We start from the raw sequence: 482425 nt of genomic DNA, 5'->3' as shown, positions 1-482425 counted from the left end.
GCCGGCACACAGTGGGCGCGCGGGCGGGTCCGGGAGTGAGGCCGGCACACAGTGGGCGCGCGGGCGGGTCCGGGAGAGAGGCCGGCACACAGTGGGCGCGCGGGCGGGGCCGGGAGAGGGGCCGGCACACAGTGGGCGCGCGGGCGGGTCCGGGAGAGAGGCCGGCACACAGTGGGCGCGCGGGCGGGACCCGGAGAGAGGCCGGCGCACAGTGGGCGCGCGGGCGGGCAGAAGGGGGCGCCCGTGCGCGGTATCCGGGGGCGGAGCCGGCGCGGCCGGCGGGGCAGACGGGCGCGGGCCGCGGGCCGCGATGGGCGAGGGCGGGCTGCCCCCGGCCTTCCAGCTGCTGCTGCTCGCCTGCGACCAGGGCGACACGGACACGGCGCGGCGGCTGCTGGAGCCGGCGGCGGCGGCGGAGCCCGCAGAGCGCGGCGCGGAGCCGGAGGCGGGCGCGGAGTCGGCGGGGGCCGAGGCGGCCGGGCCCGGGGCGGCGGCGGCGGCCGGAGCGCCGGTGCCCGTAGACTGCTCGGACGAGGCCGGCAACACGGCGCTGCAGTTCGCCGCGGCCGGGGGCCACGAGCCCCTGGTGCGTTTCCTGCTGCGCCGCGGCGCCTCGGTCAACAGCCGCAACCACTACGGCTGGAGCGCGCTCATGCAGGCGGCCAGGTGAGGGGCCGGGGCGCCGGGGTCCCGGTGGGGCGTCCTGGGGCCCGTGGAGCGCGGGCGGGCTTCTCTCTGGCGGCCGCCGGGGCTGCTCGTCGGCCCCCGCAGATTCGCAGGGAGATGAAGAGTCAAGGACTCGTTGGAGAGTCGGCTGGCTCGGTAGACTTTGAGCAGCTTGGGACACGAGAAGTGAAGTGCTTTTAATAAGGTAAAACTAGCATCTTGGAAATGTTGGCCTTTCAAAACAGAATCTAGACACTGCGAATAGAATCTTAAAGACGTAGAATCTCAGAAGTGTCCTTTTCTTGCAACAAGGAGTTCCTGAGAACCTCCTGGCTGCACACCCTAGTTTGGCACTGGGAATCCTAGGGGATCCAAGTTAAGTCCCCATCGGGAGCAATTCACGCGCTGGTGGGCAGGCCAGACAAGGACACAAGCTTTATAGGGAAAGTTCTGGGAACTCCAGAGGTATCCGACCCAGTTTGGGGAGGTAGATAAAGTTTCTGTAAAAATGATGGATATATTCAAATCGAGATCTGAGGACTGGAAAAAATTAACCAGGACAGAGGTGGGAGGTGGGAACAGAATAATAGAAGGCCCATGCGAAGGTTTGGAAGCAAAAGCAAACCTCAGAACTGTTAGAAGGATGTTGTGTCTGGGGATTGGGGATGGGGGTGGGAGACTTGGCGATGAACCCTTCTGGAGAGGAGGAAGCAGGTGCCAAGTGGCAGGGCTGAGAAAGGTGAACTCTCCTGAAAGCTCTAGGTAGTTAGCAGAATCAAATTCGAGTTTTGGAAAGCTTACTTTCACTGCAGTGTGAGAATGGATGAAGGGGTGGGCTATAGTCAGAGAGGCTGGTTCAGAGGGGATTGTAGTAGTTCAGTAAGAGCCTGGACAGAGCAGAGACAGTGAGCGGAGCAAAAAGATTGAGTTTGAGATGTACTCAGGAAATAGGATGAACAGGACTTGAAACCACGGTATAAAGAATTACAGTGAAGTCTCGTATGTCAGACATCTACTTAGGCCCCCAGCCCTTTCTTGCAAGGAGAGAATGTAGGTTATTTGTGATTTGGATGGCTTGTTGCCATATTGCTCTTCATACAGGTGTATTAGTTTCTCATGGCTGCTGTAATAACTTAGCACAAAGTCAGCAGCAATCACCTCCCTCCATCCCCTGCTTCTGTTATCGTAGCTTCTGATTCTGATTCTTCTGCTCCCCCCCTTCCGCATTTAAAGGACCCTTGTGATGACATTGGGCCCACCCAAATAGGCTAGGCTATACTCCTCATCTTAGTGTCCTCTGATTAGCAACCTTACTTCTGTGACCTTAATTTCCACTTTGCTATGGAACCTGGTTTCATTACATGACCTTTCACTTAAAGTCGCATTTCCTAAGAACCATTAAATGAAATTAAGTGAAGATGTACTGTACAGGGAAGGCAGATCCTCCAATAATGTCTTTTATTCAACATTGCTGGAATTCTTTTATCTTCATCAATGTTATAATGAAAAGACACTGACGGAAACAGTGTTGCTCAAGAACTGTGATTACAGGTTTTGCGTTTAGCATGTGGATATCTGTGGGCCCCGCTATCCTTCCGAACATAGTCCTTGCCTAGTTTCCCTCCAGCAGCACTGTATGTGGGTGCTGTTTTATATGGCTTTGCCAACACAGTATGTTATCAAACTTTCAGATTTTTGTGTCTGAGTGTTGAAAAATTGAATGTCAGTGTGGCTGTGATTTGCATTTTTTAAAATTGTGAATGAAGCAAAGTGTCTTTCCAGATGTAAGAGCCATTTGTTTTCCTAAAAGCATTGAAAACTCAAGGACATTCTTACTCATAAGTTGCTCATTGTGACCAGGTAATATTTTATTTCTCTGAGTTTTTTCTAAGCCATACACAGTTGTTCTAATGAAGTTTAATTTGTTGCTAGCAAAATTTTATCCTGCAGTATTTTCAAATACACTGTTTTCAACTGCTGTGTCATAGTCCATCCTTGGGACAATTGGTGGTTTACTTAACCCTCCTCAGCCTTTGAACATTTATGTCAATTGGCCTATACTATATGTAAAGAATATACCGTAGCTTTAATGCACAGACTGCCTCTATGCTTAAGCAATGCAATGTTTTATGCACCTATTAGCTTGTTGGGACTCTGTCTTAAGAGACCTGACTTCTTGCCCAGAACAGTTGGAGGTTACCAGAAAGTCTTTGGGGTTGTGGACCTTTCTTCTAAGGTTCTGTTTCTATTAGTGGCCCTATACACTCCAGGTAAATCCTCAACCCTAGTGCTCACCTGCACTATGGCCAGGTCTGCCCATCTGCCTGCCAAAGCCTGTGATCCAGGCCACTAGTGTGTAGAAGCCTTAACTGCTCTTCCTTCCTCTAATCATGCATTCTCTAATCCATGCTCCACAGAACTTCCAGATCTTTCTGAAATGAACATTTGACTGCCTCTCCCGTAATGGCTCTCATTGGAACCCTTAACCAAGTATTTGAGGCTCTCTCATGTGACACCTTCCTGCATTCTCTCTTCTGCTTTACCCCTGGCTCCTAAACTCAGGCCAAGATGATTTTCATACAGGCCTTCTCTATGCCTCTCCATAGGATCCCCTCCCCCTCCCCATCAACATTTTTTTGAGCATTTATTATGTGCCAGGAATATCATCTCCACTTTGCAAGTGAGAATTTGAGGTTACAAAATTTGCTCATGAGCATACTGCTAGTTAGAGCAGATTTGGGGGGGTCTGACTACAGAAACCAGACCCATAGGGGGTCTGACTACTGTTCCCAGTGAAGCACCCCTCTTCCCTCTTCCCACCTAGTGCTTGTGACCCCTCATTACAGCTGGCTGCCTTCCTGGTACCCAAACCTGGCCGCACATCAGGCTCACCAGATGCTTTTCCAGATCAGATGCCCGTGTTCCCTTTCTGGAATTATGATTCAGGAGACCTGATGGTGAGGGACTCTTAAAAAAGCCTCCCTAGAGATTCTCTGATATAGTCAGAGGGTTAAGGACTGCTGATGTGTGTTTTAATTTCTGAGCTCCCACCTAGTGGAGGGGGTTCTGGGGGCCATGCAGGGTGAGCTTTGTGTCTATAGCACCAGGTATGATTCCTGGTGTCCCAGAGGCCCCTGATCACCACTTTATGCTGTTATTTCTGCAGGATGGCCAGAGTCATCTAATTAATTTCATCTGATTAATTTCTGTTCCTCTTGATGGGCCAGGAGATGTAGAAGAATTTAAAAACCTGTTCTAATAGTTAACTATAAACGTTTTTAGAGGACTTTTCTTCTCTACATTTTGGTATTGTAAAGACTGGAATTTGTGGTCCAGGTGTCCCCATCTTTCAGATGGAGAGGCTCTGGGTTAATTTTGTTCCTCTGTTTCCCTCTGTCTTACAGGTACTAATTTAGGAGTATTAGCAATGACATACTCTCTTATTTATTTTTATGAGAATATGGCTAAATATGACAAGTCTGTAAGAGATTGGAATTGACTTTTGTCCTTTATTTGGACCTACACAGGACCCGGGTACTTTAAAATTCATTGTTCTTCATTTGTGGATGTTGGGTCGTTTTCAAGGGTTCTGCCTAATTCACATCAAAAGCTCTGTGTTGAGGAATAAGTTCTGGAGACTTCTGAAGGATATACGGTGTGTCCAACTCTCCGATCAGGACAGGCAGATGCCCGTCCCACACTAGTGCTCTTTTCCCTGAATCAAATATGCTTCAGCGTGTCTTCAGAGATGTTCCCGGCAACTTCCACTTTTGATTAACATGACCACTGTTTATCATCCCTGCTCTGAGTTTCTGAGCTCATCACTAAGCTTTGGATGAGGCCAATCCGACAGGCAGTGTGCCTGGACTGCAGTCAGTTTCATCTGTTCAGATTGTTTAGTACCAGAAACGGATATATTCATATTTTTCCCCTCTACTTAAAATAATAGATCACCTTTACTGAGCACTTACTTTGTGTCAAACACTGTGCTAAGTATTTCAAATTAACTCAGTCGATTTGCCCAAAACTTTAGGAGGTTGGTATTTTTGTCATTTCCATTTTACAGCTGAGGAATGAGACTCAGAGACATTAAGTAACTTGTCCAAGGCCACACAGCTACCAAGAGGCAGAGGCAGAGTCAGCCTAGACACCAGAGCCCCAGAAGCCCCAGCCTCAGCAGGTAATTGCCTCTCAGCCATGAACCCCATGACTGCTTTCCTCTTGGTGTAGGCCACAAGGAAGCTGCTCACCAAATTTGCCAAATGCTAACGAGACAGGTTGGTGTTTACTTTGGATCTAACTTCATCCTTGGCCTGTTTAACTCCCTCCTTTTCCCTTTCATTCATCCACTTGCCTTTGTGACAGCTGGATTCTCAATCTAATGCTCTGGAGTGAGCACCAGGTCTTTAAATTCAGGTGTTACTTTCTGGAATTAATGGGTAATCATAGCAGCTGTTTAGAACCCCCTGAATACCCCCTATATCCAGTAATTACTGGTTTGAAATTAGCTACACACATTATCTCAACCTTCATTGGATCCTTTTATTTTTCAGCTGAATTGAATGACCTCTTGGGCTTCCCACAAGTTCAGAAAACATTCCAAATTCCAAATTTCTGCTTAAATTCAATGTTTTTCTTTGATGACAATGTGTTATACTGGAAGAGCTAGGGCCCTGGTTCTTGTTTCAAGTTTTGACTCTGTCACATGCAAATTGAGAGACTTTGGATTGTTGTTTTCCATTCTGATCTCAGCTTCCTGGTCTGTGAAGTGGGTTTTTTAAAGATCAAATGAGATTTTTAAAATGTAATAGTACCTTATGATTTGCTACTAGGAATTATGCTAGATTTTGGTCATAGTGGTCATTTATTTATTCACTCAGTCATCTGACACAATTTCCTGAGCTCCACCCTGGGTCAGAAGCCCATTGCTGTCTGCATTTGAGCTTAATTTCAGCATGGCTTACCTGTCTCTTCTCTTGGGAAGAAACTGGACAGGTCTAGCCCACTACACTGGGAAGCCAGTTTACAAGCTCTCTGCAGGTCTGCAGGCTGACCCGGTGCTGTTAAGGGTCATGTCCCAGAAGGTATTTGTAAGTTCAGACCAGAGTTCAGCCTTGGCTTGGCCTCCACAGGCAGCAGGGAGGCCCTATGTTTAGATGAGGCACAAAAGTCCCTTCTAGGAAAGAGGGGTGCATGTCAAGAAACTCAGAAAGCTGCCTTGCCAATACGGACATTATGCAGGCGGTATGGCCACGTAAAAGCTGGCACAGCCAGCCCTTCTCTTCTTGTCGTTATTTCCTTAATTCCAGTCCCCTCCAGCTCTGATACACACTGCTGAGCCCAGAAAGAGGGTGCCAGCCAAAAACCCTGCAAAAAAAGAACTTTTCTACCCTCTGGCAGCAGCAGAAAGAAGATCTTTTTCTGGGAAACCCTGTTTTAACCTTCCTGCCACTAGAGAATTGGGGGGAAGGGGCATGTCTTTCTCCCCAGTGTTGCAGCGTGGCTTCTCAGCAGAGCTGAGCTCAAGCTTCACCAAGGGTCTGGTGCACGGGTTCATTGGTGAAGGAAACTCTATGGGGACTACACCTGAGGGGTGGGGGGAAGCAAATATTGTTAAAAATGAACAACGCTGTAAAAAAATTAAAAAAAAAAAAATTAATAAAAAAAGAAAAGGAGGGTCTGGCCCAGGCCCTATTCTCAGCCTCTGGCAGTGTACATTCCTGCCAGCAGATGGCAGCAAGCCCCTGGAGACATGCTGGAGCCCCTTTCTGCTGACCACTGCCACGTCACACCTCTTGGCATGGGGTCCATGGTCTCATCTAGAAGGCCTCCTATGTATGTGAGTTTGGGATTGGGGAGGGTGAACACGAATCAGACACAGGCCCTGCTGGTGAGGAAATCCAGCACAGACAGAGACTGATTGCCACGCTATAAAGCAGAGAAAAGAGTGGTCTGAGATATGGGAGACAGGGTAGTGTAGGGAAAGAGGGAGGATTCAGCAGACCTGGCTTCTGACCCTGATGCCGTCCCTTAGCAGCCGACTGACCTTGGAATGTTGCCCAGTGTAAAACAGTCACAAAAATTATAGCTAACATTTATGTGGTGCTTCCTTTGCCAGACTGTTCTAGGTGTTTTTTATATACTCTAAATGATTATACCTTCAATCATTTAATACTTAGTAGTCCTTGTTGAAACAATTACAACCCCACTTTACAGATGAGCACATGAAGGCATGAAGAAGCTAAAGTCCTTTTTTCAAGGTCTGGATTTGAACCTTACAGGGCAGCCCTCACCTTTGAGGGTTCATATGTGAGGCCAGCCCAGTGCCTGGTCCAGAGAAGACAGCTCTCATCACTTGAGCGATTAATACCAGTGAGGATTTCCTGTGCTGCTTCCTTACCAGCTCCATGTTTACTGTCCCTAATTTTCTACCTTTCTGGCAGATTTGGGCACGTGAGCGTGGCACACCTCCTTTTGGACCACGGGGCTGATGTCAATGCCCAGAACCGGCTAGGGGCCAGTGTGCTTACCGTAGCCTCCCGAGGTGGCCACCTGGGCGTGGTGAAGTTGCTCTTGGAAGCCGGTGCCTTTGTGGACCCTCAAAACCCCTCTGGCGAGCAGCTGGAGCCAGGGGACAGCAGGGATGAGCTGCTGGACATCTCAGCCCTGATGGCCGCCATCCAGCATGGGCATGAGGCTGTGGTGCGTCTTCTGATGGAGTGGGGCGCCGACCCCAACCACACAGCCCGGACTGTGGGCTGGAGCCCACTAATGCTGGCAGCGCTCATAGGAAGACTTGGGGTGGCTCAGCAGCTGGTCGAGAAGGGGGCCAACCCTGACCACCTCAGCGTGCTGGAGAAGACTGCCTTTGAGGTCGCACTTGACCGCAAGCACAGGGACCTTGCAGACTACCTGGACCCACTGACCACCGTCAGGCCCAAGACAGGTCAGACTGCCCCCCTGCTCCTACCATGCCTCACAGAGGACACCACATTTCCCAACCAGAAGGGCATGTGGAAAGCAGAGTTCAGTTTCCAGGGCAGTGGGGCTTGATGTGCTGTACATCGAGACCTGTTGGGAGTGCCTGTCCTGTGCAGGTTTCCAGATCACCCTCAGAGGGGGTTTGGCAGCGCTGGGAAGAGCCTGAAAACCTGCACAGCAAAGTCCCTCCTCCCTAGCTAGGTTATTCCAGTGCAGGTGGTTCTGGGATCCTGCTAGAGTAGGGGTCAGCAAACCTTCTCTACAAAGGACCAAATAATAATAATCTCAGACTGTGGAGGCCATACAGTTCTGCTGGAGGAAAAGCAATCACAGGTGATATGTAAATGAGTGGCTGTGGTTATGGTCCAATAAAACTATAATTACAAAAATAGGTGGCCAGGCAGATTTGGGTCACCAACTGTAGTTGGCCAGCCCCTGCTCTAGAACAATGTGCCTGACTTCTCCTGCCAGTATCCGTCCCCAAAGACAAGTCCACATTAAGTTCAGTCCACTTTGGAGGGTTTTTTTGTTATCTATTAGTGTGCCCTATTTCTTTGTTCTTTTTGTTATCTTTCTGGCATTTGTGGGCTGTTTCAACACTTCTTAGCAAATCTAAGGTCATAGTACATTTCAAAACCTCTAGTTCGTTGTCGTTCATAGTGGGACCCTGAAATGCAGCCTCTCACACAGCCTCAGGCCCCTCTTGTTCTCATGGGTCTGACTTCAGTGACAGGACCGAGGCAGCCCAGGCTGTAATGATGGCCCCTATCTATGACTGAAAGGTAACAATCTGAAGAAAAGGTCTTCAGACCAATCGGCTAAAATGACCTGAAAGTGTTAAGCAGTTCAGTACCGTCCAGAGAATGTACACATAGCCTTGTCAATCAAAAGATGCTGCAAATTTGGGGAAAGCTTATTAGGAGCACATCACCTGATCGGATCAACTCTGAGATAAATGTGTTTTAAAATCCTGTAGTGACAGAGAGATGGCAAAAATGAAGAAGACATCGAGACAAAAGAAAAGGAAGTGAAGTTCAGGAAAACCTATATGAAGCTGAGAGGCCGCTTACTTGTGCAGGTTGGGAAACTTGAGGTCCAGAGAGGCACAGGGGCTCGTCCAAAGGTCACATGTCCATTTGAAGCAAAGGGAGTGACACCCAGAAGGTGAGGGATTCCCTGCAAAGAGCACCAGGAGGTGACTGCCCAGTCCCAGCCCTTGCAGCGCTCTGGGAGCTGGGCAAGCACATAGTGCCTCTGAACTGTCTTTTGTCCCTTCTGTAACTTGGGGTGACGATAAGGACTGCCTGGTGGTTGTGAGCAGAATGTACTGGTGGCCTAGTGCCAGACCCACGCAGTGCGAAATCAGGGCTCCAGTCTTCTCCTACAAGGTGTTTTTCTCCACAGAAGTCTGGCTGGAATGCTTGTTTTTGTAGCACACCCAAGACGTGGGATCTCATGCTTTCACGGGTGCTTGCTTTGCAGGCGCCGGTGGGCTGGCTCAGTGGGGGTGGAGTGACTTGGTCAAGGTCTCCCTGCTAGAAGTGGGTGGTCCAGTTCAGCCCATGACCGCCACACTGGGCCCCTCTGCTTGGGCCCAGGTTTCCCTCAGCCTGGATTCCTGAGTCTTAGCCCACCACATGCTCATTTTGGGGATTATCCCAACTCCCTGACAGGTGATTTCCTGTTTCCCCAAGGCAGAGGCTCAGGCAGTGGATATGTCCCATGTCACTCTCTACTTTGATGGACCCATATGTCCCAGGTCACTCTCTACTTTGATGGACCCTGGATCTACCCACATTGGCCAAGGGAGCCTGGTCCCGTTAATTGAGGTTGACAAGCTTCCATTTTGCTATCCATAAATGGGGGGCAGGACTGATAGGTCACCACCCCAGCCCAGAGGGAGCAGTGAGAGATGTTGGCAGCTACTGTGCCCACCTTTCTGTGGTCGTGTTCAACAAGATCGGGTCAAGTTATGAGCACAGACCTTTCCCATCAGACAAACCCAGGTTTGAGGCTCATTCTCTGACTTAGTGCCCAAGTGACCTTGGGCATGCCCATTGTCCCTTCACTGCAGTATACTCTTTCATAAAGGTTATAATAAATGCAATGACTTTGTACAGTTCTGTGAGCAGTAGTGAGATACTGCCTATAAAATATGCATCCCAATGCCTGGTACATAGCACACAGTACATGGAGACTATCATTTGTATTTTTATTCACCATTCATTTTTTCAGTTATTCTGCAAATACTTACAGAGGGGCTGCTATGTGCCAGGCACTGTATCGGCACCTGGGGTACCTTAGTGAATAAATCATACCCAGTCCTTGTCCTCAAGAACCTTAGCTTCTATTGAGGAGACTGACCTGACAAATGAAATAGTGTGTTAAATAAAATAAGTTAAATAGCCCAGTAGGTGGTAAGTGCCATGGGTGAAAGAGAACAAACAGCGTGAGGCAGGGGGTTGGAGAGTGGCAGAGGTGGATGGTTGGGTGACTTCCTAGAGGAGATGAGATTTCAGCCAACTTGCAGGAGTTGAGGGAGTATACCACGCGAACTCCTGGGAGAACCTTCAGGTCAGACAGCAGCAAGAACAAGGCTGTGTTGTTAATAGTGACAGGTTATTAAATAACAATAAGAGCCCCCAATTCTTTTGATTAGATGCCAGTAAATCAGTCCCCGACCAAGACCTTGGCGACCCAGGGCTCTCCCTTACAATAGCTGAAGGACCCGAACTCCAAGGTCCTTGTAACTGTCATTGTGACACCCTCCCCACCCCCACTGTGGTTGCTCCTTGGGCAGGATCAGGGTCCCTGGAGCTTCTCTGTTAGAGATGCAAAAGTGAGCCCAGAGCCAGGAAGGGACCAGCCCAGGGTCACCTGGCACCATGGCACAGCTGCCCCAGCCTCCTGAGGTCAGGCTAGACTATCAGGGATTCATCGGTACCAGACAAGTCACTTAGCAACCAACACTAAGGCTGGTGACAGTCTTTTTTTTTTTTTTTTTAAAGGGTCTTGGCTTGGGAAGACCCTCCCCACAGCAAATCAGACTCTTAAAGGTACATGAGACATATTTTTAAAACTCAAGATGAAGAATCATTTCTTAGTAATATTCACAGGCAAAATTAGACTTTGGGTTCCATGGACCTATCTGTACATCCTTCTAGCAATCATTTGGTTAGTAGTGATCTTTGCTGGTGTGGGTGCTCTTCAGGAGTAAAGATAATTAGAGTTACTCTTGGAACAGGGCCCAACCCTTTTTGAATCATTCCCCATCTATATCACTGATCCCTACAACCACTCTGTTGACACAGACCATAGGACACAGATATGCTGACCCCATACCCAGTGCTCTTGTACCTGCAGCTTCATCCCAGCTGCCCCAGGGGACTGATCTGGGCCAGAGATTTAGTCTAGATCATCGAATTCCTCTTATAGCTACTCCATTCCCAAGGGTTAGTCAGAGGCTGCAGGAACACCTGCACTGGGCCGCCAGCTCAGGTCATGAAGATGTAAAGCAGGTCCCCTACCCCAAGGTTGGAGGAAGGTGACAGACATGCAGGTGGCAGCGGGGAGGTGCCTCACACTGAAAGGGTGCAGCAGGGCCCAGGTTTGTGGGTAAGGGTGGGGGTCCTGCTCCAGCTTGGCTGTAGGGAGCAGCATCAAGACCAGGTGGGCAGTCACCTCCAGGCAGCCGTGTCTGCAGGTCCTGAGCCTGGGTGACTCTCAGAATCATATTCCGATGGTTTCTTATCGGGAAGGAAAGCAGAGTGAACAGTGGCTTCTGGGTAGTCATGACTCCCAGTCCTCTGTTTTGGAATTATATAGCCTGGTCGTATAGTTAGTTTTTAGGAGGAAAAATCTTCCTTTTAAAATTGTCATAGGAATTCGGATTTTTCCAAGACTGTACTTTCTATATCTAAGAAAGGACACCCCAAAGTTTGGATTGTGTTAAAATGATTGCTTTGTGAGCGTGGAATAGGAAATGGTCTGCTCGCTGTTCATTCCTGTTCTGTTGGCCAAGTCACCTCCCCAGATCTGTCTCTGAAATGTTTTCTAACATTCTTTAATAATAACCCTTTTAGAAGTACTGCTGGGTTCACCTGTTACATATGTCTCTGGTCAGATTGCTTTTGAAAATACATCATTTTAAAAGCTAGATTGTGTAGTTACACCCTTGTAACTTCCCTGCTGTATTAAGCTTTTGTGTGGTTAACTTTTAAAATCTTTGTTTACCCAGATGAGGAGAAAAGGCGACCTGATATTTTCCATGCATTGAAAATGGGTAAGCAACTACTTTAGAAAATCTATTTGGATATGTAAGAATACAGTGCCACATTCTCCCAACCTAATATTTGCAGTCCTTTTCAAGATCACCCAGAGTATTTAAGAAAGAAACAAACATTTAGTTGTTTCCTGAATCTGTAGTTTCACCCGGAGGGTTCAGAACCTGGAGGCTGGTGGTCATTATGGTGTTTTACACAAACTGTCTGCTCACCCAGGTTCCTCTACCTTTCCAGATACCCCTGTGGCTGTGTCCTGGCTCTTCCCTGCCCTTTGAAATGCCTGATTGTTCCACTACCCACTTCAGGCTCTGTGATGGAGAACTATTGAGCCTAACACTTCCTCTCCTGATAGAGATGCTGCCTCCAGGAAGCCCTCCAGGAAGGTGCTCAACCCATAGAGACCTGAGCTCTCCTGCATCTGCATTGCCCTTCATCTCTCTCCATCTATTTTCTTAAGACATCAACAGCCTTTCTCTCTTGTAGTAAGGCTATCTGTGTGCTCCACTCTTATCTCTCATAGACAGAGGGAGGTGAGAATGAGGGATATCTCATCTCATCTCTGTCACCCCAGCAGCCCAGTGCAGAGGCAGGCTCACAGTGTCTGTTACATGAACCTTATGGATGAAGCATCGCTCCTGTGATGCTAGCCCCCAAAACCACCAGGACTCCTACTTCTGTTTGCAGGAAACTTCCAGCTAGTCAAAGAAATTGCTGATGAAGATCCCAACCATGTGAACCTGGTCAACGGGGATGGAGCCACCCCACTGATGCTAGCAGCAGTCATGGGGCAGCTGCCCCTTGTGCAGCTACTAGTGGAGAGGCATGCTGATATTGACAAGCAGGACAGCGTGCACGGCTGGACGGCCCTCATGCAGGCCACCTACCATGGGTCAGTGCCCCACCCTCTCAGCCACGGGCTAAGGACTGAGATAAGGGTTCTGGATGGGACTTTCTAGTCCTGAGATGCTACAGATAACCCCCTGAGCTGTGAGGAGTTGGAGGGATGGGAGGAGACCATGCAGGCTCATTCTCTCCTGCATTGCCACCCCTGTGTCCAGATTTCCTGTTACCTTGGCACAGAATTTTGCCAGTGGCTGAAAAACCATGGAGCAGGAACATTTTATGCAGAAAGATAAGTTTCTATAGGTTGATTTGCACTGAACAGAGTGATTGGTTCATTTGGAGTTTTTGCAGTGATGTGCATGGCATCCTTTCGTTGCCCCGACTGAAAACGAACATCAGTCATTAATGCTATGGCTTCTTGGGGACATCCCATGGTGAGGTTTCACCTCACCCTCTCCTTTTGACTAGGCTCGGTGTTGTTACCTGTGCCCCCTGGAGGCCACCTCCAGGGGCCTCCTGAGTCTCAGGCTGCATGCTGTCACAGCTGCTGCATGGTCTGATTCCAAATTAGGGCCGCTTCCCTTGCCCTGTTGCAAGTGATCATAGCATTTCCTGCCTGATCTCAAAGCAGTTTTTTTTGGTGGGTTTTTTTTTTTTTTAGATTTATTTATTTATTTATTTAAGCACTGGGTACAGTCAGAAGCGCGGGAGGGTGAGAGAATTTGCCAGAGCCAGAGCAGGGAGCAGAGCAGGCAGAAGGACTAACGTACACTGCTGAGGGGAGCAGCGGGCGGCAGGAGAGGTCTGCGCGCCATGCGGGACCCCCTCCAGTGGCCGGGGAGCAGCCAGGGATCGAACCGGCGCTGCAGAGGCTGTGGGCAGCTTCACAACCCAGCGCTCAACTGCTGCGCCACCAGGGAGGCCCTCAAAGCAGTTTTTTATATGGCCTGTGTGCACTTCTTTGATGCAGGGTCCTGAATTTTGGGGTTGGTGAGTCTAATGCTGGCTTTTTCTTTCCTCCTCAGGAATAAAGAAATTGTCACATATCTGCTAAACCAAGGGGCTGATGTCACTCTTCGTGCAAAAAACGGGTACACGGCCTTTGACCTAGTGATGCTGCTGAGTGATCCCGGTGGGTTGTTTCAGGAGAAGAGTTGTGGTCCCGCCTGGTCTTTCCCTGGCTGAGAAGTGAGGTCACCTGTATTTTAAGCACTTGCTTGTTCCTGGGGAAGCCACTCTCAAGCTCCCCACCACCCCCAGCTTACAACATGGCCTTAGGACAGGACCTGGCAGTACCTGAGGCTTCTCCCAGCAGCAGCTTCCAAGGAGCTGAGGCCAGCCAGCCCTGTGTGCACCTTGGCAGTCCACACAGATCCTGCAGTGGCATCTGCTTCATAGCCAGAAACCGAGTGACTAGGGAGGAAACTTGGATAAGCAGAAGCAGGGAAGGAACAGTGATCCCTTCCACTCAGTTATTGGAGCCTGCTGGGTCGTGGTGTGGTGCAGGGGGAGTCACCAACATTAGTCCCTCCCTCTTGGTCTTTGATTGGCATCTGCTGTTCCCCTCTGACCCTCCTCCACTGTGACAGCCCCTCTCTAGGACCAGAGGCTGCCCATTAGCCAGCTCAAGGGGCAGGGTCTCCCTCTTCTGCCATCTCTTATTACTCTGGAGTTTCAGCTAAAAGAGGGAGAAACTGGGAGACCCCTGACGCACAAGGCTTTCAGCCCTTTCTGGTGAGAGGCTTCTGGTTTTTTTTTCTGGCTAAGTGAGTTAAACCCTGCTGGCTTCTGTTTGCCATCTTTTGGAGGTCAGACGGAGAGGCTGACCTGTAGATCCTGAGAAGCAGACCGTGAAGCTTTCAGGACTGAGTTCTAAGGCTGGCGGGGTCACCTTGAGTGCCCTCCCCATTGTTCAGCAGACATATTTGCAGGTAAAATGCTGCTTTTTGTGTCCATAGACACGGAACTTGTTCGACTGCTGGCATCTGTCTGCATGCAGGTGAATAAGGACAAAGGCCGGCCCAGCCACCCACCGCCCCCACCCCATTCGAAGGTCCGACAGCCCTGGAGTGTCCCAGTTCTGCCCAGCGACAAAGGCGGGCTTAAGGTTTGCCTTCTCCTGTGTTAAGGGGCTTTCAAGTGCCAAGTTGTTGGGGAGAAGCTGCCTGCCGCCTTCTTATACCCACACTGGGGTGGGCTGGACTGAGAGGGTCCAGCAGAGGAGGGAAGTCAGCTGTGGCTAAGCAGTAGGGAGTGGTGGAGAAAACTGGGGTGATTGTGACCACTTAGTGGCAGCGGGCTACTCTCTAAGAATATGGGGCCCAGTTGCCAAATCTTCCCACAATTTATAAATGTAGGAATTTTTTTTGAAGATTTATTTATGCATACAAGAACTGGGGTACAGGCCAGAGGTATGGGGGGTGAGAGGATTCACCAGAGACAGAGTGGGGAACAGAACAGGCAGATTGACCAAAGTACACTGCTGAGGGGAGCAGCAGGTGAGTCAGGAGAGGTCTGCTGCACCATGTGGGTAGCTCCCTGGCCGGGGATTGAACTTGTGCTGCAGAAGCTGCAGTTAGCTTTATAGGTTGCATCTTAACCCTTTGCGCCACCAGGGAGGCCCAATGTAGGAAATTTTTAAAAATCTTGTGCATGATGTGGAACTGAGTGGGCCAAACCAAGGTCCCCTCCTTGCCGGGCATCTGTCTGCAGCTTCTGCTTCAGTGTGTGGGGTATCTGCTAACTGCCATTCTGGGGTCTCCCTGTGTCTTCTGCCCGCCTCAGCTCCTTCCTGGAAACACTTCAAGCAAACTCCAGCTGCTTATTTCTAACTACAAGCTGACTGTGCCTCTGGATTTCTCATCCTTCCCATCCTGTTCTACTTGTTTGACATCAAACTTATTTATTTAGTCCTTGTTCTGCGGGGGTTCCAGCACCTTCTCAGCTCTGCAGATTTGGTATTCCTTTGTGTTTGTTGCTCTCTCCAGCCCCCGGGTTCTTCCTCATTGTGCTGTTCGCATGGATCTCTTCATGCCTGTTCTCACTGCCTTCTCTGTAGGCCAGGCCCCTCCTCCCTGTGGGCTGCGTCAGGAACCTAAGCTGTCAGGGGTTATAAGGACACCCAGAGGGTGGTGCCTGTCCTCTGCTGAGATGGGGAGGCATCAGCTATGGCACAGATTGCCCAGGCCTAGGGCTCCTCATGTTATCACTGGAAGGAGCTGATACAGTGATAGATGTTGAGGTATTTGGCATTGCCTCTGTGTCCATCTGTCTATCCCAGACTCATGGTAAGATCTAGAGCGGGTTGGTGGGCCTGTCTGAGCCTCCATTTCTCAATCTGTGAGCTAGGAGGTTGTTAATAGGAAGGGTGACAGACTAGGCTTCTGGCCACCTCCAGTCTATTGGAAACATCCTCCTAAGGGCCAAGGACCCAGAGGGACGCATGGCTTGTTGGGAAGGGATGCTGGGGTGCTGTGGGGATTGAGAGGGGGTGGGAGGCACATGTGAAGTGGGTCCCCTTTCCCTGGGCTGGCTGTTCCAGGGCATGACCTCTGCCCTGTGCTCCCTTGGCAGTCTTGGTGGAACCGAATGTCCAATCGGTTCCGGAAGCTCAAGCTGATGCAGACACTGCCCCGTGGGCTGTCCGGCAACCAGCCAATGCCTTTCTGTAACGAGCCCGAGCCAGCGCTGGACTCCACCATGAGGGCACCCCCCCTGGACAAGACTGGTCGCTCTGGGCTCCCTGATGTGCCTCCCACAACCAAAGACAATGGTAAGAAAAAACTGCACATGTGATAGAATTTCCAGAATGGACAAACCTGCATCCTCTGCGCTTTGTCCTACCTCCTGGGCTGATGTCAGAGATGAGATTCTGGTCTGCAGGGACACCACTTCTTCAGTGGAGTGGAGTGGGAAGCTGGTGGTGAGAGTGCCGGTCCCTGTCCCTACACACCCTGCTGAAGGACCACGGACCAGTCACAGCCTCTCACCTTTCATAGGTAGTCTTCCTAGCTATGAGGTATGGTATGTCTCTGGCCCTGAAAGAACTTTGAAATAGAATAAATCGAGGGCAGGGTGGGGAGGGTAGATGGGTAATGAGCTCCTCAGCACTGGAAATATTAAACGGATTGGGTGACTTTGCCAGGGCATGAAGATTGCCACACTGACTGGGTCTCTGGATCTGATCCATTCTAACAATCAGACTCCCCACACCCCAACCAGCTTCTTTGGCACCACTGTTTGAGACAGACTATTGACTGGGTGTACCACTGTCTGACCCTCCACGGCAGTGGTTTATGGAAAAGCTGAAAACACGCCTTGAGATACTTTCTAAATGCTTTCCTTCTTTCAAATATTGAATACCGATTATTATTAAATATTTAATCACCCAGGAGAGTTGGTTTTCCAGGATGAAGGCCAACCTGGTCACTCATCCTCATGATCTCAGCCTGTCGGGGGCGGGGGTGGGGGAGTGGGGTCATTTCAGGAAACTTCCATTTGTCTCTCAGGTTCTGGGAGCACCAGAGGAGAAAAGGAAGATGTGTTACTGACAACCATGGTGAGTGTGGGGCTTCTAAAAGCACTTCAGGTTTCTACCAATCGTTTGTTGGCACAAGGAGGGATGTGGACTTTTTATCTTCCTTTGGGGATATCACACATGGGCTTGATATCAAAATGTATGTATCAATAGGTAAAGCTCTGACATCAAGGAATCAGAACTGATGTCAGCCCTCTAAACCATGGTTGAGGCTATGCTGATGCATAATGGCCCAGTGTAAGCCCTGATCCCGTCTCAGGGAGGTGGCATTGCAGATGGGCCTTGAAGGAGCAGGGATTGACGGGACACTTTGTACTCACCATCCACTATGGAGAACAGAGGAAAAAGGGGTCATGGCGAGACCTCAGTTTCCTCATCTATAAATTAGAGGATTAGGTTCAGCGAATCCCCAAGTAACAGTGATGTAAATAAGACAACAGCTTATTTTTGTTCAAGTAAAGTTTGGAACTGGCACATTGTTCCATGGAGTTAGGAGTTTACATTCATTCTAGCTGTTCTAGAACCATTGGTATGGTTACCTAACCAATAAACAGCTGTTCTAGATATTCTATTCCCAAGATCACCTTTTGGTCCAAGAAGGCTGCCAGAGCTCTGGCCATTACTACCTCATTCCAGCTAGCAGGAAACATGAGGGGAGAATTGGTGGCTGTAGGTACACATCAGGTGTCTTTAAAGAAGGTCTCGAGAAATTGCCACATATCATATGTACATCAAATACATATTTACATATTTACATCAGTCAAACTTTCAGCACATGGCCACACTGCATAGAAGCCTGGGGAAGGATATTCAGGTGGGTTATGTGTCTATCTGAATGACAGGAGTATCTACTAAGGAAGTATCTACTAAGAAAGAGGGATACTGGAGGACAGTAGTCTCTGATTTAGGGGGTGCTATCCATCATTCTTAGGCTTTTTATTAATTTTTTTAAAGGTTTATTTGTACAAGCACTATGGTATAAGCTAGAGGCACAGGAGGGTGAGAGAATTCACCAGAGCCAGAGCAGGGAGCAGAACAGGCAGAAGGACCAAAATACACTGCTGAGGGGAGCAGCGGGTGAGGCAGGAAAGATTTGCCGCGCAATGTGGGAATCTCCCTGGCCAGCTGGGAATCAAAATGGCACTGCAGAGGCTGCGGACAGCTTCACAGCACTGTGCTCAACCCGCTGTGCCACCGAGGAGGCCCCATTCTTATGCTTTTTAAATTATATAATTCCCAGGAATTTCTTAGCATAAGCCCAGAATGAGCCCTCATTTGTCTGCTGTGTGACCTTGGACATGTTTCCTCATCTCGCTGAGCTTCATGATCTGTGAAACCAAAGCCTCCTGCTCAGTGTTGGACTAAGTCCCATAGCTCTGAGACCCTAATCTAAGGCTGGCCAGGAGAGGGCAGTATTGGTGAAGAGAAGGGAGCCAAGGTGCCCACAGAAGGTCTGAGTTGCCTCAGGGCTGGCCCCGCCCCAGAGTGTCCTGACTAGTGCTGTGCCTCCCTCCCCACCACCCACTGTGCAATAGATGTAAATTAGTGTCTCTCACATTGACTGTGGGAACTTGTACTGCCCAACATTTGATAATGGTATTAAATAGCAAAATTCAGTATGAAGACAGAAATGCTATCACTGAAATTTTTGGAGGATGCAGTAAAATACAAAGAAAAATAAAATCACCCTTGATCACATGCCCAGATAAAGCCATGACTGATGCTTTGTGGTCTACACAAAGTTCACCTAACCATTGGTGTGGTTACCTGACCACACCAGGCAGTGGTATTTGCCTAACCATTTTTTAGCATCTGAGTATGATGACCACATTGTAGACAATAATTACTAAACATGGCCTTTACCAAGTACCAGCTGCTACACAGCCCTTTACACATATTCCCTCACTGAATCTCGCCGATGAGCAAGTCAGGTAAAGCACTGCCAGCTTCCCTGTGCTGTGCTGAAACTGACTCGCTAACAATTTGCCAGGACCACCTTTTCCATGTCCCTAAACTCGACCCAGTGTTCCACACGTGGGGGCCGTCCTCCAAGAGTGGCCCGTTGTCCTTGAGGGAGCCTCGCTTTGCATTGTGCTAACAGTCCTGAGGAATCTCCTTATGCCTCAGTTCCCCACACTTGCCTGATTACTTCCTTGGGGATACTTCCATTCCTCAGGAACAGAATTCCTGAGCCAAAGAATGTGAATGTCATTGCCTTCTAGAAAGTTTGCAACAGTTGATTCTCACCCCAAAGAGTGAAAATGTGCATCTGTGGGGGGTTTGCAACTGTGAATGTCATTTCCAGTCAGCACCCCCTCCCCCTCTTGCCAGATGCGGTTACTGAGGTCCTCGAGGTCAGTCCTTGATCACACTCTCAGTAAAGCCCAGAAGAGGCAGGGTGGGATCCCAGGAGGCCCCCTCTTCCTTGGCGCTCACCCTGTCTCACCTGCATGTGCCCTGCAGAGGGCGCCGGTGTGCCCGCCTGCCCGGCAGATGGAGGCTGGCCAGGGTGCCCTGCTGAGTGGGCGTTTGCAGCCATCCTTGTGGAGCTGCCGCCTGCTCGGCTCCTGAGGCAGGTTTAGCTGTAGGACGCCCTTCCCTGCAAAGCACCATCTGGTATCAAGTTCACTGTCTTTCCTTAATTAAAGTTAGTCTGGACTGTGTGAGGGCTGTTCCTTGACGATCTACCAGTCATCATGGTGTGGATTTGATACTGGCCCCAAATCACATTTTCAAAATTTGAGATTAAATTACCGTTTAAAATGTCATCAGTGGGAGGTGTGGCTGGAGTAAGGAGGATATGGTTGGATTAAAAGGCAGTTTGCTGGGCTCATCAGCCTCAAAGCCAGCCTGTGTCTTCCAGCCTCCCACCTCCCAGCCACTCCCTCTCCTCCTGGAGCCCCCCCTCTGCTCTGGTCACACCATTCTCCTTGCAGTTCTGCAAACTTGTCCCGCTCCTCTCATTTCCAGGCCTTTCTACATTCTTTTCTTCAGGCTGCAGTGCCCCTTCTCCATCCTCACTGCACCCACTTGCCTTGGCTTTTGGGCTCAGCTGAAGTGCCCACCCCACTCCAGTGTACCGCCTCAGAGCATACCCAGCACCTCTTGACTTCACCTCAGCTCTCCATCCACTCTGTCCCTATTCTAACCTTGCTGCTGGGGTTCAGTCCTACGGAGGCCAGGCGTCGCTCCTTGTAGGGAGGCCAGCTGAGGACAGCATGAGGGTTTCCGGCTTAGGTGGAGGGGTCAATGGTAGTGCCATTCTCTGCAAGGCAAGACAATCCTGAAGTTTCTCCTAGAGCTGGGAGCCCTCCTGGGTCTTGTCTAATCCACTGCTTGTCTTTTCCAGCTTCGAAATGGAGCCCCCTTCACCAGACTCCCGAGTGACAAGCTGAAGGCAGTGATCCCCCCTTTCTTACCCCCTTCCAGTTTTGAGCTGTGGAGCTCTGATGGGTCCCGGACTTGTCACAGTGGGAAGGCAGACCCCATGAAGACTATGCTGCCCCAGAGAGCCAGCAGGGGCCACCCCGCTGGCGGCGGGGGCACGGACACAGTAAGTGGGCCCCGATGATTCGCTTTGATGCATCACTCGCTGAAATCATGAAGTGTTACAGGTGAAGGCAGCCTCAGACCCGCTAATCCAGGAGCCTTGAAACTTTTGTTTTCTTTTAAATGAATGATATCCTTTTGTCTAGTGAAATCTTACAAAGGAACTTAATACATAAACAGATATTCCCGCAAAGGGAATGAAAACAAGAGCCCCTGTTCTCGGTTCTTCTCTGGAACCTCGAAGCAACAAGGAACACAGTTTGAAGACCTGATCTAATCTAACCTTCCCTTTAGATTAAAGACACTGGCACCCAGAGAAGAGAAATAATTTGCTGAACATCACTCTCTAGGTGAGGTAGACAGGGGACCATACATCGTTCTTGGCTTCTAATCAAGTTCCTTATTACAATATTGCTCAGGGTTGTGTTCTCCTGGTGTGTTCTTGCACCCAAAAGGAGTGCAACTTCTTTCTTTTTGACCACAGTGTTTTCTGACTTTGTGGATTTGGTCTGTGTCTATAATGTACGGACGCTGTTCCTCCCACCCCTCGACCTTGTAGGAGATTATCTCCATGTGCAGAGACTGTCTCTAAACAGGCAAATCGAAGATGGGAATTTGCTTTCTGACCCTGCCACCATGTGCTGAGTGACTGGAAAAACTCAGGGCCTCTGTCTCTGTAAGCGGGCTACCCCAGTGTTCGCCCCTGCCGCAGTATTACAAACCTTAGGGAAGACCAAGAAGCTGCCCCTGGAGATGGCCAACAGGCAGGGTGACCTAGGGGATTTGGGTGACCTAGGGGAAGCCATGCATGGGCTCACCCTAAGCTAACAGGGCTGCTTCCTTGCAGAGAGAGGTGAGTTCCCATCCCTCTGGGGACCTGGAGGGATGCCTGGCACATTCTTGCTGATCTAATGCAAGCACTAGCCGGGAGTGGGCCAGCTGAATTCCTGGCCGCTGCCCATTGCGACTGTGTCCAGAGAAAATAACAGACCCTAACCTTGATACTCACCTTATTCTTACAGACTCCTGTCAGGCCGGTAAAATTTCCATCTCTCTCCAGAAGCCCAGCCTCTCCAGCCAACTCTGGAAACTTCAACCACTCCCCTCATTCCTCGGGAGGCTCCAGTGGGGTAGGGGGCAGGCATGTCGGGGAGCTGCATAACCGCTCAGGTGGGTCACTATGCAGGGCCGGGGCCTGCAAGGGAGGTGGGGTGATCCCTTGGAACTGAGTGTCTGAACTGCCCCCTGTACTTTTTCTGGGGACAGCCCAGAAATGCATGCTGTGCACAAGGGCTTTGTCCTGGATGTGATTTTTCAGTGTGCTCACAATTCAGGGTTTATTTTATGCATTTTCTTGGGGAATGAAGGAGGAAATAAATTCTCTAGTGCTTTGTCATGGAAAATTATGTAAGAAATTAACTTGATATTTTCATGGTATTTAAAGTATTTGAAAGTGAGCCTTAGAGGAGCTGCTCATCCCTCACCTTCACTGAACAGATAAACCGACACACTGCAAGGGGGTGACAATCAGGACTCTAGCAGGAGTGCCCCAAGTTATATAGGGCTCACAGCACACTTACTAATCCTCCCTGAGAGCGCTCAGGATTTATGAAAGCCAACTTTGCAGGAAGAGCCCCCACTTCATGCCATTCCAGAAGGAATGCATGCTTCTTGTGGAAAAGCTCTAAGACCAAAAAAGGCAAAAGACTACCAAAAAAAAAAAAAAAAGAAAGAAAGAAAAGATACAGTCTTACCCATTAGAGATCATCATTGACATTTTGGTGTATATCTTTGTGCAGAGTATTTTTATGTTTATCACATTTATGAAAGCTGAGTAGTAATTTCTTGAGCACTTAGTGTGTGTCAGGCATAGAGCAGAGCCCTGTAAGTGGATTCTCTGTATCATTCCCCAACAACCCAGATGGGTGTCACATCCATATAACCTCCCAGGGCCACACAGCCTTGACGCAGCAGAACCAGGACCTGGAGCCAGGCAGGCTGACTTCCGGGTATCAGCTGCTCCATAACCCTTTGCACACATTACCTTGTGAACACCTTTTATGTCAACACACACACCTCTACAACATCTTTCATTTAATTTAATTTTTTTATGGTGTGCCTCAGATGTTTCTAACGAATGACCATTATATCTCTGCAGTTCTGAAATGGCCAACAGACCATATAAAGACATTTCTTTAGACTCCTGCTTAAAACCAAAAGCTTCTGTAAACTCTTGGCCTTGACTAAAGACCAATGCCGCATCTTTTTAGTAGCCAAACAGTATTCCATTCACCTGAGGTATCCCAGTTTCCTCTTGTTAAACCTGAGGCTGTGCTGTTGGCGCGTGTTTGCTTTCATGGTTATCCCAGCTGAGTCACGCCTTCACACCTCTGTACTCGGACCTTTGCTAAGTCATTTCCTTAACATGAGTTCCCTTGAATCAGGTGGGTTGGGGCAATGGGTTTGCCTGTTTTTAAAAACATCCCTTCAGAATAGCTCTGTTACACAGGTAAAACATTTACAGCCATACCTGGCACCTGACAGATGTTCTACAGATGTGATTTTTTTCCCCCATGTTCTCCCTCTAGCTCCCTCCCTCTCCCTGGGTATCTTTTCCCCTTCTTTTATCATATTTCAGGTTGGCTGGTAGATTTGGCAAAACAGGGAGCTTGGCAAACGGGATTTAGTTGGTTTTGTGGAATGAAAAAGTTACTGATGCAATTAGGAGAATAGCTGGAGATGTACAGGCCTGAAAGGGGGTGAGGATTGAGGCTTGGATGGGTATGTGCAGCTGCTGGGAGGTGCTGCAGAGGGCTTGCCCTGCGAATCCAGCTCCAGCCAGCTCCAGCTCCGGCTGACTCCAGCTCACTGTGCTACAGGGAAAGCAAGGACAAACTGCATCTCTCCCCTACAACCCCCAATCTTGACCCCTTGGGTTGTGATCACCCTGCCTCCTGGTCACCTTTCAGTTCTCAGGCAGAGCCCTTTGTGGTCAGCTCTGACTCAAGCCACTCGGGGGGGGGGGGGCACGTGTGGGAAATGCAGTTTCTGCTCAGCTGGGTCAGCACATGGTGGCAGCTTCTGTGCTTGGCCCACGGCTCTCACGCCTGCCCTCTCTCCTCAGGTGGCAGCATAGACAGTGTCCTGTCCCAAATCGCCGCCCAGAGAAAAAAGGCAGCTGGATTATCTGAGCAGAAGCCCAGCCATCAGTCAAGTCCTGTTGGACCAGCACCAGGGTCCAGCCCATCTGAGCTCCCGGTCTCCCCTGCGGGCAGCGGAGGTCCCAGCAGCAAGGTGCTTGTTCTGTTCCTGTCTCTTGTTACGCTTATGGGTTCTGTTGTAACCTGACCCACATGCTGGGGAGCTCTGTTACCACCACTGTGGTCCGACAGGGCAGTCCTTGCAGCTGGCTGCTGGGCTTTCTGAGAGGTCTGGATTATGTGCACAGTAACCAAGACTACACCCTGGCCCCTAGGCCCCCTACATGTGTGTGCCACCTTCCACCTGATATAGGGCATCTCCAGCGGGAGTGGTGCTGAGGGCATGCTGCAGGGGGCAAGCCAATGGTTATCCGGCCTCACCATGTTTACTGATTAGAGCAGAAAGTTTAGGGAGCAGACTGCCTGGATTCAAGTCTCAGACCTGCGATTCAGTCTGCAGATTAGGGCCTGGCACCTGGTAGGCCTGTGTAGGTGTCAGCTGTTGCTATTACATGTATTAGAGAAGTATTCTTACTCCTACCTCATTCATTCACTATATCCATCTTTGCAGTGTCTGCTCTCTCTGGCACTGCTAGCAGTAGGATCCAGCAGTGAACTAAGGGCTTGGTGATCACCCTCAGGGTATCATTATGGACACAAGCAGCCTCATCTCAACCCTCAGGTAGGGGCTGCCATAGATGAGGGAGGACACTGTGGGGGCATAATAGGGGGCACTAGCCAGGCTTGTGGGATCCCTATCTAAATGGGGATCCTAAGGATGAGCCAGATGAGGCAGGTAGGTGTGGACTGTTTCAGGATGAGGGGCAGCATGTGCTGTGCTGCAGGAGTGAAAGTGTGGCATAGGGAAGGAACTGACAGAAGGTCCTGGTGGTCAAGACAGAGCCTTGCTCTGCCTCACCTCCCTGCTCTGGCACCTTTCCTCCCTTAGTACAGTTCAGAGCAGTTGATACATTGTTAGCTTTTATGGAGTTTGCAAAAGAGAAGAAATGCCTCTCTGGAATGTAAAGTTTTATGTTGTCTTCAGAATCTACTCCCACCCACCCTTGAGTCCCTTTGCCTGGGTGTAATGGAGTCAACAACCCAGGGTGTGGATTCTTAGTCATAAAGGTGAACTGATTCCTCCACCAGGTAGTCCTCCAGGTGTTCCCCAGTGGGTGTGGTCCATTTCCCTCCTCTGCAAGAACCCCAGGTCCGTACAACACCCACTCTTCATCACATCTTCTAGATGACTTCAACTGTCTCCCTAAGAAAAGCTAGATCACGTGAAAGCCTCACCCCTGAGCCATTACCCAGAAGTGCATCTAGAGACTGATGTTTTAATGGATGTTTGAGAAGCTATTTTCTGTCCAATGTCTCTTGGTTATGCAATTTTTCTTGTTATTCAAACTTCCCTATGCAATTGGACCTACATAAGTTTCTTTCACAAAGCAGCTCCAGAAAGTGTTCTCTCTCCCTATTAACATATTCTCCATTATGTTCAAAATTACTTTGTAATAGTATCTATATAATTAAGTTCCTTTTAGAAGTCAATTCTAGAAAAGTCTCTACTGAAACTTTGATACATTTTTTTCATTGGCTAATAAGAATTACATGTTCATTTTACTCTCTTTTTGCCTTTGCTGCTAAGACACGCAGAACTACCCATTTAGTAAGCATGCTAGTCTGACTGTTCATTTGTTTTTCCTCTTCTCTGTTGCCTGAAGTTTTATTTCAATTTTGAGTCCATTAGATGTGTTAGGAACTATTTCCTTTAATTGGTATTGGAAAGTAGATGGGCATCTAAATTATAAATTACACTATGATCTTACTTGGACACATCTGTCATATATAATCTGTATGAGGTATAGTCTGATGAAAGGAAATTGTGTCAGTAGATGGCACTCAGGAAACAATAATTTGGGGAAGGTATCCAGTTCAGTGATCATCTGATCAACTTAACATAACAATGTGCTGTAACCTTGGGGGAACTGTTTAAACACTCAGGTTTCTGAGCTCCATCAGGCTTTTCTGAATGGGACTCTCTGATAAGGTCTAGAGTCTTCCTCCCTCCCTGGGCTGAAGTATTGCAGTCAGCCCAGTCCAGGACTAAGAAACTACTGCTCTAAACCAAAGGACCTAGGAGTGAGCTTTCTGTCAAAGGCTCCAGCAGCAAAAATGGAGACTTGAAATAGTTTCCAATGCTTCCTTAGGAAGAAGTAGAAATTAGTATTCAACATACAAGCCTCCTGAATCTGGTTTTATGTACTTTGTTTAAAATAAGCACCACTGTAATAGTGGGATATTCACAAGGCTGGCTTCTAGCATGTTTGTGAATCAGTGTGAAGTGAGTCTTAGGAGACGTGAAATGTGGCGACTCAGACTATGCATCAATGCTTCTCAGATCTCTGGATGCTCAGAGGCCCACTGGGTATATCAGCTTTCTATTCTTACTCTAAAACTCAGTGGTTTAAAATGAAAAACATTTCTTTAGCTTGTGGATCTGTGGGTTGGCAGTTTAGTCTGGACTTGGATAGGCAATTCTTTCCATCTAGGGGAATCATTTACGAGTCTGACTGTCAGCAAGAGGGACCAGAATAACTGGGCCCATGAGTGTCCATGGCAAGCTTGGACATGTTCTCATGGCAACGGCTCAAGGCATGATTTGAAAACCAATCAAGTTGTATAAGCAAGTCAGCATACCCACTGCAGAACATACAGAGTTAATAGCAAAGAGCATGGAGCAGGGTGGGTGGAGAGATGCCACTGATGGAGTAAGTCTGCCACACGGGGGCATAAGGAATAGTTCACATTTTCAGAGCAGCTCAAATAATCTTGTATATACCTGCCCCTCCCCCAGTAATGCTGCCTACAAGGTCCAGAGTATTTCTTTGCTTTTGCCTGAAGTATATCTGTTTGGTAGGGAACTACTAATTATCTCTTGCTTATCAGAGCTTTATTACAGAATGTCTTTCTAGAAAAAGCAGAGAGAAGAATTTATTAGTGATGTAGGTAGCTCATTGAAAATTTCTTTCAAAAACATAGAGAGGTATTTCTTTTTCCACTCTTGGATGTAGCTAGCGAGGAGAAACATTAATGACAAGGCAAGGTGGACCCATTTCCACCATATAAGCTATTTATCTTAGTTTAGTATCCTACCTGAGATGTTATATTTTCAGCAAAAAATGATAAGGTATATAAAAAGTCAGGAAACATCACAATTTCAAGAAACAAAGTAGAAATCAAAATCTGAACTTAGATATGACACAGGTGTTGTCATTAGTTGAGAGCAAATTTAAGAGAACTGCAATTAGCATGTTAAAAGCTCTATTGGAATAAGGGGGATGCAATTGTATGGGGGAAAAATCTTTAAAAAAAGCTTTAATGGAAAATGTGAATAACATGGACAATGATGAATGACTATTTCAGCAGACAGACAGAAACTTTTAGAATCAAATGAAAGCGATAGAAATAAAAACAGAGTAACAGGTGAGGAGTAGCTTTGATGAGCCCCTCAGTAGACTTGACACAGCCAAGGAAAGAATCAGTGAATTGAAAGGTAGGGCAAATAGAAATTACTCAAACTGAAACACAAAGACATTAAGGCCAAAACAAAACAAAGGGTACTCAGAAGTTGTTGAATAATATCAAATGCTCTCACATACAGGTAATAGGAATCCTTGAAAGAAACAAAAAAAAGAGAGGATGGTGGGGTGGAATAAAATGGCTAGGAATTTCCTTAAATTAATAACAAATGTGAAACCAAAGATCTAGGAAATTCAGGGAAAACTAAATAGGACAAATAACAAAAAGAACACACCTACCTATATTTAAACTGCTGGAAACAAGACAAAGATAAACTCTTGAAGCAAGCCAGAGAAAAGAGGAATTACAGAGGAACAGAAATATGAATTATAGCAGACTTCAGGAAATAAACCATACAAATCAAGAAACAGTGAGGTGACCTTCAAAGTGCTGAAAAGAAAAAACAGACATGTTGTCTCATGAAATTAGTTGGGAAGTATCTTTCATTTTTCTGAAAGATATTGTAGAATTGATATTACTTTTTTCTTAAGTGTTTGATAAAATCTGTCAGTGAAGCCATCTAGATCTGATATTTTCTCCTTTTTTGAAGGATTTCAGTTGCTACATAACTTTTTAAATATGTCTAGGATTTTTTGGGGCTATATATCTTCTCAAGTGACTTGAATTTTGTATTTTCTTAAGGAATTACTTTTTCACCTAAATCTTTGACTTTATGAACATAGTATTTCTTAATTATTTTAATGTCAAATCTGTGGGAGTGTCTTCTTTTTTCATTACTGACATTAGTAATTTGTGACTTCTCTTTCTCCTTGTTTTCTGACTTGGCCAATATGGATAGAAGTTTATAAACTTTAGTTTTCAAAGAACCAACTTTGGTTTCATTGATTTTTACCCCCATTTTTTCCATTTTCAATTTTATTCATTTCTGCTCTTCTCTATAATTTCCTTATCTATAAATTCCTGCTACTTACTTGCTTAGGTTTTGTCTTCTTTTCTTAGTATCTTATGTGGAAGCTTAAATTACTGTTTATAGATCCTTTTTTCTAAACAGCAGGTCTTTCTTTTCTTTTCTTTTTTTTTTATTAATAAATTTTATTTTTATATTCCCCATACAATTGCAATCCCCCCATTCTGACCCCAATCCCTCCCCTCCCGCCCCCCACCCCCCAAAAAGTGTCTCTGGTTCATAGTTTTTGTTTTTTGATTTTCACTTTCTTATAGTTATTCATTTTCCTGGTCCCTTATTTAAGTTTTCTAGATCCCTGCTATGAGTGAGACCATCCGGTATTTTTCTTTTTCTTTTTGGCTTATTTCACTGAGCATGATCCCTTCCAGCGCCATCCATGTTGCTGCAAATTGCATGTGTTTATCTTTTTTGAATGCTGAGTAATATTCCATGGTATATATGTACCACATCTTCTTGATCCAGTCATCTATTTTTGGGCATTTGGGCTGTTTCCAAAGCTTAGCTATTGTAAATAGTGCTGCTATAAACATAGGGGTGCAGGTGTTCTTTGGAATTGATGTTTCTGTGTTCTTTGGGTAAATACCTAGGAGTGGAATTGCTGGATCCTGTGGAAGCTCTATGTTTAGTAGGTCCAGAAATCTCCACACAGCTCTCCATAGTGGTTGGACCAGTTTGCACTCCCACCAACAGTGCAGAAGAGTTCCTTTTTCTCCACAACCTCGCCAACATTTGTTGTTGCTATTTTTTTTAATATGTGCCATTCTCACTGGTGTAAGATGGTATCTCATGGTAGTTTTGATTTGCATTTCCCTGATGACAAGTGATGTTGAACATTTTTTCATATGCCTGTTGGCCATTCGCATTTCCTCTTCAGAGAAGTTTCTTTTTAGCTCCTCTGTCCATTTTTTGACTGGATTATTTTCTTTGTTGTTGTTGAGTCTCATCAGCTAGGTCTTTCTTTTCTAATACAGCAATTTTAATGTTACAATTTTACTTCAATGTTCCGCTTTACATGCATTCCTCAATTTTTGGTATAATTTTTAATTTAAATTCAATTTTAAATATTTTTTCACTTCTCTTGAGACTACCTCTTTGGCTCATGCATTATTTAGAAGTTTATCTTTTATTTTTCCATCATTTGGGGGCCTTTCAGAAATCTTTCTGTTGACTTCTAGTTTAGTGCTGCTATAGTTCTATTTCTATTCCTTTAAATGTGTTGAGGTCTGTCTTATGCCTTAGAATATAATCAACCTTGGGGGAATCTCTCATACTCACTTGAAAAGAAAGTGTATTTTGTCGTGGTGGTGGAAGGTGCAAGTTCTATAAATGTCAATTAGATCTGCTTGGTTTATATCTGTTTGGTTATTAAAGTCTTCTGTACTCTTAATCCTCTGTACTCTCTCGTCTGTCTGCTTGCTCTCTCAATTAGAGACAAGAATTTATTTCCAACTGTAGCTATGGTTTGATCTATTTCTTTCATTCTTTGCTTTTGCCTCATGTATTTTGAAGCTCTGCACACATGGGGATTGCTATATCTTGAGAAATTAACTCTGTATCATTATGGAATGTCCCCTTACCCCCCCAAGACAAGGATGCGTTTTCATGACATTGTAAGAACAGAAAATGACAGGTCAATAGTCCTCGTGTACATAAATGTAAAAATCCTTCACAAAAATATTAGCAAATATACTTCATGATAAAAGAATAAAACATTCTAACTGGGGTTCACCCCAGGAATGCCAAACTGGTTCAGTATTAGAGAATCAATGTCCTTTTTACCATGTTAACAAAGTAAAGAATAAGGTGCAAAAAAAGCTCTTGAAAAAAATTCAAACTCCATTCATTATCTGAACTCTCAGGTTTCTAAGAATTGAAGAGAACTTCCTGCGCCTGAAATAAAATACCCGTACATACCATCTTACTTGATGATAAAAGACTGATGCTTCCTCACTAAGATCAAGAACAGGGGTATTGTCCTTCACACCCAAGTCTTTCAACTTTGCACCAGAAGCTATTGCTAGTGCAATAAGGTAACAAAAGAAATAAAAGTTACATAGATTGGAAAGGAAGATATAAAACTACGTCTATTCTCAGATGATATAGTCATCTACTTAGAAAACTCCATGGAATCTACACAAGCTCTTAGGATTAATAAGTGAGCACATCAGGTCCTAATACATGAAGTCAGTATACAAAAGTGTTCTAAGTTTCTATATGCTAGTAATGAGCAATTAAAACAATTAGAATCTTTAAATTTGAAATTTTTAAGTGGTCACTTATAGTACTTTTGAAATGTATTATATGAAAATGAAATACTTGGGTATAAATCTAAAAATACATGCAGAATCTTTAGGTTGTAAACTACCGAACATTGGTAAAGAAGCTTTATCATTTTAAATAAATGGAGAGCTTGAAGTCTCAATATTGTTAAGGTAACAGTTTTCTGCAGTTTGATCTATAGATTTAGTGTAATTGCAACAAAATGTAACTTTTTGTAGCAATCTCAACTGATTCTGAAATTTATATTAAGATGCAAAGAAGTGGTAATAGCCAAAGAATCATGAAAAAGACTAAATTGGAAGATTCATGCTACTAGTTTCAAGCTATCTAAGATATTAGTGAAAGAACAGACACATAGATCAATGGAAAAGAATAGAGAGGCCAACAATAGACCATACAAGAATAGTCAACGCCATTATTTTTTTTTTATAAAGGTGCAAAGGCAATTCCACAAATTGAAAGGGTACCATTTTTAATAAATAGTACTGGAATAATTGGATGTTCATATGTAGGAAAATGTCTCACAACAAATTAAAAATTTAACTCAAAATGAGACATAGAAAAATATAATAAAAACTCTATAAAACTTCTAGGAGGAAATCTGAGTGACTTTGGATGTGACTATGAGGTTTTAGATAACGTATCAAAGTGTGATCCATGAAAGAAATAATTGGAAAATTGTACTTTATCAAAATTCAAAACACAAGCTACTGAATAGGAGAAACTGTTTGCAAACCATACTTCTGATAAAGATCTTGTGCCCACAATAAAAAACAACCAACAAATTAAAAAATGGGCAAAATATCTAAATAGGTACTTCATCAAAGAAGATGTACAGATGGCAAATAAACATATGAAAAGATGTTCAACATCATTAGTTATTAGGGAAATGCAAATTAAAACCACAATGAGGCAGCACTCTGTGCCTATTATTAGACTGGCTAAAATGTGAAAAAAAATTTTTAAAGGTACAAGTGCTGGTGAGAATGTGGCGTCGCTAAGACTCTGATCTGTTGCTGGGGAAATGCAAAATTATAAAACCACCTTGAAAGTCTGTTGGCTTCTTATAAAACTAAGCATACACATACTGTAAGACCTGGCTATTTACTTGCTAGATATTTACCCCAGTTAATTTTTTCAAACTTTGTTCATATAAAAATCTGTTTATGTTTATATCAGTTTTTTTACCCCAAAATACCCCAAACTGGAAACATCTCATCAGCAGATGAATATAAAGTAGTTTTGGTATATCCATGCAATGGAATACTACTCAGCAAGGAAAAGGAATATGCTGCTGATACATGCAGTGACTTGGATGGGTCTTAATGGCATAATGTACAACTAGACCCAAAAGTCTATGTATCATATAATTCTGTTTGTATGACATTCTGGACAAGGCAAAACTATAGAGATGGAAATAGATCAGTTATTTCTATGGGTTGGAACAACTTGAAATACTTTGTGGTGTCAAATACAAGGGAATTTGGGGGACAATGGAACTATTCTCCATGAGATCTGTTGATGGGAACACAACTCTGCACTTGTCAAAACCTATAAAATTGTATGCCACAGGGTTATTTTTACTGTATGCAAATTAAAATAAAACAAAAATCAAACAGGAGGCAGAGATAGAATGCAAACTTTGACAACAGATCTGATTGTATTACAAATGAGTAACACAACCACACTTTAGGAGAGGGGGAAGAACTAGTATGTCAAGTGGATATGGCAGGGCAAAAATAAATACAAAAAAACATACAAAAACAATGTACTCTGGTTGAGCAATTCTGAAGCCACTTTACATGAATTTATTTTTTGCATACATATACACTTTGCATATAGACCAAATAAATAAACATAGATAATAAGCCCAATTCTAACCTGACAGAGGTTGACCGGAAAGGGAAATGCTAGAATGAGCCCTGTGATGTTGGACTGGAGTCAGAGGTAATAGTATGAATGCATACTTGTAAATATATATGCATACATGTGTATACACACAGATGGATAATATAAAATGTGACTGCATACATGGGTTAGTACGCACTTCATATTTTTCCTTGCTGTGTGTACTACAAGTGACATCCCAGTAGCAATGAACAATGTAGTACCCAGATTTTGGTTTTTAAGTACTATTCTCCAAAGGAAACAGGACTTTGGAAAAGTCATTTGTTCTAGTATTGGATCAGTAAATATACAACATCAACCTGAATTAATTTTTTTAATGACTTTTTAAAAAAAAGATTATTTATTTATACAAGCACTGGGTACAGTCAGAAGCGCTGGAGGGCGAGAGAACTCACCAGAGCCAGAGCGGGGAGCAGAGCAGGCAGAAGGACTGAAGTACACAGCTGAGGGGAGCAGCAGGCGGCAGGAGAGGTCTGCGCGCCATGTAGGACCCTTGCCTGGCAGCCGGGGATCGAACCGGCGCTGCAGAGGTTGCGGGCAGCCTCGCAACCCAGCGCTCAACCGCTGCGCCACCAGGGGAGGCCCAACCTGAATTAATTTTGTGTTGTCAGAAAGTAAGGAAATGCTTTTAAAAAGAAAGAATGAATGAAAGAAGAAAAAAATGGGGCAAATGAAAAATCACAGGAACTGACCTGAGAGATCTCAATGGTGAAAGCTGGAACAATTTGAACTATAAAATAACTATAAAACTAACTATATATAAAACTATAACTATAAAAACAATATTGAATTATAATCCAAAAAATACAATAGATATCCATGAGCCTATACTCAGGGTAGACACACAACTCTGCATTTGTCAAAACCCAATGAATTGAAAACAGAAGAGTAAGTTTTAAAATTTAAACAAAATCAAACAGGAACCATACTAATACAAATGAGTAAACAGGGAAAAAGGAACAAGTCTTACAGACGAATTCAAATAACAAATGTGGAAGGACTAAGGAAATAGAAAATCACCATTAGAACAGCCAAATGGTAATTCCAGGCACAATCCACCAAAGAATGCTGAAATTAGTGGGCAAAACTTTAGGCTCAAAATATCTCCCTCCAGATATTTAACGGAAAATAGTAACTTCACTGGAGGAACCTGGTGGACACCACCTGAGCTAAGTGATCAAGGTTAACATCATCAGTAATGAGATACCGACACTGTGTACCTCCTGTTATGCTGCACTGACAGTCGCACATCTCCCCTGTGGCTGTGGACCCCAAAATCATAAGCAAACCTGATTATGAGAAAACGTAAGACAAACCGAAATTGAGGAACAGTTTACAAACACCTGTCCAGGACGCTTTAAAAGTGTCAGCATCGTGAAAGAGAAGGCAAGACCCAGATAAGGAGCTGTCCCAGATGGAAGGAGACTAAGGAGACAGGACAAGTCTGTGCCCGTGGGATCTGGCAGAAGAAGGACGATGGTGAACAGCCAGTGACATCTAAGTGAAGTCTGGTTTGCTGATGGTTTTGTCCCACTATTAGTTACTGGTGTCAGTAATTGTGCTATAGTTATATGCAAGGTGATCACAGTAGGGGAAGCTGGGTAAGGGATACACAGGGACTATCTTTGCAACCTTTAAGTCTACAATTATTAAAAATTAAAAGGCTTTTTTTTTTTTTTAAAGCCTGATGACATTCATAGAGGGAATGATAATGTGTCCTTTAGTGGAGGGATTAGAAGCAACTGGTTCAGATGCAGGAGCATCAGGAGCAGAAGGGGACCTAGTGTACATAGAAGCCATATTCCCATTTTAGAGCTGGGTGAACTGAGAGGTAGGAGACCTGGCTCCGGGCACAGTGGCAACAGCTGTAGGGCAGGATTAGTACCCTGGTTTCCTGGCTCCTCCTGTGCCACTTTTTCCACCCACCCCCCTGTCTCTCTGCTCTGGAAAGGAGTTTTTTTTGTTCTGCTGATGCTGTTGCTGCTTTGTAAAGTCCTGGTTAGATAGCTTGTTGAACCAAATACCCCCCATGTTCCCTGTTACAGGCTTCTGTTTGAATCATTTCTGCCCTCCAGATGATGGCTTATTTATTTATCTTTTCAGCAGAAACTAGAGACAAGCAAGAGACCTCCCTCTGGAACATCTACTACCTCCAAAAGCACCTCCCCCACCCTCACACCCTCCCCTTCACCCAAAGGGCACGCGGCTGAGTCCTCTGTGTCCTCCTCCTCATCCCACCGACAGTCCAAGAGCAGCGGGGGCTCCAGCAGTGGCACCATCACGGATGAAGGTGAGTCCCCCAGGCCCTGAAACCCCATCCTTTCCTCCTCGCCCTGGTGACCCGGCAGCTGCCCTTAATTGCTAGAGCCTTTCTAGCTCAAGTTTTCTTGGTTACAAATACTCTCATCCCTCTCCTTCCCTGATTCTGCTTGGTATTTTTATCTTTACTGTGCTTAAGGTATGTGTAAGGGACAGGAATGACACAGGGCAGGTTTTCTGATCCAGCAGACCAGGTAAAGGAGGAGAAAGTCCTGGAACCCTCAGTGGCTTTTGCAGGCTTTTATTGGAATTACCAGGTACACTGCAGGCAGGGGCGCTGTGGGGCCGGGAGGCTGGCAGCCCTCCCAACCCCCAGCAAGTCTTCACTCTTTCTGGGCTCTCTGGCCTATCTCTCTGCTTCTCTGCTGCTTGGCTTCTCTGCTTCTGCTACTTCTCTTCTCAGCTTCTGCTGGCGTCCCTGCAACGCCACCCTTAAAAGCCCAGTTTCAGCCCAGGTGAATCCCATCTACCTATGCCCACGCCCTACTCCAGGTGCCCGCCATCAGGCATGCATTCAGGACCGCAAGGATCCATCGTCTATCCTGATGGCGGGAGGGCAGAAAAGCCTGATACTTTTACCTTACCCTACAGTATGGTAAGGTTTTTCAAATAACTTGTGAATGTAGGTGATTTTGTTTATACACACAAACATACACCTGTAGATATGCCAGCTCCGTACCTTTTCTTGAACTTTGAAACGAAACGACACAGCACTGTTCATTTGTCAGCTCATCTAACGGAAGTGTCTAGGGTGTTCTTCAGGCATGTCTGGATCCAAAGGCATGTGCCCCCAGCAGTTTCAGGGTTTCTTCCTCTTCCTATTAACATATCAATGCCAGCAAAAAGTAGATCCACCAAAATGCCAGGGGTACTACCAAAGGTCATTGGCCTGACTTGAGTCACTGGCCATGCTTGACCATCTTTGACTGTCTCTGCATCCACGAGGGTTGAAATGTGTGCCTTTGGAGGCAGGGTCAGGGTTAGAGTCCACCCTGCCAATGCTGTGTGCACTGGGAGCAGGAGGGAAGTGGCCCCTCCTTGAAGGAAAGTTGAAGTGCTGTTTCCAAAAGGAAAAGAGCTCAGAGGCTGGACAAAAAAAGCAGTAGACATCCGGGTCCAGGAGAACCTTGGAACCTGCCTGCGTGAGTTGCAAGCCCTGCCTGCCCCTGGGGATACGGAGGAAACAAAGATGGGATGGACATCTGGGCAGGGGTGGGGGCTCTTCTGTGAAGCCCCAGATAAAGATTTGAAGATAGAAAAGATAAAGGGAGAGGAAGAGAAGAACCCATCCTTTAAGACTGCCTTTGGGAGGCTGCTGGATCTGGGGGTGGGGAGGAGGAAGAGGAGCCTTGGTGAGAGATGGGCCCAGTTGTATAGATCCCAGCCAGAGAGGAGGGCAGTCCCGCGTGTGCTGGGTCCTCACAGAGGCGTGGAGGCCTGGCCACTGCCCGCGAATGAGCTGCAGGTTCTGCCCAGCGTGGCTGGGGAAAGTTGGAATCAGCTGCATGGGCTCAAGTGTGTGCTGGGTGGGAAATGTGTGCTGTCCTGGGCATCCTCTATTTGGGGCTTCCTTCCTGGTTTTGAGCTGTCTAGTGCTATCATTCCTTAACGCCTCTGAGATTCACTAGCAACCCCAGTCCTGCCTAACTGTGTTTTCTTTGTGGAGTGTTAAGCCCCCACTCACCATTTCTCTCACCTCAGAGACGTTCAGGAATTGAGACCCCTAAAGGTTGAATTAGGGATTTGCATCCCTACCTTAATTAATTTAGGATTTGAAAGCCATTATCTGACTCAGCAAAGTTGCTCACATGGAGTTCCAGCCTCCACCGTCACTGTTTCATCTCCCATGTTCTTGTCAATGGCGCTGCCCCCAGTCTCTGTGTGGAAGTACACTCATTGGCTGTGGGTCCAGGAGGAGGGCAAAAGTGACATGAACATTCAGTGAGGTGCCTGAAATGCAACAAAAGCATTGGCCACAGGGGATTTGCAATCAGGAGTATTGTGTAATTTATTATTCTATAGAACTTGTGCACACACGCCCTTTAGATCCATAAAATCTTTACAGTCTGTGTACCTACCTACATGCCTATGTTCCCCCCGCCCAGGGAGCCAGTTGTTAAACATTTCCCAGCACACCACTGTGGGAAGACTGCACAGGAGGGGCAGCGGGAGCAGCAGTTCACATCGTGAAACTACAGTGGCTCAAGACTCAGTTAATCTCATATGTCCGAGCTCAGGAGTAGGAGTAGTTCTTCTGTGCTGGCTTCTCCAACCTTGGGCTGGGTCAGCCGCTTTCTCTGTCCCAGATAGCCTGTCAGTGCCTTTCACCACCAATGAGAAGTTCAGGGCAGGTGTGTTGCCCAGGCCTGGTTGCAAGACCACTGGGCTTGAGCCTTTCATTGCTGTGGGTCAGCTGTATGACCTCGCCTGAGATGTGATGCCTGCCTTTCTATGCCTCACTTCCTCAGCTGTAAATGGGGACAGGAGCAGGACTGGCAAGGTTGTTATCACCAACACCGATGGGCTGTCCGTGCCCTGGGCCAATGGGTGCGCACTGTGCACACTGTCGCCCATCATGAATCTTCCAACCATGTGGGCTCCTTCACAGCAGATGCCAAGCCTTCCTTGCATTCCCAGTGTGTGGAGGGCATGTTGGTAGCCACTGTTGAATGATGATGCATGAATGAATAAGAGAAGGGGGTCAGGCCTCCTAACCCCTGTTAATTGTTCTGGGAACGGCACCCACTGCCCCAGCACCTTTGCACTTGCTGTCTTCTCTGGCTGGACTGGAGCTCTTTCCCTTGATATCTACACACTTGCTCCTCAGATGTCACTTTATAACAGAGGCCTTCCCTGAGCAGCCTCTACAAAATAGCATCTTCCACCATCCCACCCCCTCCCCAGCCTGCTTTTTTCTTCTTGCTGGCTCTGGCCTGTCTTTCTGTGTGCTGTACATTTTAGTCCCTATTGCTTCCTCAGTCCTAGCAGTCTGGTGAATCCCTGTTGAATGTGTGAATGACTGTTTCTTGAAGCCCCTCATAGGATGGTCTTCATTCTTTATCCTCTCTGATCTGATATGTTGGTACCCCAAATCTCATTTTCCCCTGGTCTGTGTTCCTTTGGCTCTGCTGTTCCACCCCAATGCACCCTTTCCTCCTTTGGGATGGCTCCAACCTCCGTACACTTGAGCCAGACCGCAGCTCTGTGCTGCAGCCTGCCTACCTGCTCTTCCAAGTTCTTTCCGTGACTAGCTGAGGACTTGATGGCATTAGATTTACTGCAGGTGCAGTTACTATCAGTCAAGAACCCATCATTTAAAATTGTTCTTGCACAGAAAGCACAGTTTTAGTCTCAGCAACTAGAACTCCGAGAACTTAGGCAAAACCATCCAAGAGTCTGCCTGGTCACAAACCACCTCAGTTGGTCTTTGCCACCTGACTTGGGATTTGGGGAGATGCTGGTGATAGGTCATCAATCAGGACTTGGGCAAGAGCATGGCTGGCAGGTGGCTCTGGACCCCTCCACCTTTATCCCTAGGAGTGCGGCCCAGACTTGCATTCTGTGGTGGAGTTTCTTACAGAATTTCACTTGAAATCGGGTTCCCATTGCTTTATGAAAATTTCAAGACCACTTGTTTAATACATTTTATCAAATTCTAAATTTTTTTTTTACATCTTTCCCTCTTGAAGATGAACTGACTGGTATCCTTAAGAAATTATCGCTCGAGAAATATCAGCCCATTTTTGAGGAGCAAGAGGTAAGGATGCTCTTTTTAAATGTCACTTTTAAAACGTACTGTAAAAAAAATTGCCTCAATACGTAGGTTTCCATTCTGCACGCCTAGACCAATCTTCTTCACCAAGCAGCTGAGGAAATAGAGTTTGTGTTCAGCACATTGAGTTCCATTCACTACAGTGAGATCTTGAAGACCTTCTGGCTTGTTTTGTTATGATAGGATGTTATAATTTTGAGGACTGTTCTATCCTGTTAAGTTTCTGTCTGTCCTGAAAACACTTTTGTTGAAGGGGATTTGCTGAGGAGCTTTTAAGTATGAGCAAGTCAATTGCAGATACTAATGAATCTTGGTGTCAGGATGTAGAATCTGTATGAACCTGAAAGAGTTCCTATTTGCTTAAAAGCACTCACAGTTACATTCTTTAAAAAATTGCTGTTCTACTGAAGTTTGACAGTTCCTCCAAAGTTAAACAGAGTTACTTGTGACCCAGCATTCCCACTCCTGAGTATATACCCAAGAGGTTTGAAACTGTGTCCACACAAAAACTTGCACGTGAATGTTCACAGCAGCGTTATTTATGATTGCTAAAAGGAGGAAACACCTGAAATGTCCATCAATTGATCATTGGATAAATAGCATGTGGCATGTATTAAAAGATAGAAACAATAAAATACTAATACTGCTGTAGCATGGGTGAAAATATGATGCTAAGCAGAATAATCCAGTCACAAAGGCCACATAAGGTACGATTCCATTTATATGAACTGTCCAGAGTGGTCAGATCTGTAGAGACAGAAAGTAGAATTAGTGGTTGCCAGGGAAAGGAGGGAGGAGAGAATGAGGAGTGATTGCTAATGGGAATGGGGTTTCTTTTGGGGTGATGAAAATGTACTGAAATTGAGTATAGTGAGGGTTGCATAACTCTGAATGTACTAAAAATCGTTGAATTATACACTTTAAGTGGGAGAATGGTATGATAGATGCATCATATCTCAACAAACTGTTAAAAAATTTACCGTTTTGGTCAAATAAAACTCCTCTGCATGCCTGTTAGCAACCAGGGGATGATCACTGGCTCAGAACATTCTGGTCCCCGGTTTAGTGCATGACAATGTTCAGAATTACAGCAGCCATCAAGAGACATTCTCATGGTCCCCAGCAAGCTTGAGATACAACCGAGGTGTTTGTATTCTAATTCAAAAAACAGATAGGGGTGTGTGGCTTTCTTCCTGGGCTTGTTTTTCTGCCTTACCCTGTCTGTCCTCCCGGCTCCTCAACATCTCAAACTTCAGCAGTGATTTTCTCATAGCCACGATACCTGTCCTGCGTGCAGATGGCTGCCTGCTTTTGCGTCATATGTACCAAGCCCTCTTGGAGCGTGTGGAGAACCTGTCTCCAGGTGCACTTCTGTTTCTTGAGCTAGATCTTTCTCACAAGGTGATGTGTGCTCCAATTTCTCCCTTTTTTTTTGTTAGCTGATGTCCCCCTCTCAGATGTTGCTGCAGTAGTCCAGTGTAGGCACTGAGGTGTGCTCCAGCTGACCCCTGAAGCTTTCAGAGTTTGGAAACAGAGGGAGAGTACTGGCCAGGTAGACCTGCCATTGTCTTAACTCACCCACCTGAAAGTCTCAGTGTCTGGGGTCAAGGAGGCAGCACCACGGTGGATGCTGGGGCCACTGGCTGGAGGTGGCAATGTGCTGGGGTAGGTGAGCTAAGCTGAGGCAGTGCCCTTTCCCTGCTGACACCACACCTGCCCTGTTGGAACCAGCTCTGCTACCCCCTTGGACTTGACTCCTCTCTGGTGTGCAGTTTGCTCTTTATGTGTCCCCACAACCCAGTGTCCCCTGAAGACTTTAGTAGGCTTCAGCCTGATTTGTCCCCACCCTCGCCTTTAGACCCAGTCTCCACACCTCTGGGGGGAGGGGAGGAGCATTAGTCCCTTCCAAAACTCCTGGAAGCATCAGCCATGTGCAGGGGACTTTCTCCTCATTTCCAGAAAGGGTAAAGATTTTCTCCCTATTTTTATATAATTTTAACCTGCGAGAATTTGGAAGAGGAACAATGTTAATCCAAGTTCTGGAATCTTACTACATTGAAACTGAACATAAACTAATAATATTCATCTTTCTACCTGTATTAGGATGGATTTAGCTACATGTATTGAAAAGTACCAAAACTTTAGTGTCTTAAAATAGGAGGGGGCCTCCCCTGGTGGCGCAGCGGTTGAGCACTAGGCTGTGAAGCTGCCCGCAGCCTCTGCAGCGCAGGTTCGATCCCCGGCTGCCAGGCGAGGGTCCCACATGGCGCGCAGACCTTTCCTGCCGTGCCCACTGCTCCCCTCAGCAATGTATTTTGGTCCATCTGCCTGTTCTGTTCCCCGCTCTGGCTCTGGTGAATTCTCTCACCCTCCCGCGCTTCTGACTGTACCCAGTGCTTGTATAAATAAATAAATAAATCTTTAAAAAAATAAAATGGGAGGTTATTTTTCACACAGAAAGCTTGGAATGAGTCACTGGGGTGCCTTCTAGCTCTTTTCTCTACCTCCCCTAGATATGTAACGTTCATTCTCAACGTCCAATGTGTTTACTAAAGCCCCAGATGTCACAGCCAACTCACAGGCTGCAGGTGGAAGAAGGAAAAGGGCATGTGCTCTCCTTTTTTTTCAGGAGATTTCCCTGAAGGACCATAGAACCTTTTGTAGCTCATTGGTCAGAAGTTTGTTACCTCTCGTACTAATATGCGTGGCAAGTCCAGAAATACAGTGGCCCAGCTGAAAATTGGTATTCTGTTACCCAGAGAAGTGGGGCATGAAAACTGAAAGGACACTGGATGTTTTTCTCTCATCTCTGCTAACCCTACTTCATAAGTGCTCGCAGGAGGCGAATTCAGGCTCTGTGCTCTCCTTCTGAAATATACCATGAGCGTCTGGCAGACAGAGGTCAGCGGTTGAGAAGGTCAATGCAGATGGGGAAGCAGAAGATCGATGTGTTATTCACTGAATCAGCAAACACTACTCAAGTCTCTGCCCCTTTTCAGCCCTCTGCCAAAGTCTGGCCCTAGGGATCGCAGGAATCCCCTAGACGCTCTCAGAGCCCAGGAGAGGGGTCTGCAGTGAGGGCCAGAGGGGCCCTGGAGTTAAGTGGAGCTCTTTCAGATGAGCACTATAGCTGGGCTTTGCTTTGGGAGGGCCCAGCAAGTAACAGATCCCTTGATTCTTAGGGAGAATTGAGCCATGTTAGCAAGGCTATCCCTAGGGAGCCCCAGGAGAGAAACTATTGAATCTGCAGCTGCAGCATCTGAAAGGTGAGGTGGCATGTGGAGGCCCTGCCCATGCTCAAATCCCAGCTCAGCCACTGACCGACTAGATAGAGATCATCTCTGTTCCAGCTTCCCTAACTCCAAATTGAGGGTAGTAATACACCTGCTTATGCTGTGAGCCTGAAACAGCTGTGATTTTTGCATCATGTTAGTGCTGTTACTCCCCTTTCCCACTTGGCGGTGACACCTGGGCTTGAAGGAACCTGCCTGAGGCGGGCCTGTGGCTGCTGTTGTCCCCCCTGCAGGGCTGTGGCATGCTGGCCTCCTCAGAGCCTTCTGACCTCCAGCCACCTGCCTTAGAGGGACACACGCTGCAGGATTTAAACTGTGCAGCAGGGGGCCCCGCTGAGGCACAGGCAGTGCTGACAGAGCTGTAGGGCTTCTCTCCTGGAAGCCAGAATGTAGGACAGTGAGGTGCCCTCATTCCAAGCCCTTCTCCACCTGAGTTCCCCATGGCCCTCTTTCTTCTACGGCCTCTGCTCTTTCACATTCTCACTGTGCTACCCCAGTCTGTGTCTCTCTTGTCGGGCAGGGGGGGTGCCAGGGAGGGCAAGGTAAGTGCCCCCAATCCCCTGTGCTCCAGGCAGCGCTGCTCAGATGCAGCCACAGTGGAGGTCACTTCCTAACAACAGGACTTGGGTTTTTTACCACTTAGCCTCCTCAGTTACTATCTCAGAGATGTGGCTGACTGACTTGTTTATTTTCAGGGTCTTTCCAAAACATACCTATGCTGAAAACCCTGGGCTGGAGCTGAGGGAGTTGATCCTTAATGCCATTCAACTAAACTTCCAGCGGAGAGACAGGAATTGGAAGTAGTAAATCATAATTAATTCACTACTAAAAAGCACTAATAGCTCATAATCATGATATTTCTATTGTGGTCGGGCGAAGAGAGGTGAGGCGTCAAGCAGATGGTAGCAAATCCCGCTTCTCTCTTCCCAGGTGGATATGGAAGCATTCCTCACGCTCACTGACGGCGACTTGAAGGAGCTGGGTATTAAGACAGATGGATCCAGGCAGCAGATTTTGGCAGCAATTTCTGAACTGAACGCAGGCAAGGTATTGTTCTCAATCTTCCCTTTTTACCCCCCCACCCCCCCGTTTCAGACAGCTGAGAGCTTTGCCTGGCTTCTCAGCCCTCGGTGTTCCTGATGACCCCGTGTTCTAATTCCATTTCTCCCAGCATATCTCAGAGGTCAGTTCCCCTTGCACACGTCTTGTAACTGAGCGCTCGCTACCTCCCTGGGTGACCTGTTCTTTTTTCAGATCTCTCTCCCATACTTGAATCTCTCTCCTTAGAGTCAACTGAAATGGCCTCTTGGAGCACAGTCCTCAGTTAAGACGGGCCCTGGAGTGATACCGGCCTGGGGTTGAATCCCCCCTCCTTGATTTGCTCACTGCACCACCCTGGGGAAGTCACGGCCCTCTCTGAGCCTCACTTTCTTCATCTGTAGGGCAGGGTGATGAGGTTGTTGCCAGGACTGAAGTGTTCACACACAGAGCTGTCAGTCACCGTTGCTGCTGGCTCTCCGCATTCTTGTCTAATGTCAAATTTCTGTTTCATCTTTAAAGGTAAAGATTAGCAGTGCCCCCTCCCAGCAGGCACACCTGCGCAAAAACCAAATAAACGCAAGTCTCCACTCACCTTCAGACATGGTTGTGCTGGCAGACATGGTGCACTCTTACCACTGGTCTGGCCTCCTCTGCTCCTTTCCCCAATGCAGACTGGTTTTGCTGTCTCACTGCAGCAGCAGCGTGTAATACCTGCTGACCTGTTGCTTTTCACACTCTGCCTGTCCGCTGCCCTGTTGGATGATAGCACCATGCCTGGGATCGTAAATAGAACTGTCGTGGACATCTCTGCTTTTTCCCTTTTCCTTCTTTTGTTTTGTTCCTCAGACTGTGTTCCATGTGTATGAGGTTATGTTAGAGAGCATGAGTGGTTTCATGATTCTTTCTCTATACTGCTCGGTGGTACATAGACCTGTGAACAGACTTGTATCCCCAGTGGCAAATAAATATTCAAGTGGCACTTTGTCATTCATAAGCCACTTTGCATGCACTTCCTCAGTTTAATCCTGGGAGGAAGGCCTCACTTAGTCCAGCTGTGAGGGAGCAGAGTCTCAGAGGGAGAGTGTTCTCAGGTCACCCAGTGGGCAGGGAAAGGAGGCCTCTGCCCCAGGCCCTTCCTCACATGGTCCAGGTGCTCCACGCTGTGTGGAGGCTTCCCTTCCAGCCCTGCCGGGATTGGCAGTGGGCTTCTTGTTGCCATCATTATTATTTATCTGTGTATAGGCCATGAGCTGGTTCCTTGGGGTAATTCAGTTAGAGCTGCTTCAGTATTTGCAAGGCTAAGGATTTTGCCTCTGGGAGGGGAAGGAGGGAAGCAGGGTTCGGTAGAAGGACAGAAAAAGTTCTGGATACAGGGACAGTAAGGGTCAGGGAAGGCAGGCCAGGAGCTGAGGGCTACTGAGTCTGGCTCAGGACTTGGTAGATGGTAGCTGCTAATGCCTCCAGAAAGTCCCCTCTGGCTTGGATGGCCATGGCCTCCTTCTTCCCTGGACCAAGAACACAACAAGAAGGCAGACTGAGCTGCTTTGAAAATCTTAGGCAACTTAGCTGTTTTCGTCAGAGTAAACGATATGTGACGTCTTGAGCTCACTCCAAATGAAGACATTTTTTCTTCAACTTTGCACTTACTGGAACCTGCTCTTCATTGTCTCTCCAATTCATGCCCCCTCACTCCATTTTATATGTCCTCTGCTAAATAAGATCCCTCTAGAAAAGCAGAAGCAGCAGCCAGCCATTAGTGTTGTTTTAGCTCACGCCACATGAAGACCATGGGTTGGGAGGCTTGTAAACAACAGAGATGTATTTCTCACAGTCTGGAGGCTGGACATCCAAGATCAGGGTGCTAGTGTGGTGGAAATGTGTTGAGCTGCAGACTGCCAATTTCTCATTGTATCCTCACATGACAGAGAAGAGAGAAGCAAGCTGTCAGCAATCTCTTCTTATAAGGCCATGATCTTACCTTGGCAACCCTACCCTTGTGACTGCATCTGATCTTGATCACCTGCACAAGGTCCCGTCTCCTAACACCATTTCACCTCAGGGTGAGGTTTCAGCTCGTGAATTGGGCAGGCAGGAGGGGAAACACAAAATTTTAATCCATACCAAAGATCTTCCTTGAGGGTCCCAGATGACAAGTTCCCACCTTGTCAACCAGATGATTCCAAAGGCTAATGCTGTTCATAATAATGCAGAGATCATGCTGCAATATTTTGTGCCAAATGATTTTCTTTCTGTGGCTGAGTCAAATTTGCATCTATAATTTACATCCTCCTTTCTTTGCTTAACATTAAACATGCTATAACCTGTGTCAATAAGAACTCAATAAATTTGCTTAGATGTACTCAAATTATTTTTTGGGGGGAATCCCTGCTTATTGCATATGTAGATGTCCAAACTTTCTATAAATAGTATGGCAGTGGACAACCTTGTATATAAGGCTTTCTAATTACCTCTTTGAAATAGGTGTCTAAAGGTGGAATTACCAGGTCAAAAAGTCTAAATCAGCATATATGATGTGTCATCCTTAATCATTTTCCAGAAAGAGCCAGTGACATCCCACCAGCTCTGGGTATGTGAGTGCCAGGGGCCCTGTACCCTCGCCAGCATTGAGTAATATCAGTTTGGTTTTTTATTTTTATTAATTTGATAGGTATAAAAAAATACCTTGTTTTAATTTGCATTTCTTAACTACTAGATAGACTTTTTTCTATATTTTTTGACCATTTGTTTTTTGAAACACAGGGCTTTTAAAGGGCAATTAATCATTTTCAATTACTTGAGGATGCAGAGAATGATTATGTTTCCATCATCTATGGCTCCCCCTAAGGTTAGGAGTCAGAGAGCCCTGGCTCCTCCTGACCTCATTTCTCAGGCAGTTAAGGCTGAGGTGGTGTTTAATAACGCCGCTGTCTTCTCTTGTATTGGTTTTTTAGCCCTCCACAGTTTGCAGAGTGTCAGTCCACTCATTCTCAGGTTGAGCCTCATGCAGCCCCCACACGTGTAAATCTCCCCATTTTGCACATAGGGAAACACAGCACAATGGAGTTAGACCTGGAGGCCACTGCTAGTGAGCTGTAGAGTAGGGGCTTGGGTCCTCTGACCCCACATCCGGTGCTCTGCCATCTGCTCTGCATCCTTTAGGTTTGTGCTGATGGAACCCTGACTGCATTTTCCCAGCTTATTTCAAATGACTGGGATGAACTGGTGTGAAGAATTCCTTCCGCTGCTGGTGTGTAGGAGGCCTTGTCACCACTAGAGGGCTCTGCTTGGGGTCTGGAGAGGACCCCTTCCTCCTCTGTCCCAGGGATGTGGGGAGTCCGTGAAATGAAAGAAGAAAAAGTTTGAAATCTAGGCTCATTCAGGAGACTTCCCCTATACCCCCCGCCCCCAAATTTCATTCCTAGCACAGAGCAGTCTACCAGAGATTTCTAATTTACGTTTCATGTGGAGCACATTTATTTTTTGCTCGAAAAATGCATGTTTAAATCTTTAAAAAAATAAATAAATAGAAGTATATGTTTAATCTACACTGCTGCCCTGTCAGCTCCTGCTATCCACATAGGGTCCAATGTCAGCACAAACATTTGAGATATACCATTATTATTCCTATTTTATGCATGAGGAAAGCGAGGCCCAGAGAGGTGACATATTTTTCTGAAGGTCTCTCAGCTAATACATGGGAGACATGGGATGTGAACCAAGGCTGTTTGATTCCAGTCTCTGTTCTTAGCCTCGGTGTTAACATTGTCGCTTGGCCGGGTATTCAGAGCAGATATTCTGTGGACTTAAACACCCACATCCTCCTCCTTTTCCCATCTCAAAACATGTGTGGAGGTTGGGGATCAGGTGAGAAGTAAATAGCTGTGAAAAGGAATCTGACAGATCTTAGGCAAGGGCAGGTAAAGGCAGTTCAAATTCCACTCTGGAGCAGAAAGAAACTGAGCTCCCACTGAATTCCCTGGAAATTCGAGGACTGGAAAGACTCGCAGTGTGCGGCAGGGGAGGAGACCACCCTTCAAGGCTGTGTGACGCAGGGCAAGTCAGTCCTGCTTCCCAGGCTCTGTGTCCACCTCCTCCCAGGGATCAGATCCTGCATCGCGGGACCTTTCCAGCCCTGACGTATGCGACTGTGGAAGCTGGGGGAGATTCTGACTCAGTATGTTTTTATTAAGCTCAGTATTCTTTCAGTTAGGTAATTTATTTTCCCCACGACGCCCATGGGTTTTTCAAGTATGAGTTCAGCACTAACAACACTGTGTCAATTGAATTAATGGTTAAAAGATTTAATAAGACATTTTATGTCTGTTTTCTACTTCTTCCACAGGGACGAGAGAGACAAATTTTACAGGAAACCATTCACAACTTCCACTCTTCCTTTGAGAGCAGTGCCAGCAACACCAGGGCTCCTGGAAACAATCCCTGTACGTGATCCTCCTTCCTGTGGTCTCCAGTATGAGCTTTCTGGATCCCAGTACCTTCTTCACATAACCAGTGCTCCAGCCACCATTAGCTCTTCATGTTCCCTGAAACACACTAGGCTTTTGTCCTTAGTCACGTTGTTCCCTCTGCCTGAAACACATGTCTTCCCTTCCCAGCCATGTAGACTTATTTTCACATCGATCTAGTATGGCTGCTTCTGCTCCACAGGTGGTTTCAGCAGTGGTTCAGGAACACAGCTTCTTCCATCTTGTGGCTCTGCCATTACGGGAGGCCTTAAGAGTTTATTTCTGACTGGCAGAGGGGAAAAGGAATGGTGTTCAAGGCAAGTCACCTCTTAACTGCCTTGCTCCTAAATACTCAAATTCCTTTGGCTACTGGTAGTCACGTGGCCCTACCTGGAAGCAAAGAAGGCTGGGAAATGTAGTCTCTGTTCAGGAAGTGGCTTTGTAGCCCCAATGCTAAACTTAGAGGGTAATGTGTACCTATGGATGGAAAGTTAGCCCTCCCTGCCAATTCTTCCCTTGAAACATCTAACTTGTCACCTAGCACATGAAGCTCGTCTTGAGTCCCTTACACAGAGCTAACCCCATTCCAGCCACTCTTACTCCTTGTATGTCTGCTCTAGCACCTGGCTGCACCCACGGCATTCAACAGGCAGGGTGTGTATGGGAATATGTTTTCCTATATTTCAAAGGCAGCCTTTCACATAGGAAGAGAGAGAAAAGCCCACTGTGTGTTCTTGCCGGGGGCACTCCTCCTTTCTGATTTAATTTCCTCATCTGAATGATTGGGGATCAAGCAAGATAATGCTCTGATACTCTGTGTTGCTCCCCACATACCCCTGTAGGTCCGGACATGGGAGCAGAGGAACCTAATATATTACCTTATTAGTATGTTGGTGGAAGGACTTCAGTGCTTCAATTTTCTAGGCAAAGAAGCAGAGAATTGAGGATTTTATCTAAAATCTATTAATGCTGTGTTCCTCAGAAGGAAATCAACCCATGTAGTTTTCCACCCAGTCCTTTAAAATCCAGTTTTCTGAAACATTTTCAAGCAAATTAATTTCATTCCTCTAGCCCTTGATGCATTTCTGTCTTGTCCTATGGAATTGGGGTGCTGCAGAGTTGAACTAGCTCCACTTTGAGGAACTCGACGGCAAGAGAAGATGGGAGTGCACAGTCCAACCTTAGGAGGCATCATAGTGGAGTGGGAAGCACACGTTGTGTTCTGGATTCAGGCTCAGTGCTCAGGTCCAGCCCCAGGGCTGGGCAGCTGTGTGACCAGCTGTGTGACCAGGGACAGGTTACTTAGCCTCTTAATCGGAGCTTAGAGTCAGGGTCCTTCCTTGGCCCGTGGGACACAGCAGTAGACATCAGCCTGATTCATAGAAGCCTTATCTTGACCTTGAGCTCTACCACCATATGCTTGTCTCCTTGAAGTGTGGGAGGGGTAGTCACTCATCTGTTCCTCTCCTGGCCACAAATGCCCGGGCCCTCTCCTCTGCCCATGAATGCCCACTCCCCCTCTCCTGGTGGTAAATTCCCATTCCCCTTCTGGCTCAGAGGCAGTTGTCACGCCATTGCTGGGAGTCTCATTGTGTTTCCCTTCCCCTGGTGACACATTGGGGCCCATTTCTACATCCTCTCATCTTCCTAACCATAGCAGCCAACTTTGCACATGACTGGAGAGTCTGTTTCCTGACATGCAGGTTGAGATTAAACTGTTGCAGGCTGAAGGTGACAGTGAGGATGAATACCACTGAGGTCAAGCTGCTGCACACAGTAGGTGTTCAATGCCCATGTCTCCCTTATAAAGATGTATGTCCATGCCGACTAAAGTGAAACCTTGCCTTGGAGCCACCTAAAGCTGAGACACCAACCTCAGATAATGACTTCACCAAAGCTCAGGGATGACAGAAGTGACATAGACACGGCCTTACCAGCAGTGAGATAGAGCAGAAAGCCCAGTTCATTTATCTCCAGCTTCCTTCATCAGGTGGACACCCCCTCACACTCCTGTCTCAAAGCACTACCTAGTGGGGTGAACCATCCCCATCGGGCCCTCACTTCCTGTCAGGTTAATTGTGGATGCAGGGCATGGCCATCCTCTTCAGTGATGGCCATCCTCTGTCCCTGCCCTGCAGATGGCTAGTTTAGAGTAGGACGTGGGCTGACCCTACATCCTCAGCAGGGCTACTCTGTCCTCATCAGAGACCAGGATGCCTTTTTGTTTCAGCCCTGCAGAGTAGGTTTCCATGTTCCTAGCCATCAAACACTTCTTTGTATTTTATTGTTATTCCCATATGAGGACTTGATTCTTTGAAAGATCTGTGTTTTCCAAACATTTATTAAATAATGGTGAATTTGTCTTCTCACTTGGATTTTTGCTCATCAGAGGCATAAAACATCACTGAGCCATCTCCCAGAGTGAGCGCCCAAATGCCAGCACCTCTGCTTCATTACCCCATGAGGCAGCCTTCCAGCTCCCCTCCCTCCAGCTCAGTGGCTGTGGCACAGGCATCTGCACTGACCTCACCAGGGCCACACAGGTAATGGTAGCGTGAATGCAGGTCTCACTTCTCACTCAGGAATCCACGCAGTCACCATGCTGTTTTGCTGACTCTCAGCAGAGAATAATGTTCAAATGGTATAAACCCAGCCGACAACAAAACAAATATTTAGTCCGTGGGCTTGTTCACAATTTTGGAGTGATGGGAGATGCTTATGAAATACTATAAATAGCTTGGAGATTTCTTCAGAGAATTCTTACAAGTCAGGCCTGCTTCATCTGCACCTCTCCTGGAATCAGTATCTCAGTGGTGTGCTCAGCCCTGGGCGGCATCCGGGGAGCAGAAGGTAGAGCAAGGCCAAGGTCTGTGGGGCCCTCAAAGGTGGAATGAGGATACTGAAGAGACTGGGAGGAGACCCACTGTCCATAAGGAAGAACATTCCAGGAACCAGAGCCCTCTGGGAGGGCAAGCATCCCCAAGATGGGGACCCTGAAGGTGGGTGAGCCTGTGCCAGGGCAGCTGAGGGGGATCTGGACCTTGGATGAGGATCAAACCACAAAAGGGGGTTCCCAAATGACCAATTATGCAAGTGACGTGAGAAAAAAGAATATGAGGTAATGAGTTTGCTTGACATGAAATACGTTCATTTACTTAATTCTGATGCAAGCTCCCGCCCCCAACTTTGGGAGAGGGGTGGTAGAAATGATGGTTTTAGTTTTATTGATAAGTAAAATCCAGACGTGAGAAACACTGTGTTAGGTCACTTTTGAGGCCTGTTCCAGCCCTGTAATTCTATACAAATCTGTAAAAGAAGGGGACTAACTCCTCATTAAGCTAAAAAAACGAAATTGCCTGGTAACCTAGTAATTCCTTTCCTGGGTATTCCCAAAGAATTGAAAACCAGGTTTTCCTGCAACAGCATGTACGTGGATGGCTATTTGTAGTGCTGTTCATGGTAACACAAAGTGGCAGCAATCCAGACACCTTCAGGGGGTGGATAGATAAGTAAACTGGCCTGTGCACATGGTGGAATGTTACTTAGCCATAAAAAAGAGTGAGATTCTGATCTTTACAACACGCAGGAATCATGCAAATATACTAAGTGAAAGGAGCCAGACACAGCAGGCTGCATGTTCTATGACTCTACTTGCATGAAATGTAGAGACAAAAGCGGTTTCATGGGTGGTGGGGCTTGGGGACAGGAGTGTGCAGCTCAATGAGAAGGGGTTTAGCTTTGGGATGATGAAAAAGTTCTGGAACTAAATAGTGCTGGTTGTATATTGTGATAACTTTCATGCCTCGAAAATGTACTTTAAAATGATTAAAATGTAAGTTTTGTATTACATATTATTGTATCGTGATATATAACTGCATCACAATACAGTAATATGATACGTATTATTGATATGTATATTATCAATAATATGGTAATACCTATATTATCGTGATACAATAATATATATACATTGTGTGTGTGTGTATGTGTATTACATACTGCATTTTTTTTAAAAGAGGGAACGGGAGAGCTGACCACCTGGCTGGTCTTTGACCCTCCTGTCTGTCTCTTCATCTTGAACCTCTTTCTGGGTGTAAAATCTGTGTAACCCTCCCAGTGTCTTCCTCATCCTTCCTCTCCCCTCTGCATGTTGCACACACCTTACTGTCCCCTTCCTCAGAGGGGTGTGGAGGGACCGGGGGGCTCAAGCCTGTGTCTCAAGAGCCTGGCACAAAAGGCACCCCTGAGTGAGGTGGGGCCACCCCTTCCTGGCTCCACTCTGGAGGCAGCGACTTCCCGCCTTCCCACGCTCACGTGCCCTGCCCTCTGCCTCTTCTCTGGCTTGGGCTTCCTGTCTCAAAGGGCTGCAGGGCTTCTCGCTTCACTTGCTCACAGCTCTTTTAGCGGAATAATTGTCTCCACTTTCATCACAATCGAGAGCATTCCCTACAAGTGTTTGCAGACGCGCTTCCTGTTGGCATGGACACCCGCTCCTTGGACTTCTTCAGGGGGTGATGCTCCGAGAGGTCCTCCAGCCCCGGGGACTCCCACTGACCCCGACTCCACCACCAGCCCCTGCACCTGGTGGGGGAGGGGGTGTCCCCAGCCTCCCTCTGCCCAACCCTTTTTCCCTGCCCTTGTCCCCAGACTCTAAGCCATGAACAACAGGCTCATCTCCACTCGTCTGCTCCCCGGGAATCCAGCCCTTGAACAGGGATTTCTAAACAGCAAGCGTGTGCGTGTGTGGAGAGGAACCTCGACCACGAAGAAGGCTGCACTGGGGGCTGAACGCCACTGCCACTGCAGCTTTTGTAGGCTGGCTTCCGCGGTGCCTTCAGGCTAGCTGGTTTCACTAAATCCTTGCTAGGGGCAGTGGTCAAGGGGCTGAATCAGCTAGGACCCTCCAAGGGCTTGCCCAAAGGGCCCCCGGGAGCCATAGGCTCACCTAGAGACCCTGTGTGTGGTGCTGGCCTTCAGGTAATCACTGTTTCCTGGCCATTGTAAGTCGACATGCTTGTCAGCAGCCGCTGCCAATGCACCAGGGAGCAAAGCCAAGCCCCTGCCTTCCCAGAGCTTCTGGTCCACAGGTGACCACAGTCCTGGTTTCTCGGTGAGAATGAGAATCAACAATTCGAATCAAGGGCCAGTGCTCTTGGAGCATCAGCAACTTTTAATGGCTCATTTTGTGCCCTGTGCCCGGGCCGCACCAGCCCTTCCTCACCAGCTGCAATGCAGGGGACAAATTAATAAACAAGGAGCCAGTGGCAGTCTGAGGAGTGGCGTGATGGACCCGCCACAGGGGCCAGGAATGTACCCCCCAAATGAAGTGCAAGAATGAGCAGAAAATCTTTGTTTATTGCATACCAATGAACTTGCGGCAGATAATTAAGTTTATAGTCCACAATCATATAAGGAAGATTACAGAGCAAAGGAAGAATTAGATTTAAAAAAAAAAAAAAAAGCCCAAGGTGCAGCTGGCTCCTTTAGCCCCCTGAACGAGCTCTGCTTTGACCCACTTTCTATCAAGTGCCTGAACGTGGCTCACTTAGCAGTCCCGGGTCACAATGACTTTTATTTTAAAAACTATTTTCAAAGAATTGCACAAGCCATTATCAATGATTATATTGTGTTGTACAAGGTGTAACAGCTGACATTTTTATGTCCTTTGTTGGGAACCTCACGAGCAGGTACAGCTTTCACCAGCACCCCGGGGGGCTTCCAGGATAGGGTCCAGGACTGGGGCCTTAGATTTCCTGACAGAAATCTCCTGCCTGGAAAAAACCTCCAAAGGGTCTTCTGCGGACACCCCCAGAGGGCTCTCGGCTGCTTGAGTTTTTGGAAACTGAACTTGTAGCTGGAGGCTTGTGGGCAAAGCTCGGCGGGATTGGTTGGTGATGATATTGCATGGTGTTTTTTAGCTACGTCCTCCTACTCAAAGTGCACTCCTCGGACCAGTGGCTGTGGGGCCCCGGGATACTGGAAAGAAAAATAGGCAGCCCCACATCACTGAGCCAGAAACTGCATCTCCATAAGGTCGCCCTCACATGAGGGGTGCATGTGCCGTCAGCAGCGCAAGAGGCTCTGCTCCCCAAGGCTTCCCGTGCGCTCAGCTCTCTCACATATCACCCGCATGAGAACCGTGATGCTATTGCCTCTTACACAGGGGACACAGGTGCCAACCAGCCCAGTGACCCACCCAAGGTCACAGGATGTTAGCGTGACATGGAGACTTGGCTTCTCAGGTCTCCCTTCAAATCCAGTAAGCATGAAAGGGGTTTTACACACATCCTCATTTATTCCTCACAGCCATCCCATTTTACGAAGGAGCAAGTGAGGCACAGAGGAGTTAAATGACTTGCCTAAAGATGTCACAGCTTGACCTAGACCCCATGTACGTGTGGACTGGACCATCTAGGAATCATAAGCATGTGTACTGTCTTCGGGGAGGGCACAGGGGAAGAGGCCTGAGGTCATAAAACCTGATTTTGAGTCCTTCTATGCCACTGAGAGCCGTGAGGGAAGATCCCCTCATCTCTGAGGGCTTGGTTTTCCCATCTGTGAAATGGAAGGAATAGCAATTGCTATCTGGGAAGGCTGTGGTGAGGAATAAATGAGATAATAAATGCTGGCGTGTATTGTAAACTGTAAAGTGCTGTAAAGTGCTATGGAGCACACACTAGTTAGTGTTGGTATTCTCCAGGGACCACGGCTCGCTGGTAAAGGAGAAAGAAGCTCAGAGAAAGGAAAGTTGCAGTAGGTGGAACTTCGGGGTTGTCATGGGAACCAAAGCTCCGAGGCTGATCAAGGCAGGAAATACCATCTGCTTTTAAACACCCAAAGCCTCCACTCACACTGGACTTATTTCTGTAAACAGCAAAATTAACATCGTTCTGTAGCAGCAATGTCAGCCCAGAACAATCTAGAGATGGTCTTTCTCCTGAGTTCCCTGGTCAGATCTGGATGGAGCATCTCAGGAGCTCCTTATCCATCCGTTGTCACCTCCAGAGAACTATGGACAAGTCACTGGGTAAATCTGAGCTGGACTGGAAAGAAAACCTGGCTTGAAAATGCCCTCGCACTCCCTCCTGGCCTGCAAGCATGTAGGGAAGGCTGAAGGTGGTGTCCATGGATAGCAGGGACCCGGTCAGAGCTGAAGCGGGGAGCTGCTTAGAGAGCACCTCATCCTCCTATAGCTTTTGGGTGCTACCCCAAGCCCAGGATGATGTGGGGCCTGCCCAGGGCCATGTTGACAAAACTGAAACTTAAATTCACAGCTTTTCCACGTCATCAATGGCTTCTTCCTTTTTGATATCTGCTCCAGCATCATAGCATTTCTGCCAGGGAAACATCAGGGCTGAGATTTCTCTGGTTCCCTAGGGGTTCCGTGAAATGAAAGGATTCTGCATCTCCCAGGGATTCGACACAGGAAGCCATCATCTCTTTGTTGTTTTCTTGGAAGGAATAAGATCTCTGTAAACTACACAAACCCAAATGAATACGGGTAAAATTTTAAAAGTAAGAGGGTTATTCCTTTGAGGTGTGAAAATCTAGAGCAATTTTTATTGAAGCCCCAAATCCCTCAGAGGTCTCCAAGGGACCCTTCTCCTGGGGGCTGCTAGGACTGCTCTGAGCAGAGAGCACTGCTGGGAATGTGCGCCTAGGGGGCCGCTGCGCGCTGTGCAGCCTGCTTGCCCTCTCTGAGCCGCTTCTCCACGTGCACCAGGTGCAGGGTTGGTGTGACCATCTCTGAGGTCCCTTCTAGCTCTGACATTCTGTGACTTGGTAACCGTTTTCTAAGAAAGGAAAGGAGCTCCACTGCTCCCAGGTCACCAGATGCCCTGTTCATCAGATGAGGTATACCTGAGCTGGAAGCATCAATATTGACCCTTTGGCTCCTTGCTGGCTGGGTCCTGGCAATTTCCTATGATTGTGATTTAAGCGAAATAATCTATCCAGTGTCAGGGTGGGGGCATCTGACACCACTGCCCCAGCCATGACCTCAGGACCTTTAGTCTAAACTGGCAGGTCATAAGCAAGGGTAGTGACACAGAGCACATGCCCCAGGCTGCATTTACCCCCAGCACCCCCCACACCCTCAGACACTTAGACTCTGCCCCCGGGGCTCCTCTTTCCTGTGCCCACTCACTGGGTTAAGGCTGCCGTGTTTCTGGGAGTGGAGTGGCCAAGAGCCATAAATCCCTTGGCCCCACAGCTCTGAGGGAAAGCCTCACTTTTGGGGGTGCCCTGGCTGTTTCTGTTGTGTTAATGGGAAGTTGCATCTCGTGGGAGTGCTCACTTGCCTTCTGTCCCCAGCGTAGGCAAGGTCCTCGCGTCCCTTTTCTACTTGCTCGGAGCCATAGGAACCACTTCATAGCTATCTCAAGGGAACCCCATGCCTCAGCAGCAGGCTTTGGAGATCTCTGGGGCTTCCAGGGCTGCACGATTGCCCAAACTTTGGGGGAGGGAAGACCTGGGCAGCACCATCTGAATCCACTTCCTGCATGGCAGGAAAATTGGGACCATGACTGTTTCACATGGCCCAGCAATTCACCATTCAGTTGGACCTGAGAAATACCTAATAGAAGAACTAAAATCACAATATTCACGAGAGCCAAGATTGGAGACAGCGCAAGTGCCCGTCAGTGGAGGATTGGATGGAGAAGATGTGTATATCCACAATGGAGCACACTGCTCAGCAAAAGAAAAAAAAATGACTAAATCTTAACACGTGCAACAATGTGGACATCCCTGGACGGTGTTGTGCTCAGTGCAATAAGCCGAAAGGACAAGCACCATCCGAGTGACTCCACTTATAGGTGGTAGATAAAAAAGCAAGATGAGGGCCTCCCTGGTGACACAGGGGTTAAAAGACACACTATCAAGATATTGCCAGCCATTGCAGCACAAGTTCGATCCCTGACCAGCCAGGGAGCAACCCACATGGCGCAGCAGACCTCTCCTGACTCACCCGAGGCTCCCCTCAGCAGTGTGTTTCTGTCAATCTGCCTGTTCTGCTCCCCACTCTCTCTATGGTGAATCCTCTCACCCTCCCATGCATCTGGCCTATACCCCAGTTCTTGTATAAATAAATAAATCTTCAAAAAAAAAAAAGAGCTAAAATTCTCCACTGCAAATATCTTTTTGAATCTAACCAAGGGCAGCAACATAGCAATCCTCACTGTGAGAATCTCTGCCTGTCTTCTGTCTGTAAAATGGGGATTATGATAGTCTCTTCTTGCTGTGGTTATGAGAACTAAGTGGGAAAAAGGACCCCAATGCCTAGCACACTGTAGATGCTTTTAAAAATCTGTAAAAGCTGCAATGCACTTCTATTTCCACTCTGATTGAAGCATCCTAGGAAAGATGTACATGGTAAATCTCATTTTTCAGGTCAGGTGAGGCTTCAGGTCAAAGAAGTGACGTGACTTGTGAAAAGTCACAAATAAGACTGGGGTTCATGGGATATCAAATCCAAAGTGCTTTCTGTCTCTCCACAGTCATGAACATAGCACTTTCTGAACCCTGTAGAGAAACTGGGGATGGAAATGAACGTGACACGCATGTATTTCCTGGAACACAACACCTGAGGACAGTGAGAACTGCGAAATGCCAACTTGCACTGGTTTGGAAACCAACTTTATTACATGCTACTTTCCTGCATGCTCTGCCTTTCTATTTCCAACTGTGGTGTTGTTGTTTGTGAAGAGAGTGTCTAGTACGTTCTCTGGGAAGTTAACACCCCAGAAAACAAAGACTTCTTTAGTGGTGAGTGCTCAGCCTGGGGAACAGAGCAGAGAGCATCTTGCTTAACAAATGGCTTGAAATTGGGCTACGAAGGACTGAGAGAAAAGACCAAGCTTCTCCCTTTCTCTCTCCAGTGTTAGGCTTACAGCACTGTACCAGAGGAAACCAAGGCACATACCTGTCCCAGGTCAGAGAGCTGCGGAGTGGGGACAAAAAGCGCAGTGTCCTAAGGCTGAGAATGATGGTAATGCTGATGGCTGTGGTGGTGGTGATGCTGATGGTGACTGGTCTAGAGCCAGAGGTAGCCAGTGTGACAGTGAACAAAGGATCAGGCTATCATAATGACAGATGGTAGTCCTGCCTCTGTCTTGGATAAACCCCCAAACACATGACTAGAGATATTTTACATTTAAAGCAAGTCCTACTAACACTCTGGTTATGTGAGTTGGAGAGAAAATGAACCCAAATGAGTGAGATTTCTCCCCGAGTAGTTCATGTTATCATCATGGATCTGGAGGCAAATTAATGCCTAAGAATAGATGTAGAACATGAATTTTTCATTGATCATAATTTCACAAACATTACACATGTAGAATGTTGTCGAGAATTTTCACGAATAGAGAATACAGGCATTTGGGGGCTTATGGCTTCCCCTCTCACATCCCTTCCATCTTCCACCAATCTCTTAGGGCAAGTGACCTGTGAGGGTCACAATGATAGTGAGGTCTAAAGGGAACAGGCTTTCAGGCCTGGTTGAATCCCTTTCCTGCCATTTCCTAGTTATGACGAGCTAAGCACAGCACTGGACACATGGCAAACGCTAGGTACGTTTTTATGATAAAAATCACTCGATGGGCCTTCCTGGTGGCGCAAGGGGTTAAGCACAGCACTATGAAGCTATACACAGCCTCTGCAGCATGAGTTCGATCCCCGGCCAGCCAAGGAGCTACCCACATGGTACAGCAGACCTGTCCTCTCTCGCCCGCTGCTCCCCTCAGCAGTGTATTTCAGTCAGTCTGTCTGTCTCTAGTGAATCCTCTCACTCCTCCATTCCTCTGGCCTGTACCCCAGCTCTTGTATGCATAAATAAATAAATCTTTTTTTAAAAAAATCACTCACGATCACCAGTAGCTCCATTTTATAAAAAGGAAGATGAGACCAAGGGACTTCCCAATGCCAGCATATTGAGAACAATGCAGTTTCCACGTCTCCTTTGGCTTCCCTTCTTTTCTCCTCCCTGCACCCTACCTCCCTTCCCTGCCCCTGGAGGTTTGTTGTCACCTGCCTGGGGTACTGAAACGAGGAAGATGAGCTCTTGGTCCTGCGACTTCCCCTGGGTTGTTCCTTGAGGACCTCCAAAGTGACACTAAGTCAAATAGCCCTCTTGGAGACGCATACCCAGCACAAGAGGTCCCAGGAAGAACATGGGAGTCTCAGGGGAGCCAAAAGACACGGCAATGAAGGCAACGTGCAGCCTCAGGAATGGAAACTAAAACAAGAAGAGAAACTAGAAAATCAGCACTTTGCTTGACCTTGAAGCTATGTTGTGGTGGAAAGACCTAAGAAAGATATCCCTAAGTCCAGAATTACAGTGCAGAGCTTGTCACTTCTCCTGTGCTATCACTGGCAAGTTTCCAGCCTCTGCAAGATCTTAGTTCTTCACTTGTAAAATGGACATGCATATGCCTTACAGTGTTATTTATGACTAATTAAATGAAATAAATATATGTAAGATATATAGATCTATCTATGCAATAAGATTATATTGGATAGTCATTCGGGGCCATACCCCTAAAACTGAGTGTCTATGCCTTCCTCTCAGAGCGATCTCTAGTTCCCCCAAATTCTGTAGAGGGTCCTGTCAAATAATTGTCAAATAATCTCCTGTCAAACAAATTTTTTTAGTGACATAAGTGTTTTATTTTGTTTCTATTATAAGATTAAATCTAATATGGAAAAAGTCAGACCATAGATTAAAAGAAAATTGAAACAAGAAAAGCAACAGTAAATAATAGAAACCAACGTAGTTTTTTTTTTTTTCTTCTTCTTTCTGTTGTTTTGTTGGAGTTTTTATTAATGAACTGAGTCATCCTCTGGCTAAACTTCATAAAATGAAAATATAAGAGGGAGAAAACTAGAACAAAAGCAATAACGAAATAGAAAGCAAAGTGATACAAGAGTCTTTTTTTTCTTTAATAAAAAGAAGACATACTATAGTAAAAACAAAACAAAACACAAAGCATACAGGAGGCTATAAGATGGAAAGGCAATCTGTTTTCACCCATCCAACTGCCTCTCACCCCTGGTTCTATCAAGCAGGGGTTGCCAGTCTCAACAGCAAGGAACTCTTTATTTGTTATTTTCACATTGCAAGTGAATGCATTCATCTTTTGAAAGAGAAGATGGAATTTAGAAAATTTCCAGAGGCATCTAATTTGCTAAAAGATAATGAACATTGTATAAAAGAATTAAGTGCTTTCCTAGATCCTGACAAAATAAAGATATCAATCAAAGAAACTCCCTAAAGGAAGTCCAGATGGCCGTGCAATTGAACTTTACCATGCTCGTCGGCCTGGCAAGCTCCATGCCCTTGAAGTGTCCAGGAAAAACATCCAGTGGAAAGCAATACCTGATACACATTGTGGATTCTTTTTCAAGCCTACCTGTGACTCTGGAGAAATTCTGTAAAATGGCCACCTTCTTCCGGATCCCTGATGGACACAGCACAAACTTTCCTCTGAGCCAATCTTTTATTTTTTTATTATTATTTTTAAAGATTTATTTATTTTTATACAAGAACCAGGGTACAGGCCAGATGTGCGGGAGGGTGAGAGGATTCACCAGAGACAGAGCGGGGAACAGAACAGGCAGACTGATGAAATACACTGCTGAGGGGAGCAGCAGGCTAGACAGGAGAGGTCTGCCGCGCCATGTGGGATTCTCGCTGGCCAGCTGGGATGGAACCTGCTCTGCAAAGGCTGCAGACAGCTTCACAGTGCAGCGCTCAACCTGCTGTGCCACCAGGGAGGCCCTGAGCCAATCTTTTAGATGTGACATAGACGCAGTCCTCCAAAGGCAGGGGCTTATACCCACGTGTGTGGCGGGGTGGCACCATCTCAGGGGAACAGAGTATCACTAACCACACAAAAAGGACCATACAGGGCAAATACATTTTGTTGTATTTCCAAATTTAGAAGTATGTGAAGGCAATAAAACATGCTGGATTTTTCTAAATCACCTATGAAATTCGAATGCTGGAATATTAAGAAATGGGCAAAGAGTAACATCAGATGCCAGCCTATCTGTGTTCTTTGTTATTTAATATAATATAGAGCTAGGTTGGGGGGTAGAGGCAGGCAGAAGGAATAACTGATTTCATTAGCAAAAAGCAAATGAAAAAGCTCAATCGGTTATTCAAAGAGAGATTGGCAGGAACGAAGTGCCACTTCCTGTCACAGTGTGAGCCTGAAAACCAGGCCATAAATCAGAACTTTGAAAGGCAAATCATATTTACTTCATAGAAAGGACGCTATCATCCAAGCTCACTTAACTGATAAAGGACTGGGCATTCAATTAAGCCTGTGTAAAGATTCCCCGCAAGCAATGTGAGCTACAGGGAAGCCAGACCTCTGTGGCTGACTCCGACCCTCCTGCCCCTTGTCACTGGCCCTCTGCACCACCCCCACCCTACAAAATGTAATTCTCTGCCCCTTGTGAGGATCCTTTTGAAAACAGACACACTGAGAGAGCTCCCGGTGCCACCTCCTGTCCCATGGTAGAAATTGGTGCAGAAAGTGTCCAGGTAACAATAAATAATGCACACCTATTCATTCAGCAAACACTCTGCAGGCCTTGTGTTTGTCTATGGTCTCACACATAGAGAGGTAATTGAACTATAGACAACTGTCCCATACACTGTGATCCCAAAAATCTTTCCAGAATATGCTGAGATAAAAAATGCAATACTGTATTTCACTGACTCTAAAACACCATTATTTCATGTATCACCAAGAAAGAAAAGAAACCACTGCCAATTATAAGATGCCACCTATGGCAAGGTGCATCCTGATTCCAGAGATGAATAGAAATCTGTGCCTTAGAATGGATGAAATGTGGTAATTAACTTTTAAAGAAGTGATAAGTGATATCTCTCAGCATGATCCAGCCTTACCATGGGAGCTGAGAGAAGGTAGCAATTATTTCTGCTGGAGTGACTGCAGGAGGCATCACAGGGGAGGGGACATTTGATCTGGGTCTTAAAGGATTTTGCTAGTGAGAGAAAGAGCAAGAAAAACATTCCAGGTTGAAGGGATAGCATGAACAGAAGCATGGAGGCAGAAATGGGTAGGTGTGTTGTGGATCAACTAATATATTCTAAGTAATTCTAACATAGAACATATGGGGTGGGAGAACTGGTAACTAAAGTCAGAGGGTAAATCACCCATAATCCCAGTCTTGGGAATTTGTACCCCATGGATAACAGGGTGGCATAGAAAGTTTTGAGCTGGGAGAGATATGATTAGAACTCCATTGTGGAAAGTTTGGTCTGGCGGGCAGCTGATGAAGACTAGAGGTAGAGGTGTAAATTAGACTATTGCAACCAGCCAGGTTGGGGATGGGTGGAGGGAAAACCAAGGGCTTGTGCACACCTCCATTGGATGAAAACGGCTAAGGCACCACGTGGCTGTGAGAATAGGTATACAACAACCCGCACCCACTGGGTGAGCCTCACAAACACACGCTGACCGACAGAAACCCTACACAAAAGAGCACAGTGATTCCATTTATATGCAGACCTAGAGAAGCCAAGAATCAGTCTTCAGTGTTGATAGCCAAAATGGTGAGTGCCTCGAGGAGAGTATTGATTGGCAAGGGACCCAGTGGGGCTCTGGCTTCTGGTAATATTCTGGTAGTTGGCTGTTTACATGGATGTGTCCACTTAATGGAAGTTCAGTGAGCTGTGCGCTTAAGATGTGTGCTGTATGTATGTGATAGTTCAATATAGTTAATGTCTCTTCCCCCCAAAATTAGAACCATGGAGAGACACTGAAAGTAGGGTCTAGAATGGAGGAATTTGCTGGAACATACAGGCACCAAATCCCAAAATGAACCAAGGTTTTGGAAGAATGTCTTGGGTCACCCAGGGAGCCCGGTAGGGAGCACTTGGAGTAAAGATGGGTGGATGGGTGGCCTGCGCACGGAGAAATGGCCTCGTGATGCTATGAGCTTCTGGTCCACATGGAAAGTCTGAGCTCAGTTAGGGGCCTCCCTTCTGAAGAGCACTGTAGCGACTCTAGATTGGTGGCCAAGAAGGCTGAGGAATCTGGGGAAGATTTCTTCTGAGGAAGAGAGGACTTGGTTGGGGGTAGAAGTGAGGAGGTACCTCTGAGCTATTTTTGGTGAAACCCCCCCCACCCCGCAATGGGAGACAGGGTGCACCAGGGACTCTGGCAGTGGATTGGGATCCAGAGTGAATGCTTTAGGGATGTTGACTTTGATAGAGCTTAAGAAATAACTAAAGGGCCTCACTGGTGGTGCAAGGGGTTAAGCACCACACTATGAAGCAATTCGCAGCCTCTGCAGCATGAGTTCAATACCTGGCTGGCCAGAGAGAAACCCACATGGCGCAGCAGACCTCTTCTGTCTTGCCTGCTGCTCCCCTCAGCAGTGTATTTAGGTTAGTCTGCCTGTTCTATTCCCCACTCTCTCTGGTGAATCCTCTCACCCCCCACACCTCTGGCCTGTACCCCAGCTCTTGTATGCATAAATAAATAAATATTTAAAAAAAAGCAATAACTAAAACCCCTATCAATCAAATAATGTAGCAGGAGCCTCAGGGGGCACTGGTCTTGCCCTCTCATGCCTGGTGGTGGTGGTGGTAGCAGCATGCCTAATAAGTGCTTACTACTGTTTGCAGCATGTTATCTGCATGTTCTCACTGAATATGGAAGTTAATCACAATTAGGGTGCTCAGAACAGTGCCGTGAACGTGTGAGTGCTGAACACGTTAGCTGTTGTTGTTATTTAGTTATCACAATAAACTTGTGAAAGAATATACAGAAGTTCACAGGTTAAGTGACCTACCCAAATTCGTACCCCTAATAATTGGTAAGCCTAGTATTGGAACCTGACCCCAAAACTCACCCTGAAGATTTGAGGAGTGACTGGACCAGAGACCTCCCCACCTACGATGCAGCTCTAAACTGTGCCTCTTGTTCATCTGTGATCTGTCTGTAAAGGATCTTCTTGATTTTGAAATCTCTAAATGACAGGGACTTTTGGCCCCTTTGCCAATCTCTGTCCTCCTGGAGCCCACTCAGAATGAACTAAATGTCCTACCTCTGTCCACTCAGGACCTGTCCAGCCAACCAGGAGGAAAGCGACTCCTCCTCCTTCTATCTTTTCAAACTGTGCACAATGGAAGGAAGGAAGTGGTTCCAGGGTCTGCTGGTCCACCCCAGGCTTGCATTGACTCCTCAAGGGTTAAGTCATACTCTCCAGGGCACACTCCCCCCTGATCACCCAGAAGGGGCGTGAGCTTCGTGTCTGATTCAATGGGTCAAGTCATTTTGGCCAAGTCATTTTACCTCTTTCTGCTGTGGACCCTCAGCAGCAATCTTTACCTCTTGAAGATCATTCCCTCCTCAGTCATGTAGGGCATCTTCAAGGAGAGGCAAGTGGAATAGAGGCAAGGGCAGGGATTTGGTGTCAGACAGGTTGGGATTGACCCTGTTGCTACCTCTGCTGGGTAGCAATAGGCACTAACTCAATCCATCTGGACCTCAGTCTCATAATTTGCAAAACCAAGATCCCGACACCTATTTTTCAGGCAGTCATGAAGATTAAGATGATGCATACCAAGGTGTCTGGCACAGAGTAGGTAGGTGTTTAATAAATGGAAGCTATTATTATTACCCGGACTGTGTGTCACCAGACCACATTTGATGCCTGAACCCAATTTTACATTTTAAAAAACATGCCTTGTGAAGACAGAAAAGCAACTTAGATTCATTCAGCTAATCTTTTTTGAAGGCATCATTCATAAATTATCCATTAAAAGAAAAGAACTGAAAACAATTTACTTAAAAAAAAAAAAAAACAGCTGAGTTTCTTGGTTGGGAAAAACATTACCATGTAAAGGTGAATAAGAAATACATGGGAGATGTTTGCAACCGTAGCTTATCATTCTGTTTAAGAAAAAAGTCTCAGAAGGCCTCCTGTTTTGGGGAGTTAAGAGTAGAGATGTGATTGATAGGTCAGACTGGGATCTGGGTATTAGAAACTGGACCCAGTTCCTGGAAGAAGGCAAGGTGGGAGGGCAGAGCTGAGTAGCCAGCACCAACTGGTGAGGGGTGGTCAGCCCAAAATGTAAAGAGAGTGGGGGTTCTGTTAACCTCCCCATGTTGGGGTCCAGCTCAAGGAGACGAGATGCCCTGCTGATAGGTAGCTAGATAGACTACAGGGTCCAAAATCCCCAGAAAGGGGATGGGCAAGATCTTTCAACACCCCAATCTCTGAACTGAGGTTTGGAGACTGGTTTCTGGGTGTGTGTGCAGGGAGCAGGCATGGAAGAAAGAGTTGCTAAGGAGACAGGGTTTGAGGAAGAAGATGAGAATTAAAGCCATCTAGACCTGGACTGACAGTAGTTACCTTCTAGGGGTACACCTCTGAGCATGTTGCTTTCTAAAGTCTCTCCTGTGTCTCTTATAAAGGAGATGAGCCCATGAGTCACAGCCCTGGACCTAGACATCTACCAGGGCACTTGAGTCTCATGACTACTGATGACAATGGTTAATCTGTTGCTTCTCACCAGCTCTTCTGCTTGCACCCTGGCTCTTGCCACCCTCTTGCCACCATACATAGCTTATGTAATGGTCTCTACCTGCTTCCTCCCAGGATCTGGGTCCAGTTTCTGACACCTGCTTTCACGATTTCCCTCTACAAATGATTCTTTACTTGGCAGCTAGTGTGACCCATTAAAACATAGCAGATCATGTCACTGCTCCATCCCATACCCTCCAATGGTTTCCCATTTCATCATGTGCAAGCCAGAATCCTCACAATGCCTAGGTCCTACATGATCCCACCTGCCAGTGACCTTGGCTACTATTGCCTTTCCCTTTTCTCACTCTGCTCCAGGCACTCTGACTTCCAGACTGTTCCTTGAACACACTAGGTCTTGGCGCTTCTGCCCTTGCTGCTCCTCCACCTGGAACACAATTTGTCTGTCCTGCTTACTTACCTCCTTTAGGTCTTTGCTGAAAAGTCATTTCAGTGTGTCCTTCCATGACCTCCCTATTTCAAATTTCAGACCTATCCTGGCATTATTAGTCTTTCATGTTGTATTGTTCTCCATTGCACTTTCCATAAACTAACTTTTTTTTTTATAGAGGCATGTTTTATTTATTTATTTGTTTGTTTGTTTGTTTTGTTTAAACATGCACTGGGTACAGTCAGAAGCGCGGGAGGGTGAGAGAATTCACCAGAGCCAGAGCGGGGAGCAGAGCAGGCAGAAGGACCGAAGTACACTGCTGAGGGGAGCAGCGGGCGGCAGGAGAGGTCTGCGCGCCATGCGGGACCCTCCTCTGGTGGCCGGGGAGCAGCCGGGGATCGAACCGGCGCCGCAGAGGCCGCGGGCAGCTTCACAACCCAGCACTCAACCGCTGCGCCACCGGGGAGGCCCTAAACTAACTTTTTATTTCTACTTATTGTCTTTATCTCCCACTCGGATGTGAATTTTAAGAGAGCAGTGATTTTCATATTTTTTTTCATCCTCAGCTCCTAGGACACTGTTCAGCATGTAGTAGGCCCTATAAAACATTGGTTGGAGGAATGATTATGATAAAGAAGCTGGACATGAACTTGAGGCTAGTGAATGACACAGGAACGCAGATCCAGGAAGCATGCCAGGAACCCAGTTACCCATACTGGAACACAAGGCCAAGAGTTCAGAGAGCCAGACAGAGAGCCAGAGGGATGCCCCGGCATCAGAAGTGAGGCGTGAGCTCAGCAGCTGGCCAGGAGCCAGGCTGATGCTGAGTGAGCCTGGTGTTCTTTGGGTCAGGGCTGGTCCCAGGCCATGTGTCTTGAGGCTAGGTCACCCATGAGTAGAGACAGAGGGGTTGAAAGGCAGGTTGCCAGAGAGGACTTCAACCACTTAGTATTTATCAAGCAAAGTTACCCCAGCTTTCAACTTATTCCCAGATGTACATGTCAGTGGATATTCCATATTGGCACAGCTCACAAGGAAAGCACAGATGACTAAGAGAAAAGTGTGTGTGTGTGTGTGGGGGGGGGGTTGGAATGAAATGCTCATTCAGAAACCTGAGCTGAGGAATTGAGGAATGGCAGATGCCAGGGCTCATGACTAAAGGACATTCACCATGCTGAGTGAGACACCAACTGAGTGAGTGTCTGGGGATCACAGATATTCCCTGGGCTCTTTTTTGGTGGGGACCTCTGCCCATGCAAACCCTCCTGCTTGTGGAGAAGGAAGTGCTAAGTGGAGCTGGAGAGGTAGTTTCTGCAGAAGCCTAGAAAGAGGCAGCAGGGCAGGGATAACTTGGCCTGCTTTCCTCAGCACTGTCCAAGGTGCTCTCTAGGAGTTGGGCTGGAGAACCTCACTTGTGATGCAGGGCTGCCCTGGCTCTCCCCGGCAGAGCTCCTCTGTGGACATCATCAGGGCCAAATTCTTCAGCACATGCGTGAAAGAACTGAGTTCCAGAATAACCCAGAGTCAGGGCACTGGCCCTCCTGAAGTGGAGGCTGTTCTGGATGCTGGCTCCCTAAGCGCACTGCTCCTTTTGGCTCTGGGTTCGGGTCCCCTTGGTAGCTCTGAGGAGTTCATCAGGCTCAAACCCTCCGTGATTCACCTGCCAAGTGAGGACAGTAAACACAGCACTCGGTTCACAGGGCTGTTGTGAGGATTACATTATAAAGCATGTTCATTTCAGTGAAGGCTAAAGTCCTAACCTTGTTACAAGGTCTGCCATATCTCCCACAAAGGTTGGTTCAGTTTCAAGATGATTTGTAATTTGATATCCTACTATGCTCCCTCTTCCCCCATTAGTCACTTCTTGGGATTTTATACTTTAATGACCACGATCCCCAGTCTTCAAGTATGGAGAGGCACACGGGGTGCAAGACCTTGGGTCAGATCACCGGGCTGCTCTCCTTAAGGTTAGCCGGTACAGCCAGCGCCACCCACTTGAGGGCCAAGGTAAGAGGAGCGCGAACTGGCTCTGGCCTAAGGACAGTGCTTCAGTCTAGGAGAGAATTTTAGGGCGGAGTCCTTCAGAAGTGGGGACACCGGGAGGTCAAATGCCTGGAGGGGGCGGTAGCACTCTCAAGGTGAGACCCCAGTCTCATTAGGGTTTGGGAAAAGGCAGTTGCTCCATCTGGTGGAAAGAGGGGCTCACAGCCCAGGCCCTAAGGGGAGGACACCCTAACACCAAGGGGTATTCGAGCGCCCGCGGCGTCTTCAGTCTTCCCTTCGATTCCAATCAGGGACCCTGAAGCCCGCGCAGACCAGGAGGGCAGACACCGCTGCTGCCTCCAGGACGCCCGAGTGGGCGCTCGCAACCCAGACCTTCCCAGCCAGACCTGCGAGAGAATCAGTCCCAAATCGTGTGCAGGTGCTCCAGGAGGCGCTCGGGGAAGCAGTGGCGGCGCCGCTGCAGGTGCCTGCGCGAGCCCTGGATTCCCCGCGGCCGTCCTCGGGCGCTCGGATCCCTGGAGGTCCGCGGGCAGCGGCGGCCGGCGCGGCGGAGGGCCGGGGGCGCGTGTCTGCGCGCGCTGGGAAGGCTGCCCTCCCCGCGGCCGCCGCAGCGCCAGCGCCAGCGCCTCCCCCTCCCCGGCGCGCACGGCCCGTCCCCGTCCCCGGAGGCGGCCCCTGCCACCTCTGAGCAGCCTCGCCTGCGCCCCCCGCGCTTCCCGCTGCTCGCCCTCCCCCGGTCGGGCTCCAGGGGCTGCCGCGGAGCAGCTCCGGGAGGGAGCGCGGCTCGGAGCGCGCACGGGGGCGGGCGGAGGCGGCCCGGTTCGGGGCGCCAGCGCCGGAGAGAGGCGCGCGCGGAGACGCCGGCCCCCCTCTCGGCGTTCGCTCACTCGCTCCCCGCCTCCCGCACTCCGCTCGCTCCCACCCCTCCCGGCGTGATTGATCCGTCACGGGCGCCGCCGCGGCCGTTCTGAGCCGAGCAGGAGCCGGGCCGGGGCCGGGGCCGGGGCCGGGGCCGGGGCCGGGGCCGGGGCCGGCGCCATTGCGCGGGCGCCGCAGGGAGAGCTTGGCGCGGGGCGGCGGGCCAGGGCAGGCCATGCGGGCCGAGTGAGCCGGCGCCCGCAGCCCGCGGCGCGGCATGGCTTCCCCGCGGAGCTCCGGGCAGCTCGGGCCGCCGCCGCCGTCGCCACCACCGCCGCCCGCGCGCCTGCTGCTGCTCCTGCTGCTGCCGCTCCTGCTGCTGCTGCTGGCGCCCGGGGCCTGGGGCTGGGCGCGGGGCGCCCCCCGGCCGCCGCCCAGCAGCCCGCCGCTCTCCATCATGGGCCTCATGCCGCTCACCAAGGAGGTGGCCAAGGGCAGCATCGGGCGCGGTGTGCTTCCCGCCGTGGAGCTGGCCATCGAGCAGATCCGCAACGAGTCGCTCCTGCGCCCCTACTTCCTTGACCTGCGGCTCTACGACACCGAGGTGAGTGTCCGGCCGCCCTCGCCGTCGGGGCTGTGGGGGCGACGGGGTGGGAGTGTTGGACGGAGGGAAGCTTTGGTCTTTGGACAGAGCCCCGTGACCCGCCCGTGCCCGCCGAGGGCACCGCGGACCGGCGCTGATGGCTCATCCCCGGGGTCCCGCGGGGCTTGGCTGGCACCTCTGTACCAAGATCGGCTGGGCATCTCCCTCCTCTGGGATTGTGTGTACGTATGTGTGTGGGGGTATGTGAGATAGAAGACTAGGGTCTCTTTTGACCAGGGAAGGAGTAGAGAAGGTGGGGACTGGACCCCCAAAGGCCTGCAGTGGTTGCCCCTGCCCAGTGTCCGCTGGTGGGCTCCGAAGTGCCTCGTGGGAGGAACAGGCGTATGTATTGGCAGAAAACTGGGCCACCCGGGGCCAAAGAGGCCACGGGCCTGTTAGAGGGCCCCCAGGAAGGCCAAGCCGCTTTGAGGTCAGGAGAGCTGCAGGACCCGAGGGGCCAGAGCGCGCAGCAAGGCTGGGCGCGTGGTGCGCGCCAGCAGCTCGGAGCTCGCACCGCGCGGGCAGGTGTGGGGCCGCTAGCTCTGCAGCGCTTTGCCTTGATGTGTCCGGCGCTGCCAGCAGCCTGAGCGGTTTCATTAGGAGACCCCCTTCCCTAGACCCGGGTTTAGTTACTCAGAGTGTGCCCGGAGCAGGTGTCTCTCTGGATGCTCTGGGGCGTCCGACTGCGCTGCTGCCTTGGCTCGGCGGCTGCAGGGGCGGTTTCTCCGGGTGCGGACTTGCAGCTCGGACTTGCCGCCTTAGCTGGCTTGCCCGCCTGGCCTCCACCGAACCAAAGAGCCCAGCGCTTCCCATCCCAAGTTCCTGCTCACGCCCTCGGCTTGGGTTTCGGTGCAGCCCCAGCGCGCACCTTCACCGCCAGCCCGGGAGCTGGGTGCGCGGAGGGTTTTGGAGAACCATCGCTGGCCGCGCGAGGTCGGGTTTGCGAGTTTTCCCGGACTGAGGGAGCCCCTTACGCACCGGCCGCAGCGACTGAGAAGCGGCCTGAAGGGGGCAGTGATTTCCTTTGCAGTAAGCTCGGTGGGAGCCTCTTCCACCGCGCCAAACTCGGCCGAGGCGCTGGGCTTGACTCTGGCTTCCCGGGGCTCCCGGGCGCTTCTGCTGAAGCCCAGGTGCAGACTCCTTCCGAGGGGGAGGGCCGCGCTGTCGCCTAGACGGTGCAACTCGCCTTCTGCTTCCTTCTCTCTCTGACCCCACTCCCCTCCCCCTCTCTTTTTTTGGTCTCCGGAGAAAGCAGAAATCTCCATTGCATCTTACTCCCCGCCTCCCCCCGTCACTGATGAACCAGCCTGCTCTGCGCTGTAAATAAAAGGTGAAGAACGGGTGGCAGTTGGTGGCAGTGAGCGCAGGCTGCTGCAAGCAGAGAGGCTTCCTCTGCTCCAGGAGGATGCAAACTGGGTGACAGCTAACCTGGGTGTGGAATCACTTCTGAATGAAATTCCTATCGCCCTCATCTTTGCCTGAACCTTTTGAGTTCTGTGGAATACTCGTCAGGCACCCATAAATGGAGAGGGCAAGGCAATTATCCCGAGGCAGGTCTCTCAGCACGGTTTTTCTATTGCTTCAGTACATATCCTTCTGGAAGGCACACCGGAGAGCCAGTTCTTTGCAGACAAAATCATTTGTAGACCGGGTGGCCCTGCTTGCATCTTCACCAATATAGTCAGCTGCACGATGATTTCCTCATCTGTTTATCCCCTTTAGAAGGCTTCCCTGACAGAGATTTCATATTAGCGTCATATGAGCTTGTGGCAGCAAAGGGATGGGTGGTTGGTTTCAGGGTGTGGGTTGAAGCTTTTACAGTTTATTTTTCAAGTGTGTTTTGATGACTTTCTGAGTAAGAGGCCCAAAGTCAAGAGGATGAGGCAGTCATAGGCTCTTCAGTTCATGGGCATAAGCAGTGGGGAGGAGGGCAGCGGGATAACTCAGCCCTCTGAGAACAGGGAGACACCTCTAGCCATTTGAAGGGGGTGCAGGACAGGAGCTTTGGGGGTGGGTTGGACCTGCATTCTAACCAGAAACTGGTTATCTCCCCTCTGGGTGACCTTGAACTCAGTATTTAAGCTTTCTAAGCCTAGATTTCCGTCTGAAAAAGTGGAACTATCATATATACTCTGCAGGGTGGTGATGCCTGCTTGAGGGAGGTAACAGTCTGCGGCGGAAAATGCCTTGAGCCACAGGCTCAGGGGCCAGCGCTCTGTCTGGCATGCCTTAAGCACTAAATCAATGTTTCTTGCCTCCCTTCCTTATTTTCATCTGGCATGGATTCCGAAGTAAGACATTGAGACTTTAGATGTGATAGAACGGTCACAACTAAAATATTAAGACTGCTTGTTTGTTTTCACAATCTCCTGAAGAGTCAGAGAAGTTATCACCAGAAAAAAAAAGAATTCTGACTTAAAGCAAATAAATGTTATATTCTACCATGAGGTGTCATGTTTCGGACAATCCCCAGGTGATATAACGCTAAATTTTTACAGGCCTGCCTTTAAAGTAGAGGTACTTTCTCTCTGAGCTAAAGTAAAAGAAGGATCAGTGTGTGTAATTGCAGCAAAATCCACAGGAATCTGAAGGGTGTTTGGGGCTATGTTAGAATGTGCTGTCTTTGTGGATTGTGTATATTCCCTTGCCGCTTGCTGGCTGTGTCATTTATTGTCTGCAGACACAAACACATGATGAATGTGGTGAAAGGATTTGGGTTGGCATTGTTGATATTTGTTGTCAGTCAATGGCCAGAGACTGTGGGCAGCCAGGACCTTTGTCCACAGTCTTTAGTAGTTGGAGATGTAGCAAGGATTGGGGAGATCTGATTATGGGGACAGCCTCTCTTAATGGAGGAGCCTCCTTGCATTTATCCAGATTGACCCCTAGTATAATTAGAAGAGCAACAAAGCCCCACTCAGTGGCATGTGTTTGTAAAAATGAAACACCTGTCAAAGTATCTGCTAGTCAGAACTTCTGGTTGTTCTCTGGTGTACTGCACTTCAGCAAATACTTCTTTATATATTCCAAGGAGAATTGGAGTAAATAAAAACGCATGCAAGACAACTGAAAATACAGATAAAAGAAAATATCAGAGACTATATAGACACATGGACGTTCCTGTATGAAGAACGTGGGATAAGATGGTTATTGTGTTCTTGACTATTAAATTTTAGCTCTGAGCTTCCTGGCAGCCAAGGTAAAAAGGTAAACATGGCAGGTTATATTACATGTATGACTGACTCTGAGGGACAAAGTCTTTTAAAAAAAGTTTTGTAGGAGATTTAGAAATGTTTTTCATGTAATTGCTTCTCACTCCTTGGTAGTCATATTAATAAAATTAAATCATCCCCCAAAAATTGAGTTAAAAAAATAATGTTGGTTTTCTGATTTGATTAAAGTAATGTTCATTTTAGAAAAAATTGCAAATTATATGGAAACATTAAGAAAAATAATAATTTCACATAAGCCACCTACACAAAGATAATTACGTTTAATAGCATTATTCCTTTACAGTTGCCAATGTTTACTATTTTGCATACTTGCGATCTTACTCTCTTTGTGCTCTTTTATGTTTTGTTTCGTTCAGTTAGTGTTATATTGTAGATATTTCCCCATGTCTTCAAGCCCTCTTGGTAAAGATGATTTTTAGCAGATGTATGAGTTTTAGTGCCATACCATAAGTATTTAATCTTTCCCCTGTTGTTAACTATGTTTTCCCCACTTTTTATTATTTTAAATCATTCCGTAATAAATTTAGGAAAGTTTCGGGGAGCCAAAGGAGTCCATGACAGGTGGCTCCTCTCACGAGGTCTACCCAGATGCAGGAATCCAGCTTAGAAAGCCCAAAGGAAACCTAGTGATTGGTGTGAATGCCCCTACATTGAGGGGCTTTCCAAATATCTGTTCTTTCATTCACTGGACTTTTCACCAAATTTTCCAAGGAGATCTGAGTTCAGCCAGCAGGTGTTAATAGAGTACTTACTGCAGTTGTTAGTGCTGCAGGAAGGAGTAAAATCCAGTCCTGGGCTCCAGAGAGGCAGCTGGTGCAGAGGGGAGAACAAGGCAGGCACATGGTCATCATATCCAGTGCAAGGTAAAAACTAATAGTGGCCATGGCTGCATGAGTCTGTGAATATAGTCTGTGAATATATTCTCTTTAAAAAAAAAAAAGAGAGACTATAATGGTAGGTGAATTATATGTCAATACAGCTCTTATTAGAAATGAAAAGAGAGCAAATGAACTTTTTTAGGACCAGCCTCACTTCTTTGTGGTTGTAGTGCTACTGTCCAGCATGACGCCTGGCCCTTAGTAGCTGTACTGCTTAGGACTCTTATTGTGAGTGAGAAAAACCCCACTTTATGGGTTTTTTACAACTTAAGAAAAGCTGGTGTATGCTGTATTCAGGCATGGCTGAATCCAGGGACTCATATGATATCTTTGAGAGCATCTCCTTCCGTGTCTCTCATCCCTAATTCCCTGCGTGCTTGCTCTCTGGCAGGCTTCCCCTCGTTGGTGGCACAGATCACCCCCAGCAGCTGCAGGTTTACACACTCCCAATTTAAAACCAGTGCAAAGAGTATTTCAGCAAAAATCCCAAGGTCAGCTCTCACTGAGTCAGATTCCATCCCGGAACCAATCACATGACACTGCTATGCCAGGGGCATCTGCCAGTCTCTCACGGCAGGAGTAGGAGGAGGTCAGGTCAGCCCCACCAGCCGCATCGAGTGGAGAAGTGCATCCTCAAAGGACATCACAGGCTATTAAGGGGGCGCCATAGTAGATGGTTCTGATCACAGATATCCACAAAGGCGGGTACTGGGAAAATGCTAAATTCGAGGAAGAAACAATCGACGCCAGGGCATGAAGCGATAGGGAAGAGCAGGTCTAGGTCCGGTGGCCTCCTGGAGGAGGGGGGCCAAGGTGGGTACATGGGTATAATGCTGACAGAAAGAGACTGGGTCTCTGGGAAATGTAGGCTGGATCTCAGGAAGGGTCCCCAGATCGCAGGGTAGAGGCAGCAAAGTGTGAGGTATGTCTAGGGACACTGACCTGCATGTTCATACCTGAGAGCAGCATTTCTGGAGAGAAAGGAGGATGGTGGTGGGTGTGGAAAGTCTCAAATGTCACTTCAAGAAGTCTGGACTTTATTCTGGAGCTTTGAGGAGGCAGGGGAGATTTTTGAACATGGGCATGACACGATGGGGGCCGGGAGGACTGTGGGACTGGAGTTAAGACACGTGAGCCTGAGACAGAGAGGCTGGGAAGCTGTCGTCATCAAAGGGGGAGCCTCAGGGCCAGAGGCGGAGGCAGTGTGGGGTCATGTAAAGGAGGTGGGCAGCACCGAGGCCTGACAGCACCTTGGCAGGAAGGCAATGGAGAGGGAATCATGGGGCAAAAGGGGGACCTGGAAGGTCATACAGTCACTGTTGGGGATGAGGAGAGAGCACCCCTGCAGGGTCAGCGATCAGGCTGGGTGGCACGGCCCCTTTCTTTAGTTCCTGCCCTTGTGCACTGCCCGCTGAGCTCCACGGATACATGCGGGAGACCTGGCTTGTATCCCACTGGGTACCACTTCCCTGCTTAGTGCCAAGCACCAAGCCCCTTTGTCTCCATTTCTTCATCTAGAAAATAAGCTAGCACTAACTACTTTCTAGGGTGTGTAGGGGCCTGATGAGCCCCTCCAGGTAAAGCAATCAGAAACTACCTTTTCCTCTGTGAGTTCTCAGTAAGTATTGACTGTCACGTGGTTACTGCTGCCGCTCTTCCCATACCGTGTGTCGGCTATCATGCTGACCTCACAGGGCTGTCATGAGGAATAAATACAATGACGGTGGGACCTCAGATGGGATGTAATTCTAAAGCAGCATTATCTGTCATTTTGTTTTCTGATGCCACGTTGCTGAGAGGAGTATTGGAGAGAGGATGCAAACACTGAGGTCTCCATTAACATGTACCTCCCAACTCCTCTTCCACTCTGCTGCGTGTGGTGTAAGCCATATTTGCCTCTTTATCCCCCACTGGAGCGTAGCTGTGTGAGCACTGGGCCAGTCTGCTTCCCTGGTGTCTTCCAGGGCCTGACCTGCAGTGGGCACCAGTGAATGCTTGCTGAGCCAAACTCTCAGAGAATAAAGTAGAATCTGTTTTTTGAGCATACAGTGGCTTGTCTGGATCACTTCCCCAAGGTCTTTGAACCCCCATCCCCACAATCACCACTGGACTTACATGGCCCTATATAGCAGAATCAAGTTGGCTGCTAAGTTGCCTATTCCATCAGCACCAACCCCTATGCTTCCCTCAAATGAGTGCAGTGCCAATGGCCATACCAGCCACCACCAATTCCTTAGGCCTGGCCAGACACCCATGAGTTTGGTGGGTAGAACTAACATGCCAGGAACTGTTTAATATTTGGACTAAGAGTTGTAACTTGCTGACTTTATCTTTACAAAGAATCTTCTTCACATCTTTGGCTTCCCCTCTTTATGGGCACAGAGTAACATCAGCTTCATACAGTGATCTGAGATCCAGCAGGGAAAGGAACAAGTTGGAAGTGTAAGTGGTATAAGTAAACAAATACACTTATAGATTTATGTCATTTATTAGTCAGGGTGGACTAGGTTATGCTGCATTAACAAACAAGTCCTGAGATCACTATTGCTGAACACAGTTCAACTGATAATACTGCTCCCCCAAAGTCCAGCATGTGTCAGGGTCCTCGTAGGTGGCTCTTTAAGCAATCCAGGCTGCTTTTGTCTTGTGACTCTTCCTTCTTGTGCAGGGAGGAATCCCTGGGGGAAGGCACACTAGATTTTAGGACAACTTTACTTGGAAGTGACCCATATTCTTTCTACTTGTATTTCATTGCCCAGAATTGTCACTGGTCAGTTCAAAGGTGGCTGGGATGTGTGAAGGAGCACATAATGTCATGGGCACTTGTCATTAGGAAGTAGATGTCAAGACAGATTTACAAGTGCAAGAGATCTTGGGGATAATGCCTGTGAAAGATAGAGGGGAGGTAGGGAACCCTAGGCCATGATGCTGTTCTGACACCCGAGAAAGGAGAGGAGGGAGGAAGGAGAGTTGGGTGGAGGAGTCTAAGATTGAGGTACAGGGCCTCCCCTGGTGGCGCAGGCGGTTGAGCGCCACACTGTGAAGCTGTACGCAGCCTCTGCTGCACCAGTTCAATCCCAGCTGGCCGGCAAGGGTCTCACATGGCGCGCAGACCTCTCCTGTCTCTCCCGCTGCTCCCCTCAGCAGTGTATTTTGTCAGTCTGCCTGTTCTGTTCCCTGCTCTATCTCTGGTGAATCCTCTCACTCTCCTGCACATCTGGCCTGTACCCCAGTTCTTGTATAAATAAATAAATAAATCTTAAAAAAATAAGTTTGAGGTGCAACTCTAAGAAAGTCTCAGCAGCCTGATGGGGAACTCCATTGCAAAGATTGCCCGTTACAGGGGTCCCATTTGGGAGCCAAAGAACCAGACTTGAGGATGTCTGCCCCCTCCCCTTAAGTTTAGTCATTGACTGCAGACTACCTGGGGGAGATTGTGTCCTTTGCTTAAATGATACAGGGGATCTGGCGAGCTACAGCTGGGGGCTTTAGCTGACAGCTCCCCTCCTTGTAGGTCCATTTTTCAGTGCAGAACTGAGAGGTCCACCCAGGTGGCTGGTTGCCCCAGACACTCCCTGTTTCTGTTCCAGGGCTCTACTGCTTCCGGCTCAGACTGAGAGAGCTATTGGCCAGGTCCTATTCTAGGCTCTGGGATACAGGGACGGATGTGACAGAGACCCCATGCTTGAAGGGCTCACTGTCTAAACTGGTGGTCAAGACAGACAGAAACCATCATGTGTAGTGACCCAACCAATGCAGGGAGCAGCAGGGGCTGGGGGGAGGCTGGGGCAGGCATCCCCTTCTTGAGGCATATTGTTTGGGAACGAAATGAAAATGATCTTACACTTGCTTTTCTGGTTATTTATTTTCATTCCAGGAAGCTGAGAAAGTTAAATGGCAGATTTTACCAGTGAACATCAGCATTCACCTGCTTCTTTATTTTATTCTTACTCTCTGTGCTTATGTAACACGGTGCAGCGAGCCTGGTGGCATGCCTTCCTCTGTGTACCTTTTCAGGAAGGAACAGGTGTGCCAGGCTGAATCTGTGGGAGAGTGAGGCCCCCATAGGGTCCCCACTGAAACTCTGGATTCTGCTGTGAGGCTACTTGCTGAGCCCACGGGGAAGTCTTTGCTTCTCTCTGGGAACTGCAGCACGGATTGAAGAGCTCTGCTCCGCTGTAAGAACTTCGAGGGCAGGCACTGGCTGTGTCTGACTCCCTCGTGGTTCCTCCAGGTACTTTCTCGGGGCCAGGCACAGAGCAGGGGCTCAATAAATATTTATCGATGAAATAGAGAAAAGGCCAGAACCCAGCTTCCTCATTCTGAAAGGATTAATGGGTGCAGTTTTAACACATTAGAGGAAGTGCTTGCTTGGTGTGCCAAACCATGGGGGTGAGCTTCCCGCTTGCTCTTTATTCATTCATCAGTGCTTTGTGGGATCCTGTAGTTGTGGAGTACAAAGGGGAAAGGGTATTTGTTGGATGTTCCAATGGGAGATTATGTGCAAAGTTAATATCAGTCTCCCCTCCTCCGACAAACATGGACAGCATCCTCCAGTGTATATCAACACCTAGGGAAAAAAATACTTTCCAGCATCTGAGAAGTTTATGGTTTTAGGGGATGAGTTTATTGCAGCAATACTTCAACTAGAAGTTGGTAGGTGTAGGAATCAGGTTCTGATATCCCTCTCCCACCCCCAGGGAGGCAGTGTGACAGCCTCATAGAGGCAGAACTGTGCTCTGATCCTAGTTGAAATTATAGGAATGAAACCAAGTCATCAGCTTGGTGAGCCAGGTGGTCTAGTGGCAGATATGGGCGCAGTGAACAAAGAGCGGCCCTGGACTCCCCCAAACAGCAGGACTTTTTCCAATTTCCCTGCTTTGCGCTGAGACACTTCTGTGCTTTAGCCAATGATCAGGGCTGACTAGGAACTGGGTAAACTCGACTGGAGTTGACTGTACCCCTGATCTGGTATTGGCATAGGCCCCCAATCAGATAACCAAGTTTATTAGACTCATGTACAAAAGTAAAACTAACTTGGTTACAAACTGGAGTTTGAGGGGCTGAGAATTTTTGCTTGAGTAAAGGGCACAAATGTTGTGATGCTTTTTGGGGCTGACTGGAGGGATTCTTTTGTCAACTTTCTACTTTTCCAATCTTCTTTGAACAGTCTAGATTGCTGGAAGGATGAAGTGTCATTGTCATCTAGAAAATTAGTGGTAGATCCAAAGTACTGAGTAAATGGGTTCATCTGTCTTCATCAGTGCCCACGTTCCACAGCTGCTGGCCGAGGCAGACCCCGCTGCCTGCCATTTGGCAAGGACATCATCAGTCACCATTCAGATAAAATCTAACCAAGAAAGGACTTTGCGAAGTGATGCATTATTGCTGCTCTCGTGGCGCAGGGTCAGGAAGTGGCAGAGAGAAAATTATATTTTCACACTCTGCTCATGATCCACTTGACTTTGTTCAGAGGGAACCGATTTTGAAAGCAACAGCCATCCTTATAATAATCACTATATTATCCAAATCACTTTGTTTCTAGAACTACCCTTTCACTGAAGCTTTTCTGAGAATACCCAGAATTGTTTCAGGGATTTAACTGGCAGACCGGGACCCAGAAGCCCGCTCCAGGGCATGTAATCTGAGCCTGTTTTAATGCTCCCACCCAGCCCAGCTCAGAGTGTGTGGACTTTGATAGAAGGAGAACTGACTCTCCTGCCACCCCTCCCCACCGAAGTACCCTCTGGGCTCCTGACCAACCCTTCTGAGCTCCTGGCTGGACTCTGAGTTCTAGAAACATCAGGAAGCCCTTAGAGAGCTTCAGATCTCCAAAGGAAAGGGAGTGGCAACATTTCATTGTGAGCATTTAGGTGATGGTAAAGAGAATATGTGGATGACAACAGCAACTACTCACCTTTACCTGTGCCTGGCGTATCGGTCCCCAGGTCAAGTGCTTTGCCTGAATCATTCACTCATTTAATCCTTATAACAGTCTGATGCGATGGTTACTGTTGCTGTCTGCTCTCTACAGATGAGGCTTAGGGAGGTTAAGTGACCACTTAACATCACACCCAACCAAATGATGAGCTGGGATTTCAATCTGGATAGACTATCTTTGATCTCCGCAGCTTCCACATTAAACGAGCCAGCATCTTCACTCAGTGAGTGGCCGCCTCCCATAAAAGCAAGTGGCAAGTATTGCCAGTAGCTGCTGCTAATTTTTTGGTGAATTTTACCCACCTGCTTGCCTTTCCCTTTAACTCAGCCCCACCCTCCCAAATCTCCCCGTCTACCCACTCAGTCACACACAGCCGGTGCTTCCTCTCCGCTGACTTCAGCATGTCTGTCTCCACACCTGGCTCACACAGGCCCGCAGTCTGCTACCCTTGCACCTGCAGAACTTGCCCTCTTCTGGTGTGTTTACTCATGCGGTGTGTGTCTCTCATGTTAGACTCTGTCATCTCCAGGGCAGCGGTGGTGCTTCCTGTATACACGTTGCTTGTACTTGCTAATGACCCTCTCGGTGCCAGGCTGGAGGGTGGTTATATAAGGGGCACGTGGAGATGAACCCAAAACTGCTCCACTCTCAAGGCTGTCCAGGGTTATTGCCATCACCATTGACATTACCCTGCTGCACAATGGGGTTCCAGGGCGGGCGGCAGGGGGTGCCCCCCAGGTACAGGGGGTCATGAGGGCCACTCACTCAGCTCTCTGGTCAGGTGGCCGTCCTGCTTGACACCCCACGGGGACTCACTGTTGTGCTGGCAGTGGGAACAAAACTTCTTCCGGTGGCCTCAGAAGCCCTGCAGTCTTCCCAGCCCACTCCCCTGCTTTGCTGCTGACCACTCCCCCTCTCCCCTTGGGCCCAGATGCATGGTCCTTTCGGCTTCTCAGGTGAGTGTGCTCCCCCTGCACAGGGCCTTTTCACAAGCTATTCTTACTGCCTGGAATGCTTTTGCCTTTATCCTTCATATACCACCTCCAGTGTGCTTTTTCTGTCTTCCCAACTGGGGAGTTCCCATCATTGCTTCTTTAAGAACCACGGCATTTCCCCTATTCATGTAAAGCAGTGAGCATAGGGGGGGGCCACATTGATTGGGCACCCACTAAATCTTAGTTATTTGAGTCTAGTACATATGAAAATGTAAAATGCTATGCAGTCACATAAAAATTGGTTCTTGTTTCTTGTGTGAGGGAGCCAGTGAAGAAGTGTGTGGCCAGAGTCTGCATGTCCAGTCGGGAGGTCTGAGGGGCACTGAGAGTCCAGTAGTGACCTTCCCCTGTGCTGTTGTCTCCAGTGAGGTCTTGTAGCTCTGGTGGTCACTGATGGCTGTTGTCCACCAACTCATCTGGCTGTGGGCTGGGCCTGTCCACTAGGACAGGCCTGGCATCTGCATCATACCTGTGGTGTCCCAGTGCCCAGCACGGAGCCTGGACCCCTGGTCATGTCTGTAAGTGAATGACGGCCTTTAAAAGTGAAAGGGCTTTAAAAAAGTTGTAAAGAGGTACAGATGGAAGTTACGCCTGAAACTAAACACAAAGAATAATTAATTCTGTGTTGTTCTTTCATTGGGTGTTTCCAATAACATCTTTATTAAAGACACAGAGATGGTGTTCACGTGGGTGATTCAGTCACCTTCCTAATAAAAAAGGAGCACGTATGGAATACTAATAACATCGTGAAAGCAGTTTGGTGGAGGACTGAGGTTTTGTGACCTAGTAGAAGCATCTAGAACAAGAAATAGTTAATAGGGGCCTCTCTGGTGGCGCAGGCAGTTGAGCGCAGCGCTGTGAAGCTGTACACAGCCTCTGCAGTGCGGGTTCCATCCTGGCCGGCCGGCGAGATACCACATGGCGAGCAGACCTCTCCTGTCTAGCCTGCTGCTCCCCTCAGCAGTGTATTTTAGTCAGTCTGCCTGTTCTGTTCCTGGCTCTGTCTCTGGTGAATCCTCTCACCCTCCCGCACATCTTGCCTATACCCTGCCTATATTTACTTGCCTATACCCTGCCTATACCTTGCCTATATTTACTTGTATAAATAAATAAATCTCTTTTTTAAAAAGAGTAAGAAAAAGAAATAGTTAATAGGACTTCCTTTCAACAGGCAGCTGTCTTAGAAAGTCAGCCCTCCCTCCACCTTTGGGTCAGACCCAAGTCTACGCACAGCCAAATTATTGGGTCTCAGGGCAGAAACGGGGGTGTGGAGATAGTGAAGGCTGTCTCTTATCAGCAGTGATTGGAATCCAGGCTAGCAATGGGAGCTCAACCCTCAAATCATGGGGTATAGGTAGGTTTGGGGGTGGGGCAGAGCTTGGCACACTGGCTTCAAATATGAAATGACTAGTCAGGGTCAGTCTGCTATAGCCTAGGAGCCTCTGTGTGCTGTGGCTCTGCTGGCTGACCTCAGAGGGGGCAGTTTTGGGGGCCTCGCATCCTGAGTGTCATAGGGAGATTTGATAGCAGACAACCAGCTTTGTTTTTAGGACTAACTATGATAAAAAGTGTACGGATCTGGTTTGTAGTGGATGTTCAGCAGATGCCACAGATCAGGGCACCTGTCTGGTGTGTGGTGGGGCAGCATTGCCCACCTAGCCTCAGAGAATCGCTGTGGGCTCTGGTTTGTGAGGAGGAGGACCTCTATTGTGTTTTAGTTTGAGTCACCTGGACGGCGCTTCCATTGTGCATAAGTGAAGCCAGGTAGCTATAGTGCGGACAGGTGAAGATATCTGGAAGAAGACCATGCTCTGGTCTGATTCTGAATTCAGAAGCCCCTTACTGTCAGGAACTGCATGTGCTGGGAACCAGTGGCTCTACTGTTTGCAAAACACAGGGTCTTCTGGAAGTGAAAGGTTGAAACTCTAGCTCACCCCCTGAGGGTTTGCAATTACTAGAACATAGCTGAGGGCTGACAGAACCCTGAGTGGGGCCTGCTGCAACAAAGAGAGGTCCTGGGGGACCTTACTTAGAGTGGAGGATGGGGCATGGGGTGTCAAGGGCAAGGTTAGTCTGGAGCGCGGGTCTGCAGTATGAATATAAACTCAGTGTATGAATGCAAACTGCAGTGTATGAATGTAAACTGAAGTTGCTCAGTTGAGAACTGTGACCCTCAGCCTCCATATTGGCCCCTGCACAATCCCAGGGGAGTGACCTTGCAAGAGGGTTTCCTGCCCTTGTTCCAGGGTTGATCCCTCAGGGGGCAGGGCCTTGCTTTGATTTCAGTGGAGGTTCCAGGACTTTGAGGCTCTGGCAGTAGTAGGATGAAACTGAAGGAAATGGAGGCTGGCAGCTGGGCATGGCTCAGAGGGTCAGCTCAGGGGCACTGAGAGACCACCCCAGGGCCTGCGCCAGGTGATGTAGGGAAAATGCTTGAACAACCCAATTCCTTTCATCTTGGAACATTCAAGGAAATAGGACATCTGTACCTCAGTCTGGTAAAGTGCAAGGTGTAGTTGGTTTTTCACTCAGTTCTTATAATATTCGTGTTTAGTAGATATTAGTCTGGCAATTAACAACAAGAATTGTAAGTTTTACACAATCTGGAGTTTACTGTTCTCTCCAAATGCATCATCAGGTAACAACCTAACAAGAGAGGAATTCTCCCGTTAGTCCCCTTTATAGATGGAGAAATGGGCACAGAGCGACGAGGCCAGGGGGCCGTTAACAGAGGCCAACTTCGGCCCTTTGCAGAGCTGCTGGTCAGCTCCAGTCAGCCAGCTGGGGTCTGTGGTCCAGCACTCTTGTCTGGGGACCCTGCTGGAAGTCGGGAAGTCATCCATCACGACTGTTTGTGAAGGCCCTTCTCTCGAGCCCCGGAGATGGGGAACAGTTATAGATGGTGCCGTGTGTGTATCGGCACTAGATGCTGCACAGATGATAAAGTGCTTCCAAATTCATCCTCGTAAGCACTCAGAAAGGACTGCCAGAGATGGCCACTTGCAGGAGTGAGGCAGGTGCTCAGCATCCTGGAAGTATGGACCAGGTGTGTGCTGGGGTCCGCTGTCAGCTGGCCACACAGGGGAGGTGACCTTGTGCTGGACATCAAGCTCCATTCAGGGTCAAGTATGCTAGGTGGTGGGCATCTGAATATGACTTGGGTGTGACAGAACAGTGTGGGCAGCTCACCTGCAAGCAGGTGGCCTGGTGGATCACTTGAGAGTGGACACTGACTATGTGGCGCAGGGCTGCCTGACCACCACTTACCAGCTGTGTTCCTTTCGGACAAGCCACTTCATCTCCTGTGCCTCAGTGTTCCCATCTATTCCATGGGCGATTATCATAGTACCTAACTTATGGAGTAGTTATACAAATAGATCAGTTAAAATTTGTTGTAAACTTCAACCACTGCCTGATACATAATAAGTGCTCTGAAAAGTGTTTGTTAAATAAAATAAAATAAAAAAACATGATGTGAGTTTGAATAGTGCTCTTAGGGGAGGTACAAGGAATGTTACAGCAGCACAAAGAGGAGGTGATGACGTCTCACTGAGTGAAATCTGGGAGGGCTTCATGGAGATGGTGACCTTTGAGCTTGCCTTGAAGTATAGATGGTGGGAGGTATGAGGAGCCCTCTGTGGGAGGAGGGAACTCTGCAGTGCAGGTTGGAAAGTAGGACTTTGAGGAGATAATGCTGAGCTCTTCAGCTGTGGCAGGCACATAGGTGACTGACCATAGGTAACATTGTGGAGGAGTTGAGCGATCTGGTAAAACAGCCCTCAGGCCTGTAGTGTCTAAAGGATATTTTTTAATCAACTGATGGTCACCGAAGTCCCTGTCAAGTTCTGGCTTCTGGTACCTGACATCAGCTCAACGCCTGCTGGCTAAAGCTGGAGGATGCAGCCCCACATTACTTGGGAGCTGGACAAAGTTATCTTCAGGTACATCACAATGACAGGACACAGGGGAAAGCAGGTGGAATAGGTAGATTTGGAGGTAAATTTTGGCTTTGCTGCTTTGGTGTGGCCTTGGGCCAGTTCCTACCCCACTCAGCTTGTTTTTCCATCTGCACAGCGGGCATGTGAGTACCTGTTTGGCAGAGTGGTCAAATGAGAGTTAAATGCCTCAGAAAATCCCAGCTGAGGCTGTGCACATGATGAGCGCCTGAGAACCTCAAATGGGAGTAGGCCCAGCCTTTTTTGACACCACTTAGATTCGGGAGCGAGTGTGCCATGAGGCCAATCTAATTTTAAAAATTGAAAAATGACTCAAGGTCTGAAGAGGCCAGGGAGCAATTTCAGAGCTTACTCCAAGTTGGGTCTGTAGGTGGACATAATAGATGCAATCGGCTTCACGTTTCTCTTAATGATTTTCTTGATGAAGAAGCAGAGAATAGCAGTGATCCGTGCTGGAATAACTGTCATAGGCGCTCAGCAGCCAGAAGCCAGGTTGGCAGGCCAGGCCGTGCAGTCTGAGGACAGAAGGCTGGCACTGACACCCAGGCCCCAGTGCCAGGCTGATGGGCAGCCAGTCTGACTGCAAAGATTCCCCTTCTTGTCACAGGGTGAGCCCAACTGTGTTGGTTCTAGGGGACAGGATATCTGCTAAGGACTGGGCCATCCCATGCTCCCCTAAGAGGACAGGCTCTGGGGTTGAGACAGAAAAGCTCCTGGCAGCCACTGTCATTTGGGGTCTGGTGATTGAACAGACCATCAGGAGAGGAAAGCGTTCTTGGTGCCCACCTGGAATGCAGAATGGATTTCCTTTCGACACCTGCCAGGTTCCAGCCCTTTTATAGTCACCACCGATCGCTACTTCCCTGAGCACTGATGGGCCATTCCTAAAACCCATTTGGATGGAAGAGATTTTTAACAGAGCAATACAGTGGTTTTCTCACATCCACTGATAAAGAAGCTGATGTATAAAGACTAAATTGGATTTTCACCAAGAAGGACACCACTCCGGGTGTTTAGAGAAAGAGCATTGTAATAGCTTAGGCGCGCCTGCGGGAGAGGGAAAGCATATGTTCAGAATACAGGCCTGGGCCTTGGAGGGCTGAATCCCAGTGTGTTTCTGTAGAAATTGGACTCTCAGAGCCTTGGTTTCTTTATCTGTGAAATGGGGAGGACACCTGCTTTGTCTTCCTCTCAGGGGATTTTAGCTTAAATCAGATAATGATGCTGGAAGGTGCTCGAGAAAAATGAAGAAAGGACTATCTGGGTTCTGTAGTAAAGCCCTACTGTTCAGACAACGCCTGAAGGAGGAAATCATGAAAGCTATAGAAAGAGCAATGTTGGGGACTAAAGTAGGTCTCATTTAGGCGTGGGGAAGAAATAGGGTAGTGGATGTAAAGACTGAGCTATTCCGGTTTTTCAGTTAGAATTTTAAGTTAGAATTCAGGGCAGAAAATGGGTAGTTGGTTGGATTCTTTCATCCTGGATAAGTCAGGAGTCAGAATGTCAGTGGAGATTTAAGACCTGCCGGAACAAACAAATATATCCTGAAAAAGATTTTCTTATGTGGTTTGGCTGTAAGAAGCCAGTTTAAAAGCTTTCAAGTCCTTGGACGGTGGAAATAATCAGAATTGACATGAGAGTGTTAGGAAGCACGCTCACCCCTGCTGCCTCGATAGGCTGCCTCGACAGGCTGCCTCTGTTTGCTTTCTCCAGTTCAGCTCCACTCTAGGGTTGCGTAAGCTCCTCTAGGAACCTGGGGCGTGGGGGCCTGGTGCACTGTCTGGGAGTCCTGGGGGCAGGCATGAACCCACCTAGGTGAAACCCTAGGCTGTTCCTAGGGTTGTTCCACCGTTGGCACCACCAACTTTGTCAGTGACACATTCTGCCAGTAGCCGCTCTGTTCTGGGCACTCCCTGGGAGGGAGGCTCCCACCAGCACCCCCTTATCCTGTTTCACTTTCAGCCAAGGTCTGAACATACTGGGAATGCTATTTTGAGAGAGAGACCACATTCGTGTAACTTTTATTTATAATATGTTATAATTACCCTGTTTTATTATTGTTATCTCTTACTATGTCTACCTTATGAACTAAATTTTAATGTAGGTATATGTGTATAGGAAAAACAGCATATTTTGTATTCAGTACCATCTGTGGTTCCAGGAATCCACTGGGGGTCTTGGAAAGTATCCCCTGTGAATAAGGGGGGGGTGAATGTACTTCTCACTAAGGTCTTAAGAGGTAGCTTTCTTATCTCCATTTTTCAGGTGAGAAAACTGAGGCACAGAGAGGTTCAATAGCCTTCCTAAAGCTACATGGCTAACAATTGACCAATCTGAACTCAGCAGTGTGGTTCCAGGGTCCGCATCCCGAATCACTATGCGCCACTGTCTTTGTGTGTCTGGCTTTCAAGGGGCCCTCAAAAAATCAAGGGATCTGGTCACCTGCCTTCCCATCGATAATTTTATTATCCCCATTTTACAGATGTGGGAACTGAGACTCAGTGCGATAGAGAATGTTTGTGTCCCCTGTCTCCCAATTTGCATGTTAAATCTTGACCACGAATGTGATGGTGTTAGGAGGTGGGACCTTTGGCAGGCAATTAGGTCTTTCATGAGGGGTTAGTGCCCTTATGAAAAATCTCCAGAGCTTTCACTTGTTCCTCCTGCCACAGTGGTTACAGAGGAAGTGGGCCATCTGTGAACCAGGAGACGGGTTCTCATCAGATATGGAATCTGACAGGGTCTTGACCTGATCCACTTCTAGAACTATGAGAAATAAATTTCTGTTGCTTATAAGTTACCCAGTCTATGGTAATTTCTAGAGCAGCCAGAATGCTCTAAAACCCTGAGAAAAAGGGAGCCTTGACTTGCTGAAGCCACATAGTGGGGCTGCAGGAGAGCGGAGCTGGAACCTGGGTCTTCATGACAATAACATCTTCTTCCAGAAGTTTCTGGCTTGCCTTTTATCTGTGTTTCCTAATTCTGAGAGAGCGAGCACAGCACCCACATCCGGCTTGTGGCAGGCTCTTCCTTCTCATCCCTACCACACTTCTCATGCTTCCCATCTCGAACCTGCAGGTTTTTCACTTGTTGCTGGCCCTGCCCTACTGCCTTTCCCAATTGTCCACAGACAGTTGCAGGAAGGTGACAGGTGGGTTGGCAGGAAGCTTCCTCTGGCTCTGACTCCAATGCAGGTGCCCAGAAGATGGTTTTTTGAACAATTAGAGAAGGAAGTGGTGACTGATCTCTGGGGTCTCTGGATTTCCCAAGAATGTGTCCTGCTGCACTGACCTTGCTAACTCTGTTGAGAAAGTTACAAGACTGGCTAGGTCAGGGGAACCCAGCAGGTGTGAGCCCCATGAAGGTATTTGACAAAATCTTGTATAACTTTGACCAGGTAGAAAAGATGGCCCAATTGGGTACATGAGCTAATTGAATCTCAAACCCCAAAGCCACTGATCTGTAAGTAGTCTGTGGTGACTGCCACAGGACTCTGTTCTTGGACTGGTTCTTTACATTGTGTGTGTGATTTATGTATGTATATAAATTTATATATGTATATATATATAAATATATATATAATTTGTATATGTATATATTTTCAAAAGAAGCTCCATATTCTCTTTATAATCAGTGGCTTGAATAAGGTACTAGAAGTCAACTGGTCAAATGTTGCTGATGCTGTCAAGGTAGGAGGATTAGAGAATGTTTTAGATGGTAGAACCAGAAAACAAACTTCCTCTTGTTACATTCACCCCATTGCTCCAGGAATCCAAAGTTTCTTTTTCAGGTTCACTGCGTGATCTGCCATTCAGATTCAGAAAATCAACAGGACAGAGTTGGTGAGACGTAGGAGTAGGTGTGAAGAGACTGAGGCGTGAGGTGACCGTGACTCACTGTGGTCTCCGGAGTGAGGGAGCAGTGGCGGGTGCTGCTCAGTGCATGTGCTGATGGAAATTCAGTCTGTTCGGGGAGTCCCTGGGTCAGTTGAGAAGGAGGCCTCTTTCAGGGCATGTGGGGAACGGTGATGCCAGTGAGACCATCAAAGATGGCCACAGATTGAGGCAAAGCTCCTATTGGCAACCTGGACTTGGTCTCAGGTGCTGTTTCCCCTCCCCTCTCTCCCTGTCCATGTGCTTATTAAGTCCGTCCCCATGAACTGCTGGGGTGTTGGTGGGGAGAACCATGAGGTCCTATCCTCATGGAGCTGACCACCCAGTGTCTTTCTGCAACATATCGCTGGTGGCAGGGGTCTGTGGGATGATGCTGTCACGTTGGTGGGGAGAAATACGTCATCCCGAGGTAGGTGGCTTAGGGGCCAGCAGAGAACAAGCACAGGTGAGAACAGAGAAGCCAGGAGTGAAAGACTGTTCTCCTGATGAGCTCATTCTGCCTTGGGGGTGCTGTCTGGGTAGGGGGTCTGGAGGAAGGCGTTTCACCCTCAACCACAGCCATCATTTTCACCCTGTGTTTTTGAAGCATGGTATTATAGAATATTGCACAATACATCTGGTTCTGATCTTTTAGGGTAGGTACATTATCTTAGAATCACAAATCCCTTTCCCAGAATGAAGACAAATGTATGGGGGAATCAATAGATACCATTGAATATCATGAGCAATTTTTGTTGGGGGACTTGGGTCAGTATCACTCCAGCACAGTCGTCTCTCTCTCTCCACCACTGGACCCTTCCCAACTGGAAAGGGAAATGAATTCCCACAAGATCACCTGCATCTTTTGAAAAGCCTTGGAGAGTTTGCATTTTTTTAAAAAAAGAGATAATTGTAGTATTTTTATCTTATTGTAGAAACAATTTATGTTTATTGTAGAAAATTTGGTACGTGCAAATAAGAAGAAAATTAAAATCACTCATAACCCATCACCTAACATAATCACTGTTAACATCATGGTGTGTATTGTCACACTTTTTAAAAACTAAAGTTCAGATTGTCTGCTGCTTGTTACCTGCTCTTTTTTCCTTTTAACTCAATTTCACAAATTTTTCTAAATACTTAAGCGCTTTGGGCTATTTCAGAACCTCTCTACCATATGTTGAAGCGGCTGCCTGATATTCCACTAGGCTGCAGTTTCTTCAGTTGATCTTCTCTGGTTGAACATGTGGTTTCCAGTCTTGCTTGTGTGTGTGTGTGTGTGTTTGTGATTCCAAACAGTTCTGCAACATACAACCTTGAAACAAAATCTGTGTGCTTCTCCGCGATCACTGCCTTAGACTCTAGCAGTGACTGAGCCAAAGGGCATGCAACATTGAAGTATTTTATTTTTTTTTAAAGATTTATTTATTTTATTTATACAAGCACTGGGTACAGTCAGAAGCGCGGGAGGGTGAGAGAATTCGCCAGAGTGGGGAGCAGAACAGACAGACTGACGAAATACACTGCTGAGGGGAGCAGCGGGCGTGGCAGGAGAGGTCTGCATACCATGTGGGACCCTCGCCCGGTGGCTGGGGATCGAACCGGCGCTGCAAAGGCAGCAGGCAGCCTCGCAGCCCAGTGCTCAACCACTGAGCCACCAGGAAGGCCCTGAAGTATTTTAATATTCAGCTGTCGCTGCCTTTCTGGAGAGCTTACTCTGGGCTTGCTTAGGTATGCATCATCTTGTTTAATTTTCATAACATAGGTGGGAGCTGTTATTCCTTTTTCAAGATAAAACATCCAGACTTAGTTGTAGCAACTTACCCAAAACCTCACAGCTGGGACACAGAGGGGATCAAGTCCAGCCAGCCAGCTGTGGGGCCCACGCTGGAACCTGCAGCCAGCGTGGATGGCAAGGACCTCCCCTGGGACAGGGAGCTGGTGCTAAATAGAAAAACAAAACAGAAGTCCTGTCAATTGGGCAATTGATAGGCCTTTATTTTGCACTTCTTTATCAGAAAGTTGAGTGTATTGGGAATTGAGTATATTGAGGGTTTGATGAGCCCTCTGTGTCTAGGAATTGACTTGTCATATCTGTTGTCTAGTTTTATTCATCTGGGTAGTTTTACCTATTGATTTGCGAAACTCCTTTTTTATATATTCAAATTCTCTATCTTCACCCTAGGTGTATGGTACATACTTTTCCCAGTTTTTTTTCTTTCTTTTTAATATTATACTGTTTTTCAATAGTGGGGAGAGGATTTGAAATTTCATATAGCTAGAGTTAAATCTTTTTGGCTTCTGTTTTTGGTACTTAGGACATCCTGTAGTGATCTGTGACTTTATATATAACCCACTTAGATTTTCTTTTGGTTACTCTAATGGCTTAATTTTTAGCTGTCTAACTCTTTAATACATTTAGAATTTATTTTTCATAAAGACAGCCTCCTATGATATATATATTTTTTCCAAATACTTATGCCAATATCCCAATACCATCCAATGAATAACTCGTTTCTCCACTTACTTGAAATGACACCGTATGTATAATTGGTCTGTTTCTGAATTTTCTGTTCTGTAGAGATACCTGACACTTTCTGGATCAACGTCCCACTATGTAAAATTTCTTTGATTTATATTATACTATATCTGGAAAGGCAAGTCTTCTGGATTTTCTTATCCAGAAAACTTATCCTTGTCTATTTATCCTTACGCTAGAAACTTAGAGCCACTTTTTCAAGTTCTAATAATAATAATAAAGTTGATATTTTGGTTTGAACTTGGTAAGCTTAGAGATTGTTTTGGGAAGAATCAAAGTTTTAACAGCATTGCATCTTCATCTTCAGAAACAGAGTTACATTTTATTACATTCTTTCCCCCTTTATCTCCCTCTGGAAAAATTGGTAGTTTTTCATCCATTCAACAAATATTTCTTGAGCAATGCCAGATATTGTAGCTCTTTTATATAAACCTTACTCGTTTCACTGAGTTAATCACTCAGTGTTTTATATCTTTGTTATTGCAGTGAGTGACAGCCTTTTACTTGATAATGCTCCCCTTCATCACAGTGTAGAAAACTTTGATTAGTGAATGTTTTGTAACCAGTCACTCACCTGAGCACTCTTCTTGGTCCTCAGCATTTCCCTGAATTGCCTTGGGTTTTCAGGTAGACAGTTATATTATTTGCAAATACCAATACTTCTTTCTCTATTTTTTCACTTTGTTTCTTTGTTTATGGATTACATGCTCCCCACTTTGAGGAGTAAGTAGATGTGAGTATGGCCCTTCTTGTTTGATGGTCTGACTGCTGTTTCACTGTTTCTGGGCCCATTGACTGACATTTGTACAGATTGTACTATGTCCTTGAGGTTCTTTCTCTTTAGTAAGAGGGCTTGGTTTTGTCGCTTTAAATCAAGGAATGAGGGCTGAATTTTATTAAGTGCATTGCCCCATATGAACTGTTTGCATTTCTAAGAGCTGTTTCAGCAGGTAGGTGAGTGACTTCGTAGCTGCCCCCCGGACCTCAGTTTGAGGACTTTCTGGAGATATCTGTAGTCATCTTTGCAGCCCTATTGAGACCCTGTAGAGAAACAAACTAAAACTATGCTAGTGCTCTCCCAACCCCAGCAGGTGCTCGGGTCCAGCGGGGAGTCAGTGCTAGCATATTCAGCCATTGGCATGAATTTTAGGAGAAAGCACTCTCCAACTTTGGAGGTGGGATGTCTGGGGAGCCTCATCTCCCCATAGACGCTAATTAAGAGGCCATCAATGTGAGGAGACATTTCATCCATTTTTCCAGAAGAGGTTAGTATCATGTTTGCCTCATCGAGGAACTGAATTACAATGCCATAGACATTTAAATTGTGGGCCATAAAGTGCTTGTCAAGTACTAATTGCAGCCTTCCAGAGCTCTGGTATTACCAACCTCGTGATTAAGCCAGCTGCCAGGATGGCAGGCAGGCTTTCAAGCAAAGCACCTCGCAGAAAGGTGCTTCTGTGATGGGGCAAATTGTGTCTGGGAAACTAGTCCTGCTTTCTAAATCAACAAGTGACTGGGGAGCCAGTAATGAGCTGGACAGCGGCTGGAGTCACCCCCAGGACAGCACCAATTGATTGAGCAGAAAGTGAGTTGTTCTAATGCAATTTCATTGAAAACAGTTTGAACTTGGTGAAGATTAGGTTTCGTACTATGATTTGGAAAAAATGAATCGCCCCTATTACTGGATTGTCACTTATTGGTAATTTTAATGCACGATTCATTTATTCAATGAATATTAGCCATCAACTATGTGCCAGGGACTGTTGAAGGTGATGGCATATGTCAGTGAGCAGAACTAGGTCCTGTCCTCCGAGAGCTTGCAGGCCAGTGAAGGAGACAGGCACTGCCTCTTAGCGAGATGTCCGGAAACCAGGCCCAGTGACACAAGTGCTAGAAAAGAAAAAGAAGGCAGAGCAAGGGATGAGCGATGGTGATTTAGGGGCTGGGTGAGTTCATTTGAAGTTAGAGTCCCCAGGAGGCCCCTCTGAGAAAGACTTATGCTGGGGGCACTCAAGGCCTGCAGGGAGGCCTCTGGGGCTGAGTGATGGGTGGCACCGGGTCAGGCTGGCCACGGGGAAGAGTAGTTCCCCCATAGTGCTGCATGACCAGGGCCTGTTCGAGGATTTTGAGCAGAGAGATGATGTGACTTGACTTGTGCTTTAGGGCCATTTTCCAAACTCTGTCTTTAGGCATTTGGGATTTGTTTCTCAAATTTTTATTTTGGCGGAACAGCCACATTGGCTGAAAGTGAAAGAGCAATAGAAAGAGAGAATAAGTGGCCAACAACCACCACAAAGAAGTGGGAAAAAATTTTACAATTGGCAATAATGCTGGAACACCTCTATGATAGTCTAAACTGTTCTCAGGTGTCATTGAGTTATGAACAGGGAAAAGCCAACAAGCAGAATTCTTCATTCCTGATCCAACTGCCATCAGATCAAGCCTTTACCTGTCATGGGCCTGGCAAGGCGGGTGGAGTTTGGCAGGAGCCCAGTCAGAGATAGACCCGTGGCTCAGACCCACTGTCTGGAGCTGAAAACAACCTCCCCAGATGGCAGGACTTGGGGAATAGCATACAGATGGACTTCAAATAGTGCAGGGGTACTCTTGGCTGAGTGAAATGACTGTTTCATCTTTAGTGCTAGCACTATTATTTTATAGGCCTATATGGCAGGAGAGGTTGGCGCTGGGAACATCTCTTGAGTGAATGACCATTCGAGACCCTGGGTTCCGGCCTGGAATCCTTTCCTTTGTACGGGAGAGGTTGTCTCTGTTCTGGGACCCCGCCCCCATCTTCAAATCTCCTGGCATTCCTTCACGGACTTGCTGTTTGTTCAACTGGCATGGACTTTGGTCCCTATACTTGGCATGCTCACATACCCCTCGCTGGTCCCTGTCCTCAGTCCCTCCTTCTCCGCACCTCTCCCGCTGGTTTGGTCTCACTGACCAGATAAACTCACTCCCCCCCCCCGCCCCCCCCCCCCCCCCCCCCGCGCTTCACCTTGTGCCTTCTCAGAACTTTCCACTACATCCTCAATTCCTATTGGCTAAAAACTCATGTGCTCTCAGTCTCCATGTGTCTGACCAGGGTAGGAACAGGGGCCTTGGTTAGGGTCTCAGCCTCACCACACAACACTGGACCGGACCATCAGTGGAAAGACATGTCTTTCCTCTGAAGCTCTGTTTCCTTCTCTGTGAGGTGGGGGAGGCTGGACAGCTGAGCTCTTTCTCTAGGACATGGTGATTCCTTTCTGATCTGACTCCCAGGACTCCTGCCAGCTGAAGCCTGGTGGGGAAAGAGCAGAGATTCTGGAGAAAACTCAGCCAGCTTCACTGCTTCCCCCCGCACTATGCCCCAAGGATGCCCAGTGATGGTTCCCCCCGCCTGTGGACTCTTGGTTGCTGCACCCAGCTAAGAGCCTGGCAGCCTCAGGGCTCCACCAGCATGAGGGTTTGTCCCTTTGCTGTGCCACTGCCTGGTCACTTCTCTTTTTGTCTTGTCTGTCACACATCTCCCCCGAGGATACCGCCTCTCTTCCATCGTCATGAGCCAGGAGCCTGTACTGAGGCGAGTGACATGCCAGGGGTTGTTTCCTCTGCTGGACTGGCCTCCTGGCACAGGGTCTTGCTCAGTTGGGCTTTTTGCTGCCAGAAGACCACTTAATAGCGGCATTGCAGATGCAGGCCGGGAAGGGTCCTGGTTAATGTGGCTTTCATGGTTGAGTGTGCTCTTTCCTCTAAAAAGAATGTTCAGGAAATCCCAGTGATTTCTGGGCTGAGTCTTTGGGTTTAAGCAGTTTGTAAAACAGGTGACATGGCTGAATGTGGACATGGGAGTCCTAGGGAGTAGTGGTTCTACCTTCTATCCAGAAGCTAATTACTAGGCCCTCTGTACCTAGTATGCTAGGTACAGAGTGGGTTTCACAGGAGGGAACTCTGAGCAGAGTCTGCAAAGCCTCCTTTTCCTCCCTAGAGGATGGTAGAGCCCCCCAGGGCTCAAAAGGCAGGGCTCACAGAGCCAGGAATGGAGCGTCTGATGGGCAAAGTTTGTAAACCTTGCTTCTTCCCCGGGGGGATTGATGTGGGATGTGTGGATGGCATTTGCTGGGACTCATGCGCCCCAAACAAGGCTTTGTTCCTCACAAAGGCCATTACCATCTATCTCCTCCTCAGCTGGCTCCCAGTGACCTTCAGAGATAACGGCTGAAGAATTAGCACCCAGCATAGGTCAGACAGGGGCCTGTTTGCTGAGCAATGCTTTATAGCAAAGCAGCGTGATAGTGGCCAGTATCTAAGGTCTCCATGTGCAGTGATGCCTCGTTTTTTTCAGCCCCTCCAGGGCAGAAGTTGCACCAAGGGGCTTATTTTCAGGGAACTTAGAGTTTCCACATTTAAACACTACAGTTTTCTTTTTTTAAAAAAAGATTTATTTATTTATGCATACAAGAACTGGGGTGTAAGCCAGAGGTGTGGGAGGTTGAGAGGATTCACCAGAGAGAGTGGGGAGCAGAACAGACAGATCGACTGAAATACACTGCTGAGGGATGCAGTGGGCAAGTCAGGAGAGAGGTCTGCTGTGCCATGTGGGTTGCTCCCTGGCAGGGGATCGAACCCATGCTACAGTAGCTGGCGGTAGCTTGATAGTGCCGTCTTTAACCCCTGCACCAAGAGGGAGGTCCCTGTAGTTTTCTCTTTGAATAATAACCATTTGTATTTCTTTCTAAAATATTTTTGTCCTTTTTTTAAACTAATATTTTTTCATATGTACATTCATTGTAGCAAAAACCAAGAAAGTGCTTTTAAGCAGTATTAACTTTCTCCTTTAATCTGTTCTTGTTAGAGATAAACACTATTAACACCCCACCTTCTACGAGGTGGTACTTTTCATTTCATCTTTTATTGATGATTTAAGGTCTTCATCACAATCCTTACTAGCTGTCACCTACTTTACTCTGGAACATGTAGGGTTTCTTGGCCCTGCACTGGGATTCTTGAGTATACATGTGCCGCATGACTGTCATCTAGTTTGTGTGTTTTCACTCCCTTGCTGCCTGCTGACATTTTCTGCTGCTGGATCCTTGCATTCCTTTCACCTCTCTCCATGCTCCATATCTTCTTGATTCTAAGATGCACATCTTCCCTGGCCATTTTAATGTTTCTGGGACCAGGCTGTGTCTTGCCAGCAGACAAAGGCATAATGATGAAATACAAAATAATCTAATGAAGTTTATCACCTCCTGGTGTAGATGGAGTCTCATATATTTCCCACCAGGTTGCTATGGTCACTTGTTTTGTTGGAAGCCTTACACTCACTTGAATTTAACTTGCATTTGGCTTCCTAAATGATTGCTTGTTGTTTGTGCTAAAAGATTACACTATAATGAAGTAATAAAATGATTGTGAATGCAGAAGATTGCCTGTCCTGTCAGGCCAGATGATTAAAGGCAGAAGAAATTGTCAAATCTCTCAGACTAGATCATAGAATTTTCAGTTAAAATAGGTAGATGGGACCAACTTTTGTATCACAAAGAAATAGCAAGTGCCCCAAATTATTAGATGCTTAGGACGGACTTTGAAGAGAAACTGTTTAGTTTCCACTTGTAGATAATTTAATTAAAGACAATGAAACTGCAGTCATCAAATAGGAGATGCAGATGAAAGCCTCTTATCTTTGGATGGCCTGAGAATTATTCTGTCAATTTGGAAAGTGCTGAAGGGGTCAAAGTCAAGAAGTTGAGGTCATATTCAGCAGGGTGTTACCAGAAGGCTGTTCAAGTACAACCAGGGTGAAAGCTGACTTAGAAGACCTCAAGGCTCTAAGAAGCCTTCGCTTAGATGAAAAGTTAAGAGTATGGTATTGAAGAAGAAAGTAGGTTGCATAAATCGTGCTTTTTGTTGGTCAGAAAAAAAAATCTCTCTGTGTTTTAATTGAAAAAGGAAGGAAAACTGCCACGTGCTATTACATGGGTGCTCCTTGAGGAGACATTATGTTTAGTGAAATAAGCCAGATACAAAAAATACAAATGTTCTCTGAGTCCACTTCCATGAGGTATGGCCAGAATAGTAAATTTCATGGAAACAAAAATAGAATGGTGATTGCCTGTGGCTGGGGGTGGGAAGGAGAAACAGGAGTTAGTGTTCAATGGGGACGGTTTCAGTTTTGCAAGATGAGAAATGACTGCAGGTTGACCACACAACAGTGTGATCAATTTAACACTGAACTTTGCAATTAAAAAGTGTTAAATGGTAGATTTTATGATATATATGTTTATCACAATTAAAAAATAACATTCTTGTGCTCTCTTGCTGAGGGCCCTACTAGCCACCCGGGTCCATAAACCAAAAACCTTGTGCACCTCTGGTGCCCCCCATCCAGTGATCTCCAGGACTTGCGGATTATTCCTGCTGTTTCTCCAGCTGTCCCATTCTTACCATCTCTCCCATCACAGCCCACGCTACTATCAGCTTCTCCAGTCCCCTGCAATGTCCTCCTAACTGCTTCTTGGCCTTCTTTCTGGCCTCCAATCCTTTTCCCAGAGTGAAATGTTCACAGTCTGATTGTATCAGGGCCTCAGTTAAAAACCTTCAGTGATGGGGAAATGCATATCAAAACCACAGAGAGATGCCACTTCATAGCCACTAGGATGGCTAGAATCAAAAAGACAGATAATAAGTGCTAGTGAGGATGTGGAGAAATTGGAACTCTCCAACGCCACTGGTGGGGATGTAAAATCGTGTAGCCACTTTGAAAAACAATTTGATCCTTCCTTAAATTATTAAACATAGAATTACCACAGGACCCAGCAATTTCACTCCTAGCTATTGATACCCAAGAGAAATGAAAATGTCTAAATAAAAATGGTACTTGAATGTTTATACCAGCATCGGTCGTCTATCTCCAATAAGGTGGAGAGACCCAAATGTCCATCAACTGACAAACAGATACAGAAAATGTGGTTTGTTCATAAAACCATATATTATTGACTATTCAAAGAAGTGATGTATTGACACAATGTGGATGAAACTTGAAAATGGTACATGTCAAAGGAGCTAGTGATAAAAGACCACATAGTATATGACTCTATTCATATGGAATGTCCAGAAGAGGCAAATGTATAGACACAAAGGATACTGGTGGTTGCTTAGAACTGGAGAAGTGGGAGGTGGTTGACTTGTATGTGACTCTACTAAACACCATTGAATTATATACTTTGAATGGGTGAATTGTATGGCATGTGAATGATATCGTAATAAAACTGTGTCTTAAAAAAACCTTTCCAAGACCTTCTACTGCTCTTAGAAACAATTCCAAAACCCTTGGGCTGGCATTTGGGGTCTTGCCTGCCTGACTGATCCTTCATTCCCAGTCCCATGTCAGCTGAAAACTGCTCCCTGGCATGTGACCCTTTGGAGCACACCCCCTCCCGGCCACTCAGGCTCTTGCTCAGTTCTCCTAGATGAGCTCTGCTATTTCTACTGCATTGAGATTCCAGCTCCACTATCGCCCCCTCAGGGAGGCTTTTCCTGCCTCCTTGTACCAGGTTCCCCATGATATACATTTACTGTTTCCTGCACCTGTTTACTTGGCTGTGTCTGCCCGCCCTGCCCCCAGTCTGTTCTCTGTGTTTGGTATCCTCAGGTGTTGATGTGCTGCAAGAATCTGTGGAATCACAAATCAGTAACATTGTAGGTATTAAAGTTTATAGTATTAAAGTTCTGCCTTGTACCTGAGATGCTCCACTGAGGCTTAAAACCAAAAACTACAATTAATAAAATGCCTTACAAAATGACATTAGTTAAAACAGTGTGTCCCACAACCAAAAGGAGACAACACTATCTGAAGCTGGGGGAGTGGTTATGACCAAATGGAATAGATATTCCAAAATGAATACAGTAAATTTCATGCCCAAATAAATATTATAATTTCAAATATAATAAATGTAGTATGTAAAAACAATTGAAAAAATCTGAGTTATTCCAAAAAAAGGGCATTGGGAGTGACTGGTTAATCACATTTAAAATGTTAAATTATTAAAACAAAACAATTACAAAATGGGCAACTGCAAAGGAATAGTCTGATAAATTTGAATACAGTATTTTTAAATGTCAGAACTTCAAAACCACCACTACATTGGGCTTCTAGGATGAAGGCTCTGAGATGAAGTGATACTCATAAAAGGTTTATTGGGAAGGGCCTGGGAGAGTTAGGTCTCTCCAGAGAGGATGGCAGGAGGGGGCATGGAGAGAAGCTGGACAACATAGAGCTTTCAACTGATGCCTCAGCTGATCCCCTGGGATGGCCCTTCTGGATAGTCCCAAAATAAGGCAAGGACCTGGACCTTTGTATCTCTACAGCAACCAGTTACTGGCCCAGGGCTCCCCCTTAGGATGAGGGCAAGTTCCAGTAAGGGAATCAGTTGTGAAGCTTTATCAACAGTTATTTCCAGCAGCTGGAGGACTGGCCAATAAGCCCAACCAAGGGGACCTGGCTTGGCCCCACAGGAGCCACACAATATGCCCTGACAGTCATAAACCACACTCAGGGAAAATGTTTATAGCCTGGATATTTAGGGTCAGATTTCCTGGGGAACTGGCTTTGAGCAGAGATCTGCATGCACAGGGTTTACATTGCTGGTATCCTCTCAACAGCCTGAGGGGAGCAGGATGGGATGGGCAGAGCAGGTAACTGTCAGGCAGCTGCTGCAGAGGCCTCAGCTACTTCCCAGAGAGCTCTGAAGCTGGAATAATCCCCAGATGTGTCCAAATTAAGGCAAGGGTGCCAACTCTTCATAGTCCCCAGTAGAACAGATACTGGTTGTAGGCTGTCCCCAGGGAGGGCATGTAAACTTCGGTAAGGCAGCTCACTTTGGGCAAAGGCAGTTCCTGGAGAGGGCTAACTTGTGAGCTCAGTGGTCAACACTACCTGAAGCCAGGGGAGCAGGTGGCAAATATAGCAACAACCCCATCCAGTGTTCCTGCCTCTTCTATTCACCAGGTGACTACTAAGTCACCTCCTGGAGTGTCTTCACTAAAACTTTGTGGGCTCTTTCCTCGGAAATTCCCAAGGGGAAGTTAGTGGGACAAACTAAATCCCCCACCACTACAACTGGTCTGGGGAGACACCTGCTACCCCTCATTGCTCTCCTTCGCTATCTGGATTCCCTGGCATTTTGGCTGAGCTAGGTGACTTACTAGGTGGGGGATTGAGCCCCTTCTCCCTGAGGCATATGGGCCCCTGGCTACCTTGTTTTTCTCAGGCTATTAGTGTCCATTTACTGTCAAAATTGGGGAAAAAAATCACAATGAGATATCTTGGTGGCTGACCAGGGACAAAGCCCACCACTGGGTGGTCTGTGAACTTAGTAGGCACATAGGACCCACACTTTTTTTAGTGACTGTCCCCCAAGTGATTCTGTTCTTACTTGGGGCCATGATGACCCTTGTCTCCCTGCATGTCACTGTCAACTCAGACTCTGTATTGAATCATCTTCACAATGTCTGGGCTCTTTCTCTTTCCCAAGTTCATGATTACTTGAATAAATTCTGTAGGTCCTTCTGGAGGCAGATTGAGGAGTCTCATTACACATACTTGCCATGGTGCTAAAGGGCTCTTCCATTAGCCTTTCGTCTAGTACCTCCTTCAGAAGAGTTTCAAGTCTTCAGAATGTCTCCATAAACTGAGCGACTGGGATTAGGATTTGTTCAGTGAGGCAGCTGCCTTCAGCCTCCTGATTATCCATTCTTGGTTTTTGATTTTTGGTTGTATAAATGAATCAGACTGCCTATCTGTCATCCCCTAAAAACACAATGTTCTGTTAAGCATCTACCTAGAGCTTTGTGGAGCAGGCCCTCTGACCGCCACCCTGCCCCTGTGCACATTATGATAATTGCACCCACCTTGCTTCTAACAGTTAAGTGCTGCTGTCTGACCTCTTCTTATTTGGATCCTGTCATCCCCATTGCTTTTGGGGAGTCTGGTCTGTAAGAGCATTTTCTATTACAGCTTTGGCCCATGGAGGAGAGACACCACTAAGCAGAACATCTCAATGATACTGGTTCCCCCTCCTTCAAACCTCTCACTCCCCACTCAGCAGAAGCTGGTCCACTGCTTGGTTTCCTGGCCTTGAGTACAGCAGTTCCTCAAATAACATTGCCTTTTTAAAAAATACATATAATGTTTAGAAACAGTAATTCCAGCTGAAGTTAAACAAAATGGTATTATTTCAGGGCCTACTTTTATTGTATGTTATTTCTCTGAAAGATGCAGCTTTAAGAATCCATAAAGGATGTTAAATGAGGACTTACTGTATATCCACTTTCATGTGCTCACTTCTCTTTGATCCCTTCCTCCACCTTCTGCATGGCAGTCCTGGCATTTCTACTTCACTTAGCGTGGGCTAGGCTTCTAAGAATTGATCCCTTTTCTTAGGATACTTGCCTGGGTAGTACAGGCTGTTTCAAGGCAGGGTCCTCCCATATGACAAGCTCATCCTTAACTGACTTTATGTGCCATCCCCCTTGAACCATCATCCTCATAATCCAGTACCATCACCCTTTGAATCCAGTCCTGTTGGAGAACCACCTCATCCTTGGGGTACTTGCTGGCTACTTCTTGAGGCTCCTTTGCTGTTATCTTTCATGCTTCAGCAGGATCTCCCTGTCTGGCTATATGGTGATTTAACTCTAATTTAACTCTGGTGGTCAGGAAAAGAGATGGGTGCCCTGCAGGCACAAGGGTTCAGGAGAATCTGAGGATTCATCTTCACATGCATCAATTTGATATCTCCATTTCAAGTCCGATGGGCACTTTCCCCAGTGAGAGCCCTGACTCAGGCAATGCAGAGTTGTCAGGGTTAGCTGCTCAGCCTTCCCTGGGGCTTTGCTGTCCTTTTATGAAAGCCCTGGGTCTAAGCCTCATATTTTTTTTGCCCTTCCCCTATGGGAAATGTGAGTCTGTATGCTTCCCAGAAAGGTCTCTGATTTTCACACTTCACTTAAATTAGTGATTAATGACACTCAGCCTCTCTTCTTCTTCCTCCAGCCCATGGATTATACCAGCAACAGTCATCTGATTCTGAGTTCTTTATGATTACTTTTTTGAACCTCTCCAATGGTGCAGCACTGCCCTTACCAGTGTCCATTGCAGTTCTCCATGATAAAACCTAACAGATTCTCTGCTTCAGCATGTCACGGACTATGAATCCTTCCCACTGACAGCTCCAAAATCTCATACCAGCTTCTGCTTCCTAGGGCTACTAGCTACTAAGCTGGCTTCCTAGGTTGCACTCCTTGGTTAAAAAAAGACTTTGAGATATGCATATAATGTAAAGATACAAGGTAAATAAAGGAGATGTGATGATGGAAGAAGTTTGAGTATGTGAGGAGGGGGCCACAAGCCAAGGACAGCAGGCTATCTCTAGAATCTGGAAAAAACATAGAAATAGATTTTCCCCTTAGAGCTTTAGAAAGAACCAGTCCCACTAGCATCTTGATTTTAGTCCCCGTGACATTTTAACTTCCGTCTCCAGAACTATAAGCACATACATTTGTTATTTCAAACTACTGAATTTGTGGTGATTTGTTAGAGCAGCAACTAATTCAGACCCAAGAAAGAACTTCACCAAGGAATAAATAACAACTGACCATAGATGCAGTTTAAAAGAGCTAACTTAATAATATATTTTACATTTGCATATAACATGTAGCACATAGTATATTTATATATATACGTAAGCTGTCAACATTCAAATTAAAGTAATAGCATTTTTACCTCTCATATTTTTAAATATATAAAGGTATTGGTGAGGATTAAAGAAATAAGTATTGTCATAATGCTGGTGTGGATGTTGTGTAAATTGGTACATTTTCTGGAGGGTTATCTGAGAATATTTATCCAATGACTTTAAAGGATATATCATCTTTGAGCTAGAAATTCCATTTCCAGGATTTTATCTTAAGCTAATGTTTGAAGGATAATCTATGATAGTGAAAAATGGAAAACATCCCCCATGTTCAAGGAGAGAGGATTGGTTGAATAAATGTTGCTTTATCCATGCAATATCTTTCCATACTATCTGTACTCAGTTTTGACTTAGAAAAATATTGGTGACATATTGTTCAATGTAAAAGGCAGGCCACAAATTGTATGTAGCATATAATCCTGACTTTATTAAAGTATGTATATTAAAATGTCTTAAGGAATATGTACCCTAATTTTAATGTGGTTATTTCTGGTAGGTTGTAGTTTAATACAATTTTTAATCAATAACAGAAGTCAGCAAAATACATCACCTTTTTTTTTTAATTTCAAGCCTGCCAGTTAAGAATGCTTTTTATATTCTTCAAAGGGTTGTTACATGACAGAGACCACATGTTCTGCAAAGGCTAAAATGTTAATTAGTTGGGCCTTTACAGAAAAAATTTGCTGACCCCTTATTCAGTCTTCCAATTTTCTCAGTGAATAAAACAATGCTAAAAATATAAAGCAAACAGAAGACTTGTGAACATTTCCATAGTATAGTGGTTTAAAGGTAATAAATCAGTCAGAGTATTTAAAAAGACACCAAAGGGGAAATCATAAAATGAAGAGAGGAATGTGAGTACAGAGGGATATATGCAGAAGGTCTTGACGGTTGTTAAAAGTCAATCAGAAATGTGACCCTGCGCTTCCTAGAGGCCAAAGCAAGAACAGATCTATCACCCACAGTATCTAAACACCCCAGCAGCTCAAAAGAAGTCTTTTTTAAACACTTCTTTATAAAATGAATTTTTTCTGTGATCGGATCTGGAGTATTTTGCCCGGAGGGAGAATGAGGCTTCAGATACACTAAACAACAATTTTCATGATGGAAATCCTTAATATTCAGAGCATGACAACCCTTATGCTGCCCAAAACCTTTGTCTCCTTCCTGATTTCAACTAAGGGTCTTCTGGGTGGGTGAATTAGTGTTTTCACCACTTGGACTTTTGTGGCTTGTGATCACTATGAGTCACAACTGTTACCATGTTGTATTTGTAAGGTAACATGTTGTTCCCTTGACAGATCTTTCTCCCTTCTGCATTATTTGAATAAAGTGCTCTCTTCATCCTAAGACCTGAAGGATATTATCCTGGTTCCTTGGAGAGCCATTTTATAGGATGCCACATTGAAAAAGATGGTCCTTTATGCAACAGATATTCATTTGGCCTCAGATGTTCATCATGGAGGGTTGACAAATACATTGGACAGGCCATTGTCTGCATAGGAGGGGCTGCTATTGTTCAGGTGCTGGTGACACCATCTAATGAGAAAAGTTCCAGTATCCACTCATCAACAATGATGCGATAACACAGTGGTTCTCCACTGAGCCTGTATGTAGGGAGAAGCTGGGAGCTTTGTAAATAAATAGTGATGCCCAGACTCCACCTAGACTTACTTAGCCAGAATCTTCTGGAGTTGGGGCCCCAGGTTTTTGTGTTTCTAAATATCTACCTTGGTGATTCTAAGTACATCTCCAGTGGAAAAGCCACTGGTCATGGATGTTTGGTTTAGAGTTTGAATCCTGACTCCCCTGCTGATGAGATACATGATGTGACCTCTGAATTTCAGATTTCTCATTCACAAAATGGGATAAGGAATATACATAAAGCATCTAGTATGCTTAGTGCACAGTCAGTGCTAGTAACAGCTATTGTGATTATCAAGTTCAGAATACTCATTGATCATTGAATTGGCTGACTTGGCCCTCACCCTGGATCCTGGGTCTAATAACTGAATGTTGTTTTGATTTATTTTTTGTGGCCATGTCTTTTTTGTATCCCATTCTCCTAAAACTAGATCCTTTCTTTATATATGAATACATGGCCTGGGGCTTCTATGCTTTGAGAGGCTACAGACTCAAGTGCATACAGTAATCCACAGGGGCTGGACAAATAATGTCAATGAAGAGAGCGAGAGTAAGGGAAACTGATGCAGGCATACTGAGCGTATTTCACCTGTTAGAATAGTTTTTAATTCCATTAAGAAATATGTTCTCTCCATTTTGGGGGGAAACATACAGTCTTCTTGGTTTATGTTTTGTTTTCCCACTTTTAATAGAGACATGGTACAGAGAAATATTTCTTCACCATAGAAAAATCACATTGCAAGTGTGATGATAAATGCCAGCTGACATTTACTGTTGGGTAGAGATGGGAGCCATGGGATCGTGGCAGATGGAGCGCTGCCCATCTGAGGGGTCATGGCTCCTCAGCTGTGTGATTGTTACCCCATGGGAATGTGACCCAGTTTGGTGAGATCTACTGATTATTCAAGAGGAACCAGAAATTTAGATTTTTTTTAATGTTGGCTCGGTTTTTAAAAATAGTACTGTGTGTGGGCCAAATAAAACATATTTTAAGGTTGAATATGGCCCAAGAGCCACTAGTTAGCAACCTCTGATCCAGAATAAAGGAACTGCTTTCCTCTTGCCAATACCCCTTACCCACCTACCTGTTAACAGATCTCGGTACTCTTGACCAAGTCTTGTCCAACTCGCCCTCTATTTCATGTTTCCATAATCATTTCACAAGCTCTGCCCTCCTGCCAGGACACCCTCATTCCTAAGTGCATTCAGGAAATGTGTCTCTCCTCTGATAGGTTTTCTTAAGAATGGATGAAATGAGTTAAGGCACAACTGGTAATTGGCTCGCTGTTCTTTGGCAATGGAAAAGTAGTCCTTGCCAATAATTTCTCTCAACATTTTTTCAGGCAAAGCAACATACGGGGTAATTATTTTTAGATCAGAAATAATTTGGGTATTATAATGTCAGTGTACGTAAACCTGCTAAGATTATAGGAAGGTTTTAAAATGAATTTTGAAGCTAGTGACATATAAATTAAATGTTGAAGGACTTGCCCACTTATTACTCAAAATATCAGCTTGAGTGTTTTTTTCCTACCCATCTTAATAAGACAGCCACATGGGGCTGGGCTTAGCCAGTGATGGAGCCCGTCATATGTCATCACAGCACACCTTGGCTTCTGCTTCCTCATCCTGCAATTTCATCCTGGTGTATGGCCTCACCATCCACCTGTTTCTGCAAGCGAGAGGCTAGGGAGCATCCCCCCACCCCTTCTTCCTTTCCATCAGATCCATCCCGAATCTCCTAGATTATCTTCTCTCCCTCTGTTCCTCCCCTGCCCCAGGCCACCATCATTGGCTCTTTGGTGATTGCATTGGTCTTTTTTTTGGTTAAAGATTTATTTATTTATGCATACAAGAACTAGGGTACATGCCAGAGGTGTGTGTGTGGTGGGGGATCGGGTGGGGTGAGAGGATTCACCAGAGACAGTGGGGAACAGAACAGGTGGATCGACTGAAATACACTGCTGAGGGGAGCAGCGGGCGAGTCAGGAGAGGTCTGCTGCGCCATGTGGGTAGCTCCCTGGCGGGACTGAACTCATGCTGCAGTGGCTGCAGACAGCTTCATAGGTTGCATCTTAACCCCTTGCGCCACCAGGGAGGCCCTGCATTGGTCTTTTAACTGTCTCTCTGTGTGCACTTTGACCTCCTCCCACCTCCTGTTGATCAGTTCATTCTCTACGCTGCATCCAGGTGAGATTTTCAGAACTGGAATCTTATATACCTCCTCTTGCTTCAGACTCCCAGTGGCTCACTTTGCCCGTTGGATAAAGACCAAATTTCTTTACATCTCTTTTAAGGTCCTGCATGGACTGACCTCCCATCCATCACCACTCTCCTCTCTTGCTCTGGTCCCCGGCTCTCTGGGCTCCAGCCTCTACCCTCGCTTCATGTCTTCACACATGCTGTCACATACCGTCATCATGGATGGTGCCCCTTCACTGCTGCTGGCCTGGAGAACCCGGTCCACCCTTCAGAGCTCGGCTCTGACCCCACTTCCTCAACCAGTCCCCCTTGACCCTTCGGTTTGGGTTCTCCTCTTTCTATTTCATGTTCTCTAAGTCCTGTCCTTTTCCATAGCACTTGCCGGCCTGTAATTGTCCATGTCTTTGTGCAACTCTTTGACTAACACCTGTTCTCACCCCTGGTGTGCGGGCTCCGTAATATAGCACACTCTTGAGTTGCCACCACCTGGTCCGTAGAAAGCACTCAAGAAATGTTTGTTGAGGGCCTCCCTGGGGGTGCAAGGGGTTAAGCACAGCCTCTGCAGCACAAGTTCAATCCCCAACCGGCCAGGGAGCTACCCACATGGCACAGGAGACCTCTCCTGACTCACCTGCTGCTCGCCTCAGCAGTGTATTTCATAAGTCTGCCTGTTCTGCTCCCCACTCTGTCTCTGGTGGATCCACTCACCCTCCACACCTCTGGCCTTTACCCCAGTTCTTGTACGCATAAATAAATAAATCTTTTTAAAAATGTGGAGTAAATGAGTGCTGGTGAAGAGAATATTTATTCTCCGTCCAGGTCACAGATAAGACTTTCAGTGGAGCTCATGTATAAGACAGATGTTTTAACAGACGACTGTACTGGGGTGAAAGGGGTACCACGGCCCAGAAGGAGGGCACCTTACAGTGGTCCTCTCTGTTTCCATGGTGCTGGGAAGAGTAGACACACTGCTTGTGATACTCGCAAGCACCCCGGCCCCTACCTGAGCAATCAGCCCCGGCCAGTGCTCCAGAGCCTGCTTTCCTCGGAGGCCACAGCTCTGCGTCTGGGCATGTTTTATGTGGGCATGTGAGAGGGATGGCTCTGACTGTAAGTGAAGAATTTGAAAAACAGGAGGTAAATCCCAGGAGAGTCACCAGTGAGCTTTGGTGACCTCAGGCAAGTCTCCTCATCTCTGTGAACCTCAGTTTGCTCGTGGGTGAAGTGGGAACACAGAGCCCGGAAAAGGCTTGGACAGTACCTGGCTCATCTCATACCTTCAGTAAGTGGCGGGACGCAGTTTCCCTGGTGCTAAAGGCAAGGCCGTGTGCGAATGACCTCCCCTCTGATTAGGAAAAAAGGACCAATCTTAGTTGTAATGATGATGAAGGCTGGTATTTTTGATGGCATCTGCAGCTGCTGAGGCAAGTAGAGATTTGTGTGTGTGTGTGTGTGTGTGTGTGTGTGTGTGTGTGTGTATGTATGACTGAGAGCCTCTTGGGAGTCCTGTAGGCATGGGGATGGGGTGGGGTAGAGGCTGTGCTAACAGTCACCAGGGACACAACCAGAAAGTCTAGAAACTTCTTCTTTTAGAACTGGAATAGGAAAAGAAGGAGAGAGTTTGACTCTACCTAGGGACCTCAGAGGTTGTGTTTCCTTAAATCTTGCTCTAATTTAATAGATCTTTTTAACTAATTTTTACTGAGCACTCTACTTATGTGTCAGGTTTATGCCAATGTCATTTTTCTTCCAACCATTTACTTTTTAAAACAACACTTCCATTTTGGAAGTAAAGAGGGCTCACTGATTTCAGAGAAGGGCCCTCATCTCTGCCGCAGCAGTTGGAAACCTGCCTGTTCTTTAAACCACAAAAGCCCCAGGTCATCCCAGACCAGTAAGGTCAGTATCTCTGGACGCTGGGCCCTGGCACTGACATTTGAAAAATCTTCCCTGATGATTTAAATGTGCAGCCAGGGCTGAGAACCATGGCCCTTAGGAACCAAGACTGGAAAGCCAGGCTGATCCCGCCTCAGAGCCACCTGCTGGCCACCTGGTAACAGCTCTGCTAACCTGCAGTGTGCCAGGGGAGAGGGCCATGGCCCTCAAAAGGTAGACCTGGAAAATGAGAATGAAAATTACTCCTACCTGGGGAATGGGGTGAGGGGTTGGGGGAAGGGCTTTAGCCTAATTGAGGAATATTTATAGGAAGCGGGTTCTAGGCTCACTTTGAATGAAAGCAGGGAAGAGGTGGGTGTATGAAAAGGCAAAGCTTTCCTTTGCAACACGAGGAAGAGGCTGTGTGGAGAGGTGAAAAGAGGACAGCTCTGTAGCCACAGACCCAGGCCGAAGTCCAGATTGTGCTGCTTGATGACATCAGCGAGCCACTAAACTCTCACGGACTTGAGGCCTCCTCTGTGTGATGAAATTCGTTTCTATTGAAAATGCTCCACAACCTTGAGATTTCTTATTCCTTTAACACCTTAAATGGATGAGCAATAGGAGGGGAGTTCATATTGGAGCTGAGAGTGAGGAGGTGAGATGGGAAGGATCCATGGTTTTCCACATTCCTTAGATCTTGGGCAGAAATTAACTGGAACTGGCCAGAATAAACTAAAAAGTAGTTATCAAACAGCATTGGTGTGCCAGGACCCTTTCCAGATCTTTGAGAACAAAGACAATACAACCAATATAGTTCTTTCTCTAATGATAACAAAACGATTTTACTTTATAATAGAAACTTGCAGACATACAGTGGACAGAAGAATACAGGGAACCCCCAGATCCAGAAAATTATCAGCCAGCTCCAGTGATCATCACCCTATAGGCAATCTTGTCTTATAATTATCCCCATCTACTTCTCCACCCCTATTATTTTGAAGCTTGTCTTACCTATTAAACCATTACAAATATTTTCATTTATATCACTGAAGGACAAGACTCTAAAAACCACAATCATACCTTTAAAAAATTACATTAATTCTTTAACATCATAAATTATCCAGTCAGGGTCATATTTCCATTTGAATTATAAATGTCATCACATTTTTAGTTTATTTTGAATCAGGTCCATACTTTTTCAATGGCTGATAAATCTCTTAAGCATCTTTTGAAAAAAATTGTGGTAAAGTACACGTAGCATTAAATGTATCATTATAGTAATTTTTTAAGTGCAGCATTTAGAGGCAGTAAGCAGTTCACATTGTTGTGCTACCAGCACTATTATCTCTGGGTCTCTCTCATCATCCCAAATGGAAACTCATTTCCCTCTCCCACCGGTCACTAGCACCCACCATTCTACTTTCTGCATCTATTACTTTAACTATTCTAGGTACCTCCTGTAAATGAAATCACATGGTATTTGCTCTGTGTGTGTGTAAAATGGGTTTATTTAATTGGCATAATATCCTTGAGGTTTATCCATGTTTTAACAGGTAGCAGAATTTCATTTCTTTTCAAGGCTGAATAATAGTCCCTTGTACCTGTATGCCACACCTTGTTTATCCATTTATCCATGGGCAGACAATCATCTTGCTTACAGTTTTTGGCCACTGTGAATAACACTGCTGTGAACACGGGTGTATAAGCATCTCTTAGCCTCTGTTGATCTATAGGTTTCCCCCATGTCCATCCTTCCTTTCTCTCCTTTTTTCCCCTTGTAATTTGTTTGTTGGTGAAACTGGGTCATTTGTCCTGTAGTATCCCCCACTACCTGGGATTTTGCTGATGACCTCATTAACTTTTGGACTAGCAAAGGTATTTTAAAATTTGTTAATTATATTGCACTTATTCTGTGCCAAGTGCAACTAAGTTAACAGAATTAACCCTGTGAGGTAAATGGTATTTTTTCATCCTCCACTTTGAAGATAGGGAAACAGGTTAAGTAGCTGTTAAATGACACACTCAGTCACCCACTTAGTGAATGGCAGGATAGGGTAGTGTCCCATGTAATCTGGTTGCATTATGCTGCACTGCTAATCAAGCTAGGAGTTAGTCAATTTTAAAAAGGTAATGATTTTGATTCTTGGGGAGACAGGAGCTAAACACGAGGGAAAAAACCCATAATAAAAGTACAGGTAGAAATTCAGGTCACCAGAGGCGATGTTACAAGATTACACTTGCTTATTTTCCAAATACGCAAGGTGTGCTGTGAAATGTCAGGGCGGAGTAATGGGGAGAGAGACTTCCTTGTGGTGCTCACGAAAGTCAGTGTAAATCCTGACATATGAATCACCTCTGTGCATTTTGTTAGCATCGCTGTGTATGTTGGAAGAAATACCCAAAATAGATGGCTGTGGTGTTTAGCAGGAATAAAGCAAGGTAAATGGCTACCTCTGTCTTCCTGATAGCCCCCAGGTGCCCCTTTCTGTGAGCTTCATATGTTTCTGTGGTTGTAAAGTTTATGCTTATTTCTGAAACAACAACACATTTTGGAAAATAGAGGAGAAAATCATGAATCCCATCACTCTACCATGTTTCTTTTTCTCAGCCTATTTTTTCTTGTAGGCATGAATATACACATATATTTTAGTTGTGGCAAGACTTTAAAACTGAAAGCTGTACTTCTAAAGGCTGCCAACTTAGTCTCTGGGCTTGTGAGTTGACAGGGAACCCTTTTCCTTCTGCTGCTGCTGTTTTTATCCCCCCTGTTCCATTTAGTTTGGGGTAGAAGGAAAACCAAGGCATTGCTGAGAGTTCTTTATAGCCGGGGGGCTTGGGGGAAGGCCAGTGAGTCAAATCGGAGTTAGCAGGGTGTGGTATATAGAAGGCACTGCCCAGGGCCGAAAACCCTCTTCCTCCTGTCCTCCTGCAAATCCTAACGGGATCCCAGAAGCTCACTACTACATTGGGGTCTGATGAGTCAGTCTGGGTGACTCTTTGGGGTCAAGCTGGGCAATTGCTAGACCTTTCCGGCTGTGATATTCCAGGATGCTTGAGTGCCAATAAAATCACTATTTTTTAACAAAGAAGAAAGCTGTATTTGTCTCTGAGCTGTGAAGGAGGATTTAAGGTTATATATCTGAAAAAAGAACACATCTTTTGTAGGAGAAAAATTGGTCAAATTGAGTCCTTCTGACTGGAGAGTTAAATCAGTTAGATTTAAATCAAATCCACCCAGTCTTGCCCTGTCATCACTGAGAGATGAATCAGGAGAAATCTACCTTTGAAACTGACCTGAATTCAGAGACATCCATCACTTATTAATGGACCTTTAGGGTGTGGACTTTCCTGTGGGCTCTGTGTTTTCTGTTGATGCCTGCGAATAAGGAAAAATGATAGCCAGCACGACCCATTTAAAAAGTGTCATATTTAGGAAGATGGAAAATCACTCAGATGCCTAGAACTTGGGGAATGATTAAGATCATTACCAGGTATTTGTGGGGTCACACAAAAAGTGGAATAACCACCCTGCAAGATGTGTAAGGATAGTCTAGTCTATATGATCTGAGGTTGAGTGCTGGGTTAACTGCAGCTGGATGCTAAAAATTCAGATCTCCAGGCCTTCCTCTTAAGGGGTTCATTCTGTGCATCTGGGTGGCTCCTGGGAATCTGGAATGTAAAGCTCCTCCATTGCTTATGCTGCTTACTAGCTGTTTTTGGTAATCCTGGATGTTACCTAGTAGAAGGGGACTACTGAACCTGGAACAGTGCTCCCCAAAACCTACCATGTTATCCGTACTTCAACTGGACAATGGGAAGGTGATGCCAAAACATGGAAATTAGTTTGTAAAATGCTCTTACCTGGTGGAAGGATAGCTTGCATGGTTATACACATGTAAATGAGCACAGAGTGGAGAAGGGGCCTAGGGGAAGAATCCTGTATTTGGCCAAAATGACTGTTGGCTATTTTCTTTCCTGTTTTGTGGACTTGCTTGGGGAAAAGAACAAACATCTAAAGAATAATTACCATTTCAATTGACAACGTAAGAATGACACTCATTCTTACATAAGAGAAGTCTACTTGAATAACTGGGCTCTCCTTCTCAGCAACTTGCCCCCATACCCTGGCCAGCCCCAGGGTAATGAGGTCAAATATTTTAACATCATTTGGGTAAGAACTTTTACATTTATTTAACTTGTGAACAAAAGATGGGATTGGGAACCTTATTACCCTCTTGTGTTTCTTCTCAATGTAATTAACCTAATTCTCTCTCCTGTTGGTGGAGTGAAGGAGGGAAAGTAGGTGGCCTATTCATAAAACTGGCACATCTAGCACCCTGGGCATGGAGGGGGCCTGGGCACAACTTTTATTATGCTCTTGCCGGGTAATAGGCTCGGGGCCAGGTGCAGATTCTGTGCGATCTCCCAGGCCCAGTTATTCACAGATGAGGAAGCTGAGGGTTAGAGGGCTTAGGCGCTTGCCAGAATCCCAGCGCTAGAGCGGGGTACAACTGAGATCAAACTTGGGGTCATCTGTTAACAGAGTCCACCACGTCGTCTCTGCTGGCTGCCTGTACATTTCCTGGGCTGGGCTTTCTCTGGAGAACAATTGACTAGAGAGGAAGAGTTGGAGAAAGAATCTGGCAGGCTAAGCTTTGTTTAGCTGACATTATCAGACAAATATAAAATTACTGAATTCCAGGGATGCCTAATGAGCCGACATCCAGCTTCTACTTGAGCATTCTGAGTGATGGGGAGCTCAGTCCCTTACAAAGCCATCTCCTAGATGTGAGTTCCACAGGACAAGGACTGCATCTGGTGCTCCTTGCCTCTCTAGCACATTACCTGTTAGTTGAATGCATTGGAGAATATCTGCTGTTACAGGAGGGATATTCTCCCTTACCTTACAAAACGATCACTCTGCCTTTTCTGCTTATTATGCCTGGAGCAGATCATGGATGGGAAGTTAGAAAATCTGGGTTCTAATCCTCAAGGGTGTCAAACAACCATTCTGAGCCTCAGTTTCCCTGTAAGCAAAATAACATTGCTGATATGGCTAATGACTGATGGCCTATCTCTGACACCCCAAGAGACCAGTATGGCTATGGGAGGTCCCTGTAGGAGATGTTCTTCTGAGAACAATGCCACCAGCTTACTGAGTGACCTTGGCCCTCCCCACCATTCCTTGGGGTGACACAAGGTTCCAAAGCCCCCCGGCTCTGGCAGACTGTGGCTTGTAGGGGCTTCACTGTAACTGAAGCTGGGTTAATATGCCAGCAAGTTCGAAGAACCAAGGGTTCCTTTCAGATTGACCCAGGCAACATACATGCTTCAGCTGCTGACTTCCTGTTCCAGTCTTCCTGTTCTGCTCTTTGCTGCCCATACCCTATGTCTGTAACTGCCCACTATATCTGTTTTGGAGGTCAGTTACATCTGGGCCAAAGACATAGGTTTCAGTGTCTGCCAGTAGCCTGGAAGTGCCTAGGAGTTGTGTTTCGGTAGCCTCATACTCCCACTGTCTCTAGATCCCTCCCCGTCCCTCCTGCGTGTCTGCGGTGTGGCGGTGCCATGGTCATGTGCTCTGTCCTCGGTGTGGCGGTGCAGTGAGAGACACAGGCAGGCTGCAGTGGATGGGATTCTGGGCTACGATGACAGAAACTCACTTCCAGCTGACTTCGAGGGAAAGGAGGGACCGACTGGCTTGGAAGGAAGCCATGCCAAGGCTGTGAAGAAGGTGGCTCCAGAGGCTCAGCCAGCATCAGCAGGGCTGGCTCCCCTCTCCTCTTCCTTCCTGCTTCTGTGTTGGTGACAGTCTCTTGTACCTTTACTCCTCTCGATGGCAGCAAGATGGCAGTGGGCAGCTAGCAGCCACACCATAAAAAAATAGATTCTTTTTGCTAACAGGGCAAACAGAAGCCCCCAGATTGAGCCTCAGTGGACCTGCTGGGGCCAGTGCCCATCTCTGACCTATCACGGTGACCACAGGGATTTGCTGGTGACTGACTCACGTGGACTGAGTGTAGAGGAATGGTGTTCCCCAAGGAAAACATGGATTTTGTTACGGGGAAGAAGATGGGGCCTGGGGATTGAGCTAATTTGGTCTCTTGCATTGAGGAACTCATGGTCTTATTGGGGGATAGAGAAATATAAAGGGGCATCAACTGAAATGAAGGCAGAATGGAGTCTGTGCTATTAAAATCTTTATATCTATGAATTTCGGGAACAAAGATAGAGGAAGGACCATCGACTGCACAAGTAGAACATGATGTGTGTGTGTGTGTGTGTGTGTGTGTGAGTGTGAGAGACAGAATGGACAGAGCATAAGGGCAGATTTCATGTAAGAAATGACCTTTGTCACTTTGTCATTGTCGCTGCCCCACAAATATCCTTTGGGTACTTACTAAGGCCCCTCCGTGATGCCCTGACAACCTCCATCTGCCAGGATTTTGCAACGTGATTGGCAGGAGTCAGTGGATGAGTCCCCCACTCCCTCTTACCTCCCCACCCCCAGTTCGCAGCCCATTGAGTCCAGTTGCCCATAGCAGGAAGCTGCTCAGTGGAGCATGAAAGGTTTTCTCTTCCTTTTCACATCTCATTTCCTTACTGATGCTTTTTGGGGTCACTTCCCAAATCAACATCTTCATCTCTGTTTTGGTCTCAGGGAGGAGCCAGCTAAGACACCCCGGAAGGATTAGTAATACTTGGATGCACGGAGGTGCCGGGGTGTGGGGAGGAGGACATGGTGCAGGAGGAAGGAATCATGTGAGGAAAAGTATGGAGATGGAACAGGAGCACAGAACACATGAGAATACTCAAATGCGGGTTGCCTCTGACAGCTCTCCTGACCTCTTTGCCACCTGTGGTGGATGGGCACGCCGCATTGTGCTGCAATGCTTCACCCCTTCCCCCAAATCTGACCAGGATTCACATGAAATGAAAACTGCCTATGAGCGAGGCACTCTTGTATTTCATAATCTGTTCTACTGTATTTAAAATTCCTGGTCCGGACCCACTAAATTAATTTGATTAATCAATCCCCACTAATCAGGGGGCTCTGCACTTCAAAAACCCCTGGGTTGGGGGATTGACAGGAGGGTGGTAGAGAGAAACTCGACTTTTGGTGGTGATCTTAATGTAGTGTAAGTATTTACAGATGTCGAATTATAATACTCTCCACCTGACTCCTACGTACTGTCTTAGACCAGTGTTGCCTTAATAAAAATTAAGAAAGGGAAAACAAAAGCAACACCACTGGGCAAGAGGGAAGAGTGTAGAAATCAGAGTAGTAGGGGATGCGGAAGAAAGTTAGGTTAGACTAGACATCAGAGGAACTTGAATGTCGGGGTGAAATATTTGCACTTGATTCTGGGGCGCAGAAAGCCAGCACAGCCTTTTGAGTGGAGGCGTGTAAACTCCTAGTGAGCTTCTGGAGCGTTGTCCCGATAGGAAGCCGTGAGGAGCCTTCTGCTGTGGTCCAGCGGGGAGCTGTGGGGTCTGCGGGAGGGCTGGACGGGGGGGACGGAGAGGCGGGAACAGATGGGAGGCAGTGGGCCTTCTGGCTATTTGGACATGAAGGCCGAGGAAAGAGAGAAAGAGACATTGGGGGTTCCAGGCCAGCTCACTGGGAGAAGGGTGGGGACATTTTCCTTGGTTCTTGATGAACTATTTATCAGGGCATGAAACTTTCATTAATATTATTCTGGTCTGAGAGTCTGGAACTGTCATAAAGAACTTGTTGAGTGGTCAAGCAGCTTGTGCTTAATGCACCCAGGAAGCGGAACTGTTCCCAGGGCCGCTGTAAGTGGGCAGTGGCCGTGCTGGAGAAGGCTTCTTCTTGATGGAGTTCATGCTCACCACTCCTCACAGCGTCCCTCCTCTCCCCCGGGCGAGGCCATTGGGGTGCCCCCAGTCCATCGACCTACTTACCACAAGATTAACTTCAAGCCAGGCAAGAGGGCCTGCAGAGCTGCTCAGGGCTCGCCTTCATTCACAGAGCAGTTACCTGGCCAGGGGCCCACTGGCTACTTGAAGAGGCTGATTTGGTCCCTCTCTTTGAGGTGTTCACACAGAAACACACTGAGACACAAATAAAATGGAGTCAAATGGGGTGCCTGAGCCATTAAAATAGGTGCAGTTGATGAATTTCAGGAACAAAGAGGAAAAAAGGGAACTGACGGACGGAGATGTGTCAGGTGCTGGCTAGTTGCCTTATTTACATTAGGTGATTTAATCTTGCAGTAAGTCCGTTCTGTCTTATGGTCCCATGGACCCTCTGTCCCCCACACCCCTGCCCACATCCAAATTACCTTCATGTGTGTGTGATTGTGTGTGTGGTATGGGGCATGTGTGATCTATGTATGTGCGTGTGGCATATATGTTGCATGGGGGTGGGGTGTGTGTGTGTGTGCGTATGAGAGAGAAACAGAGAGAGACAGAGAGAGAGCACAGATCCTTGGGTCCCATCCTAGATCTACTGAAGTAGATTCTGTTGTGTCTGTGTGTGGGTGGAGGGGAAAGGAGGCAAGCCCTGGATCTAGTATTTTATCTTATATTTTTTTAAAGATTTATTTATGCATACAAGAGCTGGGGCACAGGCCAGAGATGCGGGGGGTGAGAGGACTCACCAGAGACAGAGTGGGGAACAGAACAGGCAGACTGACTGAAACACACTGCTGAGGGGAGCAGCGGGTGAGACAGGAGAGGTCTGCTGCACCATGCAGGTTGCTCCCTGGCTGGCCGGGGATCAAACTCATGCTGCAGAGGCTGCGATTGCTTCATAGTGGAGTGCTTAACCCCTTGCGCCACCAGGGAGGCCCCTGGATCTAGTATTTTAATAATGTCTCCAGGCAGTACTTATTTGTGCTCAAGTCTGAGAATCAGCAGGGTCGGGGTAGTGGGAAGATCAACTCTCTTATTCCCATTTTACAGATGAAGAAACTGAGACGCCAAACATTTTAGAAACTCAAGTCAGGCTCAGTTTATTGATACCTTACTCCAAATTCCGTATGAAAAAACTACTTATCCGCTAGTGGTTCCCTAAGGGTTCCTCCCACCTTTCAGAGCCAGCATATCACCCACACTATTTAGGTGGTACCTCCTCCAGGAAGTTTTCCAGGGTGCTTTTCTGCCCTCTTAGGGGATTAAATTTCTCCCTGCTCTGGGCTCCCAATGCACAGCTTGCCCAAAGCCTAGGATTATCCTTGTCTGTTTGCATCACTTGCTCCCCCTCAGAACACCTCTCACTCCCTCTATGGCCAATTCTGCAAACATGGTAGAACTGTCCTACCTGTGGTCCTTTAGCATCACTCAAGAAGTGATAGATTATGGCTGGCAGGAAGGGGGCCTGACAGGGTGGCACAATGGAGGGGGCATCTCAGCTGAGCATTGCAGGGTGAGGAGAAAATGAGGGCAACCTGTTCCTTTCTGCCTAAAGGAGATTTCCTTAGTTTTTGATGGCGGGTGAGTGTAGGCTGCACGTAGTGTCCCTGACTAAGAGAGCTTGTGACTTGATCCCTAGGTTAAGGGTGAGGTTAGTGCATTAAAATCAGACCCACTTGCATTACCTGAGCACCCACTGGGTGCTGCACGCGCAACAGATCCAAAGGTGAGGAAGGACCTGGCTCTGCTCTTAGCAAGGACACTTCTAGCTCTTTTGAGGAAATTATTACCAAATTGTTTAAATGCTGATTGCATTTTCAAAGGTTCAAAACTTTACATTAGTTAAGATGGAAATCTTAAATGTTGAAATTAGTGGAATATAGTCAAGCACCCCTTTTAAATACAAATGAGGTGATGGGGAGGAAGAGGTAAGATCTGTTAGACTGAAAGCCAGTTCCAGGGGAGGGAGGGGCCTGTGCTGGCAGCTTCCCTGGAGCCTCTTTTTCTGACTGGGAGCACGGCATTGCAGAAAGCTCCTGGTTTTCTCCAGCCTGGGCAAGTCCTCCCCCAGAATCCTAGTGCCCCCCCAGATGGAGGCGAAGCTGTTTGTAATGGGCCACTGGTGGCAGCTGGCAAGGAGATGCTGGTGTGGCTCTGGGTGAGGAAGGGCAAGTGTGAGGCTCTCTGCAGAGCAGTGTGGGAAGCCAAGATTTTCTCTAACCATCAGGAATGGGACTTGTATTTGAGGTTTTTTTCTCTGCATATGATTGAGAGGGTTGGCTGATGATGCCATCTGAGGCTAAAATGTATGCCAGGTTAATTGAGTTGTATCTGGAGGAAAAGTGTGTCATGGCGAGGTGTGCTGTGTCTCCTCTCCAGGGGGCCAGAATTGCTGTGTCCCCAAAGTCCATTCCAGCACAATGCCCATCTCCGGGCAGCTGGCATCTTGTGGGTGTGTTGGTGCAGGTCAACCCAAGGTGGGGACAGATGTCAGCACACAGTCGGCAGTTGGATGAACTGTACCATGAAACATGGCTTGTTTCTGTCGATATTGCTGTATGTCTAGGAGCGAAGGACCCTTTGGGGGACACTGTCTTGAGACATGGGCACTGGGCTCCCACAGTCTCCCTGGCTGCATGGGGCAGAGACACCCACTGGTTTTAAGTGCCACAGTGCATCACGGACTCTCTGGGGAAAAGAAAGGAAGAACGGGTGTGAGGATGGGGTGTAGAGGACCAGCACTGTGGGGACCAGGGCCAAGAGTTCCAGTCCCGCCTCTGCTGGGTTTCTGTCCCTGGGCAAGCTACTCCCTTCTCTAGTGCTCCTTCTCTCCAGCTCTGACCTGGTGGGTTTGATGAACTCAGTTACCTCCAAGTCTATGCACATCTCTGACTGTAAACATTTCTCATTAGTCCAGAACATCTTCTGGGTAAATGCAACGTTATTATGCATTTTGTCCTGGCTGCTTCTTTCCAGGCCCTTTCATATCTCTGTCCCCATTTTGTACTCTTATTTTCGGCCCCTCTGTTTCCTCCCCACATAACCCCACCTTGTAAAGAATTTAGGAGACAGACCTGGGTTCAAATCCAGATGCCACCACTTCCGTCTGTATGACGCCTGGCAGGTTATTTAACTTTTCTAAGACTCAGTTTACTCATGTCAAACAGGGATTGAAAATCATATCTACCAGAGGGTAGATATGATTTAACTTATTAAATCAGGGGACACCCCATGTACACGCTGCCGCATGACAGCTGGCATACAGTAAGGCTATTTGATTTCTTTTGCGGCCATAACAAATCACCACAAGTTTAGGGTTCAAGACAACACAGATTATTATCTGACAATTCTGGGGGGTCAAAAGTCCAGTGTGGGATGAAATCAGGTGTCAGTGGCGCCGGCTTCCCTCTGGATGCTCGAGGGGAGAAAATGTTTTCTTGCTTCTTCCAGCTTCTGGAGACTGCCCGCTCCCGGCCTTGGCCTCTGGTCTCCTTCGATCTTCAAAGGCAGTAGTGGGTGCTCCCACATTCACCTTCTCTTCCCCTGTTAAGGACTTTTGTGATTACACTGGCTCTACCCAGATAACCCAGGATAAGCTCCTTATTTTAAGGTCAGCTGATTAACAACCTCTATCTTATCTGTAACCTGATTCTACTTTGCCAGGTAACCTAACACATTCACAGGTTCTGGAGATTAGGATGGGGGCATCCTTAGGGGCCATCATTTCCAGCATTCAATAAATAATAATGTTTATTAACCTCATTACTCTCTCCTTTCCCTTAGGATGCAGGAGTGAGGGAACACAAGAGAAGGTAGGAGGGGGTGAGGGATGGGGTGGGGTGGGGGACTGTCAGAGCAGCCCAAGGTGACTTTACTTTCTCACCAGCACATGCAGTCAGTAGTCGGTGCTCAGTGTGAATGGCCATCCCTACCTGGCTGCCTGCAGCAGGACTGGGTTCACCGAGCGTACAGATGCCAGCAGCTTGGCACAGGTGGACATTCCAGTCCAGCGTCAGAGGAGGTTTTGAATGTTCACGCTCTTTGAAGTTGGGATGGGCACCTTGAAAGGAGTCCCTGGCCTTAGAGGCCAGGCCAGCTGGATCAGCATGTCCAGACGCCCCTCACCACAGGAAACCCAGGGCCACACCCCACGCCACTGCACCAGAGTCCCCGCGAGGGCCTTGGGACTCTTATTTATGGGCAGGGAATTTGAAGGAGACATTTTAGCATCAGATTTCAGGTTGACCCAGCGAACCTGCCACCTTGGGATGCTTTGCTCCTAAAATTCTTTCTTGCTCTTGAAATTCTTTTTTGCTCCTGAAATCCCTTTTTTGCTTTTCAAAAACAGAATGAAATGACTCTTTAACTCCCTGTCGCTCCTTTGTGAGGGAATGGCTTCTCTCCAATTTCTTGAGAGATCTTGGGATGGGCTCCTGAGACTCTGAAGGTTGGGGACAGGGCCGGGCAGCCCCACAAGTCATTGTTCTGCCCATGAAGGTAATTTCTGATAAATTCTTGGTCTTTCATTTTCACCAAGTACCTTGATGGAGAATTGAAATTGGTTTCCTTTCCCCAGTGCATCTTTTCATATGAACTTAAATTGCCAGCATTTCTGGCATAAACTAATATGTTGTCCTGCCACCTGCACCGTTTTCCATAATGAAGAAAGGTGGGAAGGGTAGAGCTGCTGCCCAGGTGAGGCCCCCACCTCCTGTCCTAGAATCACCATCAGCGCATGTTTATGATGCAGAGACCTAGGCTTCACTCTGACACATGGAATCAGAATGGGGGGGGCATGGTGGTGTGTACACGGAAGCTGGGCTGCCAGGGAAACAGCATGGCAAGGCTGGGGCCTGCATGTTGACCATGCTGCACAGGTGATTTCTACCTTACACTAAAATTTGAGAACCGCCATAAACAATCAGGATGGGGAAAAACGGCCAAAGAGAGAAAATCTTTACACCATCTAAGAAGACCATTTTTTACTTCATCTTCCTTTCTCATCTCTTCCTCTTGCAAACACACACATACCCCCTCCACTGTAGCTATACTAGACCAGCCTTTATTTCTGGAAAAAGTCCTGAGGTTCATACCGTCTTGCCTTTGCTTAGGCAGTTCCTTCGGCGAGTTCTGTGCCTTCTGTGCCTGATTGTCACATCTGATTTTAAGACCCAGCTGACAGATGCCACCTTCTGGAAGCCTGCCCTGATTGTATCTGGGAGGCAGTCACACAGCTTGCCTCTGCGAGCTCCTTGCCTTTGGTTTAGAGACTGACAGTTAATTGAGTATTGTTGAGCATTCTATTTCTGGCTCTGGCTCCCACACTGTTGTTTTAGGAGTGACTTAATGGCAGTGATTCTCATTCTCTCCCTCCACAGCCTCCCTGCCATCATCTGGATCACCTTATCCCCTCCCAGCTCCAGAATTGCCTCCTAGGGTTTCCTCTTTTGACTATGTGGAATCAAGGGACTCTCTTCAAGTTCTCACCTCCTAAACTTGGGCATGGTGTATCTGCCCAGCTCAGTGAGTGTCCCAAAATGCCCTGTGGTTGCTAGAAGCTCTGGGTGTGCCAGTTCTGTGAATCCCAGATGAAAATAGAGACAGAGCAGTATGCTAATCAGGGAAAGATTGTCGTTATAGAGTACAGCTGATAAGATAATTTGCATATTCTGGTTCATTGTTGTATTTCGAGTAAGTTACATTATTCCTTAAAGGAACTGAGTCTGAGTAGCCTGCAGGAAGGAGATTTAGCAAGAGATGTGCTGTCAGGAGCAGACTGGGTCCCAGAAAACAAAGCTAGACTGGAAGTTGGGGGTTTAGGGGGAGGCAGATATTTTAGGTCAGTATGAGGAAAGGCTGTGACTGTCTTTCAACTGCCAGAAGTGAAGAGGCGTCTTCTGGAATAAGTAGTGAGTTCCCCATCATTGGAGGTATCCAAGAAGAAGCTGAGTGAGTTCTTGCCTAGAGGGCTGGTGGAGGATGAAAGGTGGGGCTTTCATGCCTTCCAATTCCAAGAGTCACTGAGTCTGCTTGGGTTTTCTTCCTCCAAATCTGTGATGTCTGTGCTTTTAATGGGCATGGAATTATTGTTTTATTCTTACTAATTTACTGTTTTATTTTTACAAGTTATAGTTTCTTAGTCTGTTAGTTTCCCAAGACTGCCAGAACAAATGACCACTAGCTGAGTGACTTCCAACAATGGCAATATATTGTCTCACAGTTCTAGAGGCCACAAGGTGTCAGTGAGGCATGCTCCCTCTGAGTCCTCTACAGGAGGATTCTTCCTTGCCTCTTCCAGCTTCTGGCATTCCTTGGCTTGTGGCGGCATCCAGTTTGTACCTCTGTCTTTACGTGGCCTTTCCTTGTGTGTGTCTCCATGTTTCTCTTCTTCTAAGGACACTTGAGCCATTGGATATAGGGCCCACTCAAAATCCAGGATGATTTCATCTCTAGATCCTACACATTATATTGGCAAAGACTCTATTTGCTTACCTTGGAGGTTCCAGGTGGACATGAATTTTGGAGGGGCTGTCATCAGCCTACTATAAATAGGTATAAAACACACAAGCAGGGTGTTTTGCTGCTGTTCATTTTTTTTTTTTTAAAGATTTATTTATAGGGCCTCCCCTGGTGGCACAGCAGTTGAGCACTGGGTTGCAAAGCTGCCCGCAGCCTCTGCAGCGCTGGTTCGATCCCTGGCCACAGGTGAGGGTCCCACATGGCATGCAGACCTCTCCTGCAGCCTGCTGCTCCCCTCAGCAGTGTATTTCTTCGTCAGTCTGCCTGTTCTGTTCCCCGCTCTGGCTCTGGTGAATTCTCTCACCCTCCTGCACTTCTGACTGTACCCGGTGCTTGTATAAATAAATAAATAAATCTTTAAAAAAAAGATTTATTTATGCATACAGGAGCTGGGGTCTACCAGAGGTGGGGGGGGGGGTGAGAGGATTCAGCAAAGACAGAGTGGGGCGCAGAACAGGCAGACTGACTAAAATACACTGCTGAGCAGAGCAGCGGGCGAGACAGGAGAGGTCTACTGCGCCATGTGGGCCATCCCCTTGGCCGGGGATCGAACTCATGTTGCAGTGGCTGGTGATAGCATGATAGCGCTGTGTCTTTAACCCCTGAGCCACCAAGGAGGTCCCATTTTTTGCTGCTGTTCTGATGCTGTGCCCTAGGAAGCTCAGTGTCCTTTCTGGTCAGGACCCGCAGGCTGAAGTGTGGGCATCCTGTTTCTATCCAGGGCCCAGAGCAAGGGACTCAGTTAGGAGGTGAGCTGATGATTATTTGCCCTGCCCCACATTCCCCTAGGCACCCCTGCTGATGGGGTTCCACCTCAAGGCCCCACTGCATTTCTCTGGGTCCCTTCTCTAGGCCGCATGAGCCCACCTGGCATTTATAAAAATGTGCCCTTGCCACCTCTAGGTGAGTGTAACTGACTGCAGCTTTGGCTGCTGCCTTCTGAAATCCGCCCTGGCTGTCGTGCCGAGGCTTGCACCCTGTGGACTGCTCCTGATGCTATTGAGCTGAGCAGGGACCCTGAGGCAGCCCAGCCCTGGGAGATGAGGACCACTGCACTGCTGTCTAAGCCTCTCCCACTGCCTGCATTCCCGCTCACCCTCTCCTGTACACGGGTTCGGACCTGCTTCAGCCTCAGGTGCTCTCCCAGCCTCTCTGGCTCTTGACCCCTTTTCACTCACAGGTGTATTCCCTCTGGAACATTTGCACCTCTAACCCTGTTCTCACATCTGCTTCTCAAAGGAACCCGACCAGCCTGGACAGATGCCTTCATTTCTTGCCTTGGGACAGTGTTTTAGAGCATCCTCCTAATGGCTCCTCGGTTGCATGCAGCAGCCACAACTCCAGAAATCCGTGTCCACGTTTTCTTCTTGCCCGTCTCACCTCCCACAACCTCCCTACTGCTCCCTGGAACCCTCTCTCTGCCCCTAGGCAAGCTCTGTTCTGCAGGAAACCCACACTCAAGCCGCTACCTAGCAGGAAGAGCTGCAGGTTTCCCTTCAGTGACGCAGATCCCTGTGTTTAACGCACAGAGTCATCCAAGCTGAGGTCTGGACTCAGCCTTCTTTACAGACAGGATAGTATTGACCTTGGGGAGACTCAGAACCTGACATTTTTTCTTCTGACGGGGAGTGGAGGAGGAGAGGGTCTGCAATCCTTCGGTTTTTCAATTTTCTCTCATAGGATTCTAGATTCCCCTCTTGTTTCTTTTCCCTTTCTCTGTGTGGCCTCCCAAGGCACCACTCTTTTCCATGAAACCGCTTTTCTACCCCACCCTAAGCGTTGCCTCTGTAAGACTATCTCCCCCACTCCTTACACATCCACTCCCTGTACAAAGTGATGGGATCCGCCAGTACTTGCTCTCAAGGTTTCTTACTCAGGGTGGCCTCCTTTCTCCAAGGTAGATGACACCAGCCGCTGCCCCCCTCCACTCCCACAGTATTCCCCAAACCACTTGCTTTCAGGCGCTGGCTCTCCCTGAGATTTGGTTTTCTCTACTTCCATGTACTTTCAGGTTTAGGGGATCTGCCTTCTGGTTATATTGAAGGGGCATGTTTCATTTGTTCTTTTTGGTCTTGATTGTTTCTTGGAGGGGTGATTGGGAGCTTTTCTTCCCCACGAGCCCGAGGCTCTCCCGAGCATGGTGTGCGGCCGGAGGCCCCAGCAGTGTGGCCGGAATGCATGATACCTGCTGACAGTGCTGGTGACTCCTGCGCCAGTCACACGCCAACCCAAACTTGGTGGCAGAACCACTATTTATTATGCATAGCAACCCTGTGGATCAGGAATCAGACAGGCCACAGCAGGAATGGCTTATTTAGCAATGTGATTTGGGAGGCTTTGATGGATGGGGTTGACTCAAAGCTTAGCTGAGGCAATGGACTGGGAGTAGGGGGTCCTACACACACAGTCTATCCATGTGGATTTGGCTTCTTACAGCATGTGGCTGGGGTTGGAGAGGGAGCATCCTGAGATCCCAGGAAAGGATCCAGGTAACAGCTGCATTGCCTTGACCCATTCTGAGAGGTCACATTGCATCATCCTCACCTTACCCACTGATGAGAGCCATCACAAGTCCACTGGGGACCGAGGAGGTGGATACCACCCCACCTCCAAAAGGAGGTGTCTTTAAGAGTTTTGGCACCTGTGTTTTCAAGGTGCCACATTGAATAAGAAAAGGGGCTACATTTATTGAGCACCTACTGTATGCCAGATGCTTTATATGCATTATCTCCTTTACAACTGACTTGAAGGTATTGTCATTTCCATTTTACAAATAAGGAAACAGCCTCAGAGAGGTTAAGGAGCTTGCCCAAAGTCACACAGCCATGAGCCATTGTGACCCTTCCTGTAGGACTTTCTCCTGCCATCTGTGAACTTACTGTGACTTGAGTCAGGCTCCAGGAGACAAGGATAAATAAGACCCAGCCTCGATTCAAAGAGCACAAAACAAGAGACTTTCACCCCTGAGGCATCTTAGCATCTAGCCAACCGTGGTGGGGTGTGTGCAGTAGCTTTACTGTGCCTAAAAGTCAGTCAAGGCCATTTGTGATGAAAGTGCTGAGTAATTGCTCTTGTCCCAGCTAATTCAGCTTCATAACCACAAGTCTGAAGTCACTAGTGTAGAGTACTTTAAATTAGCTGTAAAATTTCAATCCAATTGCTAAACTGCCTAAATTATCAAGTTTGCTCATTGCTAGTTGAATGCATGCATAATTAATTTTTTCTAACGTCTGGACTAAAAGCTGCTGAAATCAGATCTTTTTCTTGAATTAGATTCAAATGTCACAGGGAAGTCTTTGGTTTTATGATGTAACCCAAAGCAATGCACAAGTTTAAAGAATTCTAGTTGAGGTCTGCATTTAGGAGGGTGCTAAGTTAGGGAGCCCAATTCTTTTCAAATTGAAGTCAGAATCTTACTAATAGAGAGGCAGGTATGAGTCATAGTATTGCCATGACTATTGTCAGGATTAACAGGTAACATTTGCTAAAATGTCTCTGAAGGCATTTTAGCATCCCTGCCCACTAGGGCAGGGTTATCTGCCCATCTTATAACTGTTCTATGCCCCATGTGCAGAATAAATAGTTGCTGGCACATAGACACTTCATAAATATTAGTTGAACAATATGTTAGCTCATGTGATTGTAAGAACACCCCTACAACATGGGAACCTGTATTACTGTCGTTTTACAAATAAGGACACTCACTGAGACCTAGAAAGGTAAATTGTCTTTTCCAGGGTCGCACAATGAGAAGTGGAGAGTCAAGTCTTGCCTCTGGATTTTGGAGCTCATTTCTCCATGTTTCCTTTTTCTTTTTCTTTTCTTTTTTTTTAAAGATTTATTTATTTATTTATTTATTTATCTATCTATTTATTTATTTATTTATTTATACAAGCACTGGGTACAGTCAGAAGCACGGGAGGGTGAGAGAATTCACCAGAGCCAGAGGGGAGAGCAGAGCAGGCAGACTGATGAAGTACACTGCTGAGGGGAACAGCGGGCGAGACCGGAGGGTTCTGCTGTGCCATGTGGGTCAGCTCCCTGCCCAGGGATTGAACTCGTGCTGTAGTGGCTGGTGATAGCTTGATAGTGCTGAGACTTAAGCCCTACTGACTGGCAATAGGTTGATAGTACTGAGACTTAACCCCTGCACCACCAAGGAGGTCCATGTCATCTCAATTTTTAATATCTCCAAAATGGATAGCCCCACCTATCAGACAAGATGACTCGAAGACAGCTGGAATTCTCTCTTCCTCTGCCTATTTCTCCTCCTGCAAAAGAGCCTTCCAAGGGGCATGCTGTGAAGTACTAGTAGTCACGGGCCAGGACCCTAACATCCTGTTTACCTCACTGACTCCTTTCCTTTATTGTATGGTCCTGGCTGACTTGAAAATTTAGTTTCCTAATTCCCAGTCAGATTTCCTTGGCTTCTCTCTTTTTTCTTTTGGCTGTCTGTGTCCTGATCACTTCTGTGATCATCTTGTGGCTGACCCAAAGAAATAAGCACAAAAGTTAGTGAAAATTAAATCTGTCCTGCAAATTAAGTCTGTCGTGCTTTGGTGGGTCCTTGGGAGTCTGCTCAAGCTCCTGTAGCCCCAGCCATGCTCATGTTACCTGAGTCCAGGTATCCATAGCTACACCTTGGTCACGATGAAAGCAGGATCCCCACAGGAAGTTCATGTGGGGTGAACACCTCCTCTGTGCCAGTTGCAGCGCTTATCGAATGGTCTTGTCTGTTAGGTGGTGTTAGCCCATTTTACAGATATAAAAATTGAGATGCCAAAAGATTAGGGTTGTGGGGATTTATGACAACCCATTTCAGATTTGGGTTTATCTGCTTTCTCTGGATGCTCTCCACCCAGCAGTCCTCCATGTCTGTCCTTCCAGGGTATCTGGATATTCTTGGCTGCCAGGGCTAAAAAGGCCGCTCAGAGTGGCATAAACCATGAGGAAATCATCAGCTCACAATGAGAAGTCTGAAGCAGGGGGTTCTTCAGGGTCAGCTTAACCCTGGAAGAGACCAGCTTAGCTATAAGCACAGTGCCTAGGGCTATGGTATTTCCAGGGGCCCATAGGGCAGTTTAAACTTATTTTGAAATAAGGAAAAACAAACTTTCTCTTTGGAGAAAATGTTTTGCCATGTAATATTAACAATTCATCTGCATACCAATGCAATAAGATACAATTGGTGATATGTAATTGTTAACATATACTCATACATATATTTGTTCATTGAACAAGGGGCTCAGGAAGGTAAAAATACCTTGACCCACCCATGTCATAAGGCAGTCCTGTCCAAAGACTCCAGAGAACTTTCCCCAAAATTTCCCAGCACACTTCTTCAAGGAAGGGTGTGTTCTGAGTGACTTCCTCTTGCTCCCATCACGATCTGGGAAAATGGGTGGAACCACGACTGGTTTGGACTTAAAACACCAGCCAGGACCCACACATCATGGCTGTTACATGCTGCTGGTGGAGGTGGTGAGTACTGGTGAGCCCAAAGGAAAACCGGGGTTTCTCAGAGGCAGAGACAGGGCTACTTAGTAAATCACCAGCATCCTCTACATCAGCTTTAAAAAAATGAAGCTATTAGGGGTATGAGGAAAAGAATAGACATCTCAGGTTTGTTGTATATTATTTGCTCAGAAGCAAAGAAAATTGCCTGTAATTTCAGGAGTTCCCCCACAGTAAATGTGCTTACTCAGCTTAATGATTAGAATCAACTTAGGTATAAATAAGAACAAGCAGAAATTTTAGGCTCATCATGTCTAGTCTTTTCTGTGAAAATTATGATTCTTTGTTAAACTAAAGGCATGAACCTGAGTAATCTCTATTTTGCTTTATAATGATACATCATTCTGGAGGACATTTGAAAATGTGTAAATAACAAGTCCAAGTGAGTTGTCCTGCTCCTCAAACCTGAACTCACCGGTCCCTGCGCAGATAAACTCAGGTGTTAAGTGCCAAGTATGTAAAGGAATTTTCCCTTTCCAGAATGGTTTCTTAGGAACTGAAGTCCTGGGGATTTTAACCTTGGTTCTGACTTTGAATCAGTTTCAAATTTGCCCAAAAGTTTTACAGTGATCAGAGGCAAGAATGACTCAACTCAGCTCAGCTCAGCTCAGCTCTGCTCTGCTCTTAAAAGAGGGACACAGTTGGGGGTAAGAGAAAAGTGGTTGGGGAGCTGTGACAGCTCTGGGTGTGTGTGTGTGTATATGTGTGTGTCTCTCTCTGTGTGTGTGTATCCATCCATCTGTCCGTCTATCCTTCCAAGTAACAAGGAGGAAACCTGGTAGGAGAGCTGGGCTGATGGGGAACACACACTCTGTCATCTGGCAAACCTTTGCCCTTCCCTCTTAGGAAAAAGATCTGGAGCAGTAGTCGGCAGGGGCTGTTGGAGGCGAGTTCCATTTTCAGGCGCGATTTGGATCACACACAGAGCAGAGAACAAGGTGTGATTGCTCAGAGGAAAAGTCAAGTACAGTGGCGTAGCAAATAGAAAAGCTTTGAAATAGCAACACATGTACTTTTTATATAAAGGAGAAAGAAAGAAAGGTGTTGCCACCTGTAGTGGGCAATTGCACAGCAAGCTCAAGAGTTTCGCAGACAAACGGTGCCCTGGAGCTGGTCAAATCCCAGCAAATGCCAAGAGAGGGTTCTGGCCTCTGCAAGGGAAATCTATGGGGAATGTGTAGCCAGGCTGCCTGGATAATTAGCTCTCCTTCCTTTTAAAATTGATCTGTGTTTCTCTTTACAGCATGTGACACCTGGCTAGTAGGGAAAGTTCTAGATTTGAAGTCTTCCCAAGCATCTTGATCTCTCCACCTTTCCTGGTCTTCACCCTCCTTGTCTATAAAATTAAAAGTTTTTCCTTGGGCCAAGTGTATTTTCTTTTTTTAAGATTTATTTATTTATGCATACAAGAACTGGGGTACAGGCCAGAGGTGCGGGGGGTGAGAGGATTCACTAGAGACAAAGTGGGGACAGAGCAGGTGGATTGACTGAAATACACTGCTGAGAGGAGCAGCGGGTGAATCAGGAGAGGTCTGCTGCACTATGTGCATTGCTTCCTGGCCGGGGAACAAACTCATGCTGCAGTGGCTGCGGTTAGCTTCATAGGTTGCGTCTTAACTCCTTGTGCCACCAGGGAGGCCCCAAGTGTGTTTTCTTAAGCCCAGAAAGTCATTCTTGATTCTCACATCTTGTCACTTTTCCAAGATTCTGTTCTGATTGGTGCTTGCTACTGGTGCTGAAGGAAAACTACATTTTTCTAAATCTCTCTATGTTTGAGAAGCATCCTTATCTGCTGAAAAGTCACTTGGATACAATCCACAGAAACAAAGTCTTGAGACAGTTGTTTGTTTGTTTGTTTTTTCCCCAGAAGAAAATTTGGCTTCTATCATCCAACTTAAGGCCCAGTTGAACAAACAAATCTAAGGCTCCAGCCTCTGCCCCTTGTGACCTTGGGTGCGTAAATCAGGTTTTCCTTGGTAAAATAGAAGGGCTGGACCACATGGTTTCAGGTCTCTTCTAGCTTATTCGGTTTGTGATTTTCATAGTTGGCTAGGCATCTCTGAAACCAAAGAAAATGGCCATGGGACTTCACGAACCATGAGCCAGTACAAGTACCCCCTTCAAAGCACCCTGATGGGTGATCTTCTGTCACCTGTCCTGTGCAGATACTTCCATATGACAGGACCGTCATTGTCTTGTGAAACAGCTAGTCAGCTGCTCAAATTGTTGGTCTGGGTATTCATCATGAAAATCGCAGCTAGGCAGGCAGGTACAGCTTCCAAAGCCCTCTGGGAGGCAGTGGTATTCCACATGACCGTTCCAGATGATTCTTGGATTAGCCCAAACAATGAACAAGAGATTGGGGAATAGCCTGTGCCACCTATTTCATTCATAGCACCTAAAACCTTGACATAGAGACTATTTCTGGGTGTACTCCCTCTGCTCTGGGTGTCTATGGCTCCAGGCATCCTTCCTGAGTAGGAGCGAAACTGCTATGGGAGAGGATGCAGGCAAAGCACGGCTTGTCATCTGTTTGACCTCCAATCTCAGAGGTTATTCAAGCAGGAAGCACCCGAGTCAAGGTGGGCTCAGAGCAGCAGGTGATCTGAAATTGGAGTCCCCCTGCAAACTGGCTTAGCTGGGGCTGAAAGCAACATGCCTGAAGCCAGATTCCCATACCCGTCAGCTGTCACATCTAGGTTAGAGACATGTATCTCAGAGACCATAAAGCAAAGGAGGCCTCTGATACGAGCACAGTCTTTACCTGGGAAAGCAGGTACGTTCAAACCAAGGCATGTTCACGTTCCACAGCCTCCCTCCTTAATCCCAAGGCGGGATGATCTCAGTGGTGTCTGAATTTACTTGCTCTGAGTCTCTCTGCTGGTTCAGCTCTCCAGGGGAATCCAGAAAATTTCTAGCTAGAGGCAAAAACAAGTGCTGTTCACTGACTGAATGAATCGTCCTCCAAAGGGAAAGTGTTTGGGGCCGCTTCCTGGTGGAGTGGAGGAGGCAGCTTTGCGCAGTGTGCAAGTTGGGCGAAAAGCTCTCGTGCTTGATCAGTCTTCAGATAACAAAATAACAGCAGTACTATCTAAACTTAAATTGAGCCAGGCTGTTTAAAGTATAGGTATTTAGATGACTTATTCAAACCTCCTAATCCTAAGAGGTGAATGTTGTTGGTACCACTGTACAGATGGTGAAACAGAACAGAGAGGTTGAGTAACTTGTCTAAGATCACACAGGGAACAAGTAGCAGAGCAGGATCTTAACCCAGGCTCTTGACTTCCTAAGATTTCACCTTGAGCTAACCCTGAGGGCAGACTCTCTTTCCTATCCTGTTTTAAGATAGCAGCTTTATTGGGATATAATTCACCTGCTGTACAGATAATCCTTTATGTAATTCAAGGTTTTGGGTAAGTTCACAGTTGTGCAACCAGGCAATTTCAGAACCTTTTGATGACCCTAAATGAAACCCTGTTCCCATTAGCGGTCATTCTGGCTTCCTCCCAATTCCCCGAGCCCCTGTCAATCACTAATCTGCCTTCCATCGGTATGGACTTGGCTTTATTGGACATTTTCTATGAATGTAATTATACAATCTGTGGCCCCGGTGATCACTCTTTTATTAGCATAGTGTTTCCAGGTTTGTTTCTAGAGTTTTGCCTAGACTGGTCCCACTCCCAGCGATGTCTCTTTTCTGGCTCAAGGAAAGCTTCCCTTCTGTTCTCCCTGAACTCAGGCTTCGTCCTTCTGGCATGTCCCTTGCTCAGGCCTTAGAGGAAGGCACACTTGGAGTGACTCAGGTCACTGTATAGTGTGTGCTTTGACAACTCCTCTCTGAGCCTCAGTTGCTTCCACCTGCGGAATGGTCACAAACCAGTCCCTGTTTCTTTTTCTTTTCTTTTTTTTTTTTAAAGATTTATTTATTTGTACAAGAACTGGGGTATAGGCCAGATTCGTGGGAGGCTGAGAGGATTCACTAGAGACAGAGCGGGGAACAGAACAAATAGACTGACGAAATACACTGCTGAGGGGAGCAGCGGGCGAGGCAGGAGAGGTCTGCTGCGCCATGTGGGATTCTTGCCGGCCGGCCAGGATCGAACCAGCACTGCAGAGGCTGCAGACACCTTCACAGCGCGGCGCTCAAACGCCTGAGCCACCAGGGAGGCCCCAGTCCCTGTTTCTTGAGCTTGCTCTGGGATTAAGGAGATGGTTTCGTAGATGCATTGCCTCCAGTCTGTGACCAGCCATGAGATCAGTAGAATACGGATCTGATTTGACCTATCTTAAAAACTCAGAGGAACCTCTAAGCCTATAGTCATGTGTGTGTTCTCTTTGACAACACACACACATTCATGCATGCGCACGCACGCACACACACACACACACAGAGCGACGAGCTCAGAGGAATGGCCTTTAACCATCATGCCTTCCAGTATGCACAGGATAATCACCTGTTCTTTCATTTGACTCTCCTAGCAACCTGGTTGGGAGGGGCTTCTGGACCACCCCAGGGAGAGGCCCCAAGATCCTCCTTCCCCAAGAAGAAATAGCAAAAATGGTTCCTTGCCAAGGGTCTCCCTGCACAGCCCCACAGGGAACGTTTATATGTGGCCCAGTGCTGTGTAGGCCCAGGTACCAGGTTCTCAGGCAGAGGCCTGGTTCCACAGGGGCAGTGCTTCCTGGTGGAGGCAGCCAGCCAAGCAGCCTCGAGAGGCTGGGGGCTGGGTTTCCTGGGGGCATGCCAGACGGGGATGGGGAGAGTTACTGTGCTGCAGAAATACCCTGGGGAGCATGGGCTGCCTCCCTTCTTGTTTCCCCAATATACACTTGGAGAACTGAAGCCCCAAGCGAGAAGTGCTCAGGCCCCACTGCGAATCCGTGCCGGCTGCCTTCCCGTCTGCTCTTGCTTGGGCTCCTTGCAGGGCCTGCCATTCATTCTGTGTGTTTGCCAGTGCCCACCCGCCCCTCCAGCCCGGGCCTCCTGTGCTCCCACCATGGTGCTCCTCTGCTGCTCAGGGCTCCTCCCTGCCCCCTCTCCCTCCTCCTCCCCAGAAGCTCTCTTCTCCCCACCCTGCCTCCTGTCCTCTCTTTGTTGCAGCCACCCACCCACCTTTTGTTTAACATCTCATTTCTTTTCTACTAGAAGACAGTATTTGAACAATTAGGATAATTGAAGTTTTTCTCTCCCACAAATCTGGCCGAAAGATATCAACCATTCATGGAATTGGAGTGGGGCTCAGGGTCCCAGTGGGGGCCAAGTTCAGGTCTCCCCAGGCCAGCACAGGCTGAGAGGCTCCCATAGCCCTGGCGGGGCAAGAGGAGGGGGCGGCCCCAGCTCCTCCACAGCTCCCAGGGCTTGTGCCATCTCACCTGCCCTGCTGTGCCTGCTCCAGCTCTTGCTGTTTCCTCGCATCCTGGGCACTCCAGCTACGGGTGCTGCTTGCAGATCCCAGCAGCTGCCGGCTGTCTCAGAGCAAGATCGGGCTGGCTGCTGCTCTCATACCATGCCCGCGCTCATGCCCTCATATCGTGGCTCAACCATTTTCCCTTTGAGGCCTGGGAACCTATGCAGGCCTCAGTGGCCAGGTCTGAAAAATAGATTAGGAGAGGACTGTGGTAGGAAAAATCATGTGCACCCCACACCCCCTAAGATCTTCACATCCTGATGCAGAGCCTGCGGATGTGGAACTTTATACAACAAAGGGGACTTTGCAGATGGGATTAAGTTAAGGATCTGGAGATGGGGAAATGATCCCGGTGGGCCCAATGTAATCTCAGGGAGATTAGAAGGGAGACAGGAGAGTCAAAATCAGAGGAGATGTGACAACAGAAGAGGGGCCAGAGAGAGATTTGTCGATGCTGCCTCACTGGCTTGAAAATGGAGGAAGTGGCCCCAGAGAGCAGACAGCCTCTGGACACTGAGAACGTAGGGGAGAGGGTTGTCCCCTGGAGCCTCTGGGAGGAACGCAGCCCTGCCCACACCTTGATTTTGGCCCAGTTTGACCCATTTTGGACTTTTTTTTTTAAGATTTATTTATTTATTTATACAAGCTCTGGGTACAGTCAGAAGCGTGGGAGGGTGAGAGAATTCACCAGAGCCAGAGCGGGGAGCAGAGCAGGCAGAAGGACCGAAGTACACTGCTGAGGGGAGCAGCGGGCGGCAGGAGAGGTCTGCGCACCATGCGGGACTCTCCTCCGGTGGCCGGGGAGCAGCCGGGGATCGAACCGGCGCAGCAGAGGCCACGGACAGCTTCACAACCCAGCGCTCAACCGCTGCGCCACCGGGGAGGCCCTCAGACCACTGTGTTTTAAGCCAGTAGGTTTATGATCATTCTTTACAGCAGCCATAGGGAACTGATGCAAGTACCTACCCCCTTGTGAAGGTACCATGAGTTAAGACAGGTGCTTGGAAGAGTACCTGGCACAAAGGTGCTCAGGAAACACTGGCAGTAGTGGCTGTCATCGTCACATCTCTCTAGAATGCTGAGTCTCCTGCCCGGACCACCCTCCTCCCCTGCTCTCTCCTCACCTAACCCCCACCACTTGACTAGTCACTTTGTCCTTCCTGAAACTGTTCATATCACCTCCTCCAGGAAGCCACCTCTGGGCCCTCCTCCCCATATGTTAGCCAACCACTGTCTCCTTGACATCCTCACAGCTGCCTGTGCTGAGCCACCCAGCCTCCAGCCCTTGCCTTGTACTTTTCTGTTCTTCTGTCCTCTTTCCCCACATGGAGCCACACAGGGCGTGGTAAAGTGCTTATTGCATGCCAGGCACTCTTCTTGGTATAAGGAATACAAAACAGACAAAAATCTTTGCCTTCCTGGAGCTTGCTACCCTAGTGAGGAGAGATTGCCTCACAAATGAAGCAGGAAATGATAGTCAGTTAGTAAGAAACATGGAAAACAAAAAAGCAGGTGAATAGGATGGATAATGTTGGGGTGATGGAGATATTGCAATTCCATGTAATATGAGCAGGAAGGTTTCAGCGAGAAGGGAATATTTAAGTGAAGACTTGGAGAGATGAGAAAGTGAACTGTGTGGACCACTGGGAGAAGAGCCTTCAACACAGAGAAAATGGCATATGCCAATGCCCTGAGGCTTGGTGTGTGTTGTGGATTGAATTATGTTCCCCCAAATGATATGTTGTAGTCCAAACCTCCCCCAACCCCCGCTCCCTGTATCTGCCCCCCCACCTCCACTCCCTGTATCTGCGTTTGTGATGTTCTTTGGAAATAAGGTCACTGCAGGTGTCAGTAATTAAGATGAGGTCATCCTGGGGTAGGATGTGCCCTTAATCCAACATGCCAGGTGTCCTTATAACAAGAGGAGATACAGGGAGACAGAGACACAGGGTGGGCAGGCATGATGGGGAGGCACCATGTGACACTGAGTCTGAGGTTGAAGTGATATGTTTGGGGCCAAGGAACGTCCAGGATCACCAGCTGTCACCTGGCGACACGAGATTCTCCCTGAAGCCTGCAGGAAGAACATGGCCCTGCTGACATCTTGATTTCGGACTTTGTCTTCCAAAATTGTGAGAGAATACATTTGTTTTCAGCTCCTTAGTCGTGGTCGTTTGCTGCAGCAGTGCTGGGAAACCAATACAGGGTGGCTGAGAACAGTGAGGAGGCCAGCATGACGAGGGGGTTCTAACCAGGGCCTGGGGGTTGCCGTGAGGAACTTGGTGCCAAGGAACTTGGGGCACCAGGGAAAGATCTTGGATCAAGAAGTGACGTGGTCTGACCACGGGTATCCTTGTTTCTCTAGCAGCTTGCTCAGACCGTGGCACGTAGCTGGCATCTGACAAACATTCTTTGCTTTCCTTTCTTCCTCTCACAGCTGGGAGTTTTGGTTTGGTGGAAACAAAATAAATGTGTGGTAGCTGGGAGGAGGAGTGGCTAGATTCTTGAAAGTTGGAGGGTACTCTGATCATTATAATTTGGGTTGATAAAAGAATACATTTTTTTCTTTTACTTGGGATGTCAGCAAGCTTTTATTTATTTATTTTTTTGATTTGGTGGCAAGACACCATCTTTTCATTTATAGTCAGTTGTTTTGATTTAAAAAATTGTGCATTTTTGATGCAAGCCCATAAGGTATTGATTTTCAGGTTCTTGATGTGGCTGACACATCCTATAGATAAGCTTCCATTCCTTCTCTGGGAGGCTTTCAGCACCGGATATCTGTAGGCACGTTATGATTATGATGGGGAAGCATTGATTTTTGCCTAGTACAATGTGCCTTCTCTTTGAGGAAATGAAAATCATGACAAATGAAAAGCCATTTTTCAAAGTGACTTTGATTTTCGTAGTTTAGGATTCAAAAATGAGACCTGGGAGAAGGGACCCTAATTTTCTGTGCTAATTGTTTGGCTCCACACATAAAGGAACACATTTCTGCTACAGGAGCCCTTAGTAGGTCCACAGAGTCTGCTGGCATTGCCCAGAGTGCTCTGGAGTGCACAGTGTGCTTCTTGGCTTGGGTTTTCAGATCGATCTGAGGGTGCTGGGGGAGCCACATTCCCTGGCATAGCTAGGGGCCCGAGGCTCAGAGAGGCGCGCCATTCCACATGGTCACACAGTACGATCCCAGCTGTGTCTCATTTCACTGAATATTGAGTAAACTGAAATGAGACAAGAAGAGTGTTTTCCAAGCAGATATGTGTAAGGAGCCACAGGCTGCGGGTGCCATGGGAACAGAACCAGAACTCTGAGCTGGGGAGCTGGGTGGGGGTGGGGACCCTCTGAGTCCTGGTTTCCTATGCCTGCTGGGTAACCCCAGCCAGCCTACTCAGCTTCTCTGAGCCTGAGTCCCTGCTCTAGTAGGAAAAATTGTCCCCACGCCACCCACCTCCCCCAGCTGTATTCCCCAGGAGATAACAGAGAAAGTGCTTCATGAATTGTGAAGGGCTCTTCATAAGGCAAAGGTAATTGCTGTGCAGATAAGCATTTGGATCGTTAGAGTCCATAATTTCTGGAACATTAGTAGCCACAATGGCTTTTGTTATTTTGCTGTTGCTGAGCCATTACTGTGTGCCTGCTGCTGAGCCCAGCACTTCACTTGTATTATGTTTAATTCTAAAGATGGCCTACAAGGTGGACACTGAGGTTAGCACACCCATTTTGCAGATGAGGAAACTGAGGCCCAGAGACATAATTGCAGGGTAATGCTGGGAACCATACAGCAGGTAAATTAGAATTAAAACTGACTTCAAAAGTTTGTGAGCTTCTACTTCCTCCACGAGAGTAGGCTAAGCCCTAGATTTGAACTAAGCCCTAGATTTGCAGATGATGAAAACACCTATAGGGAGCAAACTTCTGGCCAAGTTCATGCAGAGCCAATAATGCAGAGAGGATTTGAACTCAATTCCAAGGATTTATCATCTGCTCTTTTGTACCTGCTTGCTCTGGAAAATGCCTTTTCCCCACTGATACTTAAAAATCAAGGATAGACTGGAAAAGAAAAATTGACAACCAATTGCAATGCATGAATTAATTTTTTTTAATAAAAGATGTTTTGGGGACAATTGGAAATTTTTTAATACAAATTTTATCCTAAATAATATTATTTTATAAACAATTATTTTTTTCTAGGTATATAGTAAGAATACTGTTAGGTGGGTGAGCATCTTTATTCTTAGGAGAGCATCCCAAAGTATAGTGGTAAAGTGGTCTTATGTTGACAACCTACACAAATAATTCAAGGGCAGAAAAAAAAAAGAGAAAGAGAAAGAAACAAGTGTAGGAAAATATTACACTATCCTTTCAACTTTTCTGTAGATTTGAAAATTTTTAAATAAAAGGAGCAATAAAGGAGAATAAATCAAGGATACGGGAGGACTGCCATTTGCTAAAAGCCTTTGTGGGTAGGGCTCTGGGCCAGACAATGAACTGAGCTTTCTTTCTCATTTGTCTCCCACAGCCTCTCTATAAGGTAGCTGTTGTTATCCCCAGTTTTCAAATCACCCAACAAAGCTCAGAGAGGGCAAGTAACCTGCACAAGGTCACACAGCAGGTGCACAGTGAGCTACAAGTCTACATGAAGCTTTCGAAGCTTTCAACTAACACCAAAATGAACCCTCCTCCCTCCCTCCCTCTCCCAACCTTAGACTTTTCCCTCCTGACTTTTTCATGATGGACATGGGCAGAGAAATTACTTTTCATATCCCAACAGGAACCTTAAAGGGGCTGTGAAAAAAATACCTGACAATGCTAATCAGGGCCCTCAATCAGAAACAAGAAAAACAGGAACTCCAAGTGTCAAAAACTTCATTCCCTGACCAGAGTCCCCACAGGAAGAGAGTTCTGGAAAAATAAATGTTGACATTTGACACCACAGGAGCACCAATTTAAAAAGGCACTTTAAACCAAAATTGACTTCACAAAAATCAATATTGAAAAATCAGACTTGGATTCCAATGAAATATCAGTCTCTTGATGTTTATTGACTTGGGTAAATGTTGGCATTTTACAGCCCAGAATTAAAATAATGGAATTTTAGAGTTAGACAAGACCGCTGAGATGCTCCTGTTACCTGCTAATATCTCTTTCTGGACTCTGCTTAGCTGGACATTGTTTTTATTAAGTTTAATTATCCCATCTTAAACTGTGCTTAATTTTACAACTAACCCCCAAATCTTGGTCCCATGGGCCCACATTCTAATAAATATATTATAAAAAGAAGAACCAGACTAGTCTTAAACTAAACCTGTTATCTTTTAGAGGAGGATGAGGAGATAATGATTGGCCTGAGGCTGCAGAGTTGGTGATGAGGCTCAGGCCAGAAGTTGGGTTTTCACTACTGTGCCCTGTCCTTTTACTGCTAGACAGTGGTTCGCCATGGCTTGTTCACCGGAGCATGGTGGTGAGGTGGGAGCCATGTTAACTGGATGTCAACTGAGGAGAAAGAGGGGTGGTTTAGGGGCAGAGAGGGGGGCACTGGGCAGAGAGAGGTGGAGAAGAGGCCTGGGAGAGAAAGAGAGAGGAAAGGGAGGGAGAAGGAGGGAGCCTGGGGAGGGGAATGAGAGAGAGAAGAGGGTGGGAGGGAGGGAGATGTTTTCCCTTAGATGGAAGCATCTTTTGTCATGGTTTTAGGATAAGATGCAGAACAGACCATTAAATTAGAGATACTATTGTTTCACCCTGACATGCTTTCATCTGCCTAATTAAATACTGCACACAATCCCCCAACTATTGTGATCAAACAATCCCCACAAAGTCAAGATTACAAAGAGGGCAGGAGACTAGTAATTAAGCTGAGTCTGGCTCCCCTTCTAGGGCCCCTGTTATTAAACTGCTTAGCACAAGCTGGTGGGAGAAGGTGGATGCCCTGCCAGAGGCGAGAATAGGGGTCTAGAGGTGGCGGGAGCAGTGGGCCCTGAGGCCTGACTGTGGTGGGATGTGGGTCCCTGACAGGGGTAAAAGACATTTCTTGGAGAGAAATGGGGTTGGGAGCACTTTCTGTGCACCAGGTTTGGGGCTGTGCTTTATATGGCCCTTTCTCCTTTTAGTCCTCATGGACAGTCCAATGGGATGGAAGACCATCGCCTGATTTTATTAATGAGGGCTCCACGGCTCAGATTGTAAGGGGACTTGCTCAAGGTCATACACAGCAAAATATGGGCACAGTCTCTCTGATTGTAAGTCCAGGGCTCACTTGGTTGAAACTCCTTGGCTCCTAGGAGATGGTCCCAGCGCCTGTCAAGCCCACAGGCTTACCTCCCTGCTCCCAGGCCCCCTTTTCTTTTTGGTTTGCCCAGTGTGCTCGCTCTTTAATGCTCAGTTACTGAAACTGTTCTGTGGGTGACAAACGGTCCTGGGTCTCAGGTATTCACCAGAGGAGAGGTAGGGATTTCAGTGATGTTGACTCCAGGTGATGTAATCAGACAGTCAGGACCACGCTAATCCCTTTGGAAGCTGAGTTATCTGATTGTGCAAATAAGCCAGAAAATCCCACCTCCCTTGTCACTGCTGCTGGATCTTGGTTCCTTTGTGTGGGCCCCAGCCATGTCTGAGACACGTGCTTTCGTAAGAAGCCAACAAGCACAAGAATGTAGCTATGAAGCAAAACTCAGAACACTTAGAGGTCCTTGGCGCCCCAAAGCAAGCAGGGTCCCCAGCTCTCCCCAAGGTACCGTTATACCCCCTCCTCGAGACTCTTGAAATCCTTGCCAACCTTGTCCCTCTGCCCTTAGTTTCTCTGTCCCTGTTGTGCCTCACCCTTAGGGCCCTCACCTCCTGCAGGGCGCTGCCTGGATCTCTAACCCTGGTCTCCTGGGGCCAACCCACAGCCGTAGCTGTGGCTCTGACCTTTGGGTTTGTGGTATAACTTGGTATTCAGATACGCGGGTGGCAGACGCTGGCTACCACCAGTCATAAAAAGGATTTATTGCAGTGAATTGGGAAGTTGTTAAAATGCAGCACAGCACCTGGTGATGATTCCGGGTCCCCCTCATGCTTGCAGAATTGAATGGAGAGTGGCTTCCGACTGGCCTGCGCTACCTGGGGAAGCCTGACCAGGGGGTATTTAAAGTGAAACACTGTCAGAGGCACTGGAATGCCTGCTGTTGCATTTTGAGAGAAGCAAAATTTTAAAATATCTCAACTAGAAACTGAAAAAATGTGGAAAACATTTTCAGACATCAGCACCTTACTCACTGAGACGGCAGGGACCTAGCCACCTCTGGTAATTCCAGAGCCCAAGCTGGAACTGGGTTCCGGAGTGGGAGCTCTGCCCGGCCCCACCCTGAGCCTGGTTGCAGGTTCTCAGCGGCAGCGGTAGCTTGGTTTCCAGGCTACAGCAAGGCAACCCATTGGGAGTGGAGGCCAGGTTGATGGAGGCAGGGCGTTACCACCTCTCCTCTGACTCACTGGGAGAGAGAGGTAAAAATGTCAGATGAGGACTAAGGAATATAAAAGCCTTTGGGGAAACCAGATCATTGGGCAGAATAGCACCCCACAACTGTGTCTCCTGGGTTCATGCATTCTGAAGTTTGTAATTGTCTGTTGGATTGGGTAAGTGCTTCTTCTCTCAGTCTCAGTTTCCTCACCTGTAGAACAGAAATAGTGATTTATTGGGTTTCCGTGGATCAGGCCCTGTTCTAAGCTCTTTATCTGTGTCAGTTGATCTTCGTCCCACAATTACTATGACGTCTGCACTCTTCCTAATCACTAAGAAGCCGAGGCACAGAGGGGCAGTAAGGCCACCCAGCCCTCAGAGTTCAGGAATGGCATGACCTGGATCTAAGCCCAGCTGTGGGCTTTAGGGTCACACTCCCATTGTGGCTATGAGTGGGATGGTAGCCCTCCCTGACAGCTGTCAAAAGGGTTCCATTAAACATACAGGAGGGTGCCTAGCCCAGTTGCAGGCACAACTGAGGGGTGTCAAGGTGAGGCTTTGGGGTTCAGCACCCTCTGTTTAGGAGAGCAAGGAATCCATTGTGACTTTTCTGGAGGGAGGGTGAAGTTGGAGGGAAGGGAAGTGAGAGGAACTTACATTTCTTACTTGATTGATTTCTGTGTTGGAATTTTCTACAAGCCTGTGTTACCTTAGCAATTTAAAAAACATTGTTGGGGGAAATAGGAAGAATTGTAAATAAGAGCATGTCTTAAGCCTGCAGGCATGTCTGAGTGTGCATTGCATTTTAAAAGTGAGTCTATCAAAATAAGAAGTTTGGGTACTTAATGAAAACACTTGAATAATCTAGAAATTCTTTCCCATGGAACCAGTGAGGGCATCCCATGGTTTTAGCGGGTACCTGTCTGAGGCAGCACCAAGATGGCTCTGCAGGCCTTCCTGGCTTCCTCAGGAACTCTCCCATGAGGAGTGACCCCTAGGCCTCGCCCACTGTCGCTGCCCCCATGTTCACGGCGTGGATGTGTATGGTGCGCTTGGTGTGTCAGTGCCTGTTAGGGGCTGGTGACACAGAGGTGGGGGGACAGTACCCCCACACCCCCTCCAGTGAGCAGGGCGGCAGGGCCATCCAGCCAAGGGCTGAATGAAGAGATGCACCTGGGGGCAGGGGAGGGGCGTTCTCTGTGGAGGGGCCAGGGAAGAGGTGTGACAGTGAGCCTGAAAATGGGAGAAGGGTTTGAATAGAAAAGGTTGATGGGCACAGGAGCAGTTCTTTTTTTTTAAAAAAAAAAAAAAAAAGATTTATTTTTATTTATTTATACAAGCACTGGGTACAGTCAGAAGCGCGGGAGGGTGAGAGAATTCACCAGAGCCAGAGCGGGGAGCAGAACAGGCAGACTGATGAAATACACTGCTGAGGGGAACAGCGGGCGGCAGGAGAGGTCTGCGTGCCATGTGGGACCCTCACCTGGTGGCCGGGGATGGAACCGGCGCTGCAGAGGCTGCGGGCAGCTTCGCAACCCAGCGCTCAACCACTGCCCCACCAGGGAGGCCCGGCACAGGAGCAGTTCTGCATATGTAGAACAACATATGCAGGTTAGAGAGGAGGTTTGTGTACCCGAAAGTCTATTTCTGGGCAGTAAAATCATGGAGACCTGCATGAACAAGAACCAGCTCCTGGCTGAATTTGAGTTTACTGCTAATTTTCGGTCAAGTCTATAGGGGTGAACTTCATGTATTTATGTATGTACCCCTCCCTCCCTTTCTCGTCTCCCTCCCTTTGCCTGTTTTTTGGGTACCATGAATTTATTTTAATCAGGCATAGTGAGATATGCCAACATGGAGATACCTGTCACGAAGGAAGCACTTATATTCAAAGTCCCTTAGAAGCGGGAGGCACAGCGCACCATACCGGCCTCTCGGCAAGCACCAAGGCCAGTCAGAAGGCAGAGGGAACAGGGAGAAATCAAGGGCAAGAGGCCTTATTGTGCTTTCCATGCCAGGAGTGGGTGAAGCTGGATAAACAGTCTAGGATAGTCTAATTTGAATAAGCTCAGGGCGTAGGGGCTATCCGATTGCCTGATACCTGGTCCTTGGTGATCAGGGCCCGTGGATAGTGGCCAGCCTGTGACAGCTCAGTGGATGAAGTGGCTGAGGATATGGGCAGGGCTGGTTGGTTTGCATATGAAAGGCTCACAGGCTGGTTGTTTATTATCTCCAGGAATTGTATAACCCCCTGGGTGGGGGATGGTGGGAGCAGCCTCTCCAGGATCAGCCAGCCGCCAGGTATCAAAACTTGGGAATACTTTGAATATAAAAGTCATGTTTGATTTCCTCTCCTTCCCTCTCTCCCTTCTTTCCTCCGTCCTTCAGTTGTAAACATCATAAAATATTCTAAACATACAGTAAGTGAAAACACACCTACAACTCAGGTTTGGAAAAAATGTGGCTGTTTTCTCTCTGGTCTCATTTTCAAAGAGCTGAAGCATTGCTAATACAGCCAGCGCCACCTCTTTACCCCACTGCCATTCTCTCCCTCTTCCTTCCACTGAAATAACAACTGTGGCTTGTATTTATCCCATATCTGTTTTTTTATTTTACTACAGATGTACATGTCCATAAACAATATATCGCATTTTTAAGTTTTATATAAACATCATACTGTACATAGCATTCTGCATTCCATTTTGTTATACTCGTTTTAGTTTGTCTTTTAATAGGTGGTTTTAATTGGTTTATATTTATTGTGATTGCTGACATATTTCTACCATCTTATTTTAGGTGTTCCTTCTGCCATCTCCTTTTTTTCCTTTGCTGACATGGTTACAGCCTTAGCATTTTAGCATACATTCTAAATTTTATTTCCTTTTCTCCTAAAATCTACAGCTATTCAGTAGCTCTCTTTTCTACTGACTGATAAGAATTATAACAATGTCTACTCACCAAGTGCCTGCTTTATTATTTCTTGTTTCCTAGAATTTTTGGTTTCACGGTTTAAATTTTTTCTTAGTTATTATTTTTGTTTTATAGTTCATCATTAAATTTGCCAACAAGTCTCACCAATTTATTTGCTCACCATTTTTTCTTTGCTTTCCATTCCTTCCTCTGAGTTCACTTTTGTTCCTGCTGAATTCATTAAATTGTGCTCAGTGTATACGGTGGGTATCAAAAAAGGTAGGCAATTCCCTCCACATTTGATATCTTAAATATCTATTTTCCTGTCACTATTGAGTAATAGTTTAGCAGGGTATAGAATTCTAGGCAAACAGGTATTTGCCTTCATAAGTTTGTCTTGTGGATCTCTTGTTGCTAATGAGAAGTCTATGTACTGATTCATTAGAAACTATATTTTCTGGTAGCTCCTGAGACCTGTGCCTGGAACCAGCTTACTGTCACTCCCTTTGCAGGCTGCTGGCCAAGTCAAGTCACAAGGTGAGCCCAGGTGCAAGAGGTGGGAGAGCAGATCCCCTCCTGATGGGAGGTGCTGCAGCGCCATATTATGAGGAACCCGGGTGCCAGGAGGGATAAGCAGCTAAGGGTCTTTCTGCATTCAGCGCAGCTGCTGTCTTGGCTTCCATGTCTCACCACCCCGAGCACGTCACTCTGTGTGGGCTGCAGCGCCAGGCAGCAGTTGGTTAAGACTTTGTTCCAGTTTTTCCCAGGAGTAGAGGAAGCTGCTCTCTGTCTGCTTTGCCACAAATAATGAACTTGGCGCTGTGCTGAGTGGGACTCTGGCCCTGCTTTTCTGGGGATGCCATGAATCTCTGCTCGCCCAGAGAATTCTCACTGCCGGATACCTTTGTCCGCTGCCCAGAACCCACCAAGCTTGCAGCTTGTCTCTACTTCCTGTGTTGGGGAGTGTTTTCCCTTGAGAATTTGAGCTTGTTTTTGAGTAGCTACACCTTTAAATATTCTATTTTTGTATCTCAAGCTATCTTTGTTATGTTTTTGGTACAGGGGACCTCAACATGTGAATTTAATTTGTGACACCATCTTGGCTGGGATGCCCATGTTTACTATTTTCATAAACTGTGCTAGCCACGTTCTCTAGGTGACAGATGAGGGTGTGGTGGCTGCGTGAGAATCAACATGATTGTGATCGAGAGAATAGATGCTCAGCCTCCGCAGATGAGAGGAGCCTTCAGTGCTGTGTCCCCTCTACCTCCTGTCCCACAGGGGGTCACCTCCAGGGCTAGCCTGCTGTGCCCTCATCATCCCATCCGTGAATAGCCCTGCTTGCTAAAATAGGTGTCTTCTGCTGCTGCTGGCTGCCTCTTTAGAGCTTCTCTGCCCCACTGACCCCTGGCCCGCTCATTCTGTTTTTTCCCTCTGGAACCAAAAAAACCACATGTGTGTCCTCTGCTTTCAAGAACACATCAGCATGTGGAGCCACGACTGGGTCCCATGTGAACTGTCTTCCTGGCCTGCAGCCTGGGCTCCCAGGACCTGATGGGGCCTTTCTTTCCCTGAGCGTCCACCTGTGTGTTCTGCCTTCTAGGTCTCCTCTTCTGTCTAGTCTCTGCCCCCTTCAGGAGAATCTGAGATTACCTGGATTCACTCGCTTACTGCAGAAGATAACCTCTGGCACTTGGATGGGGCTCAGGGCAGCACGCATCCACTGTCGTGCCGAAGGATGTGGCTGTGAGCCAGCAGGCCCTTCCACAGTGTGGGCTGTGATGAGGCATTGGGGCTAAATGCCTCAGATGTATTGGTTCACTTATTGCTCATGGCAACCCTGTGAGCTAGGTACCACTGTCACCCCTGTATAGATGAGGAATCTGAGGCTCAGAGAGTCAGGCTCACCCAATCTGTCATGTCACTACAATACCTCAGAACTGGGGATGGCACTCAGGCAGTCTGGCTTCAGAGTCTCTGCTCCTAACCCCAGGCTGCACTGCTCCCTCTGTTGGATTGATGGAGGATGGGGGCTACCACCTAAGATAAAGGCCCCTTCAGAAGAAGCTGGTATGGAGGGGAAGATAGACGTTTGCTTTGAGACATGGGGAACCCCAGCCCCTGATATCCAAACCCCTCTGTCTTCTGCTGGTTGCTCAGCCAGTCTCTGTGTCTACAGTTCTGAGCATTAAGGTCCCACTCACAGCTCCCCTGCCCTTTCAGTTCTTGCAAAAAGGCCCCAGCCCCGGGATGGCCATGCCCTTTCAACACCACCAGCCCTGCTGTCCAGACTCCTGGCCCTGATGTCTGGTCCTGGGACCCTCGGTGCCCACGAGACTTAGTAGACAAGTGGGAGAACTGCAGGGCCCTGCCATTGGCGTCACGGAACCTGAAGCTTAGCACCACCCCAGGCCACTCAGCAGCCCTACCCTCTAGAGGGGAGTGGAACCAAGAGGCTGTAGCCACCTGCCCTCTGCACTGCCCTCAAACCACTGCTCACTGCCCAGCACAGCTTGGAGCCCGGCTCTTCAGCCCTGGCCTTGCTTCATCCCTGCTTAGGGCTAAGACTCAGGCCATCTGATGGGTTGTGGCTGGGAGGGGATATGTACTTGGTTATGTGGGGAAATCACCCAGCTAAAAATCAGGAGACCTGTTCCCACCCCATCTCACTTGAATTACTGGGTGAGTTTTAGTTGACGTGGAAGGGCATCCTATGTGCAAGAAATTGAGGGACTGTGGGGAATGAAGGTGCAGAGGGGGGAAGAGACAGGTTATGTTTGGGAAATGACAGTTGCAAATGACTCTGATGTGTGGCTAGAAGGGGCCTGACTCCACGGTGTCTGGATGCCAGTCTGGAAGGGACAGAACAATGATCTTGTAAGAAGTAATTCTGTTTCAACTGCAGAGATTCTCTGCCTGCACATATTGTGTGCATTATTTTTTAAATGCAAAGTGGTAATGAAAAATAATGGTGGTGGGCACATCATGCAGACAAGGTGCCAGGCAGTGTTCTAAGATGTTTGTGTGTATTTATTCATCTAATCCTAACACCAGCTCTACGAGGGCAGGGCCCATGGTCTCCGCGTGTGGGTAAAGGAGTGGGTGCTGGGGGTGGAGTGATGTGCCCAGGCTCTTGGCTAGCCATTTACCAAGTGATTTGAAATGCAAGTTAAAAGAAGATTTGAGAGTGGGCAGACATCCTCTGCAGCCTCCTTGCTGGAGCCCTGGGTGGCAGCAGCAGAATCTAGACCCCCCCCCCAGGAAGTAAGTTAAGAAAAATGGAGACTTGACTCCTGAGCAATCACAGTGATGGCTGACCCTTGGACTGAGGCCCATCCCATCGTGTGCATGTGCGCGTGTGTCCAGGAGAGAGGCCAGAGCTGAGTACCACGCAGATCTGTCACAAGGCCCTGACATAAGCAGCTCACATCACCTCTTGTCCTACCTTTTCTGGAAAAAGCCCCTGTTCACGCTGAGAGCTGTGCTTTCCGTGGCTTCCCTCATCCTGGGGCTCACACATCACCAAGACTGGCAGGGCTGACCATGTGGTTAGATGCCGGAAATGGTGGTCTGGCCATTCCATTGCACTGCACGTCCCTGGTCAGGCTCCCTGGTCAGGCCTTGCTGCCCTGGTTTTGTCTCTTTGCCATGCCCTGCCTGCCCTGTTGTTCCTCATTGCCTTCTAATGTGCATGTCTTATCTCCTTGTCGACCACTGCTTCTGTGTCATTCCGGGCAGCAGGACCAGGAGACCAGCAGGGCAGGGGCGCTTGGGTCTTCCATCCCCAGCACCAGTGTGGGGAGTGGCACGTAGTGGGTGCTCAGCAATTGTTTACTGGATCAGGAAAGAATGTTTGATCCCTGGGCCAGGTGGTCTGTATGAGCTCCAGCTGCAACCAGCTAGCTGTCGGTCCTCAGGAAACTCCTCTGAGCCTCAGTTTCCCACTTGTAAAGTGGGCATGGGCATGTTTGTTCCTGGCAGTGTTCCAGGCAACTGTGAGAGTCCAAGGGAAAATGTGCGACAAGTCTTTGTAAACCGAAAAGAACTTTCTATAACAGGGATCTTATCAATGCTAGCATTATTCTTATTGGCAGTAGTATATCCAGTTAGCAATCCAATAAATGCATAGTTAAGGAATGACCTTCTAGAGAGTCTCCATCCGTGAAGGTGCTGGCCAAGTGCTGGTCAAGCAACAAGCAACTTCTGAGGACCTACTCTGGGCCAGCTGCTGCAGAGGGAAGAACAAGACTTGGGGAAAAACACAGTCTTCTGGAACAAAAGGAAACACTAGAGACTTCAAGGGTGGCTGGAGACCATTGCAGCAAAGGAAGGGGACCATGGGGGTGCAGCCCAAGACTGAGAACTCAGGGATCCCATAGGGCCCCACTGATGTCTGTCCTGCAGAAATCATTGCTCATACAGCCCATGGCATATAGTGGGTAGAGTGGGGAAGTTGGGGGTGGGGGGGTATGGGAGTTAAGGAAGATCCTTTGGTGTCTTCAACGTCAGTGTTTTTCTTCTTCTTTGGTTCTCCCACCACCATCCCTTATGTTCCCTTGACCCCTTCCCCCTCCCCGCTCCCTCTTGGCTTCAGAAACCTCACTTCATTTATTAATATCTGCTAGTTTTTATATTTAGTGCTCTTCTGGATCATCAGGGATGTTTATTAAAAATGGACCAGCCCTAGAGAGCAGCCCTATTTGGTGGTCTGGAATAGAGCTTGGGAGGCAGCACTTCAACAGACTCCAGATGGTTCTGACCCACTTGTTCACCAGCCTCTTTGAAAAGCATCACCCTGGGCCTGCAGTGGGTCTCCATACCCCCACCTCTTGTTGTCAAAATCCAGGCAAATAGAGCTCCTTAAAATGCATAGAACATAATGGGAGAACCCAAATCTGAATTCTGGGTGGTATTGTCAAGTGAGACGGGACGTTCGTTATTTTCGCACATGTTGGTGGATAAGGTTCTTGGGGGTTAGTGAACCGGAGTGAGTCTGTTGCTCTCTGCTGCTCTAATTATGGTCCCTGAAGCTCTCAGTGTGAAGTGAAAATCAGAATATTCTTTCTGAAGATCTTGCGCGCTACCCTGGCAGGACTGTTTCTGCAAAACTAATTAGCTTTGGGCCAGTTTCTTATCTTGAACTGTTTGGTATTTCTGAGATGCAGTTAGAGAAAGCATAGGTAGGGGAAATAATTTTTTCTCCTGGTCTTTGTTCCCAATGCATTGGTTTCATCCCACCGATGTGCAGGTACAAAGGTGCGATGCAAAAATCCCAGGCATGATCTTTGTCCTTGAGCATGGACCAAAAAAAAGCAAACACACAGATGGAATATGAAGACGAGTAAAAGACACGTGGTTGGAAGACTCAGTAGGAGTCTGGGGAGAATAATAGCAACCGAGGGGAAACCAGAGGAAAAATCAATTACAAAATTTCCAGGAGTAAACTACTCCCTAAAAAGTAATTAGAAATATTAAATTTCTCCTCTCTCTGACATGAATGAATGTTGGCTATTGAAGAAAGGGTGGAAATTGTTGTTTCAGACCAGACCCTTCGCTTGAGAGGGATCTGGATTGTGATTGCAGAAGGCGAGGAGGAAGTTACGGGAAGAATTGACAGCCTTCGGGGGTATTGTTTATCTCCCTGAAACAGGGGATGTCTGGGCAAATGAAATAGTATGTACAAGACCAGAACAAGTGGGGGGTATTTATTTACATGCAACCCATTTCTTTCTTAGCCCACACTGATTGGCAGTCTTATAACAAAAACAATAATGATAATTCTGCCAGCAATCTCTTGCATTGACTCAGACCTAGCATTTCCAGAACCCATGATGTCCATTGCCTTATCTGTCCCTCCCTACACCTCTAGGAAGCAGACACAAAAGGAGTCACTGCCCTTTATGGGGAAGATGCTGAGGACCAGGGCTAGGCTGCATCCATACTACCTACTCTTACTTCCCCAAACTAACTAGGCCCCCACTTTATGGGATCCAGTGTCTCTTTGGAGTGTTCAAGGAAGGCAGATACAAGGTTTACTTACCCAGAAACCAAACGTCTCAATGAGAGATTCATATCCTTTTCCTCCATCCCCCAACCCCCTCCTCGTTGAATTAACAATTGGGAAGTTTTCCCTAAGTGTTTGGCCAAGTTTGTTCATTATTATTAATGAATGGAATATTTTATGAGTGGTGTTAGAGTATTTGTTCAGGTAAAATCTTTCTAGAAGCACACCAATCCCATAGTCCAGCCAGGAACCTACCTGTACCTGGACTTTTTTGCCGTAGGTTTTTGCCATAAATCACCTCCTGATGCAGCAAGGAGCCCTGGGAAGCCTCCCGGGCATTTTGTCCATCCATGAATCTGTTGAGCGAACCTCTCCCAGTTCAGCTTCAGGGGCTGACAGTCTCCCATAATGTGGGAGATGTGGACAACGCAGTGACCAGCTCAGCCTTTGCTGCCCTTGACAGAACTTTCACAGACCATGGCCACATGAAGAAAATAAGATTTTCTTAAAACGAATGTCACCATTTTAAAGAGCATCCTTTATTTCCCTCCCTCCTTCCTTGTTATCGTGTTCTTTAAAAAAGTTAATCATGATGACAGAAGATGTTAGGATTTGTTTATTTGGGTCTTTAATATCCTTACTTGAGATGATAAAATTTGACAATCTACATCAGCATTCTGATTTTTGTTGGACTTGTGTGTTTTATGATAACAGGAAGTCTGGCCACTTCGGTGGTTGGTGATGGCCTAGAAGTATGCGTGATGGTCTAGAAGGGGCTCAGGGAGGAAGTGGTCAGGCCTGTTTGCTGGTCAGAGAGGATGGGGGCCAGAAAGCAAAGTCTGAGCTGAGCTTAGGATGGCATCGGCTGGGAGGGTGCTCAGCAGGGAGCCCGTTTTCCTGGAGGTGGCTGGTGAGCTCAGGAGACAGAGCTGAGAGGTTCCTTCCAATCTGCTTGTTACCCGAAGGAGTTCGGGCTGGAGAGGTGAGGCCCTAGGTGTGTGCTCCATCTGGGAGGCCATGTGTAGCAGGTGCTGGAACTTGACCTAGTGCCTTTGGTCCTGCCGGGCCCTAAAACCTTAGGGAGTGGTATGGTCAGCCTTTTCACTTGGAGCGATCACTAGGAAGGTGAGCAGCAGAGAGGAGGGAGCAGGGCTGCGACCAGAGGCACCTGCCTTCCATCCAGGGAGAGATGATGAGGCCTCGCAGGACACACAGTATGGAGGCAGAGAGGCTGATAAGGTTCTACAGAAGCCCAACAAGTAGAACCTTCGGGACTTGAGACTAGTTGGCTGTAAGCAGTCATGCAAAACTGGAGTCTAAGACAGCTCCCAATTTTCTGGCTTGGGGGCCTTGCAGAGGGGAACATTAATACTAATGCTAATGCAAATATCAATAATAATAGTGATAGCTGACATTTACTGAAGCTCTTACGTGCGCTGAGCACTTGCTGAGGGTGTTACCTATGCAGAAGGCTTATAGAGAGAGCCTTTTTCTCTTTTATGCGGTTACATCTGCATTCTCCCTTTGGGACAGTAAACCTGTTTGAGGGGAAGGTGAAGAGTTACCCAGGGGGAAATGTGCCATCTGGATCTGAGAGTGGGCAGCAAGGACCTAGGTCAGGATTTGGGATCACTGCCTGCAGGAGGTTGTTGATGCTGCAGGAGGGGTGAAATCTTGTGGGAAGATGTGTTTTGCCAAGCAGAAAAGTAGGAGCTGTCCAGCCTTTCCAGCCCCACCCTGACCCCCATGCAGTGATTTGGGCATTTGGTTGGGAATTTCCTGTAAGAGAGCCTGGGATGGTTGGGAAAAGGAAAGGGAAGATTGCAGGGACTACTTGGTCATTTCCATTTTTTTTTCCCCTTGGGCTTTTTATTAGGCTGATTTCAAATTATTTATAGCAGTAGAAAGAATGGAATAAACAGCCTCTGTGAACCCACAGCCCAACTTGAGCAATTTTCAAGATGAATTGCCCTTTCTCAGTGACCTCTTAGCCTCTGACCTCTGACCCAGCCATTGTCCCTTGGGAGTCCCATCTCTGTCTATTTCCCTACTGTCTGCTGCAGCCAGACTGGGCTGGTAGATGTGCAATATGCCCATCTCTCCGCGGTATCCTGCCTCTTTTCTAACCAAGACACTTGGTCCCCAGTGGCAGCATGCCAGGCCTCAGGGTGTCCTGCTCCCTGGCTAGCAGTGCCTGCAAGGCAGCACCCACAATTTGAAGGATGATTGGGGTGCTGAGATTGGGCTCTGCAGCATCCAGACCTGAGCCTGTGCTCCTGTTGGCAGAGACAGTAGACCCAGAAGGCACCAGGATTGTAGGCCCCAAGTTGGCCCATGTGAGAGGGAGCAAGTGTGATCTCCCCCATCAGCACCAGGACCCAGGAGCAGCCATGGCCCGTCTCAACACTTGGCCCCATCAGACCAACCCAGAGTCGCTCCTTAACACTCTCAGCAGACACCAAATATGCCAATGCCTTGATTTGCCTCTAGAACTATGAGAAATAAATGTTTAAGCCAGCCAGCCTGTGGTATTTGTTATGACCAGCCAAATGGAGTATGACACAGGCTATTTGTAACCCAACCCCAGTGAGGTCAAGAGAAAACCCTGTGCCCTCCCTACCCCCACCTATTACCCCCACCCCCATGTTGAAACTCTAAGATCACACTTGTTTCTTGGGAGCTTTTGTTGTGTTTTACTTTTTTAAATTGTTCATTCGGCCAAAGTGTCTGGACCTCTTTTAGGGCAGAGCCTTTTCTGCCCTGGAGGCCTAAAGCCTCCTGTTCTGGGAGGTCCACAGGGAGGCTCCTTAGCCATGGCTCGCACCTCATCTGCCCTGGTCTCCTGGCTGCTGCTCTCACTGAGCTACAGAACCCTCTGCTTGAATAAAAGTTTTTAGAAGCCCAGTGTATGAAATTGATAGCCCTCTCCCAGTTAACAGCAGGAGGAAGCGATCCTCCAGCCCATGGGGGCATGCCTTGCCGGTGCCCGCCTTGAGAGGCCTCCCAAAGTCCAGAGTTTGAAATCCCTAGGTGGGTGTCTTCACCCTCACAGCCACAGGTGACCCCACTCAAGAGTGAGAACTTCCATACCTCTCCCCACTGACCCAACACTGGAGGAGGTACCTGTCTCAGCTCACACCCAGCTTGGCAAAATGGCCCAGAACTCTCGTCCAGCGCCAGCCCCAGGAGAGATGGCTCAGACATGGCTCCTGCCATCAGGTGTGCCCAGATATGGGGGCAGGGGTCAGCCAGGGCAACAGCAGGTGGATTAATCAAAGACAGAGTGAAACTTGCATAGAGACAGTGGGTGCTGTGACCAACTAGAGAAAAGCCTGTCCCTCCCACCTGGCCTGTGGGCAGGCTTCGAGGCTGAGGAAGTGTGACGCCTCCCTCACCCCAAAGTTAACCTCATTCTTAGTGACCTGAGGACCCTTGAGATCCACACATCTGCCTGTCACATGGGAAATCATTCAAGGCACTTGATGAATTTGTGCTGTGTCCACACCCTGGTGGGGCCTGGTCTTGCCAGCTGAAAATGATAATCCTCTCCAGGTAGATCTATTACAGAGAGACTGATGATGCACAAGTTTGGGTTTTTTCCCCTCTTTTTGTACATGTAAATCTTTCATCTTCCAGTAAACAGTAATTAAAACGAACGTACACAGAGCCAACGATGCCACATTTTAATTTATTCATTCCAGCTGACTGCATCAGCCGGCCTCCGAGTGAAATTCCTTTGTTGTCTTATATTATGCGCTATGTTAACAACACATCTCCCTGTGTAGTATTACGTTCATCCTGTTTCTAGAGAACGTGGAGGATTGAATGTGGGTGTGGTGTCAGGTTGGAATATTGCGTACTTTGTACTTGTCAAGGAGGCGATGTGTTTTTCCTGAGCGAGTGCTGGAAAATTGCAGCAGTCCTGTCTTCTTTCCCATTTGAAAGCTTCTTCCTCCAAGAAGCCTTTGTGATTTCTTCAGTCCGGGTCACTGACCTCCCTGTCCCCCCCCTAAGAGATCCTTTAGCAAGGTGGACTGGTGGTGTAATTGAAAGCATTTAGTGCAGGGCATGACCCTCAGAGCTTGTTCTAAGTGAACTCTTATCCCTTCTCTCCATCCCTTCTGTGGCCTGCCCTTCCTCGCCAGGGCTTCATTCTTATTTCTCAGCTTGTCTGGGATCATGCAGACCCTGCTACAAACTGGCCCAGGAGCCCCAACCCCACCAAGATTCCATCTAAAACAGACGAAAGATTCTCTAAAATAGACAAAAGGATGTGTGGATTCTCCTGCAAGACACCCGAGCACACAACATTTTATTTAACTGGGAACTGCCTGACCAACACTACCACTCCAGACACAACACACTGACCGACCGCCCACAGCAGTAGCTCTCAACTCCTGCCAGCTAGCAGCAAAGCCTAAAACCTTCACAAACATAATCTCAGGTTACTGAATGTTCCTACCATCCCCATTTTACAGACTCAGAATCAGAAGCTCAGAGAGTTGAAATGACCAGCCTTAGGACACACAGCACAAGAGGAGCTTGTGCTTATTTCTCATTTCTCAGAGCATGTTGCCGGATGTTTCTTTGTTGCCTTGTCTGTGTCATCCCTCTAGGTGATTCGGGGGTGCCCCTTCATCTTTGGTAGACCCCACCCCCCACTGCCAGCCTCTTGCGCTGGGGGGCAAGGACTTAGGTGGACTGGCGTCGAGCCCAGCTCCTCTTGTGCTGTGTGTCCTGGGGCTGGTCATTTCAACTCTCTGAGCTTCTAATTCTGAGTCTGTAAAATGGGGATGGTAGGAACATTCAGTAACCTGAGATTATGTTTGTGAAGGTTTTAGGCTTTGCTGCTAGCTGGCAGGAGTTGAGAGCTACTGCTGTGGGCGGTCGGTCAGTGTGTTGTGTCTGGAGTGGTAGTGTTGGTCAGGCAGTTCCCAGTTAAATAAAATGTTGTGTGCTCGGGTGTCTTGCAGGAGAATCCACACATCCTTTTGTCTATTTTAGAGAATCTTTTGTCTGTTTTAGATGGAATCTTGGTGGGGTTGGGGCTCCTGGGCCAGTTTGTAGCAGGGTCTGCATAATCCCAGACAAACTGCATCCCTTGGTTCCCAACAGCACAATGCAGCACTTGGCCTGTGAGCCCTTCCTGACCCAACATTTTCTGCAAGAGGACTAGGTTAGAGGAGGCTGAACATGACATGGGGTGGGCCTTCATCAGCTCCCGGTTGGAGAAGGCGAGTGAGACTGAGTTTTACTGGAAAGCTTGGACAAAGAGACCACCCAGCCTCTGTGCTCGCTGAAGCCCCATTTTGAGGCTTTGGGGAGTGCATCTGCCAGTTCCTGCGCCCGTCACAAGCAGGGCTGCCTGCAGTGACATCTCCATCTGCTGCTATTTAGGAGAAGGGATCCGGGAAAAGGCTTTTCCAACCCGGGAGGCAGTGGTGGAGGATGTGCCCGGCAGGGCCGAGACTGGGCAGTGGGGTCTGAAGCTTGGTTGTCATGTCAGCAGATTGGCCTGAAATAGCCAGGGCCAGGTCCCCTTCGGGTGCCTGTCACGTGCACACCACCCGCAGCTCCCATGACAGAGCTGGGGCTGGACCAGGCTTTCAGAGGAACAAGAGCAGAAGGACTTGGGAATAGATCTGAGGCTGGCCCTGTTCTGGGGTCTCTGTTACTGTTTAACGTGAAGCTGGGACTGCATGTTGGGGCCAGTGGGTACTGAGGCTAGCCCACCAAAAGCTGACATTTATTGGGCATTCACTAGGTGCTCGGTGCCCTTCCTAGCTCTTGGAATTAACTCATTCATCCTTTGCAACAACGGTGTGCTGTGCACTGTTAGGACCCCTGTGCAGGAGAGGAAACATGCATGGGGAGGCTACAGAATCAGGCCAAGGTCAGCCGTGGCACCTGGCATTAGAGTACGACCCTTGGCCATGATGCTACAGAGACACGGGACATAGCCTGGTCCACACTCCAGAACCACACTCTAGGGGCTGCCCTCAACCAGCCCACCCCTGAGGGGCCAGGTTAGCATAGAAAGGGGAACTCCCTCCAAGAGAAAGCAAGATGCTCAGGTGACTGTGGCTTGGCCACTGTGGCAGGCCCCTGAGGAGCTGGGGAGCCTGGCGCTGGGTGAGGGGGCCTAGGTCTGAGGCAGGAGGGTGTCCCCCAGCTCACTCAGTGTGCCGAGTGCCCTGCGAGCTGGACATGGAGGCCTCTATCTCCTGACAGCCAGGAGTCTGCCCTCCAGACAAGAGTCCATTTTGTGCTTCTGTGTACTCATTATTTGGTTCCATTCTGATTTTTCTTTAGTTTCTCTGCATGGTATCATTTAAAAAAAAAAAAATACTGGGTCTCCCACGTGGCACAGTAGGTTGAGTGCAACGCTGTGAAGCTGTCTACAGCCTCTGCAGTGCGGGTTCAATTCCCAGCTGGCCACACAGTGCGGCAGACCTCTCCTGCCTCACCTGCTGCTCCCCTCAGCAGTCCTTTCGGTCCATTTGCCTGTTCTGCTCCCTTCTCTGTCTCTGGTGAATCCTCTCACCCTCCCGTGCCTTTGGCTTGTACCCCAGCTATAGTATAAATAAAAAATAAATCTTTAAAAATATGCTTTTCTGGCCTGGCAGGAAGCAAAGATTTAGGTTCTCTCTGCAAACCCAGCATCAGAGAAAAGTGAGGAATGGGTTTCTCTCCCACTTTACAGAATAGGAATCTGAGATCCAGGGAGACCCAGACACCTGTCCTGGATATTTGATGATTACCCATCTACTCTCCACCCCCCAAATTGTGGTAAAATATACATAACATGAAATTTACCATTCTAGCCATTTTTAAGTGTCCAGCTCAGTGGGACTAAATGCACACCTGTTGTCATCTTCCCAAATGGAAACTCTAAACCATTAACACTAAATCCCTATTTCCTACCCCCACCCCTGACAGCCCCCGCTACTTGCTGTTTCTATGAATTTGACTCTTCTAGGCACCCCTCTACTGGAATCACACAATATGCATTCTTTTTGGTCTACTTTATTTCACTTCCTGATAATTTTTTTTTTAAATTCCTTGAAAAACTGCATTCCAATAAATTTCAAGGCTCAGGAAGGATCCGTTATACCTAAAAGAAAACTAAGTAACAATTTCACAACATGGTTTCTACTCAGGGATAAAATAATCATAATTTTTTCTGCATGAAATGAGTAAACCCTGAAAACTCCTCCATTGTAGTTTATGAGGGTGACTTCTCTTTGCTTTCCACCTGGGAAAGGCTTAGGAGGCCATGACAGGTGTTTATGCAGCAGAATCCTGGGGAAGGGCTGGTGTGGCGGCCACAGGTAGTGCAGAGGCATCTGTGTCAGGGTGGGGGTCCCCTCACTGTTAGAATCTGGACCCAGTTTTGAGGAGTGGTTTTGACAGGACCCGTTCTAGGGCGTTCAAAATACCATCTTAGGAAACCTCCCAGTGCCTTGGAGTTTGGAGAACCCAGAGGCCATCAGGGCCAGATCTTGGAGCTCAGAGATAAGAAGAGTCCAGCTCAAGGTCACCCAGCAAGCAATGAACAAACTGGAGCCCAGGTCTTCCCAGCCCTGGGCAGGCTCTGCCCTCAAGCCTGAGTGCGGAGAGCAGCGAGGCTCTCCTGCCCAGCCTGGTGTCTGCCACGTGAGCAAGGGAAGTGCATGAGACCTGTTCTGTATGAAGTGAAGGAGGGTTCTGAGCTGCCCAGGGGTCCCCAGTTTGGAGTTGGCAGAAGACGGGGGTGGGGCATGACTCCTGGTCCAGGCAGAGAGACTCTTGATATCCTGGGTCCTGGGCCACAGCCCCTTCCTCCAGCCCAGCAGCTCTCACTTGAACTCCCATCACCTCCAGAGTTCTGCACCTGGCAGCTCACAATAGCTTGGGGGTGAGGCCATCTGCGGGGGAGGGTTCTCCATTTGGAGCGGCTGTGTTCTTTGGCAAGGCATGGGTGCTTCAGGAGTTGGGTGGGGAACTTCCCCCAATCCTGAGGTTCTTAGTTGCTTTGGCCTTCGTAGAACACTGGCAGTGGTGGTGGCGTAACGGTGGTCATGACTGCTATCCCGACTCCCCATGCGGCTCTCCAGGGTCTGCCTTCCACTGCCTCCTCACCTGACTATCCTCCCTTGCTCTGCTCTGCAAACCCCTTGCCCTTCCCTACATACCGCATGCTCTCTGGGTGTCGATCATTGCCTAAAGAGAATTGGGAGTGTCTAGTTCACCCTCTCACCACCCCACCCCATATAACCTGTCTCCCGACTTCATCATTCCCTTTAGCACTTATCACCATCGGACACATTTTACTTATCCATTCACAATCTTCCATTTACTAACATTTTGCTTATCCTACTTATTTATTCTCTCTTTCCCTCATTTAAATGAAAGCTCTCTGAGGGTGGGGTTTTGTTCCCTGTTGTTTCCCTAGCACTTAGCATAATGCCTTAGATATGGTCTTAATAAATTTTTATGCAATGAATAAAAAACTTAATGAACGAATGTCCTTACTGTGGGCCTCCCTCCACCACTCCTTCTCCCTCTGGTGAGTTCTTATGTATCAATATTCAGCATAGAAGTGCTTCCTCCTGCAGGAAGCCTACACTGATTGCTGATCCTGGGCCTGTTCTATGATATGCCTTCCCCTCCCATGGGATTCCCCTAGTCTGGAGTTTGTTGAGGGTGGACTCTGCCTTGTGTCCTTCTATTTGCCCAAAGCTTGGCATAGAACTTGGCTCACAGGTCATGCTTGGTAAATGCCTGGTGCATCAAACTGAGTAAGCTGCATTCACACTTAACCAAAGGCTCTCAGGCACCTGTCCCACGTGGCCCTGTAAGTGCCCTGTAAGGGGTTAGTCTTCCTAGATTTCTTTTTTTTTTTTCCTGTTTTAAAAAAAGGGAGGTTCAAGAATATGATCCCTCTCCCACTTGGGGTTGACCTCATGTGTCTGTATCTCCCTCTGGCCTTCCAGAGGCTGAGACTCTTGGACCTTTGTGTCCCTCTGGTTTAGGGGTCCTACAAAGGGGTTTCCTTGGGTTCCTCAGGGTGGACCAGATTCCTAAGTGCACTGCTCCCCAACTCTGCCCCAAAAGCTGCAGGAACCTTCCCTGGGTACTACCATTCAAAAGGATTTCTTTTCCTGGAGCCTCTGCACCCCCCTCAGCACTTCATGGCATCTGGTTCCTGGTCTCTCCTGCTAGGCTTCCAGCTGGAGCCCTCTGCCCCCTTTTCTACGCGGTGGGGGGAAGCTTCACATCCTTCAGAGTCTGGGAGCAGCCCAGGTATTGCAGTCTGGGTGGGCAGAGCTGAGATGGGCTTGAGGCCCACTCAGCAACACCTCAGTAATGGAGGGCAGGCAGTGGCAAGAATCCGGACCTAGAAATAGCAATCTGGGAGGGTGAGTTAGGAATCAGACTTGCAGGCGTTGAGGTAGGGGCACAGCTAGGCCCAAGCTGCCCATGCACTAGCACCCCTGCGGTCTGCTTCCAAGGGCGGTTGACATTGTGTTCGTGGGTCCAGGAAGCCTTGGGCATGGGCGCTGGGGAAGCAGGCCCAGGGCGCTGCAGTGCTCAGGAAGTCATATCTTGAAAGGACCTGTGAGAACAGGTGCCTGCAGCCATTCAGGCTGCAGAGAGGTAGAAGGATTAGTGACAGCACTGAGGAATTAGAAAGTGCCTTGAGCAGAGTCCCTGCTTGCGGTGATGTGTGACAGCAGTCCAACCCTCATCCATCAGATGGGGGAGTGGCCACCTCATCCACAGCTGGAGGACAAATGCGCCAGGTAATTAACTCCAGTTGTGCCCCTGCTGCTGGAGGGCGGCCCACCTGAGTAATGAGTGTGTCTGCACTCAGCATTGTAAGCCCATCTCCTGCAGCACCCTTCGCCCTGAGAAGGAGCCCAGGAGTATGTGAGTGTGGGCAGGCTCTGGGTGAGGCCACCCACCTCTGGGGGAGCCACAGGGACAGCTCTGGCCCATGTGCCAGGAAGGACTGTCAGTGTGGCTCCCCAGGGCAGGTCAGTGGAGAAGGGAGCCAGCCAGCGGCTCACCTGCCTCAAGTTCAGCGTTGCTGGACTTGGTAGTGTCCCCAGGGCCTTGCACCCCTGCTGGCTTCCCTACCTCAGATCCTGGTGGCCAAGGCTAGTAGGACCGCTGGAGGAATCTGGGACTTTCTTCTCCCTCTGAGGTTTCCCATCCTCTCATTCCCACTGACTACACCCTTCTGCTCCTTTTGCTGCCCTGTCTCTGGCTCCTTCCATCTCAGCTGGAGACTTGCGCCGGCCTCTCCCCATCTCTTCCCTGGCCGCTCCTCTAATAATGTCCTTCAAGTGGCGGCCAGGCCTGTCTTCTCATTTTGGTTCTGATGATGCCATTATCAGATTTAAGCCCTTTAAAGAACTCCTCAGGGCTTAATAGGTACACAGATTTTCTGTTTGGAGTGATGAAAAAGTTCTGGAAATAGATAGTGGGGCTGGTTATACAACATTGTGGGTGCATTTAATGCCACTGAATTGTGCGCTGAAAAATGTTTAAAATGGTAAAAGCAAACCAAAAATACCCCAGGGTCCCAATAATTGGGTGCAATCCCTTAAACTGTTGCTCAGGACGCCTAAAGGCTGCCTCAGCCTTCCTCTCCTATCCTGCCTTTTATCTCTCCCATTCACCCACTGAGTGCTCAACCCACAGAACCATTTCACTTGCTGTTCCCCGACTCACCCCCACTTGTCCTGTCTCCTCATGGAATTTCAGGATCAGAATCTATTCTTCAGTGAGTGAGATCATCCTTTCTACAATATCCTTCTGCCTGAACACCCACCGTGGCAGGCAAGCCACTGCTTTACAAGGCTTTTACCCCATCTCTAGACATCTTGGATTATAGGAGACGTGGCGAAGGTTTCCTGTGTGTTGGTTTGGGTTTGCATCTTGGCTTTGTGACTTACCAGTCATGTGACCTGGAACTTACCAGTTGAGCTCCCTGAACCTCTGTTTTCCCCTGCCTGCGTTACATGAGGGGTAATAATGGTATCCCTCTAATAAGACGTTGAAATACTACATGAGATACATTATGAAGAGCAAATGAGATAATGCATGTGAAGAATGGAGCATAGTGCCTGGCACTTAAGTCAGTAACAAAAATAAGTTAGCTTGATATGTATAAGTGGAACAAAAGTCTTGCCCTAACACAGACTGTTAGGGCAGGAGGGGATCTGAGAGACCAACTACAGCAGTCAGTTTTGCAGGTCCCTGGCGCCCCCTGCCCTTCTCCTGCTGGCCACGTTGTTCCCTGGGCCCCTGATACTTGGGTGGGGACACATATGCCCAATGAGTTCCATTTAACTGCTGTGTTGGGCCAGAGTTTCATTTTCTTCTCCCTTGGTAGCTGGTGGCATTCAGGATGGCAATAGTTCCCTCAGCTGGGCCCTGTGAGGACTATGGTGTCATACGCAAATCCCCCTAGCTGAGAGAGAAATCAACCTATCTGGGGTGACTCATTGAGATTTAGGGGTTGTTTGTTGCCACAGCATTGCCAAATCTCCCTTGACTAATGTATGCAGTAACTCAACCCTCTGCCTTCCCTTGAAGCCAGGTGAGGAGGCCACAGGGCAAAGCGGGGGCCACCTGGACCCTCCTCAGGTGCATCCTGTGCCTAGGACAGCTGGGCCTGCTCTCTCCTTGCTTTTCCCTCATTAGCCATCTCCACCCCCAAGACCCCACGAAGGAGACTGGTGATGCCGTGCACCGGACACAACCAGGTCCCAGAGCTTTGGTAGACGGCCCATCGGGGTGAGCACCTCTGTGGACACACCTGCTTCCTGGGGGCAGGGGCCAGGATGCTCATCAAGCCTCGCCCTGGGCTGTTGCCCCCACCTCCTGGCTGACGACCTTCTTCCTTGTCGGCCTTTCTCCCCACCAGCAGCTTGATGCTTCCATGTGAAACACAGCTTCCAGCTAGCGCTTTCCTGATTAAGATTCTGCAGTGAGTCCTGCGTTCTAAAGGAAGAAACTGCACCTTGCTTGGCCTTCCAGGTTCCCCAGGTGCTGGCTTAAGCCAGTCTGACTCCACCCATCCTTTTTCTACCCAGTGCTCCTACCACAGAGGCCACACCCCAAGTCTGCCATGGGCCCTGCACTTCCTCACCCGCAGCTCGTGCCAGCCTGGTGTGCCCTCCCACCTCCTCGGTCTCTTCCTCGTCTTTCAAGTCTCAGCTCGAATGCCACCTCCTCTGGGAAGTCTTTGCAGAATAGCTCAGGGTGGTGTGAACAGTCCTTCCTTTGTGCGTGGCTGTGTCTCCACTGCGGTTCCCACTCGCAATCTGCCTGTTGTTATGGCGTTGGTTGGAATCTCCTCTGCCCCACTGAAGAGAGCGCTCCCTGATGGCCCAGACTGTGCGTGGCCTTCCCTTTGCCCCAGCACCTCCCAACGATCAGCTTAGTCTGTCCCCATGAGTGTGAATGGTGTGAGCGAGGGCGCTGTGACTCCTGATCCATCCCACTGCACAGCACAATTTGCTAAATTATTTCTGTAATTCATCTCTGGATTTTGAATCCCGCGAGGGCAGGGACAGTGTTTACAGACCCCTTGCCTCACCCGGACCCCCAGCAATCCTGAGCTAGCAGCCCTCAGAAGAGCACGTGGCAGAAGCCTGTGCGGAGCAGAGTGGCGGGGCAGGTGGCACTTAGCCAGAGCGCCAGCCCTCTTCAGTGGGTAACCTGGGCCCTGCTCTCCAGGGACAGGGCTGACAACTTGTGATATTTGCGCAAACCTGCAGGAAAGAGCACCTACCGCCCCGATAGGCAACTTGGGTACACTTGGTGTTTGTGACCCTGACTTTTAAAAATGTCACACCTGCATATGCCGGGGACTTATTGACAGCTAATTAGGAAACGCAGTTTGTATCTCCCAGTCTTTGAAAAACATTTTGTAAATTGGGTAATTGGCTTTACCAGCACAGAGGAGGGATATGCGCTGCAGCTCCATCACCCACAAATCACGAGACTCCAGCGGCCAGAGTTCCCAGGGACAGCTCCAGGGAAAATACAGAGATGCCAGTTTTCTCAGAATCGAGGAGGGACGATCTGGCTCTCTGGAGACTTTTAGAAGCAGATGGTCTGTCCATCACCCCAGGATAGGGGTGTGAAAAATGCAAGGTGGCTGGAGTTAATCAGCTCTTTGGGACAGATCTACAGATATGACTACTTTTATTTCAGGCTGTATCCACCAACAGAGATGGCATCTGCCATGCAGCAGTAATTTCATCCAGCCAGTGTGTCTCAGGCACTCGTGTAGGGGCAGCCCCTCGGCCGGGCACAGGGAGATGGAAGGGAAAAGAGCCCAGTGCAGCAAATCTGAGTGATAACCGGTTCTGTCCCTTAAATTCTGGTCTGGTGTCTGTGTCCTATATGAAAAAAAAAATTTTATGTATAATATTTTTTTCTGTCTTTTCAAATATTTTCAGCTCTTTTTAAACCCTTTCCCCTAGTAGTTTCTTGGGTGTGCTGATTTATTTCAAAATTCTTTTTTTTTTTTATAAAAAGATTTATTTATTTATTTATACAAGCACTGGGTACAGTCAGAAGCGCGGGAGGGTGAGAGAATTCGCCAGAGCGGGGAACAGAACAGACAGACTGATGAAGTACACTGCTGAGGGGAGCAGCGGGCGGCAGGAGAGGTCTGCGCACCATGTGGGACCCTCGCCCTGTGGCTGGGGATCAAACCGGCACTGCAGAGGCTGCAGGCAGCTTCGCAACCCAGAGCTCAACTGCTGCGCCACCAGGGAGGCCTTATTTCAAAATTCTTACAGCAGGCAAATGAGAATGTTCTCAGTGAACACGGGCATATGCTTTCACAGGCTACAGTGTTTTTTGCTCACATCACAGTCGAGTGCAGGTCAGAGGGGAGTTGATGGGTGCCCTGGGACGCATCTGCACGGAGGTAGAGATGCATGGGGAGGAATGCTGCGGGAGAAAAAGGGAAGAGCTGGCAAAGCTCCAGACTGCAGGGCAGATGTGAAACCTGTGAAAGACGAGGTAGACAGGGAGGGGTGGGCAGGAGGAGACCTAGACATCAATCTAGTTCTGAGAGTTTTGGCCAGACTAAGAGGCACAAAGATGGCCCAAGGCTGCATCTCATGCCAGCCAGGGATGGTGAGCATCCCTCCTGCTGCCATACTCAGTCAGGGGCTGGGTTCCCTGGGGAGAGTGGGCCATATCCTACAGGCTCTGCTCCCTGAGGCTGGCAGCTTGTGCGGCTGCCTGCCCTGGGACAGCTTGTCTTGATTGGTAATGCCCATCTAAGACAGCTACAGGAATTTGGGGTGGAGGAGATACCATCCCTCTTCTAGAGATGGAAGGAAAAGACCTTGGATGGTTTTCTAGATTGATCTTGGGCATTACACACTTTGCCTTTGCTCACATTCCTTTCCCAGAATGCAATGGTCATCCCTCAAGGGAGGCTGGGGAATACAGCGTTCCTGTGTGTCTCAGAAGAACACAGCACAGATTTCATGGAGCATGGACTCTGGATCCTGACTTCTGGGTTAGAATCCCGATTTTGCCCCTAAATTGCTGTGTAAAACTGTGCCAATGACACCTCTCTGACCCTGGGTTTCTTCATCTATTTAAATGTGGGTAATAATAGGACATGCTTCATGGGGTTGTTGTGAGGGTTAAGTGAATTGCTATGTGAAGAAATTAGAATTGTACCTGGTGCAAGTAAATGCTATGTGAGGGTTTGCTGTTTTATTATTATTGCTAGTCTCATTTCCAAATGTATTATATCAGTAAACATTTCTTGAGTATCTATGCTGTTCAAGGAATTTTTATATGTCACAGGGATTTACTTGTTTCCCAGAGTTCTTACTGGGTGCTCAGAAAATGTTTGAATGAATAAATTTCAGTGGAAAAACAATGTATTGTATATTTGATTCAGTTGGCCATGGTGCTGAGCTATTTTTTTAAACATGATTTAGCAATAATACATATAAAATTCTGTTCTTGGGCTCAGAAAGTCAACCACAGAAGAAGAGCAGAAAGGGGGAGACTTAAATGGCTGGGGAAGCATCTTGGGTGTGAAAGGTCTATCAGTTTAAAAATGACTTTCTGTCTTTATAAAAGCAGCATGTGCTTTAAAAAACTCAAGCAAAGCAAGTACATACCAATAAATAAATAAATAAATAAATAAATAAATAAATAAATAAATAAATAAATAAATAAAGAGGGGCCTCCCTGGTGGTGCAAGGGGCTAAGCACCACACTGTGAAGCAATCCGCAGCCTCTGCAGCACGAGTTCCATCCCCGGCCAGCCAGGGAGCAACCTACATGGCGTGGCAGACCTTTCCTGTCTCACCCACTGCTCCTCTCAGCAGTGTATTTTGTCAGTCTACCTGTTTTGTTCCCCACTCTGTCTCCGGTGAATCCTCTCACCCCCTGCATCTCTGACCTGTACCCCAACTCTTGCATGCATAAAGAAATAAATCTTAAAACAGAAACAAAAACAGAAACAAAAAAGTAAATATACTCAAAATTTAACCATTTTTAACCTTGGATTCCTCTCATTCTAGACAATCCTCTACGCAAATATTTAAGTAGAAAGATAAATAGAAATAATTGTGTCAAATGAGGCTATGGCATGCTACTTAAGACTGATGCTATGTTTTATTTATTTGAATGAAACAAGGAAATAAGGAAAAGTAGAGCAGAAGCAGTTGCTCAACATTAAACAATGCTGCCTTCACTACAGAAAATGTTTGTTTCTAAAATGTCTAAGGGTAATAACAGATTATGGAAAGCAGCAAGGTTAGAGTCCTGGCTTTTAAATGCCAGTTTTCAATTTTAGAAAGTATTGATTCAAGTCCTTCTATGGAAGGACTTTTTTCTTCCTCAAAAAGAGTCGTAGATATTTGTTGTTGTTGTTGTTGTTTTTACCAAGATTGGGCATGCTTATTTAATAGTTTTTATTGACAGAAAGTTCTGTATGCAGTAGGTGCCAAATGGAAGGACTGTAGTCTGAAACGACATTAACGGAAGTCTGTGTTAGGAATACAGAGAGATGATCATTTCATTCAGTTTAGTGTTGTAACTAGAGTACTCTGAATAAATCAGTAATGAAAAGACAGACAACCAAATAGAAAAATGGGGAAAGTCATCAGTCCAAAAGAGGAAACACAAACAGCCTATACACAGAAAAAGATAACTTGACCTTTTAGTAATCAGGAACATCCAAACTAAAATGACATATCAGAAACCCACAAATTTGGCAAAATCAAAGTTGGTAAAGATAGGGAGTAGTGAGATTTTTAAATACTGCTGGTGGGAGTGTAAATGGTTAAAAACCACTTTGAGAAAATGTGGGAAACCTTTAGCTAGTCCATGTCTAAGTTTATAACATAGAGAAGCCCTGCATGTGTGTGCCAGGAGACACATAAAGAAATGTTCAGCCATCTCGCTTACAGTAGCAACCAAACAAAACACTGGAAACAGCCTAAGATGTGTACCCCATTGAGATGGGAGTTAACAAATAAACTATGACATCATCATACAATGGAATACTATGCAGCCATGAAAATTAATGGACTTTAAGTATATTCAGTAACTAAAATGTCATGAACATTGTGAAACCATCAAGTCAAGTTTCAGACATAACATACAGAATTTGTCTTTTAAATGTATACATGCTTCAAAAATCCAATTAAATAACATTACATTTAAGGAACACTAGGGAACATAATGTTATTTAATTATTATAATTATTATATGTGTTAAATTATTTAACATATACATATCATTAAACAATAAAAGAATAGAAAGGAGAAGGAGGTATAAACATAAATCAAAATACAGAAGTTTTCCCCGGATGAAGGAGGAAGAGTTTGTGCAGGGTGGACATGCAAGGGCCTCAACATAAGCTGGGCTCTGGGCATACTCTATGTACATGTTACTATTCTTCATACTTATATGAGTGAAATATTTCATAATAACAACTTCTTATTTAACATTAAACAGTACTCTGAAGTGATACTGCCTAGTATTGGATCCTCACCCTTTATGACCTTAAACAAGTTATTTAACTTCTCTGAATCTCAGTCTCCTTCTCTGTAAAATGGAAATAGTAGTAGTCCCTTCCTTATAATACCATCATGAGGAATAAATAAGATAACTGATGCGAAGTTCTTAGTGCCGTGCCTAACACATAGAGAAGGTACATGTGTGTTGGCTTGTGTTACTTCTCTGTATGGGGCAGTTGGAGGTATTTGGGGGTGCACCCTAGAAATCCCTCTTCTCTGACAAGAAGGGGGGTTGAAACCACATCATATGGGGATTAGAGGAGCTCAGGGTAGTTTAGATGAAAGCATGTCTTGGAGTCAATCTCTAAAACGTGTAGAGATCCCAGGTCAGATATCTTAAGGAAGAACAGAGGAGGGTAATGATCTATGAGGACCCATGGCCCAACCTGGCTGCTTCCCATTTTTGTAAATAAAATTTTATTGAAATGTAGCCACGTTCATTCATTTATGTATTGTCTGTGGCTGCACTTGTGTTATAGAGAGTTGCGTTGTTGTAACAGAGACCATATGACCAACGATGCCTAAAATATTTATTGTCTGGCCCTTTACGGGAAATGTTTGCTGAACTTGCCTCTAGAATGAGAATTTAGAACAGAAAGTGCAAAAGAAGAGTGATTTCAAGACTGACAGAAGAACTATTCTCACGAATGTGAAGGAGTGAGCCCCCTGCCCCTGGAGGTGTGCAAGTAGATATGAGTGTCCCTGGAACAGGAGGCACAGATAAGGGCTTTAGTTCAGAGGAGGTTGGACAGGTTAGCTTTTAAATTCTCCTTCAATTTTGAAATTCTGTACAAAGTAATTCTCAGTTTCAAATTGGTTGTTATTAACTCTGACATTTTCTTGGCATTTTTACATTTTAACTCACTCTCAGCAACATTTTCTTTGAAATTTTAAGTCAAAAAAGTATTTTAATTCTTTAAAAATGAGATTTAAATGAAAATGGATTTTTTCCAGAGCCCCACTTTTTCATTTAAAAAAATTGATTTTCATGGTTTTTGGATCTATTCCCATTTGTAGGTGCTGAGTTTTAAGAGCCTCTCTGTGCCAATTATGATTTTTCTGTGACAAGTCCGTCCTTAGCGGGAAGGAGAAGCCATTGGAAATGAAACGGTGAAAGGGAGGCTGGAGGTTGCAGCCATGAGCCACTCTAGTTGTGGAGTGAAAGCAAGAGGACACACTCTGGACAGAGAGTGGAAGGGAGGGCAGGCGCTGTTGCTGAGAGCCTCCGGTGCCCCGCCTGTGTCCATGTGGCTGAGCTGCAGACTAGAGGCTGTGGACGGCCTGGAACTGCTGCCTGGAACATGCACTGTGATGGAATTACCTCCCTGTCTGTGGCCAGGCCCACCCTCAGAATATCCCCTGGTGGTGAGTGGGGGAGGGACAGGAGTTGCTAGTAGAGGGAGGTGGAGATAGGAGGAGAGCGTGATCCAGCTGCCTTCAACTTTCTTCCAGGTCGCAAGAGCCCACCTTAGAGAGACCCTGAGAGCAAGTCATCAAAAGCTCACAGACAACTTGCCATAAATAATTTCTCAAAATGATCATTTTGCCCAGTATCCAGTTCACTAAAAGCTGGTGGACAGTTGACTTCAATGGGGGGCTAGAAAAGCTTCCAGCATATCCCTGGCTCGTGCTGACATGGGTCTGAAGTTCACAAGAAAGGGATGTTAATGAACAATCTTTAGGGGAACGTCTCTAAGTACAGCATTTAGGAAGGACTGAAATGTGAAATGCTGTTGAAAATTGACTTTCACTGAGCTGGAAAGACTGTTCCTTGGGAAATGACCATGTGATGTGTCTGCAGAGAATTGCTCAGGAAGCTCTCACCCAGAGGGTGTCCCCATTGAGGGGGTGAATGGACCTTGGGTCATCAGGTACATTGCTGTGCGGTGGGCTAACTTCCAGTGAGATGTCTATAAACCTGTGTGCTCAAGAGTCAGGACCTCCAGGGTTATCTCTGTTTTGGTTTTTCAAGCACAGCTTGCTACTAGCAATGCAGTCCTCTTTCCAAATTAAGTATGATGTGGGACGTTGATGTTGTATGTAGAACAGATAATGGAGAACTGCTGCTTAAGTGAAGGTGAGGCGCCCAGACACGTCTTGCTGGCCCCCAAACTGTGCTGTTTGAAAACCTCCAGGCTAGTCCAGCCACAGAAGCTAATTCAGCTTGGTTAGTTTGCGAGTCTGTCTGTTGGGGCACTAATCACATCAGGTGGGAAGATACCATGTTAGAAATGAAAATAAATGCTATCTAGCACTTAAAATGGATAGCACTTAAAAACAGAAATGTCCAAGTGATTTTGTTATTCACTGCAGAAGTGCTTTTTTTAGGGGATCCAAGAAAGGATGTTTGGTGCCCACTAGAGTCTTTCTCCCCCCTCAGGTCAAAGGTGTTGACCAGGAGGAGGCCAGGGTTAGCAGCCAGCAAGGTGCAATTTCTTCCCTTTACGCACCTTCCTTTCACGGGGTGAGCTGAGCTCTCTAGATTGCTGACACTGCCTTGAACTGGGGACCTCCAAGCTTTCCCCCAATCCTGGCAGGACAGTGGACAAGCCCCTTCTCTCTAGCCTGTGTCTGCATCTGAACAAGAGGATGCAGGACTGGCCAGATCAGTGATGTCCATGCGTCTGAATTTCATACACCAGTAAACCTGAGAGAAATGGAGGGCCAGGAAGCATGGAACAGACTAGATTGGAAAACTTTTTGTTTTGCTGAATTAGGACATTAAAAACAAAACCCTCCTGTAATATTATAACAGGAGGGTTATAATATTCACTCACTGTAGTATTATAACAGAAAAACATTTCAATGCCATCCAAATCATAAAGGAACCTATCTAAAAATTAAGGTTAGTTCTTTATTATTATTATTTTTTTTTTACTTAGTGAAATACCCTTGTTTTACATCCTTGTCACTACTTTGATAGTAAAGGATTTCCCCCCTCAAGTGTAGTCCCCATTGCTCTCCCACCACTAAAGCCCTCAGAGTTCTCCACCACAGACCACTGTGCTCTCCCTGCCCCCCCTTTTCTCCATCCCCCTCTGGATGTCTCAGATCTATGGTCAGCTTTCAAGGGTTGGCTTTAATGTGTGACCCTTTTAGTTTCTCCCCATTCCACATGTAAGTGACACCATCCAGTATTTATCTTTCTCCTCCTGGCTAATTTTGCTTAGCATAATCCCTTCCAAAGGCTAGTTCTTTAAATGGAATACATTTAACTTTATGGAACCCTGACTGTCTCATTCTTATTTTTCTCACATTACTTCACTGTTTAGTTTGCCGTTGCTGCTGTAACAGGATACCAGAAATGTCAATCGACACCCCAATTTGTCTCACCATTCATGGGCCAGCAGTCCAGGCACCGGGTGGCTCTGGCTCCGAGGGTCCTCTTCTCAGGGTGTCACAGAGCCCATGCAGGGTGTCAGCTGGGAGGGGTCCTTCTCTGGAGGTTTGATTCATTCAGATTGTTAACAGAATCAGTTTCTTGCGATTGTAGGACTGAGAGCCTACAATCTCAGTCAATGGACTCTTCGATTCCACTCTACTACCAGTGATTAAAAAAAAAAAAGAAAAAAAAGAATACATCACCAAATAACTCTGCTTTTCAAGGCTTGTGGGATGACATTGGGCCATTTGGAAAATGCTTTGAAGTCAATTGATTAGTAACCTCAATTGCATCTGCTAAGTCCCTTTTGCCATGCAGCATAACATATCCAGAATGTAATATTCCCCTGGGGGAATATAATACCAAGTGTAATCGCCAAAATTCCGCACTCAACCTGGTGAACGCCAAGTCAGATAAACATATGTACACTTTGGAAGAGTCTTCCAGTTCAAATACTAGTTGCCAAAGAGTCTCCTATTCTTGAATTGACATATTCAGAAGTTGTGTATTTGTGAGAAGCTGGAATACCATTATTAATACTCTTACACTGATTAAATTCTGGGGAGATGTTTGCTAAACAAACAAATATTAATATGTTCATTGTTGCTAATACTATTTTAATATGACTTTGATTATAAATCCTGTGATACTGTGTTATCATTGTCATTAGCTACAGATTAGAAAACAAGCTAAAATTATAACAGGAATATATTAAAATGGGAAATGATTCAGTAAATCATAGTAGGAACACTTAAAACATGAACTGCTCTGTTATATATGCTTATGCTCCACTGAAGGTAGAAAGCGTGGCTTTTAATCAAGAACAGAGACAATTACTAGAGGGTCCCAAGCAACAGCTAGAACTTAATCCGCCTCCTCCTTTTTCTTCCTTTTCCTTCTTCCTTGTCTTCTTGCTCTCTTGGCAAAAAAATTAACTTGACCAGTTTTAAAATTAAATGTAAATTTACAAATGGTATTCTTTCTGGAATCTCCACTGGCTACAATGCAAACTCCCTGGCTTGGCTTTCAGAGTCCTCATGCCCCTTGCTTTCATCACTCAATCTCAAGCTCCCTTGCCAGAGTCCTTCCTGGCCTTCCCCAGGGCCCACAACCTGAGCACTGCCCACTACCTGACAGAGCCACTCTGTCCCTGCCTCTCCCAGATGGTGAGCTCTGTCTGAGGCCAGGCATGGGCTAGGTTTACATTTCTATCCCTGCCAGCACCCACAGTGGGTCAAACACAGAGTCTTTCAGAGAAAAGAAGAGTGAGCAACAAATCCTAACCCACTATGGTCCCACCTTCTGGCCAATTTGGGGAAGAGAAGGTGGGAGCAGAAGGACTGGGGAGGATATGATAATGAGAGAGGTAGAAGCAGAAAGAGAAGAGAGAAAGCAGATACGCGGACTCCTCCTGAGTCCTTCTGGAAGGACTGAGCTCTGGAGAGACAGCAATGAAAACAGTGACAGAATCTTGTGCCCAAGGGTTTGTGTTCCAGCTGAGAGGTCAATCAATATGTAGGCAAACAGAAAATTGACAAGATGATTTCAGATCATCTTAAGAACTATGTTAGGGCAATAAATAGGGTGGCATATTATAGAGTGACTGCGGGTGGGGACCATTTTGATAGGGGAACAGTGATGACTTCCTGGGGCGGTAACAGCTAAGCTGAAGCCTAAATGATAGGGGTGAGCCCTGCCAGGAACCAAGCGAGAATTCCTGCAAAGCAAACAGCAAGTGCAAAGGCCCAGAGGCAGGAAGGAAATTGCTTTCAATTTCAAGGAGCAAAAAAGGGACTAGTTCTTTGTGAGCAAGGAGGGGAGAGAAGGGTGAGCTGGTCAGTGTGGAGGCAGCTGTTTCTCATGGCTTTTTTTATCCATTATAATAAGAAGGTTAGGAATTTTATACCAACTCTGTAAATAAAACAGATTAGTTATTACATGAACATTTAGCCTAACAGAGTATTTTCTACATGTTCAGGGTCATTATTGAGGGTCACCTGACTGGGGGGAATATAAGCCCAAACATTTTATAATTCTCTAAACTTGGTAAGGTGGGTTGATTTTCAGTGATTTTCTCTTCTATCCCCAAAGATTATAGTCTAATTGTGCTAAAGAGCATTAATTTGTTGTGTATATCATTTTGTAATCTTATTTTTTCATTCACTATAGTAATCTCTATTTCACAAATTTACCTTTGAGGCCTACAGATCCATTTATTAATAGATTAAATAAAACCTTGACATGTAACCCTAGTAATTTTCATGAAAATGGTGTTTTTAACTTGATGAGAATTATATTCTGGTAGGAGTTTAGATTTTAAGTGCACACCAAGCAGGAGAGTGAAAAGGACTAATTTATGTTTGGCAAAGACCCCTCATACTGCTAAGCAGTGAAGGGGCTTCCCTCTGGCCGGAAGGGAAGCAGAAGCCCCGGCAGCAAGCAGTGGCTCTGTGCTGGGGACACACAACCACGAGGCTCTCAAGAGAGGTGGAGGTGGGAGGTGGGGAGTGAGCCCCCCTGGCTCCTGACATTGAAGTTTGTCCTCCTTCCACGTGGGGTGCCAGCACCTGTCCAGCGGGCTGTTTTCCTCTCTGGCACCTGAGCTCCTTGACAGCGCTTTGAGTGCTTTTGTTTCCTCCCCAGCCAGCCTGGGCTGAACACACACCCTAGTGTGTACTAAATGCATTCTCTTCAAATTCAGTTCTTCCTTTCCTCTTCTTCTTCTTCTTTTTTTTTTTAAGATTTATTTATTTTTATGCAAGAACCAGGGTACAGGCCAGAGGTGCGGGAGGGTGAGAGGATTCACCAGAGACAGAGTGGGGAGCAGAACAGGCAGACTGATGAAATACACTGCTGAGGGGAGCAGAAGGTGAGACAGGAGAGGTCTGCTGCGCCATGTGGGATTCTCGCTGGCCGGCCGGGATCAAACCCGCGCTGCAGAGACTGCGGACAGCTTCACAGTGCTGCGCTCAACCACCTGCGCCCCAGGGAGGCCCCTTCCTTTCCTCTTCTTGAGAGAACATTAGTTTAGACATTCTCTGAGTTTCAGTTGCCCAGATTCTCATGTCCGTGTCTGTGTACGCTGTGTTATGCTTATCGCCAAAAGCCCCCTGTCCACCCCTCACCATCCAACTGACCCCTTTTGCCCATCACCCAGCCCACTCCCCCCTGCCTTTCTGGCAACCACTGCTTTGTTCTTGTAGTCTAAGAGTCAGTTGTTGTTTTGTTCACTCACTTGTTTTATTTCTTTAGGTACCAGTGAGTGAAATCCTAGGGTGTTTGTCTTGCTCCATCTGACTTATTTCACTAAGTCTGTACAGACTGTAGGTCACCGTGTTGTTGCAAGTGGCAGATTTCTTCTTTTTCCTTAGAGCTGAGTAGACTCCTTGTGTATCTGCACCACTTCTTTATGCAGTTCTCTACCCGTGGGCACTCCAGCTCTTGGCTATTGTGAATAATGCTGGATGGACAAGGGGGAGGGTGCCACATTTCCTTTTTCAAATTGTGACAAAATATGTGTCCCATAAAATGTACCATTTCCACCATTTTGAAGGGTCCAGGTCAGTGACATTAAGTACGCACACACTACCGGTGACAACTTCTGGAGCATATTTATATTCCCAGACTGAACCTATGTCCCTTAAACAGCAACTCCAGTTCCTCCTTGCCAGCATCCTTCCCAAGGAATATTCTATTCCTGTGTCCATCAGCCTAACTGCTCTTGGTACCTCATATACGTACAATGGTGTCTCCTTAGTTGACTGATTTATTTCACTTAGCATAATATCTTCAAGATTCATCCACATTGATGCACATAGGAGTTTCCTCCCCCCTTTTAAGGCTGAGAAATATCCCATTGAATATCAATAACACCATTTGTTTATCTCTTCATCTCTTGATGGATATTTGGGGTGTTTCTACCTTTTGGCTATTGTGAATAATGAGCACAGGTACAATTATTCCTTTGAGTCCTGGGTTTCATTTCTTTTGAATCTCTACCGGAAGTGGACGCTGGATCATGCAGTAGGTCTCTTTAACTTTTGGGGAACCAAAGAACTGTTTGCATAGTGGCTGCACCATCTTACATGCCCAGCAAGCAATACCCTAGGGCTCCAATATCTCCACAACCTCACCAACAATTGTTATTTTCTGCTTTCTTGATAATCGCCATGCTAATGGTATGGATTCTTCTTCTTTTTAAAATAGAAATGACCAAAATACCTCACCCAGAGGTATTTTGCAATGCTTTTGTGATCTGAAAGGAGATAGCTGGGGAGCCACAGGCCTGAGATTTAGGGAGTCTGTAGAGAGTGGCGAGCTAGGATGGGAGGCTCCAAGGTCACGCTTTGCTTCACTTGCAGCACAGGCGCAGAGCTGGCCCCACAAACCCAGAAGTTTCCCATGGGGAAGATTTGTTTCTGTGAATCCACCATTGGGCTCTTGCCCCTGGGAAATCATTTCTAATTTGGACTTCTTTTTCTCTGTGTTGTTCCCCAGTGTGATAATGCGAAAGGATTGAAAGCCTTCTACGATGCAATAAAATACGGGCCGAACCACTTGATGGTGTTTGGAGGCGTCTGTCCATCTGTTACGTCCATCATCGCCGAGTCCCTCCAAGGCTGGAATCTGGTGCAGGTAAGGTCCGGCCCGCCTTCGGGGGGGCCTGTCTTTGTGGGCCACCAGTTTTTGCAGGAATGGTCCTTTATCATCATGATCCCTGAGTTGCCCAATCCAGATCACCCCCACTCTCTCCTGGATGGCTTCATAGCTTCTGCCTGTCCCCACCTTATGGCCTGGTCTCTTCTGGCCTGTCCTAGCACAGCCGCCACATGGAGAAGAGCCTCAACATACCACCCTGTGCTTGAAATCGTGCAGTGACTCCCTAGCCTCGCTTTCAGGACCATCAGTGTGCAGACTGTCTGTCCAGTGTCGTCTCCTGTCCCTGCCCCCCACTCCATGACACAGCTCCTCCAGACACTTAGCCTTAGCCTTTCCCTAGATGCACCTTGGACCTCCAGGTCTCCATGCTCTGTTCTACTGTTCCTTTCACCAGAGGGCCCTTTTTCTACTTCTACCAAATCTCCTTCTCGCACTGAAATCCTCTTGTCCACTCCGCTGCCTCTCTTCTTGGTTAACCCTTCCCTGGGGCTCTTGGCCAGCTGTTCACTCTTTACACTGGCAAATGTTAAATGCCATTGAGTGTCCCAGCTGTGAGTATACAGTCTTTTTTAGGTGACACTCACCAGTGTTAACTGTTACTTGGAATTGGAGAAAGGAGAGTGTAGAAAGATGTAACCATCGGGGCCAAATGGTGCTCCATGCACATGTTTTACTTTTATCTGTCCATCCATCCTCCCACCTGCCCATCCATCCATCCATCCATCCATCCACCCACCCATCCATCCATCAATCCATTCATCTACCCACCCACCAATCCATTCATTTTCCATGCTCCATCCATCTAACAAATATAATCGGCAAACTACCATATGCCTGGAATTTTGGTAAATATTGGGGATGTATTAATAGCATTGAACATGATAGACATAATCTCTATCCTCTTGGAGCTTACATTCTAGGAGGGAGGCAGGCAATAAGCAAGTATGCAATTAAGTAGTGATACTAAGAGTGAACACTGTATGATATATGTAAGGCTTACTGTATAGCAGGTACTGTTCGAGCACTTATATGCATTAACTCATTTAATCCTTATAACTGCTCCATGTTGGAGATGCTGTTATCCCCATTTTATAGGTAAGGAAGCTGAGGCCAAATAACTTGCTTAAGGATCCACAGCTCTTAGGTGCTAGAATAAGGATTTAAACTTAGGCAGTCTAGCCCTTGAAATAAAGCTGTGGGCTACAACAGAAATAAATATGATGGTAGGATATAGTGACTGCTTTGTAGTCAAGAAAGTCCTCTTGGAGGAGGTGATATTTGAGCTACGCCCTGAAGGAGCTGGTTGGGTGGATGGAATAGCAAATGCAGACAGTCTGTGGTAGGAAAGAACGTGGCATGTTCACAGAATAGAAAAGAGGGCAGTGGGACTTGAAGGGGTGGGTAGAGGGTCAGGCTGGTGAGAGTGAGAATGAAGAGGTAGGCAAGAGCAGACGATAGGGAGGGGTTTGGTCTAATGCCACTGGCATCAACCCTGCATGCATGAGGAGGTGGGGGCAGAGCCCCAAGTTCACTGCCAGGAGGGGAGGCGGGAACCCGCTATGGCAGAGGTGTGCTGAGGGAGGGGTGCGGTCTTGGGGGAAGGCCACCCACCCAATCAGGGATCATGGAGAGCTTCTCAGAGGAGGTGATACAGAGGTGGCTTTGAAGGAGGATTAGGCATTGGACAGCTGGAGACGCGGAGGAGAGCACTGCTGGCAGAGGAACTGGGTGTGTAAAGCAGGAGGTGGGAAAGTATGTGGGCTCGGGGAGCAGTGAGTCACTCAAGGTGGCCGGAGCAGGCCACGCTGCCTGTGGGTGGATGCAACAGGAGATGAGGCCAGAAAAGCTACTCTGCGTGCTATGGAGCAAACTGAACCACACAGCTGGGAGCCAGCACTGCTCAGGGAGCAGGGATGGGAGCCTGATGTCAAACCCTGACATCATGAGACCTGGGGCCAGTCACTGAGCTGCTCTGCACTTGGGCTTCCCTTCCCCAATGTCCAGGGGCACATACCATGCCCTCCCCGCCAGGGCCAGCGCTGTCACTCTGAACCTCAGTCCCTCATCTATAAAATCAGGGTAGGAAGAGGACTGATTTCACAGGTTGCTGTGTGGATCAAACAATTAAAAAGTAATTAGAACTATGCCCCCTACATCCTAAGCACTAAGTGTTCCTTGTCTTTTTGGTATTGTCACCCCTGCTACTTCACATTCTTGGCCTTCTCTGCAACACGGTTCCCACCACCTAGAACACCCCATTTGCCCCATGTCCAGTGTGTCAAGTCTTACCCATTCTAAGAGATGCAGCTTCAATGCTGCTTCTTTGAGAAGCCTCTGCAGATGTGGGGGCTTCGTTAGTTGGCTGTGAGCTCCATGGGGACAGACCCTGGTCCTGAGTTTCTCCTGCTTCCCTGGTGCCTAACTCGTCACAGACTTCACTAGATGTCTGCTGAATGTTGAGGGGATGGTGGGGTGGAAGGGCCTGCAGATGGACTTTCTGACCAGAGATGAGCCATGCTCCCTGGGGAATCCCTACCCAGAGAGGAACCCAGGGAGCTTACTGACCCTCTTACAGCTTCAGTAGAATTGTCTGGAATTCTTTGAAAAGATACAGAAGTCAGCACAATGCTAGAACATCCTGACTTGCCAACCAGAGCTTCCTGCACTCGTCATGAGCAGGACAGTCTGCAGCCTAGAGGATCTGATAAGATAGGGAACTGGGTTAGGAGGGGGGTTGTATTAGTTATTAATTGCTGCCTAACAAATCACCCCAAAATGTAGCCACTTAAGACAATAATCATTTATTACTTCATTTTTCCTATGGTCAGAATTTGTAACCTGCAGGATGGATTGTGTCTGCTCCATGATGCCTATGGTCAGTCAGAAGATTCGAAGGCCGGAGGCTGGCCTTGACTGACTGGTGCTGGAAGGTCTGCTCTCTAGATGTCTCCCTTACCTATCTGGGACTTGGCCCCTTTCCCTGTGAGTCTTTCCGTAGGGCTGTTCAAATGTCTTCATGGCAGTTGGCTCCCCTCAAAGTGAGTCACATCAGAGACAAAGACAGAGGTGGCAAAGTCTTCTAGGACCTAGCTTCAGAAATTGCATGCCATCTTTTCTGTTGTATATTCAGTTAGCATACAAATTAGTTCTTCGTAGTGTGAGAAAGAGAACTACACAAACTGTGGCGGAAGATGACTGTCGTGGAGGCTGGCTACCAGAGGGTCTAACATCCAGGAGGAAAACAGGATTCAAGTTGCCCAGCAAGGGAAACTTGATATAAATCCCTTCTCTGCCTTGTACAACTCCTATTCATTCTTCAAAACCCTGCATCAATAACACTTCCTCTGTAATGCTTTCCCTGCACCTTTTCACTTTTTGTGCCTCCTATCCTTAGTCCCCAAAGTAAATCAAGTATTCTTTCCGAACATGCCTTCTCATTGGGGGCTATATTCCCCCAAGGGGGTTAAAATATTACTATGTATATCTTATATAAAGCAGAGATATATATGCAGTATATAGTGCATCTGTGGTATTAAAAGTTCACGAGTGGGTGGTATTTGGGAAAAATGTCCACATTTTCTTAGGAGAGTGATAGAAAGTAAAAAGAAGGTGGAGAACATAGTTCTACATCACTTCTATGTTGTGTATGGTATTCTGTTACTATCACATTTTGTGGAAAATCATTTCTTCTATATCTCGGTCTTTTCTGCTAGACGAGCAACTTCTTGGTGGCAGGGCCCCTGTTTTCTTCATCTCCTAGTTCCCAGTGCCTAGCACGGGGTCTGGCACACAGTAGGTCCTCAGTGAGTGCTGAACTGAACGAAGCACAGGGAATCCACTGGGGAAACCTGAAAACCTCCATGGCAGTTTCTCATAATGTGGACTTGACCATGTGGAGAGACAGAGGATTGTGAGAGAAAATGCAGGATCCCTCTGCATTGCTGACAGCCCCTTGGGGGTGACACATGAGCACATCTACCCCTGCGGGGGGCATGTGCTACCAGGCAAGGCCAGATCAAGGGCTGTTGCTGTGCAAGGGTTGGGGAGGGATGCTGAAGAGCTGGGAACTGGACGACGCCCAGGATGAGCCCAGGGGAGCAGATTCCTCTGTCTGTGGAACTAAGCAAGGGGGCCCAAAACGGAGATTTGGACCCTAATGGGGAGCAGTCTTGGTGCCTGATTTCTGCCTCCCCCCACTCTCAGGGAACACAGCCCCATTGGTTTAGGGTCACATTCAGGGGACTTCCCCCTTCTCCTTGTGAGCTTGCTCGCAGAGATGGGAGATGAGTGGGTCTGCAGTCACCCAAGGAATTTGATGAATCCCTTAACTTATTCAAAACTGGGCTCCGAGACAGAGTTTGCAAATGGGAAAATGCATGTAATTTGTATAATTGAAAAGGAGCTCTGACTGCCCTTTAGGGGAACAATGCTTGCTGGACAGAGACCGTCTGGAATGTGTAATCAGTTGTTTCTGTTTCCTGGTGCTACAAAAATAGGGATTCGAGAAACAGAGGGTGAAAATTCACCCTGGTGCAGAAATCGGTTAAATTTAACTTTTGCCTTTTGCTGGGCTTCTTGATTCATAGTTGCTGCGTGGAGAGGCTAATATTGTTTAAGTCGTGATGTGAGTCAGTCGCCGGCACTTCAGCTCCTCCAACTACATGCAAGGACCTTACAGTGTCCAGGATTGGCCAGGCAGGCACTGCCCATCTCCAGCCCGGTCCCACCAGCCCAGGGGCGAGACCTCAGGTCTGGGCTTCACACTGGAAGGGACCAGCAGGGCATAACCTGGGAGAAGTCTGGAGAAGGTCAAAGTCTGACGCTCGGAGACCAGGGAGGGCTTGTTCAGATGGGAGAACACGCAGGATGCTGGCAAGGAAGGAGTCGTGGCCTCCAGAGCTGCATGGCTCTTTCATGAGAGATTTTGCTGGTTTCCTATGATGTAAGTGGGGAGGAGGGGTGCAGTTAGAGGGGAGCAGAGTCTATGCTCCTTACAAACAAACCCTGCTGCTAGAGGCAGCCAGCATCAAGCAAGATGTCCCCTGTTCCTAGGGTTCCCCAGGCATGCCAATGTTGGGGAGATGTAACACATAGAGTAGGCATAGAGCAGTTGGTGGCTTTCAACTATATCGTAAGATGGGGGCTACGGAAGTGCTCGTGTTAATGTGAGGTCCAGGTGGAGGGAGTCATCAGATCCCTCGAGCACTGTGGGCCCCACTTCTTACCTGCACTGTCATTTCAGTACCAGTAGGTCAGGTGACTACTGCCTTTGGTTCCCAGTGACTGGCCCATTTGTCACCCAGACGCCAGGATGTAAGGCGTGCTCACAGCCCATAGGACTGCAGTTTGTGAAGACCTGGAGGAGATAGCAAGGGATCCTGCCAGGGCAAATGTCCCAGTGCCCTCCGGAGGAAGCCCATGATCTGTGATGTGGCAAAAGGGTGCTCCATTGCCTTGCCCTTCTCCCCATCCATCTCCTGCTCCTCCTGCCACACGGGCTATTTGCTCCCCTGCTCTGTGGTCTGTCCTGGCAGGTCTGTGCTTATCCCCCCCAATACAGCGTGGCTGTCCCTTACTCTGTGAAGTCCCCTGCTCCTCCTGCTGTGCTCCCTGCCCCTCCCACTGTGCCCCCTTACCCATAAGCCCCTCCCATGGGATTTGCTACCCTCGGCCCATGCCCGCCCTGGCTTGGAGCTGCCTGAAGCCAAGGTGACCTGTGCTAGGTCTGGTGCAGGCCTAGCTCAGGTGCAGAGCAGTACCTGGGGAGCTGGATGCTGGCTTTTTGGGCCTGAGGCTCATCCCTACTGATGAGGACACTTCATCAGAGCCTGCCCAACCTGGAAGGAACCAGGCTCTCCAATTGCAGTTAGTAAAGGGACACTAAGGACACCTGAAATGGTCTCAGCCTCAGCCCACGTCTCCCTTCTCTGCACTAAATATATTACTTTTTAAATTAATATATTAACTTAGAAATTTTTTTCAGAGATCTGAAGGTGACTTGCTTCTGACCTGGCCCTGCACTTTCTTTGAGTCAGACCTCCCACCAGCCTAGCCTGTCTTTCTGAAAGCCTGAGGCCTAGGGGGAAGCAGGATTGGGAGCTGAATGGGGAGGGTGAATAAGAGGCCCAGGCAGAGCCCAGTGGAGGGTCCTGGAGGCACAGTGAGAAGGGATTTGACATCCTCAGAGACCAGGACCCAGCTCCTTCCTTCCTGGAGTGAGATGATAGCTGCCTCAGCTTGCGGACAGAAATAGTCTAGCTGATGAAAATAAAGTCAGATTCCTGAAGGGATAAAGGGCCGCTCGCAGGAAAACGCAAACACTATTTCGTCAAGAACCATATCCCGCAGAGCCTGTCCTTTAAAAAGCAGCCGCAGCCGATTATTAAACTGTAGCTGTATTTTCCTGGCACCCTCCCAAGCCTCCCTCCGCAGCCCACCCGATCTCCCGGCCTGCTGTGGCACCGCCTCGGGGACTTTCAGTTGTGTGACGGGTGTCTCCTTGGAGAAGCTCCTGCAAGGGCGTGGGGGTGAGGAGGGCACATCAACAGAAGAGTGCCGACTCCACGCCTGTGCAAGTACTGGCAACCACGTCCCAGCACATCTCAAACTTGAATTCTGAAAAATCTAAATCATGCCTGGTTTTGACATTTAAAAAACAAACGAGTGAAAACCTCTGAATCGGGCCTCTGGCCATTTAGTGCATCCCAGCCCAGCGCTACGTTGTGGTCAATGTGCTTGCTTCGTAGGAACCAAAGTTGTGCCCGGTGCTGCTGTCTTCCAAGTGGTTATCCTACTGAAGCTGTGGGTCACTTGAGAAGTCAACAGATTCTTTCTTACTTAGCTGTGGGCCATGGAATTGGAGGTAGATTCACAGACAGGTGGAGTGGGGAAGGTCTTGGCATTATGGGGTCCGGTCTCCCCATTCCATAAACTGGGAAGCAGAGCCCAATGGGAGTAGCCTTGTCCAAATTCTCAGTCACAGCCAAGCTGGCTGCCAGGGCTCACTGGCCAGGGCTCTGTGACGTATACCCTGGTCTCCTGTATCTCTGTCAGCCTCACTTTCCTCTTATATAAAATGGGAATAGCAAGCCAGCCTTCTGTTTTTGCAGTCGTGAGAATCAATAAAGGCTCTTCCTTTTTTTAAGTGAAAGCACTTTTCTAAGATAGCAGCTGCTGTTTCTATGATAAAGAGTCTTCCACTAGGAGCAGATCTCTGAAATACAGCTGCGGGAGTTAAAAAATCACCCCCTGCTTTGCAGAGGCAACCAAAATCATTTGGTCTGGCCCTGCAGACCCTGAAACTGAGGCCTCAGGAGCAGGATGGGGCCTCTTCAGTAAGCCCTCAAAATACAGAGTCTGCCACTCAGCCCCCACATCAGCCACCCGACCAGAATTGCGCCCTGGCGAGCCTACATGGCTGCCAAGCCCTTGCGTAATGGGTGATGAGACTATGGACTTGATTGGAACCATTTAGGAGTGGCCATATGATTAGGCACAGCTGGAAACTTCTCTGCTGCTGCTGCTGCTGCTGCTCTCGAAGAAAGAGAATGGAGGCCAATAATACAGGGCAATTGAAGCTTTTCATGGTGCTGGTCTCCAGAGGGACCATTTAGCACATTAATAATCGATGAGATGCTTCCACCTTATGGATTCGTACGAAAATGGGTGGAGGAGAAGAAAGGGAGTGATATTAAGGGCATACACTACGGGCAAGGGGAGTGGGTGAGAGCACAAGGATGGGGGCCCATGGATGCACCTCCTGACTGTGCCATGATACAGGGAGGCCCAGTTCTGAGAGTGGGTGAGCCTCATGCCTGAGGTGAGGGGAAGGCTGGTAGCTTTTGGTTTGAACACAAATGGGTGGGTGGAAGTAAGGTCCCTCAGAGGGATCCTGAAAGCACCCACCTATCTTCCAGGAGAAGGGGAGACGCTTCTCTGTTGTTACTCATTCACTCATTCCTTCATTCATCCATTAACTCACGCTCATATTTATTTATTCATTTCCTCATTCAACAAGGGCAGCGTCTGCTGTATATGCTCTTAGGCTCTCCCAGACCAGTGCAAATCCCACCGCTCCGTGCTGGCCCCCTGGGCAGGTGGGCATAGCAGAGAGGCAGTTTGATGCAGTAGCCAGAGCAGAGGCCTGGACTCCGGAAGCGCTGGGTTATTGTCCATCCTCTTTCTCTCATTGTTGGCAACGGCTTGGGCCAATAGACAACCTCCTGGAGTCTCGCTGAACTAATCTGTGATATGGGCTAACCAAATCTACCCTTCGGGGATCATTGGAAGCATCAGATAGGACAGGGAAGATGGAGCAGGTGGAAGCACTTTGCAGACTGTAAACCCACTACAGATTAAGGTTGATACTACCATGACTGATGCTTTTGCGATGAGACACACCGGCCAGGTCACCAGCAGGGAACTCCTTGAAAATTTATGTCTCCATTTGTCTCCATATTCAAAGTTGTGTGGAGGAAATGAACTATCACAGACCATGAAGGTGATTCGGAACAGTAAAATTAAAACAGAGAACCTGCCGAAGAGACAAAATAATAAGGTGCTCTTTCTGGTTGAGTTTTCACAGAAGCAGAGGCGAAGAACGGCATGACGCAATCGAATGCCTGGCAGTTCCCAATCTATTCCTGCCGAGGACCCAACCCATATCTCTCCTGTCCATCTGGTGGAAGATTCAATTCAAGGTTCTGACCTCCATTTTTAATTCAAGACCATGGTATCTGAAGTGATATCAGTTCCCAGCGTGTAACTCCAATGGCCTCATTGTTTATGCGCCTTTCACCACCGGCCACCTCAACCCCTTTCTGGAAATATGCGGGGTGTTAATAATTCATTCTAAATAAATAAATCACTCACACTACTTACGGTACAGCTGATGCTGCTAATCAGGGGCAGAACTGCAGGCTACACTGAATTGAGTCTGGAATTTTGAGTTTGGAGGAGTTGAAAAAGTAACTCTCTCCGGGGGGATAGGTGCTCGAGGGGTAAGATACCAACCTAATATGGTTGTTGTGTGGGTGGAAATAAAAAACACGGAGCAGGAAATGTGGACAGAACAGTCCCAGGCAAATGGGGACGAGCTGGTCCCCCTGACCCAGCCCAGAACCCCCGGAGGAGCCTGGCCTCTATGTGCTGTCAGGTGACTGATGTGCTTCAGTGGGCGAGAACCTGCTGGGCGTTCAGAGGCTGAGCCACCCCAGGAGAAGACTGGGTGACTCCTGATGCTAACTGGGGATCCAGACACCAGAGAAGGGCTGGACTGGGCAGTGTTTTCCAAACAGACCCAGTGGAAGGGCCATCAGGTGGGAAAGAGTGAGGATAGTGCTGGCTTAGCACTTAACGATCAGACTCCCAGAGCCACTGGACAGCATCTCCAGGAAAACCTGGGAAGCTGACTTGTTTGTTTTGTTCAAAGGAAAGATTTTATGTTTGTTTATTGTCTTAGTACTGCCATAGTACAAAGGGCAATCTAAAATGGATTGTCTTTCATGTTATTGCCATGTATGGGCTGCGTCCAGATGTGGCCTGGGTAATGCAGAAAGGGGCACTACAATGCCAGACAATAGAATGTGGCCAAGAGCTTGAATCAAGTACTAAACTCATGACCAGCCTATGTGATTCTGGTCAGTAACATACGTGCTCCCACACCAGCCAGAGCCCTGAAAAGGCCTTTACATTGCTCCTTTGTTTAAAAAAACACAACCACATGAATCTGCAGCTAGATTGAGGTGGTGGTTGCGCTATTCTGCAAACATACTGAAAACCATTGACTTGGACACTTCATCTTTTTTCATTGAGAAAGCTTATGTTTTCTTGAGGTGACCTTGGTTTACAACACACGCCATACAGATGTGTCGTCACACCAGGCCCACCACCAAAACACCCCTGGTCCTCCACCATTGTTGGGTCCCCTCTGCCTTTGCTCTCCACACACCAACCCCATGAGCTGGACACTTATTCTCACTTCAAAGATGAAACAACTGAGGCATGGAGAGCTTGAGTGTCTTGTGGATTGCCAGGACTAAGGGGCTCCAGTGTCCACCCTAGCAGCATCAAGTGCACGGCCACTCACACTACCCACTGACTCTTCATGGCAGTGCCAAGGGGAGGAGAGCAGGCATCATCCTAGCTAAGTCAGATTTCTAGGTTTTGTTTTAGTTTAGTTTTTTCTGTTTCTTTGTTTTGTTTCTTTATATTCTACCTATGAAGGGAATCATCTGGTATTTGTCTTTCTCCTTCTGCCTTATCTCACTTAGCATAATCCCCTCCAGTTCCATCCATGTTGTCTCAAGACTTCATCTTTTTTTGTAATAGTTAAATAGTATTCTGTTGTGTGTGTAGACCACAGCTTCTTTATCTCACCTGTCCTTGACAATTAGGTTGTTTCCATAACTTGGCTATGGTAAACAGTGCCGCAGTCAACAGTTCATAAATCTCTTGAAAACCCGAAAGCTACAGGCGCATTACTAGAATCTCATTCAGTCATTAGTAACTACCCAGTTTGTAATTATATCATATGAAAATGTCTCCCGGGATTTGGCCTCTCAAGTTTGCAGGCTTTCATTTGCCCCTACCAGGTTCCAGAAGCAGGAGTGGCTGCTGACTTTGAGGCTATTCAGACTCTGGAGTCAGCATAGGAAACATCTACTAAATCAGGCCTGGGATCTACTTCCCAGATGTCAGAGTGAATGTGCAGATGTGGTTGGTGTTTTTGCTAACTCTGGACATCCCTGCGGTCAACCTCAGGGATCTCGATGACTGTGTGGCCCGGAGCACATAGAAGGGATCTGTGGCTCCAAATAAGGAACAAAGGTGTTGGATCAAGGTGAGGACACCTCATTTCCCATCCTGGCCCCGCCGTCTCCCAGCTGGGTGGCTTTACACCACCCTCTTGGGAGTCTGTGCATAATTCCTATGCATAATTGGGAGTCTCATCATAATTCCTCTACCTGCTAGCAGTCAGCTGCCTATGAAAGGTAAAAGTAGGAGAGGGGCAGAGATGTGGCACCAGCATCTCTGTTAGTCCCCACTTTGTTCACTCCCTCATACTCAGCGCTAGGGCCTGCTCGCTGCAACTCGGGTGCCTGTGCCCAAGCTGTTCCACAGCAGGTGCCTGCTGTTCCCTCCTCACCTGGCCAAGTGCCCTGTATTTTCTGATGTTCAGTTAACATGTTATCTTCTCCAGGAAGCTTCTCCAGTCTTTCCCCAGCCTGCTCCCCAGCAGGAGGAGATTCACTCCCCCCACCCCATTACAAGTTCTTCACTCAGTTCACCTCTGCCCTCTGCAATATATGACAGTCTCTGATGAGATTACCCATCACCCTGGAAACTCGTTCCGGACAGTCCTTTCCTGCCTGAGTCTTTTCTGAATCCCCAGGATCCTCCCACAGATTCTGGCACTGAGTAGGTCCTCACATGTCGTTAATGGACACATCTGGATGGTCCGGAATAAAAAACAGCTCACAGTACAACTGGCCTACATTTCTGTGGTCTTGGCTGGTTGGCGCTAAACACTGCACATAATCAATGAATTCATTTATTCCACACACCAGCCCCATGAGCTGGACACTTATTCTCACTTCAAAAATGAAACAACTGAGGCATGGAGAGCTTGAGTGTCTTGTGGATTGCCAGGACTAAGGGGCTCCAGTGTCCATGCTAGCAGCGTCAAGTGCACGGCCACTCACACTACCCACTGACTCTTCATGGCAGTGCCGAGGGGAGGAGAGAGCAGGCATCATCTTAGCTAAGTCCATTTTCAGAATGACTATAAGATGCAAAGGGAGCAAAGACTTGCCCTGCTTCCTGCTTTGAGCAGACCGCTGACTGAGATCTTCCCGCCTCACACACATGCAGGCACATGCATGGGCACATGCACACACACATACAATTTTAAAGTGGTTACTCAACCTGTAACTTGTATATATATATAAAAAAATGGTTCCCTTGAACTCAGAAAATAGATGAACTGGCTGTTGGTGAAAATCAATGACTATGCTAAGTATTTCAAGCATCTAGTACTATAGTTCTGTTCAGGGGTTTGATAACAAATGGGTTGATTTTTTTTTAATAGAGCATAGGCTTCTTTGGTTTTGAATTATACAGAAGGCTTTTGCTTTGACTCCATTTACTAAGATTAAATAATTCACTATTTCTGTGATACAGAGGTGGTGCCTTATACAGTGGGAAGTGCCAGGCTTGTGAAAAACAATCCTAGATTAGATGAGTAGTATTTAGATGTTAAGGCCAAATGCCAATATAAGTTTCATTTTCTCAAGTTTCCCAAGTTCCCCATCCAGCTATGACCTAGCACAGGCCTGGTGTTGAAGATGGGTGTTGGCTTTGTGGGTAATTGAGAGCAACTCCCTTCTTTGTCCTGGTGTCTTCTGAAACTCCAGGGGCCATGGAGTAGGGGGCACGTAGAGCCTAGAATAGGGGGCATGTAGAGCCTCAGCTCAGCAAAGCAGCTCTGGCTCAACCCACCAGCCAACGCTTGCAAAGAGGCATTTTCACTCGATTCTCAGTTTAAACACCACTTCTTTGGGAAGCTTTCCCAGCCAGCTCACTGCCTTCAATAGACGCAGCCAAGGCATCCTCTCCCTGCCCTGCAGCGTCATCCTGTGTTCAAGGTCAAGCTGCTTGCCTGACGACTGTCAGCTAATGGGATGGCACCTCCTTTGTGGCAGTTGGAACCCCACAGTCTAACATATGACCTGGAGCCCAGGAGAACCTCCAGGGATCTTTGGCTTTGTTTTGTTTTGGGTTTTTGCAGTGTCTCCTCTTGTGTAAGCAGCATTATGGTATTTGAGTATATTGGATCCATCATTTACCAGAATCATGATGGGATTCCCAGACCCACAGGGAGTTTGCATTAGTCAGTGTGGTATCTCCTGTGTACTGCTGGTGGCACACCCAGTGACTGTAGAGGAGCCCCAGATGAATATTTTATGTCTCTTTATTTACCTTTACACTGTCTTCTTAGCAAGTGATACTGAATTTCCATTCATGGCATTTAAAGGAAAGGAGGAATCAATATAAAGGAAAATGCTGAAGAATTAATGATACGAGTGGTATATGGATTTGGCAAAATCAAGAAATAGGCAAGTGATGAGGTCTGAGAAATGGGATTGCAGGTTCGTTAGAACCATATTCCAGTCATTTGCAGACATGAGTTTTTCCTGCAGACAGTGTACTAGCTGCCTTCCTGGTGGTCCCATCCTCCCTCCACATTTCCTTTCAATTTTTTATTTTGAAAATTCTAAAGCCAGCAAAAAAAAAAAAAAAAAAAAAAAAAAAAACCCTAGAAGAAAATACCATGCACATCCCATACCCTTCATCTAGATTGGTTACATTTTGCCATGTCTGCTTTCTTCTCCTCTATCCCCCTGCCTACCACCCCTGCTCCTCCCTCTCTCCCCTCCCGACTGCCCTGCACATACACACTCATTTATTTGTTGAGACACTTCACAATAGTTTGTAGACTTGAAGACACTTTACTCAAAATACATTGGTGTGAACCCTCTGAAATCTATTGTAGTCTCTTACATCACTACCATATAGTTATCACCTCTAAAATAGTCACAGTGATGTGATATTATTACTAATATACAGTCCATATTCAAATCTCCCCAGTTGTCCCCCAAATATTCGTTTTCTCCTTTATTGGAGGGTGCAAGGAGGCCATTAAAGAGCCGGCCGGCCAGCACGCAATGCATTTGCTATGCCACGTTTCGTCTGGTGCATTCTCCCTACTTTTCTTCTTTGGCTTTCAGGACATTGGCCTTTTGTGAAAGGCCAAGCCAGTTGTTTTATATGATGCCCACAAGTCTCAAATCTGGCTTTGCTGCATTTCTATACTGTGTTCTTTCCAATGCATTGAGGCAGGAGCCCACGTACTGATGATGCTGAATGTGATCGGTGGGTTATGCTGGAACCTGCTGGGCTCATTCTAAAGTTACCTTTTCTCCTCAGTAATTATTAACTAACCTGTGGGGTGTGGCTTTGAGACCATGTGACCATCCTGGTTCTCCACAATCTCGTACCCACTGGTTTTAGTGTCCATCTGTCCTTGCGTGAGTCTCAATTACATTGTGGCTGCAAAGTGACCATTTTGAATTCTGTTCTTCCTTCTATTTTTAAGTTGGCTTTCTTCTCTGTGGAACTGTTGCCTTTTTTGTCTCTTCCTTCCCTCCTCCACGCCCTCTCTTCCATTGGTTTGCACACTTAATATCTTATGTGTCTGAAACCTGAAATCAGGCATTTTTCCACCTCTTTTGGGTGAGGAATCATACTTGGATCCCAAGATCTGGATGATAGTAGTGCACACTGCTACTGGGGTTCGCCGTTTTTAGATATTTTTCTCCCTGGACTGAGGAGATAACTAAACAAACAAGGACAGTCTATAAGTCATGTGCCTTGGATTCCTCAAAAAGTTAACGCAGAGGGAAACCAGAACAATAGAAAGGCAGGGACTCTTCTCAATGAAAGAGACTGAAAAAACATCACAACTAAATGCAAGGCATGTGGATTACATCCTGAATTCTGAAATTGTAAAGGGCATTTTTGGAAATTGAAGAAATCTGAATGTGGACTGTACATTCGATGATACTGAATTACTATTCATTTTCACAAGTGTGATAATGACACATAATGACATAGGAGAATGACATTCTTAGGAGATGAGTTGCCAACCATTTAGGAGCAGAGTGTCAAAATGTCTCTAAGTTAATTTCAGATGTTTCAAAATCAAAAAACTGCATGTATGTGTGTGTGTTTCTGTGTATACTTATGTGTTTCTGTTCAGATCTCATATATCTTTCGCCTTTTACTTATGTGTATATGAATGTATTTATGAAGATAGAGGAAAATGGATGTGGAAATGGTAAATGGTGAAAGGCATATAGTGTTTTAAGGTAGTGGTGCTTCAATTCTTTTGTTAGCTTGAATATTTTCACAATAAAAAGCTGCAGCTGTGTTGGGGCAGGAGGACCCTTTAGTTGGACCAAAATAAAGATGTATCCAGAAGTCCCTTTACAGTTTTTTCTCATTATATTAGCAACTTAATATACTCTTAAGTCTTTATCTCATTTTTTTGCCTTTTCTTGCTTAATTTTATTTTAAAATATATGCAACTTTTCCATGATTCTATAGTAAAAATTATATAACAAACAGAGAACTCTTGGATCTGATCAAGCTCCCTTCTGTTCTGTTCCATACTGCTCCTATAGATAACTTTTTTTTTATTAGTTTTTCACTTTATCCTTCCAGTGTTTTCTTATTATGAATGTGCATGTATTTATTCCTCTTTCTCCTTGTTACATAAAAGGGAGCATACTACATATGCTACTCAGCGCTTTGTTTTTTTTCACTTAGTTTCCTGGAGCTATTGTTGGTTGTTCTACAAGATAGTCCTTACTCTTCACAGCTGCATAAGCTTCTTTATGTGACATATTCTGGATGGCACAGGCAGCCAGCCCCCTACCGGTGGACATTTGGGTTATTTCCAGCCTTTTGGAATAACCTTGACCACGTGTCATATTATTGCCAGTGTAAGTTGGGTATGAACTTCCAGAAGCGGGATTTCTGGGTCAAAGGGAAAATGCATCTATAATTTTTCTAGAAATCTTTGTTGAATGAATGAGAAAACTAATGAATGATTAAGAAGAGCGGAAAGTAAAAGACTAATATCTAAATGGAGACATAAAACAACTAGACTAAATCTCTTTGTGAAAGAGGCGGGTTTAAATCCCTTCTGGCATTGTTGTCTCAGTTCAGAGATTTTCATTTTCTCCCTCGAAGGGAAGAATTTTTCCTGGGTTTGTAAATTAAAAGTAGAATTACAAAATCATGAAAATTTGGAGCTGAAATAAAAAGTCACCTAGTGCCGTCTGCATATTTTAACAATTGGATCCTGAGATCCAGACAAAGAAGGGGGTCTGTAGAAAGATGAGGAAAACCCAAATTCAATTCAAATCCATCCAGTTCAGTAAGCAGTTTTATCACTTTGTGATAAAATATGCTTATTTTTAGTTCTTACTGAGAATCTGATGTAAATTTGTGAACCAAGAGCCCTCAAGACCCCCATAATGTGACATCTCCTGCTGAGTGCTCTTCACATACATGGATTTTGTTTCACATCTTTTGTGTTATTCCAGGGTATTAAAATCCAGGTATGGTGATAAACTGGATCAGGTGGAGGGTTCACTGGCTGCGTGCCTTCTGGGGAGGATGTGGTCATGTTTGCTGAAGGTGATCTGAAATTACATAACCATGGCCTGGTAGTGTTCTGTTTTGATTCCGAGCAGGCAGCGTGGAGCAGCAAATGAATTTAGCCCAGGCCAGCTGTGGACTTGGGCTGGGAGCCTGGCAAGCCCCTGGTCTTCCCTGGGCCTCAGTGTGTGAAATGAGGAGTGGGAAGAGCCTGAAATGGCAGATAGATGAGTGGCGTTGGTGTCATTACTCTCCCTCCTGTGCTAATTGCAGATATAACTAATTGGTCACCACAAGCTCCTCACTGACTTAATCCACTTCTCTCGGCCGCCACTGTCAGCCCCTGGATGATGTCGCGTAGACTCAAATCTATTTACTGTCTCCAGCTTGGATGGTTGCTTAGGCTCACTGGATAGAACACCAGATGTTCACTTAAATTTGAATTTCAGATAAATAAAGAAGAGCCCTTTCAGACAAGTATGTCCCCAGTACTGCTAAATATTGAAAACCTCATAGGCCTTTCCCACACTTATTTCTCCCTTTTTCTGTGGAATTTCTTTCATGTGAGAGATCCACTCTCTTTTTAGTACTTCTGATAGGGCTTCTCCAGTGTGCAGGTAAGTGTGTAACTCATTGTGTTGTTTAAATTCACATCATGCCTTGATTTTAATGGCAAGTGATAGAGACTTAAATAAGAGACTCTTATTTCTGAGGGCCGTATATTTTGTAAGACTTCCTAACAAATCTGTTTCTCAGCCCTTTTTCTTTGTATATTGCTTTCCCAACTTCGCCAAGTCTTCCACTTGTGTTATTAACTTCTTCAGTATTTTCCTTTAACTTGACTCATCCTTTCACTTAAATGCCATCCATGAAAAAAATCAGTATTATTTACTAAGATAGTAAATAAAGAGAAAATGTACCTATTAAGATATAAAATATTTGTCTGGAGCCCCCCCAAAAGTCATTGGGTGTCCCACCAGCAGGCCATACTACTCTGACTAATGCAAACTCCCTGTAGGTTTGGGAATCCCCTCCATGACCCTGGTATATAATCTCTAAGCAGCTCCTTGAATATTTCCAGTGATGGGAAACTCAGTACTTTGCAAGATTTTGATTCGTTCTTGGAAGCCTCATTTAAAAAAATTTTTTTTTTCATATGACCCATGTTAGCATCCCTCCATCAGTCATTCATGGATCCTTGCTTTACCTCTGAGACCCCACACAGTAAGTTTGCTCCCTTTGCATTTCATTTATTCATTCATTTATTCAACAAATGTTTGTATGCTTCTTATATGACAACTTATGCTTTTATCTTTCAATCTTGTGATGGAAGGAAGGATGCCGTATTGATAGCATGTGATAAGGTCTGAAGAGAGTGAGGATGAGGGTGTTAAGGAAGATTTCTTTAGAGAAAATGAGAGTGAACCTTATATGGTTTGGGAAATAGAAGGGTGGGGTGAGAGGTAGAAAAGGAGGGGGTCTCATAGCCCTTGCCATGCAAGACTTACTTCATACAAAACAGTTTCTCATTCAAGTTCTCACTTTATTTATTTATTTTTTTATTATTTAAATTTTATTTTTATATTCCCCTTACAATTACAACCCTCTTATTATGACCCCAAGCCCTCCTTTCCCCGCCCCCTACCCCCCCATAGAGAGTCTCTGGTTCATAGTTGTTTGTTGATTTTGATATTTTCTTTCATATAGTTATTCTTTTTTCCTGGTCCCTTATTTAGGTTTTCTAGATTCCTGCTATGAGTGAGACCATCCGGTATTTTTCTTTTTCTTTGTGGCTTATTTCGCTGAGCATGATCCCTTCTAGTTCCATCCATGTTGCTGCAAATTGCATGTGTTTATCTTTTTTGAATGCTGAGTAATATTCCATGGTATATATGTACCACATCTTCTTGATCCAGTCATCTATTTTTGGGCATTTGGGTTGTTTCCAAAGCTTAGCTATTGTAAACAGTGCTGCTATAAACATAGGCGTGCAGGTGCTCTTTGGAATTGATGTTTCTGTGTCCTTTGGGTAAATACCTAGGCAAGTTCTCACTTTTTTTGAGGAGACCTGGAGAGTTAGTCAGGATTTAACTCAGGGTGGTTGTTTCCATTTCACCAGTAGGTTAATAGATTGTTGGTAGACTTGCAGCTTATATAGGAGGAGTTGGGTCTTTATGTCCCACAGTCTCATGGCCATGCTCATTTCCTTTTCCCCCAGCAACAGCCCCTTTGGTCCAAGATAACTTCTTCTGCCCCACTGGGAAAAACTTTACCTTCTTGGAAAGCACCTTTGAATCTTTTATTCTCCTTCAAACTTACTTAATTTTCCCAGGACCAACCATGAAACAAATCCCAGGGGTCTGGAGTCCAGCCTTCTGCTGCTCCCTGACTCAACGGTAAACTGAACCCAAAAGCATCCCTTCTTTTGGAGCCCTTGTGATCTAGCCTTCCCAGGCAAGGGGAAGAAACAGGCTGGGACAACTGAAGAACAGCAGGGAGGGCTCTCTGGAGGAGGTGACTGTGAACAGGTATGGAAGGATGAATAGGAGCTAACCCTGAGGAGTCTTGGGGGAGCCAACACATGGAAATGCTGCATCCTCTCCCACTGCAAGCTTCATGCTGGGCCCCAGCACACCTTTCCCCCCATAGATGTGATTTCAACCTATCGACTAATTAGAAGTGCTAAATTGACATGAGGAGACATGATTTTTGCAGTGTGGTAATTAAAAGGCAGTTGGCTTCACAGCTGTGATCACACGAGAATGATTCTTACCCCTAAAGACATCAGCTGAAAGCAAAGTGCAAAGGAGCTGAGGAAACCAAAGAGGTTTCTAATATAATTTGTTAATTTCCTGCATTTGTCACCTGCACAGCTGTGAGGGGAAAAAGGAACATTTTACCAAAAGTTTAAGAGAAAATTAAAGACATACATTCTGATTACATACAATTAGACAAGCAATATGATCATTTTTTTTTAAATTTACAAGCCAGTTTAAAATCACTAGAGTAGGATTTAGAAGATCTAATTTAGAATTATGTCTCAGTATGGTGGCAGCCACATTAGAATGAGCAAACCCTTTCACTCACTGAGGCTTCTCATCTGTAAAATGGGTGTACTTTTCTTCACACTGGCCTCTGGGTTGATGTGTTAAGGGGAAGGGCTCTAAGTTAAAAGACCTTTCATAATTGTGAAGAACATCCAATTCCCATAATGTCTAGTCTAGCAGTTGTATCTGACGTTAGCCATCATCCATCGGGTGTCTGTGTCATTCCTATCCCCACAATAAACCTGAGAGGGGGTGTCATGCTGATTTACAGAAGCGACCACTTTCTAAGGTGAAGTAGTGCATGTAAACCCAGCCTGTCCAAGATTAAACCTGAAATTCCTACTGAGAACCATACTACTTTCTCAGCACTGGGTTGTTTTTGCTGTTTCTCTATTTTACTCCCATTTTTTTAACTTGAAAAATGAGAAAAAGAATTTGAAGAAGTAATATTTGTTGTTCCCACCTTCTTCACATAAAACAATGATAGAAATGTTGAGGAGGGGAGTTGAAATGTTGAAAAGGAAACAAAAATCACAGAATGCCACACAGCACCCCCCGAAATTTGTATCTTAAAGAGCACAAAATTAAATTTCTTTACAATTTACTATTTGCAAATAAATAAAAGCAATTTCATAAACTGGGTGATAGGCAATTGGATATTAGCTTTGTTATTACTCAAACTGAACATTCATATTTCATGCACTTATAAATGTAGTTTATGTTTTATGATAAAAGTTTGAAGAGAAAAATGTGAAGTGGTCAGCGCCACTTAAAACATCAAATGTGTATGAGTTTTGTTTCATCTAATTAAACTGCATCATCTTATGGAATCAAAAGCATAATAGGCCACAAATGTTGTATTATTGTTTTCTTTCTATTAAGCAAACCCTATTTTTTCTTCTCCATGTTCAAAAATTGCTCCAGTTGCTTTCTCATCTTATACCCAGGTGCCTCCCTAAGAAACAACCTTACACATTGAAGGAAGAACTGCATTCCAAGAACAAAAGTCCCAAATTCAGGCCCTAGCCTTGCCTCTAGCTAGCTAACTTGTGACTTTGAACAAGTTACTTAACCTCTCCGAGCTTTAGTTTCCTCATTTACAAAATGAGGATAATAAATTCTACCTATATCATGGGTATTAATGAAGATCAAAGTTAGATTAAATAGCTAAATGTGACTAGACTAAATAGATTAATTGTAAATTCTAGAAGTTGTTAATCACAGAGAAAAAGCATTTACAGTCTTTGGAATAAGCAAAATGAAGTAAAGTTAGCCTCCCTGCTCTGCCAGTTGTTTGCTATGTGACCACTTGTAAGTGACTTAACCTCTCTGAACCTCAGTCTCCTCATCTGAAAAATGCTGATCATAATAGTGTCTACCTCATAGTGTTGTTTTGTAGGCTAAATGAGAATTCAAATGCCAAGCCCCTGCGGAATGCTTGGCCCCCACTGATGCTCATTTTGCAGTAATTTTAAGGAGTCAAAATATCTGAGCTCAAATCCCAGCCCGGCATCATCCTAGATGGGATCTCAGACTTGTCTCTCTCTGAACCTCAGTTTCCTTATGAGAAAACAAAGCAAAAGCAATATGCCTTTCCTGCCTCCCTCACAAATTACTGTGAGTTCCCATGTAAGATTATGACCGTGGAAGTGGGTGGTAAAAGCTGAACTACTGTGCACTTTGTGGAGTGAGTAAAAACTCATCAACAGGAAGGAGAGATGATTGTTGCCCAATGGGTGGCCTCTCTCTGACCAAACAATTTCAAGTCTTAGAGAAAGTCCACACAGGAGGCCCCCGCGGACCTTTTGTGGGAGTGGGGCTCCCCAAGTGCCAGGCATTCATTTTCCCTGGTTAACTCAGGGAAATGGCTTTGCAGCCATTCCTCATCACATTAATCTCACGGGCATCTATGTTGAAACACTTTGTGTCCAAACAGTTTTTCTCCAGGGCTCGGGCACAACAGTGACCTGGCACAGACCTGAAGTGGACCCGGGTTCCCAACGCAAACGGCCCGGTGCCTTTGTATACATCCTGGCACTGGCCACAAACAGGGTTTTGTCAGCAGCTTCCTGAGAAAGTTGTGTTCTATTCATCTTGGCTGAAAGGAACCCTAGATGACAAATACCTCCCTCATTTAATTACAGAAACAGTCAGCAAACCCATGGAAAAAGATTAAACCGAACAGAGAAAAGAGCAAGCCTCAATCATTTTCTCCTCCCTCTGCATCTGGCCCGTTTCTCACCTAGGATTTAGCAGCTAAGACCACTTTTGGTTATACTTGACACCTGAAAAATGGCTTATTTCTGCAAAAATGTTAAACTCAGGTGCCCCAAACCAGGTAGAATGAATTGTATATAGGCGAGAATTCATCAGTGGCTGGGAATTTAATAAAGATCCTGAAGTTGGGAGGTATATTTACATTTTTCATGCAGGCTTATGTCTGCAAAGAGGAGTGAGACACAATGGCAATTATCTGAATAAATCAGATCAAATGAAACACACACCCACACAAAACTAACAAACTCCTAAATCATTTTCTCCTCAATTGTTGAAGAGAGAAGCACAGGATTTTGTGGTTACAAGGAACCTTTGAAATCTTGAGTCAATCGATCATTTTCTGAGATGAGAAAGACACCTACAAAGAGGAAATGATTTGCCCTTGTTCTCACAGTCAGAGAGATAGGGTTGAACTAGCTTCCTAAAGAGCCTTGTAGTTGCCTTAGCTCCCCACTTCTCTCTGCCTGTGGGGGCTTCATGTTAAAAGTGATTCATGATTCAATGTGCAGCCTTTAAACTCTCATACCACATCTCGTGGTGGGCTGGAGCCTCCCACCTGGAGAGAGATGCTGATGACTCTCCTTCCACCCCACTCTGCTGGTTTAGGGTGTCTCCCCCAGAATCACCCAAGACCAACCATGCCCACCTCAGAAACTTGCTATGTTGGAGAGACTGCAGAAACCTTGCAATAAGCCATCTCCTGCCTGTTGATTTGTGGGTCTCAGAAGAAGGAACATACCCTCAATCATTGACCCTTCTCCTTTGCGCTCACCGCCTGGGGCAGGCTACAGAGAGAGACCTGGATATTAAGTCCAAAGAACAGTTCCATACTGATCTTGCCAGCTTTCTGGGCCACAGTTTCTTCAGCTATAAATAGACGGCAATCCCTGCCTCAAAGAACCTAGGGTCTCCAAGACTCCTGACATACCAAATATTTGGAAACTGTAAGTGGGTTCTTTAAGTAGGTGAGGCTGGACTGAGGCAAACCTCCTATACTTTGCCTCTTGGCACTCAGAACCTTGTCTCATAAGGTAACAATTACCCTGGAAAATAATAGGCAGGCATTTTCTTTTCTCCAGTTTGAGTTAGAGACCCCACAATTTGAGTTAGAGACTTCTACCAATCAGAAAATTGGACAACTATGCCTCTACTCAACAGTTGCTGAGCTTTTAAGAAACCAAGATTTTGTCTCCTCTTCCTTCTCGTCTGTCTTTCTAAATTCAAACAGGGCTATAAATTCCTTGGAAATGTTGTCTAGGAAATGAGCAGGAGGACACTAGGAGTGTATTGCATTCTGGGAAGCAGAAGTCTCCCAAGTAAAGTTTTTTGGGCAAGAAAGGAAAATCCTGGCAGCAGTGTATGATGGAAATGTACTGTGACGATCCAGAATATCAGAAAATCAGGCACCGAGGGGAAAGATGTTACCTTATTAATGTACACCTGCATAAATTTAGATACTTCTAAACACCAAAAACTGTGCTCAAATACTTGTTCCCCAATTTTATGAGAAAAATACTCAATTTTAGTTTGAACAGATAGAAAGCAGAGCCAAGGGCAGTTCACATATTATATCTTTTGATAAACCATGTCTGAAAAGACCTGCTTTGATTTTGAAGATGAGTATATTCAAAATATCTAACATTCAGCCTTGGTAAAAATGTTACAAGAATAATCAAAGTAGCACAATACCCAGAAGCAGAGGAAGAGTCTATTTCTGAAAATGAACTACTATAGGATAAAGAAGAAAACTTTAGAAAGATGCTTGGCATCCTCAATCATAAGGAAAAAAAAAAAACCCATGGTCTCCATAAAATAACCTGAAATAGAGGATGAGTACAAAGGATATGATCATAAAAATTTCCTAGGAAACCAAAAATGTCAATAGCACAACAAAAATATGTTGGAGACAGTAAAACTTAAAACCTAGCTATTGAGGCCAACAGGCATATGAAAAAATGTTCAACATCACTTGTAATCAGGGAAATGCAAATCAAAACTACCATGAGATACCATCTTACACCAGCGAGAATGGCACATATTAAAAAAACTAGCAACAACAAATGTTGGCAAGGATGTGGAGAAAAAGGAACTCTCCTGCACTGCTGATGGGAGTGCAAACTGGTCCAACCACTAGGGACAGCTGTGTGGAGATTCCTTGACCTACTAAACATAGAGCTTCCATATGATCCAGCAATTCCACTCCTAGGTATTTACCCAAATGACACAGAAACATTAATTCCAAAGGGCACCTGCACGCCTATGTTTATAGCAGCACTATTTACAATAGCTAAGCTTTGGAAACAACCCAAATGCCCAAAAAATAGACGACTGGATCAAGAAGATGTGGTACATATACACAATGGAATATTACTCAGCATTCAAAAAAGATAAACACATGCAATTTGCAACAACATGGATGGAACTAGAAGGGATCATGCTCAGCGAAATAAGTCAGAAAGAAAAAGAAAAATACCGGATGGTCTCACTCATAGCAGGAATTTAGAAAACCTAAATAAGGGGACAGGAAAAAAACTAATCAATACAAAGTAAAAATCAAAATCAACAAGCAACTATGGACCAGAGACACACTGCAGGGGTGGGGGCGGGGAGAAGAAGGACTAGGGTCAAAACAAGGGAGGGGGCAATTGGATGGGGAATATAACCAAAATGAAAATGCATACATTGTGCAAAAATGAAAAATGATGTAAGAATTATATAAAATAAAATATTAAAAAAAGTTAATATTAAATTGAAAAAAACAACCTAGCCATTGAGAAGAAAGTCAAAAAATTCATAGAAGAAAGAACCTGGCTAACATACTTATGTACATTACCTAAGACATGGAAGCAGCCTAAATGTCCTCCGATGGAAGATTGGATCAAGAAGATGTCATATATCCACATCATGAGTATTACATATAATCATAAGAAAGGGTGAGATGCAGCCACTTTCAGCAAAGTGGAAGGGATTTGAGGGAATTATGTGTAGCAAAGTAAATCAGTATGATAAAAGCAAACACTGGACATTTACATAGCAGACAGTTCGATAATGTAAAACAGTTTTAAAAACCAGTGGACATCAATAAACATTCTGAGAGCTCTGAAGTTAAGAGGGAGAAGGTAGGGAAAGGGACGGGGGCGGTGTAAGTAATGCTGTGGGGGGGGGCGTGGAATTAAAAAAAAAACTAATAAAAATATAAATTTAAAAGATTTTCACAAAAGTTTATTTTTGAGATTTGTGAACTTGACACAGTTTCATATGCTCTCTTCTGGTTGAAAACATTTAATTTGACGGATGATCTTAAGTGACCGGTGTTGTTTAGAACACATTAACTATTTATTTAAATGTTCCATGATGTTCACCAAAATAGTCCTTGAAATAAGAAGGGAAAGCTGACTCATGTGGGTTTTATAAATTGTGATGTGCCCTTGATTTAAAAAAAAGCACTACAAATAGCAGAACTGATTAATTTTAGCACACATATTTGACTGTTTAATGAGGAAGCATTAAAAAATACAAATAACAGGAGTATCAGAGGGATGGCAGGTAAATGCATACAGAAATAATGGGTTTCAACATTATTATCAAGCAAGAGATATAAAACAATAAGCAGCAAAATGACAAGGGAGTTTATTTTACCTCAGTAAATATTTTAATGCTCAGTTCACTCAAGGATTATCTGCTAAGCGTCTGCTATTTGAATTAGGCAAAGGTATGTATGTATATATTGCTGAAAGTTAGAGATATAATTGCCATGAGCATTTCTACTCAAAACAATGTAAAATCAGTATATAAAGCAAAAACTGTTGAAATACACAAGAAAATTGTCAGAGGTGATAGAGAAAAATTTAACAAACTGCTCCATTCTTGATCGATCAAGTAAACAAAAATACAAAGCATGTGGTAATATACATGGGTAGTATAAATAGGTAGTTTGATTATCTCTCTTATGCATAAGAACGGAATTTTCACAAAACTTGATTACATAATAGGCCTCAAAAAAAGTCTAAATTAACTTCCAGACCAGACACTGTACATGCCAAATTCACAAAAACAATGCAATAAAACTAAACATGATAACAATCCTATAAAATAAATTCAGAACAATTCCCTGAAATGATTCCTTGGTTAGGGATTAACTCCATGCCTCAACCACAGTCTGTTTAGAAATGAACTCCACCTCAGGAATCCCAAAAGAGCTGGGTCTTTGAGTTGGGGCCCTAGTACTTCCAAACAGATGCAGGTGCCTGGGAACTATGCTGGGGAATGAAGCCTGGCAAGGCAGAGAGCCAGGTGGGCAGCCAGCAGGGACAGAGGAAGAGCTCTGGTGTCAGAGTCCTTGGGACCTTGATTGAGACCTGCTTTTACCTTTCATAGGCTCTGGTGGATATCTCCATATCTCACTGTTTTGGGGCCTCAATCTGCTTATTCAAAACTATCGATGCTGAACTGTATCAGTGGCTTTCAATCCTCACTGGGCATTATAATTGCCTGGCAAGTTTTAAAATAACATTGATACATGTACTCCGTGCTCAAAGACTCTGATTCTGTTGGTTTGGAGGGGGACCAAGTCATCAATATTTTTGAAAATCTCCCCAAGTGATTGTAATGTGCAGCCATGGTAGGGAACCCCAGAATTCGATGCTTTCTCAGGTCCCTTCAGCTCTGAAGATCAGCGGCGCAACCAGGCACCTGCAGCCTTGCAAATGGAAGGAAGGTTAGGAAGCTAGAACAGAACAGTGATGCAGAGCAATCTAATCAAAGTGTGTATTATCTCAAATGGTGCAGAAAATGTCAGTGCCAGTTAATATTTTGCACCCAACATGATTTAAACCTGGGGCATATATTGTACTCCAAGCCCATTGTAGACACAATGGACCATTTATTCACTGAACAGTAACCACTGTAATTACCTACAGGGCAAACATACGAAGTTGTTCAAGCAACAATTAATTGTGGACCTGGAACTAATGGGACAATAATGGCAAAGTATCAACCGGAGTGTGATTCAGAAATCACATCAGAAAACCAATATTTTCCAAATTGTATTAGATAAGCATTTTTTGGGATGTGATAGCACATATACCATCCCAGGTCCTGAAATAGTTGCTCCCTGATTTTTCTAGTAACTCCCTCTTGCACTGGTGATGATAAACGTTTGAAGTGTTGTTTTAATTTAATTTTTATTTTTTTAATTTTTTAAGATTTATTTATTTATACAAGCACTGGGTACAGTCAGAAGCGCGGGAGGGTGAGAGAATTCACCAAAGCCAGCGTGGAGAACAGAACAGAAAGACTGACGAAATACACTGCTGAGGGGAGCAGTGGGCGGCAGGAGAGGTCTGCTCGACATGTTGGACCCTCGTCCGGCGGCCGGGGATCGAACCGGCGCAGCAGAGGCTGAGGGCAGCTTTGCAACGCAGCGCTCAACCGCGGTGCCACTAGGGAGGCCCTGTTTTAATTTTAAGAGAAGAGTTACAGATGCTAAATTTGAGGAGACTGAAGAGAGCTCCCCTTTCTCACTCATTGAGGACCCCAACTTGTTTGGGTTGTAGGATCCCCTCTGTGAGTCTGCTGGAAGCCATGGATCCTCTTTTCAAAAAAATGCTGGTGTCTATATACAAGTACACACCCACACAAACTTTCTCATATATAGTTTTCAGAGAGTTCACAGGTGTCTTGCATCCATCTGTGTTCTCACTAGGTTGTGGTCCAGCCCACACTTGCAAACCTCCAAACACAGGATCTCACTGTTCCCAACAGCTTGTCCTTTGCTAGACAACTCCAAGTACAAGTGTTTGTCCAGTTGGGATTTTCCTCTCAGCAGATTCTTCCCATTGGTCCTTCTTCTATCCAAGGTTTTTATTTATTTTTTTAAAGATTTATTTATTTATGCATACAAGAACTGGGGTACAGGCCAGAGTTGTGGGGGTTGAGAGGAATCACCAGAGACAGAGTGGGGAACAAAACAGGAGGAATGACTGAAATACACTGCTGAGGGGAGCGGTGGGCGAGACAAGAGATGTCTGCTGCGCCATGTGGGTTGCTCCCTGGCTGGGGATCGAACTCGTGCTGCAGTGGCTGCGGTGAGTTTCATAGGTTGCGTCTTAACCCCTTGAGTCACCAGGGAGGCCCTATCCAGAGTTTTTAAACAACCATTCTACTCTTGATCTTTGCCAGTCTTGGGATTTCCCCATCTCTGTGGGGATCTTAGAAATTGGTGCCTATAGGTGCTCTCTAACTCCACTGACAATTGAGGGGCTGTTGTGTGCTCAGCACTGGGCTGCTGTGTGGAGGCTGCCCACCTTCTGAGTCAGAACAGGGGAAGATCTTCACTTCTCTGTTCTCCTAAAATCTTGTGGGGAGCAGAGGAACACATCCTCAGTTGGTAGGAGGGGGAGTGAAGCATCTTCAACTGGGGCCTGAAGGTGCCAGGATGTTATTTCTCTGGATGCTGAAATTAGTCTGGGGTGTATTAGGTCCAGAGCTGCTGTATGGGACAAGTCAGGGTTTGGGGAGAAAGCCAGTGACAGCAAAGTTTGAGTTTGCTTCAGCCATGTCCTGTTTGGATCAAAGATTTAAATAAAACAAATGAAGGAAGGAAAGAAAGAAGGCAAGGCAGAAGGGGAGTTGGGAGGAAGGACTGGAGGGAAAGAGGAACTGAGGGAAGGAGGGAGACTGACTAGAAGAAACCAAGGAGGAATTCTTTTATAATCTCAGCATGGGAAAGCGCTTCTAAATATGACGCAAAACCTGAGGACAAAGAAGGGGTGGGGGAAGGAATATACTCAACCACATTAAAGAAAAAAAAAAAAGACCTTCTATATGGCAAGAGACCATAAGATAGAAAAAGCATAAATTGGGGGAAATCAGCAAGTTACACGCTGAGGGTTAATTTCCATTATATAAAAAGATCCTTCTACAACTGATAAGAAAAAGACTGAATATCAAATTGGAAAACAGGCAAAGGATGTGAATTGTTTCCAGAAAGAAATTGCAAATAGCTTTTAAACATAGGAAGACACATTCAGCCTCACTCATCGCTAGATGATTGCAAATTAGAACTACAAGATACCTTTTTCAAGATCAAAAGTTTCTTAACCACCGTCTGTGGATGAAGCAAGGAGGGGAAGGGCCAGCAGACTTCAGAGGAAATGTTAGGGAAGGAGTAGCATTTAAACAGGACCTTGAAGGACAGGTAATTAAAATCCAATTTAGCATCTTACTGGCACTTAAAAGAAAAAGAAGACATAATAAAGGGAAAGAGAGACAGATGCGACCACTGAGTGTAAATTAAACTACACTCTCAGAAAATGTAAAAACGAACAAATTGAGGATTTGTAGCCCCTGTAATAGCCTGAGTTGGAATGTCATACATATGAGAAGTCTTCATCAAACTCAATAAGAAAATCATTAAACTCAAAAAATAAACAGGAGGTGAAAAAAGCAACTACTAAAATAGGGCTTATGACTAGTTAATGACCACATGGAAGACGGTTCAGCATTCTACAGAACCAATGAAAGCAATATGATTCAGTTTTTCAGAGATAACTCATTATAAGCTTAGAAAAATGTTTTATTTCCCTCTGTTGATAAGGATGTGGTGAAGCTGGCCTTCTAATTATACCAGGCTAGTGGGTGTGTAAATTGATACAATCCTTTTTGGAAATAAGTATCAAGTCTTTAAAAGCTCAGCTCCTTTATCTGAGAAATTTTGTATCAGAGCCTTTATCCTACAGAAATAGCCTGAAAAGGGGGGTAGGAAGGGGTGCTGTGCATAAAGATTCTTGCAGAATAATTGGACAATAATGATAAATTAGAAACTATCCAAATGTCCCCAAACTAGAGATGATTCAGTAAATTATGGTATGTTCATCGGCTGGAATATTGTGTAACTATTAAAATATTTACAAGCATACTTTAACAGGGTCGTTAAATGCTTGTAGGGTAATGCTAAGGGAGGGGGAACAGTTCAATTGTGTGTGCAGAAGATCTCAAGAATCTTTTTTTTAATCACATAGATATAAAAAAAATCTTTTAAGAAGGCACAGAAAAAAGACTAGAAGGAAATACAATGCAACATTAATAGTGTTTCTCTGCTGGGAGAAGTATACCTTATTGGTTCCTTTTTTCCCCCTTTCTCCTTAGTTTGCATTGATTTCAACCTTCTCTTCAATGACAATGTGTTACTTTCACAATCACAGGCTTAAGAATTATCTTCACCTGTGCATTTGTGTACCCCAAGGCAGAATTAAAGCGCTCTTTGCTCTGGAGAAGATCCTGGGTTCACAGCTGGGAGCCCCCCCAGTCAAAGTGCTTTCTCTCTTGTGTTTTTCAGCTTTCCTTTGCTGCCACCACGCCTGTTCTAGCCGATAAGAAAAAATACCCTTATTTCTTTCGGACTGTCCCATCAGATAATGCGGTGAATCCGGCCATCCTGAAGCTGCTGAAGCACTACCAGTGGAAGCGGGTGGGCACGCTGACGCAGGACGTGCAGCGGTTCTCCGAGGTAGGAGGCTGCTGAGTCCAGCCAGCTGAGGCCCTTGCCGATGGTGGCCATGTGGCCTGACTGGGGATGGGTGGTGTCACGGGGCTTGAAAGCTCTCTGGGACTGATGGAGTTTTGTAGAGTTGTGGGTCCTTGGGCTCACTCTGGGAAAGGTGTCACCAGAGCTCTGGTTTCAGCGGCCCGCGGCGAGTTCCCGGCGCGAGTTCCCTGGGCGAGTTTCTCCACGAGACAGAGACATTAGTTTTATTTAAAGAACAGGTTTATTAGGGAAAGGGAAAGAGATCAGTTTGCTAAGAGAGGCCTGCATGGTCGCAGGTGGGCAGCCTTGACAGGTCACAGGCAGGCAGGAAGCTGCTGCCTTGCAGAGGGAGAGAGTTGGTGAAAAGAAGCACCTGCATAGTCACAGGTGGGCAGTGGGAGTGCTGCCCCGAGCCTGTGCAGAGACTGCACTGATATAGACTTCTCTTTGGGACTCATCCAGGCCACTCATCCATGGAGTGGCCTGCTTGTTGCTGATGTTGGGTAACAGGCAAAACTAGAAAGGGACCAGAGATTCCAGGGTGGGCCCAATCTCCATATCTTTACCATCAAGTCTGTGCTCCACGCCCTAGAGCAGTCTGATCCTGCTTGGCTTTTATGCCTTCTGATAAAGCACTGGTGCCTGAGGGTCCTGATCTATACAGCTAGGTTAATGGTCATGTTATTCCCCTCGACCCTCACCTGGTGAGTCAGGTTCTGGTCTTGGGGCACCTCCTTTCCAATCTTTCTATTCTTGTCCTCCATCAGGACCAGCAGGATCAAAGCTGTGCAGCCATCGACCATAGAGAGATGGGGGGGGGGGCCGGGGGTTGCTGAGGAATGTGTGGGTGGGACAGGTGAAAACCTCTACCCCAGACAGGTCAGGAGGGAGCACTTCCCTTGCCCTGTGCCTTCAGCCTGAGTCCAGTCTAGTCCTTGTTATTAAGGACTTGATGGGCCACCAAGAGCATTTCTCCCTTGAGGAGAGGTTTTTTCCTGGGGGAGGGCCGACTCAGAATGAAGACTCCAGTGTCATCATGAATTGGAAGTTTGGGGGAAGCAGTTGGTGTATTTGCTTTAATGACTGACACACAAATATCACCATGTAATAGTTTTGGTTTGGGGAGGAAAAACACAAAATATTGCAGCAAAACTGTGCTCTACCCTAAGTGCTTTCAGCTTAGTGTTTACCTGCCCAAGCTTTTCCAAAGTATTTGTTTAAACCCACATGACTTCAAAGTATATCCTTTCTTTAATAAAAAAGAATTATTTACTTTTATACAAGTACTGGGGTATAGACCAGAGGTACGGGAGGGTGAGAGGATTCACCAGAGACAGAGCGGGGAGCAGAACAGGCAGACGGACCAAAATACACTGCTGAGGGGAGCAGCAGGCACCACCGGAGTGGTCTGCTGTGCCATGTGGGTTTCTCCCTGGCGAGCTGGGAATCAAACCCATGCTGCAGAGGCTGTGGACAGCTTCACAGTGCTGCACTCAACCTGCTGTGCCACTGAGGAGGCCCTTCAAAGTATATCCTTGGCTTTGTCCCGCTTTACAGCACATCTTAGAGCTCTTGGTGGACCTCATTTTTATTAATGGGTCTTGGTGTTCTGTCAGACTGATAAATGGCAGTTAATGGAAACAAACCCTATGGGTATTTTCAGCTTTTGATATCACAGCCAACACCTTCCTGCTTAGGTGTGCATCTTTGTGGTAGATTTCTAGATGTGAAATTACTTGGTCATTTAAAACATTGAGATACTATACTCACCTGTGTCCAAAATGGCTGCTCCAGTTTCTACTCCATCAACTGCTTTTCAAAATTCCCACTTCCACATGCCCTACCTTACCAGTGAATATTAACATAAAAATTATTTATTTGTTTATCTATTTATTTATTTTAAAGATTTATTTATTTTTATACAAGAACCGGGGTACAGGCCAGATGCGCAAGAGGGTGAGAGGATTCACCAGAGACAGAGCGGGGAACAGAACAGACAGACTGACGAAATACACTGCTGAGGGGAGCAGCGGGTGAGACAGGAGAGGTCTGCTGCGCCATGTGGGATTCTTGCCAGCTGGCCGTGATCGAACCCGCGCCGCAGAGGCTGCACACAGCTTCACAGTGCGGCGCTCAATTGCCTGCACCATCAGGGAGGCCCTAGAGTAAGATTTAAAGGGTGGTCCCCACCCTTGTCTTTTTCGCATATGTTTTATAACTCCTTCTTTCCTCTCTCCTCCCTCGTGTGCTCGTGATACAGGGAGCCTCCCGACTAGGCCAGACATTCCAGGTGTGGTCAGCAACACATGAGAAAGAAACTGAGCAAAGGAGACACAGGACGCGGGGGTGGGCAGGTGTTGGGAGGGCATGCACCTCTCTGCCAGCCATTCGGGTGGGTGAGGAAGGTGGGCTCCAGAGGGACAGGGAATCTCCAGGCCTGGTTTCTGCTCTAGCTCTGCACTCAGCTATTTGAGGCTCAGTCCTGTCTCTTCCAGAGAAGGAAAGGCCACCCGATACTTTGGCTTTGCAACCTTGGAGAAGTCACCTCACTCCCTGAATCTTGGTTTCCTCCTCTATGATGGGAGTCGGCCTCCCAGTGCCCTCCCTCTAGGGTTCTTGCCAAAAGCAAATGATAATGGATTTGAAAGAGCTTTGTAGCAGCAAAGGAGGTGCTTGGAAAGCAGAAGTGTGTGGCCCCACTGTCTGTGGTTACTCAGACAGGGCCCGCTTTCCTGGCAAGCATGGTCCTCACCTTCTAGCTCTGTCTCTTGGTCCCTAGGGAGAGGCACAGAGGGAACTTGATCTCCAGTGGGAGTGACTCATTAGGGACTTGTTGCCAAACACTGAAGAGATTCTTGACAGAGGGACAAACTTTTCTGAAATGAAGAGAAACTGGATGATGGTGTAGGTAGAGAGAGACCGTGCCATGGCCCCGCTAACTCAGGACTCTGTGGTGGTTGAAGCGACCTGCTCTTGTCTGATCACGTCTTGGACTGTCAAGCCTGAAGGGCCCTTGGAAACAGCTGCCCCAGCCTTATCACTGTCCAGAAGGGGAACTGAGGCCCACTGAGGGCAAAGGACAAATTTCAGGATTTCAAAGCACTTCTGAAGCCCTGAGCAGTGAAGTCAGGACTGAATCCTGGGTGCATTGCTCCTTCCCACCCATGTTTTCCTGTCATCACACGGCAAGTTTGAAATACCCACACCCTCAATCCTTGGTCTGAGGGGACACATGATCAGCTCCCAGCTTGGCTGAGTGCTTTGTAGCTCTCACTTTAGGAGAGGTCCTGATTCCCACCAGACATGGAGAACACTGAGGCTGCAGAGGGTGGGTGGGTGGTCTTGCCCCAGGGCAGAGTCTGGTAAAGGGTCCAGGGAGGCTGGGAGCCTGACCTCCCGATTGGCTCTGTCGGTCACATTCTCTCTACTCCTCTTTCCTCATGGGAATCAGATATTGATGATTTGGCATCATATCTCCAAGTCTGCACAGCTATGTTAAGGCCTTCAGTGAGTTTGAGGGCATCTCAGAGGGAAACCTCCTTTCTGACAGGATGCTGCTTGGTGGTATTGCTGGCAGGGACCCCTCTCGATTTAAATCTCTCCGCCCAGCTGACTCCTCTCTGTGCCCAGGGGCTTTGCATCCCTCTCTGATGTCTGGGCTGTGTCGCTGGAGTGCAGGCCCTGGAAACTCGCCAGGGGCTAACAGCTTTTCGTGAGTGCAAAGGAAACTGGATTCCTTTTATGAAACTAGTCGATCAACAGCGTCAAGCATTTCTGTTCCGGGCTGGTGCACTGCAAGGAATGTCAAATGAAGGCAATCCTCAAGTTGGAAGGGGTCGGGGAAGGTGAGGGGGGTAGGAGGGCTGGGAGAGGGGGCCAGACCTTAAGTCCTGGGATTGAAAGGGACTCCTTTGAACCTCCAATTCCTGAGATTCAAGAACTAGTGCATTGACCCAGGGGCTGCTAGGAGCTCAGTCAGAGGCACTGATGACCATGCTCGCCTTTGCTAAGCAGTGGCTATGTAAGCCAGGCAATTCCCTTCCTCTAATGAGATCCTGGTTTCCCTTGTGGAGAATATGAATATTTATTCCTACCTCACAGGCACTGAGAGATGAGAGAGTTAGATGAAAAAACATAAATGAAAGATCTCTGCATAGTGAGTGCTCATTAGATGAACATTCTCTACTCCACTAATTCCTGGGACAAACTCTAGGAATGCATAGCCGCTCATTCAAGAAAGAATAATGGGACCTACTGTGTGCCAAGGTCTGTGATGGGCGCAGATGTGTTCTGGAAAGCCAGTAAGGAATGGGCATGTCTTCAGGGTCAGTGGTTGTCCACACACCCTGACTCTATGTGAACAGCTAGTGCAGAGCAGAGGCAGGGGTCGCTGGAATTAGGGGCAAGGAAAGGAGAGACCAGGGTTCTGGGTATCATGCATTGGGGGTACTGTGGGCTCAGGATGGAAGCAGGACTCAGGTCAGATGAAGGCAGCCAGGAGAGGAGCTGGAGAGGACTAACAGACATCAGCGGGGGTGTCTGGACCTCTACACCCAGTTCCAGATCCCACTATCAGTGAATGGCCGAGGGGTACCCTGGGACCCCCAAACTCTGAAGGGGTCTGGCCATCTGTGCATACAAAAGCAAAGCAAACTCTGAGTATGTAAGAACTTGAATAGAGTTAGCATGCATAAAGAAGAGAAGCGAGGATTTTTTTACTAATAATACTTTCACAATAAAACATCCAAAATTACCCGAATTCTCAAGGGCAAATGCCCAGACAAACAGGGTTGATCTGAAGTCGGACTGCTGAGGCCTGAAAGTTTGCCAGAAGTCTAAGGCACTTTCTGGCGGGGAACCAGAGGAAAGGGGTTCAGAGGCAGATCCTAGGAAGCTGAAATGAAAGTAGATACTACAATAGATCAAGATAACAGCTGCCATTTTCAGCCTCCCCATGTGTCTCTCACCATGTATTTCTTCCAGGTCTCCTTCCCAGCATTACCAGGGTACAAGTCAGGCTGCAGGAAGCAGAGTTCTTCCTCCCCAGAGCCTACCTGCCTTCTGTGGCATCTAGAGCTTCACCTAGATGAAGCTGGCCACTCAGCTCCGCCTGCTAGGCCCCAGTAGCTAGTCCAAGGTGGCTGTATGTAAGTGAGCTGGGGAACGTGGCACCTCCCCCTTTTACAGAGCTGCCTCTGTAACACTGTGGCTGACTAAACCATCTTCATGTTATTCTTTTTCTTTTTTTAAAGATTTATTTATTTACGCATACAAGAGCTGGGGTACAGGCCAGAGATGTGGGGTGGTGGTAAGAGGATTCACCAGAGACAGAGTAGGGAACAGAACAGGCAGATTGACTGAAATACACCGCTGAGGGGAGCAGCGGGCGAGGCAGGAGAGTTCTGCTGCACCATGTGTGTTGCTCCCTAGCCGGCTGGGGATCGAACTCGTGCTACAGAGGCTGCAGATTGCTTCATAGTGCGGTGTTTAACCCCTTGTGCCACCAGGGAGGCCCCCATGTTATTCTTTTGATTCCCAATTCTATGATGCAACTCACCAGCTGAATACCCTTGGACAAACTACTCCAGTCTCTCTAAGCCTCAGTTTTCCCTCCTGAAGATAAGAGTGTTGGACCCATTGACCTCTGAGATTTCTCCTAGCTCAAAGAATTTAGGAGGAGGGCTTTGGACAGCTGCTCATTGCCCCTGACCCTGCCACTCCCAGGAGTGTGGCCATGTTGGTACTTCCATTTTTACATCTTGAAAATGGGCATGATGGTGGTAGCTAACTCTTAGGGTTGTTGTGAGAATTAAATGTGTTCAGAGACTTGAAGTGCTAAGAGAAGCAGGTGATTCATAATAAACACCATGCAGGGGTCGCTGTGATTTCACCATCATCTAGAATCTGGTTCCTTAGCCCCCATTCAGGAGCCTGGTCGTGCACCTGGGTTTCTTGCCACAAACACCACTCCCCGGCCCTCCCCACCCTCCTAGCAGGTGCCTGCCCAGTAGCTGGTCCTCAGTGATCCCGGGGCTTTGGGGGCTGACCTTTCCGTACCGGAGGCCTCCCACAAGTGGTAGGACCCACTGAGGCCCTTGATCTGTCCACGACCAAAGGTCGCCATCTGCAGAGGCTCCTCTTCAAAGCCCTTGCCCTTTCAGCCCTCCGCAGCTTCTCCATGGCCCTTTGAAGCCTTCCCTGCTTGCCAGGCTGCCATCTGTCCCACCAAAGGGGTCTCTGGCCACCTCTTCTAAAGTCCTGATTATTTAGAGAGGAAGCTGGGGGGGCACTCCTGCAGGAGAGTGGGGGAGATCTCATGCTTGAGTCTAACCCAAGAGCCAGCCTCATTAGAGGCATCAGCCCTCCCTTGCCACCAAGCAGGAGTGGGCTTCGCTGTCACTGGAGAGACCCTTTACAGTCCCCTGAGGCCTCCTTCCCTGTTTCACCCCCAGTTACTGTCACTTTCTCCTTTGGTCCAACCACACCTCCATGTTGGTTTCTCTCTCGGTGGGATGTCCTGCTCTACACCTGGCTTAACTTTCCTCCCTAAGGGGGCTCAGGTGTGCTGCCTCTGTGTCCCTCTCTCACTCCCCCTACCCCTGCCCCCCGGGTTCTCTTGTACCAACTGCTTGCACAGAGCGGTGTAATATACCATCTCATCTGTCTCCACTGGACCGGAGAGCCCCTGAGGACAAGGCCACAGCGGACTCTGTGCTCCCCTCCCGCCTGCTGCCTGGCCCGTGTGTTCAGTAGGGATTTCAGTAAATGGATCTCTATCCATTAGGCCAGATTCCTAGGCGCAAATGCAATGCTTTCCTCTCTTCTGCTCTTCATCTGCCTGCTCCTGGGATGATGAGATGGATGGGAGGGCACAGAGAAATGCCAGCCCCTCTCCTGAGTCACAGGGACTTGGGAAGGATGGGTGGCATTGACAGGGTCTGCAGATCTCACCCCCATAGAACTCCTCCCAGACCATACCGTCATTTCCCAATGGGGTCTTTTTCTGATGTGACATTGTATATTGGTGGGAGTTCTTCTCAATGGAAAGTTCTGGACTAGCCACAGGAACCAGCAGTGACCATGGATCTACCACATGGTTGTTTTAGGAGGTGTCAGTGTGAGTGCATACATGGAGCTAGTGCCTGAGTTATTTTTCTTGTCTCCCTTGTCCTAGAAGGGTCATTCTGATTTGCCAACACTTAAAAATCTTCCTTCCATAGGATCGGGTATTCCCACCTTTTAAAGCCATGTTTGGCTCTCAAGTGTGGTCCCTGGACCAGCAGCATCAGCATTACCTGAGAACTTGTGAGAAAAGCATTATCCAGGGTACCACCCGAGTACCCCTGAATCGGACACTTGGACAGGGCCCAGCTTGCTGATGTCTGAGAGCTCTATACTGGAGGGATGGGCGGCTGTCAGGTGAGGCCATTGTGCTCCTGACCCCACTTTATCTGAGAAAAGGGCCAGGCCCTACAGGCGCTAAGCTACCCCTAGGCACTGTCATAGGCGTCCCTCCTTTAGCTGCAGGTCTTCCAGACTCAGGAGGTAGAGGGGACTCTTGAGAGATCTGATCTAACCCTAGTGCCCCACCCCTGTGCCGTCTTTGATCTGAAGAACTTGCCAAAGCTTATAGATGATTGGCTCTCTGTCCCCAGGCAAGCAAACAGCTTCTGCTGCTCTGTGCTCTGACCTCCAGCTCTGGGAGATTCTGGGCCAGGGCCCAGCCAGCCGGGATCGCTCTGTATCCAAAGGCCCACACATGGCACTATTGTGTCAGCTTCGTGAGCATTGGGGAGGGGGATTCCATCATTTCCTAGAAAGTGATATGTGTATGTGACATGATTTTTATACAATTTAATTAGTTGTGCATTTATGTTATTTTATAGCAGGAAAAGATTTCTAGCCCATCAAAATTGTGCTCCCAGATGTTACTGTTAAGGGTGGAAACCTCATTTAAAAAGTAAGATGGTTTATTAGAAAATACTAAAGCTAGTAACTTGCAAGCATATAAGTAGTGCACCAATGGGGTGATATTGCCTCTATGGGGGTACAGGAGAGACTGAAGTTTGGGGACCACTGTGATGAATGAAGCCCTCTCGGCCACCTCTTTAACAGGTGGAGGTGAGGGAGGAGTAGAGGGTAGTAGTGGCAACAACGCTCCTTTGCAGCCCTGGTCCAAAGCAGATATTCAAGGGGGAGACTTTTTAGTCAAGTCAAGTTTTGACCCTGAAGGTCTTCCGTCTTCTAAGGTGGAAGTTCCTTGGGGCAGACTCTGGGGTTCAGGCTATACTTGTTCCTTTATGTGAGTGTCCCCAGGGAAAGTGCTCTGTCCTACCCAGCCCAGCAAAGTGGGAGGTGTCCTGACATATCAGGACACACCAGCAGGTACTCTGCTCTACCCAGCCCTGCAAAGTGGGGGTGTCCCAACGCCCCATATGAACTGCCTCCATTGGGGTCTGAAGTTTCTAGGGCTCCTGCCATCCTGGGAGCAGCATGTTTATCAGGAAGCACATCCAGAATCTCTTGTGCAGTGTGACTGCTAAACCTTCTGAAAAAGAGGGAGCTGTCCAGGCTGGATGCCTAGGCCACTGCTCTCCTCCTCCTCCCCGCACTCTGCACAGGGAGGAGGAAGGCCCCAGTGGACACCTCCACCCTAACAATACACAGGTCCTCAGAGCTGCTCTGAGGGTGCTCAGGGGTGTCAGGGCCTTGGCGATGGGTCTGTTGTGCCAGGACAGGACTCATGGAGACCTTGGCAAGCGTCATTCTCAGCTCTTATAGAGAGCATAGGTGATTGGGCTGTGATAGTAGGTAAGTGCATCCTCCATCAGCCCTTCTGGATCCTGGATCCAGGAGCACAGGGGTATGGGGAGCGGGGTTGGCAGAGCGGGCCATACCAGGTGACCTCAAAGCCCTCACCAGGGCCACTTCCTGGGGTCTCTGGCATAGCCCCTTCACCTGGCCCCAGAGTGCGACTCCAGCCCTGTGAGGCAGCTACCACACCAGGACCTTTGGGATAGTAGAATGTAGTTATGACATCATCTACTGTCATTTTTGGGGTGCCTTCGATGTGCAGGTGATGGCAGTCAGCCACTCAGCACAGCATAATCTCCATTTTGTAGAGTGGACTCACTCAGCATTAAGTCACGTTGCAAAGGTCTTGCAGCCAGAGGGGGTGGGGGTCTGTCCCAGGTCTGTGCTTGTGGAGAGAAGGAGGCTGAGGCCTGGGCCAATGTCCCCCACCCACCCCATTGTACCCCCACCACAGAAACAGATATATAGACCAACCAATCCATGCCTCTAAGGGCCTCCAACCAGTCCCCTGCCATTTTCACCATGGGACTCTGCATTTAATTTTTCTTATTTTCCCAGATCCACCATCCCTGATCCCAGCTCACCTCCACTCCTGCTCCTACCAGAGTTTCCCAGGATGCTTTATGGCAGCCAGACCCCTTGGCTAACAGGGCACTGCATCTTGTAGTGTGTAGGTGCCCAGAGCTATTCTGGTACATCGCGGCCACAGTTATCCCCCCAAGGCCCATCTGCCGAGTTTGGGAAGTGCCAGGGCCACATGAGCAAAGGATTAGTTGGGGAGGTGTGTGGAGCCTTCAGGAAACAGTGAACAGTCTGTTGGGGCTGCATGGCTCAGTGTGAAGGTGAGATGTGGGAGAATGGACCAGCAGGAAGGAGGGAGGGTAAAGGCCCTCATGCCTTCCTATTTGTACTTTACCTGTCAGCAGTAGCGAGTCACAGGTTTTAAGTTAGCATGAAAGATGGAAACAATCTTGAGGACAGATTGGGATGAACAGACTAGAGTCTGGGAAACCAGCCAGGAGGTTACTTGCAGCAAGCCAAAGAAAAATAATAAGATTGTCATTACTTTCACACAAAAGAAATTTCAAGTCCCTTTTTAAAATTTTTCTTCCTTATTTTAAAATATAAATTATTGTTTTCTAACCTTAAAATGGATATGTGCTCAATGCAGAGAACTGGAACAATACAGAAGAGCATTAAGGAAAATTAAAAACCGGCCATCCCCCACCCACTGAAGGGTCATTGTTAACTCTATAGGCATGTTTCAACAGATTTTTTTCAATGCATGTAAGTGCACATGTATAAACAAATATTTGCTCTTATTATAGCAATGGCTTCTTTAACCTAGCAGTCCAGTGAGCCTGTTTTCCCAAGCCCACACATGATCCCTACCACTTGACTTCTCAGGGCCTTTTGACGCTGGTGACCTCATGAGCTGTCTCTATCTCTGCCTCCACTCTCTCTGATGTGTTTTGTTTTTTTTTTTAAAGATTTATTTATTTATTTATACAAGCACTGGGTACAGTCAGAGGCGCGGGAGGATGAGAGAATTCAACAGGGCCAGAGCGGAGAGTAGGACAGGCAGACTGATGAAGTACACTGCTGAGGGGAGCAGCGGGCGGCAGGAGAGGTCTGCGCGCCATGTGGGACCCCCTCCAGTGGCCAGGGAGCAGCCGGGGATCAAACCAGCGCTGCAGAGACTGCAGGCAGCTTCGCAGCCCAGCCCTCAACCGCTGCGCCACCAGGGAGGTCCTCTCTGATGTGTTTTAAGCCATGTTTTCTCCCAGTTTTATTCATCCTACCATCTGTTTCCTTCCTTCCTTTCTATATTCCAGTAGTTCTGCAAATATTAGGCCCATTCATTATCTTTCCTCTGAATGGTTTTTCAAAATTGTTAGATTGTTTTTTCTTTAAAAAACAATCTTCATCATTTCAAGGAATTTGGGATGGGAAAGAGGTAGATAGATATTCTCTGTTGCTGTTTTTTTTTTTTCCCCCAATAGCTGTGGAAAAAATTCTACCCTATGGCTATGCCATAATTACTCAAGGAAGCTGCCATCATTGAATATGAAGAGAGTTGTCAATTTTTCCTGATTGCAAAAAACAATGCAGTAAACTCACACTTGTATTTTTGAGTGAACATCTCTGATTAGTTTCTGGGTATAAATTCCTAGAAATAGTGCATGCACATTTTTGAACCTTTTGTACATGTTGCCAAATTGTCCTCCGGAAAGATCATACCAATTTAGAGTTTCATGGCAGTATATGACAGCACTCATTGCCAACTTTGTATATTATTCTTTTTTGATCCTTGGCAATTGCTATTTTAATTTGCATTTCTTTGATTACCACTAAGATTGAATTTCTTTTTTTACTAAGAATCTTCCTCATTTCTGTTTCTTCTTTCGTAAATTGGCCGTGTATGTTATTGGCATATTTTCTTATAGGAGTGTTCTTTTTCTTACTGATTTATAGGCGCTCTTTGTCACATTGTGTCCTTTGTCACATTGCTGCATTATCTCCCAGTGTTTCATGTGACCTTCGATATTGTTTATTTGATATAATTATTATTCAATAACAGTGAAAATTTTGATATTTTTATAGCCACATTTATCAAGATCATTTTTTTTATTTTCAGTTTTATGCTTGGCAAGCTCATCCTATCCCAAAGAGTCTTATAAATATTCACCTATGTTTTCTTCTGGTACTTTTATTACTTCCTTTTTCAATTTATCTAGAATTTCAGCACATGGCTTGAAATAGCAAACGTTCCTTCTACTCCAATAGTCATTAGATAATTCTTTGAGAATTTAATTAATATACCTTTTCCTGACTCATTTAAAAAGCCTATGTTAAATTTTATCTTTAGTAAATTATATTATTTATATTTTATATATACTCTAGACTAATTCTGTATAATAGAAATATAATGTAAGTCACATATATGATTTGAAAGTTTCTAGTAGCCACATTTAAAAAGTAAAAAGAAATAGATAAAATTAAATGTAGTGAGATATTTATTTAATGCAATGTATTCAAAATATTGTCATTTCAACATGTGGCACTAGCCATTTCAAGTGCCTGGTGACCACCATACTAGACAGTATATCTTTAGACTTTTTCTTCCATTGATCTGTCTATTCTGAATTGGCACCCCAGTGTTCTAAGTATTATTCATTTTAATACAATTTAATGTGCAGTCCTACCTTCTTTCACAATTGTCTTTATTTTTACCAATTTAATTCTTATAAGATTCCCCAGAATGTCATTGATGTTTCTATTTTAATTTCAGTAACTTCCAGAATAATCTGGGGGGACATTTGCTATCTTATAATACTGAGTCTTTCCATAATTATTGTTTCGGGGAGTGGGTTTGATTTTACTTGGTATTTGTAAAGTGATTATTGATGCAATATAGGAAAGCTATTGATCAATGTATATACTTCTTCTGACTGACCATACTGAATTCTTACCACTTCTGGTGACTTTTTCTCTCTTAATTCTCTTGGATTATCAAGGTAGTCAGTAATACCATCTGGAGTTAAAATAAACATATATTCTGTTTTCTAGGGTTACTGCATAGTGTTTAAAAGTTCTGGATTTTAATTCTAGTTCATTCACTGACCAACAGGGAGACCTCCAGCAAGTGTTTTAACTTTATTGGGTTCCTAATAATTAAGGCATAATCACATTACCTCTGGTGTTGTGAATATTAAAATAGTTAACACATACAAAGTACCTAGAGCTTAGAACAGTGCCCAAAGAAGCAATATATAACTTATTATATATATAAAATATATAATCTTACATTATATATATAACTTATTATCATTGCCTTGTCACTACACATCCTAGAGTTATAGTTAAACATAGTGATAATAGTGAATATTCTTGTCTTGTTCTGAACTACAGTGCTGTTTGTTTATCAGGTATGATGTCTATTGGAAGAACAGATGTTCCTTATAATGTAAGACATGTTCAATTCTTATTTATTCAGTGTTTGTACCAGATATGCATGCTGGAAAATCATATGCCTTTTGAGAATTTTTTATCAACAGCTATGCATATTTTCCTTTGCTATATCAGTGTGACAAATTCTAGACATTAGCTTCCTCATTGTGCATTCTACAATGTTTTTATTTAACACCCATCATTGAATGCCTAGTATGTAGATACATCAGTGAATGAAAAAAAGTTCTTGACTTCAAGGATCTTACATTCTAGAGAAAGGAGAGATGATAAACATAATAAGTAAATAAACTTAAAATATGTCAGATGATGACAATGCAAGGGGAGTAAGATTTGCCATGCAGGATGGGGTGAGGGTAAGGAGAGCTTCAAAGATAAGGTGACATTTGAGCAGATACCTGAAAGTATCTGAGGAGCAATGAGGAGCAAATCAGAGAATATCTGAGAAAATAGCATTCCAGATGAGAGACAGCAGGTGGGAGTGATTCTGGTAGTTCTGGAACAACATCACGGAGGCCATTATGGCTGGAATCAGTGGGTAAAGGGGAAATGAATCCATTGGGAGGGGGTGGGGGTGGGGAGGAGAGCTTTCTGGCCCTTATAAGACATTTATGAGGACTTTATCTTACACTTTAAGTCATGTGAGACACTCTGGAGCATGTTTTTCCTTTTTTGAGAAAAAAGTCACAAAAGACAAAATCCACTATTTTAATGTGTACTATTAAGTGGTTTTTGCTATGTATACGATGATCTGCAAGCTTGACTACCTAATTCCTGAACATCTTCATCACCTTGAAAAGAAATCTAATATCTATTTGCAGTCCCCCTTTCCTCCTCCCCTCAGCACCTGACAACTACTTATCTACTTATTGTATCTATGAATTTGATTATAATAGATATATCATATAAATGGATTGTGTGGGAGGGGGCAGGGGAAATGGGTGAAGATAGCCAAAATGTATACGTTTCCATTTACGACATAAACAAGTTCTGGGGATGTAAATGACGACAGTTAACAGTACTGTCTTGTATATTTGAAAGTTGCTCAAAGTTCGCATCACAAGAAAAAAAGGTTTAGCTGTGTGAGGTGATTGATGTTAACTAAATTTATTGGAGTAATCATTTCACAGTGACCGCTTTCTCAAATCATTATGTTGTACATCTTAAACTATATAATGTTACATGTCAGTCATATCTCAGTAAAATTGGAAAAAGGAATATAAAATATGGCACTTTGCATATAGCTTGTTTATATATCTTCTTTGGAGGTGTTCCAATCTTTTGTTCAGTCTTTAACTGATGATTTTTTTTTGCTTTCAGTTGTGAGTTTGTATACTAGTTACTAGATCCCAACCAGAGATAAGATTTGCAAAAAAAATTATTTTGTGGGTTGTCTGCATTTTCTTTGTGGTGTCATTTGCATAAAAGTCTTTAGTTTTAGTGAAGCCAATTGATTATAGTAGTATCAATTGATTATAGTAGTATGGATTTATTTCTGGGCTACTGAAGAGTTTTTTAAAAGAAAAAGAATTTGATCTCTTACATTTTAAGATCATCACCCTGGTTGCTGAGTGGAAGGTTGTGACTTGGCCTAGATAATGAAGATGGATCAGATTCTGGGTATTTCTTGACAGTGAGCGAGCTCACAAAGTTGATTTCTTGAGGGAATGCATGTGTGATATGATAAAAGAATGAAACATCAAGAATGGCACTAAAGTTTTCATCTGAACAAATGGAAGGAATAAATAATGATTTATTAACCTGAGGAAGAATGCTGAGGAGCTAGTTTTAAAGAAGGAAATCAACAGTTAGTTTAGAGATGCCTTTTGAATATTCAGATGAAGAGGTTGACTAGGTAGTTGGATAAATGGATAGGAATGCTACATTAAACAATATTCACATTCCTAAAATAAACCTTTCCTTGTGATGTAGCATTATTCTTTTAATCAATTCAATTATCTGATTTTTTTCCCTGTAAGTACATGTGATAATAGTTTATATTTTATTCTGTGCCATCTTCAGTTAGGTTTAGTCATCAGAGTTATTTTAGTTCTACATGAATTAGAAAGCTTTCCATCTTTTTAGGTGCCCTGTAATATTTTATAGAATATGCAAGTTAGCTTTTTGAAAATCAAAAGATGAATCTATGAAACCATCCAGGATTTTGCATCCTCAGTCTTTGTAGATAAATCTTCTTGTTAATTTATTTTTTTGTAGTATCATTGCTTTATTATCGTTGAAATTAAAAAAAGAAAATGTGTCATGTGTCAAATGTTTGTTTTGTCTAAAATATTACTATTTTTATTTAAAGAACCAAGTTTTCATATAGCAGACATTTTCTTTTATCTTTAGTTGTTGCTTTTTGTGCCACTAGCTTTTTAAAGAAATACCCATAATTCAAAAATGAGTCTCTGTCATTTATTCTCCATATTATTATTTTCTCTCTGATCATTTTTTGTAATCTTGTTCTCTACATTCTGAGAGACCAGCCCAGTGTTGTCTCCCATAATATCTACCAGCTTTCTGCAATCAAATTCTGTTCTTTACAGCTTCTAACACTTCTTAAATTTTCATAACATCATTCATTGTATATCATTATTATCTTAAGCCCGCCCCTTTCTTTTAGTTTGTCTCTTTTATTGTATATTCTACTTCTTATATCTTAGAGACAGGTTTTCTTTAACCTCCTTAAAGTACAAAATAGAAAACATTTTTAGAGGTGATATTCTCCCTCTGCCTGCATTCCTTGTTTCCTTTATGTTTCAGAAGGTTTTCATAGTTTCCATGTGCATTTTTAGAGATTTCCGAACTTGGTATTTGTTTATAATAGGAGTTAGTTCTCTTGGGAGCCCCTCATTGTTCTTTCTGGATGTGATTAGATCCTTCACCTCGGATATTTACCTGGAAGACTAGATGATGAAATTTCATACTATCAGCATCCCAAGGGGTTGAGAAGACTTCTTGTGTTGTGGGTGTTCTTTTTTTTTATTGGCACAGTTGCTCTAAACATGGGCTATTCCCGCTGGCCTCCTTGCTCTCCTGCCTGCTGTGTCTAGGAGATGCCTAAGTCTGTGATGGAAAAATTGGGCCTGGATAGACTTTGCTTGTTCTTTAATGAAATGGCCCAGCCACTTCTGGGGGCTGTTGGCTGCAGCATGAGAGGTGGCCTCTACACTCCTCTGTGGCCTAGCCTCCACTCCAACATTCCATCATCCATCGTCAGAGGCTGTGAGGTTGGTCCTGTCAGCACGTCTGCCCACCCTGCTGTACTAGGCAACTTTCTCAGGAAGGAAAGCTGTGAGTCAGCCTTCAATCTGGTCTGCTGGCACTCTACTGAACAGAAATTCCTCAAAGTTGGTGGCATATTGATGGCATGCTTTCTTATCTCCCAGTGCTGAAGCAGATTCCCCCTATTTTTATACTCTCCTGGTCCTTTCTGTCACTTTCAGAAGGAGTAGCTTAGGTGGGAGTTGGACAGCTGTGCTTTCCCCAAAGTTTCATAGTTAACACTGTTACCCATAGTCTGTACTTCTGTATAAAGATACACGGCATGCCTGAGCATCTCCTTGTCGGTGGCTCCCTTCTAAAATTCCTTATATGTATTGGACCATATTTTTTCTGCTTTTACACTTTTTCCTGGCCATTTTTCCTCACCCTCTCAAATTTTAGTTTAGCATTATTTTTAATCAGATGGCTACATTTCCTGCCAAATATGGTGTCGCCAGTCTTGGGGCAATGAACACCATCCCTTGCCAGGAAGCTCATCATCTGGCATCATAAGCCACATCCTGGGCTTCAGCAATATTGATGGAGTTTCCCCACATCCTCTTTTCTCTGCCAAAGTTGTGACCTTCAAGTGGAAACAGAGAAGAAACCGTCCTCCTGACCCCCAAGTCCCCAGTCTCCTTCCAAAGTCTTACGTTTCACATTTCAGATTCCTTCTGGCCCACCTGGGCCCTCATGCGTGAATCAGCAGCCGTGGGCTGCAGGCGCCGGGGGAGGGGGCTGCAGAGGTCCCCTTATCCCCCCGCCATTACTGCCTGGCTGGCTGCCCCAGGAAGACAGCACATCACACAATTTGCCATATCAAGTCTGTGAACAGCTGCCTCCTTAGCCTCCATGGGGAGTTACCAAGCACCACACATCTGTTCCTTCCGGCAATGGTGAGAAGATTCCTCCCACCTCGAGAGCCTGTGAATTCCCTTTGGGGTTTCATGGGATGTAGAATAACATTCTTCTGCAGAAAGCCTGGAACCAGCCTTCCTGAGCAGATACACCCATCAGGTTTAGTTCCAATGGCCCCACCAGCACTTTTCTCCCTTCTTCCAGCCTCAAGGCATGTTTGCTCCACTTCTTCTTTTTGGTTGTGTCACCTCTGATGACAAACACTGCCATTTGTTGAACCTCAGCCATGGAAAACACTAAGCCTGGACTAGCTCATTTTTACCTTTCTAGTAAGGTGAAGAGAAAGCATGGTTGTGTTCCTTTGATGGATGAGGAAAGTGCTCAGAGTGCCCTCACCTCACCGAGGTGGCCCAAACCGTGGGGATGCAGCCCACATTCCAGCCTGGAGCCCCCTGACTCCAGTTTGTATATTCCTGCCTCTCTACTGCCACCTTCTTAGAGAGGGAAGTAGAACTACATGCTCTCTGTTGTGAGTTTAAAGTAGGGGTCTGTAACTGAGGGGCCTTGGGTCAAATCTGTCTATGTTTTTGTGGATCAAGTTTTACTTGGACACAACCACGGTCATTCATTTACACATTGTCTGGGGTGGCTTTCAAAATGTAAAGGCAGACTGACTAGTTGTGACAGAGACTACATGGTCTACAAAGCCTAAAATATTTTGTACCTGGCCCTTCTCAGAAAAAGTGCACTGATCCCCAGTTTATACCATGGACTGTGGAGAAAAACAGACCTGAGGCTCAGTTCCATGCTCCCTGCTTCCTGGCTGTGTGACCACAGGCAGCTGATTCCACATCTCTGAATCTCATTTTACTTCCCTGTAAACTGACCATAATGATGCCTTTTGGGCTGATAACAAAGGTCAAAAGGAGTGAGAGAGCGCGAGGGAGGAACTATGTCAGAAGGGCACTCAGTAAACATGACATATCATTGCTTCCTTCCTCGCCTATCACAGATGAGCAGCCTTCTCCATTTTTGCTCTGTGGCTTCCTTTCTGGTGTGTTCTGACATTTCTGCCTATGAATCCTTCATCTCTGATGCATAGATGCTTCTTGAGCCTCCTCAGAAATCTGGGCAGCAGACATAGTCTGCTACCTCGGGCTGTGAATAGGGTGTCCTTTTGGTCTCCTGCTCTCATTCTTTCATTTGGCCAGTGCTGAATGATTGTGATGGGGACTCAAACAGGGCCTCCAGACCCTCGAGGAGCTCATAACCAGGGGCAGATGGATAGGTCCACATGCCATGACAATAACCCTAACCATGGTACCCCTGGTCCTGGTCCCATTTGGAAAATTCCCTTTGCACGCTGCAGCATGAGTACCTGTTCCCTGGAGCTTCTGGCTACTGCTCTTCGGAAGATACACTATAAAACTGCTTAGCTAGCACGGCTTCAAGCCCGACTCCCAAGCAGCCCGCCTGCTCAGCACTTTGAAGCAGTGTTCACCCCAGAACACAATTGACTCACCTGGCCCCCCAGCTCCCTCCCATAATACACACTCAGCACCTCTACAGGCAGGGCTGCCTCCACAGCCAGAGCAAGGGCAGATTGTCTTTCCTGACCTTGGAGGAACCGGACAGCTTAGCTCCCTGGGCAACCCCTACTTTCCCCCAGCCTCGTGCACTAGGGCAAAGGAGACTTTATTCTGGGTACCTCTACAAGGGATTCTCAGGGTGTGGGTAACCCGAGGAACTTCCCTGTTCCTCCAGAATGGGGCCAAGAAATCACGGGCCTGGGAGGAAGCTGCAGAGAGTGCAGGTGTTCAAAGGGGCAAGTGCAGTTCATTGGGAAATCCAGGAGGACTTCATGGAGGAAGGGCTGTTTGTGACAGGACTGAAACAGTGAGCAGGATTTGGATAGAGGAGAGCAGGGGGTCAAGAATGTAAAGCGATCGGTTCATTTGTGGTTGGTGGTAAAAATGAATTATAAAGGTACAAGATAAAGTAGGAGGAGAAAAGTAAAGCTATAAAATTGCTTAAATTTTGATGACTTCTGCCTAAAAGATTAATAACTGTTGTATCAGTCAATGTCCTGGCAAAAAACAGATGGTATACTCAGAATTGAAATAAAGGAAGTTTACTTTAGAGGATATACTTTGGGCAGGGCTAGGGAAACTAAGGTTAATGCAGCACCAGGGACTAGCAACGGTGGGAGAGCAGACCACCCATGTGCCCTGGAGAACAAAGGGAGGAAGCAGAATTTCTAGAGCTGGAAATAGTGGCTGCTTGACAGAGGGTATAACCAAGTGGAGAAATGTCATGAGTTCTTTCTCCATCCATCCTCTGACTCCTGCTGGGCCTCCCATTGGCCTCTGACTCCTGCTGGGCCTCCCACTGGCCTGACTCCTGCTGGGCTTCCCACTGGCCTCTGACTCCTGCTGGGCCCTCCAAATGGCTTCTGACTCTTTCTGAGCACCCCATTGGCTTCTGACTCCTGCCGAGTCCTTCCTTTGGCCTAAGTTACCTAGAAGTCAGAGGATAAGGGAGCTCCAGAAATGTGGAGGATCAGGGAGCTCCATATAAGTCAAATTATAAAAGGTATACAGGAGGCAGATTTCAGGGTGCAGATGAGGATGCACACAGAATAACCGACACAAGAAATTATGCCAGTCATGTTAGTTATTGGGATTGGGGCAGTTTTATCACCAGTTTTCTCAGACTTTCAATGCCATTTAGAAAGCACTCTGATAAGTTTAAAGTCTATGAGTATAAAGGTATAAAACTAGTCTGAGACTATGAGGATCCTAGCACAGAAGAACACCAAAGCAAGCAGCTGGGGTTCTCCATGAGCTCTCAGCACAGGGAAACTTGTCATCTGAGGACAGAGGAGAAAAGTGCTAGTTTGGGCTTAGCTCATGCAGCTGGGTGGGGGGTGAGCTGGACTAGGTCTCTGGAGGATCTCCCAGTCTCCAGGGAGGCTGATTGGGGAACATCCCCAGGAGGAAGTGAGGGTACAGGACTGGGCAGAGGGAGAAGTTGACACATGAATTTGCAATAGAGGCCAGAGCTGGGCTCATAGGGAGCTCTGATGCTGGGATAGCCCTTCAGAGAGGTCCTAAACGGAGGCAAGAAGGCTGATCAATCATTGGGTGAGGGCTGCCCTGGGGGGGGGGGGTGTCACCTTGGATGAGACTGACCTGCGTAGGCAAGGGTCAATCCCAGGAGACACACAGCTGTGAGCTGTTGGTAGCCAACACTGCCAACAGCTAGGAGAATAAGTGCCTCTGTCCACTGGAAGGTTCTGGCACTGCCCCATAATATCCATTGCAGGGTCCTTGGGAATGAAGGAGTTTAGGCAAAAGGGTCTATTAGATGGGAGCATGCGAAAAGGGTGCCACTTGGCCAGTGGTCCCCAAATCTGGCTATGTAGCCAAGACCCCAGGGGGCTTTATACAAACAAATCCATGACCTCACTCACCCCCATGCCAGAGTCAGAATCTCTTGGTTGGAACCCAAGAATCTGTATTTCACAGAATTCCCGGGGGATACATTTCACAGGGGGAGCCACTGCTCTTAGACAGCGCTGAGCCCCAGGGTGGCCAATGTCAGGGAGATTTCCAGCCTGTGCAGTGATGGCCAAGTGGCTGCTTGGACCGGGCCCAGTGCTGGCCCCAGAACCACAGGGTCAGTGCCCTCCAGCCGCTCCTGTTGTGTAGGGACTGGGTAAGGGGTCTTGGAAGGATGGCATCTGGCAGCTCTTTGGGGGCACGATTACTGTTCTGTGGCAGCTGTTAAAGGGCCCCATGGTACATCCAGAGGCAGAAACTGGATTGAATCTAGCTCTGCCCCTAAACAGCTCCATGATTTGGGCAAGTCCCCTCCACCCCTCAGGACATCAGCTTTCCCCACTGTCCAGTGAGGGCTGCTGGGTTGGGGTGTGGCAGCGCAGATGTCTGGTGTTTGGAGCTCAGACCCTCTCTCAGAGTTTTGGGGACTGGGCCTAAGGGTAGAAGCGCCAATTCTGCTGGCCGGACAGGGGCTTCCCTTTGCAGTAACCTAAGGAGCTGAAGTGCGTCTTGGACATCTGCCACCTCCTTGTACTTGTCACTTTCTGATCCTGAAGCCCCATCCTCCAAGGGTGCCCTCCTCGGCCCTCTCTATCTCCCACCATCCTGATTGCTTCCTTTGTGACCCATGGAGAGAGACCCTATCACAGCTGCAACCTGCCATACCATGCAGTCTGGAGAGAACTCAAATAAACGTGCCCTACTTTTCTTCTATGGGAACCCACTGTGAGGGTCAGACCAGTACTGCCCCCCAACTTCCTGCTGTCTTCCTCCACCCTTCCCTCTTAGATTCCAGAGCAGAGAAACATGAGTTTGAGTCTTGGTCCTCTGGCTCACCAGCTGTGAGGCACTGATCAAGTCACTGCACCTTCAGATTCCTCATCTGCTTCAGATAAGCCAATGGCATCTGCCTAATGAGATTGTTGAGAGGATGACAATGACTCCGAGTGAATCCTGCCTTGTCTGCCACAGCCTGCTTGCTCTGCGAGGGTATGGAGCCATGGGTGGCAGGAGGTGGTCAAGAAAGTGTAGAGAATGGGAAGGAAGAGACATAGGCTCCCAGACTGCTTTGCACCCAAGACCGCTTCCTATTCTCGCTCACACCCAAATTTGCAGTCCTGGAGGAAGAAAGGAGTCCATGCAAGCAAAGAAAAAGCTGCAGAGGCTCAGGCTGCCAGGCATCCAGGCAGTACAGCAGAGGAGGAACAAACCCACTTTGGAATACAGAATTGCAAAGGAAGGTGCAGGTAAAGAGGGTATAGGTTCCCCAGGCTCTCCAAGGACTATTTATTGCCACCCATGAACTGAGAGGTCACATGCTTGGCTCCAACTGTGTATCCAGCCACACTTCTGCCTAAAGCTGTCCTGTAGGCATAAGAATATGGCTACAGGCATAAGAATATGGACCACCTCCCTGCTCTCAGCGTCTGTCCCCTCAACTGTTTCTAGAATTTGAGACCTTCCTCAGGGTTCCCAAGGTCACCTCTATCCTCCATCTGATGTCTGAGTCCTTTCCATGGCAACCCCCCCTCATCTTGCCCACCTGCAGTGACAGGCAGCTCACTCCCACCTGGAGAAGCCCTCCCATCCTTAGCTCACTCTTCTTAGAATGTTCTGCCTCTGAATCTCCTTCCTGGTGGCTTCCTCCTCTGCCCCTGGCCTTCCAGGTGACAGCTCTTTGAGAAGCACAGGCAGGGTATTTCACAGGCCTAGATTTGTGGACCACATGGCTCCATCCCTTCCTGCTCCAGTAGCAAGGATCTGGCTTAGAAAGCCCAAGAATGACTACATTCTACTTCCTTTAGCTTAGGTGTGATTTCACCAATAGCTCTCCTTTCTGTTGGTGTCAGAGGTGCTCTTTACCTATAGCTGATTTCCTAGAGGGCTGTGTGTTCATCGTGCCCCTGTTTTATGTAGTACCCAGATATTTCAGTAAACATTGGTAAGGTCCCATGAGTCTGCTGCAATGAAAGCAACAGGCACTTTGTCAGGGAAGCCATGAGAGTCTCGTGACTAATTTCACTCCCCCATACGCTGGGCATATCCTGTCTTCCCTGAACACCAACACAGTGGTGGGCTCCTTGGGAAACAGAGGCAATGGGAAGACTGTGGGTGAGGAACTTAATGGGGGCTTGTACCTTGCCCAAGGCAGCCCCATGCTGGGCTCCAGGAGGTCCCAGATCACGGGTGTGTGGCCCCTCAGGACAGTCTCTGGCCAGCCAGGAAGAGTGACTTTGAGCACAGGACTGGAGTTCAGAGGAGGGTCAGTGCTGGCACAGGAATGCGGGACGGCTCCATGTGCAGCCAGGTGTTTACAGATATGCGGGATCTCAAGGTCAAAGCTTATTATGTAAGTTTTCTATTCTGCTATAACAAATCACAAACCTAATGGCTTAAAATAGCACAAATTCATTATCTTTTGCTACCAGAGGTCAGAAATTTCAAATCGGTCAGCAGGCTAAGATCGGGGTGTTGGCAGGACTGGGTCTTTCTCAGGCTCCGGAGGAGAATAAGTTTCCTTGCCTTTCCAGCACCTAGAGGTCACCTGTGTTCCTTGGCTTCTAGCCTCATCATCCATCTTCAAAACATCCAGCAGGGCAGCACCTTCAAACAAATCTTTCTTATTCCTGCCTCGGCCAGATTTGCGCTCTCCTCCCTGCCTCTTTCCCTAATCAAGACCCCTGTGATTGCATAGGGCCTCCCAGGTGACCCAAGATGCCTTCCCACCTCACGACCCTTCATGCGATCCCATTTGCAAAGCCCCCTTTGCCATGTGAGGAAACCTATTCTGGAATGCAGATGTGGGCCTCTTTGGGGGTGGGGACGCTAGTCTGTCTGTCACACTTAAAATTCCCTTTGACAAGCTACATGGCAGGAGGGGGGATTTGAGAACCTGCATATCACCTTCATGCAGTTGGGGTGCTCTTGCCTAGGTGTTTCTGCCCTGGCATGTGTGGTTCTGGGTTATGGGACCCCGAGGAGGGAGTGGGAGCTAAGGAGAGAAGACTGCGGCCCGCAGGTTCTCCCATCTTCCTTCAAAGGACTGGGGAGATGGGATGACAAGGGTGAGGGCTGCCAGGGAGGAGGAAGATGTCTCAGTGGGTGTCCTGAGTGTGGGGGCTAGTTCTACCAGGCAGGCCCCATTCTCTGCCATCATGTGTTTGGGACAGGTAGGAGCTGTCACAAGTGATGGATGTGAGTGATTGAGCAAGCTCAGGCCACCGGTCCCCATGACCCTGCACAAGATGAGGGGGAGGCCAGGAACTGTCTCCAAGAAACCCTACCCTCAGGCCTCTGTGTCCCCCAGAGGTGCTAGTAGAGCACCATGGTGCTGTCCCCTGGGGCCAGATGCTGTGTCAGTGGCTGTGTCCAGGTCGTGGCGTGCTGCCCAGCCACTGGCCACTTGCCTCATCCCTGCAAGATCATCTCAAGACTCAGCTTAAGCTTTTTTAGGCTCAGACTTTCCCCCTTCTGTACCTAAGCCCGGAGGATACCATGCATCCTTAGAGTGTGTGTGCATTCTCTCACTCATCTCAGAGTTGTGACACCTACTGTTTCCAGACATGATGCTGAATCCAGGAAATCCAACCATGCCCATTGCTTGAGGGGCTGCTGTGTGAGTGAGAGTAGCTGTCACAGCTGTGGATTTACCAGTCAGTTCAAAACCAGTGAGCTGGACTCCTGAGTCCCCGTGGATCCCCATACCTGGTGACACTGACAATCCTGGTCCTCTGCTTGTTACCAGCAACTCCAGGGAAGGGAGAAAAGTCATAAATAAGTGGCTGACAAGTGGAGGGAAACTGGGGTTCCACTCAGGAGACCTTAGACTATGAGGTGAGCCCGTGGACAGGATTGGAAGCCTCAGAATGAGGGAGCCAGATCTGGGGAGGCCCCTCATATGTCCACTACCTGTGACTGCTGGGACAAATCACCACAAACTCAGTGAATTTGGAAGCAATAGAAATCCATTCTCTATGAATGGATATCAGGTCCACAGCCATGGACCTGACATCAAGGTGTCAGTAGAGCTACACCCCTCTGAAGGCACTGGGGGAGAATACTTTCTGGCCTCTTCCTCCATTGTGTGGCTACAGGTGTTCTTGGCTTATAGCTGCATCTCTCCAACCAACTTCTGCCTCTGTCTTCCCATGGCCCTCTCCTTCATGTCTCTGTGACCCAGATCTCCCTCTGCCTTTCCCTTATAAGGATACTTGCCATTGAATTTAGGAACTACCCAGGTAATCCACAATAACCTTGTCTCCAGACCCTTAAGTTAATTACATGCACAAAGACTCTTTTTTTTAATTTAAATATTTTATTTTATATAATTCTTACATCTTTTTTCATCTTTGCACAATGTATGCATTTTCATTTTGGTTATATTCCCCATACAATTGCCCCCTCCCTTGTTTTGACCCTAGTCCTTCTTCTCCCCGCCCCCACCCCTGCAGTGTGTCTCTGGTCCATAGTTGCTTGTTGATTTTGATTTTTACTTTGTATTGATTAGTCTTTTTCCTGGTCTCTTATTTAGGTTTTCTAAATTCCTGCTATGAGTGAGGCCATCAAGTATTTTTCTTTTTCTTTCTGACTTATTTCGCTGAGCATGATCCCTTCCAGCACCATCCATGTTGCTGCAAATTGCATGTGTTTATCTTTTTTGAATGCTGAGTAATATTCCATGGTGTATATGTACCACATCTTCTTGTTCCAGTCATCTGTTTTTGGGCATTTGGGTTGTTTCCAGAGCTTAGCTATTGTAAATAGTGCTGCTATAAACATAGGGGTGCAGGTGCTCTTTGGAATTGATGTTTCTGTGTCCTTTGGGTAAATACCTAGGAGTGGAATTGCTGGATCATATGGAAGCTCTATGTTTAGTAGGTCAAGAAATCTCCACACAGCTTTCCATAGTGGTTGGACCAGTTTGCACTCCCACCAGCAATGCTGGAGAGTTCCTTTTTCTCCACAACCTCGCCAACATTTGTTGTTGCTAGTTTTTTTAGTATGTGCCATTCTCACTGGTGTGAGATGGTATCTCATGGTAGTTTTGATTTGCATTTCCCTCATTACAAGTGATGCTGAACATTTTTTCATATGCCTGTTGGCCATTTGCATTTCTTCTTCAGAGAAGTTTCTTTTTAGCTCTTCTGCCCATTTTTTGACTGGATTATTTTCTGTTTTTGTTGAGTCTCATCAGATCAGCTCTTTGTAGATTTTTGTGATCAGTCCTTTATTGTTAGTGTTGTGTGCAAAAATGTTCTCCCAGTCGGTGGGGTTTCTCTTTGTTTTTGTTATTGTCTCTTTTGCTGTGCAGAAGCTCTTTAATTTGATGTAGTCCCAGCTGTTTATCTTTGCCTTCACTATCACTGCTTTGGGTAATGTGTCTGTAACGATGTCTCACGAAGACTCTTTTTCCATATAAGGTCACATTCACAAATTTGAATGGTTAGGACTTCACCTTATCTTGGAGGGCAGGGGCCTTACCATTCACTTCACTGGCTCTGCATTGTGAACATGCAGGTGTCACACACACATGCAGGCTTCGCATGGAGGAGGCAGCTACATAGCTACATCTGTACCCACAGGTATGCTCATGTGCAGGTACCACACCTGTGCAATAGATCGAATCCATTTTCACTTACGTACTTGCACTTTAAAACTTTCCACTTATATTCAATGTCGATTATGACTCTTTTAAGAGCTAACTTAAGATTTGTGGACATCTGAAAGATAGGCACTTGTCTTTGGATTTTTCAAAAGGAAAAATCCTTTGGCGCCATTCAATAAGTGCTCATCAGGTTTGGAAAGGGGAAAGCACAGCCACATGGATGCTACTTCATGAGGTTAGGTACATGATCTTTGGAAAACTTCAGCATTGCAGCTGGCTACTTCAGCAACTATAAATATGAAAAAAGTGGGAGTAGTTGGGATTTTGAAACACTTGTTCTCCTGGAATGATAAGAATTGGTGGTGAAAAAGAATTCCCTCTCTAGCATCCCAACCCCCTTCTATTTGCATACCTCTGGTGACAGGTAGCTCACTACCTACCAAGATCAGTTTCTCTTATTTAGAAAGTTCCTTTTGGTCTTGGGCCCAAGTCACTTTCCTGAATCATCTGCCTGTTGTTCCCCTCTCCAAAGCAGAGGTGTCCACAACCAGGTGCCCTCTCTTCCACATGACAATCCTTCAGGGCTTGGTATGAACCATCACTTCCTGCCTTGTTCTACTCTTCTACAAGCTAATATTTTAATTATCCTAAATTAATGATGGTTCCTGGGGAGCTCCAGCCCCAGTAAAAGTGACCTGAATTATTTAAAGATTTGAGTGTTTCACATGCCTGTTTATCCTAATTAGCATCTTAACTACAGCAGTGCCCTCTGCCTCTAACGAGCCACATTTTCACGTTCCATATTTTAATGGATTTTACTTGAATGAACTGTTTAATCAAGTGAAGACACATTTCATGAATGAATAGAAGTAAATCTATAATTATACACTTTAGTCAGGTAAGAGGAGTGACATTTCGGCAAGATCCAGCGCTATATATAGCTGGTGCATTTGAATGACAAAGTAGGTTACCTCTACTTCCATAGGAGAGTCAGGAATTCACTTTGCTCTCAAATTCATTTTGTAACCTAATTGGAATTAGGTTTTCAAAGAGTTGTAAAGTGCATGTGGTGCAGATAAGTTCCTCCATCTTTACCTGGGTCTCTGCCTTCCTGGATGATTCCTAAGCTGGCGCAGAGAACTCATTAGGGAAATCTACTGGCGAACTACTAGCCACAGAAATCCCTGGGGTCTTAAGGTCTCTGACAGTCTCTGTGGGCTCCACTGTGAAATTTACTGCTCTCCCAGAGGCTTCCCCACCTGGGACTTATGCTTGCTGTGTGGTCACTTTCTAGCTGTAATACTTTTCTCTTCTCTCTCTGTCTCTGTCTCTGTCTCTATCTCTCTTTCTCTCTCTCTCTGTCTCTCTCTTCCTCCTCCTTTGCTTCCTTTTCCCTTCTGGCTTGGTCAGGATCTTGTCATACTGCTGGAGGCCAGGATCAGAAAGATCTGGAGATTCAAAATGAGACGTAACTACTGGCTGTGGCAGGACTGGGCAGTGAAGGAGTCCCAGATGTGAAATTGATGGCGCAATGGAGCTGCACAAAGTGGGTGGGGGGGATAGGTTGCTTGGGGAGTTTCAGGCAGGCTGACAGCCCAGCACTGATCCTGGCAATTCTGTTGCTTTTAATGGGTTTACAACCTTAGCTGCACATTGGAATCTGCTGTGCAGGTCTGATGCCCAGAGATTCCAGTTGGTGCAGGAAGCAGCCAGGGCAGCAGTAGTTTGCAACACTGCCCTGTGATTCTGATGTGCAGCCCAGAGGACTGCGGGTGACTGCAGCCCCAGGCAACATCTTAACTCCAGCCTCATGAAAACCCTGAGCCGGCACCACCAGGACCACCCAGTTAAGTCGTTCCCACATTTCTTAACCCATGGAAACTGTGAGAATATATGCTTCCTGTTTTAAGTCACTACCTTTTGGAATAATTGGTTGGATGACTAGTATGGATTGGGTCACTTGTTGCCCCCTCCCCACCATCTCATCCAGCCTCCAGACACTCTTACCTGGGTGATTGCTGCATTCTTACTGGCTTCCTAGTCCTCATATGCCCTAGCCCCCCAGAGGCCCACAGCAGCCAGAGTTACCATTTTAAAGCACAATTCTAATCACACTACTCCCTCCCTGAAACCTTATAATGGCATCCCACTGTGCTTGGGGGAGAATTATCAGGCCCTCATGGTCTGTCCTGCCATCGATTCTTTCTCATTTCATCCCAGTAACCTTCCCATCTCCCTGGCCCAGCCTCTGCTTAAGCCTAGCCGGCTCTTGTGCTAGGTTCCCGGCCGGCTCCCTCCCACCATGTGCTTGAACTCAGCCTGGAGTCCTTCTCCATGCCCTGCCTCCTGGCCTGGGTCTAACTTCTCCATTACAGTCTCTCCCAGAAGCTTGCCCCTGAACTTGAGTGCCCTTGGTAAGTGGCAGGATGGTCATCTGATTAATGTCTCTTGCCCCACTAGGTAGACACCCAGGACAGCAAATGGCTTTGCACATCATCACGGACCTATTACTTGGTCACACGGTGAGCAGAATGGAAGGGACGTCAATAACAATCATAAATGAGAGAAAGAGAATGACGAACCACTAGGTTGCTGTTCAAAAAGGTGTTCAAGGCCTGAGGCCAGGCAGTGACTGGCATGAGATAGAGTTCCACTCTAGGAATGAAGCAGGGGCCCAGCTTGAGAGCTTGGGGTGTAAGAAGACCCCCTTAGGAAACTCACGTGTGCTGAAGCCCTTGGGCTCCTTCCATTGCCTTGCTAGCAGACAGAGTGTTCAGGGCTGAGCTAGGGGGCCTCTAGGGACAGGAAGCAAACTGGCCCTACCTGTGGGTAATAGAAAGTTGCAGGAAGCTGGCAGGACATGCAGATAGGGTCCTGGGACCCTAAAGCAGGACCTGTGAGTGGAGAGACAGACCGACCCCTGTGGTGATTCAGGATGAAGGCAAATAATATAATTATTTCATAAATCCACGACAGAGATTTTCAGAGAGAGGGTGTTGCCCAGCATCACCAGGAAGCCGATGTGTGTTTGGGGAAGAGGTGCAGGTTTCAGAGCAGGAAGGGACCTTGCACCTGGAGCGGTGCTATGCCATCCCAGGACTGGTGACAGCCTCCCTGATGAAACAGGTGGACCCATAATTGCTTAAAATGGGTCACTGGAATGTAATTATAGTCAGCCAGAAAATCCTTCCAAGAACTCAGTTCACCCATATTTGTTACCCAGTTTCATTTACTTCCCACATTTTTCTCTGATCTCCTTTTCCTCCTCCAGCTTGTCTGCCTCACCCCTGCATCTATAGGGTAGAGCTAGGTAAGGACTGGTTGTACTGTGCACTCAGTTGGAGGAACCAGGCCGTTGTGAAGGTGTCATTGGAATGACAATCCCTGTCACCGATCCCCCATGGCCCCGTGAGTCAGCTGGGAGGGAGATTGTGTGAAGACCCACAGGTCACAGCATTTTCTCCCTGCTCAGCCTGAGCAGGCCTATCCCCACAGCTCTGGCTTTTCCCCTGAAAGCCACCAATGCTTCCTGGCTCTTGACTTCTTCAAGATAATGGACTTCCCTGGACTTTGAAGTCAGAGTTCAAATCCTTGGATTTAGATCTTTGATTCCCAAGGCGTCATTGGTATCACCCTTGTGACCTTTGTAGTCCCCAAACCATGTCCTTGACCTCCCAGAAGGGTCCTTAGTTCCTGTCCTGGCCTCACCTCTTTCCCCTGAACCTGAGCACTTTTGTCACTGTCCCCATAAAGGCAACGGGAATTGAGCCCCTTGCTCCAGGTGTGGTCTGAGATGGACAGACCAGAGGGCAACTGCCGCCTCCTTCATTTTAGATGTGATGCCTTTTAAAATGTGGTTCCTAGTCCTACTCATCCTTTTGGCAATTGTCTTAGTTAACGTGTGGTGGTCAACTAATAGAGGAGGAAAATATCACCATTAAAAACATTTTTCACACCATTATCAATGGTTTGCTTGAAACTTATCCTGCTACCTTTAGTACATTGATCAATTACATTGTTGCTTTTCCATGTTTTGGTTATTTTAAAATACCATTTATTATCAATTTGCTTTTCCTAAAAAAGGTCCATTGGAATAAATACTCGAGCTGAGCGCAGACTTCTTGGTGCTAAAATTATGGGACGTGAGTGGCTGATCACACCGACCATCTGTTCTGACCTATTCTTGCTCCTAGGGACGGAACATCTGACAGGGTCCAGAAGAGGCAGCCTGGGACCATGTGGAGCGCGGTTCTGGGAGTCAGATGCCTGTTTCTCATTTGTGAAATTAGGGGTGGAATGAGGGGACCTCTAGGGTGTTTGGCTTCATTTGTTTTGAATCTGAGGCATTTTATCTGCTGTGATTACGTACAGCTTTCATGCACACACTTAGACATAGAAGGGTACCTCAAGCCACTGACCGCCTTGATGCCTTGATGCCTTGCCTTAGGCCTAGAAATACTCACTCCCACTTTTAAGCAGTTTTTAATGCAGAACTACAGCGTGTAAAGAGCCACTCCCCATTTTTAGTGTTCTTGCTGGACCCTGAAACACCCATGTGGGTGACCAGCAGTATCGCCCCCATCGACAGTGGAAAGACTGAGACTCGACAGAGCTCGAATCATTTCCCTCAGATTGGGTGGCGGGCAAGTGGGGAGTCGAGACCTGACTGTGCCCAGAAGCACGTGCACCGGCTGCGTTGATTCAGGAGGTGGGAGTGTGCGTGTGTTTTACAGTTGTTGCTCCGCACACCCTGATGGGGGCCTGCTTGCACCCAAAAAGGATTTGAGGCAGCAGAAGTAAATTGTAATGGCAAAGTCAACTCTTTCCCAACTGTTTCCCAATCTTCCATCAAAATAGACATAAAAATTAAAGTGGGCTAGGGTCACCTGATGGTGGCATTTCATTCTTCTTATAAAATATTTATCTCAATGTTTCAAGCCTTCAGAAGTGCACAGAACAACAAATGCTCATGACTTACTGCCCAGAATTAATAAATGTTCACATTTTGCTCTATTTGCCTCATATTTCTTTTCTTTTTTTTCTTTTTTAATTTTTTTTAAGATTTATTTTGTTTACACAAGAACCAGGGTACAGGCCAGATGTGCGGGAGGGTGAGAGGACTCACCAGAGGCAGAGCAGGGAGCAGAACAGGCAGACGGACCAAAAGCACTGCTAAGGGGAGTAGAGGGTGAGCCAGGAAAGGTTTGCCATGCCATGTGGGTAGCTCCCTGGACGGCCAGGGATGGCACCCCCACTGCAGAGGCTGCAGACAGCCTCACAGTGCTGCGCTCAACATCCTGCACCACCAGGGAGGCCCCTCATATTTCTTCTAAAGAATGAAAATACAGCCGTTCCCATTGAAATCCCCTTTTCTCCAGTAGTGGTGGCTTCCCAGGCTTCCCATCCTGTGACATTTAAGGCCAAGTTATTTAAATTTAATTTAAATTATTTAAATTTGGCCCTAAATAAAATATTGATATATTCATTGGAAGCCCACCACTTGTTGAGATAAGTGGTAAAATACACAAAACATAAAATTGACCATTTCAACCATTTTAAAGTAGCATTACAAACACTCATATTGTTTTGCAACTAGCACCACTTTTTCATCACCCCAAACTGAAACTTTCCACCTGTTAGACATAATTTCCCAGTCCATCTCCCCCAGCACCTGCTAGCTCCCATTCTACTTGCTGTCTCTATGAATTTGATTATTCTAGGAACCCCATATAAGTGGAAACATATGATATTTGTCCTTTGGTATTCGGCTTATTTCAGATGATATGAATTCAGAGTTCGCCCATATTGTAAGATGTGTTAGAATTTCAATTATAAAGGCTGAGTAATATTCCATGATATGAATATATCACAGTTTGTTTATTCATCCATAGGTGGAAACATTTTGGGTTACTTATATCTTTTGGCTAATGTGAATAAGGCTTCTATGAACATGGATGTACAAATATGTCTTTGAGACCCTGCTTTAAGTTTTTTGGGATATGTACCCAGAAATATTGCTGGGTCATGTGGTAATTCTGTGTTCAGTAAAAAAGCGTTCCAATTTCTTGACATCCTTGCTGACACTTATTGTATTCTGGCTTTTTTTCTTTTTTTTTTTTAATTAATAGTCTTCCTAGTGTATATGAACAAGAAATGCTTTTTAGATCATCTTCTCTAAAAAAGAAGAAACTGAAATCCTGAGAAGGGGAGGGTCACACATAGAGGCCAATGTCACTGGAATTTAGTGACAGCAGGACCTGAAATATGCAAACCCCAACCCCCTCCTTCTTCTTTCTACTAAAACCATCCAGTTTCCATTCATTCATGTCAGGAGTGCACAGCCATGACATGGGCCAGATCCAACTTCAGATTTATTTGGTCCTTACTTTGCTAAAACAAATAAATAAATAAAAACACAGTCATGTATCATTTAATGATGGGAATGCAGTCTGAGATATGTGTCAGTAGGGGATTTTGTCCTTGTGTGAATGTCATAGTGTGTATTTATACAAACCTAGATGGTAGCGCCTACTACATGTCTAGAGTATCTAGGGACTACCACCATATATTTAGTCTGTCATTGACCAAAATGTCATTATGAGGCAAATACCAAGGCTGTAGTACCAACATTTTAAAATGTAGAGAATCTTATATTTTAAACACATAGGTTTCTGATTTCCCTCTCCGAGATCAGTTCTGGTGATTCTGAATGAATGTGCTGGCATGGCATGATGAGAGCTGAGTAGCAGCTGCCATCTGGAATGGCACATGTGGTTCCCAGTTTGCCACAGTCCCTACCACTCCCTAATAGCAACCACGAGACTGCTTCACCGGTGGCTGGTCCCAGTAAACACTGGAGTTGGTAGTCTTATGCTTTCCAAGCACAAAGATATTAATCATTCCACGCATCAGTAGACATGTAGTTATGTTTAACATTGTAGGCCGCTTCCATGTCCCACTTATTCTTTCCTCTATTCTGCATTGTCTATCTGAATGTTTGACTATTTCCTTGCCCTAGACCTAAAGTAATATTGCAAATAAATAACACAAAATATAAACAAAGATGTATTTGAATAGTCTGATTTGGAGACAATATGATATGGCAGAGAGACACCAGCTCAAAAGTCTAGAGATTTAGATGCTTGTCCGGATGCTTCCAGGAAATTCCTGAACAACTTTAACAAGCCCTTTCCATGCCTGGCCTCCTTGTGCTCATGCATCATCTTAGGGTGGGACCAGAGCCTCCACAAGTTCTCCTGGGCACTCTCATTCATAATGAAGAAAACTCCATGCCTGCAAGAAAACTCTTATGCATGTTGGTGAAGAAAAATCCCTTCCCATTTGAGCTGCTTGCCCAGAATGCCCTTGCTCAACTGGCCCTTCCTATGTCTGCCTGCACACCTACCCTCTGCTTTCTCTTTGCTCTCAGGTGAGGAATGACCTGACTGGGGTCCTGTATGGTGAAGACATCGAGATTTCAGATACCGAGAGCTTCTCCAATGATCCCTGCACCAGTGTCAAAAAACTTAAGGTAGGTGCAGCTGGCCACGGCCTGGAAGACAGGCAGGTCACCATGCACATGTGGTTCCCTAATCCTCAGACTATGAAAGAATCTTGAGAACAGGTTGTTTCATTTCCTCCTTGGCATCAGGGGCATGGCAGGAAAGGTCTAAGGGGCTGGATTTTCTTGGCTTTCCTCTTGCCTGTGGTCTAGCACTGGCCTAAGGTCCCATTGTCTGGTGCACAGCCAGGGAGAGCTTACTCAGTTTTGTATCTGTCAACCCAGCCTGAGCAGCAGGCCAGGCGTGAATTATTACCTTCTCAATTGTGGAGCGGCTCAAGGAGAGGAACTATCTTGCCAAAAACCACAACGAAGAAGCTGTTTGGGGACCTAAAGCCCAGCTCCTGACCCCTCCACTGACACGCATTCCAGAAACAGAATGGGCCAAATTTGTCGGGGAGTGAACCATCTCTAACTGCCACTGGTAGTTCCCGCCGCCAACAGTCAAACATCTTGTTTGTGCCAGACCCTGCCCTGGATCAAGGGTGCCATCAGCCTGCCCTCTGTCCTCAGGTGGCTCACGGCTGGTAAGGGAGGCAAATACCTCCCAGGAGAAACAAAAACAAAGGGAACAGGGAACAAAGGGAGGGAGTGACTTATCCTCCCCAGGGAGAGGGCTCAGACAAGCCTCCAAAGAGGGCAGCTTTTGCCCCTGGCTATAGAGGAGGAGAGGGATGGGGGCTTTAGCCCTACAGGGGTGGAGGGCAAAGGTCAGAGGGCAGGACAGTTGTGCTTGCCTGGTGCCTGAGAGCTGCAGGAATTCCACTGAGGCTGTAGTGTCGGGATAAGGGCAAGATACTGGGGTTGGAAATAGAGTTTGGTATCAGTTTCCATAAGCCGTCAATGCTGAACTCAAGAAGGCTGCTCAGGCTTTGTAAGCAGACACAGACGTAGTTATCACTGTCAACTCCTGCTTTTGTGCTCTTGCATTTCCCTGCCACATTGAAAGTCATTGGCAGGGAGACTCCAGATGCTAACTGCTGACATGTCCCTGCTATCTTGGGTGGGTCCCAGGTTTCACCAGTGGGACCAGATGGCAGTTTGGCGCTCTTGTCTTCCAAAACCCTCAGTTCACAGATGGGGAGACTGAAGGTTAGAGATGGGGAGCAAAGGAAGCAGAGCACCCATTGTTTGTGACTTGCTTAGGAGCAGACAATAAATCTGCTTCATCTCTGGGAGCCCGTGGGATGGGGAAACTGTAGTCGGGAGAGCCTGCCAGCAACCCAGGTGACGAGACTGGATCTGCCCGAGCTCCCTCCTTGCAGGCTTGTGGGACCTACAAGTCTCTGAGGGGTGGGGTGCCCACGCTCCAGAGAGCATCTGGGCAGAGGGGAGGGGCTGGAGGGAGAGGCCTGGTGCTGCGCTGACATTCTCCTGCCACATGCAGCGTCTCCCCAGGGTGGGCACTTGAAATAGCTTCCTGTGCCTCAGAGGCCCAACAGAGTTCTGTAGGCTTTAAACTTTAAAGAGCCTTTGTGCGTGGAGCAGAAGCACAAGTTGAAAGTACACAAGAAATTAGGGATGGAACTGGGCACTCTGCTCATCCACCAACTGGCCAGCAGAGGCAGGAGTGATAATTATGATGAAAATAGCAGCAGCCTTTCCTGGTCACTGACCAAGGGCCAGGCCCCATGCAGAGCCCTTGAGCTTCACTTTCTCGCTCAGTCCTCCCCAGAGCCTGGGGCAGAGGGCATTTTTGTCTCCCTATTTCATAGATGGGGAGCTTGAGGCTCACAGAGGTTAAAGAACTTACCCGAGTCACCCAGAAAAAAGCAATGGGTTGGAATTCAACCTTGATCAGCTTGGATCAGGGCAGGGATTTCCAGGCAACACACAGGTCCAGCTTCTCCACTACCCGGAACAGCAGTGGTTCTGAGGTGGGATTCTCAGACGACACGTAACGTGCCAGGGAGAGAGCAGGGCAAATAGGTCAGCATGCTCAGCCTATGGGCAAAGGATTCCTTTTGTGTGGCGTGCTCTTCCCCAGACTCCTCCTCCCTTTCCAGCCTCTCCTCTTTGCTCAGCTGTCCTCCCTAATAGCTTTATTTAAATCTCAGTCCCAGCCCTTTCTTGGGTATCTGCCCCAATTACTGTTGGGGTCAGCTTTCTGTCTATGTGGATACATTCCAAACTTTAAATGCATTTTTTTGAGTCTTGGCCAAAATTTTGAAGATGCCATGAATATCATTTTGAATGTGTGTAAATATTTGAAAGAGAAAAATAAATAAATAAATCTAAATCCCTGTCCTCGAACATCCCCCTTTCTGCCTTTTTTCTCCAGTTCATTGATAGACAGCTGTATTCATTTCCTGGGGTTGTCATAAGAAAGTGACACCAACTAGGTGGCTAAAAATGACAGAAATTTATTCTCTCGTATTTGGGAGGCCAGAAGTGCAAGATCAAGGTGCTGGCGAAGTCATGCTCTCTTGAAGGCTCTGGGGCTCCTCTGAGCTCAGATGTCAACAGTCCATGGTGCTCCTGACTTGATTCTAATCTCTGCCTCAAATGGCATCCCCCACCCCCGCCTTTCTCTTCACTTTGTCTTCTTATTAGGACAGTAGTCATGTAGGATTGAAAGCATCTCTGGCGCCACATGACTTCATCTTAACTAATTACTGTCTGTAGCAACTCTTTCAAATAAGGTCACATTCTGAGGTACAAGGGGCTTAGTATTTCAACATATCTTTGGGGAACACAATTCAGCGCATAACAGCATCCGACCTGCTATTAATTTTACCAAATTGTGTTATCATCTGTCTCCTCCCACTAGAATGGAAACCCTAGGAGACAGCCGTTTCTGACAGTCTCAGCCAAACCTAAATTGCTCAATAAAGTTGTTGAGAGTGTACAAATGAAACACTGAGTCTGAATAAACAAATCCAACACAGACCACGAGGATAAAATACTCAGGGGCAGAGAAAAGTAACTCTTGGGAAGCTCAGAGAAAAAAAGTATCTCTGCTTCCCTGTGGAGGAGAAAAAGAAGGAGATAAAGAGGACAAGAAAGAAAATAATACAACAAATAGCAGGATCAAAGCTGCACTGCAAGGAGTAGAGAGCAAAGTTAATGCCCAGGAAATGAAAGTCAATAATAAAGAGGACAAGCCTGAGATGCTTTCCCAGAATTCAAAGGAAATAGTCAAAGAGATCAATCTACTGAGAGAAAATAGTAGTTATGGATATTGAAGAGGAGAAAGCCTAGAAGAAAAGCAGATGAATGAGACAAGCAAAATAGCTTGTGGCAATCAGCATACCTAGCTGGTTCTAATATCTTTCTTCATTAAAAAGAACCAGAGCTCCTTGGAGAAATGGCTGATTCTGGGGCGGAGACAGGAAATACACAAGATGACCCTGGAATGTCTTGTAGCAGCAGGAAGTCAGGAGGTGCTCAACACATCCACACGCCCTGATGAATTCTGTCAAAGGAGCTCAGCTGCCAACGCAAAGAGCTCCCAGTGGCCAAAGCTGGGACAATTCAGCAATAAAATAATAGTGCTGGGTTATAACCCAACGTATAAAGCAAATATCCATTCACACCCATTCTTACATGAATAATTTAATAAATACGTGGTCGTGATGGTGTTGGGGGGAATCCATCGACCAGGCTGCGGAATTCCAGAGTATTTATCTAGGTATTTTATGCACGAGGAGGTGGAGCTTAAATGCCCACTTGTTAAGTGACTTCCTTCCAAAGACTATATACAAAGATGGGGGAAGAGAGTGACTTGACAGAAGAGAAGTCCAGCAAACCCTACCTTGGCCAAATGATCAAGGTCAACATCACCAGTGATGGGTTGTGTTGATGGAATGTAATCCCTGATATGTTGTGATGAGCTGGGCACTTGACTTCTGTGGTCTTCCTCCCCAAAACCCAAAACCCTAATCTAACCAATCTAACCCCAATCTAACTTCAGGAAAATTCTTGTTACAGTCCGGTCTACAAAATACCTGCCAATACTACTCAAAATTGTCTAGATCTTCAAGAATAAGGACTAGCTGAGGCAAAAGGAGACACCACAGTTAAATACAATGTGGTTTCCTAGACAAGGTCCAGGAGTACAAAAAGGATATCAGAGGAGAAAAAACTAAGGAAATCTGAATTAAGTACGGGCTTTAGCTAATAATAATATACCAATATTGGCACATTCATTGTAACAATGGTGCTACTTAAGGTAAAATAATAAATAGAAGGGGAAAATAATAATAAAAGGGGAAACTGGGTGAGGGGCATAGGGGAACTCCATATCCTATCTTTGTAATTTTCTGTAAATTTAAAGCCACTTTCAAGAAAGTTTATTTTTAAAAAAAATAGGAGACAAACTTTAGTGGACCCAAGGGAGACCTACTAGATTGAACCATACAGAATTGCCGATATTCAACCATTTTTGAACTACAAAATCAATAATTTCCTAAGTGTAGACTTTATGTGCAGACAAACCAGACTTTCTGCATTCTAGCAGAACTGGCAAAAAGAGAGTCAGCCCTAGACACATTTTTGGCAAAAGTTTTGAAGTAGAAGCATACAGGGGAAAATCTACAAGTATCTAGGTCAGAAAAAAAAATCAAATTTCCCACAAAGGTGCAAAAACCAGGCCACCCGACTTCTCCACAGCATTCTATCTCAGAGACAATGGCACAACTGGGAGACATTCTCAAGTATGTGAGGCTCACAGGATGTACTAGCTGCACTTCTTGAAGTTCATTCTGGAAGCCCTAGATCAACCAACCAAGGACCATGCTGACTGTGTAGCAGAGGTCATGATAAAGACAGCTAAGCAGGGACCAGAGAAACCATGGAAGAGCCAAATCTAAATAGTTGTTATAAAAGTGTGTACAGATGCAAACACTCATTTTGAAAGCAAATATGCAAATACATATAATGCAAACATAGATACTGTAATAATAATAATTGAGGTATGAAAATGCAAATTCCATGAACAGAACCAGAGAGGATGTGAGTGAGTTTTAAAAAAAAAGAAGTGCCAAATTCAGGGACTCCAAAGGGACCTTCTTGCTCATGCATTTCCTAATGAGAGAATATTAGCTAAAGAAATCTATGAATCACTTAATGGTAAATATACTTATTGCAAACATAACTGAAGCTTTTGAAACAAAGAAGATAAAAGCCAAGAAAATCTAGTCCACATATTGAAAACTAGAAAGCATAAAGTTTAATTGCCAACCAAATATATTCATTCTGACCATCAATTCAAATAGGTCAAACTAACTATGAAAAAGTAAAGACTTCCAGATTGTGTTTTCAAGAACTAACTATAACTATTGATATTTACAACAAAGTGACACAGAAAATTTCAAGGTAAAAGGCTGGGCAAAGGTCTAACAAGCAAGTCAACGGAAGCAGAAATTCCGGTGTTCATATTTGAGCAAAGAGAATTCCAGGTGCTAGTGTTAAACAGGGTTAAGGAGAGTTGTTTTCTATAGAGACGGGTACAATTCACTGTGAGAATAACACATGCATGGACCATTACTGCTCTAAGTTATATTTCACTGAAATATATAAAGAAAAGCCTGGTAAAAACGCAGAGGGAATTGACAAACACAATAGTATCGGGAGCCATTCTATCTCTCTCTCTCTCTCTTTCTCTCCTCAACCCCTCCCCCTCCTCCCTCTCTTTCACAGATCAGCCAGCCAAAAATAAACAAGAACATAGAAAAACTGAATAATGAAATTAATAGGTGGTTTGGCAGATCAGATGTGTATCCAAGTTCGTATCAAGAAAATCAGGAAAGAAAGCCATCTCTGTGTGATGGCCTTTTAAACTCATTCAGCTCCAGGCCCTTTCCTAACAGGGACCTTTAAGTGAACTCTTACCAGGCTGGGCTGGGAGCCCCCCCCCTGAGCATAGGCCCTGTGGTGGGGCAGCGCCAGGCTGCAGATGTGCCTTTTTGTTCACTTCAGCTGCTGCATCTGCCTTCCTTGGGCTGGGACAGCCCATTCCTTTTAGAGGCTTTCACAGGGGAAAACTTTTCTTGCCTTTTCCAGCTTCCAGAGGCTGCCTGCATGCCTTGGCCCCCAGCCCCTTCTTTCCTCAAGGCTGTCATGGGCCAGTTGTCTTTCTCAAATGGCATCTCTCACCCTGACTCTTCTGCCTCCCTCTCCCACTTTTACAGACTCTTGTGGTGACATTGGTCCCTTCTGGATAATCCAGGAAAACCTCCCTGTTTTATAAATCAGCTAATTAGCGACCTTAGTCCCATCTGCAATGTTAATCGGTCCCGTGTCTTGTCACATGTTCCACGTGCCACTCACAGGTCCCAGGGATTAGTATGTGGGCATCTGCTGCTTTGGGGAGGTGCAGGCTCTTATTCTGTTATCACCCCCAGGAGCACCGCAAAGATAGGCCCTGAGGTGGACTGTTCCCTTTGCTCCACGGGTGAGTCTTGGTGAGAGTATCCTCCTACCTCACAGACCAGGAGCCCCTCCGGACTGCCTGAAACTGAGGTCCACACTTGTCTCTTAGGGGCACACAAAGCTACAGAAAAAAACATGGTGTGTGTTCCCAGGGAAACAGTTTACTGGGAGACATGGGAAGAAAAGCATTATTTTTATCTTAAGATAAACACAGGTACATTATTAGAATGCTAAATATATGTGAATTTTCGAGATAAAATAATAAACCTCAAAGATAGGCCTTGCTTTGCCCTGGGTTGCCACTGGCTGCTGGCTCAAGTGTACCTGTCTCCTGCTTCTTTGCCTGTGGGGACATTTTTAGTAAGGGGGAAAAATGTCTATGAAACACTAATTTTAGCAAAATAAGAGAGCACTCTTTCTGGGTATGGAATCAGTGTTGGAGCCAGGAGGGATTTTGGGAAACATGTAGGTGATCCCTCCCTGCCTTACCCAAAAGTCCCCTAGCCAGAGAGAGGGGCAGGGGTGGGCCTGGGCTTGCAGCCCCTTTGCTAGTGCCGCTGTGGGTCAGGCCCTCCTGGCCTGCATCCCGGCCAGCCTCTGGGGCTCGCCACAGCACATGTCTTTATACAGCATCTTACCAGGTTTCCTCTGTTTTTTTCACCAGCCCAGTGGGGGAGGCAGGGTGTGGCTGTAGAACTGGGCCCCTGAGAAACTAGGAAGCAATAGAATGGGGGTGGAGACAGATGCATAGGTAGCAGGAGATGCTGTATAACTCAGAGGTCGGTGTCATGGCTGACCTTGCAGGACTCCACACTCCTGCCACAACAAAGGCAGAGTGGGTGGCCCTTAATCTCCCTAGCTTTCTGCTTCCCTGCTCGTTTAAATGCAGAACTGCTATTTTAATGTCTCAGAATTACATGTACCACCTAAGTTCTTTCACTTTAAAATCTGCATGACTGCAGGTTATAGCTGCAGGCTGGACAGCTCGGCTCAGCCCGGGTGGGGTTGGCTCCTTCAGCTTGGGTGGCAGAAACATGGGGTGGATGATCGAGCCTCAGGCTCTGGGAGCCACACCAACCTGGGGTCTGGGCCAGTGCCACCACTTCCCACCTTTGTCACCTGGGGTCTTAGGTTGAGCTCCCTAGAAACAGAGCCTGACGTTCTTGTGAAAGCGATTTATTGAGAGTGGGCTCGGGAGGAAGGGAAGCAGGGTAATACAAAGAGGGGAGCTAGGCCGGAGTGTGTCTTGGCTGGAGATCAGTTTAACCTGGCCCCACACAGGGTCTCTGGGGCACAGACTAACCCAGATTTGGTTTCACCTTCCAGAGGAACCCAGAGTTTTCTACTTGGGTCACTGCGAGTGTCCTTTGCTACTGTAGGCTGAGGGGACAGCCTAGCCACAGCGCTTAGCACCAGGACTGGGAAGAACATGGGAATTATCATTTCTATTGAGTTGCTTAGGATCCTCTGCAAATTGTGGGTCATACATTAGTTCCTAGAATTGGGTCATCCTTCTTAAGTGTCGTGTGTGTGTGTGTGTGTGTGTGTGTGTGTTGGTTGAGTGTGTGTGGGGGGGGTGAGGGGTGGGGAGTTGCGCCCTTTAAAGGCCTCAGAGACAAAGGGCTCCAGACAGCAGATGAGAGGAGCCCAGGAAAGAGGAAAGAAATCTCAGGGTTGGAGTGTTGTAGGGCTCCTCTCCAGAGAGTTTAGTGGGTATCCTGCCTCACACATCCTGTGTGTGCTGTGTGGAGTCAGCTGGTCAGAGCTGGTCAGCTGGTCGGCTGAGCTCTCCTTCCTTGCTCCTGCCCCTCCCCATGGCTGTTTGCCGCCATCTTTGTCCCCTCCCAGCTGTGGCCCTTGAGGATGGAGCCGAACTCTCCACTGTGGTCTGCTGCCTTAGACCTAGCCATTCACTAAGTCAGCATATATTCTCCTGCCCTCAGGGCATCTTCTGTCTGTCCAGGTGGCCCCTGTGAGCCACGAGTCTTTGAAAGATTATGGAGTATGTGGGACCCTGCCCTCTACCACCTCCTGTGTTCTCTGTAACATCAAATCTCCCTTCTATCTCTCTCATCCTGAGGGACATTTGTGACTCCTGCCCCCCAACCCCAGTCCTCCTTAAACTGTCCCCAAGTCCTTTTAACCACAGACCCCTGCCAGTGGGTGGGGGCTCAGTCAGAAGCAGGGGACACTGACAACACAAAATTTCTCTTCCAAGTCTGTGGACATTCAGGGAAAATACAAATTATGGAATATTGAAAATGGTAATTCTAGAACTTTCATGAGAGCATGGACATGTTAAAAAAAGTACTCTTACGGCTTCCCTGGTGACACAAAGGGTTAAGTCACAGCACTGCAGCACAAGTTTGATCTCTGACCAGGGAGGTGACCCACATGGCACAGCAGATCTCTCCTGCCTTGCCCACTGCTCCCCACAGCACTGTACCTCACTAGATCTGCCTGTTCTGCTCTGTCTCTGGTGAATCCTCTCAACACCCACCCCCTTACACACCTCTGGCCTGCACCCCAGCTATTGTATGCATAAATAAATAAATCTTTTTAAAGAATACTCTTAAGATTCCTCAAATGATAAACTTCCCCCTGCCCCCAGCCCTGATTCTTCCAATAAACTCCTGCTCTAGAAAGAAACAGGTGATTCTGCACTGTCCCTAACAACTCCTCAAGCCCAGATTCACATACATCCCATTTTAAGATGGACCTCAAACTACTTGCACTGCTTTCAAAGCCCCCACTAAGAACCCCAGTCTAGTGGCATCCCCCTCTGCCTTCTCCCCTACCCTGGCATTCCAAACTCCACTCCAGCCCAGACAGCAACACTGGATGCTGGCTCGCTCCTCTTCTCCCCTGCACTTTGCAGCTTCTTGCCCCCTCTTATTCACATCTAAATCAGAGTGGTTGTGAATATATCCCTGCATCAGCTAGCTCTGGATGGGATCTTTCTCCAGGGCCTTCTGATGATGGGGGCACCAAGGTGAGAGTGTGGGTTCTGGGGTGCTATGCAGTTTTGGGGAAAGAATCTTATCTTTCTGGGAAGGGTTAACAAGATCAGTGATCCTTTAGACCCATTCAGTCTTAACAGTCTGAGTGCACAGAACCAAGTGGTCCATGCAACTTGGTTGTCATGGAAACAGATATTATATGGTCTGCGAGTGGCAGAACTGGTTATTTGTCTGTCAGCAGGGGATGAGGCGGTCATCCATTAAGATGTGGGTCTCTGGTCCATTCAAGAAATGGACGTGGTGAATTCAATCGTTGTGTGGACCCCAGGCTAACAGGACATTAGTGCAATGATAATAGTTGCAACCAGCTAGTGAATGACCAATGAGGCCAGGTATTGTGCTTAGTGCTTTACACAGCAGCATTCATTTAGCCATGCATCCAACACTTGCTTATTGATACATATGTTGTGCCCTGTGCTGGAAGCTGGGGATCTAGAGATCAATCAAGGTACCCTCAGTCTAGTGGGGAAAACATAGAGTCAGTGGATTTGTGCCATGATCAAAAGAAGCACAAAAGGCTCTGACCCAGATGAGCAAATGGCCCCCAAGCCTGATGGGTCAGTGTTGATTTCTCAGAGTAGGAAGTGTCTAAAGTAATGCATAAAGAATGAGTAACGGTTATGCAGGAAATATGAGTGGCATAGGAGGAAAAGGCATTTTGGATGAATGAGCTCGCAGAAAGAAAGGGGATAGAGTGAGGAAGAAAAGAGAGGGAAGGACAGAGAGGTTGAGGGAGGGCAGCCTTGTTTTAGAAGATTTCAGGTAATCTAACAGCTATGGAAAAATGAAAAGAAATGTGATTTGAGAAGCAAGTTACAGTCAGTTGGGCTGATTTTAGTGTGGGCAGGAGTGGCCAGGAGGGAGAGGGCACCTCATGGAGACCAGTGGATGGGTTTTGTTATCATGAATTGTACAACCTTCCAGCAAGTAGGATCATCTCTATTTCAGAGATGAGGAAATTGAGACTCCAAGACATTAAGTTTCAGGGTATGCAATTGGTCAGATATGGAGCTAGGATTTGAACTAAGGTATCCCTGCTTTCAAAATCAAATAAGCTAAGAGTCCGATAATCTATACCATATTCAGCAACACAGGACTTGGCACAAACTACATGTTTCATAAATGTTTGCTGGTTGGCTGGCTGGCTAGATAAATATAAATAGATGGAATCTGTTAACAGCAAGAAATGCTAAAAGATTTCAATAAACAAGCTGAAAGACCATGGGAGTGTGTCTGGGAGTCTGTCCACAGAACGGAAGCAGCTTAGAACTTTTTATAGCATTGCAGACGTGGTGATGACAAAGGCTTGCCTTCCTTCAACAGCTCTGTTAATGATCTTTTAAAGTCCTTTCAGAGCAATTTTTTTTTTCTTCTTTCCATTCTTGCTTGCAAACGAAGGATGATTTTAGAATCCAAGCCTTTTTATTTTGCTAAAGTACATGATGAGTAAAATGGCCTCTCAGTCAGCACTTTCCAATTTTGAAAGATGCTAAAAACTGATCTTTAAAGGCATGTTTCTCTTCTTTATGCATCAAAGGGCCCCAAGGCCTGCTGGAGAGGACACAATGAAGGGCAGGAAGGTAGTACCACCTGCAAGGCTGAGGATCAGAATGGAGGACAGGAAGTGGCTGGGTGGGGGGCTGGGGTAGGGTGAAGGCCAGGACCTGACTGGTCTGGAAACTTCCACACACATCCCCTTCCAGCCTGTTCTCTATAGAACAGGGGTCAGCCTGGTTCCTCATCCCCTAAAAAGTGACCAAAGACTCCTTACCCTAACCAAGAAGGGAGACTTGGGCAGACAGATGCTTAGTAAATGTTTTTGTAATAAATAAGTAATTGGATTTATTGTAAAATACATACCTATTAACCATAATAAGTTAATAAGCACAATCCCCAGTATTGAGCTTTGGAATATACATTGCCCTTTGAAATAAAGATGGGCCAGCAGATGGTTATAAAATACAAATAGTGGCTACCACTTACTGGGTTTTACTATAGGCCAGAAACTGTGATAAGTACTTTAGGAGGACTATCTCATTTAGACCTCTCAGCAGCCCTATAAAGTAGTTGTAGTCTTATTCCCATTTTGCAGATAAGGAAGTTGAGGCTGAGATAGGAACAGCAGCTGCCTGATGCCCCTGAAGCTTGTGGTGGAGCTGAGATTTGAACAAAGGAAAGAGACTCTGAAACCTCTTAATTGGGCTCCAGGAAGGTAGAACAGTCTAGAACACTGGGAGTGGGGGTTAGCTGGGGTCTTCTTGTTTCTGCTGGCAACTCTTCTGGAGACCTTGGAAACTCCTTCCTTTCAAGAGAAAGGCCTCTTTCTCCCTGGTGCAAAGGGATGTATGTAAAGTAAGGAAGATTAGATGGTGTCTCAGCACCTACAAGGTTTGCCTGCTCTTGTGGGAGAACAGGGCAGAAGCTTTAGCCCGCAACCTGTTCCAACTAGCACTAAGGCTTTCAGGAGATCAGGGAGGACCTCAGCAGGAGGTGGGGGCAAGCTGGTCAGAGAGAACCCTGGGTGAAGTAAGGTTCAGCCCTGCTGCCTGCTCATGTCTCAGCTGGGAAATGTTCTCTGCCTGTGTAGGAATGTTCTCTGCCTGTGACCTCAAACCATCTGGAGGTCCCGCTCACCCACACACCTTCACATCCGTGTCCTTCTGTCCACAGGGCAATGACGTGCGGATCATCCTCGGCCAGTTTGACCAGCACATGGCAGCTAAAGTGTTCTGCTGTGTAAGTAAAAGCTTTGGTGGTGGTATTTGTGTCAGGGAGACTCACAGAGCTTCTCCCAGGACTCATTCGCACTGCCTGGGCTGTGGGTGATGTCAGAGGACTGGAGTCTGGGTTGTTGGAAGCAGAAATGGCCTCTTTCCTCTTTTCAGGGAGGGTAAACCCAGGGCCCATGGCCAGGCAGCAGCCTCGGTTTAGCACACCCATTGCCTGAGCCCTGCTGGTTAACTCTAGGTCCCCTGACTCGGCCCCTTCTGCGGTGTGTACTGCATGAAGGGAGCCCAGGTGCCAGGTGGGACAGAGGCCTCCACCCACTCCCTGCCCAGGGAGCAGGGTTCAGAGTCAGCTTTAGAGCCACTGTCAGTCATTCAGCATCCATCCCTAACCCTTTGAGTTGTGTACTGTGTGATGGGTGGCAAAGTACTTCTTTATACATATCTCATTTAACCTTTTCAGGGACAATGTGGAATAACTATTTATCTCATTTTAGAGATGAGGAACTAGAGGCCCAGAGAGGTGAAGGGACTGGTCCAAGGACATTCATGGCAAAGACAGAGGTCCCCATTCACCCCCTTCCCAGGCTAATCCTGTTTTTTCTGTTGATGTTCTAACCTAAGTATATGAAAGAATTCCAACTCAGGACTAGTCTTTCCATTTTGATACCATGACTCCCTCTCCTTTACCCCAGGGTCAAGAGAACAGGCCACAGAAATGACAGCCCAGTCCTGTGAGTGACCGTCTATACTGTAAACTCCTCCCCTCAAGGAAGGTCCACCTAGGTGTGTTCCCTAGTGATGGACCTCGGGCCTCTGTCCCCTCTGATCTTTAATCAAGAATGTCCATAATATCGTAAAAGGCATGCTTGTAGAAATTTTAGATCTCATGAAATCTGTCGGATGACAGAGCAAGTGTCCAAAGATCCTGAACAGACAAGCCCATTAGATTAAATCCAAAAAGATTAAATTTAATGTTGCTAATATAGGATGATATTAGAACAAATCAAGCTCCCTATGTCCAAGGTGGTGGAGGCAAATGAGATGTTCTGTGTATTTAGAACAAAAGAGACGTTGGCGCCTCAGTTGACCTCAAGGTTTCTATGAGTCACCAGCATGAGTGCAGCTGCAGGGGACTAGGGTGACTTCAGCCTGCACATCCTTACCCAGGGCAGGGGGCCCTCTGCTTTCCTGGACCCTATTTCAGAAGAGATGCGGAATTGAAGAGAGACCAGGAGTGAGGAAAGAGCAGTGACCTGCAGCTGTGGTCACGTGAGAATATTAATCCTGAAGTCTCGGAACACAGTGAGCACTGCCTGATCACCTCTGCAGGTACCAGGGGAGAAGCTACACAGCCACTTCTGGACACCCCAGATGCAGTTTAGCACCATGAGTCAGTCTTCTGGGGTGAGAAGCCCTGGTCTGCTGCACAGTAACTGAATTTGGCTTGTGGTCGACACTTTTTGAGCCTCAGTGTTCTGTCCTCCCTGGGGACAGTGGCTCCACCGATGTCGTGGAATGGTTGTGAAGATAAAATGAGCAAGCCACTTTGCACAGAGCCTGGTGTGTAGTAGGACCCAGGAAATGGCAGCCTTCTTTTGGTGTGAGGTGTCTGAGGCTGGAATGGACCCCTGGGCTGGCGAGTTTACTAGCTGGTAGAAATTATATGATTGCATTAAGCAGTCTTTGTATACATTAAGGGTCATATGGGATGTTTCCATAGGAAAATCTAAAAATAGAGAGAGAAAAATTAAGAAAATAGAGCAGGGCCTCCTTGGTAGCGCAGGCAGTTGAGCACAGCACAGTGAAGCTGTCTACAGCCTCTGCAGCGCCGGTTCGATCCCCGCCGGCCTTGGAGCAACTCACATGGCGAGCAGACCTCACCCGTCTCACCCGCTGCTCCCCTCAGCAGTGTATTTCATCAGTCTGCCTGTTCTGTTCCCCACTCTGTCTCTGGTGAATCCTCTCACCCTCCCCACATCTGGCCTGTACCCTGGCTCAGGAAGGAAGGAAGGGAGGGAGGAAGGAAGGGAGGGAGGGAGGGAAGGAAATAGAGCAAATTTATTTGATTTAATATATTTTCTTTCAAAATTCATGAAACCTTGCACATTACCATCTAAGGTCTAGAAATGGCCCATTTTAAAAAGGAAAATAATACCTCAAGTTGAGAGGCATAATCTATCTTAGGAGAGAAACTGGGTTTTGCACCCCCATATCCCCCAGGCCTTGCAAGCAGCTGGCACATGGTAGGTAATAACTCCAGGAAAAAAGAAGTAACAAAAAACTTCCTGAAGATGCCACTCTGGGCACTGACCATCTCCCATGTGCAAGAATTGCCAGCAGACATTGTGTGCCCATTTGTGCCACACCCCAGCCGAGGCGTGGCTGAGTCCACTCTGTGCTGTGCCCTGGGGCTATTTTCCAAGTGGTCCTTCCCGCCATGCTCTCTGCTTCAGAATGCACAGTATGGACATCTTCCTCGTGCCCCACAGCCCAGGCTGCCTGCCTTGGGCACACAGGAGGATACCCGCCTCCTCGTCCGTATCCTCCTTCCTCTCGTTCGGCTGTTGATATTTTGAAACGGGCTTCCTCGTAGCATCTTTGCAGGCTGTTTTGCAGGGCCTCTCAGGAGGTTTTGGTTGGGTGTTCATCCACTGTGTCACACCCTCCGGGACCTTCAGTCTCACCTGCTTAGGAAGGAGTTAGTTCTGGGGGCAGGTGTGGGTGGGCCGAGGAGGGCCTGCTTAATGTCTCGCTGGAGTGAGTCTCTGAGTGATGGAGCTAAGGGGTGCTCAGGGAAGACACCCACCCGGAGAGAGTCCGCAGTGTGCTCGGGTCAGAGTGCAGACCAGATGGGAGCAACCGCATCTCTGCCTCCCAAATGTCGCAGTGCAAACTTTGCAGCATGTTCTGTGTTCTTGAGATTGGAACCACCACCCAATGGGAGAGCAGACTCCAGCAAATGAGGGACTATTTATAGCCCAGTGGCAAAATGTTCATTTTGGCTCCAGCACAGTACCAGCATGGCTTGTCGCTTTGTTTTCCCCTCCCTCCTTGGTGGTCTATTCTAAACTCTCCAGCGCTCCAACCTGGGTTCTGGTTTTAGCTCCACCAGCTGTGTGACCTCAGGCAGGTCACTTTACATCTCTGCACCCTTGCGGCCTCACCTCTAAAATGGAAGCAATGATCCCTGCCTCATCTGCCTCATGGGCTTGTCAAGAGCCTTTAATAAAGCCACCAAATGGAGACCATTGTGACAGCTGTTAACTTCTCAACTGATATGAGGGCTTATTGCTATTATTGTTGTGAACTGGAACTCAAAAAGGAAATGTCCCTGCAAGGGGAAGAGAGGAGGCAGAAGGAAACTTCATAAAAGAGGACATTGGGTTTATTTTTCCTTTAAAAAATAGTTTTTGCGAACTAAACCTTATTCATTAAGAAGAAGCTCAGCATACTGCCTGTTCTTGTTGAACTGTGATTTTTTTAATGTAACTGAAATATAAGAACTCTGCATTTTCTACAAAAGTTCAGATTGGGACAATATTATACAGTAATCACTAGAAAAATGGCTGTGATCTAAGGTTGTATTACAAGACATAAAATATCTACAGTGAGGGAGGGGAAAGTCTTCTGTCATCAAAGGAGTCTAGAGAGGATGCTCAAACAAATGTCCTGCGATGTTAAATGCTCTTTTATTAAACAATTTTTATTTAATCTCCAGAGGAGTCACTGAAACACTGGACAAAGATCAGGAAGATGAGATCTGAGTTTAGATTAATTTGGGGAACATTCTGACTCACACTCCAGTGAGAGTCTCCACACTACAGACTGGGGTTTCTCAGGTGCTAAGAGTTTTAGAGAAGTTGCCTCCCCACATGTAGAAATGAGTAGAGCTCCCCTCTAACCCTTAGACTTGACAGTAACTGTTCCCAAGTGTACAGAAACTACTAGGACTGAACCTGGCTTAGCATCCTAGAACCTGAGTGGAGAGCAGCCAGAAACTTCCCAGAGTCCAGAGCAATCTCAGCCTCCTCTCTACATCCTCCTGGATTCTGTCCTGTCTGTGTTCCAGGCCAAGGAATACAAAGGGGTGTGGCATGACTTGTTTCTCAACATGTCCTTCTAACAGAGTGGCTCTCCAGAAATGAATTACAGAATTGTTTGAAGTCATGTTTTCAAATGTGCACCATTCATCAAAGGGCGCAGAGAGCATTTGTACCCACTGTTTCTCTCCCGTCACCTCTGAACATTCTATTATTTATGGGAGAATGACCTCTACTTAGAAACTTCATTTTGAACCTAACTTTGATGGGACATTACAAAGTGTAATTTTGGGGTGCATCTAAGCTATCAAAAGACATACTTTTCCTGATATAAAATAACCACAATAAAAATTTAAGCCAAATACAGGCCCATTAGAACAGTGTGGTGACTTTTTCTTTAAATTGGAGGCAGGCAGTGTGACTTTGTGGCCTTCGAGTAGGCAGACTTAGGTTCTGGGCCTGATTTTTCTCCTTGCTGTGTGACATTGGAAAGTGACTCTCTCTTTCTCTCTCTCTAATTTTCAGTTTTCTCATTCCTAAAATGAAGATAATAAACTCTGCTCTGACCACTTCACAGGATGAATGTAAATGACAAATAAATAAGATTAGTGTAAGGGACTTTCCAGAGGATCTAGATTTATGCACCCCATGCTTTCTTTGGGTAGAGACTCAGAGAGATTGCTCAGTTTGCCAAGTTGGATTTTTGCTAAACTGCTTACTTAAATTAGATTGTCTCAGTCCCTTGCAAAATTGCTCCCACTGAATTGTATTTTAAGGCTATGGCCTCAGCATTTAGTAAATATCTATACAAAAATTGAATAAAAATCTATACAAAATGTGAAATTTGTTGTAGATATGCTGTTGACATTATGCTGACTAATTTGGTAATGTGCTCTATAATGTGACATTTTTCTAAGGATTAAAACTTAGAAAGCATTTTGTTTCCCTGAAGAACTAGGGTACATTCTTCTTATTGATAATCAGAGTTATGTAAATATTCTTAATGCCCTTTTTTCTTGGGCTACCGGAAGTTCATGGTGGCATATACAGCTCATTAGGTATAGTGTTGGAAACTTTGGGTAGCTTGTTCCCTTTACCTCTAATAACTTATTTATATTTCCCAGTCCCTTATGTATTATTCAGTGTTTATTGTTTTATTACATGTTTCCCATAAACTACTTTGGATTTAAGGCAGGGTCTAAGGAAGTAATAAAAAACATTACATCTTTTGGAAAGAGGAAGGTTGAGCCTCCTCTACCTGTCTCACGGGGAACAAAGCCTTGAGCAAATGTTTGACTCTTGATGCCTTCATGGTTATCCCATCTATTGCAGGCATATGAGGAGAACATGTATGGCAGCAAATACCAATGGATCATCCCTGGCTGGTATGAGTCTTCCTGGTGGGAGCAGGTACACACAGAAGCCAACTCATCCCGTTGTCTCCGGAAGAATCTACTTGCTGCCATGGAGGGCTATATTGGTGTGGATTTTGAGCCCCTGAGCTCCAAGCAGATCAAGACCATCTCAGGAAAGGTCAGTATCTTGGCCTGCCCTCCTCAGCCCCGGGCCTATCTCTGGTGATTGTCTCGTTCAAAGTACCCAGATCTTATTTTGGCCTTTGCTGTGTGACTTTGAGCAAATCACTTGATCTCTCTGAACTTCACTTATCTGTTCTATGGGCCTAGCCAGTCTTTCACTGGTGTACCTCTAGGGTAACATGGGAATCAATATGGTAAGGTGCTTTGTAAGCACATGTCACAGTGTCCATGTGAGGTGTGGAGTGGTGATTTTTATGTCACCAACTACAGGTGATGCCTTTCTGACCAGAGTGTGGTTTCTCAGTCTCAGTGATGCTGTAGTCAGCCTGGAGGAAAGACAAAACCTTAAGTAGACTTTGGGAAACATGTGCTGTTGGCTAACCAGACTGGTTCAACCTGAGGTTTTCTACTTCCCAACTCTAAGTGGATGACCTTGAACTTGAGTTCTCTAAGCTGCCATATTTTTCATCTGTATAGTGGTGGTAAAAATCACTCTTCTGGGGTTAAAAGGAAAACTGGTGGCTGATTGTGTTATATGGCTACCATGTGCTGACCTCAGTGTTGCTGTAACTGGGGGCAGGTCCCTGGACAGGGCACATAAGTCCTCAGGATGTTTACCTGTTCCCAAGACGTGTTAACTAACCCTGCCCTGCTGATCTTGGCTACTATTGAGAGAACCAGGGAATATAGCAGATGTAAAAGCATTTCAAAAGTACACTCTTTTCCGTCAGTATAAATATTACCAGGAACCAGGCAATTCAGGTTCACAGTCGTGGTGACACAGTAAGATCTATCTTTCAATTCTAACCACCAGCCAACATTCATTAACACAGAACAGATCCTTCTTTTCTGTCTCCTCTGAGCTCAGATTATTAAATTCTCCGTCCAACTCCAATTTCATTTAAAGAATATATTTCATGGTAATGTAAAAAATATATATATATAATTTTTATCCATTATTTAATCTCAATTGGAGCCAACTCTACAAGAATGATTTATTGATTTGTCAAAAAAAGTGGCAAACCATTAGGACACATTGTAAACAACTCTTTAGATCATGCTGGCACCTGGGAAATCCTGGAAAAACACTGGCTAGAAAATGGTGAAAGAAATATTTTCATACAAAAATCAATGAGTACAAAAAAGGTTTTTGGAAATGCTGAATAATGAGTAGAAACAACTCACTTTATTTCAGTGAGTGTTATTTTTAAAGGTGTCAAAATTGGCAGCATACTAGAAGATTCTTGAGTCCAGGGATACCCTGGATTTTAATCTAAAAATAGAAAATACAAAAACTAAGAAAAAATTCCAAGCAAACAGACGGTATAATAATTAAGCTGAGAGACTTAAGGAAGACCAAAGGCTTAATAATCACATGTACGAGATCTGTGAAGCTAAGCAGGACTGAGGACCATGCGATGCCAGGAGAAGGGCATCACATGTCCTTCCAAGGAGCATACACAGCTTTAACAACCAGGGCTCGGGCCATGCCCCATGTCAGCAGTACAAAGGGATGTGTTGGTGGAAGGTTGTTATTGGCAGTGTTTTGGTTTTGGGAGAGGAATGTTTTGACTTTACAACATTTTCAAGGTCATTGATTTCCCTTTTTCATTTCTAAAGTTTGGGAGTAGGGAGGAGCCTGACCTCACCCCATATCACTGTGTCCATGGATGGAATACCTTGGGACTGTTTCTGGAGCTATTCCCTTAACCTACAATGCTGGTATCCCACTCATGGGCTCCCAGAATGAAGCAAAGCCAGGCTGGCTGCTTGGGAAGGCTTCTGAGATCCCAGGAGACAAATTCCTGTCCCTAAAGTCTTTGAGGGACATTATCAGAGGTTGCAAGATGATTGACGTTTTAAGGGAAAATTTGAGCCTCTTTGCCTCTTGGAATCAGAGGGTTCCTAGGTCATCTAGACCAGCCTCCCACAGAGTCTCAGACCCTTCCAGTAGCAGAGGGCTCACTGCTCTGTCTTAATTTCCCCCCAGGACCCTCTAGGCCCACACAGGTCCTATTGGTAATGACCACACCCCCAGAGGTATCCCTTGTCCAAACTAAACAGCCCTGTGAGGGCTGTTTAATTGCAACTTACAGATCCAGGGCCAGGCCCAAGGGTGCATTTTCAGCAGGTGCCAAACACCTCGGTAATCAAGATTTTTAAAAAATATGCTAGATGCAGTATTTTCATAAAACTCAAATGCATAAAAAGTTCATGATGAACAAAATATGAACATTTTAAAAAAAGACAGGAACCACGGGACTGAGATTAGGGTGAACCAGCAGATTTGAGTCACATCATAGCAGGATAAGTCTTTGTCTTCATTAGACATTTTCATATTTTGTTCATCATGAATTTGTCTTTGAAGTGTTGCATTATGATATTATTTGTCTTGGTTACTGAGGTTTTTAACCCCCTCTTTAATTTTTCCCCTGAAAAGAGCTTCTTGTTCACCTCCCCTGGGTCTGGCCCTTCACAGGTTGCTGGAGTCCAATACTCTGTCCCCAGCAGGTGGGGCCCAGAGTTGATACACTCCGGATTGTGATCTGACCACAAGCCAACCTCCCCAGCCAGACTTTAGGAGTCTGTGGCAGAAGTTCTAGAGAGTGGAGAAAGGATTCTTGAATTTGGGTTTGCAGTATACACCACTGCTGGGAACCTTGGTCAGCCTGGCACATGCTGCTGACTCCATCCCTACGTTTGGGGGCCCATCAGAACCCAGAAAGACAGACAGACAAATGGAATCATACCAAGTCAGTGGACTCTGGCTATCCTCACTGTTTACATATAGAGAGGCTAAGGAGTGGGGAGGAGAAAAGACACACCCAAGATCCCGGTGGTGGATTGAGGGGTGACCCCTAAAAAGATATGTTCACACCCTACCCTTGGAATCTATGAATGTGGTCTTGGGAAAAGGATCTTTGCAGAGGTAATAAATGTAAGGATCTGGAAATGAGATGATCCTGGGTTACCTGGGTAGTCCTTAACTCCAGTGACAAGTGCCCTTCCTCATAAGAGAAAGACCAAGGGAGATTTGCCATACAGAGATCTTGTGAAGACAGAGACACACACTGGAGTGATGTGTCTGCAAGACAAGGAGCCCCTAGTGTTGTTGGCAGCCACCAGAAGTTAGGAGACTGAGACAAGGAACAAATCTTCCTTGGAGCCACCAGAAGGAATCAACCTTGCCACCACCTGAGTTTCAGACGCCTGACTTGAACTGTGCTGTAAGCTGCCCAGTTTATGGGAATTAGATACGGCATCACCAAGAAACTAATACAGTCAACCCAACAGAGATCCAGGACGTGATGCCAAGACAGCTTATCCCTCGCTCTTTGCTCCACCCCCCTTCCCAGGAGTTCCCTCAAGATGTAGGCAGGTATCCAAAGTGCCCTTCCTGTGGTGTGTCACAGAACCCTGGGATCACAGGAGACCTCAGAGGTGGCCCCAACCTTCCCCCTCCCCTGTCAAAAGTGGCTCAACAGGAGTGCTCAGGGCCGGTAATTAGGAGGTGGAGCAGAATCCTGGCATCCCCACCCCTCTCCGCCACCTCAGTTAGTCCCGCTCTCACTCTGAGCCTCAGTTTCCACATCTCAAAATGAGAGTTTTGAACCAGGTAATTCCTGTCCAACTTCTCTGGCTGTGTAAATATGGCATGGGTTATTACAGCAAGTGGTGTGACCTGGTTAAAATGTCAAACTCTGGAATCTCCAGGATAAAGGAAACTCCTGGTAGAGAAAGTGGCAGAATCAGGCAGAAGAGTGACCCCTCCTGGAATTCATTCGCCAAGGCTCCCTTTCCACATGTCTGTGCCATCTCCCTCATTGGTGCCCAGGAGATTTCTGGTAAAAGAGTAACAAGGTCATGGTCTGCATCCAGGGCATGTTCAGCAGTTCTTTCCTATTGAAATTTCCAGAGATGGCACGTGCAGACCTCCAGGCTTCCCTGAGCACATTCAGAGCGCAGGCGTCACGAACACCTCTGGGCATTTGCTCTGGCTCTGACTGCAGCTCTTTCTCCAAGTTCCCCATCACCACTCCACTCCCGCAGTGAGTCTATTGACATTGCTGATGTCCAGTGTCAGCTTTCACTTTTCAAAGCCCTGCTAGGTTTGTTTCCTTCTTGAGCATTTATAATGCTGGCTGGGTTTCTCCAGGGCTGGCTCAGCCTCTCCGATCAGGACATTCTTCCTGTCATGGTTCTCCTGCTGAGACACTGAGCTGAGCCAGTGTTCCAGATGGAAATGTCACAGAACCCTGGAATCACAGGAGACCTCAGAGGTGGCCCCAACCTTCCCCCTCCCCTATCAAAAACACAAGCTCAGTCCTTGGAAGGGTTTTGTCATGTTCTCTGGCAAGAAGCTTCTGGGACCACCCGTGACTCTTAATGCAACATGGTAGAGGTGGGAAAACACAATGGAGTAAGTCTTCAACTTAATGACCCATCTCATTGGCACTTCCATGAGCTCCTACAAGATGAAGAACAAAGATTGTGGCACTGGCAGGGAAGCACTGGGCTCTGGAGAGAAGCAAGGAAATGTGCCTTAGAAACTGGATGCTCCCCAGCAGCCAAGCTTCACAATGCTGCTACCTGCGCACCCCCTAACTCCCCCACAGGACTCCTGTTCTGCAACTACCCAACACTCACTTCACTGGGAGACAGGCAACATGGCAGAGGGACAGGGACCTGGGAGGAAGGTGTGGTAGCTGATGGATAGTCACAAGCAATAGGACAGTGACTAGATGTGAACCTGGACCCCACCACTTCCCAACTGGGTGACTCTGGGAGACAGCTAGCTGTCCATACCAACATCCATAGCACCCATTCCTCCTCAGGAACCCAACTCCAGTTTTTAACTAGGTATGTTGCCACATCTGAAAATCTACCATTCTCAACCTCCCATATAGCTAGATGTGGCCAGGATTCTAAATCTTCCAAATGAGATGTAGATAGAAGTATTATATGGGACTTCTGAAAGACTCCTTGGAGGGACCATTTTGTCCTTCTTTTTCCTTCTCTTTTGTATTTGCTGGCAACATTCAAAGAAAAAGAGTATTACTAGAAATCCAGAATTCAGCCTTATGACCCATCCCATTCAATATCTACTGACAAAAGTAACCACTCTTCTGACTTCTATCAACATGTATTTGTCTGATTTTGAACTTTAAATAAAGGAAAGCACATAGTATATACTCTCATAAAGCATTATGTTGGTGAGATTCATTTATGTTGTTCCATGTAGACATTTGTCCATTTTCATGGCTGAATAATATTCCCCTGGTGGCTATACTATTTATTTAATTTGACATTAAGATTGTTAAGTTTGGGGCCATTATGAACAGCGTGACTTTGAACATTATTGTCTAGCTCTTGGGGAATCCTTTAAAATCCCTTCTCTGAAGAAAGTGTTTTGAATGGTCCAGTTACTTTTATATTTATAGGATCTTTAGATTTAGTGTGGATTAGTCTTTCTGGTAGTCATTACAAGTCACCCTTAAGTAGCTCCTATCTTCTGACTTTCTCGCAGTTTGTTAGTCTGCCTTTGTTTGCCATAGTCCTTTTGCCAGAGAATGAGTGGAGCAAAAGCCTAAGTGGTTGTCATGCTGGAATTTATTTTTTTCTTTTTACTCACAGTAATTTTGCAATTTTAGTAGTCTTTATCTGTAACTATTGGTAATAGCATGATTTTATATAGAATGGCTATGACTAAAAATCTTGTGTATAGTTTGTGGTTGCTAATACACTTCTTCTGCTGTCTTCAGCTGCCCAGAAGTCCTCTAAATGTTAGTTTTGAATAAACAGAAATTCTTTATTTTAATGAATTCTACCCCAAAGTCTTGAAGATGTTTTCCTCTCATTTTTTAGAAGTGTTTACCTTTCTCATTTAGATCTACAATCACCCTAGTTGATTTTGTGTATGGTGTGAGGTAAGGATCAAGATTCCTTTCTTCTTTTTCATATTGATATACAATTGAACAGCATTGAAAAGCCCATCTTTTCTTAGACTATGCTGCCATTTCACCTTTGTCAGAATCAAATGACTACACATATTTGTTTCTATTTCTAAACCTTTTCTCTTGTATTAGTTGGTCTGTTTTGGTTTTTTTTTTTTTTCCAGCAAAACACCTTTGTGTTAATACTAAAGCTTTTTAATAAGTATAACTACTGGTATAGATCCTCCCTCTTTTTTGTTAGTTGTCTATCAAGATTGTTTTGCCTATTCTTATTGCTTTGCATTTCTGTATACATTTTTAAATTTGGTTGTCAATTTATACACACATACACACAAAAACATGGGATTTTGCTGAATATGTAGTTTGCTTTGGGGAAAACTGACATCTTAATACAGATTCTTCCAATCCATTAATTTTTGTATAACCTGCATTTAGCTAGGTCTTTCATTTCTCTCAAAAAATGTTTTGTAATTTTCTGTGTAGAATTCTTGCACATATTTTGTTTGATTTATTTCTAGGTATTTGATGTATTTTAGTGAATATATGTGCAAATTACTATGGGTACATACTTAGGAGTGGAATTTCTGAGTCATAAGGTATGCATATGTTCAACTTTAGTAGGTACTGCCAAACAGATTTCTAAAGTGGTTGTACCAATTTACATACCCACCAGCAGTGATTGAGGCTTCCAGTTGGTTCACATGCTCATCAACATTTGGTATTGTCAGCTTTTAATTTTAGCCAATCTAGTGGGTGTATAGTGATATCTCATTTTAGTTTTAATTTGCATTTCCCTGATGACTAATGAAGTTGGACCTCTTTTCATATTTTTGATGACCATTTTGATATCTTCTTTTGTAAATGACTAGTTAAGTCTTTCACCCATTTTTTTCTGATTGGATTTTCTGCCTCTTTCTTATCAATTTGTAGTTTATTTTAATTTTCTGGATATGAATTCTTGGGTTGTGAGATGTACTTTATTTTCTTCCACTCTAACTTATCTTTCACTCTTTTAATGATGTATTTTAATGAACAGAAATTCTTAATTTTAATATAGTCCAGATTATTACTCTTATTTATGATTGGTATATTTGTGTCCTATTTAAGCGTCTTTGTCCACTCAAGTACATGAAAATATTTTCCACCTCTGTTTTTTAGAAATTTTGTTTGACCTTTCATATTTATATATGGAATTCACAAAATAATTTCAAAGGAAATTAATCTTATGTGTGATCTGAGGTAAGATCAAGATTATCTGTTTCCAAATGGATAACTATTGACTTAGAATCATTTATTGAAAATTTCATCATCTTCCCCATCCTACTCTCATGTCATAGTGTCATCATTGTTACAAATTAAATTAATGTATGTATGGTGGATCTGTTTTGGGATCTTCTATTCCATTGTTCTATTCACCTGTCCTTTAACTGCCACTACACAGTCTTAATAATTGAAGCTTTATAATAAGACCTGATAAATGGTAGTATAAATCCATCATTTTGTTCTTCTTAAGATTTTTTTAGGATATTGTTGGCCCTGATGTTATTTTTCATTTAAATGTACTCACATCTTTGCTTTCTGTTACTTTTAATTACTTCTTGCATTTCTGCTTAAAATTGTTTTCTTTCTGTCTGAAGAACTCCTCTTAGTTTTTCTTTGATTGTGGGCCTGCTGGAAATAAATGTATTTTCTGGTTGTCTGAAATTTTATTTTTTCTACCTCTAATTGGAGGAATATATTGACTGGATGTGAAATTCTAAATGATCTATTATTTTATTTCAGCACTTTAAGATGTCATTTTATTATCTTCTGGTTTCTGCTAAATCAATTGCATTTTTTAATATTTTATTTTATATAATTCTTACATCATTTTTCATTTTTGCACAATGTATGCATTTTCATTTTGGTTATATTCCCCATACAATTTCACCCCCCCCTTATTTTGACCCTAATCCTTTCTCTCCCTACCCCTCCGCCCCCCGCCCATAGTGTGTCTTTGGTTTATAGTTACTTGTTGATTTTGATTTTTACTTTGTATTAGTCTTTTTCCTGGTCCCTTATTTAGGTTTTCTAAATTCCTGCTATGAGTGAGACCATCCGGTATTTTTCTTTTTCTTTCTGACTTATTTCTCTGCGTATGATCCCTTCTAGCTCCATCCATGTTGCTGCAAACAGCATGTGTTTATCTTTTTTAATTTCTGAGTAATATTCCATTGTGTGTATGTACCACATCTTCTTGATCCAGTCATCTGTTTTTGGGCATTTGGGTTGTTTCCATGCCTTAGCTATTGTAAATAGTGCTGCTGTAAACATAGGGGTGCAGGTGCCCTTTGGAATTAATTCAATTGCATTCTTATCGCTGCTTTTTTAAAGATAATGTATCTTTTTCTCTCTCTCCCTTTCCTATTTTTAAGATTTTGTCTTTGCTTTGGTCTTCAACAGTTTTACTATGTGGTGCAGAAGTGAGGTTTTCTGTAGTGTATCTTACTTGGAGTTCATAGAGTTCATAGAACTTCATGAATTTGTAGATTGATGTGTGTTTAGGGAAATTCTAGCATAATATTCCTTTAAGTGTTGCTTCTGCCTTTTCTTTCCTTGCATTCCAGACAACAATTACACATATGCCATAAATTTTCAATACATTGTGTATCTATTTTATGTCTGTTTATTATTTTCTATCCATTTTTTCCTCTCCATGCTTCAGTGTGAATATTTACTACTAACTTTTCCTCCAGTTCACTGACCCACTTTCTGCCGTGTCTGATATGCTGCTATATCCACCTATTGAATTCTTAATGTCAGTTATTACATTTTTTGGTCTTAGAATTTCCACTTTATTCTTATGCTTTTTCTTTCATCATTTCAATTCCCTTGTGATATTCTGTATCTTTTCATCTTTTTTAACATAAAACTGTTATTTTAAAGATGATGTCCATTAACTTCAACCTTTGGATTACCTATGGGTCTATTCCTATTGCCTCTTTTCTTTCATTCCTTCCCTCCTTTTCTCTTTTACTTCTCCTTCCCTTTTAATATCATCTGGACTAATCCTGATATACCTAATAAATTTGACTAATTGACCTGAATATAAAAAATGATGGAGACTACAGATAGTATTATCTTTCTCAAGGAAAGATTTCTTTCTCCTCAAGAAGACAGGCAGGATAGATTACCTTAATCCAATCAAGAACTGACTGAGCCGATTCCAGACTTGGTTTTAGTTTCTTTAAGCCCTGATCCTTTTTTAAAAAAAAAATCTTATCTTTAGACCTGGTCTACTTTAGTTTGCACTTATTCCTGGCATCTGTCCTTCTGTGTTATCAACTGAAATCCTGCAGTATTATTGACCCTGAATTCCAATTTTCACCTCCTGATACTATGAACCTCCAGATACTATGTGTACCTTCTTAGCCCTTAAGCACCAATATTTGCTTGTAGTTGTAGCCTCCTGCTTAATTATCAGCAAATATTCCAAGTGCAAATGCCAGTCTGAGTACGGGACACACCTCTCTGTGGTTCCTTTCCTCTGAGGTCTTGGTCCTAAAAGTCTTGCTACCCTGATAGCCGAGTGCTACAGTTATTTTTGGTTTTTTGTCTGTTGATTTTTTGTCTTTCTCTCCCTGCCAGACTGCTATAATCTCTGATCCAATGCCTTCTGTGTCTGCAACTAGCCTTCCTACCTACAAATCAACAAATACCCCAAGGGAAACAGTAGAGTCTGCTGGACTCCTGTCAAAGCCTTTCTCTTCTCTTCAGGATCTTGGCTGCTCAAGTCCTGGATGTCCTGGTTGCTCTCTGATGTCTTTGAATTACTCCTTCTATATTTTATTCTGCTCTGTGAATATTCTTCATGGAACCTTTAGTCTGATATAAACTAGGTCATCATAGTCAGAGTGGAAGTTGGAACTGAGATTACATAGCTTAAAAGAAGGAAACCACCACATTGGGAACCAGGTCAGCATGTTACTGTCTTCTGCTCTTTGAGATGCTGTTTTGGGTAAGAGGAAGCAGACATGTTTCTTGCAGCTTCACAAGAAGATGCAACATGCTGAATGCAAGTTATAGGGAGATAGATGTCAGCTGTGCAGACTAGTCTCATGAATATCAGGCATCTCCTCTGGAAGACTCTGCCTGAAGAGACAGTAAACTTACTGATACTGGAGAGGCTCAGAGGGGGCTAACAACACCTAGATGTTGCTTTTGAAAAGATCCAATCATCAGATTGTAGAAGGAACTTAATCAGTGGTAATCAATCTGTGCATTCTTACATTCTTAGATTTTTAAAAATATGGATGTCTGAGTTATCTCAAAGATATAATGAAGCAAAATATAGAATCCTGCATCTGCATTTTTAACAAGCTCCCCAGGTTACCTACAATTGGAGTACAGGAGTCACACTAAACAAATATCTCCTGCTGTACCTTCTAAATGAGACTTTGATTCCAACATCCACAAGGGAAGCTGGAGAGAAACTACCTGTTTCCCAGCTGTGGGGTTGTCACTGGAGACATAGAGGGGGACACGTCCTTTTTCTCCCTTTTCCCGTGAGGTTCCCTTCTCCCACAAAGCAGGACTCAGCTAGCTTGGTCCTGTTGGAATGACAGACCCATGAAGTCTAGTCACATTGTGGGTTTGCACGCTTGTGTGGGCTCGCCGGGAACCTAACCTCTATTTATAACATAGTTTCTATGGGAAAAAATATGTTCCCAGTTCCAACAACTGCCTTTCAAAAATATGCTAGAGCACAACCTGTCAGTAATTGGGACGATCTATATAAAGTTATTCTCTCAGAAACTTTTAACATCTCATGATAAACTTGATCTCAGAGAATGAGTAATTACTCAACTTTCAGTGTCAGCTTTACAGTGGAAGAAATTCTGCCCTGAAGTGTTGGAGGCCTGCTTTAAAAACAACTATAACTTTTTCTCAGACAATTGGGAGAGTGTTTCTTCCTGCTGTCATTGTTTTGCCCAAGGGAGATTGGTGCTGGCTTCACTTGGGATGATGATGAATAGCCTGGGATATAATGTGGTAGTGATAACGTCTTCAGCTCAGTGTTTGCAAAGACTGAGAATGAGGTCACCTTTCAGAGCTTAACTGCACCTGTGTCCTGTTCCAAGGACTCTACTCACAGAAATGAGGTAAACAGTCATATTTCCAGTGTTCTCCACCTATCTCCTGCCCCTAAACCTCTGGAAGGAGAACATTTTGTGAGACAGAGAAGATAGGGGTTTGCAGGTGGTACATGTAAAATATATTGTGGTGGCGGGGGGCGGGGAGGGACTTATGTTGGCCCAAAAGCAAACTAAATAATCAATATGAGCTTGGTCCCCCTCATGTCCTCACAAGAAAGAAACAAAGAAATAAAATAAATTATATCAAAGAAGCTTAAAATCTACACTGATTACCTCCTGGTGAGACTCCATGGAGAATGTTCACCTCAGGACTGGACCCCTGCCTTTAAGAGGGTTGTAGAAACTTCGAAGCATGTGTCTGTGGCATGCTCTGGATGGGGAGGAGGTCTCGATAGGTCATTTGAATCTTATCATTGGGTTGAAGGAACAGCACTCAAAAGACAGACACCACAGCCCTCGGATGCCTGTGTGCGTCAGAGAAAGCTCACAGGAGCAAAATCCAGGAGAGAAGTCAAAGGGGCCTTTCCTTTTATGCATAAAGCAATTAATTAGAGAAATACACATTTAAGTAATTTTTTAGTGCTTTTAAAGTAGACAGTTGCTGCAGCAGCAACCAGAAATAGATCCAAATCACATTTAGAAATCAAAGAAAACACAGCCAAATACTAAAAGACGGAAAGATAACCAGGATGCCTTCAAACAAAACAATTAAAGGTATGACTATCAGCGCAGCAATAGGGTTTAAAGAAGAAATGCACCTATGGAATAAAAATTGACCATCGGTATTTGAAAGAAGCTCACTCTACTCATTAATCAGAAAAATAACAAATTAAAATTAAGAGGAGACATACTTTTTACTTTTCTTAACAAATTAATAATTTTAAAAAGTAAAATACCTATTGTCAAGGTTCCAGGGACATAAGTACATTCAATACACAGGGGAATTTTAACTTTTCATATTTGGGGAGAATAACATGGCCCCTTATATGTATGAGTAGTATTTAAGTTTTTTACACCCTTTGCCTCAGCAATTATACCTCTGGGAATTTATCCTGAAAAAGTAATCATCAGTGTGTGTTCAGAAATTGTAGTTACGGGGGTACTTTCTGCAGTCCTATAACAAGAAAATATTAAAAATAACCTAAATGTCCAATAATTGGAAATGAAGTAAAGGCAGGACATTGATGCTAAAGGCAGGACATCGGCACACTATAGGGTGGCTGTGTGCTCTCAGCCAGCTGGGCTCACTCTTGAGTCTTCAGGGCATCCATGGCTTGTGGCTATAGCCAAGTTGAACAACCCTCTGCTATTAATAGCACCAGCTGGCACTTGTCGGGTACCTAGCATGTCCTAGACACTGGGCTGTGTGCTTTGCATGCATCATCTTATTGAACCTCACTGCACCACCTAGCACAGACTCCAAGACCAGGCAGATAGGGCCCTGCCCCAGGTCACAGCAAACCACAGAGCTGGGGCTAGAGGGCAGATCTCCCAAATGCTGTGGCTTTACCTCTGTGCTCCTTCCTCTGTTGCTAAGAGGTACCTTCTAGATCACTTCATTTTTCATCTGGAAAACATGAGACTTAGAAAGGGTCTCACCCAGTCTTGCTTTGGGTTCTGGTGCTAACTAAGTGATCAAGACAGATAGCATCCCTGATACCCAGGGAGCATAATCCCCAAGAGACAGGGTTGGAAAAAGAGAAAATCAGCTAGTAAACAGGGAAAAAGGAAAATACAGGATGTAAAGAATATCATAGAAAATATAAGACTGGTAAATAGTGCCTGGGTGAAGCGGGGTTAGAAAGGGTGGGTCAGGGAAGACATCCATGAGAAGTGATAAGTGTTGACATTTGAATGTCAAGAATACATTGCAAGGAGCCTGGGGTGGGGGGGCAGTTTTCTGGCCAGGGAAACAACTAGTGCAAATGCCCTGAGGTACAAAGAAATTTGGTGCAATTGAAGGACACAAAAGGATGAGAAATGATGAGAAAGAGCCTCAGAATGGACCTTTTCTTTTTTTTTTTAACCTTTTTTTTAAGATTTCTTTATTTATACAAGAATCGGGGTACAGGCCAGATGTGCGGGAGGGTGAGAGGATCCACCAGAGACAGAGCGGGGAACAGAACAGGCAGACTGATGAAATACACTGCTGAGGGGAGCAACGGGTGAGACAGGAGAGGTCTGCTGCACCATGTGGGACCCTCACTATCTGGCTGAGATCGAACCGGCACTGCAGAGGCTGCGGACAGCTTCACAGTGCTGCACTCAACTGCCTGTGCCACCAGGGAGGCCCAGAATGGACCGATTCTTGCTCCCGCAGGAGAAGTGACATGGACAGGGGGGTGAGTGCAGAAAGCCAGCCTGGACCGCAGCATGCACAGGTGGAGGGTGAGATAACTGTGAGAATGGGACTGCAGACAGCGCCGGTTGCCTTGAAGAACCTTGATTTGATGTGTTTCTGCCGCACATTGTAAGCGATGAGGAAAATGTGATGGCTGAACAAAATGCTTTTCTAAGGAAAACTGTAAACAGGGATAAAACCTGAGCCATCCTGTAAGGACCAAAATTTTTAAAAAGCAGGTAGATCTGTTGCTGGGACACCCTTCATATTTGTTTAGGCAGAATTCATGGCCTGCGGGGTCCCCAGTTTAAAGAACTGGTTGTCCCCTGGCATGAGCGTGAGCCCCACTCTACTAAGGCCCTGAACCAAGTACAAGAGACCCAACTGGAAGTGCAGCCACTGGTGTACCCAGCCTTCCACGGCTCAGCCCGCCCAGCCTCCCTTGGGTGCTAGATCTTGCTCCAAGCAATGGGATGATTTTCAAGATGAAATTGTGTCTTCCAAAGTTGTAGATAAGAAAAGTAGCAAAGGGGGAATGGGATCAGTCTAGCTACACACACAGACACACACAGACACACACACACACACACACACACACACAAGCTTTGTGACCTTAGGCAAGTCTAGGACCTCTCTGCACCTCTGGCTGGCATGTATGAATGACAGCCTCAAAGAGCCTTCCTGGTATAAACTGACAAGGAGTTGTTGGTTGGTATGTGTGATTTGTCCCCAAGGAGAGTTTTCAAAGCTAAACCATGGGTTCCGCTGGCATTGCTGGCAGAGTTGTTCAGCAGTGACTGGAGGAAAGGCCCATGGAGGGGCTGAGAGTAGTGGATTCCCCTGGGGTGGCAGTCATTTGGATGGCCAAGCCCCAGGGACTGGAGTAAAAAGGGCGGTTTCATTACTTTGTGGCCATAATCAGAATGTTAATCTCACCAATGAAATTCTTTTATGAAATTCAGCTCAATGGAAGAAAAAATTACTTTTTTAATGCCGAGTTATTCACAGAACCTGCTATAGTATGGAGGATGACAGAGGAAGTGACACAAAGTAGCAGCAGAACAGCTCCAATACCTGGGCAGATGGGACCTGCTCTAAGCCCCACATACCAAGAAGTCCTCACTCAGACCCCTCAGAGCTCAAAATCCACAGGGCCACAGGCACATGCCCACTTGGAGCCTATACCCGCTCCCCTTCTAGATGGTGACCTGAATTCCTTGCCCAAATGGCTGGAGCCACTTCCAAGAGGGTGGGGGACCTCATTCCTGGGTCAGCCTTCTTGGGCAGGGGGTCACACCTCTGGGGTGGCCAAGGGGCTACTGAAACTGGGAGAGGGAGGACCTGTGGACTGAGCTGGGCTATAGGCTGCAGAACGGAGCTGGGAAAGGGAGAGTGTGGGTCACAGCATGGCCAGCGCCCCCTGTGCTGTTGTGTCCAGCCAGATACTCTGAAGAGCCCCAGAATTCTGTATTCACTCAACCTTCCAGATCACTGGGAAGTAGTGTTTATTATGATGGGGAAATAGAAAGCACTTATTGAACAGTTTGTTTGCTTATCTGTAAGTTAATTATTTAGACAGAGGATATGGGGGCTCCCACTAACCCCAGGCACTGCAAATATCCGGTGGGAGTCTGGTTAGGGTACATTATTCCTTCACCCTAGCCTTGTCAGATAGCCAGATTCAAATCTCAGTCCTGCCACTCATTAGCTATGTGGCCCCAGGCAAGTCAAATTCCCTAACTCAGTTTCCTCATCTGTAAAATGGAAACAATAATAGTATTCCCCCCACCATGTGAGGTTGTTGTGAGGATAACATACCTAGAGCCTAGCACCATGCCTGGCACATAGTAGGCACTGGAGAATGTCAGCTCTTGGCGCTGTGACAATGCCCTGCTTGCTATAACTTTGTGCCCTTTAACCCCATGTTTTCCAGACTCCGCAGCAGTATGAGAGAGAATACAACAACAAGCGGTCAGGCGTGGGACCCAGCAAATTCCACGGCTACGCCTATGATGGCATCTGGGTCATCGCCAAGACCCTACAGAGGGCCATGGAGACACTGCATGCCAGCAGCCGGCACCAGCGGATCCAGGACTTCAACTACACAGACCACACGCTGGGCAGGATCATCCTCAACGCCATGAACGAGACCAACTTCTTTGGGGTCACGGTCAGTCTTACATCCCCCAGCTCCATTTTGCTCAATGCCCTTTAGCGGCATACAAGGCAAGAGGGACTGTCTCTCTATTTCTGGGATTGTTGAATAAATTCTTGTGACTGTAGAACTGCAGGGCTGCTGAGATAAGGGGCGGGAGCAGGATGCTCTCTGGCACTTTGGGAAAATGCCTCTTAATAGCTCAGGGATGAGAACGGGCCTTGGGCTGATGGCACACAGAGTAGGGAAATTCACCCCGTGGTGGGGTGGGGTGGACCAGAGGTGCTCTGGCCCCAAAGTCAAGTTCAAACACTAAGTCTTCACTTTCAAATTGCCTTCTCCAAAATACAAAGTTTTCATTCCCAAGATGGAAATAATGCCTACCTTGTGAGGCAATTTAAAAAATTAGCCACGATAAGCAAAAAAAAATGCTATCTATGAAGTTGTTCAACAAGCTCCTTGCTCTGTCTGAGTCTCAAAATTCTCATCTGGAAGAGGGGTGATAATATTTGCCTTTCATAGAAGCTGGGAAAATCGGCAATGATAATAATAGCTAAAATTTCCTGAGTGATTATATTGTTCTAGATTCTGTGCTAAAATAAGCCCTTTGTGTAAGTCCCAGTAATGCATGTCCAATGCTGGGCACATAGTAGGTGCTCAATAGATGCTGTAATTGTTGTTGTTAATACTGGTCTTATCCATATGCCCTCCACAGAAAGTAGGTGCTGTTATTATCCCTATGAAAGGTGAGGAGTCTGGAGCTTGGAGCTTTTAGGGACTCCAGCCATTCAGTGGTAGAGCCAGGATTTGAACCTGGATCTGACTCTTCATTGCTGCATTATACCACATTTGGCAATGGACATAAGTGGTAGTTATTTATGTCTCATAATGATCTATTTGTCACTTGACTCTGTTCCCAAAAAATGTGGAAAACGTGTCTGAAGAATAAGCTGAATAAGTACTCTCCTGTGAACTCACTTGTAGAATCGGTCTGTGTTGGGGTGTGAAGAGATCAGATGTTGACTGGTACATTTCTTAAATGCTTATATTCCATCATGTGTGTGCTCTGGGTGGCATTCTGGGTCTGGGAGGTCAGGGCCCGTGCAGGTACTGCAAGTGCAGACATACGGTTTGGATTTCATTGGTGGAGAAGGTGGACTCCTATTCTGGAGCCCAGGGTCCAGATACAGAGGCAAGGCCTAGACCAAAATGAGAGATGGACATGACAGAAGGTTTAAAAAAAAGAAAAAGGTGCTCATACCACAAGAGACTGTGATCTTTTGTGAAAGCGTCAGGGAAGGTGTTTTGAAAGAGGCAGCCTTTGTGCTATGCTGTAGACAGGGAGAGGAGATAAGGAAGAAGCGTGTGCTTGGATGTGGAGGGTGGGGGGACAATTACTTTGTCAGGAATATTGGAAAGGAGGGTGATGAGGCTGGAAAGGTACGTCAGGTCCCAATTCTAAAAGGACACTTGATGGAGATGGCCTTTTTCTTACGTGCCCAGGATTCTCCAAGTGCGCCTGGTGAGGTAGCACCAGCCCTCTGTGAGCTGGTTAGGCATGCACACTCCTTTCACACCACCTAGACGCCCTGGATTCCAACCTCTGAACTGGGGTCCAGCCACCTGAGGTTGAACAGCCCCTCCAGGTGACTCCGAAGAATGCTAGAGTTTTGAACCATGGGAGTTTGCTAACAACAAAGTGGACCTTGGATTTCCAAGGTCCCTGAGGAGAGCCAGCCTCGGCCTGCAGGTCTGGGCATCCGTTCCCACAGTGGAGATGTAACAGTTCTCTGGTTCTGGGCAGACTCTGTGTCGACAGCACAGCCTATTATCAGACCTGAAACTTGAACAGCTCAGACCAGTGGTTTTAAAAAATTGCTGTTTTATCCTCAGATCCTCTTGTTACCAAATCTCACATGGTGCCCAGTGCATAACACAGAGTAAAGAGGAGCTTTGTGCTTGAATGCAAGAGGAACCCAGACCTTGCCAGCCCAGGAACCCCTTCCCAGACCCCCCCCCCCCATTCAGCCTACCTGATGCAGCCCAGAGACCTCTCCTGCAAGGCTCCCCAGCACCCCAGGCACTGAGAAGTCCTTTCTCTTTGAGAGACAGAGAAGATTTTCCTGGTCCCAAGGGTAGCATTGGCACAAAGTGGCTTCAGAACATGGGTACATGGGTACATGGGTGCATTTATCAGGATCATCTTTTCCCCCTTTATTTCTTATTTAATCTGAGTTGAAAAGACTGGCTAGAGAGCTACAGAATCTAGGAAGCATTCTGCCCTCTCTCTCTCGCCCTAGAACTCAGCATTTTGCCTGGATATGTGATACGTCTTAGTTGGAGAGAATTTATAACCACTTCCAGTGCTCCCTTTCATCTAAGCCGAATAATGTATAATTCCCACTTGATGAGCAATTAGACAAGACTGCCTGAAACGCATTACAGGACTTGATGATGAGTTTCTTTTTAATGAAAAATTCCTTGACACACGCTTCTGCTCTGGTTTGTGACTCATAATTTGGCAAATGTCAGAACTGAAAACAGTTTTAAACATCCTCAAATTCAACCCCCCTTGTATTATAGGTGAGAATCTGAGGTCCAGGAAGGGTGCTTTCAAAATCAGAAGGAAAGACCATTGGTCAGGGCCAGGCTAGGATTGGTTGTACACCACCCCCAGCCCTCTGTGCTATCTACCTCTTCTTTGTGCAAGTTCCCCTTTAGTGGAGGAAGAGATTGCAACAGTGAAACAGTTCTTTACTCCCCCCCCCCACCTCTATCTCATTTGTCACACATTAATTTGTGCTTGTCACTGGATTGCAGACAGGTTTTGTTAAAATTGTCTTCTGATCACAGAAAAAAGGACACCTTCTGACAAAATAAAAAGTGTCCTTGTGGTCGAAGGAGACCACAGAAGGCCAAGTTCAGCCGTAAATAAAGAGCCAGAAAGGAAAGGAACAAGGGAGGTGGAAATAAATGGAAGCCTTTTCTATTTGCTGGAGGTTTTCATTATACTGCACACACGGCATCCATTTTTCCAGTCTCAGGCAGACACTTTATTCTAGGTCACCCTCATTCACCATGTTTACTATACAGAAAATCGTTTAAACACATTAAATTAATTATATCCGTGACTCGATTTCAATTGATTCAGTGTGCACACTCTCGGCTGGGAGCTGGGCCTGAGGCTCTGGGTAGGCGTGTAGAAGGAGCGATTTCTTCCTTGCATCCCAGCCTGAGAACCCAGCTTAGCCTGGGGCCCAGCTCTGGCTGAGCTTCCTAGGAGCTCTTCTCCCAGCTATCCTTCTCAGGGAACACCCAGAAATGGGATTCTGTGTTCCTGCCCGCACACAGATGGCCTGGGGCTCTGGCCCACCTCTGATTCCCTACGATCCTGCTTGATCCTCAGCCTGGTTATTACCTCTCTAGGGTGTGCAAATAGCAGTGTGCTTTCCTACCTGGAATCCCCTCTACTGCCAGACAAACCAGAAATTCAGGCTGGAATTAGCTATTTAGATCTCAAAAGCTGGATTGTTTCAGGCAATGATTCCTAAACTTCTATATGCATGACAATTGCCCAAAGAGTTAGTTTTCTTTAAAATTCAGATTTCCCAGCCCTGCCAGCAGAACTGCTGATCACTGAATCAGAAGTTTACTAGCTTTGCTTCAGGGGCAAAGGATTCATATTACTAACAAGCTGTCTGGGTGAGGCTCCCTTAAGAGCCTTGAGACCCCCTGGGGCTCCTGCAGATATGTGTGTGTGCACACCTAGGCAGCGTGCACACAGAGGCAGCATGCACACATGTACGCACACTTTTTAAAATTTTAAACCTGCCAGAGATGTATTTGTTCTCAACTCATTCGCTACTTTACTAGCCCCTGGGCCGGGAGCTGGAAGCAAGAGAGGAATGAGTTTGCTGCTTCCTCAGAGCTCCAGCCCAGCAGAGTGATAGCCAGTAGGGGAGTATTTGCAGGGCACTCTAAAAGGTCTGGCCTTGGCAACAGCATTCTGTTTAGGAATGAAAACCAAAGGGCTATCCTCTATTCCACAGTTCTGTTAGCAAAACCCTACATGCAGATAATTGCAAGGTGCTGTGTGAGTTCTAATCCTGGGCCAGACACTTGGAGGAGGATTCAGTGCCAGGCGTCCCCATTGCTGCTGTTATAGGGCAGCGCCGATATTGAACGGGTTCCTGGCTGTGGGTCCTCACCCACAGGCTTAAAAGGGACTTATTAATACTCCACTACAGACACACACACAAAAGGTTAATAAAAGGTTTATTTACAAGGGAAAAGGAAATAAGGAAAATGTACAACTCAGGGAGAAAATAGGGAAATAAAGTCTTTAATGCGTCCTACCCGATCCGCCGACCTGGAAACCCAAAGGCACTCTCAGAGATGGCCGATGCTGCGAGCTGGCAAGGAGCCAAAACAGGAGATCCCCCAAAGCCCCCGTGTCTGCCTTTATATCAACCTTGCTGCTTAACCCCACCCTCAGGTCCCAGCCACCTTCCCTTTGGTGGTGATGGGATTTGGAGTTCCTAGTGTCTTTGGCTTTGGCCTGGGGTGGGGGTGGAGTCCACAAAGCCTGTATGGAATTGTTAGGGGGAAAAGGATGTCCCAAAGCAAATTCCATATAGGCTTTGTGGACTCCACCCCCACCCCAGGTCAAAGCCAAAGACACTGGGAACTCCAAATCCCATCACCACCAAAGGGAAGGTGACTGGGACCTGAGGGTGGGGTTAAGCAGCCAGGTGGATATAAAAGGCAGACATGTGGGCTTTGGGGGACCCATTTTTGGCTCTCCACCAGCTTGCAGTGTCCGGCCAGCTCTGAGAGTGACTTTGGGTTTTCCAGGTCGTCGGATCGGGTAGGACGCATTAAAGACTTTATTTCCCTATTTTCTCCCTGAGTTGTACATTTTTCTTATTTCCTTTCCTCTTGTAAATAAACTTTTTATTAACCTTTTTGTGTGTGTCTGTAGTAAAGTATTCATAAGTCTCTTTAAAGCGCGCGGGTGAGGACCCACAGCCAGGAACCCTTTTAATATCGGGGTTTCTCTATAACAGCTTGGCGCCCCACGTTGGGTGCCAAATCTGTTATAGGACAGGGAGAGGGGCAGCCCAAACCCCGCAAACCTGCCTATTGTAAATGGGTTTTGCCATCCGCCGCATCAACACAAAACATATGAGACTTTAATGGGAAGGAACTTTAATACAATTTGGAAACAATACAGGAAAGGCAAAGAATTTAGTTTCTAAATCAAGCACCCAAAGTTACCCATCCCCTCGTGGGTAAAACTCCATCCAAATGGGATCAGCCCAAAACAAGGCCCCAAAGCCTGCCACAAGTCTAAAGCATCTTCCAGTGGGGACCCACAGAAAAGGGTCAAAAACAACCAGACAAGCCCAAAAGGAAAAGAGCAAAATCAATATCAAGATAAAAGCTGCCATTGTCACCTCCCCACGGGTCTCACCCACATCTGTGTCACCCAGTCCACGACCAAAAAGACAAGCTGTTTCTTCACGTGTCTCTAGGCTCCATGCGCCTCCTCCAGGTCTCCTGGCTCCACCCTGCTCCTTCCTTCCTCAGTCTCTTGTGCAGCTTCTCCTCTTCCTGCTCAGCTCCACCCTCCCTTGGGTGGGGCAGGGAACCTCCCCCTTTCCTGGGGACCACCCTGTTACAGAATTAGCTTTAGGACATTCTTTTCCCCCTAACACTGGCACTCGTTGCCCTGTATCACAACTTAGGGTCTCCCCCAATTAGGCTTTCCTACCAAAGATGCACTAAATTCATTGACAGGAACAGGCTTGTCTCCATAATCCTTCTACACACAGTTGAGAACGTGCGCTAAGCATCCAGCTGAGAATCAAAGCCTTAATTTTCCGTGAGTGATCACTTAAAATTTCTTCCCAATTTTCAGTCTCTTAAAACAAGGATGATGTTTCTGTTCTCAAAGTGGACAAGTCCTGTGGGTATGTCAGATTAACATACAATGGCTCCATCAGCAAACAACCCCCTTTGGTGAAGGTTTTTTTCTAATTTGTCTTTTAAAATGACACCATAGGGCCTCCCTGGTGGGGCAAGGGGTTAAGCACAGGGCTATGAAGCTATTCACAGCCTCTGCAGCACGAGTTCCATCCCCAGTGGGCCAGGTAGCTCCCCACATGGCGCAGCATACCTATCCTATCTCACCTGCTGCTCCCCTCAGCAGTGTATTTCAGTAAATCCGCCTGTTCTGTTCCTCACTCTGTCTCAGGTGAATCCTCTTGTCCCCCGCACCTCTGGCCTACTCCCCAGTTCTTGTATGCATAAATAAATAAATCTTTAAAATAAAATAAAATGATACCATATTTCACTTGTGGCGCCTGTGACAGAGGCCAAGTTAATAAAATGTAATCCATGTAATATTTTCCCCTGAAAGTTACTGAGTATCCCAGATTGGGGCTATGAGCACCAAAAGCACTGGCCATAGAGAATTTGAGAGAAGTTTCTGAAGAATATTTTTGATAGTGATAAGAGGGCCCATTCTTGCTAGACTTTCCTGTGGCTGCCTCCCCATGCCCCCCGGAACCTAAGGTAGAAGTGATCACAGCAGCAGAGAGCAAGTTTCCCCCTGTAGTGGACCTGTTCTTCCTCCTCCCCCCAGCCTCTCTCTCTCTCTCTCTCTCTTAACTAGCTGTGGGTCTGGACATCTCAATTTAACATCTGCCAGGAACAGCAGGCAGACTGGGGGTCAGGCAGGTCACCTCTGATTGTGATTATCTCCTAATTGATCTGACCAAGAAGGTGAGGAAGAAGAGCAGATGGCCATTTGCCATTTCTTGATCTGTTTGCTTCTGCTTCTGTTACTGGTGAAAGGAAATCCAGCCCTTACCTGTATGCCCTCAGCTTACAATTTTTATGCACAATTAAAAAAATAACAATCTCCTCTTTTCCTCCCTCTGCCAACATGTTATCTGAAAAGAGGGCATCAAAGAGTAAACTCAATTTGGTTGGAATTTCACGTATTCCGGGAATTGGAACCAGGTAGCTAGAGGTAGCCACCCTCCATTTATTTCACACCCACTGTTGCCTTGACCTGCTGTGACCTTGCAGTTGATTTTTTTCATCCAAATAGAACAAGTTACACACACACACCCCTCATTAGTGTTGGCCCATCTCTCCTGCATGGCTGATCTTTTGAGCCCAGGTCTTAATCTCCCAACAGAAGCTCACCTTCCGGCTTCCCACCTGCCTTCTGTTTGTGTCTTATTGTATTTGCTATCATTGTTTACCCTATAGATTTGTATTAGATTGAACTTGAATGAGACAAGAAACAGAACACTAGGAACTTGACCAGTGGTGGAGAAAACTCTACTTTTCAAAGAACAGAGCTTAGGTGGGTCTAACCAAGCAATATTCAAACTCAAGTCCAGCAAATAATCATACTTCCCAAGTGCCAATCTATTTCACATATATTATTTTATTTTATTTTATTTTCTCAACAATAAACCTATTAACTTGTATTAAGGGTCAGCATTTTTTATTAAAGATTTATTTATTTATGCAAACAAAAACTCAGGTACAGTGGGTGAGGGGATGGATTCACCAGAGACAGAGTGGGGAGCAGAACAGGCAGAACTACTGAAATACAAGGCTGAAGGGAGCAGCGGGCAAGACAGAAGAGGTCTGCTGCGCCATGTGGGTAGCTCCCTGGCCGGCCAGGGGTCAAACTCGTGCTGCAGAGGCTGTGGATAGCCTCACAGTGCTGTGCTTAACCCCTTGTGCCACCAGGGAGCCCCCGACAGTCAGTGTTTAATGCCAAAAGAGAACTGAGTAATAAGTCCTGGAGCAGGAACACGTTCAAGTTTGCTACCTGCTGCCATTCACTCCAGGGAGTTGACAAGTGCCCTAAAAGTAGGCTTCTGCTTGTAGACCTCCCTGCTACTCCTCCCAGTGGTCTAGCTCAGTGCTGCACATTCCAGCACCCCTAAGAATTGCCACCCAGCATTATTCATAATAGCTAACTGCAGCAGATACTATTGGTGCCCAGGCCACTCTCCTACCTCCCATTTAGGGAGTTGGTTAGTTTGCCCACCCCTCAGCCGTGCAGGTGCCGCTGTTAATGGCTCACACAGTGGGCAGGTGGGGCTTCCTGGCCTGGAGGGGCCTGGACTTACACCCCACCCCAGCGGTCGGCAGTGGTGACTGGTAAGTATGATGCCCACTAGCACCTTTCACCCTCCAGAGCTCCCTGTGGGATTCAGCAGGGGGGGCCTCACCTGAAACCACATTGGAACATGGTCTCCTCCCTTTTCCTCTTTCCCTACAAGTTTCTCCTGAGAACAAGTTCTTCATAAATCATTTGCACATGATGCCCTGCCCTAGGCTCTGCTTCTGGGGAACCTAATCACATAAGATATCTGTGTGTCTTTATGGAAACTTAAGCATTTTCAAAAGAGAATTTTTAACATAATTCAGATATCTATGCATTAAGATTAGCACCAACTTTCCCCCACACCAGGTTGCATTTTCTCTCACCCTCGTTGCATTCTCCCTGCACCTTTGCCCATTACCATCAGCCCTTGGGAAAGCCTTATTTGTCTCTTGCAGTGACTTAGCAGTTTTCAGATTTGCAGGGACCACTGCTTTTCATCCCTGTGGTCCCCTCGGTACTTCACCTAGCTCTTATACCTGGTGGTAGCTTGTAAACACTGGTAACATTGAGTTTATTTAATTTGGTTGAATCCACACCTGATTGAGAAATCATTCACACTCTCCTACTGCTGCCTCCCAGGCTTCTAGAAACTAAAAAGACACTTTCAACTCAATAAATAATTAGAAATGACAACACAAGCAATAACAGGATCTATAGATCTGTATCTGCTAATAGTGATTTCAAATTCTTGCTGTGATAGCAAGCAATCAATATTGCACCCAGGTTGTGAAATTCTCCCCAGAGTGAGTGTGTGTGTGTGCGTGTGTGTGTGCGTGAGAGAGAGAGAGAGAGAGAGAGAGAAAGTTGGGCTGGGGGGCACTTGCTACTCCCTTACAGAGACAGGAGAGAAGCCCACCTTGTTCTGGCCCCTACTCACTCCTGTCAGCTTCTCTCTGGGGCTCCAATCTCACGGCCTGAAATTGAGGTGGAGTTGCCGATGGGCCCTCTGTGACTTGAAACTGTCAGGAGCGTTTCTTAGCGGTAATTGCTGGTAATAAACAACAACTCTAATAATAATAATCCTTGCTGTGTAGCCACCCTGTGTACAGAATGCATTTATAGTCTCTACCTCCTTCGTTCCTCCAAGCAATTATATTTGTTCACGTAGTGCTAATAATAGCTATCAAATAATGAGCTCCTACTGTATCCCAGGCAGCTTTGAGGCACTTCCAAGAGGGAATTGAATGTGATGCTCAGAACAGCCACCTGGTGGGGGATGTCTGACTTCAAGTGCCTGGAAAGCTGCTCCCTGCAGCTTGGCCCCTCACCTGTGTCAGGTCTCTGCCCATAAGTCACTTCCTCACTGAGATGACCTAACACCTTGCTTAAGCTGACTCTCTACCATCCTCTTTAAAACTGCAGCTCACACCCCCTTCATTCTTCACAACAGTTATTTACTCCCATTGAACTCATTCCCTACTTTGTTTTCTGCTGAATCACTAAGACCTGGAACCAGCTGCCTGGGACATAGTGGGTACCTGATAAATACTTAATGATGGATGGTTTAAATAATTGATGATCATGTCATAAGTTAAACAGATTGAGGAGAGATAAATAATTTACTCCACATCATACAGGTAGCGAGTGACAGTTTATTCAAGGCTGTGTAATCTGGCTGCCTCAAAAGGCAATGTTCTTAGCCATTCGGGTATTCTGTTCATTTAGGCAGCACTCCCAGCAGCCTCTGAAAGCCAGACCTGAGCCAAGCAGGAGGAGTAAGAAGGTTTGCCCCCAAAGAACTGCTGTCCACACGACCATGTGAGATGTGGGAGGGAGAGAAGGAACCACTCTCCCCAAATTAATCATGGAATGTTCTGGTCCCCCCCGCCACCTTCACTGGGTTTTTCATGTGTCCATCTAATTCTTCCTACTGGACAGTGAGCCTGTGGGCCCCTTGACTGGGGCCCCAGATTCTTTCTGTACCACTGTAGCCTTGTCTAATACTGATTTTCAGTGCATGAAATGTGTTTGTTGATGAATGAATGAGAAAATTGTAACTCAGCAAGGCAAAGTCACTGTGTGTTACTGGCGAACCTAGTTCAGCACTGTATCCTAGATCTTCTGATGCTAAATGCAAGAGTCTCCAACTCGTATGTTCTCAGTGCTATGTGGCTGCTTCCCTCCTTTCTCACGCTCCCCCCCCCCCCCCCCGTTTACTTAAACACAATTACAAATCATTGCAGATAATGTACAGCACTGGGAGGAAACCTACTCCTTCTGCTGTCAGATAAATTTGAAAGATCAAAATAATGTGGTTTAGCAATTTGTCTGAATTGATGTCTAGCCTTCCAAAGCCTGCAAGTTTGACTTCCTCAAGTCAGAAAAAAAGATGTTTCCTTCTGAAAGGCAGTGTGGGGAGTGTATCATCTTCTAAGAGCTCAACAGAAACCCGTGTACAGACTCTGTCCAGCTCCCTGAGAAAAACGGGCAAGGAATGAGCCAGAGGTGTGGTGGCTGTGGTGACAATTACTGTAATTATGAATGTCACGATAACAGGAATGGCTAACATTTTTGAGTGCTCACTGGCACTGTGCTAAGCTATTAAATGTATTCTCTCATTTAATCCTCATAATAACCTGTTACGGGTTGAATTGTGTTCCCCCCAACATCCACATTTGAACTCCTCATCCAAAGTACCTCACGTGACCTCATTTGGAAATAGGGTGGTTACAGATGTGATTGTTTGAGATGAGGGCATACTGGAGAAGAGTAATCTAGAAAAACTAGTCTTAACTCATGGAGACAGACAAGCACACAGGGAGGCGGCCCTGGGAGGGTGAGGGCAGAGAGCGGGAGATGCTCCTACAAGCCGATGAATGCCCACAACTACCAACAAACTACCAAAAGTTGAGAGACTTAGAACTGACTGTGCCTCACAGCCCTCGGAGAAACCAACCCTGCCAACATCTTGATCTTAGACTTGTAGCCTCCAGAACTGTGAGACAGTTAATTGTTTAAGCCACCCTGTTGGTGCTGTTTTGTTGTGGCAGCCCTAGCAAGCTAACAGATGGAGATTGCTATTATCACATTCTGCAGGAAAGAAAACTGCAAGGTTAAATAACTCACCCAAGGTCACAAAGGTCATAAGTGAGGAATTGGGTTTGGACCCAGCAGTCTACCTTGAGCCTCATGTTCAAGCATTACCCTTCAAGCACGCCTCCATTAGGCAAAAGAACCCCACCCAAAGGACAGAGCTGAAAGATACCAAGGAAACCACTATGCCCAGCACACCACTTTCTATGTGGGGAAGTGGTGGTCCTTGTTGTGTTAGCACACAACCAAGGAGTATCCAAGGACCCCAAATTGTTAAGGGGTACATGCTCTAAAAGGATCTGATCACCACCACATACAAAGGCAAAGGAAGAAGACTCTTCATGTGAAAATTTTTCAATAGACTTGGTGTGCATAGAGAGAAGAAAGAATTTCAAATAATATTTTCCCAGTAAAACTCCAAAAATTACCCATCCCCTTGTGGGAGCAGTGGATGAAAGAGCAGAGGTCTGCTGTGCCATATGTGGGTTAGCTCCCTGGCCGGGGATCAAACTCAAGCCACAGCAGTGATAGCTTGAGACTTAACATGAAGGCCACCAGGAAGGCCTTAACTGCCCATTTGGAGCCACCCTTTTTAAGCTATTATTTATTATGGGAGAGCTGATTGCAGTCATTTATTTTTTTGTATAAATTTTGTATTTTGAAAATATCTTTTAAAGATTTGATGCCATGTTTTGCTAATTAATTTCAGAGGGGATTGATAGTATTTACAAATGACCTCTAGCCAAGCAGTGATTGGCCCCGCAACAGTTTGCTTGACTTTTCATACAGAAACCTAGCCAGGTACATTTTTTAAGTGGGGAGGTTATAAATAGTGAACAGACCTTTTTAGGTCAATCATATTGTTATTCCCACCATGCAGGAAAATACTTAGTAGACCTAGTTCCCATATGGAAAACAGGCCTGAAGAGGTCAGATACCCCTTGGTGTGTGTCAGATACCCCCTGCTGAGGTCAGATACCCCTTGGTGTGTGTCAAGGTGTGTTAGCCTATGAGCTCACCAAATAGGAAGGACATCCTTTAAGATCAGGGAGGACAGCTGACATACATTTCACCTGATAAGACACAGGGCTCCAAGCACTGAGTACCGAGGTACATCAATGCCACCTGTGTGTTCATGCCAAGGGTTCCGTACTCACTGCACTGCGACCCTCTGCACCTGCCTGCTGAGGGTGCAAGGAGGAGGGAATCCAGGAAGGTGCATTTCCTCATAGGATGCAGCAACATTCTTAGAAGAATACAAGCTTCCTAGAATTTTGCTTAAACCAGTAATTAGCAAGTCAAGTCCAGGAAGCTGGTCAGGGCATTGTACATTGTGGCAGAGGGGCTTCTGCATATGGAAGGTGGTAGGGGAGTGCACTTGGGAAATGCACCATAAGGAAGTGACAGCAGAAGTTCTGGGCAAAAGGGAGATGGCTCATTGACAGCCCAGCTCATCCTAGGACAGTTCTGCAGCCCAGAGGACCCTCAGAGATACCCCAAATGCAACATCCTGACTCTGTGTCTTCTCACCAGCTGGTTGCCAGATATGGCTAAGCCTTGAGAAGGTGTGTGCTGGGTAAGGCAGTTACCCTTGATGGGCTGACTAGAACCCTTAGCATCCAAAATTCCCAGGGCACAGGGTACTTGAGCCATAAAGAAGACTTGGGCAGTCCCCTCTACAGGTAACAAGGCTCACCTTAATGAGTTGTGGGGATTAACAAGGTTCACCCACATAGAGAGCCTGGAATATTAGTGCTGAGTCAGTGCGAGCATGGTGAGGAAGGGGACTTAGGATACAAGCTGCACCCAGTCCTCCTGCCCCTGATACCTGTAATGAGCTGCCCAGGAGTGACTGGGGTAGTGGATCCCAAGGTTACCGCTTCAGTTGCCATCTTGCAGCTCCAGTCATTGTTGGTAATTCACATGCTCATGTTCATCGGCATACAAGCAGCCACATGCACAGGTGTGGGACACACACACAACCCTGACTACATGAGTTTTGGGTGTGCACATTCATTGTATAGATAGCTATTTATCAGTCTAGTCCACTGATTTTTAAACTTGTTTTCCCAAAGACATTTTACATAGAAGGACAATATCACTGTGCCTCATTTACATTTATATTAACATTAACATTACATTTAACATGACTTTGTAAAAATTTGCTCCTTGGAAGACTTTTTTCAACCCTCTCTTTTTATTTAAAAATTAGCAAGCAGGGCCTCCCTGGTGGCACAGCGGGTTGAGCACCACACTGTGAAGCTGTCCACAGCCTCTGCAGGGCCGGTTCGATCCCGGCAGGCCCGCGAGGGTCCCACATGGCGTTGCAGACCTCTCCTGTCGTGCCCGCTGCTCCCCTCAGCAGTGTATTTCCTCAGTCTGCCTGTTCTGTTCCCTGCTTTGTCTTCTCTGGTGAATCCTCTCACCCTCCCGCACATCTGGCCTGTACCCCAGTTCTTGTATAAATAAATAAATAAATCTTTAAAAACAATAAATAAAAATTGGCAAGCAAGTTTCTGCAGTAGCACAGAGGAAGAAAAGCCTTAATGGGAGCCTGGACCATGCCTTGGGGTCATCTACCCTAGTCAGGCAGGCCTGTGGGGGGGCAAAGGACAGCCCTGGGGGGTGCAAGGGCTGCCCTGATGGTCTCTCAGAGGCGAGAGCAGTAGCCAGACCTCTACTCCTAACTTGAACAGTTGTGTTTCTTTTTAATGTATACTATAAAAATATAACTAACATTTAAGGTGGCAAGATAGGTTTCTTTTTCCTTTCTTTTTTTTTTTTTGAAAGGCAGATATTTCATAAAGAAAAGCACAGATGGTACGTGGAAGCTGCAGAAATCATGCAGGTGGCCTGTCTGATGGCAGTTTCAGAAACAGTGACCCTCTTATTGCTTTGTCTTTTCTCTATCTTGAAAGGCACTGTGCCCATCCTCTTAAAAGGTTACGAAATGAATCACAAGAGTGGGAAAGTGAGTGAGAGAGATTGGCCAACAGCAGAATGCTGGTTTCTTGCGCAGCTCACATAGTTGCCAAAGCAGCAAACAGTATTGCAGTATGTACAGGGGCGCTATTGGGGGGCTAATAGTCTTTGTTTAATGCCCTTTTGCTGCATCCTGTTGAATTTCTAGTAGTAAAAAATAGTTTAGCCAGGAGGTGGGTGTCAGACAAGACATCAAACCACTTTGGGGAGGCCTTCAAAACTCTGCCTGGAACCCAAGCAGCATGATGGGGAAATGCTAGCATTAGTCCCTGGTGTGCATCATTTTGACTGCCATGAGGTTGGCTAGATTGGCTACAGTGCCTCATACTACCCACTCCTTGAGAGTGGGGTCTACCTGAGACACACCTTTCTGTTCTCAGTTGCCAGTACATAGTCTGGTCTGTATGTGAGTCTCAACCGATGGTAAATGAGCAAATATATCAAAGGTATTTTTATAATCACCCCTATCCACAATCTCTTCAACATCTCCTCAGGGCTTTACAGATAGGTAGATAGAGACATAGGGGAGACTGACTGATGGGCTGGATGGTGGGTGGGTGGATGGGGGAAAGAGTAGGGGTTGAGTAGATTGTTGGATGACTGAGTGGATGGGGGCATGGGTGTGTGGTTGTATAGGTAAGTGACTGGAGATGGATGATAGAGGGATGAATGGAAGAGAATATGGATAGGTGGGTGGAGATATGTATAGGTAGGTGGATTGATGAATTGAGAGATAGGTGGATGGTAGATGGCAAGTGGGTGACATGACAAAGATGAATGAGTGGATGGATTGGTGGGTGGAAGGTGGATGTGGAGTGAGTGAGTGAACAGCAGGCCTAGAAGAGGTAATTGCAATTCATATGTGTCTGCTTCATTCTAATCAAAGCACATTTTCCTGAGATCATGAGAGGTGATGGCCCTGGTGTCCTGACTCCTTTTCTATACAATCCTGACCTCTAGAAAGTGTTTGCTGCATTTTCTGAAGTGAGGCCCCATCTTGTTATCTGACTCATGGAAGTGCATGTTTCATCTTGTGCCTTTATTCTTCACTCACACTTCACCCTTTCAGGGATCAGGCCTCATTAAAATCTGTCCTCTACCCAGTTCCTCTTTGAGGAAGTTCCTTGTTAGGGCATTTCTGCTGTGAAATGTATCACACCAACCCATGTGAGCACCAACCTGAATGCTAAAGACTGTTATTAGCAGATTTAGCCTAGAGATGCTTTAGAGTTGTCAGTTCTGATGTTCATAGGATTATATTTTCAAACATCATCACACATCCCCTATGACAGACTTGATTACTGTGATGAACTAGTTTTCTTCCTCTGTGAGATATTCCACTTGCAAAAATGATTCTGAAAGCATCTGAGTAAAATGTGGGCAAAACTGAAGTGACGCTATTTCATTTGGGTGATTCATTTAGCGGGCAGGGAGAGGCAGCTCAATGTGGCAGAAAGAGCACTGGACACGGAGTCCAGAGATCAAGGTTTGATTGCTGTCCTCTGCATCAGAGCAGGGGTGACCTCTAATCTTTGCATCTCTTCTCCAGTGGCCGGGGACCCTCCACTAAGTTGCTAATGAGGCAGAATAAGAAAGGTGCATTACAGATGCTAAAGTATGGTTGAGGAGATGGAATGAAAAGGTAAAAGAAGAAAGAAAGAAATTCACATTTCATATATATCTTTTTTTTTTTTTGCTTAAACAATAGAAGAAATCAAAACCAATAAAACACCCTTTCTGAGCCATGGACTTCTTATTCTCAGTGATGGGACCACAGAGTAAAAAAAAAAACAAACAAACAAAAAACCTGGCAAAACTGCAGAGAAATAGCTGATCCCCTTTACTCATTCGTTTCCTCTAGAACAAGAGGCACAGGGATATCAGCTGGACACAATTTAAGTGTAAGTTGTGGGGGGCACAAGGAAAGAAAGCCATGAAGGTCACTGAGCGTGTGTAACATGGGAGCTGAGATGAGGCTGAGGTGACTCAGTTGAGACTGAAGAATGGATGAAAGCTAAGTAGGCAAAAAAAAGGTGGAACTGCATTCCTGGAAAAGGGGGGAGCTAAAGCAAAAGCCCTGGCCTAAGAGGAAGCATGGCACATTGAGAAAGCAAAAGAAGCTGGAGCAGAGAGTGGGGTGGGATGGACCTGAGGAGGGTAGTTCTTTGGAGGCAGAATCATGTTGCACCTGGTACCCAAAGACTGGTAGGGTTTTATGAAGAAAGCAGGTCTTCAGGGACCTAGGGAGCAAATTGACTGCTGTTGTTATGAAGGTTCCCCTGGTCGCAGTGGAGAGAAGAGATCAGAAGGAAGCAAGAACAAGGGCAGGGGAGCTGGTACCAACCATGGCCTTGAGCGGTGGCAGAGAGAAGCAGATTCAAGGCATGTTTCAGGAGAAAAAAAATCAATAGGGTGTGGTTTTTGACCAATTATGACAGAAAAGAGTGGATCAAGGATTGCCTTCTAATGAAATTACTTCCCATTTTGCACTAAATGGTTCTGGAGTTATATACACTGAACATTTCTACATTAAGTTAAATAAATGCATCTATAGACTGCCGCATCCTGCAGTTCAGCATCAGGATAATCTGAAAATGTGCATGTTGACCCAGGGAAAACTGAAGGGTGTAGTCACCCTTCCCAATCCTGCAGAAAAACCCTCCCTCCATGCAGAGGAAAAGGTTGGGTCCAGAAAGACGTTTTGCAAGTGCTTGTTAAAAACAAAGACAACTGCACAGGACAAATTCTATCTGCGTGTTTAGGCCTGCACAGCCTGTGGGGAGGCAGATAGGCTACCAATGACCACCCCTCCAGCCTGTCCACAAATGAGGTTACCCGAGTGTTACAAAAACCTCCCCAGTGTCTTGCCCCTACCTTCAGGATGGTGTGACCTCAAATCTCCCGCTCCCACCCCCTCCCATAGTAGGCCCTGTCTTCCCGCTGTGTCCCAGAGGCATCTGAGCATCCTCGCAAATGGTCCCAGTGTCATGGTCTCCTGGGTGACATCCAGTGCCCTCAAGCCACTTGTGGAGGCCTCTGACTACCCTTTCCAGAACCATGTACCTTGCAGCCCAGAGTGCACAGGGGCCTACCCAGACCTGCGCCTCTCCCCCAGGGAGAGAAGGCGGCTCTGCCCTTGCTGAGTCACACCTGCTCTGCTGTGTGAAAGCTGGGCTCCAACCGGCTTGTATCAGCCCATTAAGGCCGATGGTGACTGCCCCCCTCCCCCCAGCTCCCTGTTCTGTGATGTCATGGCAGTAGTTTGAAACTGGCCATGATGGGAGTATTTACACCACAGCAACCAGCACGCGTCACACATCAGGGCTTTCTCGTCTTCCTCAGAGAGTTTGTTGTTAGGCTTTTACCAGCACAGGAACTGGGCCCAGAGCTCAAGGCTGTGCTCTGAGCCCCACAAGGGTCCTGTGAGCGTAGTCCCTCCATTTAGCTGCCTCCTGTAAAGCTGCATCTCTCCACAAGGTTCAGGCCTAGTGCCCAGGTCAGACATGGGGACAGTCACCATCTGTTTTCTCTGTCTCCACCCCCATATAATGCACACCCAGGTACCAGCACATATCTCATTTTCTGCAGACTGTGGCCCCAACAATCATCAGACACAGGGGTGCAAAGCCCTGGTTTAAGGGCAGCTAAGACCGCTGTTGTTACAGAGCTGTGGACATATTTTAGAGAAACATCAAGAAGGTTCTAGAGGGTCACAACAGAGAATCACTTCCTACTGGAGACAGGAAAGAGGCACTCTCATTTTTTCAGTGATTCACTCACTACCCCCCCAGACCCTGTGTTCACAAGAAATAGGAGGGAGGAAGTTGCTTTTTACACCTGCACTGTCAGCATGGCCTCCCCTAGCTGTACCAAAGAGCACTTAAAGTGTGACTGATCCCTATAAAATACACATAGATTTCAAAGACTCAGCACCCAAAAATGTAAACTATCTCAAAAATTTTTATATTGATTACAATTGAAACAATAATTTTTGGGTTGTGTTGGGTTAAATAGAATTTATCATTAACAGTCATTTCACCTATTACTTTTGACTTTTTTAACATGGTAACTGAATTATAAATGACATACTGTATGTGGCTCACGTTGTATTTCTGTTGGTCACAGTGGTTTCAACCTTGAAGGTGTTCTCGGGCCAGTGACATAGACTTCCAGTCTAGACAATTGGGCTGGACCTCAGAGGTGGTGCAAGCAGAGAGGAAAGTGTTTTCTGGCAATAAACACTCAGATTTTTCTATGCCCTTGAGAGAGGAGTATTACAATCCCTTGGACCTATAAAAACTTCCAGGATGCTTTCCTCAGGAAGCAATTGTGATATAGCAAAGACATGGCCAACCAGAGTATAGATGACAAACATAGTTTGCCATGGGGGATGAGGGAGACAGAGGGAAACCTGGAAGTAACCAAATTGTCCAGTACTTGGGCTTAGCTAAATAAATTTTGCTGAAACTCTACAATGGAATTGTTGGCAGCCATTAAAAATAGTTGGGATAGAATACTAAATAATGGCCTAAGAGATTATTTATAATTTATAGTTTAACCAAAAAAGGGAAGATTATAAAGAAGTATGTATGGCAAATCCCACTTTTCATAAAAAATTTATAATACATAGATAAGACGAATGTATGCCAGCATGTTAACTGCGGTTGTCTCTGGATGGAATTTTCTCTTTGCTTGTCTCTCCTTTCCAAATGTCCTATGGTGAATATACATTACTTTAGGTCTCCATTTGGGAAAAAAAAGGCCAGGAAGACTTTTTAAAAATATTAACTTCAAAAGACCTGAATTTAATCCAGCCTTGGCCCTTACTAGCCAAGGACCTTTATCTGGTAAGCCTACAGCCTCAGATATCCCTTCTGTAGAACAGGATCTGCTAATACTTGCTTCAAATTATTGTCATGAGGATTAACTGAAGTTGCCCTATCTGGCACAGTTCCTGGCACATGTGGGCTCAGCCAGTATTAGTGTTTTTCCTTTTTTTGTCCCATTATCTCTTGGCTGCACCCAGGTTCTCATGAGTGGGGCAGGGAAGGGAGACAAGAAGGAAGTGTCTGCAGAGAGACCTGAGGGTGGCCTGCCTTCCCCAGGCCTCAGTTTTCTGAACCTGATATCTAGTCTACTTGCTCCTTAATGCCAAACCCCTCCTGAGCTGGATTTCCTACCCATTAGAGTCCTGTTAATATTGGGCATATTATGTAGTTAAGTCATGAATACGTAGGATGTTATTTAACATAGGGTACGGGCCAGCTTGAAAACCTGATGTTCAGGTCTTAGGGTATGTACTGCTAATTACTAGTGTGAATGATCAGCTCTAAACTATGACCCCAGTAGATTCTGTAAATTTATGGTGAATGCAGGAATTTTGTATGTGTGTATGGGTAGGTTGTTTTTCATACATACATATGCGTGGATATACATGTATATATGCATGTATGCACATATGTATATATTTTATATATTTTATATAATATTTTATATAATATTTTATATACATTATATATTATAAATAAATTATATATATTATAGATATAGCTCTACAGGCCCACAGTATGTGATAAAACAGTGACCTAGATTTTCTTTCAAGCACGCAGGAGCCTTCGGGAGCCATATGTAGCCATAGTTAATCCACATAACCACTGTCAGTTCCCTTTCAGTAATTTGGCAGGGTCCCTGCACTATGTGTGGGCTCTTCACTGCTTTCTACGGTGGTTAAAAATTTTCTTCTTCATCCTCAAGCCTGGTAATTCCATTGACTAGCTTATGAAGAGCTGCCACAATAACCCATGTTCACTGACCTTACCCACTGGACAGCTGTCTTGAGACTTAAAGTCTCTTGTGAATCCAGTATCCTGAGGCTCTAAACTCTAGTATAATGGAAATCTGTCTACTTCCCCCACCCACCCCTGCGGCAGTAGGATTGGAGCAGATGTCCAGCTTGGCTGCTGCTTTTCAGGCTCACGCCTCCCACCCCCACCTCTATGAGTAGTAACCACCCTAGTGGACAGTAGGGTTTATCAGACGTCTTCCCTTCCGGGCAGAAGTGAATCTCAGGCTCTTGGCAAGTTGGGGGTGTTGCCTGAGAGAAGGGACTTTCTCTGTGACTTTGAAGCAGTGAAAGAGAAAAGGTTTTCAAGATGGAAAGCAGCCTCTACTAAGCTCCCAAGGTTCTGAATTTCCAGAAGCAAGCCCTGCCTGGGAGGGAAATTCAATTAGTACATTTTATAGGAGATGAAACTAAAGATCAAGAAGCTGTGGAGCCTGCCCAAGTTCGCAAGGTGGGGGTCCAGGGCCCAGATTTCAGGCTTGATGACAACTGCCTCAAAAGCCCATGATCCTTCAGACACCTGCCCACTTCCCCACCCTCCTCAGTAGAATCCTCTGGAACCTAAGTTTGCACTATCACACCAGCTGCATTTCCTACAGAGAAATCCACATGGGTGCCATCTCTTCTCCTCTCATTTACCAAGCCCCGCTGGTTCTGTGAAATCCTAAATAGCACCTCTCTTCTCTCTCCCCTCTGTTTTCACACTTACCAGATTATTCTTCCTCAGTAATCTCTGACCACGTTACTTCTTATTAAAAGCTCTCTAAGGCTCTCCACCACATGGCATGTAGGGCCCAAGTCCCGACCATAACCTGTGTTTCCAGCTCTGCCTCCCCAGGTTGCTCTTCACACAGAAGGGATTTTAGCTACTTCCATAACCGCGTGGTGATTTCCAACCTCCATGGTTGAGCTCATGGATTTTTTCGCCTATCATCATTCATTCACCCAATGAATAATTTTTGAGAATTCACCATGAGGCACATGTTATGTTGGGAACTAGGGATACAGTAGTAAACCAAACAGAAATCCCTCCCTTCAGAGTATACAATCTAGTGCAAGGAGGCAAACAGCCAATACTCAACATATTAAACAGGTCATTCACTTAGTGTGTCAGAGGCATTGGTTGCTACTCAAAGAAAAAAATGTGTAGGGGGTAAGGCCAACTGGAAATGCCACCAGTAGAGGGGAGATCTGAGAGAAGTTTTAAACAGGATGGCCAGAGGAGGCCTCAAAGGGCAGATAATGTTTGAGATAGGACTTGAAGAAGGGGAGAGAGTGAGTCACACGATGACAGGATGGCAGTAATCCAGGCGTCGGGCAGCCACCAATGCCGAGGCAAGGGTGCGTTCTGGAGTGTTTATCCTTCTGCTTGGTGGAGGGGCTTCCACTTCCGGCCATGATGGAGGAGTAATATGGACCGGATTACCCCTCCCACCCTACACAACTGAAAAAGCAGCCTTGGACTGCAGCCCCCCAAGAGTGTGATCCCTGAGAGGAAACACAAGGACATGAGCCTTAGGATCACCCTGCTTACTGCCTGGAGTCTCCGGGCAGAAACACAGGCAGAGGCGGCCTAAACAGAGCCCAGTGGTTGACAGAGAGTTAAGATTTTGAATTTATAGAGAGAACAGGGAGGCTTGAGTCTGGAGGCAGAGTAGCACAGAGGGGAGAAGAGCGGTGATGTGAAGAGAATTCCCCCAAGTCCAGAGCTCTGTCCTCACCAGCACCTGCTGGCAAGGGAGGAAACCCCCTGAGAAGGGGGAGAGGAGCAGCAGAAAGGAGCAGGCAGAGGGCCCCTTGAGGCTCATGTAGAACCAGAAATCATTCATGTTCCCCACCAGCCAATGTGGGGAAACTTGATAATACAGGGGCAACACTGTGAAGGGTATTGTCTCAGTAGTGAGGTGAAATTAACCCTAGACTAGAGGTGGCTCTGGTCCCACCAAAGTTTAAAAACAAGCCTCAAAAGGGTCAAAAGGGTCATTTTTGTGCCAAGATATTTAATTATGTTCCAGACAAAGCTTAAGTTTAAGGCAATATTTTTAAAAATCTAGCACCAATGAGGAGTCTGACATTCAGTCAAAAATTATAAGGCAGGCAAAGAAGCTGGGGTGTGTGGGAACCTCATGGAGGCCCACAGGCTGGAGCAGTGTCTGTGCGGAGGAAGGAAGTCAGAGAAAACAGGGGCCACACTGTGTTTGTCCCAGTGAGCCATTGAAAAGTCTTTGGCCAACTGAGGAGTTGGGAAAACATGCCTTCTTGCCTCTCCTACCAGAGAAAAGTACCTTCACCTTTTTCCTGACTCCTTGGGGAGCACTGAGCGAGTAAATGGCCTTCCTTTACAGATTAGCGGTGGGCACACACCCACCCACTGTTGGCCCTCACCCAGCCCTCCAAAGAGTGTCAGCACAGTGAGGAAGCAGGAAGAAGGGGCAGGTATGAGAGAAGCAGAAGTTCTGAGAGGAGGGCCTTTCCCCTTCGGAGAGAGGGAGGACACACGTCAGCCCTGCCTTCCAGCCTCAGATCCACCCCCTGTGAAATTTGCAATGCTGGAAATTTTACTAATGTCCAAGACTTGTTTGCTTGTTTGATTAAAATCAATCAGGGAGTGCCAACTACTTCGCAAGAGATTGTAAGCAACCTTCAGTGGAGGGCATCTATATGTCAAGGTCAGTGGAATAGATGTCAAAAATCTAAACCCACATAATGAAGGACGAAAGATACACAAAAACCTAACCTAATTATGAATTTAAATGAATTGGTTGCCAAGTGATAAAGAGCACTGATTCTCATTTTCTTCATCAGTAAAATAGAATTAATGATCTCTACCCAGCCTACCCCCAGAGAGCTGCCATCAGAATCCTCAAGGCTGTGAATGAGAATGTATCATTTTGGTGCAAGTAATAGAAAACTAATTAACCAAACATGATGGTGAAATCCAGGATGAGGTTCTCCATCTCCCCATCTCTGGGTCTGCTTGCTCCTATGCCAGCTCCTGTCTCAGCCTCTGCACAAGTGCTTCTGATACCCATTATCACAGCGCTGAGTCCAGCCAAACAGGAGCCCATTCCTAAATAGCATTAATAAAATCCCTGGAAGTGAGTCCCCTTAGCCTTGATTGGCTGAGTTGGGTCACGTGCCATCCATGAAACAATCACTGGCGCTAAAGCCATTGATTGCCTCAATCTAAGTCATGTGATCCAGCCCTGCATACAGTCAACTTCACAGAACCTCAGCTCTGAGCATGGGGCCGTGCAGATCACTGTGTTGACTTTCTCTATTCTCCTTCTCTCCTGACACAGACCCATTCTCTGCCAATTTCTGTGCCCTGGGAGGTGAATACCAGGGATGATGTCACCTGCAATCCCTTGTGCTTGGGCTTCTGGTTGGGTTTGGCCAGTGGGGATTACAGGCAGGAGACTGGAGGCTAATCGGGGAGTGATAGGTCAGGGTGCAGCCTTTATCTGCTGCATCTGCTGAAATAGCCATGTCCTTCCTCTGTGGCTGGGACTTCTCCTCATGTTTCCCACTCTTGTGAAGCTGCGGGGACCCTGTTTCTTCCCTTGGCCCCATGTAACACTCCTGCCATGCTCGTCTGTGGGCATATCACCTTTGCTGCTCCCTTAATCTGCCCTCCACTTTATTTAGTACTTCTAAATAAACTCTCTTCTTTGGAGTCATCCAGGGAGATATCTATTTCTTCCTGTGACACTTTATTAGTTATCTATTGCTTTAAAATGAAGTATCCTAAAGTATATATCATAAAGGAACCATAACCATAAACATTCTGTGCATTGGGAATTGAGGAGTGACTTAGCTACATGATTCTGGCTTGGGATACCCTAAGGCTTGCTGGGACTGGAAGTTTGCATCCAAGATGGCTCACTTACATAACTGGCAAATTAATGCTGGCTATTGCTAGAAGGACCCACTTCCTCACCACATGGACTTCCACATAGGGGAGGATCCAGAAGAAAGTAAGGCTGAAGCTGCAGTGTCTTTGTGTGATCTCATCTTGGATATCATGCTCGACTATTTCTGTAATAGCCTACTGGTTACCCAGGCCAACCCTCTACAGTGTGGGAAGGAACTATTCAAGGATGTGATCACCAGGAGGTGAGACTCACTGGGGCCACTTAGAGTGTGGCTGTCACAGACATTAACTGACATAATCTCTGAATTAAATTTAGGATGCTATTATCATCTAAAGTGGGGCTGATTGCCTAGTGCAAAGTGGGCAGCTATAAACCAGGGGCAGATCCTATAAATATAAGGAATTATGATTCTTGAATTCACCAGTAGCCCCCCTAAGCTGAGTAGGGGTCTTAGAAGAGCCACTATGGATGGGAGGACTGTCCCCCAAAAAATCCAAGTCAGGGGTGAGTGGGAAAAGGGAACAACTTTACCCAAAGGGATTCCTGGATTATCTCCCCTGGATTCAGCTGGTCCCACTCCAGCCCTGAAAACAGCTTCAGTACCCACTCTGTTCCAAGCCTACTCCCAGCATTTCACAGCCTTCATTGTGATGTTCGCTGCTACAATAGAAGTAACCTCTTGACCCACTAAGCTGGAGACCCCCTGTCTGGACTATCAATTCAGCAGCCCCTCTCTCCCTATCTGTTTTCCCTTCTGCTAACTCCTGTCTCTTTCCTTCCCGGGAGAATTAATGGAAGATATTTTTGGTTGATGGAAGATTGTTAGGCTTAGCCCTTGAAGCCAAGTGAATAGTCTCCCACCCTCATGTGGAGCCATCTGGATTTCTAGTGGGGGAGCCAAGCCAAAAGGGAGAATGGGTTCTCAATCAGGCATGCCAGGGACACCTGCCCGCCAGCCCAACCTGCTGTTTCCAAGATGGGAGGAGCGATTGCAACTCTGGGACTCAGTGCTAAGAGACAGTAGGACTGGGAGGAGCCTGGGAGACTGACACTTCTGTCCTCCTTGCGACGTAGATATGTGCACACGCACACTAGCAGATGCCAGCTCACACGCAAACAATCCATTTTACACATGGATCAACATACCAGCAAGATTCAGAAAGCCTCCTGCCCAACCCTAGCACCATATGCGTCACCTGATGTCAGCCCCTGGGAGCTTGGAAAAGTCAGGAAGCTCCATCCCTCAATCCTGAGATGCCCACAGCTAGCCTGATGATTTCTTCACATACTGGGCCCTCTGAACCCCGCTTCTGCTGAATCACTCAGGACTTACCCTCCTCGATGACTCCCAACATAGCTCTGGGCCACATTGGTCCAAATGCAGGGTTACCCTTCCTCGATTACAACAAATACCTTCCAAAAGACCTTTCCCATTCATGGGGGCTTGTGAGGAGTTCCGGTGAAGATTCAGGGCATGGCCAGAGGGAATTTGAACCAGAGGATGTCAGTTGAGTGACTTGAGTTGGACATTTCTTACTCCTGATCCAGGTCATCCGCAGACGCCCCCACCTTGTTTAGGGGCCAGCTCTACTCCAGTTGTCTCTCTCGTTTCCCACTCCTTTAGACCTTCTCCTTCCCTGCAGGGAAAATAACTCTGCCCTCCTTTGTCCTGCAGAGAAGCTGGCCTTCCTGGCTGCCGTTGATCCTGCCTTGTCTGGTACCTGGTGAGGCTCTTACCTTCTACCACCGAAGCTCAACATGTTTCTTCTATATCCAGGCCCTTCCCTCTTTAAGAGGAATTCTGGGCCTGACTTGCAGTGAATATAAACTCCATCTCCTTTACACACTAGGAAAGACTACCACCAACATGGGGAAGAATCCCAGGCTAGAACACTGGCAGCCCACCCCCTGGCACAGCGCCCTTTCTGAATCACCTGCCCATGAGTCACCAAGTCCTGCCAATTTTTCCTTTAACATTTCTCTAATCTTCGCCTTTCTTTCTTTTCTTCTGCCTGACTGCCGTGCAGCCCAAGCCCCCTGGCTCATACCAGGACTGCTGCTGCCCCAGCTGCTGAATCCAAGCTCTATGCCCCCACCCTTCCAGACTGATCTGCAACCCACCCAGTTTAAAATGAAGATTCCAACAGATTGCAAATTGCATGTCTCAGACTTTCGGGTCCATTGGTCAGCAATTTGGTTTTCCTGGTGGAGACTAATCTACTTAATAAAAATAGAATATACAGTAAAGCAAAATTAAATATTTCTAATCATGGGGATGCTGCATCTGCAGATGACCAAGTAAGGAGGGAGCGGGGAGGGCCAAAAGCCCAGAGGAGGCCAAGTGACACATGCTATAGACCTGCAAAGCTCCCTTGGCTCAGCCACCCCCCACCCCCAGTAACCCAAGCAGCCCCACTCATCGCTCTGGCTAGCTCCCCTCTGATGACTGTGCATAGTCAAAGTTTTGCCCAAATAGGAAAGCCATTCTTCGTTTCTCTACCTTCCTCACCCCACACATCCAGACCATCTCTAAGCCCTCCCATCCTGTGAGTCATGGACTCTTCTCCATCCGGGTCACCCTCATCTCTCACTTGCATTCCACAACACCTTCTAACTGCCCCCGTGCCTCCTGTCTTGCCCTTAGGTTCATCCATTTTCATAGAAAAGTCATTTTTTAAAAAGTTTTTTTTTTTAGGTGTAATTGACAAATAAGAATTATTTGTATATACATGTATTATTTAAGGGCTCCTACTTGCTGATTTTACCTGTGAACACGTAGTGAAATGATCACCCTAAGCAAACGAACATATATCCACCACCTCACACAGTTACCATTTCTCTCCTCCTCCTCGTCTGTCTGCCCTGCCTTCCTCCATTCTAGCCTTCCTGCCTGCCTGCTTGCCTGCCTTCCCTCCTTTCTTTTTGTGGTAAGAACTCTTTAGATCTTCCCTCTTGGCAAGTCTCAAGCACATTGCAAACATACTACACAGTGTTGTTACCTATAATCACCATGCTGCTCATAGATGCCCAGAATTTATTCATCCTGCGTAACCAGAAGGTTATACCCTGTGACAAACATGGCCCCACTGCTCCCTCCCCCGCGCCCCTGGCAGTCTCCATCCTCGTGTCTGCATGTGTGAGTCTGACTGTTGTAGATTCCACACATAATTGGCACAACACAGTATTTGCCTTTTGGTGTCTGGTTTATTTTATTTAATGTAATGTCCTCCAGGTCCATCCATGTTGTCACAAATGGCAGGATTCCCTTTTTTTTTTAAGAGCATGTTATACTTTTTTTTCTTTTCTTTTTTTTTTTTTTTTTTTTGAGGTAAGAGCATGTTATACTTCTTACCTCTTGATTTACAGTCCTTCTGTACTGCCCCTCCCCCCAATTTGGAACATGAGCTCCAAAGCCCTGCCCAGGGAGGCTCCCAACTTCCTTCCACTCCCATCCCCTTTGCCGCCCGTCACCTTGCCCTTCCTTCAGTTATCCAGAAAGTCAGCTGTCCTGTTTCCAGCCCTTTTCATAGGCTGTTCCTTCTGCCCAAACATCCCCTCCCCAACTTCATTGCCTGGCTAACCCACATTCATTTTTCCCTGTCCCCTCCAAGCCACCCCCTCATGAGAGAGGTGTCTGTCCTCTGGGGTACCGCTGCCCTCTGGACCCACCCTCTCCAAGCAGAACTCTCCTGCCTTGTAACTTTTCTTTTTAAACGTCACCTCCATTAGACTAGTGCTTCTAAAAGACGAGAATTGGGCTCAGTCATTGCAACTCCCCAACATCTAATGAAAACACACCATGCCATGTCTCAGAGTCAACACTGACCCTCATCTTAACCATGAGGAAAGGAACCAGAGAGAGAAAGGAGCATAATTATGGGGCACAGTGAGGTCAGTGACAAAACTGTAACTAGAACTCTGAACTTCCCACTTGAAGCCCACGAGTCTTTCTGGTTTAATTATAAAGAAAGAGTCTCAGCAAATATCATTCTGTGCAGGGGACACAAATGCCCTATCCTGACAGCCCATGGGGCATCCTTGATAAGCAGCCCCCTGGCCTGGGGCCTCTCCTCATCCCTCTCACACAGTAGAGCTACCTGAGCACTGCACCAAGCCAGTGCCCTTCCGGGCTCCCTGTCTTTGCACTTCTTAGCTCTTTCTAAGGAATCCTGCCCCCTATACTATGGAACTTGGTTCATCCAGCTCAGCTCAGTGTCATTAACTGACACCCCTGCGCTCCTGCTCCTTCCCTGCCCGGTGTCTGCAGTGCAGGCTCCATCCCACAGGAGGCAGTGACAAGTGCAGTTGAGGGTTTGGAGGAAGAAGCCATGGGCACTGCCCCCTTGGCCGAGACAGGGTGGGTAGCATTGTTAGGATGCCCTCACCAGGGAAGACTTGAATGGGGAAGGGCATTTTAATTGGCACATCTGGGCTTGTGCTTGGAGGACCAAGTCCTCATGCAGACCATATGGTAGACGGAGACCGTGGGGACCCAGTCAGAAAGCAGAAACCCAACTAGGTCTTTCAAACAGAGGGGATTTAGTACAGGGAATTGCTTAAAAAGCATGAGAAGATGAGAGGGGAATAAAAGGAACACTGAGACAGCCCAGAGATCCAAGTTGCGGGAAGGAACCGTTGCCACCCCCAGGGCTACAAGAGTGAAAGGAAGGGGTGAGGAGCTTAGGGACAAGGCCCACCCAGCTGGCAGCCAGCATCTGAAGAGGGCCACTGCCCACCTGCTCCTGGCACCTCTGAGGGGTGTGGGGGACTGGGGGTAGAGGCAGGGCGCTGACAGGGAGAAGACAGGAATGTGAAGCCCTTCCTTTCTCCTGTCTTCCTCTCTCCCTTGGAATCTTCTACTGGCAGCAGTTAATGGGCAGAGTCTGAGAGATGTGGGCCGAGCCTGCAGAGCCCAGCCCCACATCCCAGAGCCGAGGGAAGGGCAGTTTGGGAGCTGGGGACAACCACACAAGCCCCTTCTCTCCAGCTGTCCCCACTCGGATTTAAGCCCCTCTCCCCCATTTCTGAGGAGAGATTCTCACCCACCCCTCACACAGGTGAACGCTAGGTCTCCTTCATTCCTCTTCACATTTCACATTCCTCGGAGGACTGGCTTGGCCACTGGCCGGCTGGAGGCAGGCCCTGCAGCTCCCTAGAGAGCTGAGAGCCAGTTGCTAAATTGTCAGGAATTGGTGAGCCAGTTGTTAAATGGTTGATAGCTTGAAATCTGGCTTGCTTGGCATATTTGCACCATGGAAATTAGCAAACACTATACATCAAACTATACAAACATTGTACCCTCTGCCCCCACCCCCAAAAGTTGTTACCCATTTACCAGCACACCCCTGAGCAGGTCCCTCTTCTTCCTACTCCACCCCTGCTTCCTACCCTAGCCCAAGGTGGTTGGGACTCAGTCTGATCCCTTACATAGCACTTATTTTCAGATCAGGGACAGGGTCTTGGAAAGGAAGGCAGACAGCGTGTGGGTAGAAGCATGAGCTTGAAGCAGACACGTCTGTGTGAGTCCCGTTACACTGCCTACTACTTAGGGGACCCTAGGCAGATTTCACCCCCTCTGCTCCTCAGTTTCCTCATCTGGAAAATGGAGTTAATAATATCAGATAGGTGGACCCCCGCTAAAAAAAAATCTTAGATGAAATAAATACACAAATGTTTTAGCACAGCTAAACTAACTTAAGGAATGTTACCTCTGCTTGTTCTCCAGAGAAACCTGAGAGCAGAGATGAAGGGACTGGGCCCAGGTTCCCTTCCTAGAAAATGGCAGCGCTCAGCCTCGATCCACAGCTTCAGACCCCTTGTTCATTGCTCTTCCCATTATTCTAAGTTGAAGAGGAAATGTGCTTATGCTTGCACAGATCTCTGGCTCTTATTCAGGAAAACTCAAAGCTGTCAGTAAATATTAATCTATTCCAAGAGGGAGTATTATTTTGTTGGTGATGATGTTGCTATTTTTGCCTATAAAAAATGTGCCTCCTTAAAACATCCTTTCAAAAAGTTTTTAATAAAGTTTTTATGTTATTAAAATAATACATACCAGTTCAAGGATATTGGAAAATATTAAAAGTAAAAAGAAGAAGCCTTAATCACACAACCCAGGACCACCCGGTATTGATTGGGAATCATTTTTTACTTGGTAGGAGAATTTCTTATGTAATTGTGAACATACCATGTACATAATTTTTATCCTGTCTTTTTCACTTAATTATTGAGTGAGCTCACATAAATAACACTAATTGCTATACCACGGGTGTCTCAGACTATTAGTCAATTAACACAGTAAAAATGTACCACTCTCTCATGCAGAGATATTTCTGGTGGCGGGCATCATTTGCACAGGGACATTCATTAACAGACCCAGGCTCCTCCATTTGTGTTCCCACTGTTCTTTAGTTCTCAGTGCTCTCTGATACATCCCGTGGATCTGGCTGGCAGATGGAGGGAGCTCAAAGGGCATTGTGGGAGTTTTCATGGACCAGGTCTGGAATACTATAGGTCACTTCCACCCACATGCCACTGGCTAGATATGTCACATGGCCACACCTAATTCTAAGAGAGGTTGGAAAATGCTGCTAACCAGGTGCCCATGAGAAGGAAATGGATTTAGTGAACAGATAACCACTGTCTGACACAATCAAAATATCCCTTTTTCCAATCTTTTGTAACTTTAATAATATAAAATTCAAGTCTGTGTCACTTAGATCAAGTCATCTGCCATGGCTCCCCTTGCATTCAGAAGGAAGCCCAGCATCCTTGATAGTCTGCAAGTTCTGCATGACCACACACGTGCTCACCTTGCCAACCACATTCTGTATTTGTCTCCTTTTCAGCTACCATTTTCAGTTCCACTGACATTGTCTCAGGGACCCCAATCCCTGAGCTCTTTCCCACCTCGGGACCTTTGTGTTTGCAAGTCCCTCTCCCCGGTTGCTCTCCCTGTCACGCTTAGCTAACTCCATCAGGTCTCAGTGCCAATGCCACCTTCGCAGAGGCCCTCCCTGACCCCTAGTCTAAATTGGGGTCTTGTTGTGGCTCTTCCTTGTAATGCCCTGTTCCTTTCCTTCACATCACTTATTGTAATTTTAAGTATGTGTTTATCTGTGTTTGTATTTAATATTCATATCTCCCACTAGGCGACAGGTCCTTGCTATTGGTAGGACCGTGCTGACTTGACTCACTCTATCTGCTGCCTGCCTGGCAGGTGCCCCACAAGTGTCAGGTGCTGAACAGTGATGGTTGATTGAATGCATGAATCATAATATTTCATCATGTATCTGTATTGTAGTTCACTCCACTTTGCCCTATTCTTGGACAGTTTGTTCATTTCTGCATATGTTGCTATTCTAAACAAGCCTGACACTTGTATTCTAATTCGGAGGGGAGAGGGAGTTGGTTCCTCCTCTCTTGAGCCATCCACCCAGCCATCTCCTTTTGCTCCCCACTCCTCTCCATCCGCCCAGTGCTTTGAAACTTGTCCCCACTGAACCCCTTAGCCATATGCCCACAGTCCTTTCATTCACTGCCCAGCAGCGGCAGGCGACAATGGGCAGGCACACATCCATTCTGCCCCTCTAAACCCACTGCAAAGACCCACTGGATACATCAAACTTGCCTCATAATTTGAACCCATGAAAAATCCAAAGAATTATCAGGATAAGAAAATACTTCAAATAGTATACAAAATAGGACTTGTCCTTTAACCCAAAGAACATCCTCAGGGGGAGGGGGAATTGAATGTTTTTCACCTTTGCAAAGCACGTGGGGATGTCTACCTGGATTGTTTGCTGTTTGTCTTTTAAGTCCTGCATTCCCTTGGGAAACAGAGGACACCTCTTCCTCAAGCCGACACGATGCAGATCTCGACCCTTTATGGAAAATCTAACCAGCTATCTGGCCCCCAGTGCTTTGTCTAAGTCCTCATTATTCATTGGTCTGTGTGAAGGTCAGGGGCTGGCAGCCAGGGTGTCCGGGGTGGGCTGAACTCATCCGCGCAGGTAGCCAGGTGCCTCCCCATCCAGCAGCCAACCTGGGTCTCTCCTGGCCCTTCAGCTCCCATCTCCTTGGCGATGTCACTGCCGGTGTGATATGTCAGGACAGGTCTGTGACTCAGATAAGCCCACATGCTCACACCTCCCCGAGACAAACCAGACAGCCCCAGACAGGGGTGCGCAAGTCCCCCTGAGTGCACTATCCTCTGCAGACTGTCCATCTGTAGGGGCTCCTGGAAGCTGGGCTGCCTCCAGCTCCCACCCAAGACAAATTGTGTTCCAGGGCAGAGTATCCCTATTCTCTGCTGTGAGGTTGAAGGAGCCTAAAAAAACAAAACATGTTCTCAAGAAGGTTTGACTTGTACACTTCATAAGCTCCTGTTGGAATGGATTTTGTTCCTGCTTAGTAGTGAAATAAGAATGGACAGTGGAAACAGAATTAATTTTTCTAAGAGGCTACTGGGGAATCCTACTGGCTGCTGAATCCCTCGGGTATATTTTACCCTCCACTGAGTTTTCTGGGGGTTCTGAGCTGACATCAGGGGGAATTTTGCTAATCAGATTAGCTGGAGGGATGATTAAGTGTTACCCTTTATGTATACCAGCCTGGGGTATGCCCTTTTTATAAATGTTTTCCTTAATTGTCACAAGCAACACTGAGAAGTAAGTATCATTTTTCAAACTACTTTTCAAACAGGGAAATTGATGCTCAGATACACTCAGTGACTGTCCCAGGTCACACTGTGGTACAGTCTTATCTGGCAGATGCAGAAACTTAACTTTCTTCCTATATGTTATCATATGCATTCTGGAGATTTCTCTGAAAAAAAGATGGTCTTGTTCCCAGTTCAAACTGAACTGTTAGTTTGGATTAATTTTTATGAAACAGACTGCTTTCTTTGACATTAGTAGGATCTCTTTTAGGAAAAAGAAAAAAATACAAAACTTGAATCCTTATAAAGTATCCACTTGAAGGCTTTGCTCCCTTACTTTATTTGCATTCCAAATCAGCTCTGTGGTCATTCTTATAAACTCCTCGGAAGTTGAAATTCATTATCAGTCAGCATGCAGTCAAAACAGAACCACTTCAGGCATTTCAGAGGGAGATTTAATACAGGAAACTGGTTACGAGTTTGTTGGAAGGGATGGAGGAGCAAAGCAGGTAGGTGCTGTCACCAGAGATAAGTATTTACAGAAAGCTGCCAAGCCCCTGGGGCTGGAGGAATGGAGAGGGATATGGTGTTACCCTTGCCTCTGAAATGCCTGAAGTCGTTTCCATTTTCTTGACTGGATGCTGTTTGATAATGGATTCTAGCTTCTGAGTTTATAAGAATGGCCACACAGCAGATTTGGAATACAAATAAAATCATGAAAGTAAAACTGCTAGCTAGCATGGTGGCCTCTGGGGCTGCAGCCACTGCTGTTCCTGCTGTAGCTGGGACCCCACCACTGGCCACTGAGAAGGCAGCAGGAGCCTCCTCCCTCCACCCCCCGATCCACACACACCAGCTGTGCAGGGCCCCTGGTCCCCACAGACACCTGCAGTCACTCAGAGCTCCTGCCGTTGCAACCAAAGCAGGAAAAAAATCACTTTTCCCTTATGCACACTTATGCTTCCCTTATGTGTCCCATGAATGCTTCTCATTAGCAAAACCTAAATGGAAAGCAGCTGGCAGGGGATTGTGGGAAATGTGGTTTCCAGGCTTCAGGCCCCTACACCCCAGAGCAGGATAGGGAAGTTGAGCATAGAGCATGAACCGGTGACAGCTGTCAGTCATCACCCAGCCAGAACCACCAAAGTCCACTGGCTGGAAATTTATTTCATCATGTGGGTTGATCTCCAGTGGACGTGCTGATGCTGTTACAGCCTGGGATTGAATACGGCAGAGGGTTAGCATTTATATGTAAAGAATACGTGTGGAGAGAAGAGCAAAGGAAAACCGCCCCTCGAGCTGGGGTTTTAGAAGTCAAAGCTGGCCCAGCCTCCCTGGCTGAAATGCCAGGACACAAGGAAGCTGGGGGATCTGATTGCCACATGGGCTTCACTCAGTGTCCTCTGTCACTCAGGCTCCTTCATTGTGCAAGAAAGACTCAGTCCTGGTGATCTTTGATTGCAGATGTCTTAGGTCTGATTTCTTAGGAAACACAACTGACACAAAGATTTGCATCCAGGAGGTAATCAGGGAGTGTGCTCAGAACTAAACCCGGAGGGAGTAAGTAAAGACCTTAGGGCGGAGGAACAAGTGGAATGTGGTGCTGCTGCAATCTGGCCTCAGCCCTTCCCCTGGGGACGTCTGGAACCCAGGCTTGTAGCTATTGTCCTGCGTTAAGACAAGCAGGCCAGCACTATGTATCCCTGATCCCTGCATGAAAGCTGCCCCCAGCAAGGGGCAGGGCCGTAAGTGACACAACTAGCCATGGTGCAGGGCAACTGGACTGAGATGCCAGCCATTGGGGAAATGAAGGAGCCTTAGGGCAACACCCCCAGTTCCCTCCACCCCCAGGAGTAGAGCGGAAGTCCACTGCTGCTCCACCAGTGCTCATCCACATTGGTGGTGCACTCTGAGCCGGCAGGACAGTGAAACTGGCCACCAGCCCAGCTAAGCCACTGTCACCTTACACCTGGATTACCAGCGGGAGCCTCCAGTCTCTGCTTCCACTCCCCTGCACCACCATCCCCTCTCAGAGCCATCTTCTCCTGTCTTAGATCAGATCACTGTTCTGCAATGCTTGACCTCCCATCCCTGGCTCTTGGTGCTCTTAGAATCACCTCCAGAGCTCTCATCCTGGCCTCCAGGACAATGTGACCCAGCCCCCTACCTACCAGCACCCTCGCTGCATGCCATACTCTGATCCCCTCTGTTCCTGCCCACCTGAGGGCCTTCACCCTGGCTCTTCCTCTCGCCTGGACTATCTCCTGCCTGTGAGGTCTTCCCTGACCAAATAGATGCCCTCTGCTCGCCCAGATACTCCCTTCTCATGTTCCTCACAGCACTCATTACTAACTGAAATGTTCTGGTACGTCTACTGGAAAATGTGTCTGTCCCTCCTAATAAAATACGAGCTCTCCAAGATCAGGAGTCAACTCCTGGGACAGTACTGGCACAGTGTAGGTTGACATTTGTGGAAGGTCATGTGAATTGAGGGCACAGCCTCAGGGCAGAATTTCATGAAAAGCACCTGCTCAACTTGGGCCTTCTCACCATGGTGGGCTTGACTGGGATGGTGGCCCCAACCCCATATGGTCAGAGGAGCAAAACAGGCTTCATCATCAACCCAGGGACACCGTGGTAGGTCCATCAGGTGGACTCACATGGCACCTCTGTGTCCCCCAAAGTGGTGGTCTCCCAGCTCGTCGCTCGGGATAGCACTGCCCTTGCGTGTGTGTAGGGTAAGTGAATTAATCAGGCTCTTTGTGCCACTAGCTTCCATAGTTGTCACCTGTGGCTTTGATCGTGTTAACGCAAAAGGCACTTGGAAGTGGGCGCAGGGCACGTGTGCCAGATTGTGGACACCAGGAGCATGGGTGTGTGCACGTGTAAGCGTGCACGCCTGAGCCTAGAGGTCATGGATATGAGGAGGACTATGGGGGACAGCTAGGAGAGGATGAGAGGCGTGACTACAGAAGAGACGAGACCATGAGAGAACGCCAGAAAGAACCTAGTGAAAGAATAAAGATTTGTGGGGGGCTGGGAGCCTCAGTTGCCTCCCGAGCCTCCCAGCCCCTCTGCCTGCCCCACCCACCTCCCCGCACCTGGTTGCCACTAGAGTGTGTCCGTCATGACTCGGTTACCACGGTCACAGAATGCTCAGCCTTCTCCCGTTGGCTGGTGGGGTGGGGGGCTCAGTTACCTGGGAGCTGTTATCTCTGAGAGGTGGAGACACCTTGACCCAACAGTTTACCCCTTTGCCAGCTGAAATCACGTGACATGGAGACATGCCAAGGGTTAAAAAGCTTTCTGGTGCTTAAAATCTCTTTTATTTCAGCCTTCTATTATCAGATGTGGTTTAATTAGAATGACTACTGAGACTCTCCCCTTGTAAACCAGGACCTTGCTTGATGCATAACTCAGGAACTTGCCTGAGAGGGCGCTTTTCCAGGTTTGTGATGCTCGGACACTGGTCTCCTTTCACTGTGTTATCTGAGAAATTAAGGCGCTGGGAATAGCTACTGTTCGGAAAAATAGTGAGTAAAATAAAATCTGACAGCTCTTACTTCAAAGGTGAACTACTTTTGTTTAAAAAGTTCACCTTACTTCAAAGGTGAACTACTTTTGTCCTCACCCCCACCCCATAATCTCCAGTGTCATTCTAGCCAAGCTTTGAATACCTTTTCATAGACTTTTTAATTTAATAACGATGTTGCGGAAGTCCTTGGAATTCTTCAAAGCTTAGCAGGAGAGGGGTGAATTAGTTAGATCCTCACCTTTGTCACACCACAAAATGCCTTCTTTGGGGACAGTGTCTGCCTCTTTCCCACCCATGCAAAGTGAGCCATTTGCATAAAAGTGATCCTTGTGGAAGATGTTCTGTGTTTTTCAATCATCCTTCGAAGTAAAATCACAGCTCCTGTCTCACCTTACACTGAAGTGTTTTCACACTCCAGGGAATTGCTTACCATCACCTGAATATAGAATTTGGTGGGCGTGAGGTTTCAAACTGATACTACTTGCAGCTGTTTTCAGGATTTCAAAAAGGTGTCAAAGTGGCCTTAGAGGGTGTTTCTCATTTTGAGAACTGGTTGAGTGGTTCTCTTCATTACGAAAGCTGCAAGGCTTCAGACGACGGGTTTCCACCAGGGGGAAAGAGATTATGGTGCTTTCTCCAGAGAACTGAACGGGATCCAAAGTAGCCCCCTTGTCTCAATCCTATTATCTAAGGATACATGAGCATAACTGTGGAGAGGAAAGCAGGGTGCCTTTACAACAATTTTTATCTCTAATTTCGTGTTAATGGAAAGGTAGAAAGGGTTCTGTTTCTGGGTGGGAAACAACATGCTGTAGTGACAATGCATTAAAATCAAACTTGGACTTGAATCCAGCAGCCTCACTCCCAATGACCTTATATATAGTGCATAACCTCAGTCTTAGTTTCTTGAGCTATAAAATCAGGATCATCCTCCCTTTCTACTCAACCTTGTCATAAAGATTCATGATATGTCATTTTCCTTTCATTGTTGTAGAAGTTCTAGTTGGGCCATAAAATGACAAGAAGAGACCACTCACCCTCTCTTTATACCCCAGTTTATTTAGCCCAGCATATGGGAGCCTGGTATCAGCCAGCAAAGCAGATGTGACAGATGACGCTATCTTTTGACCCCGGGGTCCCTAATGAGGGGTGCTCAGCTGCCTGTGACACTGGTCAGGTCTCACTGGTTCAAGAAGCTTAATTTTGTGCTGCTCCACGGCCCAATTATAATTGGGGCTGACGTCACCACTCAGAAAGAACTTTTTACAGCATTCTCTGTCCTTAATAAGAAATACTAACTGACCTTCTATCCCCTTCTGATCTCAAGTCATACAGCCTCAGCAGAGCCTCACATCTTTATGGGTGGGAGCCTGGGAAGAGAGTCAGGCCAGGCCCCAGACACTACATCTCTGCCTTCACCTTCATCCAGCACCCTGGAAGACTCTCCCCAGACAAAGTGGGACACGTGGGTGTTTAATAAATAGTCATAATGATAATGATTTGCATATCTTGGCTTTAATTCATGTGTATTAGCTCCATTACTGATTTTGTGCTTTTTCAAATTAACCAGATAATGTCATAAGCAGCTTAGAAACAATTACTTTAATTTTGCATGTGTGGTCCAGCCGGAGTCTATTTTTTTCTCCAATATTAATAATCACATCTTACAATTAATGAATTTCCATTGAAGTCGGTACTGTCTGGGCTAACATGGCATTTCTCCCTTTGTTCTTGTTTTGTTTTGTTTTTAGGGTCAAGTTGTGTTCCGGAATGGGGAGAGAATGGGAACCATTAAATTTACTCAATTTCAAGGTAGGCTTTTTGATGCTTATTCTTTCTGGTTGATGAATTCTGTATTCAGAGATGTTGTGTTTATGCAATAACATGCATCAAAAGAAATGAAAGTATGATGTTCCAGATAAGAGAAGAAAGATTCAATAGAAAACACTTCTCGCTGAAAACATTAGTTTCAACTAATTTAATGTATTTTTCTCAACTACATTGCTTCCCAGGCCTGTTCAGCCTGCCCACATGATTCTGAGAGGTTCCTGAAAGTGTAGGGGGTGGCAGTTAAGTCAGTTCCAACAGTCTGAGAAACTTGCATTGTTCTTGGTTTGGGTTGTAGAAATTGCATTGTTTTGGTTTTGATTGTAGAAATTGTCAAACTCTGAAGTTGAGTGACTCTCATAATGAAGCCCACGTACTCATCACCTGGCTCCAACCATTATCAACGTAGTGCCGATTTTGCTTTATCTTTCCTCACCCTGTTCGGGTAATGTTTCAAAGCCACTTCCAGACATTATCTCATTTCAATCTATAAATACTATAGTATGCATTTCTACCTGATAAGGACTTTTAAAAACATAACCACTGTATTATCACGCCTGAAACATTGGACAACAGTTCTTAATATCCTTTCATCCCCTGTCTGTATTGATCCTCTGATTAGCTCAAAAATGTCTCTGCTGCCAGTTTGGTGGAGAATCCACACGAGGTCTGCTCATTGCATCTGGCTGATGTGTCTCTTCAGTCTCTTTGAATCGACAATTATCACACACACACACTTTTTATAGGCCATTTATTTCTTTAGAAAACCAAGTCATGTGTTGGACTTTTATGCTGTCAGAGTTGGAAGGGGGTCTCAGCAATCCCCCAGACCAAGTAATTTGTAAGATGAAGATAAAACAGAGTCCCAGGGAGGAGAGTGACTCGTCAGAGCCCCCGGGTCCCAGTGAAGAGCAGGGCCAGGCTTTCCTCCAGGTGGACACCCCAGGTCAGCCAGTCGTGTCAGGAGCAAGGCTATTAACAGAAACCACTAGAGAGAACATTCATCAGTGCAGTGGTTTTCAGCATCTTGTTGTTTCTGGAAAATTCAGCAATAAGAGCAGTGCTTCTGTGACTCCTCACTTTGAGCAGAGCCTAAAGCCATGCAGGGGGAAGCAGGAGATGAAATGGAGTTATTCAGATTCATTCAGACAAATCCCAACCAAATTCAGATCAATCAGGAGAGGTGTTCTTCGGGACCATAGCTCCGAAATGCAATCTCGTAGATTTCCCCATTTGTCTTTCCATGGCAGGTAATTGAAACGCATGTCAGCTCTCTGGCGTGCACAAAAGATGTAATTTTGGGCAAACGTAATTATTTCCCCATTTGTTAAGTCTTACTTCTTCATTGGTGGAACAAAGTAAGCCTTGGCAAAGATACTTATTCTTTTTTTTTATTATTATTTGAATGATTGCAACTAAATTCTCTTGTCACATTTCCAGTTCTCAAATTATATCATTCTAGGGGAATATTTTGTAAAATATTGATTGGCCGATCACAGCTACAAATGCATGCCATATTTATTGCCTTTTTCTCTCTTTGTATGTGAGGACTAGATACCAACTCCAGTGATCAGTTTTTAGCCATATCTGGCTTTATAAGGATAGCAGTGTAGCAAACAGTAGCTGAGAGGTGTGTCTGAGCTCAAGTTTATAGACCTTAGGGCAAGTGACTCAGCCTCTCTGAGCCTCAGTTGTCTTCATCTGTAAAGTAAGAATATAATCCCACCTACCCACCTGAGATGTGGGAAGAACTAGATGATATAACACATATCATAAGGGCAGGGCCTCCCCGGTGGCGCAGCAGGTTGAATGCAGTGCCATGAAGCTGTCCGCAGCCTCTGCAGTGCAAGTTCAATTCCCGGCCGGCCAGAGAGATTCCCACATGGCACAGCAGACGTCTCCTGTCTTGCCCACTGCTCCCCTCAGCAGTGTTTTCAGTACGTCTGCCTTTTCTGCTCCCTACTCTGTCTCTGGTGAATCTTCTCACCCTCCCATGCCTCTGGCCCATACCCCAGTTCTTGTATAAATAAAAATAAATCTAAAAAAAAAGAAACCTCATTTAAAAAAAAAATAAGTACATATATATTTTTGTTCAACAAGTAGTAGCAATTATGAGTCATACTTTTTCAAAAATCATGAGACTTTTTTTGAAACAAATCCAGTTTTTCTTGGTATATTGTGACCCTCTGTTGCCTTTTTGTCTGCCTACCCCTGAGAGCTGCCTCCACATTTAATGATATGCAGGATATCAGATGGGGAGGGCATTAAAGATGATGAGATCATCTTTAATGAATGTCCCATAACTTGGTGGTATAAATGGGGAAACTGAAGCCCCAGGGAAGAGGTATTCCCCTCAGGGACACACGGCTGGGCAGTGGCAAAGCTGAGACAGCTTCTCATTTGCACAAAGTTGCTTCCCATCCACCTCTCTCCACCTCCAGAGTGCCAGCAGCTTCCACACACCCATACTCTAGAGTCTTCCCTTTGCCCCATCTGTGTCCAACTTTTATTGAACGTCACAGCTGGACTTGCAGATACTCATCTTTATATGTTTTCAGAAGAGATTGATCTTGTTGACAGAGAGATGCTGTGTTATTTGAGGACTGAACTGAGCCACTGGAGTGCTGGGGCCATGTTCAAACCAGCACAACAGAGCCAAGTTCAAAGGCTCTCAGAGTTGCTTTGTCTGCCCAGATGGAGGGGCCCTGAATTATTGAATAAGCTGCCCAAGTTGGAAGGGCTTCTGGTTACCATCTCATTTCACAGAGGGAAACTGAGGCCCAGGCAGGGGAAATAATTTGTCTGGAGTAAGACCTGACTCACTGTGGGCTGGTCCAGATTTTGTTTTCTGGGACCTTCCAGGAATTGACCCAGAGGGTAGGCCTCTCCCCCACCTTGGGGTTAATGGTTCATAAATTGCCTCATGAAGCTTCTAAATGGGGTCACTGTGTTGCTTTCTGCTGCGCCCTTCACTCCCTCTCTCTTGGTGTCTATTTGTCTCACCCTAACCTCCTGCCCTCTATTTAGAGGGGACAGTGGCACAGCAGTGCTCATGACAGAGCTGACTCACAGCCCAGCAGCAGGAGGGGCTCCCTTTTCAGGGTCTGGTCCTGGACTCACCCCCAGACAGCCTGGGATCTTGGAAGTGGGCCCATCCCACCCTTCCTCTGAAGACCTCCTGAGGCACTTGAGCTTCTCATTTGCACAAAGCTGCTAGAATCTTCTAAACGCTTTTGTAGGAGGCTCTATAGACTCCTTTGCAAAGCTACAACACAAATGAGTTGAAACAGGAGGCGGCTTTGGGAAGAAGACTAAAAGAGAAGACAGGAAGCCACGTCCTTCTGCACTCCAGGATTCTGAGGCTGCAGGGTTGGCACCGCAAGCGCCTAGCAGTCGGTAGGCCCCAGTCCAAGTTGATTGAATTAATTTGATGGCAAAATACCTGGATTCCAGTGTTTGCTCTGAAGTTTCACAACAGTGTGACCTTGGGCAAGTCCCTCATCCTCCTAAACCCCAGTCTCCCACTCTGGAAAATGGGACACTGCTGGGGCAGGTGTGTGGGCAAGTGAAATGTGGCTCTATAAACTTGCAAGCGCGGGGAAGCTCATCACATTGCTAGCATGCTGCCTGGGTCCTGGCACCGCTGGGGACGCTTACTGAATTGGTTAATGACATGGCTGGTGGAAATTTAAGAACATTTTCATTGACTCGTGACTTTTGGTAACCTGCTTCAAGGTAGCATGTCTGGCAAACAGTAGTTAAGCCTTGACAACAGAAATGTGAACCAAAGCTAATGCTGTTCCAGACTGTAGAAACTGTCCTTTTTGCACACCTAGAAGTGCTGGTTAAAAAAAGCTGTTCTAGTGCCTCCCCAGTGGCGCAGCAGTTGAGCACTGGGTTGCGAAGCTGCGGGAAGCCTCTGCAGTGCCTGTTTGATCCCCGGCTGCTCCCCGGCCACCGGAGGAAGGTCCCACATGGTGCTTAGACCTCTCCTGCCGCCTGCTGCTCCCCTCAGCAGTGTACTTCGTCAGTCTGCCTGTTCTGCTCTCTGCTCTGGCTCTGGTGAATTCTCTCACCCTCCCGTGCTTCTGACTGTACCCAGTGCTTGTATAAATAAATAAATAAATCTTTAAAAAAAAAAAAAAAACTGTTCTAAAATAATGCCCACATGCCCTCCAGAGGTCAAGTCATTTTAAATCCAAGGAGGGTTCTAAGAATGATCTTCCTTATGCCTGGCTTCTCTCCTCTAGTCTGTTTTCAAGGTTTCTTAGATCCCTCACTTGGGTAAATGTGGTGCAGATTTTGTCAGTGGCCCACCCGTACCCCCTGAGCATCCACCTCCCAGAACAAACTCTTAGTAAGAAGAGCCACAACTCCTGATCTATGTGAGAAACAGGCCAGGTAGCCCCACAACTTCTGACCTATGTGAGAAACAGGCCAGGTATCCGGGAGCTCACACTGGCAGGGCAGCCCAGAGCCAGGGGTGCATGGGGAACAGGGAGTCAGTAACCTGGCATCCTTTCCCCTCTCTCTCCAAGGTATGTTCTTCTCAGTCTCCCAGAGGTCCCCAGTGGGAATGAGCCTCGGTTGCTCTCCCAGATACACCTTGTGCTCCTTCTCTTCCCTTCCCAGTCTCAGGTCCCCACGCCTGTATCCCAGCACTTCGGGGCACCTCCCAGATAAATGACGTGTATCCTTGTCCTGGTCTCAGGCACTATTCTGAGGCAGCCCCCATGGCGTAGGCGAGAAAGGCGTTAGCTGCCTGCTGACCACACACGTTGGATGGAGTAGAGCTAGGTCAGAACCCCTTGCAACTCCAAGCTTGGCGCCCCTCCCCCATGCTATCTCCAACTTCCACGAAGCCACACGTAGAAGAGGATGAATATGAGGGAATTGGCTTTTTTTTTCCCTCGGGGAAAAAAAGAATCCATGTTACTGGTGAAATCTAAACATGGCTCAGAATTTACAGCAGGGAAGGAAGTTGAGCGAAGCCATGATTAGAGCCTTGTTTATGCTGTTCTTGGTGAAATCTCAGCATCTGCCGCTCGCGCTCACCGTCCCTGCCTTCATTAGCCCTGTTTGTAAGAATCTCGGTGAATGATAATGTGCTTGAATGTCACACTGCTTCTGTGCAACATAAAGGACTCAGGCTTTGGCGTCTGATATTCCGGCTCCTGATTTAAAGGGACGGGGTCTCCTAACATTCCAACAATATAATTGTCATTCAGAACTTACCCATTGAAATGTAGGCTTGTCCTTCTCGTTTGCAGACATTAATTACCTTTTGGTCTTCGGGGTAACAGATCCAGTTCCATTCAGCCAGCATTTCCTGAGCATCTGCCAGGCGCTTTACCAAGTCCTCTGGGGGAAGCTAAGTTGAATAAGATACAGTTTGTGCTCCCCACCCCAGGGGCTTCATAATCTCTCTGGACAAGTGCCAGCACCTATAAAAGCAGGAAGATAATTTCCCAGAACCTACTAGAAAACTTTCAGAGTTGCTTTGACCCCAGTTTGAGACTCTTGCCCCTGATTTTTAATATCCTTTGCCTTCTGTTAAGGCAGGAATTATACTCTCTTCACCAAGCCATGGGGCTGCAAAGGCCCGTTTGTCGAGCTGCCACTCGACTTCATATAATTGAGTGGAGACATAGTCCATTAAAGGGCAGGATGCCCCAAGGGGCTTGTAGTTCAGCGGGAATGGGAGGACATATGTGAATGTGGGGGCCCGACCTTGACACCTTCTGGCCCTCCCCATCCAGGCTTTGCCTTCCAGGGATCCCAAGGATGGTGGCATGAAATACAGAATTATTTAGCAGATCTTGAGTTCCATTGAACCATAGGCTCTCCTCATTGAAGGGAATCCAGACTCTTTATGGCATTGCCTCTGCTTGAATGCCTCCAGTGACAGGGAACTCATCCCCTATCATATGGAAAGAATACGAACTTTGAGGTATGTGTGCCTGATTTTTGCTAACCAGGCACTGTGGCTTAATGGCTCTGGGCCATCATTTTAGCATTTACTTTCAAAGAGTAAAGTAGGAGGGGATCATTTTTATTGCCTTGAGAATGATGGTGAGAATTCAACAACATGAGGCTGTGAATGTCCCTGCCTGAGGCTGTCACAGAGAAGGGTCACAGCAACTGTGGTCTTCTTTCTCTCTAGGGCACTCTTCACAATGATCCCAGATATAGCCCTTTCCAGAATTTCTTGAGAAAAATGCAATCTTGCTTCCTCAGGACAAACTTCACACTCCTCATCTCATCGGACATGCTTATTATTAGTCTCTTATTTGTTGCTTTGTACCTTTATTTCCATCATTTATTCTCACACCCTACCTCCAGCTCTCCCCATGAAAGGCAGCCACTCTAAGTGTTCAATGCAGATATTGCACTTGTAGGTATCCTTGCAAAATGTGTTTTGCTGTTTTGCATGTATATGTTTTGATGTATGTTTTGTTGCATGTATACATTATTGCAACTGGACTATATTTCTTTTTGTTTCTTTGTTTTGCCCCACTCAGCACTTTGTTTATTGGCATGTCTTAGGCTGTGGCTTCTCACTGCCCCCTCCCTGGAACCTGCCCATACTCCACCCACCCACTCTCCCAGTGACAGACTCCGAAGTCACCTTCAAGTCCCTGCCTCTACAAATAACAAGTGTCCTTGTCCTTCCAGACCTAACTGGGCAATTCTTTAGGACAAATGATCATAGGTGTGCTAAGGCCAAGGGCACCCTAAATCTGCATGGTGGCTCCTTCTGTGGCCAAGCCTGTCCCCCTCCTGTGTGCCTCCCTCCCCCCAATACTTGGTGTTCCCCAGCCCGCTCACTTTTTGGCAATCTGAAGGTATAAATTAATATATTGGGTTTGGAATATTACTTCTCTGATTACTAATGAGTTTGGACCTTTCTTCCTGTGCTTATTAGCCATCTGTTGTCTTTCTGATCCTGTATCCACTTTTATTTTGAGGATACTGTGTCTTTTGTTGTTGATTTCCAAGAGTTCCTTATATAATCTAGCTCTCAGGTCTTTGCTGACTTTAAACTTTGCAAGTATCTTCTACTTAGCCAGTTGTCTATATGTCTATAAACTTAAAGTCCTCATTGCTTAGAAGTTTTTGATTTTGATGTGAATACATTCTATTTTACCCCTGTGGTTTGGGCTGTTAGTTTCTTGTTTCTCAGTAGTCACATCCTGGTACCTGCCTGGCTGGTGCTGGCTAGCACTGAGGGTGTGAGATGGGTAAGATGCCCCCAGGGCACTCTGGGTCCAGTGAGAGGAGACCCAGGATCCCAAGTGGGCAAGACAGGTGATCCAGGCATTCAGAGGACACTCAGCTCCACCTGACAGACTCTAGAGTACCTGAGAGGTGACATCTGAGATAAATTTTAAAGGACCAATGGGAGTTCACCGAGAACAGGAGAGAAAAGGTGCCTGGTGCGGATAATCTGTGGTATTTATGTGACCTGTGTCCCCTGAGGTACTTAGCTTTTGCCCCTGGGCCAGTTGACTTAAGTCAATGGACAAACCTACCTCTGGCAGGGTTGTTATATTCCCAGGGCGTTCAACTCATGTCCACCTGGCCTGTTAGATATCTCAAAACAAAAATTAGTGAAGTTAACTTATTAAAAATGTGGCAGCGGCGTGTTGTCTGTGAAGAGAGAGAAAAGTGTGAGTGAGGCCCTAGACCAAGGACGTGCCAGACCATCTCTGCTTGGTGCCGCTGACAGCGCTATTTTCTTCCACCCCGTCTACCCCATGAGAGGAGAGTGTCCCTCTGGAGCCGTCCGCAGGACATGACCAAACATGGAAAGAGGTGGGGTACAGGATTCCATCCAGAGGAGTAGCTGGTCATGTTAGAGTTGAGCAGGATCAAGGTCCTGTCACCCAGCTGGGGTTCTTGCCTGCCCCTGAGTCCTGGAGCTTTATTGGGGGCGGAGGGATGGAGGGGAGAGGACCTCTATGGGGTGTGGGGACTGGGGTGGAGACATTTTATAGAATCTTTGATTTTTTTTGAGCCACCTTTTGTTTCACACCTTAGAGTATGTGTGTGTTTGAAACAATTAAACTTTGAAGGAGATAGATAGACAGACACAGTCTCCCACAATTGAGAACTAGAGCCAATGAAGGAAGAATGGGCACTAAGAGGTGAAGGGAGTCGGGCCCCTATAGTAGGATGTGGGGACACCCCTATAGCAGGAGGTCAGCACCCTTCAAGCTGGTTCCCCTGCCCAGGATGGGGGGCTGCAGGGCAGGAGGGAGGCAGGTCACTCTGGTGAAAGCCCATTTCCAGCTGCCTCGTGGATGGCTCAGCCACCTTAGTGGATATTCTCAGACTGGACTTTTAGGCCACTTAATTCTCACCTGTAAGACCTATTTTCTTTACATAGCCTCTAAGTCTATAGTTGGAAATAAAGAAGGCACTTTTTAAAGGGAACACACCCTTTTTGCCCCACAACTAGGAACCATACTGCAGGAAAAGGGGCTCTTAGTCTCACAGTAATTTTAGCCTTTGGGAACAGAAAGTGCCAATATTGGCAGGCCCTCAGTCTACTCTTGTGGTTTTTCTACTCTGGAAACACATGAGGGTCACTTTAGGGAACTTTTAAAGTACTGATACCCAGGATCCATCCCTCAGTCCCTCAGAGTCTCTAATATGCAGGTCTATGTTGGCACCAGGCATCTGTATTTTCCAGAAGTTTCCCAGGTGACTCTAATGCCCACCCAGGGATGAGAGCCACTGGAATCCCTGCAGTGCAGTTTGCAGATAGAGAAATTGAGGCCCGGAACAAGGGACTGGGTTGTCCAGGTCATACAGATAGTCCATGGCACTGCAGCAGGGCTCATGGAGCAGGTCAGCCGGTGACCTCACAGCCTCTCCCCCTCTGCTCGATTCCCCCCAACCACCCTACCCATCCTATGGATCTTTCCAGAAGATCCACACTCTGCAAGATCCAATCAGTATTCTTATGAGCAGTTAATGTTGTTTGCACAAAGATGTTTATTAGAAGCCCAAGAGTTAAAAGTTGGATCTGCTGGGTGTCTGTAGTAGTCACCCTCTTCCCCACTCTGGGCCATGGGTGAATGGAAGAACACAGAGGTACTGTCCACCCACAGACCAGGAGGGTCCCTGGATAGAACATGGGGAGTGAGACCCTATGCTCTGGGACTTCAGAAGCAAGGCTTCACATTCTACCCAGGAATCATAAGACCTGAGCAAAGCTCCAACAATAGGAACTGTCACCAGGTACCCTGAACCCACAGCAACTGGGGTGCTGGAAGGGAAGAGCAGTACTCAGGGAAGGCTTTCTGGAAGAGATGGGAAGGGTTTGGGCATGTTGGTTTGAAAGAGGAAGGGGAGACCACCTTCCAAGCAGAGGGACCATTACAGGTTATGATGGTATAAGAGAAGGGGGTGAATGGGGACCCAGCAAATCATTCCCAGTAACTTTTACCATGACTCAAATAACTACAATTTGTTGAACAATGACTACAAGTTATCTCTCAGCCAGAAACTGCCTCTGTTCTCCTCTTTAGCCCTTAGGACTACTCTTAAAGTTGCCATTTTACTGTTATGACTACCTGTCACAAGGTGCAGGCTGGAAGGGAAATAGAATCTGCAAATTGAATAATTCCAGGGCTGGTGAGGCTGCAGTCACTAAATTATAGGGTCAGAGATTCCGAATTTTATTTTTAATCTGTGTACTTACAGGCTCCAGCATAGAGCCTGGTTCTTAATGGATGTCCAATCAATGTTTCTGGAAGGAAGGGAGGAAAGAAGAAAGAAAGGGAGGAAGGGAGGGAGGGAAGTGATCAAACTAAGGGATTTGGCGTAAGCATCCCTCAGTGCAGAGATTGTCTGAGGCCACTGTAGATAAAGATGAGGAGATATGCAATGGGCACTCAATAAATGTGGGCTGAATGACCAGCAGTATGCGCAGGCTTTGAATGCAGAACCCGGGGACCCAAGTTCCGGTGCCCACTTGTGCTCTGTCCAATAGCACAGCATGTGGCTCTGAGGCTTCTCCTAACCCACAGCTCCTCCCTCATCTCTGGACGGGGGAGAATGAGGCCTGACTCACAGTTTGCCTTCAGTGTGCCTTCAATGCAGGAGCATGTGAAGTGCTGTGAGCCTCCAGGCACAGCCCCAAGGAGTCATTATGGTGATTATGGCCATTGTGGGAGGCAGAGTACTTAGTGCCACAGGATGGATGTACAGTGAGGCATGTGGGTCAGAGGGGCAGCCTGGGGTGGCAGCCACACCACTTCCCAGCTCCTGATGATTTATCCCAGCCAGCCTACATATTTCATGTGCTGCCGCCTCACACCAAATAAATAAATCAGGGCCTCCTCCTCTGAGCGGTCGGAGCTGACTAGTGCCAAAGGCTTCAAAAGGCCAGAAGAGGGATGCTGGAACTCCCAGCAGAGTCTGCTAATGTGACATTTAGGAGCTAGGTGACCCAGGCGAGTGACAGCCTTCTGCTCAGTGTGAGGCAGGGAGACCTTTGAGGGAGAAGGAAGTGACTTTTACAGCCCGATTTTGCTCCACAGAGTCTCAGGCACACAGGCAGACATGTGGCCTCTGGGATTCTGCTTTCTGCTTCCTGAATGTTTATAAGGGGCCAGCAGCACACTGCATTTCAGCAAAGAATTGCACTTAGAACCAGAGCCCCAGCAGGCAGTTCCTTGGGATGCATACCTGGAATTCCGGCTTGTGTCACTTTATAAATTCTGGGCACATCGAGACCATGCTCTGCAGCTCTGGAGCCCCCTGAGGGTCAGGCCTTCATCTGGGGACAGGTGGTCTCTGCAGTTATTACACGCAGGAAGCACTGGGGGCTGAAACGTGGATGTAGAGGGTAGTTCTGCACTGAACAGTCAGCTCTCAAGGTCCCACGGAGGCAACCATGTGTCAGGGCACGTCCTGGGTTGAATCTGTATAGGTGGTCATCCTGACCACCTATCGAGCCTGTTTCTTCATCTGTGCTGACACCAGTAGGGACTGAAACCACCACACCACACACCAAACAAGAAAAGGGACATGCAATTCCTAGCACAGATCCAGGCACACTGTAGGGGCTCAGATAATCCCCTGGCCCCTTCCCTCCCACTCCACAACCTGTCAAAGCGTGTTGTACCCTGGGGATTCCATTTTCCACCCAAACACCTTGCCAGTGGCTCTCTACCTCTATCCCCCAAATCTTACCCCAGATCTGCTTCATCTGTAGTCAGCAATATCCTGCCATATGCCAAATAGACTTTCCCCCTACCCTCCACCCCCTGCTCCAGGGCCTTGTCATCTTAGTCTCTTAGTAGTTTGCTGCAGCTGGTCCTTTCCCTGGCATCCTGGTGTCAGCCTCCTGACCACTCCTTCCCAGTTTTCTTGCAGCCTCCAGGCTCTGGCCCCCTCCAAAGGCTGGCTCTCCCCAGGATTTTGCCCTGGATCCTCTTCCCTCCTCACTTGACTCTTTCCCTGGGAATCTCCACCTTGTCCCCTGCTCCAACTCCCAGCCTCCATGCTGATGACCCCCAACTCTCTCCCCATCCTAGATCTCTCCCCATCCCAGATCTCTCCTCATCCCAGATCAAGGACATCTCCACCTCGATGACCCACAGGCTTCTCAGGCACAGGATGTCCAAATAGGAACTTGTCATCTGCCCTCCTTCTTGACCCCTTCCTTGGTTTCTGGCACCTGGGCCCCCCAGTCACTTGCTTCACACCCCTGTTTTCTCTCTTCCCCACCCCTATGATCACTCAGTTGTCCATATTTTACCTGGAAAAAAAAAAAAAAACTTTGTCAAATCTCATCTCCCCATCTTCATTCCTCCTGCCACCACCCCGGGCCAGTTCTCATCATCTTAATCCCTGGCAATGACCAAAACAGTAACCTGAACATACCCACAGAATAGTAATGAGGATGAAGGTTAGTCAGATGTACCTCTTAAGTCTGAGAATATACCTGAGCAAGTGCATATGAAGGAGACTGTGCCTGATGTGACACGGAGGAGCAATGTGAGCTCTGAAGATGATAGATGCACTAGCAGAAACAATCATCTCAGGATACATTGGTAGGAATATAACACCCAGAATGACCAGACTGACCAGATCATGCCTGAAGTACCCTGTTCAGTCCTTGGCCCATGCTCTGTTTACCTGTGTTAACTATGCTTAAACTCTATTATGGGTGAGGCTCAAGGAGGGGCCTGGATGGGGTGGGAAGTAGAAAAGGTGTTCTGTAAGGTAGGGTCACAGGCTGGGAGAGGGGGATGGTTATCATCTGTTCTGGGCCGAGTAAGCAGACAGAGTCTGTGTGATCCTAGAGGGCAGAGCCAGGTGACAGGAAAAGTTACAGAGACTGTACAGCTCAGTGACCTGGTTCCCTTGGTTACAGGCAGAGTCCAGCTATCAGGGGAGTGGCACCCCATCCATACAGTGTACAGCAAAAGACACATAAGCAGTGGATGAGATGGCATGAGAGGTGTTCAGCTTTTGTGATTCTACCTGGAGGAGGCACTGGGGAAAGGAAAGGCCAGGGCTGGTGAGCAGAGCAAGAGCTGGGATAGGAGCAGCCAGGCAGAAGCACAGGACTTGGCTCTAACCTGACACTCTCTCGTGCTCCCTACAGACAGCAGAGAGGTGAAGGTGGGAGAATACAATGCTGTGGCTGACACCCTGGAGATCATCAATGACACCATCAGATTCCAAGGTAAGACAGATGAACTTCTTGGAGCAAGGGACCTACTCAGTTGCTTCAAGTCTGTATATTGTCTGAGACTTAGGGATAAGCTCAGATTCCTTGGCTTCTTGGGGGGAAAAAAAATCCCTCCCTCTTAGCAAATACACTCTCTCTGTGCCCAGAACCTCTGTCACTTGGAGCTGGGTTCTAGCCCCTGGAAGGGTCACTGGAGTATGCATGGGATGCCATCACCAAGACATCTGCGCTTAAACCATTGGATGACCCAGAGTAATTCTTTTAATTGTGTCCCAGCTAAATTTAGCCCTGTCTCCTCCTTTGGGGAAGGACTTGACCTCCCCTCCCATTTCTTTTCCTGGAAGACCATTCTCCTCTTCTTCTGCTAAAGAACTTCTCTGTATCTTCTAGGGCCAGATCAAATGACACTTCTTCTGTGCAGTCTTCCCTGATTAATCCCAACTAAGCTAATGACTCCCTTGTCTTTGCTTATACAGTCTTTTCTGTCTTCCTTTCCTATGGCCCCATGATCACTGTCACATTGCATTGAAATGTCTGTATTTTTGGACAGTGAAATCCCTGACGAGATTCTGTTTGACTTCAAATTCCTGGCATCAGCCAGGGTCAAGCATGTGTTAGAAGTTCAGTGATATTTGATTAAAAAAAAAAAATGAACACAAGACTGATAAAATGAGTAGCTGAGTAGATGGGTGAATAAATGAATGAACAAGTGAACATATGAGTCAATGAAGTAGTGGGTAGATGAATGGGTGGGTGGGTAATGAGTGGATGGATGGATGGATGGATGGATGGATGGATGGATGGATGGATGGATATATGCATGCATGCATACATGAGTGGGTGTTTGGTTGGATGGGTGGTAGATGGACTTAGCCAGTATTAACACCCTCAAGTCCAGTCTGTTCTCAATAGCCAAAGCCATGCTGAAGATGCCCCACCTCTGCTCAGAACATTGGCCCATACCATGATGTGACCCCAAAGCCTCTATAAAGGAACCCCTCCTCCCTCTCTGTCTCATCTTTATCTCCCAGCCAAACTGCTTGAAATTTCTTAAATGTGCAGAGATACCACCATGCCTTTGCCTCTGCGGGGGCCCAGAATGCCCTTCCTCCAGGTCTTCCTGGGTGTTCCTACTCATCTTCAGAGGCTCAGCTTCCCTTTCTGTAGCCTTTTCTGACTCCTTTGGGCAAAACTACACTCTGCTTCCTGCCTTGTGTCTCCCTGTGCTTGATGTTATCAACCACCTGAGCTAGGTGACAGGAGGCAGTTCACACAGTGGTTAGAACACAGGCTTCAGAGTTAGGCAGATCTGGGTTCAAATTCTGCCAGCATTGTCACTCACTAACTACAAAAACTACTTGATACCTGTAAAATTCCTACCCCTACTCCCACACAAGCTATAAAATGGGAATGATCTTATCTAGACATGAGGCTGTTGGTGGATCAAGTGCAAAAATCTCTACAGAGTGCTTAGTCCATGGCAAGCAGTCAATCAATGTGATTTTTCATGACTAGCATGGAAGTTCCTTGAGGACAGGGATTGTGTCTTGCTTATTTTCGAATCACTAGTTACCCAGCAGCAGGCCTAGCAAGTGGGAGGTGATGACGATGATTGATCACCATTAAAGCTGGTGAAGGAATGGTAGTGGATAAAGGAGTGGTGATGAATAGATCAACAGTGAATGAATGGATTGGCTGAGAAGCAAGAAGGAAAACCCAGGGCTGCTGCCATTACCAATACTTCTGATGGCCTTCACTCTTTAGCTCCCATAACATCTTAGTTAAGATGTTAACAATGCAAGGCCTCCCTGGTGGCACAGGCACACAGGCGGTTGAACGCTGCACTGTGAAGCTGTCCACAGCCTCTACAGCGTGGGTTCCATCCTGACTAGCCTGCAAGAATCCCACATGGTGTGGCAGACCTCTCTTGTCTCGCCCGCTGCTCCCCTCGGCAGTGTGTTTTGTCAGTCTGCCTGTTTTGCTCCCCACTCTCTCTGGTGAATCCTCTCACCCTCCCGCGCATCTGGCCTGTACCCCGGTTCTTGTATAAATAAATAAATCTTAAAAAAAAAAAAGATGTACAATGCGGAGACGCCATAGTGAGAGCAGGGGAGATGGAGTAAGGAAAAGATGTTGTCAGTATTCTAAAGTTGTTTCTACACAGCTGGTGGTCATAGTTGTCATATAAACTTGTCATTTGAGGTTTGATTCAAACCCCAGGCCCCTTTCTTGGAGCCCAGAGAAGGGCTTATTTCCGACTAAGAATTCCTGGGTACCCCCAGGACTGCTCTTGTGTTTGGGAGTCAGAAGACACCTAAGTCTACCTAAAGCAGCCCAGGCTATGCTTGCAGGAGATGGGGAGATAAAGGAGAATGGAGAAAGAAGTTTCTAGATGTTAAGATTTCACTTCTGAAAGTAAGAAGCAGTGCTCCCTCTGTCACCCAGTATCTGCTTTTGCCCTGACTTTTGGCCCTTGAAACCTTATAAATGCAATTTTACATAGAATTACTTGAAGCTTTCCATTAACCATGCCAGCAGCTTCCTAGCTGTTCTCAAACCTGGCAGCTTCCCTTGACTGCGTAGATGGTTCAAACTCTTTTTATCCACTGACTGTTTCCAAACACATTTGAACTTGCTAGCAGACTTTTTTTTTAAGCACAGATGTTCAGAGGAGTTCTCAAACCCTGCTCTGGCATCTGCCCGTCCTCTGCTTGCCTCCCGGGAACAGAGGCATCCTTGAGGCTGGCACCTGTGCCACAGCAGGGGCGGGGTCATCAGCTGGTGGGTCTCCTGGGCTCCGGGTTTGGCCACTCCCAGGCAGCTGGTTGATCCCATATGTCTCCACCTGAAGGAAAAATCCCATAAGTTTCAAAATTCCACCACAGAAACCTGACCTGAAATAGATAAGAAAGAAGGGGTTAGTGAGAGCGTGGAGGGAGGAAAAAAAGGGAAGTTAGTCCCTGTACTCCTTCGGTGCCAGGTAACATTGAAACAGGATAATTTTGCCACTCAGTTTTGCAAACTCAGAGATGAGTTTGTTCTGAGGCCCTTGGGGCACCCCGAGATTCTTAGTGCCCTTGCAGAATGAGTGGGGACATGTCTACAGTCACACGGAGAACTGAAGCCCCACAGTTTTAGTCCAGTCCTGGCAGCAGGGAGGGGAAGGCATACTGGGAACTTGTACTTCCCACAGCTAGCCAACCTTCCAAAAATGGAAAGCCAGAAAGAGCATTTATAACATAATGACCTTGAGGCAGACAATCCACACCCAGATCACATACACACCTCCGTGGAATTGACAAGCAAGGTGGCTGCCCTTTTGAGAGGTGGTCATTATCATGTATGTTGCACAGTCCTTGAGACCAAAGCCAAGTTTATCGCCCCAGTGGCACCCAGCTCAACCTATTCACAGCATCTAGCCCATGTCTTCCAAGTCACTGTTACCTTTGGGGATGAATGGTGATGGTTTTTCAACAGCACAATTAGACCAAATCAAATCCTAGTCTTCTAATGACTATTAAATGCATCACAAATCCCTTATTGATTCTATTTAGAGAAAGAAATAAGATCTGGCTAAGGCTCCTTGCTGGGCCGACCAGCCAACTGCCGGAGCCCACTCCCCCAGTAGATGTGTGCTGGACAGAGTTCATGCCCAGGGTCAAGGGCATTGGAAGGAGATGTTCTCAGGGACTGACTGCGCTGGGCTCTGCTGATGTCTTTTCCTTGGCCTTCCAGGATCTGAACCACCAAAAGACAAAACCATCATCTTGGAGCAGCTCCGTAAGATCTCCCTACCTCTCTATAGCATCCTCTCTGCCCTCACCATCCTGGGAATGATCATGGCCAGTGCTTTTCTCTTCTTCAACATCAAGAATCGAAATCAGAAGTAAGCCAGCTGCTCATGTCCTCCTCTTGGATAACCCTTTCAGGATTGACAAGCCTCATGGACAAAGCGTAGGAACAGAGCTTGACTGATTCCAGGGGCACAGAAGTTTTCTGAAGTGTGCCACTGGGATGTTTCTGGATGTTTGGTGCACATTCACACACATACACAGGCAGGACTGCTGAGTGCCCAGGAAAACTAGGTTAAATAAAATATGTTCATAGTGGTCCACGGGGAGACAAAGAGAAGACAGAATTCTGCCAGTTGTCTTTCCCAACACCTTCGGGAAGCACTGTGGAAGGGGTCGATGAGCTGATTCTGAGCACCAGGCCTCAGTGCAGCTTGTTACAGTCCAAGGAGCCCCTGCCTTGCATCATCTCAGTTCACCCTCAGGCTACCTCCCCAGATCTCACTGGAGAGCACCAGAGCCCAGCTCCCTGGCTGCTTTGCAAGGCCACAGTGCTGCCTGAGGCAGGACCTTCCCCTTTGTTTCTGACCTTGATTCCTCCTCACCCAAAGGGGCCCTTCAGTCTGCTGCTGGCGGACAGCAGCTCCCTCTCTGAGTTAGTGTGGTTAGTTTTGGGTAAAACAGCCCCCACCCCATGCCACGGTATTTGCCAAACACAGCCAGCTACTTTGGTTTCCATAGCAAATCCCCAGATCCAGCTCCCTGCCTTGTGGGAGCAGCTGAGCAGAGGGCTCAGAGCAGGGTGGAGGGGCATGATCGGGGATACAGCCTTGTGCCCACTCACACACATCCAGGCCCTGCCATTGTGCCCAGAAGCCACACTGGGTAACCTCCCCGGGAGCCAAGAACTGGCCTTATTCTAAGAACAATGTTATTTTTCCTCTCCTTGCTTGCAGCAGAGGATTTCTTTTCATTTTCAGTATGTTTGTTTATTTGTTTGGGGGTGGGGGGTAACAATTGCTTTGGTAAATCTGTTTCCTGGAAATCAAAAAAGAATTTTACTGTATTTATCTCCAATAACACATATACTGCCTCAAACTCAAAGTGGTGAGCAGACCTGAAAGCACTTAGCGCAAGGCCTAGACACAGAGTCAGCTTGTGATTAAGGGTAGATCCCCTCCTGCAAGCATCAAGAATCTCCATAATGGCGAGTTGTCCCTCTCATAAGACTAAACTTCCTTAATTCCTTAACTAATCCCTTTTGGCCTCCTGGGGGAAATGACTGTTAGTCTTTCCAGTAGCCTGGCATCCATCATTTTTGACTAGCTTTACAGATTTAAAAATCTGCCAGGAGATAGGAAGTCAATGCCACTGTGGTTCCAAATGCCCCTTTACTGCTGTGTTTCTAAATAGTCCCCATCCATTAAGGTCTACTTCTTCCAGGAAGCCTGCCCGGCTCTGATATCTCTGATATCTCTGATATGGGGCAGCTTCCAGTGGTAATCAGAATGAAGGTTGTTTAGCAGTTGATGGTTGATCAGGGTCCCAGTCTCACTGCAGCTTTCCATGTGCCCTGGGTGGAGTGATCTGTGCTCCTGGCCCACATGTGAGGAAACAGCCAGTATAAGTGACCTGCCGAGGGGGCACCTCTGCAGGTGGCAGAGACCCAACACTGGACCTAGTGCTCCCAACTTGAAAGCCCATGTGTGTCCACAGCTTGCAACAGACTTATCTGTCCACCACTTAGATATGTTATATTTTTTAAATATGGGAGGATTAAAAGAGCTGAAAAATACAACAGAAAATGCTTAGGGGACAATTGAGTGGTTTGTGCTAGGGAAGCCAGGCACCGCTGAAGGCAAACTCCAGCTGGCTGACGGTTTAACCCAGTCCTGGCTTGCTGGGAAGCTGGGAGCCACAGCAGGATTCCTAAAGAAAGTAAGAGAGAAACATCAAGGGTTTGGGAATATAAGAAATGCTCCCATCAGCAGCCTGGTGAAGACAGGAGGGCAAGGGATGGGATGGGGCACCATTGTCCACCTCTATCACCTGGTGACTGGGGAAGATGTTCCTACCTGCGGTGTGGTCCTCCATGCATGGACAAAATGAACTTCTGGCAGCCAAAGTGGAGGCTCACTCATCCCTGGTGACCACAATTCCCGAGATGAATTCTCATCTGTAAACTTCCTAGCCTGGTATACTTAGCAGGGGAGATGTGGTGTGGCCATCTACCCCCCTCACTGAACTTAAATGTAGAATTCTCTAGATTTGGCATGTATTTCAACCCCAGTCAAAAAAAAAAAAAACAACTTTTGCCTTAATGTCTTTAAACTGAAAATTAGTGGTTGTGGAAGCTAATGCTATAAGCTATTTCTAGAGAAGTGATAGGTGAACTTGACTGAGGAGCAGAAAAATCATCAATGAGAAACATAACTGCCAAGGATCCTCTAGAGAAGATGGAATACCCCTAGGGGGCAGCACAGTCTTGGGGAGGGGCAGTGGAAGTCCAGGTTTACATTTTTCTCTCCCCTGCTAGTCTGGCACCAACATAGGCACTCAGGAATACGTGTAGAAGGAATAAGTATATTTACAGTCCTGTTGACTATACTGCCTCCTTCTCTTGTCAGGCTGATAAAGATGTCGAGCCCGTATATGAACAACCTTATTATCCTTGGAGGAATGCTCTCCTATGCATCCATATTTCTCTTTGGCCTTGATGGATCCTTCGTCTCTGAAAAGACTTTTGAAACACTATGCACTGTAAGTTATGCTGCATCTCGTAGTGGTCTGTGAGACGGGGTTTCTCGGTGATCTCAATCATCACTAACGGAGATACAAACCCAGGAATGCATGAAACACCTGGACAGACAGATGACAAGCCATTCAGGCATCCAGGCATTTCAGCGGAGTAATGGGGTGTTGCTTTGAGATCAGAATGGATTGAAATGTTGCCTGTAAAACTCAGATCGTGGATTTAACAGGCCACTGCTAGAAGATAGCCTCCTGAGAACTGATTGCATAACCTAGAAAGTGGGAGATAGAGAAATTACCAGCCACAAAAGGATTAGCTCTGGGGTCAGGGTCAGAGCTGTGTAAGAAGGAGCAAATCCTCCCATCATCCTCAGTAACTACAACAGAACACAATGAGAGGTGTCTGTGTGGATGACTTCCAATCAGCTAGTAAAGATCATAACTGTTATTTCCTATTTAAGCATTGTTTCTTAACCTTGATTCCTATTCCTTATTGTCCTGCTTAAGGAGTTTTTTAGACTTTTTTCTAATTATCCTCTCATGAAATTTTAGTACCAAAGCTATACTGTATTTCTCACGCTATATGCATTTCTATAGTTTATACATAAAAAGCATAATATTTTTTCACATTCAAGAACCAATGTTTACCCCCTTGGGAACCATGTCACCTCTGCTGAGAATGCATGTATTGAAGGAAGCCCAAGACTGTCTGACTTATTTTGCTATATTTTAGAAATTGTGTCTTGGAAAATACATAATATGTTTTATGATTTTGTTGCCTACTTGGTGGTGTGGCGGTGGTAGTAGTGGTGATTTCTTTTAACGAGTTTATACGTAACTATTAGCAATTGTGTAGAATTAACTCTCAGTTGAAAGTATCATCAGCTTAATTTTTAAGTTGAGGATCATCAGTTGGGATTTAGTTCTGGACCTTGACTATTGTGCTCTCTCAAAATTGGATTAACCATTTGACCCGCTCTGTTGTCCCAAATGCAATCATTCATCCAATTCTTCGCCTGGAGGAGCAGAGATACATAGGATGATGAAGGGACAGACATTAACCAGATTAATCTAAAAGCTAAACTCTTTTGTTGTTGCTATTTTCTTGTAAAGATGTTCAGAGCCATGTAGCCCTTTTTTGCAAAGAAGTCTCTTATAGATTGCATTTGCTGCTCCCAAGCCTCAGTGTTGCCCACTACCGGACAACGATTGGTTGAAAGTTGGCGGTGAAGGGTAATGAGGACCTCTAAAAAAAGCAAATGTTGTTTAAAAAGGAACGATGATGTGAAATATAATTAATTAATTAATTTTAAAAAACAAAAATAAAATGGAACCTGCTGCTGGTCACCACCCACACTATGGAATTCAGGATGGTGTCAGATCCTGAATGTGGCATGTGGCAAGGAGGCAAGCCCCTGGGAAAAGGCGGAAGCCCCCAGAATCATCTGCGCTCCATGATAATGCTCCCCTAACTCCCCTAGGTTGGACTGGTACCCAGTCTCAAGAGATTGTTCCTGTTACCAGTGACTTTAGTGTGAGCTGTCCAACTAGTGAGATGTCCACAAAACACTTATTCTGTCCAACAAAAGTTTCCATTTGAGCAGTGTGTGGCCACGTCCCTGAAACCCCAGAGGAGTAGTTCACCCCTCCTCTCTGGGGTGAACCTGGAGGACAGTCAAACCCCAGTGCTCAGGGCTCACTTGGCTCAAGCTTCTACTCAGCTTTTTATTCCCGATCCATCACTATCCCCACCCCTGTTTTATTCTGCCCTTGTGGGGCTCAAGAGGGTAAATTCAAGAATCTGGCATCAGGATGCCTGGAGTCAGCTTCCAAAGAAGTTGAGAGGCTCCAAAGTCCTGTGGGTGTGGCTTCACCATTTCCCCCTCTAGAGCACGATGCTCTGGCTGGAGGGAGAGGACGCAGCTCGCAGAGTCTTGCTGGGTCTAGAGCATGAAGGCCATGAAGTCCCTCGTTTCTGCATCACCTGACTTCTGTGCCCTGTGGTAATTTCATGAGCACCATGTTTGTCTGTGGTCAGCTCTCCTGGGGGAGGCCTAAGTAAGGCTAAGCGAGGAGAGGAGGATTTCCTTCTTCCCTCTCTGTTGGAGGGTACCCTCCCCACATTTGAGGAGACCATGATGAGGAGAATAACGAAAGTGTTACGGGGCTAGCTCGCAACTGCTGATTCACACTCTGATCCCTCAAAGGCATCCCTGAGAGCTGAAGGACCTGCCCCAGTCTCCCAGCAGAGAAACAGGGGAGTAAGCTCAGACCCCAGGGGTCCCTCCTCTGGTCCCTCATCACTGCCTGCCTCCTGGGGACACGTGCACTGGCCCAAGTTCAGGTCTCAGGTGCGACAGAGTGGAGACCTATCCTTGGAGAATCTTTGCCCCTGAAGAAAGAAGCGCCTGACATCTCTCTGTGCTCCCTAGCCACAGGCGGTTAAAGCACAGGAGTTTGACCTGAATCCTCCAAACCCTGGGTGACGCAGACTAGGGAGCAGTAGAAGGGACATCCCCACACCAGAGTATTTTTTCTTTTAATGAAGTCTGACATTTTATTCTTGGAGTTGCACTCATTTGTGTGAGGGGAAGGTTGTCCTGGGAAGCCTGGCAAGGCACAATGAATAAATCATAAAGCGCTTTACAAATCAGCATTAGTGCCGAACATGAGGACTTGGAAAGATGTTAGGACCCGGTTCTCACCACCCCTGAACATTCACTTATTTGCAGTCAGGCTGTTTCAGAGACTTTGCAAATGAAAGCCCACATCCATGGCTGTGGGGAGAAGGCATAGATTAACTACTCCAGATTGAACTGGGTCAGCACAGATGTGGGCATGGGTTAGGACTGGGGTCATTTATTTAGCAATTCCCAGTGTCACCCAGGAAGGGGAACCAAAAGCATTGAACTTGGGGTCCAAACACCAGCCAGTCCCCAGTGGGTATATTTGGCTTGAACCTGCTGGACTGGAGGTAGGGGGTGGCTCCTTTCTTTTCCTGTTCTCCTCAGGCCTACAAGGCTGCCCCCATAAGCTCCCACTGAGAGGAAGAGGGAGAAGGACGTAGCAGGGCCATCTGTGCCCTAAGTCCAGATCTTAACAACCAAGCTCCACTCCCACATCTCCCACTGACCGGCTCCTGAGGATGGCAGTGACTTAACCTCCCCCAGCCTCACTCTTGTCATCTGTAAAATAAGCATAGCAAATCCTGCTATGGGTTGAGCAAGACGAGTCAGACAGCTGATCAGACAGAGACACCTGGAGCACAGGGGGTGCACGTGTAGGGGTCGGAGAAGCCGGGTGGCAGGGTGGGCCTCATAGTTTGTCACCTTTCTCTCCATCCCAGTGTAATTGCCTGGTGTCCTGCTCTCTGTTCTGTAGGAAATATAATAGGACAAGGGACAAGGTAGACCATATAAGCCAGCTTCCACGTGGAGCAATAGAAGTCACAATTCAGTTTGTTCTACTATCACATGAATGCCACTTTTTGTTCCTTTTCATTTTTCAATATACAAATGCAACACAGTGATAAACTGTGAATGCCAGTTCAGGATGAAAACTGTGACAATCACGACATCATGCATCTCTCAGAAGAGTTGTTATAACTTGGACAGGAGAGTGTGCACACGCATGCTCACATGCACGCACACAGAGAGCTACTGCTAGGAAAGCAGTTACACTTGGCTTCCATCCCCCACTCCCTCTGACCCTTTCCGGAATCTTCCCAGTCTGGTTTCCGCAAGTCTTGCAAACAGCACCAGCTACACCGTGCTGTCTCCCTGGACACTGTGTGGGTAGTGGAATCACCATAGCAACGTGGCCCCTGTGGGCACAGAGCTGCCTATAAGGACAGCGCTGGGCGTGGGCCAGAACCCAGTGCCAGGGGGAAGGGAGGGCCCAGTCATGGCTTAGGGGCTGACCTGGTTCGGGAATCCCAGCCCCACCGAGGCAGGTGGGAAGAGGATAGGTCCTCCTTTCCCTGTGGAAGTAGAAACCCCAGCAAGAGCCTGGAGGGGTAAGAAGGAGGAAACCCCATGTGGGCTCTCAGGATCAGTGCCTGCTGACCCCACCCCAACCCCCATGGAATTCTGTACATATTATCCACTGTGACCTATCAAGGTCAGCTTGCCCCAGGTCCAGTGGCCTTTCCTTAGAACCCCAAGTACTCAATCCCCACGAGCTGGGGGAGAAGCCTGAAACTGTCATCCATGGCAGGGACAGGATTGAGGTTGGGCCTAGTGCTATTCGACTACAAATATGTCTGAGACCCTTCGCTCTTCCTTTCTTTTTAAGAGGCCTTTTAATTTTTGTGAGCTGATTTACACCTGGAGAAACTGGTTAACTAAATTCTTAGGAAACTAGTAAACATCCCATTGAAAATTTCTGTCCATTCATTTTTTTTATTGATATAGTTCATATGCCATAAAGTTAGTCCTTTTAAGGCATGCAGCTCAGGGCTTGGGGTCTATGTATTCAAGGCATTCCCAAACTAAGCACTGTCACCTGAGTGAGTCACTGCTCGCGTTCCGGTCCCAGCTGCTACTTACCAGGTAGGTGATTTATGTCAGCAAATCTTAGTTTATGCCTCTGCAAAATGGGGATAATGATCGGCTGGTGAGGATCAAGTAAAATAATACGTCTAACACACTTACTACCTGCCTCATAATAGGATTCGATAAATGTTAGTCATAATCATTGTGAGTGACTGAAGAAGTGAATGGTGAGATTATGTCTGGATGGTTGTAGTCACCGCTGAGCACTGCCAAGAGAGACACTGATAAAGCAGAATAAACAGGCAGAAGAAGAGGCTGCAAAACCTGTTCGTGCTGGTCGGCAGGGTACCGGTCTACTCATGGGGTGTATTCTGGTTTTGCTTGGACTTGCACAGCTAGCACTTGGCCAGGCAGCTGCCTGAGTCAAAGCCAAGCTGATGTAACCTGCCGCCTTGAGTGGAGAAAGGGCCTGCGGGCAGGCTGCAAGGGAGGGAGACAGGAATGACGCAGGTGGGACCTCTGAGGAAGGATGCTCAGGATGTTCCCAGTCCTGGGAACCGGACATCAGAAGCCAGTTCAGCCCAGGGCCACTCTGATGGGAGCCCAGAGGAGCGTGGTTCCGCTTCAGAGTCCCCTGCTGCCTTCACTTGCTGACAATCCTAACTCCTTTGGTGTTTTCATTTTGCTTTTGACTTTTTATTGAAGTAAAATAGTTTCATGTGCATGAGAGCTGTGATATATGTGTGTGTGATAAGTGTAATACTCAGTGAATTTTCTCAGACTGAACTCAACATGAATCCAACATCCAGATCAAGCAACAGACCATTATGAGCATCCCAGGAGCCCTTCCTATCCTCTTCCAGTTACTGTCTAACCCATCCCCCAAGGGTAGCCACTCTCCTAACTTCTACCTGCAGAGACAGCGCTACTCACCATAGAGATCACCCAGGGGTGTCTGCGAATGCGCATTATGGCCAGTAGATTTGGCCTGAGATGCTTCGATTCTAACAAGCTGCCATGTGGTGCTGAGACTGTGGCCACATATCACATTGAGATCACATTGAGAGTAGCCACCCCAAGCAAGTGAAGGGACCCCTCATAATGAGCTGAAGCTCTTTCTGGAAGTCCTAAAAGGTGACTTTTACTTGCCTACACATCCCCCAGCTACCGTGGTCATGATGATACATCTATCTTCTCTTTCCCTCTTGTCCCAGCACCCACTGTCCACAGCTGTTCTCCACAGAGCTGCTGGGAGGCACAGGTAGCCCCCTCACCAACACATGCCACCCCCTCCAAAGTCACCACCCATCCCAAGGATATTACACCTTGAGGATCATGAAGGAGAAGGGAAAAGGCAGGCCTTTCTGTGCTCTTCATTATCTTCCTCCTGAGCCAAAGCACCAAGTGCCATTGTGCATTCTGTGCACTGCAGAAGAGTGCTGGCATCAGCGGCAGTGGAGCTGAATTTCAGCCCATGATGTTCTCTCTGAGTCTAGTTCTTCCACTGAGTTGGGGGGTGGGGGGGTCTTTCAAAAAGAGTACAGGGCCTCCCCGGTGGCGCAGCACGTTGAATGCCATGCTGTGAAACTGCCCGCAGCCTCTGCAGCGTGGGTTTGATTCGCGGCCAGCCAGGGAGCAACCCACATGGCGTGGCAGACCTCTCCTGCCTCGCCCATTGCTCCCCTCAGCAGTGTCTTTGGTCAGTCTGCCTGTTCTGCTTCCTGCCCTGTCTCTGGTGAATTCTCTCACCCTCCCGTACCTCTGACCTGTACCCTGGTTCTTGTAAAAATAAATAAATCTTAAAACATAGAGTCCAGAGGGGAGGTCTTTTGGAATTTCTCCTCCCAGATGGGAGGCCTTTCTCTGATTTGCTCCAAGGTTTCTAAAATGCACCATTGGTTCTTGGATCCCACAGTACCCCTGTTCGCTGCCAGAATCTCCCATGGCCCCCGAAATTGTTACCCCCTAAACTCCAGATGGGATTTTCTGTGCTGACACTACTTTAAGCACCCTGGGCAAGACAGGGGTCTCTGGGGCTGTTTGTAGAGCACGCTTCAGGGGCTCATTGCCTTGAGATCTCTCCACCCCAGGAAGACAAGGCAGGCTGCAGAGACCCCAGGGAAGTCTAGCCTTTCAGCTCCTGATTACGACACCTGCTCCCGTTCCCCCTTCCCTTCCATATGGAGGTTGTCTTTGACCAGTGTGAGCTTCCTTCTCTGCCTTCCTGCTATTGGTTGCCTGGGGTGGGCGGTCAGAATGAAACAGAAGAGCCGTTTTAGAAGCTTTGGACAGCGGGAAAGTGCCTGGCCCTCCAGCATCCAGCAACCACCACGGCTTCCTCTGTCATCTAACTTCCCAGCCCCGGGCCCACATGCCTCTGGGGTGACAAGAGGAGGCCCAGGGCAGGCGGCCCTCTTCATCCATCAGAACAAACCAGCAAGTGGTGCCTGTGTGTACATTTTTCTGCTGGTCCCCAAAAGAGCAATGAAAGCCCTTCATTCTGCCAGACAGACCTTCCCAAAATCAATCGAACAAGCAGCTGAGTAGAATTGTTTCAGGCATAGATTTTTCTTTCCATTTGGAGACTCGCTTTTATTTTTTCCCCCTTTTTCATAGTTGAGACTGAGATGGGCATTGCTCCAGTACAGCTCCTCTCCCCCGACAGATGTACATGTTCACATGCTGAGCACTTTATGGCAGAGAGAGAAAAGAAAAGTCATAACATCAGGAGAGTAAAGATGTTTAAAATTTGGGGAGAGAAAGTGAAGAGCCTGTTTGTATTGATGAATCAGAAGAATTGTGGGTCCAAGGGGAGTGGCTGAAGTCTGAAAGCTGGGTAGTAACCCAAGGAGAACCTTGAACAAGCCGAGGGGTTGCAGAACTGAACTCTGAGTCCTTTTCCATCTTAAAGAGATGGTGGAAGTAGAGAACTAACACAGCACATTTGCAGAGACCTAGGCCAGGGATGGCCCTTAGCAGAGACAGCTTGGGGTGGGTGCCTCTGCTGGTGGAGGTCCCACTGTTATCCTTTCAGAGTTTTTCCCACAAAAGTTGTTGTATCACTGTCTAAAGAGCCATCTCCATATACATTGTGAATATTGCTGTGTGCAAGGTCCCCACGGGGGTCATCTTGTGCAATAGTGGAGAGAGATGGGTGGGTGGATGGATGGATGGATGGATGGATGGATGGATGGATGGATGGATGGATGATAGACAGATCTTTAATTTATTTTGGAGTGTCTTTGGCTTATAACATTATATATGTTTCAGTTATATAGATATCTGTCAGCATATGCTACAGTATGTGCATCACCAAAAGTCTAGTTTCCACCCATATTTTGTGGGTTTTTTTTTTTTAAGGAAGAAATTAACTTTACTAACATTGATGCTTGGCCTGATCCTGGGGTCCTGGCTCAGCGAGTGTGTCTGGTGGTCTTACAGAGGAATTTATCCAAGAAGGGAGTAGGTAGTCAACCCTTTACACCAAGGCATGACGAGGTCTTGTGTGGAGGGTCTAAGACAACCTCCTGTTCAAGGATCCACTAGAAGGACTCCATATGTAGTTGTACTCACAGCAGTGATTTGTCACAGCCAAAGAATATGCAGCAAATCAGCAAAGGGGAAAAGCTCATAGAGAAAAGACCAGGGGGAGGTGGGGAGCGGGGGGAAGCCAGGTGCAAGCTTCCCAGAGCCTCTCCCAGGGGAGCCACAGGGAAGAGCTTGATTCTCAGCAGGCAGTGAGCACACAGGCAAAGTGGCATCCACCAGGGATGAGCCCAGGGTTGTCACTGGGGGCTGTCACCTCAGGTACATACTGAGATCGCAGACTGGCAGGAAAGCCAGCGTGCAGCTAAGCCAAGTTGTTGACACAATTAAGACAGAGTCACTCTTATCAAGTTCCAGAGTCCAGCTCAGGCTTCAGCCTTGCCCACAGGTCTTCTCAGGACAGTCTCAGGCCTGCTCTGTTAACTCTTTCCTGCCCAGGCATTCTCTGCGTTCAGGTTATGGCAACACACTGGATTTTCCAGATGGCAGCATATATTTATATTATTGAGTTTTAACTAACATAACTCATTTATATCATCCAGTCTTAATGAATTGAACCCTATAAAACCGACAAATGGCCTGGAAATGATTGCTTCAAAGAAAACATAAGTCAAAGCAAATATGATAATATGCTAATAAAGCTCACTGAAGTGGCACTTCTACCCAGAAGAGAAATCTTTGTGAGCCACATGATGAGGTAAAAATATTATTATTTTTTAATATCTTAACCAGCCTTTTGAAAATTTCATGTTCCATATTTAAAATTCCTTTTCTGGTTAGCCCTGGCTTGACGTGTGTGTGGCCATCGCCGGGGAGAATGGTCTAGGTTGGCCACCTACTCCCCCGGTGTTTCCTTTCCATTTGACACAACTCCTGGGCTGGGGTGACTCTAATTTGAATTATGGAGAATGTTTGAGGAGGAAGCTTGGTATCTGTAGGACAGGAATACAGCATTGAGTGCTAGACCAAGCGCTGGTTGAGGGAAATATCTTAAATGCTATGAGTCAGTTTCTTCATCTGCAAAGCGGTTTTCTTGCTCAAGTCATGACACAAAACTAGTCACACTGGATTTTGTTGTTGTTGTTGTTGTTTTATTTGTTTTTACAGTTATATACATAGCCTCTGGCCTATTAACACTGAATGAACAGATAAATGAATTATCAAAGGAACAAATGAACCAACGAGATGGTCTGTAAGGTCTTGTGCAATTCTGACAGACTAGAAACATGTAATCTGGTCATTGAATCAGCTCAGGTTTAAACTCCCAGTTACTGATTTGCTTGCTTTCTCTGTTGTATTTATTTTCCCGACACCCTTGTACTGTAATATGGGTAATAATGCCGCCAGCCTACACCGTCTCTAAAGAGCTGTGATTCATTCCTGCCTGTCTGATTTCTCCTTATTTTTGAAGTGAAGAAAAAGAAGAAAGATTAGTCCCGAGTGGTACCATTGTAAGCAATCACACCTCACATATCTGTGTTTCTGAATAATTGATGTAATGCCATCACCCTTCCCTGACTTAGGGAGTCAGCCTTGCAATCTACCAAGCCAGTTCCAATTTTACAAATATATGGAAAGGGTAAATGTTCTATATTGGAAAAACTAAGGAGCTGACTTGCTAAAAAGGCAGTGTGAAGACACTCTATGGAGGGGTAGAAACATTTCTGAACTTTCTGCATGTGCCTGCAGCAAATCTGGGTGGAAGGGCCTGCCCACCAGACTGCTGTGTCCAGTTACTCTAGACATGGAGGCCTGACCTGTTGGCTCCAGCCTGGCTGTCTCTGTCTCCTGCCTAAGCCACCTTCTTGCTGTGCTTAACTGAGATAGGTGAGGGCCTTTCCAGGGAGCTTAGCTCAGCAGAGCTGAGGGAAGCAGAGAAAAGACCAGACCTGCAAAAGGAGCTCACAGAGCACCCATCCTCTTTGTCCCAGAACTCAGTGTTTTGGGGCACAGCATGGAGCTTGGGAGTGTCCTGACCAGTCGGTGAGGTATTCTGGAAGGGCTGGGGTCTGGTCATGGGGGCAGTGCAGGTGTGTTAGGGAGTTGGTTCTAGGAGGTCCCCATGATCTAACAAGCCAGTGGCCAGGATCCAGGCTGTCGCCTCCAATCAGGGCTGGTAGTATCCTTCAATCCCCCACCCAGAGGAAGGGAGCAGGGCAGAGCCACGTCTAAGGGAACAGGCTAGTGTCAGAAAGGCCCTTAGTCCTGAGCAGGGACCCTAGGTCCAAGTGTGGCCCCAGCAGCCAGGCTGATTGGACTCCCAAGGCCACAGGACACAATGGGAACCAAGTGGCCTGAACCTGGCAAAAGGGCCTGACAATAGGGTCCAGGAGTTTCCACCCCTTTCTGCAAAAGTCAGAGGAGGCAGGTCCCTTGCGAGAGTGGATTGGTCATAGCCCTTCTCTCGTCTGGCCTTTCTTCCTAACTAGACAGTCCCTCGAGGGCCTGGAGTTGGCCTGGGTGCAGCTGCCAGTTGGGTGCCCCACCTTGGGCCAGCTCTGGCTGAGTCCTTCCATGCTCTATAAGATGGCTGGTTTGCTGAGCACTGGAGAAGGGCCATGCAGGCTCATTCACCTATCTCTTCTCAACCCCTGTGGCTCAGAGTCCTTTCCTACCCCTGCCCACATCCCAAAAGCTGAGGGTCCTATAGAAGAGATCCCTGGGGGACCGCTGGTCTCTTGTAGACTTAGCTGAGGAGACAGAATTTGGCAATCATGGTCCCCTCTGCAGGTCTGCCCTGCCCACCCCCATATGGAAGGCACTGGGGTCCTCAGTGCCTCTGTGACTATATCCCTCGGGGTTGTGGGTCCATTAAAGTCAGGGTTTAAATCTCATATACCTCCACGTAGGACCCAGGTTCCAACACGGTGGCTCATAGAACTAAACGTCTATCAAATTGAAATACAATTGAAGGGCTATCAGTGCTAGGAAAGCTCTACCATGTAAGGGGGACTCAGAGGCACCTCTCTCCACCACTCACAGCCCCCACAGCTGGGGCTCTAGTGAGTGACAAGGTCTGTCCAGAAGGAAATGTTAATGCCTCTGTTTTTTTCATGGCCTCTAGGTCAGGACCTGGATTCTCACCGTGGGCTACACTACAGCCTTTGGGGCCATGTTTGCAAAGACATGGAGGGTCCATGCCATCTTCAAAAATGTGAAAATGAAGAAGAAGGTAATCATTCCTTCTGTTTCAGGGTGTTTACAAAGTTCGTGTAGCAGATATTTGTTGGGCACCTGCTCTGTGCCAGGTACTGGGCTGTTTGCAGGGGCTCAAGCTAAACACAGCCTCCTGGGGAGACTGTAAACCTAATAGTCACAGTACATGGGGGTAAGGGCTGGTTGGTGGTGTGGGTGGATACTGGGATTCAGGCACTCAGGATAGGCCTCAGGAAGTGTCACCTAAGCTGAGACCTGGAGGGTGAGTAGGAGTTAGCCAGGCAGAGGCTGGGAATTGCTTGAGCTCTGTAGGGGGACCCATGAAAGGGGTCTGGGGAAGGGAGGAATGTGTTCACGGAGCTGAGGGAGGTTCAGTATGATTGAGGCATGGGGTTTGTGGGGCCAGAGTTCAGGAGGAGGCTCAGAGGAAGACAGAAGCCATATTAAGGAATCTGAACCTGAACTTATGGGCAGTGAGGTTCCCTTGGAAGAGGGGAGTGGCATAGGCAGGCGCCTGTTTCCGTTTTCAAAGTGACCCTTAGCAGACACGCTCTGCCTGTGTATGTGGGAGAGCATTTACCGTCAGTGTGGCCAGGCAACCATCGTATTGACCAAGCTTGACTCTTGGGATATAGTCAGAGAGAAACTTTCTCCACCTCTATTCTTTTTAACTCTTTGGTGAGGCTGTTCTTTCCTCCTGAATGACATTTCAGGCGGATCTCATGATCTCTTCAGAGATCCTTTGGTCAATATCTGGAGTCCTTAATAATATTGAAAACCTCAAACTGCATTCAAAGTCATAGCTTCTCCCTCCCCAACTCGGGCCAGCAACAGGCCCCCACCTGCCCCAGGAGAGGGGGTGCAGCCTGGCTCCTTCTCTCTATTGCCGGCTGGAACTTCTTCCCCATCACTCCATTCGCAACCCTGCAGAGTTGGAGCATGGAGTGGTGGAAGGAGCAGGAGAGCCCTTACTTGCCAGGAGTTGGCATTGGACTTGCTGGGCCTGTCAGAGGTTAAGCAGGCTCTTTAGACTCTCATGGGGTGCTTGTGTGAGATTTTCAAAGCCCCCATTGCTGGGACTTTCTCTCCTGCTGTGCCCTTGTCATAGGTGAGACACTCCACTGGCTGGCCACTTGTGGCTTCTTCCTCTACCCCTGCACATCTGGCAGTGCCCCCACTCCTGGACTCACCTGCCCCCCGCTTCTTGTGAGCGGGCCACAGCAGCCCTCCCTTGCCTGCAGTGCACAGGAAGCTTGTGCAGCCTTTGGACTCAAGGGTTGTGTGTTGCTCCCTGTGCAGCCTTCCTGCTCCCATTCCTCCCCCCAGAGCCTCCAGCCTGTCATCCCCTGTCAGTTTCCCAAGCAGGAGTCAGGCATCAGTACACTGGCACCCCCAGGCTTCAGGGAGCCCTGTCCATCAGGTCATTTGGTGGTCTGCTTGATACCAAGGGGGACCCATCCCGCTCCCATCCTCTAACCTGGGGGAGGGGTCTCGTAGCATCACCCAAAACTCCTCTTCTTGATTCAAACCCTCCACCCACTTAGCCCCATCTCCCACCCAGTACACAGTCTCTAAACCCCTCACCTGGAGATGACCTGTTCACAGACACCTCGGCAGATCCCTCATGGTGGTCTCACCCCACTGTGGAAAGTGTCTGTTGTCCCGATTCTCGCCCTAACTTGTGTTTGCCCTCCAGTTACCTGGGTGATCAGCCTGGCACCTGTGGCAGGTAACAATCATGCTCAGGGCACTGAGGCCAGCAGGAAAAGCAGAGGAGCCGACTTCTACTCCCAGCTTCATCTATGACCTGCCTTGCACGTTCAGCAAACCTCTTCATCTTCCAGGGTCTCTGTTCCCCAACCTGTTAGGTGGGGTCATCCTGAAGTAGCATTACCTCCTGGGCTGTGATTCTCTCCCGCCTGGTGTCCAGGGGCCCCACTCATTTATCAGCCTTTGCCAGCTGCTCCTTCCCCACCAAGGCTGCTCTAGGAACTACCTCAGATGACCTTGTCTGCCCACACCCCCACCCCTCACCCAGACCACTTGGAGATAACTACATGCTGCATTTGGAGGAAGGAAATGGCCCCCTCTGCTGCCCTACCTGTGCACGCCCGGAGGGCTCCTCCCTGGCCTGGCTCAGCAGCGTGTGTGACAGCTCCTGCCTGCCTGTGAGATGGTGAGCCTGGGCTATCTCTCTCAGCCCCGCTGCCCATTACAGTCAAACAGAAGCTTCAGAAATCCACAAGAAGCCACCCTGCCCAGGCCAGTTGGAATCACTTCTCCGGTTGGAATCACTTCTCCGGCTGGAATCACTTCTCCGGCTAAAGCTATGTCAGGAGTTGGTAGGCCTTGCTGGGTGATGTCCCTGGGTCTCCAGGATGGAAGGAACCTCTAGCCCAGGTCAGGGCTACACAGCATGCAGTGGGCCAGCAGCTGCCTGGGTGCCCCGTGGGAGCTTGCTGGAAATGTTTATTCTCAGGCCCCACCCCAGCCCTAGTGTGACTCAGGCCCTGCAGTGGAGTCCAAGAAGGGGGTGCCGAGGCAAGCCAAAGTTTGTCAGGCGCTGATGACTTCTGGGGCCCTACCGCTCTGAGACTCTGCTAATGAGATGTTCTGCCCCTTATGACAACTCTGTGGTGGCTCTGAAGACTCACTGTGTTGATTCATTTGTGTCAATATGCGATGCATCCAAATCGTTACCTGTAATAAGAAGAGCCTTTCCTCCCCATCACTCATGTGTGCAGGAACACTCCTGTTGTCTGGCAATGCTGGACACATGTCCGGGGAGCCAGGGCCTCAGTTGTCTGAAAGCTGCTGGAGGCAGGGCTGTGATGCGGTCGCAGTCCCTGCACTGCATGAGCCGAGATGGGGCAGGGGCATCCCTCCAGTTCAGGGGGTCTGGCTGGTTGTAGGCCCAGGCATCTAGGGAAGGGTTCCTCTGGGACACTGACAGAGCCTCTCAACAGAAGATTCAGTCACCAGTTCTGTCTGTAAGAAAAATGATTAAGGCCAGAAATTATTTCTCACTCTATTCTGGGGTGAAAAACATCTTGCTCTGGTATTTCTAGTTATTCCAAGAGCAGGTCTGTGATGCTACAGCTGAGTGTCATTTATCAACAAATTGGAGCAGGTTAAAGGTGTGGAGGGAAAATGTTTTTCTTCCACAGATCAAAAACACAAATCCAGGACCCAGATTGTTTTGTTGAAAGAATTGTGGTAACTGCAAGTCAAAACTGGGATTGAATTTTCCGGGATTCCAACCTTTTATATAACCAAGCTTGGTTTTTACTATTGTTGTTGATTAGTTGGATTTATTTTAAGTTTAGTTTTCTTTTTCTTTTCAGTGGACCCCTTAATGTTTTATACATACACATATGCTAGATTTATATTCATTTGTAAATGCAATCATTTACATTTTTTATAATCTTTTATATAATCCTCTCCCACCCTCCCCAAATACACATATGCAAACTTCACCCGAGACAGCCAGGCTTTTGAACACATTGAAGGTCTAAGCATTTGCTTTACCAGTAAAAAATAAATAAATAAACATTAAAGGAAGTTTTTTTTTTTTTTTTTTAAATAAATTTTATTGTTATATTCCCCATACAATTGCAGCCCCCCCATTCTGACCCCAATCCCTCCCCTCCCGCCCCCCTAAAAGTGTCTCTGGTTCATAGTTTTTTGTTGATTTTGATTTTCACTATCTTATAGTTATTCATTTTCCTGGTCCCTTATTTAAGTTTTCTAGATTCCTGCTATGAGTGAGACCATCCGGTATTTTTCTTTTTCTTTTTGGCTTATTTCGCTGAGCATGATCCCTTCCAGCGCCATCCATGTTGCTGCAAATTGCATGTGTTTATCTTTTTTGAATGCTGAGTAATATTCCATGGTATATATGTACCACATCTTCTTGATCCAGTCATCTATTTTTGGGCATTTGGGTTGTTTCCAAAGCTTAGCTATTAGCTCAACTCAAGGTTTCAATTTGGTCCCAGTAAGAAGCAGAATAAAGACTCTCATAAGATTTCTCACTCAAGATTTCATGATTGATCTTTAGAAAAACATGAAAACATAATATAAAAATTCAGAATTTGGATTCATTGTCACCATGTGTCAAAACTTCCTTTAATGTTTCTTTAAAGGAAGTTTTGACACATGGTGACAATGAATCCAAATTCTGAATTTTTATATTATGTTTTCATGTTTTTCTAAAGATCAATCATGAAATCTTGAGTGAGAAATCTTATGAGAGTCTTTATTCTGCTTCTTACTGGGACCAAATTGAAACCTTGAGTTGAGCTATCACCAGAGATGAGATCATCTGTTCTGGGGAGAGATGTGGTTTGGGGGAATTGAGAAAGTTCACAACAAGTATAACTTGATACTGCTGCAGAAAATAAGGTGGGGACACCCTTTCAGGACACCCTCTCAGGGACACCCTCTAAGGGAGATGTTCACCCTCTGAGGGTGATGGAAACAAGGTGATAGAACTCAGGGCCACTGCATCACACTACTTTAGGAGTCACCCCCCACACTGTATTCCCCCTAGAACTAGGGAATGAGTCCCCCTTAGAACTAGGGGATGAGTCAGTCCTAGTAGAAGGCCAGTCTGAATCAATCAAAATATATGAAATTTTTAATAGAAGAAATACTCTTTTCTCTAACCCAGGAATTGACCTATTATTTTTTGTAAAAAGCTGGGTAGTAAATATGTTAGGTTTTTCGGGATACACAGCCTCTGTTGGCAACCACTCAACTCTGCTGTTGTACAACAAAAGAAGCCATATAGTATACATAAATTAATGGGTATGGCTATGTTCCAATAAAGTTTTATTTATAAAAACAAGTGGTGGGCCAGACATGTAGTTTGCTGATCCCTGTTCTAAACAGTGGAAGTGATAATTAATAATAACAATTGACATCTGTTGAACAGTTATTCTAAGCCAGATTCTGGTAATCTACTGTTTTGTGTGGTTATCATCCTTATTTTGTAGATGAGGAAATCATCTCAGAGGAGTTAGGAAACTTAACCCAGGTCACAGCTAGTTGTAAGATTCAAACTCTGATCTGATTCCTGGTGCTTAGGCATTCCTGGGTGCCTTCACTTCCATTTATCACTCAGTATAAATGAAGCACTAATAGCCCCCTAGTCTCAGAGAGAAAACTGAGTATCATGGCATCAATGTGCGCTAATATAACAGAAAGAAATTTATGCAACTTTTGAAGAGAAAATTAAAAAATAAGAAAGGAAATAGAATTGCTGAGGTGAAACTAAAGAGATGGTCTTGCCTAATGTAAGGATTCTCTGGTGCTCATATTTGCATGGTCAAGTCAGTGCTATTTTATAAAGTTGAATTTTTAGATCCTTTTTAAAAGGTTATGTATATGCATGTGGTGTTTAATTATCAACTATTAGTTTGCCCCACTATCATCCATGCACAATAAGGACAGACACTACCAGGTGCTTTTAAAAGTTATCTCATTTTACTCTTAACTAATTCTGCAGCTCAGGGCTCACAAGATCACATTTGACAAGAGCTGGGATCAGAAAAAGGGCTTCTGAATCCAAACAGATGTTTCTCCTGCACCATACTTAAAGATAATATATTAGTCTCCTCCTCCCTGCCTCCCTACTCCCAGCACTTCTTGCCATTTTACAAAGGAGAAATGCTGGGCCTCCCCTGGTGGCACAGTGGTTGAGCGCTGGGCTGCAAAGCTGCCCTCAGCCTCTGCAGCGCCTGTTCCATCGCCAGCGAGGGTCCCACATGGTGCGACAGACCTCTCCTGCCACGCCCGCTGCTCCCCTCAGCAGTGTACTTCCGTCCTTCTGCCTGTTCTGCTCCCCGCTCTGGCTCTGGTGAATTCTCTCATCCTCCCGCGCTTCTGACTGTACCCAGTGCTTGTATAAATAAATTAATTTTTTTTTAATTTAAAAAAAAAAAAAAAACAAAGGAAAAATGCAGAATGAGAGAAGTGATTTGCCCAGGATCACATGGATAGTAAGGGATGGTACCAGGACTCAAATCCAGATCCACATAACTCCAAATCCTGCTTTCCATGTTACCTCAGACTTCCTACTTGAGCCTTAAAATTGGAAGGACCTTATTACATTTGCCAGAGGGAATTTCTGGTGCTCATCTTTTATGGCCAGCCATACCACATAGGTGTCCTCCCCCTTCAGGCAGCAGAAGGAGAGACACTGCATCCACTCAGAAGGAAGTTCTGCTCCAGTGGCAGGTGACTCACTGAATGTGGCCCACCATGTTTTTCAGCCCATTCCATTCAGTGTGTCACTTCTTATCCAGTGTAGACTGTGCAATCCCAACAGACCCTGGTGCATAGCTATTCCATACTCCTGTTCCTTATGAGCTCTGAGGAAGAGTCCGGGAGAAAGGGCATGGCTGAACAAATTAAGGCCACTGGCTCCTTGAAATTAGACTACAGGAATTAGGAGAAATCTGAGGCAGAGGCGGGGACTAGAAATGCTGGCACTTACTGGTGGGGAAGAGGCTGAGGCCAGCAGCTCTGCTTGCCCGGTGTTTGTGGCATCTTCAGCCTCACTTCTGCCCAAGTATTCACTGCTTGGTCACTGCTCTGGATTGGGCATCCTCCCTGTTCACCAGGACAAGTGTCCCAGCTCCTAAATGGCCTCCTACTTTAGGCTCATGGCTTGGGTCCACTGTCAATGCTGTAGAGATCAACCTATCACTCCAATGCTTAAAGATGCTTAAACCTCCAGCAGGCCCACCTGAGGCTTCATTACATGGGAGTAGGCACTGCCCCTCCAGCTAGTCCATCTTCATCTACTTCCAACCTGCCCCAACATATCCAGCCACACAAAACTACTCAAAGAAAGAAAAGGGTGTTTCATACAAGAAAAAAACAGCCCCTATGAAGATCTGGAAAGTGAAAATCATGATGCAGCCACAGACTAGGGAGTGGCTAAAGCATCCTCATGGTAGTCATGTGCGTTTGGGAAGTGGTCAGCCCACCTCACAAAAGATCTTGAATGTCAAACAGAGCTTGGCTGATTTTTTCCTATAGGTGATGAGGACCTTTGGGAGACACTTGAACCTGTGGTGACATGAGTGGTCACTTGGGTCCTTAGGTTGCTGACATTCTGCCTCTGCAGCCTCCATGGCCTCCAGCAATCCTCCCGGTGCCCATGTGACACGTGTCTCTCCTCCCCGTCCTCCAGGCTTCTGATGGGTGACACCAGGGTTTGCCCAGCTCTGGACTCTAGTGCCCAGCATAGGGCTTGACACCGCATGAGTACTTGGGCAGATTTTCCGAGTTGTCATCCATCACTGAGTATTTATCAAGCACCCTTCTCTGCCAGGCCTCAGATGGGTAAGAAGAATACAGCAGTAAGCAAAATCCAAGTCACAAGGAGCTCACAGTTCAGTAGGACAGACATGAATCAAATTATCATACATATAAATGTGAAGTTGCCACTGTCTGCCATAAGGGGCTTCAAAGGAGATGGATGTGGCCATAAATTCCAGCGAAATGTTCTCCTGCCTTGCAGCAGAGATGGAGAGAAGATGTGTTTCCCTGATGGGTTTGGGCACTGTCAGGTGAGGAAGGGGTAGGAGCCCGACTGGACAGGTGGAACCCCCGTGGGCGCTGACAGCACTTGTCCTCAGGCCAATCCCTATCCAGAGGACTAGAGTGGGGTGGGAATTTTACAGTGTAAACTGAGCCCCAAGCCAGACACAGTGACCTTGAACTTGTTCAACAGCACCACGTTCTCCTGGCCTTCCCAAGAGCTCATCATTCATACCCACACATCCCCAAGAAGGTCTGAGAGTGGTCTGTGCACAAGAACCTGCACACCAGACTTGGTTCTTGCATCTGTGCTGACTGGAGCAGTCACGGCAGCTCCCCATGTGGGGGGCTCACCCAGGTTCACAGAGAAGCTGCCCGGGCTCAACCTTGAATTCAGGTAGGAGGTAACAGCAGAAAGGTGGGGAAGACCCTCCAGGGCTCAGGCCAAGAGTGGGCAAATGCTTGGGAGCTCAGACAGTCCTAGGTGAGCATCAAATAGAGGGGCTCCTTCCAGCCTGTCCCCTGATTCTGAAGCTCCTCAGGTACTTCTTCCTTTTTCCCAGCTTCTCCAGGCTGGCAGAGCTGCTGATTCCCCAGAGAGTGAGAATTAAGCCAGGTTTCTGCAAAGCATAACTTCACTGGTTCACCGGATGCTTCTGGAAAATCTCAGAGAGGACTTTGCCAGTGCCCTGTCCACCCCGCCTCCCCCATGCCATAAAGCAGTTTCAGTGGATTTGATCTCTTTGGCAGTCACTCAGAAATATGTTCTTGTTCTTTTCGTTATTTGGCCACAGAGAGGCTGCTTGAGTTTCTATTTCTTCTTTAAAAAACAGCTTCCATCGTTAAAAGCCAGATTTGGTGATATTTCTAAAGCTTCTGCCTCAATTTTGTTTCTTTTTTCTATAGTCTTTTTCCAGAATGACTTCATCACATTAGCTTTTATTTAGTGCAAATAGGGAGGCCCATAAATGTGCAGTAAGTGAAATACAGGTTAGCTGTGGCGCTGACAGCACTTGTCCTCAGGCCAATCCCTATCCAGAGGACTAGAGTGGGGTGGGAATTTTACAGTGTAATAAAGTTATCCTGGCTGCAAAAAAGGATGGATGTTATGTTTCTTCTTTTTATATTTCTTCATCTCAATTCAACCCATCAAACGTAAGTGCCTACTGCATGCCAGGTTCCACTAAGTAATGGGGGAACACAAGTAAGTTAAAAGAGCTCCCCTTCTGTCTGGGGCTCCCCAGTTTATTGAATAGGGCAGGTGTGTATACAACTCTATATAGTGTCAAGTTGTGCCGTAAATGTTTGAAGATGTGGATACTAGAGAAAGGAGGAGCTTGGGTAAAAGCTGGGCTTCACCTCTTAGGAATGATATTATGATGAACAAGTTACATAGCCCACACATGCCTCATTTCCTCAGCTATAAAGTGGGAATGAAAATAATATGAGGTGATGTTTGTCAAACAGTCAACCTAGAGGCAGACACAAAGTTCATTAAATGTTAGCTCTTCTCCTTGTGGTTAGTGCTTTTACTACTCCTGATGACTACATGAAAAAAGTCTGTGGATGGATGAATCAGTTCCATTATGGGAGTCCAAGGGGACTTCACGGAGGAGGTGACAATGGAACTGTCTCCTTAAGTATTATTAGGAGTTTGCCAGACCCAAAAAAAAAGGAAGTTTCAGACAAAAGAACCAGTATTTACGAAGTCCTGGGGGAAAGGAGATTGAGAGTAAAAATCACAGCAGGGCCAGAGGCTGGGAGGCACCCAACAACTAAGTTAACTATGTATGCATGTATGTTGGGGCCAAGGTCATGAAAGCCTGAATGCCAAGTAAAGGAACTTAACTGGGTTTATCCAATGGGTCATGGGGAGTCTCTCAAGATTCTCAAACTGCAGGTGACACAACTCAGTCACCCGACCCCTCAGCTGCTGCCTGGGAATCTCTCCCTCATGTCCACTCCCTTTTGCTCTGCCCCTCCTGCAGATCATCAAGGACCAGAAGCTGCTTGTGATCGTGGGGGGAATGCTGCTGATCGACCTATGCATCCTGATTTGCTGGCAGGCTGTGGACCCCCTGAGAAGGACAGTGGAGCGGTACAGCATGGAGGTAAGAGGTACCAACGGGGGCACAGGCTGGGAGGTGGCGTGTCACCCTGGCTGCCCCAGGTGCACTTCTTGAAAAGACACCACGTGGTTACAGGAAAATCAGCACAGCTCCACATGGGTCCACCTTCCCTCTCAGGAACGCCCCAGCAATTGCCTTTCCTTCCATTTGACACATATTTCAGAAGAGCCGGATATAAGATCTTCACTCCTGGAGGAAAAATGGTGAAAAAATTGTCTCGGCACATTAAAATATGCAAAATTGAGGGGAATGTTGGCTATTTAAGAATATATTCTCTACACATTGCAGAAGCCCCCACCTATATGATTCATCAGTTCAGAAATTATGTTGCATTTTTTTTTTAAGATTTATTTATTTATACATACAAGAACTGGGGCACAGGCCAGAGGTGCAAGAACTGAGAGGATTCACCAGAGACAGAGTGGGGAACAGAACAGGCAGACCAACTGAAATACACTGCTAAGGGGAGCAGCGGGCAAGACAGGAGAGGTCTGCACGCCATGTGGTTACCTCCTTGGCCGGGGATCGAACTCACGTGGCAGAGGCTGCAGATAGCTTCATAGGTTGTGTCTCAACCCCTTGCACCACCAGGGAGACCCTATTTTGCATTTTTAATCTCTCCTTTATAGTAAGTTTCCAAAGGAATGCTACTAGAGAATAAATATTCTGATGGCTCCTTCTAGTAACTATATGATTTTCAAAATGATAAGCAATAGATTTCTTTTCCTACACTTGTTATCGGAAATTTGTCATTAAAATAACCTTACATCAGAGTGCTGTCAAATATAGCTTGTAAATGTCTTACCTTCGACCTTGCCCTTGATTCACACTGGCCTCCCTGGTATGCTCCAGATTAGGAAAGTTCAAGACCCTTCAGAAGTTGCAGTTTTGTGAACTTTCTCTTAGAACAGTGAAATACACCCTTGTCAGAGGCCACCGGGTGAACAGCCAAGTTGTGCGGTCCGGTGTAAATTCTACATGGGGTAGCAAATTCTCTTGAGAAACTGGGGTTTTCCCCAGTCTTCTTGTTATCATCAGGAAATGTTTTTGAGGGATTTACTGTGAATTCAGAAACTAAAGTGTAAATTGTCATTATATGCATTCGGAACAGATTTTTTATCCTTCTGGACAAGGTGTTCTAGCAAATAACATGCCCAGCCTCATTTGTCTGGAGACAAAGGGTTTACTCAGCCTAGTAACAAGTTATGCAATTGGAAAAGTAGCAGAAAATGACATTGTCTAGGGTGTGAATTTAGGAGAGAGATTAAGGCTGTAGTCTCCACCTCACTGCCTGATGCATCCATGCTGGGAGCAAGCAGGGCTTCATTGGGGCACAACTGAACCTGGCACAGAGAATGGACCCAACACTGGCAGTGCCCATGGGCCAAGGGGGCAGACAGCCTCTTTCCAGAGCAAAGTGGTCACTATTCAGTGTGCACCATTGGCAATGAAACAGTCCTGTCCCTAACTCTGTCCTGGAGAATACCCCCCCCAACCACCAGGATTTAGAAATCCGCAGTGTCAATGCTAAGAAGAACTGTTACTGACTAATTGGGTCCCCCTCTAGAGAGAGCCTGGGGTGCTGATAATCACAAGTAATATTGCTAATAATAGTGATGATGATGATGATGATGATGATGATGATGATGATGATGATGATAGCTCTGTGCATTAACTCATTTAACCCTCAGTCACTAATTACACTGTGGAACAGGTGTTATCCTTAGTTCTATGTTAAGGATGAGGCAGCAGAAACCTGGACGCGTTCTATACCTCACCCATAGTTACCTAGCAGGTCAGTGGTAACACTAACAGCAGGTAGTGCTCACCACGTCCCTCCCCTGCCTTTCAACAATGGACAGCGCTTTGCCATTTTTAGGGGCTTTCATAGACCTTTGATCACTGGCCACAGATCTGTGACGTATGGAGCATAGGAAAGCATTTTCACATTCTACGGGTGACTAAACTTGGAGTCGTGGCAGAAGAGAGGGCCCAGGATACCAGGGAGATGAGAGGTGAGTCAGGCAGAGCCTGTGGGAAGATCTGCAGCGGCAGCAAGTGAACACAGACCAGGTCCAGCTGGCTCCAAGCTGAGCCCAAGGGGCCACTGCCTGTTCAAGGCTAAGCCGAGGGCACATCTTGGCATGCACATGGGGTCCCCAAGGCTCCACTGTGGTGGAGAGAGGCTGCAGGGCTGGAGTTTGACTCCAGATATAGATCCAGGAAGTAGAGCCAGGAAGCATGTCCCCCTGGACCATTTTAAGGAAATCAACCTTCTGAAATCCAATTAGTCAAAGTGACAATTTGCTCTAGCCATTGTTACCTTTCTTCCTTGCTTCCTATAAAAAAATATCGCTGCTCCTGATGGTGCTGTGCATGCAACCCTAGCCCGTTCCAGACTTCCCAGGACAATGAGTCTCCAGCTGAGGAGGGGTGGGTTCCCTGTAAGTGCTCTCTGTGTTGATGAGGAAACTGATCAGGGAATAGGGAGGGGGTTGCTCCCTGGGGGTACGCTCCCTGGGAGAGCATATGCAGTCTTTCCAAGGGGAAGCTTGGGGAGAGCCAGCTCCCTGGCTCAAGGCCCAAATACTCTGCCTCTGTTTCCCTCCAGATATCTGCTGAGATTTCTCTCTGAACCTTTTCTGGCCTGCTCCTCTTTTTCTACTCTTATTTTAGGGTTGTGTTGGTCGAGCAACACCACACTGATAAAGACACGGGAGTCGTGGAGCAGGCTGCACAAGGCAGAATGCTGCTGAGAGCAAGATCCTGGCCGTTTTTATTGATAGAATAATCATAGAGCATCAGCTACATGCGTTAGGAGGACAAGGAGAAAAGGATGGGAGAAACTCAGGAATGTCATTTAGGGCTTGGGGACACGAGTCTGCTGACCATGTTATCAGCTTGATGACCAAGTGTTGTCATCGAAACTAGACCCCAGACCACAGTCCTAATCTTATCAACAAGGCATTCCGCTGATCGGCCTTTGGGGTCCCTTGTCCAGCATCGGTCCTCGACCCCCTGGGCATTCCCGGTCATACCTCATGATGTGTGAGTCGGGAGTAAGTTTATGCATCCGTCCTCAACCCCCCCGGGAGTTCCCGGTCATAGCTCTTGATACATACCCTTCCCAGAGTGATCAAGCTTTCTGCTCCTGATTGATATGGAAGGCACCTTGCAAGGTTTGTCTCATTTGACTGTGACTGGACAGTTCTGACCTTTGTATAGGAATGCAGAACTGCAGGTAACCATAATGGTGGCTGAGCAGGCCGCTTAAGTCTAGCAGCCGCTTAAGTCTAGCAGACCCACAGGGTTGCCCTGTAGCGGTTGCCATGGTAGCAGAACCCTTTGAATTGTCAGTTTATTGTTGGTTTTCCACCAAACAGCACCAAACTATCAGTTGATTTCCCCCAGATGCTGCTCTGTCAGACTTGGCCTGATAGTTGAACAGTGTATCTGGGGATGAAGCATCCTAAATTCTCCTTCCAGGGGCTGTGTTTCCCAGGGCCCTCAGCGACAGAGGAAGATGAGAGATCTGTGTGGCCTCACACTCCTCCCTCCCCTACCTCCATGCCTGTGATTGCTCTGGACTGGACCTCTCCATATTCCAGCCACAGGCCTTGCTGTGTGTTACTATTTCAAGCCTTTACCCATGCTGTTTCCCTACCTTGCACTCCTTTCCAGAACCTTCCCTGCCAAGTAAATCACTTGACCTTTCATACCAGACCCCTGTTTACCTTTCTGGGAACATGTCCCTGAGTTCCCTGGCTCCACCAGATCTAAACCCTTCTCTCCCCCTTCCCACCCCAATGTCCTGATTGCCCCTCTGTGGGAATACTTAGTGTTCATATCCCTGCTGTGTGTGTCCCTGCCATCCACGGGACAGCTAGCTTCCCCCCAGGCAGGGCCACATCTAAGCCATCTCCTACATAGCCCAGCCCAGCTTGACCCTTGAAAGCTTCTTCCAGTGGGGAGACAGAGGTGAGCACAGCCTCCTTCCCCCTTTATCCTATGGGGGGAGGGGCAAGACAGTACATATGCAAATCTACATGATTAATTTAGATCTCATAGATTCTGCAGTTAAAGGTAAATAATGAGGAACGGAGGGGCTAGAGAATTGCAGGAGGAATCCACGAAGAAGATGGTCCCAGTAAAACTGCGTGCAGGTGTCAAGGAATGAAACCCCAATTCCAGAGTCCTGCTGGAGGCATCCATATGCCACATTCTTATTCATTTTTATGCAATTAATTAATATAACGCTGGTCATACACCAGATACTGTTCTAAATGTATAATGTGCATCATTTAAAATTTTTGTATTTAATGAATAGACTTTATCTGAGAGTTTTCAGTTTACAGAAAATTTGGTTATGAAAAAAAATTTAGTTATGAAAAAAATTTAGTTACGAAAAAAGCTGTTTCTACATTGTGTGTGTGTTGGGTTCCCATGTACACCCCACCCTCAACCAACAGTTTCCCATATTATTAAGATCTTCCACTGTGAGAATTTGATAACTGATGAATCAATATGGAAACATTATTATGCCACTAAAGTCCATCGCTTACATTAGGGTTCACTCTTTGTGCCTTCTGTAGGTTTTGCCAAACTCATGACGCCATATAGAACATTGTCACTGTCCTAACTGTCCTCTCTGCTTCACTAACCCCTGGCAACCACTGATCTTACTGTCTACACAGTTTTGCTTTTTCCAAAATGTCATAGAGTCAGAATTAATCCCACAGTATAGTTGCCTTTTCAGACTGGTTTCTTTCACCAGCAATATGCATTTAAGGTTCTCGTGTCTTTCATGGCTTGATAGCACATTTCTTATTATGAATGACATTCCATTGTATGAATGTACCACAGTACCCATTGAACAGCCTCTTGTAACTTCTAAGTTTTGATAGTTATGAAAAAAGCTGTTTCTACATTTTTATGTGTATGGGTTTTGGGGAGTTTTTGGTAGATTTTTATGTGGACATAAATTTTCAGCTCATTTGGGTAAATATCTAAAAGAATTGCTGGATCATATTTTTTGGTTGTTTTTTTTTTTATTTTTATTTGTTTTTGTGTAGAAGAATGGGGGTGTAGACCAGCGGTATGGGGAATAAGAAGAGCGGGGAGCAGAACAGGCGGATCTACTGAAATACACTGCTAAGGGGAGCAGTGGGCGAGACAGGAGAGGTCTGCTGCGCCATGTGGGTTATCTCCCTGGAGGGGATCGAACTCAGACTGTAGTGGTGGTAGTGCTAAGATTTAACCCATAGATCACCAGGGTGGACCTTGGATCATATGTTAAAACTATAGTTCAGCTTTGTAAGAAACTGCCAAATTGTCTTGCAAAGAGATTATCATTTTGCAATCCCATCCGCAATGAATGAGAATTCCTATCGCTCTGCATCCTTGTCAGCATTTGGGGTTGTCAGGGTTTAGGGTCTTCGCCATTCTTACAGGTGTGTAGTGTACCACATTCTTGTTTTATTTTTTTTTTATATTTTTTTTAATAGAGGCATGTTTTTATTTATTTAGTTAGTTAGTTTTTGTTTGTTTGTTTATACATGCACTGGGTACAGTCAGAAGCACGGGAGGGTGAGAGAATTCACCAGAGCCAGAGCGGGGAGCAGAGCAGGCAGAAGGACCGAAGTACACTGCTGAGGGGAGCAGCTGGCGGCAGGAGAGGTCTGCGCGCCATGTGGGACCCTCCTCCCATGGCCAGGGAGCAGCCGGGGATTGAACCGGCGCCGCAGAGGCCGCGGGCAGCTTCGCAACCCAGCGCTCAACCACTGCGCCACCGGGGAGGCCCACATTCTTGTTTTAATTTACAATCCCCTAATGACATGATGTGGAGCCCCTTTTCCTATGCTGCTTTGTCTTCTGTGTGTCTTCTTTGGGGAGACACCTATTCAGACCTTTTGCCCACTTTTTAATTGGATTGTTTGCCTTCTTATTGTTCAATTTTAAGAATTCTTTCTGTATTTTGGACACAAGTCCTTTTGAGATAGGTGCAATTATTTTTTCTCAGTCTGTATCTTGTCTTTTTTAAAATCTTGGTCTTTTGCAGAACAGATTTTTTTATTTGAATGAAATTCAACTTCTCAATTGTTTCTTTCAAGGACCATGCTTTTAGAGTTATATCGAAAAACTCATTGCCATATTCAAGGTCACCTAGAGTTTCTCCTGTTGTCATCTAGAAGCTTTATAGCTTTGCATTTTACATTTAGGTCTATCATTCATTTTGAGTTAATTTTTGTGAAAGGTACAAGGGCAATATCAAAAGTCCTTTTTATGTATGTGAATGTCTAGTTGTTCCAGCATCAACTGTCAAAAAGATTCTTTTCTCCATCAGGTTGCTTTTGTGTCTTTGTCATAGATCAGTGGAACATATTTATGTAAATCTATTTCTAGACTCTATACTGGTCTATTAATCTATTTTGTCTGTTCTATTTCCAGTATCATATTGTCTTGATTACTATAGTTTTATAGTGAGTCTTGCAGTAAATAGTGTCCATTCTTTAACTTTGTTCTTCTTCAGTATTGTGTTGTCTATTCTGGGCCTTCTGCCTCCATGTAAACCTTAGCATTGTTGTGTTAATATCCACAGAGTAACCTCTTGGGATTTGACTAAGATTGCATTGTGTCTATAAGCCAAGTTAAAAGGAACTGACGTCTTAACAATACTGAGTCTTCCTATACATGACCATGGATTATCTCCCCATTTATTTAAATCTTTCAGTTCTTTCATCAGTGTTTTGGAGATTTCCTAATTTAGGTCTTACACATATTTTATTAGACTTATACCTAAGTGTTTTATTTTGGTTTTGGTGGTAGTATAAATGCTGGTCACAAACCAGGTACTGTTCTAAATGTATAACGTGTTGCGTTTTTAATTTCAAATTCAAGTGCTATTTCTGGTATATAAGAAAGCAAGTGATTTCTGTATATTAGCCTAGTATTCCACAATGTTGCTATAATTGTTTATAGCAACCCCCAGTGCGGGGGTGGGGGGGGTGTTGTTAATTGTTTGAGATTTTTCTACATAGATAATCATGTCATCTGCAAACAGACAATTTTAATTTCTTCCTTCCAATCTGTGTATCTTTTATTTCCTTTCTTGTCTTATTTTTGTGAGGAATCCAGCATGATTGAAGGAGATTGGTGAAAGGGGGCATCTTTGACTTTTTCTCAAACTTAGAGCAAAGCATCTAGTTTCTCACCATGAAGCATGATGTTAGCATATTTTTTCTTTTTACTTAAAGAATTAAATATATACATATGAAATAGCTCTGCTAGACAAAGTCAAGGATGTCTTTGGGGAGGTGACAGGAAGGACAAATGACGCAGGCAGGGCCCAGGTCACTAGGGACCTTGTGTGCTAAGCAAAGGAGTTGAAACTTGAAAATTGAAGCTATTTAATCTGAAGAGTAATGTGATCTGATTTGCCCTGACTGGGGGGTGAGAACAGATGGAGGGGCAAAGCCAGAAACCCAGATTTGGCTCAGGATTGTTCTTTCAGTAATCCAGGCAGGAGCTGATGGTCACCTAAAGTGGGGTAGTTGCAAAAGGAACAGGGAAGTGGGTGGATCTGAGAGCTGTTAAGAAAGGAGACATGGTGAGAGTTGGTGCTTGAGTAGCTCTCAGGTATGGGAAGAAGGAGGCGACAAGGTCAATGCCAGAGTTCTGACTGGGTGGTGGGTGGTAGACTGCTGCACTGAAGTGGAACACTGAATGAAGAGCAGGCTTGGAAGAGAACATGAGGGGTTCATTTCTTGGCAGAAGGGCTCAGAAAATCAGATACAGGGTCCAAAAGCATAAGGGAATAGTTTGTGTAGATAAAGATTTGGAGGGAAGGCACTTAGCACATTGAGGATGGGAGTCTAAGAGTGAGTGTAGCTGCCCAGAGAGTAGGCCAGTAAGAAGTGACGATGTCTTGACTGCAGCCCAAGGCACCACCATGTGGTGAAGGGAACAGATGGAGAAGCCAGGGAAGAGGATTTTGAAATGGTCAGAAAGGGAGAGGATAGTTAGGAGAGCTGTCCACACCCAAGGGGACCTGAAGAAGGAAGAGGAGATCTCCTGAGACACTGCCCCAGCCCCAGGTGGACCAACAGGTGCCCCCACGACTTGGCCCAGGCTCCATGCTCCTGCACTGCAGCTCAGCCCTGTCTTCCTCTGCTTTACGAAATCTGAGGGAAAGATTGGTGTTTCCACATTTCAGATATAGCAGGTGTGAATAAATCTGCCAAGAATGTTAAAAAGGTTTTTTAAATATGTGTATTCTTGGGGGGAAATGGAAAAACTCTCAATTTTTGAATCCCTGTTCTACTAGAGGAGCTGGTGAGTGGGAATTGCACACACGGGTCTTGAAATTCAAGGAGACATGTGGGCTGGAGATGGGAACTTGGGCGCGGCCAGCTTACTTATCACAGTGAAAGCCTGGGGTGAGAAGGGGACCAAGCCAGGCTCTAGATCACCCCCATGTTTTGGAGATGAGGGCAGCAGAGGGAAAACAGCAAAGGAGACCTAGGAGGAACCACAGAGATAAGAAGAAAATCAGATGAGTTTTGTGTCTGGGGTCGCAAGGAGGAAGTTTTGATGAAGCGTGTCAAATGCTACTTTTAGATCAAGTGAGATGAAGACCAAGAATTGACAATGTCTGTGTTTGAGCTCTCATTCTTTCTCTTACACACACACACACACACACACACACACACACACTGGGTTTCTTTTTCTTTTAAGGAAAATATTCAGGTAATGTGCCCCAAAGTAAAAGTAGCTCCCACAGATAGTATGAAGACCGTGAATGAAGTGGAAGCACTGTTTTTGTTTTTCCAAGCCTTCTTTCTATCCCAAGCCACCATCTTCACCTGCAGTGGCCATTCTGAAATGGTTTTGAAATGGAGAAAATGGCAACAGCACTAACAGTCGTTGAACACTGAACACCCGGGAGAGCCTCAGAGCAGCCACCGAGGCAGCATCCTCAGGCCCCCAGAACTCCCTGGAGCCTTCCCCCATCTGCTTCCCAGACAGGTTGCAACAAGACTATGGGCACACTGGGTCATGTGTCTCCCAGTTACCAGTGGGCCCCATATGTGTGACGTTCACTTACAAAAATGGTGGCGGTCTGTCTCCATGGCTGTTCAGCCACCTACAACCGTAATGCCCTGCAGTCTGGGTTCTGGGACTTCCTGGTCCTTCAGGTAATGGAATGAAGTCAAGGGCGGCTTGGGACAGAGGGGCATTTCAAACTTCCCTCCACATTTGATACTTTTACCATCCCTTTTTATGGAAGCAAACCAGAGATTTGGAAGTCATGGACTAGAGTTGGCTTTGAAACTGGTGGCTTATTCCAGTTATGTTGTTATGGAAACAGCTATTGGGAGAAGCAAATACATAATTTTAAATAATTTTAACTCTGATCTTCTATCTCCCTCTACAGTTGCTCTGAAAAATATAAATTTAATCGTTAAAGCAGATACTTTCCAGAAACAATTGGTATGTTCTTAAAGATTGTCCAAGCCCCATCTCACACTCTTCACTTTGAAATAAAGAGATACTAGATGACCAGGGGGAGGGAAGTGCTAAGGATCAGGGTTTATTCTGCTCTGTAAGCTGCACACAGGTGACCTGGTGCCCCAAGGAGTTGATGCTCAGAGTCATAGTCCCAGGGATGGGTCTTCACTACCGAGCCACCGTCCTGGAGAGTGGGGTAGGGCTTTGCCAGGCTAGGCCCACAGTCAGATACTAGGGCCCCATGCGGGGCAGTGGGACTCGGCAGGACCATTAGCTGAGGGCCACCCCAGTTAGCCTGCTAACTCCCCCAGGAGAGAGCTGCACAGGCTGAAGTTCTAACCATGTGTTCTCCTGTTTAAAACCCTTCCCCATTGGCTACAGGGTGAAGTACATGCTCCTTAGCATGGTTCAGGAGGCCCTCGATGGTCTGACCCATTTGCTCCAGGCTCCTCTCTTAGCCCCCTCCCTCACTCCATGTGCTCAAATGCCCTGAACCACTGGCTTCTCCAAAGCTCGTGCTCTTTCATCTACCTTTTGTACGTGCAGCCTCCTTTCCCCAGAAAACCCTCCCTTTGCCCCAATACACCATCTACACCATCTACACCATGCAAAATATTCCAACTTAACCTTCAAGAGGCAGCTTAGAAACATCTTCTCCCAGACCGTTTGGTCCACAAAGCTGCCTGCCGAGACCCCCCCTCCCACCCTGTTTGCCCCTCACTCTGGATACTTAGTCCATGACCTCCTCGGAGGCTAGGCCATCTGTGTGTCCCCAGCACCCACTGGCAGGGCCTGGCTCAGAGTGTATGCTCAGTAAATATTTATTGAATAAATTGTTCCCACCACCTGGAACTCTCTCCCCATGCCACCATATGTCCAAATTCATCCCATCTGTCTGGGCCCATTAAGCCGGCTTCTCCAAGAAATGTCTTTGCCGAGTTGCAATTTAATTTAATATCACACCCTCACCTTTTATCAAGGGTCCACTTGCAAAGCTAACACTGCCCATTGAAGAATAATGCAGCTTCTTCTACAAAGGAGTGGTGCTCGCTTTGTGACTTGGTGCCCCTGAGATAAAGATCCACCGGGTAGATCCTCGCAGAGATTAGCATCAGGAAATAGGCTCTGCTCACACGAGAACTTGTATCTACTTCTTCCTTCCATTGAACAATCATAACTGAATAAGCCACTGTTTTCTTTCTAACCTTAGCTGCCAGAAAGTTGGAGCCAAATTCAACACTCGGCCATAATAACCCTCTCATCGTAGCTCCTGGAGGATTATCTCGCCCTCTGATCGCTTGTCTTTATTTTTAATTGTCCTGTTGTTTTTGGTCTTTGATGGTGTGCTGCCTCGGGCCCTTTGGGAAAGGAGGCAAGGTGTAAATTCCAGATTAAGTTATTAAAATGAGAAGGCTAAGCGAGATTTAATTGGAATGATATGCCGGAGAGACATTTTGAGGATGTCCAGTGACATTGGTTTTCTGGCACGGGTCCCGGCTCAGCCCTGGCGGCCGTCAGCATCTGGGCCCAGGGTGTGGACTGAAGGACTCTGCTAACTGTAGCTGCGTTTCTGGAACCTTTTAGCTAGTGGGAGATTGCAGTTTATTTCATCTTCCTTGCTGCCTCCCTTGTGCCTTGGGAAGACACCCAGGCCCTAGAGGCCCCTCGTGACACAAAGAAAAAGACACAGCCCTCCAGCGCCAGGGGACTATCCTGAGGCTAAAAATTCTCTCTACCTGCCCAGGCACCCCCAGGGGCATGGGCTGTTTACTAGAAATTCTCAAGTGCCATTGAGCAGAACAGTTGGAAAAATGTCCTGTGATATCTGCATCATCTGCCCCTTGTGTGTCTTGGTAAAACCATTCTAGTTCTTGAAGAGAGAGCCTCTTTAAAGAGAGCCTTTAAAGTTTGCTAGTTTTTCCCCCAACCCATACATGCACACTGGCAGAAATACAACAGTGGCGCGCACAGAAACCTTCCCTCTTTCATTGTGGGGGAATTCCAACCAACCTTCCTCTTTGTAAACAACACATCATCACGGGGAGCTCCTGCTTCAGGGGACAGGGGTGGGAGGGGGTGGCTCGAGCTCTACTCAGCTGTGGAGACTTTTGGGTGAGGTCACACACACACACAGCCAGCCATCACCAAAGCATCTTCTCCACGGTAAGTGCCTCCTGGCTGTGGTTTTTAGATTTTGTTGCTGTGCTGAGGTCCTGGGCTTGCTTTTCTAAAGCATGAGCCAGGATTGAGTTTAGATTTAATGGCCCTCAGGCTGCAAAAATGAGAGAGAACTTGGGTTAGTCAGGGTGTGCTAGGTTTTGCTGTGGTAAAAACAACAAAATTGAACACCCTAGTGAATTAAAGCAATAAAATTTATTTTTTAAAGATTTATTTATTTATACAAGCACTGGGTACAGTCAGAAGCGTGGGAGGGTGAGAGAACTCACCAGAGACAGAGGGGAGAGCAGAGCAGGCAGACTGATGAAGTACACTGCTGAGGGGAGCAGCGGGCGGCAGGAGAGGTCTGCACACCATGTGGGACCTTCCTCCGGTGGCCGGGAGCAGCCGGGGATCGAACCAGTGCTGCAGAGGCTGCGGGCAGCCCCGCAACCCAGCGCTCAACCGCTGCGCCACCGGGGAGGCCATCAATAAAGTTTCTTGATTGACCATAGCTCTTCTCCATGGTTCCTCACCCAACCCCCCATCCCCCCCACCCACCCCACCCCCGCCCCCGCACCCCACCATAATGCCCTCACTCAAGGACACGGTGGGTGTGACACCTCCTGGGGTAGTCCTCATGGCAGAGGAAAGCGTGCAAGGCAAAGTGCACACTCGCTTGTGAAGCTTCCATTCCAGAGCGCCATACATCACTTCTATTCACACTTCATTGGCCACGTTAACTGTCAGTGCCTGAGTTCAGTGGGACAGGCAGGGAGGACAATCCTACCTTGTGCCCAGGAGGAGAGGGAACCAGGTATTGCTGCTCAGCCATGGATGCTGTAGTCCTCCGAACGTCCACCTTCCCCTCCCTGTCGGATATGCCCCACCCACTGCCATGTGCACCCTGTAAGGAAAGGGCCAGAGGGAGAGCATATTTCACCCACAGCTGTCTCCCCAGCAACTGAAAAAGTGCCTGGCACACAGTTCACCCCCAATAAGTAATAGGAGTTGAATAACTAAATGGATTCAGTCTTAGAGCTTTCTTTTTCTTTTCAATCCTTTTATATCTTGTTACTAGTTTATAGTGCAATCTTTATATATTTATGAAATGTAATTATTTTATATCCTTGTTAATATTTTGACAGCATAAAATTTCTCACCTCCAGTGTGCTCTCCCACCACCAAAGCTCCCAGAGTCAGTTGTGTTCTCTGTTGCCCCCTCCCAGCCCTGCTTTTACCCCCCCCCCCATCTCCTTCCCTGGATGCTTCAGATCTGAGGTCACCTTTCAAGGGTTGGTCTTAATGTTTGTCTTTGGCCCTTTGTTTAATTTCTTGCCATGAATATACTCTGTCTGCCCTCTTTTTGGTTGTTTTGTTTACAAATAAACTGTCTGGTGAGGGGAAGGAAGGGAAGAAATCATTGCCTGATCCAAGGTCATGAAAGTTTATTACACTTCTGTTTTCTTCTAAGAGTTTTATAGTATTAGCTCTTATATTTAGTTGTTTTGATCTATTTTTTGAGCTAATTTTGTATATGATGTGACGTATTGGTACAAATATAATTCTTTTGCATGTGGATATCTAGTGTCTAAATACCATTTGTTGGAAAAAATATTGTTTCCCCATTGAGTAGTCTTCCGACCCCTATTGAAAATTGATTGACCACTGGTGTGAGTTTATTTCTGGCCTCTCAATTTTAGTCTGTCAATCTGTATGTCTATCTTTATGCCAACACCACACTGCATGGATTACAGTAGCTAATGATAGGTTTTGGAACTGGGAAGTGTAAGCCCTCCAAGTTTGTTTTTCACTATCAAGATTGTTTTGGCTATTCAAGATTCCTTGAGGTTCCATATGAATTATAAGATCAGTTTTTCCAAGTTTGCAAAAATGGTCATTGGAAGTCTCATTGATGTTGCAATGAATTTGTAATCAATTTGGGAAGTACCACCATGTTAACAATTTAACAAGTCTTGAATGGCCTCCGGTACCCTGCCTCACCTCACCCTATTTCTCCACCATGTCATTTATCCCTCAGTCTCTCATCTATTTTCTGTCTTCCTCCACTAAAATGTGAGATCTGTGAAATAGGACCCTTGCTGGTCTTGTTCAGTGCTCTATCCCCATAACCAGCCAAGTGTCTAGCAGGCACATCATAAGGGCTATTTTTAATGGGTTGAATGGACAAGTGATGTGAAGGAGTGTGTGCATGGGTGGGTGGGTAGATGGGTGAGCAGGTGGATGGATGGGTGGATGGGTGGATGGAGGACAAAATTCCCTGGAATGACTCTTTTCAGTATTGGCAAACACTGACCAAGTGACACAGTTGCTCAGCAGCTGGCTTAAATTATGAGATGAATAAATTGATACTGAAAAGAAAAATCAGTTCTGTTTTAAAGGTGAAGAGGATGATTTTTTAAAATTATTTTAATAGCTAGATTTATGACTCTTAGTCTTGCTGCCTCACCCAGAACAGACCTTTTTAAAAACACTGGTGCTCAGGTCTCACTCCACAGAAGTACTGATGCAGTTGGTTTGAAAAGGGTCCTGGGAATTGGATTTTTTTAATTGGCCTTAGGTTCTAGTGTGCAGCCAGGGTTGAAACATTCTGGAGCAGACAGACCTTCATCAATCGCTAGGAAGCACCCACGGCTTCACTTTGGATACACTAGAAATAGACTCAGGATAATAAATTTAAGGTAAGAGAAGAAAAGCCTGAATCCAGGAAATCTGAACTCTAATCCATCCCCTAACAGATCCATCCCCCACCAAACCCAAGCCCCAGACAGAGAACTTGATGGTGACAAAGGAAATGCAGATGCTGAGAGAGCCACAGGGAAGAGTCATGTGTGCAGACCCCACAGGGCTGAATGAGGCCCTCGGGTCTCATGATTTTCTGAAAATCTTTTTTTTATGATTTATTTATTTTTTTATAGAGGCATGTTTTTATTTATTTGTTTGTTTGTTTGTTTTGTTTATACAAGCACTGGGTACAGTCAGAAGCGTGGGAGGGTGAGAGAATTCACCAGAGCCAGAGCAGGGAGCAGAGCAGGCAGAAGGACCTAAGTACACTGCTGAGGGGAGCAGCGGACGGCAGGAGAGGTCTACGCGCCATGTGGGACCCTCCTCCGGTGGCCGGGGAGCAGCCGGGGATCGAACCAGCAGAGGCCAAGGGTAGCTTCGCAACCCAGCGCTGACCGCTGCGCCACCCGGGAGGCCCTTTTATGATTTATTTATGCATGCAAGAGCTGGGGTACAGGCCAGAGATGTGGGGAGTGAGAGGATTCACCAGAGACAGAGTGGGGAACAGAACAGGCAGACTGACAAAATACACTGCTGAGGGGAGCAGGGGGCGAGACAGGAGAGGTCTGCTGCGCCTTGTGGCTTGCTCCCTGGCCGGCCGGGGATCGAACTTTGTGCTGCAGAGGCTGCAAATTGCTTCATAGTGTGGTGCTTAACCCCTTGCACCACCAGGGAGGCCTCATTTTCTGAAAATCTTTGAACCATCATTTGAACAATCATTTCCCCAGTGGAAGAGAAAGGGTAACAGGAGAAAAGGAAAAGTTCCCAGATTTCTATTTCTGCAGCAATTCTCATTGCAGTTGAGAGGTAGAGGGTGAGCAAGTTCTAGAGCAAAACTTTAGGAATGTTACAAAAAAAAAAAACCACCAACCCTGCAGTGGCCGGAAGCACCCACCACAGAAACCCATAGCTATTCGCCATGACACTGCAGTGGCGCCCTCGACGCTTGGTAGAATGTTCAATACTGTCTGCCATTGTTCAGCTTGGAGTTTCTCTCTAAAGTGACAGTAGGTTACACTTTCAAGTATGAAATCATTTGACCTTGACTTGGAATAGTTAATGTGACCCAGGGATGCTCAGTTGAGTTGAGGGGATACTGACACCCCTCTGCGCCCCTCCTGAGAGCTCAGAGAACAGCAGCCTCTCTGGCCCACCCAATTCTCAGTGTCCAGCCCACTCACACCCCTGCCTTCACTGGTCAGGGACCCTCCCCCCAGGTCTATCACTCTCAGGTACAGCCACTCTACCACTGGCAAGTGCAAGCTATCAGAGCAGCCATGCCTCTAATTTGTACCATGTGGCACAGATTAGTGGGCACCTGGACACCCCCATTTTAGAGATGAGGAAGCTGAGGGGAGATGTGAGCTAACTGGCCTGGGACAACCTTCCTTTGGACATATTGGTGGTACTAGACTGAGGGTCCCTTCTGCTAGCTCAGTTCACACTTCCTGCTTCTCTTCCATCAATCCTGTGTTTTACTTGGTTTCATTTTTTAAAAAAAAATAGTGTCTTCCTTCACTGGCTTTTCAATATTGCTGACATCCATGGTGCATCATTTACTCTTATTAATGTCTCCGCCTCCTCTTTTCTGTGATCACCTGGTTGGGGCTTCACATGAGTAGAGCACTTGTAAGTAGATGCTCAAAGCCAGACTGTGTAGATCTCAGCATCATCTCCCAGCCTAATCTCATCCTCACAGCAGGTCTACTCAGCCTCCACCCAGGATTCCAGCAAAGGCACAATGGTAACAGCAAGAGCAAAAATACAAGCCAGAGCATCCACCATGTGCTAGGAGTGCTCCACATGCTTTATGTTACCAATTCATTTCATCCTCACCACAGCCTCATGCAGTAGTTACCATTGCCCTCAGTCCACAGAGGAGGAAAACAGAGGGGTTGGAGAGCATGCCCACTGTTACACCACTGGCAAGGAGGTAGCATATGGCCCACAGTGGTTAAGCAAATGTACTCTGGAGTTAGGCTTGACTTCATATCCTAGCTCATCCACTTACCTGTGAAGTTAGGTAAGGGTGGTGGGATGAATTGTGGCATCCTTAGCCCTGAACCTGTGAATGTGAACTTGTTTAGTAAAAGGACTTTTGCAGATATCCTTAAGTTAAAGATCTTAAGATGAAATCATCCTGGATCAGCAGGAAATCCAATGACAACTATCTTATAAGAAACAGAAGAGGAGACACAGAGGAGTAGGCAGGGTGAAAATGGAAACAGAAATTGGCGTGGTGTGACCACAAGCCAAGGAATGCCTATAGCTGCCAGAATCTAAGAGATTAAAACCTTTAGAGAGAATACAGCCCTGCTGGCACCCTAATTGTCAGACTTCTGGCTTCTAGAATTGTGCAAGGATAAATTTCTATTATTTTAAGGTACCTAGTTAGTGGACATTCATTATGGAAACCCCAAAAAACTTACAGTGTGTGACTTAACTTCTGAGAACCATAGTTTCTTGGTCCACAATATGGGCCCAGGTATTACTAATAACCGACTCCTACTCTGGGGGAGGATTAAGAGGGACAGTGCCTGTAAAGGACTTAGCCTTACCTAGCGTGTCTCAAGAATTTGGTAAGGGCTAGCTCTTAGGAGGAGCATTATTTGTTTTCTGGCCCTAAGCCCTCTGAGAACTAGTCCCTCATTTTCCACTTTCCTGTGTGTGACTTCTTGTCACTGGGACACCTGAGCCCAGCCCTGCTCCTGGCTCAGGAATCTCAGAGGAATCAAATCCAACACCCAGACCCAGCCTGCAGAGCCACCCTCCTGCCGTTATCGCCAGAGCTGCCAGAGCAAGACTATGAACATCCACGCATGGCATTTTAATATTTCACCCAAGAAGTCATTTTCTTACATGAGCCAGACACAGAAGCTTCAGAGAAATAAATCAAAAAAGGTAGCTCTGGACGGGAATGATTTCTGCCAATGGGTATGAGGATTTTCCTTGTCTGCTCAGCTCTTTCTTTCTTATCTGCATCTTACAGCAGACAGGAAGCCGGCTGACGAGAGATTGCATGTTCTTACCAATTATTAAAAATACATGGCAGTCTTCCGGAAATGCATTCACATGCCAGGGAGTAGGAATGCATTCACCAGCCCAAGCTGGGGCACTGTGGGCTTTGGAGGAATGTTGGAGTATCCATAAACACTATAATCCAAGGTTTTCCTCCATATTCTGCCACTGTCTAGCTGTGTGAACTTGGACGAGTGACTCACCCTCTCTGAGTCCCAGTACCCATAAGGAAAAATCCAGTCTCCTTCCCAGGGGTGATAACATGTTCAAGTGCCTAGAACTAAGCCTGACACACAAGCTTTCAATCACTGTGGCTTCTGTCCCCAGCCCTGACTCAGAATTTCCTTACTCTACCAGGAAATTGCCATTACTAACCCCCTTCTATGGAGGCCCTAAGGAACAATGCTGCTTGGGGGTGGAGGTAGATTTACAGCTCCCATTGTCCTTCCACCAAAGTCCATTTATCCTCACCATCACCCTGAGCATCTTGTCTCCCCCATTTTGCAGATGAGGACCCAGAGCTGCACAGAGTCATGATGGGCTCTGGATCACACCATAGCTAGTGGGGCTCAGAGACGCAAAGCCAGGCCTGCTGCTCCCAAAAGTCCTGCTCCTTCAGTGCTCCATACAGACTCTCAAATGAAATAATGGATATGAGATTTGCTTTCAAAGAAGCAAAGCTCTATCCTGTGAGACTCCTGTTATTTTGCCATGTCTGTGATCAGACTTCCTAGATGCCTTTCTGTCCACTTTTATTGCCCACACATCCCCCTCCCAGGTATCAGGCCCTTGAATCACACCCTTGTGGCTCATTCTAAGGCAGTGTCAGAACTTGAGGAGACAGGCTAACCACATCCTCACCTGTGCACTCCCACTGCCCCCACTCACCTGTCTTCTTGTGCACCCATGCCTTCTGCCCCACCCATACGCTCTCACTCCCACATCCAGAGGCTCCCAGCACTGCCTGCACTCTGTCCTAAAGAAGTCCCCAAGAAGCTTACCTGCCTCCATGAAACCACTAGAGAGACATGTGCCATGAATTCATTTGCCAAACCCATATTTGCTGGGCACCCCTATGTGCCAGATATTGGGGCCTCAGTAACGTATGAGACACCACCCCTGCTCTCAGGACTCTCCCCATCCAGGAGGGGCAGATATATTAATTGACAATGTCAGTGCAGATGGTAAGTGCTAGAATAGCTCAGCTCCCTATCCTATGGGATCATGGAGGAAGTAGCCAATCATTCTACCTTGAGAAATATTTCACCAATAAGGGGAAGTGGGAACTCCCCAACCCTATGTCCTGGGAGAACAAAAAGGACTTGGATAGTTAAGAAAAACAGGTGCTATGCAAAGCCGTCTGGAAGTTCCTCAAAAGATTATTTACCATCTGACCCAGCAATTCCATTACTAAGTAAACACTCAGGAGAAATGAAAACCTGTACATGAATGCTCACTGCAGCATTATTCATAATAGCCACAAATGTGGAAACATTGCAAACAATCACCAGTAAGTGAGTGGATGAACAAAATGCAAACTATCCAGAAAACGGAATCTTATTCAGCCATAAAGAGGAAAGAAGTTCTAGTACAGGTTACAACATGGATATGAGCCTTGAAAACATCCAATTCAGTGAAAGAAGTCAGACCAAAAAAAGTCCACATATTGTACGATTCCATCTATATGAACTGTCCAGAACAGGCAGGTTCATAGAGACATTAAGTAGATTAGGAGCTGCAGGAGAGAGATGAGGAGTGGTGAAAATCACATGGCATTAAGTAGCAGTGCTGTTTGACTGATGCTGTAAATATACCAAAAGCCACTGGTTGGTTATACACTTCAAAATGGTTTGAAAGGTGGATTTTGTTTTGTGAGATTTATCTCAAAGTTTTAAGGTGGAAAAGGTATTCAAGGGCACTGCAGGGGAAAGGCATTCCAGAGCAAGGATGAACAGGAGGTGGTCCTGGCACAATGCACTGTATGTTAATATTGTCACTTCATAGCTTCAGAAGGCGAAGTGCTCGTCAGCCCTAATCCCTACAGTAGCCATTAGCAAGTTTTCGGTAGCAAGTAAGTGATATTGAAGTACAAGGTAGAAGGAGTTATTGACATCCCAGAAAGGTCCAGAGAGAATGTCTTCAGGTATAGTTTGATCAGGGATTAGTTCCATTTCTCTGCATTCTTTTGTCCATGCCTTCTTCCACGTGTGAAATGGGTCATCATACTAACTTCCCACATGTTATGGAGATGTGAAAAGAAAATGCAGTGAAATGCATCTAGAAAGTCCTTAGAAGATTTCCTAGACAATATGGAACTTAAGCTGAGTTTGGAATGATGGTGAGCTGGAATGATGGACAAAACCTCTAGGAGTAAATATTGGAACATGAAAATCCTTGAGTAGGGTAGAGGGTAGGTCTGCAGGAGAGTTCAAGTTAGATCTGGATGCTTGTGGATAGAAAATAAGTAAAGAACCAGATGGAGCTTGGACGTTAACCTGGGCAACGGAGAGCCATCAAAGGACTTTTAGCAGTGGTAGAAACTATCAAAGTTCATGGGGGGCCTCCCCGGTGGTGCAGTGGGTTGAACACAGTGCTGTGAAGCTGTCCACAGCCTCCATAGTGCCGGTTCGATTACCAGCCGGCCAGGGAGAATCCCACATGGCATGGCAGACCTCTCCTGTCTTGCCCACTTCTCCCCTCAGCAGTGTATTTTGTCAGTCTACCTGTTCTGTTCCCTGCTCTGTCTCTGGTGAATCTTCTCACCATCCCACACCTCTGGCCTGTACCCCAACTCTTGTATAAAAATAAAAATAAATCTTTAAAAAAAAAAGGAAACTATCAAAGTTCACTCTGATTTATCAGATATTATTGTTACTTTTCCTAGCTATAATAATTCAATAATATGGCAGTGAAGGAGGACAATGAACTCATTTGTGCTATTTACTTTCAAATGGTTTATCGGGGAAAGTGTGTGTGTGCATGTGTGTCTGCCTGCGTGTGGGCAGAGAGAGAGAGCAGATATGACAGGCTATTAGCAAGTGTTGGTTCCTGGTGAAGGGTGCACAACTGTTCATTATACTATTCAGCTTTTCTATATGTTTGGAAAATGTTTTCATAAAAATTTGTGAAAAGTAGGGAAGGAAACCTCTCTGAGGGAGAAACAGGCTGACGGGGTGGCGGGGGGAATGCAGTGAGGGCAAGCATGTGAAAGGGGGGTGCTCTTGGTGAGCTGGACAGAGGCCCCAGCCTTGGGGCTCCAGGAGGATGCAAGGGAAGGAGACACAGTGGACCAGTGACTCGGCAGCTTCCAGCCGAGGGCCCAGAAGGATCCTGGTGCCAGGAATTGAGCTGGAAGGTGGCCAAGGAGAAGGAGGGGGAAGGGGAGCCTCCCGGAAGGGTGTTTGCTCTCATTACACTCCATGCTTGCCTGTGACTCCAAATTTCAGAACTCATTGTGGCCTGAGAAATCAGCTAAACTGACCCCTCAATTCCCTGATGGGAAAACTCCAGAGCCTGCTAGGTGAGTGAAGATTATCTTCCAGCTTAGACCAGTCCTCGGTACCATTCCCACTTCTTCTTCCTCTGAGCATCCCGGGACTGGACACAGGACAAAAGTCACGAGGGACATGAGTTTGCTCTGCCTTTCCCACCGAATCCTTTCAAATATTTTCTGAATGAATGTGTTCTTGAGGAGCTTGTTCATGGGTAGATTTCTTGGGGGGTGGGCAGTAATAACAGTAACAGTTGAGCCTAAATAAGCCCTTTCCTCTGATCAGGTGCCAGTCTAGGGGCTCTACGTAAGTCTTTCTACAGAACCCTCAACCCTGTGAGGCAGGTACTAGGCCCATTTTGCAGATGGTGACAATGAGACTAACTTGGTGTTCGAAGGTTCCATGGTTTGTGAGTGGCAGAGCTGGGACTGAAGCTCAGTGGGTCTGGTCTAGCGCAGGGTGTGGGGTCCTATCCTCCACCTAATGTACCTCCCCACGTTCCCAGTGGCTGGCTTCTGATGGATTGATCTGTTTATTTTGCCAGGGAGAGGATCATCAGCAAATTCTGGCCCCAGTCTCATTGGTATTTTTGCAGTAAGACAGGGCCTATTTATTACTCATTAAGTATTTTGGGGGTCCATGATAAAAAAGAAATACAAAACTTAATTTCACTTCTCTGCTACATTGCTCATTCTTTTTTAATAACCCTTTCTTATCAGCCTCCTGGCAGCTTTTGCATTTCCTGTGCATGTTAATTACTTTATTAATTACGTTGATATCTTTGGTTCTGCCCAGCACATCTTGGTGTTTTTTGTTTCCGATGTGCATCCATTCTGCCTTGTTCATGGGCACCTACAGGGCCATGGCATGCACAGTTCCCATTTCTAAAAGGGATTCTTTGAACCTTGGTAAACACATGGCTGTCAATTAGTCGTGCAATCCTCACTTCCATTTTCATCTCAGCCACGTCCTTCCCAGGGTGTTTTGAACATTCTCCCCAATGGAGGCTGTGTCGTGCTAAGTTCCTGACACTGCTCCACAACCCTTGTTTTCTCTCCAGGTGACAACTCAGAGAACCCCACAACCTAGCACTGAGTGATATGATACACAGTAAGTTGTCTGGGGAGGAGAAGGGAGAGGAGCATAACCTAAAGTGGACCCAGACAGGGGACGGTATGATGAGACTGGAGGGTGGCCTGGGACCAGATCCTGGGAGGCCTTGAATATTAAGCTGAGAAGTTGAGACTTGATAAGAAAAGCCAATATCCTCTCTACGTAGATGGCGTAGAATCCTAACCCCACTGGGTGTCCCAAGATAAAAGGGCATGAGGGATTCCTGGAAACCCTGGAAGCCATAGATCTGCCTCTTGAAACTGGACAGTAGGCTTCATTTTTATAGCTCTGAACAGCCCTGCAGTTTTATTTATTTTTTTAAAGATTGATTTATTTATGCATAAAAGAACTGGGGTATAGGCCAAAGGTGCGGGGTGGGGGGGAGGGGGGAGAAGATTCACCAGAAACAGAGTGAGGAGCAGAACAGGCAGATTGACTGAAACACACTGCTGAGGGAAGCAGCAGGCGAGACATGGTCTGCTGCGCCATGTATGTCACCTCCCTGGCTGGGGACCGAACTCGTGCTTCAGTGTCTGCGGATAGCTTCATAGTGCTGACGCTTAACCCCTTGCGCCACCAGGGAGGCCCAATCCTGCAGTTTTAAAATAATTTTTAACTAATTTTTTTATATACAAAATTTTAATTAGCATTTCTAAAACTTCTTTGGCCAGGGGACCTTTTCTCATGAAGTACATTTACATTTATATTCTGAGAGATACAATTTAGGAGCCCATGTGGGCCTTGAGCATGAAGGCTTAGTGAGGGGGCTCTGGCAGCTGATGGAAACCAGGGAGACTGGAGGCAGGATGGGAAAATGAGGCGGGCCCTGAACCATTGAAGCAAGACGTAAGAAGGCTCTAAACCAAAGGTTTCAAATGTTTCAGTGTTTTCTTTCCTTTTCATTTCAAGCTGCATTGTTGTCTTAAAATTGGAAAATCACTGTTGCTATAATAAATCATAGCACAAGGATTTTACTCAGGCATAAAATCTGAATGAGAAAAGCAATCTGTACAATCTTCCATCTTCAAAAGAAGCATTTAGCCCAACAGGGTGTTGGAACACAATGGCCATCTGTCTCTGCACATCCGAGCGCGTCCAGGCTTCCCAGTCAGAGACCCAGCTTTGCATCCCAGCTCCTCTGTGGCCCTGTGACATGGGCAGGCAGGAGGCTCTGGGTCTTCCGTCCCCCCATACTAAAGAGGAAGAAGGATCCACCGCATGACTTGGCATGTGCAACATCCTTAGCTCGGCACCGGACATGTGACAACATGAGAGCAAATGTAACTCCTTTTCTATATTAGTCAAGATAACCTGGGCCAGGCTGCAGTGATAAAGAACTACTAAATCTCAGCAGCTAAATGCTACAAAGGTCTTTCTCATTCACAGAGAGCCCCCCTATGAATCCAAGTGGTCTCCAGGGTGACTGTCTTCCATGAGACAGCTCAGTGATCAGGCCCCCAAGTGAGGCAGCACATACATCCTAAGCAGCATTTCTGTGCTCAACCCACCAGGGTTGAAAGCCACTTCCACCCACTGGCTAGAATTAGTCATGTGACACCCTCCCTCCACACCTAATTATAAAGCAGAAGAGAACTGTGGGCAGGCAGGCAGGTGTCAGAGAGCGCCAGGATCTGCCCCTGCTGTAGTCCTTTTGTTCAGTCCGAGCCTCAGTTTCCTCCTCTGTAAATTAGGGCTACTACTTCCAGTCCTGCCTGCTGTGAGATTGTTACAGGGGCACGTGTGACATATAAGTAGACAGTGCTAAGTTAAAGCTAAAGGTGCATCTGTGCTTGTGTTGCTGCTGCGCCAAAGCCATGGCACGTTCTGTAGCTCATGGGACAAATGTGCAGCTTTGGCCACCTTAAATATGCTTCTTATTCTCATTCCCCCAACCCCATCTCATCTCTGGATTGCTTGCTTCCTTCTCTCATTTGGGTCTTCTAAATGATTTTTCAGTGAGCTCATAAAGGCTTTGGGTGGTCTATTTTGGGGGCTGCACACCAGAGGCACCTCCTGTATGGAAAAGGAGCACCTGAATTTTGGTGAAAGTGACAAGGAGGCCACATTTCTCCTAGAGGAAACCCTCAGGGTTCTGCATCACAGGGCTTACGGTTCCACCAGGTGCGTGTGCGTGCGTGCGTGCATGAGTGCACACTCCTGTTTCAAGCTCCAGAATTCCCCAGTGTGGACAGCACCCACGTGCACTGCCAAGCTCTAAGGAGCAGTTTGGCTCTGGGCACCGTGCTGAGCCGGGAGAATCGACTCTAGGCCTGCGGAGGGAACAAGGGTCCAGCCCTCCTCAGATCTCCCTGCAGAACTGTTTTCTGAGCTGGGCCCCAGGCCCTATGGAGATAGTGGCGAGATGAAGGGAGGCCAGAATGGGGAAAAAGCAAGAAACTGAGCCAGGAGGAAGAGTTGTTGTCAACCCAGCAAAGAGCAGGCTCAAAAGGCACCATTGCTGTCTTAGCTTTGAAGGGGCTGCGCTGGGGCCAAGGGAGGAGCCACAACCTGCAGGGCCCTGGGGTGGGGGTAGGGAGGGGCAGAGCCAGTGGGGAACATTCTGGGGGTATAGATTTCAGTTTCGGATGATGAAGAATGTTGAAGTTTTTAGTCTGCCCTATCTGAAAATGAACTGGGCCTCCTTAAGAGGTAGTGAGTGTCTCACCACCAGAGGTGAGCAAAGAAAAGTGGCAGGAATTGCACACTAAAGAAAGGAAATAAAAGAAAACACCTGACTCTCTTTAAGCTCAAAAGATTTGTGTAATTCTATGCAAAACTTTCATAATTCCACAAACTAGGATGGTGTCATTGCAGAGAAACTCAGTGCGTGTGTGTATGTGTGTATGTGCATGTGCTTGTGAGTGTGTGTGTGTGTGTGTGTGTTTACAGAAAATGAGCCCTGCAGAGCAGAGGGATGTGTACACTCTCCCGGGTCCCTCGCTGCCCTGGTATTCCCGCACACAATCAGCAGTGGCAGCAGCACCAATTACAACATCCTATTTGGGAACAATCTTTGCAACATTGCACTTTGGGGGCTCCCAATACGCTTGCTTCCTAAATGGCAGTGGGCAGTGGATCCATTGTTCTTACCTAATCTGGTTGCAGGAGGGTGGGGATTGTCGAGGCCCTGTAGTCTCTGTCTTGACCATCCTCTTGCTCTGTGTTCAGGACAAGCCTCAGAAAGGTAAGCCACCATTTCTCATTGGCGACCTAAGGCTCAGAGTGATCACAGGACAGACCTGGGGCCAGAACCCTCATCCAGAGGCAAGGCCAGCAGTTGTCCATGACACCAGGACACTGTGGTGTCCCTTGCTGCCTTTTAGCCAAGGGCAGAAGGTAAAATCTGAGGAGCAGTAGAAATAGGGGAGGTGACACTCAAGGTGTATCCAGGTAGCCGCCTTCCCTTCTCCTTGGTAAGCTGGGACTCCCAGAATTAGCCAGAATTTCAGGGAAGAGCATGGACAACAGAAAGGACCCTGGACTAGAAGTCAGCCCTCCTGGACTCAAGGGCCATGTCCTTGGGATTTCCAGCTTTGTGACCTTGGGTGACTTACAGCTTATTCCTGGGCTCAGTGCTCTCTGTGCAAAATGGGACTGAGGCTGATGGCCCCGATAAACTCCTGGGGTGCTGGGCAGATCTATGACATTGAAAAACGTAACACAGTAAGCTCGTGACAGCGGTGGAGGGGTACAGTAGCTCTGTCCAGGCTCCTGCGTGCTGCCGCTTCCTGATTTAGAGCATCTTCACACCCCAGTTCTGTCACCTCCCCGTTTACACCATGTGGGGCTTGGATTTGACAGCAGGGATTCGCCGTGAACCACCAGCCAGGGTGCATGCTGAGTGAACAGCAGAACCCCGAGAGAAGGGACAAGGGATACCGCATCTGCATGGTGTGGTGCACAAGCCCAGTTCCAGCCTGGTGGCCAGGGTGGGTGTCTGAAAGACTAGCCAGGAAAGATACCGGCCCAGCCAAGGGCAGAGCTCTCTCGGATCTCCACTCACTTCTGGGGCCACAGATCTTGACCCAGGTAGGGGCAGTTACCCTAAGTGGTGCTGGCCTAGGGCAGGATGTGATTGGGTGAGCACTGCAGCAGGCACCCCCCAGGCCAGGGGGAGGAGAGGAAGCTCCATGGAAGGCTGAGAGAAAGGGAGGAAACAGCTTGAGAAACTGGGCCCAAGCAGCAGTCTTAGGCTGAGGTTTGGGTAGGAGAGGGAGTAGCAAGCAGAGAGGGGGTGATGGATAGAGCACCACTGAGCTAGGGCTGTTTGCTTCCCTCACTCATTTTCCAGTTAGTGCTCTGGTACAGACCAAATGGCTGTTCCCTCATTAAGCTCCTGTTTGTATTTATTCTCAGGGTTTAATTTACAACATCTCAGAATCTTACTGTACCATGTCAGCATCGGAGGGGCACAAATTTCCCTTCTCTTCAACCCCCTTGTTTTTCTCTCTGCTCTCCTGTCATTCTTCTCCCCAAAGTCTGACCTGAGCTTGGGGCCATTGCTCCCCATCTGCCTATGGCCCAGATGCCCAGCTGGGTGATCCTGTGTGTCCACTCTGCAGGGAGAGAGAAAGCAAGGTTCAGCCCCAAGTCACTCCCATGCACACCCTGGGAAACACAGGTGTTGGCACTGCAAAGCTGGGGCATGAGGATGCCAGGCATCCAGATCCTGCTGAGGGCAGATGCAAGCCAGCCTCCAGGCAGCCAAGTCTGGGAGGTCACCAAGTGTGGGCACTTAGGGACCTCAGAGGGGAAGAGGTTTGCTTGCAGAAAGGCTGGCCAGCAGAGCTTTCCACTCAATAATGCAGCTTCTACAAAATGCAGGGGACCATGTGAGTAGTTCCCTCACATTTCTATATATCCCGATGTCACTGGGGGCTCATTGACCTTGAGATCTGGGAAGAATTGCCTTATGCCCCAAGGTGAAGCCCTGGGGAAGTCCTGAATCTGTGAGAGATTTCAGCCCCTTCCTGGCCTTTCTTGTAGGCTCTTGGTCCAGTTCTTGGTTCTCAGATACCTCTCTCTCCACACACCCATTACCCTCAGGCAGGCCCCAGGCCCTTTTGGCAGGTTCACCAGCTTCCCTGCTCATCCATCAAGTATTTCCTGAGTGATAGTAGAACTTCCAGAAGGAGCAGATGTCTGTGAGAGAAGAAGGATGTGGTCCCACAAGCTCCTCTCTGCCTCTTCCTTCCTGACCCTTCTCTCCCTCCACCTCTAGGGAGTAAGCAGACACCTCTCCTGGCTCCTGCAGTGGGTGTGCCCCCTCTGAACCCCCTGCCCCTCGGCACTCACCTTCCCAGCACTAGCACCTTCACCAGAGCTCTGGCTCTCTGATGGGGATGCTCATCCAGCTGCTAAGATAGCAGAATGTTCCCCAAGACTGAGAACAACTGGGTGCTTCCCTCTCTCACATCACTGTTTTCACTCCCAGCTTCTCTCTCCCCCGTTCTTTTACCAACTTAGGAAAGATCAATTGCCACACTCCCTTCAAAAGTGTCCTTAGAATTAGAAGCTCTTGGGCCTCCCTGGTGGCGCAGCGGGTTGAGCGCAGTGCTGTGAAGCTGTCCGCAGCCTCTGTAGCACGGGTTCGATTCCCGGCTGGCCAGGGAGATTCCCACATGGTGTGGCAGACCTCTCCTGTCTCGCCCACTGCTCTGTCTGCCTGTTCTGTTCCCCGCTCTGTCTCTGGTGAATCCTCTCACCCTCCCGTGCCTCTGGCCTGTACCCCAGCTCTTGTATTAAAAAAAAAAAAATCTTAAAAAAAAAAATTAGAAGCTCTTGAAAGCAGTCACTTCACTCTGGAACGAGAACTAAAGGGTACGCTTGTGAGTGCTGTGAGGGGCACCTTCCAAAAAGCCAGAAAGCTGGGTGTCCATATGAAATCACTGAGTTTTAAATACTGACTGCGAAGCCTAAAAAATTTAAACACCCTCTAGGTCAAGTACAGTGAGTTTCTTGTCCACATCCTGCCCAAGCCCCATGAGTTTCTCTCCACTCTTCAGCCAAGGAGCAGACCTCCAGGCTGGTGCCCAGCCATTCCCCAGCCGAGCCCCTGTCCTGAGGATGTGCAGAGCTGGTTGCCTGTCCATGTCATCTCTGCGTCGTGGTTTCACCTGGGAGGTGTATCAGTCACTACCCAACATGGTCAGGCTCACTGAAAAACGTTTGATGCCACTACCACCCTCTTGCTGAGTGGGGGCCACAAAGCCCACTCCTGGGGATAGTGGGGCCACTGCCCATTCACAGTGTGCCTCGTGAAAGACCCCCACTATCATGCACCTGCTGGATTTGGGCTTAGTGGTAATCCCTGTGAACTCTTCCTGCTGCAGGCCTACCCTGCTCCAGCCCCAGGAGAGTGGGGGTACCCTTGAAAGCCTAGCTTCCCAGGAAGGGGAACAGAACCAGGCTATAGGGGAGGACAAAAGAAGTAGGAAAAAGGCTGCGCTGGCTGTGCCTCTGACTTGCAGGTCACCTGAGCAAGCCTCTTGTCCTCTCTGAGCCTCTGTTTTCTCCCCTGGAACATAGGTATCCAATTCCCAGCTCCTTCACCAGGCTGCCCTGAAGTCAAATTCAAAGAGGGATCCCAGCATGAACAGAGTTGTGGGAAAAGGGCTAGAAACGCTGGGACCTATTGTCACACTTGTCAGCTGTTCACTTCCCCAGACAAGTCCTTTCCCTGCTATGACTCCTCCACAAGGACAGAGTTCCCTGCTAGAAGCCAAGGTTGAACGCAGATGCCTCTCTGCACAGGATCTGGCAGGAGTCCCGATGGCTCTCTGGGCTCCTGAAGTTGAGCTTGTGCTTCTTGCCTCCTCAGCTAGGCCCCGGGCACTCCCCATCACCTCCCTTCCATAAAGCAGGTCTCCATGAGGGGGTGGCCAGTGGGCATTGAGTGTGCAGTCCCAGGCCTGTGCCTGCTACTCTGGGAGCCACCTGAGGTGCACCTGAATAGGGGTGCACAATCCAGAAGGTTGGAGACATCCAGTGGCCAGAGATGGACCTCAGGCCAGCTCTGGGGTGGGGGCTGATGTGGCAATGCCCATGAGTGGCAGATGCTAACCATGTTGGCTGGTGGGTAGGCCGCAAGGCTGGCTTCTATGCTAACAGGCAGGAAGTCCAGTGCACAGGACGTGGGACCAGGTCTTCACTCAGTCACCCGCTTATTGAGTCCTCTCCTGGGTCTTGGTTTCTCCTTCTATAAAAAGGGAGATTGGGCTAGTAAATAATCCTCTTAGTGTTTAGAAATGGGGAGCCAGAGCGGGACATCCAGGGGACAATTCCTCACAACACAGAATCAAACCCCTTCTGAAGAAAATAATCCCCAAAATGCCGCCATTGAGATGCTTTGCAGAGGAGCTCTCAGATTGCTTCTAGATCTGTGACAGGAAAAAACTTCACCCAAACTCATAATCAAACATTCTAAAAAGAAATTCTTACCTTGAAATGACAGCGTCTGGCTCTGCTGCCTCAGAGACCTGGGACTGTTGCTGCAGAGATAAGCAGTCCAGCCCCTGAGGATCTGGAAGTTTCCCCCACCCCCACCCAGCCTGGGCGCTCTGAGACTCTGCACTTGGAGATAATGTTGGTTATACAGAAAGAGCCAGATTCCCAGTCTCTGCAGCCTGCTCCATGCCCTGCGGACCTCCCTTCATCGTCTGGCCAAGCCTGGGAGGACACGGGTGAGGAAATCATGGCTCCAAAAGGTTTAGAGACATGTTCGAAGTCACGCAGCAGACGGTGATGGGCTTGGGAGCTGGACCTAGTCTTCTCTCCACTTCCTGCCCAGACTTCCCTGACGGGACCCCCTCCACACACACACACAAACATATCTTCTCCAAAAGACACCTCAGCCCACCTGCTTCCTAAGGAAAAGAAGCAGATCAAGACTCTAAAGGCAGCCCAGGAGGTCAGACCCCTCTCGCCTCACACACTCAAATTCACATTTATATACACATATCTACTCACCTTTACTTTTAAAAACCTATCAATTTGACCATTTATTCCAAAAATCAACTTTGAAAAAAATTTTTTCAATTAAAAAAAAAAAGAGGGACCTGCCTCATGGCTCAAGAGGTTTAGTCTCAGCACTATCAAGCAATCACCAGCCACTGCAGCTCCTGGCCAGGGAGCTGACCCACATGGCACAGCAGACCTCTCCTGTCTCGCCTGCTACTCCCCACAGCAGTGTATTTCAATAGATCTGACAGTTCTGCTCCCCACTCTGTCTCTGGTGAATCCTCTCACATCCCCACCCTGCACCTCTGGCCTACACCCCTATTTTTGTATGCATAAATAAAATAAATCTTTTATAAAATAAAATAAAAAGAGGATGGCCCAGGGAGAAAGCTCCGAGTGCCAGCTTCTGGAGGCTGATCAGAAGGTGGAAAGGACCCCCTCCTGCAAAGCAGCACTGGCCAGGTGGGGCTCGGGAGACTGTGTGCCCAGGACAGCACAGCATCAAAGGTCCCAGAGCCCATGGTCAGAGGGGAGGCACATGGCACATGCCCACCTGGGCTCCCCACCAGCCCTGTAGAACTCGAATCCCCACATAGCCACAATGCCCTGGACAGCCACGCACAGGACTCACATGCCAGCACCACACCATCAGGGCCCCGTCTAGGGTCTGCAGGCACCAAGAAGTCGTGTCATGTCCTACCTCCTGCTAAACTCTCACTCCATGCCAGGGTTACGTGGGTGGCAGTGGAAACTTGCATTCTCAGCCAAACGACTGCTCAGCAGATGACCCAGAGTGACCTGTCATTGCAGATCCCTAAGGCCTTGCTGCCCAGAGGCTGCCCCTGCAACAGCTGCACCAGCCAGGAGCCACTTTAGGATGCAGCCTCCCTGGCCCCACCTGCACCTCCTGGCCAGCTCTGCACCTTCATGTGCTCCCTGGGAGGTCTGTGTGCACAGTACTATGCAAGGGGCAGAGCTCACCACTCTGCAGCCACACTGGCCTCCCTTTGACTCTTAAAATGTGCCAAAGTCTTGGCAATGTCAGGTTTTTCCTGCTTGCTGTCCTCCTTCCCAGGAATGCTCTGTCCCCAGGTGTCCATTTAGTTGGTCTTTCTCATCGGTCAGGACTCAGACTAAATGTCACCACTTCAGAAAAGCCTTCCTGGACTACCTCACCTCAAATAGGGCCTGTGCTCATGCCCAGCCAAATGCCCCACAGTTCCCTGTAGGACCCCTGGCCACTGCTCCATTCAGAGCTGTGCGGGGCAGGCTCGCACCCTCTGCACCCTCCATGGGGTGCACTCTCCAAGAAGGCAAGCAGCCTGTGGGCCTGCAGGATCCCAGCGCCGAGTACCCGAAAATACAGTGGAGTCCATTGTACAGAGGGGCACGGAGGACAAACCCACTCATCCCTCCACCTTTCAGGCTGTAACTGTGCTGTAAATTAACTGCTGGGCTCATCTGCAATTGGGAAAGTGAGGTCTAGAAAGGAGCAGGGACTTGCCCAAAGTCACATGGCAAGACTTAGGGGCCTCACCGCTTCTACCCACACCTGGACCCCCTGCCTGTTGGTTTGTGCGGCCTGGCAAAGCAGATGTTTGCAGGGGCCACTGACCTACATAGTGAATAATTGCATTATGCAGAGGGACTCTCAGGCCAGCTGCTCTCTTCTCGCTGCACAGATGGGAGAGACTTTCCTGGGCAGCTTCTGTGTGCCTCCCGCTGAGCCACGGCAGGGCCAGAAGTCAGGCATGAGTCCTCCCACCCACGCTGTCACAGAGAGGTGTGGTCTCCACTGAGTACCTGCCTGGAAGGCAGGAAGAGCATCTTATCAGCTTGAATCTGAATCCAGCCTGCCAGCCAGGCTTGGGGGGGGCGGGGGGGGGGGCTTCTGTTGAACGTTTAGCAATTAAATCATTCCTCCCACACGAGAGCAGCACCTCAGAGTTTATAGAGCAGGTTTATACCTACTGTCTCCTTGGAGTTTGACACCATGCTCGTGAGAGGCAGGCAGGTGAGGGAGCGCATATGGTGAGGCGGGAGGGAACATTGGTTTGCAGTCAGCAGCCCTGGGTTTGAATCTCAGCTCTGACATTTACTAGCTGCAGATCTGGGACAAGTTATTTGACCTCTCTGTGCCTCAGTTTCCTCATCTATAAAATGACTATGATGCCTTGTTGGATTCTTAGGAAGCTTGAACAAGGGGACGCATAGGGCTGGCAGCTTAGCAACTGGCTCATTGTCACTTAGACAAGGCAGCTCCTGGTGTCTTTAAGGTGCTTTTTTCAGGTGAGGTGATCCCACTCTCCCTCTGTGGCCATCTCTCACAGAACCATCCTGATCTTGCTAGAATGGAAGACCCACGAGGACAAGGTGCTTGTCAGTCCTGGTTATGCCGGCATCCCACACGCCCGAACAGTAGGCAGCAGTACCAACCTTGACAGTCATGTATTGAATGAATGTATGATTGATGATTACTTAGATAATTGCCCAGGAAAACAAACAAGTTAGGAAGAACAATAAAGAGAGAAAAGCATTTCTTTATAGACCAGTTGCTTGGAACAAGAGAACCATTCCTAGGTCAGGGGGAGATGCTGTAATGCACAGCTATTTGGAGAAGCGAGCCTGAAATCCCAGCTCAGGCCCTATGCGAGATGCCAGGCAGTGCAGGGGTCAGCGCCTGTGATCTCTGGCCCAGACTGGGAGTAGGGTGAGTGCAGTGGCCGAGTTCCCTCTGGACCCTCCGGCATTTCCTTCTCCAGCAGCCCCTTTGTGCCCTGGAATAGGAGTGGGACCCGTGCTCCATGGTGTCTAGAAATCTGGCTTCCTTTAAGGTCAGTGGGTAGCACAGGATGTTGGTGACGCTTGACCACTGTGTCCCCAGCAGTGGGTGATCCATGGCCTCTGGGCCGGACCTTCCACGTGGGTCTTTGGCGCCCTCTAGTGGCACTTTGGTGCATGATGCTGTGAAGTAAACGCTCAGGTGGTGGGGCAGCCACCCCACCCCACCACCCCACTTCAGGTCAGAGGCCGCTTTCCCCATGCATGTGACCGCTCAGATCATTCCAAACTCCAGTCCCCAGCAAAATCAGAATAGATCAGACAAAAAGAGACATTACTCTTAAAATTGGTTTTGAGATTCCCCCTACCTCATGAGTACATGAACCTCAGTCCACCCCCAACCCCTGACAGTCTGGTCTGTGTCCAGTGCACATGGACCTGGGGCTGTGTGAGGCTGAGGACAGTGATCAGAAGGTGTTTGGCTTATTTCTGCATCAGTGCGCGTCTGCTGAGGCGATGGAGTAGAGGCAGCTCGCTCACCCCCAGGAACACTGACTTCTCAGAGCTCTGGATAGGCCCTTGGGCTTTTGCTGCCTTTCTGCTCTGCAGCCAAGGCTGAGCTTAAATTTACTGATATGGGTGGGGGCTGAAAGACCAGATGTAAGAATTAAGACTTTGGAACACAAAGAGGTCACAGCAGACCAGGATGAGGGAAGGATGGAGGGGATGGGAAGAGACTACTAACAAGGTAAAAGGTAACTAGACTGAAATGTCAGCAGCACAGGGAGGAAGGCAGAGCTAACAGTTCAATGAAAACTACCTGATGGAGTCTTAGTCGATCAAAGGAACGTGTGAATCACCAGCGGAACTGTAATTTAGAAAGACACGGAGAGCTACGGCAAGAGAGCAGGGGCTAGAGGGCACCCCCTGGGGTATTGAGCACCAGCCTGGGCCTGCAGGTGAGTGGAAAACATGACAGGTGAAAGGAGCAGAGTCAACTTGAGGGGGAGGAGATGTGCACCTTCCCTGCAGACCTGCCCTCCTGAGGAAGGTGTGCAGACTCAAGGAGGGAACTTGGAATTACTCCTAGGACCTCCAAGCGAAAGATGGGGACCAATGAGTGGAGCTACAGGAAGAGAAGGTGCTGGTGCAATAAAAGAACTTTACCACCGTCTGACCAAGTGTGGGAAGAAGGGGCTCCATGTCTGGGTGTATGTAAACCAACCGACCATTGTCAGCTTCCCATGAACAGGGTCCTCATCTCACAGAACATGGCATATGGTGGAATCCGTCCTCTCTGCTGAGCTGCTGAGCTGCTGTTATAAATGGTTGCCTTTCATGGTAGGACAATAGACACGATCTCATGCTTGACCTGGTAGTGGGCCTGGGCCACCGTATCCTCATATTGCACCAGAGAAACCCATGTTCTCCCACTGAGTCACTGCTGACCTTGGGGCCAAGTCCTGTCTCAGTCTCCTGAGTTAAACAGGAAGGATATCTGAAAGCCCCATGACCCTTAGACTCCAGAGCAGCTCCTGGTTATGTATCAGCATAGGGGAAATCTCTAGCCCTGGCAGCTCTGAGTGTGGTTCCTGAGTTCACCTCTCCTGGGGTGTCTCATTCTTTCCACTGCCACCACTGTAGGGGCCTCCGGGAGCCCCGTGCTGCCCTCCAACACACACAGCCGATGTTGGACTTGATGACCATGGAACCAAAGGGTTTGGGTAACGAAATATAAATCAGTCCTGAGAGAGCATGCAACTGGATGATCTGGGTACCAAATAGCCTAAGAACACAGACCCACCACTCCTGGTTTGTCTTGCTTCCACATAGAAACAGCTTCATTCCCCAAGGACCTCAGCTCACAGGAGCCCAGGTCATCACATGCCTCAAACGCCAGGCCTAGTGAGCAGAGCCAAGAGAATCAAGGTTTCTGTGCCTCACCTGCCTAAGGACTGCCTTGCATACCCCTGGGTCTGGACTGTGCCCCACCTGCCTGAGGACTGCCTTCCAGACCCCTTCTTCCTATTGATTGCCCCCAGGGATTCTTATCCTTTACTCTCGGTGTTACTTAACTCTGGGACTCCACAGGGCAGCTCCAGCAGAACACAACATCCTAAATACAGTTCTGTGATAAGATTCCCTCCATGGGATCTGTTGTAAAGGCAAGCAAATTCACAAGTTTACTTGGTACATTTGTTGTTGGTAGTGCATGGATGTAGCAATTCTGAAACTCTTTTGTGTCTATTATAGAACTGAGAAAATGAGTGACTATTTTGATGTTTTTAGAAACCATGAATCTCACTGTGGAAAAAGAAGGTGTAAATGTGGAATGGGGAAAAGATAGGATCCAACCTATGATATTGGATTGTCTCTATATCTATATATAGATAGATGATGGGGAGATAGAATGGTGATAGATGATGGATGGATGGATGGATGGATGGATGGATGGATGGATGGATGGATGGATGGATGGTGATGAAGGTGGTTGGTAGGTAGGTAGGTAGGTAGGTAGGCCTAAAAGTAACCATACCCCAGAAACAGTGAGTGCATCTAGTACCCAGATCTTGATTTCTAAATCCCATTATCCAGCATTCCTCAGAGAACTGGCTAATTCCAGATTTGGGGCAACAAAAATGAAAGGAAAGCCTGGAACATTTTGTGCCAAGAAGTAAAAAAAAAAAAAAAAAGTGCTCAAAAAAAGTATAGGGGCCCCTTGGAAAGCCACATAAGGCAGCATGAAGGAGCTTTCCACTGGCCAAATCTGGAAAAGTTTGAGCACCAACATGAAAATGTTGGTGATAGATTATAAGACACTAAATTCAAAAGGAACCCATGAATCCAAGTAATATACATAAATAAGTGGGAGGAAAGAAAAGATCTTGTTTCTAGTAGAATGCCAATATTTAAACAGGATGACAGAGTTTGAAGGTCACCATTTTGCAGCCACCAAAGTAATGTGATTTGGTTAGGGATCACTGAAAAGGATGTCAAAACCACTGGACTTCTATTTGTGGGGAAACAGGATACTCACATATCCAAAGTGTCTCCCACAGATTATTTATTAATTCCTAGAGATAAATGGTACTGAAGTGGAGGGATGTGGCAGGCATCACCTAAATCAAATAATCACAGTTAACATCATCAATAATGGGACCCAGTGCTATCAAGCGTCCTTGGTGCGAAACACCCAGGAGGCAAAACCATCATCTCCATAGAATTCCTGCCAAAAATGCATAGCCTGCATCTAGTCTGAAAACACATTTAGATAAACCTATTTGAGGGACATTCTATAAAAAATAACTGAACGGATTCTTAAGAATTATCAATGACATGATAGACCAAAGTAGGCTGAGGACTTATTTGGGACTAAAGACATGACAAGTATGACCAATGCATGGCTGTAGATAAAATTTTGCTTAGGAAAGAAAAACAATTACCTTAAAGGACATTATCGGGCCCATTGGTGACATTTGAACATAGGTGATATTCAGATAATATACTATGTCGGTGTTAAATTTCCTGGTGGGGTTATGTAATGGGGTCATGTAAGAGAATTTCCTTATTCTTAGGAAATATATGCTAGATATTTAGGAGTAAAGGGTAAGAATGTCTGCAACTTATTCTCATGGTTCAGAAAAATTTTTTTTAATTTCCTGGGAGTCTTTTTCTTCTCTTACTACCCTCTGGCAGACTCTCTCCCAAAGAGAAAATCCACTTCAAATTGCTGAAAGAGAGCATACTTGGGTAGGGTCCTCTCCACCACCTCTCTTTGCACTAGGAAACCACATACATCTCTGACCTGTCTAGGATCAACTGCCCACCCTTGTCCAGTCAGCTCTGGCCTAGGATGGATCGTGTGGTACATAACATGGCTGCCACCATTGCTCCCTCCACGTGGGTAGTGAATAAGAGGGTCTCTTTAAAAGGGTTTAGCAGATGCCATGTTTGGCCCAGCCAGTAGATACTCTATTTCTAGCTTCCCAGAATCATCCCAGAAATGTTTGAAGGCCTCCTGACCTACTTTGTGCCTCCTTCTCACTCACCCTTTTAACAAACATTACAGATGCCTGCTGTGGGCCAGGTCTTATCCTAGTGACCCTCTCCCTTCTCTCGGGAGTGCTGATTCACCCTGGAAAGGCATGATGAGCACAGACAACTGGAATGCAGCGCTGACTCACTACCAACAAACAGAAGGCAGTCAATGCTGGTTGAGCTCTGAACCCCAGGCTGGAGTCCAAAAGGCCTCCCGGGCAGTGGCACTGGCTGTAGCCCAGCGGGGCAAGAAGAGCCCTCAGACAGAGCCCCGGCTGCTACACCAGGAAGGTGCCCAGTGCTAGCCCTAAGTTTCCATTTTCTTTTTCACAGCCGGACCCAGCAGGACGGGACATCTCCATCCGCCCTCTCCTGGAGCACTGTGAGAACACCCACATGACAATCTGGCTCGGCATCGTTTATGCCTACAAGGGGCTTCTCATGGTAGGTGCAAAGCAGGAGGTGAGTGAGGGGGTTGCTGTTCTGTCAGGGCTCTCACTCCCAGAGGCCGCCGTCAACATAAAAATAAACAGAGCCCCTGTGACTAAGCATTACTCCACACTGTGCTTGGTATTGCCAGGCGTTACCTCATTTCTCACAACCACCCTACGAGATAGGCATAAATAACATCCTCATGTAGGACACCGAGGCTCCATGCCTGAGATCACTCAGCTAATAAGTGGTGGCATGAAATTCTTAACCAGAGAGTGACCACCAGGCTCATGGGTGTGCCCCACAGCGGCCTCTGTACCGCTTGTTTCCACAACAGCAGTCTGTGGATATCCAGAGCATATTCATTCACATCCCACATTTCATTGGGTCCTCTCTAAATCTGTGGAGGTGACTGGAATCATCTCCATTTTACATATGAGGAAGATTTAGAGATTTGAAAGACTTACCAAAGACCACCTGGGAACCTCCACCCTACAAACTCAATACTCTTTCCATTCCACCCCTTTGTTCAGATCTAAGATTTCATGTCAAACCCACCTCACGCCATTGTGGAACTTCAGTTAGGAAGGATCTGTGAAAGGGCAGCCCATCCCACCCTATATTAGGGTACCCCCTTGAATCCTCAGTCCACATCCTGTGCAAACCAGCCTCCACTTACACTCCTCAATGAGGAAGCTGGCTGCTATGCCCTCCTCAGGCTTTTCCACAGAAAAATCCAGGCTCCCCTCAGAAGACTGATATGAAGCCCCCTCCCAGGTCAATAAACAGGGTTTCTTGCACTGCGCAAATGCAGCCTTACTTGCAGCTTCAGAGAATTGTTAGTGAGTGTGCCTTGTCCTTCCAGGGGTCACAGCAGAAGGGCAGGTGTGAGGGACTCTTTCACAAAGATTGTCCCCCACTTCATCATAGTTGAGACTCTTTTGCAGTTTCCATCGAGGTTGACTGAGGACCAGGGGGAGGCCCTCAGGGGCCCATGAGGGAATGACCCTAGAGGTTCCCACAGGAGGCTCCCAGAGTAGAAATAGGACCTTGAGAACTGGTCAGAGGTCCTGGGCTTGGAGACAGGGGACATATCACTAGAACTGCCTTAGACTGGTGGCATAGACTGAGGGCAGAACCATCAGCAATGGACAGAGTCAGCAGGAGGCAGGCCTCAGGGCCATGGACACCCTGGGAAGGCGTGAGCTGCCTGACTAGGAAGCGTACTGAGATGCCTGGAGCTCCCCCAGCCCTGGGTGAGTGGAGACCGAAGCTCAACTCTCCAGCATCCCTCCTCCAGCCTCAGTTCCTTGATCCTAAGACTGTGCAATCAGATTATGGTGAATCATATTGACTCTTTAAACTGGATTGATCTGTAATGCTTTGGCCATCTGTTATCTTCCCCACCTGCTTCCAAAAGTGGTTGGAGATGGCGATAGTCTTCTAGTGAAACAAATACTTGCATCACGTCAATAAAAGCTGTATTTGCCAGCATGAGTGTTTTACTATTTCCAGTGTACACAAGAACCTGCAAATTCACTCCGAGCCCGGGGGTTATGACTGAAATCCCACCCCCTGGCCCTTTCTGCTCTAGAACCACAGAATCTGACTGAACTGAGTATGCATGGCCCTCTAGAGCCACTCTGTTGCCAGACGTTTCCACCCCCCTCCCCCGAGCATCCCCAGCCAATATTCATTAACTCCCTTGTTCCACACCTCCATGACAGGGAGCCTAAGCACCCCTTTTTTTTAATTTATTCAAGAGCTGGGGTACAGGCCAGAGTTGCGGGAGGGTAAGAGGATTCACCACAGACAGAGCAAGGAGCAGAACAGGCAGACAGACCAAAAGCACTGCTGAGGGGAGCATCGAGCAAGGAAGGAGAGGTCTGCCACGCCATGTGGGATTCTCCCTGGCCGGCCGGGAATAGAACCGGAGCTGCGGAGGCTGCGGACAGCTTCACAGCCTGGCGTTCAACCTGCTGTACCACCAGGGAGGCCCCTTAGTACCCCTTTAAGTGGCCTGGGCCATCCAGGGGTAGCATACCAGTTTCCTGTGACTACAGTGACACATTGCCACAAGCTAGTGGTTTTAAACAATAGAAATTTATTCTATCATAGTTCTAGATACCAGAAGCATGAAATCAAAGCAGGCCGTGCTCCCTCCAAAGGTTCTGAGGGTGAACACGTCCTTGCCTCTTCCAGCCTCATGTTCCAGGCATTCCTTGTTCTGGCTGCCTGAGCTCCACCCATCACCTGCCACTCCATCAGTTAGAAAGGAGGAAAATACCCTTTCCTTTTGAAGACACTTCCCAGAACTTGGACACACCGCTTCCACCTAGATGACGTTCTCCAGAACTTAGTCATGTACCACATCTAGTTTCCAGGCAGCTAGGAAACACAGACTCCATTCAGAGGGGCTCTGTGCATTGGGAGTAAGGAAGTCCTGGGCACTGGGGCTCTCTCTGGCTTAAAGAAAAAAGACTGGACTGACTTCTAGAGTCCACTTTTACCACCATATTGCTATGTGGCTTAGGCCACTTCCTTCCTCCTCTCTCCTCTCCTCTTTCTCCTTTCCTTTCCAGCATTCTCTATAGAATGAGGGTAGGTGGTTGAAATCACGTCTGTGTGTGAACCACGGGTGGGAGCACAGACGAACCAGACAACTATAACATCCCTAGTCTGTACCCACAGACTCAGTCCAATGCCAAGAATGGAGACAGATGGTGACATCCAAAGATCTGGCAGATAGCAAAGCCCCCAGCCTCCTTTCCCCCCACCCCTCACCCCCACCCACCCCCCGCCCCGCTTCCTGAGAAACCCTCCACCGGGCAGTTTTTCAGAACATGGAGCAGCATGTGCCGCCAATTGGTAATCATCATCTCCCCTTTCTGTTCACTGTTTCAGTTGTTCGGTTGTTTCTTAGCTTGGGAAACGCGCAATGTCAGCATCCCCGCGCTCAACGACAGCAAGTACATCGGGATGAGCGTCTACAACGTAGGGATCATGTGCATCATTGGGGCCGCCGTCTCCTTCCTGACCCGGGACCAGCCCAACGTGCAGTTCTGCATCGTGGCGCTGGTCATCATCTTCTGCAGCACCATCACCCTCTGCCTGGTGTTTGTGCCAAAGGTACGTGCCAGGAGTCAGTGGCCTCACCCTCAGCACCTGGCCTCTGGCAGCTGACTGCCCTGGAGATCTCTGGGTTTCCTCCGCTTTCCAAAAGTCTTACATTTTTTTTTTCTGTGATGATGATGAAATCAATTCATATCACAAAAAGCTTGGAAAATGCAGAAAAGTTAAAGCCAGGTTTTTTTAGAAATCTCATAGTCACATCACACAAAAGTAATCACAGTGAATATTTTCTTTTCTTATTTAACTCAATGCAAGCTAAATATTTCTCTTTTTTAAAGATTTATTTATTTATGCATAGAAGAGCTGGGCTACAGGCCAGAGGTATGAGAGGATTCACCAGAGACAGAGCCGGGAGCAGAACAGGCAGACTGACTGAAATACGCTGCTGAGGGGAGCAGTGGGCGAGACAGGAGAGGTCTGCCGTGCCATGTGGGTAACTCCCTTGCCGGGGCTAGAACTCGTGCTGCAAAGGCTGAGGAAAGCTTCATAGTGCTGTGCTTAACCCCTTGCGCCACCAGGGAGGCCCATGCTAAATATTTCTAATGTCTTTTCTCCTAGTCTGTTGTCTGATGCATCAGCAGTGACACGCTTTTGGACATAGCTGTGATAGCATCTGTGGTTCTCTTCCCCACTTAACATTCTGTCCTTTGTTTTTTCCCTCTTTCATAACCATCATTGAGGGGACATTCCATATTTGCTTGCCCACTTACTGTTGAGCATTACAGCTCTTTCTAGAATTTTTATATTGTAAATGAAGTTTTTTTCCCCATATAACACCCTTTTCTTCTTTCTAGTTATTCCCTTAAAATAGAGTAGCAAGAAGGAATATTAGTAAGTCAAAATATTAACCATTTTAGCAGCCATTTATGTTTTCCTTTTGTCTGAAGAGCAGAACTTCAGATCCCCATGAGGAGGTATTTTTTAAACATTATCCTACCCAGCAGCAGACAGGTAAACAAGAGACCCTGACCACTTAGCAGCCCCCTGCAGTAGGCTGGTCTGTGTAGAGGAAAGGCTGAGAGGGCTGTGTCTCCAGAGTGAAGGAAAGAGCAGGAAGCTGAGAGTTGGGAAGCAGTTATCAACCCAAGTGGAGAACAGAAGAGATCACTCAAGGGGGGGGGGAGGTCCTTTGTCCCCTACAGGCTGTCCATGCACCTCATCTACCTGGGGCCGAGTCGGTCCACCAACATGTCATTGTGCCCTGGTGCACCTGTGGTGTACACTCCCTCCTTCTCTGTCAACACCTGCACAGTTTCCAAAACAACACCATGACTTCCCGCTGCACCCTGGCCTCCTCCCCAGCCTGGCAAAGTCACCAGCTGATTCTTTGAACTTAGCCCTGATCATGGTACCCGCCTCCTCCACCTCCATAGTTCCCCACAACCCTCCTGGCTCCAGGATCAAGCCCCTGACACTCCACTAGCTTTCAGAACTCTGGGGTCTCCTCCAGTCTCCCCACAGAAGGCTGTCTGGCATCCAAACTGGCTTCCCCATAAGAGCCCTGAGCCCCAGGCCACCACATTTGCACAGGCCACTTTGTCCCCCTGAAATTCTGTCACCCTGACCATCTTCCAGACCCACCACAGAGCCTAGCCCCTCACCTCGGAATGAGGTTCCAGCGGGTGGAGGCCTGGCCCACTCAGTGCGTGCTCTGCAGTTGTGAGCCCAGAGCCTGCCTCCAACCAGAGATGTATTTAAATAAATGAGTAAGATCAAGATTGAGTGGTAACTCTTCTCTTACATAAAAATGTCTTTGAGGCAGCTAGTCAGCCATCTGTCCCTACATCGATGGTGCTAACAAGCAGAGGTTTTCACTTTTCTCCATTCATTATTCTTACCACTGTCTTATTTGATTCCACATGGAGCAAAGCCTGAGACAGAGCGAGCCTCAGCTGGTGCCAGGCCCAAGGGGACCTGGTGGGCTGCGCAGGATGGTTGAGATGCTGGTAAATCAGGGTCAGGATCTGACTTCTACTGACAAAGGAGAAAACCAAGACTCGGGGGAAGGGGCCTGCGTCAGCCTATGCCCAGAGCTCCTGGCTCCCAGGCTGTGTCCTTCCTGGAACCCCATGTTGCCTCAATGCAGGACCTGCTGAGAGAGACTGGATGGTGGAAAGGAAGTGACCCCCAAGCTTATCTTTTCAATTCCACCCTTTTCCTTTCAGCTCATCACTCTCAGAACAAACCCAGATGCAGCAACTCAGAACCGGCGATTCCAGTTCACTCAGAATCAGAAGAAAGAAGATTCTAAAACGTCCACCTCAGTCACCAGCGTGAACCAAGCAAGCACATCCCGCCTGGAGGGCCTCCAGTCAGAAAACCACCGCCTGCGAATGAAGATCACAGAGGTACCTCCCAGCACTGGCAGCCACGGCTGTCCTTCCACTGGAGTCCCTCTACCGGGTACAGGGGCCTCGGAGCTGCCCCTTCCCCCACCCAGTGTCTAGAATGTTCCTGCATCGTGCCATGCGCTCCTATCTGCTGTAGTACCAGCTGCAAGGCCGGGGGTAATATACACTACACAGAGGCACTATCAGATTCCACCGGAGTTTGTTGCCCATCTGGCCCAGGTTCTTGGAGTCCAGTAATGCCTCAGATTCGAAACTCCCTCAGAAAAAAAAAAAAAAAAAAGTGTTCTCAGCACTCCCAGACTAACGTGGCTTCCTGAGTGTGCATCCCCCTCACACACACCACCATTCAGTCTTTCCCTCTCCCAAACAACCCAGTAACCACTCACATCTACACAGCAAGAGAGGAGAAAGTAAAGAAACTTTTCAGATGGGAAAGGCTGCGGCCACCACTCACATCGTGCTGAATGAAGGGCCTTACTGGTCGGTAGTGTTCCCATGAGCGCATCTCAGACCCCTTCATGCCCAAGCCATACCTCAAGTTCTGAACTCTCGATACCAGGAAGAGGAAACCAAATTAGCTTCCCCTTCACCACCCCATCCCTTTGGGTCAGGAGATATGTGGCCAGACCCCTGGTCCTTGGGCTGCATGTTTAGTGGAGGAAACCTGAACAGTGAATGGACAAGAACAAAAGAAAGTAGGTTAAGTCCGGATACTGGCCAAGTTGCTGTAACAAAGAGGCCCCAAACATTGCGGCCCAAAGAAGATATATTTATTTCTCTCACCTAATGGTCCTGCAGAGAGAGGTACAGATTGGCAGGCAGTGAAGGAATCTCGTTGTCCCCAAGGACATTGCTAGTGAGGTTCCTCCACACTGGCCTGCACTGCCCACAGGTTAGAGCTGGCCAGAAGGCATGTCTGTTTCAGGAAGGCGAGAGAAAGGAAGTCCACACAGGGCTTGCCTTTTAAGCAAGTGAGACAAAAATTACACACATTTTGTTTCTGCTCCAGTTACACTGGCAGGAACTTCCATGACCACACTTAGCCACCGAGGCAACTGAGAAAATTAGTCTCTAGCTAGACAGTCGCAGGGAAGCAGCCAGACGTAAGTTGCCAGGTTAATACAGGACACCCAGTGAAATCTGCATATCAGACAAACAATCAGGTACATTTTCAGTATGATATGTCCCATACAATATTTGATATATAGTGCAAAACAACTCTGAAATTCAAATGGGACTGGGCCTTCTGTACTTTTACTTGCTGGACCTGAAGGCTTCTGGGGCTCACAGTCATCTGCCACAAAGATCCACTATGCGAGTCTGTGCGTCTAAGCTGACAGCCTTGGGCTGGGGCGGCCCTCCATTTAGCTGGAGCTAACTAGGGATGGTTTCTGTCTCTCCCAACCCACTGCTGATTTTGTCTCAGTCCTCTCTGTGACTGGTCACACCACATCTCTATTCCCTGGATATTGACCTTCCACTTGCTCACTTCTCTGATGAAAACATCACTCACTTAGGAACCCAAAACTACAAACCACTGTCAGGAACCCCCCAACATTGGGCTGTTCTTCCTGGAAATGAATTACAATCTGGCCTCCTGTTGCCGCCACCCTTTGGTCCCAGCCTTGCCTTGTAGTTTGCCTTCCCTTCTGCTCATGAAAACCTATTACCCAGTACAACGGCTGTGCTCCTGACATCAGAGTAGCACTTTACAGTTTATAAGTCATCTCCCTTATGCTATAATAGGATGCCCACTAACCTCCCCAGTGACCACCCCTCCCAACACCCACACATTCTCTATCCATCCAGATTAACTCCTCTAGGGGGACCCCCTCTGCCCTGAGTGTCTGACAGAGACTCAGCCAACCAGCCCTGCAGATCAGATCTGTCCTCCGCTCAAGGGTCTTACTAGGTCCCAATCATAATACTGAAGGCGATTTTATTATATTAGAAGGTTACCTTTATATGTGTTAGGCACTGAGCTAAACTTTCAATGCATTATCTCATCAAATCTTCACAAGTCCACAAAGTAGATAGACTATTATCCCATTCTACAGATGGAAGAATTAAGACCATTCTCGCCAACTAGCACACATTGAGGGGAGCCCTGGTTTGCTCCTCAGTCTGTCCAACTTCAGAGCCTATATTCTGATGCCCCCGGGCCTTGCCTGCTCCCTGGGCTTGCTTGGCTCCTCCATGAAGGGGCAAGTCTGCACTGAACACACCACTACCAAGCCCACTCCCTTGTCCCCAGAGCCTGTCCCAGAACGGGAGCTGTGTCTCTTCCCCAACATGTCACAACCCTCTGGCTCTCCATGCCCTCCAGAAGGCAGCGGCCCTCAAGGTCTGGCTGCCAGGTGTGGGGCTAGGGCTGGGCCAGGACTTAGGCTCAGCTACAACCTTTGTCTTCTAGCTGGATAAAGACTTGGAAGAGGTCACCATGCAGCTTCAGGACACTCCAGAAAAGACCACCTACATTAAACAGAACCACTACCAGGAGCTCAATGACATCCTCAACCTGGGGAACTTCACCGAGAGCACAGGTAGGAGATGGGGGCCCCATAGTATGGGTACCTGGGTATCAGACGCCCACCATCTGTCTTCCATTTTACAGATGAAGATACTGAGGCTCAGAGAGGGGATAGGGCCGGCCAGAAGTCACATGGCACAGTTGGAGCATCTAGGACCCTCATCCTCTGACCCCAATTGATAGTCCATTTGGAGCCCCACCCTGCCTAGACCTGGGGTTTCTGCTGCACAAGTACCACCCACTAACCACTGTGCCACAGAGCATGCTTCACCCGGGGCCTCTGTTTCCAGGCCCCTGGGTTCCAGTTGCACATGCACGCAATGTGGCTGGCATTCCTGGGCCTGGCTGGGGCACATTGTCCTTAGCAAGTAGTGCATCTGCACTTCTCCCTGCAGCAATTCACAGCTGCACATGCTCACCCACCCACACTGTCCAGGAAAGGAATGGTTAGTGAGCTATAGCACAACGCTCACTTTTGCCAGCCACTGGAGAAATGCAAGCTGAAACCACCAAGCCATATTTTGCCTCTATTTTAGCAGAATTTTAAAAGAATGCCAGTGTCAGTGAAAAGTGTAGAAATGGGCATCTCCTGCAGCATTTTGGGAGTGGGTCTGGCCCTTTCCAAATGTCTGATGTTAAGTCTCTTGACCTAGTGATTCCATGAGCAGGAGGGCTCTGCCCCCTGGAAATACTGTCATGCAGCAAAGATGTAGACCTGTGGATGCCCAGCTCATTATTTGTAGGCAAGAAAACTTGGATTTACTTGCATGTTCGTATTTGGGGTGGCTTCATTCATTATGATACACCAAACAAGGCACACAGCACAGCTACTGAAAAAGCAAGGTGGGTCTGTCTGTGCAGATGTGGCAAGAACTCCAAGATCAAAAAGCACAGTGAAGGCCAGCATTGTCATATGCATAAATACACATACACGTGTACATGTGCGAATAGATTTTTTAAAGGCTTGGAAGGACAAACACCCAGTTATTAACAGTATCCAACTGTGTAAAAGTGACCAGTATATGTGGAGGCTGGGTAGGAAGGGATTCTTTCATATTTGTATATGTCTTTATCATTTGCATTTTGTCACTAGAATATATTCATTAATTTATTGTAAAATTATTTTTAGTGAATGAAAAATTATTAGTTTTTTATTCTTATTACATGAGTAATAATTATTTTCTTTAAAAAGCACTAGTAAAAATTCTTATGATATAGGATGTTGCTTGTAAAAATGCTTGCATTGAGTTAAGCAGCAAGGAAATTTAACAAATAAAAATTATTCCTAGTAATATTAGTATCTGGTGGGCATTTCAAATTAATGGGGGCAGGGAATGAATTATTCAATACATTTCAATGGGATTAAGGAGTAGCCATCTGAGAAAAAATGAAGTTAGAGCCTTACCTCACAGCTTACACAAAAATAAATTCCAGATGGATAAAAGATTTAAATATAAAAAATGAAACCAGAAAAGTTCTAGAATAAACCATAAGAAGAGAATTGATTTATAATCTCTGAGAGGGGAAAGACTTTCTCAGTTTAATGCAAAACACAGAGACCACAATAGAAAAGACTGATAAATTGAACAACAAAAGAAAACTTTGAACAATGCAAAAGCCATCAGAAGTCAAAAAATCAAACCACAAAGTAAGCCAAAAAGTATTATAACTCAGATATAACATGTTTATCCCTCATATGTAAGGACAAATCATAAGTAATTACATGTGAATTATATATATAATTATATATAAATTAATAAGAAAACAATCCACAAGAAAAATGAACAGAATTCTCATAAAAGTAAATACAACTGGTTATGCTTATGAGAAGACAGTGAAGCTTATTCCTTATAAATCAAATCTGCAACAAGATACCATTTCACCTGTAAGACTGGCAGAGATCAAAGATCAAAAAGTTGCTGAGAGTTCAGGGAAATAGACATTCTCAAACAATGCTGCTCAGAGTCGAAATTGTTCTCACCCAGCAATAGGCTTTTGGAATCTACCCGAAGGATATTTCGTCAACTCATTATTCACGGTAATTATGTTTTGCAAACTAGCTATGAGCCATGGATTCATGAATACTGAACCATTGATCCTAGGGGAAATATAAGGCTAGGTTCCTGCAACTTTCCTTCCTGCGGGTTGACTTTTTTGTCAACCAATCAATACATAACTTTGTTTTATTGTGTTTCTGTTGAAGACACCTTATTTAATAGATATTGATTCATTAACATTGAACTCAGTGCCAATAGTGCTGTAACTCACGCCTGAACTAACCTTATCGAACACGCCTATTTTCTCCATCAGGCACATCGCAGTTTAGGAGCACTGGACAGCTCTACACTTGGGGGCATCTTGAACAACAAAATCATCAGAACAAAATGCAAAAATGTGGGAAATGTGACACTTCATAGATCACAAAAAAGAAGAAATTACTTACAGAATGAGAACTCACACAAGAAGCCTTGTGTGACCTCATCTGGGAATGTGCATGCTGGGCAACTCATATTTCTCAACACTCTTTGTCAGCAAAGGACAGTGAAAGCATCTGAATATTGATTTGGGGGTTACAAATAAATTTTAGTGAGTAGACGAGTTCATAAATACAGAATCTATGGCTAAGGTCTGTACTCACATGAGTGCAAAATGACAGACGTGTGAGGTTTGCCTCCTGCGGGGGGAAATAAAAGTAGTGCTCTTTTCCACACCAAATGAACCCAGATCTCTCAGGTAGGGGCCAGATTTTCATCTTTTATATTTCATTAAATCTCCTCTGGTAGTTCTGAAGCACAGAGGAGACTGAGGCATCTACTTACCTATATAATCATTTTGTGTTTACACAGTATTTCTTTGAGTGTGTGTGTGTGTGTGTGTGTATTAGGTTGTCAGAAAAGTCATGAGGTGTTTTTTCTGTTTTCTACGCAAAAATACATCATGAATTTTCCAACAGCCCAATATTTTCTTTGAATATATATTAGTACATATATATTTAGTATGTAACTAATTCATCATTACATTCAACTTAGTTCCAACTTTTTGATATTATAAACAATGCTGATTTGAACATCTTCTATATATGTTCACACACATCCTTAAATTATTTCCTTAGGATAGTTCCTGGAAGTGGAACTTCTGGGTAAAATATATGTACTCTAGTGTTGGGTACTTATTGGCAGGACCCTCAAAAAGATTGTACTAATTTATAACTCCCACCAACAATTTACTCTTTTTTTTTTTCAATCCTTGGCAATCTTTTTTTTCTTATATGGAAGAACTGGGGTATAGGCCAGAGGTATAAAAAGTGAGAGGATTCACCAGCTACAGAGTGTGGACCAGAACAGGCGAATTTACTGAATACACTGCTAAGGGGAGCAGCAGGCAAAATAGGAGAGGTCTGCGGCACCATGTGAGTTATCTACCTGGCCAGGGATTTGAACTCAGGCCATAGGGGTGATAGACTGAGACTTAACCCTTAGGCCACCAGGGAGTCCAATCCTTGGCAATCTTAAGGAAACTATACTTGGAGGGAATTTTTTCTTGTCTTTGTCATTGCATTCCTCAGCCCCAGTGAAAATGGCCTTAAAAATTAGAATCTCTCATTTCTAAGTTATGTTTCCAAATTTATCAACTTAATTTTCCCCCTTTTTTTCTTGGAGAAAAGGAGGCCTAGGGCATGCCATACATACCCTCTGAGGCATGTCACTTCTATCCCTGGCGGAGGCTTCTCACAGCCTTGGTCCTGGAGACCCCACAGAGGCCACAGCTTGGAGAACACAGAGGGATGAGGGGTTCTTTTGCATTCTTTCTCCTTGGGCAGCATCCAAAAATAGTGCATTGTTGAGTTTTAAAAATTAAGGTGACCGAATGTAATGGTACTGTTGTTTTGCATTCAGATGGGGGAAAGGCCATTTTAAAAAATCACCTCGATCAGAATCCCCAGCTACAGTGGAATACAACAGAGCCCTCTCGAACATGCAAAGATCCTATAGAAGATATAAACTCCCCAGAACAGTAAGTACCTTCTCCTGGAGGATTATTGCGGAAGAGTAATTATTCCTGCACAACAGTTTCCAATGCGCAGCATATTTCCAACATGTGTTGTTTCATTGGAACTCCATGGCAATCCCTGATTCAGGTGGCATGACAGTGCTCATTTCACAGAGGGGAAAAACTGCCATTCAAAAGGCGGTAGTGACAAGACTCACTCAGTTGCTAAGTGCTGGAAATAGAATTTGAACTTGGGTCTGTCCAACATCAAATCCCCTGTTCTCCACTGTAGCACACAGTCTTTGTTATGTGTAAACTCTGACCTTGCTAAGTGCATGTATTCAACAACAACTTGCTGAGACTTACTACTGTGTATCAGATTCCACAGTGAAGAAAACAGACAAAAGTCTCTCCCTTCACAGAGCTTACATTTTACCTGGGAAGATAATAATTCACTTTGAAAAAGTAAAATATAGTATGTTAAATGACAGGTACTTTGGAGAAAAATAAAGCAGGGAAGGAGTTAGAGAGTATAGCTTTAAATAGGGTGATCAGGGAAGACTCAGTGAGAAGGTGACATCTCAATAAGGACCTGGACTCCTCAGTCAGCTTTGTTCCCACTGGCAATTTTTAGTTCTTCCCAGTTTATAGCAAATTGGAAGCAGAGATTAGAAAACTCAACTCTGAAACTTGGCCCTTGGGAAGTAACAAAAACAGGTGAGGAATCAGCAAAGACAATCAAATCACCAATTACAGTATCATTTGGGATCATTTAGAATTAATAGCCTAGCAACCAAATTAGCTCCAAGGCCTCACTGGCTCACAATCCAGAACTGCTGATGGTTATGTGGCATTCGTCAGTGGTCTGTCTGTTGGTTCCCTCCACTGGCATGGAAGCACCTGGAGGGTAAGGTATGAGTCCTTTGTCCCCTGGATGGAATACAGTCCCCAGCACTGAGTAGCCCTGCAGGTCCCAGCACTGAGTAACTTTGTGTCAAGTGTCTGCTGAATGTATGAAAATGTGAACAGGATCCTACCAGACAGCGAATGTCGTGGCTCTGACAACCACAGGACAAATGTCCTGGCTGGGGTTCTTTCCCGGTGCACCATTTTCCCAGGTCAGCTCCCCTTTTTCCTGAACTCTTTGTCAGCACCACCCTACCTTAAGGAATAGGTCGTAGCTGACATTGCACAAGTTTAATTTTCTTTTTTTTTTTAAGATTGATTTATTTATTTATACAAGCACTGGGCACAGTCAGAAGCGCAGGAGGGTGAGAGGATTCACCAGAGCCAGAGCGGGGAACAGAACAGGCAGACTGATGAAATACACTGCTGAGGGGAGCAGCGGGCGCGACAGGAGAGGTCTGCGCTCCACGTGGGACCCTCGCCAGCGGCCAGGGATGGAACCGGCTGCAGAGGCTGTGGGCAGCTTTGCAGCCCAGTGCTCAACCACTGCGCCATGGGGGAGGCCCACAAATTTAATTTTCATTCAAAATCCCACATCCAACATTCTACTCTCATAGGGAATTGGGGGCAGCAAGGCATTTGCCCCCATTGTAGGGAAAGAAAAATATTCCCTTCTACCCTTCCGGGTTCTGTGACTGGCCTAATAATTAAGATAAATAAGAGAAAACAAATTAATTCTGTAGTCACATATGTACATATGAGAACCCCACAAAGATACAGGATTCAAAGAAGCCCTGAAAGCAGGAAGCTTCAATGCCTTTTGGACAAAGAAATAATAAGTCTGAAGAAAGGATGTGGCAAAGGGGATTGGGCTTGGGGTGATAGTGAAAAATAGTGATGAAGTAATCAGGTTGGTTTATAGAGTCTTCTTGGCCCTAAATTGCCAGTCTCTGTTCATATAGGTGCCTTCTCCTCTCCTGGTTCAGAGGAGGCACCTTTCACCTGGGAGATTTCAGGGCGCAAAGGAGCTCAGAGTATCCCTTTTGTGCTGATCGCTTCTCAAGTACCTTAATTCAATATACTCGATATGCCCAAATGCATATTTGGTGGTGACATGTTCTGAACCCCTACACCATCCATTCGGGACTCCATCAATGGCCTACATACACTTTGGGCACACATCCTGCTGGTTTGAGGTAGTGGGGTGGATTGATTGGCCTCCCCCACAAAACACTGTGGTTAAACAGAAGCCAGAGTCTGGCCTTCCCCGGAGCCTCTCAGGGATGGAACTGAAAGCCAAGGCTATTTGAAGGCTTGCAGATGTAGAGAATGAGATCCGTCTGCAGCAGAGCCCTGCAAGAAAGGTTCAAAGCCTTGTTTTTAGGAATCCTGCTGGCACAGTTATAGTAACAGCCCCCAAATTCTGGCTGAACACCCAATCTACATCCTCTTTGTGTAGCGTGTTACGTCAGGGCAGTAGCTGGCGAGTGTAGGCTGCATGAAGTACCTGCTGGGCGGCTGCATGATGGATAACAGGATGGACCCATCTTGGATTCACAGAAAAGCATGCTCCTTCCATCAGCTTCTTGGCCAAAGCGAGTCCAAGGGACTCTCTGGTGAGCGGCCAAGAGCCTTCACTAACCCTCCTCCTTCTCTCGTTCTCTCCCTGCCGCAGCATCCAGCGCCGGCTGTCCCTCCAGCTCCCCATCCTCCACCACGCCTACCTCCCATCCATCGGAGGCGTGGACGCCAGCTGTGTCAGCCCCTGTGTCAGCCCCACCGCCAGCCCCCGCCACAGACACGTGCCACCCTCCTTCCGAGTCATGGTCTCGGGCCTGTAAGGGTGGGAGGCCTGGGGCCGGGGCCTCCCCCATGACAGAACCACACGGAGCAGAGGCATCTGCTACGGGAACACTGTCGGCTCTGGCTGCGGAGAAGCTGGGCGCCACGCTGGCCTGACGGGACTGCTAGATGGCACTCACGGGGACAGGACAGGGGCACTTGGCACATGACCTCGCGCCTTATTTGTGAAGTTTTTATCCTTTCACAGAGAAGAGGGATGGAAATGATTTCTTCCTTAATATCTGCAAACAGGAGGAACTGGGATATTTCAAACTTTGCAAAAAAAAAAAAAAATCCAGAGGAAATCAAGAGTCACTACAACTCCAGCTAGCAGTCACTGAGTGGCACCGAGCAGCCCGGGAGGGGCGAGGGGCTTCTGGAGAAACTGCCTCAGCCGCTCTGCACACACATCACTGGCTGTGGCCCCCCAGGCCAGCCCTTCTCCCCTCTGGGGACGGAGGTGAGCAGGGCAGCCAGGTCCCCCGCTGCCAGTCCAGCCAAGCCCAGCCTTCCTGGAGCAGGGAGTCTGCAGGAGGGGCAGCCAGGCACAGCTCTGCAGCCACGGACTAGGGGCTGGGCACCGGAGCAGGCTGCCCCGCATGCCTCCCGGTGGAACCTTATTCTCTGATAAATGCCACACATTAACACAATAACACCCGTTCCGGGACCGTGGGGAATTAGGGCATGTCACTGCAGACTCGCTCTGCAGCGTTCACCGACAGTCGATCACACACCCACTACACTGGCCATGTCCTCGTGTTTGTATCAGGTGTTCCTGGTAACAAGGGGGACCACCCGAGCCAATCACGGAATGTCTGTTCCCAGCAAACACCATATGGAAAGATTGTGCACTTTAACCTCTCTCATAAGGGCCCAAGGGCTGGCTGGGGTGGTTTTGTTCTGTTTTGGTTTTGTTTTTTTTCCACTGACTTTGTTTCTGACCAAAGTGAATTGGGGGCATTCCACTAAAAGACATCCCTGTCGTCAGAAGTAAGAGAGTTACTGGCTAAGGGCTTCCCCTGGCTTCCAGAAGGCAGCCTTCCATCCCAAGAGCCAGTGAACTGCCCTTGAGGACCACGGGGGTGAGCAGACAGCACACTGATTCTCACTCATAAGATCACTTTTCCCTTTTCATTGAACCCCCAAGAGTCACTGAACCTGGGTTCAGTCCTCCCTCCACTGCTGACTCCCTTTGTGATCTTGGGCAAGTCACTGGTGTATCTCTGAGCCTCAGTTTCCCCTCCCTAAAAAACTGGGGTTGAAATAACACCCGTCCTGCCTACCTCACAGGGTCACTCTGAGGATCAAAACTTGATCTTATCCAGGAAAGCTTCGTACCAAACAGTGAAGCAGCCTGACCTGTGAGGTATCAGTGTCACCACGACCTTCAGCCCGCAAGACAGCCCGAGGGGTGGCCAGAGAGCTCCCAGCACAGCCCGCCACCAGAGCCTCCAGGCTGCAGAGAGGCTCCCGATGACTTTGTGACATTCCTAGACAGGTTCATTCTTTGCTGAAGAAAGGCCTGAATGACAAGGTCCAGGACATCGGCACAGCCCAGCAGTTGCTCCCTCCCTAAAGAACCCTAACGGCAGCTTCAACAGGCAGGCAATAATCTCTTCCCAGACCACTGATGTCAGGAACACACTGCTGTCACCAACCAGGCTTCAACAAAAGGGCCCACGGGATTCTCACCACCGCCAACATTTCAGAACACCCTATTTCACGTAGCATAGCTTTCCCTTCCCTCCCCTCCCCCAAAGAGAGGTTATGGAGGTACTGTAGCTTTTAGGGGGGAAACAATGTTAACACATCACAGGTCAAGTTGAAGTCATTCTCTGTTTAGGCACTAAAAACCGGTGTTGTCACTCCCTGTGTGTCACCAGTATTTATCTGCCCTCTTGATTTCTCCGAAACCAGACATAATTTAAAGGAGTCCATTAATTTTTCAAAAGGAAAGAGGCAATTCATTGTACATAATGTATACACACGCGCGCGCACACACGTGCACGCACACACACACGCAAGAAAAATACCCATAGAAATATTATTCCAGCATTGCAGAAAAAAAAAAAAAAAGCTTAAGTATTGGACCGTCGGAGGCGAGTGTGTGCGTCGTGACTTACGTGACTCCCGAGTGTGCCGTCTCCTAGGTTAACACACAAAGTACATCCTCTGTCTTTATGATACTGTAGGTTCACCCATTTTTTATTTAATTTCCTGGAAAATAACAAGACCCACAGAAGTGACTCTAGCTATTTAACGGTTCTGTTCTTTTATATGCAGCAAACACACCATACATTTCCGAAGAGAAATAAGCCTGAAGGCGTTTTCCAATGATGTTAGTGCACAAATGCTTTAAATTAGACTGGAACTGCCAGAATCCAATGTAAATGAGGACTTTCTCGTACCCCTATTGCATGGTATCGATTTTTAATAAATTGTTGCAAATTTGTTTTTATGAATAAATGAAAAAGACTGTCATCTTTAATGCCTACTCTTCCCAAAAGGTGGATCAGATAAGGTCACGACGTTCCTCTTCTGGGAAACTCAGGACCTTTCTGGGGTGGCCTGCTCAGCAGGTTGGGTTGGGGGGCAACGAGAGATTCTGAAGAGTAGGCTACAAAAGAGACGGAGAACAATTGTTTTAGAAAGTACTTGGAATTTGGAAATAAAAGGTGAGAGAGGAGGGAACAATATTCAAGTAGCACATTGGTGAGGCGAAAGATGTAAGAACAGAGATGTCAGACATCTGATTTAATCATTGTTTGCTGGAAAGTAAACCACCCTCCCTGCACTTCACCCCCGCTCCCCAAAATATCCCTAAACCTTCGATAATGCTTACTATGCAAGCAAAAGTCTGGTGAGTCCTGGTGGAAATGAAGAAGCAAATTCTATGCTTGGCCAGAGGCCTAACTGGGAATAAAAGAAGCAACCACCAAATGCAGAGGGGAAGATGTGCTCTCTGCAGGAACAGGGCATCAGAAGGGACTATGAGCACACATGCTCCCCAGAAAGTCATAGGCATGCAGGCCTTTTCCAGAGCCAGGTAGGTGAGGAATGGGAAATTTGAAATAATTCCATCACATAAAAGCCAAACATATTTATAAATGACATGTGCACAAAATGATAAAACCAATAAAAATCATATTAATAACATTGATTTCAATGGGCTTGTGGACATTTTGCTGAATAATTTGTGGGGGCTCAGCAGGGGGCCACCTCTGAGTTCCGCCCTCCTGCTGGGGGTATTCCATGATCATACCGCTTTTCTTTATTTAAACTGCTGTGAAAATGTCATTTATTCAGCACACTATAATGTCATTTGGTCCTCACTCAGCTCTAAGTTGGTTCACTTCCCTGTTAAGTCCCTTTGTTGTTTTTTTTTTTTTTCCTTATGAGCATGGCCTGCCTTGGGACCATCTAGACAATGCACACAAACGGAGTGGTGGTTCACTGAGAGGTTCATTAAGCGCCGGGCTAAGTGCTTGGCAGGCCTGATCTCACTTAGATCTCACAGGGGGTCCTGGGTAGGAGCAGTAATTGCTGCCCTTGTGCAGCTGAGGCACTCAGGCACCGGGATGACTGCCTTCAGGCTCACAAGGCCAGAATGGGAAACAGGAATTAATCCTGGAAAACCCTACACCACCACACACCCTTCTTGACCATTTCCATAAACGGCCTCATCCAAAGTCGCTAGATTCACATGACCCAGAACATACCTATTGAACTTGCTTTATTATCTTGAAATGAAAACAAAGTCTTCTCCAACTTTATAGATTTGCAGACCTCTGAGAATCATCCACGGCATGGCCTGAGGCTCTCCGCCCGCCTGAGCACCTCTGGCCTGGGCCAAAAGAGCAGGGAGGACCCACACTGCATGGAAGCCCAGGTCAGCCTGAAACCTGGCAGAAGCTCTGCAAAGACAAAATCCTGCCCAAGGTGCCCAGGGCCCCCTCCTCCAGCCGCTCACCTCGGAACACTCAGGTCTCCAAGATCCAGGGATTCAGCACCACAGGGTGGAGGGGGCAAGATAGAAAGTTCTTACCCCTCTGAGGTGAAACACCAGCCCTGGGGGTAATAGTCACTGCTTAGAAATGCCCAGGCTGGCAAAAACTGGAAAATACCCAGATTCTCTCACCAGGAAAACAGGAGAAGATAGGAGATGGTGTAAGAATGTAACAAATTACGTAACAGGGTTGAATCCAAGAAAAGGTAGAGTGAAACGTCACACACAGAAGATGTACTATAGGATCCCACTGATAGAACATTTAGAAACAGGCAAAACTGCCTATGGTTAGTAGATGCCAGGATGGCATGTGGAGTGAGGAGGATGGCATGAGCAGGGGCTTCAGGATGCTGGTAATGTTCTGGAGTTCTGGAGCTGAGACTGGTTACAGGGCTATGCCCGCTTCCCAAGCATTTATAGAGCTATCCACTAGGGAGATATATATATATATATATATTTGTGTGTATATATATTTATATAAATATATATTTGTATATATACACATATAAAATATACATAAAGGCATACTCATATATGCATATACTCATAAAACCCATGTGTATAAGAATGTCCATGTACATCTACATACACATCAGAAGTATGGACCGCAATAAGATATGCCTTTTCTGGGCAGGGAAGAGAAATCAATATAGAGTCTATAAAGATTCTGTAGCAGAAAGACAAACAACATACAAGCTAGGACTGAATATCTTTGGGGAAAGATTTCCTCTAGAAAACAAGTAAATGTCAAATCTCATCTGCTCTATAGACTCAAGAAAAACTAGCAAAAACCTGATTTTTATGTGATAAGAGACTCAATATAAATTGATGAGACAGTTGCCTGGGGGGAAAAAAGAAATAGGAAGGAAGGGACAGGGAAGAAGGCAGGAGAAGGGAGGGAGGGGAATCCTGGGAGCAGGTGGTGTCAGAAGCCCACACGTTTCACTCCTCTCACCTGATTTCTTGCTGCAGCGGACCACCCCATAAAGGAAATCCATACGACAATTCTATCTGGAAGCCAGGGAGCATCGCATGCACACTCCCCAAAGCTCTGGCCCTCTGTGTGGGTGAGAACAGTTCAGGGTGAGGGGGAGCAACAACAAGTCACACCTTACCTCTGTATAGAAAAGGCCACTTGGGAAAAACCCTCACTCAGTAGAGGGAGCCCACTAAGTTGTTATCAGGATTCCTGGATCTGGTTTTAGGTCCTCCTTTCTAAGATGAAAGAATCTCCAGGTGTGGGGCTAAGATCTCAATGCAGGGCCCACAGGGAGCCCCCACAATATTCACCTTCACTCAGTAGTCACCAACACTGGACACACAACCTAGGGAGACAGACAGGGTGCTGGGCAAAACTGGAGGAGGCAGGAGAGTACATCAATTTCACGGAGCAGGACCAGCCCTTTCTCATCCCCTGAGGAGCAGGGATTAGTTCCCCTCCCCCTGTAAGATTAGGGATACCAAAGTACTCCTCCACACCTTCTCTGCTTCACTGAGTAAAGGGCTGGCACTGCATTTTCTCTGAGAACTTCAGAAGCACTGGGCTGCCCAAAGCACAGGGCTGATCCTGCTAGGGTGTGAAGAAAGGTCTGGAAAAAGATGGCTCCATTGAAGAGAGAGGGGTTAGGCTGGCCAGTAGCATTCCCACAACCTGGCCTGACAGGACACAGCGGTGTCCAGTGGGTTGGATAGACACTGAGGAAGGTTGTAGGGTTTGACCATCTCATGGGAGACTGAGCGTTGGGCCACCTGTGGGGCAGGTTGAGGAGGAAGGAAGGGCTGAGCTTCCAGAGCAGGCTTCTAGATCTTCTTGCTGCTCTCAAGGCATCTTAAGGTTCCAGGTTAAACACTGATGCCTTAGCTTTAAGAACCTCATGCCTCATCTTCAAGGAAACACCTTCCTTGATAAAATCCTTCCACTTTCACATGACTCTGCAGAAGTGAGATCTATCCTTGCCCCCAACTCTAACCTCCCCAAAATAAATGGCAAAGGGTGAAGACATGGCTTGGCAGGGCAGATGTTCCCTTTGCTTAGCATCTTGGGTGCATGTCACAAGGTGTCTGCCTGTGCTTCTCTGCCTTCAGATGCCACTTCTGAAGGGGCAGGTATGGAAGCGGGTAAACTGGATAGTGACAAGCCCAACATGGCCGTCAAAGTGTCAGCTGACATTCATGGTTCTGCCTGCACAGTGGGGGTTTCCTTACACCCAGCCCACTTAACTCATGCATGCTGTGACCCACCTTCTCTCTGTAGGCACTTCAAGGGGGGACTTAGGCTGTGTTCTATGCCTCTCAACCTTCATGTGAAACAGTGGCCTAAGGTGGTGTTCTTCTCAATGGCCCTCTCTCCATGAAGATTTGCAGTGCAAGTGACTAGCTCAGGAAACCACCAAAGGATGATCTGTGCCCGGCGTGGAACTGGGCTCCCGGGAACCAAGGAGAAAGGTAGCTCCCTTACATGCACGACCAGTGGATAAAGAAGCTCCACCACCTACTCAGGACAACAGTCATGTACATTTTTAATGGGCTTTGCTTAATAAACCCAGCAATATCTGGTCAGCTGGCCTCATATTGAAAGGAGAGAGTTGGGAAAATAACCTGGATCAAATGAATGTATGGGAGATACTTACTAACTCAAAGAACCTAGAATTCATGCTAATATTAGTAGCTAGCAATTATTAAATGTTTCCTAAGGGCCAGACCCTGTGCTAAGTACTTTCTGTGGTTCATCTCACTGTCCAGTCACAACACTCTATATACTCAATATCCTCGTGTGTACAGAGAAAGAAACTTAGGCTCAGAGAGGTTAAGAAACTTGTCCAAGGTCACACTTCTAGTGATAACAGGCCCAAAATTCAAATCCAGAGAGATAAAGGCAACACTAAGCTTCAATAGTTAACTTCTCTTGGAATTTCCTCCCTCACCCCTTATATGATGTTGTTACATTTCCTGCCAAGCATACCAGAGGTATAAAACATAGTAGTCTAGTTTTTTTTTTTCTTCATTTTCTCTGGTTTGTATATTTGTGAAAATTAAAATGAAAATACCCCACCATGTTACCTGATACTTTAAAATACGAAATAATTCTCAAAAAACAAATTTCCCTGGAACTAAAGTTCTTTTCAGAGAATCCAGTTCACATTCAGAAGTTGAAATGGAATGCAAACTAGTCCAGCTTTTAACGCCTGCAGTGTTTGTTCATTTCTTTCAAGATTCTGTAACTAAATACTCTAAGAAGTGTTATAATGTGTGAAGCTGAATTTCCATTATGTTCAGTCATGCAAAATTTGGCTGAGGGAGAGGATGTTCCTCACAACCATCTTTCCAGGTGGCTGGAGAGCCTCATATGGTCTCTGAGGTAATATCATATTGTGAGGTATACATGCAAAAGTAAACATTATTTCTCTCCCCTCCAGTTTCTAAGAAACACTGATTAATTCAATATTTTATAGAGAAAATGCTGAAGAGTATCCTACTTTCAAATGACTTGTAATTTGGGGCCTCCCCTGGTGGTGCAGCAGCTGAGTGCTGGGCTGCAAAGATTCCCGTAGCCTCTGCAGCACCGGTTCGATCCCCGGCCACCAGCGAGGGTTCCACATGGCACGCAGACCTCTCCTGCTGCATCCCTCTGCCTGTTCTGTTCCCCGCTCTGGCTCTGGTGAATTCTCTCACCCTCCCGCGCTTCTGACTGTACCCAGTGCTGTATAAATAAATAAATAAATCTTTTTAAAAAATCATTTAAAAAAGAATGACTTGTGATTTAAGTGAAACTAATTCCCTCAAAAATTATGTATTTGAAAATCGTGTGTCAAATAAACATGAACTCTTTGGACTTATCAGTTGAAAACATTACTCAAAGTAGATATGTTATAAAGCATATGGTGAATTTTCACTGACCAGAGAAATTTAAGTCTAAATTTTTTTAAAGATTTATTTATTTATGCATACAAGAGCTGGGGTTCAGGCCAGAGGTGTTGGGGAGGGTGAGAGGACTCACCAGAGACAGGAGTAGGGAACAGAATAGGCAAACTGACTGAAATACACTGCTGAGGGGAGCAGCGGGCGAGCCAGGAGAGGCCTGCTCTGCCACGTGGGTAGCTTCCTGGCCGGGCGGGGATCGAACATGTGCTGCAGAGACTGCGAACAGCTTCATAGGTTGCATCTTGACCCGTTGTGCCACCAGGGAGTCCCCAAGCCTAAAATTTTTAAGACATTTTTCAATAAACTTGTATAACCATATCTGTGGAAGTCATTCCTTCCTTAATAAGAGAACTAAAATGATCCTTTAGTATGAGAATGTAACATTTGTCATGGAAGGCAACTCCAAATAACTTAAAGAATAATATTCTTCAGTGTACATAATACACCCTTATATTAAGCACAGAGAAATACTTCTCTTGATAGAAAATCTGTTTCTTGCCTTCACCAAATAATTGGGATGGAGGAATACTTAAAATATATATGTTTTAAATTATGTCACATTATAAACCTATTGGGATAGATGGGGGAAGAGGGTCAGGGAGGGTATTGTTAGGTGCCTCTTAAACCCTTAAACACAAGAGTGTGAGGAAACCAAATATACCCAGGGGAAGTACACCACAAAGACCACAAGGTGTCGCTTTCTCACAATGTCTTACTTTGCACCTGACCATCCTAGGTGTGGGGAGGGGTGTTGGCCTTATTTTGATGTAATAACTAGCACTGCATCCATTAAGACTTACAGCAATTGGGCCTCCCCAGTGGCGCAGCGGTAGAGCGCTGGGTTGCGAAGCTGCCCGCGGCCTCTGCAGCGCCGGTTCGTTCCCCGGTGCTCCCCGGCTCCGGAGGAGGGTCCCACATGGCGCGTAGACCTCTCCTGCCGCCCACTGCTCCATGCGCGTAGACCTCTCCTGCCGCCCACTGCTCCCCTCAGCAGTGTCCTTCGGTCCTTCTGCCTGCTCTGCTCCCCGCTCTGGCTCTGGTGAATTCTCTCACCCTCCCGCGCTTCTGACTGTACCCAGTGCATGTATAAACAAAAACAAACAAACAAATAAAGAAAGAAAAACATGCCTCTCTAAAAAAAAAATAAATAAATAAAATAAAATAAAAAAAGACTTACAGCAATTGATGCATCTTGATCACCAGTGTTTCCTTCGGTGTCCCTAAACTTAACACTTAAATCTTGTTTTTCCTCTTCATTTTCTGTTTCCCTGCAGCACTCCTGGACATGATGGTATGATTGATATTACTACAGATGAGGGTTACACCAGCCTGAAAATTTTCCATCACTACGTCTTGGTCTTCACAAATGTTCAGAGATGGGCCGGGTAGGAATTAAGATCCTCATTTTATAAATGAAGATACCAAAAGCCTCCTTTGGAGGGTGATAAGGAAAGCAAAGTTTGAAACACCCTGCCCTGTACTACACTCTTACATATATTTACATTTTTCTGAACTTCAACTTGGCTCCACTGATGTGCCTGCCCCTATACCAGAAACACTGAAATCTATTCCTATAATTCTGCTCCCTTTCTTCCTAGTAGGTATGAGAATCTGAAGTACCATGTTGGTTTACTTGTTTCCCTGTCTATGGTCTGCCTCATGGGACTGAAATGAGAGCTTGGTGGGAGCTGGGGCCTGGCTCTGTTGACCACTGTGCCCCAGTGTTGGCATGGTGCCTGGCTGAAGGTGCTCACTAAATACTTGCTGGTTGAAACAACAAATTTAAGGGTCTCATAAGCCAAATCCTTGTTAATTACTCTTCTCTAAAAATTTGGCTAGTTTCATCTATTTGTTTATTTGAAAATAACTTCAGAGTCATTTAAATAAGCTACACAAAATTCTATCAACCCTAGCAGGAGCTGGAGTTTCTTGCAGTCAAGACTGCAAGTTCAGTGGTGAAGGAAAGCTGGTCATTTTATAGCTGACAAACCTGGTAGATATCACCTTCACCAAGCGATGGAGGTGATCACCACCATGTGCACATTGTGGACCTGGATATCATGTGATTGGAGAGTCACTTTACCTCTGCGTTTTGGGTTACCCCAAAACCCATGACCCCCCACCACCTTATCATGAGAAAATATCAGACAAACGCAAATTGAGAATGTTCTACAAAATTGTTGGCCAGTACTCTTCAAAACTCTCAAGGTAATGAAAAATAAGATAACATTGAACTGAGCCTAAGTTCAGAAAAGAGTAAGGAAACTTGATGGCTAAATGTGGACTTCTGGATTGGATCCTGGAACATCAGTGGAAAAACCTTAAGATTTTTAAGCATAAACCATATATTTTAAATTGTTATAATTTTTCTTTCAAATATCTATCATTTCTTAGCTATAAAACCTAGAACAACAAGGTATACTATTTATTTTAAGGGTTTTTAATGTAGAAATAGATGTTGAACTTGATCAAAAACCTTTTAAGAAAATACTAAGACACTTTTTGCACTATAGATGTAATTTTTTTTCCTATTGAAATATCCCTGCATCCCTAAAGAATCCCTTCTAAATGTGCTATATAATTCTCCATAATGCTGGAACTGATTTGCAAATATTTTATTTATGTAATCATCATGTAATGGTATAGGAATTACCTGTCACTAAAAGATATACTTACCTGTCAAAATATTTGGGCTTAGAACCTATTTTGAGGTTGTTCTTTGACAATTTATTATATGGTTACCATTATATGGTTTTATTATACCTACAGGTTTGACTTCAAAGACAATGCTGAAAGACAGTTTATATTTTCAGAGCAATGTCCCCAATATTTTTCAAACTCATCGGCAAAGAGCTGTAATAGTGACCTTCATAGTGTCCTTATTCTTATTCTCATGTTGTATTCTGGTATGTTTTCTGCATTTTCATTTCCTGCCTAGATTTGCCAGAGAAACACATCCTGAGTCTCTCCATCATATCTGCTCTTGAATTTGTTTATAAATTGTGTGGATTTTGTTCTGTTTTATCTTCATCAATTCCTTTCTACTTCTCTAGTCTCCTTCTTCCCACTCCCACTAATATTTGAGTAGAAGACTTGTTTTTGTTTTCTTATTATATAATACCAGCACTGATTAATTTTCCTCTGAAAATAGCATAGCTAATATTTACTAAGAGATTTCTAAGTGGCAGATACTGATTAAGTGCTTTATTTAGACCTCCCTCAATGCCTCTGAGGTAGGTATTATTACCACCGTTTTATAGATGAGAAAAATTGAAGTTTAGAAAAGTTTAAATAATGCATCCACCGTGACACATAATCATTGGTGCTATAATTCTAATATTGATGTCCATGTGGCCCCAGGGACTAAGCACTCAATGCTAAATTTTGATTAGTACTGGGTTTTTTTGTTCTTTTTTTAAAAGATTGATTTATTTATGCATACAAGAACCAGGGTACAGGCCAGAGGTGGGGGGAGTGAGAGGATTCACCAGAGACAGTGTGGGGACAAGAACAGGCAGATCCGCTGAAATACACTGCTGAGGGGAGCAGTGGGCGAGACAGGAAAGGTCTGCTGCCCCACGTGGGCAGCTTCATGACCAGGGATCAAGTTCATGCTGCAGTGGCTGCGGATAGCTTCATAGGTTGCCTCTTAACCCCTTAAGCCACCAGGAAGGCCCTGATTAGTACAAGTTTTTATTCTCTTCTAGCCTCTCACATGGAATCATTTATAATGGCAGTTTCTATTTCCCCTTTTGTCCAATAGCTAGTACATTTGTTTTTATTTTAAAAATACATTTCAAACTTTATGGTACTATTTTCAAATTTTCATGCCCTGTGGCCAGAGCACTTGGTGGCACAAAATCTCTTTGCAAACCAAAACCCATTTTTTAAAGATGGAATATTATCTAAAAGTGATCTCTACTTAATTAATAATCTTATTATAACATAGCATTCTGATTCCCCTATCTTTTTTTGTCATTGTTTCCTGGCAAACCTAACAAAAGCTGAAAGCAGCATTAAAATCTCCCACTGTGATTGTAACTTCTAACTTTTCAATTATGTGAATTCAGTATAATCTACCATCTTCTTTGTGGTTTACAGCCTTTTTACCTGGAGGTCTACTTTATTGAGTTTCAACCACCAGCAACATTTGTTGAGCATTTCCGGAGCCTCGAATTCTGTTTGTGTTTCTGTAATTTCCAAAACAACTCTAGAGGCACCCATAGGTGTGTATCCAGACTTCGTAGGGCCTGGAATACCAAAAACAAACAAACAAACAAAAATCCCTTCACACAATTAAAAACATAGAAGTAGATATGAAGATGGACGTTTATTTAGAACAAGAAAATAAATCATAACAAATTGAGATACCGCTTCTGGCTTTTGGAAGAATTATTCCCAAGCAACCTCCCCATTTGGAAGACTGCAAATCCTGGCGGTCTGAGCGTAAGCTTTAGTGGTTTCACTATATATCCGCCTCAACAGCTAAGTGTTATCCTTAGTTTATAGGTGAGAAGACTGAGACTTGGGTTAAATAAATCGCCATAGATTGCTGAGTCATAACCTGAAAATTATGCAAAAGAGCTGCAGAGAACCTCACCTTTCTCGCCTTACAGTCTTTGGCCACGCACGAGGGTGCGGCACAGGGTGGGAAGCTAACTAAAAAGGGAGAGAAGAGGAAATACATCCAAAAAAAAAAAGAGAGTTTTCATGTTTCCGCTTTAATTTTAAACTTAGCTCCTTCTCAGTTAAGGTACGAGGAGCAGTTAATGGGATTCTGAACTACCAGGTATTCGAGGTGTATGTATTTCATCTGAGCCTATAGCAGCCTTCTGACAAGGCAAGAGAACTTCAAACAAGTTCTAGACTCATGACCGCTCAGCCTCATTGGTACCGTTCATTCAGCAAACATTTTTAGATGTCTTTTAGCTATGATGGGTTTTCTAAGGATTAAAAATAAGTATTCGCAAACACTTTATACCAACTGAAAGATGGTGAAAACTTATGGAACTGCACATTTACAACACATGCTTTTCTGTACTTACTACCTCAAATAAATTTAATGAATTAAAAGAAAAGGTGGGGGGGTCCTCCCCTGGTGGCGCAGCGGTTGGGCGCTGGGCTGCAAAGCTGCCCACACCCTCTGCAGCGTCGGTTCCATCCCCGGCTGCCGGCGAGGGTCCCACATGGCGCGCAGACCTCTCCTGCCGCCCGCTGCTCCCCTCAGCAGTGTGCTTCGTCAGTCTGCCTGTTCTGTTCCCCGCTCTGGCTCTGGTGGGTCCTCTCGCCCTCCCGTGCTTCTGACTGCACCCAGTGCTTGTATAAATAAATGGGTGAATCTTTAAAAAAAAAAAAAAAAAAAAAGGAAAAAAGGGGGGAGGTGGAGAGAGGGGCCCGAACTGTGAAGCCCTGCAACATGCAGGCGGAAATGGGATGCGCAGCCCAAGAGGAGGGACGCACCCCAGAGGGACAGCGCAAAGGTTAGAATGAGACAGGAAGTTGAATCCAAGAGTGGCACCAGGTTGCCGCGGAGGAGCAGCCAAGCTCGGGTGTCCCGCGCAGTGTAACAGGGGTCGAAAGGAGACGAGGTGGACCCGTCACTGAGCTGGAGCGCGCAGCCCGCTCTACAGTCACCGCGGCGCCGAAATAACGCAGCTGAGCCAAGGCAGAGCCCACGAGCCGCGCGTCCCACGCTGCCGGAAGTGACGCGCAAGGCCGGCGTCCCTCTCGACCAATGGCCTCGCGATGCGCCGTCGGATGGTGACCCGAGCGGACCAGCGAGGAAATGAGGAGCGGCCCGTACGGCGTGAGAAAGGACCGTCTTTTACGTCACCTAACCGGTGACTCCCGCCTTCTACCTGAGGCCACGCCACGCCCCGCAGCCGCCCTCAGTAAAGATGGCGGAGCGGCAGCGGCCGGGCCGGAAGCCGCGAGTGGGAGGAGCCGGAGGGGGCGCGGCCTGACTGACAGGCGGTCCAGAGGGCGGCGGGGGCGTGGACAGACGCCCTAACTTGGGTTTTCGGTCTTTGAGACGTTCACGCCTTAGCCGGCGCAACCTTCTGCAGTCTCCTGGAGTCGGAGCTCCAGTGGCTCTGCCCGGCCCAGATAGCTCCCTTTTCGAGGTTACCCCAGGGTCGCTAAGATAGGGATCTCCACTCCCCCTGCGGTAGCATGGAGGGCGCCCCGGAGAAGCCCCCAGAGTCCAGCTCCTTGGCCCCGGGGTTCGAAGAACCTGCCGGCTCCACAGGGGATCCGGAGCTGCTCTCCCCCGAGGAGCCGGAGGACTGCGCCGGGTCCCTAGAAGTGGCTCCCAAAAAACTCTGTGGATATTTAAGTAAGTTTGGCGGCAAAGGGCCCATCCGTGGCTGGAAATCCCGCTGGTTCTACTACGACGAGGGGAAATGTCACCTGTATTATTCACGGACTGCACAGGCCGCCAATCCCTTGGACAGCATCGACCTCTCCAGTGCGGTCTTTGACTGCAAGGCAGACGCCGAGGAGGGGACTTTCGAAATCAAGACACCCAACCGAGTTATTACGCTGAAGGTACATGGATCGCTTTTCGCCTTTTCAGACAGGATGGGTTCCCAGGGCACGACAGGGTGCGGGTGTGGGGCCACAGTAAATTTACATAATTTTGTGCTTTCCGAAGTGACTTCACACGCATTTCCTCACTGGGTTCTTGCAGCATGGTTGCTTGACCCATTTTACAGACGGCAAAACTGAGTCAGAAAGAGGAAGTGACTTTCAAGGGGCTGCAGAGAAAAGGTTCACAGAATTGGAAAGACAAACACTTAGGTTTCGATGATCAGCCGATGTTGCTTTTTGAGGCATGTATGTACCTGTGCACCCTTCAGCAGGAAGGATAGGTTTTGTATTACAATTTTTTTATTAAGAAAACCTGCAACGGTGGAAAGGACATGCGCGTTGAAATCAGACAGACTTGGATTTATTTGAGTAATTCGTCAGCTTTACTAGCTATATGACCATGGGCATCTAGGTAGTCTGTGAGAGTTAAAGCTAGGTACGTAAGCATCTGGCACATAAAAAGCATCTACAAATTGTTGAATTAATCCCAGCTCCTAGAATACAGCCTGGCTTCCAGTAGGTGCTCAATAAATATTGGCTGACTGAACACACTGGCCAAGGACAGAATGTTCACACCAAAAGGAGATGACACAGAGAGACAGATCTGGTCTAAGAGTTCTGACATCCATGCTCCTTAGAGAACAGTGTGCTATACGACAGTGTCCCCAACCTGGCCCTATCTTCCACCCTTTCTGTCCCACCTCCAGGCAACTAACTGGGCCTCTATCAAAATCCCTGAATATGGCCCACAGTTGGTCTCCCTCTATTGGCCTGGCCTGATGGATGACCAAAGGCTAAAATAATGGAAACTAGGAATTCCAGATCAGGAAAGACAGGCATTTCAGAGGTCATGTGACTTTGTGGCTTACTAGTCATGTGTCTCCTCAGCAGGTTTAATGGTATCTACACAATCCCCAGCTCACATCTCTAACTATGCCATTGATCTGTGTGTGCCTGGCTCTGTGTTAGGCAGTGGGGTGTGGAGCCAAATCAGACCTGCTCCCTGGTGCTCATATAGCTTAAGCGCTAGTGAGAGACTGACTAAGACTGACAAGGAGACTGTGTGCACAATAAAATCTTGTAGAGAGACACCATGATAAGTCTATACTAGAAAAAGAGTGACAGGAGGGACCATCCAGAGGGCACATCATAGAGGAGGGGACACCCCTAAGACTTGAAAGAGGAAATTGGTTTTCTGTAAGCAGACAAGGGGGAGAAAGAGTCCCGTGAGTAAAAATAAGAAAACATGATACAGCCCAGAACGTCCAGGCAAATCCCAGAGGGCAAAAGATGGAGTGGAACAGCAGAAGCCCAAGGACAGGCACTTGTGAGTTAGGCCAGAGGTCAGGCTTTGACTTGTGGAGGGTGGGGAAGTGGCTGGCGAGAGTTTCAAGGAAGCACTGTGAAATTAGTTGAGAAAGCTCAGTGTGGCTATTGGGTAGAGAGTAAATGAGAAGGCAAGGCTGATGGTCAGAGAGTCTGTCAGGAGGTGATTTGGAGTAGAGCTGGGTTGGGCTGGGGGACAGAGACTGGGAGTTGCTAGGGATATTAGGCAGAGAATGTGCCTTGAGTAACAGGCTGATTGTCTGATGGGTCAGTCACTGACAGAAGGGCACCCAGGATGAGGAATGCATGGGCATCCAGGTTTATGGCCCCCTCAGTAAACGCTTAAGCTCCCAGGGGCCGGGGCCTTGTGTATCGACTCACACAGTATGTCCGGTGCCTGCCACAGTCCCCAAAATGGATAGCAGGTGCTCAGTGTACACCTGTCCATTGAAATAATAAGATGGGGCATGAGGTTTGGAACTTGTTGGCACACAGCCATGATAAAGCCTCGGAAGGGACTGCGGCCACTCAGGGACATTACATAGAAAGGGAAGGCTGACATGCCTCAGTTAATCTTATTTGATACTTCCATGGCAGGCTGGGGCTCTCTCAAGTAGCCCCCTGGCCTTACGCATGCATCAAGTCCAGAGATGGGGAGCTTGCTCATAGCCTGCAGCTCTTCCCAAGTGGCCTTGAGGCAGCTATAAGGCTCACCCACCCACTTCTACAGCCCCTTTGATCCCTTGCCTTCTCTGTATAAGTCATAGACTCCTGGCCGTAAATCACGACAAAACTCTAACCTACAACTGGGAGTCTCCTGTTCTGGAATCAGCTCTCCATCAGCAGCCCAGGCCAATTCAGAGTAGGTCCATCTGTAGACAGGTCTGATCACTCCTGCCTGAGCTCCCTCTTAGAGGGTGCAGTGAGGTAATGGTATGGGATGGAAATTGGGCAGGGAGTACTGGGAGACTAATGAGAGCATTAACCATTACCTTTCTGGGGTGCCTGGAAGGTATCATCTTATTGGCATAGTGTGATGGAGGACTTTCCAGTCTCCTATGGTACCCATGGTTTCAATGAAACCCAAACAGAGGGATTCCCCACATTCCACAGAAGGGCAACTAAGACTTTAACGAGGGTGATGGCACCAGGTCCCACACAGCTCAGAATTCCAAAGCTCTTCCCTCTCCCTTAGTGCTCCCAATCCAGCCAGCATATTTTGACTACCTAGTATGTGGCCAAGATGCATATGACATTTCAGAGGGGGGCATCGATCCACAATGATAATTTTTTTTTTTCTGGGAAGGACTATCCTTGTCACATCCTGCACCCAGTGCCATCCTGCAGACACAGGGCTTTGCCAACTAACCCTTGTGCTTCTCAGGCCGCCTCCAAGCAAGTGATGCTGTACTGGCTGCAGCAGCTGCAGATGAAGCGCTGGGAGTTCCACAACAGCCCACCCGTGCCTCCTGCCGTCCCTGACGCCAACCTGTCTGAGAACGGGCCTGCCCTGCGCCTCGAGCTAGGTACCTGCAGGCTCACCTCCTGCCCACACACTCAGGGCTTCCACTGACCTAGCCTTTACCCTCCTGATGGGTGAGTGGGAGGAGCTCTACTGTAGCAGCAGAGAGCCTGGGATGGGACTCAGGATTAGTTAGGACAACAGTCTAGCATCCAGGAGGAATGACTGTGAGGCCAGGCAGCCTGGATTCAAAGTCTGATCCTGTGTGGCCTTAAGCAAGTAACTTAAACTTTCTGAACTTTAGTTTCCTTCCCTTTAAAATGGGGTTAATATATCATATTAGGCTTATTATGAGGACTAAATGAACCCACATGCTTTATGTGGTTGGAACAATGCCCATACCTTGTCAGAGCTCAACAAATGGCAGCTAATATTATGACAGCTATTGCAGGAAAGTGTGAACAAATCAAACTTTCACAGAGTTGCCATGAGGAAGGTGAATGAGAAAATGGAGGTCTTGTTATTTCTTACTTGTATACATTTTGTGCTGTTAGTTGGGTAGATCGGTGGTTTTTATCCCTGGTGTTTTCCTAAAGCAGAATCTTCATCCTGGCCATGTGGCCCATGAATGAAGTTCCTTAATCCAAAATCCTATAATGTCCCAGATGAGGAGTCCTGGAGGTCCTGCCTCTTGTGTCCTTGCCAAGCAAGGAATATGATTGCCAGGCTTGAGAGTCAGGGCAAACCACCCACAGTTGCCCTGCAGAAGCACAAGAAATGAGGTCCCAGCGCAAAGCTTTAGCGGGTCTAACTTCTGTACTCAGATGTTTACGTGTCCCTCACTGAGCCCATCTGCCCTTGACCCTTCTTCTCTCCCAGGTCCCCTTCCCTCAAAGTCGTTCCTGCAGTCGAGAGCTGCCCTCCTCCCTTGCCTTGTCTTGGGTAATAGTCTAGTCAGTCACCAACCATTGCTGGCACGTCTGCTCTGGCCGACATGGCAGACCCAGGACCCCCTCACTGCTGATGCCTCTGTCAGGCCTCAGCTCTTAACTGGAAAGCCACAGCAGCCTCCTCACACTCTCCATGTCCTGGGCTGCCGCCTTAGACCATCCTTCTCACCACGCCAGACTGAGCTCTCTAAATTGAAAGCCTGAGCCTGTCCCCTCATGGCCGCCCGCCAGGCCCAGCCCCAGCTTTTCAGCACAGTCTTCAGGGCTCCTCCTTCCTCACCTCGCCTCTGCCTGCTTTGCCAGCAGCCATCTTGTGCTGCAGCACCACCAGAAGAGCCTGCTCTCTTTCCTCTGCCAGGCACAGTCCCAATTGTTTTCTGTGGCAAGCTCCATTGTCACTTCCTCATAGAAGCCTTCCAGGGCTTGACCAAGTGGACTCTATATGAGCCCTCAGCACTATTTTCAGATGCTTCTACCAAGTGCTTTGGGTCGCATTGTATTCTAAATAGTGTCCTTGTCAGTCTTTGTGTTCCAGCCCTGAAGAGTGGGGCCTGTGTCTTTGTCACCCAAGTCCCGAGTACCTGGTGCTCTGCTCAGCACATTGGGTATTTGTTGAGTGAATGTGTGAGTGAAAGCATTGAACTTTATACTTAAATGAAGAAGGGAATGTGAAGCCCTTAGCGTAATGCCAGACACATATACGTGCTCAGTATGACGTGGCTGTCCTAATAATGTTATTATTTGTTTATGTGTGTGTACGCTATTATTATTATTATAATAGCTGCCTAACTGCTCCTTTTTATTGTTAATAATTAGTAATTTGAAACTTTCTGGGTGGCTTATGTCTGTAAGGGCTGACTCCGGGAAAGAGTTGGTTTGTCTTTACTTCTGGACTTCTACCCTCACCTCCCACTGCCAGAGAGCCAGGCACCCTAGCTGCGCAGAAAACTGCAGCATGAGTTGACACGGTTACCAGAGACCAGCCTGAGACTAGCAGCAACAAGACACCCTCTGATAACAGAATTCCTGCGTGTCCACATTAACAAAAGAGTGGCTTTGGGATCCCACATAGCCTTCTATCTGCGGGGCCCTTTCCCAGTTCTGGAATCCAGTGGTTTTGATTTTGCATACTTGACCAGGCCTCTTCGTGGTCTGTCCCAGCTCTCATCAGGAGGGTTGGGGGGAGAGGCTTGATGCTGGTCTCCCCAGGATGACGCTGGTAGAAACTCAGGAAGCAGGGATGTTGGCTACTCCCCTGAAGCCTTTCTCTTCCCACTGCAAGCCTTTACCCTCCCAAACCCGGGGCCCCTGCAAAACCTTCTTCCAGCCCAGCCAGAGGGCATTTCTGGAGTCTTGGGCAAGCTGGCAGACTCTAGATTTGCCATCTGGAGTAAACTGCACTTCTCTAGTCTCCACCCTTCCTGGAAGGAAGCAGGCGCCTGTTTCAGGACAGCAAAAACCTCGTGACTCACATCTGACTTTGAATCACAGACACTTCATCTTATAAAAAATGTCTTATTATTGCCCTTGAGTGATCAGCGAGGCATGCTCTCTATAGCTTAGAAGCCTTTGCACCTTTATACTTTACCTAAACATCCATCTTCACAAGAGCTCATAAAGATCAAGGGGAAGCCAACAGACATATTAATAACCGATGTTACTGTTGTTGCCAAAGCAGGACACAGGTTACCAGCACTTTTATAAATGTGCATCATCATGAAAAATGCCAGCTGTTTACTGACACTGTCCAAATACTGTACATGATCAAGTTATATGGTCTCACAACATTCTTATGAGGGAATTAGTGTGATTCCCTCCCACTTTACACAACAGGAGACTAAGGCTCTAAGAGGCCAGGGCATGTGTCCAACATCACAGGGCAAGAAAATTTGAACCCTAGTGTGCAGACTCATACCCCTAACCTCTCCACCAGAGGGGCAATTAGCCTTGTGCCCAGAGCCCTCTGGGGAAGCAGTGGCCTACTGGCCCAGACCCTCTGTTGGGCAATGACTTCTTCCTGCTTGTGATGGAGCACTCTCAAGGGTGCAGGCAGAAGGAGAATTACAAATCATTGCTGCTGAAAATTCTTTGTGTGGTCACCTCACTGAGGACATTTGTCCAAGCTGGAGAGGAGCCCTGCCCTTTCCAGCCCCATTTCCTCTGGTTCCCTTCCTGCATCAGCTCTGGGTCCAAAACACCCAGATGCTGCCTGCGCTTGCATACAAGGCCCCTCCTCACCCCTACATCATCTGGTCTCCAGGGCCCAGCTTCAGTGCCCTTGTTCCAGGAAGCCTCCCTGACTTGAGTTGGCCATAATCTGCCTCCACCCACCAGAACCCCCACAGCACTTTGGCCGGCCTTCCACCTGCCACCCACTTGGTCTTCCTGTTCCTTTAAGTGGAGCTTCCTGTGCCTTTGATTATCTCATTTCTCCAGCCCCACCTGGAAACCTTAGGGTAGACACCCAAATGTGTTTGGTGAGAGAGTGAATTGGAGGAACTAGAGAAATAACTTGATATTGCCAAGTATTAGTCAGCTTGCAAGAAATGAAAGAGCCTATTAGAAATTAACAAATTTATTTTTTTTTAGATTGAACAACTCCTCTCCCTACCATTTATTTATTTTTTGCACCCATACCGTTTTGCATGTTAGTGCAACAATGAATTCCCTCAATGCCTACTTTTCCCACCCGTTGCAGGTGTCAAAGGTGTCTTGTCTATTGCCCTTTAGATCAGTAGCTGCCAAAACAAGATCATCCCAAGGCCTCCCCAGTGGCGCAGTGGTTGAGCGTTGGGCTGCGAAGTTGCCCGCAGCCTCTGCAGCACCAGTTCGATCTCAGGCCATCGGCAAGGGTCCCACATGGTGCGCAGACCTCTCCTGCCGCGCCCGCTGCTCCGCTCAGCAGTGTATTTCATCAGTCTGTCTGTTTTGCTCCCTGCTCTGACTCTGGTGAATTCTCTCTCACCCTCCTGCGCTTCTGACTGTACCCAGTGCTTGTATAAATAAATAAATAAAACTTTAAAAAAAAAAAAAACAAGATCATCCCATCCCATAAATGGCCTTCATTCTCTTCCACTTTTTACATCTCCCAAAACTGACTTCTAAATAGCTCATCTCCCCTTCTTAGACCTCAAATAATGTGTCCTTAACCTTGAAACCTCCTTAACATTAAAGGTTCAGAAGCACTAATTATCAGAATTAAGATGAATACGTGGAAAACAAAAAAGTAGGGTAAGAGTTCCCATATTCCCCTTGCTCGCAGACAGCCAGTGTGAATATTACGTCATGACCTCTCCCCCACCTTTTACTTGAATATATTGATAGTTCAGATTACATAATAATACAAAACATATACTATGCTATTTGCTACTCAGTACCCTGACCTTAAAATTTTCCTATTCTGTAAAATCTCTTAATAAACCTCTACTTTTGGTGAATAAATATTGTATTTGTGTTTATACAAGTATTCTCAACCAACTGAAGAAAATCTAGGGAAAAACAGTAAACTGTGGTGGCAGTAGCCCCATCATGTAGCTCTAACCATTGTTGGGACTGCAGAATATATTTCTTTGAGACTTTACCTATACGATTAAGCTCATACTAAAACTCCAATTTTTATGACTTTTTCATCTAATAGTATATCCATCCCATGATCCCCATAGTGTTAAGCATTCCCCATTAGCCTTGTTTCAAATGGTTGCCTAATATTCCACTGTCTGGAGGCTGCATGATGTTACTTTCCCCAGAATTTTATTTTTATTTCTATGTTGAGGCTAAACAGTGCTGGCATCCACCACTTGGCTCATTAAGCTTAGTTTGTATTTTAGACAACTTCTTGAGGATGGATTCTCAGTTGTGGGAATAATCTGTACTTCTGCATATTTGTGAGGGCTTTCCAGGAAGGCTGTCCAAGCAGAGTGCATCATCCCACTGGCTGCAAACTAGTGAAAGCCTGCCTCTTCTGCTGGTAGCCCACACGGAGGGCGTGCTCCTCGGAGGCCCTCACCCCCACTGGCTAATCTTCCCAAACAGAGTGACTTCCCTTTCCTTTTTCCCCCAGAGCAAGAGGAGGCGGAGCTGGAGGAGTTCCTGTGCCCCGTCAAAACACCTACTGGGCTTGTGGGCCAGGCAGCTGCCCTTCAGCCAGCCCCCGCCCTGCCTTTGGCCCTTCAGAATATTTCTCTCAAGCACCTGGGAACTGAAATACAGTAAGTGCCAGTGGGGAGAAGGGCAGCCAAGCCCAAGCAGCAAAGCGTTGCCTTCTTGGGAGCATACAGGGTCTGGTGTGATTTCCCTAGAGGAGGTGGGTCTGGAGAGGTGGTTAGAGGTTTATTTTCAAGTCATCTTGAAAATCTTTGAAGTTGTTACTTTAAAATATTTCATTTGTTGTTCTGATTTTAAAAGTAATATATGATTCTTTGTAGGAAGTAAGAAATATCTAGAAAGGTAAAGATTTTTAAGTCACTCATCACCTCATCACCCAGACAAACCTTCTTGGCATTTGATAGTTCTCTTTCCTCCATGTTTTCTATATTCATACATGCAAAATTTAGCTGAATGTGATGTGGCTTCACAGATGATTAGTATGTATGTCAAATGCATCAAATGGTTCATCTTTTACATGTATAATTTAGTCTATGTCCCTCTCAGCTACTTTTTTCATTTAATAATGTGTTGTATATACACTCTCCCGATGGTAGGCTTTGTTCTGAGAAGTTTATAAGCAGATAGCAATGAGGTCTGGGCTCTGGAGCCTGCCTGCCTGGACTTGTATCCTGGCTCCACCAGTCACTAGCTGTGCTGCCCTTGGCAAGTTATTTAATGTCTCTGTCCTTCTCTTAAACTGATAGGAAATGTAAATAAATCAGTGCTTGCCTATAAGCTCAGGGTGGGGGTTAAGTGGGTTTAGATCTGTGTTTGACAGTTGTTAAGTACTTGATAAATAGTATGTGCTGTGGTTATCATTGCTCTGGACGCTTTGGAGAATTCACAATATACCCAGTGCTGATCCTGTTTGGGTGCTTATTTTCTGTGGAGACTTCAAACTGGGACCTGTTAGAAACAGAATAGATTGCTCACTGGAATTGGATTAGAGCCCATGGATCTATGACTCGAGCATATCAAAGCAAGTTTTAGAGAAAATACAAGTGTCCTTCAGGGGCTGCTGGTTGGAGGTAGAACTATCTCCACTATATTCAGATAGAGGGACCTGGTGCCCAGGAGAGATCTGAGCTACAGAGAAAGAGACGGGGCCGGGGGCAAGGAGGTGAGAGGGGGTATGTGGCATGGCTGAACCTCCCAGCATGAGGAGCAGACCATGAGATTGCCCTGCAGGGGATCTTTCCTCTAGAGGCATCAGGGAAACTGTGTGCTTTGAGAGTCTGCTGTTGGGGAGAGGGGACCTAAAGAGTGCAGCCATTGACCAATGTGTTCCCAGGGCACCCCTGCGAAGATTAAGCCAGGTTTATGCCTGGTGATGGCCACCGGCAACAGAAGTGGAACAGAACATGCAGAGACCAAGAAAGGAAGGAAGTTTCAGATAACCAGTCAGTTACTTCCCTCTGACACTTGTAATAACCCACAGAAAATTCGAGGCAACAGCACAAGAAAAGTACCTTGGGGTTTGCTGTGGGGTCTGCCATGTGTCCAGGTCACATGCAAGGGATGGGAATAGGGGAGCTTCTAGAGCACCGTGCTTAGGCTTTATGCTGTCATTGAGGTTGTCTGGACAAATCTGTGAGATGGTATGTAAACAACAAACCAGGTGTTTTGCACACTTAGAGAAAGCCAAGCTCTGAATCAGGAGACTTGTCATTACATAAAGGAGTTTTATTTGCAATGGCCATCAAGAGAATCCGCTGCAAAATGTGGGGGATCTGTTAGGGGGAAAGGATGTCCTGAGCTAATCCCATACAGACTTTGTGGACCCCACCCCCACTCCAGACTAAAGCCATCAAGACATTGGGAAAGACAAATCCATCACCACCAAAGGAAAGGTGGCTGGGACCCGAGGGTGGAGTTGGGCAGCCAGGTTGGAGATAAAAACCAAACACGTGGGCCTTGGGGTCGCTCGCTATCGCTTGCCTCCTGGCTTCACGGCTCCTGGCTGGTGGCCAGCTCTCAGAGTGCCATTTTGGGATTCCTGATCGGCGGATCGGGTAGGACTCATTTAAAACTTTGTCTCCCACTTTTCTCCCTGAGCTGTACATTTCCTCATTTCCCCATAAACCTTTTATTAACCTTTCGCGTGTGCCTGCAGTAGAGCATTGGTAAGTCCTTTTAAGCGCGCGGGTGAGGACCCACAGTCAGGCACCCCGTTTTGTATCGGGGTTGCTCTACAACAGATCCAGCTCCAATATCCAAACAGTTAATTTCTTAGACCATGGAGTTAGATGTACAGGTCTGGTGTTCAACCTTACCTACCACTTACTTCCCCTGTGGCTTGGATTACCTTTCTTCTCTGAATCTCAGTTCTCTCTCTACAATGGGTGATTATATCAATAGTACTTACTTTCCTCTGGCAGTTGTGAGATTAAATGAGCCAAATGCATGTGGTGTTTGACTTAGTCCTGCCCTGGCTTGGATCTGTTCACCATCTACATTGCACATGAAGAAACTTCTAAGCCTAGAGAAAAAACTTCTTGGCTCAGAGAGGGTAAATGGCTTGCCCAAAGTTACCCTCTAAGTTGTGTGGGCCTTTCAGACCTGGAGCTAAACCTGTACAGAAAATAATCTTTGAACTACTCCAAGCAAAGTCAATACATTTGTGAAATGGAGATGCCTATTCTAAGAGCAGTAGTTTAGCTCGGTCATGGCACCCTGGGCTGTGTCAGTGGTACTGTGTTAGTAGAGCCATCCCCAGTAGACGTGTGTGCTAAGCCTGGAAGGCCCTTAGATGCTCTGAAGTTTGGGTTCTGTGCCCTCCCACACCCCAGACATGAATGCTTATGAGTCCTAGACTCTCTGGGAAGGCTGAAGCTGCTGGGAAAGGGAAGTGCGGGCAGCAGTGACGGGCACCCCACCCAGCCAGTGCCTCTAGCTATAGGGATGTGTCCTGAGACCTCCCCACCTCTTGTGGCTCCTGGTTTGTGAGATCTATGTAATGGGGCGCAGCATAAGATCCAGTACAGTGACACTCAGTAAATAGTGCCCTGCATGGCCATCATTATTTTTTTAATATGACCTTTACCTTTGTTTTCAGTTGGGGAAAGTAAGGATTAGAAAGGGGAAGTGACTCACCCAAGGAGTCAGGATTCCTTGTAATAGGATCTGAGAAATACCAGAGCAAGAGTAGTCACTGGACAGATTTCAAGATCAGGTGGTGGGAGTGCTGAGTTCTAATTTATTCTCTGCTCTTAATTTAACTGATTGTGCTCCTCTGTTTCCCTTTCAGAAACACAATGCACAATTTCCGGGGCAACAGGCAGCCCCAAGGAACAGGCCACAGACCTCCAGAGGAAGATGCTTCCCCAATTGGGGACCCTCAGAAGGAGCAGCCCTCGCCCCCTGACCCCAGCGCCCCAGGTGAGCCTTTGCCCAAGTCTGAGCGCCCTTCAGAGACCGAGTGAAGACCCTCTCTCCTCTCCCAAGGGCCAGCATTTGTGTAGTGTGTCAAAAGACGAAATGGACTCTCCCTCTGGGTTTTGTGAGTCTAATAATGATACCCTTTTTTTTTTTTTTTAACACATGCACGTTGTTGTACAGCCATCCTCACCATCTCTCCAGAACTCTTCATCTTTCCAAACTGAAACTGGAAATGCTTAACAATTGTTTGGGATAATAAGGAAAACTCTTACTTGCTTAATTTCTAAGGAGAGGGTATAAAATTGCCTTTCTGGAGTGACTGAAATCAGATCTCCCCAATGAGCAGAACGAGTGACTACATGGCCACTGAGCTATGACATAGCTCCTTCCGTCTGCCACAAAATGTGGTCGAGCCACACATTTAGGGGCTTGGCTCCTTTGGTGCCCTAAGTACATATTTTTATTTTGCTCTGTGCCTGGTGCAGCCAGATTTCTTTTACATCTGGAACAAGACCATTCTGTTGTTGTAGTCAACAAAGCCACAGAGTTTCTGGTTCTTGTCAAGAATTACCAGAGTAATTTTTTATCTGGTAAGACTGGCCAATCTGATCACTAGAAGAAACATGCGAAGTCATTCAGCTCCTCCTCCAAGCCCTATCTTTCCCCTCCCCCAGAATCACATACCACGTTCTGATTTTTAATACCTTAATCCCAAGAGGACTGCAATGGCTTGCTAAAGAACATATCAGGAGAAAGCAAATGAGTAATTGGGGTTAGGAGACTGAGATGAGATCAAGATAAGTTCGTACAGAGCACTAAAGGTGGGCAACCAGTGTGGCTCTGAGCTTCTGAACAGCCATGGCAAAAAGGGAAATGCTGGTTAGGTTATGTCCCGTGTCCATATGGCCAACACATGTTTCTTCAGAAGAAGCAAAGTTTTCTCTGGCACTGGGAACTTATCCCACTGGAGCTCCATCATGAGCATCATGTGTATGGGCCACGTTAAAAGATTCTCAAGGTCTTTTATCACATAATCGGGTCATTGAAATGCCCCCACATGGGATGGTGGCAGAGCACTAAAGCACAGGCCTGGGGCAGGGCAGATAAGGCCACCTGGGTGATTGACTAAGTGATGTTAGATTTAAGAATATAATATAGTACTAGTCGCAAATGTTTTCTGTAAAGAGCCAGATAGTGAATATATGAGCCATGCGGACCATCTGGCCTCTCTCACAAGTACTCAACTCTGCCCTTGTGAGTGAAAGCAGCACATATAGTGCACGCCTAAGTGGGCGTGGCTGTGTTCCAGTAAAACTTTATTTGTAAAAGCAGGTGTAGGCTGGCTTTGGTTTGTGGTCTGTCACAGTTTCTGACCCTACCTTAGAGGAAATGAAAGGATTATGAACATTGTGGAAAATACATCCCAACTTAGCTTATAATAAGAATCAAAGAAGAGTTTGTTACTCTATGGGGCTCCTTTGAATGGACAGCTCTGAGTGTTTTGCAAATCACCCAGAGGGCAGAGGTGGGATCCTGAAACAACAAATAAGAGGCGGCAGCCTACTGGCAAACTCTAGGGGTGGGTAGTATGAAAGGCCCGTGCAAGTGGGAGTCCAAGTATAGTTTACAGAACGGGCTGAATGACCTGGCTGGCATAGTCTAGATAATATTTATATATCCCAGTGGCTCTCAAAGTATTATCCCTGGACAAGGTGCATCAGCCTCAGGGACCTTTTAGAAATGCAGATACTCAAGACCTCCCTGCGAAAAGCTCTGGAGTAGGGTTCAAAAGCCTGCATTTTAACAAGCCCTGCCAGTACTTCCATAGCAAGCTCAAGTTTGAGAACACCTCATGTCCTTCATCATAACCTCTGCGTTTCTCCTTTTGAGCAGGAAAAGAGCCAGCAGGTTCTCCAAAGCCTATACTCAAGTCCTCTCTGACTGCCAATTTCATTCAGAAAGCCAAGCGTCAGAACAACACCTTCCCATTCTTCTCTGATGGACTCACGCGGAATCGAACTGCCCAGGAGAAAGCGCTGGCCCTGGAGCAGCAGGTTCTGATGCTTACCCAGGAGTTACAGTCTCAGAAGGTGAGCTTTGACCCCAGAGAGGCCCCAGACTCCAGCATACCACTCTGGGCCTAGAGCCTTTGGATGAGCTAGTCGTGAGGCACTAGCCCTCTGGGCTAGGCCAGTCTGTCATCCTTAATGCCCAAACTGCAGGTCCTTCAAATTGGCACACTGTTGATTACTCAAGGATATGCTGTCACTCAGACTAGGTGACCAAATGCCACCAAGGGCAGGGTGCCTGAAGACCACTTTAGTTACAATAATATTAATAACAATAACAATAATGCTCTCAGATCCCTCCCGGAGGATAATGCTGCATCTGATTCCATACCTGGCTCTAGAGTTTCCAGACTCTTAATTCCTGGGGAGGGGAAGGGAATACTGTATTTTGGAATATTATCGCCCTTGTACATTGCTTTTTTTTCCTTTGTGTTGTGTTTTTGGAGAAGACAGTTCAGAAAAATGCTCTCCCTACCTAGTTTTGCCCCTCCTCTGCCTTTCTCACCCTATGTAGATATAAGGGGACCCAGTGGAGGCTTTGTTCCTGGCAGGGCAGAAGTTGTGTCCTCGGTGGGGCACAGGTGATGAGAGTTCTCAAAGGAGGCAGCTCATTCACTCTTAGGTTCTCAACTTATTTGTTTACTCATCAGACTTTTTTTTTTTTTAATAAATGCCTGTTGTTTCTATTTTATTTTATTTATTTATTTTAAAGATTTATTTTATTGATACAAGAACCAGGGTACAGGCCAGATGCGCAGGAGGGTGAGAGGATTCACCAGAGACAGAGCCGGGAACAGAACAGGTAGACTGGCGAAACACATTGCTGAGGGGAGCAGCGGGCGAGACAGGAGAGGTCTGCTCGCCATGTGGGTTGCTTTGAGGCCGGCAGGGATCGAACCAGCACTGCAGAGGTTGCAAACAGCTTCACAGCGCTGCTCTCAACCGCCTGCGCCACCAGGGAGACCCCTGATGGGCCTTTCAGAAAGGTTTTTTGAGGATCTGTTATGGGGAATACCATAAAAAGTTGAATTCCTAGGAATTCAGATGAGTCATGGGGTTCTAAGTACTAGGTCTCAATCTCAGGGCAGAGACAGACATGAAGCAAATCCACACCCAGATGTATTGTTGCTGCATGCGAAGTCTCGGTGTCACTTAGCAGCCAGTTACTCTCATTTCCTCCCATTTTGTCTGTGTTGCTTTGTGAGGCTGCACAATGTCTCTGAGAGCGGAGATGGTATTAAGCAGAGCTCTAGTGTCTGCCTGATCCCTGGACAAAAGAGCTAAGTCCCAGACCAGATCCTGGAAAAGAAAAGAAATCTGGAATGTATATACCACCTCTCCTTTCCCCACCTTTTCCTCTTCTTTCTAGGAAATCTGGGCAGCCTCTCTTGACTCAGCCTTTCTTTCTAAGGCATTATAAATGGTGAGATGAACTTGAGAGGCCCTAGGAGACCTAGACTTCATTTAGGTTTGGGCCTGATGGCTGCGCAATCCTGGACAGTTCACCATCCTTCCAGAAACAAAGGCAAGCTCTTAGAGATGAGTAAGGGCTGCCCAGGCTGTTGAAAACTGCCCTGCAGTCAGAGTGAAAATGTCAAGAGGAAGTTGTGTAAACATTAAAGTATATGGACTTTCTTAGAAATTTGATTTCCAACAAACCTTGACCCTGCCCTGGGACAGAGAGTTGGGAGAAGAACAAGTCTTATGGTTTAGCTTTGACTTGCTGTTTGAGTAGATTTGTGTGCTCTCCCCTGTCTCACCAATGCACTTCAGCCTAGTGGGTGCTTCAGAGTACAGGCCCTTAAAGAAGGTGCAGACCCAAATTCTGACCCTAAGCAAGTTTCTTAGCCTCACTAAGCCTCAGTTTCCTGCTCTATAAATGGAGTTAGAATGGCGTTTACTAGAGAGGTGTATACAGATTCCTGGCACCAGGGCCCTGGTCTCCTCCAGGTCCAGGACTCTCACCACAGCCTGGCTGCTTCCTCCATGGCCTAGTATCAGACACAAGCACCATAACCACCTTTCAGAAAAAGTAAATGTACTCCCTGCACCTCTGGAGTCATGTTAAACCCTAGGATGACTCCGATACCCATTAAGCCATTGTCTATCCCAGGCCCCTGCAGAACTGGCCTCACAAGAGATTTGGACTCCAGGACATTGCACCAGATGGCTGCTGGGCCCAATGACTTGGGCTCTCACACTTGGCAGAATTGCGCCCCACCTGGCTGCCGTCTGTGCTAACATATGGAAGGCTGTTGTTTGTGCTGATGTTGGCCATCTGTTGGCTGCAGGGAATGATGAACCCTGCCCAGGCCCTGCCTGGAGCCTCTGGAGCCAACTTAACTCATTCAGGATTACTTGGAAGGCATATTATTTGTTTAGGGAACTTGAGGGGGACAAAGTGACTCTTTTACTTCCCTTGAGCTAGACTTCAGAGTACCGGGACTACAGAGTACAGGCCCAGGTCTCAAGGTCATGGGGGGAGGCTTGGGAGGGGCCGTGGCTGTTTTGGTTGCAGAGTGACACTTGCCATACTTTCTCGTCCTTTCAACAGTTCTTGGTGGAGTAAGATCATTATCTCCATTTTACATTTAAGAAAGTTGAGCTTCAGCTTTCTGATAGACCATATGGGAGCCGAAGCCTGTGTAACTCCAAAGCCAGTGCTCCTTCATCTGTATCCAGCTGATCCCAAGCCCCTACAGCCCAGTGACTGAAGTCCTGGATTCCCAGTCCACTGTTCATTCCCATGGCCCCTGCTGGGCACACCTGACTTGGTCTTAGTGAGTGATGAAAGTGTCATTTCTATGCTAAGAAAAAGGACTATTTTTAAAAAGCTTATTTATTGACTTTTAAAATTTTAAGTAAGATGACAACGTATAACCACCTATCACAGTCTGAGATGAGTTAAATATCAATTCAATTAAGAAATAGTAACAGGGCCTTCCCTGGCAGCACAGGCAGTTGAGCGCAACGCTGTGAAGCTGTCCACAACTTTTGCAGTACTGATTCTATCCCAGCCAGCCAGCAAGGGTCCCACATGGCGCGGTGGACCTCTCCTGTCTAGCCAGCTGCTCCCCTCAGCAGTGTATTTCGTCAGTCTGCCTGTTCTGTTCCCCACTCTGTCTCTTGTTAATCCTTTCACCTCCCGCGCATCTGGCCTGTACCCCGGTTCTTGTATGCATACATAGATAAATCTTTAAAAAAAAAAAAATAGTAACAGTATCACCTGATCAGCTCTTCTACTTCTAAAGAATTGGTCTAAGGCATTACTTTTAATTGTGGGTATTGGAAGCAACCTAGATGTCCATCCTTGGGGGCTGGGGTTAAGGGAATCTTCATACATCTATACCTGGAATACTCTATTTTTTTTAAAGATTTATTTATTTATTTATTTATTTATTTATTTATTTATTTATTTATTTATACAAGCACTGGGTACAGTCAGAAGCGCGGGAGGGTAAGAGAATTCACCAGAGCCAGAGCGGGGAGCAGAGCAGGCAGAACAGGCAGAAGGACCGAAGTACACTGCTGAGGGGAGCAGCGGGCGGCAGGAGAGGTCTGCGCGCCATGTGGGACCCTCCTCCAGTGGCCGGGGAGCAGCCAGGGATCGAACCGGCGCTGCAGAGGCTGCGGGCAGCTTTGCAACCCAGCGCTCAACTGCTGCGCCACCGGGGAGGCCCTGGAATACTCTTTAAAAAAAAAAAAAAAAACCTTTGTTTTTTTACATCGTTGTTCATTTTTAAACAATATTTGCTTCCTCCCACCCCCACAGGTGTAGTCCCCATAGAGTTTCCTTCATCAAGGCACCTGTGCACCATCACCACAGTCCTCTGTGCCCCTCCCTCCCTCCCTCTGATCCCTCTCCCCTCCTCCTCCCCTGAAGTATGTCTCTGATTTATAATTGTCTGATTTTGCTTTGTTGCGTTTTGTACTGTTATCATTTGTTTACACTGATGTCTCATTTGGCTCCCCTGTATTCCTGCTATAAGTGAAATCATACGATATTTTTTTTTTCCTTCTGGCTTATTTCATGGAGCAGAATTCCTTCTGGCTCCATCCACATTGCTGATAATGGCATGAGTTTATCTTTTTTGATTGCTGAATAACATTCCATTGTGTTTATATACCACATCTTCTTGATCTAGTCATCTATTTTTGGATGTTTGGGTTGTTTCCATATACCTGGAATACTCTTGAGCTAATGCAAATGAGGGTGTTCCTCAAGACTGACCAGAGAGGGGCCGTGGCATTGCATAAGGACAAAAGCAGCCCTAAAATGCAAGGAATCACAAGTTTCCCTTTTTGTTTCTAATATCTCTGTATGGTGAATGTAAGGTGTATTTTTATGATTGATTTGTTTCACTTAGCATAATCTCTTCAAGGTTCCTCTATTTGTAGCATGTGACAGGATTTCATATATAAGGCTGAATAATATTCCATTGTATGCATGCATAGATGCATGGATAAACAAATGTGGCATATATATGTAGGTAGATATATATAAATATATATATAGATAGATAGATATTTACACACATATAGTGTTTGTCCATTCATTAATACACAGTTGGGTCATTGTGTTGTTTCAGCCTCTTGAGTATTGTGAATAATACTGCTACAAATATAGGTTCTTTCAATTTTTTAAAGAAATTGAGGGCCTCCCTGGTGGTGCAGCGGGTTGAGCGCAGTGCTGTGAAGCTGTCCGCAGCCTCTGCAGCGTGTGTTTGATTCCCAGCTGACCAGGGATATTCCCACATGGCGTGGCAGATCTCTCCTGTCGCACTCGCTGCTCCCCTCAGCAGTGCTTTTGGTCCTTCTGCCTGTTCTCCCCGCTCTGTCTCTGGTGAATCCTCTCACCTTCCCGCGCCTCTGGCCTTTACCCCAGCTATTGTTTGAATAAAAAATAAATCTTTAAAAAAAAAAAAGACATTGAAAGCAGCATTCAAGTGCAAAATCCACTGTACATCATGGAAAAGTAAAGGATTCTGGTGTAGGCATTGGGAACCCTCTGTTCTAACCATAATTTTCTCACTTGTGGGGCTCCACCAGATCCCTTTGGCCTCTCCCTTCTCCTTTCTTGGGCTTCATTCTTCCCATGTGATAGGAAGGCAGCTGGAGCCTCCAGATTTTCTGAATTTGTGGTCCATTCCCACTCCCACTACTTTTCTCCATTCCTCTCCCCTAGCCCCAGTTCCTTTCTCCCTCTCATTCTGAGGTGGGATGAGAGCCTTCTGGGTTGATGTATTGATCATAGATGTTTAGGGTTACATGTGAAAATACAGCTGGATGTAAAGAAATGTGCTTTAGATTCAAAACTCCCAAACTTGGGGGAAGACACCCACCTGGTTCTGAGTCTTGGGCAAGTCTGGACAATGGCATCTGTTAATTATTTCACCAGGCTGTTACCTGGTGAAAGTAGTCTCCAAACCTCTGCTAAACAGAAAATGGTCTAAGTTCTCAGTGATCCTGAGCCACAGGAATGTTAATCTCGCTCAGGCTAGCCCTGGGCAGTGACTTCATTCCAAACATTCTTGCTTGGTTTACAACCATCCCTCTCACCCCCCCCCTTCTCGCCACACCCTAGGACCCCCACAGCTCTACAACCTGGGCCTTTACTGGAACTGTTGGTTTATTTGTGTCTGGAAAGCCCTCCCCACCCTCATCTCCCATCTGCTGCTTGACATCTCTGGCCCCCTCCATTCCTCAAGGATCAGTTGAAACTGCTCTCCTTTCTATGGAATATGATGGTCTCCCCTACATCCATTCCAGGCCGAAATCATTGCTCTCTGCTCTGAGCCCCCACAGACACCTTTGTTTCCTTCTCTTACTGTGAATATGCTATCAGAGTAGTTTACCTTTACTCCACCAGCCTTTGAGGTGCTTGAAGTACAATCTGTGATTGGCTCTTCTCTGGATCCTGCACCTGCACTGAGTGGGTGCTTAGTAAAGGGTGGGTGGGTGGGTAGATGGATGGATGAATGGATGGATGGATGGATGGATGGGTACATTCGTGGGTGAAAGAAACAACCAGAGACAGAACAGTCACTACTACTGATGTTTCAATATATGCATGCTAATTTGGTGGTCTTTAGCTTCTCAAATAAAGTCATGATTTAGGATAGTTCTCCTCCAAAATGTAATTGTTCTTAGCAAACTCTGCCCAACCAATCCATTTATTTAAATACTTTGGCATGGATGCAGTTAACATGTCTCCAGGAAACCATGTTTTTCCAAAGGAGACTGCATGGAACGCAGCACTGTGACCTAAGAGCCCTACCTGCCAGGCTGGAAGTGCGTGTGGAGCTGGCTGCTGGGCCACCTGGTTTCTGATGCTCTGATCCTGGCTCTGATTGAATTCACATTCCTGATCTGGGACAGGACACCTTCTGGGGAGTTCGGAGGCTTGAAGCACAGGGAGCCAAGCAGACCTTGAGTTTCCCTGGGAATCAAATGTGCCAGCCTTGTAGGCCTCGTGGGCTCTAGAGAGGGCTGGGCTCACATAGTGTGAAGGAAGTTCTTTGTGTGTGACTTAGCATGGGCTTGCCAATGTGCTTCTTCTCAGAAGCTGTCTCAACTTGATTGGTGGTGACTGCTTGGATGCTCTATTTAGAAGGATTCTGAGGCCTAGCAGAAGGCTTAGGCAGGCTTAGCAGAAGGAATACTGAGGCCTAGGCTTAGCAGAAGGAACACTGAGATGAATTAATGAGGTCTACCACAAGAACAAGAGGGAAAACCATGCCCTGAGCCACACAGCTGCCCCCCTCCCTGTTATCCCCAGTTTCATTACTGACCTGCTTAGGCTTTGGATGAATTGGTATTAAATTCCACTCAACTCTGCTGTGCCTCGGTGTGTTCATCTCTGCAATGGACATGTATTTGTCGGGGCTCAGGCTTGGCTGCTATAACACAGAAGCCTCAAAATACTGAAGCAGGGCTTCCCCGGTGGCGCAGCGGTTGAGCGCTGGGTTGCGAAGCTGCCCGCAACCTCTGCAGCGCCGGTTCGATCCCCAGCTGCTCCCCAGCCACCAGAGGAGGGTCCCACATGGCGCGCAGACCTCTCCTGCCGCCCGCTGCTCCCCTCAGCAGTGTCCTTCGGTCCTTCTGCCTGCTCTGCTCCCCGCTCTGGCTCTGGTGAATTCTCTCACCCTCCCGCGCTTCTGACTATACCCAGTGCTTGTATAAATAAATAAATAAATACATCTTTAAAAAAAAAAAAATACTGAAGCAAACTGGAAGTTTATTTTTCACTCACATAGAAGAATCCAGAGGTAAGGGAGCAGTTCTGATGGGGCAACGTTGCCATGCTCAACATGCAGCTCCTGCTGTGATTCCCAGGGGGCTGCTCTGGTTCTTGCTGTTTCCCAGCCAGAGGAAGGGAACTGGACCCAGGGAACATGTTTGTAGTGGTTTTATAGGCCTGCCCGGGAAGCAGCCATATCAATTCCCAGAACAGTAGGCAGAACACATCTAGCTGGGAAACATAGTCTTTAGCTGGGGGGATCTTTTGAACAGAAAAAGAGAAAATGGACACTGATGAGATATCCTAGGGGGGTTACCAGCTGCCTCTCAGGGCCATTAGAACTGGGTACAGCATGTGCCTTACCGCTGCCCCCTAACCAGCACTTCCTCTTCCCTGTCCAGGAGCTGGTGAAGATCCTGCACAAGGCACTGGAGGATGCCCAGCAGGAGAAGAGGGCATCCAGCGCCTATCTGGCCGCGGCCGAGGACAAGGACCGGCTAGAACTGGTGCGGCACAAAGTGCGGCAGATCGCGGAGCTGGGCCGGCAGGTGGAGGCCCTGGAGCAGGAGCGGGAGAGTCTGATGCAGACAGCGAGCCTGAGGGAGCAGGAGGTGCAGGAGCTGCAGCAGCATGTGCAGCTGCTGATGGACAAGAACGAGGCCAAACAGCAGGTCATCTGCAAGCTCTCTGAGAAGGTCACTCAGGACTTCATGCATCCCCAAAAACAGCCCCCAGCGCCCCCAGATGCTGCCAACAGGGACTTCGTGAGCCAACAGGAGAAGATAGAGAATCTGAAGGTAGGGCCCCTCTCTCTAGCTCCCGGGCCCCCGTGGAGGGCCATGCTTTCGACCCTAAGAGATTTCTAGATGGAACAGGAATACCATTAATTCTGGAATATTCTTATTTGAAATAGATGCTCATGGAATTTTGGCTCCACAAGTTTTCACTTTCTTAACCAGAAAACCCAGGGCACTCTGGCTTTTCAATGCAATCTTATGCTGAAAAGTGAAGAGTTTTCTTGATTATCAAATTAGAGATGAACAAGCTGAAGACAGAGTCAGAACTCAAAGTGCAGGACTAGCTAAGTCTGGGGCCAGCCTGCTCAGCCTCCTTCAGTGCCATGCTGATGCCCTTGGGAGCCCTGGGGTGCCAGGGCAGCTCTCCCTGGTGGTTCCACAAACTGGACAGGTAACCCATGGCTGTCTGTGACTCAGGATAACAGTAGTCGCTGCAACACTTACGGGCTGTTCAGTGCGGTAGGCACTCTCCCCGGTGCTTTACTTACATCATTTCACTTACTCCTCATGCCAGCCCTATGAGGCAGATGCTGGTGTACTCCCCACTATACAAATGAAGATGCTGAGGCTGAGAAAGGTGCAGTAACTTGCCCAGGGCTGTGCATTGAGGAAGCAGGGGAACTGGAAGCTCAGATCTCTGACTAGCCTGTCTGCTCTGCTGTCTTCAGCTTCTTCACCACCACCCTGACCTCACCTTGCTCGGGCAGCAGCTCTGTTTGGGAGCCTCTTCATAGAGAACCCTTGAGCAAAGAGGGCAGGAAATTTATTTTAGGAGTGATGCCTGCTATGAGCTGCAGCTTCCTCTTGGAGGCTGGTGATAGCAGCTGTCAGACCATGTAGAGACCCCATCCGGGCTCACTGGCCCTAATGGCAGCCGTGTAACCAGGGCCAGTCCTGCCCCCAACCTTCCACTCATTGCCACACACACGTACATACGTGTAACAGTAGAACTCTCTGCTGCTGTGTCCAAAGACTGCTGTTAGGGAAAGTGAAGGGGAGGAGGAATAAAGAGAAATCCAGAAGCTTTTGAGAGACCTGTGGGCAGTGTGGCGCATGGCCACTGCCCAGGCTGTGAGGTCAGGCTGGCCTGGGTTTAAATCTTGGCTCTGCCTCGGGCAGGTCATCTCCTCTCTCAAGGAAACACTTTACGGTTCCTATTCACAGAGTATTTAGAAGGCTAGAAGAAGAGAACCTGAAACTCAGAGTCCCTCCCCTTTCTTCAGCAAGAAAAACCACAGAACCATCCTCTGAATCTGCTCCTTTATTTAGTCAAAGTGAAAACAAAACCTTTCAAATGCAGATGCCACTAGGTTGCTAGAAAGCTCTCCACCTTCACACAGCAGTGAGAATTGCTTCCATCCATTGCTGCCGCCCTGCCAAGTGCCTCCCTTTTCTCTCTGGCCCCTCCTGCTGGGTCCTGGCAAACCCATAGACATCCTGGGGGTCAGAGCTGTAGACTCAGGTGACCCGAACAGTTAACTGGAAGCATGGGCTCCCCTAGGAGCTGAGTGTGCCCACTGAATGTACATTCTCAGGACATTAATTTGTCAGTGAGCCCAGATAAGAGGAGACTGTGGGTGTGATTCAAACAAGTATACATTTGCTGCCAATCCTCAGAGACCCAGTGTTCTGTGCTAAAGGAATTCATGTACCAGAGCTCCTTATTTGTTTAAAAAAAAAAACCTTTTGATGTCTGATCTGGGGGGCGGGGGGGGGGGTGGTGGAATAGATGACCCAACAAAAATCCATTGTCTTTAGGTTTTGTCACAGAACATGTTCACATTTCCTGCTTGCCCAATCATTGGGACACCCAACGGGAAGGAAATGCCCCCTTGCTGTGGAAACTGTCAGTTGGAGAATAGAATCCTTGGCCCCTTGAGTGACAGAGCTGGAGACGGGTCTAGTTTTTTGGGCTGGGATAGTGGGCCCTAGAGGGGGAGTGGGCTGGTGGCCAAGAGCCACACAGCACACATGGCAGGGTTGCACTAGACCCTGCCTCCCCACAACCAATCCATGGCCTTCCCCAGGACCACATGGCATTCCTTCCTCAGTCCACATGGCATTTCCCCAAGACAGCAACTGGGTCCTGATCCTGGAGAAGGCAGGCAGGTGGGTGGACAGCTCTTCTTCCTGCCCCCTCTCTCCAGTGGCATTTTCCTCCTTCATTTGGCCTTGACTGTCTGTGACTTTTCTCTTCTCTTAGTCTCTCTTTTTCCTCCCTACAGTTCTGAGCCAAGAACAACACTCAAGGTAGGGCAACTAATTGAAGGGGAGGGTGCTACCCAGATACCCACGGCCACTGCTGCTCCAGGGGCACCCACACCTGCCCTCTCTGTCTGGGGTGGGTGCAAGTGGGGTACCATGCAACATGTCCAAAGCCTTGACACCAGTGAGCATCTCCTGGAATGACGAAGGAGGGGCAACAACCAGGAGGCAGAACCAAGTGCAGTGTGGGGCGAACTTGACTGTGCTTTCACTCACCAATAGTTTTCGATTCCTACTGTGAGTGAACACAGCTGAGCTGGGCTGGGATCTGGCTGTCTTTCCTACCAGCTGCGTGACTGAGGAGAGCTCACCTTCTCTGTCTTGTTTCCTTATCTGTAAATGGGAATGACAGTGCATTACGCAACAGCTTTGTGGTAAAGGTTAATCTGCACCAAATATTGTATGTGAGGGGACATGGGCCTGGAACACAGTAGGAACTTTGTAACCATAGATCTTTTCCTGCCTTACCTGGAGACTTGTTGCATTTTCCCAGGCATTTGGGAAGACTATAAGAGCAGCAGTGGGAGGTCTTCTCTCAGCAAGCAGAGGGGGAGCTTGGGAATCAGAAGAGCAGCTCTCAGATGTAAGAACTCGGACAGGGAGGGGACACTTGCATTGAACATTCTACACTGGGTCCTCTGAGACCTCGTCTGTGTCCCTCTGGGGCTGCTGGGAGGACATAAGAGAGAGAGTTTGCGTGGAGAGGGGAGGCAAGAGTGATGGTGCAGGGACCCCATACAGCCTGTGTTCAAGAGTTTTCTAAAAATCTCCAGAGATTAAAATGTAAGGCTGTCATGGGAGTGGGGATTTCCCAAGGCCTGAGAAATCCTGAGCTCCCAGGAGGTTGGTCCTTATGCTGCAGACATGAGGTTTATGTCAGTCTCCCTGTCCCCTACACACAAGGGCAAGAAAATGGGGCTCCAAGGGGAAGGCAGCCAGCAGTCCCAGACAGTCTAGGTGTGATGTTCTTCACTTCCAGATATCAGGGCCCTTCCCAAATCACCCCTGTAATAGCATCTTTCACACTCACCTAAGGCCAGTACATTTTCTTGAGTGGGAGGAAAAGGGGTTTAGTTTCAGCCAATGAATGCCCTGGAATTGCTAGATACAGCTATGTGTGCATGTGTGTGTCTGGGTGGCTTCTGCAGGGTCCATCCTGCAGAATGAAGACAGAGTCACGGCTGTGGCTGCTCCTTCTGAAGCTCAGGCTCTTGCTGGAACTCCTAGCTCTGGGCCAGCCTCTCCTTACATGCTCCAGGAACATCTCACTCCCCCCACTGAACAGCTTCAGTGGAAAAATTCTAAGCTCAGAGATGTACGTCACAGCATTATTCATAATCAAATGCATAGATGACAACAACTTGAGTTATGGTAAATTCACCCCATAGAATTGCCATTAGACATTAAAAATGATTGTTGGGAAGCTTACATAACATCCTGAAGAAATATTTACAAAGTGGCACTAAGTAAAAAATATTTCTGCTCCAAAATTGCTCAGTGTCATGGCAAATATATGACAAAATATGTTCATTTTGAAAACAACATTAGTTAAATGTTTGCTGTATTTTAGTCCTTGTATTTAGCATTACAGAACATGTTGCTGCCCTTAGTCTCCCAGTAGCCCAGTGGGGCAGTTGGCATTTGCCTCTTTTATAGATGAGGAAACAGAGGGTCAGAGAGGTTTAGTGAGGCCTCCCAGCCTGGAAGTTAGAGCTACGACTTGATTTCCAGGCCTAGAGCTCTCTCTACCACATCAAGCTGTGATCAAAATTAGAGGAGGGTGTTATTGGTAATAGCATTCATTCAGACTTTCTTTTTTGTTACCATTATTGGAAATTTCTAAAGAAAGGAAGTGTTAGAAGCTCATTTGCAGGTGAGGACTAAGGCCATGTTTAGGGTGCCTCTCATGAAATGCTTTGCTCTCTTTTCCAGGATGACATGGAAGCATACCGGATCCAGAACCGCTTTCTCAACTCAGAGATTCACCAAGTCACAAAGATCTGGAGAAAGGTGGCTGAGAAGGAGAAAGCCCTCCTGATGAAGGTGAGAGGCAGGAGCCCTTTTCTGGCCATCACCATTCTTGGCTCCCCTTCTCAGTCCCCCCATCTCTCTCCACATTAGCTGAGGAGGTTCCTGAGGTTCCTCTGGACTGACCCTTCATGAGTAAGACCTGCATGAGATTCTTCTCCAGATTCCTTTGGTCTGACTCAGTCAGGCATCTGTTCAGCAGCATTCACTGGGCAATAATGGGGTAGGGGTGTTAGACCATTAAGTTCAGCTCCTATCCTCAAGGAGGGTGCAAGAGGATTCTGGGAAGATGGTAGACCAGGAGTATATTTCCCCTCCTAGATAACAAATGCACTGGCAGAATCTGTCTGATATGACTGTTTAGGAACTCTAGGGTCTATTGCTACTTCCAGAGGAAATTTGGAAGGTAAAATGGAGTTAATTTTAGTTCTTAGCACAATGGCAGCTACCCATCACCCACACACTTCCCCATGGGAAGCAGCTGTGCAAGTGTTCGGGAGCAACTTATATGTAGCTCATAGGGTATTGGTGACAGACTCAGGAAGCAGCCTTACTGGTAAAGGGCAGTGTAGGTGGGACCCTGGTGGAACAGGTAGGAAAATAGGCTCGCAGAATTCCTTGGAGTTGCTGTTCAGCAAACATTTGTTGGTAGTGACCTGGACAGGGGTGCTGTGGAATGACCGTCTTGGCCAGGAGGCTCCCACTCTGCCACCCCAGGATGAGGAGCCCTCAGGTTATGGCAATGCTACAAGGCAGATTTTTCCTGTCCCCATCTTACACAGAAGGAAAACAAGATCCAGAGAAGTTACCAGATTTGCCCAGCACGGCCCAGCTTGTATAAGTAGAAACACAAAAGTTCTAGGCAAGGGGCGGGAGTAAGCAGACTGGGAGTGTGCACTAAAGCTGTGCTGTGGGGGAGGTAGTGTATTGGAGGAACAAGAACCCACATGGTGGCAGCAGAGGGCACAAGGTCAGTGTTCAGAGATGCATGACCTTCCTGGCCTTAATAGCACCAGCAGAGAGCTTGCTATGAGCCAGATGCCCTGGGAATGGCTTTACACACATCAGCCCGTCTGACCCTCACCAGAATCCTGAGACCAACTCTGTGTCCTCCTCATTGTTCAGATGAAGAAGCTATGGCAGAGAGCTTAAGTAACTAGCCACAGGTCACCTACGCAGCAGTGGCTGCAGCATGATGGAACTGCAGGCCACAAAAATTCTGTGCTGCCCTGGCCCACCCCTTCCCACTTTCCCCTGAACCCAGGTCTAGTGTGGGCCCAGTCCTCCCTTCCCTGGAATCCTTTCTGCCGTACTGCAAACCCTTGGGTTTTACGCCCATCTCCTTTCCTTACGTGAAGGTCTGGAAAGGTTGAGATGGGAGAGGGGCAGTGCTGTCTCACCTGGTTCCAGTTTCAGGTGTGCCCAAGCACAACCGGGGCTGACATGCCACCTCTCCCTCCCACAGTGTGCCTACCTCCAAGCCAAGAACTGCCAGGTGGAAAGCAAGTACCTGGAGGGACTACGGAGGCTGCAGGAGGCCATGGGGGATGAGGCGAGTGAGTGCTCGGAGCTGCTGAGGCATCTGATCCAGGAGGCGCTGCAATGGGAAGCCAGCGATGCCTCGGCAGACAGTGTGGGGCTGAGCCCCATTAGGTGAGGACAGTGGGGGCTGGGGCGGGTGGGTCTGCAGGACCTGGGGTCCCCAACTGGCCTGCTGCTGGTTACTGCAGACATGTGCCAAGTCTGCACATCCCTCCCTCCCCTTGGCTTCAGATGAATGGCATGTGGTTCAGATGACCCCCACCTCGGGAGGCAGCCCCTGCCTAAGCCACATAGCACATTAGTGCGGCTAGCACAAGACTCCTCCAGAGCTTTTTTTTTCTACTTCCCCAGGACACCCTCCACAGGTGTTAGCCAGAGAGGAGTGTAGCGGGCACAAGCCAGCAGCCTCCTCTGAGCCAAGCCCTCACTAAGCACAGTGGACATGGACAGTCACAGGAGGGTCTGTGACAAGGGTCAAAGGCCTCTTGAGGCCGGGTGGTCCAGTGTCAGGAGCTCAGGCTGTAGAACCAGACTTAGTTCTCGTTCTGTGCACCTTGGACCACTTTACCTTTTGAACCTCGTATTCAGCCTCCAAGAGATGCAGGCTAAGACCTCCTTCTCTTCAGATTCATTAGGGTTAAATGAAGTAGCACACACAGGGCACATGGTAAGAACAGATACATGTCGAAAAACTGAAAGTCCCTCTGGAATGGGTTCCCAGCTCTCACATCTCTGCTTGTCATTAATGCTGTCCATTCCCCATCCATCCTTGGGCTTCCCGGCTGTGGAAATCGGGTTCCATATTGGCAGTAGAGGAAGGACCTAAGGCTGTATGAGTAATAAGAGGCCACCTGTATTTGCATAGAATGAGTCAGTCTCTCTCCAGTATTCACCATGTAGCAGGTACCACTGAGGCCCCCAGCAGTCTGCAGCAGAGGCTCTCCCTGCGCAGAGTTCCTATGCCCATTGCACAGATGAGCAAACTGAGATTGGGAAAACTGAAGTGGCCTGCTCAGGGCTGCTTTTCTAACTTGCAGTGGATGCAGCAACCTTGCCCATGGGTGTACCCCTCCCCGCTGCTGCTTATAGGGGAAGGGCTCCTGGGAGGCATTGCTAACATGGACTTCTGCCAGCAGCGAGTATGACGAATATGGCTTCCGGACGGTGCCCAACTACGAGGTGGAAGACCTGAAGCTGCTGGCCAAGATCCAGGCCCTGGAGGTGCACTCCCACCACCTGCTGGCCCATGAGGCTGTGGAGCGGCCGCTGCGGGAGCGCTGGGCTGCCCTGAGTGAGCTGACACGCTCAACAGAGGTCAAGCAGCTGCTGCGGGCCGGGGTGCCCCGAGAGCACAGGCCACGTGTCTGGAGGTGGCTGGTCCACCTCCGAGTCTACCACCTGCATTCTCCTGGTCGATACAAGGAGCTCTTGAGTCGGGGCCAGGCCCACAAGCACCCCGCTGCCCGCCAGATCGAGCTGGACCTGAACCGAACCTTCCCCAACAACAAGCACTTCACCTGTCCCTCCTCCACGTTCCCTGACAAGCTCCGCCGAGTGCTACTGGCCTTCTCCTGGCAGAATCCCACCATTGGCTACTGCCAAGGCCTGAACAGGTGAGCCACTGTAGCCTGAGGGCAGAGTGGATGTGGACAGTACCCACTTAAGTACCTGAGAGGGGTGCCCAGGAAGATTACCTTCTCAGGGGTGATCCCCACTGTTCAGATGGGGAGAAGCTGGTGAAAGGACATGTTCAAGACAGAGGTAGGTCAGAGCCCAGGGTTCCCCATCCCATGCACTTGCCTGGCATTTGTGTGGGGAGGAGAATTGCTACTTGCATAGAGAAGAAAGCCTCCTGGAGAGTCCTGGGGTTGTGTTGCACACAGCCCCTGTCTGGGTCAGGGATCATTTGCTTAATTGAAACCTACTCAGATGAGCCCATGGAAGGAATATGTAAATGTTACAAGCTCACAAAAGCCAGGAAAAGGACACAGGGCTGGGGGCCAGATGGTCATTGGAGGCTGGGGCACCACACACCTCCAGGAGGCACCATTATCCCCACATTCCTTTGGAATGCTGCACCCTGAGATTGTATAGCATCAGGTGCTGCTCTGCAGACCTCTGTGGGGCTGTGTGTTCCCTGGTCTCTCACTCCCCCACATGCCAGGTGCTTTACATACCTGACATCATCTAATCTTCATGAAAACCCTGTGAAGAAGGCATCATGCCCTCCCTTACCCATGTGAGACAAGAGGGGGTGTGAGAGGCTAAGGAACCTGCCCAGTGCCTCGCCGTGCATGATGGCAGGCCAAGCACTGCTGCCAGAGTGGGCCTCCTACCATGTTGGGCCTCCTACCATGTGCCCTCACTCATAACAGGAGCCATGGCAGACAGTGCATTTTCCTGATCAGATTAAGGAATGTGGTAGCCATGTCTGGGTTTGGGGGTCTGACCTATGCTGAAAGGGCAGGGCTAAATCCTCTAGCAGGCGGGGTCCTGAGATAAGCCTCTTAGAAGGAAAAAAGCTCCCCACGTGGAAAGAGACAGCAGAGGCCACAGAGGCCCATGGGGAAACTACTGAGACCAGAAAGGAGGAAGACACCCAGAGGCATTTCTTTACCTCTTTTTCTGGATGCTGTTTTTACCGATTATTGGCATTTAGAAAATGTTCATATTTTTAAATAGGAAGTGTTTGTACTAGAAAGAGCCTGTTCAAATATGGAGAGCAATGTGCATGCACTCTTTCAAGGCCCTTAAACCCTGCAAGCCCCTTTCACTTGTCTGAGTGCAGCCATTAGGGGCAGCCTCTAGAACTGCATTGTGGTGTCTGAAGAGAACAGACCCTGCTTCTAGGCAACAAACTGGAGGGTAACAGACATCATAGTGCTGATTAGAACAGAAAATAATTGAAAGTCATTTCCCTTTAAAGTAAAATTGGAGTGCTTTTAAAGTACTTTTTTCTTTCCCCTTTCACCACACTCCCTCATTTGCAGACCTACTTGGGCCCTGAGTGCCGTCTAGCCGCAGCCCTGAGAAGTTGTCAGCAGCAAACTCTCATCACTGACCTTTTAGTGTGTGTAGAAATCTTAAGCTGATGTTAGAAGCCAGCTTCTGGCCTGATCACATGCTTAGTCTCCAATGGAATGGGAGGCTAGATTTGGGAGTCCAGCACATCCCTATTCCTAGTTCCACTCTTTCATCAAGTGACATTGAGCAAGTTTTCTGGGTCTCAGTCTTCCCATCTCTACCATCTTTCTACTGGTCTAGAAAGGAATTGCCAAGAACCTTGTGAGAGTTTCTGAAACAGCTCCAGACACAAGGAGAAAGAGCACTATGATCGATTAGTTATGTCTTCCCCGGACATAGATGAAGGGAATAGTCATAATAGTCATAATCGATTAGTTATGTCTGCTCTGGACATAGACAGAGAAGTAGCCAATGTATCATACATTTGCTACTCCTGAACTAAATAACCTCTAAAATCTTCCCCCTCCAACCCAGCACTGATAGAAGAGAACTTTCTGTTTCCCAAATCTATGACTATTCTCCTCTCCATCCACTCAACTCTGGGTCAGGAAGATTTGTACAAATATTTTGCCCAGAGTGGAAAGAAATACCTTCCAAATCTACTGGGGAGAGAGAAGGGGAGTCTTTTTTTCTTTTGAGAATCAACACTGTTTCTTTAAAACAGTGTGAATCTCAGAAGAAGACAGAGGTGATGAATTCAATCTAATAAGAGCCCAGAGAAGCCTAAATTTTGAGACAATGAAATGTACTTTAAATGCTCATTGAGAGTCTGAGGCTTCACTGTGCTGTAACACAGCATTTCCTGAGGGGTTCAGTGGTGCACTGTGCTAAAGCCTCCCACATCCCCTGGGACAGCCCCAGGTTACAAAGGCACACAGGGTTTTTTCACTACAGGATTCCTCAGAGGCTTTGTTAAGATCATCTGTATCAAAGCCTCTGAAAGGGGACAGCACATACAGCATTCCCCAAAGTATGTTTGAATATGGGGGGAATGCTAGCACCAACACATTGTGGGAGATACATTACCAACAGGCCCCGGTTGAGCCTGTCCAGGAAAGATGAGAGAACTAAAGAAAATTATATCCCCAGGCAGACATCCCTGCTCAACACTGTGTGTGTTGGGGGTGGGGGATTCTTTTTCATCCATGGTCTCACTAGAGCCTCATGACAACTTTGGGGAAGAGGAGGTGTCAGGTAGAAAAAGAATTCCATATATTGAGCAACTGGTGTACACCAAACAGTGGGCAAAGCTCTATATGACAGTCCTCTCTCTCAAACTGCCCCCACCCCCGCCCCAGGAGGTAGCTGATCCTACTTGGTTGATGTTGAATGTTAACACTCAGAGAGGTTAGTGCACTTGCTCAGGTCTCAAAGGCTGGGGATAGATACAAAGATGAGGATAACTATGTGTCAGGCACTGTGCAGGGCATTTGATATGTTAGCTTGGCTCATTCTTGCAACAGTTCTGTGATTATTCTGAGGCAGCAGAGGCTCAGAGAGGTAAACTAACTTGCCCAAGGTCACACAGCTAGGAAGCTACAGGAAAGGATTCACTCGCAGGCAGTGGGACTACAGAGCCCCTACTCTAAGATGATCCTCATTGCTCTACAAATCTCCCTATGTAATCCTCCCTGGAAGCATGTTCATTTCACCCCAAGTGCCAGAATACCAGCCTGGTTAGGGAGTCAGGCTGGGCAGGAGTCCCCCCACCCCTCCAGGACCAGGAGCCACTCCACCACGGGCTGCCTGACCACAACTCTTGTGAGTCACTCCAAGCCTCTTCCTCTTCCACCCCAGGCTGGCGGCCATCGCTCTGCTGGTCCTGGATGAGGAGGAAAGTGCCTTCTGGTGCCTGGTGGCCATTGTGGAGACCATCATGCCTGCTGATTACTACAGCAAGATGCTGACAGCGTCCCAGGTGAGTAGGGCAGGGAGAGGACTTAGTCTCCATGCAGGTCAGCATTCTCGAATTGTTATACATGCCCACTAATATCAGAAGCCAAGGACCTCTCGGGCACCCACTCCTCCCTCTGTACAACAGTCATACCTGAACCTGGCCGATGCAAGCCTAAGTTCCTGCTTGGCTTGAGGTTCAGTGGGCCAAGGGGTCAAAACTCCACTGGCCTCCACTGGCAAGAACTGAACAGCCCACAGGCTCTGAGTTGAAGCCTGATGTTCTAGCACCAGGGACTGCTTGCCCACTCTGGAATCAGCAAGTGCTGGGCCACTGAACCTGTCTCCCAGCCAGGCAGGGCTCTGGCAACTCGAGGTGCCCTATGCCCCCAGGCAGGGTGGGACCTACTTGGGCTGCTGTAGGACTGTGTGGGCCGGCTGAGCAGGAAGGGTTTGGCAAGGAGGGAGCCAGCCCTGACATTGAAGTGGCATCTGATGGGCCCTCTGACCGACTTGCAGGTGGACCAGCGGGTGCTCCAGGATCTACTCTCGGAGAAGCTACCCAGGCTGATGGCCCACCTGGCCCAGCACCGTGTGGACCTCTCCTTCATCACCTTCAACTGGTTCCTCGTGGTCTTTGCAGATAGTCTTATCAGCAACATCCTCCTCCGGGTCTGGGATGCCTTCCTATATGAGGGCACCAAGGTAGGGCATTTGGGGCTGAACAGCAGGGCCCTGGGTCTCCATTCTGTCCCTAGAGAATGGGGAGACCATGGTCACCTATCAGGACTGTCGAGGACATCCAAGAACAGGGCTTTGTGAACTAAAGGGCTTTGCCTCTGCCTCTGAAGATGCATCCTAAAGTTGGAGGGATGTCCTTTCCCTGGAGGGGAAGCATAAGCATGGGTCAGGAGGCCCCCCAGTCACTTGGGCTCCTCCTCTTGTTCCTGTTTGAACTCAGGAGGTTGGCACTTGGGTCAGGTCCCACCTCTGCTCCTGATCTTGCTAGGAGGCTGTGGGAAGGGCTCCTTCTCTACCTCCACCCTAGTTTCCACATGATAGTTGATGATCTGCTGCACCTCACAGTTTACAAAGCACCTCAGATCTGTCATCACCTCTGATTGCTGACACCTCATATAAAGACAGTCTTATCCCCATTAGGTGCAATAGGGGCAGCACCTCACCCAGGGTCCTGGGACAAGTCAGAGCAGAGCCAGGACTCAGGCTGTGCTCCCCCTGGGAGTTTCCAGTCACCCTCTTGGCCTCCCTCCATACATTTCCTCCAAGCCTTCAACCTCTGCCGCCTGTCCAGGGACTCCTGCATCCTGGCTGTGTGGGTTCCCCCTTCGGGCATTACCTGCCCTGACCCAGGCTCCCGCTGAACCCCCACTTTGCCCCCAGGTGTTGTTCCGCTATGCCTTGGCCATTTTCAAGTACAATGAGGAGGAGATATTGAGGCTGCAGGACAGCCTGGAGATCTACCAGTACATGCGCTTATTCACCAAGACCATTTGCAACAGCAGGTGAGCATCCACCCCCATCCTGGACTCGGCTCCCTTGACCACCAACTCTATATACCCTGGGACTCACAGAGACTCATTGCCAAGTGGAGATCAGTGATACTGAGCCTCCAGTATAGTTTAAAAATCTTGAGGAATGTACCTCCTCCCGCACCTCAGCAATCTGTGTGTCTCCCTACCAACGCATTCAAGGCCTCTATGCAGTTTCATTTCTTGCCTACCTTTTCTTGCACCCAGTACCTATGCCCTATAATCTTACCAAACAATAATTTGAATTCCTAAGACACCTCTGGGCTTTTGGGCTGGCAGTTTATTCTGTTTAGAATGCCTCCTTGCTGCCTTCTCCACCACCACCATCTTTGTCCAACTTCTCACTGTTCAAAACTCAGCTTATGCGCGGCCTCCTCCAGGAAGCCTTCCCTGATCAACCTCTCCTTACTGAATTAGAGCTCCCATAGCTCTGAGGTTCTGCCTGCCTCATATCACCTGGGGTAGAAATTATCTTGTTCACCTGGAAAGTGAGTTCCCTGAGAGCAGGCTCCTCAGCCACATCGGTGTAATGAGCGCAAGCTAAAAGGGGGTACTGATTGTGCTCTTTCCCCTAGGAAGCTGATGAACATCGCCTTCAACGACATGAACCCTTTTCCTATGAAACAGCTGCAGCAGCTGAGGACGACCCACCGGGAGCGGCTGGAGGCTGAGCTGCGGGAGCTGGAGCAGTTCAAGGCAGAGTACTTGGAGACTCAGGCATCCCGGGACCAAGCTGTGCTTGAAGGCTACACCAGCGAGGACGAGGGGGAGGTCTGACTCGGTCTCCTGCTTTCCCCACAACCTCTTCTCACCCTTAGCAGACAGGTGCCCGTGTGACCCTGGCCAGTACCTTTTCCTCTCTGGGCCTCAGTCTCCCCATTGGAGTACTGTCTGCTGTGAAGCCAGTTGGGTTATCTCCTCCAGAACACATAACTAGGGGTGCCCCCTTCACTTCCTCCACAGAGCACTTTAGCACACAGACAAGAGTGCTGTTTTTAGGGCAACTTGAACATTTTGTAAGTTTTATCTGTATAAACTGTAAATATTAAAATATTTGGAAGTACGTCATAGGCTTGGGAATGTAAGTGATTCTCAGTGATTGCTCCTCTGGCAGCGTCCAGCCTCGGACATCTCTGCGGTTTCTGTGTGTGTCTCTGCAGGTCCTAGGCTCTGCACTCAGGGCCGTCTGTGGGCATCAGTGCCTCCAGTGCTGCTTGGGTCTGAGTTCAGGCCCAGCGCCCATCCCAGGCCTTGTTCATTGTCCCCGCTCCTTGCTGTCCGCTTCTCACAGCCCTTTTTGGGAGGTTCCCGGGGGAAACCCCGCCCCACCACCAAGCGGATCTTAGTGTGGGGTTTGCATAGAGCCCTGGGTCAAGCACTGTGATCTCTCACCTCCCACCACGTCACAGGCTGGGGCAAGGAGAGCCATCTCTTCTCTGGCAAGTGGGTCTTTGGGAGGGCGGGGAAAGGGCAGTGACAGGAACCCACCTGCAGCCTGTTGCTAAGTCTGCAAGAACTCGGCTTCAGTTCTGGGCCCTTCCAAGACCTTCCTCAGCAACAGGCTTCCCCTATTCCACCTCAAAGTAGGAGGTCAAAGCAACACAGCTCATAGTGTCAGCAAAACCTGTGACTGAGCAGGTATAATAACCCAGAGGCAGGCTCTTTGGTATAAAGGACTGGGAGTGGGGGGATCTTGCATGGAAACCCCCAACTCTGATCTGAGGCTTCTGGCCAGGACTCAGGACCAGGAACACATACTCTGTCACTCACAGGTGCTAACTTGAGATGTTGGTGGGCCCTAGCCCCCAGCACTGCTCCCTGTGTGGCCCCAGGGAGGGGCATTCGGGGTTGCCTCCCTCCCACATTCACATGAGCTACTAGCTGGACCAAGGATTCTGGGTTCCCTGAACGCCCCACACCAGGGCTGACAGCCTTTCTCTGGCTTGCTAACCTTTTTTCACTTGCTCAGTATCCATGAAAGGGATTGTTATGAGGGTGGCCTGGGGGAGAGGTGGCCTGTGCAGGGCCTACTCTCCCCCCTACTCAGGCCTGGTATCCTGGCTGCACCCCAACGGGCTACTTGCTGTAGCCCTAAGGGCCGACAGGGAGACAAGTGGTCTGGCCTCTGAGAGCTCCCAGCAGGGTTTGGGGAGATGCTAATGGCACAGAAGGAGGCGCAGCCACAGCAGTGAGTGACTTTTTTTTTTTAGCAAAGAATACATTACCAGCAGGGCCCTGAGGCCTAAAAAAGGCCCAAGACTCCAGGAGAGACTGTGCAACTGGTCCTTCAGGTTCCAGCCTGGAAGTTCAAATTCCCTCCTCAGCAAGAAATAAAAAATCTCAGATCAGACCATGGGCACGGATGGGGGCTGCCAGGTAAATGCACCTCCTCTCCCTTCTTCCTTCCCCCTTACTCTACCCTTACTCTACTCTACCCTCCTTCCTTCCCTCGCCCATTCCCTCCTCCTGCCCATTTCCCTCCCTCTCCCCTTCTCACCCTTTTGCTTATCCCCGCTCCTCAAACTTCTGCCACCACTTACCCCCTCCCCAGCGCTGTGAAATTTGTGGTTCCTACCTGCTTGCACCACAGAGTTGCTGAGTAGCTTTTGAAAAATTTTGGTGCTGGTCCCCAGGCTCCAAGCCTGTTGTGGGAGTGGGTATTATACTCTGAGCGGGCCAGGGACCGTAGGCCAGCAAGGAATGCTTATTGGGGGCCCTTCTATTCCTGAAGTGGGGAGCCAGAGCCAGAAATGGAAAATACCTGACCTACAGCACCCACTCACCCCAAGCCAAGTTTACAGAGAGTTTAACAAACTTGTCCAAAGTCACACAGCTGCTGAGAGTTTAAATCAGCTCAAACCTAAAGGCCCTACCAAACCAGGAGGGCTCCTTCCAGCACACCTCGCCTTCCCTAGCGCCTAGAACATCTCCCCCAAGGGCCCAGGGGAAAGGGCAGGCCTGGTCTATGGTCTCCTTGTTATAGAGCAACCCCGATATTAAACGGGTTCCTGGCTGTGGGTCCTCACCCGCGCGCTTTAAAGGGACTTATGAATACTCTACTACAGACACACACAAAAGGGTTAATAAAAGGTTTATTTACAAGAGGAAAGGAAATAAGGAAAATGTACAACTCAGGGAGAAAATAGGGAAATAAAGTCTTTAATGCGTCCTACCCGATCCGACGACCTGGAAACCCCAAAGTCACTCTCAGAGCTGACCGGACGCTGCTGCTGGCCAAGAGCCCAAAATGGAGAGCCCCCCCAAAGCCCACGTGTCTGCCTTTTGTATCCACCTGGCTGCTTAACCCCACCCTCAGGTCCCAGCCACCTTCCCTTTGGTGGTGATGGGATTTGGAGTTCCCAGTGTCTTTGGCTTTGACCTGGGGTGGGGGTGGAGTCCACAAAGCCTGTATGGAAATAGCTTTGGGACCGCCTTTTCCCCCTAACATCCTGAGTGGTCCAGCACCTGTGAGGATATTTCCTGGCTAATGAGATAATTCCTGGAAAATGAGAGGCAGTAGCTGGAACTAGTGTGCGGGGGTGGGGGTGGGGGTGTCACACCCCAGAAGGCCTGGAGTCTCTGCTGCTACTCCTGGGGAGCCCACCTACCCTCCCCCTGCTCTCCCTAAAGAGCCTTTGGGGCCCACCCCTGGTATCAGGTTCCTGGCCCTGCACCACAGCTGTCGCCCCATCCCCAGGGGCTGCTGCCTTGCAGGGCTGGAAGATCTGATCTCTCATAGCCACAGGGGATGGGACCTCCTGCTCAAAGCATCCCTCTCTCAGACCCTCAGCCCCCAGCAAGCTGGTCCACACTCCATTCCACAGAGGAGGGGAAAGGAGTTACCCAGGGAACCTCTCCACAGCAATATCTCCCAGAATAAAGGGACCCCACCCACCCTAGAGAGGAAGGTGCACACACACTTCTACAGAAGCCCTGTGTAGGGGCTACTCTCCCCCCTACTCAAAAACCTCCCCTCCCACTCACTGCTGTCCCTTCATTGTCAGCTCAAGCTCCCATGTGCCCAGGGCCATATCACAGGGAAAGTGCCCTGTTGGACAGGGTGGAGGACCTGCCACCCTCTCACACCTTCTGGTCCCACACCAGGCATTTGTTGAACAAAGCTGGCCATGTGGACACCCCAGGACCAACGAAAGGGGGTGGGCCAGGATATGGCCATAATTAACCTGGTCGTTTCCTGGCCCACCCCCATCAGCAATACAACCCATAGAAGAAGCTGTAGATGGGCCCTCTGGGACCAGACATATTCTGTGGTTTTGTAGCTAAGGATCCCCAGGCAGGTCATCCCACTCTTTCCCCATGTGCACAAGGTCAAGGATGTCAGGGGTGGCCTACCTCGAAAGGGGGGGGAGGGGCAAGAGAGGGAGGAGACACATAGCATCCTGGGAAGGGTCCCAACTGTGTTGGCAGTGCCTCCCCTGGCCTGTCGGTCCATATCCCCACAGTCGCCAAGGAGGTCTCTGTCCAACTGCTTTTCCCCAAACACAGCCTCAGCCACCTACCAGGGTGGCACAGGGTGGCAAGATGCAGATCTGAAGCCAGGAGGGCACACCCACAGGACGTCTGGAAAGGCTCCCTGGGGAGGGGTGTTGGTGCTGGCCCAGGAGGATGGATGAGTCCATTTAGACAGGGGGAGCTGATGATGTAGGAAAAGAATTCCTGGTGGAGAGGACAGTATGAGCAAAGGCACAGATGCATGAGTACAAAGGGCACACGGGAGACATTGACCCAAGCCCCGGGTAAATTAAGGCACTGGGATGCCTTCGCCTTAGAAAGGTTATGCTGCCCATGTCCAGGTGAACCACGGGCAACAGTGAACCATAATTACAAGGAACTCCCACCACCATCTGGTTTTTCCTTTTTTTTTTTTTTTTTTTTTTTGAGACATTAGATATCCAACTCTTCCATAGTGATACCCACACATGCACTCAGCAGGCTGACGGAGCAGTCTAGCCCGAGGAGGCTGAGGTCAGGGCCACAGGCTCTGCGAGCCATCCTGAGGGGCTGGACAATGAGCTCACCCAGCTCTGGGCTGGAGCCAGGTCCTCTGAACAGTGACCACCATGGGCAGGCTCTGGCCCTGGCTGTTCTAGGAAGATAATCAAGAGCCCCTAAGTACTTAGAGTACTTAGCCACTCGAAGCCTCAGTTTCTTTTCTGTAAAATGGGGTTTTTAATAATGGCTACTAGGATTATTAGGGTGAAATGAAATAGATGTGAAGGACATAGTATGCTCTGTTATTCAACATATACTGAGTGGGAGGCACTGTTCCAGGCACTCAAGGTAGCTCACTGCACAGATGCTCTTCTCAAAAGAGGTGAGGAGCAGTGTCTATGGGCTCAGACTGGGGAGCCACACTGCCTGGGATGGAATTACTGCTGTAGATCTTAAGCAAGTCACTTAACCCCTCTCTGTGCTGTCTCATGTATGAAACAGGTGGGTAACAGTGTAACCTAGGTTTGTGTGACAGTAAAGTGAGGTAATGCATTTAAGGAGCCTAGAACAGTGTCTGGCCCAGTGTCAAATGGTGGTGTTACTAAAACCCTGGGCGCCCTGGCCTTGTGTGCTCCGGACCCCAAAGCAGGAGACACTTGCAGCAGCGCCCCCTTCTGGCTTCCGCGACAAGGAAGGGACTCCTGGGGTGCTCAGGCGGCGCTCCCAGCTCTGCTGCTCCCCGCGGACTGGGAAGCCTTCCCTTAGCAATTACTCCACCAGCCCAGGTTTACCGAGCGCGTCTCCAGTGGCGGGCTCTGCGCGCGCGCTTCACCACCGTCTATTTCTCCAACAGCTCCTCTGCGACAGCCACGGCTCCCGCTTCCAGCTCGCCAAGAGAGAAACGGAGGGTCCGGCAGGTCGAGCCCTCGCCCCGAGCCACGCGGAGAGGGAGCGGCGCGGCGAGAAGCCAGGGGGGGCTGACCGTCCCCGCCTTCAGCATGGTCGCCGCGCGGCCCTCGCCAGCCACCGCGGCGTGTGCGCTCCGGGGTGCGCGCCCAGGCTGCGTGCGCGCCGGGAGGCCCGCCCCGGGGGGCAGGAGCGCGGCCGCGGGGTGGGAAGGGGCGGCCGGCGGGGACCCGCGGGGCGCGGGGGCGGGGCTTGCGCAGAGCCCCGCCCCGCCCGCCGGCCCCACCCGCCAGGCTGCGGGGAGGGAGCAGGCGGCGGTGCTGGGCGCGGGGACTCCGCGGGCGGCGAGGAAAGCTGAGCCGGAGCCGGACGCCGCCGCCACCGCCACTGCCACCTGCGCGGCCTCCTCAAGGTAGGGCGGCCCCGCGCCGCCGGCCGTGCCTTCCCGGTCTGCGCGAGGTGTGCGCGCCGCGCCTCCGGGCTGCAGCGCCCCGGGAGGGATGCTGGGGCTTGGCGTGCCGCGGGGGACCCGGCGGGGCGCGGGGGACCTCTCTTCCAGCCCCTTCGCGTGACCTTGCACAAAGCACTGCTCCTCTCCAGGCCTCAGTTTTCCGTCGGGATAGCGGGCTCAGTCTGTTGGGGGGGGACCGCCCCAAGGTTCAGGCTTCCGACGACTGGGGGCCCGGATGGGCACTGACTGCACCGCCCACCCCACCGGCCTGGTGAGGGCCGCCTGCCCTGGGCGCGGTGAATCGATCCTGACAGGCCCCCTCTTGTGGCCTGGTGCCCAGTGGGACCCTTGTCAGGCGTCTAATCCACCTGGCTGGGTGACCTGCTGGCCTCAGTGCTGAAACGGCAGGTGGGGACGCCCCCAGGTCCCCGTGGAGCCAGTCTGGGCATGCAGGGTGGGGCCGTCAGAGTCTGCCCGCCTGCCGGTCTGGGACTTGGGGAGCCCTGGGTTGGAGGTGATAGGGCCCGCTGCTGCAGACTTGCCTGCACTAGACCCATGTATGCACCTGGATTTAGGGAGCGGTGTAGGATGTCCCTGTCCCCTTCCCCTCCAGCCAGGTCCTAGGGCTCCTTCTCTTCCTTGTTGGACCCCAGAGTGGTGACAGTGCCAAAAGAGCTGTGTTTGTGTGGGGTTGCGCTGGGACAACCCCTCAGTTGTCTGTGAGGCTGCAATTCCAGGCTCTCTGGGTAAAGACCTCTGGCACTCTGGCACAGCCCCTCTGTAAGACTCCCTTCTGGGCAGGCTTGCTGCCCCATTGCACATCCCACTGATGGGACTCACTCACTCCAACAGAGGCGGAATCTGCTGTACCTGCTCTGGGCACACATACAATAGCTGAGCCCCCCCCCCCCTTTGCCCCCAACCTGGGTGATCACCTGTTCCCTGAAATCTACTCACCTCTGGACTAAATGACCCAAGCCCAGCACCGTTTCTTCTACCAGAGTCCAAGATGAGGGGGCTGAAGTGTGTGCCTCAACATGGACAATAGTCCTCGTGGGGCTTGTTCAGAACCTACCTGCGCTTCCCTGTACTTTCTTTTTTTAAGATTTATTTTTATTTATTTATGCATACAAGAACTGGGGTACAGGCCAGAGGTGTGGAGGGTGAGAGGATTCACCAGAGACAGAGTGGGGAGCAGAGCAGGAAGATCTACTGAAATACACTGCTAAGGGGAGCAGCCAGCGAGACAGGAGAGATCTAGCTCCGCAGCCAGGGATCGAACCCGTGCTGCAGGGCTGCCCACAGCCCCACAATGCTGAGACCCAACCCCTTGCACCACCAGGGAGGCCCCCTTCCCTGTACTTTCTATGGATGTTTGGGTTAGTAACACCTGCCTTAGCTGTGTGGAGGGAGAGGTAGGAATCCAGGAACCACTTCTCCAGGCCCTTCCTGCCCATAGGTCCTTTCCCTGTCTCCTCCTATTGCTTGCCCTGATTGAGAGAGTAGTTTCTGAAAACTACTCTCTTCTGGTCTCTTTTGTTCCTCTCCTGACCTGACCCTGATCCAAGAGCTTGCTTGCAGCCAAAAGAAGGGAGAGACCTCCTGGGCAGGTGGCGAACTCTGTGTCATCAGAGGTATCCAAGCAGAAACTGGATGACTGCTTGTTGAGGGTGGTCTGCCTTTGACTGTAAATCTGGGTTTCTAGGGCTGAAATGGAGTGACCTTGACCTTGCCTCCTAGCCACAGTGGAGCTGCGCAGAACTTGAAGTTAGACCACAAATGAGTGTTATTAAACCCTCGTAAAAACAGACTAAGTATATGTGCTATTAGTCGAGCATAGCTCCAACGCACAGGCTTAAGTGCTACCTGAGTCTCCTGTCATACGTACCTATGTATAATCTGAGACCCGTTTGCTTGCTCAGGTAGGCAAACCAATTTGGCCTGACTTAGGGGCATGGCAGATTCTGGTTATCAAAAAGCCATCCTATGCTAATAATTAAAAATTGCACCATGGAATGATGGAATGTCCAAACTAAAAGGGATCTTAAGAAATGTCATCCAACCCCCTCATTTTACAGATCCTCTGTCTACAGAAGAGGTGGAACTCTTACAGCAAACCAGTAACCAAGCCCAAGGATCCTAATTCTAAGACCAGAGTTTAGTTTGTTTAAAAGCACATGCTATAAGTTAATGAAAGCAGTCTGTATTTATTCCAGTAAAATTAGCAAAAATAAATATCAGAGGATAAAACTCTATGCTGGCAAGTCTGTATGGATTCTCCAGTGGCATTTAATTGTGCGCAACAATCTGCAACCTGTAACAAAAGTCCCTGAAAATGATCATAACTGCTCTTTGCCCCCTAGCTTCTAGTTTCAGAACTTTACCCTAAGGAAGTAATTAGAGAAAGACAAGTATAGTACTGTTAACTATCAAAAGTTGTCTTATAGTCAGGAAGCTCCTGATATTTTATCCAAGGCTTAGTAAACATTACCTTTGAAAAGCACAACTTAAGTTTACCTCGAGGGAGTCTGACCAGCATCAGGAAGTGTGTGGTCCAGAGAAAAGGCTGCAGGACCGAAGTCAGCAAACAGATTCCAGATGGAATCTTCCTCTGCTCCATTCTGTGACCGTGGGTTAATCTCTTTCTCTTTCTGGATCTTGCTTTCTGGTTAGATTCAATAATTGCTGATTTTCTTTCAGCTCTGACAACCCATTTTCTTGACTTAGCACATCTCCATAATGGAAGCCTTTACTAGATGTGGCAATCACCAAAGAATGTTCTGCCTCCCTCCCCCACCATTAATCCCCTTGGAGGCCCAAGCTAGCCTTTGTCCCCAGCTAGGCTTTTTCAGTTCCCAAATGGCCAGGACCTGGATGATTTTATAGAGCATAGCATGTTTTTGTTTTTGTCTTCTTTACAAATTCTCAGCGCACAGAGATTTTTCAGGAACAGGAAGAAATTCAGCGGGGTTCTCTATTTTATTACTGTAAGTCCTATAGGCTATGCCTTGCCTCCTTTACAAAAGATTGGAGGTACTTTTCAGTCACACCTAGTCTGAAGGGCCAGAAGTAGGTGACTTCACTTCTATAGACAAACATGTATTGGGCACCTACTGTGAACTAGGCCCTGAGAGCCTTCAGGCTGCCATGGGAAACATTAGATTAAACCATGTGCAATGGCCAATACCTACCTTTTTTTTTTTAAGATTTATTTATTTATACAAGCACTAGGTACAGTCAGAAGTGCGGGAGGGTGAGAGAATTCACCAGAGTCAGAGCAGAGAGCAGAGCAGGCAGACTGTTGAAGTACACTACTGAGGGGAGCAGCAGGCACGGCAGGAGAGGTCTGCGCGCCATGTGGGACCCTCGCCTGGCGGCTAAGGATCGAACTGGTGCTGCAGAGGCTGCGGGCATCTTCACAACCCAGCGTTCAACCGCTGCGCCACCGGGGAGGCCCAATGCCTACCATTTTTAATTTATTAAAAAAGTGGCAATTCAACCTAAATAGAAAAATATATAATTAAGAAGCAGTGTGCTCTTTATCATAATTGAGAGTTTGGCATAGTGCTGTATAGAAAAGGTCTAGAAAGTGTGATTGTAAGGTTGGAGATGTCAAGGAGAAAGGACATAGGAGACTCGATTTGAATAATCAGTAATAATAGTGGCCAAGATCTGCTGAGTTCTTACCTACTGGCCTGATTCTGTCCCAGGTGCTTTATATTCATCTTTTAGTGATTCAATCATTCAATCATTTATTAACCACCTGCGTTGTGCTAGGTATTTCCTAGGTGCTAGGGGTGGCAGTGGGGTCTTGACGGTAAGCAAAACAGACCAAAAAAATCTGCCCTAGCAGAGCTTACAGTCTCATGAAAAAAAGACTAAACAATGAGCAAAATATAGGTGATGATAAATGAGTTGAAGTAAATATAATGTTGGAAACTGTTTCAGATGTGTGAGAGGGAATAAGGGTGGCGAGGTTGCAGCTTTAAATACGGTGGTTAGTGAGGGTCATTGAGAAGATGACTTTGGGGCAAAGCTTGAAGAAGGTGAGGGAGTGAGCTGCACTGACTTCTGGGGGAAGAGCCATCCAGGTACAGGAAACAGCCAGTGCAAAGTCCCTGAGATAGGACCAGGGCCAGCATTTCAAGGAAGAGCAGGCTAGAGCAGAGTGACTGGGAAGAGGGGGTGAGGTGGGAGGCCACAGGTCAGACTGCGTACCCCAACCTGGACAACATGCAATCTGACAAGTTTGTGGGAGGTACTCACCTTTTTGACTGAAAAACAAAACACACAAAAGTACTGAAAGGTTAAATGACTTGCTGAAACCGTCTCAACATAGCAGCGAGGGCTTTTAGTTGAAGGGCAGTGGGGAGTCCGGGAGGACTTTAAAACAAGGCAGGGGCATAGCCCCATCTGCTAGTGCCACTGCTCCAGGATACAGACACAAGGCTATAAAATAGTCCAGGCCTCGGGTGGTGAGGTTGGACAGGGCAGTGAACCAAATTGGCAGAGCTTAGTGCTGGCGGTGGGGTAGGGGTGCCAGCTCCGGTAAACAAGGAAGAGAAGGAAGCCAGGATGGCCTAGGGCTTTTTTATTTAACAAACACTTACTAGTAGTTCTTTTTTTTTTTTTTTTTGTGGGACCCTCGCCGGTGGCCGGGGATCGAACTGGCGCTGCAGTGGCTGCGGGCAGCCTCGCAACCCAGTGCTCAACCGCTGCGCCACCGGGGAAGGCCCGACAAACACTTACTAGTAGTTCTTATGCTGCACATACTCTATAAGATTTAAATGCGTTAATCCATTCAATCCTCAAAGCAATCTATAGGATAGATACTATTACTTATTATCTCCACTTTTTACAGTGGGTGTATTACATATAATTATATATATTATGTAATATATACTATGTCATTATATATAATACATATATGTAAATAATATCTCAATAAAGTTGATTATAAATAAAGTGTGTTTTTTCTATTATAAGTACTTGATAATGGAGAATGAGAAAACAAAATAAATTACCCTTATCTTCTTTTTTCATCCCAGCTAATATAAAAATTTTGATGTATTTGTTTTCAGTCTTTTTTCTGTTATTATCCCCATTTTACAGATGAGAGTACTGAGGCCCAGAGAGGTTAGGTGGCTTGCTCACAGTCATGCATTTGAACCCATGTTACCTGGATCCCGGTGTCCAGTGTCTGTCTTAATCACTGTGCTTGCTGCTTGTGGGCAAACCCTGGAATATCAGAGTTGATGGGGTCTGTTGAGATCATCCCCTACCTCTGAACCTCAGCCCTACTTATTGCACCTGTGGCATCAGGTAGGGAAGGAAAGGCCGGGTGACAGGCAGGCCTTTGCTCAGTATCTCTCAATTAGTTGGGAACAGATACATAAGATGGCATTCAAATAAGAAGAAATGAGTGAGTTGAGAACTTGTGCAGGGTTGATGTGACAGCTGCTTCCACCCTGGCCTTGAGCCCGGAGCTTGCATGGGGCTGGCAAATGGCATGACCCTGCCCACAGGGAGTGCTAGGACTGCCAGGGCAAACCTATGTTTTCTGGCCCCAAGAGTCTCATCCCTTTAGCTGGCCCTGGGTGGGAGGTGGCCAGGTAAAGGGGTGGGAGAATTTGGGGCTTTGCCAAGCCTGCTGGCCTCCTGAGAGTTATCTCTTGGACTCTGACTGTGCATTTATTTCTGTCTCTGGTGCCAGCAAACTCCTGTGGCTGCCTACTGCCAGGGATGCAGCCGTGGCTTCCAGCCCAACTTAACCACTGGGTGAGCCTTGAGTCAGGGTCTTTCCTTCCCCACCTGCAAAATGGCATCATAATGGTGCCAGCTGCAGGATGAAGTGAGTGAGGCTGGAAAGTGCTGGCACAGGGCGTGGCACAGGGAGGTATTCAGTGGACAGCCACCTACTGTGTCTGTTCCCACGACTGCTCCAGGGTGCTGGCCCAGGCTGGAGGGTTGAGCCAGAGCCCCCTCCGTCACCCTCCTCTGTATACCTGGCGGACCAGGTAGGGCCCAGCCAGTGCAAGAGGAGACAGAAATGAGCCTCGGGCCGTGCCTGGAAGTCGAAGATTGCAGACAAGGGACACAGTGGACGGAAAGAAGCCACTCCTCTGAAGAGCAAGATCTGACCTGGCCACTGAGGAGCTCTGTAGGCAAGTCCTGTCCCTTGACCTCTTCTGCAAAGCGGGGAGAATATTCCCTGCCTCAGTCATCAATGCTCTTCACCCCAGCAGAGGTTTTCTATGCTTGGGGAGTAGGGATGGAGAGAAGCCAGACCCATCAGCACCATCATGGCGCATGGCCTAGTTGGGGGCTCCAATTCTGATAGGGAAGCCCAAGAGCCATGGACCCTCATAGAAGGCATCTAACCCAGCCCAGGGTGGGCCAAGGGAAGCCTCCTGGAGGAGGTGGTGCCGGAGCCAGGTTGTTTGTGGCATTTGGAGTCAATCAGACTCCCAAGGAGAGGGAAATAAGGGAGGACATCGGGTCAGTCGCCCAACCTCTCAAGTCTCAGTCTCTTGGTCTGTAAAATAGAGATAATAAATACCTGCTTTGCCTAATGTATAGGGTTGTTGTGAGACTCAAAATCGGATAAAGAATGTGGAAGCACTTTATGAATTGTAAAATGCCAGGCACCTATTCATTGTCATTTATTGTGATGTTTGGAGCCCTTGGGGGTTAGAGAAATACCTGGCCAGCGTCTGGGTGTGGGGAACCTCTGATCTGTTTTGGAAGGCCTAGTATCAAATCCAGTAGGGACAGACAGCCACCTTCACCTCACAGCCCTGGATTTAAAAGTGTCAGGATGTTTCTGAGCCAGGGTGGGGCTGTGCTCAGAGGGGACCCTGAAGGCAGCTAGGACCAATCATGGCCCAGGGAAGGGAGAACAAGGTGTCTTCAGAAACCAGTTGGGCCGAGAGCACTATATCTGGGTCCCATCCTGGGCGCTCTGGTCAGGCCTCAGGGACCTGACTGATGCAGTCTTAGGGACCTGGCAGGGGATGGAGGACCAGGGGCCTCACCACGAGGTCATTGAGAAGAAACCAGCTTTGTAGAGAGGGATCTGCAGGGTCTGGGACAGTGAGGACCAGAGCAGTGCATGTTGAAGGAGCCAGTTTGGGTTTGAATATGAGAAAAGAATATATCTGCACCTATGTAAATACAGAAAAACATTCTGACACCTCAGGCTGGTCATCACTAGATGGCACAATTTTGTTTTATTTTTTCTATGTTTTCGAACTTTGTATATGCAATAGATATTTCTATTAAAAATTTGCTCTCCGTAATAAATGTCACAATATACTAATAATGTGGATAGTGTAATAATCCAGCCAGGCCGGGGCTGGGGGGTGTTCGGAAAGCACCCACACTGGGGGGCTTTTGTGAGGCCTGGGTGACATTCTGGTGATGAAGGAGTCTCACTGGAGGAGAGGTCTCTGGGATGATCCCAGGACTCTCTTCTTGGGACAGACTGAAGTGTTAGGTCAGCATTGTGACCCAACCAAGCCAGGGGCCACAGTCACATTGTGAGTGGAGTCTAGAGCCCTCCCAGAGTGGGGCTGGGACATCAGGACAGAGGTACAGGACCAACGGCCTGGGGAGCCAGAGGGCCGGTACCTTCAGATTTCCACCCCAGCATATCAAACCCCGGCAGGTCCTTTCCTGTCAATGATGTCTGCTCTTGGTCTTTGGGCCAAGGAGTCACAGACTGGCTTGCCTGTTGACTGCATTTCATTGAACACAGAACACCCTCCGTTATGAGTTATGCCATTATTTTATAATCTATTAAGGAAGAAAAAATAGTGGACAATTAAACTGTAAGTTACATCTTAGTTTCAAAAACAGTAAAATGTTAAAAACTGTGTGTCTTCGAATCAATTATATGACATGTGGCAGGTCCCACACAGGACTCTTACGTATATTCACTCATTTCATTTTTTTTTTTTTTTTTGGTCAAAAATTTATTTATGCATACAAGAGCTGGGGTAAAGGCCAGAGGTGTGGGGGGCGAGAGGATTCACCAGAGACAGAGCGGGGAACAGAACAGGAAGATTGACCGAAATATACTGCTGAGGGGAGCAGCAGGTGAGTCAGGAGAGGTCTGCTGCGCCATGTGGGTTGCTCCCTGGCAAGGCAGGGAATCAAACTCGCGCTGCACTGGCTGCGGACAGCTTCATAGGTTGTGTCTTAACCCTTGCACCACCATGGAGGCCCTCACTCATTTCATTCTTATAGAGACTTGGGGCTAGATATTCTTGTCCTCTTTTAATGTGAAAATGGGAGCCCAGAGAGGTCAAGTGACGCTTGTAAGGTCACACAGCCAACCAGGGTACAGTTGGGGTTTGAGCTCTGCTCTAACTAGATCCCACTTTTTCCCTCATCTGACCAGAAAGAAACGGCTGCTGAGCCCTGGGTCTTGAGAGAAGAGAATGTTCATGTTGCAGAGTAAACATATGGCAGTTCGGAAATGCCCCCGTGCTATTAGCAATGGGAGAAACCTGATTTGGCGGGAGGGGGGATTGCTGGGGTGGTAATGGGCAGGAAGGAGCTCTGAGAGCTGTTGACTGCTGGTTAGCCTCATCCTTGTTATGACCATTACCAGGGATAGATTAGCAGAGCTCACCCTGGAGAGAGACTTCAGAGAACTGCCCTTCAGATCAGCGGAGAGCCTCACCCAGAATAGCTTGTTCATTTCTGCATAAGTTGCTTTTCAATTTAAATTTTTGGTGGGCCTTTTGTTAAGATATTTGTTGCTTTCTGCATGTGAAGCACAGCTCAGGTTACAAAGCAGAGCAAAACAAAACAAAACAAACAAACCAAAACAAAAAAAAAAATAAAATAAAGCAGAGCAAAACAAACACAAGCCCTACCCTTTTGGGCTCACAGACCAAAGACAAGGTAGTCAGTAATCCTGACCCACTAGAACAGGAGCAAGTTTCTGAAGGCAAAGTGGGGGTGTGAGAGTGTGCACAATAGAGAAATGTGCCCAGTTCCAAGTTGGGGTCACTACAAAAGGCTGTTTTAAAGGAAGGACTTTTGAGCTGAGATCTGAAAGATGGATAATGAGTAACCAAGTGAGGATGGAGTGGGGAACAGGCTGGATAAGAGAAACAGCCTGTGCAAAGGCCCTGAGGTTGGAGCAAGCAGACCCTTGGAGAATTAAAAGGGCTTTTGTGAAATTGAAAACACAGAGCGTGTGCTGCTCTGACCCTGGACAAGGTGAAGTTGCAGGGATGGGCCCTAGAACGATGACCATGGAATGATGAGCTCAGATTTGCAAAATGGTTGGCGGCTGAGACTAAGTGGCCAGCTGGGAACAGATGGCAGCAGTGGGAGTGGAGCTAAGTGGACACATACAGAGATGTTTAGAAGGTGGGGCAGGAGGGCGGGATTCGTGATGGATTGGCTGTGGGTACAAAGAGGAGGCTATGTGCGCTTGCCCTTCCAGAGGCCCGACTTGCCAAGGGAGAGGAGGTGTGGTGGGACAGGGCTGCATTCCATTGGTACCTCCCGCCCCGGTCTGGTTTTTGTCCTTTTCCACCCCAGAAGTGTTTTGATGTTCTGGTTCATCCTCATCAGGGTTTTTGTCAGATGATGTGGGGGAAAAAGAAGGCAAGGTGAAGATTTTAGGGTACTGATAAGGGTGAGATGGACCTTAGAACTGGTAGAAGGAGAAGGGGGCAGGTCCAATGCTCCAGGTTACGGGCAACAAGAAGCAGACCTTTCAGAAAAGCTGGCATCAATCTCAGTGGTGGCATCGCTGTCTTGGAGAAGGGGTCTCTGATCCAGGCCTTTGTCCTTGGGGCTCAACATGGGTGGGTTGGTTGGTTTGTGTTTGATGAGATATAATTGACATATAACATGTCAGTTTCATTGTGCAACATAATGATTTGACATTTGTATATTTAATGGACCCTTAAACAACAAAGATTTGAACTTTGAGGGTCCACTTCTATGTGGATTTTTTTCCAATAAAAAATAATTTGTTGATTGTTGATAGATATTTTTTGGTTGATACCTTTCAGCTTTTAGTATGTTTTCTCTTCCTTATGACTCTCTTAATAACATTTTCTCTTTTCATAAAAATACAATATTTAACATTTACACATACAAAATATGTGTTGATAAACAATATACGTTATCAGTGAGACCACCTATTTAGAGCAGGGTATTAGTAAAGCTTTGAGGAAGTGAAAACTTATAGATTTTCAATTATATAGGGGGTTGGGGCCCCAAGTTATTTCAGGGTAAACTGTTTTTGCCAAAGGACCACCAAATAAGTCTAGTTACCATCCAACCCCACATACTGTTACACATTTTTTCTTGTGATGAGATCTTTGAAGGTCTACTTAAAACTTTTAAGGTCTACTCTCTTAGCAACTTTCAAATATATTATTAAAATATATTTGAAATATATATGCAGGACTTATTTATAACTGGAAGTTAGTACTCTTTAGACCCCTTTCCCAACTGCCCCTCATCTGGTGACCACCGATTTCCTGACCTTGTGTTGAGTGACTGTCTCAGAATCTCTGCATATTTGGTCCCGGTGGCCTTGAAAGTGAGATATGTAAGGCACTCACTGGGGTGCAAGAAAAATATCCCCTAATGAGAAATTGATTCTATTTTCCTTTCAGTTGCCAGGTGTAGACACACTGATCCCCATTCCACTCAGCTTGTCAGATATTTCATGTCTCATGTGGTCAAGAAACCTTTGGGGAGAATGGGGATCATGCTAAGAAAGGGGTGACAAACATACCCTTATTCTTGGGTCTGTTTGGGGCATATTGTCCCAACCAACTGACTGAATAATCCAGGTTAATCCAGATAGGATTTACAGATTATAGGAACCATTTCTAACTAAACTAGCCCTCACAAAGTAGACAAATGGTTTTTAAAGATTCCCACCAGAACACTTCGGGTTGGTAGTCGTTCAAATAGTGCTTAATACATCCAGACAAGAACATGGGAGAAGTAACACGTGGTCCTTTCATCAGCCACCAAAAAAAAAAAGAAAAAATACAAGGTAATCAAATCTCACAAGGAGTCAACCAGGGTTTACTTGTTTTAATTTCAGCAACAATTTGAAATATAGATTTACAGTCATTTTGGTTAATGACAAATCTCGAATCATGTGTTGTGCCTTGTAGCTGCTGATAATAGTTACTTATATATAGGGCCTCCCCGGTGGCGCAGCGGTTGAGCGCTGGATTGCAAAGCTGCCCGCAGCCTCTTTAGCACCAGTTCGATCCCCAGTTGCTCCCTGGCCACCGGAGGAGGGTTCCACATGGCGCGCAGACCTCTCCTGCCGCCCGCTGCTCCCCTCAGCTGTGTACTTCGGTCCTTCTGCCTGCTCTGCTCCCCGCTCTGGCTCTGGTGAATTCTCTCACCCTCCCGTGCTTCTGACTGTACCCAGTGCTTGTATAAATAAATAAAAAAAATAAATAAATCTTAAAAAAAATAGTTACTTATATATAATACAAAATTGTGGGGATGAGAGCAACTCAGTATTTTTCCCTTTGGAGGGAGTGAATAATCAAAAATTTTGGGCCCCATTGTCTAACCTTCTGGTCTTTTCCATGCTGTTGCCACTTCTGACACCCCACACATTTGTGATCTAACCTCAAGTAGGGTGTCATTTCTCCATTTTTCTACTCACTCTCAGGTAAGACATCAGGGTTACCAGTTAGCCCACAGAACCCAGCACAGGGGTCTGTATCCATCTGGGGAACCAGAAAATATGGGTTGAATTGGTGTACCTCAATTTACCCTTCCTATCATAGGGACTGTTGATGCCCTGCTGGTCTTTCTAGCAGCAAAGACTTGGGGTCTGCCAACTAGGATCCCCAACTTTCCCAGTCTAAACCACACTCTGGAGAAACATAGCTCACACCTTTCAAAGGTTTGAGCCCCAGGAGGGCCCAGCAAGGGTGAATGACCCCCGACCTCACCATTAGAAGACCTTTCTTCCCCAGCCATCCTTGGAATTTGTACTTCCGAGAGCAGTAACACAGATAAGGAACAGAATATTAGGTACCGTTCCCAGGCACAGGTTCAAAGGAAACTTTGTTCCATGTCTTAGAGGACTCCTGGGCTGGGCAGCCAGATATCTGGATCCTGTTCCCTGGTTCTGCCTTGTGTATGTGGCCTGGGGCGTGCTGACTCAGTTTCCCTGTCTACACTCCACCAATCTGGGGGTCTGGCCAGTTACTTTTCTGAGATGTGAAATCTGGGGTCCTACTTTGCTGGGTGGTCTCAGCCCCCACTTGGATATAGTCTGGGCTCCGATTTGGGTGGGAAATGAGCATAGTTTGGCACATGATAGGAGGAAGCAACCAAAATGGGATAGAGATGGGAAACTGTCATGCAGGATGGAGCAGAGCCATCCTAGGACCAGGTCAGGGGCTCAGCTCTTTGAGAGGGCAGAGGCAACAGATGTAGCTTGTGGGCTCAAGAGACAGAGACACAGTCTGGGGGCCTGGGGGTGGGGGGAGGGGACAATTGTAGATTTCCTCTCAGTAGAAGGAGGAAGACTAACACTTGAGCTGTTCTGCCCCAGGAAGGGGTGCACTGCCATCTTTGGGATGACACAGTAGAGACCCTCAGACTTTCCAGATGGAGTGGTGTGGAAGCAGAGCAGACAGGTGGGTTGGGTGCCCACTGGGTCCCCAACCCTGGGCAGCCCTGGGATATTGTATCTATTTCTTTCCCCCAGATGTAATAAGATCATTTGAGAGAGGGAGCTAGCGAATCTGGCTAAGAATTAGATTAGATTCTAATTAGAGCTTTGATTCTTCTAAATGGGCATGGGGCGGGGGAGGGGCACAAGCACTCTGTTTTCATCCAGTTAAGGGGGATTTGGTGCCTCCCAGCTCAGATGATCTCGTGGCCCCCAGATCTTTAGAATTTTAGGCATTGCCACTTCGAGGAGACAAAAAGGGACATGGACATATTGTGCTTCTAGTTTAATCGGTAAGCCCTGTTCAAAGTCCTTACTCTTGCTAAATATTCATTTCCAGCCATTAACACAGGTAAATAATTGAAAAATGCAGTAAATAACTCACAATTGAGTGATCAATAGATGTTGCCATGATTATCTTGAACTTACCTTGCATTTACCATGTGCCAGGCAGTGTCTAAGTGCATGTCAGGTGTGAACGCATTTTCACCATCCCATTTTACAGATAAAAAATCCTGAGGCCTAGTGAGGCTGAACAGCCTGCCCCGCTGGTGTGTGGTAGGGCCAGTGTTTGAGCCCAGCCAGCCGCATGCTGAAGACATGGCTCAGTGAGAATCCTCACCCCACAGGGCTCCTCCAGCCACAGCCTAGGAAGGGAAGGCCCTGGCTTGCCCAGGGGGAGAGAGTGAGCAGTTGGGGAGACCAACCAGCCCTCCTGCCCCCCACAAGTCATGCCAGGACCCACACTTATTCTGGAGTCAGGAAGGATTAAGAGGAGCTGAACTCCATGGGGAAACCACCTTTGAGGGAACCAGAAATGGAGGCCCCCGAAGGAGAGCTGGGCACTGATCCTAGGCTTGCTAGTTTGCCACTTAACCGTTTAAGTCTGTGGCCGGTGGCATGAAGTACATTCACACTGTTGTACAGCCTGCACCCCCTTGCGATTTAAAGTTCGACTTCACGGAACCTACTCTATTCCCCATGGTTTTGCTTACTTGTGCTAATGACCAGCGCTCGCTGGCACACTTGACCTAAGATGTTAAATCATGCTCGAAGACATCTAAAATCAACACATTCATTAAATCCTTACAGCGCCACTGTGGGCTAGTTTGTGTTGTTGAGCCCAGTTTACAGATGAGGAGACTGAGGCATGGAGAGGCTTGCTTTCCCACAAAGCTCTCACTGGCTCTCGCCTGGGGCACTGCTGCTCCGTGGCTTGAGGACTTCCTGCACCCCAGCTGGACACTCTGTTCAACCTTCACCCCACCTCATGGCAACCCCGAGGTGGGGAAGGTACTGAGACTTACTGAAGGTGACTGGTTTGCATCCAGGTCTCTGAGTCTTGACCACCTGGCGAGGCAAGGCTGTGGAGGGAGCACTGGGTTCTGGGTGCTGGTGTGGCCCCACGCTTACATATTGAGAAGAATTTTTCAGAGATGGCAAGTCAAGGGTCACTGCCCCCAGTTGCCTAGACGGGAAGTGGTTTTGTGCTCATGGAGTCTTTGTAGGACAGGTCCCTGCTGCTTATTCATGTACCCTCAGAAAAGTGCCTCCACCGCTGAGCTGTGCTCAGCTTGCTGTGTTGAGAAATGGGGATGATTCTCACCCCAAGGTGGTTGTGAGGGGTAGATTAGAGGGTGAACAGGAGGGATCTTGTAAATCAGAGCCAAGCTGTTGAGTGGTGGCCCTCAAAGAGTGCTCCTCCGGCCTTCTGCGTCATGGTCACCTGGGAACTTGCTTGAAATGCCGGTTCTCAGGCCCCACCCCACACTTGCTGAATATGAAACTTTTGGGTGGGGCTCAGCAATCTAGATGTGAACAGCCTTACAGGAGACTCTCAAGTGTAAGACCTGTTGTTGCAAAGCACCAGGCAAACATATATAAATGCAATACTGTCCCCTGTCCTTGCTAGAAGTCCCTCTTCAGCCAGGGCACTGTCACTAGGGCCTCCTGCCTCCCTGGTCTGCATGCCCAGCCAACCAGACGATTTGGGCAAAACTCAGGTAGGCCTGAAATGGGGAGAAAGTGACCTTACTATCCTCCGCTGGCAGTTAATGCAGGCGCTACCTGGAGAATTGATTAGGGTTGAGCACGGGCATTTATCTCCATGTTAACAAGCACAAGGGAAAAGCAGGAAGGAATTTCCCATCACCCTCCAGCTTGTGCAGCTGAGCTAGGAGGCCCAGCGCTGGACTGTCCAGGTGTGTGCTGGGGCAGACAGGTCCTCAGTCATATCTGGAGACTCTTCCTGCAGGGAGATGGGTCGAATGATAAAAGGAAACTAATTTCTGATTTTAAAACCCCCCCACTACTGAGATGTGCTCCAGGAAATGAGCCCTAAGGCCCAACTTCCTGGCTTAGTTGCTTTTTCAAAAGGCTGAGATCTGTAGAGGGAGATCAGGTGCTGACCCTGGTCAGCAGATCCACTAGCTCTATGTTCTTTTCCAGGGCCTGTGAAGCCAACCCTAATCAGCCACTCTCTGAGAATCCTCCTTCTCTTTCCCGTGCTCCTCAGCCCCTCCGAAAGGAGCTGGGCAGGAAACAACCCGCTGGTTATTTCTTCCCTAGACACAAGCCCAAAGTTAGGGACAGAAAATACTTTCCCCAGGGCCAAATGTTCTAACTACCTCTTTGCAGAGCTAAATCCACTTCAGTTCTGACCATGCCACACCCCTGGTTACAAACTGGGACGCTTCTGGGTAGTCTCAAGTGTCAACTCATTAGCGGCTTTCTGTACCCACCCCCAGCCTCCTTTTCAATGCTCTGCTGCCTTTGCCTAGAACCCAGGCAGACCAACCCTCTGACTCCCTGGATATGCCTCTCCTCCCCTGCCCACCTCGTGCTCCTCCACGAGCCTCTGTGCCCCTTGGGGCTTAGCACTGTGCCTTCCACCTGGAACACATTCCCTTCACTCTGTGCCAGGCTATCCTCCGCACAGCCTTTAAAGCTTAACTCAAACACGTGCACCTGGCACCTGGCATCTACCTCCCGCCCCCACACCCCGCACTTTCAGCTCCCTGCTGCAGCCTGCTCAGCCTTGTTCATCCAGGCCTTTCCCATCAGTCTGGGCTCTTGGGGGCAGAGTACTTGGCCATGTCCCACCATGCCCCACAAAGGCCAGGCTCATGGAGGGCCCTCAAGATGCTGGTGGAACTCACTATGGACCCCAGGTGCCTGCAGCAGGGCTGGGGAGGGGTCAGCTGACAAGAGAACACATATGCCTGGTTGATGCCATCCCAGGTTCCAGCCACTGGTGTGGCCCTTGGTGGCCCTCTCTGTCCAAAGATTGAACTGGAAGCTCTGCCAGAATATAGTGAAGAGTGTAGTGAACAGGAAGTAGACCTCCAGAATTTCAGCCTCTAGGAGCTGTCATTAGAAAGTCCCAGTGACCCTTGTCTCTTGAAACTCCCTGATAAGAAGATTCTGGGATAATAAACGAGCCCGAAGTTTAAGTCAGGGACTGATCTGGGGGAATAAACAAGAAGCAGCTCTGTTCTGTATCTCCAGAGGGTCCAGGCAGGAAAGGACCAGCCCTCTGAGGCCCGGGGCAGCTGCCAGACAGACACAGTGCCCAGGGTCTGGCACGTGCGGGCTGCATAGCCCTCTGCGGATCATCCTAACAGGTAGGCAGGGCAGGGCAGGGCATTACCATTTTATGGGTGAAAAAAAATGCTTGAAGGGGGACAAGATTTGCCTCAAGGTCATGGAGCAAATCAGTGTTAGATTGTGACTCTCTAACGTGACCAGCACATCATCTTTGAAAGTGACCTGCCCAGACCTTCCCCAACTCCTAGTGCCCACAGTGGGAGTTCAGGAGGGCTTGGAGGTGTGAGTGAAAGCTCAACCCGGGAGCCAGGTCGGCCTCCCTCTGGGTACCTGTGTGTGGGATCTGGCCTGTGGGTGGATAAAACATTTGGGGTTGACAGCGATGAACAGATGGGTGGGTGGAGTGCGGAAAGAAGGAAGAAACAGGGAGCAGTGCAGGAGGGAGCAAAGGGAACATCCCTCAGCTAAGCCCCTCCTTGTGGACAGACATGTGGATTATCTCATTTAATCCTCGTGAGACACTGTGAGGTGATATTAGGGTACACTTTTGGTTTTTTTTTTTTTTTTTAAAGATTTATCTATCTATATAAGAGCTGGGGTACAGACTAGAGGCACGGGGGGCAAGAAGATTCACCAGAGACAGAGTGGGGAACAGAACAGGCAAACTGACCGAAATACACTGCTGAGGGGAGCAGCGGGGAAGACAGGGGAGGTCTGCTGCGCCATGTGGGTATCTCCCTGGCCAGCCAGGAATCGAACCGTGCTGCAGAGGCTGTGGACAGCCTCATAGTGCTGCGCTCAACCACCTGTGCCACCAAGGTAGGCCCTAGCGTACACTTTTGCACGTGAGGACGCTGAGACTCAGAGACAAGTGGGGGTCCAAGATTTCAACCGCCTGACTCCTCTTTCCCGGCCCTGAGCTTTCCTCTCTGAGTGTCAGGGTGGGGAACCTTGTAGGATAAGACACTGCTCTGGCCTCTGTGAGCTGGGAGGCTCACTGGAAGTGGGTCTATTTGGGCTGAACCCAAAAAGGTGGAGTCAGAAGAGGGGGCTTCCTAGGAACCCAGCTAGGTGCCAACTGTGGACTCAACGAGGCTGATTTTGTTTGAGTTAGAGAGGAGTGTGAGCAAAGATGGGGTGTCAGGAAAAACACAATGCTTTGAAGGGAAAGCAAATAAAGCGGTTTGTTTCAGATGGTGGGTCTGTGGAGATGAGGAGAAGGTGGGCAGGGGGCGGCACAAAGCTTCAGGCCAGCAGCGGGCTGCAACCTGAAGATAGGGGAACTGGACAGAGTCTAAAATGAGATGGCGGTCTCCCTGGTGGCGCAAGGGGTTAAGATGCAACCTATGAAGCTGACCACAGCCTCTGCAGCACGAGCTCAATCCCTGGCCAGCCAGGGAGCTACCCACATGGCACAGCAGACCTCTCCTGTCTCACCTGCTGCTCCCCTCAGCAGTGTATTTCAGTCAATCCGACTATTCTGTTCCCCACTCTGTCTCTGGTGAATCCTCTCACCCCCCCAACTCTGGCCTGTACCCCAGTTCTTGTATGCATAAATAAATAAATCTTTAAAAAAAAATAAAAGGAGATGGAGGGGGCTGGAGTTAGGATAAGAGGCCTGGTCTGGGGTGGGCAAGAAACCGAGTCACTGAGAGAAAGGGCTGCTAAGGAAGGAGTAGATGGAGGGGAAGTTGGGCCATATCAGGAGGTGACCTGCCCCTCCTGGGGTGGGGATGGGGGCCAGGACACCCAGGAATGGCCCTGGGCAGTGTCAGATGTTCAGAAGGGGAGCTCCCTCAGACCTAATCTCATCAGGAGGAAAGGCATTTTCTTGGCTCTCTCTGACTCAATCTGTATTTCCTGTGGGCCTGCCGGGAGGCATCTGTGCTGAACCAGAAGGATCAGGGAGATGGGGGCAGAGGGAACCTGGAGGCAGAGCTATTTTTACTTGCTAGCTCCACAGTGCCTCTATGTCAGTGCCAATAAGGCCGGGGCGCTGGAGCCTGGGCACTGCCCTCAGTTACCCCCTCCCCCATTCTGGGCTATGCTGAGGGAGAAAACCAGAGGGCTTCCCCCGTCACCTCTCTACCTCCCAGTACACTCTCACAGGGCTGAGCCAGCCTCCACCTGGGCGTTCCACCTGGAGGAACGTTCCACCTGGAGGATGCACAAATGCACGCTTTGGTTCTTCTTGACCGGCGGGGCTTGTGCTTGGCTTTCCACAGTCGTGTCTGTTCCCTCCTCCATCAGCACGGTGAGCACCAGTGGGGAGGACTGTCCAGAGCTGCTCGGCACCCTCCAGACTGCTTTGCACTTTTTAGTTTGGGTTGTTTACTCCAATCCCCAAAATGCTGGCGCCTCAGCATGTACTTTTAGGTACAAAATCAAATCTCAGCCCTGTAAACCTTGGCACCCGTGCCGTCTCTACACAAACATTTGTTGAGCATTAAGTGTGCGCTCAGCTCTCATCCTTTTTCTGTGTGGTTTCTCTCATTTACCACCAAGGCAGCCCTGCAAGACCATGTGGATCCCGGACTTAACAGCTTGGCCACCTCCTATCTGTGTGCTTTGCAGCAAGTTGCTTACCCTTTCTGTGCCCCAGCTTTCTCATGTGTAAAAGATGGGGTGATAGTGGTATTTATGGGGTTGCTTGTGAGGGCTGAGTTGGTACATGGAACATACTTCACACACAGTTAGCAGTGTACATGTTAGCTGTTGTTTGTTACGTGCCTGATTTTATTGTTGTTGAATAGATGCATTAAGTAACTTACCCAAAGTCACACAGGTCCAATGGACGTGTCCTGTAGTGACACTGTTTAATCAGGTAGACTTGGTAGCCACAGGTGGATATGTTATAGAGCAACCCCGATATTAAACGGGTTCCTGGCTGTGGGTCCTCACCCGCGCGCTTTAAAGGGACTTATGAATACTCTACTACAGACACACACAAAAGGGTTAATAAAAGGTTTATTTACAAGAGGAAAGGAAATAAGGAAAATGTACAACTCAGGGAGAAAATAGGGAAATAAAGTCTTTAATGCGTCCTACCCGATCCGACGACCTGGAAACCCCAAAGTCACTCTCAGAGCTGACCGGACGCTGCTGCTGGCCAAGAGCCCAAAATGGAGAGACCCCAAAGCCCACGTGTCTGCCTTTTGTATCCACCTGGCTGCTTAACCCCACCCTCAGGTCCCAGCCACCTTCCCTTTGGTGGTGATGGGATTTGGAGTTCCCAGTGTCTTTGGCTTTGACCTGGGGTGGGGGTGGAGTCCACAAAGCCTGTATGGAATTTGCTTTGGGACTGCCTTTTCCCCCTAACAGATATTGAGCACATGAAAGGTTCCTCGTGCACCGGAAGAGCTGAATTTTATATTCCACTTCATATTAATTCACTTACCTTTAATTTAGAAACCATGTGTGACCAGAGGCTGCCGGGTTGGACAGAGATGGTGCCTGCATCCCACACCCAGTGATCTGATTTAAATAGTGCTAATGAACAGTCAAAATTGCCAACCACTGCCCTGTGCTTTAGCAGTCCATCAAGATTATAGCAGTTGAACTTTCCCTGCCCTTGGCTATTTCCCTGAGGGGTATACACATGTGGAAAGCAGCATCTGACTTGTTCCCCTCCAGTCCCTCCACCCCTGCCCCCAACACAACCCTGGCACAGAATCGGTACTAAGCAAACCCTGGTTGAAGTTGGTGATTGAATTAAAATCTATTCGCCTCTCTTCACAAACCTTCTAAGGACTCTGTCTGCTCTGAAGTATTCTGTTCTCTGATTCAGGTGTTGGGTTCTTTAACAAATGGGTCCTAGAGCCTCTCTTCTGCAGACTAGTTGTGAGAGTCACAGTCCCTGGTGATGGGCAACAGAGTCGTGGGTGGCAATCACACAGGTCTCTGGAGCCCTCCGCGGTTCGATGGTGAGGTGACCAAGTTGTCCTGGCTTGTCTGGGGCTCTCCCCATGTTAGCTGTGAATTCCTACATCCCTGAAATATCATCCCCACTCCCTCCATCCCAGGCAAGCAGGGGCAGTTGGCCGCCCCGCTTCTGTGGAGAGCAGCAGGCCTCTTCTTGCTTTTGAAGGAGGGAAGGAAACAAAGCCCATTCTCCAGGTTGGGTCCCACCGTGTCTCTTCAGCCCCTGTGGTTAGATTGTGCGAGGGAAAAATAAAGACACCTGTGCCAGAATTGATGCTAAACCAGGGCCAGGCCTCTGGTAAAGGGAAACAAGTGGCAGGTAAGATTCTCACCGGGGAGAAGTAGCTGAGCCACAGTTTCCTCTTTTTTTTTTTTTTAAGATTTATTCATTTATGCATACAAGAGCTGCGGTAAAGGGGGGAGGGTGGGGGAGGCAGGGGGCCGGTGAGAGAACTCACCAGAGACAAAGTGGGGAACAGAACAGGCAGACTGACTGAAGTACACTGCTGAGGGAAGAAGCGGGTGAGTCAGGAGAGGTCTGCTGCGCCATGTGGGTAGCTCCCTGGCCGGGCTGGGGATCAAACTCGTGCTGCAGAGGCTGAGGATAGCTGCAAAGGTTGCGTCTTAACCCCTTGCACCACCAGGGAGACCCACAGTTTCCTCTTTTTGCCAGAGGGAGGGAAGTTCATGGGAAATCTGGTGAAGCAGAAACCCACAATGACGACAGGGAGCTCTGACCTCAAATGGTCCTTGGCTTCCGGAGCCAGATACCCCACTCCCTCCAGGATTCAGGATGAATTAGAAAGATTTCCAGTCAAGTTAGGAACCAAAGCCAGCATCTGGCTAAACTTTAGGAGGGATAACAGTCAAGGATTGGGGTCAAGGTGAGGGACCTACCTGTAATTCTGCATTTATTGTGTTAATTCTTGGTCTTTGTAGATCACCTTCAAATCGAGTGTTCTTTACTCTCACAGTAACCTCTTTTTCAGTCTCAAAAGCTAGGAGATTTGTGGTTCTATATATCCCTCTATTAACTGGCTGACATAGTATGCTGGTTCCCACCCTCTTGAGGGGATGTACAGGGACAGCTCGCTGACCGTAAGGTCAGATTGTAAGAAAAAAAGTAAAACACCAAATATTATGGAACCACAGACTTCCAAGGGGTTGGGTAGTCAGCGGCACCAGACTCTACCTCTACCCCTCCGACTGCCTACACCCAATCAGTTCTTTTCTTTCTTCCCCTGAGGCCAGGAACAAAGCAATTAATGAATAATCTAGTATGTGGGTTTGCACCACACCCAGTTTAGGTTTGGCTTCAGCCACCCTGCAGCTAACACTTGTCCTGCAATGATTCTGGGCTGGTGGGAAAACCAGCCTTTGGGGGCAGGCAGGAAAGGCTCTATGTCTGTTTCTGACAGAGGAGCATGTGGCAGGAAGAGAGGCCTCCATCAGAAATTGAGCTTGGCTTCTCCTTCCTACCTCCACTGGCCCTCCTCCTGTGATCTTGGTCAAGATCCCCTGCACCAAATAGGGATAACAGAGTCTGGGAGAGCTGTGAAGGATGGGGTAGAGAGTGAGCCATTCCATTGTCAGCTATTAAGAAACTCAATGGGATATTAAACTCAGGGAAGATTAAAGCCTTTTTAAAGGATGGATCTTTCAGCCCACAGAACCTAATCCTACGTCAAGCCCGCTTAGCGTGCATGGAAAAAGCAGCAGCAGAATCTGTGCCACCCCCTGCTTTGTGCTTTAGCAGCCAGGCCCGGAGTGCCACGCCCGAGAAGGCCTGCTGTGGCTTTGATGTGGGCCCCGCAAATGGGACCGGGCAGGATAGAACGGGTGGCATGGGATAAACCTGGCCCAGATCAACTGTTCTGGCCCAGCCCGTGGGCGAGGGCCTCGCAGTGCAGAGTGTCTGCGATGGTCCCCATTTCCAGGCAAGTGCCTGCTTGTGGGGAAAATAAAACTCTTGCTCTATGAATTGCCGAGTCCTTAAACTCATACATGCCTTGATACTTGTGCTCAAGGTGTATGTACGTGGGGAGATGCATTTGAACACCCAAAAAGATGCACATGTGTGTGCGCAGCCCCACACAGGCACAAATGAACACCCTGATGAGCGAGGTGCTTATGTACACACAGCCCTAGAAGCTTCACCCGCGCTTATGCATGTACACTCCTGTACCTCAGGCAATGGGAAAGATAGCCTGCCTGGCTCGGTGCCACCCCAGTTGCCACTTCTCTACGTTCCTTCCATGGCAACAGGCCTGGAAGAAACTTGGCACTGGAGATGGGTGCTGGTGCACGAACAGTGAGGGGGGATGGGGAGAAAATGGGGGTGGGGCAGAGGTCGTTGAAGTTCATGCTGCTTTGGGGTGGGCTGGGCTTGTCAATGGAGGCTAATCGCTCCCTTTCCGGAGGTGTCCACCTAGTTTCCTAGGCCTCATTTTCCTTTTCTGTGAAGTGGGACAAATAGTGGTCTTGATACTGCCCTTCTGGGGCACTGAGTTGAGATCCAGGATGTAATGGATATGAAAGAGCTTTTGTTCTCATAGTTATGACCTGCCCAAACCTGGAGCTTGGGGGGTCCCAGCTCAACCACGATCTCTGGTCTCGGGTGGGTTACTTTGCTTCTCTGCCTCAACCCCTTCCTCCATAATGGGGATCGGGGGGGGGGGGTGCCTGTGCCTGCCTACATAATGGGGATGGAGGGGTGCCTGCTGCTATGATCACACAGGAAAAGCACTTAGAAAGGTACCTGGCATCTAACAACTACCCAAAACCCTGAGTTTTATGGGCACGAAGCTGACTGTGAGCTCCGAGAGAGTCGTAGTCCAGTCAGGTGTCCCCTTAGCCCTCTTAGGCCTAGAGCTGCCCATCAAGTGTGGGGCCAAGTCCAGGCTGCCCACACAGGCACAGAGACAGGTGTGGAAGGAGAGCCTGGGAGTGACCAGAGAGCCCAGGACTGCTGACGACCGTCAAGGCCTGTAGATTTCAGCAGCCATCTTTAACCCTTCCTTCAGCCACCCAGGGTACTCAGGTGCCAAGGCTGTTGGTCCTTGGTTTTTCCCCTCCCCTTTGTGCCCTTTGTCCTACTTCAGCTCAGGGGATCGTCACCGTTCACCTGTGTTCCTCCTCAGTAATTAGCGGAATCCACCTCAAAGTGAAATCTCTTCTCTTCCACCCCTGCAGCCGCTCCTTGCTGCCCTCAGAGTCCAGGTTCTTCTGCATGGCTCCTAAGATGATCTGGGTCCTGCCTCCTCCCCCCTCTCCCCTGCGGGATTTTTGTGCTCAGCTCACACCAAGCATAGGAGCATTTGCCAGGCGGGTCTGCACGGGACAGTGTGTTCAGCAGGATGGGTGGGCCATGCTCTGTGGCAAATGGCCCACAAGTGTATTTCTCTGTCATGTTCTGTGTCCAGCATGAGTTGTGCAGCAAGGGGCAGTTGTCCAGCAAGGGGCAGTTGTGGGGTACTGTTCTACACAGTACCTAGGGGCCTGTGACAGTGGAACACATGGCCTTTCATCCCTTCATCCAAGGGTGTCCTGAAGCGTCACAGGCAGGTCTTGTATGCTTGCAGCCTGGAAGTGGCACGTGCCACTTCTGCCCACGGTAGAACCAATGCTGTGGCTTCCTGATCCCCAGGAGGCTGGGGGGTGAGGGGGGCGGTGGAGGGTCTAATGAGCATCACCATCAACCACAGACAGGTAACCCCATCCTGCTGCTGCTCAAAATGAGGTGGGATTAGGGGCCCTGGAGCTGAGCCTGCTGACTCATCTCCCACTTTTTACTTGTACAGTCCAATCCAGAGGAAGCTCCCCCTAATTACCCAGTCCCAAGGGCATCATTGTCCTGATGTTCCTTTCTAAGAGGATCCCCCCAGGGCCTCCCTGATGGCCTAGGGGTTAAGTCTTAGCGCTAGCACCAATGAGATCTGAGTTCAATCCCTGGCTAAGGAGCCAACCCACATGGTGCAGCAGACCTCTCCTGTCTTGCCCACTGCTCCCCTTAGCAGTGTATTTCTTTCTTTTTTTTTTAATTTAAATATTTTTATTTTATATAATTCTTACATCTTTTTTCATAGCAGTGTATTTCAGTAGATCTGCATGTTCTGCTCCGCACTCTGTCTCTGGTGAACCCTCTCACCCCCATACCTCTGGTCTACACCCCAGTTCTATACATTTCTCTCAACACCTAGCACAGAGAAAAGCTGTGCTGCCTTCTAGCAAGGCATAGTTTTTGTCTTACAGACACTAACTACATGGCTATTTGATTCTGTTTCCTTTGTTGAATTGGTCACTAGGAAGCTCAGGCCCAAATCCTCTAGGTGGCAGCCCCAGCAGCTTAACCCTCACTGAATTTCAGGTGATCTTTTTTTTGTTCCTGCAATTTCCTTCTGTTCCCATTTCCTCACTGTGGCCTTTCCAGTTCCTTCTCTCTTGTGTTCTATTTTTGTAAGGCTTCTTACATCCATTCTGGGAATAGATGGGCATTAATTAGTCGGTCAGTCCTTGCTTTCTGTGAGGTTTCCTATAGCTCTGCAAAAGCAGCCAGGGTTTTGGACAAAGCTCCCAAAAGGAGAGTTGAAATGTCTGAGCTTCACAGAACTGATCCTCTCCAGTGAAGTGGATGAGCTACCTGGAGCTGTGTAAAGGTCAGGCTTCTGATCACCGTGACCTCCTGAGTTCAGCAGCCTCATCTTCTGCCTTTGAACTGAGCTCAGAGAAGAGCCTGGAGCACCCTGGCTGGGCAGGCACCTTCTTTGTCCTGACCACATGGGTGCCCAGTCAAACATGCCTTTCCCTATGAAATGCGTGCGGTGGGCAGAGCTCTGTGCTGGACACTCCTGGAGCAGAGACCTCAGCCTTTCTTTGAGGAAACAGGTAGAGGAGATGACCAAATGGAGATGACAGGGCACCAAACTGCCCTGTCTGCAATCAGCATGGGCAGTGTCAGGGGTGAGCAGGCTGGAGGAGAAACAGTATGGGGAGTGAAGATTTGCACCCTTGGAATATAAAGGAAGGCTCTGGAGGAGGGTGACTGGGAGCTGGGGAAATGGAGAATTTGGACTTGTAAATATCGTGTAGGGTTGGGGTAGGACAAACCAAATAGAGGGAAAGGCAAGAGCAGAAGAGCAGGTAGAGGGGCAGCTGTTCTTTATCCGAAGACTACCCTTTAGAAGAAGAGCCAAAAAAATCTTGGTATGGGGTGGGGCCCAACCAGAAGGCTTGAATGCTGGCCTGAGTTTGTATTCAATCCTGTTGGGCAGCAGTAACAGGGGCACATGGAGCAATGAGTGGGGTCTAGAGTCAGGAGTACAGCCAGGCTTGGTGTACCAATGGATCCCTCTAGCCTACATGGGAAGCATAAATAGAGGGACTGGGGAGAGGGGGGCAGCTTGGTGAGACTGGAGGGCATTGACCCTTGCAGTGGTGGGACTGAGAGACCATAAGATCTCATGTGTTTGGTCACTGATAAGGCCTAGATCCTCTTACAGGCCATCCATAAGCTTGCCCTGCTCCCCCCTCCAGCATGTATTCTCTCTCACTCACATTACCCAATTCATGTGTGCATGTGTATTTTTTCTTTTTAACATCTCCTTGCTAATCTTACTGGACCACATGGAATTCACCGAACATTCCATGTTTGCTTCTATTCCAGAGTTTTTGCTCAGTCTGTTCAATCAGCCTGGAACACCTCCCCTGCCAGCTCACTCTGTTCTGCCTATAAGGCCAACTCCTACTCATCCTTCAAATCACAGTTCATGTGTCACTTCCTCCAGGAAACCCTCCCTGACTGCCATGTACAAACCTCCAATATTACCTAAAGTACACTGGGTCCCAGTGGCCCAGACTCTCATAGTGGCCTCACTCATAGTTCCCTTCAT

At 47.1% G+C, this 482425-nt stretch overlaps 3 protein-coding genes across 4 annotated transcripts; all 3 read left to right on the top strand.

Moving 5' to 3' along the window:
* Positions 1-310: 310 nt before the first annotated feature.
* Positions 311-47629, top strand: ANKS6 (ankyrin repeat and sterile alpha motif domain containing 6; the record flags this gene model as incomplete). Of its 2 annotated transcripts, none has more annotated exons than XM_084237632.1 (15): positions 311-666; positions 7110-7612; positions 11885-11929; positions 12615-12819; positions 13799-13905; positions 14732-14880; positions 16347-16545; positions 17282-17331; positions 20660-20863; positions 21882-22029; positions 23984-24153; positions 34864-35047; positions 38766-38833; positions 43072-43188; positions 47525-47629. In XM_084237632.1, the coding sequence occupies 15 exons, from the start codon at positions 311-313 to the stop codon at positions 47627-47629; spliced, it is 2610 nt and encodes an 869-aa protein (XP_084093758.1). The 2 variants fall into 2 exon arrangements, with proteins under 2 accessions (XP_084093758.1, XP_084093757.1); XM_084237631.1 differs by having other exon boundaries at positions 34861-35047.
* Positions 47630-68740: 21111 nt separating this feature from the next.
* On the top strand, positions 68741-401883 carry GABBR2 (gamma-aminobutyric acid type B receptor subunit 2; the record flags this gene model as incomplete). The annotated part of the gene is made up of 19 exons (XM_084237329.1): positions 68741-69067; positions 174599-174736; positions 204647-204817; positions 238338-238439; positions 250532-250597; positions 255963-256163; positions 271532-271768; positions 309628-309688; positions 322329-322409; positions 326151-326301; positions 328834-328966; positions 340061-340168; positions 349692-349814; positions 387035-387145; positions 390038-390262; positions 392431-392613; positions 395030-395159; positions 399043-399160; positions 401718-401883. The coding sequence occupies 19 exons, from the start codon at positions 68741-68743 to the stop codon at positions 401881-401883; spliced, it is 2832 nt and encodes a 943-aa protein (XP_084093455.1).
* A 14099-nt stretch (positions 401884-415982) lies between these two features.
* TBC1D2 (TBC1 domain family member 2) lies at positions 415983-450046 on the top strand (the record flags this gene model as incomplete). The annotated part of the gene is made up of 12 exons (XM_084236390.1): positions 415983-416357; positions 419110-419251; positions 424198-424345; positions 427531-427661; positions 429555-429751; positions 437372-437767; positions 441965-442075; positions 443526-443713; positions 444739-445215; positions 448424-448544; positions 449039-449224; positions 449921-450046. The coding sequence occupies 12 exons, from the start codon at positions 415983-415985 to the stop codon at positions 450044-450046; spliced, it is 2598 nt and encodes an 865-aa protein (XP_084092516.1).
* Between the last annotated feature and the right edge of the window lie 32379 nt (positions 450047-482425).

This window comes from Talpa europaea (genome assembly GCF_964194135.1).
Source record: "Talpa europaea genome assembly, chromosome: 7".
Lineage (NCBI taxonomy): Eukaryota > Metazoa > Chordata > Mammalia > Eulipotyphla > Talpidae > Talpa > Talpa europaea.
Note: the sequence above shows the minus strand (reverse complement) of the source record. Positions and strands in the feature narration are given on the sequence as shown.